This window comes from Anomaloglossus baeobatrachus, chromosome 4 (assembly GCF_048569485.1).
Source record: "Anomaloglossus baeobatrachus isolate aAnoBae1 chromosome 4, aAnoBae1.hap1, whole genome shotgun sequence".
Taxonomy (NCBI): Eukaryota; Metazoa; Chordata; class Amphibia; order Anura; family Aromobatidae; genus Anomaloglossus; species Anomaloglossus baeobatrachus.
In genome coordinates, this window is record NC_134356.1 from 520356791 (window position 1) to 520929726 (window position 572936).

At 47.4% G+C, this 572936-nt stretch overlaps 3 protein-coding genes across 3 annotated transcripts; 2 read left to right on the forward strand and 1 right to left on the reverse strand.

Annotated features, from left to right (window-relative positions):
- Positions 1-66599: 66599 nt before the first annotated feature.
- PDIA3 (protein disulfide isomerase family A member 3) lies at positions 66600-107095 on the forward strand. Its single transcript, XM_075345884.1, has 13 exons — positions 66600-66870; positions 68263-68341; positions 81632-81749; positions 82248-82355; positions 82447-82576; positions 82670-82789; positions 94010-94135; positions 94281-94463; positions 94835-94943; positions 95911-96039; positions 97558-97637; positions 99088-99145; positions 106648-107095. The coding sequence occupies exons 1-13, from the start codon at positions 66731-66733 to the stop codon at positions 106756-106758; spliced, it is 1491 nt and encodes a 496-aa protein (XP_075201999.1). The 5' UTR covers positions 66600-66730; the 3' UTR covers positions 106759-107095.
- A 19399-nt stretch (positions 107096-126494) lies between these two features.
- ELL3 (elongation factor for RNA polymerase II 3) lies at positions 126495-355223 on the reverse strand. Its single transcript, XM_075345885.1, has 12 exons — positions 355053-355223; positions 305854-305907; positions 231382-231509; positions 227920-228083; positions 205850-206109; positions 200884-201008; positions 197296-197410; positions 175752-176208; positions 160314-160365; positions 143627-143798; positions 140121-140165; positions 126495-129757 (listed from the first exon to the last, which is right to left on the reverse strand). The coding sequence occupies exons 1-12, from the start codon at positions 355188-355190 to the stop codon at positions 129650-129652; spliced, it is 1818 nt and encodes a 605-aa protein (XP_075202000.1). The 5' UTR covers positions 355191-355223; the 3' UTR covers positions 126495-129649.
- A 112545-nt stretch (positions 355224-467768) lies between these two features.
- Positions 467769-552906, forward strand: LOC142301770 (peptidyl-prolyl cis-trans isomerase FKBP8-like). The gene is made up of 8 exons (XM_075342790.1): positions 467769-468120; positions 504591-504760; positions 507276-507364; positions 514828-515045; positions 517763-517935; positions 521831-521908; positions 542870-543016; positions 551736-552906. The coding sequence occupies exons 1-8, from the start codon at positions 467769-467771 to the stop codon at positions 551820-551822; spliced, it is 1314 nt and encodes a 437-aa protein (XP_075198905.1). The 3' UTR covers positions 551823-552906.
- Positions 552907-572936: the final 20030 nt, after the last annotated feature.

The window sequence follows — 572936 nt, forward strand, 5'->3', positions numbered from 1 at the left end:
GCAAAAGGGGCTCCTTCAGCATCCATCCAAGCTGGGGAGCGGGTTACTGGTGGGAAGCCATTGGAACAGTAAACACAACACAGGTGCAGGGAAAGGCAGTCACCATCAACCTACCGGGAGGAGAACAACCGCAGCCGCCTGTGGGACCCGTCCATCCAGCCGTTTGTTTGACCAGAGACTCTGAGTGAATTACTGGCTGAGTGAGTAGCACCGTGCCGTGCGGCACAGCGCTGCCCCCGCACCTCACCAGGTCCCGTAACCCGCCTGTCATCCCTAACCCCTCACCGGGCCCCGGGACAACCAACCCCCTACTCACGGAGGGGAGAAACAACATCCAAGCTACTCACTGTCATCGCTCCCGGGATCCCCGTCCAGAGCAGCGGTGGTGTCACAACTTCACCACAACCGTGGGTGGCGTCACGGACAATATTTCCCCAAACCAAACACCAACCCCCCCTTTCACTCACGGGCGAGGAACGCCGCTCGAGTCCCCGGGATCCGGCCCACCGCTCGAGCCACCACCGAGCAGCAGCAGCAGCCGGACCCGAGCAGTGGGTGAGCGCAGCGTCCCCTCCTCCGCCCGCGACAACTTGGCATCACGAACAGGATCTTACCGCTATGCCGTCTGGAAGAGGTGCGCCTTGTGACCACCGGAGGTGTCCGGCTGGAAATTTTGAGAAGCTGCCATTTTGGGCGTGAAAAGTCCCCGCTCGAGCGTCTTCCCGAGTAGTGGAGGCGCGAAAGTCGAAACCCCGCCCCTGTAGAGGAGGAGCCGTAAAAACACTAAGGGGGATGGAAACAAGATGTCTGCGCCCGACTGAGCCGCTGGAGGAGCGGCGGTCGCAGCCGCAGTGGCACCTGCGGATGGGAATGGGCCCGCCCAGGTCCCGGCCGCACTGGCGGGTGGTGCCGTGGCCCCAGCTCTCACTCAGGTGATGCCATTCTCCTTGCCCTATGTGCCCGGAGCTACCTGGCTGCCGCAGTACGATGGGAAACCTGATGCGTTGCAGGTCTTCCGGAAGAAGCTTAGCCCGCTACTGAAATTGTACCCCCTAACTGATAAGCAACGTGCAGCGGTAGTGCTGGGGCAGCTAACCGGAGCGGCTGAGCAGGAGGCGGAGACCTGGGCCGAGGGGGACCGGTCCTCTGTAGCCACCATCTTTGAGAAGCTACAGACTGCCTTTGAGACCCGTACCGAAGTCGAGCTGCGGATGCAGTTTTACCAATGCCGGCAACGGCCCGCGGATAGCATTCGGGACTACGCCTTGCGTCTGCAAACCGCCCTCCGCACACTGAAGCGGGTAGACATCATCAACGATGCGGACAGCAGCAAAATGCTAGTGGAGCAGTTTGTACAGGGTGGAGGGAGTTTTGGAAGAGAGGGTAAGTGACCCACGCCCCTGTAACCCTAGTGGGTCGGTCATCGCGGCCGAGGGGCCCGGTCTACACCCGCTCGCCCTGCTACCTCCCCCGCTACCCGTGTTGGCTGCTGCTGCCCCGCCACTAGGCCCGCTACCACCATCACCGGTAGTGGTACCCCGCCCATCCGCCCAGGTGGACCGACCTGCAGCCGGGGCCCGTGACCGCTTGGAGCCGCTCCCGTGGAAAGTGCCGACGTCTGAACCGGAGGCACCTGTGGAGTCTCCCCCCGAACCGGTGCCGACAGACCGCTCCGTGCAGGAGGTCCAGCGGGAGACAACCCCTGTGCCCATCCCCCACGCCTCGGCTGAGGCTGCGCCGGGTTGTCGCAGCAGGGCAGCACCCCAGGCCATGACACCGCGGGACCTTCCCCCCAGAATGCCAGTCCTGGGCAGCGTGAAGGAGGTCTTGCGGGGCCCGACCCGTGCGCCGGGGCCCGCAGTAGCCCCTTACTGGGACAGAGGACAGACCCCGCTGGGCCAGGAAATTGCAGAGAGGCAGCGAAGGAAGGCGGAGCTGGTGGCCCGCACGATACGAGAGAAGGAAAGCCTCCGCCGAGCCACCTTCCGTGTCTGGGGCCTGCTCTATGAAGGGCAGGTGAGGAGGTTTGACGTCCGTCGGGGCTATGGTTTTATATATGAGCCGGGCGTGGAGGCCGAAGTCTTTGTGGCCCGACGGGACGTCAATGCCCATCTGCTGGAAGACCACCCGGGCCGCAACCTGATGCCGGGAGATTTGGTGCAGTACACCAGGCACTGCGGGGAGAGGGGTTGGTTCGCGCTGGATGCGAAGTTGAGGGGCAGTCAAGAGGCCCGAGTATCTGCCCAGCCCCCTCCCCTGGCCGACACCGTGGATCCGGAGTAAGTCAGCGGTCCACCATTGTTAGAAGTTGTCCCCGTTGGGACCACCAGTACAGTTTGAAAGTTTTTGAATGATAAGTGAATCACCTGAAGAAGTTTACCTGATTGCACCGTGATTGAACCGGCCGTTGCCGGCAACTGTTGTCCCCGTAGGGACTGTCTACAAACCTTGCGTAAGGAACTACTTACGGACAAGCCCGAGAACTTGCAGGGAAACCACAAACTCAGTGGAATGTAAATAAAAATGTTTGTTGGCTTGACACCGTTACCGCCTCCGGAGAGGCTGATTTGGGAGGATGGGCCAGGGGGAAAGGGATGGCCCAGGCCCGCCACTACCGTAACCGGTGGCTATCCTCCGGGGGTTCAGGGGTCCCCCATGGACGTGGGTCCCCTGAAGGAGACAGAACCCGCTCGGGCAGCTTGGTTCTGGACTGGGGTCAAGGGGTTCTGCCCACTTCTTAGGGGCAGCATCAGGGCCAGTTTGTTTGGGTGGGAGAAGAGCGGAAGCCGTACTGTTGAAATTGTTTATGATGTTTTTACATGTTTTACCGTTTTTTACTCTTTTGCAGTTAAAATAAAACCGGTGATGGACGGGCAGCCCGCGGACGGTCTGCATTTTACTAAGGGGGAATGTGGCGCCCTGGACAAGCCAGGTCGTCACAGAACTACACCAACACACCCTGGCTAGGTACACCGAAGTCAAACACAAATCCTTGTTGCCTTCCTCCAGGGGCTGATGTCCACACCAGGGGGTGGGCCAGGCGGTTGGTCCCGCCCACCGAGGAGTTCACGGTCCTGGAGGCGGGAAAAGGAAGTCAGATCAGATCAGTTTTGGAGTTAGAGAAGTGAAGTGGTAGAGGAGCAGCCTGACTGTGTCCGGGTGTCTGGCCCGGGCACTCAGCAAGGTTGGCAGACGGTGGTGACCGTCTGCAGGAGAGGCTAATTGGAGTGAACCGTAAGGACCGGGGACAGGCGGTGGCCCGCCGGTACTGGATCAGGGAGTGAAGAGAAGCCAGCACCATCCGGCAGGGCCTACGGACCCCGAACAGGCTAGGAGTCGCCGTAAAACCGGTCAAATCCGTTAGCAAAGGGAACCTCCGGGGTTTCCCAGCAGTCAAGACCCGATTGAAGGCAACAGCTCACACCGTAGAGGGAAACAGTCACCGCCAAGGCTACAGTTCCCAGGGCCAGAGCCTGCAGGCAAAAGGGGCTCCTTCAGCATCCATCCAAGCTGGGGAGCGGGTTACCGGTGGGAAGCCATTGGAACAGTAAACACAACACAGGTGCAGGGAAAGGCAGTCACCATCAACCTACCGGGAGGAGAACAACCGCAGCCGCCTGTGGGACCCGTCCATCCAGCCGTTTGTTTGACCAGAGACTCTGAGTGAATTACTGGCTGAGTGAGTACCACCGTGCCGTGCGGCACAGCGCTGCCCCCGCACCTCACCAGGCCCCGTAACCCTTTTAATAACTAATCTACTAATAATCTACTAATAAACTTTAATAATATCTTTAATAACTATCTGGAAATTAAACACAATGATAATCTGGATATGAGGAGTAAAAATTACTAATCTGGATGGATGTGATGATATCACTGTGGATTTTGTAAGGCCCTCAATTAGACCAGCAGCACCTATATATATCAGTATAGAGTCATAAGGGCCAGTCTTCGTTGAGCGGGGGCGCCATTTAGTTACCTATAGGGTGCCAACCTCCGCGGTCAGGAAGGGTGAGACTAGGGAATTTGGCCCGGGGCCCCGTCTCCTGCAGTGTATGCTATGAATAACCTGGTTTTACTTGTACCTTTTTTGAAATTTGTGTTTATAATAAAGTTTGATATTTTATGGGGGTTTTTTTCTTCTTGGTTTCTGGTGTAAATACCCCTTGATGTATCTATGCGAGGTTTACCCTGTGACAACCTGATAGGCCAGTGCGTCACACTAAAGGGGGCTTTACACGTTACAATATCGTTAATGTTTTATCGTCGGGGTCAAGTCGTTAGTTACGCACATCCGGCGTCATTAATGGTATCGCAGCGTGTAACGCTTACCAGCGACCTTTAACGTCCTTTAAAGTGGTGAAAATCGTTCACCATGGAGAGGTCGTCCTAAAACCAAAAATTGTCAATGGTTGTTTAAAGATGTTGTTCCTCGTTCCTGCGGCAGCAGACATCGCTGCGTGTGACACCGCAGGAGCGATGAACCTCACCTTACCTGCGTCTCACCCTCAATGAGGAAGGAAGCAGATGGGCGGCATGTTCGTCCCACTCATCTCCGCCCCTCCGCTTTGATTGGCCGGCCGCTTAGTGACGTCGCCGTGACGTCGCCGTGATGCCGAACGCACCTCCCCCTTGAGGGAGGGATTGTTCGGCAGTCACAGCGACGACGCCGACCAGGTAAGTGCGTGTGACGCTGCCGTAGCGATAATGTTCGCTGCGGTAGCGATCACACGATATCGCACGTACGATGGGGTGGGTGCTTTTGCGCACGATATCACTAGCAATTGCTAGAAATATCGTAGCGTGTAAAGCCCGCTTAACATGCCAGGAACCTTGTTTCTCAGGCACCTCCCTAATGAGAAGGATGCTTTAAGCACCTAGTGCCTCTCAGCCAAGGACGGACATATCACTGGTGCAACCTGTGCAGCCGCACAGGGGCCCGAGAGGTAAGAGGTCCATTTCTACCTCCAAAGCTGGTGGAATTGTGCATTTTGATAACGTATGAAACTGAAAAAGGACCATATTCTGTTCTTGCACAGGAGCCCTTTTTTGTCTGTATCCGCCAGTGCTCTCAGCTATAGGTTGGATGCTCTTCAAGATTAAGTCTGCTGCCCCTTTAACAGGTGGGGCGCATGCACGCCCTCAGCATGTTCCCAGGAAATCTGCACAATAAGCGCAGGACCTGAGAGCCAGAAGCCACGGCGGAGGACACTGGTGAGGGCCACGCTGAACAGAGGTAAGTGTGTCGTCGTCCCTGCTGGGTGGAGGAAGGACAGCACAAGGATGCGTTACAATAGTTAAGGACAGTCAGGGTCAGCTGATGTTGAATGGGGGTGCCATTGCATAATCTTAGGGTGCCAAGTTCTCTCCTGGTTTGTCCATCCCAGTGTGATTGATAGTGCTCAGTCATAATAATATGTATAATTTAGGAGACATTGGGTCTGGAGTAAATGCATCACATGGGAGACCATGAGTGTCACAAGTGTGTCACCTCCTCATGTTACCTCTGGGGGATCTGGGATCAGGAGGTCTCAATGCTTTATTGATCTCAGGTCCTATGTGGAGTCCACAGAGTATTGGAGTGGATTTACTTTCATTTGATGCTGAAAGAGTTAAGGACCGTTTGCTTTTTGGCTGAGATTACTCATAGTCTTAATCACAGCTGCATCATCTTATCCTCTGTCCGTTCTGCTATATTTACAGACTCCTGGCTTCACTCCATGATGGTAATAGATCTACTATACTAACCACTTTGAAGGAGCCTGTCTCTGGAGAAGCTGAGGTGTTTGTTTCAGTTGCAGCTGTGAAGTTCCCTGATGGAAAAACGTAGGAGTGCTATTTGTTGTGTCTTTCCCCACCCGTTTATCTTCCCTTCCTCTTGATGTTTTATTGCAGTTGCGAGACTAGTGTCTCGCTGCCCTACACACTAGCCATGGTGAGTTCAGCCAGCGAGGGCCTAGGCACGTGATGGTGCACGGGGGGAAGGACCCATCTAGGGACATTGGGGAATGCAGGGATCAGACTCAGGTGAGTGTTAGGAGGTGACCCGCTTCCCTCTACTATTGTCAGGCTCTTCCGTTACATCTTCCCTGGTCTTTCCCTTGTGTTACACTGCTCTCCAGGTGCTCTGATGTACCCGGCGTAACATTATCACCTGCCCAATATTTTTTAGGATTCCACTATGGATCCAGTCGCAGCTCTTGCACAACAGATGCAGAACTTATCTCTGGAAGTAACTGATGTGCGGTCATAGGTACCGTAGTGTTGGAGCTGCAGCAGATTGTGGATCTGTTGGTCTCAACTCACAGCCAGACTCAACCAAAACCCATGGTAGCCCTCCCAGACAGGTGTTCTGGGGGAAGGGATACATTTGTGGTGTTCAGACTTCAGAGAAGCTTGTAAACTTTTTATTTTAAAGATTCGTCCTTGCTCCTCAGGGAGTAAGGAACAGTGGGTGAGGATTGTTGTCTCACTCCTGCAAAGGGATTCCCAGTCTGAGCCTTCTCCCTTTCTGATGGACTCTAAGGGGTACTTTGCACACTACGACATCGCAGCTGCGATGTCAGTGGGGTCAAATCGAAAGTGACGCACATCCGGCATAGTTGTCAACATCGGAGTATGTGAATCGTTTTTACTACGATTAACGAGCGCAAAAGTGTCGAAATTGTATGATCGGTGTAGTGTCGGGCATTTTCATAATGTAGCTGTAGCGATAGGTATGATGTTGTTCCTCGTTCCTGCGGCAGCACACATCGCTGTGTATGAAGCCGCAGGAGCGAGGAACATCTCCTTACCTGCGTCCCGGCTGCAATGAGGAAGGAAGGAGGTGGGCGGGATGTTTATGTCCCACTCATCTTCGCCCCTCCGCTTCTATTGGCCGCCTGCCGTGTGACGTCGCTGTGACGCCGCACGACCCGCCCCCCTTAGGAAGGAGGCGGTTCGCCGGCCAGAGCGACGTCGCAGGGCAGGTAAGTGCATGTGAGGCTGCCGTAGCGATAATGTTCTCTACGGCAGCTATCACAAGATATCGCATGTGCGACGGGGGGACTATCGCGCTCGGCATCGCTACAATCGGCTTGCGATGTCGTAGTGTGCAAAGTACCCCTTAGCCCTTTCGGTAGATGACTTTTTTGTGGTCCTGGGTCTCATTTATGATGACCCGTAACAAGTATCCCTTGCTGAGTCCAAGGTAAATAGGATTAGGCAGGGGAATCAGTTAGAAGAGGTGATTTATTCAGAGTTCCACAGATGGGCCACTGACACCAGATGGAATGACCCCGCTCTTAGAAGCTGTTTTTGTCAGGATCTGTATTAAGGGCTAAAGATGCTCTGACTATGTATGAAGTGTCCGAGTCTTCAAAGGCTGCTATGGCTTTAACCATCTGGCTTGATAAATGACTAAGAAATAGACCTGTGTTAACCCCTTTTTATATAGATCTCCTTGGGGGTAAAAGCTCTCCAGTGGTTCCGGATGAACTCATGCAGTTAGTGGATCAGCTCCTTGACCTGCGTCTCCTGCTGTTCACCGCAAGATTACAGATTGTGTCTTTTGCAATCAAAAAGGTCATTTTGTTGGTGCCTGTCCTTCTGTAGTTAAACAGAAAAATAATCCATCTGAAAAACTTTTGACCCCAGGCTGTATGGAGGATTACAGCCTGGGAGTATATATCTGCTCTACATGTGCATCTCAGCTTGTCCTACCTGCAGAGGTTGTTATTGGTATGAAAACTGAAGTTATTTTTGTTCTTTTGGATAGTGGGGCAGCAACCAATATGGTTGATGCTCAGTTTACCCAAACTTATTGTCTCTTTTGTAGTATTTGGTGAAACCTATCTCCCCCTTTACTATTAACTCTGCACCTCTTGGACACTGGTGTTCGACACGAGTTGTGCATAACTTGAACCTTCGCATAGGGATCCTTAACAATGAACTTAATTTGTGTGATGTCCTTGAAGGTCTTCCTACCCCTATAGTACTGGGCCTCCCTTGACTGGTTAGGCACAATCCAGCAATTGATTGGCAGTCCAGGCAAATCATTAGGTGGAGTGATTTCTGTAAGAATAACTGAATACTCTTCTCTCTACCCTCTCCACCAGAACCCGATGTTTTTTTTCTGTCCGATTTTGAAGATTTATTTGCAGAAAGATCTGCCATCATGCTTATGATTGCTCTATTAACTTGTTCCCTGAAGCATAACTACCCCACACCAGATTATACAGTCTTTCTGGCCCTGAAAGGCAGGCTATGAAAGATTATATCTATGAAGGCCTTGCTAAGTGTAGCACCGGCGTCTCTATATTTATATTTGCCGGCGTTCTAGTGCTCGCCTGCACCAAGGCCCCTGTGTTCACCTCTCCCCTCAACTACCGTAGCAGGGATACTTACGCTGTTACCCCTTCAGCTGCCCGCTTGTCCTTGTGGGCGCGCTCGTACGTCATCATCCCTTGCTCTCCTGCATGGCCATACTCATGCTGTATAGTCCTCAACTCTCCCACATGGCTGCCCGCGGATTGTGAGGTCCTTTGCACTCCTGTATGGCCATACTCATGCTGCATATTCCTCTGCTCTCCTGCATGGCCACCCAGGGGATGCATTGTCCTCTGCTCTCCTGCATGGCCATGCACGTGTGTTCTGGTCTCCTGCATGGCCGCCCACGTGCTGCATGGTCCTCTTTTCTCTGCCGAGGTCTCTAGGCCACAGGGCTTGAGCTTGCTGCTCGGGTTCCCTGGTTACTAGCCTAGGGTGTGCGCACTCCCCATCCTTTTAAGGGGCAGCGTGCGCACTTTGTAAAGGTGTCCCCAGCCTATCTCTGGGAGGCACCAGGTATTTAGGCCTCATCCATTGTTGGGTGGGGCCTAAGCAGCTCATTAGGTTTCTAGCCTAGCCCTGTTCTGTTAGTCCAGCTACTTTCTCCAGCCTGCCTCTGTCCAGCACTAGTCTTGCCTGTAATCAATTCTGTGTTTGATGACTTACTGAACCTGTCCAGCCTGAGTTCCTGTACCATGTTTATGGACCCATCCAGCCTGTGTTCCTGTCCATTTTCCTGAACCTGGCCAGCCTGTTTTCCTGTTCCTGATCTGTTCCATATTCCTGGACCTAACCAGCCTGTGTTGCTGTCGGTGTTCCTGGTACCTGTCCTGCCTGAGTCTCTTGTCCTGCCTTACTCTGGTGTGCCCTGCATGAATCCTGTGTGTCCTGCATTTGGCGTCTCCAGAGATCAGCGTATCTAGAGACCAGCAAATCCAGTATTTGGTGTATCCCAAGTCCAGTGTCTCCTGCGCCTGCCAGTACCATCCTGCCTGCCGATGTACCTGATCCAGTCCTGTCTGGGTACCTTTTCCAGTTTTACCAGTGTAGTTGTTACAGTCCTATGTACCTGTCCCCGTCTTGTCTGAGTTCCTGTGTCAGCCCTGCCTGAGTCCTAGTAAATGCCATGTCTGTTGCTCCATTCCAGTAGTGCTGTCATCCAGCTCTGCTACGCTGCCACAGTCCAGGACATTGGCCTGGGAATGGCATCTGGTGTCTACCAGAAACCAAGCCCAACCTCACCATCAGAGGCCTTGATGAATATCCGGTAGGCACTTAATTAAGCTCCTCCCACGTCAGAGTAAGCCCGGCTCCGCCTGTGGTCCAGTGGGTCCACGGTTACCCACACTCTCACGTATGATAAACCTGGCGCAAAGCGTAACAGTTTGAGTTTGACTCAGCTGAGTGTTAGCAGGTGCCTCCGCTTACCTCTCCCTGTTGTCAGGGTCTTCCATTACATCTTCCCTTTGTGATGCGCCATTTCCCAGTGTGACACTGGGACTGGTTTATAGATATCACATAGGAGAAACTAGGACTGCTGTATAGACATCACAGTAGAGATACTCAGACTGGTGTATACATCACATAGGAGACACCGAGACTGATGCATATACATATAATATAATGAAAGACAGCGTCCCAGGGGGAATCTTCAAAGGAATATTTATTCCATCCAGACAGCAGACAGCAACGTTTCACCCTACAGTAGGACTTTATCAAACAGGTGACGTTAGAGACACTGAGACTAGTGTACATACATTACATAGGAAACACTGGAACTAGTGTATATATCATATAAGAGACACTGGGACTATAGTATATATCACTATATCACATGGGAGTCACTACGACTGGTGTATATACTTCAGATAAGAGACACTGGGACTGATAAAATATACAGCTGCATCTCAATAAATTAGAATATCATCAAAAAGTTAATTTATTTCAGTAATTCAATACAAAAAGGGAAACACATATATACATATTATAACACATATTAGCATGCATATAATATATAGAGTCATTACAAACAGAGAGATCTATTTCAAGTGGTTATTTCTGTTAATGTTGATGATTATGGCTTACAGCCAATGAAAACCCAAAAGTCAGAAAATTAGAATAATTACCACAAAATACCAGCAAAGGCTTCCTAAGTGTTTAAAATGGTCCCTTACTTTGGTTCAGTAGGCTACACAATCATGGAGAAGACTGCTGACTTCACAGATGTCCAGAAGGCAGTCATTGACAAATTCCTCAAGAAGGGTAAGCCACAAAAGGTCATTGCTAAAGAAGCTGGCTGTTCACAGAGTGCAGTATCCAAGCATTTTAATGTAAAGTTGAGTGGAAGGAAAAAGTGTGGTAGAAAATGGTGCACAAGCAACCGGGATAACCGCAGACTTGATAGGATTGTTAAGAAACGGTCATTTAAAAATTTAGGGGAGTTCACAAGGCGTGGATTGCTGCTGGAGTCAGTGCTTGAAGAGCCACCACACACAGACGTATCAGGACATGGGCTACAAGTGTCGCATTCCTTATGTCAAGCCACTAATGACCAATAGACGTCAGAAGCGTCTTACCTGGGCCAAGGAGAAAAAGAACTGCACTGTTGCTCAGTGCTCCAAGGTGTTGATTTCAGATGAAAGAAAATTTTGCATTTCATTTGAAAATCAAGGTCCCAGAGTCTGGAGGAAGAGTGGAGAGGCCACAATCCAAGCTGCTTGAGGTCTAGTGTGAAGTTTCCACAACCAGTGATGGTTTGGGGAGCCATGTCATCGGCTGGTGTAGGTCCACTGTGACCAAAATCAGCGCAGCAATTTTCCCTGGAAATTTTAGAGCACATAATGCTTCCCACTGCTGACAAGCTTTTTGGAGATGGAAATCTCATTTTCCAGCAGGACTTGGCACCTGTCCACACTGCCAAAGTACCACTACCTGGTTTAATAACTACAGTATCACTGTGATTGATTGGCCAGCAAACTCGCCTGACCTAAACCCCATAGAGAAACTATGGGATATTGTCAAGAGGAAGATGAGAGACACCAGATCGAACAATGCAGATGAGCTGAAGGCTGCTATCAAAGTAACCTGGGCTTCCATAACACCTCAGCAGTGCCACAGGCTGATCGCCTCCATGCCACGCCGCATTGATGCAGTAATTCATGCAAAAGGAGCCCCGACCAAGTATTGCGTGCATTTACTGTACAGACTTTTCAGTAGGTGCCAACATTTCTGAGTGTAAAATCATTTTTTCAGTCTTATACAGTGCCTACAAGTAGTATTCAAGCCCCTGCAGATTTAGCAGGTTTACACATTCGGAATTAACTTGGCATTGTGACATTTGGACTGTAGATCAGCCTGGAAGTGTGAAATGCACTGCAGCAAAAAAGAATGTTATTTCTTTTTTTTTTTTTTTAAATTGTGAAAAGTTTATTCAGAGGGTCATTTATTATTCAACCCCTCAAACCACCAGAATTCTGTTTGGTTCCCCTAAAGTATTAAGAAGTATTTCAGGCACAAAGAACAATGAGCTTCACATGTTTGGATTAATTATCTCTTTTTCCAGCCTTTTCTGACTAATTAAGACCCTCCACAAACTTGTGAACAGCACTCATACTTGGTCAACATGGGAAAGACAAAGGAGCATTTCAAGGCCATCAGAGACAAGATCGTGGAGGGTCACAAGGCTGGCAAGGGGTACAAAACCCTTTCCAAGGAGTGGGGCCTACCTGTCTCCACTGTTGGGAGCATCATCCGGAAGTGGAAGGCTTATAGAACTACTGTTAGCCTTCCACGGTCTGGACAGCCTTTGAAAGTTTCCACCCGTGCCGAGGCCAGGCTTGTCCAAAGAGTGAAGGCTAACCCAAGGACCAAGATCGAGATCTTTGGTGCCAACCACACACGTGATGTTTGGAGACTGGATGGCACTACATACGACCCCAAGAATACCATCCCTACAGTCAAGCATGGTGGTGGCAGCATCATGCTGTAGGGCTGTTTCTCAGCCAAGGGGCCTGGCCATCTGGTCCGCATCCATGGGAAGATGGATAGCACGGCCTACCTGGAGATTTTGGCCAAATACCTCCGCTCCTCCATCAAGGATCTTAAGATGGGTCGTCATTTCATCTTCCAACAAGACAACGACCGAAAGCACACAGCCAAGAAAACCAAGGCCTGGTTCAAGAGGAAAAAAATCAAGGTGTTGCAGTGGCCTAGTCAGTCTCCTGACCTTAACCCAATTGAAAACTTGTGGAAGGAGCTCAAGATTAAAGTCCACATGAGACACCCAAAGAACCTAGATAACTTGGAGAAGATCTACATGGAGGAGTGGGCCAAGATAACTCCAGAGACCTGTGCCGGCCTGATTAGGTCTTATAAAAGACGATTATTAGCTGTAATTGCAAACAAGGGTTATTCCACAAAATATTAAACCTAGGGGTTGAATAATAATTGACCCACACTTTTATGTTGAAAATTTATTAAAATTTAACTGAGCAACATAACTTGTTGGTTTGTAAGATTTATGTAAATCCTGCTCTTGTTTGAAGTTTGCAGGCTCTAACTTATTTGCATCTTATCAAACCTGCTAAATCTGCAGGGGGTTGAATACTACTTGTAGGCACTGTATAATATTATAATTTTCTGAGATAATGACTTTTGGTTTTTCATTGGCTGTAAGCCATAATCATCAACATTAACAGAAATAAACACTTGGAAAATACTCAACGTATACTGTATATTAGAAATCAAGTTTCTCATTCACTTTGTTGACATCAGGAAGCCCTTCAGGTTTTGTGAGAAATTTGCACTGAAAAAAATGCATCAAAAAGGCCCGAATTTGCAACGTTTGCACACAGCCTTATTGTAATAGCATATCAAACTATGGATGGTGTGTATGATAGGGTAATAGGGTATTAACCCTTGTTATATGATTTTGCTCAATTTAAATGGTTTTGTCACCGTCATTATGGTGCTCTTATTAGCATCGGAGCAGGACTTTGTGGGTGGGGTCTTTTTCATCTAGTCACCCCCTGGCTGCTTTCCTCCCCTTTATTTAAATTTTGTGGCGTGGCCGCTGCTATCATCCCTATGGCCGCCGCTTGCGCAGTGCTATGTTCACAATGTAATAAAGTAAGCTACTGGTATTGGACCATTATGAGGATAACAAACAAAAACAGCAAAAATTGGTACCAATTTTTGCTTTTTTTGTATGTTCACAAAGTAGTTGAAATCTTCAATAACATGCTGCCAGATTAAACTTGTGAGCATAGCGCCAACTCCTGAGCTATTTTATTGAAGACACTATGTCTGCGAATATCATCTGAAACAAACTGGTGACTGGTGATATTCACAGAGACAGTGTCTTCAATAAAATGGCGCTGGAATTGGCGGTATACACATGCGCTGACTCCGACGCAATTTTATTGAAGATTTCAACTACAACATGAACATAGCACTGTCAACCGTGTCCCTGTCCCACAGTTTGATCCTGGCTTGGGACAGAAGGACACCTTCAGCAGTATATACAGTGCCTACAAGTAGTATTCAATCCCCTGCAGATTTAGCAGGTTTACACATTCGGAATTAACTTGGCATTGTGACATTTGGACTGTAGATCAGCCTGGAAGTGTGAAATGCACTGCAACAAAAAAGAATGTTATTTCTTTTTTTCTTTTTTTTTTTTAATTGTGAAAAGTTTATTCAGAGGGTCATTTTTTATTCAACCCCTCAAACCACAAGAATTCTGTTTGGTTCCCCTAAAGTATTAAGAAGTATTTCAGGCACAAAAAACAATGAGCTTCACATGTTTGGATTAATTATCTCTTTTTCCAGCCTTTTCTGACTAATTAAGACCCTCCACAAACTTGTGAACAGCACTCATACTTGGTCAACATGGGAAAGACAAAGGAGCATTCCAAGGCCATCAGAGACAAGATTGTGGAGGGTCACAAGGCTGGCAAGGGGTACAAAACCCTTTCCAAGGAGTTGGGCCTACCTGTCTCCACTGTTGGGAGCATCATCCGGAAGTGGAAGGCTTATGGAACTACTGTTAGCCTTCCACGGCCTGGACAGCCTTTGAAAGTTTCCACCCGTGCCGAGGCCAGGCTTGTCCAAAGAGTCAAGGCTAACCCAAGGACAACAAGGAAGGAGCTCCGGGAAGATCTCATGGCAGTGGGGACATTGGTTTCAGTCAATACCATAAGTAACGTACTCCACCGCAATGGTCTCCATTCCAGACGAGCCCGTAAGGTACCTTTACTTTCAAAGCGTCATGTCAAGGCTCGTCTACAGTTTGCTCATGATCACTTGGAGGACTCTGAGACAGACTGGTTCAAGGTTCTCTGGTCTGATGAGACCAAGATCGAGATCTTTGGTGCCAACCACACACGTGACGTTTGGAGACTGGATGGCACTGCATATGACCCCAAGAATACCATCCCTACAGTCAAGCATGGTGGTGGCAGCATCATGCTGTGGGGCTGTTTCTCAGCCAAGGGGCCTGGCCATCTGGTCCGCATCCATGGGAAGATGGATAGCACAACCTACCTGGAGATTTTGGCCAAGAACCTCCGCTCCTCCATCAAGGATCTGAAGATGGGTCATCATTTCATCTTCCAACAAGACAACGACCCAAAGCACACACCCAAGAAAACCAAGGCCTGGTTCAAGAGGGAAAAAAATCAAGGTGTTGCAGTGGCCTAGTCAGTCTCCTGACCTTAACCCAATTGAAAACTTGTGGAAGGAGCTCAAGATTAAAGTCCACATGAGACACCCAAAGAACCTAGATAACTTGGAGAAGATCTGCATGGAGGAGTGGGCCAAGATAACTCCAGAGACCTGTGCCGGCCTGATCAGGTCTTATAAAAGACGATTATTAGCTGTAATTGCAAACAAGGGTTATTCCACAAAATATTAAACCTAGGGGTTGAATAATAATTGACCCACACTTTTATGTTTAAAATGTATTAAAATTTAACTGAGCAACATAACTTGTTGGTTTGTAAGATTTATGCATCTGTTAATAAATCCTGCTCTTGTTTGAAGTTTGCAGGCTCTAACTTATTTGCATCTTATCAAACCTGCTAAATCTGCAGGGGGTTGAATACTACTTGTAGGCACTGTAGTTAATATAGTGAATGAATGAATGAATGGAAAAATAAATAAATAAACAAAAAAAATGTGTGTATTGACAGATAACAGAGAGCAACAGTGAGCGGTGGTCGGCACAGGTTACGTCAGTGTGTATGTATTGACAGATAACAGAGAGCAGTAGCATACATCCTTGTGGTTGGCACAGTGACGTCAGTGACCTCGGCCATCCCTGGCAGTGTGTACCTGCTTCAGCAGCTCCTCCACCTCCTGCTGTATGGACGTCCTGCTTTGAGGCACCACTGCCGACCTCTTTAAACACACAGCACCGTGCAGCCTCTACAAAGACCCCACGCTCTCCAGTGCAGAAGCCAAATCCCCTGCATCCAGCCATCTTTAGGTCATGTGATGTCCACACGTTGCTGACCTCCCTCACCATGATGAGTGTGATGTGGATGGGCGGTTCCTCGCCACTCTCTCCTTCCTCACCATGACGCTAGTGGGGGCAGGTGGGGTTGACAGCCGGCGTGTGCGCAGTGCTAAGTTGGCGTCAATATAGTACTGCGCACACGCCACCTCGGCTTTGGGCAGAAGGACGTATATAGTGAATGAATAGACATATAAAGAATAGATCATTGGTTACGCTTGATAAGGGTCTAGTTGTCCATAGCAACCAATCAGTGCTCCGCTTTCACTCTACCTCAGCAGCTTCAATGCTGAAAGCTGCACTCTGGTTGCTCTTGGCAACCAGAACAATCTTACTGGGAACCAATTTTCTGAGTGGATTGTAATATATATGAGTTGTATGCTGCGGGACTGATATACACACGTGGTCAAAATTTTTGGTAACCCTCGTTTAATGAAAGAAAAAGAAAAACCCATAATGGTCACAGAAATAACTTGAATCTGACAAAAGTAATAATAAATAAAAAAAATCTATGAAAATGAACAAATGAAAGTCAGACATTGCTTTACAACCAAAGGGGCTGGTGCCATCTTGCAATCTGAGTGGACATAGCCAGTACTAGTAGAGGGGCAGCACCAACACAGGAATCAGGTGCCATCTTTGAAATCGATGGAAAGCAGTCAGAAGGCACCTAACAACAGGGGTGTCAGCAGCACAGGGAGCAGGCTCCATCTTTGAGCTATTAAAACAGCATGGAGGCAGCCAGCACTTAGCAAAAGCAAAGGGAGAAGGTTCCATTTTTTATTCAAAGCAGATCCAGCCAATACATAGCATGTAGAGCAGTGTATCTTGGACTCTGAGGTCTGGGACAGCGCCTTTAGCCATACAACTTAGGGACAGCGCCTTTATCCCTACAACCAGGGGACATCGCCCTTAGCCATACAACTTAGGGCAGTGCCTTAGCCCTACAACCCGGGGACAGCGCTCTTAGCCCTACAACCCGGGGACAGCACCCTTAGCCCTACAGCCCGGGGACAACACCCTTAGCCCTACAACCCGGGGACAGCGCCTTTAGCCCTACAAACCGGGGACAGCGCCTTTAGCCCTACAAACCGGGGACAGCACCTTTAGCCCTTCAACCCGGGGACAGCGCTCTTAGCCCTACAAACCAGGGACAGGTTTCTTAGCCCTACTACTCAAAGATAGCTCTTTTAAGCCCTAATACCCAATTACAGCTATCCTAGCGCTACTACCTAAGAAAAGTGCTCTCTGCCCTACTACCCAGGGATGGCTCTCTTGTAGCCCTACTATCCACTGACAGTACTCTTACCTACATTGTATAGAACCAAAAATGTTTATATTGATTTAATGTTTTCCACTCATTTTTATGTTCACTATGTATTAAAACTATGTTACGTTAGAAATGCATTCAGACAATTTAACGCTTAAAGAGTTATCCCCAAAATCACAATCTGGTCTAATAATGTGGACAAATATTTGTGTGTGCAAATATAACTAATATTCCCTGCCCATTTTGCAAATATAATAACACCCCAAGGATGCCCCAGCAGATTTTGTTTACCCTCTAATTGCCAATGGAACCGTCTGCTGAACCTCCAGTGCTCCTGGCTTAGCATGTTAGCATGCGGAGTGCAGTCTCACAGCTAGTTTCCTGTCTCCACCCCTTTAGAATACACTCAATGCCACTGTGCCACTGTGCGTTCTCTGCTCCAGTACAGTACCTTGCCTGGCTGACATAATTACAGCTGCCTGTGTTTTTACATAACTGTTAGGTAGTTTCTAGCAGAGCTTATCTTTTCTGCACAATAGAGTATGCAATGCAGAGCTGAGTTTGGTATAAACTGCTGACAGATACAGATCAGTGATGTGAACTGCAAATGCTACTTTGTTTGAAGCCTATGGAAGAAGATAATCATTTGCCATATGCATCAACAGAGTAGCATTTTCAGTTTTACATTCTCAATCTCTGAGCAGTAGGCTGACAAACACAGGTCAGATTGTGCCTCAGCACTGCACTGCCTAGTAATTACAAGCTTATGGAAGAGTGTAGGAGAGTTGATATCTGAGAGAACGCAGCTAATACATTTATAAATCACACAGGCAGCTATAATGTTGTAGATGGCAAAACATAAATTCAGTCATGCAGGGTACTGTACATTAGCATAGAGTGTACAAAAGTATAAGGTGAGTTCTACACTTAGATTAACTATATGATAACTTTGTGAGGTTGGGTTTGTTAGGAGCACACAGGTGAGGGAGGGTCTGCAGCACAGAGGAGAAGCTGCTGCTGTAAAATCTAATTTTAGTAGTGTAAGTTCAGCAATGTATAGATGGATGCACAGAGGGGCAGGTAGAAATGAAATTAAAACAAGTACAAGAAAGAAACATTATATTTTGCTTTGTCTGAATATTAACAATAAGTATGCATTTAATGTGCTTTGTGAAAAACAAAGTGACTGTGGGGCCAACTCTAGTCAGTTACACTTCTTAACTTCCTTGTTGAAGAACCAGACTGCAGTAACAAAGAAAATGAGTGAGAAAGTGATTACTGTGCATGCTTCACTTTCCCTCCATGATTCATTTTTTTCATTTTAGTTTGTCAGTTGAGGATAGCATGGCCTAATTTCTCATCAGAGATCAGAGTGAACAAGACATCTGTCAAGTGCATTATTATTACTACTCTAAAAGGGTCACAAAGGAAGACATATTGCATAAGAATGGTTGAGACAGTATGTATCAGGAGTTAGTAACCAACTATTCCACGGCTGGTTCTATACATAGTATATACAGTTGCAATCAGAAGTTTACATGCACTATCTAAAAGGACACATATGAATGTTTTTCTCACTATCTGACATGATATCAGAACATGCCTTTCCTATTTTAGGTCAGTTAGGATTACCAAAATGATTTATATTTGCCAAATGCCAGAATAATGTGAGAGAATGTTTTAAGGCATTTTATTACTTTCTGCCAAGTCAAACGTTCACATACATTAAGATTACTATGCATTTAAACAATATTGGACAGCCAATATGATGATGTCATGTCTTTGGACACGTCTGATAGGTTTATTGGCAACATCTGTCTTAATTAGACATACCTGTGGATGTATTTTAACGCACACCTCAAACACACTGCTTCTTTGTGAAGCATCATGGGAAAGTCAAAAGAAATCACCCAAGATCTCAGGAAGAGAATTGTTGACTTGCAAAAGTCTGGTTCATCATTGGGTACAATTTCCAGATACCTGAAGGTGCCGCGTTCATCTTTACAATCAATTATATGCAAGTACAAACAAGATGGGAATGTCCAGCCATCATACCACTCAAAATGGAAATGGGTTCTGTGTTACAGCAATGACTGTGCTTTGGTCAAATATGTGCAAATCAACCCAAGAACAAAAGCAAAAGACCTTGTGATGATGCTGGCGAAAGCTGGTATGATTGTGTCATTATCCACCATCAAAAGAGTACTGTATTAACATGGACTAAAAGGCCACTCTGTCAGGAAGAAGATATTATTCCAAAAGAAACATAAAAAAGCTAGATTAATGTTTGCAAATGCACACAGGAACAAAGACCTTAATTTTTCGAGACATGTCATGTGTAGTGATGGGTGGACTTGCAGATAACTGGGACCAGCGAACCTAAGCGGATCTAAAATAAAATCTGGTTCTGGTCCGAAATTGATCCCGATTATCTGGCCGGATGCCCGTCCCCATATAAGTCTATGGGAAACAGAATCTGGCGATTAAAAATGGTGGTAGAAGGGATAGGGGGATATGAGCAAGAGCATCATACTTACTGAGTCTCCAGTGCGGCAGTAACTTCTCCCGCAGGAGCTCGTTCGCTTCTGGGGCTGCTCAGTTACATTCATGCATATGCACTGCTTGCCCCGCCCACCAGCATCTGTGATTGATTGCAGTCAGATGTGCCCCCACCCTGAGTGACCGTGTCAGCTGACTGCTTCCAATCACAGACGCTACATGCATTTATCAAGATATAAAAATAAATGAATAAATTGGTACCAGCACAGATAAAGTATACAGCTACAGGCTGCAGCCCCCAGCTGTGCGCTTATCTTGGCTGTGTATCAAAATAGGATTGACCATATGCGGCTTTTTTAAATTATTAAAATAAATAATTTTAAGAAAATGGCGTGCGATCCCCCCAATTTTGATACCCAACCATGATAAAGCCCAACAGCTGGTGGCTGGTATTCTCAAGCTGGGAAGACCCATGGTTATTTAGCCCCCCCCAGCCTAAAAATAGCAGCCTGATGTCGCCCCAGGATTGTCGCACAGCTGCCACTAAGCCCTAGATTAGTAATGGGAGGCGTCAGAGACCCCCTATTACTAATCTGTAAGCAAAAGTATATAAACACAAAAAAATCCTTTATTTGAAATAATATACAAAAAACACCCTCTTTCACCACTTTATTAAACCCAAAAATACCCCTACAGGCCTGATGTAATCCACACGAGGCCCCACCTCTGCTACATCTGAGTTCACAGCAAGCACCCTAGAACATAACTGCTCGCTGTGAGCTTCAGGCAGAGACTGAGTGATCTGCTCAATTAGCGAGGATGTACAGTTAGGTCCAGAAATATTTGGACAGTGACACAAGTTTTGTTATTTTAGCTGTTTACAAAAACATGTTCAGAAATACAATTATATATATAATATGGGCTGAAAGTGCACACTCCCAGCTGCAATATGAGAGTTTTCACATCCAAATCGGAGAAAGGGTTTAGGAATCATAGCTCTGTAATGCATAGCCTCCTCTTTTTCAAGGGGCCAAAAGCGATTGGACAAGGGACTCTAAGGGCTGCAATTAACTCTGAAGGCGTCTCCCTCGTTAACCTGTAATCAATGAAGTAGTTAAAAGGTCTGGGGTTGATTACAGGTGTGTGGTTTTGCATTTGGAAGCTGTTGCTGTGACCAGACAACATGCGGTCTAAGGAACTCTCAATTGAGGTGAAGCAGAACATCCTGAGGCTGAAAAAAAAAGAAAAAATCCATCAGAGAGATAGCAGACATGCTTGGAGTAGCAAAATCAACAGTCGGGTACATTCTGAGAAAAAAGGAATTGACTGGTGAGCTTGGGAACTCAAAAAGGCCTGGGCGTCCATGGATGACAACAGTGGTGGATGATCGCCGCATACTTTCTTTGGTGAAGAAGAACCCTTTCACAACATCAACTGAAGTCCAGAACACTCTCAGTGAAATAGGTGTATCTGTCTCTAAGTCAACAGTAAAGAGAAGACTCCATGAAAGTAAATACAAAGGGTTCACATCTAGATGTAAACCATTCATCAATTCCAAAAATAGACAGGCCAGAGTTAAATTTGCTGAAAAACACCTCATGAAGCCAGCTCAGTTCTGGAAAAGTATTCTATGGACAGATGAGACAAAGATCAACCTGTACCAGAATGATGGGAAGAAAAAAGTTTGGAGAAGAAAGGGAACGGCACATGATCCAAGGCACACCACATCCTCTGTAAAACATGGTGGAGGTAACGTGATGGCATGGGCATGCATGGCTTTCAATGGCACTGGGTCACTTGTGTTTATTGATGACATAACAGCAGACAAGAGTAGCCGGATGAATTCTGAAGTGTACCGGGATATACTTTCAGCCCAGATTCAGCCAAATGCCGCAAAGTTGATCGGACGGCGCTTCATAGTACAGATGGACAATGACCCCAAGCATACAGCCAAAGCTACCCAGGAGTTCATGAGTGCAAAAAAGTGGAACATTCTGCAATGGCCAAGTCAATCACCAGATCTTAACCCAATTGAGCATGCATTTCACTTGCTCAAATCCAGACTTAAGACGGAAAGACCCACAAACAAGCAAGACCTGAAGGCTGCGGCTGTAAAGGCCTGGCAAAGCATTAAGAAGGAGGAAACCCAGCGTTTGGTGATGTCCATAGGTTCCAGACTTAAGGCAGTGATTGCCTCCAAAGGATTCGCAACAAAATATTGAAAATAAAAATATTTTGTTTGGGTTTGGTTTATTTGTCCAATTACTTTTGACCTCCTAAAATGTGGAGTGTTTGTAAAGAAATGTGTACAATTCCTACAATTTCTATCAGATATTTTTGTTCAAACCTTCAAATTAAATGTTCCAATCTGCACTTGAATTCTGTTGTAGAGATTTCATTTCAAATCCAATGTGGTGGCATGCAGAGCCCAACTCGCGAAAATTGTGTCACTGTCCAAATATTTCTGGACCTAACTGTAACTCAGGTGCACTTCACAAAATAGATGGCATCATGAGGAATGATGATTATGTGGGAAAACTGAAACAACATCTCAAAACATCAGCCAGGAACTTAGAGCTTTGCTGGAAATGGATCTTTCAAATGGTCAATGATCTGAAGTATACTGACAAACTGGTTACAAAATGGCTTAAGTCAAGGTTTTGGAGTGGCCATCACAAAGCTCTGATCTCAATCCTATTGAAAATTTATGGGCAAAGCTGAAAAGGCCGATGCAAGTAAGACGACCTACAAACATGGCTCAGTTACACCAGTTCTATAAGGAGGAATGGGCCCAAATTCCTACCAACTATTGTGAGAAGCTTGTGGAAGGACATCCAAAATGTTTGACCAAAGTCATGCAGTTTAAGGGCAATGGCAGCAAATACTAATGAAATGTATGTAAACTTTTGACTTTGCAGAAAGTAATAAAAATGCCTTAAAACATTCTCTAAATAATTTTGGTTCCTAATTGATCTAAAACAGGAAAGGTTTATTCTGATTTCATTTCAGATAGTGAGAAAAACATGTGTATGTACACTTTTGGTTTCAACTGTAACTGTGTAAATTTGGGCACAATTTGGCAATTTTTCACTTAGGGGTGTACTCATTTTTGTTGTCAGCGGGTTTAGACGTTAGACCTTCCAAGCCATGAAGGAGGAAGATGGGCTCTTGATCTTACAGCCCTCCATAGGAAAAATATCATCTACATAACTAAATAATTACAATTTGATATATGGATATCCACTGAATTGGACAGTGCCTTGAAAAAGTATTCATAGCTCGTGAGCTTTTCCACATTACACCCACAAATTTAATTTTTTTTTTTTTTTATTGGGAGTTCATCTGATATGTTAACACAAAGACACAAAGTATCAAGTATTCGTGAAGTGTAAAGGAAATGATACATGGTTTTCTAACTATTTTAAAATATAAATCTGAAAATTGTGACATGCATGTGTATTCAGCCATCTGATATCCTTAAATAAAATCTTGATTGACCAATTGCCACCAGAAGTCACCTAATTAGCAGCTCTGGGGATGTCAGGTTAGCAGACATGCCCACACAACATGACGTGTGATTGTGTCTGAAGTGCTAGGAAGGCCAGCAGGCACACATGTAAAGTACAGTGCTGGCAGCAGACAGCCTTGTGGCACGAAAATGCCGCTAGGGGGATCGGCCTGAGGGGCATTTCCCCCCTCCCCGGTCCAACCTGCCTCTGAACCCACAGCTATTCATAAAATATAAAATACGTTTATTACCCTTTTTACACAGGCCAATCACACTTCCATAAGCACAGAATGGCTGTTAGTGCAATTGTACTAAGAAAAACAGAGATTGGCAGCACTCTGCGGTGACCAAAAACTTCTTTATTTTCTTATGCTGACAAAAGAGACGGACATGAGGGAGTGGAGGGAGCGGAGCACGTCCTATGACGCACATGTACGTCATGGATCGTGAAGGGGTTAAAGAGAATGTGTAGTCAAAAAAAATTTTTTTCAATAACTCAAAATATAAAGTATTAATGTTTTAATGTTATGTTTACATAATATTTGTTTTTAATTCAGAAAAATTAAAAAAAAATTAAAAGTTTGATATTTTCCACTCTTAAACACTAGGAGGAGCAGCTGCTGAAATCTGAATGTAAAAGTACTGTAGAAACAGCTCACATTACAGCTGCAGTAAAAGTGGGCAGAATCTGCCCTCCTGTGTGTGATGTCATCTCCCCCTCCCAATCTGGGGGTTTCCAAAAGGCAGCACAGCGACTGAGGTCCGATCATGCGATGCACTGAGGAGGGGTGGGCCAGCGCTGCGGAGGGGAGGGAGGGATTTATCTCCCTCTCTCCTCCGTTGCCGGCTATTGCCATTCTCGCCCTGTACTTGCAGCACACCGGAGTACTGCGAGTGCAGTGCAATTTTTCTCTCGCCCCATAGACTTGAATGGGTGCGAGAGAAAAAGACTCGCATTGCACCCGCAGCATGCTGCGACTATTTTCTCGGTCCGATTAGCGTTGAGAAAATAATCGCTCATGGGTGCTGGCACATTGGTTAATATTGGTCCGAGTGGAATGGGATGTTTTATCGCATTCCACTCTTGACCTGAGGAAGGCATCCCACCGAAACGCGTTGTGATATACATCTGCCATTCATCAGTGTGAACAAGCCGGTGTCTTTACTTGAAAAATGGATATATATTTTTAATCGAGTTGATACAAATAAAAGGAGCATTTTTTATTTATCCCTTTGGAGTCCAGCTGGATCCTTTCCATTGCTCTGCTCTATTACCTTCTCAGCTTGCTGCCGTAATCCGTGCCGGACCATGGGAGATTAACAGGAGGATATATTCAGGCTTGTCTCTGCAGTGGTGAGCGGTTTTGTTCTTTTTTTCTATAATAGACTTGAATGGGTGCGAGAGAGAGTCTCGCATTACAATCACTGCATGCTGTGACTGTTTTCTCGGTCCGATTAGGGCTGAGAGAATAATCGCTCATGGGTGCTGGCACATAGGTTAATATTAGTCTGGGTGGACTGTGATGTTTTATCACATTCCACTCGCTCCTATTTTCATTCCGTGTGTCTTAGGCCTTAGGGACAAAGTGCGGAGCCATTTTGTTGTTGGCCGCAAAGTGATTATAATATGTCTAAAGTGTCACCGAGGACAGCTGCATAGTGCTCCACTGTCTCCCTATGCCCCGCTGCTGGCTGTCTCCCTATGCCCCGCTGCTGGCTGTCTCCCTATGCCCCGCTGCTGGCTGTCTCACTATGCCCTGCTGCGGGCTGTCTCCCTCCCTATGCCTCGCTGCTGGCTGTCTCCATTCCTATGCCCCGCTGCTGGCTGTCTCCATTCCTATGCCCCGCTGCTGGCTGTCTCCCTCCCTATGCCTCGCTGCTGGCTGTCTCCATTCCTATTCCCCGCTGCTGGCTGTCTCCCTCCCTATGCCCCGCTGCTGGCTGTCTTCCTATGCCCCGCTACTGGCTGTCTTCCTATGCCTCACTGTATCCCGCTCCCCCATATACTGTGCTGCCAGCCAGGATCGAAGGTCCGAGGTGACATGCGGTGAGGAGGGGTGATCCGTAGTGCAGTGCCGCTCAGGCTGCAGATCACCGCTTCCAGCCGCATGCACTCACCCCATACCTGCGCCCCCGGCAGAATGTCCTGTCAGCGAGCACAATACCAGCAGCAGACGGAGGCCCCAGGTGAGCACACGCGGAGAAGGGGATGAGCGGCGGTGGTGTAAGTGGCAGAGTAGGATGGAGCTGACCAGCAGAGAGGGACGGGGGGGCTAAAAGGCAGAGTGGGACGGGGGCTAAACGGCAGAGTGTGGGGGGTGTGGCAGAGTGGGGAGCAGCACGCCAGGATCAGTTACGGTGCAATCACCGTTGCCCGGCACGGGTACTCACCCCATCCATCCTGGCGGGTGACAGGGGGAAATTGCAGCACACAGCATACGCTGTGTTCTCCACAAAGATGACGCTCATCTCCTCCCTCTGCTGTGATCTGGACAGCCCAGGGGGCGCATCCATTTCACAGGACACTAAATGTTACTAAATGGGGTCAGAATCCGACCACTGTCCTCTATACCCAGGGGGCTGCCATAAAGGAGATGAGTAACTGTCGTTACAAACACTAAATCCAAAATGGCAGCCCCCAGTGCTTCAGTAAAACTAGAATTAAATAAAAACTAAATAAACATTGATTTTAATTAAATATTAAAAATACTTGATTTCATAATCACTATTATTAATACAAAAATAGAAAAACGCGACACCGTTCCTTTAAAGGGAGTCTGTTAGCAGGTTTTTACGACATAATCTGACAGCAGCATGAGGTAGGGACAGAGACACTGATTCTAGTGATGTATCACGTAGTTTGCTGGGTGCAGCAGTTAGGACAGTCAGAGTTTCATCTGTTGCAGTTCTAGCAAAGTTCAGTTGTTGATCGGTGTATAATCCCGCCCACATTACTGATTGACAGCTTTTTGTGCTCATTAAATAGTGATAAAAAAACCTGCTAATCAGTGCAAAGGGCATGATTTTAAGTAGGAGGCAATAGGCCTGTTGTCCTGTAGTGATAATCTGTTGCCGATAAAACAGTGATTTTATTGAAACAGCAAAACATATTCTAGTAAGTGATTCATGGGGCAGGAATCAGGATCATCGTGGTGCTCACAGATTTCATGTCAAAAACTTTCTGACAGATTCCCTTTAAATAAGTCAAATACATAAGGATGTTTTGAAGAAATTCATGGATTATAGTACCATCATAGGGTATGAGATTTTTTCCAAATCTTATCCATTCACTGTGGATTTGAAAACCACAAATATTTAACATGTGAATTCACCCCAAGCCAGCTTCCAGCGAACCCCATTGTATGTCAAATGCTTCCATCCTGCTACGGATTCAGCAATCATGGCTCCTGTTATATAGGAGAACTACAACAAATGTATAAGCAGAGCCCCAGATTTCTATATACAGTAATTACAGTAAGTGATGTAGCTTTAAACATGCCCTGCCAAGCATTAATTATTGTATTTATGGAGAGAGAGGAATATGTGGCTGCTGTACACATCTGGTATTGACATCCTTTGGGAACAAACGATTTGTTTTTGTTTCCACTGTGTATAAGTAAATGTCCTAATTGTTAGATCAGTGGTCACCAACCTTTCTTACCATGAAACACAATCATCTCTGAAGAAATGATTGCAAGCCACATTCAGCACCCTCTCCCCCCACAGTACTGACACCCAGTATCTGGTGTAAACACAGTCAAACCTTCCCCATATTAAGCTGGGTTCACACATAGCAACAGCGACAACGACGTCACTATTACGTCACCATTTTATGTGACGCAACAGCGACCTTGTATGTCGCTGTTATGATCGCTGCTTAGCTGTCAAACACAGCAGACGCAGCAGCGATCATAACAACACGCGTCGCTGTGCTACAGAGAGCAGGGAGCCGCGCACACTGCTTAGCGCTGGCTCCCTGCACTCCTAGCTACAGTACACATCGGGTTAATTACCCGATGTATACTGCAGCTACATGTGCAGAGAGCAGGCAGCTGGCACTGGCAGCTAGAGCGGCGGATGCTGGTAACGAAGGTAAATATCGGGTAACCAGGGAAAGGTCTTCCCTTGGTTACCCGATGTTTACCCTGGTTACAGCTTACCGCAGCTGCCAGACGCCGGCTCCTGCTCCCTGCTCGCTTCATTTCGTTGCTCTCTCGCTGTCATACACAGCGATGTGTGCGTCACAGCGGGAGAGCAACAAGCAAAAAATGAAGCTGGACATTCAGCAACGAGCGGCGACCTCACAGCAGGGGCCAGGTCGTTGCTGGATGTCACACACAGTGACAGCGACGGGACGTCGCTGCAACGTCACAGAAAATGGTGACGTAGCAGCGACGTCGATGTGTGACACCACCCTAAGGCATATTGTGACCTTGTGCCCCTCACCTTATAGGCAGGATACTTACATCCAACACTGCCCAATTTCCGCCTATTCAGTATCTTACATCAAACACATTCATCACACTATTGCACCCAGCTTCAAGCAACCTCTAACTGGTAGTATCATTCTTTCTCCAGCTTACTATACTTATACACCTGCCACCCCCACCCAGTGTATGAGTGTCGCGGGCACGGGTGACTGACCACGTCAGGGAAGGCTACCCGAGGCGCTCGGATCCGGGCTCGTGGCTGAGGCTCGAGTGGTAGCTGGATCCGGGGCTCGTGCAGCGGCCTGTCGCCCACAACAACAAAAAAAGGGGATATTTACAGGGGAAGTGTTTGTGAGTGACGCCACCCATGGGTTGCAGTGATGGTTGGTGACACCGCCGCTGCCTTGGTATGGGATGCCCGGGGCTGATGGACCGAGATATTTCACAAAAAAAGTCACTTTCTAAAATATCAATTCTTTATTATACAGGAAAAAATATTTAAAATTAACATACAAATCCTTAAGGATATACATAGAAAAGAAACACACAAACAGCTAATAATATAGCAGAGAGACCAGTGATATACCCCAGAAAAGGGGGTCAGTATATCACTGTGCCAATCAACCTATTGATATATGTGATTGGAAAATTTTTCCTAGGCGTATCAATACCCTGAGGCTCCCAAAAGTCCAAGATAAGAGAATTGGGAGTGCTCAGAATATTTTTGCCCAGACAAAAACTGTCCTTGAAGTCATAAAGTGTTTACATGACCAAATCTTGGAATGAAATATATTGTCTATAAGTTAATTGATGTGGAATTTGCACCCTGACTGGGCCCCCCTCTAGATATCAGTAGAAAACCTTTAATAAAAACTGAAGAAAAATTTGGATTAGTATCTAGAGAACGGCTGACATAAAATCTTCCGTGATAAGGTTTCTATGTAATGATATCTATGTATGCCTCTCCTCACTCTTCTGCTTGTTTCTATAAATCAAATGTGTTATGACATATTACATACACCCCTGATGAACCTCCGGTGAAGGAGGAGAAACGCGTCGGGTGAAAAAAATATTTATTGTAATATAATCAGGAGTTTGCAAATAATGTCATGTAAACACTTTATGACTTCAAGGACAGTTTTTGTCTGGGCAAAAATATTCTGAGCACTCCCAATTCTCTTATCTTGGACTTTTGGGAGCCTCAGGGTATTGATACGCCTAGGAAAAATTTTCCAATCACATATATCAATAAGGTGATTGGCACAGTGATATACTGACCCCCTTTTCTGGGGTATATCACTGGTCTCTCTGCTATATTATTATCTGTTTGTGTGTTTCTTGTCTATGTATATCCTTAAGGATTTGTATGTTAATTTTAAATATTTTTTCCTGTATAATAAAGAATTGATATTTTAGAAAGTGACTTTTTCTGTGAAATATTGGTTAGTTAGTTCACTTGGAACCACTTTTTTTCTGTGAATACTATGGCTGATGGACCGGGGCAGCAAGGTGGAATCCCCTCCACGGGTAGGGGAGGTGTAGTTCTGGGGCCCCGGAGGATGGTGCGGGGTTACAGGGAGCAGTATTTAAGAATGGACCGGATGGTACCGGTGTGCTCACTGTGGTAATAAATCACACAAAGTCCGTGTGGTAAACCAAGGCCGGATGCCGGGAGCCTCTGGAGGGGTGTGCTTGGTCCCGCACACGGGCTGATAGGGCAGGGGCCTTTCCTCCTGCACTTGTAGTTTCTTGTGTGTTGACTTATCCTGCATAAAACGGGAGAAGTCCACTCCCCAGTGTTTTGTGTACTGTGGGAGCCGTTGCCCGCAAAATGTCACCCGTGAGATCTCTGTGGGTTCTGGTGGACACCCTATCCACCTCGTTGGGGTTCTGTTTCGCTCTCTGGGCTACTCGTGGGACAAAATCTGGAACCTTGTCCCCTACTGGCTAATCGGTAAGGTGCTTGAAGCGGTCCTTGCCCTGGGGTCCAGGTACTCTGACTGTGCACGGCCTCCGGACCGGATTCCCGCTGTTGGCACCGGCGGGCTACAACCCTGCCCTGGTCCACTTAAGGTCTCCCGCAACCGGATCTCCGTCGCCTGTGGCCTTGCTCTGCCGTCTACCACCTAGTCAGCGCAGGTAGTCCGGTAGTCCAGGGGCTCCAACCCCCGACTACCACTCCACTCCTCTCGCTTCCTCTCTCCAGACTCAACTCTCCTCCACCACTCTACTAATTTGTTCCCTCCCCTGACACCTCAGGACCCCTAGGTGGGCGTTTCCCATCTGCCTGGTCCCGCCCACTGGTGTGTCCCTATTGTCCTGGGGTGTGACTAGGCTTTTGTGGCTGGTGATACCTGTGTGTGGTGTTGTGTTGGTAGGCCAAGGAGGATGGACCAGAAGGATTTATGCAGTCTCTGTGACAACCTGGTTTTGCCAGGGAGTCACATGAGCACCGAGATCCTCTCTTCTGTGTGGGTCCACTCACAAAAATCAATATCTGGAGACCTGCCTCTTTCTAGCTGTTTGCTGTACCTGGTGCTAATGCATCAAGCTGGCAGACAGACTCTAGCAACACACAATGGGACCGCAAGTCACAGGTTTGGGAGCCCTGCATTCGATTATTGGCTAATCCCTCTAAAATATAAGATTTTCATTTGTGTATGGCCAGATTTATAGTGGCCATGCAGATCAGAAAGCTGTCGGCCGATCGATCGCCATACACATGCGCGCTCGTCTTGGCAATGAGGACAGTAGAGTAAGGCCCTGTGCGCACTGGAAAACTGAATTTTCTTAAGAAAATTCCGCAGGGTCTGAAAGATTACCGCACCCGCGGTAAAAAAACGCAGCAAACCGCACCCGAAAACCGCATACGGTTTGCTGCGGTATTTTTCTCTCGGTTTTGCCGCGGGTTGGTACATGTGTTTTAATGCATTCAATGCAATAAAGCACATTAAAGAAGAAAAAAAAAAGTAATTTCCTTCTGAGATAGATAGTAGATAGATAAATAGACAGATAGAAGAATAGATAGATAGATAGATAAATCAACAATCGACACGCTGCATTTCTCCCAGCGGTAGTGTGTACACATTACTGGCCGTGGGAAATGCCCTGTGGTTACCTCTGCAGGCTCGTTGCGAGGCTGCATTCAGTACAGTGTCAGTTGCGGCTGGATGCATGCGACGCGGGACCTCGGTGGATTATGCCAGAGCTGGGTGTTTGGGAGGGGTTAATAAAGGGGTGACAGAGGAGGCTTTTTTGTGTTTTATTCAAAATAAAGGATTTTTCGGTGTGTGTTTATTCACTTTACTTACAGGTTAATCATGAAAGCTGTCTCATAGACGCTGCCATGATTAAAGTCTGGACTTAGTGGCGGCGATGCGCTGCCATTAACTCATTATTACCCTGATTGCCACCGCATCACGGTGAAGTGATGAGCCAGGGTAGCCTCTGGCTGTGTAGTCGTGGCAGCAGTGAATTCTAGGCACACCCCTGGCTCTATCACTCCTTCAATGTTGGGGACTAGCTTGGTAGGGCAGAGTGTGGTCGTGTTGTCGTCGATAGCGGCACAAATAGTCTTCAGGCCAGATGTGATGCAAATAAAAGACATATTTATTAACACTCTTGACACACGCAGTTCCGGCTGTTGCAAACAAGCAAAACTTCCTGGGCTGGGGGGACAACCTGCCCTGACAAATCCTCCTGTGGGGCTGTGCCCTGATTACTCCGCTTCACCGGGCTCCCACTGTCGGTTACACACACCCCGGACCCACACCGGTTGCTTCACTCACGAGGATCCGTCACCTCCTTTCTCTCCGGCGTCCCCTCTTCATTCAGCCCCCACACTCTGCCCCTAGATCTTCACCCTCTCGCGTCCCGGATCCAACAACCCCTCTCCCACACATACACACTCTCTTCCCCCTGGTTTCTGCCGGCTCCTCCTCTCCCTGTGGTGACAGCCGTCCCACCCGGCCACTAGGGGGTGCCCTATCACACTACAATATTATACAATACACTTTTATTAAAACAACTTTAACATTTCCGGATGATGTTTCTTTTGTAGGAGTTATGAGCACCCACTACAACGGCAACAAGAAGAGCCAGGAAACTCCGGGACTGCCGCATAATGGATGCGACAGTCCAGGGGCAGCTGCGGGCTGATATTCTCGGCTGCGGGAGGGGGGGGGGCATTAACCCTGGCCCTCGCCCTCCCCAGCCTGAGAATACCAGGCCGCCGCTGTGTGTTTACCTCTGCTGGACGGTAAAAATACGGCGGAGCCCATGCTTTTTTATTTTTATATGTCCGTTTGATTTCTATGTGTATTCTATATGTCTGTGTGTGTGTGTGTGTGTGAGTGCAATATGTATATGTTCTATGTCTGTGTGATCTGTTTGTTTACTCTCTGCTCCGCTTCCTCTTCCTGTCATAATGACATCACTTCCCTGCAAACCGCAGGCAGTGATGAACATTATGTCCCGAAACCGCGAAATACCGCAGGGAATAACGCAGGAAAACGCAATGAACCGCACAGAATTTGCTGCCTGCGTTATTCCCTGCGGGATTTCATGATTACATTGCAGTCAATGGAGTGAAATGCCGCAGCGACGTGCGAAAAAGAAGTGACATGCAATTGTTTTCGCTGCGGGAATCCCGCAGCAAATCATGCAGCTGTCAAAATCCGCATAGTGCGCACAGCATTTTTTTCCCATAGATTTTGCTGGTGAATCACTGCAGAGATGTTATGAACATTTTCTGCAGCGAAACATGCAGCAAATCCGCAGGAAATCCGCGGCAAAAAACGGTAAGTGCGCACAGGGCCTAAGACAGAGAGACGGTGAACAATAGTATCGGGCATTTACTCATCAAATCCTCTACAAATTAGATAAGAACACCTACTTTAGGACAGAGTTTATGAAATAACATTTTGTCAGGATTGTTTCTGAAAATTTAGGACAGTCCCAGGAAAATCTATGCAGAAGGACAACCGGCCCAGCCAAAATCTGGGTTCGACTGACATTATTCTACTAGGTATAATATTAGTCTGAACTTATTAAGGCTAAGTTCACACATCCTGTGTTTTCAATCCGTCAGGTCCGTCAGCAACGGATCAGTCATTTTCAAGATGTCAACTGATGCAACTGATGTGTTTTTCACAGGATTCCTTTCACAGGAATCCTGTGAAAAAACGGATCAGTTGCGTCCGTTACATCCGCTGTGCGTCCGTTTTTTGACGGATCAGTCATGATCCGTCTGTGTTTGGGACAGCCCAGTGGGCGTGCCAAGCATGCTGGGCATGCTCAGTAGAGCATGACGGAATCCTGCGCTGGATTCCGTTGTAAGACGGATTACGACGGAATCCAGCACCATAGACATGCATTACAAGCTTGACGGATGGCGACGGATTCCTGCGCGGCGCGTTAATTTTGACGGCCTGAAAAACGTTACATTCTGCGTTGCTACCCGCTCGGCGGTCAGTCAAAAACGACGGACCGCGACGCAGCGGATGCAACGCAGGGTCATCAGTCGCAATCCGTCGCTAATAGAAGTCTATGGGGAAATACAGGATTCCTGCAAAATATTTTGCAGGTTACCGTAATTCCCAAAGGCGACGGATTGTGACTGATGCAAAACACAGGATGTGTGAACTTAGCCTAAGGTGAAGAGACATTTGTAGATACAATTTATGGTCACCAGAAGCATCACTTTTCACTTTATCTAATGTTACCATCTGACAGTGTGCTGTCTCATATTACTTCTCTTATTATCTTACATATTTATATCTTTTCTAAGTTGCTGCCAGAGATATAACTTGAAGTTTCTAAAGTCCCGATGCAATATCTCTACAAGATAACAGAGCCTCCCTCTTGACATAGAATCAGATGGAAAAAAAACACACAATTTTTTATTGCGTTTGCACGTTTTTTCACTTCTGTTTTTCCCTGCATCTTTTTGTGCATTTTTTAGTCATGGCGACCGTGGGTTTCAGGCACTATACTCCCACAATCGCTGCTGGGTCTCCAGCTGATGTTACAGCTGGGACTCGGCTCTCACTGCCCAGAGCGGTGCCCACACCGCTCCTGGCAGTTTAACCCCCTAAATGCTGCAATCAGTGTGATCATGTCGCGGGCGGAGGAGGGGACGCCGCGCTCTCCCTACTGCTCGGGTCCGGCTGCCGCGGCTGCTGCGGCCTGCTGCTGCTCGGTGGCTCGAGCGAAGGGCCGGATCCCGGGGACTCTAGCGGCGCTCCTCGCCCGTGAGTGAAAGGGGATTGGGTTTTGGGATATAGTTTATTGTCCGTGACGCCACCCACGGTTGTGGTGATTTGTTGGCACCACCGCTGCTCTGTATGAGGATCCCGGGAATGATGGTATGGAGCAGCTAGTTGTTGTGTTGCCCCTCCGTGGGTAGGGGTTGGTGATCCCGGGGCCCAGTGATGAGGTGGGAGATGCAGGGCTTGGTGGGCGCAGGGACGCGGGGGCAGCGCTGTGCCTTGCGGCACTGTGGTACTCACTCAGCCTGAGACGATGACACAGTTCTCGGTAAAACACACGGCTGGAAAGACGGTTCCCACGGACGGCTGCACTTGCTTTCCCCAGTAGGTGACGGTGACGGTCCCTCTGTCCTGCACCTAAGTTGGTAATGGTTGCGATGGGTTCCCACCGGTAACGCGCTCCCCGGCTTGGATATGGGCCGGAGGAGCCCTACTTTGCCCGCAGGCGCTGGCCCTGAGAAACTGGTGCCCTGGCAGTGGCGGTGTCTCTCCGTAACGGTCGGACTGTTGCCTTCAATCAGGACTTGGTTGTTGGGAGACAGTCGTCCCCCTCACTGACGGATTTGGCAAATTATGGCGACTCCTAGCCTTGCCGGGATCCGAAAGGCCCCTGCCCTGGTGCTGACTGTTCTTCGTATACTGCTCCAGACCGCCGGGCCATTACCCGTCCGCGGTCCTTCCAGCAACCTCCGAGCAGTCACCCCTGTGGACAATCACCGCCGTCTGCTGACCTTGCTGTCTCTCAGCCCGGGGCACACACCCGGACTAACTTCAGGCTTTACAAACTGTTTCTTTTCACTTTACTTCAGCTTCTCTCCTAAGCTCCTCTACCACTTCACTTCCTTCTACTTTCACTGTTTACTCCTCACTCTAGCTCTTCCCTGAGCTGACTGCCTGGTTTTCCCGCCTCCAGGGCTGTGAACTCCTCGGTGGGCGGAGCCAACCGCCTGGCCCACCCCCTGGTGTGGACACCAGCTCCTGGAGGAAGGCAACAAGGATTTCTGGGTTAGCTTTGGTGTTCCTAACTGGGGTGTAGGGTGTGGTGGTGTGATGACCTGTGACCCCTGGCTTGCCCAGGGCGTCACAATCACAGCATTCAGGAGTCAGGGAGAAGGATTGCTTACCTCTCCCTGGCAATCGGGTCCCTGTAATGCGATCATAGGGAGCCAATCGCTGCCATAGTAACCCTGGGTCATCACCATGACTACTCCAGGTTACGGAGAGCCTCACACACCATGCTTTATGCACAGTGTGTGAGGCAAAGTTCTGCGCTATAATCCCCTGTAGTGATAAAGCATTGCAAGGGATTATAAAAACATAAGAAATAAATGCAAAAACAATTGACATGCTGCTTCTTTTTTAGCAACAAAATGTGCAAGGAAAAAAGAAACAGCGTGTGCACAGCAAGTCACGACTCTCATAGACTTTGCTGCAATGGGTTTTCCTTGCTTTTTTTTTTATTAAAAAAGCAAGGAAAAATACATAAAAAATGCAAAAAAAACCCACCATGTGGGCACATAGCCTAAATGCAGTTACTGTGGTGTCATGTGACCCTGCCTGTTATAGTCTATGGAGAGGAGGGAGGAGCAGGGAGAGTAAACAGGCAGAGGGAGATTCAGGACCATTGGGACGAGGTCCAAATTTTGAGTCTGGGCCCATCAAACTCTAGTTACGCCACTGATAGTCTCATCTATGCTGGTGACGCTTCTCTGTGTATGCTACAAACTGACGAAGGGCATGAGTTCCTCTCTCTGTGCTCTTTATGGCAAAGATCACTGCATCTAGTTTTTCCCTGACACCCCCACACACACACACACACACACACACACACACTCTCTAGATTGCAGTGGATTGCAAATTAGAGATAAAGCTGAGGGACAGACTGGTGAAAGTGCACGATACAATTAATATAATGGCCAGGAATACTGTCACGCCTCAAGTACACACACACACACACACACACACACACACACACACACACACACTCACATACACACACACTCACATACACACACACACACACACTCACACACACACTCACACACACACACACACACACACACTCACACACACACACACACACAGTACAGCTTATTTTGAATAGTTACTTGAAAGTAAAGTTTCCCTTTAAGTAGACAGGGATGAAGCAGGAAACACAGTGATGTCACAGTCCAGTGATAGTAAATGCTGTGAGGTCATAGGAAATGATTACCGTATACAGCGATACCACAGTAAGGGAATTACAGTGGTGTTACAGAACAGGAATAATGACAGGGCTCAGGGATAATGGAATTAATAACCTTCTATGGAGTCACCATGCTCCAGGAAACACAAACAATGATCTGCAGCTTTGCTAATTGTAGTAGAAATCTTATACTTTATTCAGAATCCATTTAGAAAAGCACAGATGTTGGTCAATGAATTCCAGACAATAGAATTCCAGACAATGGCATAAAACAAACATACACTGACCTAATATTCTCTCTCAGAGTATATGTCAGGATGGAAAACAACATTTTTAGAATTGTTTCTTAAAAATCTCTGTCTTGCCTTAAGTCACCTACATTCTGGTCAATATTAAAATATTGTTCCTAACATCCTATAACTTAAAAAATATCCTTATAAACGAATAAAATATATAGAAATTAGTAGCATGCTCTTTTCTGGACCTAGATGTTTCAGACGACAGACAGAGCTACCATACATGAAAACTAAATTGGTTGACGATGAATGCTATGAGGGTGAGACCATGCCTTGCTTCTGACCCCTCATGGCGTAAAGTCTGCCCATCGTATAACTATTGGCCAGTGTGGGTGGGGGTGGGGGGGTATTCAACCATTGCATTGGGTCATCTCACCCTAAAGACTCATACAGGAGAGATATTTTTCATGTAAGCCTATGCTTTCTATGTTTTTCAGGGACAGAACACCTATCCTTTATAGTTTATGAGCCAGTTCACATGTCTATGCTTTTTTGGAAGCCAGCAGTTTGCAAAAAAAAATAAAATAGTCAGAAATCAAGCTCACCCATTCAAATCAATGGGTATGTGAGAAAAAGGGTCAGCACATGGATGCCATTGGTATGTCATATGAGTTCTGTCCATTTTTTTGCAGTTTTAGGCCAAGCTCAGACTGCCGTAATTTTGGTCAGATAACTGGTGTGCCTGGCGCGTCAGCGATTTTTCCCACTGACCATTGCAACATGCACTAATGCATTTTAGGGACCAAAATATTGCGTAAATGTGGACAGCTGCTGCATCCGTCCGCTGTGTGAGTCATGTCTGCAATTTGGGCTTGAGTTTTAGTACAGCTAATGTGAACGTGGGCTAATAGGAGAACCTTAGAAAAAAAATTGTGCATACAATAAAAACTGATGATGATCATAGATGCAACAGGACAAAAATAGATGAAAATCAGATTGAGAGCCGCTGTCACCGTGTAGTTATAGTCTAAAGATAGTTTTCTATAGCAGACAGTGAGTGCAACTAGTTACATTTATTTTTGAAAAATAAGCTGAGTAAGAAGCATCAATAATTGTGTGCAATTTTTCAAATTAAGGTGGAGATTTAATGCTATAATGTCTTCCGCTTGCTGCTCTCAACTAATTGCTCAAAACCAAGAAAAATCCCTAGACAATCCCTGTTATTGTGAAGAGAAACACTCAGATTACAATTACCATACTTGTTAGTCTTTCTAACTTCTGGTCTACTGACATGTGGCCAAATTTTGGAAAGAAATCCTCTTTAATGCACTGTCACACATCGACATCCACTTTTTTGGACATAAAGAATGGATCTGTTAAACAAAGATAGCTACCATGTGCCATGCCATAGCCTCATACATTGTATGGCGGGTCTGATGCTCAAAGATGGATCAGAACATGACGCATCTATAAGGGATAAGCAGGTTATCCTGTAAAACACACCCCCCGTACCATATCTACCTAAATGAAGACGAGAACCACGACTTATTGCAGGAATGGCCACAGTTTTATTTTTACCGTATATATGTATACCAAACTTGTGGCCCAACATGCCACTCAATTGTTAAACTTAACCTTATACATATATACCCGTATAACCAGAAACACCGATAGATCCGTCCGAGAGGCAAACCATCATTCCTAACCCCCCGGCCGTAACCTCCAAACCGGCCCAGAGGACCACCTCGGCCGTGACCACCCGGCCCGAGGTGAGGGGTAACAACGTTCCATCGTTAATTACCCCTACCCAGAACCTGCGGGACCTCCGCCCACAAGTTCCCATCCACTCCGAAGCCACTCCCCTTGAGCGACTTCGTACCAACAAGCCGACTGTCGGTACTCCCAACCTCTCAGACGGACCTATCACCCCGCTGTGACAACAATAAATTAGCAACTCAACCTTGTATTCTCCTTTATTCCTCTTTTTTTTTTTTTTTTTTAAGTTCTTTTTTTTTTTTTTTTTGAAAACCATCACCTTTTCACCTTTTTATTTTTTTATTTTTTTTTTTTTTAACTTTTTTTTTTTTTTTTTGAACATATACATATAATTATATATCAGGGCGGGCGGGTGGGACACAAAGATCAATCGACGAAAGGGGAGGTAAACAGCACACCCCCCTCTCTTATACCTCTCCCAACACCCCACCCCTTCCTTGCTCCCCCCAATCCCCTTACAGCTCCCTACTACCAATCCTGTACTCCCACACATCCCCCATCCCATGCAAACCTATTAACCCTTTCCTAACCTTGCACCCTCCCGATCGTCATGGGGTCCATTCACCCCTATGGGGCTCACTGCCCTTCTTGACGCATCTATAAGGGATAAGCAGGTTATCCTGTAAAACACACCCCCCGTACCATATCTACCTAAATGAAGACGAGAACCACGACTTTATTGCAGGAATGGCCACAGTTTTATTTTTACCGTATATATGTATACCAAACTTGTGGCCCAACATGCCACTCAATTGTTAAACTTAACCTTATACATATATACCCGTATAACCAGAAACACCGATAGATCCGTCCGAGAGGCAAACCATCATTCCTAACCCCCCCGGCCGTAACCTCCAAACCGGCCCAGAGGACCACCTCGGCCGTGACCACCCGGCCCGAGGTGAGGGGTAACAACGTTCCATCGTTAATTACCCCTACCCAGAACCTGCGGGACCTCCGCCCACAAGTTCCCATCCACTCCGAAGCCACTCCCCTTGAGCGACTTCGTACCAACAAGCCGACTGTCGGTACTCCCAAACTCTCAGACGGACCTATCACCCCGCCACAGGCCGGCCAAGTGACACCCTTACTTGGCCCGGGCCCCCCACACCCCCAGTGCTTGCTCTAGGCCATCCCTCAAACCCAACATCCATAAATCCAGACCCACATCAGTCAGGTGAACCCCATCTCTCCTTAGATACTGCTCCGTGGACTCCTCCAATTCTCTATGCCGCACCACCAACCCACCATTTCTCGCCACAAACCTGCCAATAGCCCGGTTCAGCTTGCTCCGAGCCCTATTAATACGGTCCACCGACCTCCCAAAACGCCACTGCGTCCGAGCTATAATGTCCGACCAAACGATAACTATGCCTGGGAACGCCCTCCACAAATGTAACAGGTCCAGCTTTATATCCCTTTTCAATTCCCTCGCCGACCTTACTCCCAAATCGTTCCCTCCCACATGCAAAATTAACACATCAGGGACACGATCCATACGGCTATAATAAGCCACCTCAGGGCGCACCCTACCCCAGGTCATGCCCCGAATTCCGAGCCACTTTACTCGAGCTTCCGACACCGACACTCCGAGCTGCCGACCGTCACGCCGCACATCCGCCCGTAACGCTCCCCAATACACATAGGAGTGCCCGAGGATCCACACAAGGCATGGACCTATAAAATACAAAGACCACGAATAAAAACAGCAACAGCACAAGAAATTGCCCACAAACCGGCATCTAACACCAACCTTGAATCCCCCACCCCCGACCATCACCTCACCAAGTGAGGCCTAATGTACAAACGGAACCTGGAAGACTCCCACCTCCCAATCCGCCGGATACAATCCTCACTCAAACCCCACCTGGCGGCCTCCGTTGCCGCCCCAATCCGGAAGGAGTGAGACCCGTACTCACGTGGCTCCTCCCCCACCCTTGCTAGAGCCATCTTCAGCACCGCATTGAATTGATACCGCGACAAAGCCAATCCGTCCGTATGTCTAAGAAAAACACCAGGGTAACCGCCGCGCACCTTTAAAAACTCTGACACATGTAACACTGGGCACAACTGGTGCCCCGGTAAAGCGTACAACACTACTAAGCGCCCCCGGCCCCTCTGATCCGTCTTAGAAAAACGAAGCCGACATTCCACTCTATCCTCCCCCAGCATCACATCACCCAACAGCAAACCACCCATCGCTTGCTTAGTCGGGCTGACCAATTCGCCAATATGAAAGGCCCCAAAAAACGCCAGTACAAAAGCTACCGAGAACAACACCCGCTCATAAGGAGACGAACAAAACTCCCCTAAACACCCCACCAAACGCACCAACAATGGCAATGACACCGGCCGCCTACAGTCACGCGACTGAGCCCCTTTTCGAAAACCCTTCATCGCCTGTCGCACCAGAAAATCCTTAGTCGCGTCCCGAACCCCTTGCATCTGGAACAAAAAGGCCAACGCCGCCAACTTGCAACCAATCACCGAAACAGACCTGCCTTCCGAAAAATCCCCACTTATTAACATCAGTACCCCCAACACTCGACCCTGGTAACCCGACTCCATGAACTCCCTACTTTCCAACTCTGCCCATTCCTGCCACACCGCCTGATATCGGCACCAAGTAGCCTCAGACACCGATCTCCGAATTCCCTCAAAAGCTACACCGATGCCAGGTCCCACAGCCAGTTCGGGCAAGGTTCCCCTTCCGTGTCCGCTTCCGGCACCAGCTTCCTGAACCTGCAAAACTGAAACCGTGATAGCGCATCAGCCACCTCGTTGCGAATCCCAGGCACATGCCGAGCCACCACGCAAATGTTTAACTCAAAACAACGCAACACTAGATGCCTTAAATACCCCACAACCGGCGGGGATTTTGCCGACAGTGCGTTGATGGAATGCACCACCGCCATGTTGTCACAATGCATGCAAACCCTTCTTCCAGCAAAAACAGGGCCCCACAACTCCACCGCCACAATAATGGGAAACAATTCCAACAGCGCCAAATTCCTCACCAAACCTGCTTCCACCCACCGCCGCGGCCACTTTCCCACACACCAGCGCGTTTGAAAAATTGCTCCAAAACCTGTCGCCCCAGCCGCATCCGTGTACAATTCCAGCTGGCTATTGGACACCGCCTCGCTCATCCAAAGGGTCCGACCGTTGTACCGGTCCAAGAACTCCTCCCACACCAACAAATCCCCTTTCATCATTTTTGTCACTCTGACAAAGTGATTTGGAGCTTTTACCCCTGCGGTTGCGCTCGCCAGTCTCCTATTAAATATCCGCCCCATCGGCATAATGCGACAAGCGAAATTCAATTTTCCGAGCACTGACTGCAACTCGCGCAACCGCACCTTCTTGGCCTGAGACAAAAACCGCACCGACGCCTTCAAATCCAACAGCTTTCCCTCCGGCAACCGGCATTCCATTGCCAGTATATCAATTTCGATACCTAAGAAACATAATACCGTCACCGGCCCTTCTGTTTTGTCTTTTGCCAACGGAATACCCAGGCTCCGCGCGATCCGCTCTAACGTAAACAACAACAAGGAGCAAACCGAAGAGCCCGCCGGACCCACGCAAAAGAAGTCATCCAGATAGTGAATCACCGAATGGACTCCTGCCACCTCCTTGACTACCCATTCCACAAAAGTACTGAATGCCTCAAAATAAGCACACGAAATGGAACAGCCCATCGGCAGGCAGCGATCCACATAGTATTCACCATCCCACATACACCCTAAGAGATGAAAGCTCTCTGGATGCACCGGGAGTAAACGAAAAGCTGCTTCCACATCCGCCTTTGCCATCAGGGCCCCCCGCCCCGCTATCCTTACCAGCTCCAAGGCCCTATCGAACGATACATAACATACCGCCGACAATTCCGGTGATATCCCATCATTCACCGACAATCCCGCCGGATAAGATAAATGATGAATGAGCCGAAATTTGTTCGGCTCCTTCTTAGGTACCACCCCAAGGGGGGAAATCCGTAAATTAGAGAATGGCGGGTCCTGGAATGGGCCCGCCATCCTCCCCAACTCCACCTCCTTCTGCAGCTTTTCCTTCACCACCGCCGGATGTTCTTTTGCGGACCGCAAGTTTCCCGGGCGAAACACCGGCGCCTCAGATTCAAACGGAATCCGAAAGCCCTCTGTAAAACCACGTTCCAACAACTCCGCCGCCCGCACATCCGGGTATCTACTTAAATAGGGAAGCATCGCCTCTACCCTCACTGGTGTCCTCCCTTTTTCCAGACCCCTCCCCCGCCTTTCCTTTGCCTTTCTTGAAGCACCTGGCCAGAGGGTGGGACCCTCCACATCCGGAACACTCGTGTCTGAACCGACAAGAGGCCCCGAACTTACACTGTCCCTCGTTATACTGCCAACAAGCTCCCTTTTTCTGTCCAGCCGAGGACCCGCCACTCGCACCCGGGCTCCCGGCACCCCCTCGAAAGGGCTGAGCCGGCGCCGTCATTAACCGCATCCACAAAGAAATATCCTTGTGGCCCCACTGGACTCCCGTCCGCAGAGCCTTCCGCTGCCGGAACTGCTCATCATATCTCAACCACCCCAAACCGCCGTATACTCTATACGCTTCCCCTATCGCGTCCATATATCCAAATAGGGCGGAACAATGCTCCGGCTCCTTTTCCCCGATCACACTGGCTAAGATAGCAAAGGCCTGCAACCAATTGGTAAACGTCCTCGGGATCAACCTATACCGCCGTTTTTCCTCATCCTCCTTCTCCTTTTTTGTATCACTAGGTTTCACCTTATCCAAATTAAACTTTTCCAAGGGAAGCAGGGAAAAAATTTCCACATACTCCCCCTTCCAAATCTTTTCCCTCACCTCCTTTTTTAAATGAACCCCTAACTGCCCTTCAAAGCACACATAAATTTCACTCCGTGCCCTATCATCCAAACGCATTACCTCATCCTCCTTTTCTTTTTCCTTTTCCGCCTCCTTACTCGCACCCACGGAAGCCGCCCCACCAGCCTCCTGTCCCGTACCTGCCGCTGAGGTCGTGTCCCCCGCCGCAACATCGCGCACCGGCGCTTCTGTCCGCACCACCTCCGTGGGGCCCACCCACGCCCCCACCGGAGCCCCAGGCCCAGTCCGACTACCCCGTTCCGCAGACAACCCCTGCAACACCCCCAAAAGCTGCCCCCAAAACTCTGGACCCGGTAAACCAGACTGCCCGACCGCACTCGCCCCCAGCGCAACGCGTCCCGCGACGGAACCCCCGCCCTCGCCCGCGCTACCCACAGCATGTAACATTTCTGTTGTCTGCTCACCAGGCTGCCGTTGAGTCGACGCCGGAACAGCCGTGCCACGATCTTCCAGCTGCCGCTCCGTCCGACCTGCCGCTGCTCCTTCTTCCTCGCTGGAGTCTGATGCGCTGCTGAAATCCTCAGGGGGGACCAGCGAGGGGACAGCCCGCACCTGGCGGCCGTCGACCCCCACGGTCACCGCACCCCGCTCGTCCGGGCGACTCCTGCTTGACCTCTTCGTTTTCTCCCGCTGTGGCGCCCTGCCGCCGTCTCTTCCCGCTGTAATCGTGATATCCTGCTGCGCCGCCCCTTCTCCTGTCGTCCTCAGTGGGCTCCCTCCCTGCCGACTGCCGGAAGGCCGTGCCGAGCTTGCTCCTCGCCGGGACCCACCCCCAGCACGCTCCTCGCCGGGGGGGACCGTGACTACCGATCTCCTCTGTGCCTGCGGGCCACCGTACCCCTCCTCCGATCTCCTGACCTCGCCGCTCACATCCGCTCCCGTCCCCCGTCCTGTTGCTCTCCCCTGCGGCCTGCAGGGAGTCTCCTCCGGCAATCCGGCACGCCGAGCGCCACCCCCAGCCGGCACATCACTGGGGGCTGCCGTCATCCATGCTCCGGTCTGGTGCTGCGCAGGCCGCGGACCGGAAGTGGGCCTCGCAAAGGCTCCGCCCACCCCCGACCCACGGGATCTCCGTCGCGGATTCCTCCCGGTGGCCGGCTGCTCCCCTAGGTTAGTTGGAGGGCTCCGCCGCTGCTCCGGAGGGTCCCCGCAGGGGCTCCTTGATCTGATTCTCCCCCTCCAGCTGGGGGAGTAGCGCTCCGGCGGTCGCGCCCGCCGAGCACGTAGCCACGGCCCGGGCGCTGGAACAGCAGGCGGCGCCGCTCCAGCCCCACAGACCGCTGCCAGCTGCTGCCTCAGGGCATCTACTCCCACGACCTCGGATGCCCCCCGCACCATCTCCAGGAGTTCAGCAAGGGCAGCCATGGCAGGAAGCAGCAGCAGCACTACGTCCTGGGACACAAAGATCAATCGACGAAAGGGGAGGTAAACAGCACACCCCCCTCTCTTATACCTCTCCCAACACCCCACCCCTTCCTTGCTCCCCCCCAATCCCCTTACAGCTCCCTACTACCAATCCTGTACTCCCACACATCCCCCATCCCATGCAAACCTATTAACCCTTTCCTAACCTTGCACCCTCCCGATCGTCATGGGGTCCATTCACCCCTATGGGGCTCACTGCCCTTCTGGACATGTTCTGAGTCTAACAGAATAGATATACAAGTGTATCTCAATAAATTAGATAAATATAGAGAAAAGAACAAAAACCGCTCACCACTGCAGAGACAAGCCTGAATATATCCTCCTGTTAATGTCCTTTAGTCCGGCACGGATTACAGCAGCAAGCTGAGAAGGTAATGGAACAGAACAATGGAAAAGATCCAGCTGGAATGCCTTCCTCAGGACCTGAGGAAGGCGTTCCGCCGAAACGTGTTGTGGTATACATCTGCCATTCATCAGTGTGCACAAGCCGGTGTTTTCATTTGCAATATGGATATTTATTTTTAACCAAGTTACAAATAAGCATTTTTATTCATCTCCTTGGAGTCCAGCTGGATCTTTTCCATTGTTCTGTTCAATAAATTAGAATATCTTCAAAAAGTTGATTTATTTCAGTAATTCAATACAAAAAGGGAAACACATATATTATATAGAGTCATTACACACAGAGTGATCTATTCCAAGTGCTTGAATGAAAATGAAAAAAGTCATTGACACACTCCACAAGGAGGGTAAGCCACAAAAGGTCATTACTAAAGAAGCTGGCTGTTCACAGAGTGCTGTATCCAAGCATATTAATGGAAAGTTGAGTGGAAGGAAAAAGTGTGGTAGAAAAAGGTGAACAAGCAACCGGGAGAACCGAAGGTTGATAGGATTGTTAAGAAAAGACCATTCAAAATTTGGGGGAGATTCACAAAGAGTGGACTGCTGCTGGAGTCAGTGCTTCAAGAGCCACCACATACAGACGTATCCAAGACTTGGGGTACAAGTGTCGCATTCCTTGTGTCAAGCCAATCATGACCAAAAGACAACATCAGAAGCATCTTACCTGGGCCAAGGAGAAAAAGAACTGGACTGTTGCTCAGTGGTCCAAGGTGTAGTTTTCAGATGAAAGTAAATTTTGCATTTCATTTACAAATTGCGGTCCCAGAGTCTGGAGGAAGAGTGGAGAGGCCACAATCCAAGCTGCTTGAGGTCTAGTGTGAATCTTCCACAATCAGTGATGGTTTGGGGAGCCATTTCATCTGCTGGTGTAGGTCCACTGTGTTTTCGGCCCCCCCGAAGAAGAAAAGGCGAAACATATGTTGGGGTGACGGGACGTGGAGTGAGTCATTTTATGTAAGTATTGTGCAGGCTTCTATGTTCTTTATGTTTCCTATATTTATATGGTGATTACGGCTGGGTCCGTCACCTTAAACATGGAGCAACATATACTGTGCACACCTTACAAACTTAGGAATTGGTTTATAACTATCAGTGATCCAGGCACAGCACTAGGCACTTTCCGGCAGTATACAAGATAGCGGTATTAGGATGAATTAGCATGGTTGTTATATTTTAAAGTGCTCTTAATAATATAGATTATTCCCTATTATATATGTTTTACAATATTGGTGAATATATTTAAATAGCACGGAGCACTTTATACATAACCATGGTTATTTGTACTTATATTTTTATACTTACATATTTATCGAACTATTCCATGTATTTATTGAGAATTTAGCCCTTAGTTATATATCTGTTACAGCGCCAGTAACAATAGGTCACTGTTGTACATATAAAAATTATATATATTTTTTATTTTTTTTTCTATCAAATATATTTTTCTATCTAATATATATATTTTTTTACCTGATGTTGACTCACATCTGTGTCCCTGGTTGTATTATTGTGGAATTATAGTGGACATTTTATATTTATACGATTTTTTAATAATATTTGAAATAAAAAATAATAATTTTTAATATTGAATTGATTTCTATAGCTTCATTTGGTTTGAAAAATGTAATCAGACCACGGTGTATAAGACTTAGCACCTGTCCACACTGCCAAAAGTACCAATACCTGGTTTAATAACCACAGTATCACTGTGCTTGATTGGCCAGCAAACTCACCTGACCTAAACCCCATAGAGAATCTATGGGATATTGTCAAGAGGAAGATGAGAGACGCCAGACCCAACAATGCAGAAGACGAAGCGTGAGAGTAGAAAGAGACCGCACTCAATCCGCTGTGAAGGATTTCTTTATTCAAACACGTGCAGAGTGGAGGGCTGGAGACACACTGTGAGCTGGCTCCTCAAGAATGGACGACAGCTGTTTCGCCCAAATTGGGCTTCCACAGGTGGACCTGTGGAAGCCCAATTTGGGCGAAACAGCTGTCGTCCATTCTTGAGGAGCCAGCTCACAGTGTGTCTCCAGCCCTCCACTCTGCACGTGTTTGAATAAAGAAATCCTTCACAGCGGATTGAGTGCGGTCTCTTTCTACTCTCACGCTTCATCAATGGACTTTGCCTTATGACCAGCACTCCGCTCTTGGATTGTCGGACCCTCCAGGCTCTCCACCCGAGCACAGGCACAGGCGGTACCGCAAGCGATATTGCAGGTAATCTGCGGTGGTGCAGGACTTTGCTTCTCTCCTGCTTTATCCAACAATGCAGAAGAGCTGCAGGCTGCTATCAAAGCAACCTGGGCTTCCATAACCCCTCAGCAGTGCCACAGGCTGATCGCCTCCATGCCACGCCGTATTGATGCAGTAATTCATGCAAAAGGATCCCCGACCAAGTATTGAGACATTTACTGTACAGATTTCTCAGTAGGCTCCAACATTTCTGAGTTTAAAATCATTTTTTCAGTTGGTCTTATGTGACGCCCTGGCCTATCAGGTCGTCACAGGGTATTGTGCAATCTGGCCTTCTGTGCAATATCCACCTCCTCCTTGGTTATGGGTCCCTAACAATTCGTGTTGCCAAAACCAGCTAATCAAAATCCTAGGAACACTCTGCACCACACCCACCAGACACACCAGTGGACGGCCTGAGTGGAATAGGGTCGCCCACTTGGGGGGGTTGGTTAAGGGAAGGTCAGGAATGTCAGGAGTAGGCCAGTGTAGTGTTGGAAGTGAAAGTGAGAGGTCAGGAGCTGGGCTCCTTGGAACTACTATGTAGTAGACATTGGTCTGGGCCTGGTAGGAGATGGATCCCCGGTCGCAGGGGATCGTGACAAGGGGCACGGAATTTTTGTGGAGGACAGCCGGCGGCCTTATACCATCACCGGGCTCGGGACCAGGGCACGACGGGGAATGTGGACCCTAGGTCAAGGAGTAGCTTCAGGCAACCTGACAATTCGCCTGACAAGAACTGAGCCTTCAAGATCCGCTCTCCACCCGCTCCAAAATCGGGATACTAGCATAACGAGAGGGATAGGACTTTCCACAAATATGGCCCAAGAAATCCCAAGCGTGAACCCTGAGAGCAAGCTCCTTCAGTTAGCCATACTGGGGAGCGGGACCCGACTAGTTTCAAGCTACAGGGACCAACTAGAAAGTAACAAGGTGCCAAGGGAAAGATCACAGATTAACAGGCAACACCAACAGAAACAGGACCCAAACGTGCTCCCCCTCAGCGGCAGCGGTGTCCACAACTTTGGTTTACTGAAGTTGTCGGTGTCAGCGTTATTGGACTGAGTACGCAAGTGACTTTTACCTCCCCAACGGCACGTCCCTGTTACCATCATCGAGTCCCGGAGCATCCCCCCTACCTGTGGAGGGGTTAAACACCTGGTTGCCCATTCCATCGCCCCCGGGTACTCCCAGCCGCAGCGGTGGTACTCCATCTTACCACACAACACGGGTGTCATCACGAACTCTCAATATACCATACCCCCTGTAAATACTCCCCTTCATTCGAGTGGCCGCGAGACTCCCGGGTGCCGGACGCCCCTCGAGCCACCGCGGATCCGGATCCAAGCAGCTCGGCTGCTGACATGGGGGAGGTACACTTATATAATACTCTAATTTTCTGAGATAATGACTTTTAGGTTTTCATTGGCTGTAAGCCATAATCATCAACATTAACAGAAATAAACACTTGGAATAGATCACTCTGTGTAATGACTCTATATAATATATGCGTTTCCCTTTTTGTATTGAATTACTGACATAAATTCACTTTTTGAAGATATTCTAATTTATTGAGATGCACTTGTATGTTCTGATAAATGCAGAGCACTATGTGAGCTTTTTATAAGGCTGGACATATATGTGTCACGGTCCAAATACAGACCGTGACTCATGGACCAGCCGCAGCTCTCCTGACCCAAATTTGACAGCTTCTTAGGCATTTATAAGGCTATCATGTTCGAGTCAGGAGCCCCACGACCTGTGCATTAGTCACGGGTCTGTACTTAGACCATGGCACAGATTTGTGTTTACAGCTGTAGGCCCCATTCAGACATCAGTGTTACACATACGTGTTGTATCTGTTTTCTTCACGAATAAGTGTACCCATTATAACTATGATAAGGGCTAATACAAGTCTATGGGTCCATGAAAAACACGATCAGCACACGAGTGGCATCAGTGTACCATCAGTGAGGTATTGAAAAGTATATAAGCTTTGGAATGTATTTAGTTAATAATCCATCCATGAAAAACACTAATGACCCACTGATGACACTGATCCAAAACACGGATTGACACTAGTACCATTTTTTCACGAGTGTGAATGAGCACTTAAATGCAGATTTTCCTTAGGCCTAAGCCATACTGCATGAAAATCGGAGCGAGTGGAATGCGATAAAACATCGCATTCCACTCAGACCAATATTAGCCTATGTGCCAGCACCCATGAGCGATTATTTTCTCAGCCCTAATCAGACCGAGAAAACAGTGGCAGCATGCTGCGGGTACAATGCGATCCTTGTTTCTCTCACACCCATTCAAGTCTATGGGGCGAGAGGAAAATCGCACTGCACTCGCGTTACACCGGTGTTCTGCGAGTGCAGTGCGAGAATGGCAATAGCCGGCAACGGAGGAGAGAGGGAGATAAATCCCTCCCTCTCCTACTCAGCGTTGGCCTGCCCCTCCTCAGCACCGGCCGCCCCCCGCAGCTGTGGTCCAATAGCATGATCGAACCTCAGTCGCAATGACACTCGCATGAGACTCGACTCCTGCTGTGCTGCCGGTGTGAGCTGAGTATCATGCGAGGATCGCAGTAGTCCCTGTGTGGCCCCAGCCTTAGTTTTTTGGGTCAGATTTTCATCATTTTTGACCAGAGATTTCCCATCTCAGTTTCATCATTGATTTTGATGCATGAATAAATACATTGCAAGCTTCTCCTATACTTTGCAATGCTAACAACAGGCAGCACATGGACTGCACAAGGATAAGTTTCCTGTCTGAATTATTCATCATGGCCCCTTAGCCTTGTCTGAATGGGGTCTTAGCCTGGAGTTACACACAGAATTTTTTTGTTGCAAAAATATTTAGTTACAGTTCCTTCCAAAAATAGCAAATTGTGGCAGATTTTCAGAAGGAGTCTAATATTTACACAGTATGTAATCTTATACCATGCTGTCAAAGGTTTGTTCAAATGTGGCTTTTTTGCAACGTTTTTTTTCTGCAACCAAAACATTCACTTTAGGCCCCTTTCACACGTCAGTGATTCTGGGACGTTTGTGCTTTTTTTTAAACGTACCAGAATCACTGACATACGCAGACCCATTATAATGAATGGGTCTGCTCACACGTCAGTGATTTTTCACTGCACATGTCTCCGTGCGGCGTACCCGCATGTGCGTGTTTGCCGCACGGAGACAAGTCCATTTTTTTCTGGCATCACTGATGTCCCACGGACCACGCAGTGGTGTGGTCCGTGAAACACGTGCCAGAAAAAAACGTGCTTTTAAAATAAAAAACATTTTAACTCACCCGGCTCCAGCGATGTCCTCTGCAGCCCGTTCTCCCTGCTCCTTCTGTGCCGGCTGATTACTGTCGCGCATATTCATTATGCGCGACACAGCCGACCCGGAAGCAGCTGCTGCGGGGGTCAGCGCCGGCCGGATGCTGCACCGCGGGAGGATTCAGCACCATGGACAGCGGGAGCGGGCACAGGTGAGTTGATTTCTAAGTGCAATCACGGGCCACGGAGAACGGAGCCCGGATTGCACTTAGACAACCCACATGTGCCGAGATTCACGGCACACGCAGGGACATGTGTGTGTTTCACACGCCAGTGAAAAACGTCTGTGTTATTCACTGACGTGTGAAACGGGCCTTAGGTAGTAAAAGTGCTGCATATGAAACGCAGCTTTTTACTGCATTTTTTTGTGTGCCTTTTCCAGGTGAATTACATGTTAGTTTTATTCATAAAAAATGCTGCAAAAAGTAGCACAAATGTTATGCTGCGTTTTTCTCCAGTGTCTTTGTAACTTCTCATCAGTTTCAATGGGTAAAAATAGTTGGAAATCAAGGAAGGAATTGGCACGATGCAGATTTACCAACACTGCAGTTCTTAAATTCAGAGAGAAAACAAAAGCTGTGTGTGCATGAGATTTCTGAAATCTTGTTGCTTCTGTTGATATTGTGAAACTCAACTTCTTTTCTGTCTGGACAAAGCACCAAAAAAAAGGATGCAGGCCAAGGTAGCATGTATAACCCCATGCAGCCTGCTCATAGTAGCAGAAGGAACATGCGGCCTGGCATGGTCATGTTGACAAAGGGCTCCTGGGACACTTTAGAGAAATTACTGTTCCACGACTAAGTCAACGTAACACCAGACTGTTAGGCCCCCCCCCCCCCCCCCGTCACATTTAGCGACTTACCAGCGATCCCAAAAACGATGCGACCTGATAAGAATCGCTGGGAGGTCGCAGGTGAGATGTCACACAGTCAGACCTTACCAACGACTCAGTAATGATACAGGTCGCAGTAGCAACCTGTATAACGATCTCTGCTGTCATTGGGACCCTGTCACACAGTGTCAAACATAGCTATGCGTCCTGCCCAGCAGGATATCGCCTTTGAAGAAAATAAACCAGAACAGTGTGTAACGATCAGCGATTTCACAGCAGGGGCCAGGTCGCTGCTTAGTGTCACACATAACGAGATCACTGGTGAGACCCCTATTACGTCACAAAACCTGTGACTCATCAGCGATCTCGTTATGTGAGAAGTACCCCTGACTGTGTGACATCTCACCAGCGACCTCCCAGCGACTTACCAGCGATACCTATCAGGTCGCATCTTTTTCAGGATCGCTGGTAAGTCGTTGTGTGTGACTGGGCCTTGTTAGTGTACCTGTTTGAAGGCTAGAGATGAGCTACCGTGCGATCCTTTATACTATGATACCCCACACCAATACCCTAAGAACTGGACAGGTGAGACACTCTCTCGTGAAGACCTCTTCATGGTGTTGTCCATGTGGTCTCCACACTGATCTCCAGTTATCATTGCATCAAAGTGAAAAGCGAGACTCATCACTTAAGAGGATAGACTCCATTCCCGTCTTGCTCTGCACCATTGTGTCATGAGGTCAATAAAACACTTGTAGCTAGACGTCTTGCTCGTAGCCCAGACTTGTGCAAACGTCCTCTGATGCTTTGTGTAGAAACTGATGCCTTAAGGCTTGGTACGTAATGTTCAGTTTCATTTGCAGTGCAGAATGGATCAAGACATGCCATTCTTCTAATTTAACGATCTGTCCATGCAGAGGTTTGCCTATATGCACCTCTTCCTGTAATGTCAGTTCATTGTTCTCGAAAACACTGGGGCATGCAACATGGAACAGAGCTGACACTTCGGCCTATGTGCTATACAATCTGCAGGTGTGATAAACCTAGGTCTCTCAGTTCAAGGATTCTGTCCCTCTCAGTCTGTGGAGACTGGCGATAAATGGGGTGTCGACAATCAGGATCAATCGTACAATCATCTCCTACGATTTGATCCAATTTTTGTGGTTTAATTTGGCTAAAAAATATTTTCCAATGTGGCTTTTACGTCCTTCTCAGGCTCCCTCATACCACATATTGGGGTTAGGTGCTTGAGAATTTGATCATCTGCAGATCATGTACTCCTTTCACGGTCATCTCCCTAGTCTTAGAGACTTTTGACAGGTTTTTGACTAGAGACTCTCTTAACCATCTAGACTCATTTAAACGTAGTTTCCTTACTGTTGGTGCTTAATGAGTTAATGTCAGTTTGGTTGCCAGCAGCTCATAGCAGTGCAGGTCAGCTGTAGCTGCTTTGAGCCCACGCCCCTTTAGGTTTAAATAGTGGGGTTTTCACAGCACTCCTTGCTGTTGATAGAATTCATTCTACTCTGGCCATCCTGGTGGAAGAGCTGCTAATGAATTGTCCTGTGCCTATCCAGCTTCTACTTTAGAGTCTGTCTGCTGCCGTGGATTTTGGTGTATGTATCCTTCTGTTTAGTCTCCCCCGTCTGTCCTTCGTTTCCCTCCGTGATTATTAGTGTAGCGGTGGGACTAGAGTCTCCCACCATCATCTCACTAGCTAGGGGTGTTTGCAGGACTAGTGAGAGATTAGATATCCGGCTCGGTAATGGGTTGAAACATCCTGTATAGGGATGCTATGGAGCTCGGTAATAGCTTGAGGTGAGTTCTGGAGGTGTCCCCTCACCCCTTTATCTAGCCGTCAGGCCAAACATTGTTAAAGTGTCCCTAGTGTCCCCCCTTTGTGGTGTTTTTTGTAGTGCGTCACACGCCCATCGGTCTGAACGTGTGTGTCACGCGGTGCATACAGACTTCACCATGTCCGAGCATGACAACTCCTTACTGGAATTACATAACCTTACAGCTTGTCCTTCTTGGTGTTGCACTTTCAATGTTGAAAAATGTATTGCACCAATTTCAGATGGCTTTCTTTGTGCCCAAAACTTCGAGCCAAAATATTGGCTCTATATACAGTGGGTGAAATAACTATTGAACACGTCACCAATTTTCTAAGTAAATATATTTCTTAAGGTGCTATTGACATGAATTTCTCACTAGAGGTCGGTAACAACTCATCCAATCCACACAGGCAAAGAAAGCAAACCACAGATGTACATAAATTTAGTGATGTGTAATAATGAGACATGACACAGGGAAAAAGTATTGAACATGCTTACTGACAAATATTAAATACTTCATACAAAAACATTTGTTGGTAATGACAGCTTCAAGATGCTTCTTGTATGGAGAATCTAGTTGCATGCATTGTTCAGTTGTGATTTTGGCCCATTCTTCTACACACTCATCTCTTCAAATTCTGAAGGGTCCGTGGGCTGCTTCTATGGTTTGATTTCTTTGCCTGTAAGGATTGGATGGGTTGTTAACGACTTCTGGTGAATAATGCATGTCAATAGCACATTATATTTACTTAGAAAATTGGTGACGTGTTCAATACTTATTTCACCTGCTATATCTATTATAAAAAAAATGTTGTTTTTTACTCCCATTATGGCTGGTCCCAATGGCAGAAGAGCAAGAGAAGAAAAGGTTGCCACTTTCACCAGGAGTCGCTACTTAGACTTGCAAACCCAAATTGTCTTTTTTTTAATGAGGTCAATATCAATGCACATTGTACAATATTATTACTTTATCTGACATGAGGAGATAAAGTTGCTCTTATATTTTTTTGTTCTAATGTGTAAAAATACTCTATATATAATTGTTTGAAGGAGAACATTAGAGCAAATTAAATGATCATAACACTGTGTCTGAACTCTAACAGCAATAGCTGAATAACTAGTTAGACAACTTGTGTCTGAAATGTGTTTAATGGCTTTATGGCATTAGTGCTACCCTGCCAATGGCATATATCGAAACGTAAAAAATAAAGTAGTCACGCTGAGGTGATGACACGGGGCTAGTGTATTTTACAATTTACTAGTTCCAATGAGATGTATGTTACACCGTTGGCACTCGCAACCCAGGTGTGCCAATGCGCCTCCCGGCTCACCTCTATCCCCACTGCCTTCGTTGGGCCCAGCGGCCCCTGCTGTATGCCTTTTTGCGCCCCCACTCCCTGTTAGCCAGGTGCGCTGATATTTCCCTGCTGTCCCTGCCTACTGCACTCTTTCTGGTTCAGTTCCTGAGGTCCGCTCATGCATAGAAGGGCTCTCAGGAGCACTCTTAGGATGCGGCTGTGCTGCTTTCCCTTTTCTGAAAGGGCCAGCGTGACCTAACCCGGAAGTGCCTCCTGATCCCCGTTCTCATGTACTTTGTATACAAGGTATCCTCCCCCATTGGGAGGTGCCTGTTCAATTTGTCCCCGTAGCTAGTCTGCGTGTGCTAGTTGTCAGGTCCCCGTACTTATACCCGCTCTCTTAATAATAATAGTAATAATAATTTTTATTTCTATAGCGCCAACATATTCGGCAGCGCTTTACAATTCACAGGGGACATGTACAGATAATATGAGACAATACAAAATTAAGATACCAAGAGGAGTGAGGCTCGTAAGCTTACAGTCTATTAGGAAATAGGGGAGGCACAAAAGGTGAATAGAGGCTTGTCATATATGGTCCAGCCATCCATTTAATAGGGGATTCAAAACCAGCTGCGTGGACCGGTTGCCAGCCAGAACTTATACAGGTACAGCGTGTAAAAAAGTACATGAAGATGAAGGAACCAGAAGATACAGGAGACAAGAATTGGAAGTAAATTTTATGAAGAGCAGAAATGGACTAGATTAGATCAGGGCAGTGAGGTGATAGGCTAGTCTAAAGAAATGCGTATTTAGGACCCGCTTAAAGGTGTGGATGTTGGGAATTAATCGGATTGTTCTTGGTAGTGTGTTCCAGAGCAGAGCAGTTCCAGACCTTGTCTTAGTTGCTGCCTAGTATTGTCAGTATACCCGCCTGTGTCCTCCAGACCCTGCCTGCACCTTCCATACTCCAGTGGCTTCTGTTACTGGCCTGCACCAGCTTCTGCCTTGTCTACTCCAGCTCCTGGTCTGCGTCCTGTGGCACCAACTGCTGTGGTATCAGGATCCCCCGGGGCTACTTCCTGGCGGACTACCTATCAGCGATCTGTCTGCTTCCACCTCCTGTGGTTGTGGTGAAGTCTTGGTGGCCCCTCAAGTCCGCTTCTCTGGGTCAGTGAACGGTATCGTGGATCAGTGTACCCACTTCCTCCTTGTGTGGTTACCCAAGTGTGACAGTGTATATCCTTTATGGGGTCTTATGTTACATTACAGCTATATGGACCACTCTCAACACTAAGAATACCTATGACACTATTGAGCTGATTGAGATTACATCAAAAATGTAAAACTCATTCAACTTTACTAATCCATTGCTATAAGAAAATATAATGTATTCCTAGGAGAAGTATACTGTATAACATTCTACAATAATGAAGTACCATATATTACCATACCTCATGTTACTCTACAAAACATTTTTTACACCATTTTGAAAATGATTAGGGTTCCTAAGGCCTCTTTCGCACGTTTTTCACGGACATGTCAGAGGTGCCTTTTGTCCTCTGTGAGCCGTGTTTATGGGCTACGTGTGTTCTCCGTGTGTTATCCGTGATAACACACGGAGAACGGTAACTTTCTACTCACCTGTCCCTGGCGTCGCTGTCCGTGGTGCTGATCTTTGGTCTCCGGTCCTTCCGACTCCCCGCTGCTGCCGCTTCCGGCCGCAGTGAAGTGAATATTCAATGAGCGGCGGTCGGCAGCAAGTGACAGCAGCGGCAGAGACTGCAGGGCTTGAGAAGGTGAGTAAAGTTTTGGGTTTTTTTTCACAGACAAGTCTTTTCTCCGGTGCGTGTCACACGGAACACATCCGTGTGGTCCGTTTGCATTACGTGTGACATGTTTGCGTTCCGAGTGACACCCGTGATGCCGGAGAGAAAACAGACATGTTGCCGTGAGAAACACATGGACACACATAAGTATGGAACGGACACACGTTCCGTGCGAAAATACTTACGTGTGTCCAAAACCATAGGAATACATAGGTCTACGTGTGTACGTGTCTCCGGTACGTGAGAAAACTGCCAAACACGTACCGGAGGCACATACGTGTGAAAGAGGCCTAAGGCGGTGCACTCTTATGATTTTTACTGAATACATGGATTTATACATGGTGGATTTTTTAGTCAGTCTATATAACTGGACAAAGAAATCATTTTATTAATATCTGTAGAGCCTAGGACAGATGGCATATGGTGTTCTCTAGTTATTAGGACAGAGCAAGAAAATCTCTCTGGCAAATGGACAAAATAATTACAGTTTGTGCCACAATAAATATTGAGTTCCTGATTGAGATTATAATATAGTGGTGGAACACATCCAAGACGTTGGAAAGAAGGCAAATTCACCGAGGGATCCTGAACAAGGCTGTTTACTCTTCGTATAGGCTACCGGTCAGGATTCAGCACCGTGCCAGGGCTCCCTGAGGCTGGGTGACATCTGTTTAGTGATGATCCTCCTGTAGATGCCAGCCACTAGTCATAGGAAACTCACACACAGGCTGAGAGGGCCAGGATGGAAAGTAGTGGGGCAGGAACCTTGTAATGCTCGGACTTTACTAGTGCCCATGACGTGCAAGAACACTATAGGTGGGAATCAGTTTGTGAGAAATACCGTACATTTCCTGCATAAAAAAGGCCCACGCTTATAAGATGCCATGGGAGCCATCAGTAATAGACTGCCGGACTATTTAACCCCTTAGATTCCATGGCATCCAAATGGTTGACAAGTGAAGAAGGCCTACTCTGTACCCCACTGCTTACCAATGGACTCCCATAATATGCCATACATGGAAGCCCATTAAGGCACCACTCCAGCAGGTGGGGAGGGGGATAACTTCAGGTCTGGAGCGGTGCTTTAAATTTAAGTCCCCTGCCCCCTGACTTATGCTCACCTGCTGCCATCTTCATCTTTTTCCAGTGGCGCTCCTGTTGGTCTCCGGTGATTTGTGACCTTCTGACAGCTCCAGTGTTTTTCATGGAGTGCATCAGAGATCCCAAATCAATGCTAGTCTATGAGAGCCTCATTCTTGCTCTCATAGACCTACATTGAGAGCTTGTGACATATCTTCTAGCCGGTCAGAAAAATCAGAGCAGAACGAAAAAATAATGAAGAAGACGGCAGGTGAATATAATACTGGGGCAAGAGACTTTGATTTAAAATGCCACTCTGACGCTGAAAAAAAAACCCTGACAAAAGTAATCTGGTCTCTGGCTACGGTCTACAGACAGTTAACTACCATATTTTTCAGATTATAAGACCCACTTTTCCACCTAAACATTTGAGAGGAAAATGAGGGATTCATCCTATAATCTAAATGTAGCTTACCGCGAGGTGGTGGGGAGGGGTTCGCAGGAGGTATGGGCAATGCTGCAGGCCACTGTGCTGGTGCTTGCTGCGAGCGGTGAGGCAATCCTGAATATCTTGGCAATGTGGGATTTAAATAATGGCGCCCAGAATTGGCGAATGCGCAGATGGAGCTCTCTGCTTAATATCTCATCTGTGCATGCGCCGCCTCAAGCCCATTGATCTCCCAGCAGTGGACTTCATTAAAATGGCGCCCGGAAGTTGCGTGTGCCGAGCTGAGATCTTGGCTTGTCTTTAAGCGGATAGCTCAATCTGTGCACACGCCAACTCCAGGCGCCAATCTTTGAAGCCCGCACAGCCAACATTTTCTGGATGTTGCCTGCTTCACAAGTGCACGCAGCGAGCATCTGGGACACCGGCTGCATTGCCTGCAGCATTGCCCTACTCCACCACTGCCCCTGCCTCCTGTGACCACCGCTCCACCACGGCTGCCGCCCCCCACCGGTAAGACACTATTGAATTATAAAACGGACCCCAGTTTCTTTTTACCTTCTTTACCCTCTAAATTTGGGGTGCGTCTTAAACGAAAAATACGGTATTTTGTCTGAAGCGCTGATGTGATCCAGAGTAAAACATACCGGGCTGCGTCACACATGCTGGCTGCAAATCATTCGGGTCACATGAACTACATGACAGGTCCCCTATCCCAAGCTTTGTTGTTGGAAACAAGTCTTTTTATAATAATTGAACTCTGAAAGCTTTTAATAATGTTTACCAATGTATAACTATTCATCAAGCATCATGAGTGTATGGGCGGCACGGTGGCTCAGTGGTTAGCACTTTCCTCCCACACTGCAAAGGCATACTGATAGGGACCTTAGATTGTGAGCCCCAATGGGGACAGCATTGCCTATGTATGTAAAGCGCTGTGGCACTAACAGCGCTATATAAATGAATAAATATTATATTATTATCACACTGAACAAGAGATGGGAGGTCTGACTACAAAGCCGAGCACTGACATTACTGGGCAGGAGGCGGGTGATGGTCCTCTATAAGGCTGGTTTCACACTACGTCTTTTTAACATCCGTCCTTAACGTTATTTTAGCGGACAAGCGGATCCAGTGCAAATGCGTTTTCATTTCAATGCATTTGCAATGGACTTGCGTTAACATCCGTTCACCTGCGTTTGCCTGCGTTATAGTGAGGATCCAGTGACTTGCAGTTTTTTAACATGTTTCAAAAACGCTACTTGTAGCGTTTTTGAGCTCCGTCCAAATACTGCAAATTGCTGGATCCTGACTATAACGCACGCAAACGCAGGTGAACGCTGGCGTGCTGATAGACAGGATCCTGCTTTTGTACTGAGCATGCCCAGAACCAGTCTCGCATGATCTGTCTATCTCTCTACTCCCTCCCTCACCCTCTCTCTCCCACCTGAGAGCTGCGGACACTCGTAACCAAGGTAAATATCGCGTAACCACTTCTCTTAGTTACCCGATGTTTACGTTGGTTACGTGTGCAGACAGCCCTGCTCCTAGCAGCTGCAGACACTCGTAATCAAGATAAATATCGGGTATCCAAGGCCGATGTTTACCTTGGTTACCAGCGTCTGCAGCTGTCAGAAGCCTCCTCCCAGTCTAGTCCCCTCACTCCCGATCACATGACTCCAATGCCCGCCCCTAAACATCCAGTGCAGGATCCTGCAAAATAACATATGCGTTTGCATACGTTATTTGCTGTAAAAGCAGGATCCGTACTTCCGCTAAAAAAACGTTTTCAGCGGATGTTAAAAAGACGTAGTGTGAAACTAGCCTTAGCTCTACCTCATCTCAAATATCCTCACGTCTGATCAACTCTTGAATAAGCTCCAGGTTTGTCTTCCCAATGTCTCCATACCCAATCTGGCAATTTACGTGTTTGCTAAAGGGGCAGACAAGAGTGCAGGGGCGGACATAACATTGGTGCGTCCATACAAGGGCCCATGAGGTGAGGGGCCACTACCATCCCCAGAGCAGGTGGCACTGTGCATTATGTGAGCTCTTGGGCTGTAAAGGACCCATATAATGTTCCTGCACTGAGGCCTCTTCGGTCTGTCTACCCCTGGGTTCTTACCAATCCATAAGATAGGAGATAATGTACTGATCACTGGGAGGGGGGGGGCTGTCTGGGGCTCAGCATGATGCTGAGATCTGGCTTTGGCACCCAGATACTGATTCCTGCAGAGCCCCATCTTGAATGGAGCAACGGTCTGCATCCTCCACTCCATTCTTTCTCCATGGCACTGTGGGGATAGGTAAGCACTGTCTGTGATCTTCAGCAGTCCCATGGGCAATGACTAGAGCAGAGGTGAACACTCGGCCACAGATCCAGTCCCACAATAAAACACTACAATGAGGCAGACTAAGGCTATGTGTCCACGGTAGAATGTACCTGCGGACTTTTCTGCCTGAAAATCCGCGACTTTCGCGGCAAATCCGCGCCCGCGGATTTGCCGTGGATTTTGATGCGGATTTTTTTTTTTTTCCCCATTCTATACCCAAATCCGCACCAAAATCCGCAACAAACAATTGACATGCTGCAGATTTTTCCGGATCAAAATCCGCGGCAAATCCGCAGCGGAAAAATCCGCAGCATGGACACAGCATTTCCAAAATGCCATTGAAATGGCTTGGAATTGCCGCTGCTGCAGATTTTCGGCAAATCCGCGGTAAATCCGCGGCAAAATCCGCGGTAAATCCGCAGCGTGGGCACATAGCCTTAGGCTGATTTCACACCTCCGGTTTCTGCAATGCAGCACACTCCGGCACTTTGCAGGAAAATCGCAACCGGTTTTTTTTGCTGCCGGTTGCGATTTTCCTGCATAGACTTTAATTAGTGCCGCATTGTGCCGCATGGCCTTGCGTTCCGTCCGGTTTTTGCCGCATGCGGCAGATTTAGCCGATGCGGCGGCCGGATGGAACGTTGCCTGGCACGTTTTTTCGTGCGGCAAAAAAACCCGCATCGCGCCGCATTCGGCCGATGCGGCGCATTTTTCAATGCATGCCTATGGCGGCCGGATGCGGCAATAACCGCATCCGGCTTTTGCCACTGCGCATGCTCCGTAGCATGCCGCAAGCGGCAAAAACCGGACTGGCCGCAAAGGAAAAACTTATGCAAAGGATGCGGTGTGTTCACCGCATCCGTTGCATAGCTTGCACAGCCGGATTGAGCCGCAGAGCTCAAGCCGGATGTGTGAAAGCAGCCTTACCACAGCTGCCTAACAACCAATCGCATCTCAGCTTTCATTTTTTCAGAGCACAGTAAAAAATTAAATCTGCACTGTAATTGACTGGTATGGGATATATTTTTTGCTGTTAGCCAGGGTTATAAATCTCCAATACTGCTGAAGACTGTTTGCAGAAGCCGGATTGTCTGCCTGGCCGGACCCATGATCTTAAGAATAAGGCTACTTTCACACATCCGGTTTGAGCAGTGCGGCTCAATCCGGCTGTGAAACCTATGCAACGGATGTGGCGAAAACACAAACGTCCGTTTTTTTTTCCGGTTGCTGCATGCTACTGAACATGCGCAGTGGAAGAAACCGCATGCGGCGGCTGGATGCGTTTTTTCCCGCATCCGGCGTCCACAGGCATGCATTGAAAAATGCGCCGCAGCGGCCGGATGCGGTTTTTTTACCGGAGCAAAAAACGTGCCAGGGAACATTCCATCCAGCCGCGGCATCGGCTAAATCTGCCGCATGTGGCAAAAACCAGACCGAACGCAAGCCAGCACTAATGTAAGTCTATGCAAAAAAACCCGCAACCGGAGGCAAAAAAAAACGGTTGCGGTTTTTCTGCAGAGCGCCGTATTGTGCCGTAGAGCAAAAACCGGATGGGTGAAAGTAGCCTAAGGCTGCTTTCACACATCAGTTTTTTTGCATCAGGCACAATCCGGCTCAAAAACCTATGCAACGGATGCGGAGAGAAAAACGGATCTGTTGCATAAGTTTTTCCATGCTGCCCGTCCGTTTTTTGACAGATGCGGCTTGATACTGAGCATGCGCAGTTCAAAAAAACCGCATCCGGATGTGTTTTTTGCCGCAGGACGCCGCATCCGGCATCCATAGGCTTGCATTGTAAATCGCGCTGCATGCCAGGCAACGTTCCATCCAGCCGCCGCATGGGCTAAATATGCCGCATCCGGGGAAAAAAAAACGGACGCAACGCAAGGCCATTCGGCACAATACAGCTCTAATGCAAGTCTATGCGGAAAAAACGCAACCGGCAGTTGCGTTTTTTCTGAAAAGTGCCGTATTGTACCGCTCAGCAAAAACTGGATGTGTGAAAGCAGCCTAAGGCCTTGGTTCCACTTTCTTTTTGCAGACAAGTGCAATCCGCTAACATCGGCTTGCTCTCACTCTAGTGCAATGCTATGGGGCAGTGTCCATCTGCGATTGATTTCTCCTGCCTTATCAGCATATGGCATGAATCGCAGCATGCTGAGTTTGGCAGAGATTCTCGGCTCACTGCACTCGCATGTCATCCTACCGTAGTGCGATGTATGCAGAGACAGGCTGGGGAGGAGATGGGGAGAAAGTGTTCCCTCTTCACGGCACCTGTGATCCAATCACAATATTGGATCAGTCGCATGACCCTGGCTCACACTCGCAGCAGAGGGTTGTAAGGGGTGGGCAGACCCCTTACAATGAGATACAGTTTCCCCCGGAATGTTGATGTTATTTAATAAAAATGTTTTATTGTTTTATACACTGTTTTAGTGGGATCCCCTGGTGGCCGGGTGGGACAGCTGTCTCCACAGAAACAGGGCAGAGGAAAGGAGGAGCCGGCAGCAGAAAGGGGAGGAGAGTTGTTAAGAAAAAAACTAGAACCAGTAGTCAGTTGAGTCCGGGACGGGAGAGAAGAAGCAGAGAAGGGGCAGAGTGTGGGAGCTGGGTGAATAGGAAAGCCGGAGAGAAGAGGAGAAGGCGTAACCTCAAGTGTGAAGCAGTACTGGTGTGGGTCCGGTCTGTGATAGCCGTAGTGGGAGCCAGGTGAAGTGGATTAGCCGGGCACATCCCCACTGGAGGAGACGTCAGGAACAGGTTTTTCCCCTCAGCAAAAAGTGTGAAGTCACCTGAAGTGTTGTGCCTCTGTGAAGAAGTGTTTAATAAAATGCCTGCTGGTTCAATTGATCCATGTCTGCAGAGTCTCTGTACAACTGACGACAGCGTCTGCAGAGTCTCTGTACAACTGACGACGGCGTCTGCACCACCACACTCTGCCCCACCAAGTCATCTCCTGTCCCCAAAGTGACGGCGGCACCAGGGGTAAGCCTAGCAGAAGGAGCCACGACTACAAGCCCCGAGGCGCCCCTGGCACCCCGTTACATGTGGCGTAGTCGGCAGGATCCGGATTATATGCAAGGGGTCCCGACTCAAGAAGATGGAGACCAAGTGGTGCCTAGGGCACAGGATCCGGATTATATGCAAAGGGTCCCGATCCCATGGTGGGAAGAAGAAGTGGTGCCTAAGGCGTTGGACCGGGCACAAGATGGCGGCAAGATGGCAGTCGTCTTTATAGACACAGTGAGAGCGCGAAGATTTGGCGCCAAAAGAAGAGCCTGGGGCTGGCCGGTGAAGAAAAAAGTGCGGAGTGCGTCGCTCAAAGAGGGGAGGTGCTGGCCCCAGGATGCTGAAGAAGACATCTGAAGTGGCCGGTGTTCCAGAAAAAAAGAAGAACCGCCGCGGAGGGGTCGATCTGATGTGTGAGACTGGGGGTGGAGTATACCCAAGAGCGGGAAAAGTAGGCCCGCCTCCACTTCCTCCAGCATCTCCACTGACCCTGACGCCCTTACCAGAAACACTGACTGCAAGCAAGATGGAGAACTCCGAAAGACAGCAAGCTGCGATGGCTGCGTTGGTCGCGACTGGCCTGGGCAGAGGACACCCGAAGCCGACTGCGGAAGGACTCACCCCTAACTTACCGGCTGTGCCCGGAGTATCGGAGCGGCCCACGAAGGTTACCACCTGGGACGCCGCGACCGGAGAGACCACGACCGAGGTCCGAGCTACTTACACGGCACAGCTGCCGTCAGGAAACAGACTTCTGGGAACTCCCTATCGGTGCCCGGAGGTACCCCCGCCAGTCGCGGTGGGATCTTCAACCCACGCAACAGTTCCGGCCCCGGAAGAATCACACGCCCGGGAGCTAGAAAAGGACGAGTGGGGTTTCTTCTGGAATCCAGTGCAGCCGCCGTCCCAGACTCGGCGGAAGTCCCCATCACCAGAACCCGACCCGGTACAGGAGAGTCTACTGGCCGAGACCGTAGCCCGTGAAATGATGGCCGGTCCCCGGAGTGAAGAATTCGAACGACAGTGTACCGTCGGAACTATGGTAAAGTTCAACCAGAAAGAGAGCTATGGTTTCATCGAGGATGAAGAGACCGGTGATCATTACTTTTACAACCGGGTGAACCTGAACACTGAGGGCCTACCACAACGCCTTCATACTTTATACCCGGGAGAGAAGGTGCGGTTCATGAGAGAGGTGGGATGCCGGGGCCTATTTGCGGTAGGAGTGACCCGGATGCCCACTACACAAGAGGCTGCTCAATGGCAGCAAGAAATCGAGTGGAAGGAATGCCAATACCGGCGGCGTGCACAGCAAAGACCGGTACTAGCTGAGATTTCCCACCCGAAAAGCACACTGGCAGTGGCACCTGAAGTCATGACCGGACCGAGCGCTGACCCAGAGAAGGGGACCCCGGCCGTGCTGGCTATACAACAGAGCCTGGTTACTCACCCGGTAATCGTCATGGGCAGCCCCCAGCCGTCCCGTGCAGCGACCCCATCACCCCCGTCGGGGGTTGAGGAGACAAGACCGGAGATTGAGACACCGGAGCCTACCGTCAACTATGAACCCTTCCGGAGCCTGCGCCGGTTGCCTGGTCAGTCCTTGTCTGACTACGTGAAGGCTCAACGGGCTGAATGGCAACGGGCTTATCACCCTGAGTGAACTACCATACCGGGACCTAATGGACCTGTTTGTTTGGAGACCGGCGTTGTTCAAGAGCCGGAAAAGTTTTGCTGTTTGTAATTTGTTCAAGCTACTGAGCCCGGAGGGAGCCTGACGCTGGACTGAGCCAGGGGCTCCATCCGTGTGGTTAAAGGAAACTTTGCTATTTTGTGTTCCTGCCGTCTAAGACCGGGAGTGCTGCAAAAGCCTCCGGGCGGAAGACCTGCAAAGACCGGGAGTGCTTACTGAAGGCCTCCGGGCACGCTTTCTCCTAAGACCGGGAGCTCCCAGGAGGGACTCCGGGCGCCGGACTGGTGCGCCCCTTGCGTGTGCCCTAAGGTGGACATGTTTATAGTTTTATTACAATGACTTTATTACATGAATGTGTTATTAGGTGTGTGCTTGCCGGGTGGCTTAGGCTTAAAGAGGGGAGGTATGTAAGGGGTGGGCAGACCCCTTACAATGAGGTACAGTTTCCCCCGGAATGTTATTTAATAAAAATGTTTTATTGTTTTATACACTGTTTTAGTGGGATCCCCTGGTGGCCGGGTGGGACGGCTGTCTCCACAGAAACAGGGCAGAGGAAAGGAGGAGCCGGCAGCAGAAAGGGGAGGAGAGTTGTTAAGAAAAAAACTAGAACCAGTAGTCAGTTGAGTCCGGGACGGGAGAGAAGAAGCAGAGAAGGGGCAGAGTGTGGGAGCTGGGTGAATAGGAAAGCCGGAGAGAAGAGGAGAAGGCGGAACCTCAAGTGTGAAGCAGTACTGGTGTGGGTCCAGTCTGTGATAGCCGTAGTGGGAGCCAGGTGAAGTGGATTAGCCGGGCACATCCCCACTGGAGGAGACGTCAGGATCAGGCTTTTCCCCTCAGCAAAAAGTGTGAAGTTATCTGAAGTGTTGTGCCTCTGTGAAGAAGTGTTTAATAAAATGCCTGCTGGTTCAATTGATCCATGTCTGCAGAGTCTCTGTACAACTGACGACGGCGTCTGCACCACCACACTCTGCCCCACCAAGTCATCTCCTGTCCCCAAAGTGACGGCGGCACCAGGGGTAAGCCTAGCAGAAGGGGCCACGACTACAATCCCCGAGGCACCCCTGGCACCCCGTTACAGGGTCATTAGCACATCGCTCCATGCGCACATGGACCCATACCTTAAGGCTGGAGTCATACTTGCGCGAGGATCACATCACCTGCCCTACCGCCGGCTCGCCGGACAGGAGCATACAAGAAATACATATAGCTGACCCGCTTCTGTCAGGAGAGCCGGCGGCCGGTCTGGGCGATGTGCGGGTCACGGGCATGTATGACACCAGCCTGTATATTGGACTGTACTCATGATATCAGAGCACAGGCCGGTATCTCACACACTCCCATAGACTTCTATGGGTGCTCGTGACCCGAGAATCCCAGCACGCTGCTATTTTCCCTCAGTCCGGCTATGGCTGAGGACAGCACAGATCCGCGCTGCAGCATGTACTAACACTGGGCTGAGGGCAATGAGATTTTCGCACATTGCACTCGCCCTATTCACAGGCTCGTGATTGGTCCGCTCGGCTGCCCCGGTGCACTGACGAGTCGTGGTCACTGCAGACCCATCACTGCTGCGGTCCTCGGTACAGCGGCTGCGGTGACGGCCACAGTCCTATGTGCAGACGTATCTGTACGGGGCCGGAGGTCTGACGCCCAGGCGTCACCAATGTGCCCGCGTTCAGACATCAGTGCTAGCTCCCGCCTGCTCAGTGCTCTGCCCTCCACGTCCGCATCATCTCTCGGAGCTCTTGCTTCCAGTTCCAGACCCGCCCTCTTATCAACCTCTATCACGTGATTGTTTTGATTTTTCACCCTATTGGCTGATACAGTTTCCCGCCCCTGCATGACCACGCCTTCTAGTCAGTTAGCCTTCACTGGTCACGCCCAGTAGCGTTCGGAGGCCAGGTCCACGCCTCTGTAAGGTGACGTCATTACCCGGCAGCCAATGAGCACTTGCCACACTCCGGCTGTAGGTCCAGCGGCGGCTACTTCCGGCAGGTTTTCTCCCCGTCTCCCCGGCTTCCCCTGTAGTCCCGGTCCGGCAGTGCTGCTGAGAGCTCCGCACCGCACTCTGACACCGACATGACGCGCAGCCTCCTCCTCAGCGCCCTGCTCCTGGCCGCCAGCACCGCCTGGGCCTCGGATGTCCTGGAGCTCACGGATGACGACTTTGACACCATCTCCCAATATCAGATCATCCTGGTGGAGTTCTTTGCTCCCTGGTGAGTGGTGTCCTGGGCGCGGTGCCAGGGGCTCTGCATCTGCCGCAAGTATGGGCGGCTCCGCGCGGACTGCAGCCTCAGTGCGGGCACGATCGGCGCTGTACCGGGGGTGGGGGTGTCACCCGTGGGTGTATCTGCTGTACAGCATGGACGATCGCCTCCGGAGGATCATCCCTGCGGTGCACGGTCAGGCGGGTGCATCGTCACTGCAGTACAGACCCCTCATAATGAATGTATGGAGGCCCCCGGGGACGGTATTCTGTGGGCTTCATGCAGAAGTGGCTGATAACAGAGGATAATAGCCTAAATGGTAAAACTGCATCTATCATCCCCCTTCATAGTGTGAGAGCAGCATGTGCAGCAGTGTCAGGGGAGCGGCTCCGGGGTGGATGTAATCTCTAGATCTCCCGATCAGTGGTATCTTGCTTCTGTGGCTGGTGACCAGTATTGCTCCCCTCCCCCTTCTTCTGTTGGGCCCCTACTTGCAGGAGAGATCTTTTTATGGCTTCTATTAACCCTTTATGTGCTGTATATTCAGCCTCTGCTGTGGATCCTAGGAGCAGGGTAGAAATCCCTTTTTTAATGTATAAAGATGGAGCCGAGGATTGAGGATTTGTGACAACTTTCTGTTTGGGGTTTGTTTCACTTTTAGTCCCTCGGTGCTTTGTCAGTAGTTTGCTGCAGGGACTTGTAGTTCTCTCCCCTTCTGCTCTCCTTCCCGTGTATCAGTGCTGAACTACAGTTCCCATCGTCCCTTGCTCTGCGGCTGGAGATGGGCGTGTTCTTGCTGTGGTGGCTGCTTGTGATTGGATCGGTGTGTGATGCCTTCAAGGATTTCCTGCTTGTCATGCTGCCTGGTGGAGGCAGTGAGTGTCCTGCAGGATCGGTGTGCTGTGCGGACACAAGCGCTGCCCCTGTGCAGTCACCTAGTCACCCCTCCACTGTATCATGCTTTCTGCAGGTGGTGAAGATATTAAGGTCACATTTATTTCTTCTACCACATCTGTCAATAATAAACTAAAATTGTGTTCATTATGACATTAAAAAGTGCTTCATCACATGGAAGACACCGTGTTACTGCCGCAATCTGATATTTCCACATAATATAAGGATAATGGCTCCTCGCTCCATCCTAAATCATAGGAATATTGGCCATTATTACAGTTCTGACTATATGGTGTATTCTGCCCACTGCTGACTCATTAGAAAGACCCCGATCGTCTTCAGAAAGAAGTTCTGCAGCATCTTGGGTGTCTATTATTTTCTATGCTATAGAAGGTGAAACATAGCCTGCGAGTAGAGGCGTGTGTGTGTGTGTGTGTCTGTGTCTACACTTGTGAACGCTGTGGCCTGTGCGGTGCCATATTGGTTCTCATACTTGTTTCTCCCCAGGTGCGGACACTGTAAGAAGCTTGCCCCAGAATATGAGGAAGCTGCCACAAAGCTGAAGGGCTCAGTCGCTCTGGCTAAGGTACGATATCCTCTTCTTTCCTACTTGATGGATTTTGAGGTCCGTTGTAGTTTTCTTGCTATTAATTCCAAATTGCTCCCACTCTATTATCCCGGTAAAAGAACCACTAAGGCCACGCGCTCATGAGTAGGATCATTGCGTCAGAAATATTGGGCTATATGTACATGTGTAGGATTTGAAGCAGAAATTTCTGCATCTCTTGGCAGCAAAAAGGCCCCAAAAAACGCACCTTTTTTGGTGCAGATTTTTCACATTCATTAGAATGGGTGAAATCTCCAGCATAAAATGCTAAAAGAATTGACATTGTGCAGATTTATTTCTGCTCCAAATCTGTAAAAATAAAATGCACAGTGTACATGAGACATCACAATTCTCATTGGCTTTGCCGGCTTCAGGTTTTGTGACAAATCTGCGCTGAAATGCATAAAAAACCCCCTGCAACCTGTGCACACAGCCTTAGGCCTGGCACACATGGCGAGTAAAATCGGACGAGTGGAATATGATTTAAAAAAAAATTGCATTCTACTCGGACCAATGTTACTCTATGGGGCCGTTGCCATCTACAGTTTTTATTTATTTTTTTTCTCAGCCCTAATCGGACCGAGAATATAATCGCAGCATCCATACAAGGAGTGCGAGTGACACATCGGATTGCACACAGATGACATCAGAATGCAGTGCGATATACACACAGGCTGACGGTGGAGGAGATGGAGAGAATACGCATTACTCCACAGCTGTGATATGGTCAATCAAATGACACTCGGATCACACTCACAACAGAGCGGGAGCCGAGGGTCATTAGCATATCGCATCGGATGCTATACGCTTGTGAGGCCCCAGCCTTACAGTTCCAGCACAGTTGCCGGGCATTGGACATCTCATGCCCACTGTGTGTTTTTTTTTTTTTTTTTTTTTTTTTAATATATCATATCTTTCGGATTATAAGACACACCCCAAATTCAAAGGAAAAAAAAAAGTGGTCCATCTTATAATCCGGAGGTGTTTTACCGGATTCGGCAGCAGCGGTGGTGGAGTGGATTCACAGGAGGCAAAGGTGATGGGTGTCCCAGAAACTGTAGGCTGTGCTGGGGCTGCCACAGAGGCTGGGGCTTAGGCTGCGGCCGGTAGTGAGGGCTTTAAAGAAATAGCGCCCTGAGTCAGCGCAGATTGAGCTCTGCTCAATGACAAGCTGAGATCTCATCTGTGCAAGCGCCACCTCCGTGCGCCATTTTCCTTAAGTCTGCTGCTGGGAGATCAATGAGGCGCGAGCTCGACCTGTGCATGCGCCAACTCCGAGCTGCATTATTTGAAGTCGTCACCGCCCGCGCCGCAGCGTCAATCCATCCGCCACAGACCCCCGCACAGCCGTCGTAGCATTCCCTTGGCCTCTTGCGACACCTCCCTCCACCTCCCGGTAAGGTACATTTAGATAAGATTCGCCCCTCGCTTTCCTCTCAAATTTTTGGGAGGAAAAGTGTCTTATAATCCGAAAAATAAGGTACATGTTTTTGATCCACAACATGTCCATTTCTCTTGTGGGTACAATAAGATCTATGTACAGATTTTCCGCGGACTTGCATTAGATGCAGAAAGAACACGGCTAATAAAAAAAAGAAAATAGTTTTGGCAAAGGCAAAATACGAAGAAGGATCAGAAACAAAGCAGCAGAAAATCCGCAACATCTAAAGCTCATTGTGGGGAAATAGCCTAAGGCCATGTTCACACGATTAGTATTATTTATTTTTTTACCTTTTTGTATTTATAAGCCAAAACCAGGAGTGGGTATAAAATGCAGAAGTGGTGACGTGTTTCTTTAGGGACCCGTGCCCATGATCAGTGTCATCAGCGTTTTGGATGCAGAATGTTTTTGCTGCATTGTACAGTACAAGCACAGTGGCTGGATTTACAGAAATCCTCCTGTGCTTCTTTTCTATGCAGTGTAAAGTGACCTGGGGGCGGCTTCCCGAGCTGCAGGATGTCAATTTATGCTGTGGAGACATTTAGTGTTCTTAGCAGGGAGAATAGAGCTAAAGTCCACATCGCCCCAAACCCCGATTTTTAGGTAGTTTCATAGTTTTTAAGGTTGAAGGGAGACTCTAAGTCCATCTAGTTCAACCCGTAGCCTAACATGTTGATCCAGAGGAAGGCAAAAAAACCCCAATGTGTCAAATAAGCTCCAATGGGGAAAAAAATTCCTTCCTGACTCCACATACGGCAATCAGACTAGTTCCCTGGATCAACACCCTGTCATAAAATCCAATATACATAACTGGTAATATTATATTTTTCAATTAATGCGATCAGGCTCTGCTTAAATTTTACTTGTGAATCCCTCAATACAACATCATACGGCAGAGAGCTCCATAGTCTCACTGCTCGTACAGTAAAGAATCCTCGTCTGTGATTATGATTAAACATTCTTTCCTCAAGACGTAGCGGATGCCCCCGTGTTCCAGTCGCAGGCCTAGGTGTAAAGAGATCTTTGGAAAGGTCTCTGTACTGTCCCCTCATATATTTATACATTGTGATTAGATCCCCCTAAGCCTTTGTTTTTCCTAACTAACTAACCCCAAGTTTAATAACCTGTCTTGGTATTGCAGCCCACCCATTCCTCTAATAATCTTGGTCGCTCTTCTATCTACCTGTAAGATTATGCTATTTATAACCTTCTATACTTTTGCTAACAAGAAATGCATCCATTCCTCTCTTAAATTCATTCAGTGAGTTGGCCATCACCACTTCCTCAGGAAGAGAGTTCCAGAGCCTCACTGCTCTTACCGTGAAGAACCCTCTTCTATGCTGATGTAGGAATTTTCTTTCCTCCAATCGAAAAGAATGCCCCCTTGCTCTTGTCATAGTCCTTGGTACAAACAGATCATGGGAGAGATCTCTATATGGCCCTCTGGTATATTTGTACATATTTATTAGGTCTCCCCTAAGTCTTCTCTTTTCTAGAGTAAATAGACCTAATTTTGATAACCTTTCCGTGTATTGTAATGCACCCATTCCATTTATTATTTTAGTAGCCCGCCTCTGAACCCTTTCAAGTTCAGTAATGTCTTTCTTCAGCACCGGCGCCCAAAATTGCACACAATACTCCAAGTGTGGTCTGACTAGTGATTTGTACAGAGGGAGAATGATGTTTTCATCTCGTGCCCCCAGACCTCTTCTAATGCATCCCATCACCCTATTTGCTTTGGTGGCTGCTGCCTGACACTGGGCACTCCAATTTAGATTCTTATTCACTAAGATGCCTAAGTCTTTTCTTTTTCGCTCTATTGGTAGACCCAGACAATTGGGTGTATAGGCTATGCCTCCGGAGGCCGCACAAAGTACTACACTTAAAAGTGTTAGGCCCCTCCCCTTCTGCCTATACACCCCCCCGTGCTCCCACGGGCTCCTCAGTTTTTTGCTTTGTGCGAAGGAAACTGCGGCTCGGCTGGGACTTGTAGTTCGCCCGGGACTTTCACGCCGGCCGCGCTTTTACAGCGGCCGCGTTTATTACTAGAGTCCCCGGCTTCATTGCGGCCTAGCTTACTTTTCTCCCGCCCTCAGCCCTGACAGGCAGGGGGAAGGGCGGGACGCTGCACAGAGCGAGCAGCTCTGAGGGCTGGAGTATGATTTACATACTCCACCCCCCTCACTGTGCACGGTGTGAGCACCAGTTCGCGCTCTTTCTCGGCCACGCCCACAGCTCCCTCATCTCGTCGGGACGCCGCAGACATTCCTGTCAGCTCCACCGACGCTGCAGAAGAGGGACAAGTCCTGGGAGACCCAGACACGGTCTCTGGTGGCCTCACAACCGCTTTAGGCGGCTGGTAAGCAGCACCTGTTGGTGCTAGCCCCATGGTGTGGTAGTGTATTGGTACATTATTTGTGTATCATATATACTTTACACTGTATGAGCACAGTGCATTCTGGCTATATACCCTTTTGTGTAACTCAAGGAAAACTATAGCATGGCGCCCACAAAAGGCAGGGGTGCCAAAACACAGGCTTATTATGCTGCCTGCGCCGCTTGTAAGACCCCACTACCGGCAGGTTCCACTGACCCTCATTGTGTGCAGTGTTCGACCCCTGTGCCACTTCTTCAGCCGGAGCCTATGCTAAGAGGGGCCCAGGGGGAGCCACCTGTTGACACTGTCCAGGTGACGGGGACTGAGTTTGCTAAACTCTCTGAGACTATGGCTAAGATACTAGAAGCCTTGCAGTCCAGGCCGGTATCTCAGCAACGGGACCCTGTTGAATCGTTGTTCCCGGGCCCCCCTCAGTTGGACCAACAATGTCCTCCCGGGGTATCTCCTACATCCCAGTCTGAGGGTTCTGACTTAGACCCCAGCCCCAGATTGACTAAGCGGGCTCGCTTAGAATTTCCCTCGACATCATATTGTTTAGGGTCTCAGCGGGGGGAATCTCTGGTTGATGATGCGGAGACAGCTGATCAGGATTCTGATCCTGAGAGCGCTTTCAATCTTAATACTCCAGACGGGGACGCCATAGTAAACGATCTTATTGCGTCCATCCATCAGTTGCTGGATATTTCTCCCTCAGCCCCTCCGGCGGAGGAGTCAGCTTCTCAGCAGGAGAAATTTCGTTTCAGGTTTCCCAAGCGGACACAGAGTATGTTTCTAGACCACTCTGATTTCAGAGAGGCAATCCAGAATCACCATGCTTGTCCAGATAAGCGTTTTTCTAAGCGCCTTAAGGATACACGTTATCCTTTCCCCCCGGACGTGGTTAAAGGTTGGACTCAATGTCCCAAAGTGGATCCTCCAATCTCCAGACTGGCGGCTAGATCCATACTTGCAGTGGAAGATGGGGCCTCGCTCAAAGATGCCACTGACAGGCAGATGGAGCTCTGGTTGAAATCCATCTATGAAGCTATCGGAGCTTCTTTTGCCCCAGCATTCGCAGCCGTATGGGCGCTGCAAGCTATCTCAGCAGGTCAAGCGCAAATTGAAGCAGCCACTTGCACGGCCGCGCCACAAGTGGCATCCATTACCACCCAAACCTCGGCAATTGCGTCTTACGCTATTAATGCTGTCCTGGACTCTGTGAGCCGTACGGCGGTGGCGACCGCCAATTCGGTAGTACTCCGCAGGGCCTTGTGGCTACGGGAATGGAAGGCAGATTCTGCTTCCAAAAAGCGCTTAACCAGTTTGCCAATTTCTGGCGACAGGCTGTTTGGCGAGCGTCTGGATGAAATCATCAAACAATCCAAGGGAAAGGATACATCCTTACCCCAGCCCAAACAGAACATTCCCCAACAGAGGAGAGGGCAGTCGAGGTTTCGGTCCTTTCGGGGCGCGGGCAGGTCCCAATTCTCCTCGTCCAAAAGGTCTCAGAAAGAACAAAGGAACTCTGATGCATGGCGGTCTAAGTCACGTCCTAAAAAGAACATTGGAGGCACCGCTAACAAGGCGGCTTCCTCATGACTTTCGACCTCATCTAGTAGCATCCTCGGTCGGTGGCAGGCTCTCCCGCTTTTGCGACGCCTGGCTGCCACAAATAAAAGACCGCTGGGTGAGAGACATTCTGTCTCACGGTTACAAGATAGAGTTCATCTCTCGTCCCCCCGACTCGATTCTTCAGGTCTTCTCCGCCTCCCGAGAGAGCCGAGGCTCTTCTGCAGGCGCTGGGCACTCTGAAGGCAGAAGGAGTGGTGGTCCCTGTTCCTCTTCATCAACAGGGCCACGGTTTTTACTCCAACTTGTTTGTGGTCCCAAAGAAGGACGGGTCTTTCCGTCCTGTCCTAGACCTGAAACTTCTCAACAAACACGTAAAGACCAGGCGGTTCCGGATGGAATCCCTTCGCTCCGTCATCGCCTCAATGTCCCAAGGAGATTTCCTTGCATCGATCGATATCAAAGATGCTTATCTCCATGTTCCGATTGCCCCAGAGCACCAGCGCTTCTTGCGCTTCGCCATAGGAAACGAACACCTGCAGTTCGTGGCACTGCCATTTGGCCTAGCAACAGCCCCACGGGTTTTCACCAAGGTTATGGCTACTGTAGTAGCGGTCCTCCATTCTCAGGGTCACTCGGTGATCCCGTACTTGGACGATCTGTTGATCAAGGCACCCTCTCAAGAGGCATGCCAACACAGCCTCGACGCTACCCTGGAGACTCTCCAGAGTTTCGGGTGGATCATCAATTTTCCAAAGTCAAATCTGACACCGGCCCAATCGCTCACATACCTTGGCATGGAGTTTCATACCCTCTCAGCGATAGTGAAGCTTCCGCTGATCAAGCAGCGGTCACTACAGACAGGGGTACAATCTCTCCTTCAAGGTCGGTCACACACCTTGAGGCGCCTCATGCACTTCCTGGGGAAGATGGTGGCAGCAATGGAAGCAGTCCCTTTCGCGCAGTTTCACCTGCGTCTTCTTCAATGGGACATCCTACGCAAATGGGACAGGAAGCCGACGTCCCTCGACAGGACCGTCTCCCTCTCTCAGGCGACCAAAGCTTCCCTTCGGTGGTGGCTTCTTCCCACTTCATTATCGAAGGGGAAATCCTTCCTACCCCCATCCTGGGAAGTAGTCACGACGGACGCAAGTCTGTCAGGGTGGGGAGCGGTTTTTCTCCACCACAGGACTCAGGGTACGTGGACCCGGCAAGAGTCCTCGCTTCAGATCAATGTTCTGGAAATTCGGGCAGTGTATCTTGCCCTGAAAGCGTTCCAGCAGTGGCTGGAAGGCAAGCAGATCCGAATTCAGTCGGACAATTCCACAGCGGTGGCATACATCAACCACCAAGGCGGCACACGCAGTCGACAAGCCTTCCAGGAAGTCCGGCGGATTTTGATGTGGGTGGAAGCCACGGCCTCCACCATATCCGCAGTTCACATCCCAGGCGTGGAAAACTGGGAAGCAGATTATCTGTCGCCAGGGCATGGACGCAGGGGAATGGTCCCTTCACCCGGACGTGTTTCAGGAGATCTGTTGCCGCTGGGGGGTGCCGGACGTCGACCTCATGGCGTCCCGGCACAACAACAAGGTACCAACGTTCATGGCACGGTCTCAAGATCCCAGAGCTCTGGCGGCAGACGCCTTAGTTCAGGATTGGTCGCAGTTTCAGCTCCCTTATGTGTTTCCTCCGCTGGCACTGTTGCCCAGAGTGTTACGCAAGATCAGGGCCGACTGCCGCCGCGCCATCCTCGTCGCTCCAGACTGGCCGAGGAGGTCGTGGTACCCGGATCTGTGGCATCTCACGGTCGGCCAACCGTGGGCACTACCAGACCGACCAGACTTGCTGTCTCAAGGGCCGTTTTTCCATCTGAATTCTGCGGCCCTCAACCTGACGGTGTGGCCATTGAGTCCTGGATCCTAGCGTCTTCAGGGTTATCTCAAGAAGTCATTGCCACTATGAGACAGGCTAGGAAACCAACGTCCGCCAAGATTTATCACAGGACGTGGAAAATTTTCCTGTCGTGGTGCTCTGCTCAGGGTTTTTCTCCCTGGCCATTTGCATTACCTACTTTTCTGTCCTTCCTTCAATCTGGACTGGAAAAGGGTTTGTCGCTCGGTTCCCTTAAGGGACAAGTTTCAGCGCTCTCTGTGTTTTTCCAGAAGCGCCTAGCTAGACTTCCACAGGTACGCACGTTCCTGCAGGGAGTTTGTCACATCGTTCCACCTTACAAGCGGCCGTTAGAACCCTGGGATCTAAACAGGGTGCTGATGGTTCTTCAGAAACCACCATTCGAGCCAATGAGAGATATCTCCCTCTCACGACTTTCGCAGAAAGTGGTTTTTCTAGTAGCAGTCACTTCTCTTCGGAGAGTGTCTGAGCTAGCGGCGTTGTCGTGCAAAGCCCCTTTTCTGGTTTTTCACCAGGACAAGGTGGTTCTACGTCCGGTTCCGGAATTTCTCCCTAAGGTGGTATCCCCCTTTCATCTCAATCAGGATATTTCCTTACCCTCTTTTTATCCTCATCCAGTTCACCAATGTGAAAAGGATTTGCACTTGTTAGATCTGGTGAGAGCACTCAGACTCTACATTTCTCGTACGGCGCCCCTGCGCCGCTCGGATGCACTCTTTGTCCTTGTCGCTGGCCAGCGTAAAGGGTCACAGGCTTCCAAATCAACCCTGGCTCGGTGGATCAAGGAGCCAATTATCGAAGCTTACCGTTCGGCTGGGCTTCCGGTTCCATCAGGGCTGAAGGCCCATTCTACCAGAGCCGTGGGAGCGTCCTGGGCTTTGAGGCACCAGGCTACGGCTCATCAGGTGTGTCAGGCGGCTACCTGGTCGAGCCTGCACACTTTCACGAAGCTCTATCAGGTGCATACCTATGCTGCGGCGGATGCCAGCCTAGGTAGACGAGTCCTTCAGGCGGCGGTTGCCCACCTGTAGGAAAGGGCCGTTTTACGGCTCTCTTACGAGGTATTATTTTACCCACCCAGGGACTGCTTTTGGACGTCCCAATTGTCTGGGTCTCCCAATAGAGCGAAAAAGAAGGGAATTTTGTTTACTTACCGTAAATTCCTTTTCTTCTAGCTCTAATTGGGAGACCCAGCGCCCGCCCCTGTTTTTTTGTGTACACATGTTGTTCATGTTGAATGGTTTCAGTTCTCCGAGTTTCCTTCGGATTGAAGTTACTTTAAACCAGTTTATAATTATTTTTCCTCCTTCTTGCTTTTGCACCAAAACTGAGGAGCCCGTGGGAGCACGGGGGGTGTATAGGCAGAAGGGGAGGGGCCTAACACTTTTAAGTGTAGTACTTTGTGCGGCCTCCGGAGGCATAGCCTATACACCCAATTGTCTGGGTCTCCCAATTAGAGCTAGAAGAAAAGGAATTTACGGTAAGTAAACAAAATTCCCTTCTTTCCATGTCTGATTTCCCCAGCAGTTTCCCATTTAGTAAGTAATCGTAGCATCTGTTTCTCCTTCCCATGTGCATAACCTTACACTTATCTGTGTTAACCCTCATTTGCCATTTTTCAGCCCAATTCTCCAATTTACTCAAGTCCATCTGTAGTTGCAAACTGTCCTCCTTTGTGTTAACTACCTTACATAGTTTTGTATCATCTGCAAATACTGATATTTTACTCTGTAAACCATCCACCAGATCATTAATAAATATATTAAATAGTAGGGGGCCCAATACAGACCCCTGTGGCACCCCACTAGTAACCCTGGCCCAATCTGAGTATGCACCATTAATAACCACTCTTTGTTTTCTACCACTAAGCCAGCTACAGGTGCTTTGTTCTCCCACACAGGACACTGGCATCCTGCAGGAAGGATGACTCTACATCTAGAATGTAGTGTCTCCAGATCGTGTGCATATACCCGTATACCTTTCCTCTGTTTGATCCTTTCCTGGTTTGGCTTCCAAATACCGAGGCCACATACTTCACTTGTCACCGAGTGGTGCAGGACATCTGATCACTATAGTATTAGCACAGAAAACCAATCTACAGTCAGAACCAGCGATTCTTCCTTTTAATGGCAGCCTGTCCACTACCCTTGCCTGTTAAATGTCCACCATATTTCTTCTTCACCCTATTTTTGCATCCTAACAAGCTCCTTCTTGTACTTTAGCAATCGCTCTTGTAAAATGTTTTATTCCGCGCTCGCTCCTTGTTCGGCGTGGCATGATGCCCCTGGATTATTCCTCTCTTGCATCTTATAAGCCTGTCCTCTGGTGGCGTGATTAACCTGATTTGCAAGAATGTTCCCATCGGCTCCTGTGAAATGCTTCTGCTTATGCCCATATAATTGCAGCCCCAGGGAGCAGATCTCTGTGCTCATGCGTGACATATATAAACTCTGTGACCTCATTATTGTAACTTGTGTCAGTGACTCCACGATAGAACAATTGCTAGTGTATAAAAGGAGATTGGTACAATGTGGAGACATGGTGATGGATTAGTAGGGGGGATAGGGGAGCTGACATATTCTGTTTAAAAACAGATTTCCCTGTAAAACATTCTAAGGCTAAGTTCACACTTGCGTCGTTTTCCATCCATCACAATCAGTTGTGTGACAGATGCAACAGATGCGTTGCAGATAGTGGCACAACTGATGTGACTGATGCTGCAAAAAAAAATACTGCTTTACCGGAGGCCGGCTTTTGTGAACGATTATCGTTCACAAAAGCCGGGTGATCAGCTGATCGTTCCGGCTGCTGGAGCTGGAACGGAATTTACAGTCGATCATGGTTTTTACTGTGCGCATGCTCACAATAAAAAAACTGATCCGCCCACAAAAAAAGTTACATACAGCGTTGCTCCCGCCTGACAGTCAGTCGGTAAACAACTGATCCGTCACGCGGCAGATGCAATGCAGGGCCATCAGTCACAATCCGTCACTAATAGAAGTCTATGGGGAAAAAACAGATTCCTCAAGGCTACGGATTGTGACTGATGCAAAACAACGGAAGTGTGAACTTAGCCTAACTTCATGAGAGCTGCGGCTTTTGTTGCCTCTCATCTTGCGGCCAGAGATCATTCTGCTAATGCTAAATTACACGTGAAAACGATAGAGGGCACCACCAGATTACTAGGGATCAGCCCAAGGCATACCGAACCACATGGCTATAAAGTAGAGAAAACAAGCAAACTAAGGATAATCTCGAAATATTACTATTTTATTACTTAATTACAAAATAAAGACTACATTCAAATAAAACAGCCAAAAGGCCACAGCGTGCTCATAATAGAGCTAATGTCTAACCTCTAATGCCTGTTGGATAATATTGCACTTAGAGGTTGTTTGCTACTTTTACATTGATGATCCTAAAGGGTACTTTACACGCTGCGATATCTTTACCGATATCGCTAGCAAGCGTACCCTCCCCCGTCAGTTGTGCGTCACGGGCAAATCACTGCCCATGGCGCACATCGCTAACACCCTTCACACGGACTTACCTTCCCTGCAACGTTGCTCTGGCAGCGATCCGCCACCTTTCTAAGGGGGCGATTCATGTGGCGTCACAGCAACGTCACACGGCAGCCGTACAATAGCAGGGGAGGGGCGGAGATGAGTGGCCGGAACATGGCACCCACCTCCTTCCTTCCTCATTGCCGGTGGAGGCAGGTAAGGAGATGTTCGTCGTTCCTGTGGTGTCACACATAGCGATGTGTGCTGCCGCAGGAACGACGAACAACATTGCTACTTACCAGACAATTTTTGGTAAATTAACGACCTCTCCTATACCAATGATTTTTGTCTTTTTGCGATCGTTTAAGGTTCCTCCAGCCTGTCACACGCTGCGCTGTCGCTAACCACGCCGGAGGTTTGTCACAAACACCGTGACCCCGACGATATATAGTTAGCGATGTCGCAGTGTGTAAATGGCCTTTAAGGATAGGTCATCAATGTCTGATCAGGGGTCCCGCTTTTTTTCGGTGGCAGCTGGAAATGTTCAGTTCTTGATCTGCCCCGTCTTCTGATAGCGGTGGGTACTGCACATCCACCTCCCATTCAAATCAGTTGGCGGCGGATGTGCAGTACCCGGCCACTGTCAGAAGACGGGGCAGCTCTGCAACTGAGAATTTCCTGCTACCATCAGCACTGAAAACAGCTCATCGAGAGTGCAGGGAGTTGGACCCCGGCTGATCAGACATTGATGACCTCTCCTAAGGAAAGCGCATCAATGTAAATGTTATTGAAAACCTCGTTTAAGTGCTAAAAGGACTAGTTAGCAGGTAATACAAAAGTATTATGGCATTAACTTGATAATGGAGGGATAATGAAATAAATATACAATTGCTATGCCAGTCTAAATGTGCAACATGTCAGTAAGGTCTATACCAAACATAAATTACTAACTAAGAGATCTAGTGAAGTTAATAAAGCTGACATAAATTAAGTACACTGTCCCCTAATGCTCATAAGATAATATATTTTGTATATAGAACTACCACAAAGGCCTTTCCGGTACGTGTGAGCTCCGTTTTCACACTTACCGGAGACACACACACCTAGACCAATTACATTCTATGAATTTGCGCACACTCCCGTGTTTTCACAAGAACAGGGTGTCCATGAGAAGCCCACGCGTGTCTGTGCTCCACACGGCGACATTTCTGTTATCTCTGGCAGCACAGATGTCACTCGGACCGCACAATGATGTGATCCGTGTCACATGTACCCGAGAAAACACGTGTCATGTTAAAATTAAACAAATTATACTTATTTGTTTGTGGCATTTCTGTCACTTCCGGTCCCACTCATTATGCTCCTTGCATAGTCTCTGCACTCACCGCAGACCTGGAAGTAACAGCAGTGCCGGCGACAGGTAAGTATATCAGCTCATGCTGTCCGCATCACTGTAGAGATAAAAATATAGCGCATGAGAAGCACCCGTGGAGTGATTTCTGTATATTTATATTATAGAATTGCTCACCTGGTTAAGTTGTGCGCCCTCGCACAACCCCGGTGTTAGATGTATAATTCCTCTGGGAGATGAGGGACTGTCTCAGCTGGCGTTATCCGTTGTTCTGCTGGGTGGATCCAGGTTTGTTGCCGCTGCTGGCTTCAGATTCACCGACTTCTTGAATCCTGGAGCTCTGTGCGGACCTGCGTCCTCCCGCTGTTAGTTCAAATGATCTGTTGGATTCTCTTACTCACAGCAGCTCTACCCGGATTCCCTTATGGGAGTAGACATAGAAAAAAAGATTCCGGTCTTTCTGAGCGCTAGTAATAAATCTTTGGTCTTTGATCTTTTAAGAAATTTGGCTTTATTATTAATAACATAAAGCTCTTGTATTAACACAACGCGTTTCAGCAAGATACACTTGCCATCCTCAGGTGTTACACCTGAGGATGGCAAGTGTATCTTGCTGAAACGTGTTTGGATGGAGGATGCTGAGCCTTGTAGTTCGACAGCTGCTGTCTGCTCTCCTGCATGCACTATTGGATGGAGGATGCTGAGCCTTGTAGTTCTGCTCCCCCTGACTCTCGCTCCAGCATACAGTCCTGGATGGAGTATGCTGAGCCTTATAGTTCTGCAGCTGCGGTCTGCTCTCCTGCATACACTATTGGATGGAGTATGCTGAGCCTTGTAGTTCTGCTCCCCCTGCCTCTCCCTCCAGCATACAGTCCTGGATGAAGGATGCTGAGCCTTGTAGTTCTGCAGCTGTCTGCTCTCCTGCATACACTAGTGGAGAATGAAGAACATATTGAAGAAGGAAATTACATCAGACCTTTTTTTTTGTTCACTGATAAAAAAACGCATAAAGACGCAGTGAGCAAAAACGCAGCAAAAAACGCACCAAATTTCCATGTGACTTGCAAGTCCCGGTCTAGCACCAGCTTTACATTAATAAAAATGTTTTCATCAGGTTGACTGTACTGCGAACTCCAACACCTGCAACAAATATGGAGTCAGTGGCTACCCTACTCTGAAAATCTTCAGGAACGGTGAAGAGTCTGGCGCTTATGATGGTCCTAGGTCTGCTGGTAAGCAACTTATGCATAGGGAAAGATAGGATTGTATACAAGTGTGGGGTTTCTGCCCAGCACAGCACTAGTGGAACGCTTTAATTTGGCGCTTCACATTTAATACTAATCAACATAAACCAGGCTGTTCCTGCAGATTACTTCAGGGGGTCGTAAGCAATAGCCTATTTTCTTTACTTTTTAATATTGGTCAGTCTTTGTAATCTACTCCATTAGCTTATATTGCTTCCTTTTATGTCCTCATCATTAGTGAGTAGATAACATTGCCCACTTCCTTCCCCATCAAAGAGACTAATTTTCATAATATTGCTGCACAAGGCCCATAGGAAGTAATGAAATAGAATCATTCGTGTATAGGGACTTGTGGACAATTCCCCTTATATCTGTGCAGGGCCATTGTGGAGCGATTGCTATGATGTTTTGCCTGTCTAGTATGACAGAAAATAAGGAGATCTGCGTGATTCTTAAGATGAGGTAAAAATGTAACTTTTGTTTCAGATGGAATTGTCAGCACAATGAAGAAGCAGTCCGGCCCGGCGTCTGTGGATCTGCCGTCTGTTGAAGCATTTAAGAAGTTCATCAGTGACAATGATGCATCTGTAGTGGGTGAGGATCAAGAAGCTACTTCACCAGGATCTGTCACATTTTTGCTTTCGGTGGAGTTGGGCAATTAACTCTTTTCTTACCCTCCTCGTAGGCTTCTTCCGAGATCTGTATGGCACAGCCCATTCTGAATTTCTGAAAGTTGCCAACACCTTAAGGGAGAAATACCGATTTGCACACACAGATGAAGATGAGCTGGTGGATAAATATGACTCAAATGGAGAGTAAGTCCATATAGTCCTGTAGGTGTGACCTTTGGTGGGGGCTGTACATGGTCAAGAGACTCATCTGGGAATTCGTGTCCTTTTTTCTTCAAGGGGTATCGTCTTATTCCGTCCATCTCATCTTGCAAACAAGTTTGAAGACATCTCTGTCACGTTCCCTGCCGATGAGAAGATCACCACCCACAAAATAAAGAAGTTTATCCAGGATCACATGTAAGTAGATCTCTGAAGCCAGTGTGACTAATTGTTGGCTGTGAATCGCACTGAACAGGGTCTGCTGCTGAACTCATTGCAGGTGGGTGCTGCGTGCCCCCCACTGCACATGAATATGGGGGAGATCCATAGATTTTAATGCAAAGGAATGATAATGACACCCAGTCAGGTCTCTGGGGCTGATGTGCACATTAGAAACAGATCGTGCCCTAATCACTCCCAATGTTTGTCTGGCTTTGAGACCAGTTATACACATTGGACTTGACCATCTATTATGTAGTCAACCAAAAGGACCAAGCCTAAAGCCTGGAACAATTCCCCATGTATGTCAAATAGGACAAATACAAACTATTTACTTTTGGATAAAAAAATCAATTTATTTAATCAATCAAAGTAAAATATATCTTTCTTTATCGTTCCTTATGGGAGATCCAAACCATGGGTGTATAGCTTCTGCCTCCGGAGGACACAGAAAGAACTACACTCAAACGTGTAGCTCCTCCCTCCCAGCATATACACCCCCTGGTAGCCAGTCCTAGCCAGTTTTTGCTTTGTGTCAGGAGGATCACACACACACATGCATCCTCTTTTGATTTTTCATTTTTTCTAAAGATTTGGAAGAAAAGCGGGTCCACTGGACTCCCGGCATGTCCCTTCTCACCCCCCTGGCGGCGGTGCTGTTAAGGTTGACTTCAGGGCAGGAGCCCTTCATGCCGCGCTCCTTCACCATCCCTTAGGGGCTCTGGCTTGAAGTTAGAGCCAACACGGTTCTCACTGCCTTGCAGGAGACCGGCTTCCATCCGCAGCCCTTGTGCAGGACCCTGCTGGAAGGAGCACTGAACCCCCACCCCACCAGGGACTGGGCCCTGCGTCTCAAAGCTAAGTATAGAGACGTTATTCAGAGGGTCCTTCTGCAATGTGGGGCACTTTTATTGGGGGGGACAGTGATTTACTTTGATAATGCTGCTTTTTACTGTGTTTCCGGCCGGTTCCACGGTTTTTACTGAGAACCGCGCCGATGATGCCTGATTGTCGGCCGCATGCATAACTCTAGGCCCCGGCTTCAGCCGCGGCCTAGTTTCGTTTCGTTCCCCTGCATGTCAGTCATGCAGGGGGACACTGCAGCGCCGCCCGCCGGCCGCTCTGCACAGGGGAGGACACTCCTATCTGAGGAGATGATTTCCTCCCCTGTACATCTCCTTAGCCCTCCGATTCCCGCTCCTGGGTTTACCCCCGCCCCCCTCCCTCACTCTGGCGCCATTTTCTCAGCGTTCTTAATACACTGGTCGGCGCTGGCTGCTCTGCAGTGCAGAGGGAGTGAATATTTGGCTGGGGGTCCAGGCTTGGAATCCGGAGGGCGCACATAATAGCGGCCTGATAAGTCACAACCTTTGGTTGTGCACTTTTATGCACTCTCAGGGCATTCTGAAGGAGTTAATTCTTTATTATAGAACCCCCTCCTCAGCAGCATGGCTCACACTAGGAGCAAGGCTCCAAGGCTGTACACTACATGCTCTGCATGTAAGGTCATATTGCCTGAACCGGCACAGACCACACACTGTAATGGTCTCATGTGGTGGTGCCTCAGCCTGGAGTCTCCCCAGGCTGAACCCCTGTCTTGGGTAGCATCTTTTTCCAATGCTATTTCCCAGTCCTTTGCAGACTCCATTGGACAGTTGTCTCGGACGCTGCTAAGCATGCATCAGCCCCCTTCTCAGGGTGCCTCTGATGCTCCAGCTCGCTCTGCAGAGCTCACAGAGTCTGTTTCATCTAATCCCAGACCCCGTCCTCCTAAACGGAGACGCAGGGACTCCTCTCCTTCCTCGCCCCACGGCTCTGCCTCACGGGCCGAGTCACATGGCGAGGAAGATACCCTTACTGTGGGCTCAGACGCTTCGTCTCTGTACCCCATTGATTCCGATGGTGTTGCAGATGTTAGCGATTTGATAGCGTCCATTAACTCCGTTCTGGACCTTAACCCTCCAGTGTCAGAGTAGGAAAACATCAGTTTATCTCACCACGCCCTTCTAGTCAGGGCTTCATCCAGTGCAGACTGTCAGCGGAGTGTCTCGCTCACTCTCGCTACGCTTGCAAGTCCACTCTGACCCCGACCCAGGAACTTACGTACCTAGGGATGCAATTCGAGACTCTGCTGGCGCTTGTGAAGCTGCCCTTAGTCATACAGCAGTCTCTTCATCTGGCGGTTCGCTCTCTGATGAGGCTCCGCCGTCATTCCATCAGGCACCTCATGCAGGTGCTGGGTCAGATGATGGCGTCAATAGAAGCGGTTCCCCTTGCCAGTTCCATCTGCGTCCCCTGCAGCTGGACATTTTCCGCTGTTGGGGCAAGGGATTTCTTCCTTGCACAGACTGGTGGCTCTGTCGCCACAGACCAGGAGCTCTCCTTAAGTGGTGGCTTCGGCCCCTCTCTCTGTACCAGGGACGCTCCTTTCTGGCCCCGTCCTGGGTGATTCTGACCACGGGCCAGTCTATCCGGCTGGGGAGCAGTTTCTCCACCACCGAGCATAGGGCACTTGGACACCGTCCGAATCAGCCCTTTCGATCAATGTGCTAGAAATCAGGGCTGTAGTCCTTGGACTCGCAGCCGCCTAACAATGTTGGAAGTTCAACATATCCTTCAGTGGACGGAGGACTCAGAGTCCACCATATCCGCAGTCCACATCCCAGGCGCAGAAAACTGGGAGGCAGATTATCCCAGCCGTCTAACCGTGGGCAGCGGCGGGTGAGCCCTGCATCCGGCAGTGTTCCGGTCAATTTAGCAGGCGGGGCACTCCGGAAGTGGATCTATGGCATCCCGGCACAACAACAAGGTCCCGGTTTACGTGGCTCGCTCCCACGATCCTCATCCGTCTGGCCTACGTGTTTCCCCCTCTAGCTCTCTTGCCCAGAGTCCTGCGCAAGATCAAAATGGAGGGCCGTCGGGTCGTACTTATCGCCCCAGGCCCAGGCGAGCTTGGTTTCCAGACCTGCTCCGTCTGTTCGTAGAGGTGCTGTAGCATCTCCCGGACCGGCCAGACGTTCTCTCAGAGGGTCCGTTTTCCACAACAATTCTGCGGCTCTCAGATTGACGGCGTGGCTCTTGAGCCCTGAATCCTTACGGCTTCAGGCATTCCTTCCGAGGTCATCTTCACTATGACTCAGGCTCGGAAGTCTTCCTCGGCCAGGATTTACCTCAGGACTTGGAGAATTTTCCTGTCCTGGTGTCGTTCTTCCGGCCATGCTCCTTGGCCGTTTTTTTCCTTGCCGACCATCCTGTCCTTTCTACAGTCCGGCCTGCAGCTAGGTCTGTCCCTCATTCCCTCAAGGGACAGGTCTCTGCTCTGTCAGCATTGTTCCAGCGGCATATCGCCCGACTGGCCCAGGTGCGCTCCTTCATGCAGGGCGCATCTTACATCATTCCGCCTTACCGGCGGTCTCTGGATCCCTGAGACCTTACTCGGGTCCTCAAGGCCTTACAGAAACCCCCCTTTGAGCCTCTTAGGGAGGTTTCGTTGTTTAGTCCTTCACAGAAAGTGGTCTTTCTGGTGGCCATAATTTATCTCAAGAGAGTCTTTTATTTGACTGTGCTCTCTTCGGAGTCACCCTTTTTGGGTTTTTTTTCGCCAAGACAAGGTGGTTCTCCGTCCAACTCCGGGCCTTCTCCCTAAGGTGGTGTCCCCTTTCCACCTTAACCAGGACATTTCTTTGTCTTCCTTTTGTTTGGCCCCCGTGCATCGCTTTGAGAAAGCGTTGCATGCTTTAGATTTGGTGCGGACGCTCCGGATCTATGTGTCACGCACCGCTGTTTCTTAGGCGGTGCACCTCTCTTGTGTGCTGACCATACGTCAGCGCAAGGGTCTCTCGGCTTCTCAACCGACCCTAGCTCATTGAATAGGTCGGCCATATCCGAGGCCTACCAATGTTCTCAGATGCCTCCCCCGCTGGGGATTAAGGCGCACTCGACCAGAGCCGTCGGTGCCTCTTGGGCTACGGCTCAGCAGGTCTGTCAGGCTGCCACGTGGTCTAGTCTGCACTTTTTTTCGAAGCACTACCAAGTGCATGCTCATGCTTCGGCAGATGCGAGCTTGGGCGGACGCATCCTTCGGACGGCTGTCGCCCATCTGTGAAGTTAGGTTTCGCCTACTTCTCAGTGTCTGTTTATTTCCCACCCATGGACTGCTTTGAGACGTCCCATGGTTTTGGTCTCCCATAAGGAACGATAAAGAAAAAGAGAATTTTGTTTACTTACCGTAAATTCTTTTTCTTATAGTTCCGACATGGGAGACCCAGCACCCTCCCTGTTGCCTGTTGGCAGTTTTCTTGTTCCGTGTGTTTTCACCGGCTGTTGTAGACAGAGGTTCCGGTTGTTCCGGGTTTTGCTCTATCTCTACTTGTTGGTGGATGTCCTCCTTCAGCTTTTGCACTAAACTGGCTAGGACTGGCTACCAGGGGGTGTATATGCTGGGAGGGAGGAGCTACACGTTTGAGTGTAGTTCTTTGTGTGTCCTCCGGAGGCAGAAGCTATACACCCATGGTTTGGGTCTCCCATGTCTGAACTATAAGAAAAAGAATTTACGGTAAGTAAACAAAATTCTCTTTTTGTACCGTGTTAGCCAGTAGAGATAGTAAAATATATCTTTTCAGTTAGCCATTAAAAGGTATCAACCACTGAGGACTCTTAGTTCTTTTAAACAATTTTTTTTAATCAATCACAAATTCCTAATACAGAACAGCATCATGTAACACATGGAGAAAAATATTTTTGGCCCTTACATTATTATTATAGCATATGATGGATGCTAAAATGACAATTTCAACAAACGTAGAGTATTATTAAGTACATTATATTACACCACCTATATTTATAGTTCAAAATGAGTATCCAAAATGGAAGCAAATGCTCATCACATGCAAAATTTAAATGGTCTGTTGCAAAAAAATGAAGGCTCTGTAACAAAGCAGCAAACTGTGCCTATGTGCAAACCGGGATGTTTAAATTGATGCCAGGTAGCTACACACAAATGTATATGTCCCATCACACAGCGGGAGGGCACTCGAGCAAATAGTGTACACAAACCATTGCTGCAAAGTCACATGAATTTAAATCCATACGGAATAATTCCCAATTACATTACCAGTAGTTTGTATTTACCAAGTGATAATGGGGCCCCCTGACGTGTAACTGGTGTTGTATATGTCAGCCCCATTGCAGGGGGATGTTGGGAGTAAGAGGCACACACCACTTAATGAATCTAGCGCATCTTACAAGTGGCTTACACCTTGTAAGTAATCTAACTCCAGTCAGGGCCAGGAGTAAGATGCCACGTCTGGTCATAAATCATTGCCACACTCCAGCTGCGCCTACCTTGGTGGAGATGACCGGCACTAGACATATCTTAAGTGTTTTGTTTTTTCGGCACAACTCCAAGTTGGACAAACCTTTTGGGAATTTGAAAGTGTTTTACGCTAGTTTTCTTTGTCGCTCCATTGGGAGACCCAGACAATTGGGTGTATAGCTTCTGCCTCCGGAGGCCACACAAAGTATTACACTTTAAAAGTGTAACCCCTCCCCTCTGCCTATACACCCTCCCGTGCATCACGGGCTCCTCAGTTTTATGCTTTGTGTGGAAGGAGGCACACATCCACTCATGCATTCTCAGATTAGTTATATCGGTTGGAAGAAAAGAGGACCCCCACGGGGTCCCCGGCATGTTCCCTTCTCACCCCACTAAAGTCGGCGGTGCTGTTAAGGTTGAGGTACCCATTGCGGGTACAAAGGCCGGAGCCTCATGCCGTTTTTCCTTCACCATCCCTTAGTGGCTCTGGGAGAAGTGGGATCCTGACCGGTCATCCATTCACTGGGACCGGGCTCCCTCCGCAGCCCCTGTGGGAATCTGCTGGACAGGAGTCTATTCTTCCTCAGGGATCGGGCCCTGCATCTATAAGGTACTCTGTGTCCCCATGGGGACTGTGCATGGAGCGCCTTATTCCCGGACGCTGCAGCAGCTGCTGATTTCTGAAGACCAGCGGACTTCCGCGCCGACCGAGCCTGCTTGTCGGCCGCGGTCTTAAATTTAGTCCCCGGCTTCATCGCGGCCTAGTAGCAAAAATCCCGCCCCCGGGCCTGCCTGTCAGGGGTAAGGGCGGGACGGCCAGCCTGACGTCGGCTGTGAGGGCCGGAGCATCCTGTATGTTTCCTCCCCCCTCACTGATCACTGTGGGGACCCCAGATTCCCGCACTTTTCTAGCACCGCCCACGGCTCCACTCCTCCCCTGAGAGCTCCGGCAGCCATGTTTTTGGCATTCTGCCGGTGGAGAATTATCAGAGAAGAGCTCTGCAGCTCTGGGAGACCTAAGGCAGGGAATCTGGAGGACACACACTCGCTTTTTAGCGGTCGGTAAGCCACACCGGTCACCCGGTGCTGGTCCCCCCCCCAGGGTGCCGGAATAGATACGTATTTATATACATATTTCTGTTCGGTCGGGCTGTATACCCCTTCCCATATACCCTCAGTGATCACTCTCCTAGGAGACAACAGCATGTCGTCCACAAGGAGCAAAGGTGCTAAGGCACAGGGTTTTTTTGCGACCTGTACCTCTTGTGCGGCTATGTTACCTGCGGGTTCCACCTACCCTCACTGTGAGCAATGTTCAACCCCTGTTTCGCTTGCTCAGCCGGAGCCTCGGTCACTAGTGGGCCCCTCGGCTCATGTAGACCCCCCTGCTCCCCCTGTCCAGGCGGCAGGGACAGAGTTTGCTGCGTTTGCTGAGAAACTGAGTCACTTTCGCAATCCATGGCTCAGTCTATGGACAAATGGTCTGCCAAGCTGCTAGAAGCTTTGCAGTCCAGACCGGTCCTTACACAGGCCCCGGTCCCCGTTAGATCGTCGCCTCCAGGCCCCTCTCGGTCCGCGCCGAAGCGCGCTCCCAGGTTGGGCCCTAGGTCCCACGCGGAGGACTCCTGCCCGGATCTCAGTCCCAGACTGACTAAGCGGGCTCGCTGGGAATCTTCCCCGACTTCTTCACGCTGTTCGGGTTCCCAGCCCGAGGACTCTCTGGAGGACGAGGCGGACGTCGCAGCTCAGGGCTCTGAACCTGACGTTGCTCTCAATCTTGATACACCTGAAGGGGACGCCTTAGTTAATGATCTTATCTCGTCCATTAACCAGGTGTTATATCTGTCTCCCCCCGCCTCCACCTGTAGAGGAGTCGGCTTCTCAGCAGGAGAAACACCAGTTTCGGTTCCCCAAACGTACACGGACTGCGTTTTTCGATCACTCTAACTTCAGAGATGCTGTCCAGAAGCCCAGAGCGGTTCCGGATAAGCGCTTTACTAAGCGCCTTACTGACACACGTTACCCCTTCCCCTCTGACGTAGTTAAGGGTTGGGCTCAGTGCCCCAAGGTGGATCCTCCAGTCTCTAGATTGGCGGCTAGATCTGTAGTATCGGTGGCAGATGGCTCATCGCTGAAGGATGCCACTGACAGGCAGAGCTCCTGGTGAAATCCATTTTTGAAGCCACGGGCGCGTCCTTTGCCCCGGCCTTTGCAGCCGTGTGGGCACTACAAGCTATCTCAGCTTGTCTGGCTGAGATTAATGCAGTCACACGTAATTCTGCTCCACAGGTTGCGTCTGACTTCTCAAGCGACAGCTTTTTCTTCCTACGCCATGAACGCAGTCCTAGACTCTGCTAGCCGTACAGCGGTGGCATCCGCTAATTCTGTGGCAGTCCGCAGGGCCATGTGGCTGCGCGAATGGAAGGCAGACTCGGCCTCCAAGAGGTTCTTAACCGGTTTGCCGTTTTCTGGCGACCGATTGTTTGGCGAACGATTGGATGAGATTATTAAGGAATCCAAGGGAAAGGACTCCTCCTTACCCCAGTCCAAACCTAAGAGACCTCAGCAACGGAAAATTCAATCGAGGTTTCGGTCCTTTCGTCCCTCCGCCAAGCCCCAGTCCTCTTCGTCCAACAGGCCGGAGAAAGGCCAGAGGAACTCCTATACGTGGCGGTCTAAGTCACGCCCCCAAAAGGCCGCCGGAGGCACTGCCTCCAAGGCGGCCTCCTCATGACTCTCGGCATCCCCGAACCGCATCCTCGGTCGGTGGCAGGCTCTCCCGCTTTTGCGACGCCTGGTGGCCACATGTTAAAGACCGATGGGTGAGAGACATTCTGTCTCACGGTTACAGGATAGAGTTCAGCTCTCGTCCTCAGACTCGTTTCTTCAGAACCTCTCCGCCCCCCGCTCGGGCCGACGCACTTTTTCAGGCAGTGGCCACTCTGAAAACAGAGGGAGTTGTGATCCGGTTCCCCCTCAGGAACATGGTCGCGGCTTTTACTCCAACTTGTTCGTGGTGCCAAAGAAGGACGGATCATTCCGCCCCGTTCTGGACCTCAAATTGCTCAACAGACATGTGAGCACCAGACGGTTTCGGATGGAATCTCTCCGCTCGGTCATCGCCTCGATGTCACAAGGAGACTTCCTAGCATCGATCGACATCAAGGATGCTTATCTCCATGTTCCGATCGCACCCGAACATCAACGCTTCTTGCGTTTCACCATCGGGAACGAGCACCTTCAGTTCGTGGCATTGCCTTTCGGCCTGGCGACAGCCCCATGGGTGTTCACCAAGGTCATGGCATCCGTAGTGGCGGTCCTACACTCTCAGGGCCACTCGGTGATTCCCTACTTAGACGATCTCCTAGTCAGGGCACCTTCTCGGGCGGCGTGTCAACACAGCCTTACAGTCGCTCTGGCGACTCCAGCAGTTCGGGTGGATAATCAACTTCCCAAAATCCCAGTTGACACCGACCCAATCACTGACTTACCTCGGGATGGAGTTTCATACACAGTCAGCGGTAGTCAAGCTACCGCTGGACAAACAGCTGTCCCTGCAGGCAGGGATACAATCTCTTCTTCGGGGTCAGTCATACCCCTTGAGGCGCCTCATGCACTTCCTGGGGAAGATGGTGGCAGCGATGGAGGCAGTGCCGTTCGCGCAATTCCATCTGCGGCCACTCCAATGGGACATTCTCCGCAAATGGGACAGGAGGTCGACTTCCCTCGACAGGAACGTCTGTCCCTTGCAACCAAGACGTTTCTTCAGTGGTGGCTCTGTCCCAATTCTTTATCGCAAGGAAGATCCTTCCTACCCCCAACCTGGGCTGTGGTCACCACGGACACGAGCCTGTCAGGGTGGGGAGCGGTTTTCCGCCACCACAGGGCTCAGGGAACCTGGACTCCGGTAGAGTCCTCCCTTCAGATCAATGTTCTGGAGATAAGGGCAGTGTATCTAGCCTTATTGGCCTTCCATCGGTGGCTGGAGGGCAGACAGATCCGTATACAGTCGGACAACGCCACGGCCGTCGCATACATCAACCATCAGGGAGGCACGCGCAGTCGTCAAGCCTTCCAGGAAGTCAGGCGGATTCTGCAGTGGGTGGAAGCCACAGCCTCCACGATCTCCGCCGTGTACATCCAGGGCGTAGAAAACTGGGAAGCAGATTTTCTCAGTCGTCTTCAGGATTATCTCAGGATGTCATTGCCACTATGAGACAGGCCAGGAAACCAACGTCCGCCAAGATCTATTACAGATCTTGGCGGATCTTCTTATCCTGGTGCTCTGATAATGGTTTTTCTCCCTGGCCGTTTGCCTTACCCACTTTTCTTTCATTCCTTCAATCCGGAATGGACAAGGGTTTGTCACTCGGCTCTCTCAAGGGACAAGTATCTGCGCTCTCCGTATTTTTTCAAAAGCGCCTGGCCAGGCTTCCGCAGGTCCGCACGTTCCTGCAGGGAGTTTGCCACATAGTCCCACCATACAAGCGTCCGCTGGAACCCTGGGACCTTAACAGGGTGCTAACGGCTCTTCAGAAACCACCTTTCGAGCCGCTGCGGGATGTTTCTTTATCACGTCTTTCGCAGAAGGTGGCATTTCTAGTGGCAGTTACATCACTCCGAAGAGTGTCGGAGCTTGCAGCGCTGTCATGCAAAGCCCCCTTCCTGGTTTTTCACCAGGATAAGGTGGTTCTGCGTCCTGTCCCGGAATTTCTCCCTAAGGTGGTATCCCCTTTTCATCTCAATCAGGATATCTCCTTACCTTCATTTTGCCCTAATCCAATTCACAAATGTGAAAAGGATTTGCACTCATTAGATCTAGTGAGGGCACTCCGGTTCTACGTGTCTCGCACGGCACCCCTGCGCCGTTCAGATGCGCTCTTTGTCCTTGTCGCTGGCCAGCGTAAGGGTTCGCAGGCTTCCAAGTCAACCTTGGCTCGGTGGATCAAGGAACCGATTCTTGAAGCCTGCCGTTCTTCTGGGCTTCCGATTCCTTCAGGGCTGAAAGCCCATTCTACCAGAGCCGTGGGTGCGTCCTGGGCATTGCGACACCAGGCTACGGCTCAGCAGGTGTGTCAGGCAGCTACCTGGTCTAGTCTGCACACTTTCACGAAACACTATCAGGTGCATACCTATGCTTCGGCAGACGCCAGTCTAGGTAGGCGAGTCCTTCAGGCGGCGGTTGCCCACCTGTAAGAGGGGGGCCGTTTTCGGCTCTTTTTATCGAGGTATTCTTTTACCCACCCAGGGACTGCTTTTGGACGTCCCAATTGTCTGGGTCTCCAATGGAGCGACAAAGAAGGGAATTTTGTTTACTTACCGTAAATTCCTTTTCTTCTAGCTCCTATTGGGAGACCCAGCACCCGCCCCTGTTCCCTTCGGGCTGGTTGTTCTTTTGTGTACACATGTTGTTCATGTTGAATTGTTCTTTTGGTTCATGGTTTTCAGTTCTCCGAACATCCTTCGGATTGAATTTACCTTAGACCAATTTATAAGTTTCCTCCTTCCTGCTTTTGCACCAAAACTGAGGAGCCCGTGATGCACGGGAGGGTGTATAGGCAGAGGGGAGGGGTTACACTTTTAAAGTGTAATACTTTGTGTGGCCTCCGGAGGCAGAAGCTATACACCCAATTGTCTGGGTCTCCCAATAGGAGATAGAAGAAAAGGAATTTACGGTAAGTAAACAAAATTCCCTTCTTCTGGTATAAATGCTTTTGAGTGTGAGCCATGAAATTAAACCCAATCTGCTTGCTTTGTTATATATCTAATATTCTTATAGGATCTAACCGGCACCTAGATATTGTAAAGTGCATTATATTTCAGGGCGGTGGCTTGCATAGAATGGAGATGGAAAAGGTCTCTAACTGCTTATTTGATTGATATAGATTTGGTATCTGCCCCCACATGAATGAAGACAACAGGGAATTAATCCAAGGAAAGGATCTGCTTGTGGCCTATTATGATGTGGACTATGAGAAGAATCCCAAAGGCTCCAACTACTGGAGAAACAGGTGACTGCGTTTTCATTAGTTTTGTAGGTTTTCATCCTGACTCTGCAACTTGCAATCTTGCGATGAAATCCGTACTGTTATTTATGACACTGACATAGTAATGTTTATAGGCAACCAAGCTTATCACATTGTATATTAATTCTAGAGTAATGATGGTGGCAAAGAAGTTCCTGGATGCTGGACACCAACTCAGTTTTGCCGTTGCTAACCGCAAAGGCTTTGCCCATGAAGTGACTGAATTTGGTTTGGATGCCAGCGCCGGAGATGTTCCTGTTGTTGGAATTAAAAACGCCAAAGGAGATAAATACGCCATGCAGGAGGAGTTCACGTAAGTATACAGTCTACTATACAATAGTGTACCGCCTGGTCAAGCCAAGAAGTCCCCTTCCTGGCATCATATTGTCTGGACAGGCTATAAATTTATTAAATCTGTGCTTCCAACCCCCCCCCCCCCCTCTTCCTCATTACACCCACTCCATAAGGAAATCTTCATTTTGAGTAAAGGCCCTGTCACACACAGAGATAAATCTTTGGCAGATCTGTGGTTGCAGTGAAATCATGGACATATTGTTCCATTTGTACACAGCCACAAACCTGGCACTGATTGTCCACAATTTCACTGCAACCACAGATCTGCCGCAGATTTATCTCTGTGTGTGACAGGGCCTTAAGTATTGTCTTTTGATTCCTCTCTACTAGTCGTGATGGAAAGGCACTGGAGCGATTCCTGCAAAACTACTTTGATGGTCAGCTGAAGAAATACATGAAGTCTGAGCCTGTTCCTCAAAGCAATGATGGCCCAGTCAAGGTAAGAGCGGCAAGAACAACCTGAATGAGTCTTGGGCATGCATCAGTTTGGAAAGTGCCGAAGTCTAAAGTAAGATTGGGTGAAGGAATGGTTATTGGGCCGACTTCATCAAGCAGTGAATGACTGTTTTCTGGAGTAAAACTACTTTATATAGTGGAGAATTTGTGCACAAATCATGTTTTCAGTCTAACCTGGACTTTTTAGTCATTATAATTTACTGCGCTGGCAGTCAGTCTAGCAAGCAAGGAGACCTAGCCCAGGCAGTAATTATCACCTTGTGATAAAACCTTCATTATATGTAAACAGCACCCAGTCTAAAGGCCCAGTCACACACAACGACTTACCAGCGATCCAGAAAACGATGCGACCTGATAGGGATCGCAGGTAAGTCGCTGGGAGGTCGCAGGTGAGATGTCACAGTCAGATCTTACCAGCGATGCAGAACAATACAGATCGCAGTAGCGACCTGTATAACGATCTCAGCAGTCACTGTAACCCTGTCACACAGTGTCAAACACAGCGATGCGTGCTGCCCAGCAGGACATCGCCTTTGAAGAAAATGGCCTGGACCATTCTGCAACGACTAGAGATCTCACAGCAGGGGCCTGATCGCTGGTAGGTGTCACACATAACAAGATCGCTAACGGGATCGCTACTGCGTCACCAAACGGTGACTCATCTGCGATCTCGCTAGCGATCTCGTTATGTGTGACGGTACCTTAAAAAGTGACACTTTGCTGAATTCAGTGTTCTAACATCTACATCAGCTGTTCTCAGATTACATAGCAAAAACCTGATGGACAGATTTGCTTTTAATACAATGATATCTACTGGACACTGCCATCTCTCTTAACACTCCATTTCTGTCATTCAAGGTTGGAAAAACTGCCCTCATAATTCAATTGTTCTACTAAAGGATCATGCTGAAACTTCTAATTTTTTTTTTTTTCCCGTTTGACTTTCTTAGGTGGTTGTAGCTGAAAACTTTGATGAAATAGTAAATGATGAGCGCAAGGATGTTCTAATTGAGTTCTATGCTCCATGGTGTGGACACTGCAAAAACCTGGAACCCAAATACAAGGAGCTGGGAGAGAAGGTATGCCTGAGTGCTCACTTCTAAAGCTAGGTTCACATTTCCGTTGTTTATGATCAGTCACATGTGTTGCTTGACGCTTGTGACTGATGATGCGTTGTACAACAGGTGACAAGAATTGGAATTCATTGTCATGAGAAACTGGATTCCGTTGTAAAACGAGTGATTGTTCACAATAGCCGGCGGCTGGTTTCCGTGAGCGATCAGCTGATCTCCCGACTGGTGGCTTTTGAGAGTGACTGATCGCTCTCAAAAGCCGGCGGCCGGGAGATCTGGCTTCTGTGAGCGGTCAGCTGGTGATCAGCTGATCGCTCACAGAAGCCGGCCGCCGGGTGATCAGCTAATTGTTCGGCCGCCGAGAGAGCATGCACAGCGAAATCAAAAGGATTCCGCTGCTCAAAAAAGTTACATGCTGCGTTCCTGCCGCCCGACAGTCTGGAACAACTGATCAGTTGGGCGGAGGATGCAATGCAGCGTCATCAGTCACAATCCGCCGCTCATATAAGTCTATGGGAAACAACGAAATCTGCCAAACGGATTGCATTGTTTATCAGAGTGGGGGATTGTGACTGATCATAAACAACGGAAATGTGAACCTAGCCTAAGACAAAAGGATTTTGACAATTAAGGCTAATTCTAAACTTATTAAAGTATATCTAGACAGCTAAAACATTATTCCAATGTATGTGATCATTTATCTAAACTGGTTGAAGGGGCAGGCCAGGTGCTGCACATGCACTACTGTTTTTTTTTGTTTTTTTTTTTTTGGGGTTTTGTTTTTTTTTCTTTCCTGTCTTAAATGGATCAGAGAAAAACAAAACCTATTGTGTCACCTTTCTTAAACCTCACCACTTTTGATCTTTCTGTATGTCCTTGGTGACTGCTAAGGCCCCTTTCACACATTAGTTGTTTCCCTTCAGTCACAATTTGTTTTCTCAACGGATCAGTCGCAGATTGTGGCTAAACTGATGCGACGGATCATTTTTTCGATGGATCCATCTAGTTGGGGGCGGGATTCCGTCATTTGACGGATGATACAGGATCCTGCGCCCATAGGCTTCCATTCTACCAAATGACAGACGGTGACGGATCCGTCTTTTTTTTTTTTTTTTTTTTTTGTTTCCTGCGTGCACAAAAAATGTTACTTTGGCCGTTGTCTCCGTCTGACGGACAGACATTTTTCGGCGGATCAAACACGAGACCATCTGCTGCTAATACAAGTCGATGAGAAAAATACGGATCCAGCGGCAACAATCGCCAGATCCGTTGTTTTCAAAATTTGACAGATTGTGACTGATGGCAAAAAAAAAAACCTGTGTGGACGAGTTATCTTCTGCATTCTACTGGTATCAGCAGAAACTTTGCAGAAGGGTACCATTTGGATATATTGGTGCCTTAATGGGAATTTGCACCAAGTGTAAAACTTGCACCACCATTTGCAAAGAAATAAACTCCCAAAGAAGGGTTTCTTTCCTGACTAATGTCTTTACAATAGCTATATTCTTTTTGTTTGTTCCATAGCTGGGCGATGATCCAAACATTGTTATTGCCAAGATGGATGCCACTGCTAACGATGTGCCTTCTTACTATGAAGTCAGAGGGTAAGTAATGTTTGTCTGAAACCACCAGAGCTTAATGGATTTTTTTTTTTTGTTTTTGTCTTTGTTACGATACTAAAGCTATCCACATAAAATAAAAGAAATGGTGGGCTGCCACCACCGTGCTCTCACCAATCCTTAGGGCGGCTTTGCACGTTGCAACATCACACGTGCGATGTCGGTGGGGTCAAATCGAAAGTGACGCACATCCGGCGTCACTTTCGACATCGTTGTAAATTCTAGATGATACGATCGAGCGCAAAAGCGTCGTTATCGTATCATCGTTGCAAGCTCCGACTTTTCCATAATTTTACTGCAGCGATGGTACGATGCTGTTCCTCGTTCCTGCGGCAGCGCACATCGCTGTGTGTTACGCCGCAGGAGCGAGGAACTTCACCTTACCTGCCGCCGGCGGCTATACGGAAGGAAGGAGGTGGGCGGGATGTTTACATCCTGCTCATCTCCGCCGCTATTGGCCGCCTGCCGTGTGACGTCGCTATGACGCTGCACGACCCGCCCCCTTAGGAAGGAGGCGGGTCGCCGGCCAAAGCGACGGTCGCAGGACAGGTGAGTGCATGTGAAGCTGGCGTAGCGATAATTTTCGCTACGCCAGCTATCACAAGATATCGTACCTGCGACGGGGGCGGGGACATCGCGTGCGACATCGCAGCATCGGCTTGCGATGTCGCAACGTGCAAAGCCTGCCTTAGGCAAATATATTGGTGATAATAAAAGTTTAAGTACAATTGACCCCCTTTATAAAGAAGTATTTTTAAAGCCCCTTCAGTGATAGTAATATTCTAGTTACCATATATACTCGAGTATAAACCGAGGCCCCTAATTTTACCAGAAAAACCTGGGAAAACGTATTGACTATAGTATAAGCCTAGGGTGGGAAATGCAGCAGCTACTGATAAAATATATACCAATAAAATGTAATGTGCCCTTCCTTGTCCCCTGTAGTAGTGTCCTCATTTCTGTCCCCTTCTTGTCCCCTATTATGCCATTGTTCACATACACAAAAAAAAATATATTCTCACCTGTCCTCCATTCCTACGGTCCCCTCTTACCAGCTTCTTGCAGATCGCTGGCACACGTACTCCTCGATGATTGCAGCCGGTGCACGTCACCACTGCTGCTGTAGGCGCCACAAAGCATTCAACTATAATAAAGTGAGGACTGCAGTGGCTGTCCTGTGCAGTGTACAGGCTGCGATCACCGAGGGGGTCTGTGCCTGCTGTCATCAAAAAGCGGGTAAGAGGGCACCGGAGGAACGGAGGAGACAGGTGAGAAGATTTTATGTATTTTGTGGGACTCTCACTTGTATAAGCGGAGGGGGTGTGTTTTCAGTATAAAAAAAAAAAATGGGCTGAAAAACTCTGCATATACTAAAGTGTATAATAGCGTATGTTGTGTTTGTGGGTTTTTGTTTAAGAGCTTTGTATTTTTTCAGGTTCCCCACGATTTTCTTTGCACCAGCTGGAAGTAAGCAAAGTCCAAAGAGATATGAGGTGAGTTCACAAACTGAAATTACATAACCACGAAGTTGGACAGCTTCTCATTTTGGTTTCAGGCAGTGGCCAACAAGTCATGTGAGGGTGCGATCAGAGCTAAAGAGCAATGCAGGCCAGAAAACGCACTCCGCAGTTTGGAGGGGGCGCGGCTGTGCTGTGCAGTCTTTTTCTTCAGCGCTCTATTGGGAGACCCAGACGATTGGGGTATAGCTACTGCCCTCTGGAGGCCACACAAAGCACTACATTAAAAGTGCAAGGCCCCTCCCCCTCTGGCTATACCCCCCCCGTGGTATCACGGGTTCTCCAGTTTTAGCTTTGTGTGCGAAGGAGGTCAGACATTCCATGCATAGCTCCACAGATTTTAGTCAGCAGTAGCTGCTGACTATTTCGGATGGAAGAAAAGAGGACACATATAGTGTCCCCAGCATGCTCCCTTCTCACCCCTGGATGGTGTTGTAAGGTTGAGGTACCTATTGCTGGTACAGGGCTGGAGCCTGACATGCTGTTTTCCTTCCACATCCCCTGGTAGGGCTCTGTGGAAGTGGGATCCTGCCGGCCTCTCAGCTCTGACGCCGGGCTCCATCCACAGACCCATTAGAACCTGATGGATTCGGAGCAGGAGTACGATCAGGGACAGGCCCTGCATCATACAGGTACTCTGTGTCCCCGGCAGGCACAGACACACTCCGGGCTGGCTGGGTGTTGTAGTGCGCCGGGGACCGCAACGTGGAGTTGGTGTCCCTACAGATTACTGGGGGACTTTTTTTGTGTATGGGAACGCAGCGCCGACCCCCTCTGGACCGGGCGGCGCTGCTGTGACTTGTGGTGCGCCGGGGATCCGCCGTCCGCGCTTTTACGGCGGCGGCGGTTATAAATTTAGTCCCCGGCTTTTTGGGCCTAGGACGCCGGCAACTCCGATTCGTTCCCGCCCCCACCCTGTCAATCAGGGTAGGGGAGAGACGCTGTTCGCTAGCAGCGACGAGGGCTGGAGCCTGATTTACATGCTCCAGCCCTCTCACTTGGCACAGAGGGAAGCAGGCTTCCCGCTCTTGGCCAGGAACGCCCAGGGCCCGCCCCCCTTCCTCTCTCGAGACGCCGGCAGCCATTACATGCATGCCTGGCTGGAGGAAGGACGCAAGGCTCTGGGAGACCTGGACTAGGGGCTATCTGGCGACCACACACCCGCTTTTTAAGCGGGCGGTAAGCGATTTTTCTGTGCTGGTCCCTCTAGTGCCTCACTGTGTATCAGTGTACTGTGTACAGATATATAGATATTGTATTTCTTGCACTGTGAGGTGCGCTTCTGGCTGCATATCCCAGATCGCTCTGTGGAAGCAGCAACATGTCATCCTCAAAACGCAAGGCGGCCAAGGCAAAAAGGGCTGTGTATACTGCGTGTGCTGCATGTGGGGCTAATCTACCAGCAGGCTCCGATGACCCCCATTGTGTGCAATGCTCCGACCCGGTGCTGCTTCGCCAGCCGGAGTCAGGAGAGGTAGCGACCCAGGCTGAGACGCTTGTAGGTTCTGCCCCGGTGACAGGGACAGACTTTGCAGTTTTTGCAGATAATATGTCTGTGTCTATGGCAAAAATCCTTGAAACCTTGCAATCTATGCATGGGGCTCAGTCTCTGGGCACGGCGAGGCCTCTGTCCTCAGGTCCCCCTTTCTTGGAATGTATCCAGCCCACAGGGGGGTCCCCGGCTTCACAGGCCGAGGATTATGACTCAGATGATGGCCCCAGCCACCCTAAGCGAGCTCGCTGGGAAAGACCCTCGACGTCTTCACACTGCTCAGGGTCTCAGCGCAATCAGTCTCCCTGTGATGTGTCTGATGAGAGTGATCAGGAATCCACTCCTGGAACCCCTCTCAACCTGGATACCCCGGATGGGGATGCCATGGTAAACGACCTTATCTCAGCCATCAATAGGCTGTTGGATATTTCTCCCCCAGCCCCTTCAGCAGAAGAGGCGGCTGCGGAGCAGGAGAAGTTTCGTTTCCTTTATCCCAAGCGTAAATTGAGTGCTTTGTTAGATCACTCTGACTTCAGAGAATCAATCCAGAAGCACGACGCTCACCCAGAAAGGCGTTTCTCTAAACGATCTAAAGATACGCGTTTCCCTTTCCCCCCTGAGGTGGTCAAGCGCTGGACACAGTGTCCAAAGGTAGACCCCCCGATTTCCAAACTTGCAGCTAGATCCATAGTTGCAGTGGAGGATGGCGCTTCACTTAAAGATGCCAATGACAGACAGATGGACCTTTGGTTAAAATCTGTCTATGAAGCTATCGGCGCGTCGTTTGCTCCGGCATTCGCAGCCGTATGGGCACTCCAGGCTATTTCAGCCGGCTTAGCAAAAGTGGATGCTATCATGCATCCAGCAGTGCCGCAAGTGGCGCACCTTACCACGCAGATGTCGGCGTTTGCGTCTTACGCTATCAATGCGGTCCTAGAATCTACCAGTCGCACCTCAATGGCGTCCGCCAATTCGGTAGTTTTGCGCAGAGCCTTGTGGTTAAAGGACTGGAAAGCAGATGCTGGTTCCAAAAAATGTTTAACCAGTTTGCCTTTGTCTAGAGATAGACTGTTTGGCGAGCCATTGGCTGACATCATTAAGCAGTCCAAGGGTAAAGACTCCTCTTTACCACAACCCAGAACATCCAAACCTCAGCAGAAAAAGTGGCAGCAGAGGTTTCAGTCCTTTCGAGGTTCGGGCAAGACTCCATTTACCTCGTCCAAAGGGACTCAGAGGACGCAAAGAAACTCAGATTCGTGGCGGACTCACACACGCCCCAAGAAAGCAAATGGAGGTACCGCTTCCAAAGCGGCTACCTCATGACTTCCAGCCCCCCCCCTCCGCATCGCCGGTCGGGGGCAGGCTCTCCCGCTTTTCCGGCATTTGGATGTCACAGGTCAAAGACCGGTGGGTGACGGACATTTTGTCTCGCGGGTACAGAATCGAGTTCAATTCTCGTCCTCCAGCTCGGTTCTTCAGAACCTCCCCACATCCAGACCGAGCAGATGCTCTGTTGCAAGCGGTGGATTCCCTAAAAGCGGAAGGAGTGGTGATCCCAGTCCCTCCTCAGGAACAAGGGCAAGGGTTTTACTCCAATCTCTTTGTGGTTCCAAAAAAGGACGGCTCGTTCCGTCCTGTTCTGGACCTAAAACGGCTCAACAAACATGTGCACGCCAGGAGGTTCCGGATGGAAACCCTCCGCTCTGTCATTGCCTCAATGTCCAGAGGAGACTTCCTTGCCTCAATAGACATCAAAGATGCTTATCTCCACGTGCCAATTGCTACAGAACATCAACGTTTTCTACGTTTTGTGATAGGAGACGACCATTTTCAGTTCGTACCTCTTCCATTTGGTCTGGCGACAGCCCCACGGGTCTTCACCAAGGTCATGGCGGCGGTGGTAGCAGTCTTGCACTCTCAGGGACACTCGGTGATCCCTTACCTAGACGACTTATTGGTCAAAGCTCCCTCTCAGGAGGCATGTCAGCACAGCCTGAATGCTACGCTGGAGACTCTACAGTCTTTCGGATGGATCATCAACTTTCCAAAGTCGATCCTATCACCGACTCAGTCACTAACGTATCTTGGCATGGAGTTTCATACTCTAGCAGCGATAGTGAAGCTGCCGCTGAACAAGCAGCGGTCATTACAGACAGGGGTGCAATCTCTCCTGCAGGGCCAGTTGCATCCCTTGCGGCGCCTCATGCATTTCCTAGGGAAGATGGTGGCAGCCATGGAAGCAGTTCCCTTTGCGCAGTTTCATCTGCGCCCACTTCAATGGGACATTCTCCGCCAATGGGACGGGAAGTCAACGTCCCTGGACAGGAAAGTCTCGCTTTCCCAGACGGCCAAGGACTCTCTACAATGGTGGCTCCTTCCCACCTCATTATCTCAGGGAAGATCCTTCCTGCCCCCATCCTGGGCAGTAGTTACGACAGATGCGAGTCTGTCGGGGTGGGGAGCAGTGTTTCTCCACCACAGGGCTCAGGGGACGTGGACTCCGCAGGAGTCCACCCTTCAGATCAATGTTCTGGAAATCAGAGCAGTGTATCTTGCCCTACTAGCCTTCCAGCAGTGGCTGGAAGGAAAGCAGATCCGAATCCAATCGGACAACTCCACAGCGGTGGCATACATCAACCACCAAGGAGGGACGCGCAGTCGGCAAGCCTTCCAAGAAGTCCGGCGCATTCTAATGTGGGTGGAGGACAGAGCATCCACCATATCCGCGGTTCACATCCCAGGCGTAGAAAACTGGGAAGCAGACTTCCTCAGTCGCCAGGGCATGGACGCAGGGGAATGGTCCCTTCACCCGGACGTGTTTCAGGAAATCTGTCGCCGCTGGGGAGTGCCGGACGTCGACCTAATGGCATCCCGGCACAACAACAAGGTCCCGGCATTCATGGCGAGGTCGCGCGATCAAAGAGCTCTGGCGGCAGACGCCTTGGTTCAAGATTGGTCGCAGTTTCAGCTCCCTTACGTGTTTCCGCCTCTGGCGCTCTTGCCCAGAGTGCTACGCAAGATCAGATCCGAGTGCAGCCGCATCATACTCGTCGCTCCAAACTGGCCGAGGAGGTCGTGGTATCCGGATCTGTGGCATCTCACGATCGGTCGACCGTGGTCACTGCCAGACCGACCAGACTTACTGTCCCAAGGGCCGTTTTTCCATCAGAATTCTGCGGCCCTGAACCTGACTGTGTGGCCATTGAGTCCTGGATCCTAGCATCTGCAGGATTATCTCAAGGAGTGGTTGCCACAATGAGACAAGCTAGAAAGTCGAATTCTGCTAAGATCTACCACAGAACGTGGAAGATTTTCTTATCCTGGTGCTCGGCTCAGGGAGTGTCTCCCTGGCCATTTGCATTACCCAAGTTTCTTTCCTTCCTGCAATCGGGGTTAGAAAAGGGCTTGTCGCTCAGCTCCCTTAAAGGGCAAGTTTCGGCACTATCCGTGTTTTTTCAGAAGCGTCTAGCACGTCTGTCTAAGGTGCGCACGTTCCTGCAGGGGGTCTGTCATATTGTGCCCCCGTACAAGCGACCGTTAGATCCATGGGATCTGAACAGGGTACTAGTTGCTCTCCAGAAGCCGCCCTTCGAGCCTCTGAAGGAAGTTTCCTTTTCTCGGCTGTCGCAGAAAGTGGCGTTTCTTGTTGCGATCACATCGCTTCGGCGAGTGTCTGAGCTGGCAGCTCTGTCATCCAAGGCTCCCTTCCTGGTGTTCCACCAGGACAAGGTTGTGCTGCGCCCCATTCCGGAGTTTCTTCCTAAGGTCGTATCCTCTTTTCATCTTAATCAGGATATTTCCTTGCCTTCTTTTTGCCCTCATCCGGTTCACCGGTATGAAAAGGACTTACGTTTGCTAGATCTGGTGAGAGCACTCAGAATCTACATTTCCCGCACGGCGCCCATACGCCGTGCCGATGCACTTTTTGTCCTTGTCGCTGGTCCGCGCAAGGGGTTGCAGGCTTCTAAAGCCACCCTGGCTCGATGGATCAAAGAACCAATTCTAGAGGCCTACCGTTCTGCGGGGCTTCCGGTTCCTTCAGGGCTAAAAGCCCACTCAACCAGAGCCGTGGGTGCGTCCTGGGCATTACGTCACCAGGCTTCGGCTCAACAGGTGTGCCAGGCAGCTACCTGGTCCAGTCTGCACACTTTCACCAAGCATTATCAGGTGCATACCTATGCTTCGGCGGATGCCAGCTTAGGTAGAAGAGTCCTGCAGGCGGCAGTGACACCCCCGTAGGGGAGGGCTGTTTTGCAGCTCTAACATGAGGTATTTATTTACCCACCCAGGGACAGCTTTTGGACGTCCCAATCGTCTGGGTCTCCCAATAGAGCGCTGAAGAAGAAGGGAATTTTGTTACTTACCGTAAATTCCTTTTCTTCTAGCTCTTATTGGGAGACCCAGCACCCGCCCTGTTGTCCTTCGGGATGTTTTTTTGTTGTTTGCGGGTACACATGTTGTTCATGTTGAACGGTTTTTCAGTTCTCCAATGTTATTCGGAGTTAATTTGTTTAAACCAGTTATTGGCTTCCTCCTTCTTGCTTTGGCACTAAAACTGGAGAACCCGTGATACCACGGGGGGGGTATAGCCAGAGGGGGAGGGGCCTTGCACTTTTAATGTAGTGCTTTGTGTGGCCTCCAGAGGGCAGTAGCTATACCCCAATCGTCTGGGTCTCCCAATAAGAGCTAGAAGAAAAGGAATTTACGGTAAGTAACAAAATTCCCTTCTTTAATTGTCAAGTGTGGAGTGGATACCATAAGGATTTTGCCTCGGACATGTTGTCACGTCCTTGTTGTTAAATAATTTATTATTCTAAAAGTGTGTGTGTGTGTGTGTGTGTGTGTGTGTGTGTGTGTGTGTGTGTGTTTTGTTATTAGTATGCGTATTCATGCTGTATTTGATGTGTCTCTTGAAATGAATCTTCTATAGAACCTATTCATCACAAAATACTGTGTCAACGTAACCTAAACCTGCCCATACACATCAAACTGACTGCAAACATAACAGCCTTCCTTCACTACTTAAGGGGAACCTGTCAGGTCCCATATGCGTTCTGATCTACAAGCAGGGTGATGTGTGGCCTAGCAACCCCTTCCTACCCATCCCTGTGTTGTAATATTGTGTAATGTGAATGTATATTGTATATTATATGTATATTTTATATATAATAGATCTCTTACGTGCTCCCTATGTAAATGATCAGAGGCTGTAGCTCCATGGGCGTCACATCGCCCCATGGGTGTTTGCATGCTTTCCGTGATATCACGCCCCTGTGGGCGTGATACCATGGATTTACATGAGTGACGTCACCGGCCGCTCCTTGAGATCCCGGGCTTGACATTCCCATAGCCTTGTTTATCTGGGTGCTTGCTTGTCGGCTTCTGACGCGCACTGTGCATGGTCGGAACCACAGGAATCTTCTGATCACGCACAGTGCGCGTCTGAAGCCAACAAGCAAGCACCCGGATAAAAAAGGCTGCGGGAATGAGAAGTGCGCATGCGTGGGATCTCAAGGAGCTGATGGTGACGTTGCTCATATTAATCCATGGTATCACACCTACAGGGGCTTGATACTGCAGAAAGCATACAAAGGCCCACTGGGCGATGTTGACGCTGTTGTTACATAGGAAACATGTAAGGAATAAAACATTTTATTACTTTCATATTACATAATATTACAACACAGGGATGGGCAGGAAGGGGTTACTAGGCCACACATCACCCTGCTTGTAGGTCAGAAAGCATAAGGGACATGACAAGTTTCCGTTTAATCATTGAAGACCACATTACTTAGACTGCCTGGACATTTTAGTAGTGAAATCTGGATAGCCGGACACTAGTTACCTGCTAAGGAATCATTCAGGCTCATAATATATATTTCCCCAATGAGATGTTGGGTCAGTTCGGGATGTGCCCGGATTTCTTTCTTGTCCTGTCTGATAACATTGATTACTAATTCACTAATGTGTGCCTTTCTGGTTGTAGGGTGGCAGAGAGGTTAGTGACTTCCTCAGCTACTTGAAGAAGGAGGCTACAAACCCTCCAATAGTGAAAGATGATGAAAAGCCCAAAAAGAAGAAGAAAGAAGAACTATAAATATTGTGTCAAAGCAGCCTTTATGCAGTTTGGGGTTGTCATTCTGACATTACTGGGAATTAATGGGAACACAACATTGTGGACACTGAAGCAACACTTTCCTGAAGGGAATCTGTCGGTTGAAATTAAACATTTCTTAGATGCACTGCTGGAAAGATCCAAGGACCTATGAATCTGTGGCTTGTCAAGAGGGGGCACCACTTTTCCATCTAGGTTGGGAGGGATGGGGTAGGGTGGGGGCTCTGAAATTCGGAATTTTGTTTTGTTACCCTTTTTTCTTTTTTATTTCTTTTGTACATTTGAAACTGATTCGACAATAAACACCCCCCCACCTTAATTATTGTTTGACTAATTTTTCCTGCTGTTTGAGGGCTCATTGTCTGATGGTCTGACATGGAAATCTCCTCCATTGCTAAATAATGGCACTTGACCCATAACATGTCTGTCTTTAACCCCTTAACGACCCATGACGTACTGACTTTCGGTGGTTGCCATGGTAGCACAGGGTCATGTGATGACGCCTGTAGCTAACATGAGTCACTTCCTCTCAATGCCGGAATACAGCCGGCATTGAAAGTAAAGCACCAAATCTGCAGTTCTCGACTCTGTAGCTGAGATCAGCAGATGGGGAGAGCGATCAGATTGCTGATCGCTATAGCCCACTAGGGGGACTAGTAAAATAAAAAAGTTTTAAAAAATTAAAAAAAATAAAAAACCCTAAGTTTTTAAATCACTCCCCTTTCACCCCATTGAAAATTAAAGGGTTAAAAAAAAATAAAAAATATACACATTTGGTATCGCCGCGTTCAGAAATGCCCGATCTATCAAAATATAAAATCAATTAGTCTGATCAGTAAACGGCAAAAAAATTCCAAAAGCCAAAATTACGTTTTTTTTGTCGCTGCAAATTTTGCGCAAAATGCAATAACAGGCGATCAAAACGTAGGATCTGCGCAAAAATGGTACCGTTAAAAACGTCAGCTCGAGACGCAAAAAATAAGCCGTCGCCAAGCCTCAGATCCCAAAAAATGAGACCACTATGGGTTTTATAAAATGGAGCAAAAAGTGCGCCACTTTTTTTGGACAAGCTGGTAAATTTGTTTTTTTTTAACCCCATAAATGCAAGAAAAACCTATTCATGTTTGGTGTCTACAAACTCTCACTGACCTCAGGCATCACATAGATAAATCAGTTTTACCATTTGGTAAACACTGAATAAAATATCCCAAAAACTATTGTACGATCACACTTTTTTTTTGCAATTTTTCCGCACCTGGAATTTTTTTGCTGTTTTCCAGTATACTATATGGTAAAACTTATGGTTTCATTTAAAAGTACAACTCGTCCCGCAAAAAACAAGCCCTCATATGGCAAGATTAACAGAAAAATAAAGTTACGGCTCTCGGAAGAAAGAGAGGAAAAAAAACAAAACTGAAAAACACACAATGCCTGGGGGCTGAAAGGTTAAAGGGAATCACAGCAGGTTTTTGGTATCTCAACTGAGAGCAGTATGATATAGGCAAAGAGACCCTGAATCCAACGTTGTATCACTTAATATACTAGGTGTAGCAGTTGTGACACAGTTTTTAGATTTAACAATGGAGCAGAGCTCAAACTTAACCCACCTACACCAGGCACTCTATGTACAAAGTCTAGATTTAGAGAAATGCTAATCGGAGGGGGTGCTGTCAAACTAGTGTAGTCCAAGCACTGATTATCCCAGGGGATAAAACTTTCACTGGCGATAAACTGCACAGCAGGGTAATAAATTAGACATCATTGCAGTGTGTGTCACCCTCTATCTCCTGATTTCATAGCACAAACCTGCTGACAGATTCTGTTTATTCACATTTCATTCTAGCATACCATGGAAGAAAGAGACAACTCTAGGTACAATGTACTGAACTAGCAACATTGTATGAATATATGATGCTGTAACTTCAGATCATTTGACCTGTGGACAGATATTATCCATGCTCTGCTGCAAAGTCTCTGCCTCTTCCTCAGCTATTTATGTGCAATAATTGTTTTTTACTTGGATTTTCTAACACAAACACAATTGATGTAGCTGTACATCATAATGGGGAAGGTGTTCCTGAAAAATAAGGTAGAACCTGTGTATCATGCACATTGCAGAGCATTTGCCAAGTGATCAGACTGAGTGTTCAGGCCCCATAAGAAAATTAAAAAAAAAAAGTTGGAGGGGGGGGGGATATGGAGGAGAATAGTTTCTTCATTAAACACTGTTTTATGTAAAACCAGATTCGCATATTTTATATATATATATATATATATATATATATATATATATATATATATATATATATATATATATATATATATATATATATATATTTTATTTTTTTAAATCCAGTTCTGGGCCAGACGCCAGTCCCCATTTATGTATATGCAAACCAGAATCCGGCCATTTAAAAATGGTGGTAGAAGGGATAGGGGGATGGGAGCGAGTGTGTTGTACTTATCGAGGCGCCAGCGCAGCTGTACACTACTCGTACAGCCATCCATTCACTTCCAGGGCTGCAAATTAAGCTCATGCATATGCATGGCTTTCCCTGCCCAGCAGTGTCTGTGATTGGTTGTCAGACACGCCCCCACCCTGAGTGACAACATGCTTTCAGTCACAGGTGCTATATGCGCCTATTGTGGTATAAACATAAATGGGAAAAAATTGTCGCAGGATCCCCCTATATTATGATACCCAGCACAGATAAAGCATACGGCTACAGGCTGCAGCCCCCAGCCATATGCTTATCTTGGCTGTGTATCAAAATAGGAAGAACCACATGCGACTTATTTTCTCTAGTCACCATCCATGACAGCGCAACAGGAGTTAAAACCACACCCTAATTAGGACCAGAAACCGAGGTTAAATAACTCCCTCCCCTTCCTCCCATCTCCAGTGTTTCCTGTCCTTGGCTCGTGACTGGAGTACTACAGGGGAAATAAAGACTATCCATCCGTACTACCGGACAGCTGAGGTCGTAGCTTGCCACTTTCCCTCCTTAGTCGCTACTCCCGTCACATCTGGATTTGGGACCTGCCTGCTCTCCCTGCACCTCACATGAGGTAAAGCGGAGCAGGGCCGACTTGCTGGGGGCCTCCTTGAGCTCCCCGGCTCCTCATCGCTAGCATGCAGTGGTGATGGTGCACGCCGCGCTGATGTACTTTCTGGACTGTGTTCCACCCTGGAACGCACGCACTGTTTCAGGCTCACTGCAGCACCAATTGGTTTTGCTGTCACATCAGTAGACCTACCCAAACCATATGAGGGGGAGCAGTCGCCCACATGGGATTATGGCACTGGGACCTCGCACTCATGTATAAGTGCCTGACCTGAAGACATCCAAAGGTAGGACTGCATAATGGAGAGTGATCTTCCCCACTCTGTATCTGTAGAGCCCAGCGCTAACTCCCGGTCCAGTGAGTATACTGTAATGGGGGGGCGGTTGGGACGTACACATAAAAGCTGCATGTGTCTCCTTTTTCCTTTCGTCACGACAGCACCCACGAGAGAGGGATCCGCCCCCTTCAGGAAAGGAAACCTACAGATAAAAAGGGGCGGTCCCCCTCCCTCATCAGTTGGTTTCCTGTCCTGCTGGGATCGGAACCTGCAGTACCTGGGTCCTGTTGAGTCCGTGCGGTTTTCATGGGGACGGCGGAGCTCTGGATCCGGAAGCACGGTCGGTGGAGCTCCCCTCGTGGACTCCGTCCTCCGGTGCGCCTCGTCCTCTTCTCCTGGTCCGGCTTTGCCTCCAGGGAATGACGCCTGCAGCAGGGTGTACCTTTCCTGGATCGTGTGCGCGGCGGGGGGGGGGGGGGGGCCTGCCGCGTCGAAGGTGCGTGCTTCCCTGCTGCAGTGTCCCGGAAGTCTGCAGGAGCACTTCCGGGGGAGCGGCCGGGAAGGTTCCTTGTGAAACCCGTGACCCCTCCATCCTGGCTGGACGCTGCGGTACTGGTGAGTCTCTGGCGGTGGGGCCGGAGCCTCTACCTGACGTTCCTGCCTCTTCACCACTGCACGGCGTGTGCACGTGGGAAGGGGTGTCCTGGGCCTGCCGCGTCCGAGGCTGTCTCCATGTCACCGACGGCTGTGCTCCTGCTTCTGCGGTTCGAGGGGGGGGCTCGGCTGTGGCTCTCTGCCGGCCTTTCCTGCTTGGTCTGTGATATGTCCGGGGTTGCACCCCTTCTAGGTCGGCGGCCTCCCTCCTGCTGTGCCGGCGTCCGGATGGTGTCTGCCCTGGGGTGTGTGGCGGGGTGCCCTCTTGGTCTGTGCTCGGTGGCCTCTGTGCCTCCTGCCTCTGAGCTCCGGGGCGTCTGTGGCGTCCTGGCCCCTGTGGCCTCCTGGCATCGGTGGGGCCTGACCCCTGTGGACTCCTGGCCCCTGTGGACTCCTGGCCCCCGTGGCCCTTGTGGACTCCTGGCCCCCGTGGCCCTTGTGGACTCCTGGCCCCCGTGGCCCTTGTGGACTCCTGGCCCCCGTGGCCCTTGTGGACTCCTGGCCCCCGTGGCCTCTGTGGACTCCTGGCCCCCGTGGCCTCTGTGGACTCCTGGCCCCCGTGGCCTCTGTGGACTCCTGGCCTCCGTGGCCTCTGTGGACTCCTGGCTCCCTGTGGGCTCCTGGCCCCTGTGGCCTCTGTGGGTTCCTGGCCCCTGTGGCCTCCGGGCCCCTGTGCCTTCGGTATGTACTGGCCCATGTGGCCTGTGTGTTTTTTCTGGCCCCTGTGGCCTGTGTGTGGCCTCCTGACCTCTGTGGCCTCTGAGCCTCCTGGCCTCAGGGCCACCTAGCATCCTGGTCTATGTGGCCTCTGTGACCTCTGGTCCTTCCGGCCTCTGAGCCTCCTGGCCTTCGCACCTCCTGAGGTTGGGTCTCGGTGCCTCCTGGTCTCTGTTCCTCCTGGCCCCCGGACCTCCTGGCCTCGGGCCTCTGTGTCTCTTAGTCCGGGCCTCGTGCTTCCTGGCTTGTGCCTCTGTTCCTCTGTGCGGCCTGCCCTTGGTCCTCTGTGCCTCGTGTCCTTGGTCCTCTGTGCTGCCTGCCTTTGGCCGCTGTGCCTCCTGGCCTTTGGCCGCTGTGCCTCCTGGCTTCGGTTCTCTGTGGCTTCTGGCCTCGGGTCTTTGTACCTTCTGGCCTCGGTGCCTCCTGCCTTCGGGCCTCTGTGTGTACTGTCTCTGTGCTTTGGGCTTCCTGGCCACACGCCTCGGTTGCCTCTGACCTCTGGGCTTCCTGGTCGCTGTGGCTTCCTGGCCTCTGTGTGTGGCTCCCGGGCCCCTGTGTGGCTCCCGGGCCCCTGTGTGGCTCCCGGGCCCCTGTGTGGCTCCCGGGCCCCTGTGTGGCTCCCGGGCCCCTGTGTGGCTCCCGGGCCCCTGTGTGGCTCCCGGGCCCCTGTGTGGCTCCCGGGCCTCCGTGTGGCTTCCTGGCCTCCGTGTGGCTTCCTGGCCTCCGTGTGGCTTCCTGGCCTCCGTGTGGCTTCCTGGCCTCCGTGTGGCTTCCTGGCCTCCGTGTGGCTTCTTGGCCTCCGTGTGGCTTCTTGGCCTCCGTGTGGCTTCTTGGCCGCTGTGTGGCTTCCGGGCCGCTGTGTGGCTTCGGGCCTCTGGGCCTCCTGACCCCGTGCCTCTGTGCCTTCTGGCTCGGGCCTCTGTGTCTCTTGGCTTCTGTGTCTCCGTGCCTCTTGGCTCCGGCCTCTGTGCCTCTTGGCTTCTTGGTCTCTGTGCCGTCTTGGCCTCTGTGCCTTCTTGGCCTCTGGGCCTCCTGGCCTCATGCCTCGGTGGCTCCTGGCTCTGACCTCTGTGCCTCTTGGCCTCTGTACCTCTTGGCTCCGGCTTTTGTGCCTCTGTGCCTCTTGGCCTTTGTGCCTCTTGGCTTCTGGGTTTCTGTGCCTCTTGGCCTTTGTGCATCTTGGCCTTTGTGCTTCTTGGCCTCTGTGCCTCTTGGACTGTGGGCCTCTTGCCTCTGTGTCTTCCTGGCCTCTGTCTTCCTGGCCTCTGTGTCTTCCTGGCCTCTGTGTCTTCCTGGCCTCTGTGTCTTCCTGGCCTCTGTGTCTTCCTGGCCTCTGTGTCTTCCTGGCCTCTGGGCCTTCCTGGCCTCTGGGCCTCCTGGCCTCTGGGCCTCCCGACCCTGTACCTCCTGGCTCCGGCCTCTATGCCTCTGTGCCTCTTGGCCTCTGTACCTCTTGGCACTTGTCGTCTGGGCTCTTGTGCCTCTGTGCCTCTTGGCCTCTGTGCCTCTTGGCCTCTGTCGTCTTGGCCCTTGTCCCTCTGTGCCTCTTGGACTCTGTGCCTCTTGGACTCTGTGCCTCTTGGCCTCGGTGCCTCTTGGCCTCTGGGCCTCTGGGCCTCTGTGCATCTTGGCCCTTGTGCCGCGATGCCTCTTACCTCTTGACCTCCGTGCCTCTGTGCTTCTTGTCCTCTGTGCCTCTTGGCCTCTATGCCTCTTGGCCTCTGGGCCTCTTGGACTCTGGGCCTCTTGGACTCTGTGCCTCTTGGACTCTGTGCCTCTTGGACTCTGTGCCTCTTGGACTCTGTGCCTCTTGGACTCTGTGCCTCTTGATCTCTGTGCCTCTGTGCCTCTTGGGCTCGGGGCCTCTTGGGGTCTGGGCCTCGGGGCCTCTTGGCCTCTGTGCCTCTTGGCCTCTGTGTCCTTTTGGCCTCTGTGCCTATGTGTCCTTTTGGCCTCTTGGCATCTGTGCCTCTTGGCATCTGTGCCTCTGTGCCTCTTGGCATCTGTGCCTTTGTGCCTCTTGGCATCTGTGCCTTTGTGCCTCTTGGCGTCTGTGCCTTTGTGCCTCTTGGCGTCTGTGCCTTTGTGCCTCTTGGCGTCTGTGCCTTTGTGCCTCTTGGCGTCTGTGCCTTTGTGCCTCTTGGCGTCTGTGCCTCTGTGCCTCTTGGCGTCTGTGCCTCGAGGCCTCCTGGTCGTGTGGGCCTGTGCTCTCGTCCTGCGTCTCTGGGCCTTGCGTTGTGCTTGCTTCTTGCGGCGTTCCTGCCTTGCGCCTCTGCCGCCTTCCGCCTCCCTGGCCTTCTGCCTGGACTGGCGCCTTGGGCTTCCTGCTTCGCATCGGCGTCTCTTCTCCTCCTCGTCCGTTCCGGTGTGTCTCTGTTCCTCTGTCTCTTGGTCGCCCTTGCTTCTGCAAGGCGTGTTCGCGCCTGTCCGGCCCTGTCTGTTGGTCCTTCCTTCCTTGGGGGGTTCCGGTTCAGGTTGTTCTTCTGCCGCGCTGGGTGTCTTCGGCGTTTTTCTTCCCGCGCGGAGTGCTTTCTCCATTCCTTCATTCGCTGCCTGTCGTGGGGGAGGCTCTGTCCTCGACTGTGTCGCTAGGTCGGCCCCTTGGCGGCGGGGTTGGTCTTTGTTTTTTGTTCTTTGTCTTTCAGGATTCCGGCTGTGGTCCTCGCGTGGCGTCCCTTGTCCCGCTGGCTGTGGATGCTGTTCCCCTGTCGTCTGTGGGAAGCGAGTTCCTCTGGTCTTCTCGGTGTCGGATCCTTCTCCGGGGCGGTTGCCTCCTCCTTGGGCGGATGTGGCCTGTGTCTCCTTCGCTGGTATTGTACGGCTGGGTCCTGGTCCTCTCCGTCCGCCCTTCCGGGCTCTGCCGGCTGGCCTTTGTTCTTCCACTGTCTTCCGTTGGTGGCTTGGCCCTTCGCGCGGTTTTTTTTCCCACCCTCTGAGTGTAATCTCTCTAAGTCTCTCGTGGGTGCTGTCGTGACGAAAGGAAAAGACTATATTACTTACGGTAATGGGATTTTCCAGAGTCCACGACAGCACCCTTTACACCCCTACCCTTTGTTTTTTCTTTTACCCTTTGGGTTTGGTTGTTCTGTTCTTTTTTCTATGCTGGTTACTAATTTGTGGCGGTTCCTCTCCATTTCTCTGAAACCAACTGATGAGGGAGGGGGACCGCCCCTTTTTATCTGTAGGTTTCCTGTCCTGAAGGGGGCGGATCCCTCTCTCGTGGGTGCTGTCGTGGACTCTGGAAAATCCCATTACCGTAAGTAATATAGTCTTTTAATAGGTTCTCCTTTTCCTTGGGGCAGTGCCTTTATGGACTCTTCTCACCCCTTTTTTTTTTTTTTTTTTTTTTTTTTTCGGGGAGACATGGATCCTGCCCCTAAAAAGCTTCCAACTGCAAGTTTTTCTCCTATCATGTGCGCCAAGAAGCTTCCATCTTCATGGCAAGATGGAGTCAATCAGGTCTCTAATTCCTATTATCGGACTGGGATTCGTAATGGCAATAGTCGACCTAAGGGATGCATGTTACCACATCCCAATACACCAATCCTACAGGAAGTTATTACGGTTTGCGGTATCCCACGAACATCACAAACTGCATTACCAGTACAATGCACTTCTGTTCGGCATATCTTCAGTGCCTCAAGCATTTACCAAGCTGATGGCAGAAGGGGGTAGCGTTCCTCAAATAGAATGTTTGCATAGTTCCCTTGATGACTTTTTGATTGCTCCCTCAGCCCGACGCTCAAGCAACATGTACAAATGACCCTCGAGGTCCTGGAGAAATTGGGATGGATGCTAAAGCAACAAAAATCTGATCTCCGAGCATCAACAAGGAAGCTCTTCCTTGGCATCTTTCTGGATTCAAACAGACAAACGTCATTTCTACCCCAGAACAGACAGATCAGCCATGTCGGTCCTATTATCCGCGACATCCTGCATTCAAGCGTCAGCTTGGGCCCAGTTCCATACAAGGACCCTTTAAGCAGCCATCCTTGCAGCTTGGGACGGATCACCCAGATCTCTAAATAGGAAGATCCTCCTATCTGGATGAGTAAGATCATCTCTACCATAGTGGATGTCTCTAAAAAAAAAACCAAAACACCAAAGAGGGGTCTGTTGGAATCAGAACCCTCTGGTAACAATGATAATGGATGCTAAACAACGGGGATTGGAGGGGGACCATGGCCGCTCAGATGTCCTTCCTCTGGGGACTCTGGACGCAGGAGATCAGTCTCAGGACCTCAAACTTCATATTGACCCTGGAGCAATCTACACTGCTCCAGGTTCAACATGTAAAAATATATTCGGATAGCATGACAACGGTGGCCCAGCTTCGTCACCAAGGAAGCACTTGTCATCCAAGCCTAAAAGTGGTGTCCACAAAAATACCGAGTTGGGCAGAGAAGCACCTTCTATCTCTCTCCGCATTCCATCTGAAGGGCTCCACGAACATCCAAGTGGACTTCCTCAGTTGGAGAGATCTTCACCGAGGCGAATGGGTACTAAATTCAGAAGCGTTTCAGAGCCTAGTGGAGCCATGGGGCAGTCCAGAAGTAGACCTTCACAAGCCAGCAGAACGCAAAAACAAACCGCTTCTCTCTAAACCCAAAAGATCGGTGCCATGGGGGTGGATGCCCTCGCCATGGGAATTCAAAGCCTATGCTTTCCAACCAATTCCAATGTTGGCAAAGACACTGCAAAAAATTTGGATGTACGGGGTCACCACAATCCTGGTGGCCCCATTGTGGCCGAGAAGGAGCTGGTTTGGGCTTCACAAGCTTAATCTAGCAGCCTGGCTTCTGAAACCAAAATCCTGAGAGCCAAAGGTCTGTCTGATACGGTGATCAAGACTCTACAGGAAAGCCGGAAACTGGTGACTAATGCTATATATGGGGAAATCTGGAAGACCTTCTCCTCCTGCTGTGGACCTGAACTACCAGATCCATTCCATCCTATTGTGACACAGATGCTTGACTTTCTTCAAAATGGGCTAGACAAAGGCCTAAAACCTGGAACCCTCAAGGTCCAGATCTCGGTTCTAAGCTCATACTTTGCTCAAGATCTAGCAAGACATCAGCGGGGAGGTTGCGACCCAGACAAATTAATCTGGTCCCTCCTTGGGACGTGAATATAGTCCTCAATGGCCTAACATGACCACCCTTGGAACCTATCACCTCAACAGATCTGAAAACTCTATATTGGAAAACTGCATTCCTGGTAGCAATTACATTAGCCAGACAAGTATTTGAATTACACGCCCTATCTACTAGAGAGCCATAAGAATCCTGGATAGCCGAATTATCTTCCGTCAAGACCAGTAATTTCTTCCAAAAGTATCCAAATTCCATAGATCCCAAGACATCATACTACCATCCTGCTGTCAAAATCCATCCAACGATAAAGAAGGGGAATTTCATTCCTTGGATGTATGCAGAGTGGTTGTAAACTACCTCCAGAGAACCGAACATGTAAGAAAGGACCATAATCTTTTTGTCCAGATCATGGGGTGAAATAAAGGCAAAAAGGCTGCCAAAAACACAACTGCCAGCTGGATTAAAAGAGCAATCAGCAAAGCTTGCAAAAACCAAGGTCTACTTCCTCCGGAAGACTTCACGGCTCATTCCATCAGATCCATGTCCATCTCTTGGGCCGAGAAGGCTGACATTTCCAGCGAGTAGATATGCAGAGCCGCCACCTGGTCATCAATCCATACCTTCAGCAAAAAACTATAGACTGAATTTACTGTCCAATAAGGACCTAGCCTTCAGCCAGAAAGTCCTTCAGACTGTTCCCCCCCCCCCCCCAACATATGTCCGTTAGTACTTCTCCTGTTGTGCTGTCATGGAGTGTGTTTTATGTTACGATATATCAATTTTTTGCTCCGAACAATACTTGGAAGGTGTGCATTGTGTTTCATATGCTGTTTTTCACTATAATAAAAAGAATATTGAAAAGTAAAAGAAATAATTAAAAAAACCCACGATGTGCAGTCCCCCCCCCCAATTTTGATACACAGCCATGATAAAGCATGACGCCTGTGGGCTGGTAGTCTCAGGCTGGGGAGACCCATGCTTGTTGGGCCACACCCCAGCCTAAAAATAGCAGCCAGCAGACGCCCAGAATTTTTGCATCCATTAGATGCAACAATCCCTGCACTTTACCCGGCTCTTCCAGATTGCCCTGGTGTGTGGCAATCGGGGTAATAAGGGGTTAATAACAACCCAAATCTGCCACTAAGCCCCAGATTAGTAATGGGGAGGGTCTGAGATCTGCTGATTGGCAGGAGGAATGCCGTTCCCCCTGCTAACGCATGATAAATACCACTGTCAGAGATTGACAGTGAGATTTAACTGGTTAGCAGCTTTGGGCGGATCTTTGATCTACTGGTGTCTGTTTTACAGGTATTTGTTGGATGATTAAATGAGCCATCATGTGTGGGTAAAGATGCGGGCTCAGTGTGTGAGCACACATCAAAGGCAGGGACACGACTTTTGATATACATGTACGTGTTGGAGTTAAATAGAATCTGACAGCAAGTTTTTGCTACATAATCTGCGGACCACATAATGTAGGTGTTAAAACGCTGAATTCAGCATTGTGTCACTTATTTAGTTGTGTGCTGTTGTTTACTTACAATGAAGGTTTTATCACCAGGAGATAACCACTGCTCAGACTAGGTCTTGCATGCCTGCTAGAGTAACCACACACCCTTCTCTGATATGCAGCTCACTGTCAATAGATGATATACAGAGAGCTGTGGTATGGGCAGGGTTAGCTCTCTGAGCTCTGCTACTGAGAACTCTGATTGTTTCACAGCAGCATCAAGACATTTGTTGTTTGAAATACACGTCGCTTGTGGTGAACTGCAACTCTGAAAATGTGACATGATGTCTCAAGTCAATTCTATCCAACTTTAAAGACTTAAGCGGGCTTTACACGCTACAACATATCTAACGATCTGTCGGTGGGGTCACGTCGTAAGTGACGCACATCCGGCATCGTTAGTGGTGTTGTAGCGTGTGACAGCTACGTGCGATTGCGATTGAACATAAAACCGTTCATCGCATACACGTCATTCATTTGCTAAAAATTGCACATTGGGTTGTTCAATGTTCCCGAGGCAGCACACATCGCAGTGTGTGACACCCCGGGAACGATGAACAGATCTTACCTGCGTCCCGCGGCTCCCGCCGGCAATGCAGAATGAAGGAGGTGGGCGGGATGTTTACGTCCCGCTCATCTTCGCACTTCCGCTTCTATTTGCCGGCTGCCTCGTGACGCCGAACGTCCCTCCCACTGCAGGAAGTGGTTGTTCGCCGCCCACATCCAGGTCGTATGGAAGAGTAAGTACGTGTGACGGCAATTAATCGTTTGTGCGACACGGGCAACAAATTGAACGTGTCGCACATACGATGAGGGCGTGTCACATCCCATACGATATCGTATGCTTAATTGTAAGGAGTAAGGCTATGTGTGCACGTGTGCGTAATTCATGCAGTTACGCTGTGCTTTGTAGCGCAGCGTAACTGCATGCGTCCTGCGTCCCCTGCACAATCTATGGAGATTGTGGAGGGGCCGTGCGCACGTGGCATATTAGAACGCAGCGCTTCGGCTGCTGCCCGAATCGCTGCGTTCTAAGAAGTGACATGTCACTTCTTCCGTGCGCTTTGCCAGCAGCCCCTGCTCTGTCTATGGCAGGAGCTGCAGGCAGAGCGCACGTTCTCGCCGGCACCATGCGCTTCAGAACGCAGCTTTTCAGCTGCGCTCTGAAGTGCACCTTTTCGGTGCGGTGCAGAGCGCACACGTGCGCACATAGCCTAAAGCAGGCTTTATAGTGCAGCTTCACTTGTGCTGCATGCCCAAGCAGTAATATCTGACCGTATATAGGCTATTGCCGTGTTGGGAAGAAATTGCATAAGAAATTGTGTAGTCCATTTTCTCCTATTACCCCTTGCAAAAATATAAAAAACAAACATAATTTTTCAAAACTCAAAACACATTAGTGTGTCACAGCCTGTTGTGATCTCGGGGGAACTGGGATCAGAAGTCACAGCACATTGTTGATCTCAGATCTGTGTTAGTGCTCACTCATTGTTTGCCCTGAGTTGAAGCATATTTAATTCCATCTGGGTTCATTTCTATCCTGCAGTGATCTAACAGGTAGTCATAACCTGCAGCCACTCCCTTCTGCTATAAATATCCACTCATCACTCCCTATGCTGGCTAGAACTCATACCTATACTGCTCATGGTGAAGGAACTTGTCTCTGCATAGCTGTGGTGTTGTTTCTGTTGCAGCTGCGGTTTCCTGCTGAAGAAACTAAGGAGTGCTTTTTGTAGTGTCTTACCCCACCCATTTGTGTTACCTTCCTTATGTTGTCTTATTACAGTGGTGAGACTAGAATCTCGTGGGCCTTCACTAGTCAGGGTGAGTTCAGGGGCAGCGAGGGCCTAGGCATCCAGGGACATTGGTTAGTGCAGGGATCAGCCTCAGCCTCAGGTCAGTGTTAGGCTTCGACCCTGCTTTTCTCTCCCTTATGCCGGGGCTTTCAGTTATATTGCTGCCCTGGTGTTCTCTCTGTGTTGTGCTGCTCGCCAAGAGTTCTTAAAACTGGCATGAGACCTGAAGGCACATTGTGATACTCTTTCGCTCAAAGTGAATGTCAGCAGGTTTTTGTTATGTAATCGGAAAACAGCATGCTGTAAGCATTAACACAAAGAATTCAGTGGTGTCTCTTATCACAAATTGTGTTGTTTACCTGCATTGTTGGTTTTAGTACCAGTAGCTTATCATTGCTGAGACTAGCTGGCTTGTGTTGACATGTCCATCATGCCCCTACTGTGATTAACAGTTTCTCACTGTCTATAGACTTTGTAGACAAAACCTGATGTGGGTGGAGGTCTGCTGTATTACTAAATCTAAAAACTTTGGTCTGAATCACTTCACCCAGTAAACTGAGTGATACATTGTTAGATTTAGGGTACCTTCACACTTAGCGATGCAGCAGCGATCTGACCTGGTCAGGATCGCTGCTGCATCGCTACATGGTCGCTGGTGAGCTGTCAAACAGGCAGATCTCACCAGCGACCAGTGAACAGCCTCCAGCCAGCAGCGACGTGCAAGCGACGCTGCGCTTGCACGGAGCCGCCGTCTGGAAGCTGCGGAGACTGGTAACTACTAAGGTAAACATCGGGTATGGTTACCCGATGTTTACATTAGTTACCAGCGCACACCGCTTAGCTGTGTGTGCAGGGAGCAGGAGCCGCGCACACTGAGCGCTGGCTCCTTGCTCTCCTAGCTGCTGTACACTTCGGGTTAATTAACCCGATGTGTACAGCAGCTACATGTGCAGAGAGCCGGAGCCGGCAGCACAGGCAGCGTGAGAGCTGCAGAGGCTGGTAACTAAGGTAAATATCGGGTAACCACCTTGGTTACCCGATGTTTATCTTGGTTACAAGCTTACCTCAGCTGTCAGACGCCGGCTCCTGCTCCCTGCTCGCTTCATTTGTCGCTCTCTCGCTGTCACACACAGCGATCTGTGTGTCACAGTGGGAGAGCGCCTTTGAAGAAAACGAACCAGGGCTGTGTGTAACGAGCAGCGATCTCGCAGCAGGGGCCAGATCGCTGCTCAGTGTCACACACAGCGAGATCGCTAATGAGGTCACTGCTGCGTCACAAAAAGCGTGACTCAGCAGCGATCTCGGCAGCGAGCTCGCTGTGTGTGAAGCACCCCTTAGGATCTCTTTGTCTGCATCATGCTGCTCTCAGATAAAATATCAAAAGCCTGCTGACAGATTCCCTTTAATGACTCAGAGGTACCTGAGTGCAGTTTTGAATTTTTTTTTACATGTTTCGTTTTAAAATGGTATCTTGATTAGAGTTCTATGCCTTTCCAAAAGCAATTGAAAACTGAAGAGGTCGATTAAAAAAAAAAAAGGGTTAAAGTTTTTAGAATTCTGCATGAATTTGAACTAAAACTATATTAGATATTCAGTCACATCAAGAGGAGGAGGGGAGGAGAGAAGAACCAGGACCGACTTAATAAAAAAATTCTTTATTCAAAATTCATAAAAAAAGGTTATTCCAACCAAGTGCAAAATATATTTACGCTTGACGCGTTTCGGAGAAAGTAGACTCCTTATTCATAAGCTTATGACTAAGGAGTCTACTTTCTCCGAAACGTGTCAAGCGTAAATATATTTTGCACTTGGTTGGAATAACCTTTTTTTATGAATTTTGAATAAAGAATATTTTTATTACGTCGGTGCTGGATCTTCTCTCCTCCACCTCTTGATGTGACATTATTCAGCTGTGGAAGCCAAACCACTTGTTCCGTGCACCGGAACAGAAGTTGGAGAGACCTGCTTTGGAGTGGTGAGCTGAAGTAAATTCCTTATTTGTATATTAGATATTCACAAAGTTCTTAAAAGTAGATAGAACCAATTTAAGCAAATGAGTAAAAAAAAAAAATGTTTTTATTGAAGAAAATTATTCATGTCTGTGAATGGAAAAAGTATGTGAACCTTTACCTTCAGTATTTGGTATGACCCTCTTGTAAATCTGCTTAGAAGAGTTTTAGCCCATCGTCCGTACAAAACAGCTTCAAATTTGTTATGTTGGTCGGTATTCTCCCATGAACTGCTCAATTAGGTGCTTCAACCTTTCAGTAGGTCTCAATGATCCACAATATATTTTTCCAATAGCCTTCTGGCTCATCCAGGAGATCTTCATGAAACTACAGATGGGCAGCAATGTTCTGTATGATTCAAGTATGCGACCATTTAAATCAGACAAGTGCTATACATGGTTTTCAAGGATAGAACTCGTGCCAATGTTATTCTATAGCAGGGGTGGGGAACCTTTTTGCTGCCGGGGGCCATTTGGAAATTTCTGCCAACCTTCGGGGGCCGCACAAAATTATCAATGTGAAAATGAACCAACTATATTTGGTCAAACAGTTAATTAACTCACCCCTATTGTGGTGGCCGGAGCGGCTTCTCTTTGGTGCGGCTGTGATGTTCGGTGATACTTATGTTGCTTCTATCTTTTCCAGGTTTGTCTCGGTCTGGAGCGCAGGCAACTCTTTGTGATAATAAGATTGGTAGACTATATACATCACACAACAGACACAGGGACTGGAGTATATAAATCACAGGACACATACATCACTGAAGGGGCTGTTGGCATATACATCACATAGGAGACGCAGGGACTGCTGTATATACATCACATAGGAGACGCTGGGTCTGCGGTATATACATCACATAGGAGACGCTGGGACTGCTGTATATACATCACAAGAGACAACTACATCACAGAAGACACTGGGGGCACATACATCACACAAGGGGCTGGGGACATGTATATGCTCCCTCCTGTGATGTATATGCTTTCAGCCCCTCCTGAGAGGTATATGCCCCCAGCCCCTCCTGTGAGGTATATGCCCCCAGCCCCTCCTGTGATATGTACAGCCCCAGCATCTCCAATGTGATGTATATACCCCAGTGTGTGATGTATATATCACAGGAGGGGTTGGGGCATACACATCACAGGAGACACTGAGGCATATCCATGACAGGAGGGGCTGGGAGCATATACATAACAGGAGATGCTGGGGAACACACATTACTAGGTCACAGGGAGGCATAAGCATTGCTGTGGGGCACACACATCACTAGGGCGGCACAGAGAGCACTAGGGGGGGCACGGACATCACTAGGTGGGCACAGGCATCACTAAGGGGGGGGCACACAGATATCACTAAGGGGGGCACAGAGACATCACTAAGGGGGGGGCACACAGACATTACTAAGAGGGGGGGCACACAGACATCACTAAGGAGGGGGGCACACAGACATCACTAAGGAGGGGGGCACACAGACATCACTAAGGAGGGGGGCACACAGACATCACTAAGGAGGGGGGCACACAGACATCACTAAGGAGGGGGGCACACAGACATCACTAAGGAAGGGGGCACACAGACATCACTAAGGAGGGGGGCACACAGACATCACTAAGGAGGGGGGCACACAGACATCACTAAGGGGGGGAAGGGGCACACAGACATCACTAGGAGGAGACTGGGAGGCACAGACAGAACTTGCAGAGCACAGACTTCACTAGGGGGTACACTGCACTTGGGGTGGTAAGGAGCACTGGAGAGAACTCAACAGTGGGGGTGATCCACATCGCTGGGGAGTCTGCACACAGCACTGCAGGGGGCACGCTGCACCGGACAAGGGGCAGAGAGCGGGCAGCACACAGCACGTGGAGCTGCACGCTGCACCGGAGAAGAGGCAGAAAGCGGGTGGCACACAGCGCCAGGGAGCGGCAGCACACAGGACGTGGAGCTGCACGCTGCACTGGAGAAGGGGCAGAAAGCGGGCGGCACACAGCGCCGGGGAGCGGCAGCACACAGGACGTGGAGCTGCACGCTGCACCGGAGAAGGGGCAGAGAGCGGGCAGCACACAGCACGTGGAGCTGCACCGGAGAAGGGGCAGGGAGCGACAGCACTGATTGAGGCATGCTGCACGGGAGAAGGGGTGTAGAGCGGGCAGCACAATGCAGGAAACGATGAAGCTGCTGTGGGACTAAACCCGCCCACAAAGTCTGTGCTGAGCATGCTGGCACCTGCCAGGGAAAGAGCTCATTGGTGCGCGCTAGCAGTGCCTGTGAAGCCTTAAAGGGCCGGCGCCCGATAAGATCACAGCAGTGGCCAGACCACTGCCGCCCCCGGGAATCTGCCCGGGGGCCGCATAAAAGGTCTTGGCGGGCCGCATGCAGCCCGCGGGCCGGAGGTTCCCCACCCCTGTTCTATAGGGTTGTGCACACGTCTCATTTGCACACGTCTTATTTTTTTTTACTGTGGACTAAGTGGTCCAAGAAAAAAAATTGCAGCATGTCCAATTTTGATCAGCGAATTTGCCAGCACTTCCTCCTTCAAGTCTTTAGGTCCGTGAAAAAAATTGGACCACGCTCAGATGACATCCATGTGCAGTCCGATTTTCACAGACTGACATAATAGAGAAGGTGCAGAAGCATTTTATTCTCTCCACCAGTGAGACAAAATGATCCCACTCTGATTAGAGTTTGATTAGCAAAATAGGAAAGTTTTTCTCGGATGGAGAGAAAACGGTTGTGTGCACCTACCCTATATAGAGCAATGGCTTTCTCCTTGCAATCCTGCCATGCACACCCTTATTGTTCTCTATCCTTCTGATAGCGGACTCTTGATGTGAGCGAGGACTTTAGTAGCTTAGCGGATACCTTGGGTTCCTTTGTGACCTCATGGAATCTAATATGTCTGCTCTTGGAATGGTCCTTTGTAAACAATATGACTGTGGATTGGTGAGGTTCGAGATGGTTTTTTAACCTTTTCCAGCCTGATGAGCATCAGCAACTCTTCTCAGGACCTCAGAGATCTACTTTGTTTGTGCCATGATACACTTCCACAAACATGTTATAAAGATCAGACATTAAAGAACAATCACATAAAATACCAACTCACACATAATTGCCATCCCTTGGAAAACACATGACTCTAATTTCAGTTTTCAATCTGCTAATCCTAAGGCTATGTGTGCACTTTGCGTTTTTACCTGCGTTTCCGAAGCGTTTTGAACTGTAGCGTTTTAATGCCAAAATGCCTGCATTTTGATTTTCAAGCAAAGTCTATGAGATATAGGGCTTTGCTGTTAAAAACGCAGCGTTTTAGATGCAGAAAATTTGGCAAAAACTCAGCATTTAAAGAAGCAGCATGTCAATTGTTTTTGCCATTTTGGCAGTGTTTTGCCAACATTGAAGTCAATGAGAAGTTGCAAAACGCAATCTACTTAAAAAAATCTAGCAGTTTACATGCGTTTTTGACAAAATATTAATGGCATGATATGTCCCTTTACACACACACATAGTCCAACAAATACATTTATGAAAATCAATAAATAAATGTAATTTTATGCATAAATATTAGCACACAGTTATCATTTTAATAAAATAAGCCATTTTATGTATGATTTTAATCATGATATTTGTTATAATTTTTTTCCCTTTTTTATAGTGTTTGTATGTTTAAACTTTATTTAGCATTGTATTTATAGTCAAAACACATCTGATTTTAAGCAGTGAAAAAGCATGTAAAACGCAGTAAAACGTGGTTAAAACGCATGCATATTTATAGCGTTTTTGTGGTCAAAACAAAATTTGACAAAGACAATTTCTGCCAGGGGATGCAGTAAGAACTGCAACTATCTCAACGCAAAGTGCGGACATAGCCTAAAGGTTCACATACTTTTCCATTCACAGACGTGATATTGGATCATTTTTTGCTATAAAAATGACAAACTAATGTTTTTGACTTGCTTGTTTGTTTTGATTCTCTTTATCTACTTTCAGAACTTGTGTAAAAATCTGATGCAATTTTAAGTTACATTTTTGCAGAAATATGGATAATTCTGAAGGGTTCACAAACTTTCAGTCGCCATTGTAGGCTTTGAAAATTATACAAAGACTTTAAAGGGAATTTGTCCCCAGTGAATTTGATACCACATCTGAGAACTGTATGATATAGGCTAAGATCCTGATTCCAACATTGAGTCACTTACTGATCTGCCTGCTGCAGTTTTGATAAAATCACTGTTTTCTCTGCAGCAAATCTACCAGTCCTCTGGATGCTGAGCTCTGTATAACCCCGCCCATGACATTGATTGGCAGAGTTTTGTGCATAGGGTAGGGAGAAAACCTATTGTGGCAGAGTTATACAGGGCTCATGAATATGGAAGACTACTTGGCAGCAGGTTTACTAGTTGTCTAGTGATAATCTTCTACTGATAAAACATTGATTTTATAAAAACTACAGTAAGCAGCCCAATAAGTGACATATCGCTGAAATCAGGGTCTCTGTCTCTATATTATGCTACTCTCAGACTAAGTGGCAAAAACCCAGATTCCTTCTATTGTAACATGTCAAGAATGTAACAAAGTGAACACAAACTATATGATCAAGAAAGACTTTAATTGTAGACCCCAGGTCAGTATAAAGAACAATGATTTCACAAAACATACTAGTTCATAATGCAATTATGGTACTACATAAAGGCCTATTCTGGGAGTCCAAGGCTACTGGGCAGGGGTGTGTGGTTTGGCAGATAACGCTTGTCTTGTTACTGGGTCAGAGAGGTCAGAAAATGTCGCCTTCTATGAATGATGCTAAAGATGCCATTATTTTTTCTTGAACAGCTAAATTCTTAGGCCAGAGTCACACTTGTGAGAGACTCGTGCAAGTCTTGCATCACATCACCCGACATGGCCTGCAGCTCTCCGGACAGGAGCATCTCAGCTGCAAAGAAATACATGCAGCCGACCCGCTACAGTCAGGAGAGTGTGTGGCCACGCCGGGAGATGCGATGGGAGACTCGCGGGAGTTTCTCGCAAGTGTGACTCCAGCCTTAGCAGAATGAACTGAGACGATTGAACCTGTGTTTTCAATTGTTTACTGATAAACTGTATTTGTCAATTATAGGTTGGAGTAGAAGGTGACATGTCACTCGGCCAAAGATCTCTGTGCCGCAGTTAATAATAATTTGTATTTATATTTCGCCAACATATTCCGCAGCGCTTTATAATTCAGAGGGGACATGTACAGACAATATGAGACAATACAAATAACAAAATTCAGATACCAAGAGGAGGGCCCTGCTCATAAGCTTACAGTCTATGAGGAAATAGGGGAGACACAAAAGGTGAATGGGGGGGAGAAATGCTTGTCATATATGGTCCAGCCACCGATTTAATAGGGAGTTCAAAACCAGCTGCATGGACCAGTTGTCAGCCAGAATTTATACAGGTACACAGTGTAAAAAGTACATGAAGATGAAGGAACCAGAAGATACAGGAGACAAGAACTGGAAGTAAATTTTATGAAGGGCATAAAGGGACTAGATTAGGTCAGGGTGGTGAAGTGATAGGCTAGTCTAAAGAAATGCGTTTTTAGGGCCCACTTAAAGGTGTGGATATGGGAATTAATCGGATTATTCTTGATAGTGTGTCCCAGAGAATTGGCGCAGCTCGTGAGAAATCTTGAAGACTGGAGTGGGAGGTTCGAATTATTGAGGATGTCAGTCTTAGGTCATTTGCAGAACGGAGGGCACAGGTAGGGTGATAGACAGATATGAGGGAGGTAATGTAGGGTGGTGCGAAACTGTGGAGAGCTTTGTGAGTGAGTGATAAATTTATATTGAATTCACTAACGGATAAGCAACCAGTGTAATGACTGGCACAGAGCAGAGGCATCAGTGAAGCGGTTGGAGAGGAAAATGATCCTGGCTGCGGCATTCAGAATGGATTGGAGAGGGGAGAGTTTAGTAACAGGAAGACCAATTAGTAAAGAATTACAATAATCCAGGCGAGAATGAATGAGAGCGACAGTAAGGGGTACTTTACACGCTGCGACATCGCTACCCATATATCGTCGGGGTCACGTCGTTAGTGACGCACATCTGGCGCCGGTAGCGACATCGCAGCGTGTGACAGAAATGAGCAACGATCAACGAGCGCATAAACTTGTAAAATCGTTGCTCGTTGACACGTCGTTCATTTCCTTAATATCGTTGCTGCTGCAGGTACGATGTTGTTCGTCGTTCATGCGGCAGCACACATCGCTATGTGTGACGCCGCAGGAACGACAAACATCTCCTTACCTGCATCCACCGGCAATGCGGAAGGAAGGAGGTGGGCGGGATGTTATGTCCTGCTCATCTCCGCCCCTCCGCTTCTATTGGCCGGCCCCTTAGTGACGTCGCGGTGACATCGAGGTGACGCCGAACGCTCCTCCCCCTTGAGGGAGGGATTGTTCGACAGTCACAGCGACGTCGCTGAAGAGGTATGTGCGTGTGAAGCTGCCGTAGCGATAATGTTCGCTACGGCAGCGATCACCACATATCGTTACAACGACGGGGGCGGGTGCTATCGTACGCGACATCGCTAGCAATTACTAGCGATGTCGCAGTGTGTAAAGTACCCCTAAGAGTTTTTGCAGAGTCAACGGTAAGAAAAGGACAAATTCTAGAGATGTTTTGAGGTGGAGGTGACATGAGCGAGTGAGTGAACATCATGGCATGATATAGAAACACCATGTCTGCAAACTGGGGTTCTGACCTGGCATAAATCCTAAGTTATATGAAAAGGCTTGTTAAAAAGCCAATTTTGACTTTTAGGATTGCTACTTTCAATAGGTGGCGCTAGAGTTTGTCTCCTTCCTCCCTGGAGAGATAATTTGAATATTTCCCAGAGGGGCACTGCAGCTATAAGTCCCCTTACTGACAGCCAGACTGGTTTATCAGGTCTCCGCAAGGAGAATAGTCTTCCCCGTGGTCCCCACTATAGCTTGTCATAGGCCAGATGAAATACCCATACTTTGAACTGATGAGGGGCAATCAACCCGAAACACCATATCTGCAAATTGGGGTTCTGATCTGGCATAAATCCTTAGTCATATGAAAAGGCGTGTTAAAGGGCCACTTTTGACTTTTAGGATTGCTACTTCCAATAGGTGGCGCTAGAGTTTGTCTCCTTCCTCTCTGGAGAAACAATTTAAATAGACAAATGTGGGCACATTTCATCCTTCAATGAACCGTGACAAGCAAATCAGAAAAAAACAAGCAGTTCTATGGCCCCTGAAGTGTTAATTGTTACATGGACCGGCTGAGCCCACTTTAGGAGTGTCCATATAGGCGATGACTTATGCCATATGCTATAGGAACAGGCATTTTCCACACGGCTCAGTCCTCCCCAGTAGATCATTACACCGCACAGCAGTACATGATTTCTACATTTTTACAGATCTCACATTGTTGATTTTTTGCCTTTCACTTATTTACGCTTTATCATTACAGGACAAAAGTCACCAAAAAAAGTAAAAGCTAAAACCTGTCAATTGTACATTACATAACCCTGTCCTCCCTAAGGCAGTCGCTGATTCACTGGTGATGCGGCAAAGTATACACCATACAGTAGTGTGATGGCACTTTTTCTTTTTTTCCATAAGTCGCTTGGTTTGCTGAGAAGTCACTTTCCATGAAGTCTCTTGGTCAGAACCTCTGGTCTGATAGACGGCCCGCAGTCTTGTGGCATGGAGAAATGTCTCTTAGAGTCATGACTGCCTAAGTTGGCGTATTCTTCTCATATTCCAGAATCTGATGCTTAATGTGCGAGAGTTTGTGGTGCAAGTATTCACAGCGGGTCTTCTCTTCCCTGTATCCAGGATATGTCTAGAAGAAGCGAGACATATACAGTTAGGTCCAGAAATATTTGGACAGTGACACAAGTTTTTTATTTTAGCTGTTTACAAAAACATGTTCAGAAATACAATTATATATATATAATATGGGCTGAAAGTGCACACTCCCAGCTGCAATATGAGAGTTTTCACATCCAAATCGGAGAAAGGGTTTAGAAATCATAGCTCTGTAATGCATAGCCTCCTCTTTTTCAAGGGACCAAAAGTAATTGGACAAGGGATTCTAAGGGCTGCAATTAACTCTGAAGGCGTCTCCCTCGTTAACCTGTAATCAATGAAGTAGTTAAAAGGTCTGGGGTTGATTACAGGTGTGTGGTTTTGCATTTGGAAGCTGTTGCTGTGACCAGACAACATGCGGTCTAAGGAACTCTCAATTGAGGTGAAGCAGAACATCCTGAGGCTGAAAAAAAAGAAAAAATCCATCAGAGAGATAGCAGACATGCTTGGAGTAGCAAAATCAACAGTCGGGTACATTCTGAGAAAAAAGGAATTGACTGGTGAGCTTGGGAACTCAAAAAGGCCTGGGCGTCCACGGATGACAACAGTGGTGGATGATCGCCGCATACTTTCTTGGGTGAAGAAGAACCCGTTCACAACATCAACTGAAGTCCAGAACACTCTCAGTGAAGTAGGTGTATCTGTCTCTAAGTCAACAGTAAAGAGAAGACTCCATGAAAGTAAATACAAAGGGTTCACATCTAGATGCAAACCATTCATCAATTCCAAAAATAGACAGGCCAGAGTTAAATTTGCTGAAAAACACCTCATGAAGCCAGCTCAGTTCTGGAAAAGTATTCTATGGACAGATGAGACAAAGATCAACCTGTACCAGAATGATGGGAAGAAAAAAGTTTGGAGAAGAAAGGGAACGGCACATGATCCAAGGCACACCACATCCTCTGTAAAACATGGTGGAGGCAACGTGATGGCATGGGCATGCATGGCTTTCAATGACACTGGGTCACTTGTGTTTATTGATGACATAACAGCAGACAAGAGTAGCCGGATGAATTCTGAAGTGTACCGGGATATACTTTCAGCCCAGATTCAGCCAAATGCCGCAAAGTTGATCGGACGGCGCTTCATAGTACAGATGGACAATGACCCCAAGCATACAGCCAAAGCTACCCAGGAGTTCATGAGTGCAAAAAAGTGGAACATTCTGCAATGGCCAAGTCAATCACCAGATCTTAACCCAATTGAGCATGCATTTCACTTGCTCAAATCCAGACTTAAGACGGAAAGACCCACAAACAAGCAAGACCTGAAGGCTGCGGCTGTAAAGGCCTGGCAAAGCATTAAGAAAGAGGAAACCCAGCGTTTGGTGATGTCCATGGGTTCCAGACTTAAGGCAGTGATTGCCTCCAAAGGATTCGCAACAAAATATTGAAAATAAAAATATTTTGTTTGGGTTTGGTTTATTTGTCCAATTACTTTTGACCTCCTAAAATGTGGAGTGTTTGTAAAGAAATGTGTACAATTCCTACAATTTCTATCAGATATTTTTGTTCAAACCTTCAAATTAAACGTTACAATCTGCACTTGAATTCTGTTGTAGAGGTTTCATTTCAAATCCAATGTGGTGGCATGCAGAGCCCAACTCGCGAAAATTGTGTCACTGTCCAAATATTTCTGGACCTAACTGTAACAGCCTTATAATTAGACGTACAGCACAGCTATACAGACGGACCGGCATTATATGTGGTATTTAGTTTTCGTATCTACTCACAAATTAGTAAATGTACCTTGTTTTTCCAAAAATAAGACCTCCGTCAAAAATAAGCCGTAGTAGCAGAAGTTTTCAGGATTTTCAGCGTAAGGCCTAAATATAAGACATCCCCCAAAAATAAGCCCTAGTCGCAGTTAAATAATGAAGTGTCCATGCAGATAAAAAAGTTAAAGATACTGCAGAACACTTCATTACAGAAAGCAAATACCCCCAGAAGAGAGAAGACAGAAAATCCCGCGATCATACTCACCAGATGCCAAACGGGAGGACATGCAGTGGAACGCACACCCACACACATCAGATCGCACACCCACACACATCAGATCGCACACCCACACACATCAGATCGCACACCCACACACATCAGAACGCACACCCACACACATCAGATCGCACACCCACACACATCAGAACGCACACACGTCAGATCGCACACCCACACCCATCAGATAGCATACCCACATCAGATCACACACCCACACACATCAGATCGCACACCCATCAGTTTGCACACCCATCAGATTGCACACCCACACACATCAGATTGCACACCCATCAGATTGCACACCCACACACATCAGACTGCACACCTATCAGATTACACACCCATCAGATTGCACACCCACACACATCAGATTGCACACACATACACATCAGATTGCACACCCATCAATTTGCACATCCACGCACACCAGATCGTGCGCACACAATCAGATCATGCACCCAATCAGATCGCACACCCACACACATCAGATCACGCACATACACACACACAAACATCAGATGGCGCATACACAATCACTCATCAGATCACACACCCACATCAGATCGTGCACACAATCAGATCACACCCCCACCCACCCACCCACCCACATCAGATCGCGCACATACACACACAATCACACATTTAATTGCACGTTTTTTTTTGGGAGAAAAAAGTATAAAACAGTGTCTTATTTTTGTAAAAACACGGTATCTGCGAAGCTTTGTTAGTCTTCTCAATACTGAGCTCTGTCTAATCCGCCATCATCATTGATTGACAGCTTTTTATCTACATTGTGCATCAGTGGTGAGAGTCCCATCCCCACCAAGACCCCATCCTGCCCCAGGTCCACCCATTTGTCAGAGCTAGGAGAAACTGGTGGAAAACGCCAAAAGTCGCAAAATTTAGATGCAAATCAGAGTTGTGCCTAAACTTGCAAAGCTTTTACAACAAAATTCTGGCGTGAAAGCATTACTGAATCGGGATCAATGTCTTTAAGATGCTTTTATAATCATATAAAGTAATAAAAAGTCTTACTTAATCTTACTTACAGACCGCTTCTTCAGCTCTGACCCTGCTGCAATTGTGATGTCATGTAACGGCTGCAGCTAATCACAGTAGTCTTGTGCCATCTACATCGGCATGACTGCTGTGCTCACAGCTGGCGTAGAACATCAGAGCTACAGCAGCAGCAACCAAGTAAAGCTGGTTTTCTTATTTTTAGACAATGCATTAAAAAATAAATATGGAAAATTCCTTTAACATTACACTACCTATACATTTGTTTTGTATGGTACAACCCTAATCTCCATCCTTTACTAATCCAAAATTGTAAGAGGTGGCATTGTCATGATAGAAATACAAGTGCATCTCAATAAATTAGAATATCATCAAAAAGTTAATTTATTTCAGTAATTCAATACAAAAAGGGAAACACATATTATATAGAGTCATTACACAGAGCGTGATCTATTACAAGAGTTTATTTCTGTTAATGTTGATGATTATGGCTTACAGCCAATGAAAACCCAAAAGTCATTATCTCAGAAAAACAATATTATATAAGACCAACTGAAAAAATTATTTTACACTCAGAAATGTTGGCGCCTACTGAAAAGTATGTACAGTAAATGCCTCAATACTTGGTCGGGGTTCCTTTTGCATGAATTACTGCATCAATGCAGCGTGTTATGGAGGTGAGCAGCCTGTGGCACTGCTGAGGTGTTATGGAAGACCAGGTTGCTTTGATAGGTTCTTGAATCACTGACTCCAGCAGCAGTCCACTCCTTGTGAATCTCCCCCAAATTTTTGAATGACTTTCTCTTAACAATCCTATCAAGGCTGCGGTTATCCCGGTTGCTTGTGCACCTTTATTTTACTACACTTTTTCCTTCCACTAAACTTTCCATTAATATGCTTGGATACAGCACTCTGTGAACAGCCAGCTTCATTAACAATGACCTTTTGTGGCTTACCGTCCTTGTGGCGTGTGTCAATGACTGTCTTCTGGACATCTGTAAAGTCAGCAGTGTTATCCATGATTGTGTAACCTACACAACCATTTTAAATACTTAGGAAGCCTTTGCAGATGTTTTGTGGTAAGTATTCTAAATTTCTGAGAAAATTAGTTGGGGTTTTCATTGGTTGTAAATCATAATCATCAACATTAACAGAAATAAACACTTGAAAATAAATAGATCACTCTGTTTGTAATGACTCTATATAATATTTGCACTTCCCTTTTTGTATTGAATTACTGAAATAAATCAACTTTTTCATGATATTCTAAGTTATTGAGATGCAGCTCTATATGAAAAAGAATGAGAAAACTATATTATATAAATATATAATACAGGCTCTCACCAATTTTTATCCACAGGAAGTCCCACCATTGCAGATCACATCTACTGAATAGATCATATAATATGAACAATATTTGCCAAAAAATCCACTTAAGTGATACAAACTCTTCTTACATAGTATATCGCCACCTGGTGGGCAGTGTGTCATGTGCAGACTCTCCCCACAGTCAGGACTCATTATTCACTGCAGAACAGTCAATAGAAAGATTTTGTCTTCTCTGCTGTGAAGAGTAGAGATGAGCGATGTTCGAGGTTCGCCAATTTCATGTTCAAGTGATTTGGGGGGTGTTCGAGTCGTTCGCCGAACTCGAACGATTTGCTAAAAGTTCGGCAGTTTGAGTTACGTTCGAGAACGGTTAGATCACCAAAAGCGTGGCTTTTCACAGTAAGTATGTGCGCACGTTGCGTATCTGCATGCGTCCTGCGTCCCCAGCACAATCCCTCTCTCTTTCCTACTTACCGATCACGGGCGTCTCGCTGCACGGCTGTAACAAATCTCCAGCGGCATTTCCTCTTTTGAAAATGGCTGCCGCTTTATTATTCAATTAGTTATTCCATGCTTTCCCCGCCCACCAGCGCCCATGGTTGGTTGCAGTCAGACACACCCCCACGATGAGTGACAGCTGTCTCACTGCAACCAATCACAGCCGCCGGCGGGCGGTCTATAAAAAAAAAAATGCGGTTCCCCCCATATTTGATACCAGCCAGGATAAAGCCACACAGCTAGAGGCTGGTATTGTCAGGATGGGGAGCGCCATATTATGGGGAGCCCACCACCCTAACAATATCACCCAGCAGCCGCCCAGAATAGCCGCATCCATTAGATGCGACAGTCCCGGGACTCCACCCAGCTCATCCCGAATTGCCCTTGTGCGGCAATCGGGGTAATAAGGAGTTAATCATGGCAGGCGTCTCCCCGAGATACCTTCCATGATTAAACTGTAAGTGAAAGTAAAGAAACACACACAGCGAAAAATCCTTTATTTGGAAATAAAGACAAAAAAATAACCTCATTTACCTCTTTATTAATCCCAAAACAACAATCCAGGTCCGAAGTAATCCACATGACACTGTCAGCTCTGCTACATGAAGCTGACAGTGAGCGCTCTGTGTCCTCTTCACGTAGCACTTGAAGTGAGCCGCGCTGTCACCAGACTTCACTCTGCAATGCAGAGGTCAAGATAACCAAATCTGCCTATGTTTCTCATTAGAGACAGTGGCTCAATAGATAGAGCTCTCGCCTAAGAAGCATTAGTTCACGAGTTCAAGTCCCGGCTGTCCTGGTAAAAAATTTAATTTATGTTTAATTTTAAATTATAATTATTATTTATTTATAATTATAATTTAATTTAATTATGCACTGAGGGGAGGAGCCGGACATCAGCTGTGAGCCACGGGACACACCTCTAAAATCGGAGCAGTTCACGGAATGAGGCTGCATTGCTCTCTCCTCTCTCTCTTTCTCTCTCTATTCTCTCTCCCTCTCTCTCTTTTTCTCTCTCTCCCTCTCTTTTTCTCTCTCTCTCTCCCTCTCTCTCTCCCTCTCTCTCTTTTCCTCAGTCTCTCTTTTTCTCTCTCTCTTCTCTCTCCCTCTCTCTCTTTCTCTCTCTCTCTCTTCTCTCTCCCTCTCTCTCTTTCTCTCTCTCTCTTTCTCTCAGTCTCTTTTTCCCTCTCTCTCTCTCTCTCTTCTCTTTCTCTCTTTTCTCGCTCTCTTTTCTCTATCTTCCCTCTCTATCTTCTTTCTCTCGCTCTCTCAGACCTGGCGATGATCAGCTGATGCGGTCACCTGACGGAATCAGCTGACACTATAAGTCGAGCGGTGAGGCCGGCTTTTTACCGCCCGGCTGGCTAAACTATCTAAACTGTTGGACAGGAGTCTGCACAGAAGTGTGTAGTTTTTGTTTTGCTTTTTTTTTGCACTGATGCATCAGCTGATTGTATAAAAGCTGTTTATACAATGAGCTGCTGTGTCATGTGATTCAGGCCCTTGAACCTGACACATCATCTGATCGATTTGCCTTCCAGCAAACCGATCACATGATATTGGATCCGGATTGGACGGCGCGGGACCCTTGACCCAGGATTACTGCGGAGGGGGGTTCTTTATTTCAATAAAGATGGAGTCACTAATTGTGTTGTGTTTTATTTTTAATAAAAATATTTTTCTGTGTTGTGTTTTTTTTTTTTATCTGTACTAGAAATTCATGGTGGCCATGTCTAATATTGGCGTGACACCATGAATTTCGGGCTTGGAGCCAGTTGAGAATATACAGCTAGCCCTAACCCCATTATTACCCAGCGAGCCACCCGTCACCAGGGCAGCTGAAAGAGTTGGATACAGTGCCAGAAGATGGCGCTTCTATGAAAGTGCCATTTTCTGGGGCAGCTGCGGACTGCAATTTGCAGCAGGGGTGCCCAGAAAGCTTGGGCACCCTGAGCTGAAGATGCCAATCCCCAGCTGCCTAGTTTTACCTGGCTGGACACAAAAATTGGGCGAAGGCCACGTCTTTTTTTTTTTTTTTAAATTATTTAATGAAATTCATGAAATAATTAAAAAAAAAGGGCTTCCCTATATTTCTGGTTCCCAGCCAGGTACAAATAGGCAGCTGGGGGTTGGGGGCAGCCCGTAGCTGCCTGCTGTACCTGGCTAGCATACAAATACATGGCGAAGCCCACATAATTTTTTTGGGGAGCAAAAAACTCCTGCAAACAGTAGTGGATGGAGTATGCTGAGCCTCGTAGTTCTGCAGCTGCTGTCTGCTGTCTGTCTGTATGGAGGAGAGCAGATAGCAGCTGCAGAACTACAAGGCTCAGCATGCTCCATTCACTAGTGTATGCAGGAGAGCAGACAGCAGCTGCAGAACTGCAAGGCTCAGCATACTCCATCCAGGACTGTATGCAGGAGTTTTTTGCCCCCCCAAAAAATGACGTGGGCTTTGCCATATTTTTGTATGCTAGCCAGGTACAGCAGGCAGGTACGGCTGCCCCCAACCCCCAGTTACCTATTTGCACCCGGCTGGGAACTAAAAAAATAGGGAAGCCCTGAAATAATTAAAAAAAAAAAATCGACATAGGCTTCGCCCCATTTTTGTGTCTAGCCAGGTACAACTAGGCAGCTGGGGATTGGAATCCGCAGCACAGGTTGGCCCGAGCTTTCTGGGCCCCTCTGCTGTGAATTGCAGTCTGCAGCCACCCCAGAAAATGGCGCTTTCATAGAAGCGCCATCATCTGGCGCTGTATCCAACTCTTCCAGCAGCCCTGAAGCCGGGTGGCTTGCTGGGTAATAATGGGTTAATACTAGCTTTGTTTTATTAGCTAGTATTAAGCCAGAGATTCTTAATGTCAGGCAAGTTTGACCCGGCCATTAATAATCTCCAATAAAGGGTTAAAAAAAGACACCACACAGAGAAAAAATACTTTTAATAGAAATAAATACACAGACACACTTAGAGACTCCATATTTATTACTCCCTGTCAGCCCTACACGATCCTGGTTTTCTGTCTTCTTTCTCCTTCAACCCATGCAGCTCTGCTACATCAGACAGCACTGCATGGGAGGAAGAACGCTGCTGCTCCCCGTGCAGTCTAATCACTCAGTGAGTGAGCAGAGGCTGCGGGCTGTAAGCGGTGACATCACCGTTGCCACCGTTACTATAGCAACGGCAATCTCCGATCACGTGATTCCCAGTGCCGCTATTTACTGGCTGTAACAGCCAGTCCCTGCATGTGGGCTGACTCTGTAAAGAGCGCCCACATGCAGGAACGGGGAAGCCGACCATGTGCCAGAGCATTTCGCCGGTACATGGAGATGCTGGAATGATCACCGCGTACCGGAGAGATGCACTGGCAGGACCTAGCATGACGTCTAGCCATGTGACCAGTCTGCAGCCAATGAGATAATAGACACGTGACTGGTCACATGCTTTTTTTGACGTCACGGAAGGTCCTATCATCAGTGCTGGTTACCGGGAGGAAGCAGCGATTATTGGAAGGAAAAGCGGCGGTAGACAGCATGCAGGGCGCATCGTGGGGACCTGTAAGTGTTATGGCAATGTTTATTAACTGTATGTGTACATGTATAATGTGTTTTTATGTGTTTCTGTTTGCCTCCCATTGTTTTCAATGGGGTTTGAATGGTTCGTCGAACGGTTCTCGAACGTTCGTCGAACGGAGCCTCCGTTCAACGAACCGAACCGAACTCGAACGCTAGGGGAGTGGCTCATCTCTAGTGAAGAGAGCAGCCCTCAGCAGTGTGGATAGATCTGCACATTGGCAACGCAATTTGTGACCACCAAGTGGTGCCATACAGGGGTAGAAAATGTCAAATTTGTAAAATTGCAAAAACTTTCAGATCTTATGATCTATACAGTGAATGGTGAGAAAACTCCATTTAAGAAAAGTGATGGTGTTTATTAGGCAGAATGTTTTTTCTGTTTCTCAGAAATGAAACTGCTGTAATACATTAAGGCTGCGTTCACATGTGAAGATTTTTTTTTATTACGTTTTTGAAGCCAAAAGCCAGAAATGGATTCAAGAGAAGGAGACGTCTGAGGCCTCAATACCGTACATCATTGTTACTTTGGAAGTTTTTTGGAGTCATTTGCTCTTGTTTAGTTTTTAGTATTTGTGCCTTATTCTCTTTATGATTTGGCCATTTTTCAAGTTTTCTTTAACTTTTTTTTTTCCTGGATAGCTTTGCTTATCCAGATATTTTAAACATATTAATTAAATGCGACTTTTACACAAAATATTGCATTTTCAGTTCATCTCACTTCAGTTCTGGCCTGGAGTAAGGCTTCTGGTGGATTTATTTAACGGTCTTTTACATGAACCTGTGACTTTTTAAAGGTTTTGCAACCTTTTTGGCTAAAAAGTTGCAAGAAACCTCCTTGAGGCTATGTGTGCACTAGAAAGTGACTTTTTCGTAAGAAAAAAACGGACCCTCTGAAAGAATCCCGTACCCGCAGTAAAAAAAAAACGCGGTAAAACCACACCCGCGTTTTTGCCTCGATTTGCTACGGAATTACCGTGGATTTTCCGCAAGTTGGTCCTCGCGGATTTTTACCATTATCTATGGCAAAAACCGCAGGTACCTGCGGAAAAGAAGTGACATGCACATTAAATCCGCAGCGGAAAATCCGCAGGTATAAAAAAACGCTGTGTGCGCATATTTTTTAAAACCTATAGATTTTGCTGGGGAATGACTGCAGCAATGTTAGACACACTTTCTGCAGCAAATCCGCGGCAAAATCCGCGGTAAATCCGCAGCGTGCGCACAGGGCCTTAAAAATGACAGGAGTAAGGATCCTTTTTTATTTTGCGTTGTGTGCACCATTTTGAAGAATTTGGTGCAAAAAATACAAAAAGAGAAAAAAAGAAAAGTGACTCCAATAAAATCCAATGAATCCAAACTCAGGCTTTTCTTTACAGGAGTCTACCATTTATGATCTGTTTCTGGTTTTGACAAGAAAAACTGCATAAAAAACCTGACCATGTAAACCCAGCCTAATGCACTGGACAGTAAAACCACTGACTTGAAAAGCTGAGATCACATATCCAGTAATCGCCTGTTAGAACAGATCCTGCAGAGATCCGTTGGGAAACTTTTTTGCAAAAACAACTTTTTTCGTCTGTTGTTAAATAACTCAGTTTTTTTTTTAACACTGGAGAACGGATCCGTTAACGGATTGCTAATTAGTCATCCATTTTTCTTTCATTTGTAAAGGATCCGTTTTTTTCTTACAGGATCCGTTTCAAATATAAGATAAATAGTAACCCGTTAACAGATCCTCCATAGACTCCAATGTTAAAAAAAAGGATCCAGCAAAAATCATTTTACCACAGGATCTCTGCAGAATCCATTCTAACGGATGATTATAGGACATGTACTGGGGCAATGTCCTAGTTTTCTATGAATTTTTTTTTTTTTATTATTTTTTTAATGAGGCAGATTGCAAAGTGAATGTGTAAGTATACGTACCTTCTTGAACTTCTTATATTCTGACAGAATCTTATTTTCAACCACCTAAAATAGGAAAATAATAACATTTTTACAAAGGTTTTCAATGAACAGATTCTCACAAAGACAAAGAAAACAAATATGTAACAATATATCTGTTGTATAGATCTAACCAATGTAAAACAGTATGCAGACATTTCAATGAAGTGCAAGTACAAAATAGTCAGTCCCTTTCATCAAGTAATATATGGGACCTTTGTATTTCTTACATAAACTGCTTTAAGAATCCGATCTAATGGATAACACTTCTCCTTTTGGAGAGTGACATGCCACTGTAAGGAGACTTATAGGCCATGCAATGCTCCTCTGGGAAATTAAATATGCAAATTGCCTCTTCAAAGAGGAATAGGACCTGAACTGTAGTGCCATCCATTGAACGTAGCAATCCTAAAAGTGAATATTGACCCTTTAACAAACAAATTGAGATGCTGGTTTGGCTTATATCCTAAAGGCTACTTTACACGCTGCGATATCGGTCCCGATATCGCTAGCGTGGGTACCCGCCCTCATCTGTTGTGCGACACGGGCAAATCGCTGCCCGTGCCGCACAACATCGCGCAGACCCGTCACACATACTTACCTACCCGGCGACGTCGCTGTGACCGGCGAACCGCCTCCTTTCTAAGGGGGCGGTCCGTGTGACGTCACAGCGACGTCACTGAGCGGCCGCCCAATAGAAGCGGAGGGGCGGAAATGAGTGGCCGGAACATCCCGCCCACCTCCTTCCTTCCGCATAGTGGCCGGGAGGCAGGTAAGGAGAGGTTCCTCGTTTCTGCGGCGTCACACATAGCGATGTGTGCTGCCGCAGGAGCGACGAACTACATCGGTACTGCTGCAGTAACGATAATCGAGAATGGACAAAGATGTCATGCCATGCCATGTCACCGATGAGCGATTTTGCACGTTTTTGCAACGATGCAAAATCGCTCATCGGTGTCACACGCAGCAACATCGCTAATGCGGCCGGATGTGCGTCACAAATTCCGTGACCCCAACGACTCCGCATTAGCGATGTCACAGCGTGTAAAGCCCCCTTTAGTCGTTGACTGTTAAGATTACAACTTCCAATAGATGACGCTAGAGTTCAGGTCCTCATCCTCTCCAAAGGGGCAATTTGCATATTTATGAATCTGGTAATGCTGACGCAGACCCAAAAGGGCCCAGTACACATTAGAGAAAAGATGGGCAAACCCACTGAGTTTGGTTGGGCTAACCAACTATCTAATGTACGTGGGAGTGCCCTATTCTCCTCTGACAGATGATGTCTGAAAATCAAGCTTCCCAGCTTCCTGCTTACCGTGGGTGGGACGCACCTGAAGATTGACAGTTTAGGCCGGTGGCATAGTTGGGCGGTTGGTCCAAACTACACATTCTCAAATACTACAAGCAGAGGCTACTTTGCCTCTGCAGCACTGGCGGAGCACAGTAGGACTGAAGATGGCCAGATTTAGTGAGCTTCAGACCTGCACTTGCAAATTTGATTGCAAAGAGCTTGCAAACGTGTCTTTTGCCTAGGAAACCGGCCACCTCTGATACACTGCAGCAATGACCGGTAACTTGAACGGATTTATGACAAGCACTTTGAAATTTCACCCATTTATGATTATGAGATTTTTAATAATTTTGTTCTTAGGGTAGACATGACGCCATCATTGGTATCTGGCAGCAGATTACTCCCATCCCCCAATATAGAAAACTTGCATACTCTGCTGTATTGGGAGAGATAGTGGTCAGTTTGGTTGACAGCCATCTGACGTGTATGGTCACTGTTACTTCCTACAAACTAATAACTATGCCTTCCAGGGGATTAGATTATTATACACTGCATGCGGTATTGCCTACATATCCGAAATCCAAATGTCCAAACTTTCTTCTCACAAGGACTGAAGAAGTTACTGAGAGATTTCAAGCATTTAGCGTCAGTGTGTATAGCCCTCGCTTCTCATACATGTTGATTTTAGGATTACTAATAGATTGGGAAATCATTGTTTATATGGGTGTGTTCTCATGCAAAGGGTGTTACCAGAAGATGCCATAGGAGCGCATCGAGGAAGATCATTAAAACTGTTGTAATTCGTGGTAAAAGAGTGCCAAACTTCAGGTGCATTAAAGTAATGTGGAGTTTGTTGTATATACTTCTCCTTCCTTTACAACCCTCTTTTCTGTTTTAAATAACTGCATCAACAGCATACTATACCAAGGGGTTATACTGTGAGGAACTTAGGGGTTAACTGCGCAATGGGACCTCCACTAATTATGAAAATGGGGCACTGAGTCTTAGGCCCCCTTCACACGCACGTGAAAAAAACGAACCGTTTTTTCACGTACGTATTAAAGGGGTGGTTTGCTCCCTGTGTGCCGTGTTTGTGGCACATGCGTGTTCTCCGTATGTTATACGTAATAAAACACAGAGAACGGATAGTCCCACCTTACCTGATTCTTCCGGAGCTGTCTGTGGTGCTGAATGACAGCTCCGGCACAGGCCACGCCCCGCTGACGCTGGTTTTGGCCCCCAGTGAAGAAGATGCGTTGTTCAAATTCATTGGGGGACGGATGCAGGTGACAGCCGCGGCAGAGACTGCAGGGCTGGTGGAGGTGATTATGTGTTTGTTTTAATTTTAAAATGACACGTGTGTTTCTCCGGCGCGTGTCACGTGGGATCGCATCCACACTACATCTGTGTGGTAGGGGTGCGGTCCGTGTGACACCCGTGAAAAACGGACATGCCTCCGTATGGAGCACACGGGCTCACGTCTGCTCCATATGGATTCACGGGCCAATGTCTGACACATGCGTGCACATATACCAATTGATTTTAATGGGTATACGTGTGCCCGTGTCCCCGGTACATGCAGGCACGGACCTAGCACGTACCGGAGACACGTGCGTGTGAAGGGGGCTTTAAAGGGTAACCGTTATTTAACTTTTATTTCATAAATCAATAGTAACATGAAAATAAGCAGCTTTGTAATATTTCTTATCAGACAAATTTGCTTCTTTCTCTGCCAGAATTGATCAGCCATTATCAAAATTCACAATTCTGAGGTAAAATCTGTATTCAGTGAAGACTTTCCCATTACTGAGATAGGAGATGGCGGCTGTTACTGATGAGATGCTATGAAGATAGAAAATGAAGGAGGGGAGGAGCGCTACCTCTACGAGGGGCTGCTGATAAGTCTTTGGCTTTACCCAGAAAGAAATGAGATAGGTTGGTGAAACTTTACATTTATTCCACATACTCTCCACTGCTGTCAGCACACTTCTTACATCGGTATTCCAAGTTCTGTAAGCCTAGCAAAAAGAAGAATTTCGGTTGTGCCCCAAACCAGGCATCTGTGTGAAATTTGGTACCCTTGAGATGTTTCTTTAATAACGCCATCATATAGGGTGATACTGATGGTATCCATGAACAATAAATCCTTATGGCACGAATCTGACCACACACATGGGCTGTAGTATGGTCGTACCTTGTGCTCTACTGTTCCCTGCTGATACTTCTTCATTTTAGAGCCAAGCCGCATAAACCTTTCCAGCACTTTACCAATCTTGGCATGCAGCTCTAAATATTCTGCATAATCAGAGGAAAAGTCGTCTTCATACAATTTCCGCTGATCTTCAGATGTTATCGAGGTGTATTTACTGAATGGTACAAAAGAGAAGAAAGTTAGCCTATTGAGTGTAGTTACTAATTAATTTAATATAAAGATTTTGTTCTTACATTTTATGAACAATTTCTCATGATAATATATATATATATATATATTGTGAGACTGTGACCGGGGTTATCTATGACGGCCGGTATGTCTCGCTACGGTTGTGCTCACTCCATGATAGAAAGTAAATCCACTCTAGGGTTAATGCTGTTTCCCTACAGGCTGAAGGAAGGGTTAAATGGAATCAGGAACAAGGGCAGGTGTGCCGGGTGTGAGGGAGTGAACAGAACTCCCTGAGTTCTCTGCTGGAGAGACACATGTATATTGCTGTGGACTTTTGTTTGGACATTAAACCGTGTGCTGTGAACCTTAATGCCTGGATCCCGTGTCTTCTGCTGCGCAGCCGACCGTGCTACCTCACATATGGTGGAGAATCGGCGGGCATGACAGCCGGTGAGGTGAAGCATCCATCCCTGGTGACCCAGTAGCACATGTCCTGGATTCGAGCGGCTATACTACAGCCCAAACCCGGCGACGCCATGGAGGACATACTAAAGCAGCAGAAACAGACTAATGCACAGCTACAAGAGGCTAATGCACAGCAGCAACAGACCAATGCACACCTGCTCCGGGCGTTGGAACGTCAGCAGCAATCCTTGCAAATGCAGGACAAAAGGCACCAAGAACAGCTGGTTCAGGCCAATACACGTCAGAAGCAAGCCTTGCAATTGCAGGAACAAAGACATCAAGAACAGATGATTCTCCTGGCCAAGTCGATCCGTGCCGGACCGGCAGCAACAACCCCGGGACCGGGTGACGACTGCAGCGTCCGGAAAGCGGTGAGACAAGCGTTGCAAAAGATGACCCCGGGGGATGATGTGGAAGCGTTCCTGGCGGTGTTTGAGCGGGTGGCCGAGCGGGAAAAGCTGCCGACCCCCCAGTGGGCTGAGGTATTGTCGCCCTATCTGACGGGGGAACCCCAAAAAGCGTACCTGGACCTCTGTACCGAGGACGCCATTGACTATGTGACCCTGAAAGCCGAAATACTGGCTCGGTTGGGGTTGAATACCTATGTACGGGCTCAGCGGGTAAATCAGTGGTTCTATGAGGAAGCCAAACCCGTACGCTCCCAGGCCTATGACTTGTTGCATCTTGTAAAAAAGTGGTTGCAGCCTGACACTCTGAGCCCGGCGCAAATGGTGGAAAGGGTAGTAGTGGATCGTTTTGTGCGCACTTTACCCGTCACCGTTCAACGGTGGGTAGGACAGGGTGACCCGAGTACCCTGGACCAATTAGTGTCCCTGGTAGAGCGGCATGTGGCTACGCAGGACTTGATACGGGACACTGAGACTTTACGTACCGCCCGTCGGTCCGGCCCCTCCAAGCCTAGGGCCAAGGACCCACCGCTGACAACGGTGCAGGAGTCCCCTACCGTCCCGTCTGAGGCCGCGGCCGCCATTCCTGAGGTCCGGAAGGTTCTGTACCCTAAACGACAACCCGTCAAGGGGGTTTCCGTCCCCATTAGATGTTGGCGGTGCCAGCGGGTGGGACATATGGAAGCCCAGTGTCCACTGACCATGGAGCCCATGGATTGTGGGGTTACCCGGCGGGGTTCAATGTATGCTCAGGTGGTGTGTACCGCTGACCTGATCTCCCCAGAGACGGAGCCCCACTTGTGCCAAATACAGGTGAATGGATGTCCGGTTACAGGATTGTTGGATTCCGGAAGCTTAGTGACCCTTGTGCGATCCACCTTGAGGGCTCAAGTAAAGGCCACAGGACGTACCGTGGGGGTGGTTTGCATACATGGGGACCGCCGAGACTATCCCACGGGGATTGTCACCATCACAGCACCTTGCGGTCAGGTGCAACATGAGGTGGGACTTCTTAACACTCTTCCTTATGACGTGATCCTAGGAAGGGATCTGCCCTATTTTTGGACTTTATGGAGGGGACCCCCTAAGTCCCCTCAGATATTGGTCAGTCCGGGACCTGAGCCCTACAATCCTGAATCCGGGACGCCTGCCGTAGGGGTCCCCATGATAGGGACAGAGTGTGAACCCGATAGGTCACCCCTAGAGGTATTGGCAGGAGAGGCTGAGATGGTCGAGCCCATCCCGGAGTTGGAGGCGTCCCCGGATACGTTTGGGACAGCCCAACTCCAGGACCCTACGTTAATACATGCCCGGAGTCGGGTGACAGTAGTTGACGGGGTGGCACAGCTGCCCGGTGCCCAGGTAAGGTACCCCCATTTCGCTCTTAAGCAAGATTTACTCTACCGGGTAGATGAAATACGGGGCGTGGGGGTAGAACAGTTGGTGGTGCCCCAGCCGTATCGCCGGCGGGTACTCGACTTGGCTCATAAACACCTGATGAGTGGCCACCTAGGGGTCAAGAAAACGCAGGAGCGAATATTGCAAAGGTTCTATTGGCCCGGGGTCTTTGGGGAGGTAAAACGGTTCTGCGAAACCTGCCCGGAGTGTCAGCTTACCGCACCCCTGACCCACTTTCGCAGTCCGTTGGTACCGTTACCCATTATAGAAGTCCCTTTTGAACGGATAGGGATGGATCTGGTGGGGCCCCTCGTAAAGTCCGCTCGAGGGCACCAACACATCCTAGTGATCGTTGACTATGCCACCCGGTATCCCGAGGCGATACCTCTCAGACATACTGCAGCAAAGCTTATAGCTCAGGAGTTGTTTGCTGTGTTCTGCCGGGTGGGGTTGCCCAAGGAGATCCTTACGGATCAGGGGACCCCATTCATGTCTAAAGTGACCAAAGAGCTATGCCGGCTACTCCAGATCAAGCAGTTGCGTATGTCTGTGTATCATCCTCAAACGGACGGGTTAGTCGAGCGTTTCAATAAAACCCTGAAAACCATGCTCAAAAGGGTGATTTCAAAAGATGGGAAAGACTGGGATATGATGCTTCCCTATTTGATGTTTGCCATACGAGAGGTGCCACAGGCATCCACGGGGTTTTCGCCTTTTGAATTGTTATACGGGCGACATCCCCGGGGATTGTTGGACCTGGCAAAGGAAACATGGGAGCAAGAGCCCACCCCCCATAAAAGTGTGATTGAACACATTTTGGGTATGCAGAACCGCATAAGCGCGGTCATGCCAATTGTGAAGGAGCATTTACAGGAGGCTCAGGCCGCGCAAAGCGGCCGCTACAATAGACAAGCCACCGTGCGGACCTTTAAACCCGGGGATCGGGTGTTGGTATTAATCCCCACGGCGGAGAGTAAATTCCTGGCTCAGTGGCAAGGCCCCTACGAGATAAAGGAAAGAGTAGGGGTGGTTAACTATAAAGTATTGCAGCCCGGTAGGCGGAAACCTGAACAAATATACCATGTCAACCTATTAAAACCTTGGCAGGAACGGGAAAGCCTGATGGCTGTTTTTTCCCCACCTCCCTCCTCTTCGGGTCGTTCACATCCGGCTCCAGCGACCTCCGGAGAGGACGAACCGGAAGTAAGGATTGGAGAAGCCCTCACCAAGACTCAGAGGCGAGAGGCCAGACGGTTGGTTCAGCAGAACCCCGATGTCTTCTCCGAGCTGCCCGGTAGGACCAGTCTGATACGACATGATATTGTCACCGAGCCCCACCTGAAGGTACGCCTGAAGTCATACCGGGTACCGGAGGCTCGACGACAAGCCATATCGGAGGAAGTAAAGACAATGTTACGCCTGGGGGTCATCGAAAAATCCCGGAGTGAATGGGCTAGTCCGATTGTCCTAATACCAAAACCCGATGGCTCCTTAAGGTTCTGCAATGACTTTAGGAGATTGAATGAAATATCCAAGTTCGATCTCTACCCCATGCCCCGGGTGGATGAGCTGATTGATAGGCTGGGACAGGTGCGATATTTTACCACGCTCGACCTGACCAAGGGGTACTGGCAGGTGCCACTGACGGAGTCCGCCAAGGAGAAAACCGCTTTTGTTACGCCGGAGGGTCTCTTCCACTATGTTGTCTTGCCTTTTGGGTTACATGGCGCTCCGGCCACGTTCCAGAGGTTGATGGACTTAGTGCTGGAACCCCACCAGGCGTATGCATCAGCGTACCTGGATGACATCATTAATTACAGCTCCGATTGGCAGACCCACTTGGAACAGGTACAAGCGGTGGTGGACGCGCTTCGAACAGCCGGATTGACAGCCAATCCCAAGAAATGTGCATTGGGACTCACGGAAGCCCGCTACTTGGGCTACGTGATAGGCCAAGGAGTGATTAAGCCCCAAATTAACAAGGTTGAGGCGATCCAGAAGTGGCCTAGACCCCTGACCACGAAGCAGGTTAGGGCCTTCCTGGGTATCGTGGGGTACTACAGGAGGTTTGTAAAGGATTTTGCGGGACTATCAGCCCCCTTGACGGACCTTCTCAAAGGCAAGAAGTCCGTCATGGTGCGCTGGACTCCGCAGGCCGAGGACTCCTTCCGGGCCCTGAAGGAGGTCCTGTGCGGACAGCCCGTTCTTGTACACCCTGATTTCCGGAAGGAGTTCATAGTACAGACTGACGCCTCTGAGGTCGGCCTGGGGGCAGTGCTGTCTCAGGTGGTTCAGGGGGAGGAACACCCCGTCACCTTCTTGAGTAGGAAGCTCACCCCTCCCGAGCGGAATTATAGCGTAGTGGAGAAGGAGTGCCTGGCGATCAAGTGGGCCTTGGAGTCCCTACGCTATTACCTGCTGGGACGGCAGTTTCGCTTGGTGACGGATCACTCTCCACTGGTCTGGATGAGGTCCGCCAAGGAACGGAATGCCCGGGTTACCCGGTGGTTCCTTTCTCTGCAGCACTTCCGGTTTACGGTTGAACATAGGGCCGGTGGGTTGCAGGGCAACGCCAATGCCTTGTCCCGCGGCCCGTGTTTGATGGCGGGAGTTCAACCCCGCACGCTTGAACTGAGGGGGGGGTATGTGAGACTGTGACCGGGGTTATCTATGACGGCCGGTATGTCTCGCCCCGGTTGTGCTCACTCCATGATAGAAAGTAAATCCACTCTAGGGTTAATGCTGTTTCCCTACAGGCTGAAGGAAGGGTTAAATGGAATCAGGAACAAGGGCAGGTGTGCCGGGTGTGAGGGAGTGAACAGAACTCCCTGAGTTCTCTGCTGGAGAGGCACATGTATATTGCTGTGGACTTTTGTTTGGACATTAAACCGTGTGCTGTGAACCTTAATGCCTGGATCCCGTGTCTTCTGCTGCGCAGCCGACCGTGCTACCTCACAATATATATATATATATATATATATATATATATATATATATATATATATATATATATATATAAAATGTATATATACATACACAGTATACTGTATATATCCACAACCTGTCTCCTCCTTACATCTGTGACCTAGTCTCCCGGTACCTACCTGCATGCAACCTCAGATCCTCACAAGATCTCCTTCTCTACTCCTCTCTTATCTCCTCTTCCCACAATCGCGTACAAGACTTCTCCCGTACCTCCCCCATACTCTGGAACGCTCTACCTCAGCATATCAGACTCTCCCCTACCGTGGAAAGCTTCAAGAGGAACCTCAAGATCCACCTCTTCCACCAAGCCTACAACCTACAATAGCCCTCAGTCCAGTAGACCACTGCGCAACCAGCTCTGTCCTCACCTATTGTACCATCACCCATTCCCTGTAGACTGTGAGCCCTCGCGGGCAGGGTCCTCTCTCCTCCTATACCAGTCTGTTTTGTACTGTTAATGATTGTTGTATGTATACCCTCTTTCACTATAAAGCGCCATGGAATAAATGGTGCTATAATAATAAATAATAATAAATAATAATAATAATACTGTATATACCAGATGAAAGGAAATTCTAGTATGCGTTACCCTACTTGTCCACTAGGTGGCATCAGTGTCCTGAAATTCCCAATCTCCACGCTGCTGTATACACTGGGGAGGTCTTGTCAATCAGCGCTTTGGTGGAGGGTAGGAAGCAATATCCAATTATATGGTATTACACATATTCTGAAATATGAATTTCTGAAACTCTAAGCCTGCAGCTGTATTTGTTTTATTAACTGAGCCGATTTGGCACATAACATAGAAACAGGCTGGCTGAGCATACTCCGAAATGAAACTAACACATGTCAAGACTAATAAAAGAATGTAAAAATACACATTTAGGGGTAGAATACAAATATTCAGAGCACAAATGTTTATTGTTGAAATTATGCACACACTGCCTGAATTCATACAAGTTTGGACAATGCTATTTCATTCTATGTAGACTGCTGGTAGAAATGTGTGTTATTTATGGCTGAAAACCTTTTGCTTAATATACAGTGTTGTCAAATGTTTTAGGCAGATATGCAAAAAATGCTGCAAAGTTAGAGTGATGTCAAAAATAGAAGTTTTAACAGTTTCTTTTTATCAATCAATCTTTCAAGAGTTTTTTGCTACCTCGTCTGAGAAAAGCATGATGTAGGGGCAGAGACTCTGATTCCGGCCATGTATCACTTACTGGTGTGCTTGTTTCAATTTTCATAAAATTGCTGTTTTTTTCTGCTGCAGATCTATCAGAACATTGAATGTAGAGCTTTGTGTCACCCCGCCCACACCACTGATTGGTAGCTTTGTGCCAATGGCAAAAAGATGCCAATCAATGGTGGTGGTGAGCCTACATAATGCAGAGGGACTATATGGCATGAAACAACTAGTCCACTAGTGATAATCTCCTGCTGATAATTGTAGCAGTCTAGTAAGCAACACATCACTGGAATAAAGGTCTTTGGCCCTATATCATGCTTCTCTCAGATTACATAGCAAAAAGCTACTGACAGATTCCTTTCAACAAAAAAAAAAGCAAAATAATAAGAGAAAAATCTAAAGCAAATCAATATTTCGTGTGACTTGCCATTGTCTTCAAAACAGCATCTAGGTACAGTTGCAAGGAGGTTGTTCCAAATATCTCGGAAGAACTAACCACAGATCTGTGAATGTAGACTTGCAAAAATCTTTCTGTCTGCTCATGTAATCCCCACAGACTCGATGATGTTGAGAACAAAAAGGAAAAATGTTTTCAAATATAGAAGTGTTAATGGATTGCAACTTGTTAATTCATAAAAATGAATAATAGAAAAATCTAAACCACGTCAACATTTCCTGAGACCAAACTTTGCCTTCAAAACAGCATTAATTCTTCTAGATACACTTGCACTTAATTTATGAAGGAACTGGGCAAGGAGGTTGTTCCAAAAATCTTAGGCCGGCTTTGCACATTACGACATCGGATGCCGATGCTGCGATGTCAAGTGCGATAGTCCCCGCCCCCATCGTACGTGCGATATCTTGTGATAGCTGCCCTAGCGAACATTATCGCTACGGCAGCTTCACATGCACTCACCTGTCCTGCGACGTCGCTCTGGCCGGCGACCCGCCTCCTTCCTAAGGGGGCGGGTCGTGCGGCGTCACAGCGACGTCACACGGCAGGCGGCCAATAGCAACGGAGGGGCGGAGATGAGCAGGATGTAAACATCCCGCCCACCTCCTTCCTTCTTATAGCAGCCGGGACGCAGGTAAGGTGATGTTCCTCGCTCCTGCGGCTTTACACACAGCGATGTGTGCTGCCGCAGGAACGAGGAACAACATCGTACCTGTCGCTCCATCGGCATTATGGAAATGTCGGACCCTACACCAATGATACGATAACGACGCTTTTGCGCTCGTTCATCGTATCAAAAAGGTTTTACACACTATGACATCGCAAGTGACGCCGGATGTGCGTCACTTTCGATTTGACTCCACCGACATCGCACCTGCGATGTCGTAGTGTGCAAAGCCCGCCTTAGAGAACTAAGCACAGATCTGTGAATGTAGACGTGCAAAAATCTTTCTGTCTGTTCATGTGCCGTAATCCCACACAGACTCATTGCTCCTTACACTACAAATAGTTCTTAAAGGGTCAGTCCAAAACGAACTTTGATTTTGAGCCTAAATGACTATGTATTTAATGTAATAATCTAATAGCTTTTCTAATATGTTTTAATTACGGTATAAATTCACGATCATTCCCTCTTTAATCTGTTTTACTTAGTTATTCTTTACCTATTTCTGTTTTGATAACGTTCCATTTGAGAATTGCCTTTGCATATTGGGGTACTCATACAGGACATCATCAAGGGGCAGAGGCTACGGTCACTGCCTCAGTCTTTGTCCCCATTCTGAAACAAAGTGTCATCATTTACATCCATTTCACGGCTGAGATAGTCCCTGCTATACTGAGCATGTGTCATATTGTTAGTTCAGATGTATACTCAGTAGAAGCTCCCTTTTTACTATGCATTATTCTTATCAATGCACAGTGACAGTGCACTCCCTCATCGGCTCTGACTAGAAGTGTCAAGGCGGCAACAGAGCGAACTGTCAGCGCACATATATGGAGAGAAGGTGGCAAGCAGGCATCAGTCCTGCCCCAAAAGTGATGCCTGTTCCAGGGGAGGAGATGGTGCCTGCTCTCCCTGCTTGCCTTGTTCTCTGTCACTGTGCACAGAGACGAACATTGCACAGTAAAGCGGGCTTTACACACTGCGATATCGCCCGAATTTTGTCGTTGGGGTCACGGTTTTGGTGACGCACTTCCGCAATCGTTAGCGATATAGCTTTGTGTAACAGCGTTCAGCGATGTAAAATCGTCGCAAAAGCGTGATTTATCGCTAATCGGCTACACGGGTCCTAATTCCCAAAAATCGTTACTTCAGCAGTAACGAGGTTGTTCCTCGTTCCTGCGGCATCACACATCGCTGCGTGTGACGCCGCAGGAGCGAGGAACGTCTCCCTACCTGCCTCCCGGCCGCTATGCGGAAGGAAGGAGGTGGGCGGGATGTTACGTCCCGCTCATCTCCGCCCCTGCGCTGCGATTGGGCGGCGGTTCAGTGACGTCGCTGTGACGCCGCACGGACCGCCCCCTTAGAAAGGAGGCGGTTCGCCGGTCACAGCGACGTCGCCGGACAGGTAAGTATGTGTGACGGCTCTGGGCGATGTTGTGCGGCACGGGCAGCGATATGCCCATGTCGCGCAACAGATGGGGGCGGGTACGCACACTAGCGATATCGGGACCGATATCGCAGTGTGTAAAGTAGCCTTAAGAAAGGGGCTTCTACTGGGAATATGTCAGAATTGACAACCGATGCATGTTCAGTAGAGCGGGGGACTACCTGGGCACCGAAAGCGGACATCCCTGTAGATGGAACAGACAGAGAGTCAAAGAGTCAAGACACTTGAACAGGCCACCATGGGAGGTAGTGAGCTCTCCATCAATGGAAATCTTCAAGTGGAAGCTACATAAACATATAGCGAGGTGATTTAGGAAAACCTGCACTCGCAGGGGTTTGGACCCGATGGCCCTTGAGGTTCCTTCCAACTCTACCACAGGCTGTGCCAGTGATAAAGCAGTTAGATTAGAGAGGGAATGATTGGGGATTTTTAATTAAAACATCTGTTACAGCTAAATATTTCACATTTTGACTCATCAGTCCACAGCACCTGCCGCCATTGTTCTGCAACCAATTTCCTATGTTTTCATGCATAGTGGAGTCACTTGTTTCCATGTCGAGTGCAATTTTTCCATGAAGACCAGTTCTGGATAGATTTCTCTGAACAGTAATTGAGTATTGCTGAATCTTACTTGCTGCAGCCAGTTTTGGACTGATGGCAGTGCTGCTATATTCTAAGGGAATTAAGCATGATGCGTCTTTCATCTGCTGCGCTGTTTGCTTGGCGGACTATGGCGTCTGTGGTCCTCAATGTTGCCCATTTCTTGGTGTCCTCAATGCTGATAAATACAAGCTGATAATTTTCCATTCTGCAGTATCATCAAGGAGCATCACATTGATTCCAAATATATTCTGCATCAGGACAACAACCCCAAACATAAAGCTAATGTCATTTGGAACTATTAGCAGAGAACCAGGAGTCAGAACAAGAACAAGATGCAATAACCATCAGGGAAGCACTTGTTTGGCTGCAAAATGTTTCTGCTGTAGGAAAATGACCTGTATGCAAATCACATAGGCACAATGTCATGTTATGACTGATATAACGGACAAAGAGCTGAATCCTATCAGTGTGTATAGTACACACTGCTAGGATTCAGCACAATATACTGCCTGAAGATTAGTCCTGGCCTAGAAAACCTCTTTAATGATTTATGAAATGACACATTGGAGACAGCTGTGCAGTGTAGCTCCAGAAATGTTCACCTCCAGCCGCTGCCAGACGCTAAGGGTGCGACCGCACTTTGCGTTCACCTATTTGCAGTTCAAAACGCACCTTTTGGGCTTAATTGAGTTGACCAAAGTTGCCTCTTTCTGAACTTTAGCGCTAAAAACGCATCTGTATTTACCGCATTTTTGATGCGTTTTCAGCGCTTTTTACATGCGTTTTCACCTGCGTTTTGACAGATGCGTTTTGCACATCAAGACACTGCCTAATAAAGTTTAAACAGTCAAAAAGAATGAAAAAAGAGAAAAAAAAGGAAAAAATGTATATTAATGGGAAAAATAATGAAAATAGATATAAATCCTAAAATTATAGCGGTAATATACATTTTATTGGAAATATAGCAATAAATGCATATTTTTCTAAAATTAAATTGTCGGATTATGTGTGTGTGTAAAGGGACATATCAAATCATTATTTTGATGTCCAAAAAGCATGCGTTTTGGTAGTCTAAAACACATGTTTTCTGCACTGAAAAAGCAGGTAAAACGCAGGAATTTGAAGGAATCTTGGTTTTTGCCATTTCTCATTGACTTCAATGTTAGCAAAACGCACCCAAAATGGCAAAAACAATTGACATGCTGCTTCTTTGAACGCATGGTTTTTGCCACAAAATATGCAAATTAAACGCAGCGTTTAGAAACGCAAAGTGCGGTCTGAAAATCACCATTTTCCATTGACTTAGCTGGAAAATCAAAACGCATGCCTTTTGGCATGAAAAAGGTGCTTCTCAAAACGGACATAAAACGAATAAAAATAAATACAGCTGATCCGCAGGAGTGATGGGTGTTGGGTTTCACCTACTACCATAACACTTTATTGGCTACCTTTCAGTAAGATGTCCGCCAAAATGAACCCCACATACATGATGATATCCCCACAGTGAATTCCCTCACACAAGCACCGTATGAGGACCCCATAGGAACCCCAGCAAAGTTTGATGCTCCAACAACACAGAATGATTAAAATGATCCCAGTAGCCATACATTAGCAGAACAACAAATTGATGTATACTGAATTTGCTCCACATGAAGCCATAGTGAGTGTCAGCTCAAGGGAAGAGACAGCAGGTGGCGGATTTCAGTTGGCTACTGGATACGATCATAGGCCTAAAACACACTTCCGCAAAAAAAAGTATGTGTCTCACGTTCCGTTTTTCGTGTCCGTGTTCCGTTTTTTAGGGGCGTTTTTCGGGGTACGTATGGCATCCGTGTGATGGCGTATGCAAGCCGTGTGTGCGTGTAGAATGTCCGTATTGACATAAAATACGTACATGTGCTGTCCGTGTGCTGTCTGTGTGCTGTCCGTTTTTAAAGGCCCGCATTCTTACCAAATTAACAATTTTAATCATTCATCATGAGATCCTGGTGTTGTTGTTTGCTTTCAATTGTCCTAATAGATTGGTAACAAGTGTTTCAGATTTTCTGATGAAAAACGGACACGGATGATACGTGCTGAACACGGACATACTCCGTGTGCGGTCCGTGCAGGCAAGGACCCATAGACTTTAGCAGGTCCGTGCCTGCGTGCTGCCGGCCAAAAATGTACATGTCGTCCGTGTAGAAAAGCGCACACACGTACTTACCACACGGACACACGTTCCGTGAGATTTTATGTGTGTGTGCCATCTACCATTGAATAACATGGGTCTCCGTGTCTATGTGTCTCCGGTACGTGCAAATACGTACCGCACATGTACAAAAAAAACGGATGTGTGTTGCGGGTCATAAATGGATATTTGGACTTTCAGCAACCCCCTTCAATGTGCAAGTATCTAATTCATTTATCAACCTATGCAAAATACTAAAAAAAAAATCATAGCCCACCCGTATCTTTTTTCCATTGACCAAAATCTCTTTATAAAATCAATCCCTCTGACTGGATAGATATATCCTTACTATGGAGATTACATCAAGTACTGCCAAACAAAATACAGGCAGTGGTAATGGATTGGAACTGAATTCATTCACACAGGGATCTGCATTACATACATCAAAAAAAAAAATAGTTTTTAGAAACCTGGCCTGGAAGTAGGTGTCTGTCACATTAACATAGGGCTATATCCAGTGTCAGTCTGGGGTGCAAAGGGCCCACCAGTGACACGGATTATGGGAGCCCACTGACCAGCACCGTGCAATATTACCTCACCCGCCTTCATAATTGTGCTTATGCTTCTATATCATCATAAACTTGTTAATGATGAGATGCTGCCCTTGTCTGTAAATGTTGCATTAATGTACTGTGCCAAACACTGCAGATGTTGTGGGTGGACGGGGCCCACACATGCACAGGGGCCTACCGGGGAATTCACCGGTTACCCTTTGGGTCGGTCTAGTTACATCTATGACACCAGCAAAAAGGTTCTTCGTTCTTTTCTCTCTAAGGTGTCCCTGGCAATCAATATTAAAATAGATTAGCACATGACATATTGATTCCTCTAAAAAAATAAATAAAAAAAAAGGTTGTAAATAATCAGATTGTAGCTTTATAGTTGCCTATTACGTATTAATGCTGAATTATGGCTGTTGTTCAAGGGAACCTGTCACCAGATTTTTGCCACCTAATCTGAGAGCAGCATAATGGTCAGACAGAGACCCTGATTCCAGCAGTGTGTCACTTACTGGGCTGCTTAGTGTAATTTTAATAAAATCACTGTTTAATCAGCAGTAGATTATCATTACAGAACTACTTGGTGTGCTGCAGGTAGTCAGTATATTCATGAGCTCTGTATAACTTCTAGATCTGCAGCAGAAAAAACATTGATTTTATCAAAATGTCAGCAAACAGCTAAGCCCAAACCTATGGATGTGGTATTACTGGCGCCTATAGATCTTTATATGTTAGTGTCCCATCTGTACAACTACTCAGCATGGAAGGAGTTAAACTCTTGTTTCTGTATCCTGCGCCAAGAGACTTATCTCCTTATACATACTGTACTTAACCTTGAAAATGACTTCTGTCACCAGCCAAGGGGGTCTCTTAGCAGGGTTAATGAGCGCAATCGGCAAGGGACATCATGCACACAGTAAGTATGGAGTTCTTTACCACCTCACAATCCTACCTGAATATTTTGTTTTTCTGGATCCAGTATATGAAATTGGAAATTAGTTATATACTAGAATATTGCATATTTGTATGGATTATAAGATTATACAGATGTTTGGATATATGCCCTGCACAATAACATTTTACTACAAGTGTCCATTTATCTTTATTACATTTTTTACGGTAAAAATATAACAAACCTGGCTAAAAGAAAAACTTAGCAACCAATCACAGAACAGTTTTCATGTCACCTGAGCTGCTTTGAAAATGAAAACTGAGTTCTGATTGGTTGTTACGGGCTACAAACTTTCTTTTAGACAACCTTGATAAATTAGTCCTAAATTATGCGCCAATATTTGGCATGGGCTCTGTTCATCTACTGTGTGGATACAGTATTGTAAATCTGACATGTATTATATTTATCAGGTGAGAAGAGCACATACATTATACTTCGGAAATAAATGAACATTCATTTTAATTGCTGCTGTGGACATAACTATCTAGTGTATGTTTCCAGTAACATTGAGATCCAAGTGATCTGTTCAACAACGGGGATGTAGTGTCTAAATAAATTTAAAATACTCCAAATTCAATGATTTAAAGAGGTGCTTCATCCCTTCTCATTACTGGCCACACCGATATGTTGAAAAACAAGGTTTCTCTCAAATACCTTGTGTTGCTAATAATGCCTGTGAGCGGTGCTTTTGCGATCCGCTCATCCCCTTCTCGTGACCCCCCTGGGATCCGTGACCTCTGATATCTGGTGATGTCACGTCAACTGAGGCGGGCCTTCCTGAGTGACTGGGCTGTGGGGGCATTTCACCACTCATCACAGCCCATCATCGCTCCTGCTTGCGGCGCTCTGCAGTGGAGGGAGCAGAGAGAAGCTGGGCTGTGACAGTAGTCTGTGACAAGCGGTGAAACGCCACTCACAGCCCAATCACTCAGGAAGACCGCGGCCTGCCTCAGGTGAAAGGTCACAGAGCCCAGGGGTCACGCAAATGGGGTGAGCAGACCGCAATAGCGCCGCTCACAGGCTCTATTGGCAACACAGGGTATTTGAGAGAAACATTGTTTCTCAACACAATATCGATGTGGTCAGTAATGAAAAGGGATTAACCACCTCTTTAACATTTGCCACAGGTTGTTCACTATTGCAAAACTCAATACAGCAATAAAATACATATATTATATATAATATAAAATACAGGTATGTGTGGCGCCCTGGACAAGCCAGGGGCCACAGAGAACAGCACAACACACCCCACACTCCTGGTCAGGCACACCGAAGTCAGACTAAAACCCTTGCTGCCTTCCTCCAGGGGCTGATGTTCACACCAGGGGGTGGGCCAGGCGGTTGGTCCCGCCCACCGAGGAGTACACAGTCCTGGAGGCGGGAAAAGAGTTCAGTTCAGTTTGGGAGTTCAGTTTGGGAGTTCAGTGAGGAAAGTGGTAGCAGAGGAGACTGAAGTTGGTCCAGGTGTGTGGCCCGGACGGATCAGCAAGGTTGGCAGACGGTGGTGACCGTCTGCAGGAGTGGCCTATCGGAGTTTACCGTAAGGACCGTGGACGGGCGGTGGCCCAGCGGTACCGGACCGGTACGCAAAGAGAAGCCAGCACCATCCGGCAGGGGCTTACGGACCCCGGCAAGGCTAGGAGTCGCCGTGAATTTGCCAAATCCGTTAGCGAAGGGAACCTCCTGGGTTTCCCAGCGGCCAAGTCCCGAAAGAAGGCAACCGTCCAACCGAGAGAGGGAAACACAGTCACCGCCAAGGCTAAAGTTCCCAGGGCCAGAGACTGCGGGCAAAAGGGGCTCCTCCAGCCCATATCTAAGTGGGAAGCGGGTTATGGGTGGGAACACATTGGAACCGTTTACAGTACATAGGTGCAGGGAAAGGCAGTCACCATCAACCTGCCGGGAGAAACAACACCGCAGCCGTCTGTGGGACCCGTCCATCCAGCCGTGTATTTTACCGAGAACTGTGTCCTCATCATTGGCTGAGTGAGTACCACCGTGCCGTGCGGCACAGCGCTGCCCCCGCGACCCTGCACCTCACCAGGCCCTGTAACCCGCCTGCCAACCATCCCTACTCCATCCTCAACCCCTGGGACAACCAACCCCCTACCCACGGAGGGGAGAACTAACAACAAAGCTGCTCCCTGTCACCGCTCCCGGGATCCCCGTCTAGAGCAGCGGTGGTGTCACCAATATCACCATGACCGTGGGTGGCGTCTCGGACAATAACCAAAATCCCAACAATCAATCCCCATCCCTTTTCACTCACGGGCGAGGAACGCCGCTCGAGTCCCCGGGATCCGGCCCACCGCTCGATCCACCACCGAGCCGCAGCAGCGGCCGGACCCGAGCAGTGGGAGAGCGCAGCGTCCCCTTCTCCGCCCGCGACATATGTATATTATATGTACTACATCATCAAGGTTTCTCCCAGGCAAAGTTTTCATAGCAGACTTGGAGTCTACAGACAACAGTGAAGCACGAAGAAGGTTCCTTGTAAGTTTGGGATTGCACTTCAGCAAATGGAGTTGTAGATTTGGTCATGATAAATAGTGTCCTCAAGACTGAGAAATATAGGCAGGTACTTATCCATCATGCAATACCATCAGGGATTCTCTGATTGGTCCAAATCTATCCTACAGCAGGACAATTACCTAAAATATCCAGTCAATGTGGTTAAGAAGTATCTATAGCGTAAAGAGGAACAAGTTATCCTGAAAGTCATGATGTGGCCCCAACAAGGCCCTGCTCTCAACATCATCCAGTCTGTGTAAGATTACATGAAGAGACAGAAGGATTTGCACAAGTCTATCTCCACAGTAGATCTGTGGTTAGTTCTCAAAGATGTTTGGAACAACCTCCCTGCCCAGTTCCTTCAAAAATGATGTACAAGTGAATCTAGAGGAATTGATGCGGTTTTAAGTGCAAATGTTGATGTGATTTAAATTTTTCTACTGTTCATCGCTTTATTTTTATAAATTAATAAATGCAAACTAATAACACTTCAGAAATCTCAGACTTTGCTGGGAGAAGGAAATGCATGCATGTTGGTGCATCTTTGTGACCTCAAAAACGCACCAAAAACGCAGCAAAAAATGCCCTGTGTGAACTTAGCCTTATAATTGCCTGTACTATCGATATATGTTAAGTTTCTTGAAACAATAGTGGCCATTTAAGCTAAAAAACATTATTACATGAATAACCTACCTGAAATAATCAGGGACTTCTTCAGAGGATGACACGGAAAACTCTTCTTTTTCTAGAAGTAAAAAGCAAAGTATTTGCAATATTCAGAATTCAATAATGCACTGTATATAATACATTATATTGATATTGATATATATTGCACCCCTTGACACGTCATTACCAGTAATCTGTAAAAGTTCAGGTATGACTGCGGTTGTATCTCTATGTCACCAATGTCTCTTAAAGGTCTAGCAAGCTGGGATAAGCAGTGTCGGTGGGGCCTATTTATGGTAGAGCTGCTTGTCTATACATGTCCAGACTGTGATATGGAGATAACACTGTGGCCACCGGTGATTGTCTTTATATTACCTGAAGGCCAATTTACACAAGTTGATGTTCGGGATTCTCTGCCAGTGTAAATATGCCGGCAATCGCCCAACAGAAAAGCAAAACACTCACTCGTCAGATGATTGGATCATTCATGCCGGCATTACAATCATGTTTACCAGCAGCACATCATCATGTAGAAGCAATCTGTGCATGTGGAAGTCTGATCGGGGTGCCTGACCGACCACCGATTGGCTTCTATACAACCGATCTATTGTCATCTAAGCACCAAGATCCCCACCAATCGGCAGCACTTCTATAACAAATAAAACTTTTTTTCTCCAAATGATAGATATACTAAGTTGAGATAATGATGATGAGAAGAGTCATGAGATCGCAGCATAAGGCCCCCTTCACATGTCCGTATAAAAACCTGTACGAGAGGCACTGTCCGCTTTTGCCATCCGTGTTTATAATTAATCACCCATCCGTGTGTACATTTTTAGCAATGTGTGTCAAGACAGCCATGGATCCCCCCTTGGGGAGGAGGGGCGACATGACCAAGGGGGAGTTAGGGAGTGATGGGGTTAATAGGGACAGTTTGCTTGGCAGGCCTAATATGGCATTAAGGGGTGGTTTTAGCTTGGGAGGAAGAGGAGGAGTAGGGAAAGGGTTAGTCTGGGAGAGGAGGGGGTTACCTCCTCTTCTTCTTCCGGACGCCAAGAGATCAGCAGCACGAGTCACCATGGCTGATCTCCAGGAACTTCAGCGCCTGATTGCAGCAGCCATTGCAGCGCACAGGCCCCTGGCAGTGCAGACCCACATCAGGGCTGCCGGGGTTAACCCGTCGGCGCTTGCCCCTCGCTCCCCCAGCCGTGGTGTGCGCCAGTCGCGGCCCCCCCGCAGGTATTCCCCGGGTGCGGGGGGGGCGAGGAGGAGATGCCAGAGCCCCTCCAGGGACCCTCCGCAGCGGGCCGAGCAGCAGCGCAGTCCGGCTGCTGCTCCCAGCAGCAGCGGGAGGAATCTGCGTTCCAGACGCGGTGGTCGGGAGGTGGGAGTGGCCAGCGTGGGGCCTACTTCCGGTCCCGGCCTCCGGGCTGGATTTCCAGTGACAGCAGCGGCTCCAGGTCGGCAGCGCGCTCGGCGAGGGATGGAGGCCAGCAGTTCCCCCTGCAGTCGGCGGGGGGACCGAGGGGCTGCAGGCGGCGGTAGGTCCAGCGCCAGGGGGAGGTCTGTGGTGCCTGACCCTGGCGCGGCAGTGAGCAGGGGTGACGGCGTGAGCCATGCGGCGACCGCCCGGTCACTCAGGACCGCTGTGCAGCCCCCGGATGTGGCGGTGTCCCGTGGGAGCGGGAGGACCCAGCGGCAGGAGGCCTGCGGCGGCCCAGGAGGGCCAGAGGCGGCGACGGCTGGGATCCAGAGCCGGGCGTCCATCAGTCCACGTCCAGAGTCCCCTGGCAGTCGGCGAGGGGGTGGGCGCGGGCGCAAGAGGTCGAGGCCTGGGGTGCCGGCGCGGGGGACAGGACGGTCTCCTGGGCTGTCGCCCCAGGGCAAGAGACGGAGCGGGGACAGCACTGCCCACGCGGCGGCCCGGTTTGGCGGCCGTGGTGGGGGGGGTGCCGCGGCGGCGCCCCCCGGATGTCGGATGGAAGAAGATGTCAGCGGCGAGGATGAGGAGGTCGTGCTGTCGGAAGAGTCGGATGGTCGGCAGACGGAGGACAGCGAGGCTGCGGTATCGGGGGACGCTGAGCCGCGGTTGGGTGAGACGGCAGCGGGGGCGGCAGGGGCTGCGCTGGCGGGGAGTGTCGGGGGCGGGAGGGCGGCTGTGGACACGGCAGCGCCTGGCGGAGTAGCAGTGTGGAGCCAGTTGTTGGGGCTGTTGCAGGGGTTGGCGGCGGTAGCCGGGGCTGGGGGGGGGGGGCGGCGCAGGCGCCGGCGTGGGTGGGGACGACAGGTCGGGGGGCGGCGGCGGTGGGAGGGGGGGACGGATCGGGCGCGGCGGAAGGGGGGGGCGCAGGGGGGAGTGCGGCGGAGGGGGCAAAGGAAAAAGAAAAGGAGAAGGAGGATGAGGTGGTGCGCCTAGATGATAGGGCTAAAAGCGAAGTTTATGTTTGTTTTGAGGGCCCGCTGGGGGCTCATTTAAAGAAGGAGGTGCGGGAAAAAATTTGGAAAGGGGAATATGTGGAGATTTTTTCTCTGCTTCCCCTGGAGAAATTTAATTTGGATAGGGTTAAGCCGAGCGACTCCAAAAAGGAGAAGGACGAGGAGGAAAAGCGCCGTTATAGGCTTATTCCTCGGACTTTTGCAAACTGGTTGCAAGCGTTTGCGATTTTGGCGAGCGTGGTCGGGGAAAAGGAGTCGGAGCATTGTTCGGCCTTGTTTGGTTACATGGATGCGATAGGGGAGGCTTATCTGGTTTATGGCGGGCTGGCGTGGCTGCGTTACGACGAGCAATTCCGGCAGCGGAAGGCGTTGCGGCCGGATATGCGATGGGACCATAAGGATATTTCCTTATGGATGCGACTGATGTCGGCACCGACTCAGCCCTTTCGGGGGGGTGCCGGGGGACCGGGGGCCGGGTCCCCGGTAAGTCAGAAAAAAGGTTTCTGTTGGCAATATAATGAGGGGCAGTGCAGGTTTGGAGCAGCATGCCGGTTTAAGCATGAATGCTCAGGTTGTGGGGGAGGACATAGCCTGTCCAAGTGCTTTAAAAAGGGGAAAGGAAAAGCGGGTGACGGGGTTGGAAAAAGGGATGACGCCGGTGAAGGTAGAAGCGATGGCCCCCTTTTTAAATAGGTATCCGGACGGCGAGGCAGCGGCGTTGTTATGGTTTGGTTTTTCTGACGGTTTCCGTATCCCGTCGGCTGTTAGTCCATCGCCCCCGCCGTACCGTAATTTACGTTCTGCTCGGGATCATGCGGATGTGGTGGATGAGAAGCTGAGAAAGGAGGTGGTTTTGGGCAGAATGGGCGGTCCTTATGACGCCCCGCCGTGTTCGAAGTTGGTGGTTTCGCCGTTGGGGGTTGTGCCGAAGAAAGAGCTGAACAAATTTCGGCTTATCCATCATTTGTCTTACCCAGAGGGGTTATCGGTGAATGATGGCATTGCACCGGAGTTAGCGGCGGTATATTATGTGTCGTTCGACAAGGCGTTGGACCTGGTCAGGGCTGTGGGTCGGGGTGCGTTGATGGCAAAGGCTGATGTGGAAGCGGCGTTTCGGTTGTTACCGGTTCATCCAGATAGTCAGCATTTGTTAGGTTGCTGGTGGGATGGCAGTTATTATGTTGATCGCTGTTTGCCAATGGGTTGTTCAATTTCGTGTTCGTATTTTGAGGCGTTTAGTTCGTTTGTAGAGTGGGTGGTTCGGGATGTGTCTGGGCTTATGTCCATTATTCACTATTTGGACGATTTTCTTTGTGTTGGGCCGGCGGGTTCAATGGTTTGTGCGGGGTTGTTATTTGCGTTGCAGAAAGTCGCAGACAGCTTCGGAATTCCCTTGGCCCCCGATAAGACGGAAGGCCCGGCGCCTGTGATGCGTTTTTTGGGGATTGAGATTGATTCTATTGCCATGGAATGTAGGTTGCCGGAGGAGAAGGTTCGTGATTTGAGGGCCGCGGTGGCAGGGGTGAAGGCGGCAAAGAAGGTGCGGCTTAAGGTGGTGCAGTCCTTGCTTGGGAAATTGAATTTCGCTTGCAGGATTATGCCGATGGGGAGAGTTTTTGCGAGACGTTTGGCAACGGCGACGGCAGGTGTGCGGTCGCCGACACATTTCGTGCGAATCACGAAGGCGATCAAGGACGATCTTTTGGTATGGGATCAATTTTTGCAGTGTTTCAATGGCCGGGCCCTGGTGATGGAGAAGGTGGCGTCTAACAGGGCGTTACAGCTGTTCACCGATGCGGCTGGGTCGGCAGGGTTTGGGGCCGTGTTTCGAGGTCACTGGTGTGTGGGTCGGTGGCCACAGGCGTGGCGGGAGAGCGGTTTGGTCAGGAATTTGGCTCTGTTGGAGCTATTTCCTATCGTGGTAGCAGTGGAGCTGTGGGGGTCGCGTTTTGCCGGGAGGAAGGTTTGCTTCCATTGTGATAACCAGGCGGTGGTGTTTGCTATTAACAACTTGTCGGCTAAGTCGGAGCCAGTGGTGGTGTTTTTGCGGCATTTAGTGTTGAGATGTCTGCAGCTGAATGTACAGGTGGTGGTAAAGCACGTTCCGGGAGTTGACAATGGGGTGGCTGATGCTTTGTCTCGTTTTCAGTTCAGCAGGTTTCGGGCGCTACTGCCTTGGGCGGACGAAGTCGGAGTGGAGTGTCCCGTGGATTTATGGAATCTGGTGAGGCGGTGATCTCAGAATTGATTCGGAATTCGGTGACTGAGGTGACTTGGTGCCGATATGCTAAGGTGTGGGCTGAATGGGAGGAGTTGCTGGGTCGGATGCTTGATGGGGTAAGCGTGGATTACTTGGTGGCATTACTGGCGTTGGTGAGTGTGGATTTCTCGGCCGGGCGATCGGCGTCGGCCGTGGCGCATCGGGTGGCGGCGGTGGCGTTTTGGTTAAAAATGAGAGGGGAACAAGATGTTTCGCAGGATTTTCGGGTTCGACGGGCCTTGCGGGGGTTCCGCCGCGGTGTGCGGGAGAGGGACAAGAGGCGTCCCGTATCGTTTGGTTTGTTGAGGCGGTTGGTGGGGGGCCTGAGCGGCATTTGTGAGTCGGTTTACGAGACTGTTTTGTTTACAACAGCTTTCGGTCTTGCTTTTTATGGGGCTTTCCGGATCGGTGAGTTGGTAAGCCCGTCCAGGGTGACAGGCGGCGGGTTGCTGCTTGAGGATGTGCGAGTGGGCGGTGATCAGGTGGAGTGCCGGATTAGTCGGTCGAAAACGGATCAGCTGGGTCAGGGTAGGTTGGTGGTGTTATACGCGGTCCCGGGGGAGGAGTTGTGCCCAGTACGTTTGGTGGAGCAATTCATGGCCGTGAGGGGGGGTTTACCGGGCCCATTTTTGCGTGGATGGGTCCTTTTTATCAAGGTTCCAGTTTGTAGCGGTTCTGCGGCGAAGTTTGCAGAATGTGGGGGAGCGCCCGGAGGATTTTGGGTCGCATTCCTTTCGGATAGGGGCAGCTACGGAGGCCGCTCGTTGGGGGCTTGGAGATGAGGTGGTAAAGCGTATTGGTAGATGGGAATCTTCTTGTTTTCGGCGGTACGTGAGGCCGCAGCTGTTGTAGCATTATGGTAACTTTGGTCTAGGTACAGGTGGTTTGGCGGTTTGGAAGTGGTTTATATATGTAAAAAAAAAAAAAGAGGGGGTAATGTACAAGTGTTAGAGGACGGAGGTAGAATGGGTTTTTTCTGAGAGGCGTTGATGGTGGTGATGTTATTGGTTTTTAATTTCTGTTTTCGTTGTCTTTCTTTGTTGTAGGGATGTGCCTAATCTGGATTCTGGGGCATTCCTTCGTGTTCTGGGGTGCTCGGCGGGCGGCGGTTCGCCCGAATGGTCGGCAGCTAGGGCTGGATCGTGGGCAGGCGACTGTTCGGTGGATCGGTGTTCGGGGCATGGAGTGGGGCAGGGTGGTCCCAGAATTTGGTCGTTATTGTAAGGTTGACCGGCCTCCGGATGTGCTGGTATTACACGTGGGAGGTAATGATCTGGGAGTCCGGGCGTCACGGGATCTGATCCGGGATATAAAGATTGACTTACTGCGGTTGTGGAAGCAGTACCCGGGTTTGATTGTCGTGTGGTCAGACATAGTGACCAGGTTGTCATGGAGGGGGGCTCGGTCGGTGGAAAAGGTCAATAAGGCCAGGGCCCAGGTGAATCGGGTGGTTGCCAGGTTTGTGATCAGGAACGGTGGGATTGTGGTGAGGCACAGGGAGTTGGAGCCGGCAGATTGGCGGTTTCGGAGGGGTGACGGAGTGCACCTCAACGACATTGGAGTGGATTTATGGGCATTGGGCCTGCAGGATGGTGTTGAGCGAGCTTTTGGTGTGTGGCGGGTCCAGGCCACGTAAGGTGTCACGTGGTCTATCCTGTGGCGGGGGGGTAGGTCTGGTCCAGAGGTTGGAAGTGACTGGTAACTGGACCGGGAGTCATTGTCTCGGTATGGTGGCTCTCGGTTCCGGGATGTGGCAGGCACGGGGTTCTGCCAAAGTGTGGGGGTGTCAATCCGTGGGTGATTGGCACCTCGTCTCTGGGTCGGTGTGTTGCGGCCAGGGGCAAGGGGAGTAGTAGTTATGGACTGGGCCTGCCCCCGGGAGGGTCATGTAATTGGCATTGTCTATTGTTATCTGTGTGTTGTTTTGGGTCGCCCGTTGGACGGCGTCCCTAAGGTGCTTAGTTTGTGAACAATAGGCAATAAAAGGCTGCTGTGGCCATTTTGAACCAAGTCGCATGCAGTCCGTGTGTTTATTTATAGTATAAGGGGTTTGGTAACACAGACATCACGACCGGAGAATACTCCCTCAGCTGGTCAAGACAGCCATGGATCCCCCCTTGGGGAGGAGGGGCGACATGACCAAGGGGAAGTTAGGGAGTGATGGGGTTAATAGGGACAGTTTGCTTGGCAGGCCTAATATGGCATTAAGGGGTGGTTTTAGCTTGGGAGGAAGAGGAGGAGTAGGGAAAGGATTAGTCTGGGAGAGGAGGGGGTTACCTCCTCTTCTTCTTCCGGACGCCAAGAGATCCCCGCCCACCCTCCCTTTTTGTGTTGTCATCTGGGGGACGTGGTTTGGGATGTTGGGATGCTATTTGTCACAGCGGCGGGGGGGGTAGGTCTGGTCCAGAGGTTGGAAGTGACTGGTAACTGGACCGGGAGTCATTGTCTCGGTATGGTGGCTCTCGGTTCCGGGATGTGGCAGGCACGGGGTTCTGCCAAAGTGTGGGGGTGTCAATCCGTGGGTGATTGGCACCTCGTCTCTGGGTCGGTGTGTTGCGGCCAGGGGCAAGGGGAGTAGTAGTTATGGACTGGGCCTGCCCCCGGGAGGGTCATGTAATTGGCATTGTCTATTGTTATCTGTGTGTTGTTTTGGGTCGCCCGTTGGACGGCGTCCCTAAGGTGCTTAGTTTGTGAACAATAGGCAATAAAAGGCTGCTGTGGCCATTTTGAACCAAGTCGCATGCAGTCCGTGTGTTTATTTATAGTATAAGGGGTTTGGTAACACAGACATCACGACCGGAGAATACTCCCTCAGCTGGTCATGTGTTTTTCCACCATGGATATAGAAAATTAAATTAAAAAAATTCTCCTATACTTTCAATGTTAAACACGTACAGCACACATGCGGCACACAGATTGTACACTGATGTCATCCATTCATGGACCCATAGACTTGTATTGGCTCTTGTCATCCGTGCTGCCGGAAAAAACGGACATATCTCCGTGTGGTTCACAAGGACATACGTGTGTTCACACGGTCCATGACAACACAGACATGTGATGAGCGCCATAGGCTATAATGGTTACTTGTGGCATCTGTGAAAAAAATGCCACACATATGGATGCTACATGTACCGGAAAAACGGAGGTGTGAAGGGGCCTAACAGCAACATCACCAGGGCTGAGTTTTTAGCGCTTACATCTCAGCATAGAACATTTTCCATTTTTATATAAACTGTGTGGCATTTAAACCTATCAATCAATTTATCTTTCAGTAATCATTCTGTGATTGCCTCAGATGCTTCACTAAAGAGTTAATTCCTTCATCCTTCATGTCTGATTGCTCTTGGATTACGGTGAAGCCACATGGACATTTTCAGCTCATATTTGCTCTGAGACAATGCGCAGTACAGGTGTACAGCCCTGGACCAGGACTTTACACAGTCACAATAGCAGCGCTCACCACAAGATACAATAGCTGACTGAAATAGGCGCCTCTCAGGAATCAGCACAGGCTCCATCTCAAAATGTCACCACACAGGCTGAACTGGATGCAGGTAACGCTGCTGTGTATTTGCCTAAGGCAAGCGTGGTGGATGAATAGTTTTATATATCCTTTTATTACTCTTACATTTTCTTCTTTATACATTGTTTATTAATTGTGACTGTGAGGATGTGGGTCTATCTCTATGTACATAAGCGGAGAATACAGGAGGCAGATGTCTAAGAGCAATGTAACCCTCCATGTTTTTATGTATACATGCGCTTGATTTTAACTACAGACATATTATTCTGCTTTCACATATACCACTGACCTATTCCACAGCACTGTACAGAATTTCACCCCAATTCATCAAAGTTGTTTACAACAGAAAACGGAAGTAAAAAGCTTTGAAATTTGCTAAATTTTACACGGCTGCACAGAAATTGTCCTCTTTTTTGAATTCTCACAACATTTGTGCACAGCTCTGACAAAGTGGGCAAAGCGACCGGGTCTCGTGAAACTCATGACAATCAGGGGCATACAATATGCCACACATCAGTGGTGAGGTACACAGCCACTTCATGTGTGACGCCCTGACAAAATCAGGGTGTCACAGATGACTGCACCCCTCTTCCAGGTGCAGGATTCCCTTCTCCTTGGCCCTCCATCACAACCCCACACAGGTACATACACCAGTCACAATAGCCTAGTCACCCCCCCAGGACAATAGGGACACACCAGTGGGCGGGGCCAGGCAGATGGTGACGCTCACATAGGGGTTCTGAGGTGTCAAGGGGAGGGAACAACAATTGAGCGGAGGAGTTGAGAGGAGACAGTGGAAGTGAGATGAGGAAAGTGGTAGTCAGGGGTTGTAGATCCTGGACTACTGGACTACTTGAGCTGACTAGGTGGCAGACGGCAGAGCAGGGCCATAGGCGACGTAGATCCGGTCGCGGGAGACCTTAAGTGAACCGGGGTAGGGTTGTAGCCCGCCGGTGCCGACAGCAGATATCCGGTCCAAAGGCCGTACACAGTCGGGGTACCTGGACCCTAGGGCGAGGACAGCTGCAAGCACCTTCCCATTTAACCAGCAGGGGACAAGATTCCAAGTCTTTTCCCACTAACAGCCCAGATAGAACGAGACGGAAGCCCAACGAGGGAGATAGGGCGTTTGCAAGTGCCTGCTAAAATCCCAAGGGTCAGTTCTCGCAGGGCACAGCTTCCACGGAAAAGTCACCGGGAGTAGACTTCCCCGTTTCATGCGGACTAGTCAACACACAAGACACCAACCTAAAGTGCAGGAGGAAGGGCCCCTGTTCTGTCCACCGGTGTGCGGGACCCGAGCACACCCCTCCGGAGGCTACCGGTTACCGGCAGTTGGTTTTCTATCTGGACTCTGTGTGATTTTATTCAAAACAGTGAGTACATCGGTATCATCCCGTGCATCCCCGTAGACTGTGCCCGATCACTTTATCTCACCGACACCTGGGCCACGGGACAACACCTCCCCTAGCCGTGGAGGGGATACCATCCTGCTGCCCCACTCCATCTGTCGCGGGCGGAGAAGGGGACGCCGCGCTCTCCCGCTGCTCGGGTCCAGCTGCCGCTGCTGCCGCGGCCGCTGCTGCTCGGTGGCTCGATCGATGGGCCGGATCCCGGGGACTCGAGCGGCGCTCCTTGCCCGTGAGTGAAAAGGGGGTTTGGTGTTGGGGATTTATTGTCCGTGACGCCACCCATGGTTGTGGTGATTGTGTGGACACCACCGCTGCTCTGTATGGGAATCCCGGGAGTGGTGGTATGGAGCAGCTAGATGTTGGCCCTCCCCTCCGTGGGTAGGGGGTTGGTGGTCCCGGGGCCCGATGATGGGGAGTTAGGATGGTGGACAGGCGGGCTATGGGGCCTGTTGAGGTGCAGGGACGCAGGGGCAGCGCTGTGCCGCACGGCACGGAGGTACTCACTCAGCCCAAGGATGATGACACAGTTCACGGTAAACAAGCGGCTGGTTGGACGGGTCCCTCGGACGGCTGCGGTGTTGATGTTCCCTGCAAGTTAGCGGTGACTGTCTCTTCCCTGCACCTAAATACGGTTGTTGGTAGCGATGGATTCCCACCGGTAACCCGCTCCCTGACTTGGATATGAGCCGGAGGAGCTCCTCTTTTGCCCGCAGGCGCTGGCCCTGAGAAACTGGTGCCTTGGCGGTGGCGGTGTCTCTCCAATATGGTTGGATGGTTGCCTTCAATCGGGACTTTGCTGTTGGGAGACCCAGAGGTCCCCTTCACTGACGGATTTGGCAAATTGTACGGCGACTCCAAGCCTTGCCAGGATCCGAAAGGCCCCTGCCAATGGCGCTGGCTTCTCTTTGTGTACCGGTCTGGTACCGCCGGGCCACCACCCGTCCACGGTCCTTACGGTAGACTCCAATAGGCCGCTCCTGCAGACGGTCACCGCCGTCTGCCAACCTTGCTGTCTCGCCCGGGGCACACACCCGGACGCTCTCAATCAGTTTTGTTTGCTCTCCTACCACTTCACTCCTCACCCTTTCACCTCTCAAACTAATCTGCTTGGTTTTCCCGCCTCCAGGACTGTGAACTCCTCGGTGGGTGGAGCCAACCGCCTGGCCCACCCCCTGGTGTGGACATCAGCCCCTGGAGGAGGGCAACAAGGGTTTTGTGTTCTGACCTTGGTGTGCCTGCAGGGAATGTGGGGTGTGTGGTGGTGTCATGACCTGTGACCCCTGGCTTGCCCAGGGCGTCACACATCAGCCCCGGGCACCCCATACCAAGGCAGCGGCGGTGTCACCAACAATCACCGCCACCCACGGGTGGCGTCACTGACAAAACCTCCCCTTTATAGCAAAATCCCTTTTTTCACTTGCGGGTGATGGACGGGGGCTCAGGCCCGGGCCCGGCTTCCCCTCGAGCCACTGCCACGACCCCGAATCTGAGCGTCTCGAGCAGCCCCCCTGCCATGGTCTGTCCCCTGCCCGCAACATATGCCTCGCCCGATTCATAAAGAGGCGTATGCATGCCACCTCCTCGTCAAGACCAACATGAAAGCTGCCGTTCTTGATGAATAAGGGCCTTTGTCATTACTCTCACTATTAGGGCGCACAATTTAAATGTCCTTGTATTGTGTCAGGTAACTGAAGTACATGATGGAAACCTTCACACATAAGGGGAGAAAAATTTGTCCTTGGTGAGATATGATCCCAGGACCCCAATGTTGTAAAACAACACTACTGATAACAGGGCCACCATATTCACTGGAAGACAAAGACAAAAAAGGGCCCCTGTACAACAACCGTATATCGGCCCTTTTCAGTCCAAAACTCATCAAATTGCACATTCCCACCTGCTTTGGAGGTGGTCATGGGCGCACTTGCCTCTCGGGCCTGTGTGGCTGAACAAGTTGCACTAATGATATGTCCGCCCCTATCTATAAGGCTGGAAACACATCTATGCGAGTAAAATCGGTCCGACTGGGCTGAAAAAAACTCGGCTGATTTTAGTTCCCGTTAGATCCGAGTGCAACGCAACTGCGATCCTTTGTTTGAATAAATTAATGATTTTGCTCGCGTGTGTGTCGCGTGTGTGTCGCGATTGCGATGCTAGTTTCCTGCAACATCTTAACTACATTAAATTGATTACACATGTGTCATTTATTTTACCTTTGGGAATGTGATGTCACATTCATCTGTTGAATATTTAATGAGCGTAGTTCCTGCCACACTCCTAAATGTGAACGCTGGTGCGCGTGTGTGATCCTACTTTTAATCCCCTTCCATAGGAAATCATTGGGACAAATTGTGCGAGAAACTCGCAAAAAAGCAGCATGCTGCGATTTTTTTCTCGGTCCGATTTGGACTGAGAAAAAAATCGCAAATGCGAGCTGAATCATTGAATAACATGTGTCCGATTTCAATGCGAGTTTTTCTCGCATTGCTCTACTGCGAGAAACTCGCAAGTGAGAAGCAGCCCTAATAGTGAAGGGCTTACGTAGTGATTCCAATCCACAACACATGATATCACTGAACATGCCCCTTTTCAGAAATGGAGCCATATGACATTTATCTATACCATGTTTCCCAAAAAATAAACAAGGTCTTACATTACGTTTGGCTCCAAAAGAGAGCTTATTTTCAGGGGATGTATTATATTTTGTATTGGCATTAGTGATTGGGTCACCTGTTAATGGAAAATAAATATAAACTGCCCACCCCTCTGCGGCGGCATCACTGTTTGGAATGTGTGTTAATTGCAAATGCATATTCACACTTTTTCCCTGCAATTTTTCCCGCTGACCCCTATGTGGCGGCTTCAGTGATTAGAACAATTTCATTTCATTGAATACCAGCCCACCCCACTTTGGCGGCTTCTGTGATTCAGTCACACTGCTGTCTTATTGCTCAAGGATCACAGCACAATGTTCGGACTGGCCAGCAGCTCTGCTGACCTGAGCGTGTCAGTGTGTATTTCTATGCAGCGTTCACGCTCAGATGGAGAGCCGCTGTATATGGGGTGAATATTCATTTGCAATTAACACACGCAAAAAATGTATACCTTGGAGGTGTATGGAGGATGGATCCATCCTCACTTTGGCCACAGACAGGCAAATACTTGAGTGTACAACAGTGGCTACAAACGCAATATGTAACAAGCCTTAGGCCTTGTTCACACACTGCGTTTTTACCTGCGTTTTTTTGTGTTTTTGCTGCAGAAATTTCTTGAGAAAATGGCTGTAACCTTTCTGCAGACATTCCCCAGCAAAACCTATGGAAAAAAAATTAGCTGTGCGCACACTGCGTTTTTTTCTCAAGAACATTCTTTCTGCAGAATTTCTTGAGAAAAAGAATGTTCATATCACTTCTTTTCTGCAGTTACATGGGTTTTTTGCCATAGATAATGGTAAAAAACCGCAGGGACCAACCTGCGGAAAAAATGCATCAAAAACACATCAAAAACGCTGTAAAAACGCATGCGTTTTTCGGTGCTCTATTGGTGCGTTTTTTGAACGCAAGTGCGCTAATCTTTCAGACTCTCAAGAAATTTCTTGAGGAAAAATCCTTTTTCTAGTGCTTACAGGGCCTTACACTGCTAAAACGTTGCCTAAGTAACTCCGGAATCAGATTTGCAAATTTCAGGTGCCCAGACCACCAAAAACAATGGTGCCCCCTTTCACACACTGCTAACGTTTGCCTTGTCTATAATACGATTTCATGTGGACATTTTTCCCTCCTGAGTATAATTTATTTTGCTCATACACGGCACTTATAGTATAATCTCTATATTCATGTGAATTCTAAAAAAGCATAATCCAGTTTTTTTATACAAGGGATACTATGGCCATGATCTTGGGATTTTTGCACTCAATCAGCAATGTATGGCAAATGAAATGATTTGTCTAATATTTTGTTTTCTTAAGAACTTATTATGAGAAAATGATTAAAAAAAAAAATAAAAAATAAAAATAAAAAAAAATATATATATATATATATATAAAAATATAAAAATATATATGCAGTATAGTGTATGTATATATATATATATAATAATATATACAGTATATATATATTTATATATATATATACAGTATAAAGTAATAAAGTAGATAGAAACAATAATCCACTGAAATGTGCAATTTAGCCACGAGACTTTGCAGTAAGGCTCCTTCCATTGTCCTCGTGTTTGATATTCATGGCTAACCAGAGATGAGTCACAGGTTTCTCAATCAATCCGGATGACTCACCTGTGAGCAGACGCAGATTAGCCAAACAGTATCATACAGGAAAAATCCAATGTTTGCTAACTTTCCCATTCATTAATAACAGTAGATTGTGCGTGGCACAGAAATAGATAATGTAATACTTAGGGTACCTTCACACTTTAGCGATGCAGCAGCGATCCGACCAGCGATCTGACCTGGTCAGGATCGCTGCTGCATCGCTACATGGTCACTGGTGAGCTGTCAAACAGGCAGATCTCACCAGCGACCAGTGACCAGCCCCCAGCCAGCAGCGACGTGCAAGCGACGCTGCACTTGCACGGAGCCGGCGTCTGGAAGCTGCGGACACTGGTAACTAAGGTAAACATCGGGTATGGTTACCCGATGTTTACATTAGTTACCAGCGCACACCGCTTAGCTGTGTGTGCAGGGAGCAGGGAGCCGCGCACACTGAGCGCTGGCTCCTTGCTCTCCTAGCTACAGTACACATCGGGTTAATTAACCCGATGTGTAATGCAGCTACATGTGCAGAGAGCAGGGAGCCGCGCACACTGCTTAGCGCTGGCTCCTTGCTCTCCTAGCTACAGTACACTTCGGGTTAATTAACCCGATGTGTACAGCAGCTACATGTGCAGAGAGCCGGAGCCGGCAGCACAGGCAGCGTGAGAGCTGCGGAGGCTGGTAACTAAGGTAAATATCGGGTAACCACCTTGGTTACCCGATGTTTATCTTAGTTACCAGCCTCCGCAGCTGCCAGACGCCGGCTCCTGCTCCCTGCTCGCTTCATTTGTCGCTCTCTCGCTGTCACACACAGCGATCTGTGTGTCACAGCGTGAGAGCGCCTTTGAAGAAAACGAACCAGGGCTGTGTGTAACGAGCAGCGATCTCGCAGCAGGGGCCAGATCGCTGCTCAGTGTCACACACAGCGAGATCGCTAATGAGGTCACTGCTGCGTCACAAAAAGCGTGACTCAGCAGCGATCTCGGCAGCGAGCTCGCTGTGTGTGAAGCACCCCTTAGGTGTTTAATATCAATGGCACATTGTCATTTGGGCTATCAGAAAATGGTAAGTTTGCATTCTTGCTCTCAAAATAAGGGCAAACATTGACACTGGGGTTGTACTAATGGCATGCTATATTCGGTGAGTCCGCATAATGTCACGCAAACATTTGATTGTTCAGAATAATGGAACACTGCCACAACACCATTTTGGCATTCAAAATAATGGCACCCTGGAATTTGGGTATTCTGAATTATGGCAAGCTTTCGGTTTTCCACACTGATATCACACACTGACATTTAGGATTTAAGAGTAATGCTTTTCAGTCATTTTAGGGTCTACGATTAATGGCATGCTGTCATTTAAGGTCTGTAAATAATTGCACACTGCAACTCGTTCTGTATAATACAGACAGGACTTTGAGAATAATGCTACACGACATTTGGAATTGCACAGTAATGGCATCTCGATATTCAAAGTCTCATAATATGATCATGACATTTGGGGCCACAAGCCACAGTGACATTTTTGGTTGAAGCCTGAGGAAATTCATGGCCACGCTTACCTTCAGGAGATGTCAGACATCTTTCCAACATGAGAGCTTCTTCTTCCCAGTCATCTTCCTCCTCTTCTTCTTCACTGGATTCATGATCTCTCTTCTCACTTTTGTGCCAGTCAGACCTATTTCCATGGAGAGATATGGGACTTGTCTCCTGTCCAACTTTTTCCCTTTGTGATTCATCACAAAGCTTTGTCCTTTTGTGTGTTTCTCTGTGACGGCTTTTGTGCAACGTTTGATGTGCTTTCTGCTTTTTGTGACATTGTTCTGACACAACATTGTGGTTTTCAGGGATTGATCCTAAGCTATTGGCAGTTTCAGAACATGGAAGATGTCTGCATTTTGATGAGTCTGAAGTGGAGAGAGAAGTAGTATGTCGTCTGTGTAAATGACTGTCCAGTTGTGAAGCTTTTACTCTTTTATAATTCTTGTTTTGAGTAATATCTCCTTCTGCCTGACGTTTCTGAAAGTCAACACATAAAGCAACACGTGAAACATACAGAACAATGAATATCAGGCAACTTCTTATAGCCTTAAAGGGATAATCTGGGACTTTCTTACTTTTTTACGATTGGGCTAAGAACTTACCGGCAGCTAGTTGCTAACTGCCTACCTGTTCTGCCATAGAAAATCTCACCCAACTCAGGCGGTGACTCTCCTGCTTTATTTGACTTCACTTCACAGTTTTCCAGTCTGCTTTGTCGTCAGGTCATTACTGATGACATCATGCTGATTGACAGCTGACTCCCAGCAGTTAGGCAGCGGGGAGCCGGCTTTCAGTCAGCATGATGTTGGCATTGACGCCCCATTCACAAAGCAGAGCAGAAGAGAAGGAACTGCTCTGTTGACGTGATGTCTCCAGAAACAAAATAATCCATGACCACTCTGAACCAGAATAGATCATTACAAGGCAAAACAGTCAGTTAACAACTACCTTCCAGTAAGTTCTTAGCACCATCACAAAAAAAAACATTCAAAGTCACAGATAATTCCTTGAAATGTTTAACTTTGAGATCTGTCTCATACTAAACATTTATAGCGTATCTATTAAACAGTAACATTTGTCTGTTCAGCGAGAGTTCAACTCTTGTACTTCTACTCGTGCCAAAAATAAAAACCTATATTGGGTGATTGTGTAAACACCCGGTTCCACTCATATCAATATATATTACAGATAAAGCAGGCCAAATCAATTTTCAGATGTATAAATTCACATCTTTATTCATATATTACAAACAGCTAAAATAATTTAAAGAAAATCTGTCACCAAGTAAAAAATAACCAGATTTTTGCACTTAATTTATTCCTGCGGATCCCCTTATGATTCCATTGTTTTTCTTTTTTCAATTTCCCTTCCAGTCCCAAAGATATGGGCCTTTTTATTTAATGCTAATTTTTATGGTTTTTCCCAAGGGGTAGTGGCTCACAAGACTCTCCTTGAGCGTGGCTATAACCTGCTCTTCAGTACTATGGGAAGCAGTGGGAATAAGTTAAGAGCAAAAATTTTTGACCTGATGACAGGTCCTCTTTAACCCTAGAACGCATACCTGGGGCCTCGCAGGCCTGCTAGGTTACTTGTTTTCTAAGGTAGTGTAACACCCTGGCCTATCAGGTCGTCACAGGGTATTGTGCAATCTGCCCTTCTGCACGGTATCCACCCTCCTTGGTTACGGATCCTGGTCCTTTGGTGTTGCTAACAGCTTAGCCAATCAAAACTCTAGGAACACTTCCCACTTTTACCTACCAGACACACCATTGGGGGGCCTGAAGGGAATAGGGCCGCCCATATGGGGGGTTGGTGAGGAGAAAGTGAGGACAGTGACAGTTGAGAGTTGAGTTGAGCAGTGGAGAGAGGAGGTGAGGTGGCTCTCGTGAGGAGAGGCCACGGAGAAGAGCTCCTGCATACTAGGTGGCAGGCGTTGGTCTGGGCCAGGTAGGAGCTGGAACACGGTCGCAGGGGACAGTGTCAAGGGGCATGGACTGCCGAGGAGGGCAGCCGGCGGCCTTGAGCTATCACCGGGCAGGGGCCAGGGCACGACAGGGTACGTGGACCCCAGGCCGGAAAGTAGCTTCACGCGTTCCGGTAATTTATCCGACGGGGGTGAAGACTTCAAGTGTCATCCCCAACCCGCTCCAAAACCGGAGAACTAGCGCACCGATGGGATATGACTTTCCCACTACAGTCCAAAGAAATCCTACGCGTGAACCCTGAGAGCAAGCTCACTCCGTTAGCCATACGGGTGAGCCGGACTCAGAGAGTTTCATACCAACGGGTCCAACAGAGAAAAAGGTGCCAAGGACAGGGCCACAGGCTAACAGCAACACCAAGGGCACGGATCCAGGCGTGCTCCCCTCAGGCGATAGTGGTGCTCAGAATTCTGGTTTACAAGCTGTCGGTGTAATTATTCTGGGACTGAGTGAGTACATTGGAAGATCCCTGTTCCTATTCCCCATGGCACCCAACTACCATCCCAACCATCAACTCACCCCCGGGACACAAACCCCCTACCCACGGAGGGGTTAAACATCAGGCTGCCACACCATCGTCACCGGGCTCCTTAACAGCAGCGGTGGTCCCTCACATTACCACGCACCGTGGGGTGGCATCACGAACTTTCCAAAAACCCCTGTACATATATTCCCCCCTTCTTTTAATTGAGTGGCCGCGCAACCCCCGGGTCTGGAGACCCCTCAAGCCACGGCGGATCCGGATCCGAGCGGCAGCAGCCCGGCTGTTCGCACGGGGGCGGTAGAGTAGATTTCTATGGTTGTGCGTTCTAGGGTTAATATTAAAATAGTGCAGTCTGCCATGCAAAAATGGAGAATATACTGGCCATAACCTATTTAGGGCAGTTTATGCATTTAGAGCTAATTATGGGCTGTATCTCTTGTACCATTTATGATACTCCTCTGTATCATTATTAAGTTCTGTGTTTAACCCCTTTAGAATCCTAGCAATTATTAATTTTTGCGCTTTCGTTTTCCCCTTTTCTTGTTCCAAGGCCATTGATTCCATGGTGCTGTACATGAGAAGGGGTTACATACAAAATACAAATTACAATAAGCTAACTAACATTGACAGACTGGTACAGAGGGAAGGGGACCCTGCCCTTACATGCTTATAGTCTGCAGGATAATGGGGAAAGAGACAGTAGGTTGGGGGGGAGGGGGTTGGCAGCTCCGGTAGTGGTGATTGCAGGGTCATTGCAGGCTATAAGCTTTCTTGAAGAGATGGGTTTTCAAGTTCTGCCTGAAAGTTCTGAATGTGGTGGATAATCGAACATGTTGGGGCACAGAATTCCAGAGGCTGGAGATACTCAAGAAAAGTCTTAGAAGCGATTGTGTGAAGAACGTACCAGTAGAAGAGAGAAGAAGGTCTTGGGAGATTGTGTGTGGGAAGATATTGGTTGATTAGTTTGGAAATATATGGAGGAGACTATGGAAGAGATTATGGATGGCTTTGTAGGTTGTTAGTAGTTTGAACTGGATACGTTGGGAGATTGGGAAACAATGAAGGGATTTATAGAGGGGGGAAGAGGAGGAGTAGCGAGGAGAGAGGTGGATTAGTCGGGCAGCGGAGTTAAAGACGGACTGGAGAGACGCAAGAGTGTTAGCAGGGAGGTCACAGAGGAGGATATTAGAGCTGTCGAGGCGGAAGATTATGAGGGCATGGTGAAGGTTGTATTATAATAATAAAACAGATACCTCTGCTGTTTTCTTATTCTAAGACCATGTTCACACGACTGAGTTTTATCTACAAAAACACTCAAATTATTATTTTTTTTCTCACTTGTCATCCATGTGCAATTCTGATTTACACAAAAAACTATTGCATGCTGTGATTACTATCACAAGCAGATACAGTCTATAAACAATTGAATAACAATGAACGGAGTGAGGTCCATTTTTTTTTACATGAGATTGAGCCTTAAAGGGAACCTGTCAACAGAAATTTAGCTTGAAACCTAAAAGTGTCCCCCTCTGCAGCTCCTGGGCTGCATTCTAGCAATGTTCCTGTTGTTTATGTGCCCCCTTTCTGACCAAAATAAAGACTTTGTAAAGGGGTACCTTTTTGTATTCAGATCTTGATAATGGTACACGGGAGCGGGCTCTCTTGTGGCCGTTAGTCTGCCTCCTGTCACTTTAGGCCGTCCCCCATCGCTCCATTCCATACTTCAGGACACCGCCCACTGCGCCCGAGGTCCCGTGCACGCGAGGACTGCTGGTCACGTGTGCGCAGGCACGAGGTTATGGGCGGTGCTGTGATTGCATCGCAAGTGCCCGCCCATCATCTCATGGCCACGCTCTCCCCTCTGCCTTCAGCGTTCTGCGCAAGCGCTGGCCAGATGACCCAACGTTGGAACGTTCTGCGCAGAACGCTGGAGGCAGAGGGGAAAGGGCGGGCACGAGATGATGGGCGGGCACTTGCGATGCAATCACATAGTCATCATAGTCTCGTGCCTGCGACACACGTGACCAGCAGTCCTCGCGTGCACGGGACCTCGGGCGCAGTGGATGGCGTCCTGAAGTATGGAATGGAGCGATGGGGGATGGCCTAAAGCGACAGGAGGCAGACTAACGGCCACAAGAGAGCCCGCCCCTGTGTACCATTATCAAGATCTGAATACAAAAAGGTACCACTTTACAAAGTCTTTATTTTGGTCAGAAAGGGGACACAAGAACAACAGGAACCTTGCTAGAATGCAGCCCAGGAGCTGCAGAGGGGGAATCTTTTAGGTTTCAAGCTAAATTTCTGATGACAGGTTCCTTTTAACAGAATGATGCAAATGCACAGTACTTCTATTTTAAAGGGAATGTCTCATCAGTAAATGACCTATTGTTTATATCAGGTTTTTATGTTACATTTAAGTAAAATTGAAAGAGTATGTAAAAGAAGTATCAACTGGGTATGCTGTAATCTGGGAAAGGGTCATCGTGAAGGAAGCATTAGAAGCTGTAAAATCACTCATAAGGAATGGAGGATCCTGTGCCATCTACTGTAGGGAGAAGTGTTATTTTTCATTCTAATCTGCATACGATGATAATGAAACTGTTGAAAATAAATTTGTACAGAAGAGGAAGTGTGAGCGTAGTATTAGACTTAGTGGCCCAAGATTCCTAAATTTTTGTATGCATAGTGATAAGGAAAATTAAAAAAAAATTGTTATAAAAACATTTAACATAAAAGCCTGATTTAAACAATAGGTCATTTTCTGACTATACATTCTCTTTAAAGAGGACCTGTTATAAGGTCAATGCTAGCCATTTTTTTTGTTAATTTTTTAAATCCACTATATTGTTTCAGAGATATGGGTCTTTTTATCTACTGCAATTTATTTTGGTCATTACAAGAGGATGTTTCTTACAGGGTAAGGGCTCGTGCGCATGTTGCGTAATTGCATGCATTTACGCTGTCTATTGCACGAATGCATGCGTCCTGCGTTCCCTGCACAATCTATGAGGATTGTGCATGTTGTTTTTATGAAAGCAGCGATTTGGATGCTGAAATTTTGACCCAAATCCGTGCGTTCAGAAAATGAGCATGTCAATTATTCCGTGCGCTATTGATGCAGCTCCCACTCTGTCTATAGCGGGGGCAGCAGCCATAGCGCATGAAATCGGCTTTTTTTTGTACAAAAAAACTGCATCCATTATGCAGTCTTTCTGCCGCGATTTGATTCGCAAATGTGCTGTCAAATCGCTGCAGAATATTCAGCATCTACGTGCGCATGAGCCCTAATAGTGCTAAACAACCTAAAGATATGCCCCTAGAGAATCCCGCGAGCGCTGCCCTCCATTGGTATAGACTATAAAAATTAGCTGCAAACAAAAGGACCATTTCGCTTTATAAACCATATGGTAAATTAAAAAAAAAAAGAAAAAAATAAATAGACAGAAGGCACCATTGTTTTAGCAAAAATATGCAGCCTATTATGTATGTGCAATGTACATCAATGGACTAAAAATATTAAGATATATATATATATATATATATATATATATGTGTGTATATATATATATATATATATATATATATATATATAAACAGCTATCTGTAAATATGATTCATTTGGAATACAGCAGGTCAAATACAGTGAGGTCCAGAAATATTTGGACAGTGACACAAGTTTTGTTATTTTAGCTGTTTACAAAAACATGTTCAGAAATACAATTATATAAATACTATGGGCTGAAAGTGCACACTCCCAGCTGCAATATGAGAGTTTTCACATCCAAATCGGAGAAAGGGTTTAGGAATCATAGCTCTGTAATGCATAGCCTCCTCTTTTTCAAGGGACCAAAAGTAATTGGACAAGGGACTCTAAGGGCTGCAATTAACTCTGAAGGCGTCTCCCTCGTTAACCTGTAATCAATGAAGTAGTTAAAAGGTCTGGGGTTGATTACAGGTGTGTGGTTTTGCATTTGGAAGCTGTTGCTGTGACCAGACAACATGCGGTCTAAGGAACTCTCAATTGAGGTGAAGCAGAACATCCTGAGGCTGAAAAAAAAGAAAAAATCCATCAGAGAGATAGCAGACATGCTTGGAGTAGCAAAATCAACAGTCGGGTACATTCTGAGAAAAAAGGAATTGACTGGTGAGCTTGGGAACTCAAAAAGGCCTGGGCGTCCACAGATGACAACAGTGGTGGATGATCGCCGCATACTTTCTTTGGTGAAGAAGAACCCGTTCACAACATCAACTGAAGTCCAGAACACTCTCAGTGAAGTAGGTGTATCTGTCTCTAAGTCAACAGTAAAGAGAAGACTCCATGAAAGTAAATACAAAGGGTTCACATCTAGATGCAAACCATTCATCAATTCCAAAAATAGACAGGCCAGAGTTAAATTTGCTGAAAAACACCTCATGAAGCCAGCTCAGTTCTGGAAAAGTATTCTATGGACAGATGAGACAAAGATCAACCTGTACCAGAATGATGGGAAGAAAAAAGTTTGGAGAAGAAAGGGAACGGCACATGATCCAAGGCACACCACATCCTCTGTAAAACATGGTGGAGGCAACGTGATGGCATGGGCATGCATGGCTTTCAATGGCACTGGGTCACTTGTGTTTATTGATGACATAACAGCAGACAAGAGTAGCCGGATGAATTCTGAAGTGTACCGGGATATACTTTCAGCCCAGATTCAGCCAAATGCCGCAAAGTTGATCGGACGGCGCTTCATAGTACAGATGGACAATGACCCCAAGCATACAGCCAAAGCTACCCAGGAGTTCATGAGTGCAAAAAAGTGGAACATTCTGCAATGGCCAAGTCAATCACCAGATCTTAACCCAATTGAGCATGCATTTCACTTGCTCAAATCCAGACTTAAGACGGAAAGACCCACAAACAAGCAAGACCTGAAGGCTGCGGCTGAAAAAGCCCTGGCAAAGCATTAAGAAGGAGGAAACCCAGCGTTTGGTGATGTCCATGGGTTCCAGACTTAAGGCAGTGATTGCCTCCAAAGGATTTGCAACAAAATATTGAAAATAAAAATATTTTGTTTGGGTTTGGTTTATTTGTCCAATTACTTTTGACCTCCTAAAATGTGGAGTGTTTGTAAAGAAATGTGTACAATTCCTACAATTTCTATCAGATATTTTTGTTCAAACCTTCAAATTAAACGTTACAATCTGCACTTGAATTCTGTTGTAGAGATTTCATTTCAAATCCAATGTGGTGGAATGCAGAGCCCAACTCGCGAAAATTGTGTCACTGTCCAAATATTTCTGGACCTAACTGTAAGGGGTACTTTGCACACAGAGATAAATCTGCGGCAGATCTGTGGTTGCAGTGAAATTGTGGACAATCAGTGCCAGGTTTGTGGCTGTGTACAAATGGAATAATATGTCCACAATTTCACTGCAACCACAGATCTGCCAAAGATTTATCTGTGTGTGCAAAGTAGCCCTAAGTATTGAAAACATCACAGTTTTTCTAAAAAAAATATATACAGTAAATCTAAAGGTGCTATTGATATTAATTTCTGACCAGATGTCGGTAACAACTCATCCAATCCACACAGGCAAAGAAATCACACCATAGATGTCCATAAATTTAGTGATGTATAATAATGAGAAGTGACACAGGGAACCCAAGAAGAAAGAGTGGTGCAAAAAACAATGGAAAGTCATGATGTAGCACCCCACGGGACTTGCAGGGCTTACTAGTCACCGGGCCAATGGTTTTGTGGGATTGCTGTGAATGGCCTGACCCGGCTCCGTGGCCCCGTCGGCTACAGGCAAAGAGAGAGTCAAGCGGAGGGGAATGGGGGTTTGCTTTGCAGCGCCACCCAAGGTGCGCGGCCAGGCATTAGCCACCGCTGTAAGATGTCGCTCTCCTCCAGGGCTGATGTTACCGCAGCTCAGATAGTCCAGCTCCCCACAGGTGGAGCGAGCCCCGGGGAGGACGGTCATGACGGGGGAAGGGCCGTTGGCGCCGAAGCACGGGGCAGCGGTGCCAGCAAATCAGAGTCTCACACAGACGCTGCGGTTCCAGGTGTTTTACTCACAGTTAGTGTGCTGCGCCCGCAGAGTACCGGTCATTGCCGTGATGGGCCCCAGCCGATCCCGGATGAATCAGAGGTCACCACTGGTGTTGTGAAGCATGTGAGACCTTCCTCCTTGCGCCTTGTAGTGTGGATCCCCATGGCGTGAAGCTACTTGGGGACCCAGTGTCCTTGGCTTTAGTTGCCATCCCGTATGCAGGCAGCGCAAAACTTGTTATGGACCCATGGTGCCCCGGAACGTTTGGTGGTGGGCAATGGGACGTGAAATCCCCTTTCCCTGTAGGTTCGTTAGAGTCCATGAAAGTTCCCCTAACGGAGGGCTCTGCACCCTGACTGGCGCTGGTCCCGAAGGGGCTGTGGGGGCTCACCCTCCAGCTACTATATGAACTCCTCTGTCTCACAGCTCCACTTGGTCGTCTTCTGCTACTCCCAGTCCGTCCTGTGCAAACTCAGTGCGGTGTCATGGCCCCTGGTCCTGGGACTAATTCTTCCAGCCTCCCGTCTCCAGGACCAGTCTGCTAAACACTGCTCTCCTAAAACTGTCTGCTCTCTTCTCCATCAAAACTGTTCTGAGGTAAAAACCCTTCTAAAATGAAACTAAGTGTGTTCGCTCACTTCCAAGGCAGCCCCCATCTTTTTGATGACTCATCCTGCCTGGGAATTTCGAAGTCTGGCTTCCTGAGTAATGTAAGTGCTGGCTCACTAACTGCGTGTTTGTGTATGTGTATTGTGTAAGCTCCAAGCACCAGCGGTTAACCTCCTCTTACCCGAGATAAACATTACACTTTAAGACAGATGCAATACTCTGTGGCGACTGATGCCTCAGGGGCGCCACAATAACACCAACTGAAATCTATCAGTAGTTAGCAAGCAATTCTGCCACTTAAATAAAAATAATATTAGCTGGTTTAACTGATGGCCTATAAAAAGGTTTCTCATTACCAAAGTGGCACACAAGGAACATCTCATGATGGGTAAAACTAGTGAGCTGGCTCAGGACCTTCACAACCTTATTGTTACAAAACATACTGATGGAATTGTTTACAGAGGAATTTCTAAACTACTGAAGGGTACAGTGAGCACTGTTGGGGCATAACCCGGATGTGGAAAGAATACCATTTCACCATAAACCAACCATGACCAGTTGTTCTCTGCAAGATTTCAGACAGATTTCAGAAAATAATTATCAGAAGAATTGTCCAAGAACTAAGGACCTCCGGTGGAGAGTTACAGAAAGACCTGGAATCAGCGGTTAACAATTGTTTCAAAGAAAGCTAACTAATGCAGTCAACCTCCATGGCCTCTCTGTATGCTCACCACGCTCACGACACAAGACTCCATTGGTGAACAAAAACCACGTTCAAGCTTATCACCCCAAAAGCGCCATACTACCAGGGAAGTGTGGAGATGGGAAAACCATGATGTGGGGCTGTTTTTCAGCATATGGCACTGGCAAAGTTCATTTGATTGATTGAAGCAAGGATGAATGGACAAATGTACCTTGACATTCTTGATAAAAATCTGCTGTCATTTACCAGGATAATGAAAATGGAACAAGTGTGGATATCTCTGTAAGACAATGATCCCAAACACACAAATAAAGAAAGCCATGGAACCCATAGGGTGGAGGGGCGACATGACTAGAGGGAAGGGAAGGAGTGATGGGGTTAATGGAAACAGGAATGGTTTGTTTATAAGGCAGAGTAAAGGGATTGGTGGGTAGGAGGAGTTCCCTGGAGGAAGAGGTGGGACAGTTGAGGGGTGTAAGTAAAGGACTTTGACTTACCCCCTCTCTCTTGACTTCCGGATATGGAACGATCTGACTGGAGAGGTTCCTATAAGGTGTCAGGACGTCACCTTCTATTTCTCCATGGAGGAGTGGGAGTATTTAGAAGGACACAAAGATCTGTACAAGGACGTCATGATGGAGGTTCCCCAGCCCCTCACATCACCAGACTTCCAGATATGGAACGATCCGGACGTGCGACAGGATGGCTGCTACCCGGGAGCAGCGGATTCATCATGGCAGTGCACGGGCCCCTGGCAGCGCGGTCCCACGTCTTGGCTGCTGGGGGTTAACCCGTTGGCACTTTCCCCTCGCTCCCCTGTCAGCTGCGGGCGGCGTCCCCCCTCCCTCATATCTCAGGTACTTGCTGTGTGTGGGGGGAGCGAGGAGGAGATGCGAGAGCCCCTTCGGGGACCCTCCGCGGTAGGACGTGGGCAGGGCAGTACTCAGCTGCTGCTCCGGCCGCGGGAGGAATCTCCGTCCGGGCCGCAGCAGCCGGGAGGGGGGCGTGGCTTGGCTGCGGCCTACTTCCGGTCCGAGCCGCGGCCTGGATTGCTGGATGCGGCGGTTCCCGGACGGGGAGAGCGCCCGGCGGTGACAGAGGCCAGCTTTACCCCTCGCGGAAGGCGGGGGGGGCCGCGGAGCTGCAGCCAGTGGTGGGTCCGGCACCAGGGCAGGCGGGCCTGGGGCGACGGGTGCCCAGGAAGCGTCGGTGAGTGGGGGTGACGGCAGGGGCCCTGCAGTTCCTGCTTGGTCACCCAGATCAGGTTGCAGCTCCCGGCCGCGGCGGTCTCCCCCAGGAGGGGGAGGGCCCAGCGGACAGAGGCTTTCATGGGGCCCAGGAGGGCTGGATGCGGCGGCTCCTGGCCAGGAGAGCGCCCGGCGAGGACGGAGGCCAGCGTTACCCCCCTTCCCCCCCGCGGGTGGAGGGGGGGGGGGCCGGGGGGCTGCAGCCAGCAAGGGGTCCGGCACCAGGGCAGGCGAGCATGGTGCGACGGATGCCCGGGAGGCGTCGGTACGTGGGGGTGACGGCGGGGGCCCTGCGGTCCCCGCCTGGTCACCCAGAGCAGGCGTGCAGCTCCCGGCAGCGGCGGTCTCCCCCAAGGGGGGGAGGGCCCGGCGGACGGATGCCTTCTGGGCCCAGGAGGGCAGGAGGCTGGCGGCTCTGGATGGGAGTCTGCTGGCAGCGGGTCGGGCCACAGGTACCCCCTGTCCTTGCAGGTAGCAAGGGGGGGTCAGGCCAGAAGATAAGGCCCGCGGTGGCAGCCCGTAGGACGGGACGGTTTCCGGGGTTGTCGCCGCGGGACAGAAGATGGAGCTTGGAGGATGGTGCCCACGCGGCGTACCAGGAGGACGGCCGTGGTGGTGGCAGCGCTTCGGCGGCGTCTGCATTACATGAGCCAGAGGCGGTCGGCTCCAGCGAGGAGGAGGAGGAAGCAGCGACGGATGAATCAGACGTCCGGATGGCGTGATTTTTATTCCAGGATATGCCGGGTCGCGGTCGGGTGAGACGGCCGTGGATTTGGCAGGGCTGGGGGGGGGCGGCTGCGGACACGGCAGCGCCGAGTGGGTTGGTGTTTTGACCAGGTATGGGGTTTACTGAAGTGGTGTATACGGTTGTGGAGAGTGCGCATGCACCGCCGGCGGCATGGACGGGATCGGTGGTTAGTAGGCGCAGGTGCGGCAGGCAGAGTGAGGGCGCATGAGGCGGCAGGGGAGCATTTTCGGGCAGAGGCGGCAAGGGCTGTGACAGAGTGAGTGGTGAGGAACGAAGAGGGGGATGAGGTGGTGCGTCTGGCTGACAGTGGCCAAGTGTGAGAGGTATGGGTGCTTCAAAGGCCCGCTGGGGGGGCTCACTTGCTGGAGGATGTGAGGGATAAGATTTGAATGGGGAACGTGTAGCAATAGTTTCGCTGCTCCCCCGGGAACAGTTTCACCTGGATTAGGTTAAGCCAAGTGATTCCAGGAAGGATAAGTAGAGGGAGGGGAGCGCCGGTGGAGGCTCACCCTCGTACATTTGCAACGTGGCTGCGGGCATTTGCGTTTTTTGGCAAGGGTATCGGGGGAAGGAATTGGGTAATTGGTTCGGCATGGTTCGGTTATATGGATCTGTCGCGGGCGGGGAGGAGGGTGTCGGCACACCGCGCTCACCCCTTCTGCTCGGGTCCGGCAGTTGCTCCTGGTGGCTCGAGCTGCGGGCCGGATCCCGGGGTGTCTCGAGCGACACTCCTCGCCCGTGAGTGAAAAGGGGGTGTTTGTTGGGATTATAGTTCGTGACGCCACCCACGGTTGTGGTGATGGCACCACCGCTGCTCAGTGTGGGGGTCCCGGGGATGGTGATGGGAGCAGCCAGGTGTTGTGTTGCCCCTCCGTGGGTAGGGGTTGGTGTTCCCGGGGCCCGGTGAAGAGATGTGAAGGGTAGGGCCTGGAGGGCGCAGGGACGCGGGGGCAGCGCTATGCCTTGCGGCACTGTGGTACTCACTCAGCCTGAGACACGGACACAGTTTGTACGGTAAACCAACGGCTGGTAGGACGGTCCCACAGACGGTTGCACCTGTACTCCCGGTAGGTGACGGTGACGTCTCTCTTCCTTGCACCTGTTTGACTGATGGTAGCGGTGGATTCCCTCCGGTTACCCGCTCCCCGACTGCAATCTGGGCCGGAGGAGCTCTACACTTTGCCCGCAGGCGCTGGCCCTGGGGAAACTGGTGCCGTGGCGGTGTCTCCCCGTTAATGGTCGGGCTGTTGCCGTCAATCGGGACTTTGGTGCTGGGGGATCTGCGTCCCCTTCACTGACGAATTCGGCAAATTGGGCGACTCCTAGCCTTGCCGGGGTCCGAGAGGCCCCTGCCCTGGTGCTGACTGTCCTTCGGAACACTGCTCCAGACCACCGGGCACACAGCCAACGGGGTCCTTCCAGGAACTTCCGAACTGTCCCACTCCGGACAGTCACCGCCGTCGCTGACCTTGCTGTTCTAGCCCTACACACAGCTGGGCTCTCAGGCTTCTCCTTCTCTCTGCTCTGTCACCACTTCTTGCTTTCCTCCTTTTCCACTTTCCTTTCCTTACTTTCACTTCTGGTTGTTTACTCTAGCCCCTGCCTGGGCTACTCTGCTCTTCACTCAAGCTCCTCCTGAGCTAATCTGCTCTCTTGCCCTCCCCGGGCTAAACTGCCTGGTAACTTCCTGCCTCCAGAGTTGTGAGCTCCTTGGTGGGCGGAGCCAACCGCCTGGCCCACCCCCTGGTGTGCATCACAGACTCCTGGAGGGAGGCAACAAGGATTTCTGGTTAGCAGATGTGCCTACCTGGAGTGTGGGGTGTAGTGGTGTTGTTATCTGTGTCCCCTGGCTTGCCCAGGGCGACACATTCCCCCTTAGCAAAATGCAGACCGTCCGCGGGCTGCCGTCCTACACCGGTTTTATTTTTCTGTAAAAAGGGGATAACAGGGTTAAACATAACATAAGCATTTTCAATCAACTCTTCCCAAGACGGGAGGCACATTTTACTTTTAACGTTTCAACGGTGTACGGTCACGGTTTCCGCTCTCTCCCACCCAAGCAACCTGGCCCTGATGCTGCCCCTAAAACCCAGGCAGCACCCCTTGACCCAAAGTCCAGCACAAGTCACCCGAGCGGGATCTGTCCTTCCCTCCAGAGGGTAGCCACCGGTCCCTTTGGTGGCTGGGCCCTGGCCTGCTCTGCTCAGGGCCCTCCCTCCAACCTGCCTCTCCGGAGGCGGCATTGCGGAAACGGTAACGGTACCCAACATATTTACAAGCCACTAACGTTTGTGGTTGCCCTGCAGAGTTCACGGGCTTGTCCATGGCTAGTTCCCATGCAATTTTAAACTTTTAACGGTCCCCACGGGGACAACGGTGCCGGCTCCAGCCGGTTGCTAATCACAGCTGACAATCAGGTGAAAACTCGGTTCAATCAGTGTTTTTCATTTTTCAAAACTTTCAACAAACTTTCAAACAATGGTGGTCCCAACGGGGACTGCTGCAGCGGGCATCCGCTGTCTTTTGCGGCTCAACAGTCCATTCTCACTCGTGGGGCTCTAGTGCCACCTTCACATGGTGCACCGCTCTGGACCCCAATGGTAGCTCGCTGCAGGCGATCTTCTTCCATATACATGCGGGCATGCACATCCGCTCTACACCCCTCTCGGGCATCGATCTTCCTGCGCAGCTGCTGTTGCCGCCGCTCCCAGCCGGGAGCACTTTCTGTTTGCTCCGGTTCAGCGTGTGCGGGGGACGGACCCAGCCAGAGTCCCTCCGTGTCGGCTACGACCGGCACCTTCAGTAACGAGGGACCCCGCTGTGACATGGCCTCCTCTGCCTCCTGGCAGCTGCATCCCCGCCGTGCCTCCGGTGCATCTTTGCTGACGGCCTCAGCCTTCGGCTTCTCCCAGGGGAGTGTATCAGAATGGTCACGAGCTTCTGCTGCAGGTCGGTCCACCGGGGCGGATTGGCAGGGTACCGCTACCGGTGGTGGTGGTAGCGGGCCTAGTGGCGGGGCAGCAGCAGCAAACACGGGTGGCGGGGGAGGTAGCAGGGCGAGCGGGTATGGACCGGGTCCCTCAGCCGCGATGACCGACCCACTAGGGGCACAGGGGCGTGGGTCACTTACCCTCCCTTCCAAGACTCCCTCCACCTCGCGTCTCCGTATGGCCGCCACCACTTCCACCATGTCGGCCTCCCACTCCTCCAGGAGGAGCTGCATGCGGACCTGCAGTCGGCTGCTTAGCTGGACGGTCCGGACTTCCACCCGCGCCGCGATGCAAGGCGCGGGGACCACGGTGTTGTTGGTCGGACTCAGCATCCTTAGCAGCGGCTTCTTCCAGGAACCAGTAAATGGCCGCAGAGTCCTGGCGTCCCTGCTTCTGTAGCCGCGGCTACATGCGGCCGGCCGCCATCGCGTCCCCCTTAGCTCTTTCCGGCCCCTCCTCTCTCGGGGCGGGGTTTTGGCCTTCGCGCTTCTACTGCTCGAGAAGACGCTCGAGCGGGAACTTTTCGCGCCAAAGATGGCGGCTTCTGAAATTTTTCTGCCGGATATCTCCGGCGGTCACAAGGCGCACCTCTACCTGACGGCAGAGCGGTAAGATCCTGTTCGTGACGCCAAGTTGTCGCGGGCGGGGAGGAGGGTGTCGGCACACCGCGCTCACCCCTTCTGCTCGGGTCCGGCAGTTGCTCCTGGTGGCTCGAGCTGCGGGCCGGATCCCGGGGTGTCTCGAGCGACACTCCTCGCCCGTGAGTGAAAAGGGGGTGTTTGTTGGGATTATAGTTCGTGACGCCACCCACGGTTGTGGTGATGGCACCACCGCTGCTCAGTGTGGGGGTCCCGGGGATGGTGATGGGAGCAGCCAGGTGTTGTGTTGCCCCTCCGTGGGTAGGGGTTGGTGTTCCCGGGGCCCGGTGAAGAGATGTGAAGGGTAGGGCCTGGAGGGCGCAGGGACGCGGGGGCAGCGCTATGCCTTGCGGTACTCACTCAGCCTGAGACACGGACACAGTTTGTACGGTAAACCAACGGCTGGTAGGACGGTCCCACAGACGGTTGCACCTGCACTCCCGGTAGGTGACGGTGACGTCTCTCTTCCTTGCACCTGTTTGACTGATGGTAGCGGTGGATTCCCTCCGGTTACCCGCTCCCCGACTGCAATCTGGGCCGGAGGAGCTCTACACTTTGCCTGCAGGCGCTGGCCCTGGGGAAACTGGTGCCTTGGCGGTGGCGGTGTCTCCCCGTTAATGGTCGGGCTGTTGCCGTCAATCGGGACTTTGGTGCTGGGGGATCTGCGTCCCCTTCACTGACGGATTCGGCAAATTGGGCGACTCCTAGCCTTGCCGGGGTCCGAGAGGCCCCTGCCCTGGTGCTGACTGTCCTTCGGAACACTGCTCCAGACCACCGGGCACACAGCCAACGGGGTCCTTCCAGGAACTTCCGAACTGTCCCACTCCGGACAGTCACCGCCGTCGCTGACCTTGCTGTTCTAGCCCTACACACAGCTGGGCTCTCAGGCTTCTCCTTCTCTCTGCTCTGTCACCACTTCTTGCTTTCCTCCTTTTCCACTTTCCTTTCCTTACTTTCACTTCTGGTTGTTTACTCTAGCCCCTGCCTGGGCTACTCTGCTCTTCACTCAAGCTCCTCCTGAGCTAATCTGCTCTCTTGCCCTCCCCGGGCTAAACTGCCTGGTAACTTCCTGCCTCCAGAGTTGTGAGCTCCTTGGTGGGCGGAGCCAACCGCCTGGCCCACCCCCTGGTGTGCATCACAGACTCCTGGATGGAGGCAACAAGGATTTCTGGTTAGCAGATGTGCCTACCTGGAGTGTGGGGTGTAGTGGTGTTGTTATCTGTGTCCCCTGGCTTGCCCAGGGCGACACAGATCCATTTGGGGTGGCTTGTTAGGTCATATGGCGGTTTAGTCTGGCTTCACTACGCCGAGTAATTTCAGCAAGGGAAGGTGTTGCGTGCCAGTATGCGGTAGGATCATACGGGCACATCCTTATGGCTGCAGTGGATGGCGGCTCCTAGTCAGCCCCCCCCCCCTTTTTGGGGGGTAGTTGGCTGTTCAGGGCTTGGAACCCCGGCGACACGGACGATGAGGGTTTTTTGGGGGGAATAGAAGGATGGGTGGTGCAGATTTGGCGCGGACAGTTGTCTTAAGCATAAGTGTTGGGTTGTGGTAAGGAACATAGTAATTCTGCGTCATTCTATTTATATTGGTGGATCTTTGCCTCCTTATTGGAAGTTTGCGCTGGGCTAGGGGACACCTGGTGGTTGTCAGTGGAAAGAGGGGTCAGGAAGTGGTGTTGGGCAGGATGGGTGGGCCATTCGGGGCCCTCCTTGTCACGATTGGGTTTCTCTGTTGGGGGGTAGTGCCGGAAATGAGCCGTATATAGATGTATATATTTCGGCTTGTTCAAAACGTATCTTATCTGGAGGAGTCATCGGTGTATGCCTGCTTGGCTCCAGAATTGTCGGCGGTTTATTATGTGTCGTTTGACAGAGGGTGGGATTTGGTAAAGGCGGTGAGCCGGGTAGCATTGATGGCAAAGGCGAATTTGGAGGCGGCATTTAGGTTGTTACTGGTCCACCCTGCTAGCTAGCAGTTCTGGTGCTGCGGTGGGGAGGGGAGTTATTATTATGTTGATCGGTGGGTGCTAATGGGTTGTTGTCCCATTTTATGTTCCTTTGGAGGCGGTTATTTCTTGGTGGAGTGGTTTGTGCGTGGTGTGTCCCAGCTTACACCTCTTATTCATTATAGGTTGATTCTCTTTACATCGGGTTGGCGGGTTGATGATTCGTTGAGGTTGATTGTTTTATTACAGATGGTGGTGGATACTCTTTTGGGCCTGTTGGCGCAGGCGAAGACTGAGGGTCCAACGCCAGTGATACGGTTTGTGGGGATAAAGTTTGATGTTATGGTCAGAGGGGTAGGATTCGTGGGTAATGGTGTGGTCCTATGGGCTGCGATAGAGGCAGTTAGGTCAGCTAAGACGGTGCGGTTTCAGGCGGTGCAGTCTTTGCAGGGGCGGTCGAACCACGGGTGCAGAGTTACGCCGCTGGGGTGCGTGCTGCTGGACGGCTGGCGATGGCTGCGCCAAGGGTGCAGCCATCGGATCCTTTGTGTGTGGTCACGAGGGAGATCAATGATGATCTGATGGTGTAGGAGGTTTTTTCTTACGGCGATTTAGTGGCCGCGGATTGTGGCTGGGTAAGGTGCTACCTGATGGAACGTAGCTGCGGTACGCGGAGGCAGCGGGTCCAGTTGTTTTCTGGTTGGGCATTGTGGGGTAGCGCTTCCAATCGGTGGTAGTGGTCGGGTGGTGGAGGTTGGCAGTTTTTTCCAAGAGGAAGGTGTGCTGTCATTCTGGCTATCAGTTGGTGGAGAATTCGATTAATAGTTGGTTTGCTAATCCTGGGGCCAAGGGTGGCGTACTTGCGACAGTTGGTTTCTCAATTGGATGTGTTTTAAAAAAAAAAAAAAAAAAAATGTTATGCGTGGCGCAACCAGTACTGGGGTTCGCCAAGGGAATAGCAGCTGCTGTGTTTCCTTCCAGTTCTGCAGGTCTCGGGAGTTGAGGCCGGGTAGCAGACGAGGTGGGCACGGTGTGTCCGGAGGGCTTGTGGAGTCTGGTGTGGCTGTGTTGGGGAGCGGCTCGGTGCCCAGTGACTGAGGTTATTTGGGGCTGATATTCAGAAGTATGGGTGGCGCGGATAACGTTTGGGACAATGTGTGAGGAAGGCCCAGTGGAGTATTTGATGGTGGCGTTGGCAGTGGTGAGTAACGGTTTTCAGGCTGCTAGGCCGGCGTCCGCAGTGGAGCAGAGGGTGGCGGCTGTGGCTGTCTTGTTAAGGATTAGATGTGGAGAGATGTTTTCGCAGGATCTTAGGGCGCGGCAGGCCTTGAAGGGTTTGGTCGTAAGGGTGTGAGGGAGCGGGATACAAGGGTCCGTCTCCGTTGTTTTGTGGCAGCGTTTGGTGAGTGGTTTGTGGCGGCTATGTTCATCTGAGCACGAGCGGGTTTTTGTTTCCCTTGTCCAAAACGGTTTGTGTTAGCCTTTTGGGGGGCTTTGAGATTGTGGGGTTGGTCAGCCCATCTACGGTCAAGAGCGGAGGTTGGATGTTGGAGGATGTGTCCGAGGTGGTGCAGTGGGTTGAGCGCCGGCTTTGTCGCTCACCGAATTAGATTAGGCGGGTGGTGAAGGTTGGTGTTGTTATACGCGGTCCCGGGTGTGGAATTATGTTGTGAGGGCGCCCAGGCTCATTATTGTGTCGCGTTTGTTAAGGTACCATTTTGTGGCAGTGCTGCAGACTTGATTGCAGGTGGCGGGGGTGGGCGCCCGGAATACTATGGGTCGTATTCCTTCTGGATTGGGCTGCCACGGAGGCCCCTCGGTGGGCTCAGAAAAGGGGTTGTGAGAAGTATTGGGAGGTGGGAGTCCTCTTGTTTCGGTGTTACGTTTGGCCTCAGTTGTTATCGGGTTAAGGCAATGGGGGCATTTGAGTCTTTTGGGAGTGGAATGGGTTGGCGTAACAGGTTGGTGTTATCTGTGGGTTTATAACCCCTGGGTTTTTGTGGTGAGGGTGTGCCTCATTTGGATATTTGGGCATTCGTTGGTTCTCGGGGCCTCGACGGTCTGAGGCTCGCCTGAATGTTGCCAGTTGGGTCTGGACGGGTCGATGGTACTGGTCCAGTAAATTGGAGGCAGCGATTTGGTATCTCGAGAAGTTATTTATGAATGTTTTAAAAAAAAAAAAAAATTGTTGGTTGTTGCATTGTGTAAGACATACCTGAGCTTAATCGTGGGGTAGTTTTGATAGTGTGACCAGGTTGGAATGGCGTGTGGCTCGTGCGATAGGCAGTATCAATTGAGCCTTATTGGGGGGGCGGCGCCAAAAGTTGGTGGCGCTGAACGGGTGGTTTTGGGGATGCGATGGGGGTGCATCTTCACGTGCTTGGTGCTGTTTTGTGGACGCTGGGATTGCGTGGAGGTGTGGTACAAGCTTTTGGTGTGTGGCGGGTCCAGGCCACGTAAGGAGTCACGTGCCCTGTCCTGTGGCGGGGGGTAGGTCTGGTCCAGAGGCGGTTGAAGGCAATGGTAACTGGACAGAGAGACACCATCTTGGTATGGTGGCTCCAGGTTCCGGGATGTTGCAGGCACGGGGTTCTGCAAAGTTGGGGGGTTAATCCGTAGGTGATTAATACCTCATCTCTGGGTCGGTGTGTTGCGGCCAGGGATACTGGGGTGAGAAGTGGTTCCTGGACTGGGCCTACTCAGGGTTGTATATTTACTGTATTGGTTACTGTGTTACCTATTGTTATTTGTTGGGGTCGCCCGTTGGACGGCGCCCCCTTGTGTTAGTATGTAAATAATAGGTAATAAAGGCTGCTGTGGCCAATTTTAAACCAAGTCACATGCAGTTCGTGTATTATTTACAGATGGTATTGGTGGGTAACACACATACAGCACGACTGGAGAATCCTTCCTCAATGGTCAAGAAAGCCATGGAACCCATAGGGTGGAGGGGCGACATGACTAGAGGGAAGGGAAGGAGTGATGGGGTTAATGGAAACAGGAATGGTTTGTTTATAAGGCAGAGTAAAGGGATTGGTGGGTAGGAGGAGTTCCCTGGAGGAAGAGGTGGGACAGTTGAGGGGTGTAAGTAAAGGACTTTGACTTACCCCCTCTCTCTTGACTTCCGGATATGGAACGATCCCCGCCCACCCTCCCTTGTGTATAATGCCGAGGGGAATTTTGTCTGGGTTGTTTCTTTGTCACAGCAGCGGGGGGTAGGTCTGGTCCAGAGGCGGTTGAAGGCAATGGTAACTGGACAGAGAGACACCATCTTGGTATGGTGGCTCCAGGTTCCGGGATGTTGCAGGCACGGGGTTCTGCAAAGTTGGGGGGTTAATCCGTAGGTGATTAATACCTCATCTCTGGGTCGGTGTGTTGCGGCCAGGGATACTGGGGTGAGAAGTGGTTCCTGGACTGGGCCTACTCAGGGTTGTATATTTACTGTATTGGTTACTGTGTTACCTATTGTTATTTGTTGGGGTCGCCCGTTGGACGGCGCCCCCTTGTGTTAGTATGTAAATAATAGGTAATAAAGGCTGCTGTGGCCAATTTTAAACCAAGTCACATGCAGTTCGTGTATTATTTACAGATGGTATTGGTGGGTAACACACATACAGCACGACTGGAGAATCCTTCCTCAATGGTCAAGACTCTCTCATTTTGTTTCAAAGAAAGAAAATAAAGCTGCTAGAATGGCCCGACTTATCCAATGACCAGAATCCTATTGAAAATTTCTGGAAGGAACTGAAGTTCATAGAAGGGGCTCCCAGAAACTTCAGGATTTGAAGAGTGTTTGTGTGGAAGAATATGGACATATTCACACCTGAGCAATGCATGTGACTAGTTTCTCCATACAGGAGGTGTCTTGAAGCTGTCATTACCAACAAAGGCTTTTGTACGAAGTATTATATATGTTTCAGGAAGCATTTTCAATACTTTTTCCCTGTTTCATTTCTAATTATTACACATCGCTAAGTTGATGGACATCTATGGTTTGATTTCTTTGCCTGTGTAGATTGAATAGATTATTGCCAAAACCTGGTGAGAAGTTCATCTTAATAGCACCTTTAGAAACATATTTACTTAGAAAATTGGTGACGTGTTCAATACATATTTCACTCACTGTATATGAAGCTATAGTCTTTAGGGTTCAGCGCCTCATATGGAACCATAACTTACAGCGTCAGGAGGCCTATGCCGGGCAGAGGGATGGGTAGATGACAGGCCGTGGTGTGTCCTCTCTCTCTCAGCAGTAGTCTGATAATTCTGTGATGAAGGAATGCTTGCATGTTTCCTAAAACATTATGAAATGAGAAAACAAAAAAAAAACAATCGTAAAGCTATGAGAAAAAAGCCCATAAGACTTGGGTGTGATTAAATAATTGCAGTAAAGATAAATGCATTCTAGGCATATGCGTGCCACATAATAAACAGGAGAAAGGGTTGAGCAACATTTTGCTTTCTCCCCAACCTTCCTGTGATTGATGGAGCTTCATGACAAACGCAAGGCTACAAATTGCAATCCTCAGACATAATTCCAGATTAAAACTTCAATTAGTCAAGTGTGCAAAACCTCTCTGTGACGGCTATACCCTCCTAAGCCTACAGACGGCAAGGAAACCACACCTATAGATCAGTCTCGGATATAGTCAGACATAAAGAAGGTTGACCATGGCTTACTGGGAAGGAGAGGTTCTCAGAGTATCAGCGAGCTATATATGTCTTGTACTTAAAGGGAATCTACCGACAGTTTTTGCTACCTAATCTAAGGGCAGCATAATATAGTACAATAGCAGGTTCTGCCAAGCAGAAAATGTAGCCCAATAGTCCAATATAACAGTGGATAATAGCAGGGACTAAAACATAGCTTTTAATAAATACATTAAGAAGTACCAAAGTGTTTGTGCATAAATTGTGCAAATAACAAAATAAATAGTGATGCCGAATGGCAATGTATCAGACAAATCTCACCCAGATCTTCTCCATGGGCAAGATTAAACACCGGTCCAGGATTGGTCACAGGCTAGAAGAAGCAGGGCAAGGCGTCGGGTAATGGATTAATAAACCCTGTCGTGCCCCGTGAATGGACTTCCGCCCTGACAAGGGCAGCTCCAAATGAGTTGTCACAACCACAAAAAATAGATGTCCTCCTGACGCGTTTCCCTCTTAATAACAAGAGTTCCTCAGGGGAGACAGAGAGAGGGGAGATCAGCCTGCAATGGCAGGAGAGAAAGGAGATCAACCTGCAGTGGCAGGGATCAACAACTGAATGTGCAGGCAGCAGGAGCCGGCTTCTGCGGACGCTGGTAACCACGGTAAACATCGGGTAACCAAGAAGCCCTTCCCTTGGTTACCCGATATTTACCTTCGTTACCGGCGTCCGCCGCTCTCACACTGCCAGTGCCGGCTCCCTGTTCCCTGCACTCCTCGCCACAGTACACATCGGGTTAATTACCCGATGTGTACTGTGGCTACGTGTGCAGAGAGCAGGAAGCCGGCACTGGCAGTGTGAGACCGGCGGACACTGGTAACGAAGGTAAATATCGGGTAATCAAGGTAAGGGCTTCTTGGTTACCCGATGTTTACCGTGGTTACCAGCGTCCACAGAAGCCGGCTCCTGCTGCCTGCACACGTAGCAGAGTACACATCGGGTAATTAACCCGATGTGTACTGTGGCTAGGTGTGCAGGGAGCCAGCGCTAAGCGGTGTGCGCTGGTAGCCAAGGTAAATATCGGGTTGGTTACCCAATATTTACCTTAGTTACCAAGCGCAGCATCGCTTCCACGCAGCGCTGCTGGCTGGGGGCTGGTCACTGGTTGCTGGTGAGATCTGCCTGTGTGACAGCTCACCAGCAACCCGTGTAGCGACGCTCCAGCGATCCCTGCCAAGTCAGGTTGCTGGTGGGATCGCTGGAGCGTCGCTTAGTGTGACATCTCACCAGCGACCTCCTAGCAACTTACCAGCGATCCCTATCAGGTTGTATCGTTGTTGGGATCGCTGGTAAGTTGTTTAGTGTGACTGGGCCTTTATTCCTCCTGATATCTCCATAGGCATTCACCTCTGGCCATGGCTTATCGTCCCCGAGAACAAAAGGATTGAAATTCAACCCCCCCTTAAGCTTTTTTTTTCTCTCTATTGGAGAGAATTGGGAGACCCTTATACACATAAGATAATTGGCACATCCCACTGAAATGGGCTCTGATAAAAAATTATAAAGTAAACAACCAGATTCCACATGCCTGCAATCTTATTGGTTGATATAGGTAACATTTTCCAACACTGTGTTTAAAAAACCCCCCACTAGTCACAATAGCTGAACATGGAGTAAATGTGTTAAAAAGAACCACGATTTTGTAATGTAAGTAAAGACAGGGCTGTAATCCTGATTAAATTGATACCTTAAAGGCCCCGTCACACTAAGCAACATCGCTAGCAACATCGCTGCTAACGAACAACTTTTGTGACGTTGCTAGCGATGTTGCTGTGTGTGACATCCAGCAACAACCTGGCCCCTGCTGTGAGGTCGTTGGTTGTTGCTGAATGTCCTGGGCCATTTTTTAGTTGTTGCTGTCCTGCTGTGAAGCACAGATCGCTGTGTGTGACAGCAAGATAGCAACAACTAAATGTGCAGGCAGCAGGAGCCGGCTTCTGCGGAGGCTGGGAACCATGGTAAACATCAGGTAACCAAGAAGCCCTGTCCTTGGTTACCCGATATTTACCTTCGTTACCAGCCTCTGCCACTCTCACTGTCAGTGCCGGCTCCTGCTCTGTGCACATTTAGCTGCAGGACACATCGGGTTAATTAACCCGATGTGTGCTGTAGCTAGGAGAGCAGGGAGCCAGTGCTAAGCATTGTGCGCTGCTCCCTGCTCTGTGCACATTTAGCTGCAGCACACATCGGGTAATTAACCCGATGTGTACTGTAACTAGGAGAGCAGGGAGCCAGCGCTAAGCGGTGTGCGCTGCTCCCTGCTCTCTGCACGTGTAGCTCCATGCGCTGGTAACCAAGGTAAATATCGGTTTGGTTACCCGATATTTACCTTAGTTACCAAGCGCAGCATCTTCCACGCGGCGCTGGGGGCTGGTCACTGGTTGCTGGTGAGCTCACCAGCAACTCGTGTAGCCACGCTCCAGCGATCCCTGCCAGGTCAGGTTGCTGGTGGGATCGCTGCAGCGTCGCAGTGTGACATCTCACCAGCAACCTCCTAGCAACTTACCAGCGATCCCTATCGTTGTTGGGATCGCTGGTAAGTTGCTTAGTGTGACTGGACCTTTAGTGAGGGAATACGCTTTGTTATCCTTCTTCAATCAGCATTTGAAGTGTTCTTCTAATTAGATTTTGGTGCACAGTGGCCAGATTGTACATTGGGCCTTTTCCTCCCTTTCTGTGATTCCTTGCCCCTGTATCTGTCTCCAGTTTTTGACTGACAGGTCACTGCTGAGATTTCAAACAGCAGAGGCAGGTTATTCACAGACCAGAAGCAAGCAGACGGGCCGGGGAATCACAGACGGGGAGGAGGAGACTCAGGGTACAGTCCAGGGGAATCACAAACAGGGAGAAGACCCAGGGTACAGTCCGTTTTCTGTGCACCGAAATCTAATTAGCAGAAAACTTCAAATGCTGATTAAAGAAGGACAGCAAAGCGGATGTATTCACTAAAGGCATCAATTAATCAGTATTGCATCACCATTACAGACATGTCTTTACTTTACACTACAAAATCATGCTGACAGATTCTCTTTAAATAATAAGCCAGCTTCTCATACCTCCCTAGGCTACTTGTCATGTGCTGCCTTTCTTCTGGGGTGTATCCCATCCAGTCCTTCTGCACCTGGCTGTAGAGCTCCTCTCTCAGACAGTACTTGCCATCCTTTGGACTTAAGCATCCTACCTAGGATTTACAAAAGAAATGCACGGATATTAAATTTAAACCAAGAACCTCTCACATTACCGATATGTAAGGAAGGCAAGTCTTCTCTAGGTGGATATGTTAAACAATAGGGTTTAAATAAATGACTCTGATAAAACAGATCAGAATACATCCAACCTTGTTATTTAGATATCAGGTCATAAAAGTCTGAAATTTTATACCTCGTCCTCATTCAACTGTTCTCATTGGGGCTTTGGATGAATAGAAGGTCACTGAGCTTAGATGAAACCGCTCAAGGTTCATTTTTCCATAAAATAAAGTGATTTCAGCAGCTATCGCCTCATAATTCAAATTAGGAGACAAAAACAAGTTAATCCTTTAATTGGGTGTACCGGGTGTATCTGTCCAATATAAGATTTGCATATTGGCAAGATCTCTGAAGCTCATAACTGGCATTTCCCCAGTAAAATACATTCCCATATAAGTTACATGTTCACATTAATGCCATCATTTAGAGAAGTTAATTGGCCTATAAATATAAAGCCACATAGAACCTGCTGTTTTGTAACTCTCCGATCCTTACATTAGCTATAGAGTATGATGAACCCTCATGAAAAGGGACATTTTAGACTTCTAAATTATGTGAAATATGGAAAATATATAATATTAAATATACAAAGTTAATTAATTAATTAGATAATTGACATCACTGCTCAGCATGGCATGTATGAAATGATAGATAGTGTGGGCATTCACACTGCTTGAAGTATGGCCATAGTGAAGAAGAACCGGGAATCGGAACATCTGTTTTAGTGATCCTAGGGGAAACCTATCCACCATCTATTTGGTCATGTCAATGATACATTATTTTTGTATTTTAATTTTATAATACTGATTCTCAGTTTTAACCCTTTCCCACTGTAGCCAATTTTAGTTTTGGAGCTTTGTTTTTCCCACCACTTCTTCCAAGAGTAGACAGACCTTTTTGATGACATAACCATATGAGGGGCTTGTTTTTATGCAGGAAGAGTTGTAGTTTTGAATGTTACCATTCATTTTACCATTTACCGTATTTTTTGGACTATAAGACGCACCCTGGTTTTAGAGGAGGAAAATAGGAAATAACATTTTAAGCAAACCCCCAACGTGCACTTCGGTACCAGCCCTCATAAGGGTGTGATGGAGGCTGGTGCTGAAACGTAAGTGGCGGTGGACACCATCCAGGAGTGGGAGCCTCTATCACTTCTTTATGGGGAGATAAGGTATGCACACCAGTGACTATGTAAGGGGAATACATGAAATAGCAGAAACTGCTGTGTGAATACTGACTTGAAAAATCCAATAGCTATATGCAAGAGTGAAAATGTGAAAATGGAATCTGCATTACTGCCATGAACATATGAATCAAGAGAAATTTAGCTACTGAATTGATCAATGCAACAGAGCCCCAAAACTACGCCAAAGTATTTCTCTACGTTGGGGTCCCTAGCTTGTGTGTGTCCTCTCATGCAGTTAAAAAACGTACCGCGTATGGGAAGCTGAGACCCAGGTTATTTATGCGTATGATATGGATTGGCAATAGGTGTGGTTGGGGAGGGTTCACAAACGAAAAAATACTAACAAATAGGAATAACGTTTGGAACACCATTCTAAGTCCGAACTGGGTGCAAAAACCTAAAAAAAATCACTATGGGGAGATAAGGTATGCACACCAGTGACTATGTAAGGGGAATACATGAAATAGCAGAAACTGCTGTGTGAATACTGACTTGAAAAATCCAATAGCTATATGCAAGAGTGAAAATGTGAAAATGGAATCTGCATTACTAAAATGGTGTTCCAAACGTTATTCCTATTTGTTAGTATTTTTTCGTTTGTGAACCCTCCCGAACCACACATATTGCCAATCCATATCATACGCATAAATAGCCTGGGTCTCAGCTTCCCATACACGGTAAGTTTTTTAACTGCATGAGAGGACACACACAAGCTAGGGACCCCAACGTAGAGAAATACTTTGGCGTAGTGTTGGGGCTCTATTGCATTGATCAATTCAGTAGCTAAATTTCTCTTGATTCATATGTTCATGGCAGTAATGCAGATTCCATTTTCACATTTTCACTCTTGCATATAGCTATTGGATTTTTCAAGTCAGTATTCACACAGCAGTTTCTGCTATTCCATGTATTCCCCTTACATAGTCACTGGTGTGCATACCTTATCTCCCCATAGTGATGTTTTTTTAGGTTTTTGCACCCAGTTCGGACTTAGAATGGTGTTCCAAACGTTATTCCTATCTATCACTTCTTTAGTCTGCAGTAAGGGTAAGTTCACACAGTGCCTTTTTCGCTGCATTTTTGCACGTTTTTCGGGTACGTTTTTGGCCTCAAAACTGCATGACTTTGCTTCCCCAGCAAAGTCTATGAGTTTTCATTTTTGCTGTCCGCACACAACTTTTTTTTTTAAACTGCGTTTTTGAGCTTAAAAAACAAAAATGGACATGTCAATTCTTTCCTGCGTTTTTCTGCGTTTTCCCCCATGCAATGCATTGGAAAAACGCAGAAAAACGCAGAGATGAAAAACGCAGCAAAACGCAGCCAAAAACGCACCAAATCGCGGCAAAAACGCGTGCGTTTTTTGCCATGTTCTTTTGCCGCAGGTGCGTTTTTGTGCGTTTTTAGCGGCCAAAAACGTACAAAAACGCAGCATCAAAAAAACGCAGTGTGTGCACATAGCCTAAGTAAAGCATTTCCCTTTTTATATCAGCCCTAATCACCTTATTGATATAGGAAGTTTAACTTCTGATGTGATTTTACTATGAAACATTCTATGTAATACCACAAATGTGCTTTTGACACATTATCACTGGTTCAATTATATGCTATATGATGCATCTACAGTTGAAACCAGAAGTTTACATACACTATCTATAAAGACACATCTGCATGTTTTTCTCACTATCTGACATGGAATCAGAATAAACCATTCCCATTTTAGGTTAATTAGGATTATTATTTTATTACCTTCTGCAAAGTCAAAAGTTTGCATAAATTTTATTATTATTTGGTACCATTGCCCTTAAGCTGTATGACTTGGGTCAAACGTTTTGGGTAGCTTTCCACAAGCTTCTCACAATAGTTGGTAGGAATTTGGGCCCGTTCCTGCTGACAGAACTGGTGTAACTGAGCCATGTTTGTAGGTCGCCTTGCTCACACGAATAGAGATCAGGGCTTTGTGATGGCCACTCCAAAACATTGACTGCTATCCTTAGGCCACTATGTAACGAGTTTGGCAGTATACTTCATGTCATTGTCCATTTGGAAGACTCATTTCCACCCAAGCTTTAAGTTCCAGGCTAACATCTTAAGATGTTGCTTCAGTATTGCCACAATCTTCTTTCCTCATGATGCCATCTATTTTGTGAAGTGCACCAGTCCCTCCTGCAGCAAAACAACCCAACATTATTATGCTGCCACCACTGTGTTTCACAATTTGCTGGTGCTCTTAGGCTTCAAAGTTTTTTCCTTTTTCCTCCAAATGTAATGATGGTCAGTTCAATTTTAGCTTCATCACACCACAGGGCATGTCTCCAAAAATTAAGGTCTTTGTTCCTGTGTGCATTTTCAAACATTAATCTGGCTTTTTTATGTTTCTTGTGGAGTAATGGTTTCTTCCTGGCAGAGTGGCCTTTCAGCCCATGTTGATACAGTACTCGTTTCACTGTGGATAATGACACAATCTTACCAGCTTCCGCCAGCATCTTCACAAGGTCTTTTGCTTTTGTTCTTGGGTTGCTATACACATGTCTGACCAAAGCACGTTCACTTTCTGGTATACAGAATCCATCTCCTTCCTGAGTGGTATGATGGCTGTACATTCCAATCTTGTTTGTACTGCAAATAATTGTTTGTACAGATGAAGGAGGCACTTTCAGGTATCTGCAAATTGCACCCAAGGATAAACCAGACTTTTGCAACTTCCCAATTATCTTCCTGAGATCGTCTGATTTCTTTTGACTTTCCCATGATGCTTTACAAAGAAGCAGTGTATTTCAGGTGTAATTAAAATACATCCACAGGTGTGTCTCTAATTAACTCAGATATTACCAATAAACCTATCAGAAGCTTCCAAAGACATGGCATCTTCATATTATTTAAAGGCATAGTACTTTAAAGGGTGCTTTACATGCTGCGACATCGCTAGCGATCTCGTTAGTGATGTGACACGCCAGATAAGATTTGCCGAGATCGCACATAGGTCATTTTTATAGCGCCGGTCACATGTGTGATCTGGCGTGTTACATCGCTAACGAGATCGCTAGCGATGTCGCAGCGTGTAAAGCACCCTTAAGTGTTTGTAAACATTTGACTTTGCAGAAAGTAATAAAAAATGTCTTAAAACATTCTCACTCATTATTCTGGCATTTAGTAACTATAAATAATTTTGGTAATCCTAACTGACCTAAAGCGAGAAAGGTTTATTCTGATTTCATGTCGGATAAAGAGAAAAGCATGCAGATGTGTCTTTTTAGATAGTGTATGTAAACTTCTGGTTTCAACTGTATGTACTTTTCATTGGTTAGTTTGCTCATTTCGGTACATATTATGACTCCCAAACCATTATGGCTTTTATAATCATCATAGATACTGTCCTCTGTTTTTTTTCTTATGGATAGACATATCTCATGTTACCATCTGATCCTTTATAAAGAATTCCAATTTTATTTCCAACTTGTTGCATGGGTATAATGGTCGTTTTTTCATTTTTAGCAGATAATTTTCAACGTAAGTTTCCAGAAAAGATACATGATCAGTGGATTTTAGTTCATAATCCTCAGTAACTGAATCATAATAAATTCATACCTCATCCAGTGCAGACAGTAGCTCTGTGTGATCTCTGGGAAACATGTTGGATTTCTCTAAGCGCTGTATGAGGTCATGTTTCCGACACGGCTTTAAGGCTAGAAGATGAATAAGCCACTCTTGAAGCGGTCTTCGCTCTCCATTTACTCGGTTGCATTTCTTGGCTGCTGGTGTTAAGAACACTGGAGGACGATGACTGGGTGAGCAGCTCTGCGTTCCAGAATCCGTATTGTTCTTACTGGACAGCTTGACACATTTGCCTAGGAAAAAATGCAAATGCTTAGTAATATGCCATATATGAACCTGTCATTTTACAATATCCCTCTGAATATTACATATATGTAGAACCCAGGGATATGGGGTACTCTGTTCCGGGCAGTGTACATCTTGGGAATGTCACGATGGTGGCTGTTACCCGGTTCCGTGCCTTGGGCCCCTTTTGTAATGGGGATATTTACAGGGGATTGGTGAATAAAGATTATTCGTGACGCCACTTGCGGTGTTGCGGCTATATGAAGGGAGCCGCCACTGAAAAATGTCTCTACTGGGGCTGATGGCATTAGCAGCTGGTATGGTAGTCCCTCCGCAAGTAGGGTATTGCCCCAGCGGATGTATGGTATGGTGGGCGTCGGAAGAAGGAGTCCAGACAGGTATTCAGTGCAACTGGTTTACTCACTTTAGATGTTAACTGGTTGCCCGAGGCCAGCTGGTTTCGACCCAAGGTCCCCGTTGTCCTAGTGCCAGTCTGGTTCTCTGGTACCTTCTTCCCCTGCACCTGTCTCTGTTAAGTGGGTCCCCGTGGAACACTGGGGGTCCCTGGTCTGTGGTTTGTCCACTTCTGTCCTCGTGACGGTAGCGTGAACCCTGTGGGGTTGGAGTCTCTGGTCCTGTCCCTTCGAATCTTTGGATTCTTTAGGGTCAGCAAGGTCCTTGATGGTCCCCTTTGCTGTGCAGGTGTTAACAGATCGTCTTGAAGCTCTTTCCTGTCCTAGGGTCCTGTATCCAGTCGGTGCGTAGTTCCAGGAGTACCCCACCGTACTCCACCGGCAACCACCTGACCTGGGTACTATTTCACCATTAACCCGAGTCAGGGAGTCACTTCACTTCCACCTTTTCACAGTCTGCCCCTCCCACTTGGTCAACTAGTGGACTGGAGTGTCTCCACCTCTAGGCAGCCATCCATTGGTCCCACCCTAGCTGGGTACCATTGTATGGGGGATTTGTTTGGGAAAACTGGGATTACTTGGGTTTTTGGTGTTACCAGCACTGGGGTTCTGATCCCTAAGGGGGTAGGCCCTGTATCCTGGTGGGGATGCAGAAGCTTGTAGCACCCTGAGGGCTTCAGGGGTGCTACATATACATCAATATACTTAATTCTTGTTTTTTAGGATACAGGGTGTTGTCACCTTATCAAAGACTATCACTACTACTGTCACTTAAAGGGAAACTGTCAGGTGCAATATGCACCCAGTACCATGAGCAGTTCTGGATGCATATTGCTAATCCCTGCCTAATTGTCCCTGTATATGTGTTGCCCCAGGGATGCTGATCCTCTTCAGGGACACCACAGGGCTTCTTCAGTATGGCAACAGGTACTGTTAGTTTTGTATACGTCATGACGCCACTCACGGCTTGCGGTCAAAGATGTGGATGACCGTCAATGCAGATTTTACGAGCGTCTGGGGCCGATGGGGTCTGCAGTCAGATGATGTAGCCTCCCGTGAGCGAGGCAGGCCCCAGGCGCTCGGGTGAGCAGAGTAGCGGGTCCGGAATAACACAGGCTGAGTCCAAAAGTCTTTTTAACTGGTTTTTACTCACTTTGATGTTGCTGTGAGCTGACCCGGGCGTTGCTGTGATAAACCAGGTAGGACCAGGTAGGACCAGGGGCTCCTTCGGGCAAGTCTGAGGGTAACCGGTTAGCTCGCCTTCCTAGCACTTCTGTGTTCGGATAACCCCCTGACCTGGAGTACCATGGGGGTCTATCCAGGGAGTCGCTACTGCCTTTTGTCCCCTGTGTTTTGCCCATTTGCCGGCAGCATGGACCAGTTGAGATGGCTTCAAGCTCTGTCTCCTTATGGGTCCCTGCGTTGCTGCTGAGGCTCGGACTCTGTGAGGTTGGTGAGGTACCTGTAATACCTCTCACCGGCAGGTTTAGCAGGTCGTTAAACTGGAGTCTGCTCTAGGGACCTGTACCCCATATGTGCCTAGTCACCAGGAGTACCTCTTTACTCTCACCACCAGGTGACCGTTCTCCCCCGCTAACTGTCACTACACCACGCAGGGTCTGACTAGTGTGAGCGCGCGTATCTGCCTCGCGACCGCCGCAATCCACCACCAGACTGGCTCTCCTCTCTTCCTGACAACCTCTGCACTTTAGCTCTCAGCCTCTCCGCTCTACCTCTTGATGAGATTTGAAAGCTTGCCCCCTCTGGAGACTACCCAAGGGTCCCATCTACTGGTGTGGGAGACCTGGTTGCTATGTGTCTGTGCGTACACACCTATTTCTGGCCCTTAGGATTACCTGGAAGTAGTGTGCCAGCATGGGTGCAGTACTCAGTGGTGCCTGACCGGATCAGGGGTCCCACATATACACTAGCATAGATAAAGAGATCTTCTCTTTATAGGAAACCTATCCGCCGCCATTGCGTCCTATGGGGGATTTCGGCTTAGTGCGCATGACCCCGGAGTTTGGGTCATGTGCACTAATGAAGCCGGGTGTACACGTCCTGGCTTCAAACTGAAGTAGTGCGCATGACCCAAACTCCGGGGTCATGCGCATTGAGCCAAAATCACCTGTTGGGTGGCAATGGCGGTGGAGAGGTGAGTGAGATTATCCTGTAACGCTGCTGTGTCGCCCGTGGATAAGGGGTACTCAGATCCGGGCCACGAGGTCACTTCTGTGGGTATCACGGTGGCGTGACCCGGTCTGTGATCTCAGGCTCCACAGTAAAAAGGGGATTAGGTAAGGGAGATTGTCCATGACGCTACCCACGGTTGTGGTGAGGTTGTGACACCACCGCTGCTCTGGACGGGGATCCCGGGAGCGATGACAGGGAGCAGCGTAGTTGTTATGTCCCCTCCGTGGGAAGGGGGTTGGTTGTCCCGGGGTCCGGTGATGGGGTAGGGATGGATGGCAGGCAGGCTACAGGGCCTGGTGAGGTGCAGGGTCGCAGGGGCGGCGCTGTGCCGCACGGCACGGTGGTACTCACTCAGCCCAATGATGCACACAGAGTCTCTGCTGAAACAAACGGCTGGATGGACGGGTCCCACAGGCGGCTGCAGTGTTTTTCCCCTGACCCCAGGTTGGTAATGTAAGTCCTTTCTTGTACCCTCTGTACGCTCCTCCTGCGCTCCGGTTTCCAGCTGGCTCCCCGATTCAGTACCGGTGGGCCACCGCCCAGCCCCGGCTACCTGCGGTTCCACCAACTGTCTGCCCGGCTCCCTGCAGATGGCCACTACCGTCTGCCTGACTTTCTGTACTAGGGCCCTAGGCTCCAACCTAGGCCCCTGTCTGCGTCTGCCTCACTGCAGACCTCCTCTCTCTTCCTCTCCTAGGACTTGACTGGACTTGTTTCCTGCCTCAGGCCAGCTAAACTCCTGGGTGGGCGTCTCCATCTCCTGACTCCGCCCACCTGGTGTGTCTGTCTGAGCCCGAGGAAAGGAATCAAGTTTCACTGGGGATGTCTGCTGTGAACTGCTGGGGGTGGGGGTGTGTGTGTGTTGTTACCTGTGGCCCCTGGCTTGTCCAGGGCGCCACACTGCGTATTCATTAGCATGTTCGCATACCCACAGGGGCGTACTAACATGCTAATGGGGGCGACTAGCCGGGGAACTAACGCCCAGGGGGCTAGTCCCCTCGCTCATTAGCATACAGCAAAAGATCTTTAGAAATACTTTTTCTAAAGATCTCTTTTATCTATGCTAGTGTATACAGGGACAGTTAGGCAGGGATTAGCAATATGCACCTAGAACTGCTCGTGGTTCTGGGTGCATACTGCACCTGACAGGTTCCCTTTAAAATAATAATTTCCTATAAAAATATATATCTTTATCTTTAATATATATCTTTTCATCCTCTGAGAATATGTTAAAAATTATAATTTTATATATTTTTTTATTTTAAGGAAGTTAATTGGTAGCACTAGTCTTGTTTTGTACTCCACCTATGTATGAAAGGGTGGGCTACCTGTTTCATTTCATATGTTGCTCTAACCCTCAGTAAACTCTCACTTTCCTACTTTTACTGGCTTGTGCATGTTCCAACTCCACTAAGCATTTGCTTTCTCTGATCCATTTCAAGTCTGATCTGTTTTGTCTTCATGAGCACTATCCAGACCAGACAAACTTGTTCCTCCTAATCAGGTTCCTTACTTCTATGGCTATTGTGAGTTCAAACACATGTCAGCTACAGATGTATTCTGAACTTATTGAAGGATGAAGTGTAAAGAAAAACAATCATGTTGTATCTATCTATCTGTACTGCCCCGTGCTCGGCAGCCGAGCCGCTCGGATCCAAACCTTCAGTGGGTGTCTCGAGGGTCTCCGGACCCGGGGGTCCTGCGGTCACGTCAATCAAAAAGGGGTTTGCGGTTTGGGGACGTAGGTGTACGGCCGGAGCCGTCTTAAGTTCGTGATGGCACCCACGGGATGTGGTGAAGGTGGACACCACCACTGCAGTTACGGGGCACCTGTTGGAGATGTTGCGCAGCAAGTTTTTAACCCCTCCGTGGGAAGGGATGGTGGCCCCAGGCCCCTTTGGGGGTGTTTTGCGGTGCTGGGAGATGGGCGGCTGGAGGGCACTGATGTACTCACTATTAGTAAACACACGAGTCTCTAGTAAACCAAGGTGATGGTGGTCGGTGCCCACAGCCGGCTGCAGTCTGGTCCCCCACCCGGTGGGTGGTCTCTGTCTTTCTCCTACACCTGTTTGTGATGGTGGACTACCTGCGCTTGCAACTTCAGGAGTCCGCTCCCGGCTTGCGGTTGCCTGAGGAGCCCTTTTGCCCACAGATGCTGGCCAGTGGGATCTCTGTGCCATGGCGGTAGCTTTCTATCCCCCTCGTTGGGCTGTTGCCTTCAGTCGGGACCTTGGGTGGGACAGAACCTCTAGTCATGGCCACAATCAGTTAATTAGCTAGCCCCCAGTAGCTTCTGGACCTAGCTTTAGGGTCTGAGTACCCCCGTTTGTGCTCCGGTTTCCGAGTCGGTTCCCCGGGTCGGTACCAGCAGGCCACTACCCTGTCCCGGTCCACCTCTGTTCCACCGAGCCGTCTTCCTGGCTCCTGCAGATGGAGACCGCCGTCTGCCTCCTAGCCAGCAGTACCAGGGCTCCTACCCTGGCACCGGTTCAGTTTTGGGTCCTTCCTCTGCTGGAGCTGCACACAGCTCCAGCTCACACACCTCTCCACTTGACCTCTAGACTTGAACTCCAGAACAGAACTAAACTTTCCCGCCTCAGGCTGTCTGAGACTCCTTGGTGGGCGTCTTCCAACCGCCTGGTTTCGCCCCCTTGGTGTGTCCATCAAGCACTGAGGGAGGTGACTAGGGTTTTATGTATTTGGCTGCTGTCACCTGTTAGGGAGCGGTGTAGTGCGGGGCCCTATCTGCGACTACCTGGCCCAGCCAGGGCGTCACATATCTAGCTATGTATATATCTATCTATCTATCTATCTATCTATCTATATGTTGCCAAATTTATCAAGAAGAGTACTTGTGATGTCAGACACTGATGTTGGATGAGAGGGTCAAGCTCATAATTTAGTTCATCTTAGAGGTGTTGGATGAGGTTAAAGTCATGCGTTTATGGACCTTGCTTTGTGCATTGGGGCACAGTAATACTGGTACAGAAAGGTGTCTTGCCTAAACTGTTCTAATAAAGGTGTAAGTTTACAGCTGTCCAAAATATCTTGGAATAAAATTTCTCTTCACAGGAATGAATAGGTCTAGGACAACCCCCAAAAAACCCTGAAGAACTTTATAGTTGGCCCAAATCTATCAGGCAGGTCACGTTCTCCAGGTACATACCAAACCCAGACTTGTCCATTAAATTGCCAGATAAGCATGATTTGTCACTTGAAAAAGCCCATTTACACTTCTCTAGAGTCTCCACTGGTGGTGTGTTTTACACCGTTCAATCCAATGCTTGACATTTTGTTGGGTGATGTAAGGCTTGGATTCGGCTGCTCAGCCATGAACACCTATGGCATGAAGTTCCCAGTGCACATTTTTGCTGTTAATAGCAGATGGAGTATGGAGCTCTGCATGTATTAAGTCAGTAGAGCATTGGTGACATATGCACTCTACGCCTCATCACCCACCGAACCTGCTCTAACATTATGAGGTCTACATTTGGAGGCTGGATTTCTGTGGTCCCAAAGAGCTTCCACTTTTTAATAATACCAATCACAGTTACTTATTATGGAAAATTTAGAAGGAAAAAAGTTCATGATCAGACTTGTTACAATGATGGCGTCTTATTACAGAATCATGCTCAAATTTAGGGAGCTTTTTACAACAACCCATTCTTTCGTAGATGTTTGGAATAGCAGGCTGCGTGATCTGGAGTCAGATTTTATACACCTGTGGCAGTGGGGCTGAATTAAATGAGTAAAAGGTATTTACAATACATTTGTTCATGTAAAGTATAAACCCCACATCAAATAAGTTTTCTTGGGGGTAATTTTATATCTATCTATTCATCAATCTCAGGGCTCGCTCACATGAGCGTATAAATCGGACGAGTGCAATCCAATAAAAAAAGGGATCAATGAGGATAAGCAGATTTTTTTCTCAACTGTATTTGGCATAAGAAAAAAACTCATAGCATGTGGCTATTTGACTCCGAAATTGGTACAACGTGAAAAAAAAGAATCGGATGTCATATGGACCATCAGTACTGCATCCGATTTTTATGGTTACATTACAGTTCTGGAAGATGAGAAACTGATAATGGTCCTGTAAAAGATTAAAAGCTAGTGATGGGTAAAAAGTAACTATTCGTGTTCGGATTATTTGCAACGAGTCCCAAAGTACTATTCGGTATTCGTTACAAATAAGGAACCTGGTGCAAGTCAATGGGGAACCAGAGCATTTTTCTTTGAAATCTTCATAAAAAATGCTGTTTCCCTATTGACTTGCATTAAGTTCGTTATTCATGAAGAATACTGGAATACTACGTTAGGATTTGTTACAAATAATTCGAACACAAATAGCTACTATTCACTCATCACTATTAATATTTGCTGAGTAAAAAAATGGATTGCATACAGACATCACATGGATGACAAGTGAGAAAAAAATCAATTTGTGAAGGAACCGTGGCTCTTCAACTACCTGATGATGCACAAGTCGGAGCCAAACCCGTAATGTGAAGACAGATAATTGGCACTCCAATATTTTAACCCTTTAGTGACGGAGCTAATTTTCACCTTAATGACCAGACCAAATTTTGCAATTCTGACCAGTGTCACTTCATGAGGTTATAACTCTGGAACGCTTCAACGGATCCCGGTGATTCTGAGATTGTTTTTTCGTCACATATTGGACTTCATGTTAGTACCAAATTTAGGACAATATTTTTTTGCGTTTATTTATGAAAAAAATTGAATTTTGGCAAAAATTTTGAAAATTTAGCAATTTTCAACTTTTGAATTTTTATACCGTTAAACCAGAGATTTCTGTGACACAAAATAGTTAATAAATAACATTTCCCACTTGTCTACTTTACATCAGCACAATTTTGGAAACAAAATTTTTTTTGTTAGGAAGTTAGAAGAGTTCAAAGTTCATCAGCGATTTCTCATTTTTACATCAAAATTTACAAAACCATTTTTTTAGGGACCACATCACATTTGAATTGACTTTGAGGGGCCTAGGTGACAGAAATTACCCAAAAGTGACACAATTCTAAAAACTGCACCCCCAAAGTACTCAAAACCACATTCAAGAAGTTTATTAACCCTTCAGGTGCTTCACATGAACAAAAGCAATGTGGAATGAAAAAAAGCAAAAATTAAATTTTACCTAAAAATGTTGCTCTAACCCAAATTTATTCATTTTTAGAAGAAATAACACAACAAAATGGACCCCAAAACTTGTTACCCACTTTCTTATGAACGTGCCAATACCCCACATGTGGTCAGAAACCTCTGTTTGGACAAATGGGAGGGCTCGGAACAGAAGGAGCAATATTTGAATTTTGGAAAGCAAATTTGGCTGAAATAGATTGCGGGCACCATGTTGCATTTACAGGTCCGCTAAGGTACCTAAACAGAAGAAACCCCTCACAAGTGATGCCATTTTGGAAACTAGACCCCTCAAGGCTTCTATCTAGGGGTATAGTGAGCATTTTGGATCCACAGGTACTTCACAGATTTTGTTATCGTTACGTTGTCATATTGAAAATTTTAATAATTTTCTCAAAAATGTTGCTTTAGCATTAATTTTTTCACTTTTTTAAGAGGTAATACCAAAAATTTGACCTCAAGGTTTGTTACCCACTTTTTTATGAGCGCGGTGATACCTCACATGTGGTCTGAAACCTTTGTTTGGACAAATGGGAGGGCTTGGAACGGAAGGAACAATATTTGAATTTTGGAAAGGAAATTTGGCTGAAAAAGATTGCGGGCACCATGTCGCATTTGGAGGTCCCCTAAGGTACCTAAACAGCAGTGACAGCAAGTGACCCCATTTTGGAAACTAGGCCCCTCAAGGAATTTATCTAGAACTTTGGTGAGTACCCTGAACCCCCAGGTACTTCACAGAATTTTATAACGTTGAGCCATGAAAAAAAAAAAAAAAATTTTACCACAAAATTGTTATTTCAACCAGGTAGCTTTTTTTTTTACAAGAGTAAAAGGAAAAAATTCAGCATAACATTTATTATGCAATTTCTCCTGAGTTTGGCGATACCTTATATGTGGTGGAAATCAATTGTTTGGGCGCATGGCAGGGCTCGGAAGGGAAGGAGTGCCATTTGACTGCAAAATTGGCTGGAATCAATAGCGGACGCCATGTTGCATTTGGAGAGCCCCTGAGGTGTCTATACAGTGAAGCTCCCCAACATGTGGCCCCATTTTGAAAAATAGACCCCAGAAGGAATTTATCTAGATGTATGGTGAGTACCCTGAACCCTCAGGTGCTTCACAGAAGTTTAGAATGTTGAGCTGTGAAAATAAAAAAATACATTTTTACCACAAAATTGTTATTTCAACCAGGTAGCTTTTTTTTTTTACAAGTGTAAAAGGAAAAAATTCAGCATAAAATTTATTGTGCAATTTCTCCTGAGTTTGGCGATACCTTATATGTGGTGGAAATCAACTGTTTGGGTGCATGGCAGGGCTCGGAAGGGAAGGAGTGCCATTTGACTGCAAAATTGGCTGGAATCAATAGCGGACGCCATGTTGCATTTGGAGAGCCCTTGAGGTGCCTAAACAGTGGAGGTCCCCCACAAATGACCCCATTCTGGAAACAAGACACCTCAAGGCTTTTATCTAGATGTATATTGAGCAGTTTGAATCCAAGAGTACTTCACAGAATTTGCTAAGCTTAGGTTGCCATATTGAAAATTTTCATTTTTTTCACAAAAATGTTGCTTCAGCATCAAATTTCTTACTTTTTCAAGAGACAACAACAAACCGTGGACCCCACAGGTTGTTATCCAATGTCTTATGAGCACAGGGATACCCCACATGTGGCCAAAAACCTCTGTTTGGATAAATGGGAGGGCTTGGAATGGAAGGAGCACCATTTGAATTCTGGAAAAGTTGAAATAAATTGCGGGCACCATGTCACATTTGCAGGGCCCCTTGGGTCCCTATACAGCAGAAACACCCCACAAGTGACCCCATTTTGGAAACTGGATTTTATTCAGGAGTATAGTAAGCATTTTGAATCCACAGGTACTTCACAAAAATGTTGCTGTAGCAACAAATGTCTCACTTTTAGGCTATGTGGCCATGATCCAGCGACACGGCGTCTAGTACACAGTGTCAGCCTTCCTGCAGAGATGTGAGTGTTGTCCACGGGAGAACGCAGCTGCCCATGCCCAGTATTTGGGTTCAGGCCGCTGTGGAGCTCTATGCTACCTGCAGAGAACACTCATCTCTGCAGCATAAATTGACATGCTGAGGCTCGTGAAGCTGCGCCACACGTCAGTGTATGCTGCGGAGAAAAGAAGCACAGTGGGCACGGGATTTCTAAAAATCCTTCCACTGTGCTTCTACTGCACAACGCAGCGCTATGGACGCAGGAAAAACACTCTGCACCCAAAACGCAGCAAACCCCGATTGTGGGCACACAGCCTAAAATGCTACAATGGATGAATGGATAGATGTCAAACAAATATAACGTCCCATTCCCCTGCATATTCTAAGCTGGCACCCTTTAGTGCCTTTCATGTGGCACTAAAGGGTGCCTAGCCTTGTATTTAGCCCCCCAAAAAATTAATTAAAATAAACGACGTGGGGTCCCCCCTATTTTTGATAGCCAGCTAGGGTAACACAGACAGCTGTAGCCTGCAAACCACAGCTGACAGCTTCACCTTGGCTGGTGATCAATTTGGAGGGCTCCCCAGGCGTAAAAAAAAAAACAAAAACGTGGGGTCCCCCCCAAATTAGATCACTAGCCAAGGTGAAGCGGACAGCTGGGGTCTGGTATTCTCAGGGTGGGAAGAGCCATGGTTATTGGACTCTTCCCAGCCTAAAAATAGCAGGCCGCAGCCGCCCCAGAAGTGGCGCAGCCATTAGATGCGCCAATCCTGGCGCTTCGCTCCAGCTCATCCCGCGCCCTGGTGCGGTGGCAAACGGGGTGATATACGGGGTTGATACCAGCTGTAATGTCACCTGGCATCAAGCCCTGGGGTTAGTGATGTCACGGCATCTAAACAGATACCCGACATCACTAACCCAGTCAGTAATAGAAAAAAATAAAGGCAAAAAAAAAATTTATTTGAAAAAAAACCTCCCCGAAACATTCCTCTTTTAACAATTTATTAAAAATAAATACATTTCGGTCGCTGTAATCCATTTTGGAGGTCCCTCGGCGACTCTGGACCTTCTAGAATATGGGGGGCACGTTCAGGGAACGTATCCCCCATTTTCTGGAAGAGCAAGCTCTCCATGAGCAGTGTGGGTGCAGTAATCTGAGAATACTGCACTCACACTGCCCCGGTCCAACCTAGGGCAGAGTGACCTGCAGTAACCTCATTCTAGAATATGAGGGGCACGCTCACAGAACGTACCCCCCATTTTCTAGAACAGCAGTCTCTCCATGTGAGGAGTGTGGCTGCAGATTACCGCACTCACCCTCCCCCGGTCCACAGTGCAGCAGCCTGTGCAGCAGCAACGTCAGCGTCCCTGCTTGCAGGGATCCAGCTGACAGCCGCTGTCTGCGCATGCGCCGCCAGCTTTCAAGAAGGAGGCGGCGTGATCGCGGGGACAGAGCACCAGCATCCAGGTAACGTAAAACCGGGGGCTGGGGGGGTGACGGTGGGACCTGGGGACAACTTTCTGCCGCATGTGACACGTCACATGCGGCAGAAAGAGCAGGATGAATGCGGCCGCGCGCTACTGTGCGCTGCGCGCCGCCATCTTCCACGCGCCGGAGGGGGGAGGGGGGCGGCTCTGGAGAACCGGAGGGGGCTCCGGGGACCAGAGATCTCTGTTGTACCGGAGGAGGGGTCAGGGGGAGGACATTTCCCTCCGATCTGAAATGTTTGATCATTTCAGATCGGAGGGAAATGAATGCAGAGCCGGCGGCGGCGGGAGTTTTCAGCGCGCGTCGGCGCCATCTTGGATTTTCTGGAGGGGGGGGTGTTGGATAGATTTCTCCGGTACCGGGGGCTTTGGGGGCACTAAGGGCTCATATTTATTTCTCATCTGACATGTTTGATCACGTCAGATGAGAAATAAATCAGTTTTACCGGCCATTTATTTTTTTTTAATGTTGTCGCTGGTATACGGTGTATACCGGCGATCGCATTAACGGGGTCCAGAAAAAACACCCCGATTCATAATCTGGGGGGTCTCAGCTACCCCCGGTAGCTGAAACCCCTGAGATTTTTGGTCGCTGGGGGGCGCTACAGGGTTTTTTCGGGCCGCCGCTTTAAAGCGGCGGAACAGAATAAGTACCCTGTTTTGCCGCCGCTTTAAGTCGTACGGCCGTCGTTATGAGGTTAAAAAAACAATTGTTTCAATATTTATTACAAAGCTATTTGCAATCCAAACAAATGTTTAACGTTTCGGTCACTGTAGGGCCTTCATCGGTACGGATTGTCAGGAGACATCTGTGTGCATCAGCACGATCGAGGGACATCTACCATGTACTACAAGGCATGCACATATAGTGAATAAATGATTTCTAATTAACTTGCTGAGCAAACATCTATTTTACCATTTAATTAAAGGCAATAACACTGACCATCCTTCAGTAAAATATTTTCCACATGTACTTTAATTTCAAATGCAGAAAAGGCTTCTTTCATAGATATTCGATTCTTACATATCAGGTTGCTAGGCTATTCATGAAGGAAAAGAATATCGATAAAGACAAACACACTAATTGGGCCCTGAAAAGTGTAATTAGTGAGCAAGTGGAGGTGGGAGTAGACTGAGCTAGCTAGAGGCTTGTTAGCTAATTCTCAGAAAGCAGGTGCTCCCGGCTAAACCCCCAATGTCGCTCAGGTGAAACGCCCCTCTGAGAATGGCAGAAACAGAGACTCTTAACTCTAACGTATACTGAGCGCTATGTGAAGAACAGCAATGCTGCCTGCCGATGAAACGGTATCATATAAATGAGATTTATCCGTATTCAAACAGAAAGCTAAAACAAAAAGTGCAAAATAAAGACAAAACATTCTCTCTCATTTGGCTGTTGTATATAATATACAAGTGCATCTCAATAAATTAGAATATCATCAAAAAGTTAATTTATTTCAGTAATTCAATACAAAAAAGGAAACACGTGTAATATATACAGTCCTTACACACAGAGTGATCTATTTCATGTGTTTATTTCTGTTAATGTTGATGATTATGGCTTACAGCCAATGAAAACCCAAAAGTCATTATCTCAGAAAATTAGAACATAATATAAGACAAACTGAAAAAATGATTTTAAACTCAGAAATGTTGGCGCCTACAGAGAAGTCTGTACAGTAAATGCACTCAATACTTGGTCGGGGCTCCTTCTGCATGAATTACTGCATCAATGCGGCGTGGCATGGAGGCGATCAGCCTGTGGCACTGAGGTGTTATGGAAGCCCAGGTTGCTTTGATAGCAGCCTTCTGCTCGTCTGCATTGTTGGGTCTGCTGTCTCTCATCTTCCTCTTGACAATACCACACAGATTCTGTGTGGGGTTTAGGTCAGGCGAGTTTGCTGGCCAATCTAGCACAGTGATACAGTGGCTATTGAACCAGGTATTGATACTTTTGGCAGTGTGGACAGGTGCCAAGTCCTACTGGAAAATTAAATTTTCATCTCTACAAAGCTTGTCGGCAGAGGGAAGCATGAAGTGCTCTAAAAGTTCCTGGTAGACGGCTGCGCTGACTTTGGTCTTGATAAAACACAGTGGAGTTACACCAGCAGATGACATGGCTCCCCATACCATCACTGATTGTGGACACTTCACACTAGACCTCAAGCAGCTTGGATTGTGGCCTCTCCACTCTTCCTCCAGACTCTGAGACCTTCATTTCCAAATGAAATGCAAAATTTACTTTCATCTGAAAACAACATCTTGGACCACTGAACAACAGTCCAGTTCTTTTTCTCCTTTATATTCTAATTTACTGAGATGCACTTGTAGCTATGTATTTTTTATACAGTGTGTCCACCCATATCCTGTCCACCGCCATTAACTTGAGAACGGCAGCAGCCATAGGCATAGAAGTGGTGTATAGTAAAGTAGTCATGCGCTACGCATTGAAACCACCTATAGTGCCACCTGGTGGAAGACAACGGAGTTAGCATTTTTATCTCGAAAACGGAACGAGCTAAGAAAAAAAGTGAATTACAAAGTTGTAGGGCATCATCGATTCAATACGAATCGACACTTTGCATACAGAAATGCTATGATTAGAACGTGTAAAACTCTCAAGGCTGCGGACGTGAAGCGATACCTCATGGAGACCTTCCTACAAGTCATTGGGTATGATGTCTGCGTGGAGTGGTCTCCAAGCTCACTTGACCTGACCCCATTGGACTTCTTTCTGTGAGGTCACATCAAACAGCAGGTGTATGTGACCCCTCCACTAACATTGCAGGACCTACGACGACGTATTACAGATGCTTGCGCAAACGTGTCACCTACCATATTGCACAACATGCAGCAAGATACAGTATGCTGTCCAGATGAGCATTGCACCTGACGGTGGCCACTTTGAGCATCAAAGTTAAATGAGCGCTATACGCATGACCAGCATTCAATGTTTTGGGGGGTTCATGGGTTTCATATCATAGCATTTCTGTATGCAAGGTATCGATTTGTATCAAATTGATGATGCCCTACAATTTTTTAATTCACTTTTTTTCTCTATCTTGTTCCAATTTCGAGATAAAAATGCTAACTCCGTTGTTTTCCACCAGGTGGCGCTATGGGTGGTTTCATTGTGAAAAACCAGAGAAATGGGGGTCCACTAGTGAGGCCACAGAATGGCCAAAATATCACAAAATAGATCAACCTCTTTAAATATCCAAAAAAGTTTTTATTAGCAAAAATTTTTTTACAGCCATAAGAGGAAATAGATTAAATTTTAAAGTACAAACAACGTATTTAGACAAACAGGTAAAAAATACATTGTACTTTAAAACTTAATCTATTTCCTCTTATGGCTGTTAAAAATGTTTTGCTAATAAAAACTTTTTGGGATATTTAAAGAGGTTGATCTATTTTGTGATATTTTGGCCATTCTGTGACCTCAATAGTGGACCCCATTTTTCTGGTTTTTCATATTGTACATTATGGGGTTTAGTGATATTGGATAAATTGATGATGACAGGCCCTAGGGTCCCAATCTTTGTTACATAGGTGGTTTCATTGTGTAGTGCATGGATACTTTACTATACCTAGACACCACTTCTATGCCTATAGCTGCTGTCGTTCTCAAGTTAATGGTGGTGGACAGGATATGGGTGGACACACTGTATATGAAATGGGTAGTGCAAAACTAAAATTAAATGACAGTATTCATTTTTCATGACGCTTTCCTCTCCAGAATACTGCTTGGTGTCTCCCACCCATTGCTGCACCACATACATTTCTGCAAGGTTCCCAGTTTATATTTTTCACATCCCCAGTGTTGTAGTTCAGTGCTGGTGATCTGCACTATAAATCCCAGTTTGCACTGGATTACACGATTTTCTAGACAACTATGGAGCATTGAAAATATTGTGACTTCCTGCAGAAAATGATAATTTTTCAGCTGTTTTCAGTTGTTAGACTCCACTATAAAAGGTTCAAACAGTAAGAAGATATGTATAAAGGAACATAATAACGTGCTGAATTTGTTGCTACAGTTAAAGATATTTTTTCAAGATTTAAAAGGGAAATGTACTATCAACAAATTTTATCTAAATCTATAGTAGGCTTTGCAATATATCTTATCAGAGAAATCTACTTCCTACCCCACTTATCGCCCACTTCTTCCTCTCCCCCTGCCTACTAAACTAACCAAAGATTGTTAGTAAAATAGATCAACTTCATCTTGCTCACACAAGACGAACTGCCAGCTTACTATGGACTTATGCTTTTATATTCTTTGGAGTGGGGAGAGGGGGAACAGTGGGGAAAACAGGCAAAAGGAGACACAGAAGTCACTGAGCTGGATTCACATTTACACTACTTAGTACTGCTGTATAATTCCCTCCAAGATGCTACTTTCTTTTCTTTTTTTTAACGGCCTTCCGCTCAATCTCGAGCCATGGCGACTTGATGGATGAACGCTCTGTAGCAAGATCAATCTTGTGCAAGCCTTGACAGGTCCACCAGGGTCTTCTCCACCATTTTCTTAATAATATCAAGCCATCAGACTGCTGGTTTTCCTCTTCACCTTGTTCCTTCTGTTTTTCCAACCATGATGTCCTTTTCCAGTGATTGCTCTCTTAGTATGATGTGTCAAAAGAAGTCGTAGCTTGGTGAGCTTTGCTTCGAGTGACTTGTAGGACTTGATTTGTTCCAAAATTGATTTGTTTGTTCTACTTGCCATCCATGGTATTGATCACATCCTTCTCCAGCATCACATTTTGAAAGCATTGATTATTCTCATAATGCTTCTACTTCTCTCCATAAAAAGAATGAAGAGCAGGAATCCATTCCTGTGTGAGTTGATGTGTATGAGGGCGATCACAGCAGCTAGTCTCTTCACACCAGCTCAGAGTCAATTACATATCAAAAGAAAGGGACTGGAAAGATTAAACTGGTGAAACTGCAGGATAGAGGTCTTAGGGTCCCGTTACACGTAGCGATGCACCAGCGACCCGACCTGACAGGGATCACTGAACGTCGCTACATGGTCACTGGTGAGCTGTCAGTCAGGTAGATCTCCACAGCGATCAGATATCAGCCACCAGCCACCAGCGACCTATGTAACGACGGATCCCTGCTGGCTACTGGAGGAATGCCAGGCCTGGATTCAGTTACCTGCATTGCACTTCGGAGCTCTCAGCTGCAGCCTGGTCAGATCTCAGAGTTTGCAGGACTGCACCGGGAGCGCCGAGTGATTGATTCCCTGGCGATTGTGGTTCAGTTCATAACAGCTGCGGACAGGCCGGGCTGCAATTCGGAGTTCAGGTGAGAACACCGGAGATCAGCCCGGCATGTCTTCATCTGTCATGAACTGAACCGCAATCGCCGGGGAATCAATCACTCAGCGCTCGCTCGCGGTGCAGTCTAGGCTGCACTCTGGGGCTCAGGTGAGGGCTCCGGAGTGCAATGTAGGTAACTAAATCCAGGCCTGGCCTTACTGGAGATTCCACCAGTAGCCAGTCTGACGCTGGGCGCTCGTGCTGCACAGCGGGAGACCAACGAGCAAAAAATGGTCCTGATCGTTATGTCACGATCAGCGACCTCGCAGCAGGGGCCCGCTCGCTGCTGCTTTTCACACACAGCGATATCGCTAGCGAGGTCGCTGATATGTCACAAAATCTTTGACGTTTCAGCGATCTAGCGATCTCGCTGTGTGTGACGGGGGCTTTACAATACCTAGAAATAGTGTTGTTTCTCATGTTCACACACACAAAAGTTTATTTTGAAAAGATACTTGACAGTACAGTTGCTCTTTAAGGAACGTTTGCCTTCTATTAGGGCGCCAACACCGGCCTGGGAGGTAAATATGCTTGTCGTTAACTTTTTCTTGGCACATTAGGGATTTTGTAAAAGGGATGGCTAGTAGTAGACAATCGCTTTAGTTTAGAAATGAAAGCTGAGACTTACAATTCACAGGGCTCCTCCAGTGTTGCAAGATGCATGGTAAGATTATCCTGCACCGCGGATATAGGTCGCCTATACTTAGCTACCTCTTGTTTATCTTTTAAGTGTAGTATTATAACTACACAGACAATCCCACAGGTAGGACATTTTCTTCTGACCAACAGTTCCACTCATCCTTGAAAGCCATTAATTCAAATAAAATAATGGTGTCTGTGTTTGGTTTTCACAGTCCAGCAGGTCCTCTATATATGAGAGAGGCTAGATAAATGGGTTTTTAATAAGATGAAATGTGGAAGGCATGCGTCACTCAGCCTTCATTACATGCATCCATCACTTGCTAAAAAGCCTCTATCTAAGCTCCTAGAACAAGGTTCTAGGAAATCCTTCATATCAGCAGTTAAATCCTACGTGTGTCTATATTCATCACAGCTTGTACTTAATCCACTGAAGCTAACTGTATGAATTTTTAGCTTAACTGAATGACAGTAAATCCTTCATTGAAGGTGAAGGCTGAGCTAATATTGGCACCCAAACTGTACGGAAAACATATGTCTTGATTTACCACTCATAAATGAATCATCAGTTGAACGAATGAATTCACAGATCAGTAAACAGCCATATACCATATGGAATACAATCTCCCTGCCCCATAGCAAACATGGCTTTATCACAACACAACTGTCCTGTAATACTGACACCGCCTCTATTATAACCGTACAATGCACACGTATTCAGAGTTGGAAGATAGGGTTTTCATGTTCTTTCATGTGAACTCATTTGCCTTTTGAAAGAAAATCTGTTATGTAAAACTATGTTATTAACCTGCAGCTATAAGGTTAATCAGTAGGTTAACAGTGTTTTGACGCTGTACGGCGGCCACACTGAGATCCTCGCTGCTGGGAGGAAATTAACTTTATTCCTCCCAGAAGCCCTTGGCTTTCAGTCACAGGAGCATGGCAGGGACAGTTTCAATCCCCATGCTGTGCATAGTGTTTGGTGGCTGTGACCAAACACCTCCACTGACTGACAGACGGATCTGTACTAATGCAGCTGGACTCTCAGTGTGGCAGCTGCATAGCATCAGCATCAGATGTGGGGTTAATCTGCAGGGTAATAGCATTCTGAAACATAATTTAATTTATGGACATCTATGGCTTGATTTCATAGAATCATAGTATGGTAGTGTTAGAAGGGACCTCCTGGGTCATCTGGTCCAACCCATTTGATTTCTTTGCCTATGTGGATTTGATGGGTTATTACCAACATCTGGTGTGTAATTGATGTTAACAGCACCTTTAGAAAATATACTTTGAAAATAGTGACGTGTCCAATGCTTATTTCACCCGCTGTATGTATATGTATGTATGTACTGTATGTACACACACACACACACACACACACACACACACACACACACATACACACACACACACACACACACACACAGAAAAAATAATTGTTGCTCTACATAAACATGGCCTAGGCTTTAGTAAAAAAAGACCGCCAACACCCTGAAACTGAGCTGCAGCACCGTGGCCAAGACCATGCAGTGGTTTAACAAGACAGACTCCCCTCAGGACAGGTCTTGCCATGATCGACCAAAGAAGCTGCGTGCATATGTTCAGCTTCATATCTACCGGTTGTCTTTTCAAAATAGATGTATGAGTGCTGTCAACATTGCTGCAGAGGTTACAGGGGTGGGGGTGTCAGCCTGTCAGTGCTCAAATCATATGCCGCAAACTGAATCAAATTGGTCTGCATGGCTGTTGTCCAGGAACCAAGCCTATTCTAAAGATGAAAGCCCGTAAACAGTTAGCTGAAGACAAGCAAACTAAGGACATTGATTACTGGAACCATATCCTGTGGTCTGATGAGAAAAGATTAATTTATTTGATTCAGATGGTGTCAAGTGTGTGTGCTAGCAACCAGGTGAGGAGTACAAAGACAAGTGTGTCTTGCCTACAGTCAAGAATGCTGGTGGAAGTGTCATGGTTTAGGGCTGCATGAGAGCTATCGGCTGTGGGGAGCTACAGTTCATTGAGGGAACCATGAAAGCAAATATGTACTGTGACATACTGAAGCAGAGCAAGATCCCCCTCCTTTCAAAATCTGGGCTGTATTCCAGCATGATAACAACTCCAAACACACCTCTAAGATGGCCACTGCTTTGGTAAAGGAACTGAAGACAAAGGTGCTAGACTGGCCAAACATGTCTCCAGACCTAAACTCTATTGAGCATCTGTGGGGCATCCTCAAAAAAAAGGTGTAGGAGCGCAAGGTCTCTAAAGGCCCCGTCACACGCAGCGATATCGCTAGCGATATCACTAGCAAGGGTACCCGCCCCCATCGTTTGTGCGTCTATCTCTCTGGTTGTCTCCTCCTTCCCTGTCTGCCTGTCTCTGTCCCTGTCTGCATGTCTGTTTGTCTCTTTCCCCATCTGTCTCTTTGCCCATCTGTCTCTTTGCCCATCTGTCTCTTTCCCCATCTGTCTCTTTCCAGGTCTGTCTCTTTCCAGGTCTGTTTCTTTCCAGTTTTGTCTCTGTCTGTCTCTTTCACCGTCTGTCTCTATCACCGTCTGTCTCTGTCTGTCTCTATCACCGTTTGTCTCTGTCTGTCTCTTTTCCTGTCTGTCTCTATCTCTCTGTCTCTCTTTCTGTCTCTGTCTCTCTGTCTGTCTATGTCTGTCTTTCTATATCCGTCTCCCCACCGACATCTTATTACCTCACATATAAGCTTCTTATACTATGAATGTCTTTTGTTCCTATAGCAACCAATCACAGCTCCTACAAATAACCTGTAGTTCCAGGCTCCATTTACTTTAATGGAGCCATGTTTTTTGGAGAGTAACTGTAAAGCGCGGGGTTACATTTTGTGATTGTAAATACGACGGTGCGGATACACTTTTCGTTTCACTTTTTCCCCATTATGTAGATAGGGGCAAAATTGATTGGTAAATTACAATGCGTGGGGTTAAAAGTTCGCCTCACAACATAGCCTATGACGCTCTCGGGGTCCAGACTTGTGAGTGTGCAAAATTTTGTGGCTGTAGCCGTGACGGTGCAGATGCCAATCCAGACATACATACATACATACATACACATATTCAGCTTTATATATATATATATATATATATAATTTGTTTTACACAAGTTTTTATTGGATTGCTGACACATGCTTCTGGTGCCAACCACCAACAATCTGTCACCCATAGACGCCCATTGTACATGAATGTGTACAATAATGTTTTTTTGGTGTGAGATAGTGTGAAACTGGTATCATGGCAAAATGTATAACTTGAACACATGTATACTTGTTCTTTTCTTTAGCTGTAGAAAGTATATAGCAACTTCTGTGTTTGTAAAATATATAAATGAGTTTCCTATATTAGCCTAGAGGTATAGTATGAAGGGAATGATATTCACTAGGGATAGATATATGGCCTGCAGTGGAAGTCTCCATATTATAAAATACAGAAAAACTAATTTGTGAGAACCTGCATTGTTCTAAAATTAAAAGGATTAGAAATGATCAACAAAATGAAAGATTACACACCACGTCGCCCTCCATCCCCACCCTCCATCCCAACTCCATTTGCCATCTATACATCCAGGATAACCATGTTGCTACTAAGAAGAAGTGTGTTTATTGCATCAACTTAATTGGTGCAAAAAATAGGCCCTTATACACATTTGTTCCATCCCACAGGTTTTGCTGACATTCATCTAATGCGTGTTTTGACCTTTACTACTATGTTTCTTTACAGATGAATGATAGGAGACGTTTTGTGATCAGCTAATTGTCAGGGAACCATTTTAAAAAACTGGAATAGTCCAAAGATTCGTAACCCTTTAAGGCACAAAAAGCAAATCAAGCTCGGAATCAGATCCAAGTAGGTCATATATAGAGGTGAGTTGACCCGTGGATGTTTGGGTTCACCGGGTTTGGCTGGACTTTAGTTAAAAGTTAGTTTTAGGACCAGACTTGACCTGAACTTGTTCCCGAACCCCATATAAGTCAATGGGAACCCAAACATACGGCCTCGACTTGAGTAACGAGGTAACGAGTATAATGGAAGTCAATGATTGGGCAACTTGGCTCTCTGCCCATATACAGCAAGCCATAAACAGAGCATTTCCAGGGGAGGGAGGGCGAGGTTGTTTTTTTTTTACACACTGCATCTGAAAATGTTGTTTTTACCCCAGTGAGAGCCATTCAGAGACAGCACGTGACTCTCACTGAGCCGAGCACCGAGAGTACCCAAGTACCCCGATGCTCAATTTAGTGGTTACCATATGAACAGTGTATCAACTCAGAAACAGACTTTTTTTTAAAAAAAATACTGTGTTCAGGTTTGAGCACCAGACACCCAGTGTTCGGTACGATCCCCGAACTTTACAGGTTGGGATCACTCATCTCTTGTCATATACAATATTAGACAGGCACTGAAATAAGACATGAACGGCCCTTGGCTGACAGCTTTAGTACTATGTAACATCAGTGATGTCCCATAAAATTAGAGGTTATGGGAAATCTACTGCACACAATCTTCTACTTTTATAATCTTTACTATTATAGAATACCATACTACTGGGTGAGAGTTCAAATGTTCTCAGCTCCAATAAACTGATTACCATCCATACATACTTCGATGAGACGCTCCGGGCTTGATCTCAATGGCCGTCCTACTCCACGTTTCCTTCTCTACCTGAGACATGCGGTCACGTGTTAACTGGTAGGATTCATCAGTAGCACATACGGTGATCTTATCCTGTATGGTGCCAATGCAGCTCAACTGCTTCTCTCCATTCCTACAACAAACATTGAAGAACTGTTAAGCACCCAAAGAATATACATCTTATTAAAAACAGTAAACTGAACAGTCTGAAAACAAAAGAAAAATTAACATGAACATTATAGATTAATTTAAAATAAACAATGCAAAGTGCTCTCCGGTGTTAAAATACAATCATGAATAGGACCAGCAGAAGGAAGCAACTGTTTTTCCAGGATGACCTTGTATGCGGCTTGATTCATACGTCCTTCGCAAAGATTAACCTGCCAATTCCAACCTTGCTGAAGCATCCCCAGATCATCACCGATCCTCCACCAAATTTAACAGTGGGTGCAAAACACTGTGGCTTGTATGTCTCTCTAGGTCTCCGTCTAACCATTAGGTGTTGGGCAAAGCAGAAAATTAGGTAAAGAAAATTCAACAAACATATTTGCGAAGAATGTATGAATCAAGTCGCATACAAGGCCATCCTGGAAAATCAGTTGCTTCCCTCTACTCAGGCAATGTTCCCCAACTCCAGCAGAACAATGCGCCATTCCACACAGCTAGGTCAATCAATTTATGGAGAAGGACCACTACATCAAAACTCTGTCATGATCAGCCCAATATCCAGACCTGAACCCCATTGAAAACCTCTGGCATGTAATCAAGAGGAAGATGGATAGTCACAAGCCATCAAACAAAGAAGTACTGCTTACATTTTTGCACCAGGAGTGGCATAAGGTCACCCAAAGCAATGTGAAAGACTGGTGGAAAGCATGCCAAGATGCATGAAAGCTGTGATTAAAAATCATAATTATTCCACAAAATATTGATTTCTGAACTCTTCCTGACTTAAAACATTAGTATTGTTGTTTTTAATTTATTATAAACTTGTTTTCTTTGCATTATTTGAGGTCTGAAACAAATGTATTTTTTTTTGTTATTTTGACCATTTCTCATTTTCAGAAAATAAATACAAAATGTTTTGCTTGGAAATTTGGAGACATGTTGTCAGTAGTTTATAGAATAAAATAATTAACATTTTATTAAAAAATATACCTATAAAGAGAAAAAACAGAAAAACTGAAAATTTGGAAGTGGTCTCTTAATTTTTGCCAGAGCTGTAGTTCTAACTAAACAGAAAAAAACTAAAAATATAGTGGGTGAGCACACACAGGAATATCAGAAGAATTAAGGTGCATATATCATATATATACATTTTTTTAAATGAATATATTTCATTTAAAAATAGTAAAACATGGACACAATACTATTCTCTGTATAGCCCATGTGTTAATGAAATTGGCATCAACAGCAGACAAAATAGTCCTAAGCTCACCCATCAGTGTTTTCGTAGTTTTCAATATTGGCACTAGTTAAATGGTTAAAGTTTCATAGCTGCAATGCTACTGAGGATATATATTGTATCTTTATCAAATCCAGGACAACCCAAAACAATATGGATCGTCCCATTGCTCAAGAATATTACTGGTCACTAATGTCCCCAGGATGACAGTGCAGAGGTGTAAATTGGAGCCCCAGTGCAGAATCTATAACAGGTCCACATCTGCCAGGTGACAGTATATTGCTATCTTTGAATATCACACAGGGACCTTTGGTACCAGTTCTGTCTCTGCAGCCCCTATAGATATAGGGCCATGTGCAGAATTGGCTTATACAAAGTTCCTGTAAAAATACCACAAATACAGAGTAACTAAGGCTCACGGTACTGCTGTCTCAGCAATGTACTGCAGTGATAAACTGCAAAACTGGAATAAAGGGCTGAGCTGTTATTACACATACGGCTGTTTGTGAATGTTTTTGATAAGACTGAGCATATATTACCATAGCATATATTACAGCCAATGCACTGACAATGGCAATATTATTTCAAATAACTCTTCTACTCATTACCTTGATATTAATCATAGGCAATGCCCTGATACTGCCTCTATTTAAAAATTAACAGTTTATTGGTCTCACTACAACCCTTGTTCAAATGAAGCTGGACCGATGCTCATCTACCAATGACTTAAAGGGGTATTCTCCTCTCCAAGATCCTATCCCAATATGTAGGATGCATAGTTATAACAATATTAGCAAATACATTTAATTAGAAATATAGTATAGTTCTGATATAACCAATGCAGGGCATTGTAGCTTAGGTATTCATGGTTATGTCCACTCGTATAGTGACAGTTAGGCCGGCGTCACACTTGCGATTGACTCGCACGAGTGCAATGTGAGAAAATCTCGCATTGCACTTGGAACCATGTTTATCAATGAGGCAGCTCACATCTGCTATTTTTTCTTCAGCTCAAATCGGATGGAGGAAAAAAAATCGCAGTATGCTGCGATTTGTAGAGTTTCTCGTGCGAGTCTCTGCAATGCAAGTCTATGGGTGCAAGAAAACGGATGTCACACGGAGGGCACACACACCATCCTAGTGACATCCGATTTTCTAAATACAATTCTATCATGTAGCAGAGAACACTGTAAATGCTCCTGTACATGATTGTAATGACTAATAGCTGCTGGGAATAAAACGGATCACATATGGATTGAATACGGATTGCTCACGGACTACTATCATGAGAAAAATCACAGACTTGCATTGCAATTGCATTGCACACGGATCAACACTCGGACAGAGCTCGTCCTACTCTCAGGCATGAGAATCGGACCGATTTTTCAATCGCAAGTGTGACGCCGGCCTTAGTTAGTTGCTTGTGGTTGTAACCATAGATACCTAAGCTACTGCAATGCCCTGCGCATAAGGTAAGAGACATGGCTATATCAGGAGAAGTATACTACATTTCTAATTGGAGCTATTTGCTAATATTGTTATAATTACGCCTACTACATATGGGGTAGGATCTTGGACATGGTAATAACCTGTTAATGTTCCACAGACTCTAGTGATCCCGAGTTTCAAGTTTAGGATTGAGAATGGAGTGGAAGTGCGCATGCTCGAGCTCTGCTCCCTTCATTATTTATGGGATTGTCAGAAATAGCTGAGCGCTTCATTCTACGGACAGACAACTTTCAATTCTGGGTAGACCCATTTCAAAATAAGTTCAAAATGAAGAAGACTGTTATTAGCAGGAGAGAACTATATGGAGACAGTCGTGTTGATCAGCGAGTCAGACCTCATTTATCTAATCCTCCCGATATATGACATTTATCGGGTATAGTAGCATAATGATGCAGCATATGGACAGCTTTTCCTATTAACCAAGGCCTGACATGTGGCAGCTTTTGTTCTGTTCAATGTCTCCTACAAATATATCAAACATTCTTACGGAGTAAAAAGTGAAGAAAAAGTATCTCACCATGAGGTGCCCTGTCTAATGCACTCGAAACTTGACTGAGGCTTATCCTTAATCTCTCTAGAGAGGTAGAAGGCAAAGACCCGAACTCTGTCATCTGAACCAGAGATGGGAGAAGGAATCTTGATGTACTGTTGATTAGAAAAAGAAATGTGTTAAATTGCAGAAGATTTAAAACAACTGATATTTCTTCCAGCTATAACGGCGCTCAATTCATTCAGTATTGTGGTTGTTTTGCTCCAATAAGGCTGCTTTCACACTACGTTTTTTTAACATGAGTCATGAACATTTTTTTGCTGTAAAAGCGGATCTTGCTTTTACAGCAAGAAAACGCATGCAAACGCATGTGTTCTTTTGCAGGATCCTGTCACTTTAAGTTTATGGGCGGGCATTGGAGTCATGTGATCGGGAGTCAGTGGAACTGAACGTGATGGACTGGGAGCCGGCTTCTGACAGCTGCGGAGGCTCGTAACCAAGGTAAACATCGGGTAACTTGCTTGGATACCCGATATTTACCTTGGTTACGAACATCCGCAGCTGCTAGGAGCCAGGCTGCCTGCTCCCTGCACACGTAACCAACGTAAACATCGGGTAACTAAGAGAAGCACTTTGCTTGGTTACCCGATATTTATCTTGGTTACGAGTGTCCGCAGCTCTCAGGCGGAGGAGAGAGAGAGGAGAGGGAGGGTGGAGAGTGGGAGGGGGAGAGAGACAGAGAGGGAGGGGGAGAAAGGGAGGGTGGAGAGAGGGAGGGGGAGAGAGACTGATCACCCGAGGCTGGTTTCTGTGCATGCTCAGTAGAGCAAGCAGGATCCTGTCTATCAGTATCAGTATTTGGACACAGCTCAAAAACGCTACAAGTAGCGTTTTTGAAAAATGTTAAAAAACTGCAAGCCGCTGGATCCTCACTATAACGCACGCAAACGCATGTGAACGCATGTTGATGCTAGTCCATTGCAAATGCATTGAAATGAAAACGCATTTGCACTGGATCCGTTTTTGCGTTAAAAAAATGTTCAGGAAGCATGTTAAAAAAACGTAGTGTGAAAGCAGCCTAAGCAGAAAACATCCAAAACATCTAAACACATCACTACTGGTGAGGTTAGAAAAACAGCAATCTGCACGTTTTCCAAAAACAGCACCATCCTCATCCAACGGCTGAGTCAGGTATTGCACATCACTTTATTTCACAGCTCAGGTCCATTCAGTGCTGAAATACCAAAAGGGGCCCCTGCATAAGAGTGGCGCAATTTCTGGAAAATTAAAGTAGACAGTGGCATGATTTTTCTATCTTCTCATTCTGTTTTTGTTGGTGGACTTTTCAATATTTTGCACCTTTTTGAGTGAAATGCTGCAAGATCCTTTCAATAAGGGTGCGCTCACATGAGCCATATGAGTTGCACGAGTCTCGCATCGCATCACCCTACACGGCCGCATACTCTCCTGACAGGAGCGTGTCAAGCAGCATAAAAATACATACAGCCGACCCGCTCCTGTCAGGAGAGTGTGCGGCCGTGTCGGGTGATGTGATGCGAGACTCGTGCGACTCATACGGCTGGTGTGAGTGCACCCTAAGCTTTATGTTGTCACATATTAGTCTTCAATTGAACAAAAATGACAAAAATAAAAATAGATAGTACTTGTAATTGTACTCCATCGGGGTGCTCTAAAATGTTTTCAACATTTCTAAAAGTCGCAAATCATGAACTAGCCGAGAAACATCTGGATAATGAAAACTAAGTTGATATTACCATGCAAACCGAAAAAAAGGCCAAGAATGAAAAAAAGTAGAGTAAAAATATCACAAAAGCTGCAATAAAACTGGCACAAAAGCTGTAAAAAAATTTGGCGCAAAAAAACCCCCCTCCATCAAAATCGAAAATGGTATGCAATATAAAGAGCAAAAAGAATGATGAATCTGGCCTAATGTTTTAGAATTTCACACCACCCTTTAATACTAGATAATGATAATTCATAGAAGACTAAATATAATGTTGGTCTTGGAGGTTTTGTAATAGGTCAATGATGAACTATGAAACCTATAAATCAGTTATAGGAGCACAGGGCGGGAAAAATTAACATGTGCAGACCATTCTATAGAACTAGGAAACATAAATTAGTGTGGTAAAACTTCATTTTTGGGTTCTATATATAATACTGTTAGAAAATCCATAACAGTCATCATCAATATGGTCTAGTTCAGTGTACTGCATGTATTTAAAGTTTTATTTCAGGTATTATTGAAGAGTGTTGGTTCAGGTACAAAGCTAGGCTTACATCCACTCATTGCAAAGGTCCAATTTCTAAAATCATGGTTCTTTGTATCCCAATGTGAGTACCTGGAACTGGACCAAGCATCATCAAGCAGATTCTGCTGCTGGTGACAGAATTCCTTTGGCGTACCTTGTACACAATCTACTGCCAAAATAATAGGTTCCTCTTTTGTTGCTCACATCAGCGGTATTTTGCCGGAAATCCGGATCTGGCACAAATACGTTTCAGTTCCATTCATTTACAATGGAAGCGTGGCAACATGCGGTCACATGCAGTTGTGTATGACGCACGCAACTGCATGTGACCACATGTTGCCGTGTTTCCATTGTAAATTAATGGAACTGAAACGTATTTGTGCCGGATCTGGCTTTCCGGCAAAATACCACTGATGTGAGCCGCGCTTAAAATGAACATTTTCTGGAAGTTCCATGGTCAGTACCATATAGGAGGCGCATATCCCAACACTAAATATTAGGAAGACTCCAATTTGTAAGACCCTGCTACCATCTGATGTTTGGTTAAAACTCCCCTGATAAATTCTTGGAAAGAAGAAACGCGTCGGGAGGGACATGAGGAAAATATAGGTTTGTTTAGGCAGGGATAGCTGTATAATGCCCTTCTTAGGGCGGGGGTCTTGGGGGAAGTAGGGCATTAACAGTTCAATATGGTGAAAAGCAGGCTATGAGGCTGTTTTATGGCAACTCCTGTGATGGGAAACATGAAGGATTGGTAGCCTTTGACCATATTGGACTGCAGCCATAGGTGAGATTGTTCCATTATCTACCTTTCATGTCAGATTATATTCACACAGATAGGTTTTCTCCTTGTATGCTGTCTTTATTGTTTGATGTTGTTTGATGACAATATTCTGAACCATAATACATAATAGAGAGATTATGTTACATGTATGTATATATATATATATATATATATATATATATATATATATATATATATATATTGGAGTACCTGCTAATTATTATAGTGGTATCTCTGGTGAGGCACTTTCTTGCCCTGTCCAGAAAAAAAATCTGTGATTTTTTTTGAAGATTAATAAATTTATACAGGTTACTCTGACTTTAATTTTCATAATTTTACAGTATACAGTGAATGCAGCTGATGTCTTCACATCAAAACTATGAGCTGTGAACATATATCACTTATAATCGTAATGATTTATTATGGTTTTACAATGTGTCCATAAAATATATTGTCTGTGATTTTTTGATAAGATGTCGAGAAAAAAATAAAAAGTCCAGTTGGCACCCCTGATCTCTATGCAGACAAGAACCGGTATTTTCTTTCCGAACTCATTCGCATTTATTTAACATATCAAGTTTTTCTAAGTTGTAATTCATTTTATCTGTATAATATCAAATGTTCTATTTTAATCATCACACATTTGCTGCATATGAAAGTCCAAGAGCACCCTAGGAAGATGACTGACCACCATCTTCACTGGCTATGTTGTCAATGGGTGATATATAGTTAGCTATGGTGGCTTTGTAATATACCTCCTCTTTTGCAAAGTTCAGTTACAGTTTAGGAAAAATCTGTGAGGACCTGGAAACTAATACATCATCAAAACTCCTGAACACCTTCTCCTCTGACAACTCACTGGCAATCTACAATTTCTATTGAGAGCCTTGCGTGGGCGGGACAGCTCTCTCAGCTCTGCTACATGGCTAAGCCTAAAAATTATGATTGTTTCACCCATTAATCTAAGTGATACATCATTGGATTCAGAATATCTTTGCCTTCAACATGCTGCTCTAAGATGAGGTACCAAAAACCTGCTGACAGATTCCCTGTAAAGGGTTCTTCTCAACTCTATAGATGTCTGTTCGTGCTTTTAAAAACAATTTTCTGCTTATCAAAATTTGCAGACGTTCTTAGGATATTAATACATTTGTAAAACAAATCTTGCTGCCTTAGGCCTGAAATACACATCAGTGAAAAACCACGCACGTGTGTTACGTCCGTTTTTCGGGTCCATGTCCTGTTTTTGTGTCCGTTTTTATGGTCCGTGTGGCATCTGTGTGAACTGCGTATGCTAGCCGTGTGTGTGTGTGGAATGTCCGTGTGTGCGTGTGAAACTTAACTGACGTGTGTGTGTTGTCCGTGTGTGATGTAAAATGTAGTTGCTACATGTCGGCTGACAGCAGACAGCGACGCGCGCTGAGAATGAACTCGGGTGAACTTCATCCGACTTCATTGTCATACCGCAGCTCTGTCTAGGTGTCGCGTCCTGATTAGCGGTCACCCGTGAAGGACTCACCGGTGACCGCTAATCCCCTGAGTGACTGAAGTGAGCAGCGCGATTAGCGCTGCCGTCACTCAGGTTACCCGCGGCCATCTGGATCCTTCCCCCGTGACCTCAACTCACCTGTGATTTCATCGCTGTCACTCGGGCGACTTGCTGTCACAGTTGGAGTATCCAGCGGTGGCTGCGAGTAACCTCAGTGACAGCTCAGCTGATCGCACGGCTCACCTCAGTTGCTGTGTGGAGCTGACAGGAGCGGCGGTATTCTTCTGCAGCTCCTGTCACCTTCATGTAGCAGAGCTGGAAGAGACGCTGGACCTCCGTGGATTACGCCGGACATGGATGGGTATTTGGGGCATAATAAATTGGTGAATGCGGGTTTTTTGTAGTGTTTATTATTTCAAATAAAGGATTTTTTCACTGTGTGTGTTTATTTACTGTAACTTACAGATTAATCATTGGGGGTGTCTCATAGATGCCTGCAATGATTAATCTAGGACTTATTGGCAGCTATGAGCTGTCAATAACTCCTTATTACCCCGATTGCCACCACACCAGGGCAAATCGGGAAGAGCCGAGTAGAGTCCCAGAACTGTCGCATTTTTTGTATGCGGCAATTCCGGGCGGCTGCTGGCTGATATTGTTAGGCTGGGGGGCTCCCCATAACGTGGAGCTCCCCATCCTGAGAATACCAGCCTTCAGCCGTGTCACTTTACCCTGGCTGGTGTCAAAATGGGGGGGCCGCACGTCGTTTGTTTTTAATTATTTATTTTTTTTATTGTACAGTATAGACACGCCCACCGGCTGTGATTGGTTGCAGTGAGACAGCTGTCACTCAGAATGGGGGCGTGTCTCACTGCAACCAATCATAGGCGCCGGTGGGCGGGGAAAGCAGGGAATACGAGATTGAATAATGAGCGGCCGGCTTTTTCAAAATAGTAAAAGCCGCCGGAGTTTATTGAACAGCTGTGCAGCGCCGCACTGGTGATCGGGGAACGGTGAGTATGAGAGAGGGGGGACACTGACCGACATGGACAGAGAGAGAGAGGGACAGACAAGACAGAGAGACCGACCGACAGACTGAGTGAGGGAGATTGACCGACATACACAGAAAAAGAAAGAATGACCGACATCGCTAGAAAAAAGCACAAAATGTACACGGAGCATACAGAGATGCATCCGTGTCACGTTATTGTGCGCACATACCCATTGACTTTCATGGGGTCCGTGTGTGCGTGTTCCGTGCTGAAAACGGACATGCTTCCGTGCAAAACGGAAACACATACGGATCACGGACACGGACACACGGACCTTATGGAATCATGCACGTGTGACCTCAATGATAGATTAACATTGGTGCATGTTTGTTCGTGTCTCCGGTACATACGGAAATGGGACAAACACGCACGTGTTTAACGGATGTGTGTTTCAGGCCTCAGAGACCGACCACTGCAGCTATCTAGCTTGTTTGCAGTATGTTTAATCTGGCCAAGATTAATAGATATCAGCACTATCCAAAGATCCTTGCCAGCTTTCAAACAGTGATTACAAGCTTAATAGAAAAGAGTTTATAAGTAGGGATGATCGAATACTTCAAATATTTGTCTTCGCGAATATTTGCCGAATCCGTCGCTGCTATTCGACTATTCGTGAATATTCGATGCGCAATGTAAGCCTATGGGAAACCCGAATAACAACTATTTGGGCTTCCCATAGACTTAGGCGGGCTTTGCACACTACGACATCGCAGGCCGATGCTGCGATGCCGAGTGCGATAGTGCCCGCCCCCGTCGCAGCAGCGATATGTGGTGATAGCTGGCGTAGCGAAAGTTATCGCTACGCCAGCTTCACACACACACTCACCTGCCGTGCGACGTCCCTGTGGCCGGCGACCCGCCTCCTTGTTAAGGGGGCGGGTCGTGCGGCGTCACTGCTACGTCACACGGCAGGCGGCCAATCAGAGCGGAGGGGCGGAGATGAGCAGGATGTAAACATCCTGCCCACCTCCTTCCTTCCGCATATCCTACGGAAGCCGCAGTGAGGCCGGTAGGAGACGTTCCTCGCTCCTGCGACTTCACACACAGCGATGTGTGCTGCCGCAGGAGCGAGGAACAACATCGGACCATTGCGTCAGCGTAATTATGGATTACGCCGACGCTGTACCGATGATACGATTACGACGCTTTTGCGCTCGTTAATCGTATCATCCAGCCTTTACACACTGCGATGTCGCATGCGATGCCGGAAGTGCGTCATTTTCAATTTGACCCCACCGACATCGCACCTGCGATGTCGCAGTGTGCAAAGTGCCCCTTACATTGCGCATCAAATATTAGCATAGCGGCGACCTATTCGTCGGATATCCGCGAAGCCGAATATTTGAGGTATTCGATCATCCCTATTTATAAGCCCTGCACATGTTGTGCTGTATAGCAGTGGTGGTCGGTCACCAAGGAAATAAACTGTAAAGAAAAGTGTTTATATCCCAAGAAAAACTGAAAATATTAATAGACAGTAAATTGTACAATTACTTGTATTTACAAACACTGTCCAACAATACTCATTTATGAAGATGGTAATATAAGGTAATATAAGATCTTATATATGGTAATATAAGATTACAGTCCAACTTATAGATGTTTTTCAATCTTGCAAGCATCTTTCAGTACATAGAATGCCACAACAATGTGAATGAGAAGCAATGCTTTGCTAGACCGCATTATATGTACAATCCTTTGACATCAGCTATGTACATTTTGTACATTTTATATCATCATCTAAAGACATCTGAATAAACAGTTGCCTTAAAGGTGTGATAAACATGGCTGCTTCTTTCAGAAGGAGCTTATTTCTTATCTTGGAATTGGTGTTGTGTCTCAGCCTCATTCAATTGAATATGTTTAAGATGTAATACTAGTGGAATTAGCAAGGTGGCGGTCAGATAGGTGCACTAGGAAGCAGAAGGACTAGGAAGCTAGTCCTCCTGCTTCCTAGCGCTCCTATCTGACTGCCACCTTGCTAATTCCATTTGTATTATCCCATTGAGGGATCATCGGCAGGAGCAGCTCTGGTAGCGGAGAGCCACTTATTACTCACCAGGACCTACGGTTGCTGGGTTACTGGGCCTGTTCTGGCTGGCTTAGGACCTGTGGTGACGTACTTCCGGTCTCTCGCGATCATGTGACCTATCCGGAAGATTTCGTTCCACGCTGTTCCCCAGGATCTTCAGATAGCTCCAGTCTCCAGCGGGTTCCCGTGGATCCTTCACCGCATCAACCGGGGTTGTGCACGGGTGCACAACCTCTTGAGGTGAGCAGCCTCCGGGCTTTATCTAACTCCACCCTCACCACCGGGTGCTACACAGCACATCTCTTTTTCTCCTTCTGTCATTTAAGATGTAATACTAGATAGAACCTAAAAAGCAAGGATAGCACGATTTCTAAACATAAGCATTTGAGTACTACCATGCTTGGGTGCTCAGTACTTGTAAAGAGTAGTCGGATGCTCGGACGGGCTTGATTCATATACCGAGTATAATGGAAATCAATGGGAAACTCGGGCATTCTTCTCAAAGATCTTTTTGAAAAAGGTCAAGTTTCCCATTGACTTCCATTACAATCACCATTTGAGTGGAGCCCAACCAAGCATACGACCTACTCATTTCGAGTACCGAGCACCCGAGCATTGTAGTACTCACTCATCACTAATCCTTACTTTTTAAGTCTCAGGCTATGTTCACACAGGGCTTTTTTGGATGAGTGTTTGCTGCGTTTTTAGCTGCAGATTTGCCTTGGTTTTATGCAAATCCATGCTAATAAAAAGCTGATTTTTACAGTTCCAGCAAAGTCTATGAGATTTCTGAAATCTCATGCACACACACAAACCCATCAGGTTTTATCAAATACCTGCGTTTTTGGTCAGGTTTTTAAAGAATGAGCATGTCAATTCTTTGTTACAGATTTGCTGCGTTTTTTTCATTGATACAACCCATTTTGTAGAAAAAAGCAGCAAAGCCGCACCAAATCTGCCGCAAAAACGCCACTAAAAAACGCATGAAAAACGGACCAAAAACACACCAAAAACGCAGATGACTCAAAGGAGATTTCCTGCCACAAGATCAGGTTTTGGTCATGAAAATCGGAGCGTGTGGAATGCGATAAAACATCGCATTCCACTCGGACCAATACTACTCTATGGGGCAGCACCCATGAGCGATTATTTTCTCAGCCCTAATCAGACCGAGAAAACAATCGCAGCATGCTGCGACTGTAATGCGATCCTAGTTTCTCTCGCACCCATTCAAGTCTATGGGGCGAGAAAAAAATCGCACTGCACTTGTGGTACAACGGTGTAACGTGAGTGCAGTGCGAGAATGGAAATAGCCGGCTACGGAGGAGAGAGGGAGATAAATCCCTCCCTCTCCTCCTCCGTACTGGGCCGTCCCTCTGCAGCGCCGGCCCAGCCCTCCTCAGAGCTGGCCCGCCCCCTGCAGCTGAGGTCCAGTCGCACGATTGGACCTCAGTCGCAAGGACACTCGCATGACACTCGGCTCTGCTGTGCTGCCAGCGTGAGCCAAGTGTCATGCGAGGGGATCACAGTAATCCCCGTGTGGCCCCAGCTTAGTATACGTATATAAAGTTTGTTTCCTTTATGGTGTGTAATTTCTTATTAAGAGTAAATTATTCATACATTTAATTTAAAAGAAAAAAATAAATAAAACATTCAATTTTAGAAACAAAAAACTAGATTTATTTATTAGAAAATTGCCTTAATCATGATAGGAAGAAACAGTTGTGAAGCACGGATATCATTGCTCTTTGGTGGGAAGTCTGGGTTGGATTGGAAAGAGTCTTTTCTCAAATGAACCTACTGTGCAAGTGTTGAAAACGTCTATGATTCTCCTTTGGGGGCTTATCCAGATGCTGCCCTGGATAACCCAACAATTAGGCAAGAAAATCACTGGGGCCCTCAATCTGTAAACAGATGGGCGCAAGGGAGATCACAATTAGAATAGTAGGAGCCTTGGGAGGGACTGACATGGATGAGAAAATCATGGGCTGCAGAGTCTTGTATTTGTCATTATGTTGATGGAAAGGTAATATAAAATCATGAATAGGAGCCATTTAAAAACAAAATGGCCATACGGAAATATGGAAATTACTTTATTCTGTCACCCAGAAATCTTCTTTAATTCTTCTCTGGTTTTAAATTATGTTATAAAATTAACTTTTCCTATATTATATAGACCACAGCTGTTCACAATTAGAAGACATATGATATATGCAGGAAACCTTTTAATTTCCCTATTGCCACAAAATCCTTGTACACATTGTAACTGATCGTGTAACGACAGCAAATAGAAACTCCAGAGGAGAAAGAAACATCAAATATCACATAGTGTTTGCGGGTTTCCTTTGTCTTTATATATATATATAGGAGCTGTACTACCCGGGTTAATAACTGCTAATAGAATGTATTAACAAAAATGTATTCTGCACACAAAAAACACAATACAAATAGATATAAATGTAATTATAATGTCTGTCTCCCCCTCTGTATATCTCTCTCTGTCTCTCTCTCTTTGTCTGTCTGTCTCCCTGTCTGTCTCTGACTGTCTCTGTCTCTTTCTCCGTTTGTCTCAATATCTTTCCCTGTCTGTCTCTTTCCCTGTCAGTCTGTCTGTTTGTCTGTGTCTGTCTCTTTATGTCTGTCTCTTACCCTGTCTATGTCTGTTTCTTACCCTGTCTGTGTCAGCCTCTTTCCCTGTCTATGTCTGTCTCTTTCCCTGGCTGCATTGTGACACGCCAACATTCCATTTAAGGGCGTGGCTGCGCATTCTTCTAAAGTTCTGGCTGCACTGTGGCTCCCAGCTCCATTCGCTTTAATGGAGGCAGGTTTTTTGGTGAATAACTGTAAAGCATGGGGTTAAAATTTCCCCTCAAAACATGGCCTATGACGCTCTCGGGGTCCAGAAGTATGAGTGTGCAAACTTTTGTGGCTGTAGCTGCGACGGTGCAGATGCCAATCCCGGACACACACACACACACACACACACATATTCAGCTTTACATATTAGATTGGCATTGAGCTGTCTGAATATGGTTTCTACAGTGAGCAGCCTGTGACAACCATGGTTTCGCAGAGCCGTTAGGCAGGCCATCATTTTGCTTGGTTACACTGTTTTACAGCCAAATTGGTTCAGAGACGAAAACAGTTGAACCAAACTAACCTTGTGACGTTGAAAAAGAATGATCCTTAAATTTGCTGATTGGCTCTAATTGTCAAGCTCTAGAAGAGGTTGTATTTACTTATAACACCTTTCATGCTGCCTTATAGAAAAATTGTGTGTTTATTATTTCAGTATCATTATTGCAATGTTAGTAGCTAGTCTACTACATCATCTATTTAGTCTATTGCGCCTTCAGTATTCTATCAACTAAGGGAGACCAATCAAAAATCACCAACTCAGCTACAATGATGTAATCCTAATTACAATTGTATCACCTGCTTTTATAAACGCTCTCCGTGTAAGGTATACAAGTTTAGGATTTCTTAGCTTGGTTTTGCAGCATATTGACATGTGTTTATGTTTTTTTTCAGACATGCCTCATTCTTTCATTAACAAAGCAGATAGTTTTTCTACATATGATGAGAAGTCACTTTTGCGTCACACACGTAAACCTGACTACCATGATAAGGAAAGCCTAAAACCTGTATTTTGGCTGCAGAATAGTAAGTCAGTACAAGAGTTGGGCTCCACACATATGCTGCAATAGAAGTGCACACATCTTACCCAGTGGTTGAATGGGAAGAGGCAATCTATGCCCTTTGCAGTCCCAACAATCTGGAGAGAGCCAACCAATCACACAACCAATTGCTATTTCTGCATGTTGCCCCCCATTAGCAAAGGAGTTTCAAGGAAGAAGTGGACTTTGCAGTATCCCAACATTCCATTTGCAATATGCCCAGTACTCCAACAGAAGAACTGCTGGTTCTAAAAGCAGAAGAAACATTTTCAGTTGTGTCAAGTGATGAAGGAGAGGGCGTTTAGTGTCATTAAGCATCTTCCTCTCACCACCCAGTCTTTGTCAGGAACCTCAACTCAACCCAACATTATAACACAAAGAGAACCGAACAATTTTGTTAGAGATCTGGATCTGCCCAAGAGTAATGCCAGCGTCACACGGTATGATATATCGGGCAATATGTCGGCGGGGTCACGTCATAAGTGACGCACATCCGGCATCGTTTGATATATCGTAGCGTGTGACAGCTACGAGCGACGGTGAACGAGCAAAAATACTCACCTTATTGTTGCTCGTTAACACGTCGCTCATTTTCAAAAAGTCGTTTCTTCTTCTCTGCGCCGGTTGTTCATCGTTCCCGAGGCAGCACACATTCAGGAAGAGGATGTTCGCCGCCCACAGCGAGGTCGTCCGGGAGGTAAGTCCATGTGACAGGGGGGTAACGACTTTGTGCGCCACGGGCAACTAATTGCCCATGACGCACAAACGACGGGGTGGGTACGATCGCTGGTGCGATCGAACGATAGATCGTCCCATGTGACGCCGGCATAAGGATGAGCTCTTAGGTTTCAGCAGTGGATTCTCCTAGTGGGCAATATTCAGATTTCTTTCTTCCGCAACCATGATAAAGATCAAGATGCAAGCAAAAAAGAGATGTCACTGAAGGAGACGAAATTCTGTAGTGCAATTTCTTTAACTGTTTACAATCCACGATAGTGTTCAGACATGTTTCAGTTATTTAAATAGTTGTTATTTCCTCTAAATGAAAATTGGTATAACAAAATATTCTGCATCTTTATATTTACAAAAATAATAATGTTTTAAAGTACTGAAACTTTTATGAACTAATTATATGTCACAATAAAAGGAAAACTCTGATAAAGAAAAAAGAGACAAGTAAAAAGTTTAATTGTAAGATTTGAATTCTGGAAGTGAAAATCATTAAGAAATGGCTCTTTTCATAACTGAACCCGACAACTTTTGAAAATATGCAGAGCAGTGTTATTTACAAATAGTTTATAAAATGATGATATAAGCTGAATATTTTACATGGTCGATGTAGTAAATCAATAATGATGTGCCATTTCACTGTTTCCAGTTATGTACATTGCGAGTGTGCTCAGATTATTGATTTCTGTTTACATAACTAAAGGTGCATTCAGTGTGAACACAGACAAATTAATTCTGTGGTTTGGTGCGTGATGGTAAAAATATGAGCGTATGTGTTATGTGGACTCAGCGGAAGATAAATTTGCAAATGCTTCACTGGTCATTTGTGATAAAAGCTAATGTGATCTGAGCCTCTATTCTTTACCCTCTTATGAACTATCAAAGACTAAAATGTTTAGGACTCTTCATCACTGCTATTATAGACGGCAATATTGGTGGTAGAAAAATATAGATTTAGAAGTGTTGCGTAAGATTAGAAAAAAAGACATTATTTTTCATAAACAGCGCCACTAGTTTTCATTCAAATCAATAGGAGGTGGCCGCTATCAGAAGATGGGGCAGCCCCGGAATGGAGTGTTTCTGGCCACAGCCGGCACCTGGAGAAGCTGATCAGCAGGGGTGCAAAGGGTGTCGGACCCCAACCAATCATACATTAATGACATCCTAAGGATAGGTCATCAATGTTAAAGTAGTGGACAACCTCTAAGTTTTTGGTGAAGAAATTTCTACACCACTTCTGCATCTCTTGGCAGGAAAAACACAGGATAAAATACGCACATATGTGCCGCATGTTTGATGCGTTTTGATATGCGTTTTTTTCCATTCATTAATATGGGTGAAATCAGCAGGAAGAACGATGAAAGAATTATCAAAGGGAAGAATTAAATCTGCACCAAATCTGCAAGGAAAAAATACTCAATGTCTACATGAGACTTCAAGATTCTTAAGCGGGCTTTACACGCAACGACATCGCTAACGAGATGTCGTTGGGGTCACGGAATTCGTGACGCACAACCGGCGACGTCGTTGCGTGGGCAATGCAGGAACGACCATTGACGATCAAAATTACTCACCAGATCGTTGATCGTTGACCGGTCATTCCTATCCCAATTATCGTTGCTGTTGCAGGACGCAGGTTGTTCGTCGTTCCTTTGGCAGCACACATCGCTATGATTGACACCGTAGGAAGGAGGAACAACACCGTACCTGTGGCCGCCCGCAATGAGGACGGAAGGAGGTGGGCGGGATGTTCGGCCCGCTCATCTCCGCCCCTCCGCTTCTATTGGGCGGCCGCTTAGTGACGCCGCTGTGACGCCAAACGAACCGCCCCCTTAGAAAGGAGGCGATTCGCCGGCCACAGCAACGTTGCTAGGCAGGTAAGTATGTGTGACGGGTGTAAGTGATGTTGTGTGCCACGGGTAGCGATTTGCCCATGACGCACAACCTACTGGGGCGGGTGCTTTCACCAGCGACATCGCTAGTGATGTCGCTGTGTGTAAAGCCCGCTTTATTCTCTTTACAGGAAACCCTTCAGGATTTGTGACAAATCTGCCGGACAAAAGCATTAAAGCGCAACGTGTGCACACAGCTTAATGGTTTATTTTTATTAATTAACAAAAAACAAAGAGAATGAACAAAGAAGAAATCTAGATCAAATCAACATTTAGGCTATGTGCCAACGGTGAGTTTTTTCATGCTTTTGCAGCGTTTTCAATTGCACCTTTTTAGTGCCCAAAATGGCTGCGTTATGATTTCCCAGCAAAGTCTATGGGAAATAGGGTTTTCCTGTGTCCACCATGCAGTTCAAAATGCTGCGTTTAATTTGCATATTTTGTGGCAAAAAGCATGCATTTAAAAAAGCAGCATGTCAATTGTTTTTGCCATTTGAGGTGCGTTTAGATAACATAGAAGTCAATGAGAAACAGGGAGTAACCAAGAAACATCAAAATTCCAGCGTTTTACCTGCTTTTTAGGTGCAGAAAACATGCGTTTTGGACTACTAAAACGCATGCTTTGTGCACATCAAAATAATGATTTCATATGTCCCTTTACACACACACACATAATCCGACAATTTATTTAAAGAAAATTATCATTTTATTGCTATATTTCCGTTTTTTATTAAATAACCGCTATAATTCTATTAAATCTTGCTATTTTCTTTTTTTTCATACAAATATTTATGTGCCCATTTTTTTCTCTTTTTTCATTTGGTTTGACTGTTGTAACTTTATTTATCAGTGTCTTGATGTTCAAAATGCATGTGTCAAAAAGCATTTGAAAAAGCATTCAAAAAGCGCTAAAAACGCATCAAATACGCGGCAAATACGCATGCGGTTTCAGCGCTAAATTTCAGCAAAAGGCAACTTTGGCTAATTCAATTAAGGACAAAACATGCATTTAGAACTGCAAGTAGGGAAAAGCAACGTGGACACATAGCCTGAGCGTTAACACCCTTTCCCTTCAAAAGATGATGATGATACGGCTGTCACAGACCCCCCGATCTTAAAATCATCGAGTTCATCAGGGATTACATGAAGAGACAGAAGGATTTACACGAGTGTACATAAAGACAAGATCTGAAGTTAGTTCTCCAAGATGTTTAGAACAACATCTTTCAAAAACTATGTGCAAGTGTTGATGATTGAACAATTGATGCTTTAATGCTATTTATAAGTCAAATTATGATCACACCAAATATTGATTTACATTTCTCCTTTGTTCATTCACTTTTTGCATTTTGTTAATTGATAAATATAAACTATTAACAATTCTATTTTTAATAGCATAATTACTTTATAGCCGTTTTTCTACCCGTGCCTGAAAGCTTTGCACACTACTGTAATAATATACACTTATTTGAACTATATGTCTTTATTTGTTCCTACAATATATGTCAATAGATAATTCTAATTAAAAACAAGTTTGTAAATTCTACATGTATAAACATCACATTAAGTGCCTGACAATTATTCAGACGTAAGTGGCAACATACGCTCAGTCTATCTCTGCCCAGTCTTTTTTTAAGGGGTTTTCCACTACTTTGACATTGATGGCCTATCCTTAGGATGTACGGCACCCCGCACCTCCGCCGATCAGCTATTCTCGGTCCCAGTGGCAACAGCAGATGGACAGAAATGCTCAGTTCTGGTGCTGCTCCGTCTTCTGATAGCGTCCGGGTACTGCATATCCACCGCCTATTGATTAGAATAGGAGGCGGATGTGCAGTACCCAACCGTGGCCACTATGAGAAAATGGAGCAGAGCCGACACTGAGCATTTCCGGCCACCTGCTGCTGTAATGCCCTGGACCCCAGGGGTCACAGAATAACACCACATACACACACCCCCCTTCCCTGGTCAGGAACACCAGTCAAACAAAACCCTTGTTGCCTCCCTCCAGGGTCTGATGTCCACACCAGGTGGGGCGGAGCCAGGCGTTTGGCCCCACCCACCGAGTTCACAGGCCTGGAGGCGGGAAAAGACAGTAGTTAGATTGTGGTAGACAGTGGAAGTGAGAGGAGTAAAACTGTGTGTGTGTGTGTGTGTCTGGGTCGGAGCCCAGGCACAATCAGCAAGGTCGGCAGATGGTGGTGGCCGTCTGCAGGAGTTGGTGGAAGTCAGCGGAACCGTAGGACCGGGATCGGGCGGTGGCCCGCCGGTAACGAACCGGGGAGCAGATTGAAACCAAGCACCAAGGCAGGGTACTCAGACCCTGACTAGGCTCAGAAGCCGCCGTAAAGGTCAAATTCTCTGATTGCGGTCTGGACCTCAGGGGTTCATTCCCAACCAAGTTCCGTCAGAAGGCAACAGCCCAACCCGTCCGGATAAGAGCCACCGCCAAGGGCCAGAGATCCAAGGGCCAGCGTCTGCGGGCAAAACGGGCTCTCCCGACACGTACAAGCCAGGGAGCGGACTACCCGTGGGAAGCCATAGGAGTCAAACACTTACACATAGGTGCAGGGAACGACAGCCACCATCAACCCGTCCGGGGAGAGTAAAGACATCGCAGCCGACTGCGGGCCCCGTCCATCCGGCCGTTTGGTTTACCAGAGACTCTGTTCTTGTCTACCTGAGTGAGTACACCAGTGCCATCCGGCACCGTGCTGCACCGCAACGTCGCACCCGCGTCCACGCTGCCTCCCCGCATCGGCACCTGCACTTATCCCTCCTCCCTACTCCACAACAGGGGCCCCGGGACCAACAGTCCCTACCCACTGAGGGGTCAACACCTTACCTGCTCTCCGCCATCGCTCCTGGGATCCCCCGTCACCAGCAGCGGTGGCGCCCACCATCACCACAACCCGTGGGTGGCGTCACAACCGACATCCAACCACCAACCTCCCCCCCTTTTTCACTCGGGGGCGAGGAGGCGCTGCTCGAGCCCCCGGGTCCGGCCCCGTGCTCGAGCCACCGAGGAGCAGAAGCACCGGACCCGAGCGCCAGCAAACCCCCAGGCGAGCGGCGTTCCCAACCCCTTCCGCCCGCGACAACTTGGCGTCATGAATAGGATCCTACCCATCTACTTACTAGTAGAAGCGCGCCTTGCAGTCCCCGCCGGCGGTGTCCGGCCGAAAAATTTGAAATTCCGCCATCTTGGGCGCGAAAACTTCCCTCTCGAGTCGTCTTCCCCGAGCAGGGAAGGCGCGAAAGTGAAGCCCCGCCCCCAGGAGGAGGTGCCGGAGAGAACCAAGGGGGGGCGGGTGAAGGCCTGCCAGATGTAACCGAGGGGATAAAAGGGCAGGGACGCCAGGACTCTGCCATTCATCCGGTTCCTGGAAGTATCCGCGCAAGATGTCCGTCCCGTCCGGCAATACTGAGATCCCGGAGCCCGCGCCAGGAACAGCGGCGTGGATGGAGGCCCGGACAGCGCAGATGTGTTGCCACCTGCAGGCTCAAGTCTGGTTCCTAATGGAGCGATGGGCAGCCGAAATGGAGGAGGTAGCGGCGGCTGTGCGGAAACGCGAGGCGGAGGCAGTGCTGGAGGAGCGGGTAAGCAACCCACGTCCCTGTGTCCCGGAGGGACCGATCACGGCAGCCCGGTCTGTGCCCGTTCACCCTGCTGCCTCTCCAGCCACCTGAACCGGTTGTCGCTGCCCCGCCAATTGGTCCGCTGCCCCCGGTACCGGCAGTGGAGTCCGGCTCGCCCGACCCAGAGGAAAAGCCTGTAAGCGCAGCCCGCGGACAACCATACGAGCAACCCGCACCGATCCCGCTACCGTGGAGGGTCCCTCGGGAGGTGTCCGTCCATGAAGTGACTGCGCCCAAGAGAGTCCTGGCTCCGGCAGTCCGCCCAGCCATGGAAGTAGTGGAGGCCGCCAGCAGGAAGGCCCAGCAGGTGAGGCCTGCCATCCCTGAAACCCACGCCTCGGCTGAGGCAGCGCCGGGTCGCCGCTGTAAGGCAGCATCCCAGGCCGCGTCACAGTGGGACTTCCCAGCAGTGGTACCGGTCGTAGCTGGTGCGGGGGAGATCCAGCGGGGCCCGACCCGCGCGCAGCAGGAGTATGCAGGTGCTCCATTTTGGGATAGGCAGCCGAGCCAGCTGGGCCGCGAGATTGCCGCCAGGGGGCAGCAGAGATCCGAAGTGCTGGCCCACACAATCCGAGAGAAGGATAACCTCCGGAATGCCACCTACCAGGTGCGGGGCCCAATCTACGAGGGCCAGGTCAGGCGATTCGATCCCCAACGTGGGTATGGATTCATCTATGAGCCGGGCCTGGAGGCCAAAATCTTTGTAGCTCGCAGATATGTAAATTCTCACCTCCCAGCGGGCCACCCAGGCCGTGGCCTGCAGCCGGGTGACCTGGTGACGTGCACCCGACACTGCGGGGAGAGGGGCTGGTTCGCCCTTGATGTGAAGGAAAGAGAAAGCCGCGGTGTCCCGAGGCGGCCCAAGTCCCCTCCCCCACCATGCCGTCCGGATGTGGAGCTGGAGGCGTATGAGGAGGGCGACCTCAAGTGATTGGCAGCGGACTTCCGTTGCAGAAGAACCGTTATCCCCGTTGGGACCCTCAGTATGTTGTCCCCCTTTTTGCCACGTTATCTCCCTAAAGCAGCCCACATGAGAAACTGCTCATGAACACGGCCGAGAACTAGCAGGCCACCCACGAACTTGTGGGCTTGTAAATAATTCCGGGCTGGAGTCCCGTTAACTGCCTCCGGAGAGGCAGGTTGGAGGAGGGACCCGCAGCAGAGCAGGCTGGGGTCCGATCACCACCAGGACCGGTGACCATCCTCTGGGGTCAGGGGTCCCCCTGGACGTGGGGCCCCCTGAATGACAGTCGGGTGCGAGATACCGTACCCGTTCCAGCTTGGGCAACCTGAACCAGGTTCTGTTTTCCGGACTGAGGAAAAGGGGTGCTGTCCGCTTCTTAGGGGCAGCATCAAGGTTTAGGTTGTTTGGGTGGGGAAGCGGAAGAACTGGGACCCGTCCGTTGTTATTAAAAATGTTTATTACTGTTAGTAACGTTAAAGTGCCATGCCTCCAGTAAGGGAAGATTTGAAAATGCATACAGTTGTTTGTTTTATATCTTTTCAGAAAAAAAATAAAACCGGTGATGGACGGGCAGCCCGCGGACGGTTTGCGTTTTACCAAGGGGGAGTGTGACGCCCTGGACCCCAGGTATCACAGAATAACACCACATACACTCACCCCCCTCCCCTGGTCAGGAACACCAGTCAAACAAAACCCTTGTTGCCTCCCTCCAGGGTCTGATGTCCACACCAGGTGGGGCCGAGCCAGGCGGTTGGCCCCACCCACCGAGGAGTTCACAGGCCTGGAGGTGGGAAAAGACAGTAGTTAGATTATGGTAGACAGTGGAAGTGAGAGGAGTAAAACTGTGTGTGTGTGTCTGGGTCGGAGCCCAGGCACAATCAGCAAGGTCGGCAGACGGTGGTGGCCGTCTGCAGGAGTTGGTGGAAGTCAGTGGAACCGTAGGACCAGGGTCGGGCGGTGGCCCACCGGTACCGAACCGGGGAGCAGATTGAAACCAAGCACCAAGGCAGGGAACTCAGACCCCGACTAGGCTCGGAAGCCGCCGTAAAGGTCAAAGTCTCTGATTGCGGTCTGGACCTCAGGGGTTCATTCCCAACCAAGTCCCATCAGAAGGCAACAGCCCAACCCGTCCGGATAAGATCCACCGCCAAGGGCCAGAGATCCAAAGGCCAGCGCCTGCGGGCAAAATGGACTCTTCCGACACGTACAAGCCGGGGAGCGGACTACCCGTGGGAAGCCATAGGAGTCAAACACTTACACATAGGTGCAGGGAACGACAGCCATCATCAACCCATCCGGGGAGAGTAAAGACATCGCAACCGACTGCGGGCCCCGTCCATCCGGCCGTTTGGTTTACCACAGACTCTGTTCTTGTCTACCTGAGTGAGTACACCAGTGCCATCCGGCACCGCGCTGCACCGCAACGTCGCACCCACGTCCACGCTGCCTCCCCGCATCGGCACCTGCACCTATCCCTCCTCCCTACTCCCCAACCAGGGCCCCGGGACCAACAGCCCCTACCCATGGAGGGGTCAACACCTTAGCTGCTCTCCGCCATCGCTCCCGGGATCCCCCGTCACCAGCAGCGGTGGTGCCCACCATAACCACAACCCGTGGGTGGCGTCACAACCGACATCCAACCACCAACCTCCCCCCCTTTTTCAGTCGTGGGCAAGGAGGCGCTGCTCGAGCCCCCGGGTCCGGCCCCGTGCTCGAGCCACCGAGGAGCAGAAGCATCGGACCCAAGCGCCAGCGAACCCCCAGGCGAGCGGCGTTCCCAACCCCTTCCGCCCGCGACAACACCACAGCCAGAACTAGAAACAGCTGATCGGCGGGGGTGCAGGGTGTCGGACCCCGGCCAATCAGACATTGATGGCCTATCGTAAGGATAGGCTATCATTGTAAAAGTAGTGGACAACCCTTTTAAGGAGTTTTTTTCTCTCTTGTCAACCATTGGCTGACATGTACTCCCATTCTCATAAAGAAAAAAGGTTTTTCAGCAACTGCTGTATGCAAAACATCATAATATACAACTCAAATGCTGTAGAATTTTTTTTATTACAATAAGATGGAGAAGTTTTAAATTAATCAAGGGTGGATAGGATGCTACCACAGCATTAAAAAAGAGGTTCTCCAGGAGCTAAGGTGTATTTCGAGTTATAATGTAGACACTACTTCAAATTATAAAGAATAGTAGTCATGTCAGTGTTATAGCCTATATTGATAATCTTGACTTGGTCATGGAAGTTGTCGATGACTTGTAATGTTCTTATACAGTAGTGGACCCCAAGTTTTCTGACTTTGAAAGCCACATTCAGCTCCGAGAGGGCTGTGAGCCACATCCAGCTGCAGCCACCCTCACAATAGTGATAGCCAGAGCTCCATTACCAGTATTACAGTCAAAGCTTTTCCATAGAAATAACACTGAGGTAGTATACAAAGATCCAGGGGTTCCCACAATACCCCCATTCAGTATTACTCCCACATCAATTAAACGCTGTCACATCCACCTTCACGCACCTCCTCTGACAGGTACTACCATTCTGCCTCCAGCTTACCATACTTAAATTATCTCTAAACCCCCAAGGCCAGCATGGGGGCTTCCAGATTTGCGATTTCTGGGGTGCTACACACACAATTCAATATCTGGAGACCTGCTCTTCATAGCTATTTGCTAAACCAGGTGCTAACGCACCAAGCTAACAGGTAGCCATGAGGCAAACAACATGCGCCGCAAGTCACAGGTTGGCAACCTCGTTATACAAATATCATTGATAGTAACTGCTCTACTATATCTATATTTGTATATCTATCAATATATATAGTAATATATTAATATATTAATTTTTACATAAATCTACAATTAAAAATATAATCTATGGCCCACATGTGTAGCTTTGCTACCACAGATACAGAATGTGGCTTTGTGGCATTTTTCAGCTAGCGGGCTCCAGGCACAGTCTACCCTCATGATATTAATCATGGGCAGAGAACTGTCAGCCTGGAGGAGCAAAATTCATTTTCAGGAAGACCTCAGAGCTCATGAAGGTCTCAATCACTTCTAGATAATATAGAATAATTTAAAGAAGTTGGCCACTACTTTTTAACTGAAGGGCTATCCTTTTGATAGGCCATCAATATATGATTGGTTACGATGCGTTGAGTTATCAATGCCAGCTGGAAGTTGTGAGATGCTGCCAGAACATATAATCTCCATTATTAATCTATAGTGGTTGCAAACGGGTACTGCAGATCCACCACCAAATGAATAATGAATGGATATGCAGTACTCAGCCACAGGCTACTATAGTTTAATGGAGATGCTGTGTTCTGGCAGCATCCAAGACCTTCCGGCGTCAGTAACAGCTGATCAATAAAAAAAACAGTGACCAACCCCTTTAAGAGACTGCTTAGTTTCTAGCTAATTTCAGTCCTTTCATTACTCTAAATGTTTCATTATAAAAAAATGATCTATACATTATTTACAGAGAAGATCTTCTCCTCCTCTGACTTCTACAATATATTTTTATTTTATCAGGATAACCTGATTTACCAAAACTGTAAACCATACAAGGAAGCAATAGATAGATGGAAAGCACTCTATAAGCAATGATATATACAAGTTATATATGGATGAAATCATTTTTATACAACCTTATAATTACATTTTTAGAGAATTTTTTTTGTCTGTACTTATTATTATAAACTACTGCTTGGAGACAGCAGCTTTATTGAGGTTACTTCACCAAAAGGTAAAAGATAAAATATAAGCGACATAGATCAACATTTATGACCTAGTTTTATAGTAAACTACATAAAAGTTAAAAGTCATAGCACATGCTACTTATGAGCAACAATTTGCTAATTTTCTTGACAATCAAAAGATTTTTAAAAAGCAGAGAAAATGGGTGTGGTTTGTATTAAAGGGACTCTGTCAGCAGATTTCTGCAATGTAACCTGAAGACAGCATGCTGCAAGTGTTAAAACAGAGACTTCAGCCCTGCATCTGTTATCTCACAGTCTTTTTTTATTTACCTGCAATGTCAGCTTAAGCTTGTTATCTTTATCATTAGTGGATCTCAGCAGCTTCTGAGATCTAGTCCAACTATGGGGTGCTTCACACACAGCGAGATCCCTACTGAGATCGCTGCTGAGTTACGGTTTTTGTGACCTCATTAGCGATCTCGCTGTGTGTGACACTGAGCAGCGATCTGGCCCCTGCTGTGAGATCGCTGCTCGTTACACACAGCCCTGGTTCGTTTTTTTATTGTTGCTCTCCCGCTGATAAGCACACATCGCTGTGTGTGACAGCGAGAGAGCAACAATCCTGAATGTGCAGGGAGCAGGAGCCGGCGTCTGACAGCCTGCGGTAAGCTGTAACCAAGGTAAACATCGGGTAACCAAGGTGGTTACCCGATATTTACCTTCATTACCAGCCTCCGCAGCTCTCACGCTGCCAGTGCCTGCTCCCTGCACACACAGCTAAGTGGTGTGCGCTGGTAACTAATGTAAACATCGGGTAACCATACCCGATGTTTACCTTAGTTACCAGTGTCCGCAGCTTCCAGACACCGGCTCCGTGCAAGCGCAGCGTCGCTTGCATGTCGCTGCTGGCTGGGGGCTGGTCACTGGTCGCTGGTGAGATCTGCCTGTTTGACAGCTCACCAGCGACCATGTAGCGATGCAGCAGCAATCCTGACCAGGTCAGATCGCTGGTCGGATCGCTGCTGCATCGCTAAAGTGTGAAGGCACCCTATGTCCCCTCTGTGATTATCAACTTCTGTTTATGGAAATTTACACTGAAAGCCTGGTGTTGGCGAGGGCAGCTCTCAGAGCTCATGCTACATTCAAAGTCTCAAATCTTTCACTGTGTCAGAACTGCTGCAGCCACTAATCTAAGTGATACAGCATTGAACTCAGGGCATCTTTGCTGCTCGCAGATGAGGTAGCAAAAACCTGCTCACGGATTCCCTTTAAGTATGCCTGGTTTTCAAGTTTTAAGCCCCCTTCACGTTTGCGTAGAAAACACGTATGTGAAAAAACGGTGCCTGTGCCAACATCGTACCATCAATGAGTCATCCGTGTTTGTCCGGTACGGCTAAAGAAAGGTGTTACATAGTATTTCCTATACTTTCAATGTTAAACACAACACATAGACAGCAAACACATAACAGAAGAATGGCATTCGTGTGCTGTACGTGTTTTTCATGGACCCATAGACTTGTATTGTCCCTTGTCATCCATGTTACTGATAAAAAAACAGACATGTGAAAATCACCATAGGTTATAATGAGTATGTGTGGTATCCGTGAAAAAAAAATGGATGCCACTGTTACCGGAAACACAGATATTTAAAGGGTCTTTAACATATACATACTCATCTGTCAAGATCTCCCCTGCCACTGGCTATCCTGAATAGATCATTGACGCATTTATCCATGGATCTCATTACAGATACAGTTGAAACCAGAAGTGTATGTGCTGAACTGTAACAAGGCCATATTTACAAGTGGCCGCTGGCACGCTTTGCATTTTTTGCATTATTTTCACATACAGTATCTATTTTTACACATATTTATTAACTGTTTGATACTTACATATTTATGATCTATAGGCATATTTATTACTTTTTGCATAACTTAAACATATAATATACATTTTTGAACATATCTATTGACTTTTTGACTATGATCTATGGGCATATTTATTTTGTTTCCTGAATTTTAATGTATATTGTGGGACGCCCCCTGATGAAGGCTTTATGCTGAAACACGTGTAGGGACGGACGCCAGCACCAGCAGGAGGAGATGCCATTAGGTAATTGCTATGGATCATTTTGAAGATATCACTCTGATCACTGTGGATTTAATGTGATGGTATATTTCTGACTGTCACTTGTACCTTCTATTATTTATGACCCTGCCTGCTTATGCATACAATTGTCTCACCTTTCTGACAGTATAAGCAGTGCTGTGTATGCATAGCTTTGTACCGGCACATTTATTTTACTCATCTCTCCCCTGCTGTTTATGTTGGTGTTTCTTTCAATCACTCTTGTCTATACCTTGTTTTTATTCTTAAACTAATAAAAATTATATTTTATGGCTCTCTGTATGGTTTCCTTTTGGTAATTTTAGCTGAGTATATTCCCTGTTTTTATATGTAATTATTTTTTCTTTTAAAAAAGGGATCTTTTCCTTATCATTAATACAAATTCAAATGTTTTATTCTGTTAGTCTCATTTCTGGGGTCCTGAAATACGGACCACAGTTGGTGCTTCCTCATCCACTATATACTGGGACATGATTGTTATAAGCAACTATTGTGAGAAGCTTGTGGAAGGATATCCAAAATGTAGAAAGTAATAAAAATGCCTTAAAATATTCTCTCTCATTATTCTGGCATTTTGCACAGGTAAATAATTTTGGTTCCTATTTGACCTAAAACGGGAAAGGTTTATTTTTATTTCATGCCAGATAGTGAGAAAAACATGCAGATGTGTCTTTTTAGATAGTTGATGTAAACTTTTGGTTTCAACTGTAAATATGGATTGAAGGTGAGATGACATGGCCGTAGTGTGGCTGCTGGCTGAATAAATAAAATACATTATTAAGTATTTGAAATGGATTTTGAAGTGATTCCTCTTCAAAATCCACATTAAAAAATTGAGTAAGAGCATAGCCTCGGGGTATGTGCACACATTTTCTTCAGGCGGATTTTGTCTTGAAGAAGCACTGCAAAGTCGCTGCAAAAAATGAACATAATGGACAGAAAAATAAAAATGACATTGCTGTGCACATGTTCAGTCTTTTGTTACCTTTTCAAAGGCCACAATCCGACTGGATGGTCGCATCCTCGCTCAATACTCAATACACTGCTTTACACTGGCGAATCCTTACAGTGCACAGTGCGCACGATGTGAGGATTCACAAGTCTGCAGTCATATAGAGTGACACAGAGTGACACAGAATGGCTGCAGACCGGTGGATTTAAATCGGACAACCCCCTCATTCAAGGTTCGAAAACCATGAATGAATTAAAACAAGTGGCATAGTCATTCTCTGAGCGGCTGCCAACAGGAAACCGCTCCCTAGTAACAATCTAAACTTTAGAAAAGAGAGATTGGTGATGGAGTTGCAGCAAACGCGATGGCAATACCGCCAACAAAGCCGCTTGAGGAAAAGCTTTTGCCTGAGGCAGCTCCACCTAAGAAAAGTTTGGTGTCTTAAATGATTTCACAAAAATAGAATTGATTCATTCTCTTTAATTTTCTGTAAAACCTTTGTCTTTACGGTATGTTCACATTTAGCCTTATTCCTGTGGTCCAAAATGTCCATTTTTCAAGCAGAAGATGCTTCAGGAATTGCTCCCTTTCTTTGGATTTTTATACACCTGAAGCATCTTATTTTAGTATTTTTGATCATTTCCTGAGCACTTTTTAAATGTTTTTAGCCTTGCCAATTGACTTCTAATGTGAAATATTAAGCGTATTCCTTGTAGAAAATGCCAGAAGAATGTAAATATCACTTCTTTTAAATGCTTGGCGTCTTTGAAAGCCTGAAGCGTTTAAAAGATGTTCAAAAGCCTGAATAAATGAATATCAAGTCGTGTTCACATACTAATTATTAGGACCATCCTGATGATCATTTTTTTGTCACTTTTTCAGCCATTTTTTTGAGTGGACCCGCTGTAAAGTAACAAAGGCGCAATGTGAATATCCTCATAGAGCATCTGTACACCTCTGTGGGCCCCCTCTATACCTCTGTATATCCTACAGCTTCTGCCCATGGCACGAATCACCTTGAGGACCTATAGTTAGCAATGTTCCTATCCAGCGCTGGAGACGAGTTCAAATCCGACCAAGGAGAACATCTGCTTGAAGTTTGTATATTTACCCTGTGTTTGCCTGGGTCGGTTTCCTCCCACACCCAAGACATACTGATAGGGAATGTAGATTGTGAGTACTATTTGGGAGTGATGACAATGTGTGTAAGGCGCTATGGAATTTGTCAGCGTTATATAAGCAATCATTCTAATAATAATCTTTATGAATGTCTCTTGATAAAAATGTTTTTACACTACTCTATGGATATATATATATATATATATATATATATATATATATATATATATACAGTTAGGTCCAGAAATGTTTGGACAGTGACACAATTTTCGCGAGTTGGGCTCTGCATGCCACCACATTGGATTTGAAATGAAACCTCTACAACAGAATTCAAGTGCAGATTGTAACGTTTAATTTGAAGGTTTGAACAAAAATATCTGATAGAAATTGTAGGAATTGTACACATTTCTTTACAAACACTCCACATTTTAGGAGGTCAAAAGTAATTGGACAAATAAACCAAACCCAAACAAAATATTTTTATTTTCAAAATTTTGTTGCGAATCCTTTGGAGGCAATCACTGCCTTAAGTCTGGAACCCATGGACATCACCAAACGCTGGGTTTCCTCCTTCTTAATGCTTTGCCAGGCCTTTACAGCCGCAGCCTTCAGGTCTTGCTTGTTTGTGGGTCTTTCCGTCTTAAGTCTGGATTTGAGCAAGTGAAATGCATGCTCAATTGGGTTAAGATCTGGTGATTGACTTGGCCATTGCAGAAGGTTCCACTTTTTTGCACTCATGAACTCCTGGGTAGCTTTGGCTGTATGCTTGGGGTCATTGTCCATCTGTACTATGAAGCGCCGTCCGATCAACTTTGCGGCATTTGGCTGAATCTGGGCTGAAAGTATATCCTGGTACACTTCAGAATTCATCCGGCTACTCTTGTCTGCTGTTATGTCATCAATAAACACAAGTGACCCAGTGCCATTGAAAGCCATGCATGCCCATGCCTCCACCATGTGTTACAGAGGATGTGGTGTGCCTTGGATCTTGTGCCGTTCCCTTTCTTCTCCAAACTTTTTTCTTCCCATCATTCTGGTACAGGTTGATCTTGGTCTCATCTGTCCATATAATACTTTTCCAGAACTGAGCTGGCTTCATGAGGTGTTTTTAAGCAAATTTAACTCTGGCCTGTCTATTTTTGGAATTGATGAATGGTTTGCATCTAGATGTGAACCCTTTGTATTTACTTTCATGGAGTCTTCTCTTTACTGTTGACTTAGAGACAGATACACCTACTTCACTGAGAGTGTTCTGGACTTCAGTTGATGTTGTGAACGGGTTATTCTTCACCAAAGAAAGTATGCGGCGATCATCCACCACTGTTGTCATCCGTGGACGCCCAGGCCTTTTTGAGTTCCCAAGCTCACCAGTCAATTCCTTTTTCCTCAGAATGTACCCGACTGTTGATTTTGCTACTCCAAGCATGTCTGCTATCTCTCTGATGGATTTTTTCTTTTTTTTCAGCCTCAGGATGTTCTGCTTCACCTCAATTGAGAGTTCCTTAGACCGCATGTTGTTTGGTCACAGCAACAGCTTCCAAATGCAAAACCACACACCTGTAATCAATCCCAGACCTTTTAACTACTTCATTGATTACAGGTTAACGAGGGAGACGCCTTCAGAGTTAATTGCAGCCCTTAGAGTCCCTTGTCCAATTACTTTTGGTCCCTTGAAAAAGAGGAGGCTATGCATTACAGAGCTATGATTCCTAAACCCTTTCTCCGATTTGGATGTGAAAACTCTCATATTGCAGCTGGGAGTGTGCACTTTCAGCCCATATTATATATATAATTGTATTTCTGAACATGTTTTTGTAAACAGCTAAAATAACAAAACTTGTGTCACTGTCCAAATATTTCTGGACCTAACTGTATATTATATACACAGTACACACCAAAAGTTTGGACACACCTTCTCATTCAAAGAGTTTTCTTTATTTTGAGGACTCTGAAAATGGTAGATTCGCATTGAAGGCATCAAAACTATGAATTAAAACATGTGGAAAGAAATACTTAAAAGAAGTGTGAAACAACTGAAAATTTGTCTTATATTCTAGGTTTTTCAAAGTAGCCACCTTTTGCTTTGATTACTGCTTTGCACACTCTTGGCATTCTCTTGATGAGCTTCAAGAGGTAGTCACCGGAAATGGTTTTCCAACAGTCTTGAAGGAGTTCCCAGAGATGCTTAGCACTTGCTGACCCTTTTGCCTTCACTCTGCGGTCCAGCTCACCCCAAACCATCTTGATTGGGTTCCGGTCTGATGACTGTGGAGACCAGATCATCGGGCGTAGCACCCCATCACTCTCCTTCTTAGTCAAATAACCCTTACACAGCCTGGAGGTGTGTTAGGGGTCATTGTCCTGTTGAAAAATAAATGATGGTCCAACTAAACGCAAACCGGATGGAATAGCACACCGCTGCAAGATACTGTGGTAGCCATGCTGGTTCAGTATGCCTTCAATTTTGAATAAATACCCAACAGTGTCACCAGCAAAGCACCCCCACACCATCACACCTCCTCCTCCATTCTTCACGTTGGGAACCAGCCATGCAGAGTCCATCCGTTCACCTTTTCTACAAATACACGGTGGTTGGATGCAAAGATCTCAAATTTGGACTCATCAGACCATTCCTTGTGTTCTTTAGCCCAAACAAGTCTCTTCTGCTTGTTGCCTGTCCTCAGCAGTGATTTCCTAGCAGCTATTTTACCATGAAGGCCTGCTGCACAAAGTCTCCTCTTAACAATTGTTCTAGAGATCAGAAGATGTGTCCAAACTTTTGGTCTGTACTGTATATATATATATATATATATATATATATATATAAATAAAGTTTTTAACCTTAAATGCACAAAAGGTCAAGAAAAACAAAACCAAAAGACAGCAACCTCTACCAAACACCATGGGTTCGAATTCATTTCCATATACGTTGCTCAGGCTATTTTACATGGATGTACATTCTGCACTAAAGGGATTGAATCCCATTTGCCTTAAAAACATTATTTCCACATGCAAAACAAATAAGTATTGATGCTCACAGACAGGAGATGGTTAATCCCCAAGCCTGAGCATACAACATGTTAGAGCGGCCATGTATCCCAACATCCCTGTACTCAGGCCTCTACAAGTCTTCTGCTTGGGGCTCTCACACTTTTCTAAGCTTTATCACAAGCACTCAAGCGCCAACTCGCACTCTTAGAGACAGAAGTAGATGGTGAGTCCTGAAATTCAGGTCTTCGTATAGGTATTTGAGTAATTATCTATCTCCATCAGACTTGCGCTTGACACAAAACACACTCCTCTTCATAAGTGGCTTTTCTTCTAAGTGGCTGACTGCTCGTCTTATCTGACGGAACCCACTGCCGTGTTACCCACCACCTGCATGCCCTATAGAGACCTTTACCCACCACTTTCCAAAGATGTCTACTCTCCTTACTAATCAACCTTGATATTATGAACAACTAATCTTGCTTATCTCTCCCAGTCATCTGCCATCTACTTAACGTATTGTTAAACTTTCGGTATACAGTGTTACTTGAGCACCAAACCTTGCCTTAGTAGTCCTTACTTAAACCCTGCTAATCAGGTTGAGATGCCATCTCTACATTATCTCCCAATAACCAGAGTTGCACGTTCTTTCTTGCCCAAGTAAAGTACCCTTTAATGTGCAAAAGCTGATGAGGTATGCAAAACAGCATAATTTCCAGATTCTGTATCCAACAGGTCAGGAGCTCAGACGATGGGTTTCAATGTCCCACAACATTAGATAATAGATATAATTGGACTCATTCTTCTGCAGCAGTGAATAGAAAGATGGGAATATAAATGAGATGATTATAGGAACAAGAACAATTCAGTAAAACAATTTCATTCAAGAGGATTGTTCATTAAAACTAAACTGTGAATGCATTAAGCATCCTATTATGTATCCTACTGACAGCTGATGTAATGTGTTTTTATAACTTTTATCAGACGGCCATATTTTTGGCCAGTGTGCGATCTGTGTGCTCAACAGACATGACACTGATCGGATAATAACCATTGTGTAAGTGCACACCAACCACACTGTTCTACATATTTTCAAAAGTGGTCAGGATCAGTTATAAAATGAGACATTTTCTTAATGATTTTGACCTTCAGAATTCAAATCTGACAGTGAAGATTTTTAATTGGCTCTTGTTTCTATAATATCAAAGAGTTTTCCTTTTACTGCTACATATAATTAATTCATAAAAGTTTTAGTATTGTGAAACACTATTTTTGCAAATATAAAAATGCAGAATATTTTGTTATGCCAATTTTCTGATATTTTGGAGAAAACTTAGCAACAATTCAAAAACCTAAAACAAGTCTAAACAGTATTTATTGCACTACAACATTTGCTTCTCATTCAATGCTAATTCTTTTTTGCTTCTCTTGTACTCCTGCATTGGATCATCTCTTATAATTGTCCAACAGTAATATGCAAGCATTGATGGATTCAATTATCCTAGATATCTTTTCTCCATAGCTGCAATATCTTGGTGAAATATCTCACCGTGCTCATAGCTCACTGCTCCGCAGTTTGGTGGAACTAAAGACCGCTTTACACGCAACGACATCGCTAACGAGATGTCGTTGGGTGTCACGGAATTCGTGACGCACATCCGGCCTCGTTAGCGACGTCGTTGCATGTGACACATACGAACGACCGCTAACGATCAAAATTACTCACCTAATCGTTGATCGTTGACACATCGTTCTAATCCCAAATATCGTTTCTGTTGCAGAACGCAGGTTGTTGGTCGTTCCTGAGGCAGCACACATCGCTACGTGTGACACCTCAGGAACACGGAACAACACCTTACCTGCGTCCTCCGGCAACGAGGTGGGCGTCACTTTCTTTCGGCTGCTCTCCGCCTCTTAGCTTCTATTGGACGGCTGCCGTGCAACGTCGCTGTGATGCCGCACGAATGCCCTCATAGAAAGGAGGTGGTTCTCCGGCCACAGCGACGTCGATAGGTAGGTAAGTATAGTGTGACGGGTCCTAGCGATGTTGTGCGCCACGGGCAGCGATTTGCCCGTGACACACAGCCGACAGGGGCGGGTGCTTTCACCAGTGACATCGCTAGTGATGTTGCTGTGTGTAAAGCAGCCTTAAGTCTGAATGGGAATGTAAGAAATAAATGTTTAAAGACATGTTAACAGCCAAGATCCTTATATGTTTTGAGATGAATTTCCACCAACTCTTCATAATGTTCTGCTCTTGAGTTTCCCAAAAGTTAGTTACCACTATTACAAATGGTACCTATACAATCTTATACTTGATATAGTCTTTTCTTGATGAGAAACGCCTCATATTGAAGATGCTTATGAATCTGAGACTCCTTCCTTTATCTTTGCTTCAGTCAACCTTGGAAATGTATCAATGAGACACTTGAATGCTTTTGCATTTCTATCCATTGCCTTTACAAAGTTATTCCTTAGGCCCAAATTGATATGCAATGGTGGTAACAAAATCTTATGTGGATGAACAAGTGCTGGAAGCAGGACATTTTTACTCAATGGCTGAAGGGAATGTCGATGATGCCAATTTTCCATATTGCAGTGATAATCGCTTGTGCGACTATCCCACTCACACAGAAAGCAGCAGTACTTTGTGTATCCACCCTGGAGACCAAATAAGAGAGCAACCACTTTAATGTCATGACAGAGGGGCCACAAATGTTGGTCATAGTTCAGGCGTTTCAACAGCTGTTTCATGTTCTCATAAGTTTATTTCATGTGAACTAAATAACTAACTGGAGTTAAAGGTAGCGCACTGCGATTATGCAGCAAGACGGCTTTTAGGCTTGGTTTGGGTGAATGAATGAAGAGCCTCCATTCCTCTGGATTATGACTTATCTTTAGAACATCCATTAAACTATTGATGTTGTTACATGCCATAAGATCGTCCTCCATGAAGAAGTATTGGATGATATCTTTATCGTGGTTGCAGAGCAAAGAAATCCGAACATCGCCCGCTAGGAGATTCCACTGCTGTAGACTGAAACCTAAGAGCTCAGCCTTACTATTGGTCAGATCCAAATCTCTAATGAGACTATTCAGTTCACTTTGTGTTCACTTTGTGTGGTTCAGTTGAAGTTGTGGACATGAAATCTGGGTCGTGGACGAAGATGCTTTATGATGCTTTTACCAAGCACGCTCTTCTTCCTCACTTGACTCGAATGAAAATGTTACTGATGCTTTTGGAATCGGCAGTTCTTCTGTAGGTGGTACTGGTCGTATTACAGATGGAATGTTTGGATACTGTAAGGTCCACTTCTTCCTTGAAAACACCTTTTCTAACAGGGGCACCATGCAGAACAAGCAAGTGTTAGTGTGATTGTTTGACTGTCCCAAAACCAAAGATCATTTGTACAGCAAAAGGCACATATTGCCTTTTCCTATGCACCTATGCAACCACTGGGTAAGATGAGAGCTATCTATTGCAGCCTTTGTGTGAAGCCCAACTCTTTTCTTGATCTCCTATTCTGCAGCCAAAATACAGATGATAGGCTTTCCTTATCATAGTATGAATATGGTATGATCCCCCACATAGTCTCCTAAATACAGCACGAGCCCTTACATAGCTTCCTAAATACATTATAAGCCCTCACATAGCCTCCTATATATATTTTCAACCCCATATTGTTACGGGGTCTGTCTGATTACAAAAACCAAAGAGATATCAGACAGTCAGGGTCCACCGTGCAAAGTCTCTGCTGCAGACTATGGCAGAGGATAAGGGGTATCTTGTACCACGGAAGCAGTACTGACACTGATACGTCTCAGTGACACTAGAGCCAATCACGGCGTGTACTGTTAAAGTCACAGCGACTACCGTATTTAGCATTAACGTAAAAGGGATATGCTAATCAGTGAGGAAGAGTATATAAGTGTGCCGCTGTAAATAGTAGTAGCACAAGTGCAGAGTGCAATACCTCTGTTAAACTCACAGAGGAATATAGTTAGGAAATAAAGCAATTCCTCCCTTACTCAGAGGGTGTGTGGTATGGTCTCTGTTAATGGTCACAGAGACAAAAGCAGTGAGTGTGAAATGGCACCTACCTAGGTCCGTTCCTCTAGCGGTGCCAGGAGACGGGCAGCAGCATAAGCTGCACAAAGCTCCTTCCTGCGTTCGCTCCACTAGTGTGCGAGGACACGAACCACAAGATATGGCACCTGCCTAGGTCCGCTCCACTAGTGGTGCAAAAGAGACGGACAGCAGCACAAGCCGCACAAAGCTCCTACCTATGTTCGCTCCCCTAGTGTGCGAGTATACGAACAACTGCCAGACGCAGTATAAGGAACGTTACCCTAGCGGCAACGTCCACCTACGAGTAGAATCACAAGGCCCAGCCTGACCATGTGCCTCAGGCACCTGCCTATGTCCACTCCAATGAGATGCAAGGATACGGACCGCAGCCGAAGCTGTAAGGTACAAGAACGCTACCCTGCCGGTAGCGCTCACCTAGCATAGACAGAGAGATGCCTAGAGGGACATGCACAGAGCGTCTACTCTCATGCATGAACCAAGAGGACTGAGCGTGTGTCAGGGTCTTATATAGACTCTGTGCCTCATCCAAGATGGAGGACACCAGAGCCAATCCGCTGCCAGAACGACAGCAATGACGTTACGCTGGCCTATCACCGAGCAAGGCATCACAAGCACATGACCAGCGACCAATCGGCTTAGAAGGTGTCAAAGACATGTGACCTCGTGTCACAAGCACATGACCAGCGGCCAATCAGCTTAGAAGGTGTCAGAGACATGTGACCTCGTGTCAGTGATGATGTCACTCGCACATGTGCAATGGCTCCAAGATAGGACTTAGTCTTCAGCGCTCGCACATGTGCAGTAGCAAGAAATCCGAACGAAAGGAGACACGCAGATACCCAGAAACGGGAACCGTAACACACATAGCCATAGCCTTTTATATACATTATGAACCCCCATAACCTCATATTTATAGTATGAGCCCCCACACAGCCTCCTATATACAGTATAAGCCCTCACATAGCCTTTTTATATACATTATGAACCCCACATAACCTTCCATATACATTATGAGCCACACAGCCCCTTATATATGGTATGATCCCCACATAGCCTCCTAAATATATCATTAGCCCTATATAGTTTAATAAATACATTTTGAGCCTCATTGTCACATCTCCACCAGAGTCCATGGCTGTGATTTCCGCTCCAGTCACCAGGCACCACCTTGTTCCTACGGTGGGCAGTGCTGGTGGTAGGGAAGGAGCCAGTACTCCACCAAAAAATGCTCCTGTGACTTCTGCTCTGGCCACCAGGCACCGCCGCATTCCCACTGTTGGCGGTGATAGAGGGGGAGTCAGTACCAGTCGCTCCGACCATCAACCAAGGTTGGTAGTCCTGAGACTTGCAGTACCACTGTACTGTGGTGGTGTGTGCCTTCCAGGTGAAGTCTTTAGCTTCCAGCTCCAGCCTATGGGAAGGCACCACACCCTTCTTATACTTTCAGTTGTCTTCTGCTCCCTGCCAGATATAGCCTTGAGTACTTGTAGTACTGCCCCTCTGGTTTCCTCTCTGCTTGTTTTGTGCCATAATTTCCTGTGTTTTTGACCTCTACCTATTTACTGACATTTCACCTGCCTGCTGATTTTGTACCTTGCCTGACATCTCAGTTTTGAATTCCGCCTGTTTTCCTGTTGATTCTTCTGCCTGCTTATTTGGTACTTTGCGAACGTCTTGGTTTTGACCCTGCCTGGCGACTATCCCCCTCCTTAGACTGTAGCCTTTCCATAGGCAGCGATCTCCTGGACCTTGCATTAAATTCAGACCCCTGTATTGTGGTTACAATGTCTCAGGGTACCTCGGTATCCTGCTTTCTGGGTGGCTTGCGCCCAGTCTGTGCTTGACAGTCCCCCTGTGTCTGTGGTTCCAGACAGCCATCACAACTCTGGCACCATGGACAAGCCAGGGGCCACAGAGAACAACACCAACACACCCCACACTCCCAGCAGGCACACCGAAGTCAGACGCAAAACCCTTGTTGCCTTCCTCCGGGTCTGGTGTTCACACCAGGGGGGTGGGCCAGGCGGTTGCTCCCGCCCACCGAGGAGTTCACAGTCCTGGAGGCGGGAAAAGTAAACAGTTTAGTGTTGGAGGTGAAAGTGAGAGGAAGGAAAGTGGTAGTGGAGCAACTAACTGACAGCGTCCGGGTGTGTGGCCTGGGCGGTACAGCAAGGTTGGCAGACGGTGGTGACCGTCTGCAGGAGTGGCCTATCTGAGTCTACCGTAAGGACCGTGGACGGGCGGTGGCCCGGCGGTACCGGACCGGTACGCGAAGAGAAGTCAGCACCATCTGGCAGGGGCTTACGGACCCCGGCAAGGCTAGGAGTCGCCGTGAATTTGCCGAATTCGTTAGTGAAGGGAACCTCCTGGGTTTCCCAACAGCCAAGTCCAGACAGAAGGCAACAGTCCAACCAAGAGAGGGAGACACCGCCACCGCCAAGGCAACCGTTTCCCCAGGGCCAGAGCCTGCGGGCAAAAGGGGCTCCTCCAGCCCATATCCAAGCTGGGGAGCGGGTTACCGGTGGGAACCCATTGGAACCATCTACCGTACATAGGTGGAGGGAAAGGCAGTCACCATCAACCTGCCGGGAGAAACAACACCGCAGCCATCTGTGGGACCAGTCCATCCAGCCGTGTGTTTTACCGAGAACTGTGTCCTCATCATTGGCTGAGTGAGTACCACCGTGCCGTGCGGCACAGCGCTGCCCCCGCGAACCTGCACCTCACCAGGCCCCGTAACCTGCCTGCCACCCATCCCTACCCCATCACCGGGCCCCAAGACAATCCACCCCCTACCCACGGAGGGGAGAAATAACAACTAAGCTGCTCCCTGTCATCGCTCCCGGGATCCCCATCCAGAGCAGCGGTGGTGTCACCAATATCACCACAACCGTGGGTGGCGTCACGGACAATATCAAATCCCCCACAATCAAAATCCCTTTTCACTCACGGGCGAGGAACGCCGCTCGAGTCCCCGGGATCCGGCCCACCGCTCGTGCCACCACCGAGCAGCAGCACCAGCAGCAGCCGGACCCGAGCAGTAGGAGAGCGCAGCGTCCCCTCCTCCGCCCGCGACACAACCACACAGCATGATCCCCACATAACCTCCTATATACATTTCTGAGCCCCACATAGCCTCCTACACACATATTGAGCCCCATATAGCCTCCTATATACAGTATGAGCTCCCACATAGCCTCCTACACACATACCAAACACATAAAAAAAAACAACACTTACCGTACTCACTTAGCTCCCATTCCCCCGGCGCTCCATTCCAGCCTCCATTGCATTGACGTGCCACACAGTACACATTATGTGATCGCGTCTGCTGTGCCTCACACTGATTGGTGGAAGACGCAGCCAACGACCCTTCCTCCACCAAAGTGTTCGCTGCTATCTGCATCCTGAGGATGATATCAGGTGGCGGTTAGCAGCGGGAGAGGGCATGGTGCAGCCGTAGATCCACTGTTTTCAGACCTCCAGCTTTCTATATCCACGGGCCAGACTGGAACAACAAGAGGGCCTGATGTGGGCCGCAGGCTGCACCTTGACGAGCCCTGCCCTAATCTGGTCTTATTGACAGACCAGACTAGTGCATGTAAATAACAAGCAGCAGTGCACTCATCTATGGATGAGCACACGGAGCCAATCCTGTCTTGAAATTCCGGATATGACTTGAGTTTTTACCATAGCCATCTAAACCTGGTCTAAAAAAAATAATCGAACTAAACCTTTTTGGAATGGTTTGAAACCATAAGGTTGTACTGAGCAGTCTAAGGCTAAGACCGCACTTTGCGTTTTTACCTGCGTTTCTGCAGCGTTTTGAGCTGCAGCGCTTTCATGACAAAAGGCATGCGTTTTGCTTTTCATAATAGTTTATGGAAAAGGTTGATTTCTAGACCGCACTTTGTGTTTTAAAACGCTGCGTTTAATTTGCATATTTTGTGGCAAAAACCATGCGTTCAAAGAAGCAGCATGTCAATTGTTTTTGCTATTTTGGGTGCGTTTTGCTAACATTGAAGTCAATGAGAAATGGCAAAAACCAAGAAACTTCAAAGTTCCTGCGTTTTACCTGCTTTTTAGGTGCAGAAAACATGCGTTTTGAACTTCAAAAACGCATGCTTTTCTGACATTAAAATAATGGAATAATATGTCCCTTTACACACACTCATAGGCCGACAATTAAATTAAAGAAAATTATGATTTTATTGCTATTTTAGCATTAAATATTATAAAACCGCTATAATTTCATGAAATATAACTATTTTCTTTATTAATTCCAAAATTATATATATTTTCCTTTATTTTCTCTTTTTTCATTTTTTTTGACAATTTAATCTTTATTTAGCAGTGTCTTGATGTTCAAAACGCATGTGACAAAACATAGATGAAAAAGCATGTAAAAAAAACCTAAAAACGCATCTAAAATGCGGTAAATACGCATGCGTTTTTAGTGCTAAATTTCTGGAAAAGGCAACTTTGGCTAAATCAATTAAGGGAAAAACGTGCGTTCTAAACTGCAAGTAGGTGAACGCAAAGTGCGGTCATAGCCTAACGCTTGTTCAAATGTAAACTGCTGCTTACAGACATCCTGGTGGGATGGAGCTAGTGATGTTTCACGTAAACAAATGATTGGTCCCAGGAGTCAGACTTCAAATGATGTAAAATGTATCATCTCTTATGGGAATAGGTGATATGTAGTATGAAGTGTTCTTTATTCATACAGAGGGACCCTTTAAGCCTCAGTAAGAATGCATCATTTCACCTGAGGCTGTGTATTTGTGTATTTCCTTACATCCCTCTCCCTATTTGCTAAACATGCACGCTTACCTGAGTGTCTTGCCTAAGGGTATCACGGGGTATGTTCATACTGAGTTTGGTGTGTATGTTTTGTGTATGCCCAAGGAAATGCCAACAGCTCAAAAGCTGAATGGGTCCTCAGACTGCACAAGTGTAGCTTGCTGCAACTTCATATACAGCTGGTCATTGCAAAAAAAAAATGCATATTGAGCAGTAATTTATGGAACTGTATAGTATACAAAGGCAGAATGGGGGATTAAAGTTTAACCAATATGTTATGAGCTCCATGCAATGTGTTTCGCAAGTTTTACACCCCTTAAAGGGGTTGTCTACTACTTTGACATTGATGGCCTATCCTTAAGGCAGCTTCACACGCAACGACATCGCTAACGAGATGTCGTTGGGATCACGGAATTCGTGACGCACATCCGGTCTCGTTAGTGACGTCTTTGCGTGTGACACGTACGAGCGACCGCTAACGATGCAAAATACTCACCAAATCGTTGATTGTTGACACGTCGTCCATTTCCCAAATATCGTTGCTGATTTTGGATGCAGGTTGTTCGTCGTTCCTGAGGCAGCACACATCGCTACGTGTGACACCCCAGGAACGACGAACAACACCGTACCTGCGTCCTCCGGCAACAAGGAGGGCGTGACTTTCATACGGCTACTCTCCGCCCCTCCGCTTCAATTGGACGCCTGCCATGTGATGTCGCTGTGACAACGCATGAAGTGCCCCCTTAGAAAAGAGGCTGTCAGCCGCCCACAGCGACGTCGCTAGGAAGGTAAGTATGTGTGACGGGTACTAGCGATTTTGTCCGCCACGGGCAGCGATTTGCCTGTGACGCACAAATGACGGGGGCGGGTGCGAACGCTAGCGACATTGCTAGTGATATCGCAGCGTGTAAAGCCCCCGTTAGGATGCTGAATGGGTGCTATACTGGGATATATGGTTTCTGTAGTACTGGGTGTAGGGGTAGGAATGGTGGGTCCTTGGCATCTTATGTATTTTCAGAGACCACGTTACATTACATGGTGCAAAGTTGGAGAATAGGACTGGTCAAGTTGGGTTAAAGAAACCCGCAGGTGACGTCACGAACTCTCCTTGTAAATATCCCACCAGAAATTGAGGTGTGCCGCCCCTGCAGCAGTCGTACTGCTCGAATCCGGGGGTTTTGCTGTGGCTCGAGGGTCCCGGACCCGGGGCTCAGCGGCCACTTCAATGTAAAAGGGGGATATTTACAAGGAGAGTTTGTGACGCCACCTACGGGTTGCGGTAAAGGGGAGTACCGCCGCTGCTGGATGGAGGACCAGGGCAGATGGTGTGGAGCAGCTGGATGGCAGGTCCCTCCGCAGGTAGGGAGGCCTCGATGCTCGGTTGGAGTGGATGGGATGGCAGGCTGGGTACAGGGGAAGGGTTTTACTCACTGTTGGATCCACAGTACCGCAGAATAATAGAGGCACACAAGCTGCTGAACTAAGTCTCTGTGAGTCACTGCAGCTCTTAGGAAACACATCCAGGTCCTGTGCCTCAGGTGTCATTAGTGATCCAGTGCCTGCCTCCGTGCACAGTGTTTCTGTCTGGAGTCCCTATAGTCTGGAACTATCAGGAACGGGTCTTCTGTTTTTAGGCGAAGTCCTTGCCCTTGGGAGCTGGCACGCAGGACCTTAGCGGGCTGTCTGTATGGGAGACCCCGTCCCTCTCAGTGTGCTGTCGCCCCCAACCTCAGGGCTCATGGGGAAGGTCCGTGAAGGCCCCCTTCCACCGCAGGTCAATTATTGGGTCACATAGAGCTTCTCCCCAATCTAGGGTCCTGGCACCCTGTTGTGCTCAGCACCAGTCAGTCGTTGACGCTAGCTGAGGCTGGCTACCGTCTCCTCTGGCCCTAGGTCACTGCTTGTGACCCAACACAAGTCACTTCATGGAGCTCCAACTCCCTCTAGCTCCTCCACTTCGGGAGCTCTCTCTACACTCTCTGCTGACTTGGTTCCTCCCACTAGTCTGCCTGACTGTCATGGTGTGAGGTGCATGTTGGTAATTGTAGTGCAGATAGTATGACACCTGTATCTTGGTTCCTGGAACCACGGGGGGTGGGCCCTGCACCATGAAAGAAGAAGAAACAGTTCCCTTTGACACCCTCATATAGTCAGGGGCGTCACACATGGGTGATCAGGGAAATCTCTTGTGGATGCACGGGTCCTGGATGTATGTTGTTCAGGTCATGTGACCCTTCTATGCCTGGATCCCGTGTAACTATATGGGTGACGGCGGATGGAGCGCGCATGCGCACACTGAGGAAATCCTGGGGTACTTTTATCACATGGAACCTTTGTGCATTGGTGATTTGGGAGATCTTTTGTGGATGCACGCGTCCCGGATGTGTATTGTTCGGGTCATGTATCCTGTGTAACTATATGGGTGGCGGAGGATGGAGCACGCATGCGCACATTGAGATAATCTTGCTAGACGGAACCAATTGATAGGGGCTGAGTCGGGTGTATCTGGTGGTTGCACCTTGGAACCGGGGATCCGTTTTCACCGGAAGTATTGGCATTTTGGCGCCAAACAGAGGTGTATTTAAAGGAAGGAGGTATGGTGATAGTTGTGAACGGCGCAACACTGAAGACACGCCCCCTCCACTCATATACAAGGTCCATTATAGGTAAGGGTACTGACAACTTTGGATTGGTGTTATGACATAATAGCCTAGAGAAACTGAACATTGATTGTTTTATTGACAGACCTGTGAGAAATATTATAAACACTGTGTGGATCCCTGTGGTGTGCCCCAACCATGTGGCTGTGGCCAGCTTATATGGCATGCTACATTGCATTGACTACTTGAAAGGTACGCACTATACATGAGGAAAGGATAACCTATGTTTTGTTATCAGAGTATTGATGGTGGCTATTTTATGTATTGTGGGACAGATTTAATCCCCTGAGGAATAGGAAGTGAATGGGATGACGATACAGGAAATTATTGTCATTTAAACTAAGGTAAGTTTTTCTATGAAATATATATGAGCTTCAGGGTATGAAGGAATAATACACGGATACAGATTATATATATATTAGCAAAACCAAGTGATATATTTGAAAACCTGGATTGGCTGAAGTGTGGAATCCCCAGTGTTTGGAGATCAGAGGAGGATATTATTCTTAGTGACGTATACCTAGGTATCAAGTACAGTCACTGTTTGACAAGGTATTCTCTCTATCAGTTTTGTGATCTGTGTGTATCTAATTATTTATATGGCACTAATGGGATCATGTATGTTTAATATAACAGATAGGTACAGAACAATTCTCCAGGTTGATTTAAAATCGCAAGGCCATCAGCATTTGGTTGCTGTGGAATGGATTCTGCCCCTTCTGGCATTTAATATTGGTTTGTATACCTACATATCCTTATATTGTGTAAAATGTGTTCTTTTGAATTCACCAAACACGTATTTATAGATAATAACAATGGTACCCTTTCTTCTTCATAGACTGTGATCCATAAAAAATATTTACAAGTAAAGTTCAAAAATCTGGTTGAGATGCCCCTGATGAGCCATTACATTATATTGGAAGAGAGAAGGGTGAAACGCGTAGGGAGATTCTTGAAACAAATTGTGGATTTTTTCTTGATTAATTCTTAATTATCTTACACAGAGATATGGACTGATTTATGATATATTTGACGTAAAAAGTAGGCCCCTATCCCTCAGAAAATATGAGACGGTTGTAATATATACTTACCTTCTCTAGACTGTGCACTAACTATCTTCGGGCCCTGCTGGTGAGACACAAACCTTCTAACTATTGTAAAGGAGCACTGGTGTCTAGAATAAGGGAAGGAACCACTAGAGAATAGTCGTCGTTTAACGGGGGCGTCATTATCTGTGGGACACTGACCTTCATATGTTAGGGAGGGAAAGGATAGGGATAGCATCTATTGCGTTCCCTCTCCTTTTCCTTTTTCTTCCTAAAATACTGTGATTTTATTATGTGGTGTATGTACTTTATGTTGTGGCATATATGTTTAATAAAATGTATAATTTTAATAAGGTAGTCTATAGATTGGTTCTGGCATTATTATCTACCTATGGTATTGAATCAGTATATAATTTCTGAACATTTTCCATATCAACCAAAAAGTCTAATTTCAGCAAAACAATAATCATAAACCTATAAGGTTTCAGGCTGGAATAAAACTAGTTGACTGCTCGCTAATGAAAGCCTACCACAAATTTTCTCACGCAATGCAATAAAGAAGAAAGGTCGTCAATAATGGTCCGCAGTACCGCTCAACAGATGCCACATCTTAATATCTTTCACTTTACTGCTGATTTTTAAGTTTTGTGAAATGTTCTTAGAATATCATCAATGCGAAACTGTAGTTTTACATAGCTTGTCTGAAATCATTACTCTCTCATGCGTCTATATAAAAACAAAATAAAGTAGGTTACTGAGTGTAAGACAGCATCAATTTTTAAATAAAGTGATTTTTTAACAACCGTATTTCCTTTTATCATATTATCAAATGATACTAAGTTGTTTAAGCCTATGTGTGCACATTGCAGATTTGGTACAGAAATTTTCTGCATCTCCTGGCAGAAAAATGCACCAAAACACGCTTGTGCTTTTGGTGCGTTTTTGTGCCATGCGTTTTTCTTAATGAAGTCAATGGGTGTAAGGATTAAAAAAAAGCAGGGAAAAAAAGCACCAACAGTTGACACGCTGCAGATTATTTTCTGCACCAAATCTGCAAAGAAAAAAATCAGCAACATATGCACAGCACTTCAGAATTCTAATTGACTTTGCTGGCATAAAGATAGACATGCCAATTTGGGCCTCAATCTGCACCACATCTGCAAAAAAAATGGGTTTAGCACTACTCTACTTCCCCTTCTTAATAGCTAAAGATGGCCATGATAAAATAAACCATATACTTACATTCCATACCATCGCTATTCCTCCATTGTCTGCATACTGCTTTCTCACATGACTACTGCAGCCAGTCAGTGGCCGCTGTTCGGTTGCAGTATTCACTATTCTCTTAAAGTGTATGTCTGCTATTATGAAATTTTGACTAACACAACACCAACGTTGGAGGGGCAATGCTGGTCCGGGAGGTAAGTATATGATTTTTCTTTTTTACATTATATTGATCATATTAGCTGTTTAAAAAATGGGGTGTCCAGTAGTGGACAACCTCTTTAAAGGAACTCTGTCAGCAGATTTCTGCAATATAACCTGAAGACAGCATGCTGCAAGTGTTAAAACAGAGACTTCAGCCCTGCATCTGTTATCTCACAGTCTTTTTTTGTTTACCTGCAATGTTAGCTTAAGCCTGTTATCTTTATCATTAGTGGATCTCAGCAGCTTTGTGAGCTGTAATCTGACTCTGCCCCCCTCTATGATTAGCAGTTCTGTTTATGTCTCTGTACATTGAAAATCTTTCACTGTGTGAGAACGGCCACTAATTTAAGTGATACATTGTTAGATTTAAGGCCCAGTCACACACAACGACTTACCAGCGATCCCGAAAACTATGTGACCTGATAAGGATCGCTGGTAAGTCGCTGGGAGGTCGCAGGTGAGATGTCACACAGTCAGATCTTACCAGCGATGCAGGAACAATACAGGTCGCAGTAGCGACCTGTATAACGATCTCAGCAGTCACTGGGACTCTATCACACAGTGTCAAACACAGCGATGTGTCCTGCCCAGCAGGACATCATCGCCTTTGAAGAAAATGGTCTGGACCATTCTGCAAAGACCGGCGACCTCACAGCAGGGGCCTGATCGCTGGTAGGTGTCACACACACAACAAGATCATCAACGGGATCGCTACTGCGTCACAGAAACCGTGACTCAGCTGCGATCTCGCTAGCGATCTCGTTATGTGTGACAGTACCTTTAGTCTCTTTGCCAACAACATGTTGTTCTCAGATGAGGTAGCAACAACCTGTTGATATATTCTATTTAAGACTACTTGATATCATTTGATACATAATGTGATATAGGGAAATCTACAAATCACTGTGTTTAAACATTTATGGCAAACAAATCACTCCAAAGTGTGGGCCAGTAGGTGTCTTCTTTTTGTCACTGCCTGTTGTAAAGTGTAATCCATCTTCAGCAGCAGAGACACCGAGACGGATTTCAGCAAGTGGGGGTGGGTCACTGTGACTCATGTTCCCCTGATTGTCTAACATACAGAGAGGCTGGCTTTCAATTCAGGACAGGGAAGTTATTGGACAAATCCATTGTAGAAGTGCGGGAAAGGAAGATGAGAAAGAGGAAACGCTCACTCAAATCCAGTGGATGGCGAGCTATCGGGCACAAGAATCAGGACAGTCCCCGCACATATTAGACTCAAATGTGCACCAAAAGCAGCTTTACCTTGTGGGGAATGAAAGTAGCACGGCCGTGATTTTCTACAGGTTTTGTGTGAAAGGACATGAAAGCTTTAAACAAGCTGTAGCAATGCATAGGCGTCTTAAATAATTCCCCCGGGCTTGGAAATCATGCCAACAAGTATTAGACGTGTTTTACAGAATCCAAGACTGACACAGTTGTACAATTCTGCATCACTTCTACATCCGTGAAGCAGACCTCATATAGTCACGTATGAGGATAAGCAATGTCTATATCTCGCGGTCACGTGCTCGCCGTGTGCTTTAGATGAACCTGTGTTATAATCTCTCCAAAATTACACTTCTCAAATTGCAAGCGGACGTACACATGCTGTCAATAATGTGTAAAATACCTAGATAGAGCGATAACACGTACATGGGAGGAAATACAGTTTATAGCAATAATAAATCAATGGCTTCATACAGAGAAAACATAGATCACACTCACTAACAAGAGAGCTAATTATTATTTAAAAAGTAAGTTTTCAGTTCTGCCTAACATACAGCACACACTCATTTTTTAGGAACCATTTGCGTTTATTTGCATTTATTTTAGGCATCTTCTTTATAGCTGTGCTCCAGCTTATAGCGACATAGACAACCGTCAAAATACACTGATTCATGGTCACACAGACCTATGGGTCCACATAGAAAAACGTATATCAGAGTTGCCTATGTCATATGATAAAGTGTGCAACTGCACATAAAGGGTCGATTAAAGGGAACCTGTCACCAGATTTGGTGATTATAAACTGCAGCCACCAACAGTGGGCTCTTATATACAACATTCTAACATGCTGTATATAAGAGCCCAGACCGCTGCGTAGAAGGTAAAAATCAGTTTATAACGCTTACCTAAATGGACACTGCGGTGGAGTTGGGTCATATGGGCGTCTCCGTTCTCCAGTGCCTCCTCTTTTGGCTATTTTTTGTCGTGCTTCTTCTGAAGCTGGGGTGCAAAGTAACAGGCGTTTCCTCCTGTACATGTCACACTGACGTCACACGGATGATATCAGGGTGTGGTCCGTGTGACATCTGTGTTGCTGGCAGAAAATAGACATGTCCCCGTGTAGAGCAAACACGGATGTGTGCACAAACCCATTGATATTAATGGGTCTACGTGTGTCCGTGTCTCCGATATGTGTTAAAACGGATGTCACAAGTACTGGAGACGCAGATATGTAAAGGGGGCCTTAAGATTAGTACACATGCCACACAGCATTTTGGATGCATAGTGTTTACGCTGCGACCAAACCGTTGCGTTGTACAGTACAAGCACAGTGGATAGGATTTATAGAAATCACATGGCCACTGTGCTTCTTTTCTCTGCAGCGTAAACTGTCATGTGGCTCCGATTCTCGAATCGCAGCATGTGTTCTGGAGAGTGTTCTGCGGAGCGCCCTGAACCCTGCTCATGGTCTCAGACCCGTTCCGGTGTCCTACAGAAAACACTCGCGGCCACGCAGGAGAGGACATGTTGAGTCCAGGGTGCAGTATGTCTGGATTGTGGGCACATACCCCCTAAGGTTAGGGTCTCAAAAGTGCAGCACAGAACACTCAATCTAAGGGCCCCTTTCAGACGTCCATGTTTCATATATGTGTGACATCTGTTTTTAACACAGATGCCACATGTACCCATGTTATTCTATTGTGTTACTCACACGTCCATGTTTTTACATGGACTGTGTGGTCCCGCACGTACACACGGAGACAAGTCCGTTTTTCTTGTTTAATAAATTTGCAAAAATTCTTACATTTCTGTTTTTTTCTGTCAAAATGAGGTGCAGGGCGTACATTAATGAGAAAAAAAATGCACTTTTTTGAATTTACTAAATGGCTGCAATGAAATAAAGAGTGAAAAATATAATGGGGTCTGGATACTTTCCTTACCCACTGTATTTCAAAGATTTGTCAATACTCAATTTAAAGAATTGCAACATCTATATTTCCCCAGTAAAAACACATTAAAGTGCCATGAGTGGCAGGGAATACGTCACTCCTAGGTACACACTATAAGTGTTGAAATGGTTTTCCTCTTGTACTTGTGTAAATACATTAAAAACGCCAAGATGAGCGGCTGCCAAAGTAACACAATGACTGATACATTCAGGATCCATTCTCCGCTGCAGTGCATAGGACACAGGTGAAGGGCAGCAGAAATAAGCAGAAAAGCTAAGGGTCCCCACAGCGGACACATGGTTCTGACATCCGAGTCAGTTTGGACTGTACTCAGCCGAGATGGGCATTGACACAGAACAGGTAACAGCTGAAGCAGCAATAAATCTTATCCAAGCATATCTGCCTGTGTTGACATTTGGAAAGTCAAAGATTTTAAAAGATGTCCTTTAAATTTAACTTTTCACTAAGGAGCAGGTAATGGACTCGATGAATAGTCTATTGTATGCCAAACTTAACTTGGGAGAGTTGTTTGGTCAAAAAAACAGCAACGATAACAAGAATTTTATTTATATAGTGCCAACATATGCCGCAGCAATTTACAATTAAGCATGTACAGTGTTAGGCTACATTCACACTTGCGTTGCGCTCCATCCGTCACAATGCATTGTGTGACGCATGTGACTGATGCATTGTAAATAGTGTAATAATAAAGGCAACGGATTCCTGTGAAAGAATGTGTTGCGTTCTTTTAGTTTTAGGCTACGTTCACACTTGCATTGTGCGGTATCTGTTGCAATCCGCCACCTCGAGGAATTACAGTAACCGTTGCAGGAATCCGTTTACTCCTCATAGGCTTCTATTAAGGGCGGATTGCAACGGATGGTCTTGCGTTGCATCCGCCCCGCGGCATATCAGTTGTTTTGTCGGTCACCGTCAGTGATCGTCGGGCGGAAGGAACGCATCATGTAACGTTTTTTGTTGCTGTAAAAAAAACGCACTCCGCAGGATTCCATTGGTATCCGTTAAGAGGCATAATGAATGTCTATGGTGCTGGATTCCATCGCCATGCGTTTGGCGATGGATTCCAGTGCAGGATTCCGTCACGTTCTACTGAGCATGCTCAGCATGTCCAGCAGAACGTTTTTTAAAAGCACTCCTGGTCTCTCTCTCTCTCGGTCTCTATCTCTCTCTCTCGGTCTGTCTCTCCCTCTCACCCCCTCTCTGATACTCACCGATCACCGGCGCGGCACTGCACAGCAGTCACACTGCTCTGGCGGCTTCTCTTGTTTTGAAAATGCCGGCCGCTCATTATTCCATCTCGTATTCACTGCTTCCGCCGCTCACCAGCGCCAATGATTTGTTGCAGTCAGACGCGCCCCCACGCTGAGTGACAGCTGTCTCACTGCAACCAATCACAGCCACCAGTGGGCGGGTCTATATCGTACAGTACAATAAATAATTGTGCAGTTCCCCCCAATTTTGATACCAGCCAAGATAAAGCCACACGGCTGAAGGCTGATATTCTCAGGTTGGGGAGCCCCACGTTATGGGGAGCCCCCCACCCTAAAAATATCAGCCAGCAGCCGCCTGGAATTGCCACATCCATTAGAATTGCCACATCCACGCAACAACTGAAGTGAATCGCGCTGTCAGCGGTGACGTCACTCAGGTAGTGCCGGTGTGTGCGCGGTGATGGGTGCGGTAGTGCCGGTGCATGCGGTGATGATGGGGGCTCTCTCTCTTTCTCTCTCTCGGCTTAGACGTTACAAAGTAGTATATTTCAACAGTTACTGGAGGAGTGAGGGCCCTGCGCACAGGCTTACAATCTATAAGAAATAGGTAACAAGTGCTGTCATGTAAGGTCCCATCATCATTATAATACATAGGGGTTGATATGACAAAGTGTTGCTAGGTTCTAGAATAAAACTATATAAAGTAAAAAAATCTGGCAATAAAAGGAATGCCTGGAGCACTGGTGCTTAGATGATAAGTGGAACTGATTTGGCTCTCAAGTATCTTTTATGTAAACCCTTTATGCAGAATACATGTTCAAAGAGAAAATATATTTGTTAGAATTTATAAACACCCTTAAAACCACCCAAAGTAAAGGGAACCTGTCAAATAAAAAAAAATGCCATTAACCTGCAGATATGGGGTGAATTTGCAGGTTAATAGCATTTGGCACCTGCCCAGCCTCTGTACCTCACACCCTACTGCCGGGAGGAAATTAACCTTAATCTTCTTGGCAGCGCTCGGGTTTCAGTCACGGTGGCGATACCAGTGAGGGTTAATCACCACAGTTTGTATCGAGATTGGCAGCTTTAACTGCCCCCCCTCACTGACTGACATCTCGCTCAGCATTAGAGCTGGCTGTCAGTCAGTGCGGAGGCTGTGGTTACATAGAGTGGTGACAGAACCTGTGTCGGTGCCTCTCCAGGACTGAAACCCAAACACTGCCAGGAGGATTAAAGTTAATTTCCTCCCTGCAGCGGTGTTCAATGTGCGGGTAAAAGGCAGATTTTAAACGCAAATTAACCGGCAGATTAACCCCATAGCTGCAGATTAATAGCATTTTTCACTTGACAAGTTCTCTTTAACCTGCAGGTTAATAGCGTTCTGAAGTATCCCAGCGCCTGCACTCAGCGCTTCTGCCAGGAGGAAATTAACTTAAATCCTGGCAGCCTCGGTCTTTCAGTCATAGGGGTGGAGCCGGCAGCCTAAGTCACCGCACAGTGCATAGTGAGAGGGGGAAGTAACAGCGCATTGGCACTGACTGCCCGGCAGCTCTAATGCTGAGTTGCCTGTCAGTCAGTGCGAGGGTGTGACTACAATTTTACGGCTTTATAAGACGCATACACAAAACAAATAGAAAATGTGCCTTGTCAGGGACTGGAGTAAATGGCCTGGTTTTCAGCTGGTTAAAGTGTAAATGATTGGACTTAAAAAATTATTCCAGACACAACGAATACACTGTAGTGCAGGGCTGTATAGGGCGATGCATTGTCTCCATGGTGCTCCTTGCAACCCTAAATCACGCAGCGCCTCCTCACATCCACAGCGTCTGTTCTTTGACTCTAGCTTTGTATCGATCAGCAAGAGACGGAATATTCGATCGCTATGTCCTTTCTTACTCCAAATGTAAAACCCCCTTTACCTGCAGATTAATTCTGCCTTTAGACATTGATTAATATGTTGTACACCTAAAACGAAAAATTCCCACCCACTCACAAGTGTCTCAGCAGTATGATAAACATGGAGTCTCCTGAGACAGTTTCTCAAACACTTTTACTCTGGCTTTTACAGCAGTGACACACACATAAATCTGCCCCAATGTCTCTACGACAAGACTGAACAAGGCCAGAGAACAGGGAGGAAGTGTTACCAGGATGATGTAGTGGTTCAACAAGTGACAGCCGGTATATTCAAGCAGTAATACATGCTTTTTCTCCCAGCCTCATATGTAACACTTCTTCAGTGGTGTAAATAGAGTTCCAGTGCTAAGTTTGTGCCTGCCCCCCCCGGCCCCCCATCCCCCGCCATATTGGTCAGATATATGGGCACTTGTTGCACTGTAAATCCTGCCCCCCACCTACCCCTTCATTATGTAGTAATGTCTCCCATCCTGAACCACTTCCTGGTAAATATGACCCCTGTCCTGGTGTATATGTCCCTCATCCTGATATATATGCTCCCCCTCCTGGTATATATACTCTGCATATTGGAATATATGTTCCCATCCTGGTATATATTTTCTTATTCTGGGCGCATCTTGGTTTATATCTCCTCATCTTGGGCCCATCCTGCATTTATCCTGGCATATATGTCCCCCATCCTGGTATAGTTGTCCTCATGCTGCGTCTTCCTATTAATGAACTCTGTATAATCCCACTCCCACCACTGATTGGCAGCTTCCTTACTATACATAGTGTACAGAGAAAGCTGCCAGTCACTGGTGTGAGAGGAGTTATATACACTTAAACTTCCAAAGAACTGGTAGGTCTGAAGGAGATAAAACAGGGATTTTATAAAGAAAATATAACACACACACACAGCCTAGTAATTGATACATCCTTGCAATCAGGGTCTCTGCCCCACATAATCTTGCTCTTAGATAGCGTAACAAAAACCTGGTAAACCTTTAAACCCTACACTGGGTTTAAACTTGCGGTACATATAAATAGTTACATACGGTAGGTCGAAAAAAAACCCCAAAGTTCGGTCCATCTGTACCGCCTCCGCGTCAGCAGCCGGGCTGCTCGGATCCAGATCCGCGGTGGCTCGAGGGGCGTCCGGACCCGGGGGTCATGCGGCCACTCAAATGAAGGGTGTATTTACAGGGGATTGTATATTTAAAGTTCGTGACGCCACCCGTGGTGCGTGGTAAGATGGAGTACCACCGCTGCAGCTGGGAGTACCCAGGAGCGATGGAGTGGGAAGCTAGGTGTTTAACCCCTCCACAAGTAGGGGGGGATGCCCCGGGACTCGGTGATGGTGTTGGGGAGTGCCGTTGGGGTTGGGGGTGAAAGGGTCACTTGCGTACTCACTTAGTCCATAAAACTGACACCGACAACTGGATAAACCAAAGTTCTGGATACCGCTGCTGCTCAGGGGAGCTAGTTTGGGTCCCGTCCCTGATGGTGTTGCCTGATGATCTGTGACCTTTTCCTGGCACTTAGTTCACTTCTTGGTTGGCCCCGGTAGCATGAAACTAGTCGGGTCCCACTCCCCAGTATGGCTAACTGGGGAGTGGGACCCGACTAGTCCCCATGGCGGGTGGAGAGTGGATCTTGAAGGCTCCGACCTCGTCGGGTAAATTGTCAGGTTGTCTGAAGCTACTCCCTGACCTTTGGTCCCCCGTCCTCTCGTACCCCGTCGTGCCCTGGTCCCACAAGGCCACCGGCTGTTCTCCTTGACACTTCCGTGCCCCTTGTCACGATCCCCTGGGCCGGGAGTCTAGCTCCTACTAGGCCCAGACCACCATCTGTCACCTAGTTACTTCCAAGGAGCCCGGCTCCTGACCTCCTCTCTCCTTCACTTCCTCTACTTCACTGACCTACTCCTGAAACTCCTGACTTCCCCTTAACCAACCCCCCAAGTGGGAGACCCTATTCCACTCAGGCCGTCAACTGGTGTGTCTGGTGCAGAGTGTTTCTAGGATTTTGATTGACTGCTGTTTGCAACACCATAGTTGGGGACCCGTAACCAAGGAGGAGGTGGATATTGCACAGAAGGGCATATTGCACAATACCCTGTGACGACCTGATAGGCCAGGGCGTCAAACATCAAGTTCAACCTTTCTCCACCAATAATATATTCTTTGTCACTAATATACCACAGGAGATACATGCCTTATGTTTAACTTCTTCACACAATGGCCATTTTCCATTTTTATGCTTTATTTTTTCCAAGAGCCATAACTTTTTTATTTTTCTGTCAATGTAGACCTATGAGGGCTTGGTTTTCTGTGGGACAAGTTGTACTTTTGAATGACACCATTCATTTTTCCATATAGTGCACGGAAAAACGGGAAAAAATTCCAAGTGCAGTGAAATTGCAATAAAAGTGCAATTCCACAATTGTTTTTATGTTTATTTACCATGTTCACTATATGACAGTATGATTCCCCAGATCAGTACAAGTACGCTATATGCCAAACATGTACAGTATATTTTTTTTAAGTACCGAAAACATTTTGGAAATTTTGTCGCCATTTTCTGAGACCCGTAATATTTTCATCTTTTGTGATCTGGGGCTCAGTGAGGGCTTATTTTTTGCGTCCGGAGCTGACATTTTTAATTATATCATTTTTTGGTAGATATAATCTTTTGATCGCCTCTTATTGCAATGTTGTGGCAACCCAGAAAAAAAGTAATTCTGGAGTTTGGATTTTTTTTTTCATTGAACTGTTTACCAATCAGATTATGTTATACTTTGATGGATCGGACATTTCTGACTACAGTGATACCAAATATGTGTATGTTTTAGATTTTTTTTAATTTATTTTTTTAAATGTTTTATTTTTAATGAGGCAAAAAAGAACTTTTGTGTTTTTTATTTATTAATTTATTTATTTATTTTTTTATCCTATGTAGTGGAAAACCTATTGAAGAAATACCAGCACTGTGGTCACACTGTGATTTTAATAGGCAACAGAGTATATAATATTGGAGATAATTTGCAATACATTGTTGGAAACATTGATCTAAATTGAATTGGGTTTTTTCCATGGGGGACGAAGGCCACTTTTTCTCTCTGACAGATGTATAAATGATGCCAATGTCTACGGGAAAGTAGAAAACGCAGTGCATGCGTCACAGGATGTAAGTTAGATAGAAGACAATATCTGTCCATCAGTGAAATGAATATTTGTGGTCAGTAAATAAAGATTCTAGGTAACTGAGTCATTCAAATAGATTTGAGGATGGTATTTCTCAAGTTCTAAAAGGCTAAAACACATTGTAAATACCACCACCCCAACACAGAAATATATACTTGTGGTTTTATCAGATTCTACTGTATACCAAGGAACACGGAGAGTGCATTGATTGGTCATGATAAATTACTTTAAAGCATTATCACTGGGTGTCCCAATATCTATGAAGATTTGTCATGCAATGTTCGGCTCTGCACACACCCGCTGGCACTGTGTTGTCAGACTCTGTTCACACTACTGAGCCTGAGAAGCAACCTGAGGCTAGGGACCCACTTTGCGTTTCTAAACGCTGCTTTTAATTTGCATATTTTTGTGGCAAAAACCATGCGTTCAAAGAAGCAGCATGTTAGTTGTTTTTGCCATTTTGGGTACGTTTTGCTAACATTGGAGTCAATGAGAAACGGCAAAAATCAAGATTCCTATAAATTCCTGCATTTTACCTGCTTTTTCTGTGCAGAAAACATGCGTTTTGACCTGACAAAACGCATGCTTTTTGCACATTAATTTAATGATTTCATATGTCCCTTTTCTCACACACATAATCCGACAATTAAATTAAAGAAAATTTATAATTTATTGCTATTTTTCTAATAAATACTATATTACCGCTATAATTTCATTATATATTTCTATTTTCTTTATAATTTCTGAAATTAGGTATTTAATTCTTTTTTTTCTCTTTTTTCCTTATTTTTGACTGATTAAACTTTATTTAGCAGTATCAAGATTTACAAAACGCATCTGGCAAAAAGCAGGTGGAAACGCATGTAAAAAGCGCTGAAAACGCATCAAAACGTGGCAAATACGCATGCGTTTTTAGTGCTAAAATTCTGGAAAAGGCAATTTTGGTCAAATCAATTAAATCAAAAACGTGCATTTAGAACTGCAAGTAGGTGAACGCAAATTGGGTCCCTAGCCTGAGGCTTCTGGATAGTTCAGCCATAGCCGGGCGTCGGCTGGTTCAGATTCACTGCTCTTTCGCTCTGCAGGAAATAATTCCTGCAGACTGCTGAGAAGGACCTAAGTGCTCAGGTTGCTGATTGCCAAGTGCAGCTGTCGCTTCCCTATTTAAGGCACTGCCTCCTTCCAGTAGGTGCTGATGATAGCTTCAGTTGTCACTCCAGCGATCCTGGTCTAGGTGGTTTTCCTGTATATGGTGATTCATGCTGCACATTTGAGTGGTGTGAGCATTCCCCTGTTGTGCGTCACTTCCTCCCGTTTTGCGTTGCCCCACAGTACACATATCGTCTCTCCTGTGTGTTTTGAGTGCTGTGTGTACGAGTTTCCGTTCTCTCTTGTCTGTGTCATTTTGTGGGGTTTTGTCTGTGTTTTCCAGCCCATCCCGAGAGTGTGGGAGAGGGGAAGTAAAATCAGGGTCCGGACAGAAGTTAGGGTCATGCTGGGGGCTTGGCCCTGGTTAATATCAAACCTGCCTTCAAGATAAGGGACAGTGCAGGGTCTCAAGTCTTAGGACTCGTGTACCACCTGCGCTTACTTGCTACTTAGATCGTGCTGTGAAAATGTGACAGCGTGATTTAAATGGCTGTAGTGGGTATTGCACCGTTCCCCGCCGTCATCGATCATGGTTGCCATGGTAGTGATGGGTTATGTGATGACCCCTGTCACTATCATTACGTATTTCCTGTTGAGCCAAGAGAGTGCCGTCTCTCACAGGAACGCTGCATTTCTACTGATCAGAGCTGTGCAGCTATGATCAACAGAAATGACCAAGCAATCAGACTGCTGAGCCATAAAGTCCCCTAGGGAAACTAGCAAAATAAATAAAAAATGTAAAAAAAAAAGTTTTTAAAAAATATCAAAAAATAAAAAAAATCTGATTGGTACACGGCATGGCGAGAAAAAAATTCCAAACGCCAAAATTGCATTTTTTGGTTGCTGCAAAACTTTTAAAAATGCAATAACAGATGATCAAAGTGTAGTATCTGCACAAAAATGGTATAATTAAAATGTCAGCTCAAGACACAAAAAATAAGCCGTCACTGAGCCCCATATCCCGAAAAGTGAGAACGCTACGAGCCTCAGATAATGGCGCCAAAAGGGTAAATTTTTTTTGGACAAACTTCTGATGTTTTTAAACCCCTTAGATAAAAGTAAAAGTATACATGTTTGGTATCTACTAACTTGTACTACCCTGAGACATCATACAGACATGTTAAATTTACCATAAAGAGAACACGGTGAGTAAAAGACCCCAAAACAATAATGCACTCGCACTTTTTTTTGCAATTTAACCTCACTTGGAATTTTTTTCCCGTTTTTTCCATTACACTATATGGTAAAACTAATGGTTTCATTTAAAAGTACAACAACTGGTCCAGCCAAAAATGAGCCCTTATATGGCAAAATTGACAGAAAAATAAAGTTATGGCTCTTGGAAGAAGGGGAGGAAAAAACGAAAAGGAAAAACAGAAAATTGCCGGGGGTTGAAGGGGGTAAGTGAAGAGCGGCAAGAAGAAAGCCATTTTTGAAAGCAAGGCATTAGAAGTATAGTTTGCAGTTTCCAAAAAGTCAAGTAAGGCTATGTGTGCACTAGAAAGTGCCATTTTCTTAAGAAAAAACGGACCCTCTGAAAGAATCCCGCACCAGCGGTAAAAACCGCTGTACAACCGCACCCGCGTTTTTGCCGTGGGTTGCCGCGGATTTTCCACAAGTTGGTCCCCGCAGTTTTTACCATTATCTATGGCAAAAACCGCAGGTACCTGCGGAAAAGAAGTGACATGCTCATTATTTCCGCAGCGGAAAATCCGCGGTCAATCCGCGGCTATAAAAAAAACGCAGTGTGCGCACAGCATTTTTTAAAACCTATAGGATTTGCGGGGGAATGACTGCAGCAATGTTAGACACATTTTCTGCAACAATTCCGCGGCAAATCCGCGGCAAAAATCCACGGTAAATCCACAGCGTGCGCACAGGGCCTTAGGGACACATTTAGCATGTGGAAGAAGGTGCTCTGGTCAGATTAGATCAATGTTGAACTTTTTGAGCTAAACACAAAACTCCAAGTATGGCAGTAAACTAATACTACACATCATCCTGAAAACACCATCTCCACTATCAAACATGGTGGTGGTAGAATCATGCTGTGGGGATGGTTTCCTTCAGTAGGGACAGGGAAGCTGGTCAGAATTGATGGGAAGATGGATAAAATCTAAATTTAGGGCAATCCTGTAGGAAAACGTGTTAAGACTGCAGCGAAGGCTCAGCTTCCAGCAGGACACAATCCTAAATATACTGCCAGAGCTACAATGGAATGATTTAGATCAAAGCATATTCATGTGTGTGAATGGCCCAGTCACAGTCCAAACCTCAATCCTATTGAGAATCTGTTGCAAGACTTGAAAATTGCTATTCACAAGCACACTTGGCAAAGCTGATTGTGCATGTGTTGTCAAAGGAGAGAGTGTAGTAAGCCACTGACAAGACACTTGTGGCAGCAGCTTATCTTTGAGCAGTGACTGTAACCGTGCTGGCCATGCTTCTATGACTGAAAGCCCGAGGCTACCTGGAGGAATAAACTCCATTTCCTTCCGGTAGCGGAGTATTCAGTGCGAAAGCTGGATGTTGTCAATACTATTAACCTGCAGAATAACCCTATAGCTGCAAGTTAATAGTGTTATTTTACATGACAGGTTCCCTTTAAAAGGGAATCTGTCAGTAGGATCAACCCTCCTAATGTGGCGTCCCTGTGGCTTCAGGCGCCACAGGGTACTGCCCCTCCCCCGGGGTGCAGTATTCATCTCGGGTACGGATGAGGTCATCACCGGTAAACCACCATAACACATTCAACACACAACTCGGGAGCTCTTTCACTGGGACTGGGCCAGAGTAGGCGCCGGGGGTGGACAACATGAGGTATGGGACCTCTGGCCGACTAGTTCAGCAACTCGGTAGGCAGGGCACCTGGAGGGGAAGTGAGGCGCCACCTCACCCACCATTCAGTTAGCTTCAGGCGCAGCAAGAGCCAGGTTAGACTCAGGAAGAGCTGTCGGAAGACACTACACAGAAAGGGGCCTGTGGTCAGGAGCTGGAGGCTCGACCTGGGTTCTTAGGAAGAAGGGAGATCCCAGGGTTACCAGGGCATGCAGCAGGCACCCATGACCCGTTACATGGCCCAGGAGCTGAGGTGGAGGGAAGGACACACAGAAGGAAACACCACCGTTGACCTCTGAACTAGCCGAGATCGGCTGGAGCCCATCACAGCGGAACACGGCACTCCAAATACGGTGTGACTTCAGTAAGTAAAGAACTTGAACTGCACCCTCTGTGTTGTCCCATAATTGTCAGCGCTCCCATCATCGCGCCCCCTGCTCCATAGGTGACTACCATTCTCCCTGGAGCCTAGCTCTACCTGTGAAGAGCTGTAACAACCAAGCTGCATCACCATCCGCCCCAGAAGACTTATTTCCCGCAGCGGCAGCTAATAATTGGCCACACACCAGAGGTGGTGTCACGAATAACTACTTCCATCATCCCCATCCCCATTTTTATTGATACCGCCGGGATCATGGAACTAGGCCTGGCGGCGAGTAACATCCCAAACCCTCACCGGCCCGGTGGCGAGTAACCCTTGGGACCCCGTGGGCGCGTCACTTAGCCATCTATATGGGCATGTAGGTCATAGGAAACTGAATAAAATGATACCTTAATAATTGTGATTTGTCCCCAAGAAAGTCATGTTTTTTTAATATACAATTGAACTCTTAAGATCTATGGGTTGAACATAGATCTCCCTGAGACTCTGACTCCAGAGGTTATTTTAAGGGTGCGCTCATACGAACGTGTGGCTCGCACGATTATAGGATCGCATCACCCGGTGCGGCTGGCTTCTCTCCTGACAGGAGCGGGTTTGCTGCATGTATTTCTATGCAGCTATAACGCTTCTGTCCAAAGAGTGTGCGGCCATACCACGTGATGCCGATGCAAGACTCTCCGAGTCACTCGCAAGTGTGACTCCGGCCTAAATGAAAGTGTGAGACATGTAATGACTGACAGTCTGCTCTCCTGATCTACATGTTTCACACAAGTAACACCCATTTTCATTGAAAACAAGCTCTGGAGGCAGAGTCTCAGAGAGATCTATATCCGGCCCATAGATCATAAAAAGTCATTTACATATTGAGAAAACCGTGGATTCAGTGTAATGAGACATTAGATCGCAGATATCAAGGTATCGTTACTGAGCTTTCTATGATAGACATGTCCATATGGACGGCTTAGCGGGTAGAGCCTACTAACAGATTCCCATTAAATCCTGTTCGAAAGGACAAGGACTGTGGTGTTGAGTTTATATTGCTGTGTTGTATATTTAGCTTTTTATGTTCCAAATTGACAGCAATGTGCAAGCAACGAAGAGAAAACTACCTTTGGAAGCCTACTATGGAAGACATTATTGAAGCCAACATTAGCCAACATTAAAATAATTTGGTTTGACAGGGGACAAAAAAACCCACTTCTCCTTTGCTGCTTCATTCCTAAAATTAATTGTAGGGACAGTATGAGCCTCTACGGTAGCAGTACACCCTACATGGTTCTGCTGAACTGCTCCTTGGATCACCATCGGGTGGGTTCTCTGGTGCGCCAAGTGCGATTCAGGAGAACATCAGGATGTACAGCTATTGCGCCATAATGTGGCAGCCGTGCGCTGGCCTTCATCCTAGGATTCAGGCCATTATGAAGGTTAGACAGTGCTTTCTACGGGATAGAGTTCTGAGAAATTGAGAGTTGGTTGAGTTTGCTACATATTAACTGAATTCACACTGCTCACACAACCAAATCACCATGATGATAGCAGATGGAGGCAACGATCCGTGTAATGTCTTCATTCTACACTTCCTTTTCTTGTTTGCTGCATACACTAAAGCATTTTTTAAATGGTACAAGTTGTGCATTTTACCAATATTAACGCACATATTGTACATTTATGAATTCAGCTTTCTCTTGAGACAGTCAGCATACATATGGAAATCAAAGTATTAAAATAAAATGCAATACAGTCCCATCTCACTCTAATCAAGCCAACACAGTCCAGCAGGCCTGACACAAGAGAGAATATAATAGTAAGGCTATGTGCGCACAGTGCGTTTTTCACAGCGTTTTTGCACGTTTTTCGGGTGCGTTTTTGGCCTCAAAACTGCATGACTTTGCTTCCCCAGCAAAGTCTGAGTTTTCATTTTTGCTGTCCGCACACAACTGTTTTTTTAAGCTGCGTTTTTGAGCTTGGAAAAAAAAAATGGTCATGTCAATTCTTTCCTGCGTTTTTCTGCGTTTTCCACCCATGCAATGCATTGGAAAAACGCAGCAAAATGCAGAGATCAAAAACGCACCAAATCGCGGTTAAAACGCATGCGTTTTTTACACGTTTTTTCAACGCGGGTGCGTTTTTGTGCGTTTTTAGCGGCCAAAAACGCACAAAAACGCAACATCCAAAAAACGCAGCGTGCGCACATAGCCTTACAGATATACGAAGAAGGTTCTCTTGATTACGACATAATGTAGAGAAACCATTAAGGGCCTGTGCAGACGGTGCATTTTTTGAGAAATCTGCATGCTTGTCTTGAAGCCAGCAAAGTCTATGAGATTTCTGAAGTGTTGTGCGAACATTGCTTTTTTTTTTTCCTTGCAAACTTGGTGCAGAAAAAATCTGCAGCATGTCAATTGTTGGGGCATTTTTCCCTGCGTTTTTTAGCCCCTACATTAATGCATTACATCCTTTGGTCTGGGCAGGTTAAAGCTGCTGCCCTCTTGTTGCTGTGAGTAAAAGTTTTTTAGCCCTTCCAGCCATTGACTTTACTAAAATAAGCATGGAAAAAAACCGCATGTGTTTTTTGGTGTGTTTTTCTGCCAGAAGGTGCAGTTTTGATGCAGAAAATTTGTATACCAAATCTGCAGCATGTGCACATACCCTGACTTTTTTCCAAGTGGAAACTGATGTGGGAACTTATCCTGTAGTTTTCAAGGGGATCGATCCCTTTATCTGGCGCATCAGTTATTCCACCAGGCCATTCAAGGAACAAGATAAGGAAATGCTACTTGTTGCATTTTTCAATTCGGTTTCAAAGTTTTGCAGTACAAACAATCAAAAAAGTTGGATGACAGCTGTTGGCATTGTGATGTCAGTGATGATCAATTTATAAGTAAAGTACAAGTAAACTGTTCCCAAGGGTACGGTTCAATTTGCATAAAACATCGGATTGCTCTCACTCTAGTGCAAAACTATGCGACAGTGTCCATCTGCGATTGAGATCTCATGCCATATCGGCATGAATAATGAATCGCAGCATGCTGCGTTTGGCAGTGAGTCTTGGCTCATGCACCCCTATACACGTCTATGGGAGCGTGTAAAACATCGCACTGTACTCGCATGTAATCCTACTGCAGTGCAATATACACAGAGACAGGCCGGGAAGGAGATGGGGAGAAAGTGCTCCCTCCCTCTTCTCCGCAGCTGTGACCCAATCGCAAGATCGCATCACAGTCGCATGACCTTTGGCTGACACCCGCAGCAGAGGGTCATTAAGCATATCGCTCTCGCATCAGAAGCTATGCGCAAGTGGAACCGTACCCTTAGATGGAAACCCAGCCTAATACCTCATTCACATGTCCACGTTTAAAAACAAACATGGAAAAAAAAGTATCATCAGTGTTTTGGATTAGTGTGTCGACAGTGTACGGTCCATGTGTCCGTTTTTATTATCAGTGTGTCATCAGTGTACGGTCCATGTGTCCGTTTTTATTATCAGTGTGTCATCAGTGTACGGTCCATGTGTCCGTTTTTATTATCAATGTGTCGACAGTGTATGGTCCGTGTGTCAGTTTTTATTATCAGTGTGTCATCAGTGTATGGTCCATGTGTCCGTTTTTACTATCAGTGTGTCATCAGTGTACGGTCCATGTGTCCGTTTTTATTATCAGTGTGTCAACAGTGTATGGTCCATGTGTCCGTTTTTATTATCAGTGTGTCATCAGTGTATGGTCCGTGTGTCAGTTTTTATTAACAGTGTCATCAGTGTATGGTCCATTACCGTCCTCCTTCCTGCTTCATGCGGACGAAGCGTCCTACGTCATCTACACAGAGGCCTACATCACACTCCTGTGCACGTGCACTACTCTCTGCCGTGCACATGCACTACTCTCTGCCATGCACATGCACTACTCTCTGCCATGCACGTGCACTACTCTCTGCCATGCACATGCACTTCTCTCTGCCATGCACAGTGTGAACGTTTTATATAGTCTGCACCTGATTAATATTTTGCTTCTTTTGTATGACTGGGTTTTCTTGGTTGCTCTTTTGTACTTCAGAATGAGATAGCACTGACTTATTTATGTTTAAGGGCTTGTGTGTGTGAAGCCCCTCCAGTGTTGTGTCGGTGCATTACCTTCAGGGACTCCACGTGGATGGAACAGTCTGGTCACAGGTAGGAAACCTTCTTTTAGGATTGTCGTGACGCCACTCTCAGAATTGCGGTCAGTGGAGACCGCCACTGCAGATTAAGGGAGGCCTGGGGCTGATGGTGGGTGCAGTCAGTTGTAATAGCCTCCTGAGAGTGAGGCAAGCCCCAGGGCCCTGTGTAGGTGTGTGGAACCACAAGGCGCAGAATAACTCAACACAAGCAGAATGTCTTTTCAGGGGTTTTACTCACTGTTGATGGCAGGGTGAGTAACCCGGGCGTAGCTGGGATGAACCAGGCTGGAACCAGGCGTCCTTCAGGCTGACTTGTGAGAGTGGCTACTGACTCGCCTTCCTTAGCCCTCTGTTGTTTGTGGTAACCCCGACTTGCAGTCCCTATGGGGGTCACCCAGGGAAGTTGCTGCTCCCCTCGTTTCGGCCCGTTTGCTTGTAGCCTGGACCAGGTCACTCCGGCTGCTTGCCTCCTGTGAACTATGGGCCCTCACTTTGCTACGTGGCTGCGGACTCTGTGGTGTTGTCTTGGGGGTGTAAAGTGCCCCCTCAAGCAGGTTTGGCAAGGGAAAGGTGAATCTATCCCTGCACTGGGACCTGTTACCCCTGCGGGCCTGGTACCACCCTGACAGTCTCCTTACTTTCCACTCCGTTGCTCTCTCTTTAGCTGTGTGTGGATTTCGGGCAGCAATGCCAGGTGACCGTTCTCCCCCGTCAGTAGTCACTGCACGTACGTTGTCAGAATCGTGTGGAGCTACAGGGTCTGCTTCTGCTCTCCCTGAACTTCACCACTCAACTGCCTGGCTCACTCTTCCCTCCTCTCCTGTTCTTGCCTTTTGTGCCTGCCTACGCCACCTAGCAACCAGGCTCTCTACCACACCCCTTGAGTGGAGATGGAGGCTTCGCCCCCTCCTGGGATCCCCAGGGGTCCTCCCAAAGGTACATGTGTGAGACCTGATCACTATGCGCCTGTGTAGTCACACCTCAGTCAGCCTTCTGGATTACCTGTTTTGTACTGTCCCCAGCATGGGTGCAGTACTCAGTGGTGCCTGACCAGGTCAGGGGCGCCACATTCCCCCTTAGTTATCACCAGCACGTCCTCGGGCTGCAAGACAACATTTTAAAATGCGTAAAACATGGTAAAACATTTTAAAACCACCAGGTACCATACATCACCACCCTCCACCCACAAGTCCGTTAACCCACCCTAAACCCTCTCACGTTGGCCGCGCCTTCAGCCACTTCTGGCAGGATGTAGAGGCGGCTTTCATGGGCTGGTGGTTTCAGGGTATACCTGGCCTGGTGGAGCCGCGCCTTCAGCCTCTTCTGGCAGGATGCAGAGGCGGCCTCCACAGTTGGTGCTGACCAGGTACCCTCTTTGTGGTGGAGAGCCAGGCCCCATAAACAGGCGTGCTCCCTGGTTGCAGGTGAGCCAGGCCCCATAAACAGGCGTGCTCCCTGGTTGCAGGCGAGCCAGGCCCCTAAACAGGCTGGCTCTGGTGGTGGTACCTCTGGGGTAACTATTTACACTGCGAGAGTTTGTGGCTATAGCCAGTTCATAGCCTTAAGGTTCATGGGTTTCTCACACTAGTTCATGTGGGCACATTTCTTAAACTTGTAAACGTTGCAAAACTTCAAACTTTAACTTCTGTACTTTACTTTACTTTACACAGATTCCTCCTCACCAGGGCTTGGGCCTGTAGGGCTGCGGCACCTGTTGCTTTCTCCATCTCTGTCATCATCTGTAGTGGTCTCATCAATGGGTTCTTTATCTTTTCTTTCCTCTTCTTCTTTGTTTCTGTAGGGATTTCTGGGACATGGTGTAACATCTAGGGCATACCATCCTCTTTCTCCTTGGTGCTTGGTAAACTCCACTGAATCTCCCATCTGCAAGTTTCTTCCTGGATGTCCTCTAGGCAAATGGGCTCTAACATCCCTTCTGTTCACAAAGATGCCTTCTTTCATGCCAGGTGCAACTATGAAACCGTATCCAGATTTTAAACTAAATTCCTCTACAATTCCACGACAAAGTGGGCCTCTGACCTGGGATTTAGCTCTCCTTAAAGACCGTTTCTCTTCCAAGTCTCTGGCTGTTACTTCATCCTTCTTCTCTGGAGATTGCTGTGCAGGTGGATCCCTTGTCCTGCTGCGGCGCCGTGTCCTGCGGGCTGGGTCCTGCCTGGCTGCTATCTCACCGCTTGCAGGCTCCCAGGTGATGTATCTGGACAGATCTTCCTCAGCGGAGGGTGTCGGGCTCTCTTCATCCCAGCGGGAATATGGCAACATCTCTGGCTCTGGGCATGGATCCACTGCTGATGGCTCCGGGGTCAGCTCCTCAGCCTTCTGTCCTCCTCTCCCCCTTAGTTCTTCTGAGCACTCCTGTGGTGGCAGCGCTGGGGATGGGTATTCATCAGCTGGCCAGGGCGGTGGACTTTTTGGCGTGGATGTTGCAGGAGTCTTCCTGTGGGTGTGCGGAGGGAGCAGATACCGGTCCACCATCTCTTGTGGGAACTGGGCCTCTAGATCAGCCTTCAGCTTCCAGTATTCGGGGTCCTCTCCCAGCAGGGACTTCCTAGCAGGGACTTCCTTGGACTGGGGAGCGGTGTCTGCTCTGGCCTTGCAGGCCGGGGTAAATGATTGTACAGTCTTGTCTTTGTGGGCCGTGCCCTGCATGGCGGCGGCCTGGTCTTGGCGGGCCGCGCCTGGCATGGCGGCGGCCTGGATCAGCGTCGCTGTTGCAGTCTCAATCAGGGTCGCAGCTGGAGTCTTAGCGGGCATCGCTACTGTGGCCGGTTCTTGGCGAGCTGAGCTGGGCGTCGCCGCAGCGACCTGAGTCAGCGTCGCTGTTGCGGCCGGTTCTTGGCGGGCCGAGCTGGGCGTCGCTGCAGCGATCTGGGCTTGGCGGGCCGCACCTGGCGTGGCTGCGGCCTGGTTCAGCACCTCACTTGCGGCGCGGACGAGCGTCGCTGCTGCGGTGGGGTCTTGGCGGGCCGGGCCTAGCATGGCGGCGGCCTGGGTCAGCGTCACACCTGCGGCGTGGAGGAGGGTCGCGGCTGCGGAGGGATCTTGGCGGGCCGGGCTGGGCGCTTCTGCGGCCTGGACTTGGCGGGCCGCGCCGGGCGCTTCTGCGGCCTGGTTCAGCGTTGCCGCGCCGGGCATCTCTCCTGGGACCGCGGGCATGGCAGCAGGGGTCGGGGCACTCGCGCTGGCAGGGGCAACACCGGACTCACCCATCAGTAGCATCATCGGGGTCGGAGTCGTCGCCGCTCGGTCTGGCGCTCGTCGCGTGGCTCTCCTCTCGTAGGCCTGAACCGCCGCAGCGATTTCCTGCAGCTCCGCACGTCCCTCTCTGATCTGTTGCACGATTCTCGCCTCCAGCCGGTTGCTGAACTGGGCAAGCTCCCGGGCCCACCAGGCTGCGGAACCTGGCTCCGAGTTTCTGTCTTCAGACGCCATCTTCACCGCGTCGTCGCTGCTCTCCAGGTCTTCTCTCAGCAGCAGACTTCTGACTTCTTCTTGCAGCCGAAGTGCCAATTCCTTCACTTCCTGCAACTCCTCTCCCAACAGCAGGCTTATGGCTCCCTTTCTGTCCCGACGTCTCTGAACGCCTCCGCTCTCATCACTTGCGAGGTCAGGACTCTGCAGGGGATCTCTGGGTAGCCACACCTCTTCGTGGGCGGTAACTTCTCCCAGCGCGGGCTGCTGTTGTTTTTCAGCGCGCTTTTCATGGTGGCAATATGGCGGCGCTTCCAATTTTCCAAGCGGACCGCCCAGGCACATGGTCACCTGTCTGAACAGGTCTAGTCCTTATCCTGTTCGTGACGCCAGATGTGAAGCCCCTCCAGTGTTGTGTCGGTGCATTACCTTCAGGGACTCCACGTGGATGGAACAGTCTGGTCACAGGTAGGAAACCTTCTTTTAGGATTGTCGTGACGCCACTCTCAGAATTGCGGTCAGTGGAGACCGCCACTGCAGATTAAGGGAGGCCTGGGGCTGATGGTGGGTGCAGTCAGTTGTAATAGCCTCCTGAGAGTGAGGCAAGCCCCAGGGCCCTGTGTAGGTGTGTGGAACCACAAGGCGCAGAATAACTCAACACAAGCAGAATGTCTTTTCAGGGGTTTTACTCACTGTTGATGGCAGGGTGAGTAACCTGGGCGTAGCTGGGATGAACCAGGCTGGAACCAGGCGTCCTTCAGGCTGACTTGTGAGGGTGGCTACTGACTCGCCTTCCTTAGCCCTCTGTTGTTTGTGGTAACCCCGACTTGCAGTCCCTATGGGGGTCACCCAGGGAAGTTGCTGCTCCCCTCGTTTCGGCCCGTTTGCTTGTAGCCTGGACCAGGTCACTCCGGCTGCTTGCCTCCTGTGAACTATGGGCCCTCACTTTGCTACGTGGCTGCGGACTCTGTGGTGTTGTCTTGGGGGTGTAAAGTGCCCCCTCAAGCAGGTTTGGCAAGGGAAAGGTGAATCTATCCCTGCACTGGGACCTGTTACCCCTGCGGGCCTGGTACCACCCTGACAGTCTCCTTACTTTCCACTCCGTTGCTCTCTCTTTAGCTGTGTGTGGATTTCGGGCAGCAATGCCAGGTGACCGTTCTCCCCCGTCAGTAGTCACTGCGCGTACGTTGTCAGAATCGTGTGGAGCTACAGGGTCTGCTTCTGCTCTCCCTGAACTTCACCACTCAACTGCCTGGCTCACTCTTCCCTCCTCTCCTGTTCTTGCCTTTTGTGCCTGCCTACGCCACCTAGCAACCAGGCTCTCTACCACACCCCTTGAGTGGAGATGGAGGCTTCGCCCCCTCCTGGGATCCCCAGGGGTCCTCCCAAAGGTACATGTGTGAGACCTGATCACTATGCGCCTGTGTAGTCACACCTCAGTCAGCCTTCTGGATTACCTGTTTTGTACTGTCCCCAGCATGGGTGCAGTACTCAGTGGTGCCTGACCAGGTCAGGGGCGCCACATGTGCACGTTGCGTTTTTTCTAGCGTTTCTGCAGCGTTTCAAGCTGCAGCGTCTCATTGTCAGAATGCATGAGTTTCGCTTTCCAAGCAAAGTCTATGTGAATTATGCAAAATCCGTGTGCACGATGCTTTTTTAAACGCAGCGTTTTGAGTGTCAAAAATTTGACAAAATATCTGCGTTTAAAAAGCATGTCACTTCTTCAGTGCGTTTTGGCAGCGTTTATCAACCATTGAAATCAATGAGATGTTTGAAAACGCAGCTAAAATCCTAAGCATTGCGTTTTCCCTGCATTTATGTTGCAATCCGCATGCTTTTTTTACATCAGCATAGAAGAGGGTTCTTCACGGTAAGAGCAGTGAGGCTCTGGAACTCTCTTCCTGAGGAAGTGGTGATGGCCAACTCGCTGAATGAATTTAAGAGAGGAATGGATGCTTTTCTTGATAGCAAAAGTATAGAAGGTTATAAATAGCATAATCTTACAGAAGAGCGACCAAGATTATTAGAGGAATGGGTGGGCTGCAATACCAAGACAGGTTATTAAACTTGGGGGTTATTTGGTTTGGAAAAACAAAGGCTAAAGGTGGTGTCACACACAGCGACGACGACAACGACGTCGCTGCTACGTCACCATTTTCTGTGACGTTGCAGCGATGTCGCTGTGTGTGACATCCAGCAACGATCTGGCCCCTGCTGTGAGGTCGTTGCTCGTTGCTGAATGTCCTGTTTCATTTTTTTCGTCGTCGCTCTCCCGCTGTGAAGCACACATCACTGTGTGTGACAGCGAGAAAGCGACGAAATGAAGCGAGCAGGAGCCGGCGTCTGGCAGCTGCGGAAAGCTGTAACCACTGTAAACATCGGGTAACCAAGGGAAGACCTTTCCCTGGTTACCCGATATTTACCTTCGTTACCAGCCTCCGCCGCGCTTGCTGCTAGTGCCGGCTCCTGCTCTGTGCACATGTAGCTGCAGTACGCATCGGGTAATTAACCCTATGTGTACTGTAGCTAGGAGAGCAAAGAGTCAGCGCTAAGTAGTGTGCGCGGCTCCCTGCTCTCTGCACTGTGACATGTAGCTGCAGTACACATCGGGTTAATTAACCCGATGTGTACTGTAGCTAGGAAAGCAAGGAGCCAGCGCTAAGCAGTGTGCGCGGCTCCCTGCTCTCTGCACATGTAGCGACGTTATGATCGCTGCTGCGTCGCTGTGTTTGACAGCTAAGCAGCGATCATAACAGCGACTTACAAGGTCGCTGTTACGTCACAGAAAATGGTGACGTAACAGCGATGTCGTTGTCGCTATGTGTGAACCCAGCTTTAGGGGGGATCTAATCACAATGAATAAACATATGACGGGACAGTACAGAGACCTTTCCAAAGATCTTTTTACACCTAGGCCTGCGACTGGAACACGGGGGCATCCGCTACGTCTTGAGGAAAGAAGGTTTAATCATAATCACAGACGAGGATTCTTTACTGTACGAGCAGTGAGACTATGGAACTCTCTGCCGCATGATGTTGTAATGAGTGATTCACTACTAACATTTAAGCAGAGCCTGGACGCCTTTCTTGAAAAATATAATATTACCAGTTATGTATATTAGATTTTATGACAGGGTGTTGCTCCAGGGAACTAGTCTGATTGCCGTATGTGGAGTCAGGAAGGAATTTTTTTCCCCATTGGAGCTTATTTGACACTTTGGGGTTTTTTGCCTTCCTCTGGATCAACATGTTAGGCTACGGGTTGAACTAGATGGACTTAGGCGGGCTTTGCACGTTGCGACATCGCAAGCCGATGCTGCGATGTCGCACGCGATAGTCCCCGCCCCCGTCGCAGGTACGATATCTTGTGATAGCTGGCGTAGCGAAAATTATCGCTACGTCAGCTTCACATGCACTCACCTGCCCTGCGACCATCGCTCTGGCCGGCGTCCCGCCTCCTTCCTAAGGGGGCGGGTCGTGCGGCGTCATAGCGACGTCACACGGCAGGCGGCCAATAGCGGTGGAGGGGCGGAGATGAGCAGGATGTAAACATCCCACCCACCTCCTTCCTTCCATAGCCGCCGGCGGCAGGTAAGGTGATTTTCCTCGCTCCTGCGGCTTCTCACACAGCGATGTGCGCTGCCGCAGGAACGAGGAACAACATCGTACCTGTCGCAGCACCAGCATTATGGAAATGTCGGAGAATACACCGATGATACGATAACGATGCTTTTGCGCTCGTTCATCGTATCATCTAGGATTTACACACTACGATGTCGCAAGTGACGCCGGATGTGCGTCACTTTCGATTTGACCCCACCGACATCGCACCCGTGATGTCGTAGTGTGCAAAGCCGCCCTTAGAGTCTCCCTTCAACCTTAAAAACTATGAAAACTATGCGTTTTGGCCTGGAAGTGAGGTCAAGAGGTTTACTGTTGACCTCACATCCAGCCCTAAATAAAATGAGAGTTGTACTATATTTAATATTAATTTTAATTAATAAATATTATTATTTAATATACTTTTTCCGAATATTCACATTATAGTAGAATCAGGAAATGTCATCAGTAGGTTTTTTTTTGTTTTTTTCTTCTCATGGTGTTTGATTGAAGAAACTTTATTTTGCATTGACAAAGTTTTGTAAACGCATCAAAATTTAAGCATTGAAAACGCGCAGAAGACGCATGCGTATTTCTGCGGGTTTTTTTGACAAAAGCAAAAATGTCAAAATCATAAACTGCCAGAGGATGCATTTATTTCTGCAATGGACAGGACGCAACGTGCGCACAAGCCCTTAGATGTTGTTTGTTTGTTTTTCATTCCAAGTGTATATGCTTTTAAGGCTATGTGTTTCTGGGTAATGGCACATAGTGTACTGTAGCACGTTGCGTCATCACTAGCATCGGCTAGCGATGTTGAGCGCGATAGCACCCGCCCCAGTCGCACATGCGATATCTTGTGATAGCTGCCGTAGCGAACATTATCGCTATGGCAGCTTCACACGCACGTACCTGCCCTGCGACGTCACTCTGACTGGCGACCCGCCTCCTTCCTAAGGGGGCGGGTCGTGCGGCGTCAGACGGCAGGCGGCCAATAGAAGCGGAGGGACAGAGATGAGCGGGACGTAAACATCCCGCCCACCTCCTTCCTTCCGCATTGCAGCTGGGACGCAGGTAAGGTGATGTTCCTCGCTCCTGTGGCTTCTCGCACAGCGATGTGTGCTGCCGCAGGAACGAGGAACAACATCGTATCTCCTATTGGTGCGACATTATGAAAATGAACGACGCTACACAGATCACCGATTTTCGACGCTTTTACGATCGTTTATCGGCGCATCTAGGCTCTAGGCTTTACACATTACGACGTCGTTACTGGCGCCGGATGTGCGTCACTTTCGATTTGACCCCGACGATATCGCAGTAGCGATGTCGCAGCGTGCAAAGTACCCCTATGGGCATGTGCGAGAAGATGTGTGGTTCTTTTTCAGTGTGTGAGCTGAATACTGGGGAGCTGCTTTAGTCCAAAGTAGCTGCAACTTAACCACAAATGTGAAGAATTTTTGTTTTGTATTTTGTTTTTGCTCAAAATAGATAAGTTTTGATTGAAACTGCCTGATTGACGACATTCTATGATGGCAAGAGGGCCCACACCCCAACAAAGAGACATTTGGGCTGCGACTGCAGACACTAAATTGCTAGTGGGACAGGCTGACTTCAGCCTATATGTAGACCGTTGTGGCTGTATGGCATCTCCTACGGCTGTGTACTTCACATGATATTTTGTGGTGTCTCATGTGCATTGCTTCTCTGTAAGGGTATGTGCGCACGTTGCTTTTTACCTGCTTTTTACCTGCTTTTTTGCTGCTTTTTCTTCTGCGCTGTTTAATGCCAAAATGGATGTGTTCTTCTATTCAAGCAAAGTCTATGGGAATTTGGGTTTGTTGTTCACACTATGTTGTTCAAAATGCTGCCTTTTTGTGGCAGAACTTTGGTCAAAAACTCAGCTTTTCAAAGAAGCAACATGTCAATTGTTTTTGCCATTTGGGTTTTGCACTGCAAAGCTGAGTTTTTGGCCAAAGTTCTGCCACAAAAAGGCAGCATTTTGAACAACATAGTGTGAACAAGAAACCCAAATTCCCATAGACTTTGCTTGAATAGAAGAACACATCCATTTTGGCATAAAACAGCGCAGAAGAAAAAGCAGCAAAAAAGCAGGTAAAAAGCAGGTAAAAAGCAACGTGCGCACATACCCTAAGGCTTCTTACGTGAGTACAATAAATGCACGTCTGGCCTTTTCCATTTTGTCCATACCTGTGTATGTGTGTGACAGGTACCAGAAAAAACATACCCTAATATATAGAAAGAGTCCAGCTTACGCTCAAAAGGATCTCCCACACTACGGCGCAAGAAAATGTGCTATTCAGATGTAGTAGATGTAGCAAAAATTCCAGCTCTACGATGTGCAGAAAAAAATATTTTACAAAAAATCCAAAGGTTAAAATTCAGACATCAAATGTTATATACAAAATCCATAAACAATGAGGATCTACGCATTTCATATGAAAACCATTCTTAGTCATGAACTAAGAATGGTTCTCATCTGAAACACATAGATATACATTGTTTTTTATGGATTTTGTAAATGACATTTGATGTCTGAGTTTTAACCTTTGGATTTTCTATGAAATACATTTTTCTGCACACCGTAGAGCTGGAATGTATGCTTTGTTTACCATAAAAAATAATTGCATGACACTGATCTTAATGGTTTGGATGTGTAAAGGTTGTACAAAAATATAGATGATGGATAGCTAAATAAATGAAAAAAAATACAAGGGTCTCCCCTATTTTTGTTAACCAACCAAGATAAAGCAGACAGCTGGAGGCTGATATTATCAGTCTGGGAAGGTCCATGGTTATTGGGTTCTTTCCAGCCAAACAATACCAGCGTTTGCCTCAGCTCTTCCTTATTGCCCTGGTGCTGTGGCAATCAGAGGAGTACTTCCACCCAGCCTAGCATTACAGTACTGTCTGTGAAAGTCACTATAACCCCCATTGGCTCCTCATCCTCCCACCCATAGAGTCACCATATGCGAAGTGACAACACTACTGGACAGGACTACCTTCCTCATTACATGTCTGTTTCCGTATTGGCCTATTCGTCCAAGCTAATGCTAAGCATTCTCCTCTGACCCTTCTCTGCCGGGATGATAACCATGTAGACCAATGTGATGAAGGTGCAGTGTAAGGTCTGAGCACTGACACTGACCCCCACCTCCTTTAACCTCTCCAGTAATACTGGCAGCACTCTTACATCTTTTCTGAAAAGACAAGCTCTGGATATGACGCCAAGCACATGCACTCAACTTCTTTGGTTGACCATGGCGAGGCTTGTTCTGAGTGGAAGCTGTTTTGTTAAATTGTTGTATGGTCTTGGCCACCATGCTGCAGCTCAGTATCTAGGTGTTGGCAATCTTTTTATAGCTAGGCTATTTTTTTCAGATCCTCAGAGAATTCTTTGGCATGAGGTGTCATGTAGAACTTCCATTGGCCAGTATGAGAGAGTGTGTGAGAGAATGCCACATGCCTGCTCCCCATTCACACCTGAGACGTTGCAACACTAAAGAGTCACATGACATGGGGGAGGGAAAATGGCTAATTGGGTAGACTTGAGTGTACTCCCTTTTGCTACCAGCGGTTTAGATATTAATAGCTGTGTGTTTGAATTATTTAGATGGCACCAAATTTACACTGTTATACAAGCTGTCAACGGAACCAGGGATTCCCAGCCAGTTTCCCATGCTGGTACTTGCCAGGCTTCAAACTAAGTAACGTCTGCAATCCAACGAGGGCAGGCACAATGAGTTCAGCATCGCCGTCGACGGCCATGCTGAACTCATTGTGCCTGCCCTCGTTGGATTGCAGACGTTACTTAGTTTGAAGCATGAGAAACTGGCTGGAAATCCCCGGTTCCATTGACACTATTATACAAGCTGTACACTGACTACTTAATATATTATCTTCAGTGTTGTTCCATGAAAAGATATAATAAAATATTTAGAAAAAAGTGGGGAGTGTGCTCACTTTTGTGATGTTATATTATATTATATTATATCTGCTCCTTCTTTGATAGCAGGAGGCACACAGTATCCATGTGCACAATATGGAGTGATGATGGCGCGACCATACCAGCACTATCTCATTGCACAACTGCTAGAATATTAGTAGATACCTACTGTGCATGTGGGACCAGTCATTAAAGAACAGATCATATCCAGGTGCAACCAGAACAAAAGCCTGAGATTAAATCCTGCTTTACACGTTGCAATTTCGCATGCAATATCGTATGCGATTTGCAACGCCCCATCGTATGTGCGGCACGTTCAATTTGTTGAACGTGCCGCACAGACGATTCACCCCCGTCACACGTGCTTACCTACCATACGACCTCGATGTGGGCGGCGAACGTCCACTTCCTGGAGTGGGAGGGACGTTCGGCGTCACATCGAGGTCACGCGGCAGCCAGCTAATAGAAGCGGAGATGAGCGGGACGTAAACATCCCGCCCACCTCCTTCCTTCCGCATTGTCGACGGGAGCCGCGGACGGAGGTAAGCTGTCGTTCAATGTTCCCCGGGGTGTCACACACTGCGATGTGTGCTGCCTCGGGAACATTGCACAACCTCACGTTCATTTTTTGAGGAATGAACGACGTGTATGCAATGAACGGATTTTCGTTCAATCGCAATTGCACGGAGGTTTTACACGCTACAATCATACTTACGATGCCGGATGTGCGTCACTTACGACGTGACCCCGCCGACACATCGTAAGATTTATTGTAGCGTGTAAAGCGGGCTTAGGGCTGGAAACACACCTATGCGTGTAAAATCGGTCCGACTAGGCTGGAAAAAACTCGGCTGATTTTAGTTTACGTTAGGTCAGAGTGCAACGCAAGTGCGATGCTTGTTTTGAATAATTTAATGATTTGACTCGTGTGTGTGTGTGTGATGCGATTGAGATGCATGTTTCCAGCAACATCTTAACAAAATTAATTCGATTACACATGTCAGATAATTAACCTTTGGAAATGTGATGTCACATTCATCTGTTGAATAATAAATGAGCAAAGTTACTGCCACACTTGCATATTGGAACGCTGGTGCGCGTGTGTGATCCTTCTTTAAACACGCTTCCATAGGAAATAATTGAGACAAATGGTATGAGAAACTCGCAAAAAAGCAGCATGGTGTGATTTTTTTTTTTTTATTTATTTATTTTTATCAATCCGATTTGGACTGAGAAAAAAAATCGCTAATGCGAGCTGAATCATTCACTAACATGTGTCCGATTCCAATGCGAGATTTTCTCGCATTGCACTACTGCGAGAAACTCGCAAGTGAGAAGCCGGCCTAAGGCTGTGTCCGCACTTTGCTTTTTACCTGCTTTTTCACTGCTTTTTCAACTGCAGCGTTTTAATGCTAAAATGCATGCGTTCTGCTTTTCAAGCATAGTCTATGGGAATTTGGGATTTCTTGTGCGCACTATGCTGTTCAAAACGCTGCGTTTTTGTTGCATGAATTTGGGCAAAACTCTGATTTTTTTTTTTAAAGAAGCAACATGTCAATTGTTTTTGCCATTTGCGTTTTGAACTGCAAGTACCTCGACGCAAAGTGCGCACATAGCCTAAAAGCAGAGTTTTTGCCCAAATTTCTGCCACAAAAACGCAGCGTTTTGAACAGCATAGTGCGCACAAGAAATCCCAAATTCCCATAGACTTTGCTTGAAAAGCAGAACACATGCATTTTGGCATTAAAACGCTGCAGTTGAAAAAGCAGCGAATAAGCAGGTAAAAAAGCAAAGTGCGGACACAGCCATACAGATCTTCAGGGGGACATATCTGGAGCAGTAAGCTCTCTTTTGGAAATTGATTGCACTTGACAAGATTATTATTCATTGTTGGATTTTAAGGCAATGAGCTATGATTGATATTGTGGGCTTAACCCTTTAAGGAATCTGCATGGATAAATCTGATCATTAGCATGTCCATGTTAATCATTGTATTGTGAGAAAGGTTACTCACCCCCTGGTTTTCCTGGAATGTGATCACAGGCTGTGGCAATGAGGCTCCTGAACCCTTCATAAAAGAGAAGACATAAGTCAGTCTAAAGAGCTGTCAACATGATGGTAATAAAAGACAGAGTCAAGTTGATCTTGTCCTTAATGACAGTGGCAAAGCAGCATTGTTTAGAAATAAGACAATATCAACTCTATTTGTGTCAGTAACGTAAGTCTCCAAATTTTGAATGATTGACAGCTTTGACAACATTTTATAAATCCAATGCAGTGAGAAATATTCAACATGGTAGTTGTGTACATAGCACCTACACAGACCGGGGCTAGAATAAGGGCTTGCTTACACGGCCGTAGAGTCTCTAATGCGGGCGTCACACGGGACGATAAATCGTGCGATCGCATAAGCAATCGTACCCGCCCCCGTCGTTTGTGCGTCACAGGCAATTACGGTAGTTGCCCGTGGCGCACAAAAACATTAACCCCCTGTCACACGTACTTACCTGCTGGATGACGTCGCTGTGGACGGCGAACATCCACTTCCTGAAGGGGGAGGGACGTTCAGCATCACAGCGACATCACACGGCAGCCGGCCAATAGAAGCAGAGGGGCGGAGATGAGCAGGACGTAAACATTCCGCCCACCTCCTTCCTTCCGCATTGCCGGCGGGATGCAGGTAAGCTGTGTTCGTCGTTCCTAGGGTGTCACACGGAGCGATGTGTGCTGCCTCGGGAATGACGAACAACCGGCGCGCAGAAGGACGAACGAGATTATGAAAATGAACGACGTGTCAACGAGCAACGATAAGGTGAGTATTTTTGCTCGTTCAGTCGTTTGGAGGTGTCACACGGTACGATATCTCTGATGATGCCGGATGTGCGTTACTAACGACGTGACCCCGACAACCTATCACCAGATATATCGTACCATGTGACACCCGCATTAGTCCAGAGTAACACTTGCGAGTGACTCATCTGTAATACGAGTTTCGCATCGCATCACATCACCTGGTGCGGACTGCTGCTCTCGGAACAGGAGCGTCTCAGTTGGATAGAAATACATGAAGCTGACCCGCTGCTGTCAGGAGAGTGTGCGCCCGTGCCGGGCGGTGAGATGTGAGACTCGCATGTATTACACATGAGTCACTCGCAAGTGTTACCCCGAGAAAATTTGATGGATTATGGTAACGACACTCGGCTCAAACTCTGAATCAAGTATGAGCTGAGTATCATTTAATATGATCCAATTCTCTTGTATAAAATAATCGAATCACATTGTATTGCAATGTGATCGTCATCCGTGTCATATCCCGTCTGACTGTGCCCTTTAAAAGATGCACGACCGCTGTGCTGAAAGCACAGCTCAAGGTAAAGAAAGAACTTTATTCCTCCCGGCAACTGCCAGCTTTCAGTCATACAAGTGTGTACAGTCGCCCCTTAAAGCACTGAGTAGTGGCTGTAAGAACGTCTCAGTACTTTGATTGACAGCTCGCTCTGCACTGCACTGCACCAAGAGCTGCGGGATGCTACATTGCTACTATGACAGCCGGGGATCAGGTGAAGACCCCTGTGCCTGTCATTATGACACTCCCTTGAAACCCTGCCTGTGGCCGGACTTCAAAGGAAACAGTGATTTTTACTATATACAACAATACTGTGGCACTGCTATATATAGCACAAGCAATCAGAGGATTGCAGGTTTAAGTCCCCTGCGGGTGACTAAAAAGTACAATGAGAAGTAAAAAAAAAAAGTATTGTAAAGTATGAAAAAATTAAAATGAAAGTTGAAATCTCCCAGCTTTTCACTCATTAAAAATAAAGATAATGAAACAAACAAAATATACACATGTATCTCCACGTTCAGAAAAGTCCGGTCATTTAAGATATAAAAATAACTAACCCAATTGGTAAATGTAAGTCTATGTTCACATATTGCATTTTTGCGGCAGCTAAAATTGCTCTCTTAGCAGTAAAAAAAAAGATGCTCCCAAAAGGCAGGTTTTGCTGTATTTTTGCTTCAGTTTTTGTTGCATTTTTTAGCGGTGTTTTTGTTGTGTCATTTGTCTACAGTACATGTTTAGGTAAAGTTGGTTTCATTCATGACACAAGAAGCAGCAAAAAGACAACAAAAAGCATCACTGACATGTCACTTCTTTCAAAAACGCAGAAGTTTTCCATTTCAGTCAGGATATAAAAAGCAATAGTCTACATGAGATGTCTGGTAACTCATAAGTTTTGCTGGTAATGCAAAAATAAGCATTTAATTTGCATAAAACTCCTGAAAAAATGCTGCAGAAAACCACGGCAAAAACACAATGTGCGAACATGACCTAAACCGAATATAACATTATGGTTTTGTTTGTTCCTAAAATGCCATAAAAATGATGTAACAATCAATCAACAGTTCATATCTATCCCAAAATCATATCAATAAAAACAAATGTCTAAACCAGGGGTCTCAAACACGTGGCCCCTCAGGGTAGTTCGTGCGGCCCCCAGGCCCGTGCCCCTGTTCACTATCGCGGTAGGTGCAGGGGCCGCAGCGGCTGTCTGCACCTTATGTCAGATGAATGTGTTGTCGGTGCTGCGCTCTCGCGCCGGCAATACAATCATCTGACATAAATCACTGACAGTGACACTGCACCTGCCGCGATAGTGAACAGCCCATGCCCCACGAAGCAGAGATGAGGCAGCAGGGGGAGCGTGGGACAGGTGAGAAGAATGGTGTGTGTGTGTGTGTTGGTGTGTGTGTGTGTGTTGGACGTTAACCCCTTAGCGACCTATGACGTACTGGGTACGTTATGGCCCCCTGGTACTTAAGGACCCATGACGTACCCAGTACGTCATGGCGAAATCGCAGCCCCGGTGGCTGCGATCTCTGCAAATACCTTAGATTCGGGGAGGAGGGGACCTCAGGAGGGGTGCTTTCTCCTCCCTGAACCTACAGAGGCTGTGATTGGCTGAGCGGCGTTCGTCAGCCAATCACAGCCACTAATGTTTCAACCATTGAAAATCGCTGAAACATTGAAATCCAGCCAAGATCAGTACAGCTGTAGCCCTGATCATTGGCTGGAGCTGGATGACCTGTGTTTCACCCGCCCCCAGCTCTGATTGGAGAGACCGGCCTTGTCTCCGATCTCTCCAATCACTGTGGATCTGGGGCCGCAGACCACTCCCCTCAGCTGCACTCCGGCGTCTGTGGAAGGTGAGGGGAGCTGCTGACCCATTACTACAGGATGGGGACAAAGTGCGCACATTACTATGAGATGGGGATAAGGCTGGGGACATTACTATAGGATTGGGACATTATTACTATAGTATGGGGACATTACTATAGGATAGGGACTAGGATTGGCACATTACTATAGGATGGGGACATTACTACAGGATGGGGACAAGGTGGGCACAGTACTATAGGATGGGGACTAGGATGGGCACAGTACTATAGGATGGGGGCATTACTACAGGATGGGGACAAGGTGGGCACATTACTGTAGGATAGGGACATTACTATAGGATAGGGACTAGGATGGGCACAGTACTATAGGATGGGGACATTACTACAGGATGGGGACAAGGTGGGCACAGTACTGTAGGATAGGGACATTACTACAAGGGGACAAGGATGGGAAACATTACTATAGAATAGGAATAATGCTGGGGACATTACTATAGGGTGGGGACAAGGTTGGCACATTACTAAAGGATGGGCTCATTACTATAGAATGGGGACAGTACTATAGGATGGGGACATTGCTACAAGGGGACAAGGATGGGGAACATTACTATAAGATGGGGGACAAGGATGAGCACATTACTGTGGGATGGGGACTAGGATGGGGTACAATACTACAAGGGGACAAGGATGGGCACATTACTGTGGGATGGGGCACAATACTACAAGGGGACAAGGATGAGCACATTACTGTGGGATGGGGACTAGGATGGGGCACAATACTACAAGGGGACAAGGATGGGCACGCTACAACAATATGGGGAACATTACTAAAAGATGTTGGTCAAAATTTCTATATAGTGCTAATTGTAAGACTATTAGTTACAAGAAAGGAATAAAATGTGGAAAAAAAAAAAAGGTTTATATTGGGAGGTGGAGGCGTGCCACCTCACACAGGAGAGCAGACTCCGCCCACTTTACTGCAAGCTGTAACGTGAGCTTTTTCCTACAGTGGGATTTCTGTAGGATTTCAGAAGCTGCTACCCCTAGTGTTTAACAGTGGAAACAGTGGAAAATATTAAACTTTTTAATTTTTTTTTTTACATTTTGCTCAATTAAAAAAAGAAAATAATATTTAAACAAAATATTAAAATAAAATTACTTTACATTTTTTCAGGTATTTAATTTTTTTTTTTTTTCTGACGATACAGTCCCTTTAAACAAAGAATGTGCACGTTTGCTATAATGAACAAGTGAAAATGTTCAAAATCAGTGATACAAAGGTGTGTAAAAAAATAAATTATTATATATGGTACCAATAAAAATAGAGATTTGGGGATAATGAAAAAACCACGGTGTTGGCTGCGCTGCTATGAAGGTTCATGGAGATGATAGTATTGTTCCAAAAAAAATTTTTATTGCAAGATTATAAACCAGAGTGGCTTATAATCTTGCAATAAAAAATTTTTTTGGAACAATACTATCATCTCCATGAACCTTCATAGCAGCGCAGCCAACACCGTGGTTTTTTCATTATCCCCAAATCTCTATCTCTATCTCCTCCTCGGAGTGCACGGGGCTGCTGCAGCTGATCTAAGAATCTGCCTGAATCCCTCCACGCATCTGAAGGGCCGGTGAGTCACCGGCATCGTTTCCAGGGGTCCGTCCATCACAGAGGAGGAGCTGCAGCTTAGCGCTGGTTTGGCGGCTGTGCTCTCCACGTGGGATATCGATCGCGTGAGCGGCGGCCTGAGCTGGAAACCCTGCGGGCTGGAAAGAACGGGATCCCCGCTGATGCCATAGCGGTACACCTTGGATCTCCCTTCGGCTGGTTCCCCAGTGTTGTACCTGATGTACAACAGGATCAGGTGAGTGTGACCATCACACTGCACACGCAACAAGTTTATCATTTGATTTTACACAGGAGCGCACCCCCTTTTTCTTTTATCGTACCAATAAAAATGTCACTTTGTCCTGCAAAGAATGCGGCCCCCCAAATTATTTTTTTTCCTCTGTGCGGCCCCATACACTCAGCCGAGTTTGAGACCCCTGGTCTAAACCTTCAAAAATAAGCCATCACATCGCTCCGACTGACAAATGAAAACGTTACAGGTCTGGGAAAATGGTGACACAACCCTAACAAAAGGAATTTTTCCAAACTTCTGATTTTTTTGTTCACCACTAAAATAATAAAAAAAACTGGACATGTTTTGTATCATAATCATACTAATGTGGAGAATCCCACTGCGAGGTCATTTTTACAACATAATGTACGCTGTTAAAACAATTCCCCCAAAAACAATGTCAGAATTAATGGGGAATTTTCTGCACTTGGATTTTTTTCCAGCCCGCTATGTGGTAAAATGAATAGTGCCAATCTAAAGTACAACTCGTCCTGCAAAAAACAAGCCCTCATATTTCTATGCAGACAAAAAAAATTATGGATCTGGAAAGAAGGGGAGGCAAAAACAGAAATTAGCCTTGTCATGAAGGGGTTAAACAATCACGGTCACTGTCACTGTTCAAGTCACACTGACTGGAGGGGGGGGGCTGTTGTTCAACATGCCTATCACTCTTTCCTATGACCTATGACCTGATCATGGGATGCACAAATAGGCGGATTATAATGAGCGCAATCTGGGCTTCTGGTCGAGGCTCCCAGTGGACCCATGGCCAAATTACCCTTATTAGAATGTGTTGTGCACCGCCATCAGCACAGCAGATCTTCAGCCAGGTAGCAATGCAAAATGGCAGCACAGCTTCAGGAGAGCTCCCGTCGTGGATCATATTGTATATAGGGAGCTATTTGAGGGCTTCTACTATATATAGGAGACTATATGGGTGCTCATAATGTATATGGGGGCAATGTGGGGTCTTATCTTGTATATAGGGAGCTATGTGGGGGATCATACTGTATATAGGGGGCTATGTGAGAGCTCATTCTGTATATAGAGGCTATGTGGGGCTCATATAGTATATAGGGGTCAGCAGACTTAATTCTGCTCAATATTAAGTGATACAATTATGAAATAATTATAATTAATATGTTAATATTAATATTGAGCAGAATTAATTTCATCCTTTTCTGTTAATAATACATTTGTTTTATATAGAGCCAACATATTCCACAGCACATTACAATTAGGTGGGGACATGTACAAACAATAAGGTTAGTTCAGCCTCCACAACAGTCAAGGTCTCTCATGTAGCCCCTTGGAAAAATGAATGAGTTGCCCAACCCTGCTCTATTATATATAGCGCTATGTTATGTATAATGCTGTACACAAGGGAAAAAAAATCTCTCTAGTTTTGCATCTGCAGATGTGCACCAGAGCAAGTGTGTGTTAATCACGTGACCAATCACATGATCTATCAAAGGAGATCATGTGCCATGTTGAAAAAAAGGAAAAGCCCAGCACCAAAATTTTACATAAAAAAATTCTGTCTTCTTTATTGAGAAATCACATACATGATAAAATCAAATATGTCCCATGATGTGGACCTAATAATGTCCGGAAGGCAGTCATTGACACACTCCACAAGGAGAGTAAGCCACAAAAGGCCACTGCTATAGAAGCTGGCTGTTCACAGAGTGTTGTATTCAAGCATATTAATGGAAAGTTGAGTGGAAGGAAAAAGTGTGGCAGAAAAAGGTGCACAAGTAACTGGGATAACCGCAGGCTTAATAGGATTGTAAAGAATAGGCCATTAAAAAATTTGGGGGAGATTCACATGAGTGGACTGCTGCTGGAGTCAGTGCTTCAAGAGCCACCATACACAGACATATCCAGGACATGGGCTACAACTGTCGCATTCCTTGTGTCAAGCCACTCATGACCAATAGACAACACCAGAAGCGTCGTATCTGGGCCAAGGAGAAAAAGAACTGGATTGTTGCTCAGTGGTCCAAGGTGATATTTTCAGGTGAAAGTAAATTTTGCATTTTATTTTGAAATCAAGGTCCTAGAGTCTGGAGGAAGAGTGGAGAGGCCACAATCCAAGCTGCTTGAGGTCCAATGTGAAGTTGCCACAATCAGTGATGGTTTGGGGAGCCATGTCATCTGCTGGTGAAGGGCCACTGTGTTTTATCAAGACCAAAGTCAGCGCAGCCATCTACCAGGAACTTTTAGAGCACTTCATGCTTCCCACCTCAGCAGTGCCACAGGCTAATCCCCTCAATGCCACGCCGCTTAAATGCAATAATTCCTCCCAAAGGAGAACCGACCAAGTATTGAGGCATTTACTGTACAGACTTTTCAGTAGGCGCCAACATTTCTGTTTAAAATCATTTCAGTCTGTCTTATATAATATTCTAATTTTCTGAGATAATGACTGTTGGGTTTTCATTGGCTGAAAGCCATAATCATGAACATTAACAGAAATAAACACTTGGAATAGATCACTCTGTGTGTAATGACTCTATATAATATATGCGTTTCCCTTTTTGTATTGAATTACTGAAATAAATTAACTTTTTGATGATATTCTAATTTATTGAGAAGCACTTGTAGATTAACACATGGTTAAAAGATATGTTAAAAACAGAAGTTTACCGTATTTGTAGTTACAGTATATTAACTTAGGCTATGTGCCCACGGGGACAGTGTCCTGCGGATATATCCGCAGGACATTCCGCAGGTGCTCCCAGAAATCCGCAGCAGAACTTTCTCTGTTTCAATGCTGCGGATATACAGCGGAATGTCCTGCGGATATGGTGCGGACATTCTGCATTGAGGATACAGTACCATGGCTTCGGCACTGCATCCTCAATGCAGAACAAGTGCTGCAGTGATCGGGTGCTCATACTTACCTCCATCATGCAGCACCTTGCTTTCCGGTGGCCGGGTCACTGTCAGCGTCTGGTGCACTGTGCTGGAGGTGGGCGGGCCTGAACTAGCTCCGGCTGTCACATGACCGGAGCTCGTGCAGGCCCCGCCCACCTTCCTTCCTGTACCTGGCTGGATCCACCGCGCTGCTGTACACCGGACGGAGAAAGTGACATCGCTGTATTCTATCAAGGCAGGTAAGTATATGGGACCCTGCGGAGAAATCCGCAACAATAACTGATATGCTGCAGATTTTTCCGCACGAAAATCCGCACGATTTCCGCTGCGGAAACATCTGCAGCGTGGGCACAGCATTTCCCAAATGCCATAGAAATGGCTGGGGAGTAGCTGTGCTGCAGATTTTTGGAAAATCCGCGGCTTTTCCGCGAGAAATCCGTGGCAAAATCCACGCATTTTCCGAAGCGTGGGCACATAGCCTAAGGAGACACATATCTGTGATACCAATGTGATATGACTGAAGATTGTGTGATTAGATAGGGATCATAATCATAAGATAGGAGTGATCCCAGATATTATTTGATCCATCAATAATTCAGTATCAAAGAAGATGTCCTTTGGAGGGCCAAAATGATGACCAAGGAATACATGTCTTGAAGCAGTTGAAGAATGAGGAAGTCACATTTACAGTTCCACTTACAGGAAACTTGTGGTTAGCGTAAAGACAGGTTGAAGGAAGCTTGCATATGAAATTTACGGCTCATTGCAATATTTCACTAACACTATGGTTAAACTGTGGTCGGACAGTTGACCACTGGCAGGATGTGCAGGAAATGTGCAGGAAGCAAACGGTGCCCCCAGCAGTTTGTGGTTAAGTTACATGAACATGACTCAGCTATCACATGCTGGTGACCATTTTAAACACAACCTACAATGTTTTCCTATAAAAATACACCAGACTCGCTTAAAGGTGGGGAAATACCTTCCAGGACATTGAAGTGTACGTACGCACTGTTCCTGTGATGCCATGCCAAGATGCCATGTTGATTCCTTATCATTAACTCGAGTTCCCTCCGATGTGAAAGGATTGCTACAACATAACGGTAATGTTGATGCATATTTCTGTTATTGTATAAGTTTCTATGACTATAGTTCTTATGCCTATGTACCATTGACTATATATATTCATGTGCTATTAAAATAAATAGTATCTTGCTATAAAGAATATTAGTATTCGTGCCTGATTAGGATATCAGTGAGCGCTTCATAAGTACGGGATTTCAGCCCCCTTTTTAGTAGAATTTAGCAAGACATAAATTGGCGTAGTCGGCAGGATTACTTCTATAAGAAGTAATTAACGAATTTTTGTAATTTAGAAGTTAAAAACATATATTTGGCAAATTTCCAGATATATTTTTTCAATCTTTTTGCATAGTGTCAAAATGTTCAGAAAACGTAAGGATAATGTTAAGGAGGTTGTTGTGGAGATCCCCACCTGGACTGAGGCTCCCTACAATCTTATAGCACATGAATTGGTCAATTGTGGATTGGCAGAACAATGGCAGAATAAGCTCAAGGGTTGTGAAGCTACTGATGTTGGTAATGTACTCAGTGGTGCCCCTGTGAAAACAGGTGATGTAGTGTCTTGTGGATTGGCAGAACAATGGCAGGACAAGCTTAAGGGTTGTGAAGCTACTGATGTTGTGAATGTACTCAGTGGTGTCCCTGTGAAAACAGGTGATGTAGTGTCTTGTGGATTGGTAGAACAATGGCAGGACAAGCTTAAGGGTAGTGAAGCTACTGATGTTGTGAATGTACTCAGTGGTGCCCCTGTGAAAGCAGGTGATATAGTGTCTTTAGCACGGCACAAACAATGGCAGGATAAGCTTAAGGGTAGTGAAGCTACTGATGTTGTGAATGTATTCGGTAGTGTCCCTGTGAAAGCAGGTGATGTAGTGTCTTTAGGACGGCGCATCTGGATTTTGGCAAGTGCATATAGTGTAATGCATGAGCGTAATCTAAAGATGCAGAAGAAAAGTTCCCAGATGGAACAAAAGATGATAGAATTAGGTGGCCTGAAAACAGTTATGGAATGTAATACCAGACTGTTGAAGGATAAATTGGAACATTATCAGAATGTGGCACAAAAAGCTGCCATAAAAATTGCTCAAAATAAGTACAAGAAAAGAAGAGGAAAAGTAAATAAAACCAAAGTACATAAAAGTATCGTCTCAGCTTCTATAAACTGGGATCCCGATACTTGGGGTGGGGATGTGTGGGATTCATCTTCATCATCTGATGAGGAGGATTACCATAAAGGGAAGATTCAGGCTAACCCAGTAAGGAGGCGCCTAGAGAGGACAGAGAATGAGATCATCCGGGAACATGTCCGGGATGGTCAGGGGAATCTGCAATATGACGAAGATGGTAATGCCATCATAAATGAGAGAACGATTCCTCATGTAAAAAATCGAGTAACTATTGAAGATTACTCTCATGGAGAAGTTGATAGCATTTTAACACAGTTTAGACAAAAACCAGGAGAAGGAGAAATTCCCTGGTTGGTCAGGGTGCACGATCTCGGAGGAGGTGCAGTGCACTTTGACGCCGGAGACGTGGCAAAATTTGTCACCATGTCTCGTGACCCAGTAATTCAGAGATCAATAAAAAATTATTTTGTTGATCATAATGAGCATGGTACTCAAAACTTAATCATGATCTTAGCCCATGCTTTTCTGGACAAATATCCATCAGAAGCAGACTTTCCTATCAATGATAAACCTTGGTATACCTTAAAAGCTGGTATGGAAAGGCTGAAGGAAGAAGCAATGAGGAATGCTCTTCCTCTTTTGGGAATGGATGATGATTATCTCCAGTACCCATTAACAGCCAGCATAAGAAATAGGCTGGTTAAACATGCTCCTCCAGCATACAAAACAGTTATTTTAACCTTAACTGTAGCGCTGACTGGAGAATCAATCGGTGTAGTTCTGGGGAGGATGAGGGAGTTACAGGATATGGGACAGTGGGATAAACCATCCCCTGGAGGCCATGTTGGTAACAGTAAGCCAAACAATCCTGATTGGAAAGAGAAATCAGTAGGGGAGGCCCCATGGGTGCCTCGAAAAGACATGTTCCAGGCTTTGCTTAAAGCCGGGATCAATAAGGAAAGGATTGATGGAAAGGAGACAGGAGAATTATGGAAGTTGTACAAACAGAAAGTTCTATCTGCAAAGAAAGTGACCACTACAAATGTGGAAGGGGGTTCAAAAACCCCCAAGGTAAAGAAATCAGAGGGAAAAGGGGAAAAAACCCCAAAGAAAGTGTCTTGGGAAGATTTTCAGTCAGTTTATCCATGGGAAGAACTGGCTGCAGCCGTGGCCACAAAGGTCACGGAAGGAAGGGCTAATGCACAGACTGAAGTCTGTGTAAATGAAAGTTCAGAAGGAAGTGATTTACCATAGGTAGCCAGCCAAGCCCCCCTATTGATAAAAAGGGACGAACGTCCCTACGTCAATCTTAGCATACATGTTCAAAGAGTCCCAGCTTTGATTGACACGGGGGCGGAGGCTACTTTAATTCATGGAAACCCAGAAACAATAAAAGGACCTCGAGTAAAAATTGCTGGACTAGGTGCTCAAGTGATCACCGGGGTTCAGACACAGGTAGCTTTGAAGATAGGTAATTTACCTATCAAGAAGTATACTGTACTGGTAGTACCTATACCAGAATATATTTTGGGAATTGATATCCTAAAAGGGATGACTCTTAATCTAACCGAAGGAAAATTCTCCTTTGGGGTTATGTCTTGTCATAAGGAAATGCAGATCTCACATTATATCAATGATATAATGATACAAGGACAAGATGAGCAAAGTGTGAAAGATCAATTGACAAAACTGGTTGCTCATATGAGGAGTAAAGGATGGGAAATCAATGATGCCAAGGTTCAAGGACCGTCTCAGGTGGTAAAATTTCTAGGGATTCAGTGGAACAAGGGGCACAGAGAGATCTTGCCCAATGCCAGACAGAAAATTATTAATTTTCCGGTCCCTAAATCCAAACAGGAGACTCAGTCTTATATTGGATTGTTTGATTTTTGGAGACAACATATCCCTCATTTGGGACAAATGTTGGCTCATTTGTACAAAGTAACGAGGAAAAAATATGAGTTCCACTGGGGAGAGGAACAGCAAAATGTGTTTGAGATGGTCAGGGAAGTGTGGCAAGACATTGAAGGGATTATTCAATCTACCAAGACCACTGTATTTCATGTCGATGCTCATGTCCCTACTAACTCACTTGAACGTTTGTTTAATTCAGAAGCAGATAAAGCAGCAGCCATCAGACAAGTCAGTCCAACAGTTGACAAGGCAAGGTACAGCTGTTTGGGCACACCAGAAAGAGCGACACCTTATTCAGCAGGTTTAGACCTCAGTACATTGGAAACTGTCGTGGTACCCCCAGGTAAGGTAAAACCAATTTCAACAGGATTGGGTTGCCAGATACCAAAGGATCATTATGGTCAAATAGCCACTCGTTCTAGCTTAGTGTTAAAAGGAGCCATAGTGGTGGGAGGGGTAATAGAGGCAGATTATCAGGGAGAAATCAAGGTACTGATGCTAAATTTGGGAAATGAACCTTTGATATTGATGAAACACCAGAAGGTGGCTCAGATGTTAATAATTCCAATAAACTTGTCTGAAATAAGAGAAGGAACTGCCCCAGCAGAATTAACAATACGGGGTACTAAAGGTTTTGGATCCTCTAATATTAAAAATGTAGGAGCAAAAATATGGATTCAAAACCTCCAAGGACCGCCCTCAGAGACAGCGGTAATAGCGGTCGGAAAAGATCGTACTTTCCTGATGAGACCAGGAGTGGGGAAGTGGGAATATGTCCCACAAGAAAAATGTTATTTACGAGAATAATAGTGTATCTTTATTTGCAGAAGGTGTTGTAAATAAGCGGAATCCATGGTATCGGTTACTGGGAAGAGCTCGATAGTGAGGAGATGGAGAAATTCCTGTGTTCGATGTTTGCCTCTTTGGTCGTTGGATGGACAAGTCTACATCAGGAGGAACCTGTGGTGAATGAATTTCTGATGCACCATCACATTTTCAACACACAGATTGCTGGATCTGTACACATTCTTCGCTTACAGCCACCAGTATCCCTTATCTGGATGTCCCGGTATCGATGGAGGAAATCTTAAAGTAGAAAAGTTGTTCTGATCATCTTGCTGATAAAGACACTCGAAGTGTTCGTCTATAGAATACTACAGTACCCATTTCCATAGTGGGATGGATCAATCTTCCATGGTGGCAAGGCAATTTGAATGCAACAGTCACCAATTTGCAATATCTGGCTTTTAAGGGAGGAATTTGGGTACTAAGATATAAGACTGGACTGACTAACCTGGGATTCATCTCTATGGACTGTAGATGCTTTTAAACCCAGCTTAGTGGAAAGGACAATTCATGATATGTTATGGCCTTATGCCAATATGTTCATAAATGGGACTAGTGAAACTTGTAGTAACATATCGGGAAATGTAATGTGTAATGATTCCTTTGAATATCGAGCAAATGCCAAAACACATGATATTCAAGGGAGCTTTTCAGATAATATTACTTTTAGTTTTAATATACTATACATAGTAGTGAAACTGATTATATTTGTGATTCAACGTTTATCTAAACAAAACAAAATTTGTGGCAAACAATATTTCTTGGTCATGGTATGGTATATTCCGAGTGATCTTCTTCTAGTGGAATACTGATGATGGAAAATAATCCCTGGGATCAAGGACCGATTGTGATACCAATGTGATATGACTGAACTTTGAATGTAATTAGATGGGAATCATAATCAAAAGATAGGAGTGATCCCAGATATTATTTGACCTATCAATAATTCAGTATCAAAGAAGATGTCCTTTGGATAATATTTCACTAATACCAAGGAATACATGTCACACAGGTTTCTGAAGCAGTTTTGAAGATAAAGGAAGTAACATTTACAGTTCCACTTGCCGGAAACGTGTGGTTAGCTTAAAGACAGGTTTAAGGAAGCTTGCATATGAAATTTACGGCTCATTGCAATATTTCACTAACACTGGTCAAACTGTGGTCGGTCAGTTGACCACTGGCTAAATGTGCAGGAAATGTGCAGGAAGCTACTGGTGCCCACAGCAGCTTGTGGTCAAGTTACATGAACATGACTCAGCTGTCACATGCTGGTGACCATGTAAACCCAACCTACAATATTTTCCTATAAAAAATACACCGAACTCGCTTAATGTTAAGGGGAAATACCTTCCAGGACATTGAAGTGTACGTACGCACTGTTCCTGTGATGCCATGCCAAGATGCCATGTTGATTCCTTATCATTAACTCGAGTTCCCTCCGATGTGAAAGGATTGCTACAACATAACGGTAATGTTGATGCATATTTCTGTTATTGTATAAGTTTCTATGACTATAGTTCTTATGCCTATGTACCATTGACTATATATATTCATGTGCTATTAAAATAAATAGTATCTTGCTATAAAGAATATTAGTATTCGTGCCTGATTAGGATATCAGTGAGCGCTTCGTAAGTACGGGCTTTCAGCCCCCTTTTTAGTAGAATTTAGCCAGACACTACGCCAATTTATGTCTTGCTAAATTCTACTAAAAAGGGGGCTGAAAGCCCGTACTTACGAAGCGCTCACTGATATCCTAATCAGGCACGAATACTAATATTCTTTATAGCAAGATACTATTTATTTTAATAGCACATGAATATATATAGTCAATGGTACATAGGCATAAGAACTATAGTCATAGAAACTTATACAATAACAGAAATATGCATCAACATTACCGTTATGTTGTAGCAATCCTTTCACATCGGAGGGAACTCGAGTTAATGATAAGGAATCAACATGGCATCTTGGCATGGCATCACAGGAACAGTGCGTACGTACACTTCAATGTCCTGGAAGGTATTTCCCCTTAACATTAAGCGAGTTCGGTGTATTTTTTATAGGAAAATATTGTAGGTTGGGTTTACATGGTCACCAGCATGTGACAGCTGAGTCATGTTCATGTAACTTGACCACAAGCTGCTGTGGGCACCAGTAGCTTCCTGCACATTTCCTGCACATTTAGCCAGTGGTCAACTGACCGACCACAGTTTGACCAGTGTTAGTGAAATATTGCAATGAGCTGTAAATTTCATATGCAAGCTTCCTTAAACCTGTCTTTAAGCTAACCACACGTTTCCGGCAAGTGGAACTGTAAATGTTACTTCCTTTATCTTCAAAACTGCTTCAGAAACCTGTGTGACATGTATTCCTTGGTATTAGTGAAATATTATCCAAAGGACATCTTCTTTGATACTGAATTATTGATAGGTCAAATAATATCTGGGATCACTCCTATCTTTTGATTATGATTCCTATCTAATTACATTCAAACTTCAGTCATATCACATTGGTATCACAATATCTACATGTATACACAGAGCAGTGTTGTATTACACACACTGGATCATTAAACATGGTTATAAAATTGTAGCTGTAGAGGAGATAGACGCCGTAATCCATGATCACAATAAGCTATAGTTAGTGTATCTTAAAGAAGATATATTTACTTCTCCTAAAGGCAAATAAAACTGCACAAAAATAAGTGTAATAGATCCTTTATGGTATGGCGGCAACAGCTACTGAAACTTGGGGGTACTTTGCACGCTGTGACATTGCTAGCTGATGCTGCGATGCTGAACGCAATAGTACCCGCCCCCGTCGCACATGCGATATCTTGTGATTGCTGCCGTAGCGAACATTATCGCTACGGCAGCTTCACACGCACTTACCTGCCCTGTGACGTCGCTCTGGCCGGCGACCCGCCTCCTTCCTAAGGGGGCGGGTTGTGTGGCGTCACAGCAACGTCACACGGCAGGCGGCCAATAGAAGCGGAGGGGCGGAGATGAGCGGGACGTAAACATCCCGCCCACTTTCTCCCTTCCGCATTGCCGGTGGACGGAGGACACAGGTAAGGAGATGTTTGTCGGTCCTGCGGCTTCACACACATCGATGTGTGGAGCTGCAGGAACGACAAACAACATCGTACCTGCGGACGCACCGACATTATGAAAATGAACGACGTGACACAGATCAGCAATTTTTGACTGTTTCACGCTCGTTCATCTTCTCTCCTAGGCTTTACACGTTACGACGTCGTTACCGGCGCCGGATGTGCGTCACTTTCGATTTTGACCCCGACGATATCGCAGTAGCGATGTCGCAACGTGCAAAGTACTTGTTAACAATTTACTTTTCCAAGTAAAAAAACCACATCAAACAGCTTCAAGCTGCAGACAATATACCGGGTCGAAAAGGTCATTTTTCCTTATAACCGTCCTAGACATACATACATACATATATCAACAGACCACAAGACAGACCCATATTCCAAAAGGTAAGAACAGCTTCCATCAGACATTTGTGAGATGTAATGTGGATATGCCATAAATGTCTTCAATGAAAATATCTCTTTAATTCAAAAATCAGAATTGTTCTAGGTGTCCAACACCATAAGTTGAAGGGAATGTGTCTTCAGGATTTCACCCCAAAAACGATTTATATGTACACGTAGCCTTTTCACAAACAAGTTTAGCAATACATAGCCAATCCATTATTCCATTATTATTATTATTTATTATTATTTATTATTATAGCGCCATTTATTCCATGGCGCTTTACAAGTGAAAGAGGGTATACGTACAACAATCATTAACAGTACAAGACAGACTGGTATAGGAGGAGAGAGGACCCTGCCCGCGAGGGCTCACAGTCTACAGGGAATGGGTGATGGTACAATAGGTGAGGACAGAGCTGGTTGTGCAGTGGTCTACTGGACTGAGGGCTATTGTAGGTTGTAGGCTTGTTGGAAGAGGTGGGTCTTGAGGTTCCTCTTGAAGCTTTCCATGGTAGTGGAGAGTCTGATGTGCTGAGGTAGAGCATTCCAGAGTATGGGGGATGCGCGGGAGAAATCTTGTACACGATTGTGGGAAGAGGAGATAAGAGAGGAGCAGAGAAGGAGATCTTGTGAGGATCTAAGGTTGCGTGCAGGTAGGTACCGGGAGACTAGGTCACAGATGTAGGGAGGAGACAAGTTGTGCATGGCTTTGTATGTCATGGTTAATGTTTTGAATTGGAGTCGTTGGGCGATGGGAAGCCAGTGAAGGGATTGGCAGAGTGGCAAGGCTGGGGAGTAGCGAGGGGAGAGGTGGATTAAGCGGGCTGCAGAGTTTAGGATAGATTGGAGGGGTGCAAGAGTGTTGGAAGGTAGGCCAGAGAGCAGGAGGTTGCAGTAGTCGAGGCGGGAGATGATGAGGGCATGCACTAATGTTTTTGCAGATTCTTGGTGAGAAGTCAACTTTTGAAATGATATGCTGAAGAACTATTTGAAGAACTGAAGCATCTGTCACTCCAGCTCTATTCCCCGCCTCCTCCTGTTTGATTGTCAGTCTCTATGCTGAGTGACTGCAGGCAAAGAAGCCATCAGTCAAGAATAAAGAAGCTGCGCTGGGCAGGAAATAGAGCTGGAGTGATTGAGGCTTTAAATTTACAACCTCCTTTGCATATCTATTCAAACCCTGATTTCTCAATAATGGAGGAACAAACTAACCATGTAAACATGTAAATGTATTTGCTGAACTTGTTTCTGAAAGAGCTACATCCAGTGAGGAAAATAAGTATTTGATACACTGACGATTTTGCAAGTTTTCCCACCTACAAAGAATGGAGAGGTCTGTAATTTTTATCGTAGGTAACTTCAGCTGTGACAGACAGAATAAAAAAAATCCAGAAAATCACATTGTATGAAATAATATTTAATACAATAAAAAACAGAACTTAAAATTTGCAATTACAGAGGTCAGACATTTGCTGTAGTTCATGACCAGGTTTGCACACACTGCAGCAGCATACCTCCCAACCGTCCCGGATACAGCGGGACAGTCCCTCTTCTGAGCCTTTGATCCCGGCTCCCGCCCGTGAGGCTGTTTATCCCGGGCTCCACCCACCCACTGTAGCCCCGCCTCGCTGTTTCTCCCTTCTACTATTCATTACAGAGCCGAGCGCGCACCTACTCCTGTGACTGCTGCTGAGGTATGAATCACCCCCTGCAGCAGAGCGACCCCCCCCTGCAGCAGAGCCCCCCCCCCTGCACCAGAGCCGACCCCCCCAGTCCCGGAGCCTGCGTTTGTCCGCAGCTGTTCTCTGATTCCCCGTGTGTGGCTTCTCACTGCTGCAGACACGCGGGGAGTCAGGAAGCTGAGGAGACCGTGCAATCAGCACTTCTCTCTCCTGCAGATAGCAGTGACAATAACCTATGCAGAGTGACATCTGCAGGCTTCTATTACCGATCAGTGGTCTCCTGCCTGTGGAGCAGAGCTGCTGGGTCCTAGCTTCCCAACAGCTTCAGCTCTGCTTTATCCTGGCTCCTCTACCAGTTAAAGGGAACATGTCAGCAGAAATTTCACAATAAAAATAAAAGATTCCCCTCTGCAGCTCCTGGGCTGCTTCTAGAAAGGTTCCTGTTGTTATTGTGCCCCCTTTGAGACCTACAAAAATACTTTATGAAGTCTTACCTTTTTGTATGCAAATGTGTTTTTATGGTCACGGGGGCGGGCTGTCTGGCATCCGTTATTCCCCCTCCTGCCGCTTTACGCAGTCCCCCATTGCTCATTTACATACACAAGGACGCCTTCCTCATGTAACTGTCCTCCCGAAGTTTTGCGCATGTGAACGCTTTTTCAGGTGATTGCGCAGGCACGAGATTATGGGCGGCGCTGTGATTGTCATCAGCAGCGTTAACCAAGTACCCGCCCATAATCTCGTGCCCACACTTTTCCCTCTGACTCCACCGTTATGCGCAAGTGCTGGCCATATGAACCATGTTACCTATTACCGCTTGCACGAGATTATGGGCAGGTACTTGGATGACTTTGCTGATGACAATCACAGCGCCGCCCATAATCTCGCGCCCATGGTAATAGGTAACGTGGTTCATATGGCCAGTGCTTGCGCATAACGGTGGAGGCAGAGTGAGAAGCGCGGGCACGAGATTATGGGCGGGTACTTGGATGACGCTGCTGATGACAATCACAGCGCCGCCCATAATCTCGCGCCTGCGCAATCACCTCAAAAGCGTTCACACTTTGCACAGTGCTTACTCCCGCGAGAGTGGCACTGGGCATGCACAAAACTTCAGGAGGACAGTTACATGAGGAAGGCGTCCTCATGTATGGAAATGAGCAATGGGGGACGGCGTACAACGGCAGGAGGGGGAATAACGGACGCCAGGCAGCCCGCCCCCGTGACCATAAAAACAGATTTGCATACAAAAAGGTAAGACTTCATAAAGTATTATTTTAGGTCTCAAAGGGGGCACAATAGCAACAGGAACCTTTCCAGAATTCATCCCAGGAGCTGCAGAGGGGAATCTTTTATTTTTTTTGCTAAATTTCTGGTGACAGTTTCCCTTTAAAGGGAACCTATCAGGTGCAATCTGCACTCAGAGCCAGGAGCAGTTCTGGGTGTATATTGCTAATCCCTCCCTAACTGTCCCTGTATACACCAGCATAGATAAAGGCATCTATAGAAAAAGTATTTTTAAAGAGCTTATATCTTATGCTAATTAGCGCGGGGACTAGTCCCAATGGCGTTACTTCACTTGGCTAGTCGGCTCATATAGCGTGTTAGTACTCACACAGGGGCGTAATAACATGCTAACATGCTATGCGAGCCGACTAGCCAAGTGAAGTAACGCCCTTGTGACTAGTCCCCGCGCTCATTAGCATAAGATATAAGATCTTTAAAAATATTTGTTCTTGATCTCTTTATCTATGCTAGTGTATACAGGGACGGTTAGGCAGGGATTAGCAATATACACCCAGAACTGCTCCTGGCTCTGAGTGCATATTGCACCTGACAGGTTCACTTTAAAGGGAACCTGTCACCAGATTTGGGGCCTATAAGCTGCGGCCACCACCAGCGGGATCTTATGTACACATTCTAACATGCTGCATACCTCCCAACCGTCCCGGATACAGCGGGACTTTCACGCTTTACGTTGTTTGTCCCGTTGCCACGGGCGGGACGGCCGGCTCCCGGGCTCCGCCCACCCACTCTCTTTCCGCCTCCCTGCTTTTCCCTCCTACCATCCTAGTAGACGTGGCATAGAGAGGAGCGCTGCCTGTGCTGCTGCTGGTACAGTAAACTAATCTCCCCAGCGCTGATTTCCCTCCCTCCCCCCTCACCCCCGGCCGGAGCCTGTCTGTGCGGTCGGCCGGCCGCCTGTCTGTGCGGTCGGCCCGCCACCTGTCTGTGCGGGCGCCCCCCGCCGCCTGTCTGTGCGGGCGCCCCCCGCCGCCTGTCTGTGCGGGCGCCCCCCTGCCGCCTGTCTGTGCGGTCGGCCCGCCACCTGTCTGTGCGGGCGCCCCCCGCCGCCTGTCTGTGCGGGCGCCCCCCGCCGCCTGTCTGTGCGGGCGCCCCCCTGCCGCCTGTCTGTGCGTGCGCCCCTCTGCCGCCTGTCTGTGCGGGCGCCCCCCTGCCGCCTGTCTGTGCGGGCGCCCCCCTGCCGCCTGTCTGTGCGGGCGCCCCCCTGCCGCCTGTCTGTGCGGGCGGCCCGCCGCCTCATTGTGCGGGCGGCCGGCCGCCTCTCTCTGCGGGCGGCTGGCCGCCTCTCTGTGCGGGCGGCCCGCCGCCTGTCTGTGAAGGCGGCCGGCCGCCTGTCTGTGAAGGCGACCGGCCGCCTCACTGTGGCTGCCTGCGTGTCCGTGCTGGAGGCCCGCCGGCTGCCTGCGTGTCCGTGCTGGAGGCCCGCCGGCTGCCTGCGTGTCCGTGCTGGAGGCCCGCCGGCTGCCTGCGTGTCCGTGCTGGAGGCCCGCCGGCTGCCTGCGTGTCCGTGCTGGAGGCCCGCCGGCTGCCTGCGTGTTTGTGCTGAATGGGTGTGGATGGGGAGTGGATATGGGCGTGACTGTGAAATGGGTGTGGTTAGGGGGCGTGGCCTAAAAATTTGCCGCGGCGCGCGTAGCGCGCCGCAAACTTTGTCCCTCTTTTCCTTCTTTAAAAGTTGGGAGGTATGCAGCAGTGATTTTGGCGACTCCTCCATACAGATCTACTCCAGATCTTTCAGGTTCCGGGGCTGTCACTGGGCAACATTGAGTTTCAGCTCCCTCCAAAGATTTTCTATTGGGTTCATGTTTGGAAACTGGCTAGGCCACTCCAGGACCTTGAAATGCTTCTTATGGAGCCACTTCTTAGTTGCCTGGCTTTGTGTTTTAGATCATTGTCATGCTGGAAGACTGAGCCACGACCCATCTTCAATGCTTTTACTGAAAGAAGGATGTTGTTGGCCAAAATCTCGCGATACATGACCCCATCTATCCTCCCTTCAATATGGTGCACTCATCCTGTCCCCTTTGCAGAAAAACACCCCCACAGTATGATGTTTCCACCCCCATGTTTCACGGTTGGGAAGGTGTTCTTGGGGTTGTACTCATCCTTCTTCTTCTTCCTCCAAACACTGCGAGTTTAGCTGGTACCAAAAAGTTCTATTTTGGTCTCATCTGACCACATGACCTTCTCCTACGCCTCCTCTGGATCATCCAGATGGTCATTTGCAAACTGCAAACTGCAAACAGGCCTGGACATGTGCTGGCGTGATCAGGGGGACCTTGCGTACCCTGCAGGATATTAATGCAAGATGGCGTAGTGTGTTACTAAGGCCTAAGACACACGGCGTGAAAATCGGAGCGAGTGGGATGCTATAAAACATTGCATTCTACTTGGACCAATATTAACCTATGTATCAGCACCAATGAGCGATTATTTTATCAGCCCTAATCGGACCGAGAAAATAATCACAGCATGCTGCGATTGTAATGCGATCCAGGTTTCTCTCGCACCCATTCAAGTCTATGGGGTGAGAGAAAAATTGCACTGCACTTGCAGTACACCGGTGTACCGCGAGTGCAGGGCGAGAATAGCAATAGCCGGCTGTGGAGGAGAGAGGGAGATAAATCCCTCCCTCCCATCCACAGCACTGGCCCTCCCCTCCTCAGAGTCATCCCGCCCCCCCGCAGCTGAGGTCTGATCGTATGCTGCCAGCGTGAGACGAGAGTCGTGGCCATGGTGGAGAGATTGGAGAGTGATTGAGTGTGTGGACAGGTGTCTTTTTATACAGGTAACGGGTTCAAACAGGTGAAATTAATACAGGTAATAAGTGCAGAGTACAAGGGCTTCTTAAAGAAAAAAAATAACGGGTGTGAGCGCCACAATTCTTGCTTGTTGGTCGGTGATAAAATACTTATTTCATGCAATAAAATGCAAATTATTTAAAAATTACACAATGTGATTTTCTGGATTTTTTGGGGATTCTGTCTGTCACAGTTGAAGTGTACCTATGATAAAAATGACAGTCCCCTCCATTTTTTGTAGGTGGGAACACTTCCAAAATCAGTAGTGTGTCAAAAACTTATTTTCCCCACTATAAGTAGTTTGGGGATTGAATTCTTGCAGTCAGATTCCCTTTAATGATAACATTTGCTCAGGCTATTTATAGGGTTCTTGGATTGGTCCAGACTTTAATAATAAGATATAGCAATGTTTATGTGTCTCTTACAATACAACGCCACTAAATGTTATGCTTATGCTTTGGCAATATGTTGGGGGAACTCTGTAGCCACTACAGTGTGTGGGTTCTTCTGTGGTTACTTCATACTTTGTGTGGACAACTGTGGGGCTATCATACATGTGTGATGACTACTGTGGTGTTATCATACTGTGAGGGACTATTGATCAGCTAACATACTGTAGGGGCTATTATACTGTGTGTGGAACTGCTGAAAGGCCATCACACTATGTGGGGACTACTGTACAACCTAATGAGAGGGCCATAATACTGTGTGAGGACTACTGAGGGGGGCCATAACACAGCGTGTAGACTATTGTTGGGGTGTCATGTTGTGTATGGACTAATGAGGAACCATAATACTGTAAGAGGACTACTAAGGGGAACATCATAGTGAATGAGGACTACTGTAGGTCTATCGTACTGTGTGGGGACTACTTAAGGGATGAATGTAAGAGGCACTACACTGTGGTGGGGGAACCATGTACCCATCACAGTGTGTGTGTGTGTGTGTGTGTGTGTGTGTGTGTGTGTGTATACTACTGTGCGGTCATCATACTGTGTGAGGGAATCTGTGGGTCTATCTTACTGTTGGGGGAAAGTGTGGGTCTATCATACTGAGGGTGGAATAGTGTGGGTCCATCATACTGTGTGGGGACTACTTAAGGGATTACTGTGGGGGCATCATACTGTGGTGGGGGAACTATGTACCCACAATACTGCGTGTATACTACTGTGGGACCATCATACTGTGTGGGGAAAACTGTGGATCTATTATACTGTGTGGGGACTACTGTGGCAGCCATCATATTGTGTGGGGCTATCATACAGTGTGGATACTACTGTGGGGCTATCATACTTGTTTGGGGACTTCTGTTGAGTTATCATACTGTGTGGAGACTACAGTGAGGTTATCAAACTATGGGGGCTATTATACTTTGTGTGGACTGCTGAGAGATCATTGTACTGTGTGAGGACTACTGTAGGGCCTACTGAGGGGGCCATAATACTGTGAAAAAACTACTGAGGGGAGCCATAATACTGTGTGTAGACTACTGTTGGGGGCCATCATACTGTGTAAGAACAACTGAGGAGCAATAATACTGTTAGGGGACTACTAAGGGCAACATCATAGTGAATGGGGACTATTGAGGAGACTACTGTGAGTCCATCATACTGTGAGGTGACTACTTAAGGGACTGCTGTGGGGGTATCATACTGTGGTGGGGGAACTGTGTACTCATCATACTGTGTGTGTACTACTGTGGGGCCATTATACTGAGTGAGAGAAACTGTGGGTCTATCATACTATTTGGGGGAAACTGTGGGTCTATCAGACTCTGTGGGGACTACTGTTGGGGCAATAATACTGTGTGTGGACTACTGAGGCAGCTATCATATTGTGTGGGGCTATCATACAGTTTGGAGACTACTGTTGGGATATCATACAGTGTGAAGACTACTGTGGGGTCATCATACTGTGTGAAGATTACTGAAAGTCCATCATGCCGACTAGAGACTACTGAAGGAGACTACTTTGGGGTCCATCACACTGTGTTGTGGGAGTGGTGTAGCCATTATAGTGTGCGGGTTCTACTGTTATTGCATCATACTGTGTGGGGATGGGGATATCATACTTGTGTGGAGACTACTGTGGGGATATCATATTGTTTGGTGACTACTGAGAGGCTATCATATTTTTGGGGCTATCATTCTATGAGGGGACTGCTGAGAGGCCATTATACTATGTGGGGACTACTGTAGGGACTACTGAGGGACTATAATACTGTGTGAGGACTACTGTGGGGGAACCATAATACTGTGTGTAGACTACTGCTGGGGGAAATCATATTGCGTAAGGACTAGTGAGGAATAGTGATGAGAGAGTGTGCTTTTCAGTGGTCATTGCTCGATGGTGCATCGTGGTGCTCAGCCGAGCATTGAGGGCGCTTGACACCACAGGGAGAACCATTCTCAGTCTATGAATGGCTCTCCTGGGGAATAAAACAACGTTCTCAGACGTAGTGTGACCCACCCTCAAAAACACCCTCCATCCCACCGTCATTACTCTGCTTATGGCTGGCTGTATGTGGTCGGAGAGCCGAACAGGAAAACCCTTGACTTTCCATAATGCTTGTTACTCAGCTCGAGCAAATTTTGTCTTTTTTGTAAACTATATCTGCAGATAAGTCGTGGCTGGAAGATATGACAGTCTAGATGAAAAAGATAGAAAAAGTGAACAACTCCCAACAGAAAGAACATCACCTGTAAGTCATTATCTATATCTGTACTGTAATTTCTTACTATGTTTGCAGGACCGGTATCTACCACTATCTGGTCACCATATGGAGGTAATAGTCTTATTGTAGTTTTTTGTTGTTTTTTTTTTTTGCAATAACAGCATAGTCATCTACAGAGGTTCCCACTAAACTCGCTTTAATTAGGGTATGCCACTGTAGCTATGAACATGGTTACCTGGTTAGGAGCCCACTCAGATGTATTTCACCACCCAACACCCTAGACCTAAAGCCTTAGCTGGGTCTCTGCTTATAGGATCTGTCCACCACTAATACACTACAACAAAATATTAAGGATATTTGTTTTTCAGGTGAAATTTCAGAATGGTCCTAAAATGCTCTTTTATCTTTTCAGGGGAACAAAAAGGGACCTGCTCTAAACTTTTGAATGCACATGTCCAACTGTTCAATGTTTCAGTTCTTTTCACGCAACTTTTTGTTCTCCAACAAGGAGCTTAATGGCAAAATTCACAACAGGTGTTTGATCCATTAATCGCCCAATACATTTCGGGGTTCAATTAGAACTGGAATTTAAACAGTTCTCCTCATCATGCTATTCACATCTTGACTTCATGTGACCAAGACAACACCTAACAATCAACAGTACCTCGCCATTACGATATCCTTTGGCCACATCCCACACTGATGACTGCTTCATTGTGAACAATGCCCTTCAGAATTGGCTGAAGGATGCCCCTCAGGGCACATTTAAAGGAGGTGAGAGGCATTTCAAATCATTTATATCAGCGTAGTCTGTGTGCTAGACGACCTCTAAGGGTACCACGCAACCAGACACAGGCGTCATTGTCTTGCTGGATGAGGGACCAGTGGGCCGCAGTGCTGTTCACTGATGAAAGTTGATTCAAGGTGAGCAGAAATGATCCTGGAGACCTCAAGAAGAGCGCCATCCATCAGCCACTGTTGTCACCAGACGAGCCTGTGATGGTGGTGGTGTTACAGTGTGGGCAGGTGTATCTAGTCAATACAGAACTGCCCTGCACTTTGTGAATGGTACAGTGACAAGGCAATACAACTTGAATAACATCATTGATCCAGTCATTGTGACTCTGCATGAACAACACAGGCCTAATTTCATATTCTTGGATGACAATGCTCCAGCTAATAGAGCTCATCATTAGGGAACGGCTGTTGGAGACTGGAGTACCTCATATGAAGCGACCTGTACTTTCTCCAGACCTGAATCCCATTGAAAATCTATGGGATCGGCTAAGTCGCTCTGTATATTCCCGTAACTCTGTATCACGGAACCTCAATAACTTCAGGGCCGCCCTTCAAGAAGAGTGGGATGCAGACAATAACTCCACTTGGGCACAGCAAGAGACGCCATTGTAATTGATGCTCAAGGCCACATGACAAGTTATTGAGACATCGACATTTTTGGGAGGATATACCCACCTCTGTTCTTGGCTTTTGTTTCAATAAATTGTTTGAGATGAAGAAATCACCATTGCTGCTTCTACTAGAATGCCTTACTTTCATGATAAAATATCAAAATATCACTGTAGAGTGAATTTTTGTATTTTACATAAATTTGCCCCAAAAGCCAAATATCCTTAACTTTACAGTATTGTGAGTAGTGTACCTGATATATATATATATATATATATATATATATATATATATATATATAAGTTTGGACACACCTTCTCATCTCTAGAACAACTGTTAAGAGGAGACTTTGTGCAGCAGGTCTTCATGGTAAAATAGAAAAAGCTGCTAGGAAAACACTGCTAAGGACAGGCAACAAGCAGAAGAGACTTGTTTGAGCTAAAGAACACAAGGAATGGACATTAGACCACTGGAAATCTGTGCTTTGGTCTGATGAGTCCAAATTTGAGATCTTTGGATCCAACCACCGTGTCTTTGTAGAAAAGGTGAACGGATGGACTCTACATGCCTAGTTCCCACCGTGAAGCATGGGGGAGGTGTGATGGTGTGGGGGTGCTCTGCTGGTAACACTGTTGGGGATTTATTCAAAATTGAAGGCATACAAAACCAGCATGGCTACCACAACATCTTGCAGCGGCATGCTATTCCATCCGGTTTGCGTTTAGTTGGACCATCATTTATTTTTCAATAGGACAATGACTCCAAACACACCTCCAGGCTGTGTAAGGGCTATTTGACTAAGAAGGAGAGTGATGGGGTGCTACGCCAGATGACCTGGTCTCCACAGTCACCAGACCTGAAACCAATCGAGATGGTTTGGGGTGAGCTGGACCGCAGAGTGAAGGCAAAAGGGCCAACAAGTGCTAAGCATCTCTGGGAACTCCTTCAAGACTGTTGGAAAACCATTTCCAGTGACTACCTCTTAAAGCTCATCAATAGAATGCCAAGAGTGTGCAAAGCAGTAATCAAAGCAAAAGATGGCTACTTTGAAGAACCTAGAATATAAGACCTATTTTCAGTTGTTTCACACTTTAAGTATTTCATTCCACATGTTTTAATTCATAGTTTTGATGCCTTCAATATGAATATACAATTTCCAGAGTCCTGAAAATAAAGAAAACTCTTTGAATGAGAAGGTGTGTCCAAACGTTTGGTCTGTACTGTATATATGTATGTACATATATATATATATATATATATATATATATATATATATATACCGTATTTTTCGCTTTATAAGACGCACTTTTCCTCCCCAAATTTTGGGAGGAAAATGGGGGGTGCGTCTTATAAAGCGGTAGCGGGGGGGGGGGGGGTCCTGTCTGAGGCGATCGGGCGGGTGCCTGTGGCTGCATGCAAGCGCCCGGGTACCTGTACTTGCATGCAGCGGCAGCCGGGTACCCGTGGCTGTGTACGGGCGGCAGCGGGTGCTGTGTGGGGTCGGCAGCCAGGTACCTGTGCTTGCATGCGGTGGCAGACGGGTACCCATGGCTGTGTGCGGGCGGCAGCCGGGTGCTGTGTGCGAGCGGCAGTCGGGTGCCCGTGCAGGTACTCGGCTGCCGCCCTCACACAGTCACCCATCTGCCGCCCGCACACAGCCATGGGTACCCGGCTGCCACCGCACGCAAGCACAGGTACCCGGCGGCTTGTACGCGGGGTGGGCGGGCAGCCTGCTGGCTGCCACTCTGTGCATGCGGGGCGGGCGGCTGTGCAGCTTACCAGTTGTCCGCGGTCCCACTTTCAAATGATGGCGCCGGTGGAGCTCTTGGATGAGAGCTCCATCTGCGCACGCGCTGCTCCGGGAGTCAGCGCGTGCGCAGATGGAGCCCTTGGATGAGAGCTCCATCTGCGCATGCGTCGCTCCGGGCGCCATTACTTGAATCGGGACCGCGGACACACTCCACCACTGAGCCGTCGCCGCCGCTCCCACTACTGAGCCGCCGCTGCCACCACTGAACCGGGACCGCGGACACACGCCACCACTGAGCAGTCCCTGCCGCTGCCACCACTGAGCAGTTGCCGCCGCTCCCACCACTGAGCCGCCGCCGCCGCTGCCACCACTGAACCGGGACCGCGGACACACGCCACCACTGAGCAGTCCCTGCCGCTGCCACCACTGAGCAGTCCCTGCCGCTGCCACCACTGAGCAGTTGCCGCCGCCGCTGCCACCACTGAACCGGGACCGCGGACACTCACTGCACCGGCCTGCTGCACGGCTCACACGCCACGGCTGCTGCCGCCACCACGGACCCCACGGATCCTGCCACCGCGGACGCCACCGCGCCTGCAACCACGGCACCTGCAACCACGGACCCCGCTGCCACTGACCTGCCGCGCCTGCCAGCACAACCTGTGCCTCCTGTGACCCCGCTTCACCACCACTGCTGCCCCCCTCCGGTAAGAGAACACCGGAGTATAAGACGGACCCCATTTTTCTTTTTTTTACCTTTTTTATGTCTAAGTTTGGGGTGCGTCTTATATTCCGGTGCGTCTTATAAAGCGAAAAATACGGTATATATATATTTGTGGTTGATATACTGAATTGCTGTTATATCACAGGTTGTAAAGTGGGATCGGTAAATGATAAATAGCAGTCAGCTGTATATGACTATGAATTCAATGTGTAAACTGTAATAATGATTTTCAAAGGTCAACAAATATATCAATTTCCCATTATGTGTTATACATTTTATGTCAGCCCAAACTGGGATTCATTCCAACAGGAGGAGCCTGGATTTTGACAATAGACTACAAAAACCCAAGCCCTATCTTATATAACTGCATTATGATATCCTAACCCTTTCTGTTCCTACCTTTATAAGTTTCCCAGCTAATTTTAATGCAATGATGATGGAACCCTCGTGCTACTTGCCTTTCTGTATCATAAATTGTCTTATTTGCTACTTAGAATTACTAATGTTTTCATTATTACAGAGGTTAACGAATTCCGGTAATTCAGGAGCCAGATATACTAAACCAGTTGCCACTATAATGTGCTTTTTTTTATTGATATTTTTTTTTTTTTTTTTTTAAACAGAACCTCGACAAAATGAACCAAACTAAGAACCCAGATATCTAATATGAATATTGGCTAATTGGTTACTGGATTTTGTTTTGTTCTCGTCAAATACATATACCAGTATGGTAACAAAACGTCAGGTAAGAAGAAAGCCAAAAGAAAACAAAGGGAGGAGTGTGTTCTAATTTATCTACATAGTAATTAGATTCCAGAAAAGTGTTTCGGGCCACGTCTGCCCATCCCAATATATTGCAAAATCCTGGCCTTTACTGTGGGGCGAGAAGCTGAAATATGACTTGGTCCCTTATTGAAATTATTGTGTAATGTTCTCTCTTGAATACCTATAAAAATCTAAAGCTCCTCCGCTCAACACCACCAAGTACTCCTTAAAGAGGACCTTGTCAAAAGTGCCCAGTGTTTGCCTTTTTTGCTCTTATTTTATTCCTGCTGCTCCCCTGAGTATTTTTTTTTTTAAGCTCACCATACATACGGTTGCAGAGATATGGTCCTTTTTGCTTCCTGATAATTTTTATGGTCACAGGAGCAGGATTCCCTTTGGGGCATGTCCTTAAACTGCTCTTCATAATTACCTTGAGATCAACGCCCCTTTAGTAAAAAAACATTCAAATTAGCACTAAATAGAAAGGCCCATATATCTGGAAACATATAGCATATTAAATAAAGAAAAAACAAAAAAGACAATAACCACAGGAGAAACTGGCTATTTTTGACCTGGTGACAGATCATCTTTAAACATTGACCACCATTTGTGATACTCAAGAGTATAGGTTTCTAGATTTACAAAGTAGCAGTACTTTGTGACTACGGAGGAGGTACAGAATAATTGAATGAGGCTTTTATAATTAGCAAGACATCCTCGTAATACTTTAGATTGCTACCCAATCAGAAGTCAAGTAGAAGTGTAATGTAAAGCTCTTGTGCAATCCTATTCTCAGTCTTCGGGTTTGATTGGCAGGTAGAAAGATACAGTTGCACACAAAGGTGATTCAGCCAGTCAGCCCTGCAAGCGGCCTACTGTAATTATTATCAGTTCTTTCTTTACATGATTTTTAATTATCACAGATTTCATGTTTTATTGCATCTAAATATAAATATGTCTCACAGATCATATCCAACCTCACAACCGGTGAATCACACAGTGAGATAGCTTCTTGTCTATGAATCGTTAAATACATGAGCATTCCTACTACAGAGGATATGGTTATTTCACTGCTGTGGAGTCTGTGAAGTAGGGGAGAGGGTACTATTAAATGTAAGCTGATACCAGATTCAATGAAGGGAGGAAGAGGGCAGGGAAAAATGGAATCCAGCACCAAAAACTGTTTTATATAAAAAAATCAAAAATTTATTGAGGCATATAAGTTAAAAATATGAAATCCGTAAAGGGGGGAAAGGGGTGTTAATAAGGACATGTTTTTAACCTGTCTGAAACGCGTAAGGATACCATGACATCCCTTTCCCTCCCTTTGCAGTTTTCATATTTTTAACTTATATGTCTCAATAAATTTTCGATTTTTATATATATATATATAAAATAGTTTTTGGTGCTGGATTCCATTTTCCCCTGCCCCCTTCTTCCCTTCATTGACTTACTGTTGGATCCAGACTGGGCTATGCTGGAGGATCCGTGCACCGCAAATTTTTCTGGGGACCATACATCCTGGTAAGCGAAGAATACTTTTTTCTGTGATACCAGATTAATTTTGTGATCCAGAATCAGACACTAGCTGCAACATTGCAACTACGTAAGTCGGTTTGACACTGACACACTCTAGCCTACCCCAGTTAGTTGACTGATAGGTCTCTTCTATTGATGAGCGAGCACTACCATGCTCGGGTGCTCGGTACTTGCAACCAGCAGTTTGGTACTCGGACAGGTCATGAACATGACTAAGACCTAGCTTCGAAACACGTAGTTCTCACTGACTTCTATACCATGAGCTGTATATGCTGGATTTTAAGAATATCTAAGTAAAGTGGAGTTTTTTATTCATTGGACCGCGCTGGACCTCTTTTTCTCTAGAAATGTACAGTGGGTACGGAAAGGGGTCTGAATACTTTCCATACCCACTGTAAAACAAACCTTGCCAGATCTGGAAAATTGTAAAAAAAATATCCACATGGATTACTGATGTGGAGTTTTCTTCAAAATAAAGGATTTGCCAGGCTACCAAAAAGCAAACAAACGCCTGTGTGAACAAACCCTGATACTGAGCGGGAAGCCTTTACTTCTCTCACCAACATGTGATTGAAGAAAGCATAAATGAAATGTTAGTCAGCCATGCTCCCTGCCGCTTCTTAATAATATGCGAGGCCTGTAGTTAAACCAAAAACAGAAATACGGAAAAACATGGGCCATTGTTCTTCAGTATTTTTCATCCGCGTTTCATTAGCGTGTTGTCAGGGAGTCAGTTTTTTTGATTGGCGTCTCATTGATTTTCAAGTATGGAAAAATGAATACATTGCAAATTTTCTCCTATCCTTTGCAATGTTAATCACAGACAGCCTATGGACATAGATACATAGATACCATCCATGTGCTGTCTGTGATTTTTTTACAGACCCATTGACTTCTACAGTTATTTTGATCCATAAAATAGAATAATAACAAACATGTCCCCGTGACTTTTTGCAAAGTAAACGAATATTAGAATCACACCGTAGCCTTAAATGAGTACACGTTCTATCTGTGAAAAACATATAAAACATGTACATGAGTAATGGACAACTAAATGAGGCCTTAAAGGGGTGTTGCTAACTTTTAAATGTATTCCCTATCCATGGGATTGGGGATATTTTATTGAAAAATGGGGGTCCAAACACTGTGGCCAATAGTGATCCTGAGAATTAGGGCTCTGAAGAGACCCACCCGAATGGAGCAGAGGTCAATCAGGTGCACTGCCGCTCCATTCATTCTAATAGGTGTGCCTAAGATCAGCTGAGCACTCCTATTATTGAATGAAGTGGTAGTGCTCACGATCCACCACCGCTCCATTCAACCACGGTTCACAGGATTGCTGGGGAACATTGGAATTCCCCCCGCAATCGGAAAGTTATCCTCTATCCTTTCAAACTTGAGAATACTTCTTTAATGAAAAGGGATCTAAAGTACCCCTACTCAGTGGAAGTATTAATGTTCTATATAAAAATATATATGTAGATGTGACATATGTAAATAAGCAATACGTAAAGCTAAAAAAAAACAAAATCATATTAACCTATTAATAAAAAATGATTGCCCAGTGTTCACTTCAGGAGGTAAATCAATTAACTGTACAACAGTATCACAAATAGCCTTTCCTGACATGTCAAAATAAGAACTGCACAAGCAATTTTATTATCTCAGCCGGTTGCACTGTGGTTTCTATTATCAAGTAACTTCGTCATAAGGATGATTCATACAAACAGCTGCTGGGAACATGTTAGATTACAATAAGGGGAGATAGATGTAGCAGGCCCTCTAATGCGATCTATGACCATATATACCTATAGGGTACGGGACCAGCAGCACGCTCATCTGTTCTGCAGAATGTCAGCGCATATGGAAAAAGAAATACGGGAGTGATTCCATAAAAACAGAAGCATTTCGCAGTTATTGCTAGATATGCCATAGTAATAATAGTTATTTGACTCAAATATATATCTATATTTAGGAAATACAGTGATACAAAGAATTAGACCGTTATTGGGACATTGTAACCACAGATTTGCATGTGTGTCACCTACTGCCTCGTAAACACCAATGTTTGGCAGAGGATAACCGTTTTAGTTGGGTTAAATACCTGATTTTTTTTCAATCCCACGCTTAAATACTACATCTAATATGTTATGATGTTATATATATATATATTCACATACACACATGTATACATATATATCACTTTTATGCGTCTACCTTACTATTCCACTTCAAGGGAACCTGTCACCACTTTGATCTTTTTATACTGTTACTATGGGCATACAGGTTATAGGCTGCTAAAAAAGCCATACCTTTAGGTCTCATATCATATGCCTTGTTGTTGACATATTATCTTTTATCACTTTATGTAAATGAGCTCTCCCGGTCTATGGGGCGGATGCTGCCTGGAAGATAACTCCGCCTCCAGACATATTTTAAATAAAAGGGGCGTTACCAGTGTGATGTGTGATGGTCGCTCTCTATTTATACTGCAGAGCTATATGTGATTATGAGGCTGGATTCACACCATCATATGGCATCCAATGCAAGAGCATTGGGTGCGATATGCTAATGACTCTCGACTCCCGCTCTGCTGCCAGCATGAGCCGAGTGTCGTGCAACTGTGATCCAATCCTATGATGGGATCACAGCTGCAAAGGAGAGGGCAGGTGCTGCGGAGGAGAAAGAGGGATTAATCTCCCCATCTCCTCCATTGTCAGCTGATGCAATTATCGCACTGCACTCGGATGTCATCCGTGTGCAGTCCGATGTTTCACCAGCACCCATGACTTGTATGGGTGCAAGTGACACCTCTCTCGCTGATAATCACAGCATGCTGCAATTTTTTTTCTCTCATCCAGAATCTAGATGAGAAAAAAGCTGACTATCTGCTCTCCCTCATTGAATAACATTGATGCAAATGCAAAGCGAGATTTTGGTCCAAAACATACGTATTTGAAGGGAACTTGTCATGTTGATCAGGAAATAACAGTTTTCAGCATGATGAGCTGAAAAGATTGAGATATGGTTTTGTAAGAAAATATTTAGTATAATTTGTGATTTTGTTTCCTTAAATTCTTGCTTTCTCTAGCCTCAGGAGTCCAGTGGGTGGTCCCAATCAGTGAATGACAGCCTTCCATCTATTACATAGCTGCTAGTAAGTAGCCTAGCCCACTGGACTCCTAAGCCCAAAATAACTGGGAAATCAAATGAATGAATAAGGCTGTGTTCACGTGTCCTGTAATCATCCGTTATCACAGATCCGTTAGAGATCCATTTGCAAAAATGTTATGCAAACACAACTTTTTTGTCTATTGTTAAATAATGGATGTCGGCCGGATCCGTTTTTAACATGGAGTCTATGGACAACAGATTTGTTAACGGATTGCTATTTATCGCCCATTTGTAATGGATCCATTAAGAAAACAATAGATCTGTTACAAATGCAAGTACAATGGATGGCTACATAGCAGTCCATTAATTGATCCGTTGTCCATAGACTCTGATGTTAAAAAAACGGATCCCGCAGAAATCAGTGTCCCAACGGATCCTTTCCAACAGATGACTGCAGGACACGTGAACGTAGCCTAACATGTTATTCCGAATCTTTTCCCACAAAACTGTGCATCCTCCTGGCCTATAACAGGCTGTAAGCATATTAGACACTAGGTTCAATTTCATAGGTTACCTTCAAGTAGATATCAATCCCATATTTTGAGCAGAAAGTGGTTAAGAAGTTGGCATAAAACAAATATGGCATCTGAATTGCATTGCTGTATTGATGCCATCGGCTTTTCGCCAGTGGCCACAAACATTATGGGAACACTTTGCATTGTAATTCAATCTCATTTTAACACCCATTCATCACAATGTTGAGCTTCGTACATTTCACAAAAGAAAAAAACAAAACGCGAGCTGCCGGCTGTCATGTAGTAACACAACCGATAATATCATGATAAATATGAGAAATGTTCTTTATGAGCCAGACTCTCCACAGGGGTAAATAACCTTCACAATCTCTTATCAGATCTCTCGGAGGCTATGTGTCTGCTTGCTTTTATAGTGTTCACAAGTGAAGCTGTTTTAAAAGACATAAGTAAGAACAAATGTACATTTCGTAATCTGAATATATGCTTTGAAACTTCTAGTTTTACCGGTTTCCTCATTGACTGCTCTACTCTTAATGACTTATCACGAAACATATAAGGACCTAAGAAAGCACTTTACCCTGTAAATACTGAATTACTCATAAGTTTACAAAACACACTGTAAAGTTAGAAAGTGGTTAGTCTGGGCCAGAAAACGAGCACGACTTAGGCAGCAATTACTTACTATAATATACAACTTGGTGAACAAAAGGCGATCTATGTTTGGAACTCTTGCTGCTCTGTTGAAGGTTGTGGTATGGTCTCCACCATTGGTTTCTTGGCGTTTCTGACTTGTTACCCACTTTTAATCCCATCATAGGTAGTGATGAGCAAGCCCTACCATACTCGGGTGCTGGTAACGAGCAGTTGGACGCGCTTGATTAGTGTACCGGAAGAGAATGGGGAACGTGAACATTTTTCCGGAAGATCTTCTGTAAAAATGCTAGAGTTCACCATTGACTTCTGTTATTCTCGGTACATGGGTTGAGCCTGTCCGAGCGTCCAACTGCTCAGTACGAGTACTGAGCACCCGAGCATGGTAGTGTTTACTCATTACTAATCATAAGGTCTACACACCAGTTACTCTGTTGTCTGTCTAATTCGATGAACTGTCCCACACTTTGTTATCCTCCATGTCAATTCTATTACTTTTCCAATTTTAAGCGTCCATTTATGTGGCACTAAATGGCTGCCGATCGGTAAACATTTAGCGATCGTTAAGTGGCCTGTTTACCTTGGCATGCCAAGGTAAACGATCTGTAACAAAATAAAGAAAAACGATCCAGATGATCCAATTCAACACCGAAAATTATGATCTTTTGCGCTGAACTCAAGATCATTTCACTCGATGAATGAGCCAAATGCTGATTGACAGACTGTATTAAGAATGCCTGGTCATAAAATTCTTTCAGTGTAACTACAGTTTAAGCCTAGTTCCAAGTTGAATAATGTGGCTTCTGATGAACTGCCGTTGTTTCCTAGGTCAATCACCTGGAACCATTCCCTGCCATTGTGTTTTGGTTTTTAGGATTTACTCTACTAATAATATCTAACAGAAAAAGAAAAGGGGTCCGGCATTCAGCTTACCATTGCACTGTCACCAATATCACCATGAGGTCACTGCACGGAGTTGTACCGTAAAAATATGGTAGAATAAAAAACAAATTTATTGAAACAACTCCATTAAAAAAGTATAGAAAGAGCCATTAAAAACAAGAATTCATGTAATTAACGCGTTTCGGACCAGTACTAGTCCTGATTGCTAATATCTTGTTTTGCCTTCACTATTGAAGTTTCTGTATTATCTTGGTCACTTATATAGCCATCCTGGTTAATCAGTTATCATTTTCTTGACCTATAGCTGAAACAGATGCAATCTACATGAAAATATCAAATCAAGGTTAAAGTGTTATATCCAATTTACCAAGTTACCACCTCTTCACAAGGTATCTGACCACAAATACAGTACCTCGACCAGTGCCAAGAACAAATCTCTGAAATGTCCGATTAGAATGGAGCAGTGTTTGGGCGCAGAAGCTGAGGATAGCGCTCAGCCTTCTCCAGCAACACTGCAGACAATTACTTAGTTTTTTCTAATCTAAGCCCCATTACCAGTAGGGGTCCCATTGTGTGGATCTCCAACGATCACTTTCTCTTTCATATTTGCTCTTGTCAGTGCTGCTGTCTGTCTAGGCCACCTTTACATGGGCCTACCAAGAGAGCAGCATAGTTGTCTGTCATTCCAGGCTTCACCTACTATTATAAGGGGCTTACCATGCTATTCACTGCATTACTTTGCTATACATTCTTGAATTTTAAGGCAGATATAAGATTAATGTCAGCCAAACCCACGGTTATTGTTGGGTTTCGCCGATATTCTAATGTGTATGGGGGCGCCAGCCAACTGACTGTTGGGGGAGATGACGATTGGACATGTCCAATTTTGGATTGCTGATTGAATTGTTTTCCCAGTGATAAGGTGCAGGCAGAAATGCCTGTCGGTGGCTTTCTCATGGAGGACACAGGAGCACTCGGCTGAGTATTTATGTACATTGGAGAGATGGATGATATAGCTGGTGACTAAATGTTTGTTCGGTTTACAGCCATCTAATGATTATGGACGGCTTAAACGGTATAGCCAGGACTTAAAAAAAAAAGTTGCTAAGCATTAACAGTCGGGTAATGGCTACTAACCTGCCTGTGGTGCCTGGCATCGTTCTTCGCCGTCACAGACTACTCCTGCTGGTGATAGAGTGCTTTTGCTACTGCCGAATATACAGTGGCTTTGTTAACAGAGCGGAGGCTTCTTTTTCGCTTTGCTCTGTAGACGAGGTGCTACAGCCAACATCATGCTGATTACAGCCAGCTCTTTGCTGCCTAACTGGGGGAGACGGCTAGCACTCAGTGTGACGACAGCTGTCCTGCCATGTCTACAGGCCAAAGCGCCAAAGAAGCCTCTCTGTAGTCGTAACATCAGCGGAAACCGAGGTCTGTGACCGGTCTGTACCAGCGAAGAACGGCACCGGGCACAACAGGCAGGTAGCAACTAAATACCTATTACTGCTTAGGCACTTTTTTTTTCTGCTATCCTGGATATACCCTTTAAGGATTTTATACTGATTACTAGAGAACAATAATAATGTGAATGTAATATTTAATTCAATTATACTGACAAAATGTTTAAAAAATAATAAAAAAATCTTTAATAAATAATGGCTTCTGACAGAAGTGTCCCTTGAAACACAAAAATATAATTATTCAAATAATATTTGCTACATTATCAGTGTAAACATTTAAATATAACATTTAAGGCCCAGTCACACACAACGACTTACCAGCGATCCCGAAAACGATGCGACCTGATAGGGATCGCAGGTAAGTCGCTGGGAGGTCGCAGGTGAGATGTCACACAGTCAGATCTTACCAGCGATGCAGGAACATTACAGGTGGCAGTAGCGACCTGTATAACGATCTCAGCAGTCACTGTGACCCTGTCACACAGTGTCAAACACAGCGATGCGTCCTGCCCAGCAGAACATCGCCTTTGAAGAAAATGGCCTGGACCATTCTGCAACGACTAGCGATCTCACAGCAGGGGCCTGATCGCTGGTAGGTGTCACACATAACGAGATCGCTAACGGGATCGCTGTTGCGTCACCAAAACTGTGCCTCAGCAGCGATCTCGCTAGCGATCTTGTTATGTGTGACAGTACCTTAACAACGGCTCCACTACTCTTATCTGTTCCTTATCATTGTACTTTCCTCTAATGGTAGTCAAGCAGAAACAAGATATTGGGGTGGAAGACAAGCAGGGCTGTAGGCGACAGCAGATAGAAAATAAACCAGCCAACTGAAATGTTTTCTTTGCTAGTATACAACAATGTTCATAAAAATGAAGTCTCTTCTAATAGCTTTTGTATCGCACCATTGGGACATGATGTAAAAGAAATCTATGAAATGAGGGCCTAAAATACATAACAAAGGAACAAACACTAAAAACAAAGAAATACAATAAAGACGGGCTTACTGAGCAGCCGCCTGGCACAGGAGAGGGACGTTTGTAATGTATAATATCATTGGATATATACAATATTTAATCCTGATTGTTTATATTGGAATCTTTAGATACATAGGTATTAGAAATAGTGAGCAAGAAAAATTAATTACATTGATTGATTGGCAAATCTCCAGTCAAAGGTGACGCCCAGCTTATAGATTAAAGGAATACTAAGATCAGATCTTTAGCCAAAACCATATTTCAGTCTTTGGGTGGAGACTGAATAGAAGAGCTCCAAAGCTTCACACCGTTCAGTAACTACAAGATATATATGTGTATCAGTATCATGATAATGTTGGATATTCCATTACTAAGGAAATCAATTTTGAATTTTTATTTAAATGAGGCTCCAAGTGCAGTAATGGGAGGGGGAGGGGATGATTCCCGGCTAGTGCACAACCCTCCATATCATTCAGCAGTTTGTGCCACCCCGTGTGCCTGAGAAGACATAATGGTACAGAAAGATGGCAATGAAGCATCAGAGGGAGGGAGGGAGGGATCTGCAGTTATTAAAGGGAACCTGTCACCAGTTTTTTCGCCTATAAGCTGCGGCCACCACCACTGGGCTCTTATATACAGCATTCTAACATGCTGTATATAAGAGCCCAGGCCACTGGGTATAACATAAAAAACACTTTAGAATACTCACCTAGAAGGTCGCTTCGGTGCACACCGGTCGGATGGGTGGCGCCATTCTCCGGGACCGGCGCCTCCCCTTTCGGCCATCTTGCTCTTCCTTATTCTGAAGCTGCAGTGCATGACGCGTCTACATCATGCACACAGGCCAGCATTAAGGTCCTGCAAAGGTACAGTACAATACTTTGATCTGTTCGGCTCAGGGCAGATCAAAGTGCGCCTGCGCAGGACCTCAATATCGGCACGTGTGTATAACATAGACGCGCCATGCACCGCAGCTTCAGAATAAGGAAGAGCAAGATAGCCGAAAGGGGAGGCGCCGGTCCCGGAGAATGGCGCCACCCATCCGACCGGTGTGCATCGGAGCGAACTTCTAGGTGAGTTTTCTAAAGTGTTTTTTATGTTATACCCAGCGGCCTGGGCTCTTATATACAGCATTCTAACATGCTGTATATAAGAGCCCCGTGGTGGTGGTCGCAGCTTATAGGGCAAAAAACTGGTGACAGGTTCCCTTTAATACAGAGAATCAGTGCACTAATCAGGAATCGGCCTGCTGTTTTTGCACTTGCAGCCTTTTTTTTTTTTACATACAAAAATTATTTTCACAGTGATGAAAAGTTCATTTGCAGCTGGAAAGATATTTTTGAAGTTGACTTTTACAACCCTATATAGCAATGTAATTAATTTGTTTAATTCCTAAACCTCCTGATCGATTCCCTTTAAACAAACTCTGAGCAAGATCAACCATCGTACGCCATTGATATGGGCCTGTAGGTCAGTGATAGATTGGCATTGGTATCATTACATCTGTTGCCTGAGTCCAGGAAAATCTACTAAGTTTTGTGACACACAAATGAAGCATTAAGTGATTTGTCCCACTCAGACAACTTGATGAAGATTTTACTTATTTGTATAGTGCCATTCATTTCCACAGCACTCTACAGACATCATCATCATCATCATCGTTCCCATTGGAGCTCACAATCTAAATTCCCTATCAGTATAACTTTGAAGTGTGAGAGGAAACTGGAGAACTTAGAAGAAACCTACACTAAATGCAGGGAGAACGTAAAAACTCCTTGCAGATTTTGTCCTTGATGGGATTCGAACCCAGGACCCCAGTGCTAACCACTGAGCCACCATTCTGCATTCTCAGTGCCCTAAGGCTCCCTGCCATAGGCATCTGCTTCAGGATTCGACTCCGCATACCCTGCCTAGACACACTGTACAGCTGGACACTCCAAGCGCCCTCCGTGCTCCACTTCCGGGTGCGCAGTATGGCTTGGCAAGAGAAGCACAGTAAAAATTAAAGTGTGTGTCCTTAGCGGGAGAGTGGTGACTGACATAGGCACTACATTTCCAGTCCAGCACCTTGCAGTCCTTGCAGATTGTGTCATTGGTGGGATTTGTACCCAGGACCCAAGTGCTAACCATTGAGCCACCATTCTGCATACTCAGTGCCTTCCTTCTATGCACTAAGGCTCCCTGCTATAGGCACCTGCTTCAGAATTCGACTCCGCATACCCTGCCCCAGCACACACTGTACAGCTGGACACTCCAAGTGCCCTCCTTGCTCTTCTTCTGGGTGCACAGTATGGCTGGACTCGATGAGCAATTACTCAACAGAGGCAGGCACTAAGGGGTGGAAATGTGTGAAATAACTTCAGGGGGCAGAGTTTCGTTAAGTGCTCAGGGCGGGACAAATAACAATGCCTCATTTGCATGTTGCAAAAGCCATGGATTTCTCTGGATTCAGAGAAAGAATGGTGAATATAAAGGTACCAATGCCTTTTTTTCACTGACATACAGTACTTGCTCATATAAAGGGTTAAGGAGGGTTAATCTTCCTTTTCTTCTAATCATCATATGGAAAAAAAATTGTTCCAGTTTTATTTTTATCAATAGCTGCAGATATTTTGCAGTATATGTCATTTTAAAAACTAGAATTCTAATATGAGAAAAATATTGACCATTGCTGGAATTAATGTGTGTAAGGCCGACATTCACCCCATGCAGTCAAGTTAAGGTGGCTTTACACGCTACGAGTTTGCTACAGCGATCTTGTTGGGGTCACGGATTTTGTGACGCACATCCGGCCACTGTGGCGATCTCGTTGTGTGTGACTCCTAGGAGCGATTTTGGATCGTTGCAAAAACGTCCAAAATCGCTCCTCGTTGACATGGGGGTCCTCTCCCAATTATCGCTGCTGTCGCTTGGGAGAAGTTGATCCTCGTCCCTGCGGCAGCACACATCACTACGTGTGACGCCGCAGGAACGAGGAACCTCTCCTTACCTGCCACACGCCAGCAATGAGGAAGGAAGGAGGTGGGCGGGATGTTCGTTCCGCTCATCTCCGCCCCTCCGCTTTGATTGGGCGGCCGCTTAGTGACGTCGCTGTGACGCCGAGCGAACCGCCCCCTTAGAAAGGAGGCGGTTCGCCGGTCACAGCGACGTTGCCGAGCAGGTAAGTACGTGTGACGCTGCTGTAGCGATAATGTTCGCTACGGCAGCGATCTTCACATATCGGCATAACGATCGGGGCGGGTGCTATCACACTCACCATCGCTAGCATCGGCTAGCGATCTCGTAGCGTGTAAAGACATCCTTACTTAGAGCTTGTTGGAATTAATGTGTGTAAAGGGTGCTTTACACGCTGCGACATTGCTAGCGATAGCTAGCGATGTCGTGCGCAATAGCACCCGCCCCTGTCATTCGTGCGACATTTAGTGATCGCTGCCGTACCGAACATTATCGCTACGGCAGCGTCACACGCACATACCTTGTCGCTGTGACCGCCGAACAATCCCTCCTTCAAGGGGGAGGTGCGTTCGGCATCATAGCAACATCACTGCGGCGCCACTAATCGGCCGCCCAATCGCAGAGGAGGGGCAGAAATGAGGGGCCGGAACATGTTGCCCACCTTCTTCCTTCCTCATTGCCGGTGGACGCAGGTAAGAAGATGTTTGTCGTTCCTGCGACGGCACACATAGCGATGTGTGATGCTGCAGGAGCGACGAACAACCAGCGGCATGCACCACCAACGATATTTGGAAAAGGAGCGACGTGTCAACGATCAACGATTTTAGACGTTTTTGCGATCGTTGCTCGTCGCTCCTTGGTGTTACATGCTGCGATGTCGCTAACAGCGCCGGATGCGCGTCACTAACGACGTGACCCCGACGATATATCGCTAGCGATGTCGCAGCGTGTAAAGCACCCTTTAGGCTGGCATTCACCCCATGCAGTCGAGTTACTTAGAACCTATGTAGTTGTGAAGTTTTATACTTGGAACTGGATATGTCTGTGTGTTGTGTCGTGGGGACACTAGTTGGTGTTTCATGTCTCTCTGACAAATATTTTAAATGTCTGTAATACTTCAGACTGCAACTTTTTTTTTCTAGGCTATTTACCTATTTTTTTCAACAGCTACATATAAGAAAATCTTCATAAAGTCTCTACACATAATTGGAATCTAATTCCCATCAATCCCAGTAACACCATTTACACACAGAGTCGTTAGCAAACTATGAAGAACTTCGCAAATCTCACTTAGAAAATGCAGAAGTCCAAAACTACAACTGATCCGTCAGTGATGATGCCATATCCTCCGAATACGATGCAAGCTATGCTGTCTACAGACAGCCGTTTAGCTGAATTTAGTGCTAATGTGTAAATGTTATAATATTGAAAAATATGAAAGGAAAATAGATTATTTCTGCATTATAGACCGCAGTAAAGTACATGGAAGAGAATAATCACGTGCAGAATTAAGGACATGCAGCTACTTTCCAAATCACATGCATGTAATTATAACTAACCATTGTCACCGTCAATTAGATAGAAAATTGGTTTAAATTTGGATCTGATGGCCGGTGATGCCTATTTGCTGTCTGTATACTTACTCTAAAGGGGGCTTTACACGCTACGACATCGCTAATGCGAAGTCGTTGGGGTCACGGAATTGGTGACGCACATCCGGCCGCATTAGCGATGCCGTTGCGTGTGCACCTATGAGCGATTTTGCATCGTCGCAAAAACGTGCAAAGTCGCTCATCGGTGACATGGGGGTCCATTCTCAAATATCGTTACTGCAGCAGTAACGAGGTTGTTCCTTGTTCCTGCGGCAGCACACATCACTCCGTGTGACACCGCAGGAACGGGGAACCTCTCCTTACCTGCCTCCCAGCCGCAATGCGAAGGAAGGAGGTGGGCGGGATGTTCCGTCCCGCTCATCTCCGCCCCTCCGCTTCTATTGGGCGGCGGTTCTGTCGCGGGCGGAGGAGGGGACGCCGCGCTCTCCCTACTGCTCGGGTCCGGCTGCCGCGGCTGCTGCTGCTCAGTGGCTCGAGCGATGGGCCGGATCCCGTGGACTCTGGCGGCGTTCCTCGCCCGTGAGTGAAAGGGGATTGGGTGTTGGGATATAGTTTATTGTCCGTGACGCCACCCACGGTTGTGGTGATTTGTTGACACCACCGCTGCTCTGTATGGGGATCCCGGGAGGCATGGTATGGAGCAGCCAGTTGTTGTGTTGCCCCTCCGTGGGTAGGGGTTGGTGATCCCGGGGCCCAGTGATGAGGTGGGAGATGCAGGGCTTGGTGGGCGCAGGGATGCGGGGGCAGCGCTGTGCCTTGCGGCACTGTGGTACTCACTCAGCCTGAGACGATGACACAGTTCTCGGTAAAACACACGGCTGGAAAGACGGTTCCCACGGACGGCTGCACTTGCTTTCCCCAGTAGGTGACGGTGACGGTCACTCTTCCTGCACCTAATGTTTCTGTGTTGGTAGCGATGGGTTCCCACCGGTTACCCGCTCCTCGGCTTCAATCTGGGCCGAAGGAGCCCTACTTTGCCCGCAGGCGCTGGCCCTGAGAAACTGGTGCCCTGGCGGTGGCGGTGTCTCTCCGTTACGGTTGGACTGTTGCCTTCAAATCGGGACTTGGTTGTTGGGAGACAGTCGTCCCCTTCACTGACTGATTTGGCAAATTATGGCGACTCCTAGCCTTGCCGGGATCCGAAAGGCCCCTGCCCTGGTGCTGACTGTTCCTCTTATACTGCTCCAAACCGCCGTGTCACCACCCGTCCGCGGTCCTTCCAGCAACCTCCGAGCAGTCACCGCCGTCTGCTGACCTTGCTGTCTCTCAGTCCGGGGCACACACCCGGACCAGCTTCAGGCTTCACAAACTGTTACTTCAGCTTTTCTCCTTAGCTCCACTACTACTTCACTGTCTACTCCTTTCCGTCCCTAGCTGGACTGCCTGGTTTTCCCGCCTCCAGGGCTGTGAACTCCTCGGTGGGCGGAGCCAACCGCCTGACCCACCCCCTGGTGTGGACACCAGCTCCGGGAGGAAGGCAACAAGGATTTCTGGTTAGCTTTGGTGTTCCTAACTGGGGTGTAGGGTGTGGTGGTGTGACGCCCTGGGCAAGCCAGGGGTCACAGGTCATCGCACCACCACACCCTACACCCCAGCTGGGCACACCAAAGCTACCAAAATCCTTGTTGCCTTCCTCCAGGGGCTGATGTTCACACCAGGGGGTGGGCCAGGCGGTTGGCTCCGCCCACCGAGGAGTTCACAGCCCTGGAGGCAGGAAGTACCAGGCAGTTTAGCCCAGGCAGGGCTTGAGTAAACAGTGAAGTGAAAGAACAGTTAAGGAAGTGGAAGGAAGTAGTAGTGGAGCTAACGAGAAAAGCTAAAGTGACAGCAGTAAAGCCTGAAATGAGTCCGGCTGTGTGCCTGGATGGAGACAGCAAGGTCAGCAGACGGCGGTGACTGTCTGGAGGGGGACTGCTCGGAGGTTCCTGGAAGGACCGCGGACGGGTGGTGACCCGGCGGTCTGGAGCAGTGGACAAAGAACAGTTAGCACCAGGGCAGGGGCCTCTCGGACCCCGGCAAGGCTAGGAGTCGCCATAATTTGTCAAATCCGTCAGTGAAGGGGACGTCTGTCTCCAAACAACCAAGTCCCAATTGAAGGCAACAGTCCAACCATTAAGGAGGAACACCGCCACCGCCAGGGCACCAGTTCCTCAGGGCCAGCGTCTGCGGGCAAAGTAGGGCTCCTCTGGCCCAGATTGAAGTCAGGGAGCGGGTTACCGGTGGGAACCCATCGCAACCATCATCAACATAGGTGCAGGACAGAGGGACCGTCACCGTCACCTACTGGGGAAAGCAAGTGCAGCCGTCCGTGGGAACCGTCTTTCCAGCCGTGTGTTTTACCAAGAACTGTGTCATCGTCTCAGGCTGAGTGAGTACCACAGTGCCGCAAGGGACAGCGCTGCCCCCCCGCGTCCCTGCGCCCACCAGGCCCTGCATCTCCCACCTCATCACTGGGCCCCGGGATCACCAACCCCTACCCACGGAGGGGCAACACAACAACTAGCTGCTCCATATCATCATTCCCGGGATCCTCATACAGAGCAGCGGTGGTGCCAACCAATCACCACAACCGTGGGTGGCGTCACGGAGCAAAAAACCATGGCCCTTCCCACCCTGATAATACCAAACCCCACCTGTCAGCTTTACCTTGGCTGGATATAAAAAAATCGAAGGGGGACCCTAAGTAATTTTTTAAATTCTTTATTTAAATAATTAAAAAAAAAAACAACAACAAAAAATGGAATAGGGTCACCTCTAGCTAAGGTAAAGCAGACTGCTGGAGGTTGCAGCCTGTTTTACCAGCACTGGTTATTAAAAATAGGGTGGGAGCCAAGAACATTTTTTTATTATTGTTTATTGTTTATTTATTTTTACACTACCATACAGCAACCAATCACAGATGCTGGCACAGAGAGTGGGCAGAGGGGGAAGCAGTGAATATTCATGAATCTTAATGAGCAAGCCCAGAAAAGAGTTTGAGTGCAGGGTTATCTTCTGGGAAACACGGTATGTATAACTGTCCTACCTTACCCACATTCAGCTTCCTTTTGTAGCCCAATAGCCTTTACTATGACTATTTTACAGCTCAGAACTTCTCATCCAGATTAACTTGTATGGGGTTCATTGTTTGGAGTCAAGTTCAGTTCCCGAACCAAACTTTTTTTTTTTTAGTCTGTGTGGATTCGGGGAATCCAAATATCCACGGGGCTGCTCATCTCTAGTTAGGGATGTACTCACTTTTGTTGCTAGCAGTTTAGACATTAATGGCCATGTGCGGAGTTATTTAGAGAGCACCAAATTTACACTGAAAGGCCGGGGCCACACGGGGATTAATGCGATCCTCACATGACACTCGGCTCATGCTGGCAGCACAGCAGGAGCCGATTGTCATGTGAATGTCACTGCGACTGAGGCCCGATCATGATGTCGGACCTCAGCTGTGGGTGGTGGGCCGGCTCTGAGGAGGGGCGGGCCAGTACTGAGGAGGGGCGGGTCGGTGCTGTGGAGGGGCATGCTGGCACGGAGGAGGAGAGGGAGGGATTTAGCTCCCTCTCTCCTCCATTGCCGGCTATTGCCTTTCTCGCTCTGCACTCGCGATACACCGGTGTACTGCGAGTTCAGTGCAATCTTACTCTCGCCCCATAGACTTGAATTGGTGCAAGAGAAAGAGTCTCACATTACAATTGCAGCATGCTGTGATTGTTTTCTCTGTCCGATTAGGGCTGAGAAAATAATCGCTCATGGGTGCTGGGACATAGGCTAATATTGGTCCGAGTGGAATGCGATGTTTTATCGCATTCCACTCGATCCGATTTTCATGCCGTGTGTCTTAGGCCTTATACAAGCTGTACACTGACTACTCTACATTGTATCAAAGTGTCATATCTTCAGTGTTGTCCAATGAAAATATATAATTAAATATTTACAAAAATGTGAGGGATGTACTCAGTTTTGTGATATACTGTACATCTATTACATAAAATTTGTATTACTCTTTTAACGAAACAGTTAAATGGTTAAGAGGTTACAATCATTCCATGCTACGAGACTGAAAGTTGTCATTGTAATTTTATTTCAGAAACTGAGACCCGCTAGTACCAAACATCTGCGGCTCGGGCACAGGTGCACAGATCAGGCTCAGGACTAGTCATAGGATCCAATAGCACTGTGATTCCCAGCTACCTATAGACTGAGCACATATAGGAGCTCTTGTATCATTACCATATGACATATATGGGGCATCTGCAGGCTGCGACAGTCATTCATCCACCTCTACACACTGGACATGCAACATCCGTAAAGTTGGCGAGGGAACCATATTGTATATATAGTCTGTAGTTTTATGGCAGGTTTTGCAGCCTAATAACCACACTCGCTTAATGAAATGACATTGTTGAAATATTTTTAAATGCTTTGAAAACTTCCATAAATGACTGTCTGCTGGGAAAACAATGGACACCTCAACGGAACCTAAAGGACAACATTATAAGTCAGTGGGGTCCGTCAGGTGCCGTTGATGTGCGTAGTGTGACGGATCCGGCACCAAGTTATTAACTAAAATAACTAAAAAGACAATGTCAGTGTGAATAGAGTCCAAGAAATACGCAATGTTATACTGGAATATTATACTGGTCATGCAGGTGTGAACAGAATCCAAGAAATCCTCAATGTTATACCGGTAAGCTGCAGTATTCAGCTGGCTGGAGGCATAGTGGACAAGTAATCGAATTAGCAGTGTCAGGTAAGGCGGTGCTCAGAAGAACCATATCTCATCTATAATTGCCCAATTACATGCCAGGAGCCTCTATGGATGAAAGCAGAATTTCTAAGCACAAAAAAAGATCATAACGTATAATGGAGCAGATGTTTTATGTCAGCGAGACGCAGGTGGACAGGATAGTGCCGGTAGGATATATTTACACGCGTTGTTTTGTGATCCCACAATCAAAGCCACATAAAAAACCTAACATTAACTGTTTAAAACCCGTCTGTATAACATAATATGAGCCATGTGACAATATGGACTGAAGCTGTCACAATATCATCACACTGACCATAACGGGCATTACAGGGGTCAGATATCCATCACATATCATGATGGTATTTCTATTATAATCTCCGATTCGTCACAATCGGACCATAGATCGGTGCATAAGAAACCAGCGTAATAACCCAGGACAAACACAAAGTGGACTGGGCAAAACACAATGCCATCACCCGTAGGACTAAAATCCTAAAGGGCACGTGCCACAGTGCGGTTGGCGACCCTACAATGGAGGGGTATTATTGAGAAGGGCAGCGGAGAGCTGGAAGGCACACCTCCATGTAGAGGACACAGCATATGCCAACAGGTGGCAGAGTGTAAATATCAAAGATAACATATCAAGGGCATAAGAGCCCGCACTAGGGCAGAGCAGATGGCATGGGGTTCTCCCATATGTCAGAGGTAGGGTACACAGGGCACGAAATGGAAATACATAAAGCAGATGCCATAAAGAAACATTCAGACCACAAAATACGTACAAAGGAGACTGGAAGGTAAAGAGTGGTGAAGGCTAAAGCCCCATTACAGGATGGATCAGTCACCAGAGGGGGATCTAATGTTCACCAGAGTCCAGAAATATAATAACCAGGTGCTGGAAAGCAAATCTAGATAAGGAAGAAAGCCCAACCAGCAGAGGTTGGTCCTCATATACTGTATGTGGCACAGTAGTGCACTAATGCCATATAACAGAAGGGGTAATGATCTGCAACCTGCGGCTCTGTAGATGTTGTGGAACTAGTACTCCCAGCACTGCCTGACTCATCCTCATGATGCGGGGGGTTGTGGTTGTACAACAGCTGGGAAACTTCAGATGGCACACCGCTGTACTATAGTTTCCATTCAGAAGTGGCACTGTGCATGGGCGCTGCTGCTGCTCACCTGTCCCTTCTGGAAGTCGCGCAGGCAGCGCAGGGCAGAGTCCGTCAGCTTCAGGTGGAAGAGGCTGAGCCGGGGGCTTCTCCTGGCCTCCGTCCGGTAAGACAGGGTCCCGCTCAGCTCTTCCCCGGGACGAGCCATGGCGAGTGACAGCCAGCTGCTGAGGGCAGTGGAGCCAGCAGCCGGGGGAGGCGGAGGAGGCGTGGAGCAAGGAGGGCAGAGAAGAGGAGGGACCACAACTGAGACCAGCAGAAGAGGGAACTGCAGCCATACCAAGGACGACAGGCACGGCTAGGACGATAGGCACGACTGACACATGCACGGCTAGGACGATAGGCACGACTGACACATGCACGGCTAGGACGATAGGCACGACTGACACATGCACGGCTAGGACGATAGGCACGACTGACACATGCACGGCTAGGACGATAGGCACGACTGACACATGCACGGCTAGGACGATAGGCACGACTGACACATGCACGGCGAGGACGATAGGCACGACTGACACATGCACGGCTAGGACGATAGGCACGACTGACACATGCACGGCTAGGACGATAGGCACGACTGACACATGCACGACTAGGACGATAGGCACGACTGACACATGCACGACTAGGACGATAGGCACGACTGACACATGCACGGCTAGGACGATAGGCACGACTGACACATGCACGGCTAGGACGATAGGCACGACTGACACATGCACGGCTAGGACGATAGGCACGACTGACACATGCACGGCTAGGACGATAGGCACGACTGACACATGCACGGCTAGGACGATAGGCACGACTGACACATGCACGGCTAGGACGATAGGCACGACTGACACATGCACAGCTAGGACGATAGGCACGACTGACACATGCACGACTAGGACGATAGGCACGACTGACACATGCACGACTAGGACGATAGGCACGACTGACACATGCACGGCTAGGACGATAGACACGACTGACACATGCACGGCTAGGACGATAGGCACGACTGACACATGCACGGCTAGGACGATAGGCACGACTGACACATGCACGGCTAGGACGATAGGCACGACTGACACATGCACGGCTAGGACGATAGGCACGACTGACACATGCACGGCTAGGACGATAGGCACGACTGACACATGCACGGCTAGGACGATAGGCACGACTGACACATGCACGGCGAGGACGATAGGCACGACTGACACATGCACGGCTAGGACGATAGGCACGACTGACACATGCACGGCTAGGACGATAGGCACGACTGACACATGCACGACTAGGACGATAGGCACGACTGACACATGCACGACTAGGACGATAGGCACGACTGACACATGCACGGCTAGGACGATAGGCACGACTGACACATGCACGGCTAGGACGATAGGCACGACTGACACATGCACGGCTAGGACGATAGGCACGACTGACACATGCACGGCTAGGACGATAGGCACGACTGACACATGCACGGCTAGGACGATAGGCACGACTGACACATGCACGGCTAGGACGATAGGCACGACTGACACATGCACAGCTAGGACGATAGGCACGACTGACACATGCACGACTAGGACGATAGGCACGACTGACACATGCACGACTAGGACGATAGGCACGACTGACACATGCACGGCTAGGACGATAGGCACGACTGACACATGCACGGCTAGGACGATAGGCACGACTGACACATGCACGGCTAGGACGATAGGCACGACTGACACATGCACGGCTAGGACGATAGGCACGACTGACACATGCACGGCTAGGACGATAGGCACGACTGACACATGCACGGCTAGGACGATAGGCACGACTGACACATGCACGGCTAGGACGATAGGCACGACTGACACATGCACGGCTAGGACGATAGGCACGACTGACACATGCACGGCTAGGACGATAGGCACGACTGACACATGCACGGCGAGGACGATAGGCACGACTGACACATGCACGGCTAGGACGATAGGCACGACTGACACATGCACGGCTAGGACGATAGGCACGACTGACACATGCACGACTAGGACGATAGGCACGACTGACACATGCACGACTAGGACGATAGGCACGACTGACACATGCACGGCTAGGACGATAGGCACGACTGACACATGCACGGCTAGGACGATAGGCACGACTGACACATGCACGGCTAGGACGATAGGCACGACTGACACATGCACGGCTAGGACGATAGGCACGACTGACACATGCACGGCTAGGACGATAGGCACGACTGACACATGCACGGCTAGGACGATAGGCACGACTGACACATGCACGGCTAGGACGATAGGCACGACTGACACATGCACGACTAGGACGATAGGCACGACTGACACATGCACGACTAGGACGATAGGCACGACTGACACATGCACGGCTAGGACGATAGGCACGACTGACACATGCACGGCTAGGACGATAGGCACGACTGACACATGCACGGCTAGGACGATAGGCACGACTGACACATGCACGGCTAGGACGATAGGCACGACTGACACATGCACGGCTAGGACGATAGGCACGACTGACACATGCACGGCTAGGACGATAGGCACGACTGACACATGCACGGCTAGGACGATAGGCACGACTGACACAGGCACGGCTAGGACGACAGGCACGGCTAGGACGACAGACACGGCTAGGACGATAGGCACGACTGACACAGGCACGGCTAGGAGGATAGGCACGACTGACACGTGCACGTCTAGGACGATAGGCACGACTGACACATGCACGGCTAGGACGATAGGCACGACTGACACATGCACGGCTAGGACGATAGGCACGACTGACACATGCACGGCTAGGACGATAGGCACGACTGACACATGCACGGCTAGGACGATAGGCACGACTGACACATGCACGGCTAGGACGATAGGCACGACTGACACATGCACGGCTAGGACGATAGGCACGACTGACACATGCACGGCTAGGACGATAGGCACGACTGACACATGCACGGCTAGGACGATAGGCACGACTGACACATGCACGGCTAGGACGATAGGCACGACTGACACATGCACGGCTAGGACGATAGGCACGACTGACACATGCACGGCTAGGACGATAGGCACGACTGACACAGGCACGGCTAGGACGACAGGCACGGCTAGGACGACAGGCACGGCTAGGACGACAGACACGGCTAGGACGACAGACACGGCTAGGACGATAGGCACGACTGACACAGGCACGGCTAGGAGGATAGGCACGACTGACACGTGCACGTCTAGGACGATAGGCACGACTGACACATGCACGGCTAGGACGATAGGCACGACTGACACATGCACGGCTAGGACGATAGGCACGACTGACACATGCACGGCTAGGACGATAGGCACGACTGACACATGCACGGCTAGGACGATAGGCACGACTGACACATGCACGGCTAGGACGATAGGCACGACTGACACATGCACGACTAGGACGATAGGCACTACTGACACATGCACGGCTAGGACAATAGGCACGACTGACACATGCACGGCTAGGACGATAGGCACGACTGACACATGCACGGCTAGGACGATAGGCACGACTGACACATGCACGGCTAGGACGATAGGCACGACTGACACATGCACGGCTAGGACGATAGGCACGACTGACACATGCACGGCTAGGACGATAGGCACGACTGACACAGGCACGGCTAGGACGACAGGCACGGCTAAGACGACAGACACGGCTAGGACGATAGGCACGACTGACACAGGCACGGCTAGGACGATAGGCACCACTGACACATGCATGGCTAGGACGATAGGCACAACTGACACATGCACGGCTAGGGCGACAGGCACGGCTAGGACGAAAAGGCACGACTGACACAGGCACGGCTAGGATGACAGGCACGGCTAGGACGATAGGCATGACTGACACATGCACGGCTAGGACGATAGGCACGACTGACACATGTGTCGCGGGCAGAGGAGGGGACGCCACGCTCTCCCACTGCTCGGGTCCGGCTGCCGCGGCTGCTGCGGCCTGCTGCTGCTCGGTGGCTCGAGCGATGGGCCGGATCCCGGGGCCTCGAGCGGCGTTCCTCGCCCGTGAGTGAAAGGGGATTGGTTTTTGGGATAGTTTATTGTCCGTGACGCCACCCACTTGTACGGCTAGGACGATAGGCACGACTGACACATGCACGGCTAGGACGATAGGCACAACTGACACATGCAGGGCTAGGACGACAGGCACGGCTAGGACGAAAGGCACGACTGACACAGGCACGGCTAGGATGACAGGCACGGCTAGGACGACAGGCACGACTCACACAGGCACGGCTAGGACGACAGGCACGGCTAGGACGATAGGCATGGCTGACACATGCACGGCTAGGACGACAGGCACGGCTAGGACGAAAGGCACGACTGACACAGGCACGGCTAGGATGACAGGCACGGCTAGGACGACAGGCACGGCTAGGATGATAGGCACGACTGACACATGCACGGCTAGGATGACAGGCACATCTAGGACGACAGGCACGGCTAGGACGATAGGCATGACTGACACATGCACAGCTAGGACGACAGGCACGGCTAGGACGAAAGGCACGACTGACACATGCACGGCTAGGACGACAGGCACGGCTAGGACAAAAGGCACGACTGACACCTGCACAGCTAGGACGATAGGCACGACTAAAACGACTGAGACACATACACGACTAGACACATGCATGACTAAAGGCCGCTTTACACGCTGCGACATCACTAGCGATCGCACCCGCCCCCGTCGTGCGTGCGTCACGGGCAAAACGCTGCCCGTGGTGCACAATATCGCTAGTACGCGTTACACGCACATACCTTCCTAATGACGTCACTGTGGCCGGCGAACAAACTCTTTTTTAAGGGGGCGGTTCCTGCGGCGACACAGCGACGTCACACTGTGGCCCACCAATAGAAGCGGAGGGGCGGAGAGCAGCCACATAAAAGACACTCCCACCTCATTGCCGGAGGACGCAGGTACGGTGTTGTTCGTCGTTCCCGGGGTGTCACACGTAGCGATGTGTGCTGCCTCAGGAACGACAAACAACCTGCGTCCTAAAAGAGCAATGATATTTGGGAAATGGACGACGTGTCAATAATCAACGATTTTTCCCTTATTTTGCATCGTTAGCAGTCACTCGTAGGTGTCACACGCAACAACGTCGCTAGCGAGGCTGGATGTGCGTCACGAATTCCATGACCCCAGCGATATCTCGTTAGCGATGTCGTTGCGTGTAACGGGGCCTTAAGGCGAGAGGAACAATAAAGACGACAGGCATGGATAAGACTACAGGCATGTCTCAGATGATAGTGACTCGCCCACCCCAGGGCTATGGGACACCCGGTGCCGAGCCGGACTAGTCCGGGGGTCGTCAGTGGTGGCGGGGCCCGGCTCCGTGGCCCTGGTGGGTGTCAGTTAAATATGGCTGGTGAATAAAGTTTATGGTTGTCGTGACGCCACCTGTGGTTTGCGGCTATTAAGCCGCCGCTGCTGTGTGAGGCCTCCGGGGTGATGATATGGCAGCAATGGTGGTACTGCTCCCCACAGGTGGAGCGGTGCCCCGGGGACACTGTTGGTGCTCGTGAGAGTCTATGGTGTTGTGTGGAAAACACGGTGCAGGGCCGACAGGCAATGAAAGAAACAGGCACAAACAACAGTCTCTTTACCTTCTCCTCTTTTACTTCACAAACGGTTAGTCCTGGGAGACCGTTACAGGTGGTTGAGGGCTCCGGCCGGCCTGGAAGTAACTGAGATGTCGTTTTGGCCAGATGAGTATGAGGCCTACTCCTGTTCTTTTCCTTACTGTGATAGGACCCTGCTCTCTGAATTTAGCAATGGCCCTCTTGCTGCTGGGACCGGTGGTACGTCCCTTTCCCTCTGTGGTAGGCTGCGCAGGCCCTCTCTGATGCTTCTCTGCTGGAGTCCACACCGGGCCCTGATGATGCAGCTGTACCTTCGGGCTGTTTATGGGCTAGGTGCTTGCAGCTCTCCTGCCCTTCAGATTCGGCTACCAGGGAGTATTTTAGGCCCTGGTGACCACAGACTCCGATGTCCGAGTCTCTTCTGCGCCTCTCTGCTCCCCCTGCTTCACTGGGCCAAGCTGCTCCAGCTCTAGGCCCCAGATCCACAGGACAGCACACTCTGCGTCTGCACTCTCTGCTTTCTACTACAGACTGAACACTAACTCCTCCCTCAGGCCAGACTTAAGGAATGCTCCCTGGAACTCCAGGTTCAGAGCTCCCCCTGCTGGCCTGAGGGAGAACTGCGTTGGATGTTAAACTTACTGGCCAATAGACCTCCCAATTACCTCCAGGCTCAGCATTAACCCTTTGGAGGGGCAATGCTGTTGTGGCGACCAGGTCCTGGGGCGCCACAATAGTCACAGACAATAGGCACAGCCAGGGACAGGGCACTCTCTCTGTGATAACTGCATTAGCTGTGCCAATCATATTCCCGCAATTCTTCCCCAGACTTCTCTTAACCCCTTATCAATCACAGTGTTCTGATTCTCGGGCACCTTGTCTTGATTTTACCCTCCCTCTTCTATCAAAACTTTATCTTGACACATAGGGCCATTATTTTCATGTCATTTCACTATTTATTTTCTAAGGGTTTTTTTGCAATTTGATTTAGCAAATTCCTACTAAAATAAAGTATTAAATGGAAACCTGCTGAGTTTTTGAGAGAAGCCTCGTGTCAGTTCTTTCTGTATTTTTACTGCTCTTTCCACCATTGAAAGCTACCTGCATTTTTGCTACATTTTTTTTTTGCTGGGTTCTTGCTGTTTTTGGGGTAACTTAAGGCCGCTTTACACGCAGCACATCGCTAAAGCGAAGTCGTTGGGGTCACAGAATTCATGACGCACATCTGGCCTCGTTAGCGATGTTGTTGCGTGTGACACCTACGAGCGATCGAAACAGGTCGCAAAATCGTGCAAAATCGTTAATCGTTGACACGCTCCTCCATTCCCAATTATCGTTGCTGTTGCAGGATGCAGGTTGTTCGTCGTTCCCGAGGCAGCACACATCGCTACGTGTGACACCGCAGGAATGAGGATCCTCATCTTACCTGCGGCCGCCGGCAATGAGGAAGGAAGGAGGTGGGCGGGATGTTCGTCCTGCTCATCTCCGCCCCTCCGCTTCAATTGGGCACCCACTTAGTGACATCGCTGTGACACAGAACGAACCGCCCCCATAGCAAGGAGGCGGTTCGCCGGTCACAGCGATGTCGCTAGGCAGGTATGTAGTGTGACGGATTCGAGCGATGTTGTGCGCTACGGGCAGCGATTTGCCCGTGACGCACAATCGACCGGGGCGGGTACGCACGCTAGCGATCTCGCTAGTGAGATCGCAGCGTGTAAAGCGGCCTTTTAACTAACTTTATTTAAACATGTACTGTAGACAAATGACACAATAAAAACGCAGCTAAAAATGCAACAAAAAAGCAACAAAACCTGCACTTTGGAAGCAGCGTTTTACTGCCAAGAGAGCAGATTTTGGTGCAGAACAAACCAGCAAAAACGCAACTTGTGCACGTAGCCTTACAGTGAGAGCCCACTTTTGTTTCTGTCACTTTTCTATATACTATATGTCATTTTGAGCAATCATGGCAGGTTATGGGCACAGTCACCAAGTCCACTATCCCACAGCGTGCATTTAATGTGTGCTGTATTCAGGAAAACTGCAGACTATTATTTTTATTTCAAATGATAAACATTCCAATATTTCTCAATCAGCAGATGCATTGTTCTAGATTAACCATACATGAAAAGGTTTATTGTAACCATGGAAACAGCTATACAATAAGCCATGATTACTACAATATATAACAATCTAAAAAACGTAAGATGAAAAAAATACATTTCTCTACCAAATTAAAGAGTTGTATTAATCATAACAGATCATGTTAGTCCAAGTACAGATATCAAAACACATATACGTGAATCCGGCTTACCATGTGCTAATCATTATGGGAGGGATGAGAGTGCTGGGCGGAAGGAACGCAGCATGTAACGTTTTTTGAGCGGCGGAATCCTCTATTTTTCACTGCGCATGCTCATCTTTTTTTTTTTTTTTTTAATCACAGAAACTTTAATGTGTCTCTCGGTGGCCGAACGTTCAGCTGAGCGCCCGGCCGCCAGCATGTGAGAGCTCTCAGATGAGCGCCCGGCCGCCGACATGTGAGAGCGTTCAGCTGAGCGCCCGGCCGCCGGCATGTGAGAGCTCTCAGATGAGCGCCCGGCCGCCGGCTATTGAGAGTGCTCAGCTGAGCGCCCGGCCGCCGGCATGTGAGAGCTCTCAGATGAGCGCCCGGCCGCCGGCTATTGAGAGTGCTCAGCTGAGCGCCCGGCCGCCGGCATGTGAGAGCTCTCAGATGAGCGCCCGGCCGCCGGCTATTGAGAGCGCTCAGCTGAGCGCCCGGCCGCCGGGTGATCAGCTGATCATTCACAATAGTCTGCTGCCAGTAAAACTGTAAAGAAGAAAAAAAAAGAAAAAAAAAAGAAAAAAGCTTTCCATTGTTTTGTACGATCCTTTGCATCCGTTGTGCCATTATATGCAACGCATCCATTGCATCCGTCACACAACGCAATGCAACGGATGCCGTTCAACGCAAGTGTAAAACTAGCCTTACACAAAATTTGCCATCAAAGTGCCCTTTAACACGTACAGTATGATGCCTCACAGTGCTCCACATACAAACAGTATGATGGCTTACAGTGAATTTCTCATTATGGTGTGATGCCCCTACAGGGCTCCAAAACACAAATAGTATGATGCCCCCATAGTGCATTCCACCACATCGTATGATGCCCCTCAAAAACATTCCCCACATAGTATGATGCTCCCACAGTGCATTCTTACACACTATTTTCCTTAAAGGGAACCAATCATCAGGATTTTCGTGTATAAGCTGCAGCCAGTGCAGTACTGGCACTATCATGCACAGTGTGTACATACCATCAGGGGGCAGCTCGGGTGTTTAGGCAGTGAAATTCATCTTTATAAAGTTTGAAATTTCGTGCACTTTTTGATTGACGTGTGCACCTCTCTGTTAATGTCCGGGCGGGTTATGCACGTGTTCCCCGCCCCCCCGCGCCGCCTGTTCCTCCCTCCCTCCCTCTGGCTGTATGTAAATATCTAATCTTCAGAAACATGGCGCCGGAGTGGGCCTCTGCGCATAGCGCTTATCTCCGGCGCCATGTTTCTGAAGCCCGCATTACAGCTTGGTGTCTGCTGACTGCAGAACAGCTGATCGGAGGACGCGATATCACTACCGTGACCGGGTCTCGCAGCACTGCCGTCACGGGGTCATGTGAGTCCATTGTGAACTTACCTCACCTGACCCCCGATGTCGCTGGCAAGCTCCTGTCCTGGCCCGGTGTCCTGAGGCGGCACGTCATCATAGCTACAGCTGATCGCGTCCTCCGATCAGCTGTTCTGCAGTCTGCAGACACCAAGCTGTAATGCGGGCTTCAGAAACATGGCGCCGGAGATAAGCGCTATGCGCAGAGGCCCACTCCGGCGCCATGTTTCTGAAGATTAGATATTTACATACAGCCAGAGGGAGGGAGGGAGGAACAGGCAGCGCGGGGGGGCGGGGAACACGTGCATAACCCGCCCGGACATCAGGAGAGAGGGAGGAACAGGCTGGTGGGGGGGCGGGGAACTCCTGCATAACACGCCCGGACATTAACAGAGAGGTGCACACGTCAATCAAAAAGTGCACGAAATTTCAAACTTTATAAAGTTGTATTTCACTGCCTAAACACCCGAGCTGCCCCCTGATGGTATGTACACACTGTGCATGATAGTGCCAGTACTGCACTGGCTGCAGCTTATACACGAAAATCCTGATGATTGGTTCCCTTTAACAGTGCACCCTGACACATATAGTTTGATACTCTACAGTGTAGTTCCTGACACATAATATGATGCCCTACAGTGCGCCACATCCAAATAGTATAATGCTTTACACCGCTTTTCTCCTGTTACGGTATGATGCCTCCAAAATACAGTGGGTACGGAAAGTATTTAGACCCCTTTAAATTTTTCACTCTCTTTCATTGCAGCCATTTCGTAAATTCAAAAAAGTTCATTTTTTTCTCATTAATGTACACTCTGCACCCCATCTTGTCAGAAAAAAACAGAAATGTAGAAAGTTTTGCAAATGTATTAAACAAGAAAAACTGAAATATCACATGATCATAAGTGTTCAGACCCTTTACTCATTATTGAGTAGAAGCACACTTTTGCTCTAGTACAGCCATGAGTCTTCTTGGGAATGATGCAACAAGTTTTTCACACCTGGATTTGGGGATCCTCCGCCATTCCTTGCAGATCCTCTCCAATTCCGTCAGGTTGGATGGTGAACGTTGGTAAACAGCCATTTTCAGGTCTCTCCAGAGATGCTCAATTGGGTTTAGGTCAGGGCTCTGGCTGGGCCAGTCAAGAATGGTCAGAGAGTTGTTCTGAAGCCACTCCTTTGTTATTTTAGCTGCGTCCTTAGGGTCATTGTCTTGTTGGAAGGTGAACCTTCAGCCAAGTCTGAGGTCCAGAGCACTCTGGAAAAGGTTTTCTTCCAGTATATCTCTGTTCTTGGCCACATTCATCTTTACTTCAATTGCAACCAGTCGTCCTGTTCCTGCAGCTGAAAAACACCCCCATAGCTTGATGCTGCCACCACCATGTTTCACTGATGGGATTGTATTGGGCAGGTGATGAGCAGTGCCTGGTTTTCTCCACACATAGTGTGACGCCCTGGACCCCAGGGGTCACAGGTAATAACATCTACCACATACACACACACCCCCATCCCCTGTGAGGTCACCCGAAAGGGAGACCTAATGCCTCCCTCAGGGCGAGTAGAGCACACCAGGTGGGCGGAGTCAGGTGGAAAGACACGCCCACCGAGGAGACTACTGTCCTGGGGCAGGAAGTTCAAACAGAACAGTTTTGGAGTTGACAGTGAGTGGTAGAGGAGCAGCTGTCAGGGACCTGGGTAGGAGCCTGGGCCCCTTAGAGAACGTCACGCAGGCAAACGGTGGTGGCTGTCTGCAGGAGTACCGGTACAGCAACCGGCGGAACCGTACGGACCGGACCTGGGTTGGAGCCCGCCGGTCCCGAACCGGGGAGTCAACCGTGTACCGGAGCACCAACAGGAGGGTACTCAGACCCTGTCCTAGCTTAGAAGCCACTGAGTATAGGCAAATTGACTGATTGCTAGCCGGACCTCACGGGTTCATCCACACCCAAAGTCCCGAAAGAAGGCAATAGCCCACCGAGACCGGGTGAGCACCACCGCCAAGGGCCAAACACCCGACGGGCCAGCACTTGCGGGCAACCGAGGGCTCCTCTGGCAGCTCAAGGCAGGGGGGCCGAGACACAAACATCCAGAGGTGCACGGGAAAAGGGGCCACCATCAACCCCACAGGGGACATCAGCAGCCAGCCGCGGGGACCGATCACTTCCGAACTTTGTTTTACCAGTGACTCTGAGTGTGAATCAATCATGAGTACACCAGTGCCATCCGGGCACCACGCTACACCGCGGCACGGTGCCCTGCACCCCGACGACAACATCATCCCTTGCAGTCCCCCACCGGGGCCCCGGGACACACCGGCCCTACCCACGGAGGGGCTAACATCTCAGCTGCGGCCGCAACACCAATCCCGGACGAGCCCGCCATCATTTCAGCCGCAGCGGTGGTGCATCCCCCGTCACCACGACCCGTAGGTGTCGTGACGACCCGTTACACAACCACCACCCCCCACCGCCTTCTCTTAACAAGAGCGACGTGGCCCCCGGTCCGGAGGCGCTCGTGCCACCGAGAACCCGAGCCCGGACCTCGAGCGGCTCGGCCAGAGCAAGCAGAGGAAGCGGCCGGGCCCCTCTCAGGGCGGTACAATAGCGCTTAGAATTATCACCAAAAAGTTCTATCTTCGTCTCATCAGACCAGAGAATCTTATTTCTCATAGTCTGGGAGACCTTCATGTGTTTTTTTGCAAACTCTATGCAGGCTTTCATATGTCTTGCCATGAGGAGAGTCTTCCATTGGGCCACTCTGTCATATAGGCCCGACTGGTGGAGGGCTGCAGTGATAGATGACTTTGTGGAACTTACTCCCATCTCTCTACTGCATCTCTGGAGCTCAGCCACAATGATCTTGGGGTTTTTCTTTACCTCTCTCACCAAGGCTCTTCTCCCACGATTGCTCTGTTTGTTTGGATGTCCAGGTCTGGGAAGAGTTCTTGTGGTCCCAAACTTCTTTCATTTAAGGATTATGGAGGCTACTGTGCTCTTAGGAACCTTAAGTACTGCAGAAATTCTTTTGTAACCTTGGCCAGATCTGTGCCTTGCCACAATTGTGTCTGAGCTCCTTGGGCAGTTTCTTTGACCTCATGATTCTCATTTGGTCTGACATGCACTGTGAGTTGTGAGGTCTTATATAGACAGGTGTGTGCCTTTCCAAATCAAGACCTATCAGTTTAATTAAACACAGCTGGACTCCAATAAAGGAGTAAAACCATCTCAAGGAGGATCACAAGGAAATGGACAGCATGTGACTTAAATATGAGTGTCTGAGAAAAGGGTCTGAATACTTATGACCATGTGATATTTCAGTTTTTCTTGTTTAATAAATTTGCAAAAATTTCAACAATTCTGAGGGGTTTTCTGCCAAGATGGGGTGCAGAGTGTACATTAATGAGAAAAAAATGAACTTTTTTAAATTTACCAAATGGCTGCAATAAAACAAAGAGAGACTTTTTCCCCCCACACCCTCTTTACCCTACTTTCTTCACTCTATTTGATTCCTTCTTTTCTAAGCTTATATCTGTTCTTTTTTTTTCTAGTTTTCTACTTTTTCTTAAATGTTTATTCAATAACTTAAAAGGGGATTGTTTTATGCTGAGAGTGGTCTTGTCAATTATCAGGAAGACATGTTTAGCTGCAACTCTGATTTCAAGTGTATGGATTGTCATGGAGTGTTAGCATAAGGATAGCTTATAGAGTTCCAATGAAATCTACAATGTGATGTTATTTTTGTCATTCTGAAACTGAGAGATCACTGTTTATGTTTTATAATCTTTATAAATGTTCAAGATGTATGCTTGATTTATAAACTTGATAATAATAATAATAATAATAAAAAAAAACAGATTTGAAATAAAACAAAGAGAGAAAAATTTAAAGGGGTCTGAATACTTCCCGTACCCACTGTATATTCCCCACATAGTATGTTGCCCCTACAGTGCATTCATTCGCACACAACATGATCCCCACATTGCCTCCACACAGTAAAAGCCCCCTACAGAGCCACCCCCAAATTGCTATGTCCACACGGTGCCCATCCTACCAACTAAGAATAGTGAAGAAAAAACAAAAAGCCAGCACCAAATGTGCACTTCAGCACTAAAACATTCCAAACTGTACTTATTATAAACATTTTGAGATTTTTGGCAAAAAATTGCAATTTCTTGAGCTGCTTCGCCACGTCACGGCAAATCTCATTTGAGGCAGTCCTACACTAAAATATTTTTATAAAATGTGCCATACGGCCTCACATATGAATAGTAGAACTGCTCTTAGCAGCACTCACCTGGTCTATTTCAATCCCGTATCCATGACTGAGTCATGACTGTGGGCGGGACAGGTCCAAGCAAATGCTGCATGAAGTAAATAGCCTGTGGACAAGGCCTGATGACTTAATGTGAACAGTCACCAACCGCCAAAATCTAGACAGATGGAATACATCCCAAATTGGGGTGCATAGCAAGGTGGAGGTCAACCACCGACCAATTCAATGAAGAAAAAACAAAAAGCCAGCACCAAATGTGCACTTCAGCACTAAACATTCCAAACTGTACTTATTATAAAAATTTTGAGATTTTTGGCAAAAAATTGCAATTTCTTGAGCTGCAATCCCAATTTGGGATGTATTCCATCTGTCTAGATTTTGGCGGTTGGTGACTGTTCACATTAAGTCATCAGGCCTTGTCCACAGGCTATTTACTTCATGCAGCATTTGCTTGGACCTGTCCCGCCCACAGCCATGACTCAGTCATGGGTACGGGATTGAAATAGACCAGGTGAGTGCTGCTAGGAGCAGTTCTACTATTCATATGTGAGGCCGTATGGCACATTTTATAAAAATATTTTAGTGTAGGACTGCCTCAAATGAGATTTGCCGTGACGTGGCGAAGCAGCTCAAGAAATTGCAATTTTTTGCCAAAAATCTCAAAATGTTTATAATAAGTACAGTTTGGAATGTTTAGTGCTGAAGTGCACATTTGGTGCTGGCTTTTTGTTTTTTCTTCAACTAAGAATAGTGCAGTGGCTAAATTAAAGAAGCAGCTACTCAGCTCCTGTCCTTGATGGCCATGCTGCCTCTGTGTTGTGTGTGGCTCCGCACAGCAGGCAGTGACATTACCGGCTCAAACTTCGGGTATAGCTTTCCAAATCCGGGAATGTCCTATTAGATCCAAGTAGTTTGGCGTTATGTGTATATGTTATATCAAACAAACATACTTACATTGATTATACACATGCTGTAAGTATATACATTACAAATTATTATTTACACACTAAATAAACACCTATATATGATAAATGTATATATACAGAACACACGGAAAGCATTATGTATATGCATACACACACATAACACACATATATACACTCTTTCTATGAGTTGATTACTGTATTTTGTCAATAGTGGAAAAGCGGTAATAACAAACTAATAATATCTAGGATTTTTCTATACCTGGAAGGTGTAACTATTGTAGGGGATGGGGATATGAAATCTAATGTATTCACACTGCTACTTCTCTCATTCAAGGTGTTTCCTTTTTTGTACCCAATCTAGAATCTTGAAATGACTGTCTTCATCTCAGGGGAGCGATGAACTCTCCACTTGTGTGATTGATTATGGTAGTGAGAACTGGGCTGTTTCTGGTGGGGCAATCCATCTTGCTTTACAGGTGCATATGAAGACCCCTGTACTTAATGACCTTATTTACAGTCAGGCATAATTTTGTATTTCAGGTAATTCCACCTTTTCAAAATGGCCTGAAGGATAAGGGCAGTATTCATTTTCTGTACACAATACCTGGGCATGTGTGATCCTTGTATAAGTAGGTCATATTTCATAACAATGTATAGGGGTTATGCAACATATGTGCACCTTTCACATGTTTATTATTTTAGCCTTCATTGTTTATTTGTATCTGGTGTCTAGTCTTTAGCATTATTTCTTTAGAATGATTTTATTCCCACTGAGCAGAATCTAAATGTGACTATTCGATCCCCAGCAAGGCAAAGCTCATTTCAGCCCTGTAAAGTAGAAAAAGATAGTAAAGGTTATTATTCTGTTGGTTTGGTTTATTTATTGTCATCATTATTTTTGTAGTAAAATATTGTTTGGGAATGTTCTACTGAAAAGCTTTAGTTTAGGGATGTCAAACTGAAATACACAGATAGATAAAGTTAAAAACTTAGACAAAGTCATGGGCAAATCAAGTCGTAGGCCCTATATAATCCTCCATACAGAATAATTGGCCCCACATAGTCCTCCATACAGTGTAATGGCCCCAAATAGTCCTCCATACGGAATAATGGGCCCCACATAGTCCTCCATACAGAATAATGGGCCCCATGTAGTCCTCCATACAGAATAATGGGCTCCATATTGTCCTCCATACAGAATAATGGGCCCCACATAGTCCTCCATACAAAATAATGGGCCTCATATAGTCTTCTATACAGAATAATGCACCCCACATGGCCCTCCATACAGAATAATGCACCCCACATAGTCCTCCATACAGAATAATGGGCCTCATATAGTCTTCTATACAGAATAATGCACCCCACATGGCCCTCCATACAGAATAATGGACCACACATGGCCCTCTATACAGAATAATGTGCCCCACATGACCCTTCATACAGAATAATGTGCCACACATGGCCCTTCATAGAGAATAATTGGCCCCACATAGCCCTCCATACAGAATAATGGGCCCCACATAGCCCTCCATACAGAATAATGGGCCCCACATAGTGCTCCATACAGAATAATGTGCGCGGTTCAGTCACCTCTCTGCTCATCATTAGAACCCGCTGTCAGTCAGTGCAGGGGGTGGTTACAGCCGCCGCTCTCTACACACCGAGAGGTGATTCAACTTGCGCTGGCACCGCCTCCATGACTGAAACTGGAACACTCCCGGGAATACATGAACTTTATTAACGTGCAGGAGCCGGGCCGGTTTCAAGTGATATTAACCTGCAGATTAACCCCATATTTGCAGGTTCATAGCATTTTTGCATGTGACAGGTTCCTTTTAAACTCGTTCACAAATTCAACTATGCTTTTATATAATAATCTGGGTATTTTGTTACATGGATGATGAAATGCTGCCTCTGTCTGTAATTACTACATAGGGTGTACTGTGTCAGGCACTGCCCATGTCGGGCAGCCACCCTTGCACAGGAGCCCACTGGGTGATTCTCCTTTTCTCCTATGGGCCAGTCCGAGCCTGAGTATAACTACATGATACAAGTGCATCTCAATAAATTAGAATATCCTCAAAAAGTTAATTTATTTCAGTAATTCAATACAAAAAGTGAAACACATATATTATATAGAGTCAGTACACACAGAGGGATCTATTTCAAGTGTTTATTTCTGTTTATGTTGATGATTATGGCTGACAGCCAATGGAAACCCAAAATTCATTATCTCAGAAAATTAGAATATTATATAAGACCTACTGAAAAAAAGATTTTAAACTCAGAAATCTTGGCGCCTACTGAAAAGTCTGTACAATAAATGCACTCAATACTTGTTCGGGGCTCTTTATGCATGAATTACTGCATCAATGCGGCGTGGCATAGAGTCGATCCGCCTGTGGCACTGCTGAGGTGTTATGGAAGCCCAGGTTGCTTTGATAGCAGCATTCAGCTCGTCTGCATTGTTGAGTCTGGTGTCTCTCATCTTCCTCTTGACAATACCCCATAGATTCTCTATGGGGTTTAGGTCAGGAGAGTTTGCTGGCCAATCAAACACAGTGATTCTGTGGTTATTAAACCAGGTATTGGTACTTTTGGCAGTGTGGACAGGTGCCAAGTCCTACTGGAAAATGAAATTTAAAAAAATGAAATGCAAAAATTTACTTTCATCTGAAAACAACACCTTGGACCACTGAGCATCAGTCCAGTTCATTTTCTCCTTGGCCCTGGTAAGACGCTTCTGGTGTTGTCTATTGGTCATGACTGGCTTGATACAAGGAATGCGACAGTTGTAGCCCATGTCCTGGATATGTCTGTGTGTGGTGGCTCTTGAAGCACTGACTCCAGCAGCAGTCCAATCCTTGTGAATATAATGTCGTGGGTGGAGGGGCCGCGCTCGCTACGCTCGGGTCCAGGGACTTCTGCTGCTGCTGCTCAGTGGCTCGAGCGGTGGGCCGGACCCAGGGACTAGAGCAGCGCTCCTCGCCCGTGAGTGAAAAGGGGGGTGGTTTGTTTGTTAGGGGATAGTTCGTGACGCCACCCAGGGGTCGTGGTGATGATGGACACCACCGCTGCTAGTGACGGGGATCCCGGGAGCGATGGCGGGGAGCAGCTAGGATGTCGATTCCCCCTCCGTGGGTAGGGGTTGGTGATCCCGGGGCCCTGTTATCATACGGGGAGGCTGGATGGCCGGGGGTGCAGGGTTGCAGGGGCAGCACGGCACGGTGCCGGATGGCACCGTTGTACTCACTCAGATACAAATGCACAAAGTCCTTGGTAAACCAAACGGCTGGATGGACGGGTCCCACAGCCGGCTGCTGCATCTGTGCTCTCCCCGGACAGGTGGTGGCGGCTGTCTTTCCCTGCACCCTGAAACTGGCTTGACTATGATGGTTTCCCAACGGTAGTCCACTCCCTGGTGTATATGCCCTAAGGAGCTCTCGTTGCCCGCAAGCGCTGGCCCTTTGGATCTCTAGCCCTTGGCGGTGGCTCTCTATCCGGACGGGTTGGGCGGTTGCCTTCTGATGGGACTTGGTAGTTAGGGAACCTCGGGGGTTCTGGTCACACTCGGATTTGACCTTTGCCGGCGGCTTCTAGCCTGGTCGGGGTCCGATGGCCCTGCCCTTTCGTGCACAATAACCCCAAATATTTGAATGGCCTTTTCTTCTCAATCCTATCAAGGCTGCGGTTATCCCAGTTGCTTGTGCACCCTTTTCTATAACACTTTTTCCTTCCCCTCAACTCTCCATTAATTTGCTTGGATACAGCACTTTGTGAACAGCCAGCTTCATTAACAATGACCTTTTATGCCTTACCCTCCTTGTGGAGTTTGTCAATGACTGCCTTCTGGACATCTGCAAGTCAGCAGTTTTCCCCATGATTGTGTAGCCTGCGGAACCAGACTAAGGGACCTTTTTAAACACTTAAGCCGGCGTCACACGGTACGATCTATCATGCGATCGAATGAGCGATCGCACCCTCCCCCGTCGTTTGTGCGTCACGGGCAATTAGTTGTCCGTGGCGCACAAAGTCGTTAACCCCTGTCACACGCACTTACCTCCCGGACGACGTCGCTTTGGGCGGCGAACATCCTCTTCCTGAAGGCAGAGGGATGCTCGCCGTCACAGCGACGTCACACAGCGGCCACCCAATAGAAGCGGAGGGGTGGAGATGAGCGGGACGTAACATCCCGTCCACCTCCTTCCTTCCGCATTGCCGGCGGGACGCAGGTAAACTGTGTTCGTCGTTCCCGGGGTGTCACACGTAGAGATGTGTGCTGCCTCGGGAACGATGAACAACCAGCGCGCAGAAGGAGGAACGATTTTATGAAAATGAGCGACGTGTTAACAAGCAACAATAAGGTGAGTATTTTTGCTCGTTCACAGTCGCTCGTAGCTGTCACACGCTACGATATGTCAAACGATGCCGGATGTGCGTCACGGAATTCGTGACCCCGACGACATATCGCCCGATGTATCGTAGCATGTGACGCCGCCCTAAGGAAGCCTTTGCAGGTGTTTTGTAGTAATTATTCTAATTTTCTGAGGTAATGACTTTTGGGTTTTCATTGGCTGTAAGCCATAATCATCAACATTAACAGAAATAAACACTTGAAATAGATCCCTCTGTGTGTAATGAATCTATAATATGTGTTTCACTTTTTGTAATGAATTAATGAAAACAATTAACTTTTTAAGTATATTCTAATTTGTTGAGATGCACTTGTATATGATAGACAACATATACGATGGGCTGCTGATAAGTATTTGGCTTTACTCAGAGAGAAACGAGATAGGCTGATGAAACGTTCCATTTATTCCACATACTCTCCACTGATGTCAACACATTTCTTACATCGGTATTACAAGTTCTGTAAGCCTAGCAAAAAGAAGGATTTCGGTTGTGTCTCAAACCAGGCATCTGTGCTGCCCCGGCGCAGACTGTGGTGCTTGGATCCGGGGTGGTCGTGGCTCAAGGGGTCCAGACCCAGGCTCAGCACTCGCTCTGATCCTTGAAAGGGGGATTATTTACACGGGAGAAGTTTGTGACGCCACCTGCGTACAAAGTATGGTGTGGAGCAGCAAGGTGTCAGTCCCTCCGCAGGTAGGGAAGGCCCCGGGCTCTGGAGTTTTGGTGGGATATTTGGGAGCGCAGGGTGCAGGGGACCAGCGTACTCACTGTGGGTAAACATGGTGCTGGATGAGGATTATAAAGTATACACTCACACTGAGGATAAACCAAAGACTCTGTGCATCACAGTCACTACAGGGGAGCCCGTCCAGGTGTCCGCTTCCACCGGTGTCACTGGGTAATCCGGAGCTGCTTCCATGCACAAGTTAGTTCTCAGTTTTGGCCCCTCGGCTTGAAGCTGTTGGGGCCCAACTCACTATATTTTTAGTGTAGCTGTGCTCTTAATGGCTGGAACTTGGGATTTTAGTGGGCCGTGTTACTGGAAAGCCCTATCCCCCGCGGTCTGCTGTCGCCTTCAATCTCTGAGCTCCTAGGGAGGTTCATAAAGAGACTCTCCCTCCCAGGTTAATTATTAGGACGTTGAACTGGCTCCTGACCGAGGGTCCTGTACCCCGTCGTGCTCGATATCGGTCAGTTCTTTTGGGTTTCTGATGCCGACAGTCCTCGTAGACTATGTGCATAGCACCCTTTCCAATGTCTCTGCCACAGGTCCCCGACTCCTCTGGTGCAGGACCACCGTCTGCGACCCAACCTCGGTCTAGCTCCCCGGGAGCTACTACTCCAGCTCCTCACTCTTTGAGCGCTCTCACTCAACTCCTCACTTCCTCCCTCCCACCAGTTTGCCTGACCCCTAGGTGGGTGGCCTTATCCGTTTAACCAACCGACTGATGTGTCTGGCAGGTCATGATGTGAGGTGTGTTTGGGATTTGTAATGATAGTAGTGACACCAGTTTCTTAGGAACCTGGAACCATGGGGGGTAGGCCCTGCACGCTGGGTAAGGATTGCAGTACCTTGTGGCACCCTGATATATTCAGGGGCGCCACACATCCGTAGCAACCATGGCATCAGAAATGGTGTGAAATTTGGTACCCTTGAGGTGTTTCTTCAGGTTTTGAAACTGATGATAGTCTGGTGGAGCTAGATCTGGTGAATAAGGTGGGCGGTCAACCAGCTGGAAGCCCAGCTCTGCCGGTTTTGTCGTGGTCGCTTGTGCTGTGTGAGTGGAGGCGTTGTCTTACAGGACCATGATTCCTTTGGACAGCTTGCCGCACCTTTTGGCCTTCAGAGCTGCCTTTAATTGGTCCAAAAGTTCAATGTAATACCTTGCATTGATGGTGGAACCCTTTTGCAGGTAGTCCACTAACAGCACACCTCCTTATCCCAGAACACAAACGCCATCACTTTAGTGGCTGATTTTTCCACCCTGAACTTCTTTGGACGAGGTGAGCCACTGTGCCTCCACTCTTTTGACTGCTTCTTGTTTTCAAAGTCATACAAATAAATCCAGGTGTCATCCATAGTGACCAGTTGATCCATGAAGTTCTGATCAGTCCGGAAACGCTGAGAAATAGACCGGGAAGTTTTCACTTGCATACTTCTCTGCACTGTTGTCAAACATTTGAGGACCCACGTTGCAGATAGCTTCCTCATGTTGAAATGTTCATGGGTAATGACACAAACACGTTTACAAAAAATCTCCATGGTGTCTGCTATTGCTTTAGCTGAAATTCGTCGATTCTCCACTATGAGGTTGTGCACAGCATCGACGATCTCTGGAACAACAACCACTCTCGGTCGTCCAGGACGTTCCTCATCATTGGTACTGAAGTGGCCCGTTTTAAATTTGGCAACCCAGTTCTTAACTGTGGAATATGAAGGTCATTGATGCCCCAATGTCTGTGACATATCACCATGAATATCCTTCGCGGTCTTTCCTTGCAGAAACAAGAATTTTATCACTCCTCTGCTCTCAGTTGTTCTGAATATCGCATTAGACGCTGCCAGAACACTGTTGCCATAAGCAACAAACACAAAATTTTCTAAATATATATTAGACACAAAAGGCTTTCTTGTGAAGTAACATTCGTTACCATAAAAACAAAGAAAGATCACAAAGCCAAAGACTTATCAGCAGTCCCTTGTACAACAGCTAACAAGATGGAATTCTGCTTTCCTAATAGAGATTTACACACATAGTCATCTTATGACCCTAAAACGGGCTTTACACGCTGCGACATCGCTAGCCGATGCTAGCGATGGCGAGCCTGATAGCACCCGCCCCTATCGTTATGCCGATATGTGAAGATCGCTGCCGTAGCGAACATTATCGCTATGGCAGCGTCTCACGTACTTACCTGCTCGGTGACGTCGCTGTGACCAGCGAACCGCCTCCTTTCTAAGGGGGCGGTTCGCTCGGCGTCACAGCGACGTCACTAAGCGGCCGCCCAAACAAAGCGGAGGGGTGGAGATGAGCGGGATGAAGATCCCGCCCACCTTCTTCCTTCCTCATTGCTGGCGTGTGGCAGGTAAGGAGAGGTTCCTCGTTCCTGCGGCGTAGACGTAGCGATGTGTGCTGCCGCAGGGACGAAGATCAACTTCGCCCAAGCGACAGCAGCGATAATTGGGAGAGGACCCCCATGTCAACGAGGAGCGATTTTGGACGTTTTTGCAACGATCCAAAATTGCTCCTAGGAGTCACACACTACGAGATTGCTACAGCGGCCGGATGTGCATCACAAAATCCGTGACCCCAACGAGATCACTGTAGCGATCTCGTAGCGTGTAAAGCGGCCTTAGGATCTTATCTACCAAAAATGCAATGTCTTATGGTTAAAATAGAGAGGGATAAGTTATGCTCAGCTGCTATAGTCCTGGTGCTCGGGAGAAAAAATGTAGTCAATCGAAAAGGTAGTCCCGGCACACAGTGCAAGAAAAAATTAGGACAAGTCGAGGTATGGTATGCTTGAACAAGGTTTTTTTATTTTTCACCAAAAAACGGTACTGCCCGCCCAACGTTTCGGCTCATACAGGAGCCTTCACCAGGGGCCAAGAGTACTAAGACAAACATGGTATGAGAAAGAAAACAAACAGAAAGATTTTTACAATTTGCATCATGACATTGCATCAGGGGAAAACATGAAAATAATAACCTATTTGGGAATAAGAAGATAAAGGGAGACAATTGTCGTAGTGTGGAGTGTGGAACAAAAGGATATAACCGCTAGGGATAAAAGTGGAAGATCTAAATATATAAAAGGAAAACAAGGACAAGAAGGGAACTAAGGAAGAGAAAGGAAGGGGGGGAAAGACAAGAAGAGAGGAGAGGGAAGCATAGGAAAACGAGAAAGGTACGAAGTAGTCAAAAAAGGCAAAAGCTCATAGGGGACATACCCGAGGTAAATGGTTGTAATAAGAGATCTTATAGGTGCATCAGGGCCTGAAAACAGGAGGGAAAATCTGGGAGGAAGAAGGGAAGAAAAGGAGATACACTAAATGTAACAAAGTTTTCACTTTGTTACATTTAGTGTATCTCCTTTTCTTCCCTTTTGTTTAGTGTGAAACAGAGACCCCTGCTGGTGAAATAGGAAACATACGCTTGTCATATTTAGATATATTGAGTTCTGAGAGTGATAAAGTGTAACTGTATAATAAATTATTGCTCATTTCCTCATTTTATGAACATATACGGTAGGTGTGGTATCAGGAGCTGGTACATCGCTGCCTCAGAAGTGGTGGGTCCCTGCAGGACAGAATTCATTGTACAGTATACTATACAGTACTATACAGAGCATATTATAGTATCAGATGGCTGACTGGACCATTTCAAAAATATATGTTTTCCCATTGCAGTAGTGTGAGAATTTTCAGGAATAGAAGAATTTTTATCTTAGTAATTACAGATTCTCTCATCTTTGGCCATCACAGACTTGTCCCTATCTTGGATCTCTTCATACCTAACCAACCGAACTTTCAGCGTCTCCCATTCTCACACCACCTCCTCATCCCACCCTCTATCCGTTGGTGTCCCCCAAGTTTCAGTTCTTGGACTCCTGCTGTTCTCCATCTATACCTTCGGCCTGGGACAGCTCATAGAGTTCCACGGCTTTCAGTATCATCTCTATGCCGATGACACACAGATCTACCTCTCTAGACCTGACATTACCTCCTTACTAAACAAAATTCCACAATGTCTGTCCGCTATTTCATCCTTCTTTTCTGCGCTATTCCTAAAGCTTAACATGGACAAAACAGAATTCATTGTCTTTCCTCCTCCTCATCCAACTCCTCCACCAAGCCTATCCATCAAAGTTGATGGTTGCTCACTCTCCCCAGTCTCACAAGCTCATTGCCTTGGAGTAACCCTCGACTCTGCTCTATCCTTCAAACCGCACATCCAAGCCCTCTTCACCTCATGCCGACTACAAATCAAAAATATCTCCCGGATCCGTGCCTTCCTTAACCAAGAATCAGCAAAAACATTAGTGCATGCCCTCATCATCTTCCGCCTCGACTACTGCAACCTCCTGCTCTCTGGCCTCCTTTCCAACACTCTTGCACCCCTCCAATCTATCCTAAACTCTGCAGCCCACTTAATCCACCTCTCCCCTCGCTATTCCCCAGCCTCACCACTCTGCCAATCCCTTCACTGGCTTCCCATTGCCCAAAGACTCCAGTTCAAAAGACTACCCATGACCTACAAAGTCATCCACAACCTGTCTCGTCCTTACATCTGTGACCTAGTCTCCCGGTATCTACCTGCACACAACCTCAGATTCTCACAAGATCTCCTTCTCTACTCCTCTCTTATCTCCTTTTCCCACAATCGCATACAAGATTTCTCCCGTGCCTGCCCCATACTCTGCAACGCTCTACCCCAGCATATCAGACTCTCTCCTACCGTGAAAAGCTTCAAGAGAAACCTGAAGACCCACCTCTTCTGACAAGCCTACAACCTACAATAACCCTCAGTCCAGTACACCACTGCGCAACCAGCTCTTACCTCACCTATTGTACTATTGTACCCTCACCCATTCCCTGTAGACTGTGAGCCTCGCGGGCAGGGTCCTCTCTCCTCCTATACCAGTCTGTTTTGTACTGTTAATGATTGTTGTACTAGTTTTTATGTATTCCCTTTTTCACTTGTAAAGGCCCATGGAATAAATGGCGCTATAATAATAAATAATAATAATAATAATACAGTATATCATGGCTTGACTGGGAAAAACAGCAGCCCTGGCACAGAACCCCCACCAGCCTACATTCTAAAACACCCTCCCGCGACTGAGGTGCAATATAAAGTTCAGTGAATTTAGCTTTACTTGGTTATGCCCCTCAACCCTCACTTAAAGGGGTTGTTTGAAACGCCATGTGTGAATGGATCTGTAGAACGCAAAATTGACCACTGATCCCTTCACAAGAGATTCTTCAAAGACCTGGTTCCCAGCTATGGTGGGGGTCCCAGCTGTCAGACCTGCAGTAATCAAAAAAACTATCCGTTATTCCAATAATAGGGGATAACGTCCAATCTTTGAACCCCTTTAAGCAGGCTGCTCCAGATTAATTTTAATTTGACAACAGGATTGCAGATATAGAAAATAATCAATCCACCAATATTGATCCTTTCCAGGTCCAGGACCACCTCTACTTCAACTTCAACAGGACAAGAAAAGTGATACTGTGCAGTGCGTGTGTATACAGTATATAACAAAAGTGAGTACACCCCCTAACATTTTTGTACATATTTTGTTATATCTTTTCATGAGAAAACACTAAAGATATGACACTTTGATACAATGTAAAGTAGTCAGTGTACAGCTTGTATAACAGTGTAAGTTTGGTGTGCGCTCTAAATAACTCAGCACACAGCCATTAATGTCTAAACTGCTGGCAACAAAAGTGAGTACACACTAAATGAAACTGGCCAAAGTGTGCCCAATTAGCCATTTTCCCTCCCTGGTGTCATGTGACTCATTAGTGTTATATGGTCTCAGGTGTAAATGTGGAGCAGGTGTGTTAAATTTGGTGTTATTACTCACACACTGTGGGTTTTGTTAAACCGCTGTATGGTCTTGGCCACCATGCTGCAACTCAGTTCCTGGTTGTTGGCAATCTTCTAATATAAAAGGCCATCTTTATGTAGAGAGAAATAATTCATTTTTTAGAATTCTTTGCCATGAGGAGCCATGTTGAACTTCCAGTTACCATTATGAGCGTGTGTGAGCGATAACACCAAATATAACACACCTGAGACCTTGTAACACTAATGAGTCACATGACACCAGGAAGGGAAAATGGCTAATTGGGCAATGTTTGGCCATTTTCACTTAGGGATGTACTCACTTTTGTTGCCAGCAGTTTAGATATTAATGGCTGAGTGCTGAGTTATTTAGAGGGCACCAAATTTACACTGTTATACAAGCTGTACACTGACTACTGTCCATTGTATCAAAGTGTCATATCTTCAGTGTTGTCCTATGAAAATATATATTATATTTACTAAAATGTGAAGGGTGTATTTTTGTGATATACTGTATATACAAATACCTGTTTATCTCTGTGATAGTGGAGCATTGACTATAAAATGCAGGTGTCTCATGTATATCTTCTGTGCGCACACCATAACTGGGATGTACAATTGTGCCGCCCCCACACCAATAGCAGCCGGGCTGCTCAGATCCGGACCCGCAGTATGGCTCAAGGGATTCTCTGGAGCCGGGGGTTACGCGGACAGTCCAAATAAAAGGGGACATATTTGTACGGGATTTGCCGTAATCAGTCTGTGACGCCACCCACGGTGTATGGTGAAGTGTGGCACCACAGCTGCTGCTGTGGGGAACTGGGGGCGATGGGATGGCATCTGGTTGTTAACCCCTCCATGGGTAAGGATGGTTGCCCCGGGACACGGTGACTCGGTGCAGGGGACGGTGATGGAAGGGGCCGGCATGCCTGGTCAGACCAGGGAGTCTCAGCTTACTCACGGTTAAATAAATCAGACAAGTCCAATGGTTAATGAAGGTGCTGGTGGCTGGCCGCCGCAGCCGGGTGTACTCTGGTCCCCCACCCGGGCTGGTGGTATGTGTCACTTTCCTCTGCACTGTGTTGTGATGTGGTGGACTTCCCGGTGTGTCTGTTGGGAGCCGTACCCGCTGACGCTGACCCATGGGATCTACTTTTCCCTGGTGGATGCCCTATCCCTCTCTGTGGGTGGTTGTCTGCTTTTGGGACTTTGGTTGGGACAGGACCTATAATCCTGCCCTCAATTGGTTAATTAGCTAGGCCGTTGGGTCTGGTCCTGGCTTCAGGGTCCAAGTACCCCCTCTGTGCATGGTTTCCGGGTCGGTTCTCCGGTGTCGGTACCGGTGGGCTCCAACCCTGCCCCGGTCCACCTCGGATCTCCGGCTGCCGTCTTCCCGTCTCCTGTCAGACACGGACCACCGTCTGCCACTTAGCCAATGCACTGTAGCTCCAACCCTGGCACCTCTGCACTCAGTCCTTGAGCTTCACCTTCTCACTCCTCCTCCACTTCTACTCCACTTGAACTCCCAAACTAGAGTGGTGCTTTTCCCGCCCCGGGTTCTCCAGACCATCGTGTGCCTGTCCTACCCTGAGGGGGTTGACTAGGGTTTCAGGTGGGCTGTATGTAACCCTGTGAGGAAAGGTGTTGTGCGGGGCTTCTACTGTGTGACCACCTGGTGGCGCCACTGCGTCACACAATTACAGTAGTTAGGTTTAAAGGGAACCTGTCAGGTGCAATATGCACCCAGAGCCAGGAGCAGTTCTAGGTGCATATTGCTAATCCCTGCCTAACCGTCCATGTATCTAGCAATATACACAAAGAGATCTTTAGAAAAAGTATTTCTGAAGATGTTTTATTATTATATGTTAATGACTAGTCTTAAGTCTTAAGGTCGTTACTTACCCCTACTAGTCCGCCCTCTTAGCATGGTAGCACACCCACAGGGGCATGCTAATATGCTACTCAATGCAGCATCACTAGAGGTGACGTGTGTACCTGAGTCCGCTGTCTCTGCTGTTCAGAAGTCACCTGCACTTCCGGTCGTGCACAGTATGAAGCTGGGTGTACGCATCCCAGCTTCAGTGGGGTCTAGTTCGCATGACCGGAAATGTCGGGGACTTCTCAACAGCGGAGAGCGTGCACACAGGTACAAACGTCACCGCTGGTGATGCTGCATTAAGTAGCATGTTAGCACGCTCCCGTGGGCATGCTAACATGCTAAGAGGGCAAACTAGTAGAGGGAAATAACGTCCTTACAACTAGTCCCTGCGCACATTAGCATTTCATAAAGGATCTTTGAAATATTTTTTCTAAAGATCTCTTTATCTATGCTAGTGTATACAAAGACGGTTAGGCAGGGATTAGCAACATGCAACCAAAATGTTTGTGGTTCTGGGTGCATATTTCACCTGACAGGTTCACTTTAAAGGGGTTCTTTGGTGATAGCAATTCATCACCTAAGCAAAGGATAGCTGACAACTTATTGGTCGGTGTTGTTTGACCATTGGAAAGCACATCAATCAGATGAATGAGGAACTTTTATCCCAGACAGGGCACTTTCATCCCCATTTTCAAATGTAGTGGCAGGTTAGATGTCTGACTGCAGCTCTATTCATCCATTTTGAGGCTGCCAGAAAAATCCAAACGCAGTGCTCAGCAGCCACTTAGAGAATGAATAGATTAGTGGTCGAGTCAAAAACGCCACTCCAGTGTAATGGGGATAAAACTTCCACATTCTGCTGATTTGTGGGGTTACAGCATTTGAACCCTCATCAATCAATAAGTTGTCACTATTCCTGTGGAAAGGTGATTACATATTGTCACTGGAGAACCCCTGTGGGTGCTTCTCTGCCACTGTGTAAAATTTTATTTTGTTACAGGACAGGGGATGGTTAAACGTCCAAGTATTTAATCTCTAATAAAAGAATCTTCTTATTTATATCAGAGAGAACACGTTATTACCATATAAAGTACAATCCACTAAATCAATAATACCCCATACAAGGGACAAATACAGCCAGACAATAACCAGACCACATATTACAACCACATGGTGACTGAATAATAACACATGTAAGTGATAAACACCACAACATCTTGACCAGACCACATATTACCACCACAAAGTGATCATAATACCACATACAAGGGAAAAATACTGTCACACCATGACCAGATCACATATTTCCTCTACACGGTGACTGAATGATAGTACAATACTGATCATGAAAAAAAAAACCACAATACTATTATAACTATTACCACTTTTGACATTATATACAGGAGCTCTGTGAATAGTGTATAGTGTAAGTGTACAGGTAATACAGTGATCACTTGTAACATTATACACAGGCGTGCTGTATATATTATATAGTGTAAGTATACAGGTAATACAGTGACTTACCAGTAATGTCTGTAGTTGAAGTCATTCATCTGCGTTTTGTTTTGTTTGTTCATCCTGCGCAGACCGCTATGACATCTTCCAGCTAGAATTTGTCTCCGCAGAAATTATCACACAGAGATCATTTCTAGAACACATTCCTCACTTTTATCCCAACATCTAAAATGCACCAGATGAAGAAAAAAAGCAGTAGAGTTCCGGCCTTCATAGTAACAGGACATCCCTTTTCTTCCTCCCATGAAAAACAGGATCCTCAAAAGTAAAATATATTACAGCGTTAATAATGATAGGTAAATAGTAACGATTTGTGTTCAGATTATTCGTAACCAATCCCAAAGTACTATTCCGGTATTTGTCATGAATAACAAACGTAATGCAAGTAAATAGTGAACCTGAGCATTTTTCTTGTTATGACGAATACTGGAATAGTACTCGGTATTTGGTTAGCATTATCTGAACACAGTTACAATTTGCCCATCACTAGTAATAATATGCCCTAATTGGCCCCTACAGTAATTATGTCCCTATTTGCCACCATAATCTAATAATGTATTTTTCTCATTCTGGTCCCCATACAGTAATTATGTCACCTATCCTGTCCTTTTCCTATAATAATGTCCCCATCCTGGACTCATCCTTTTATAATGTCCCCCATCCAAGGTCCATTTATTTAATAATGTCCCCATCCTGTAATAATGTCCTCAGTCTTGGTCTCTTTTCTGTGATAATGTTCTCCATCCAGGACCCCTTCATTTCATAATGTTCTCCATCCTTGCCTCTTCCTATAATAACGTCCCTCATCCTGGCTCCTTCCTATAATAATGTCCTCCATCCTGATCCTTTTAATTAATAATGTCTCCCCAGCCTGGGCTCCTTAGTTTAATAATGTCCTCTGTCTTGGCCCTTTATTTAATACCCCCCAATCCTGGATCCCTTTATATAATAATGTCCTCCATCCTGGGCCCCTTTACTTAATAATGCCCCTCATTCTGGGCCTCTGTATATAATATTATTGTCAATCTTGGGCCCCTTTATTTAATAATGTCCCCCCCTCCTGGGCCTTTATGGCCCCCATTGTAGGTTCCTATTTCCCTCATCCTGGGTCCCTATGTTCCCCCATCCTAGGCCCCTTTGTCCCCTATCCTTGGGCCCTATGTCCTCCATCCTGCCGCTCTACAATAAAACATAAAAAAAGGAACTTCTTACCTGCTTGCGTTCTCATGGTCAGTGGCATTATCTTGCTGCTCTATATCCAGTGCAGTCGTGATGGGCCTGCAGTGTATACACTCTTAAGTTACTAAATAGAGAAATCAGACTAGCAGTAAATATGTTTGTTCTATTAATGCAATAAGTAAAATATATATTGTAAAACTGACTGGATATACTTGTCTAGAGAACACAAAATTAATACTGAAAAACTTAAATTCCATTAGCAAATGAAAAATAAACCAAAGTGGGAGGAGTCCACAATTGGTCAACAGCAGCTCATATTAAACATATGCATCAAAAAGGAGACCATGAGCAAAAAATGTTTATTTTTTTAAATATTTCAAAGTGCAAAGTGCAGAAGGTAGACATTAAATTATACAAATTACACAAGACATCATAAAAAGATGAGAAAAGGGGATGATAAAATGATTTCAGCAGTAATGAGAACTATAAGTATAGTGCTAATCAACCACAATAATATATCAATACATTTGAATGGTTCGTGGTCCCAAAAATTGTATACCAAGTGGTAACAAAGAGTGTTCCTTAACAAAGATGTAAGATTGAGAGGGACCGGAGGCATATCCAAAAAGGTGTAAGAAGTAGGCAAGATTTGAGAAGTGAAGGTACAAGCTATACACTTATAATATTTAGAGCAACATTACTGTAATCAAGGGGTGGAAAAAAATGCCCGACGTACGTTTCGCGGCCTTTGGCGTGGAGCCAGCCGCTTCATCAGAGGGGAATACTGTAAAAGGTTCTTACGAGCAGTGTATAATATGAGGATGAAAATAACTAGTTATACATTATATTAACAATCAAAGGTTTTTCCCATCTAATACAGTAATGTCATTCCACCCCAAAGATCAAGAAAATGATGGGACAAGGGTTGGGAGACAACTCTTTGACAAATGCTGACTTAAAGGTAACCTGTCAATCGGATCCTGCTCCCCAAAGCATGGGCTGCTTGAATCATGGCCAGGCAGCACAATGGCAGCCAAGTATGTTTCACTCTAAAACACAGCGGCGTTTCAGAAAAAAAAAATAGTTTGTAGAACCGGCCAGGGTATGTAGAGATCTGAGTAGTTTGGTTCAACTTGTGGCCAGGTTCTCCCTGCTCACTACAGGTGATTTACAGATGTCTCCTATGTGTATACCTAGAAAGTGATCTGTCAATCACCTAGAGTAATGTGGGGAGAAGCTATCCAGGGGCGGCGGCGGCGGCATCACAATAGTCAGCTCTATTAAAAGCTGCCAGATGGCTCTTCAAACTATGTTTCTCTGAAACATCTAAAACATACCTGGGTACAATTGTGGTTTGGGCAGCATGCATCAAATGACAGGTTTCCTTTAGAGCTAAGATATTTCATTGTGACAAAATAGATGCATCCTCAGTTTGGTCTATAGGTGACAAAGAACTAGAATGGATGTCAGACGTACCATGGATAACAGATGAAGACACGGAGGTTGAGTATAAAGGGTGCTTTACACGTTACGACATCGCTAGCGATAGCTAGCGATGTCGTGCTCGATAAAACCCACCTCCGTCGTTCGTGCGACATTTGGTGATCGCTGCCGTAGCGAACATTATCGCTACGGCAGCGTCACACGCACATACTTTATCAGCGATGTCGCTGTGACCGCCGAACAATACCTCCTTCAAGGGGGAGGTGCGTTCGGCGTCATAGCGACATCACTGTGGCGTCACTAAGCGGCCGCCCAATAGCAGAGGAGGGGCGGAGATGAGCGGCCGGAACATGCCGCCCACCTACTTGCTTCCTCATTGCCGATGGCCGCAGGTAAGGAGATGTTCGTCGTTCCTGCGATGTCACACATACCGATGTGTGACGCTGCAGGAGCGACGAATAACCAGCGACATGCACCACCAACGATATTATGAAAAGGAGCGACGAGTCAACGATCAACGATTTTTGACGTTTTTGCGATCATTGATCGTCGCTCCTTGGTGTCACAAGCTGCGATGTCGCTAACGGCGCCGGATGTGCGTCACTAACGACGTGACCCCGACGATATATCGTTAGCGATGTCACAGCGTGTAAAGCACACTTAAGAGTAGGATCAGGGGACTTAAGGGTACTATACACGCTGCAATATCGATACCGATATCGCTAGCGAGCATACCCGCCCCCGTCGGTTGTGCATCATGGGCAAATTGCTGCCCATGGCGCACAACATCGCTAACACCCGTCACACGGACTTACCTTCCCTGCGACGTCGCTCTGGCCGGCGAACCGCCTTCTTTCTAAGGGGGCGGTTCGTGCGACGTTACAGCGACGTCACACGGCAGCCGTCCAATAGCAGAAGAGGGGCGGAGATCAGCGGCCGGAACATGCCGCCCAACTTCTTCCTTCCTCATTGCCAGTGCACGGAGGTAAGGAGATGTTCGTCGCTCCTGCGGTGTCACACAAAGCGATGTGTGATGCCGCAGGAATGAGGAACAACATCGCTTCTGACCAGACGATTTTTCATAAATAACCTCTCTCAGACAAACGATTTTTGCGTCTTTTGCGATCGTTTAAGGTCGCTCCAGCCTGTCACATGCTGCGATGTCGCTAACAACGCCGGATGTGCGTCACAAACACCGTGACCCCGACGATATATTGTTAGCGATGTCGCAGCGTGTAAATGGCCCTTTAGATTTAAACCACCACTCCAGCGGTGAAATAAAAAAACTTTGTAGTGGTGCTTTATTTTTCCAACTGCAAGGTCACTATACGTGCATCCAGCTTTCCAGATTTACTCTTTTTTGTGGGGCTACACAAAAAAGTCACCATCTGAAGACCTGCTCAAGCTATTTGCTAGACCTGGTGCTAATGAACAATGTTGGCAAACAGCCACAAGCCACACATCTGGTCTGGGAAGCCACGTTTTGGGGATCCCTGTTCTAAGTTTTGTATCTAGTCGGAGGTACCAATGTGCCGCCCCCACGTCAGTAGCAGCCGGGCTGCTCGGATCCAGATCCGCAGTGGCTCGAGGGGTTTCCAGACCTGGGGGTCGCGCGAACACTCAAATAAAAGGGGACATCTATGTACGAGGATTGCTGTAGATACTTCGTGACGCCACCCACGGTGTGTGGCAAGATATGCTACCACCACCGCTGCTGTTAGGGAGCACCCGGGGGAAGATGGGATAGCAACTGGATGTTAACCCCTCCGTGGGTAGGGATGGATGCCCCGGGCTCAGTGTCCAGAACACAGGGAGTGATATAGGCCGAGGTGCCATGCCGGGACGGATCGGGGAATGTTGGCGTACTCACTGTAGAAGAATTACACACAAGTCCGTTGGTAAATCAAGGTGTCAGTGGCCGGCTGCCGTGTCCGGGTGTACTCGGGTCCCACACACCGGCTGGTGTACCGATGTCCCTTCTGTGATGCCCTGGACTAGTCACGTCGTCCCAGGTAGTCACCAACACACGCCCCTCCCCGAGTAGGTGACAGCAACCAACCAAGAAACCCTTGTCACCACCCTCCAGGTTTGATGTCCAAACCAGGGGGCGGAGCTAGGCGGTTGGCTCCACCCACCGAGGAGTTCACAGGCCTGGAGGCGGGAAAAAGACACAAGTTCTAGAGCAGTGTAAAGAGTAGCCTTGACAGTGAAGGAGGAAGGACGAGTTCAAGGGCAGACCTGTGACCAGGCCTGCCAACAGTCTACTCAGGTGGCTGGGTCGGAGCCCAGTCACCTTTGGCAAGGAGGCAGACGGTGGTGGCTGAGTGCAGGAGCTGGGATTACAGCCGGTGGAACCGTAGTGACCGGGGTCGGGCGGTGGCCTGCCGGTACCGAACCGGTGAACCAATTGGAAACCGGAGCACCAGGAAGGGTACTCAGACCCAGTACAAAGCCCCGAACTGACAGGGCTGAGTCAAATCAACTGATTGAGGACTGGACTTAAGGACCTATCCCACACAAGACCCGTTAGAAGACAACAGCCCAACCATACAGGGTAAAGCCACCGCCAAGGCATAGAGACCCAAAGGGCCAGCGTCGCGACGCAGCGGGGTTCCCCCCAGAGGGTGACGGTCATGGCCGGCACCGGGGAACTCCAGCTGGGCCAGATCCCCACCCGTAGAGACCCCGGGCATGCAGATGCCCCGTATTGTGAGCGGCGGCCAAACCAACTGGGCCGGGAGATCAGGCCTGTGAGAGGAGGAAAGCAGAGATCCTTGCCCACACAATCCGGGAGAAGGACAACCTGCGGAGTGCTACCTACCGGGTGCGGGGCCCGACCTTCGAAGGCCAAGTCCACTGGTTTGACCTCCAGCGTGGATGGGGGTTCATCTTCGAACCGGGCGTGGAGGCCAAAGTGTTTGCTTCCCGACGGGACGTTAACGCCCACCTCTCGTTGGGTCATCCGGATCGGATCGGCAGTGGCCCGCCGGTACCGAACTGGGGAACCGATTGGAAACCGGAGCACCAGGAAGGCTACTCAGACCCAGTACAAAGCCCCGAACCGACAGGGCCGAGTCAAATCAACTGATTGAGGACTGGACTTAAGGACTTATCCCACACAAGACCCGTTAGAAGACAACAGCCCAACCATACAGGGTAAAGCCACCGCAAGGCATAGAGACCCAAAGGGCCAGCGTTTGCAGGCAAACAGGGCTGTTCCGACAATCAGCAAGCTGGGGAGCGGACTACCCTTGCTTAGGCATAGGAGTCAAACAAACATATAACAAGGTGCAGGAGAAAGGCGGAAACCACCAACCCGTTCAGGGAGAAGCTGCAGCCGGCTGCTGGCCCCGTTCATCATCCCGTCTGGTTTACTCCTGTGTATTGTGTCATAGTGAGTACACCAGTGCCTTCGGACCGCGCCGCACCGCACCAGCATACGCCCACACCCGCTCCCATGCCTCCGAACCTCCCCGGGCCCCCGGGACCATCACTCCCCTACACACGGAGGGGTCTACACCAAGCTACGCAAGACCGTCCCCGGGAGGCCTAGTTAACGGCAGCGGTGGTGTCCATCTATTCACCACAACCCGTAGGTGGCGTCACGAACTTACATCCCAAACCAAACCACTGCGGCCCCGGCCGTGGAACTCCCCGTCAAGTCCCTGCGTGTAGCGCCAACCCCCTTGCAGAGCGACGTGAGGAGCTCGAGCCACCACACACTGTATGAGCACGGATCCGAGCGGCTCAGCGGTCGCAGCCGAGCCCGCGGGGCGGTACACTTCCTCCGGCACTCTGTAGCTTTTCTCACTGTTGGATGACTCCGTCTGGAACGGGGAAGTCCACTCCCGGTGTATTTTGGTTGGGAGATGTGCCCGCGAAAACTGACCCATGGGATTTTAGTGGGTGTATGCGGATACCCTATCCCCCGCGGTGGGCTGCCGTTTCGCTCAATATGGGCTAAACTTCTGGAGCTAGCCCTCAAACCTGCTCCTGGCCTGGTGAATTAGAGAAGGGGCTTGCAACCGTCTTCTAACTAGGGCCCAGGTACCCCGCCTGTGCACGGTTTCCAGACCGGATCTCCGCGGTCGGTACCGGCGGGCTCCAACCCTGTCCCGGTCCATTCTGGATCTCCCACGACTCTCACTAGGCTCAGCTTCACTTTCTGACAGTCTGTCACTGTCACTCCTCTCTACTCGACCTCCATCTTCAAACTCTAAAACTGATCTGACTTGTTCCCGTGCCCCGATCCTCAAGACCCCTAGGTGGGCGCTCCCAATCCGCCTGGTCCTGCCCCCTGGTGTGTCCTTTCTACCCTGAGGGGGGGGGGTTGCTAGGATTTTGTGGCTGATTGAACCTTGTGTGGGATAGTGTTATGTAGGGTGTAATGTACCTCTGTGACCACCTGGCAGTGCCAGGGCGTCACATTAACTGTAATGGCAGATAGGATGATCTTGGCCTTTAAAGAGCGTGGATTGACTATACAGTGTGTCCACCCATATCCTGTCCACCGCCATTAACTTGAGAACGGCGGCAGCTATAGGAATAGAAGTGGTGTCTAGGTATAGTAAAGTAGCTATGCGCTACGCAATGAAACTAACTATAGCGCCACCTGGTGGAAAACAACAGGGTTAGCATTTTTATCTCGAAAGCGAAACGAGATGGAGAAAAAAAGTGAATTAAAGAATTGTAGGGCATCATCAATTCAATATGAATTGACACCTTGCATACAGAAATGCTATGATTAGAACGTGTAAAACTCACAAGGCTGCGGACGTGAAGCGATACCTTATGGAGACCTTACTACAAGTCATTGGGTACGGTGGCTGCATGGAGTGGCCTCCACGCTCACCAGACCTGACCCCATTGGACTGCCGCATAGACAGTGGTTGGGCATTAATAAAGGAAGTCTATGTAAGAAAGAAGCATTTGGTGAGATTTTCTCTGTTAAGTAAGGACACTATCCAGTCCATTTTGAAGAGGTAGGCCACCTTCGTACTAATCAGACTAAGAGTAGGGACTGCGTCCTGCGCCCCATTTTTTCAGTGTGTAACGTCCCTGCTCCCAAACCATGCTGTGTGATGTGTAAGACTTGCTTCATCTTAATTAACTTTAAGCACAGCCCTAGTTGCTAGTACATTCAATTTAGCATTCCAACTAAATGTCTTGAAGGCTTTCTCCACCCAATGGTAACAATTTAGGTGGATAATTAATTGCAGTTGACAAAATAAAAAAAAAAGTACTAAATCTAACCTTAAAGTGAATCTGTCAGGTGCAATATGCACACAGAACCACGAGCAGTCCTGGCTGCATATTGCTAATCCTTGCCTACAATGAATTGGAAAAACGCAAAAAAACGCAGTGATCCAAAACGCAGCAAAACGCAGCCAAAAACGCACCAAAACGCGGTAAAAATGCATGCATTTTTACCGGTGCGTTTTTTTTACGCGTTTTTGATGCGGGTGCGTTTTTGTGCGGTTTTAGCGACCAAAAACGCACAAAAACACAGCATCAAAAAAACGCTCGGTGCGCACATAGCCTAACTGTCCCTGTATCTAGTAGCATAGATAAAAAGATCTTTAGAAAAAGTATTTTTAAAGCTCTTTGATCATATGCTAATAAGGCTAGCGACTAGTCGTAAGGGTGTTACTTCCCCCGACTAGTCCGCCCTCTTATCATGTTAGTTCGCCCATAGGGGCGTGCTAACATGCTATTCAATGCAGCGTCTCCAGGGGTGATGCGCGTACCTGTCTCCATGGTGAACGCTGAAGCTGAATGCCTGGCACTACTTCTGGTCATGAGCAGTATGAAGCCGGGTGTATGCGTCCCAGCTTCAGACAGGTCTAGTGCGCATGACCGGAAGTGCGGGGCATTCAGCTTCAGCGATCAACACAGACACAGGTACGCGCATCACCCCTGGAGACACTGCATTGAATAGCATTTTAGCATGCCCCCGTGGGCGTACTAAATGCTAATAAGGCGGACTAGTCGGGGGAAGAAACGCCCTTACGACTAGTCCCTACGCTCATTAGCATATTATAAAGACTGTTTAGACATACTTTTTCTGAAGATCCCTTTATGTATGCTACTAGATACAGAGACAGTTAGACAGGGATTTGCAATATGTACCCAGAACTGCTCTTGGTTCTGGGTGCATATTGCACCTGACAACTTCCCTTTAAAAAATACCCTCACCCTTCCACAGCAGCATGTGCATTTGCACGCTTTCAGGTTGAGTTCCACTGACTCCTGATCACATGACTCCAATGCCCGCCCATAAACTGCACGTAAAAGGATCCTGTAAAATAACACTTGCGTTTGCATGTGTTCAAAGGATCCAGTCATATGCGGTTTGCGTTTTTTTGACGTACGTCAAAAAAACGCTGATGTAATAGCAGCCTTACCTGCAGAATAAATCTATATTTGTAGGTAAATAGTGTTTTCCGAGGTGACCGGTTCCTTTAATGTTTCTGTAGTATTGGTATGGCTGCTTTGTTTTCCTGCATTATAAACTGGAAAATATTGATACTATTCTATATCCTGACATTTTTCTAATTAATATTTATTAAATGTATTTAGAAAGATAATAATAATAACTAATAATTATAAAATTCTAAGGTTTGTAAAACCAAAAGAAGGTTTGCAGAACTTGTAATGAAACAGTTAAATCAAACATAATCTATAGAGACCCAAGGATTACACTACAGCATTGCTGCATACACAGACGTCGGGATTTCCTGGTGTTTTCTACCACAGGTGTCACTTTGAATATGAGTGACTGAGTAGACAAAGATGAGAAAAGACTGGGAGCAAGCTAGCAGTCAGGGCTTGTTTGAAGGGTGGGATGTTGAATATTATCATCTAGCTGTTGAAGGCCTGCATTTTCCTGAATAACTCCCATTTTTTGTAGTTTTATTAACCCATATTTCTCCAAATAAACAGATATTTAATGATAAACGATCAGAGGAAAATGTTTCAGGACCTAGGTGCAAACATCAGGGGAGGGTGCTGTTGGGACGCCGGATGTGACTATCCAAGGTGTCTCCCTGGTGGCTGCTTCCCCCTCATCCCCAGAGTGGGATTCAGCAGTAGAATTGAGCGCGGTTCTAGGTTCGAGGTTCTCCAGTTCTAGGCTCGAGTGATTTTGGGGCCTGTTCTAGATCGAACTAGAACTCGAGCTTTTTGCAAAAGCTCGATAGTTCTAGAAACGTTCGATAATGGTTCTAGCAGCAAAAAAACAGCTAATTCCTAGCTGGCTTTCCGCTGTAATAGTGTAAGTCACTCTGTGACTCACACTATTATGAAATTTCAGTGTATAGTGTGCGTGAACAGCGCCTTCAGATCACTGCTGTTTGTATAATGGCGATCGCCATTTTTTTTTTTTTTCCTTGTCTTCCTTCCCTAAGCGCGCGCGTCTTGTGGGGCGAGCCAGCATGTCAGCCAATCCCAGACACACACACAGCTAATTGGACTTTTAGCCAGAGAAGCAACGGCATGTGTGATAGGATGTCCATGTCACATGTCCCTGCATTATAAAAACGGACATTTTCCTCCAGCACGCCATTATCTGCCTTCTGCGTCCTTGGTGTCAGACATCACTGGCGCAGCTCCGTCCTTTGTCCTATCGCCGATACTGCTGTATGCGCTCCATACACAGCGCTGGACAGCTTAGGGATAGCACTTTCTATAAGTCCTTTTAAGGGCTCGTACCGGCAGGGTCAGAGCCATAGGTGACAGGTCCTGAAAACAGCGTGTAATACTATTGTATGTTTTGAGGATTTCGATAGCGTTAGGGCAATGACAGCCAGAGACGAGTTTGTGGTACAAGATGTTTATGATATGTAACCACGGTAGATACACAACGGAAATACACAGTATAACAAACACATGAAAATACCTTTCCGAAACGGAGCGAAGGGGATTCCCGGGGCCACGCACCGGACTCCCCCAGGGAGACCACCAGAGCGAACCCCTATACAGGGACTGTCCGGCAATCAACCCCGGAAGGCCTAAATGCGCCGCAGCCGGGACACAAGGGGCAAGCGGTAAAGTCCAGAAGTGTCCGTACGGGATGAAAGTCCAGAATGGTTATGAACCGGAAGAAACCGGGCAGACGTGCTGACCAACGACGGCAGACGGAGTCCGGGCACAGTTTGAAGAAACCGGGTGTGGTCCAGAGTCGGTCGGTAGATTTTCAGGAGGATCCAAAGGTAATCAAGTAGCAGCAGCAGTAAAGCAGGAGCACACAGCAAGCAGTATACTCAGGCACTGGACTAGGCTTAGAGGCGGCCTTTTAAGCAGCTGGACAGGAAGTAGGGCAACAGAACATAAAACTCCATGTTAACCGAGGGCAAGCTCTTTCAAAAGAGGACTGGAAAACCCGGAAACCTGACATTACTCCCCCCCCCAGAAACGGCCTCAGGATGGGTCAGGGCCCGGCTTGTCCGGGTACCGTCGATGAAACTGAGCGATCTTCCGGGGTGCTCGAATGTTACCCACCGGTTCCCAGGAATCGTCCTCGGGGGCGTACCCCTGCCAATGTACCAGATACTGAAGCCGACGACGATGGAGCCGGGAGTCAATAATGTCCTCAACCACGAACTGCTCCTCGCCGTCGACCATCACAGGCGGAGGAGGAGGCACGACACGACCATGAAACGTATTGGGAGAGACGGATTTGAGGAGAGAAACATGAAAGACCGGGTGTACCTTTAGATGGTGCGGTAACCGCAGCCGACAGGCCACAGGGCTCACGATCCCGGTGATCTTGAACGGACCGATGAATTTTTGTCCCAGCTTCTGCGAAGGGACACCCAATCTCAGGTTCTTGGTGGATAACCATACAGAGTCCCCTACCTTATACATGGGTGCCGGTTTCCGGTGAGCGTCTGCCGACCTCTTGTAACGCTCCTGAGCTGTAGCCACAGTGTCCTTCAGAACCTCCAGATTTTGTCGTAGCTCTGTTAATCTGTCCTCCACCGCAGGCACTGAGACCGCAACCGGTGACCTAGGCAAAATAGTCGGATGGTAACCCAAGTTAGCAAAGAAGGGCGTTACCTTAGTGGAGCTGCTCTGAGTGTTGTTATACGAGAACTCCGCCAACGGAAGCATCTTCAACCAATCGTCCTGCAGATGGCTGACATAACAGCGAAGGTATTGTTCCAGGGTTTGATTGGTCCGTTCGGTCTGCCCATTTGTCTGAGGATGGTATGCAGAAGACAAACAGACATCAATCTGGAGTGCCGTACAAAACCCCTTCCAGAACCTAGACGTGAACTGCACGCCCCGGTCAGAGATGATCTCGTCTGGTACCCCATGCAATCGGAATACGTTCTGGATAACCAGATCCACTGTCTCTGAGGCTGAGGGAAGACCGGCACACGGAATAAAGTGAGCAGCTTTAGTCAACCGATCCACCACCACTAAAATGGTATTGTGACCGTCTGAGACGGGCAACTCCACAATAAAATCCATTGAGATAGACCCCCAAGGGCGAGATGGCACGGGTAACGGTTGGAGGAGTCCTGTAGGAGCCACACGAGGGACCTTGCACCGGGCACAAACCACACATGAGTGGACATAGTCCTTTACGTCCTTTAAACAGGTAGGCCACCAGAAAAAACGGTTCAGAAATTCCTGCGTCTTCTGTACCCCCCTATGACCAGCCAACACGGAGTCATGGACCAACTTGAGAACCCGAAGTCTTACGGCCTCCGGGACATAAATGCGTCGCTCTCTCAACCACACACCATTCCGAAGAACAAGAGTTACATCATTCGGGGGGGCAGCAAGAAATACGTCACCATCATAGGCCAGCTTGATGTCCTTCCACAAGTCCTGGTCCTGGATTACTCCAACGAAATTGGCATCCGATAACACGGTCTGAGACGGGGTTCCAGGCACGGAGTCCACGGCGTGGATTCGGGACAAGGCATCGGCTTTCCCATTACGTGAACCTGGACGGTATGTAACGACAAAATTGAACTGGTTAAGGAATAGGCTCCAACGGGCTTGCCGTGGAGACAGGCACCTGGCAGACTTAAGAAATTCCAGATTACGATGATCTGTGAGTACTATCACTTGCTGCGCGGCTCCCTGTAAGTGGTGTCTCCATTCCTTGAAAGCGGAAATAATCGCTAACAATTCTTTGTCCGCAATGTCATAGTTCCTTTCTGCAGGGGACAACCGGCGGGAAAAGAAAGCACACGGATGTAAGAGACTCTTGTCCCCAGTCCTTTGAGAAAGGATGGCCCCTAATGCGTAGTCGGAAGCGTCGACTTTCACGATAAAGGGAAGTGTGGGATTCGGATGTACCAATATAGGCGCTGAGGTAAAACAGACCTTGAGACGATGGAAGGCTTCCTGGGCCTGGGCGGACCACACAAACTTCTGTCCTTTCTTGGTTAACAGAGTGATGGGACGAACGATCTCTGAAAAATTACGGATAAAACGTCGGTAAAAGTTGGCAAAACCGACAAAGCGTTGTACCTCTTTGATGTTTCCCGGTTCCGGCCAGTCTAGAATTGCTTGTATTTTGCCAGACTCCATGTTCAGTCCCTGAGGAGAGATGACATAACCTAAGAATTGTATCTGTGAGCAATGGAATTCGCATTTCTCCAGTTTGATGTACAGGTGGTTTTCCCTCAGCCGGGTAAGTACGGTCTTGACGTGCTCCTGGTGTTCCTGTAGGGAATCAGAAAAGATTAGGATATCGTCCAGATAAATCACCATGAATTGGTCCATGATATCCCTAAAAATATTGTTAACTAGATGTTGGAAAGCCGCGGGAGCGTTACAAAGTCCAAAAGGCATCACTAGGTACTCAAAATGTCCATACCGACATCGGAACGCGGTCTTCCACTCTAACTTGCAAGTTCTGTATAGCCGGACCCAGTACCTGGTGATCATGGCCCAGCTGTGCCTCCATATCTCTAAGTTTAGTCTGCACCACCTCCATCTCCTGCTGCAAGGAGTTAATCATAGAAAAGAGCTGATCTACTCCTCGTGTCTCAGTCATTGCCCCAGCGAAATCCTCTTGTGGCCTGAGTATAATGTAATACTATTGTATGTTTTGAGGATTTCGATAGCGTTAGGGCAATGACAGCCAGAGACGAGTTTGTGGTACAAGATGTTTATGATATGTAACCACGGTAGATACACAACGGAAATACACAGTATAACAAACACATGAAAATACCTTTCCGAAACGGAGCGAAGGGGATTCCCGGGGCCACGCACCGGACTCCCCCAGGGAGACCACCAGAGCGAACCCCTATACAGGGACTGTCCGGCAATCAACCCCGGAAGGCCTAAATGCGCCGCAGCCGGGACACAAGGGGCAAGCGGTAAAGTCCAGAAGTGTCCGTACGGGATGAAAGTCCAGAATGGTTATGAACCGGAAGAAACCGGGCAGACGTGCTGACCAACGACGGCAGACGGAGTCCGGGCACAGTTTGAAGAAACCGGGTGTGGTCCAGAGTCGGTCGGTAGATTTTCAGGAGGATCCAAAGGTAATCAAGTAGCAGCAGCAGTAAAGCAGGAGCACACAGCAAGCAGTATACTCAGGCACTGGACTAGGCTTAGAGGCGGCCTTTTAAGCAGCTGGACAGGAAGTAGGGCAACAGAACATAAAACTCCATGTTAACCGAGGGCAAGCTCTTTCAAAAGAGGACTGGAAAACCCGGAAACCTGACACAGCGACAGCGTCTGTGTAGCTAAGGTCAGGGATTTCCTCGCTGCATTTCCCCATTAGGAGGGAATAGAAAGGCAGGCTTCTTTTCCTCTACCCAGAGCCCCACAACCCTGGCACTGTACCCTCCTGTCCTCTGCACACTCCAACTCATTATAACTAAGCCATTATACTAGCAAACACTCAGTGTACCTAGTGGCATCCTAAACGTGGCTATTGGACTTTTGTCTAGTCCCACTAGTGCAAAGACATTTGCAGCACGTCTGCCTGCATTGCACACTCCAACTCATTATAACTAAGCCATTATACTAGCAAACACTCAGTGTACCTAGTGGCATCCTAAACGTGGCTATTGGACTTTTGTCTAGTCACACTAGTGCAAAGACATTTGCAGCACGTCTGCCTGCATTGCACACTCCAACTCATAACTAAGCCATTATACTAGCAAACACTCAGTGTACCTAGTGGCATCCTAAACGTGGCTATTGGACTTTTGTCTAGTCCCACTAGTGCAAAGATATTTGCAGCACGTCTGCCTGCATTGCACACTCCAACTCATTATAACTAAGCCATTATACTAGCAAACACTCAGTGTACCTAGTGGCATCCTAAATGTGGCTATTGGACTTTTGTCTAGTCCCACTAGTGCAAAGATATTTGCAGCACGTCTGCCTGCATTGCACACTCCAAATCATAACTAAGCCATTATACTAGCAAACACTCAGTGTACCTAGTGGCATCCTAAACGTGGCTATTGGACTTTTGTCTAGTCACACTAGTGCAAAGACATTTGCAGCACGTCTGTCTGCATTGCACACTCCAACTCATTATAACTAAGCCATTATACTAGCAAACACTCAGTGTACCTAGTGGCATCCTAAACGTGGCTATTGGACTTTTGTCTAGTCCCACTAGTGCAAAGATATTTGCAGCACGTCTGCCTGCATTGCACACTCCAACTCATAACTAAGCCATTATACTAGCAAACACTCAGTGTACCTAGTGGCATCCTAAACGTGGCTATTGGACTTTTGTCTAGTCCCACTAGTGCAAAGACATTTGCAGCACGTCTGCCTGCATTGCACACTCCAACTCATTATAACTAAGCCATTATACTAGCAAACACTCAGTGTACCTAGTGGCATCCTAAACGTGGCTATTGGACTTTTGTCTAGTCCCACTAGTGCAAAGATATTTGCAGCACGTCTGCCTGCATTGCACACTCCAACTCATTATAACTAAGCCATTATACTAGCAAACACTCAGTGTACCTAGTGGCATCCTAAACGTAGCTATTGGACATTTGTCTAGTCACACTAGTGCAAAGATATTTGCAGCACGTCTGCCTGCATTGCACACTCCAACTCATAACTAAGCCATTATACTAGCAAACACTCAGTGTACCTAGTGGCATCCTAAACGTGGCTATTGGACTTTTGTCTAGTCCCACTAGTGCAAAGACATTTGCAGCACGTCTGCCTGCATTGCACACTCCAACTCATTATAACTAAGCCATTATACTAGCAAACACTCAGTGTACCTAGTGGCATCCTAAACGTGGCTATTGGACTTTTGTCTAGTCCCACTAGTGCAAAGATATTTGCAGCACGTCTGCCTGCATTGCACACTCCAACTCATTATAACTAAGCCATTATACTAGCAAACACTCAGTGTACCTAGTGGCATCCTAAACGTAGCTATTGGACATTTGTCTAGTCACACTAGTGCAAAGACATTTGCAGCACGTCTGTCTGCATTGCACACTCCAACTCATTATAACTAAGCCATTATACTAGCAAACACTCAGTGTACCTAGTGGCATCCTAAACGTGGCTATTGGACTTTTGTCTAGTCCCACTAGTGCAAAGACATTTGCAGCACGTCTGCCTGCATTGCACACTCCAACTCATTATAACTAAGCCATTATACTAGCAAACACTCAGTGTACCTAGTGGCATCCTAAACGTGGCTATTGGACTTTTGTCTAGTCACACTAGTGCAAAGACATTTGCAGCACGTCTGTCTGCATTGCACACTCCAACTCATTATAACTAAGCCATTATACTAGCAAACACTCAGTGTACCTAGTGGCATCCTAAACGTGGCTATTGGACTTTTGTCTAGTCCCACTAGTGCAAAGACATTTGCAGCACGTCTGCCTGCATTGCACACTCCAACTCATTATAACTAAGCCATTATACTAGCAAACACTCAGTGTACCTAGTGGCATCCTAAACGTGGCTATTGGACTTTTGTCTAGTCACACTAGTGCAAAGACATTTGCAGCACGTCTGCCTGCATTGCACACTCCAACTCATTATAACTAAGCCATTATACTAGCAAACACTCAGTGTACCTAGTGGCATCCTAAACATGGCTATTGGACTTTTGTCTAGTCACACTAGTGCAAAGACATTTGCAGCACGTCTGTCTGCATTGCACACTCCAACTCATTATAACTAAGCCATTATACTAGCAAACACTCAGTGTACCTAGTGGCATCCTAAACGTGGCTATTGGACTTTTGTCTAGTCCCACTAGTGCAAAGATATTTGCAGCACGTCTGCCTGCATTGCACACTCCAACTCATAACTAAGCCATTATACTAGCAAACACTCAGTGTACCTAGTGGCATCCTAAACGTGGCTATTGGACTTTTGTCTAGTCCCACTAGTGCAAAGACATTTGCAGCACGTCTGCCTGCATTGCACACTCCAACTCATTATAACTAAGCCATTATACTAGCAAACACTCAGTGTACCTAGTGGCATCCTAAACGTGGCTATTGGACTTTTGTCTAGTCCCACTAGTGCAAAGATATTTGCAGCACGTCTGCCTGCATTGCACACTCCAACTCATTATAACTAAGCCATTATACTAGCAAACACTCAGTGTACCTAGTGGCATCCTAAACGTGGCTATTGGACTTTTGTCTAGTCCCACTGGTGCAAAGACATTTGCAGCACGTCTGCCTGCATTGCACACTCCAACTCATAGTTACTAATCCATTATTCTAGTAATTTGTGCTGCCAGTTTAAGGGCCGTAGTTGCATTGTCAGGGATATTTATTTTTTATTATTCTGCTGTTAATAAAGCTAGACCACCGCTGCAATCTACACCACCTCTCAATTTTTACTACCACATTTTCAGTGCACAATCTTGTCGCAATCAACATGAGTGGCAAAATGACAGATGCTGGTGGAAAGGGGAAGAGGCGTGGTGGAAAAGGAAAAAAAGGTTTTGTCTGTGGGGAAGGTGGCAAAGCTCCATTATCATCTGCTGAAGATAGACCATCTACCAGCAAAAGTAAGATGTCTACTACTTACCGTGGACAATCCGATGTGCTCCCTTTTTTACGGACACGAACAACAGGAACAAAGGTAGATGATGGCCAAAAAAGGAAAATGCTTGAATGGATCTCAAGTGGTCCAACAAGTGCCCTCTCAGCCACTTCAAGTACCGCATCCAAAAAACAGCAGTCCTCTGAGTTATCATCCCAATCAAACTTCCTTTCTCCCAGCTCTGAAGTCTCCATCAGCCCTGCACAGTATGGTGGAACTGAGATGGCTGAGTCTGCAGAGCTGTTCAGTCACACTATAGCCTGGGAATCAGAGGTCTGCTCCCAAGCTACAGTGAGTACAGAACATGAAATGGTCTGCAGTGATGCCCAGAACCTTTGTGACTCTGATTCAGGCCTTGAGGACCAAGTTTCTGAGCATAATGTTGACCCTTTGTCACAAACTGTAACACCTGTGGTTATAGACAATGAGGAACATACTGATGAAGATGAGACGCAGATACCCGATTGGGATGACAACTTAAATATTCGGTCAGGGCAAGAAGAGGCTCGGTCTGAGGGGGAGGGGAGTGCAAACACAACAATTGATGATGAAGTTCTAGATCCCACCTACTGTCAACCCACAGTCAGGCACTCGAGGAGGTCAACAGAGGTGGTGGAGGAGGATGCAACTGATGACGAAGTTACCTTGCGCCTTCCTGGACAGAGTCGGAGTACTGGTAGCACGTCTACAACTGCATCCTCAGCCACCACTCTGCCTCTGAGCACTAGTCGGGGTGGATCAACAGGTCGCATGCCCTCTAAGCCTTGCCTAGCCTGGTCCTTTTTTGACATAGCAAAAGATCGCCCAAATTATGTGATCTGTAAAATTTGTCATGGTTCTATTAGTAGAGGTCAAAACCTCAGCAGTTTGACAACTTCTTCCATGAATCGTCACATGAATAAATATCATATGTCCCGGTGGGAAGCTCACCTTGCTGCAATGCGGCCTAGCGGAGCGAACCAACCACCGCCTGCCCCTTCCAGTGCATCCGCGCGCTCTTCATCTTCTAGGACTGTGGGGACAGCTGTCACACCTGTTTTTCCACGCACAACTTCCACCACTGTAACCGCAACAGGCACTTTGCTTGGTAGGTCGTCAGTTGGTTTGGAAGGGGAAACAAGTGAGTGTGTACAGCTCTCTCAGACATCGATAGCACCAACGTTGGATGAAGGCAACATCATGTCTCCGCCTGCACTTTCCTCACAAACCTGCATTTTTCCAGGGACACCCTACTCAACACCGTCTACACACAGCAGCCAGATCTCTGTCCCTCAGATGTCAAATAAAAGGCCACTTCCTGCGACCCATGACAAAGCTAAGAGGTTGACTCTATCCCTCTGTAAGCTCTTGGCTACCGAAATGCTGCCTTTCCGCCTGGTGGACACACAGGATTTTAGAGACCTTATGTCTGTCGCTGTGCCCCAGTACCAGATGCCTAGTCGCCACTACTTCTCTAAGAAAGGTGTGCCCGCGCTACACCAGCATGTCGCACACAACATCACCGCTTCCTTGAGAAACTCTGTGTGTGAACGGGTGCATTTCACCACCGATACTTGGACCAGTAAGCATGGACAGGGACGTTACATGTCGCTGACTGGGCACTGGGTAACTATGGTGATAGATGTTGAAGGGTCTGCTGCACAAGACTTGCCGTCCCCATGACTTGTGTGTCAATCCTCTGTCTGTCCAAGTTCCGCCACTGCTTCTGCCTCCTCCACCTCATCTGGGTCCTCCACCTCCACCCCAAGCCTGCCTGGTCAGGCCACCAGCGTTCTCACTGCGCAGAAGGAATCACGCACGCCTCATTACTATGCTGGCAGCAGAGCGCAAGGGCATCAGGCGGTCTTTAGCTTGACATGTCTTGGGAATAAGAGTCACACAGCTGAGGAGTTGTGGTCAGCTCTGCGCTCCGAGTTTAATAAATGGTTGTCTCCGCTCAACCTGCAGCCTGGTAAGGCCGTGTGCGACAATGCTGCAAACCTGGGTGCGGCCCTTCGCCTGGGCAAGGTGACACACGTGCCTTGTATGGCTCACGTGTTGAACCTTGTTGTCCAGCAATTTTTAACACACTATCCCGGCCTAGATGGCCTTCTGAACAGGGCACGAAAACTGTCTGCTCACTTCCGCCGTTCAAGCGCCGCAGCTGAGCGACTTGCATCGCTCCAGAAGTCTTTCGGCCTGCCGGTTCATCTGAAATGCGATGTGGCGACACGCTGGAATTCAACTCTCCACATGTTACAGCGACTGTGGCAGCACCGCCGAGCCCTGGTGCAATACGTCATGACGTATAGCCTGGGCCAACGAGATGCAGAGGTGGAGCAGATCACCCTGATGGAGTGGTCTCAGATCAAGGACCTATGCACCCTTCTGCACAGTTTCGACATGGCGACAAATATGTTTAGCGCTGACAATGCCATTATCAGCATGACAATTCCAGTCATTTACATGCTGGAGCACACGCTAAACACTATTCGGAGTCAGGGGGTGGGACAACAGGAAGGGGAGGAACTACAGGAGGATTCATATGCGCAAGGGACAACAACATTACCAAGGTCCAGACGTTCATCATCACCAACGCGGCAGGCATGGGACCATGGGGGACAGGGATCAACAAGGGCACATGGTAGCAGGCTAAATGTTGAGGAAGGTGCAGGACAACATGAAGAAATGGAGGACGAGCTGTCCATGGACATGGAAGACTCAGCGGATGAGGGAGACCTTGGTCAAATTTCTGTTGAAAGAGGTTGGGGGGAGATGTCAGAGGAAGAAAGAACGGTTAGCACCTCTATGCCACAAACACAGCGTGGACTTGGTCCGCATGGCTGTGCAAGACACATGAGTGCCTTCTTGTTGCACTACCTCCAACATGACCCTCGTATTGTCAAAATTAGAAGTGATGATGACTACTGGATTGCCACACTATTAGATCCCCGGTACAAGTCCAAATTTTGTGACATAATTCCAGCCATAGAAAGGGACGCACGTATGCAGGAGTATCAGCAGAAGCTGTTACTCGATCTTAGCTCGGCTTTTCCACCAAACAACCATGCAGGTGCAGGGAGTGATTCTCCCAGTTGTAACTTGCCAAACATGGGACGGTCTCGTCATCTTCAACAGTCTACTCGTACCAGTAGGACCGTATCTGGTGCTGGTAACAGCAATTTTATGGAATCTTTTCATAATTTTTTTAGACCCTCCTTTGCAAGGCCACCAGAGACAACAAGTCTGACACATAGTCAACGGCTGGAGAGGATGATACAGGAGTATCTCCAAATGAACATCGATGCCATGACTTTGCAAATGGAGCCTTGCTCATTTTGGGCTTCAAATCTAGAAAAATGGCCAGAGCTCTCCACTTACGCCTTGGAGATTTTGTCGTGTCCAGCTGCCAGCGTTGTCTCTGAACGTGTCTTCAGTGCTGCTGGGTGTGTGCTGACAGATAAGCGCACGCGTCTGTCCAGTGACAATGTGGACAGACTGACGTTCATCAAAATGAACAAGTCATGGATCCAGAAGGAATTTACTACCCCTGTGTCATCCTGGGGAGAGTAAATGCTTGTGGATTTGGAATGTGCTTGATGCAAATCAAAACATCCTGTTTGCAACTAGGGCACAAGTGCTGCCACTGAAAGGGGTGGGTGTGTGTGGGGCCCAATTTTTGGAAAAAAGGGAGACTCCGCTTGGAGTAACCCTTGCTTGCTGTGTTTTTTAAAAGGAGCCAAGATGAACAAGTCATGGTTCAGCAAAGACTTTTACCTACCCCGGTGTCATCCTGGGGACGGTTAAGAATGGCGTATTTTTGAATGTGCTCGATGCAAATCTAGCTGTGAAGTGTACAACTGGGGCACAACTGCTGCCACTGAAGGGGTGGGTGTGTGTGGGGCCCAATTTTTGGAAAAAAGGGAGACTCCGCTTGGAGTAACCCTTGCTTGATGTGTTTTTTAGAAGGAGCCAAGATGAACAGAGCTGGGATCAGGAAAGACTTTGCTACCTACCCCGGTGTCATCCTGGGGATGGTTAATTATGGCGTATTTTTGAATGTGCTTGATGCAAATCTAGCTGTGAAGTGTACAACTGGGGCACAACTGCTGCCACTGAAGGGGTGGGTGTGTGTGGGGCCCAATTTTTGGAAAAAAGGGAGACTCCGCTTGGAGTAACCCTTGCTTGCTGTGTTTTTTAAAAGGAGCCAAGATGAACAAGTCATGGTTCAGCAAAGACTTTTACCTACCCCGGTGTCATCCTGGGGACGGTTAATTATGGCGTATTTTTGAATGTGCTTGATGCAAATCTAGCTGTGAAGTGTACAACTGGGGCACAACTGCTGCCACTGAAGGGGTGGGTGTGTGTGGGGCCCAATTTTTGGAAAAAAGGGAGACTCCGCTTGGAGTAACCCTTGCTTGATGTGTTTTTTAAAAGGAGCCAAGATGAACAGAGCTGGGATCAGGAAAGACTTTGCTACCTACCCCGGTGTCATCCTGGGGACGGTTAATTATGGCGTATTTTTGAATGTGCTCGATGCAAATCTAGCTGTGAAGTGTACAACTAGGGCACAACTGCTGCCACTGAAGGGGTGGGTGTGTGTGGGGCCCAATTTTTGGAAAAAAGGGAGACTCCGCTTGGAGTAACCCTTGCTTGCTGTGTTTTTTAAAAGGAGCCAAGATGAACAAGTCATGGTTCAGCAAAGACTTTTACCTACCCCGGTGTCATCCTGGGGACGGTTAATTATGGCGTATTTTTGAATGTGCTCGATGCAAATCTAGCTGTGAAGTGTACAACTGGGGCACAACTGCTGCCACTGAAGGGGTGGGTGTGTGTGGGGCCCAATTTTTGGAAAAAAGGGAGACTCCGCTTGGAGTAACCCTTGCTTGCTGTGTTTTTTAAAAGGAGCCAAGATGAACAAGTCATGGTTCAGCAAAGACTTTTACCTATTCCGGTGTCATCCTGGGGACGGTTAAGAATGGCGTATTTTTGAATGTGCTCGATGCAAATCTAGCTGTGAAGTGTACAACTGGGGCACAACTGCTGCCACTGAAGGGGTGGGTGTGTGTGGGGCTCAATTTTTGGAAAAAAGGGAGACTCCGCTTGGAGTAACCCTTGCTTGATGTGTTTTTTAAAAGGAGCCAAGATGAACAGAGCTGGGATCAGGAAAGACTTTGCTAACTACCCCGGTGTCATCCTGGGGACGGTTAATTATGGCGTATTTTTGAATGTGCTTGATGCAAATCTAGCTGTGAAGTGTACAACTGGGGCACAAGTGCTGCCACTGAAGGGGTGAGTGTCTGTGTGGCCCAATTTTTGGAAAAAAGGGAGACTCCGCTTGGAGTCACCTTGCGGTGTTTTACATGATTTTAGAAGGGCGTGCCATGCCTATATCTGTGTCTTCTCTTTTTCCCTGTCCTGCTCTTTTGTTTTCGCATGAGTATATGTCCTTGTCACTTTCCCATGTGTTTGTGTTGTGTTGTGAGTTGTTTGTCACCTTTTGGACACCTTTGAGGGTGTTTTCTAGGTGTTTTTTATGTGTTTGTGAATGCCTGCCATTGTTTCCTATGCGGTTCGAGTTCGGTTCGTCGAACGTTCGACGAACCGAACTCGAACGGGGCCTCCGTTCGGCGAACCGACCTCGAGCCGAACCGGGACCGGTTCACTCATCTCTATTCAGCAGTTCTCTGAGCTGGCTGTCAAGCTGATTGTTGGTTCAAAGAAGATGTAGTTCACTAGTTCACAGCAAGCAATTGTATTTGTGTGGGATGGGTGCAAACACAGAATGGAGAGCAAGGGGGGAGGATTTGAGGACATAGTATGGGGAGCAAGGAGGGCTGATGTGTGCAGACACAGTATGGGGAGCGAGGGAGGGGAGAAATGTAAGGACACAGTATGGGGAGCAAGTGAGGAGAGAAGTTTAAGGACACAGTATCCAAGGGGATAGGATGGGTGCGGACATGGTATAGGGAGCGAGGGGAGATTTGAAGACACAGTATGGGGAGAGAAAGGAGGATGAGAGAAAGGAGGAGACAGTATAGTGACCATTGGTATAAATATATGAGGAGATATTATGGTTAGCAGGGGGGATGTGTGAGAAGACTGCTTGAAGGAGGGGGGAAATTATGTGAAGAGACTATTGATGGGAATAGTGTGAAGAGAGAGTATAAGGGGACAAAAGTATAAAGGGGACAGTGTGAGGACACAGCAAGGATGAGACAGTATGTTGAGGAGGAGGAGTGTCAATGAGGGGGCACAGTATAGAGACTCTGCAGCATCGGGGGACACAGTGTGAGAGGGCTGGTGAAGAGGAGGCACAGTATGGAGAGGGCAGTGTGGAGGGCATAAACCATAAGAGAAATAGTGTGTGGGTCATATTTTGTGCAGAGAGCACAGAGAGGGGCAATGATATATTTATTCAAGAGAATTACAGTGACACTGTTGTTTTTAAGGGCATCATGTTGGGGTGTGCTGGAGAAGACCAGAGAACATGGAAATCTGTAGTGATGAGCTGTGGATGTCAAAAGGCATCATGGTATCTGGACAAGATGAAGAAAAGAAAGAGAATGACTCAGATCAGAGAAGATCTAATCTATTAGGTACCTGGATATAAATGTTTATTTGTGATACTGACTAATTCTCATCAATACTGTGGTTCCTGTATGGTCTGCAATCTAATGATTGATAGTAACTGCCGATATCTCTTTACCAGTGTTAAGGACATACTGAAAGTTGTAGGTTCATGTGATACAAATGTATATGGAGCTGACCTGACATTACAATTGATGTACCATGTACTAATGGTGGTTCTATTGTTCAATTCATGTACTGAAGAGGGTTCTGGAAATGTATTCATGTACTAAAGGTGGTTCTTGTGATATATTTTTTGTACTTATGGTGGTCCCAGTGATATATTCATGTACTGATGGTGATTATTGCGATGTATTTCTTTGTTGATGATGGTTGTGATCTTGTGTTTCTGTACTGATAGTGGGTACTGGTGATGCATTTCTGTACTGGTGGTGGTTCTCTTGATGTAGTTTTGTACTGCTGGTGGTTCTGGTGATATATTTCTGTACGGCTGGTGGTTCTGGTGATGAATTTCTTTACTACTGGTGGTTCTGGTGATGTATTCTTGTGCTGTAATTGGTTCTGATTCTGTACACAGGTAACAATCTATAACTTTTAAGATTATGTAATACATGGTTATGCTAATAAAGGGTTGTTCTGGCTGACAAGTTAAGGGTTACTATGTTTTTGTTTATTTATGTTTGGAGCATAAAAGAGGTTATCTAAGTATATGATGAAATCTTGAAGTTACTCTATGTGACTGCAGACCTCTGAATTCTCCCAGCATGCTGTAAAGATTCTCTGGCACCTGCAGTGAGAGTGAAAGGTCACAAACCAATTTGCATACATGCCGACTAGACATGCGTGGCCTCACTCAATACAAGTTGAATGAGGCTAGACAAAATATGGCCGAAAGTATGTAAATCACGTACTTGTCCTCACATGACTGTCCACTCTTGCCACCGACATGGGGGAGCCCAAAAAGTATGACCTCTGGGTCACCTGACTATGGGAAGCCTCAGTGATCATGACTGCAGCATGATCACTGAAACTTCTGACAGTGCAGCTCTGACAGTTGCACTGTACTGCAATGATCGATCATTGCAGTTCAGTGCAGCTGGGATAAGATCAGTTGAAAGTTAGTGTCCCATATAGGGACTAAGTAAAAACGATTTTAAAAAAATGTAAAAGTATAAAAAAAATCAGAACATAAAGACCAAAAAAAATTCCAATAAATAGTTATATTTGTGTAAAAAAAAAATAAACCAAAAAAGTGCACGTTTAGTATCGCCACATCCATCACAACAATTCCTGAATTGCTATTTTTTTCTTGATTCTGTTGCACAAAAAGTGGAAGAGAAAGTGATCAAAAATATTGCGTGGCCCAAAATGGCATTAATAAAAACTCAAACTCATCCTGTAAAAACAAGCCCTCACATTACTCTGTTGGCAGAAAAATAAAAAACTAAAGCCTTCAAAATTCAGTAATGCAAAAAACCTTTTTTTTGTATAAAAAACGTTTTTATTATGTTAGTTGCAAAACCTGAAAAAACTATATAAATTTTGTATCGCTGTAATCATACTGACCAGAGGAATGAAGCCACCTAATCACTTATACTGGTGTATGGTGTAAAAAAAATAATAAAATAAAACCAATTCTTCAACTTGATTTGTTCATTCTCCCATCCAAAGATCGCAGTATGGTGCGGCTGATATTTATCCTGCGCTCTATACTAAGCACTTACACTGGGGATTACGTGTAAGGCTGCGTGCCCGTGATCAGGAATAGCAGTGTTTAGAACACAGTGTTTTTTTGCTGCATCCAAAATGCTGTGGTGTGCAGTACAAGCACAGTGGATGGGATTTATAGAAATCTCATGCCCACTGTGCTTCTTTTCTCTGCAGTGTAAACTGAAATGTGAGGTGGCTTTCTGAGCTGCAGCATTTCAATTTATGCTTGCAGAGATGTGAATGTTCTCCCTGGGGAGAACAGAGCAAAAGTCTGCAGTGCCCTGAACCCTGATCGTGGGCACAGACATTGCGTTCTCCTGAGGAGAACACTTGCGTCTTCGCAGAAGAAGACACGTTGCGTCCTGGATGCAGCATGTGCAGATTGTGGGTACATACCATAATCTCTAAAAAACGTCATTCAGACAAAATTCCCAAAGGAAAATTCCCGGTAATGAGGCAGAGGGAGTTACTTTGAACTCCCGCCTGGCCTGTGGTGCAGCTGTGTCTGTCTTTCTTTGCGCCTTTTTTGATGTGCACAAAACTGTGGTCATTCAACATCCTTTGAAAAGATGGACACCACTGAATAGAGGTCAAACAGAGTCTGAAGTAACTCTGCTGCCTCATTAGGGAATGGATCCCTTGCAGGTTTCACCTGAATCATATATTTCGGAGATGTAGATGGAAACCCCAAAGTTATTGTCTACTCCAGATTCTCTCATCTCTGGGTATCACAGAATTGGCTCTATCTTGGATCTCTTCATACCTAACAGACCGGACATTCAGCGTCTCCCACTCTCACTCCACTTTCTCATCTAGCCCCCTATCTGTTGGTGTTCCCCAAGGTTCTGTTCTTGGACCCCTCCTCTTTTCCATCTACACCTTCGGACTGGGACATAGAGTCCCATGACTTTCAGTATAACCTCTATGCTGATGATATGCAGATCTACCTCTCTGGACCTGACATCTCCTCCCTACTAACCAAAATCCCACAATTTCTCTCTACTATTTCATCCTTTTTCTCTGCGCGATTTCTAAAGCTTAACATGGACAAAACTGAATTCATTATCTTTCCTCCTCCTCACTCAACCCCTCCTTGAAGCTTATCCATCAAATTTGATGGCTGCTCACTCTCCTCAGTCTTGCAAGCTCATTGCCTCGGAGTAACCCTCGACTCTGCTCTAGCCTTCAAGCCACACATCCAAACCCTCTTCACTTCCTGACAACTACAAAACAAAAATATCTCCCGGATTCATGCATTCATTAACCAGGAATCAGCAAAAACACTAATGCATGTCCTCATTATCTCCTGTCTCGACTACTGGAACCTCCTGCTCTCTGGCCTCCCTTCTAACACTCTTTCACCCCTCCAATCTATCCTAAACTCTGTGGCCTGACTAATCCACCTCTCCCCCTGCTATTACCCGGCTCGCTACTCTGTCAATCCCTTCACTGGCTTCCCATTGCCCAAAGACTCCAGTTCAAAACATTAACCATGACATACAAAGCCATCTGCAACCTGTCTACTTCATACATCTGTGACCTAGTCTCTCGGTATCTACACGCATGAACCTCATATCTTCACAAGATCTCCTTCTCCACTCCTCTGTTGTCTCCCACAATCGCATACAAGATTTCTCCTGTGCCTCCCCCATACTCTGGAACACTCTACCCCAGCATATCAGACTCTCAGCTACCATGAAAAGCTTCAAAAGGAATCTGAAGACCCACTTCTTCCGAAAAGCCTACACCTTACAATAACCCTCTGACTAGCACACCACTGCAAAACCAGCTCTATCCTCACCTACTGTATTCTCACCCATCCCCTGTAGACTGTGAGCCCTCACGGACAGGGTCCTCTCTCCTCCTATAGCAGTCTATGCCTTGTATTGTTCATGATTATTGTACTTGATTTTATGTATACCCTTTTCACTTGTAAAGAGTCATGGAATAAATGGCGCTATAATAATAAATAATAAGAATAATAGCTCAACATAAAGCACAGGATAAATGTGAACTGATCCAAACTGTTCTGTACCAAAATCAGCACCAAATATCATTCAACTCAACCCACAAAAACACAAGTCCCGGTCTATCATCGGTTAGTGGAAATATAGGGGGCTTCCACACTACTTCCACACTACACAAAAACTCTGGAAAAACGCTATGGCTCCCCTTCTCAAAAAAAGAAATCAAACAAAATCTGCGCTCCCATATCCAAATGCTCCCTTCTCTTCTGAGCCCCACAATGTGCCTACTGCCTAAACCAAGTTAGAGTCCACATGTCTGGCAATGTTGCAGTGAGGTTAGTCCGCTTAAGCTGCGGGGTGTAGATTTCCAGACGCACGATCTGGGCACAATGTACAGGCTCTACAAAGTACTGGGCACGACATGGACTTATTTGCAATTTTCAATTCTGCAACATTCACTGCGTTTGACACCATTGGTGTTTTCCAGAGCCTACGTCATCACTACACGTGTAGATGAATTCCCAGAGGGGTGTATTTAGAAAATGTGGTCACTTGAGGGAATTTCTTCTGTTTTGGCACTTAGGGGCTCTCCAAATGGTGTCTGCAAACTATTCTTAGAAAATCTGTGCTCCAAAAATCAAATGGCGCTCCTTCCCTCCCGAGTCCCGAGGTGCGGCCAAACAGTACTTTACAGTCACATGTGGGGTATTCGACACTGAGGAGAAATTGTGTAACACATTATAAGGCCTTTCTTACCTTTTCCCCTTGAGAAAATTGAATATCTGGGGTTAAACAACATTTTAGTGGTGAAATTTAATTATTATTTTTTCACCACACAATAGTATAACATTTTGTGTCACACCTGTAGTGTCAATATGCTCATTGCACTTTTGAATGAATCTATTAAGTACAGTTTGTAAAATGGGATCACTTGTGAAGGGTTTCTGCTGTTCTGGCACCTCAAAGATTTAGATAAATTCCTTGAGAGGTTTAGTTTCCAAAATGGGGTCACTTGTGGTGGAGCTCCACTATTTAGGTACATCAGGGGCTCTCCAAATGCAATATGGCATCTGCTAATGATTCCAGTCAATTTTGCGTTCAAAAAGTCAAATGGCACTCATTTCCTTTCAAGCCCTGCCGTGCGCCCAAACAATTGATTTCCACCACATTTGAGGTATCAGTGTACTCAGGGGAAATTGCACAACAAATTGTATTGTGCATTTCCTCATGTTACCCTAAAATAAAAGATTTGGGGTTAAAGCAACAATTTTGTGGTAAAAATGTATTTTTTATTTTCAAGGCTCAATGTCATAAAATTCTGTGAAGCACCTGGGGATTCAAGGGGCTCACTCAACATATAGATAAATTCCTTGAGAGGTCTAGTTTTAGAAAATACGGCCACTTGTGGAGGAGCTCCACTATTTGGTGCTCCTTCTCTTCCGAGTAGAGATGAGCGAACCGGCCGTGGTTCGGCTCGAGTTCGGTTCGTCGAACGGAGGTCCCGTTCGAGTTCGGTTCGGCGAACGTTCGACGAACCACTCGAACCGCATAGGAAACAATGGCAGGCAATCACAAACACATAAAAACACCTAGAAAACACCCTCAAAGGTGCTCAAAAGGTGACAAACAACTCACAACACAACACAAACACATGGGAAAGTGACAAGGACATATACTCATGCGAAAACAAAGGAGCTGGACAAGGAAAAAGAGGAGGAGACACAGATATGAGTATATGCAAGGGAACGTCGATGCCATTACTGTGCAACTTGAGCCCTGCTCATTTTAGGCTTCCAATCTGGATAATGTCACGCTCCCCGGCTCCCCTGCTAGGCTCCCGGGCTCCCCTGCCATGCTCCCCGGCTCCCCTGCCTTGCTTACCGGCTCCCCTGCCACGCTTCCCCGCTCTCAGGTAGCGCTCCGCCGCTCCCGTGCCAGGCTTCCCGGTCCCCCGCTCCACAGCCTTCCTGCTCCATCGCCTGCGGTCCCCAGGCAGCCCGGTCCCCGCTCCCGGCGCCCGTCGGCAACTCGGCCCCAGCCCGGCTCTCCTGCCTCCTGTTCACCGCTCCCTGCTCTGGCTTCTGGCACCCGGGCCTCGCGCATGCGCATTAGGATGCGCGCACGGTCATTGACCCTCTCTTAAAGGGCCAGTGTCCTCCAACAGGATATTGAAGAATCGGGTACAGGGTATATAGGGGAATCCTTTCCAAGTGGGCGGGGCCTGTTCTTCGTGTTTTGCTAAGCTAGGAGTCAGGTCTCCTTGTGTCTTGCGGTATACTTACCTATCTCTCTCCTAGAGCCGCTCCTGCCTCGCCATCCGGTCCTGACGATTCCCGAACCCCGAACGGTGACTGTCCGCCATCCCGTCAGTCCATACCATCTCTGATCCCTGTGGTGACCCGTCTTCTCGCTCCGTCGGTTCCGGACTCTGCCTGACAACATCTCGGCCTCCGAACCTGAGCTCCGTAATCCGGACTACCTTCGGTGACTCCGTGGTCCCAGGGACTTCTACACTCCACTCCTTTGAATGGACTGTCCTGCTACCTGTAGTGCTCCGGCTACCGGACCCCTTGCCTTCAGTGAGGTGTTCGGCCCAGTGGATCCACCTCCTGGGTCTGCCCGTCCACCTGGCCCTAACAGTAAGAACAGGCCATGGATCCCGCCGAAGCACTAGCGGCCCAGCTGGGCAACTTGCAGCAGGAACTCGGACGTCAGCGCGAGACTCAGTCCCGCATGCTGGCCTTCATGACCTCAGTGGATACTCGCCTGCACACGCTGCAAGCATCTGCCACGTCCCTGGCATCTCAGGTTACCACTGCACAGTCCACGGTCACGGTTCCCGTGGCGGCTCCCTCGGAAGCATCTAAACTTTGCTTGGCCTCTCCACCCCGATATGCCGGAGATCCCAAGACCTGCAGAGGATTCTTAAACCAGTGCTCCCTCCATTTCAAGCTGCTTCCGCACCTGTTTGCCTCCGACCAAGCCAAGGTGGCGTTTGTGATGTCCCATCTAGAGGGTGAGGCACTGGCCTGGATGAACCCCTTGTGGGAAAAGGAGGACCCTGTAACCACTAACATCCAGGACTTCCTGCAGGCGTTTAGAACCACCTTCGACGAACCCGGCCGTGCCGCCACATCCGCCTCATCACTCCTCAGGCTACGTCAGGGGACCATGACGGTGGGGCAGTATGACATCCGCTTCCGCACTTTGGCCTCAGAATTGGGCTGGAACAATGAAGCCCTCACCGCCGCCTTCTGGGAAGGACTCTCCAGTCGTATTAAGGACGAGCTGGCAGGCCGCGATGTTCCTTCTACTCTGGATGCCCTGATCGCACTAGCCACCCGCGTGGACCTCAGATTCCAGGAACGATCCAAAGAGGTGTCCCGTGAGAGACGTCCGATACGGCATTCCTCTCCTCCGCAGAAGCCCGCTGTACTTCAGTCAACGTCGTCTGGTGTCTCTGTCCACGAGCCCATGCAGATTGACCGTTTGCGGCAGTCCGAACAACGCCGAGCATAACGGCTCGCCAAGGGCCTCTGCTTCTACTGCGGAGAGGGCACACACCTTCTACGCTCCTGTCCAGAGAGGCCGGGAAACTCCAAAGCCTAGGGTTGGTAGGAGAGGCCACCCTAGGTGCTGGGACTCTCTCAGACCCGGTTACGTGGACTGTTCAAGTGAAAACGGGAGAGACGCGGTTCACGGCCGAGGCGTACCTCGATTCCGGGGCAGCAGGCAATTTCATCCAGCAGGCCACGGTGGACAAGTACCAGGTGCCTGTTACTCCACTCGACAAACCCCTTGTGATTGCCTCTGTAGATGGGAGACCCATCTCTGACACCATCTCGTGGATCACCAAGCCGGTGGAACTACATATCGGTGCCGTGCACACCGAGAACATCGCTCTCTACATCCTCCCACACATGTCTCATCAAATCCTGCTGGGACTCCCCTGGTTACGGACACACGAACCGTCAGTCAGCTGGGGTACTGGTGAAATCACCCGATGGGGCTCTTCTTGCCACGAGAACTGTCTGAAGACTATACAGCCCATCCGACGACCTCCGGTTCCGGAGTCCCTACCGGGACTGCCCTCGGCCTATTGGTCCTTCGCGAACGTCTTTGATAAAAAGGAGTCAGAGGTACTGCCGCCACATCGTCCTTACGACTGTGCCATCGACCTACTCCCGGGAACTACACCACCTCGAGGACGGATATATCCGCTGTCTCCTGCCGAAACAAGGGCCATGTCTACCTACATCACAGAGAACCTGGCAAGGGGATTCATTCGGAGATCCTCCTCTCCTGCTGGAGCAGGCTTCTTCTTCGTTAAGAAGAAAGAGGGCGACCTATGCCCATGCATTGACTACCGGGGATTGAACCAAATCACCGTGAAAAATAAATACCCCCTGCTGCTCATCCCCGAATTGTTTGATCGGCTTAGAGGAGCTCATGTGTTTACCAAGTTGGATCTTCGGGGTGCCTACAACCTGGTCCGCATCCGCTCTGGGGACGAATGGAAGACCGCATTCAATACTCGCGATGGGCACTATGAATACTGTGTGATGCCCTTCGGCCTGTGTAACGCACCAGCAGTCTTTCAGGAATTGGTGAACGACGTGTTCCGGGACCTTCTCTATGTCTGTGTGGTGGTATATCTCGATGATATCCTGGTCTTTTCTCCGGACCTCCAGACCCACAGAGAGAAGGTGCAGCTGGTACTACAAAGACTGAGGGAGAATCGTCTGTACGCCAAGAACGAGAAGTGTGTCTTCGAGCAGTCTTCTCTTCCATTCCTGGGTTACGTAATCTCCGATACCGGTCTGCAGATGGACCCGGAGAAGGTCTCTTCCATTCTCAACTGGCCCCCTCCTTCCGGACTGAAGGCAATCCAACGCTTTCTGGGATTCGCAAACTATTACCGTCAGTTCATCCCTCACTTCTCTGCTCTGACTGCACCTCTCTCCGCCTTGACCAAGAAGGGGGCTAATCCAAAGGACTGGTCACCTGCGGCCGACGCCGCGTTTGGCTCCCTGAAACAGGCATTTGCTTCCTCCCCTGTGCTCCACCGTCCTGAGTTAAACCGACAGTTCACCTTGGAGGTGGATGCCTCCTCCTCGGGAGCCGGAGCAGTGCTCATGCAGAAGTCCTCCTCCGGGAAGATGGTTACTTGCGGTTTCTACTCCAAGAGCTTCTCAGCGCCTGAACGCAACTACACCAGCGGTGACCGAGAGCTATTAGCAGTCAAACTGACTCTGGAGGAATGGCGCTACCTTCTGGAGGGAGCAGTGTACCCCGTGATCATTTACACGGACCACAAGAACCTGGAATACATGCGGTCCGCTCAGCGACTGAACCCACGGCAAGCCAGGTGGTCTTTGTTCTTTGCCAGGTTCGAGTTTCAGTTCCATTTTCGACCCGCGGACAAGAATGTACGAGCAGATGCCTTGTCCAGGTCGTTCATGCCCATGGAGCAGGAGGAGGAGACATCCCAGCCCATCATCTGCCCGAGTAAAATCATTCCGGTGGCTCCTGTCACTCTGGCCCAGATACCGCCCGGGAAGACCTATGTCTCTGAGACTGACAGGCAAAAAGTGTTGCACTGGGGCCATGCCTCGAAAATAGCCGGCCATGCTGGTCAGAAGAAAACATGGAGTACAATTGTACGTCACTACTGGTGGCCATCCCTTCGCACGGACGTCGCTTCTTTTGTCTCAGCCTGCTCCTCTTGTGCCAGGAACAAGACGCCCAAACACCTGCCATATGGCCGTCTTCTGCCTCTGCCTATACCCTCTGTTCCGTGGCAACACATTGCAATGGACTTTATTACGGACTTGCCCCTGTCCTCCGGACACACAGTCATATGGGTCGTGGTGGATCGGTTCTCCAAAATGGCTAATTTCGTCCCTATGGCTGGACTGCCCTCTGCCCAGGAACTCGCTGACGCCTATGTACAACACATCTTCCGGTTGCATGGCTTTCCATCACACATTGTGTCTGACAGAGGCACTCAGTTTACCTCCCGCTTCTGGAGGGCTCTCTGCAAACATCTGGGAGTGACTCTGGACTTTTCTTCAGCCTACCATCCTCAGTCGAATGGCCAAGTGGAACGAGTCAATCAGATCTTGACCTCCTTCTTACGTCACTACGTCAACGCCCATCACGACGACTGGTCCACGCTTCTTCCTTGGGCTGAATTCTCCCATAACCACCACGTCAGTGAGTCCTCCTCCAGCTCTCCCTTCCATGTCGTTTACGGACTTCAGCCTTCCGTCCCATTACCTGTATCCTCTTCCTCGGATGTCCCTGCTGCTGATGCTGTAGTCCGTGACTTTGCAACAATTTGGGACTCTGTCAAGGCGTCCCTTGGACGTGCTTCCCTGCGGATGAAGAGACACGTAGACAAGAGGCGTCTGGATCCTCCGTGTTTCTCTCCAGGAGATCTGGTCTGGCTTGCTTCCAAGTACGTCCGATTGAAGCTACCATCATACAAGCTGGGCCCTCGCTACATCGGGCCGTTTAAAGTCCTCAGCAAAATGAATGAGGTCTTCTACAAGCTGCAGCTCCCGGCCACGATGAGAATACCCAACTCCTTCCACGTCTCCCTGCTCAAGCCGGTTGTCCTTGGTTCCTTCTCCGCTGCTGCCAGTTCTGCTCCTCCTCCTATTGCTGATGATGACATCTATGCAGTAAGGGATATCGTGGCCATGAAAACCGTACGGGGCCGACAGTTCTTCCTGGTGGACTGGGCAGGGTATGGTCCTGAAGATAGGTCCTGGGAACCCCGGGAGAATGTGGGTACTCCTCTGATACGTGCCTTCCTGTCCCGGTTGCGAGGAGGGGGGCGTGGGGGAGGGGGTTCTGTCACGCTCCCCGGCTCCCCTGCTAGGCTCCCCGGCTCCCCTGCCTTGCTTACCGGCTCCCCTGCCACGCTTCCCCGCTCTCAGGTCGCGCTCCGCCGCTCCCGTGCCAGGCTTCCCGGTCCCCCGCTCCACAGCCTTCCTGCTCCATCGCCTGCGGTCCCCAGGCAGCCCGGTCCCCGCTCCTGGCGCCCGTCGGCAACTCGGCCCCAGCCCGGCTCTCCTGCCTCCTGTTCACCGCTCCCTGCTCTGGCTTCTGGCACCCGGGCCTCGCACATGCGCATTAGGGTGCGCGCGCGGTCATTGACCCTCTCTTAAAGGGCCAGTGTCCTCCAACAGGATATTGAAGAATCAGGTACAGGGTATATAGGGGAATCCTTTCCAAGTGGGCGGGGCCTGTTCTTCGTGTTTTGCTAAGCTAGGAGTCAGGTCTCCTTGTGTCTTGCGGTATACTTACCTATCTCTCTCCTAGAGCCGCTCCTGCCTCGCCATCCGGTCCTGACGATTCCCGAACCCCGAACGGTGACTGTCCGCCATCCCGTCAGTCCATACCATCTCTGATCCCTGTGGTGACCCGTCTTCTCGCTCCGTTGGTTCCGGACTCTGCCTGACAACATCTCGGCCTCCGAACCTGAGCTCCGTCATTCGGACTACCTTCGGTGACTCCGTGGTCCCAGCGACTTCTACACTCCACTCCTTTGAACGGACTGTCCTGCTACCTGTAGTGCTCCGGCTACCGGACCCCTTGCCTTCAGTGAGGTGTTCGGGCCAGTGGATCCACCTCCTGGGTCTGCCCGTCCACCTGGCCCTAACAGATAAATTGCCTGAGCTCACCACGTACGCCTTGGGGATCTTGTTGTGTCCCGCAGCCAGCGTTTTCTCGGAACGTGTCCTCAGTGCTGCTGGGGGTGTGCTGACAGCTAAGCACACACATCTGTCCACTGACAATGTGGACAGACTAACGTTCACCAAGATGAACAAGTCATGGCTCTCAGAGGACTTTTCTTCCCCTGGCTCAGCCAGGGGAGGCGAAAGGCACGTGTATTTTTGAGTGCTTCATGCAAAGGATCTTTTTCATCTTGAAAATGGGGTCAACTGATGCCAGTCAAGTGGGGTGTGTGTGGCCCAATTAGTGGAAATGAGGGAGACTGTGGTTGGAGTCCCCTCGCTTTTGAAAAAAGAACCAAGATGAACAAGTCATGGCTCTCAGAGGACTTTTCTTCCCCTGGGTCATCCAGGGGAGGTGAAAGGCACGCGTATTTTTGAGAGTGCTTCATGCAAAGCATCTTTTTCATCTTGAAAATGGGGGTCAACTGATGCCAGTGAAGTGGGGTGTGTGTGGCCCAATTAGTGGAAACGAGGGAGACTGTGGTTGGAGTCCCCTCGCTTTTGAAAAAAGAACCAAGATGAACAAGTCATGGCTCTCAGAGGACTTTTCTTCCCCATGGTCATCCAGGGGAGGTGAAAGGCACGCGTATTTTTGAGAGTGCTTCATGCAAAGCATCTTTTTCATCTTGAAAATGGGGGTCAACTGATGCCAGTCAAGTGGGGTGTGTGTGGCCCAATTAGTGGAAACGAGGGAGACTGTGGTTGGAGTCCCCTCGCTTTTGAAAAAAGAACCAAGATGAACAAGTCATGGCTCTCAGAGGACTTTTCTTCCCCTGGGTCATCCAGGGGAGGTGAAAGGCACGCGTATTTTTGAGAGTGCTTCATGCAAAGCATCTTTTTCATCTTGAAAATGGGGGTCAACTGATGCCAGTCAAGTGGGGTGTGTGTGGCCCAATTAGTGGAAACGAGGGAGACTGTGGTTGGAGTCCCCTCGCTTTTGAAAAAAGAACCAAGATGAACAAGTCATGGCTCTCAGAGGACTTTTTTTCCCCTGGGTCATCCAGGGGAGGTGAAAGGCACGCGTATTTTTGAGAGTGCTTCATGCAAAGCATCTTTTTCATCTTGAAAATGGGGGTCAACTGATGCCAGTCAAGTGGGGTGTGTGTGGCCCAATTAGTGGAAACGAGGGAGACTGTGGTTGGAGTCCCCTCGCTTTTGAAAAAAGAACCAAGATGAACAAGTCATGGCTCTCAGAGGTCTTTTCTTCCCCTGGCTCATCCAGGGGAGGTGAAAGGCACGCGTATTTTTGAGAGTGCTTCATGCAAAGGATCTTTTTCATCTTGAAAATGGGGTCAACTGATGCCAGTCAAGTGGGGTGTGTGTGGCCCAATTAGTGGAAACGAGGGAGACTGTGGTTAGAGTCCCCTTGCTGTGTTTTACATGCTTTTAGAAGGGCATGACATGGCTTAGAACTGCATGAGAGGACACACACAAGCTAGGGACCCCAACGTAGAGAAATACTTTGGCGTAGTGTTGGGGCTCTATTGCATTGATCAATTCAGTAGCTAAATTTCTCTTTATTCATATATTCATGGCAGTAATGCAGGTTACATTTTTCACATTTCATTCTTACATATAGCTATTGAATTTTTCATGTCAGTGTTAAAAAACCGGTTTGAAGTGACAAATGCAAAGCCAGTATATAAATGATTGGAGCGAAATAGGTCCAAAAACATATTATGGATTTATTCAGATAAAAATTGAAGTTACAGTCATTAGAGAAAAGTTACTGTCTTGGCTTGAGTTAATAGATGGATAGACAGATAAGTAGAGAGAAAAATAACAGTTCATTTGTCTTACATAGCTGTGATGTAGTAAGCCGTCTCTCTCTGTGGATCGTCTGGTCGAGTTTGGTGAGTCCGTCTTTCTCCTCCCTCCTTCTTCTCACCCTTTGAAGTGTGGTCTGCTTTTATAATCCAAACCCCACCTCCTGATTGTCCTTATCTCTTTACATGGTATTACAAGAAGTAACTATCCTTATTTTAGTCCAGCATTATGTCATGTCACGTGGTTCGTTTTCCCCGCGAAATAAATGACTTGCGCAGTAGAGACTTGTAACTAAACCTACTTCAACATATATATAACTCCTTTGAAGCTCGCTGAACTCTGACCTTAGTGTAACAGAAAGAACATTCTCAAAGCTAATTTCAGTTCTAACCCAAATTCCAAACAGAATATAGCACTTCGTTGACAACTTTGATGAACAATAGCAGATGGCTTTGGTTCTACCTTGTCAAACCCTTGGTTAGCATTTTCCAACATTCAGACATCCTTAAAGGCGATGGGGCAAAATATACATACATTATATGAATGCATGTAATCAAGTTTATGAATCAAATCTCCATAAACTCACTATTTTACAGTCCCCCTTTTATGAAGTTTGATGAACCCCGGGAAACCCTAACTCAATCGTGTCATCATTCGTATCACATACATTCTTGTTGAAAATTCTAGACCAATATTTGACTTGATAAACCAATCTGCAACTTTCTGTCAGAATGTCATCTTGCGATTTAACATTCCTCTAAGAATGTTATCTTCCTTTTTCATTTCTATTTTTATATTCTTATATATCTTCTGAATTCTACACATCACAAAAACTTGATATATAATACACATCAAAACTAATAAAAATATGATTATGATGGTATTAAATAAATCATTTCCAACCGCTGACTGAAAAGATGACTGAGACCAGGAATGTACCGATTTGCCAAAACTTCTCCACCAAGTTCTACCTGACATTCCATTCCATTCGTGTTCAATATCACTTAATTCACCTTGTTCATGCCTGAATATAATTTCTGCTTCCTCTAACTGTTTCGTTAATAAATCTAACAAACCCTTATCTTTCTTTATTTCACTTGTCCACATATCCCAAGGAAAATCATTTATCTGTGATAAATTGAATTGTATGGGAAATGCCGTTAAGTTTCTCTTTCCTATGGAAGTGATATTAAAACTTCCTTCCTTCTTTGAAAGAGATCTCACATTTCCTTCTATACAATACAAACCCATAGGTAGGTTTTCCTTATGTACACAAGTAGAATAGAAAACAGAAACCATCTCTGTCTCAGACATGACCTGGAAACAAATCTTATTTGGATTTACTGGAGTCACCAGATCATGTAGTGTCTGTACAGTCTCTATTCTCGCATGACAAGAAGAATGATTATGAAAACATGAATGATAAATCACCTTATCCTGTCCAGGTAAACACATCACCTTAGAAACAAAATGCAAACATGAAGAAATGTCTACTTGTTCAGTGTTCACTCCATCAAATGCAAAATCTGTGTACTGCAGTTGATAGAACACTTGTTGTGTGTTACTCACAGGTATACCCAAAACTGTAACAGGAACTATAGTTCCCTCTCTTCCGATCACTGGGATTAGCGATGTGCCAACACAAATGTTTCGTTCACATCCTAACCACTTATTTACCCACAAATCCGTATGATTCAATGCAAAATCATACTCTACAGGTAAATTTCGCAGTATTCCCAATGGAGTAATTCGACTCTGTAAAGCTTGTGCAATCAGCTTCAAATTAGAAGAGTACTCTACCTGTATCTCCAGGCACGCTTTAGCTACTTGTGTTTCGTGTGTGCTTTCCACGAGAGCTAATGTAGCATCCTGTAGATGTGACACGGAAGAGCCTAGTACAGCAGCTGTATTCATTACCATCTTTTCAAGAAGTTGATTTAAACTCTTCTGAACCTTTACACCTTTTCCTCCAATAAAACCAATATTATCCAAATCTGACTTAAGCGTCTGTATATTCATGGCATTAGTCAGACTTCCCACTGTCCCAATTCCTCCCAGAATTCCTTCTAACACTCCTCTCTTACTCCTAGTCTGAGTTGTTCTTCTCCCAAACCATTGTTCTATCCCCATCTCCATGTTTATGAGATGTGATTGACACTGAGGAAACCTGGTAGAGATCTTCCAATGAGACATATTGAAAGTCCACACCATTGTCATAAATTCTCCATCCCTTAATAAGGACTTGGACTGAAATTGATTAATTTGGAAAGGAGTAGACGGCATGAATCTCGTGTCTGTGCATGCACTATCTGCTGCTGACCAAATATTCACACTAACGTCTTTACAATGTCTGTAATGTGTCTTTGTTTCAACGCAACACTGGTAGATTCCAGAGTCCCTGGAAGATGGATTCTCTATGGAAAAAATGAAATTATCATCCATCCATCTGATATTACCAATCTGACCTCTGTGAATGACATTAGTTGGACTGTTTAAAAAACTTCCCAAAAATGATGAATTCTTGGTCCATGTCATCAGAGACTCAGAAGGCAATTTCAACCTTGTGTTACATTTTAACATTATGGGTAATGTATTTACTTTATTATGTACTGTCTGTGGTGAAACCCTTATTTCCGGAACTATAGTGTTAGTAACAGTAAACACTACAGATACCTGAACTTGCACAGGTTCCCGTGTTATCTGGAAATTCCATGTTTTGACCCAATCTTTATCTCCTTCTGTAATGGAGAGTAAAGAAGGATCCAGAATTTTCCCAAAAACCTGAGTTTTTAACAAAATTTCTGTTTTGGATCTTCCAAACTTTCCCCTAGCAATCATGTCATTTGTAATATCACCGGACCATACAGCAGGTTCATCACCTCTGATCTCTATGTTCCAGTATAGTACATCTGTAGGAGAACATTCCCATGTACCCGTTTTATTATTGTGTACATATTCTCCTTGTAATTGTGTGAATCTAGTTTTAGGTCCTGCAATCGCATGTAATATTATGTCTGTGTCGTGTACGAAATGTAATTCAATGCAACATTTTGTTCCATATCCCATGCAGATATTTCCTGTTATCTCCACAGAATCATCCGTGATGTTCTCTATCAGTAAGTTCCGTGTCTGTGATCCTCTCGGTCTTCGAGAATGTTGAATCTCTCTAGTCCGCTCATTCACATCATTGGCGATTGTTCCTTGATGTAACATGTAAACAATGACGGAAATAAAGCAAAGCAGCAGGAAAGTAGTTCCCATCACGTAGAAGCTTGTCTTGAGCTTGGGAAGATGTTCTTTCTCCAGAAGGCTTGATGTCATCTTTCCTTCACAGTCTTTAGGTTCTTTATTCCAGTTCGTATAGGAATCCATTTCTTCCTGGAAAGAAATGCAGTATCATTATTTTGTCACAAATATTTTGCACTGGTCAACGTGAACCCACACTTTTTGTGTTTTCCGGGTCTTTTTTACCACATTTGACACTCGTTGCACAAGAATCATGACTTGTCCCATAGTCTCAAGGACTTCAAAAGGACCTTCCCAATTACACTCCCATGGACCACTCTTGCGAAAGGTTTTGATCATGACTAGAGCACCTTTCTTGAATTTGGACTCATAAGGTGGCTCCATTTTCTGCATTCTCGATGCCGCATATGGCAGAATCGCTTTCAGGTTTTCCTGTAGCGATCTCAACCATTGGGACCTTGAGATAGCATCTTTTTGTGGAGTGCATAAAAATGGCTCATGTGGAAACCACAATGGCATTTTTCTTCCCGTCATCAACTCAAACGGAGTGAATTGAGTTGTAGAAGAGATTGAACCTCTTATACTCATCAGTATGAAAGGTACCTTGTCAACCCAAGTGTTACCTTTGTCCAAAAGCATCTTTGCAATTCTGGACTTGATTGTTCTATTCATTCTTTCCACAATTCCCGCAGATTGTGGATGATAGGGGACATGAAATTGCTGTCGTGCCCCTAGAATAGCACAAGCAGTTTGCATGATTTTACCTGTGAAGTGGCTACCTCGATCGGAGGTAATCATCCTTGGGATCCCCCAAGTACAAAAGACATGTTGTACCAATTCCCTTGCTGTGGACAAAGCATCATCTTTCCTAACAGGTAATATTTCTACCCATTTTGAGAACACATCTACCACAATCAATGCATACCTGAGACCATGTTTACCTGAGGGTAAAGGACCAATATAGTCTATCTGCAGTGTAGACCATGGACCATCTCCAGGTGCGATTCGTAGAAGTGGTGGCTTCTGTCCTTTAGGTCTTGGATTTATTTGGGCACAAATGAGACATGATAGTACAACACTTTGAACTGTTTCGTCCATTTTTTCCCAATAAAATTTCTCCTTGAGAATGACTAACAATTTCTGTTGTCCCAAGTGACCTAAACTCTCATGGTTGTATCGAGTGAATTCTACCTGTAGATGTTTTGGTACAACTGGACGCAATTCTCCATTTGAATTGTGACACAAAACCCCATTTTCACAGATAAAAGGAGGTTTTGGATCATCCAGAGAAGTAACAAGAGAAGGATCTTTTCTCTGTTCTTCTGCAAATGAAGGTATGTACGTGTCTGCTCTCTGAACCGCTGACATCTCAGAAGGTTCAGAGTCAAACACTTCCTCTCCTGTCAGGGCAGCTTCTTTGGCTAGAGCATCTGCGGTTGCATTTCCTACAGATAACTCATCATCAGATCTTTGATGTGCAGCGACTTTCACTATAACAAACCTATTTGGGGCCCTAGATGCCATCTCAAAAATTGATTCTAGAGTATCGCGATGCACCAAGGCTTTGTTGGACGAGTCCACGTAGCCTCTCCTTTCCCAAACAGGCAGGTAATCGGTTAGGGATCTGACAACATAGGAGCTATCACTGTAGATTACCATTGGAGTTTGATCATCAGCTTCATTCAGCTGTAGGACCATTCTTACCGCTTCTATCTCTGCCCTTTGAGCTGAGAAATGACTCGGTAACTTGTGTTTTACCACTTGTCCTCGCTTGGAATAGAAAATTCCATATCCTGTGTGATAGTGTCCTTCCAGAAAAAATCTTGAACCGTCTACAAACACAGGTTCATCTGCGTCTTCCGACTGTCGTCTGAAGAGAGATGGACTTGGTTCATGGAACGTTTCTATGCAATCATGGGTTTGTCCTCCATACTGCATCAATTGAGGAAGAACATATTTGGCCTTATAATCTACCTCAATTTGATTTGGAGACAATGAGAGCAACCAATGGGCAAATCTCTGATGTGACACACCTGGGATATTTTTCTCAAAGAGAAGTTTCAGTGTGGAATGTGGCGTTTGGAGAATAACCTTTTGGAACCCGATGATGTGTTGAGTGATTTTTATCGCAAAATACACTCCCACCAGGTGTCTTGCGCACACCTCAAACCCCCTCTCAACAGGTGAGAGAAGCTTAGAGAAGTACCCCAAGATTCTCCATTCCCCCCCTTGCAGCTGCAGCAAAACCACAGAGATGCTTGTCTCTGAAGTGTGTGCTTGAAGCGCAAAAGGTGCGTTCTTTTCCACCATACTTAACGCAGGTGCGTGTTGTAGATCATGTTTCAATTGTGTGAAGGCTTTTTCCTGTTCGACACTCCAGGGACCAAAATAATCATCATTGTCACCTTTTAAAAGATCATACAAAGGTCTGGCTTTGTCAGCAAAATTTTCAATGAAATCCCTTGAGTAATTTACAAGTCCTAAAAAATGTCTTAGTGCCTTGTGTGATGTTGGAATTGGAAGAGATGCAATTGCCTCTATTCTGTCCTGTAGGGGTCGCCGTGTACCTGGACTTAGCAGAACTCCTAAAAACCTGACCTCAGTCTGCATCAGCTTGACCTTTTTGGTATTCAGTTTTAAACCTGCATCATGCAGCAGCTCAAACAATTCTGCAAGCAAAATCACGTGCAACTCCTCATTCTCCGTACTCAACAAGATATCGTCCACATATTGCAATAAACATTCCGGACGAGAAAATTTCGACAAAACGTTCGCTAGCGCCTGATGAAAAATGCTTGGCGACATACTAGCGCCCTGAGGAAGCCTACAGCATACGTATTGTTGATCCAGGTGGTGGTTGAATGCAAATCTATATTGGCAACTTTGCTCAATCGGTATACTGAAAAAACCATTACTGATATCCAATACTGAGAAATACCTTGTCTTAGCATCCAATCTCGACATCATGTCATGTGTATCAGCTACAATCGGTGCAACATTGGGAGTATACTTATTGAACATCCTCAAGTCCAACAACATCCGATAGCTACCATCGCTTTTCAGAACACACCACAATGGATTGTTACAGACAGAATTTGCCTTACGTATCACACCTTGAGCCAACAATTCCTGTATAATCTTAGACATCGGAGCAACTGACTCCGGAGGCAACTTATACTGACGCTGTGGAGTTGGATCTCGGCCTTCAATTTTGACAACAACATCTTTCATCGTTCCAACCTCATTCCTGTACTGAGCCCATAAAGAAGGAAACCGCTGTACTAACTCAGTCAATACTTCATCACCACCAGTGTCAGGCCACAAATGATCTGCTGACACTACATCGGTCAAACAAATGGTCCCGACATGACTATATTCATTTGGATCAATAACTACCGCCTTACAACCGTTAGAGTCTTTCCAAACTGTTTTGTTACCCAAATCAATAATCCAGCCATGCTTTTCCATAAAATCAGTGCCAATTATATTCTCAGTATCCTGACAACACCAAATATCCATTTTTGTTTTCAAAAAACCAGGTATTTCCAAAGAGACATCCTGCGCTAAAGTCACCTTTGTTCCATTTTTACCACTGAAACCAACAATTGTACATACAGGGGAATCTGGCTTTAAATGTAAATCAACATTTGTGACGCTCAATTGCGCACCTGTATCAAGGAGAAATGTTACTTCCTGACCTTCAAGATTTACCTTTAAAAATGGTCGACCACAACTATCCATTGAAACTCGAGTGACAAATTCCAGTGGATGCAACCTGGGGACCGGCTTTGCTAGTCAGGAGGATGGAGAAGGGAGAAGAGCAGCAGGTGTCTTGCTCCTTCCATCCAATCCCTGTATGGTCATTTCCCTTATTTGTCTGGTCAGAGGTGCATATGGTGATTGGTTATTTCTGTTGTCAATATGAGTGGGCGTATATGGTGATTGGTTATTTCTGTTGTCAGTATGAGTGGGTGCATATGAAGGTGGAGGTGCTGAAGATGAGGGAGGTGCACTGGATGTGTTTGGCATCAGTCCATTTTCCTTACCCAGCCTTTCCTCAGCTCCCGCCCTCAGGAATTTCTTGCATTCCCACTTCAGATGTCCGGGTTGGCCACAGAAAAAGCAGTGGATATTGCTCTTTCTGTTACCCCCCCCTGAATTCTTGTTTTTAGAATTCAACACCGGTCTTTTGTTTTTGATCTGTTTTTCCTGGGATACTAATGTGTCAGTGGTCCCTTCTATCATGGCTATTTTTGATTTTACCTGATTTTGCTTCATTCGTCTACGTATTCTATCAATAAATGACGTGGCCTCTTGTAGACTTTCCATCCTAGAAGCAATTTCGAATGAAGCAGGGTCCAAATATTTAAACTTTTTAACAAAGGCCTTGACCATGGAAGGCGGTTCTTGATCAGATCCGATTTCCAGTACCATTCTATAGGCCTGTTCGAATTTGACTAAGAAGACAAATGGATCCTCCTGTATGTGTGTCTTAAGGTTTTCTAACAATTCGACTGTTGGGGTAGACTCTCCTGTGGTAAAGAGAATTAACTGTCTCAGCCTATCTTCCTTTGTGTCATAGATCAGGTCATTGTGTTCGTCTGTCCTAGGTGTTGCTTGTAACCTTTTTGCCATGTGGGAGGGAAGCCATACCCTAAAAATCTTGTTTCTCTGTTCATTCGTTAGATTATATTTATCGGAATGTGACTCAAAAATGTCCGCATTATGGAAGGCGTCCATTTTATCATCATATTTGGGTATGTCTTTAATGATTTTCATTAATTGGTCATGGATTTTAATGTTAAGACGGGCGGCCTTATCATGTAACTTCTTTTTCCGAAGTTCCTCCTCATTCAGAGTCTCGTCCTCAGCCGTATTCAGCCCGTCCGGTACGTCTGAACCTGAAGCATGTGACGGGGAAGCATCTGTCTTGTTCTGTCTCGTAATAACAGATACATATTTAATATCTTTCCGTAGTTTTGATATTAAATCTGCTCTTGTTTCCAACTGATCCTCCAGATGTTCGATATGTTCTGCTAATATCGAACAATTTGGACAATCTGTTGTTTCTGCATCTGTGACGTGTGTGTCTGTTGTATTGGGTGTGTCTGTTGTTATGGGTGTATCAGTCACCATGCAGATAGTGTGTGCATATGGCTGAGCCCCACCCACCATGGAGTAAGTGTATACCATACCCAATACATTCTGTATCTTTTTCTGTAACCGTTTCACAGTAAAAAACTTCTTATCTAACTTAGTATTCTCAAGTTCACATTGCCGGTACAGATTTGACCATAACTGTGCGTCACTATGTGTATGGTCAAATGTATACTCTACATGACAGTTACTAGAATAATCATGAATAAAATCCATTTCTCACCAATATGTGATGCTTTGTCCTGGAATGGCTCCAACCGTCTATGGATGGATGATCCTAGAATGGAAGTCCTCAGATGTCCGTCAAGGCTTTGACACATACGACCTCCGTGCAGCTTGTCACGTTAAACCTCTCTTAGGTTCGTGATATGGACACAGTGTATCGTCTTTGCCTGCAGCACTTGGACAGAGATTACTCACAGAACTCACAGACCCCCCTTCTCGGACAAAGGGCAGGGAATGACGTGAGAAAAAAAGAGTCCCACTGCAAGAATAGGCAGTGTGAAAAAATCACCTCGCACAGAAAACAGCTGTGCCTCTCAATCATTCAGGCTGATGCTCGCCAAATATGTTAAAAAACCGGTTTGAAGTGACAAATGCAAAGCCAGTATATAAATGATTGGAGCGAAATAGGTCCAAAAACATATTATGGATTTATTCAGATAAAAATTGAAGTTACAGTCATTAGAGAAAAGTTACTGTCTTGGCTTGAGTTAATAGATGGATAGACAGATAAGTAGAGAGAAAAATAACAGTTCATTTGTCTTACATAGCTGTGATGTAGTAAGCCGTCTCTCTCTGTGGATCGTCGAGTTTGGTGAGTCCGTCTTTCTCCTCCCTCCTTCTTCTCACCCTTTGAAGTGTGGTCTGCTTTTATAATCCAAACCCCACCTCCTGATTGTCCTTATCTCTTTACATGGTATTACAAGAAGTAACTATCCTTATTTTAGTCCAGCATTATGTCATGTCACGTGGTTCGTTTTCCCCGCGAAATAAATGACTTGCGCAGTAGAGACTTGTAACTAAACCTACTTCAACATATATATAACTCCTTTGAAGCTCGCTGAACTCTGACCTTAGTGTAACAGAAAGAACATTCTCAAAGCTAATTTCAGTTCTAACCCAAATTCCAAACAGAATATAGCACTTCGTTGACAACTTTGATGAACAATAGCAGATGGCTTTGGTTCTACCTTGTCAAACCCTTGGTTAGCATTTTCCAACATTCAGACATCCTTAAAGGCGATGGGGCAAAATATACATACATTATATGAATGCATGTAATCAAGTTTATGAATCAAATCTCCATAAACTCACTATTTTACAGTCAGTATTCACACAGCAGTTTCTGCTATTACATGTATTCCCCTTGCATAGTCACTGGTGTGCATACCTTATCTCCATATAGTGATTTTTTTTAGGTTTTTGCACCCAGTTCAGACATAGAATGGAGTCCCAAACGTTATTCCTTATTTGTTAGTAGTTTTTCGTTTGAGAACCCTCCCCAACCACACCTATTGCCAATCCACATGATACGTATATATAGCCTGGGTCTCAGCTTCCCATACACGGTAAGTTTTTTAACTGCATGAGAGGACACACACAAGCTAGGGACCCCAACGTAGAGAAATACTTTGGCGTAGTGTTGGGGCTCTATTGCATTGATCAATTCAGTAGCTAAATTTCTCTTTATTCATATATTCATGGCAGTAATGCGGGTTCCATTTCTTCGGCGCTCCATTGGGAGACCCAGACGATTGGGTGTATAGCACTGCCTCCGGAGGCCACACAAAGCATTACACTAAAAAGTGTAAGGCCCCTCCCCTTCTGGCTATACACCCCCAGTGGGATCACTGGCTCACCAGTTTTCTGCTTTGTGCGAAGGAGGTCAGACATCCACGCATAGCTCCACTGTTTAGTCAGCAGTAGCTGCTGACTCTATCGGATGGAAGAAAAGAGGGCCCAGATAGGGCCCCCAGCATGCTCCCTTCTCACCCCACTTGCGGTTTGTAAGGTTGAGGTACCCATTGCGGGTACGGAGGCTGGAGCCCACATGCTGCTTTCCTTCCCCATCCCCCTGAGGGGCTCTGTGGAAGTGGGATCTTACCGGCCCCCAAACCCTGAGGCCGAGCTCCATCCACAGACCCAGAGACCCTGCTGGAGGAGCTGAGTACAGTCAGGGACAAGGCCCTGCAACGTTCAGGTACTCTGTGTCCCCGCACAGACAGGCCACGCACACTCCAGGCTTGCTGGGTGTGCTAGTGCGCCGGGGGCACTAGCGCTGCGCGCTCAGGTTAGAGTCACTGCAGCTTAGCTGAGTGATTTTATGTCTTGGGAACTACCGCGCCGGCCGCTCTGGGAGCGGCGGCGCCGCTGGGACTTGTAGTGCGCCGGGGACTCGCGCTGCCCGCGCTTTTACGGCGGCAGCGCTCATAAATCTAGTCCCCGGCTTTTGCGGCCTAGCTCTGCTTCGTTCCCGCCCCCACCCTGTCAATCAGGGAAAGGGAGACACGCTGTTCTATAGCCAGCGCCGAGGGCTGGAGCCTTATTTACATGCTCCAGCCCTCTCACTGGGCACAGTGGGGACGCAAGTTTCCCGCTCTTGGTCTCAACACGCCCAGGGCCCGCCCCTCTCCACAGGACGCCGGCAGCCATTCCTGCATGCAGTCTGGCTGGAGAACGGACACAGGCTCTGGGGGACTCAGACAAGGGACTCTGGCGACCACACACCCGCGTTTATGCGGGCGGTAAGCTGCACATAAGTGCTGGCCCCACTAGTGCCACAGTGTTATTTGGTGCATTTTTTCCCTGTACCATATATATTTATATTGCACTGTACAGTCGCTTCTTGGCTTATACCCTACATTGCTCTGAGGAGACAACAACATGTCATCCGCAAAACGCAAGGGTGCCAAGGCACAGGCGGTATGCACTGCTTGTGCCGCATGTGGGGCTAATCTACCGGCAGGTTCCAATGACCCCCATTGTGTGCAATGTTCAATCCCTGTGCCACTTCGGCAGCCAGAGTCTATGGTAGTAGTGGCCCAGGCAGAGACGCCTGTGAACCCTGCCCCGGTGACGGGGACAGAATTTGCAGTTTTTGCTGATAAGATGTCTGTGACTATGACAAAAATCCTGGAAACCTTGCAGTCCAGGCCAGTTTCTCAGACCATGGACACTGCTGTGTCTATGCTCCCCGGTCCCCCTCAGTTGGAACTAATCCGTACTTCAAGGGGGTCCCAGGCATCACAGGCTGAAGACTCTGACTCGGATGACAGTCCCAGGCAGCCTAAGCGGGCTCGCTGGGAAAGACCCTCGCCGTCATCACACTGGTCAGGGTCTCAGCGAGACGAGGCTCTGTATGAGGAGAGAGAGGTGGGTGATCAGGAATCGAATCCTGACACCGCTCTCAATCTAGATACTCCTGATGGTGACGCTATGGTAAATGACCTTATAGCGGCCATCAATAGACTGTTGGATATTTCTCCCCCAGCCCCTTCAGCAGAGGAGGCAGCTGCACAGCAGGAGAAGTTCCATTTCCGGTATCCTAAGCGTAAATTGAGTACTTTCCTGGACCACTCTGACTTCAGAGAATCAGTCCAGAAACATCATGCTTATCCAGATAAGCGTTTCTCCAAACGTCTTAAGGATACACGTTATCCCTTTCCCCCTGACGTGGTCAAACGCTGGACCCAGTGTCCAAAGGTGGACCCCCCAATCTCCAGGCTTGCGGCTAGATCCATAGTTGCAGTGGAAGATGGGGCTTCACTTAAAGATGCCAATGACAGACAGATGGACCTTTGGTTAAAGTCTGTCTATGAAGCTATCGGCGCGTCGTTTGCTCCAGCATTCGCGGCCGTGTGGGCACTCCAAGCTATTTCAGCTGGCCTGGCACAGGTGGACTCTATCATACGTCCAGCAGTGCCGCGAGTAGCGTCCCTAACCTCGCAAATGTCTGCGTTTGCGACTTACGCTATCAACGCTGTCCTAGACTCTACGAGCCGTACCTCAATGGCGTCTGCCAACTCTGTCGTTTTGCGCAGAGCCTTGTGGTTAAAGGAATGGAAAGCAGATTCTGCTTCCAAGAAATGTTTAACCAGCTTGCCACTATCTGGAGACAGACTGTTTGGTGAGCAATTGGCTGAGATCATTAAACAGTCCAAGGGTAAGGACTCCTCCTTACCCCAGCCCAGATCGAGCAAACCTCAACAGAGGAAGTGGCAGTCGAGGTTTCGGTCCTTTCGAGGCTCCAGCAAGACCCAATTCTCCTCGTCCAAAGGGGCTCAGAAGGAGCAAAGGAGCTCAGATTCCTGGCGGGCTCATTCACGCCCCAAGAAAGCAACCGGAGGAACCGCTTCCAAGGCGGCTGCCTCATGACTTTCGGCCTCATCCCTCCGCATCCTCGGTCGGTGGCAGGCTCTCCCGCTTTTGCGACATTTGGATGCCACAGGTCAAAGACCGGTGGGTAGCAGACATTTTGTCTCACGGGTACAGGATAGAATTCAGTTCTCATCCTCCGCCCCGGTTCTTCAGAACCTCCCCATATCCCGACCGAGCAAATGCCCTTCTGCAGGCGGTGTGCTCACTAAGAGCAGAAGGAGTGGTGATCCCTGTTCCTCTGCAGGAACAAGGACAAGGTTTTTACTCCAATCTCTTCGTGGTTCCAAAAAAGGACGGCTCGTTCCGTCCTGTTCTGGACCTAAAGCTGCTCAACAAGCATGTGAACGCCAGGCGGTTCCGGATGGAATCCCTCCGCTCCGTCATTGCCTCAATGTCTCAAGGAGATTTCCTTGCATCAATAGACATCAAAGATGCTTATCTCCACGTGCCGATTGCTACAGAGCACCAACGTTTTTTACGTTTCGTGATAGGAGACGACCATCTCCAGTTCGTAGCTCTGCCATTTGGTCTGGCGACAGCCCCACGGGTTTTCACCAAGGTCATGGCGGCAGTGGTAGCAGTCTTGCATTCTCAGGGACATTCGGTGATTCCTTACTTAGACGATCTACTTGTCAAAGCACCCTCTCAAGAGGCATGCCAACACAGCCTGAATGTTGCGCTGGAGACTCTCCAGACTTTCGGGTGGATCATCAACTTTTCAAAGTCAAACCTGGCACCGACTCAATCACTAACGTATCTTGGCATGGAGTTTCATACTCTCTCAGCGATAGTGAAGCTTCCGCTGGACAAGCAGCGGTCACTACAGACAGGGGTGCAGTCTCTCCTTCAGGGTCAGTCGCACCCCTTAAGGCGCCTCATGCACTTCCTAGGGAAGATGGTGGCAGCAATGGAGGCAGTCCCGTTCGCGCAGTTTCATCTGCGTCCACTTCAATGGGACATTCTCCGCCAGTGGGACGGGAAGACAACTTCCCTAGACAGGACAGTCTCCCTTTCTCAGATGACCAAGGACTCTCTGCAATGGTGGCTTCTTCCCACCTCATTATCACAGGGAAGATCATTCCTGCCCCCATCCTGGGCAGTGGTCACGACAGACGCGAGTCTGTCAGGGTGGCGAGCAGTTTTTCTCCACCACAGGGCTCAAGGGACGTGGACTCAGCAGGAGTCCACCCTTCAGATCAATGTTCTGGAAATCAGGGCAGTGTATCTTGCCCTATTAGCCTTCCAGCAGTGGCTGGAAGGAAAGCAGATCCGAATTCAGTCGGACAACTCCACAGCGGTGGCATACATCAACCACCAAGGAGGGACACGCAGTCGGCAAGCCTTCCAGGAAGTCAGGCGGATTCTGATGTGGGTGGAGGAAAGAGCATCCACCATATCCGCAGTTCACATCCCGGGCGTAGAAAACTGGGAAGCAGACTTCCTCAGTCGCCAGGGCATGGACGCAGGGGAATGGTCCCTTCACCCGGACGTGTTTCAGGAAATCTGCCGCCGCTGGGGGGTGCCGGACGTCGACCTAATGGCGTCTCGGCACAACAACAAGGTCCCGACCTTCATAGCGCGGTCTCGCGATCAAAGAGCTCTAGCGGCAGACGCCTTAGTGCAAGATTGGTCGCAGTTCCGGCTCCCTTATGTGTTTCCACCTCTGGCACTCTTGCCCAGAGTGTTACGCAAGATCAGATCCGATTGCGGCCGCGTCATACTCGTCGCCCCAGACTGGCCGAGGAGGTCGTGGTACCCGGATCTGTGGCATCTCACGGTCGGCCATCCGTGGGCACTACCAGACCGACCAGACTTACTGTCCCAAGGGCCATTTTTCCATCGGAATTCTGCGGCCCTGAACCTGACTGTGTGGCCATTGAGTCCTGGATCCTAGCGTCTTCAGGATTATCCCAAGGGGTCGTTGCCACCATGAGACAGGCTAGGAAGCCCACGTCTGCTAAGATCTACCACAGAACGTGGAAGATATTCTTATCCTGGTGCTCTGCACAAGGAGTATCCCCCTGGCCATTCACGTTACCTGTCTTTCTTTCCTTCCTGCAATCTGGGTTGGAAAAGGGCTTGTCGCTCGGCTCCCTTAAAGGGCAAGTCTCGGCACTATCCGTGTTTTTTCAGAAGCGTCTAGTGCGACTGTCTAAGGTGCGCACGTTCCTGCAGGGGGTGTGTCATATCGTACCTCCGTACAGGAGGCCGTTAGATCCGTGGGATCTAAACAAGGTCCTTGTTGCTCTCCAGAAGCCGCCTTTCGAGCCCCTGAGGGATGTGTCACTTTCTCGACTCTCACAGAAAGTGGCATTTCTGGTAGCGGTCACGTCTCTTCGGAGAGTGTCTGAACTAGCAGCGCTGTCATCCAAAGCTCCCTTCCTGGTGTTCCACCAGGACAAGGTAGTGCTGCGCCCCATTCAGGAGTTTCTCCCTAAGGTGGTATCCTCTTTTCACCTTAATCAGGATATCTCCTTGCCTTCCTTTTATCCGCATGCAGTTCATCGGTATGAAAAGGATCTACATTTGTTGGATCTGGTGAGAGCACTCAGAATCTACATTTCCCGCACGGCGCCCCTGCGCCGCTCGGATGCACTCTTTGTCCTTGTCGCTGGTAAGCGCAAAGGGTCGCAGGCTTCAAAAGCCACCCTGGCTCGATGGATCAAAGAACCAATTCTTGAAGCCTACCGTTCTGCTGGGCTTCCGGTTCCATCAGGGCTGAAGGCCCATTCTGCCAGAGCCGTGGGTGCGTCCTGGGCATTACGACACCAGGCTACGGCTCAACAGGTGTGCCAGGCAGCTACCTGGTCGAGTCTGCACACTTTCACCAAACATTATCAGGTGCATACCTATGCTTCGGCGGACGCCAGCCTAGGTAGAAGAGTCCTGCAGGCGGCAGTTGCCTCCCCGTAGGGGAGGGCTGTCTTTGCAGCTCTAACATGAGGTATTTCTTTACCCACCCAGGGACAGCTTTTGGACGTCCCAATCGTCTGGGTCTCCCAATGGAGCGCCGAAGAAGAAGGGAATTTTGTTACTTACCGTAAATTCCTTTTCTTCTAGCTCCTATTGGGAGACCCAGCACCCGCCCTGTTGTCCTTCGGGATTTTTGGTTGTTTTTCGGGTACACATGTTGTTCATGTTAAATGGTTTTCAGTTCTCCGACGTTACTTCGGAGTGAATTTGTTTAAACCAGTTATTGGCTTTCCTCCTTCTTGCTTTTGCACTAAAACTGGTGAGCCAGTGATCCCACTGGGGGTGTATAGCCAGAAGGGGAGGGGCCTTACACTTTTTAGTGTAATGCTTTGTGTGGCCTCCGGAGGCAGTGCTATACACCCAATCGTCTGGGTCTCCCAATAGGAGCTAGAAGAAAAGGAATTTACGGTAAGTAACAAAATTCCCTTCTTTTCACATTTCATTCTTACATATAGCTATTGAATTTTTCATGTCAGTATTCACACAGCAGTTTCTGCTATTACATGTATTCCCCTTGCATAGTCACTGGTGTGCATACCTTATCTCCATATAATGGCTTACAGCTTGACTTTCAAACTGTTGGCTACCAAAATGCTTCTTTTCCAACCTTTTTAACCGAGGATTTTCGAGACCTTATGCCCATCGCAGTGCCCCAAGAGCCGATGCCCAGGCGCCACTCCTTCTCCAACAAAGGCGTGCACGCGCTACACCAGCATGTCGCACCAAACATCACCGCTTCTTTGAGAAACTGTGTGACAGGGTGAATTTCACCACAGATACTTGGCCCAGTAAGCATGGACAGAGGCGTTACATGTCGCTGACTGGGCAATGGGTTACTATGGGGAGAGATGGAGAAGGGTCTGCTGTACAAGTCTTGCTGTCCCCACGAGTTGTATCAATCCTTCCTTTGTATGTAGAAGTTAATACACTGCTTCTGCCTCCTCAACCTCGTGTGGGTCCTTCACCTCGGCCCAAACCCTGTGTGGTCAGGGCACCCTTCCTTGTAACTGCTCAATGCCATCATGCGGTCAAATGTTTATTTTGAAATGTATGGGAAATGTGAGTCACACCGCTGAGAAGTTGTGGACAGTTAGCTCTGGAGACCAAGTTTCATCAATGGTTGTCTCCACTCAACCAGCAGCCAGGGAAGGCCGGGTGTGACAATGCAATACGTTTTGACATATAGCCTGGCCTAACTTGATCCAAAGGTGGTGCAGATCACGCTGCTGGAGTGGTGTCAGATCAAGGACCTATGCACCCTTCTACACAGTTTACAAATGTCGACGAAGATGTTTAGCACTGGCAATGCCATTCTCAGCGTGACAATTCTGGTCATCTACATGATGGAGCACACTGTAAGCATTATTCGGAGTCAGGTGTTGGGACAAGAGGAAGGGGAGGAAGTACAGGAGTCATATGCGGAAGGGATAACAAGATCTACGAGGTCCAGATGGTCAGCGGCACCTAGGCGGCAGTCATGGTGGGGGAGAGGGATTAACAAGGGCGCATAGTATCAGCAAAAAGTGTTGAGGAAGGTGCAGGAGCCCATGAAGAAATGGAGGACGAACTGGCGATGGGCATGGAAGACTCAGCAGATGAGTGAGAGCTTGCTCACATTTCGGTTGTGCGAGGTTGGGGGGAGAGGGCAGAGGAAGGAGGCACGATTCTCACCTCTCTGCCACCAACACACCAAGGACTTGGTCCTCCTGGATGCACAAGACACATGAGCGCCTTCTTGCTGCACTACCTACAACATGACCCTCGGATTGTACAAATTCGAAGTAATGCTAACTACTGGGTTGCCACACTGTTAGATCCCCGGTACAAGACAAAATTTGGCGAAATAATTCCTGCCATAGAAAGGGACGCACGTATACAGGAGTATCTGCAGAAGGTGGTACGCAATCTTAGATCTGCTTTTCCACTAAACACCAGTGCTGCACAGAGTGAATCTCAACGCTTTGTAATGGATAGGAGGAAATGGTCTTTTAAGCCAGCTTTACACCTTACAATTAGGTATGCGATCTCGTATGCGATGTGACACGCCCAGGTCGCATATGCGATTGAATGAGATTGCACGTAGGTCGTTCATTTGCTGTCACACGTGCGTTAGTAGTCTATGTTAAATTGATCAATTTTGTGTGCGATCCTTTAGATCATGTGTTCTGTGACGTATGCATTGGGCACCTTTTTTTTTTTTTTTTTATTTATTGACTTGCCAAGCGTGTGTAATGTGTAGGGATGCGTTTTTACTATGTCATCTGCCATTCAGCTCTGCTACATGGTGTTAGGGCCAGGTGGATGGGCAGACCCAGAAGGTGGATCCACTGGGCCGAACTCCCCGATGAGGGAAAGGAGTCCGGTAGCCGGAGCACTATAGGTAGCAGAACAGTCCGCGCACAAGAGCACAATGGAGAAGTCCCTGGAACCACGGGGTCACTGATGGTGGTCCGGGTGACGGAGCTCAGGTTCGGAAGCCGGGATGATGTCAGGCGGGGTCCGGAACCGTTGGAGCGAGATGACGGGTCACCGCAGGGAACAGAGAAGGTGCGGACTGTCAGGATGGCAGATAGGCAGCGTTCGGGGTTCGGGATACGGCAGGACCGGATGGCAATGCAGGATCGGCTCTAGAAGAGAGAGAGGTAAGTATCTCACAGGAACACAAGGAGACCTGACTCCTAGCTTGGGAAACACGAAGATCAGGCCCCGCCCCCTTGGACATTGCACCCCTTTATACCCCGTACCTGTGTGCTTCATTTCCTGTCAGTGGACACTGGCCCTTTAAGAAAGGGTCAGTGACCGCGCGCGCGCCCTAATGCGCATGCGCGCGGCCCGGGTGCCAGAAGCCAGGGCAGGAAGCTGAGAGGAGGACGCAGCAGAGCCGGGCTGGGGCTGGGAAGCCGACGGGCGCCGGGAGCGGGGACCAGGAGGCCTGGGAAGCGCGGGCGATGGAGGCTGGAGAGCGGAGAGCGTGGCAGGTGAGCCGGGAAGCGGAGCAGAGGACCCGGGGAGCGTGACAGTACCCCCCCACGCCCCCCTCCCCGCAACCGGGACAGGAAGGCACGGATCAGAGGAGTACCCACATTCTCTCTGGGCTCCCAGGACCTATCCTCAGGACCATACCCTGCCCAGTCCACCAGAAAGAACTGTCGACCCCGTACGGTCTTCATGGCCACGATATCCCTTACCGCATAGATGTCGTCATCAGCAATAGGAGGAGGAGCCGGACTGGCAGCAGCGGAGAAGGGACCAAGGACAACCGGCTTCAGCAGAGAGACGTGGAAGGAGTTGGGTATCCTCATCGTGGCCGGGAGCTGCAGTTTGTAGGAGACCTCATTGATCTTGCCAAGGACTTTAAACGGTCCGATGTAGCGAGGACCCAGCTTGTAAGATGGTAACTTCAGTCGGACGTACTTGGAAGCAAGCCAGACGAGATCTCCGGGGGAGAAACACGGAGGATCCAGACGTCTCTTGTCTGCGTGTCTCTTCATCCGCAGGGATGCACGTGCAAGGGATGCCTTAACTGAGTCCCAAATGGTTATAAAGTCACGGACTACCGCATCAGCAGCAGGGACATCCGAGGAAGAGGATACAGGCAATGGGACCGAAGGCTGAAGTCCGTAGACGACATGGAAGGGAGAACTGGAGGAGGACTCACTGACGTGGTGATTATGGGAGAATTCAGCCCAAGGAAGAAGCGTGGACCAATCGTCATGATGGGCGTTGACGTAGTGACGTAAGAAAGAGGTCAAAATCTGATTGACCTGTTCCACTTGGCCGTTCAACTGAGGATGGTAGGCTGAAGAAAAGTCCAGGGTTACTCCCAGATGCTTGCAGAGAGCCCTCCAGAAGCGGGAGGTAAACTGAGTTCCTCTGTCGGACACAATGTGTGATGGAAAGCCATGCAAGCGGAAGATGTGATGTATATAGGCGTCCGCGAGTTCCTGGGCAGAGGGCAGTCCAGCGATAGGGACGAAATGAGCCATTTTAGAGAACCGATCCACCACGACCCATATGACTGTGTGTCCGGAGGACAATGGCAAGTCCGTAATAAAGTCCATCGCAATGTGTTGCCAGGGAACTGAGGGTATAGGCAGAGGCAGAAGACGGCCATATGGCAGGTGTTTGGGCGTCTTGTTCCTGGCACAAGAGGAGCAGGCAGAGACAAAAGAGGCGACGTCCGTGCGAAGGGATGGCCACCAATAATGACGTACAATCGCACTACATGTTCTTTTCTGGCCAGCATGACCGGCTGTTTTCGAGGCATGGCCCCAGTGTAACACTTTTTGCCTGTCAGTCTCAGAGACATAGGTCTTCCCGGGCGGTATCTGGGCCAGGGTGACAGGAGCCACCGGAATAATCTTACTTGGACAGATGATGGGTTGGGATGTCTCCTCTTCCTGCTCCATGGGCATGAAAGACCTAGACAAGGCATCAGCGCGTACGTTCTTGTTTGCGGATCGGAAATGGAGCTGGAAATCGAACCGGGCAAAGAATAAGGACCACCTGGCTTGCCGTGGGTTCAGTCGCTGAGCAGACCGCAGGTATTCCAGGTTCTTGTGGTCCGTGTAAATTATAACGGGGTACACTGCTCCTTCCAGAAGATAACGCCATTCCTCCAGAGCCAGTTTGACTGCCAATAGTTCTCGGTCACCGATGGTGTAATTGCGTTCAGGCGCTGAGAAGCTCTTGGAGAAGAAACCGCAAGTCACCATCTTCCCGGAGGAGAACTTCTGCATGAGCACTGCTCCGGCTCCCGAGGAGGAGGCATCCACCTCCAAGGTGAACTGGCGGTTTAAATCCGGACGGTGGCGTACAGGAGAGGAGGCAAAGGCCCGCTTTAGGGAGCCAAACGCGGCGTCGGCCGCAGGTGACCAGTCTTTTGGATTAGCCCCCTTCTTGCTCAAGGCGGAGAGAGGAGCAGTCAGAGCAGAGAAATGAGGGATGAACTGGTGGTAATAGTTGGCGAATCCCAGAAAGCGTTGGATTGCCTTCAGTCCAGAAGGAGGAGGCCAGTTGAGAATGGAAGAGACCTTCTTTGGATCCATCTGCAGTCCGGTATCGGTGATGAGGTAACCCAGGAAGGGGAGAGAAGACTGTTCGAAGACACACTTCTCGTACTTGGCGTACAGACGATTCTCTCTCAGTCTTTGTAGAACCAGTTGCACGTTCTCTCGGTGGGTCTGAAGGTCCGGAGAGAAGACAAGGATGTCATCCACATATACCACCACACAGACGTAGAGAAGGTCCCGGAACACGTCGTTCACTAATTCTTGGAAGACTGCTGGTGCGTTACACAGGCCGAAGGGCATCACGCAGTATTCATAGTGCCCATCGCGAGTGTTAAACGCGGTCTTCCATTCGTCCCCCGAGCGGATACGGACCAGGTTGTAGGCACCCCGAAGATCCAACTTGGTGAACACGCGAGCTCCTCTGAGCCGATCAAACAATTCGGGGATGAGCGGCAGGGGATACTTGTTTTTTACGGTGATTTGATTCAATCCCCGGTAGTCTATGCATGGGCGTAAGTCGCCCTCTTTCTTCTTTACGAAGAAGAAGCCTGCTCCAGCAGGAGAGGAGGATCTCCGAATGAATCCCCTTGCCAGGCTCTCTGTGATGTAAGAAGACATGGCCCTTGTTTCGGCTGGAGACAGTGGATATATCCGTCCTCGAGGTGGTGTAGTTCCCGGGAGCAGGTCAATGGCACAATCGTAAGGACGATGTGGCGGAAGTACCTCTGACTCCTTCTTATCAAAGACGTCCGCGAAGGACCAATAGGCTGAGGGTAGTCCCGGTAGGGACTCTGGAACCGGAGGTCGCCGGATGGGTTGTATGGTCTTCAGACAGTTCTCATGGCAAGAAGAGCCCCATCGAGTGATTTTACCAGGGCCCCAGCTGACTGAAGGTTCGTGTGTCCGTAACCAAGGAAGGCCCAGCAGGATTTGATGTGACATGTGTGGGAGGACGTAGAGAGCGATGTTCTCGGTGTGCAGAGCACCGATACGCAATTCAACCGGCCTGGTGATCCAGGAGATGGTGTCAGAGAGGGGTCTCCCATCCACAGAGGCAATCACGAGGGGTTTGTCGAGCGGAGTAACAGGCACCTGGTACTTGTCCACCGTGGCCTGCTGGATGAAATTGCCTGCTGCCCCAGAATCGAGGTACGCCTCAGCCGTGAACCGCGTCTCTCCCGTTGTCACTTGCACAGTCCATGTAACCGGGTCTGAGAGAGTCCCAGCACCTAGGGTGGCCTCTCCTACCGACCCTAGGCTTTGGAGTTTCCCGGCCTGTCTGGACAGGAGCGTAGCAGGTGTGTGCCCTCTCCGCAGTAGAAGCAGAGACCCTTGGCGAGCCGCTCTGCTCGACGTTGTTCAGACTGTCGCACACGGTCGAACTGCATGGGCTCATGGACGGAGACACCAGATGCCGTTGACTGGAGTACGGCGGACTTCTGCGGAGGAGAGGAATGCCGTACCGGGCGTCTCTCACGGGACACCTCTTTGGACCGCTCCTGAAAGCGAATGTCCACTCGAGTCGCTAGGGTAATCAGGGCGTCCAGGGTGGACGGTACGTCACGACCAGCCAGCTCATCTTTGATTTGACCCGAGAGTCCTTCCCAGAAGGCGGCGGTTAGGGCCTCGTTATTCCACCCGAGTTCCGAAGCCAAGGTGCGGAAACGGATGGCGTATTGACCCACCGTCAGAGTTCCCTGACGTAACCGGAGAAGAGATGAAGCAGACGCGGAGGCGCGTCCGGGCTCGTCAAAGGTGCCGCGAAAAGCCTGCAGGAAATCCTGGAGGTTCTTGGTCATAGGGTCCTCCTTCTCCCACAAGGGGTTCATCCACGCCAGTGCCTCGCCCTCTAGGTGAGACATTATGAAGGCGACCTTGGCTTGGTTGGAGGCAAACAAATGCGGCAGCTGCGTGAAATGGAGGGAGCATTGGTTTATAAACCCCCTGCAGGTCTTGGGATCTCCGGCGTACCAGGGTGGTGAGGCCAAATGAAGTCTGAAAGCATCCGAGGAGGCTGCCACGGGCGCGGGAGCCGTGGATTGACTAGTGGAGGCTGGAGGTGCTGAAGATGTGACCGATGCTTGTAGCGTGTTCAAGCGGGCGTCCACGGAAGTCATAAAGTTCAGCATGCGGGTCTGGACTTCACGCTGGCGTTGGAGTTCCTCATGCAAGGCCGCTAGTGCTTCGGCGGGATCCATGGCCTGATCTTACTGTTAGGGCCAGGTGGATGGGCAGACCCAGAAGGTGGATCCACTGGGCCGAACTCCCCGATGAGGGAAAGGAGTCCGGTAGCCGGAGCACTATAGGTAGCAGAACAGTCCGCGCACAAGAGCACAATGGAGAAGTCCCTGGAACCACAGGGTCACTGATGGTGGTCCGGGTGACGGAGCTCCGGTTCGGAAGCCGGGATGATGTCAGGCGGGGTCCGGAACTGTTGGAGCGAGATGACGGGTCACCGCAGGGAACAGAGAAGGTGCGGACTGTCAGGATGGCAGATAGGCAGCGTTCGGGGTTCGGGATACGGCAGGACCGGATGGCAATGCAGGATCGGCTCTAGAAGAGAGAGAGGTAAGTATCTCACAGGAACACAAGGAGACCTGACTCCTAGCTTGGGAAACACGAAGATCAGGCCCCGCCCCCTTGGACATTGCACCCCTTTATACCCCGTACCTGTGTGCTTCATTTCCTGTCAGTGGACACTGGCCCTTTAAGAAAGGGTCAGTGACCGCGCGCGCGCCCTAATGCGCATGCGCGCGGCCCGGGTGCCAGAAGCCAGGGCAGGAAGCTGAGAGGAGGACGCAGCAGAGCCGGGCTGGGGCTGGGAAGCCGACGGGCGCCGGGAGCGGGGACCAGGAGGCCTGGGAAGCGCGGGCGATGGAGGCTGGAGAGCGGGGAGCGTGGCAGGTGAGCCGGGAAGCGGAGCAGAGGACCCGGGGAGCGTGACACATGGCCGCTAACAGCAGACACAGACAGCCATGTAGCAGAGCTGAATGGCAGATGACAGCAGACACAGACAGAGCCGCACTGTCAGAATGAACTCGGGTGATGCAGCGGTGGCCGCGGGTAACCTCAGTGACAGCTCAGCTGATCGCGCTACTCACCTCAGTTGCTGCGTGGAGGTGAGAGGAGCAGCGGTGAGTAACGCGACCAGCTGAGCTGTCACTGAGGTTACCCGCGGCCACCGCTGCATCCACCGCTGGATCCAGTGACAGCGGGTAACCTCAGTGACAGCTCAGCTGATCGCCGGCTGTCTTCATTTGCTGTGTGGAGGTGACCGGAGCGGCGGTGTATTCTGCAGCTCCGGTCACCTCCACGCAGCAGCGCTGGAAGCGACGCTGGACCATCCTGGATTACGCCGGACATGGAGGGCTTTTTTGGGCTTATTAAAGTGGTTAACCAGGGTATATGTTTGTGTTTTTTATTTCTAATAAAGGATTTTTCGGGTGTGTGTGTTTATTTACTGTAATTTACAGATTAATCATGGAGGGTGTCTCATAGACGCCTGACATGATTAATCTAGGACTTATTGGCAGCTATGGGCTGCCAATAACTCCTTATTACCCCGATTTGCCAACGCACCGGGCAAATCGGGAAGAGCCGGGTACAGTCCCAGAACTGTCGCATCTAATGTATGCGGCAATTCTGGGCGGCTGTTGGCTGATATTGTTAGGCTGGGGGGCTCCCCATAACGTGGAGCTCCCCATCCTGAGAATACCAGCCTTCAGCCGTATGGCTTTATCTGGCTGGTTTTAAAATTGGGGGGGACCGCACGCCGTTTTTTTTTAATTATTTAATTATTTATTTCACTGCACAGTATAGACACGCCCACCGGCTGCTGTGATTGGGTGCAGTGTGACACCTGTCACTCAGCGTGGGGGCGTGTCTCACTGTAACCAATCATAGGCGCCGGTGGGCGGGGATAGCAGGGAATACGAGATTGTTTAATGGGCGGCCGGCTTTTTCAAAACAGTAAAAGCCGCCGGAGCAGTGTGAACGCCATGCAGCGCCGGGGATCGGGGATCGGTGAGTATATGAGAGAGGGGGATAGACTGACATGGACAGAGAGTGAGGGACAGAGATAGTGACCGACTGACAGAGATTAGTGAATGAAAGACATTGTGAGGCGCTTCTGAACGCAGCTTTTCAGCTGCGCTCTGAAGCAGACCTTTTTTAAGCTGCGGTGCAGAGCGCACACCTGCGCACATAGCATCAGACATCAAAATCGTATGAGGGATGTCACACGTTACAATTGACTAGGTTCATACAACAAAACGTCCAATGTATGAGGAATAAACGACATATATGCGATCACCGTATTTTCGTTCAATCTTGATTGCACGTAGGTGTCACACGCAAATACGTCACGAACGATGCAGGATGTGCGTCACTTACAACTTGACCCCGACGACGAATTGAAAGATTTATTGAAGTGTGTAAAGCAGGCATTACTTGTCCACATCTGAGGGACCGAGGGCTGGCTGCTGTGCTGAGATGGCATTGAGTACGGTGTCCCTGCAGAGTTGCACTTTTGGTCATATACAAAATGAGTCGAAAAAGGACAGATGCTGGTGGAAAGGGGAACAGGTGTGTTGGAAAGGGGAAAAATGTTTTTGTCCGTGGGTTTGGTGGTTAAGCAAAAGTAACATTTGCTGAAGAAACACCATCTGTTACGGTGGGACTGGCAGATTTGGATAAGGTGGTATTGTCGCGGGCGGAGGAGAGGACGCCGCGCCCTCCCTACTGCTGCTCGGGTCCGGCTGCCGTGGCTGCTGCGGCCTGCCGCTGCTCGGTGGCTCGAGCGATGGGCCGGATCCCGGGGACTCGAGCGGCGCTCCTCGCCCATGAGTGAAAGGGGGTTTTTGGGTGTGGGGATTGTTTATTGTCCGTGACGCCACCCACGGTTGTGGTGATTTGTTGACACCACCGCTGCTCTGTATGGGGATCCCGGGAGGGATGGTATGGAGCAGCCAGTTGTTATGTTGCCCCTCCGTGGGTAGGGGTTGGTGATCCCGGGGCCCAGTGATGGAGTGGGAGATGCAGGGCTTGGTGGGCGCAGGGACGCGGGGGCAGCGCTGTGCCTTGCGGCACTGTGGTACTCACTCAGCCTGAGATGATGACACAGTCCTCGGTAAAACACACGGCTGGAAAGACGGTTCCCACGGACGGCTGCACTTGCTTTCCCCAGTAGGTGACGGTGACGGTCCCTCTGTCCTGCACCTATGTTGATAATGGTTGCGATGGGTTCCCACCAGTAACCCGCTCCCCAGCTTGGATATGGGCGGAGGAGCCCTACTTTGCCCGCAGGCGCTGGCCCTGAGAAACTGGTGCCCTGGCGGTGGCGGTGTCTCTCCGTTACGGTTGGACTGTTGCCTTCAATCGGGACTTGGTTGTTGGGAGACAGACGTCCCCTTCACTGACGGATTTGGCAAATTATGGCGACTCCTAGCCTTGCCGGGATCCGAAAGGCCCCTGCCCTGGTGCTGACTGTTCTTCGTATACTGCTCCAGACCGCCGGGTCACTACCCGTCCGCGGTCCTTCCAGCAACCTCCGAGCAGTCCCCCTGCAGACTATCACCGCCGTCTGCTGACCTTGCTGTCACTGTCCGGGGCACACAGCCGGACCAACTTCAGGCTTTACTACTCTCACTTTTTCTGTCACTTCAGCTTTTCTCTTTAGCTCCACTACTACTTCCTCTCACTTTCACTTCCAAACACTAACTGCCTGGTTCTCCCGCCTCCAGGGCTGTGAACTCCTTGGTAGGCGGAGCCAACCGCCTAGCCCACCCCCTGGTGTGAACATCAGCCCCTGGAGGAAGGCAACAAGGATTTTGGTAGCCTTGATGTTCCTAACTGGGGTGTAGGGTGTGGTGGTGTGATGATCTGTGACCCCTGGCTTGCCCAGGGCGTCACAGTATAAACTATGTTACCGCTATATAACGAAAATTATTAAGAAAAGAAAGAGAAAGGTATATATCCCCATCAGCAGTCAGTGTCCACCGTGCTCCCAAATGGAAAAGGAGAGGTTGGCAACTGGAAGGTTAGGTGGAGGATACAGAGCTGTGTGGCTATGAAACTAATAGTAGCCTGAACCGAGTTAGACGCCACTCGGATCTGGAGACTGGGAGCCCTGTTAGCGTCACAGGGTCCACACGCCCACCCAGCTCAGGAACTCCCTGTTAACATCACAGGGGCCATTGAGTATGCTGACCATGTGCATTGGGGCCACACCTGTGGACAGCAGGCGCATCAGCAGCAGCAGGCCTGTTAATGCCACTGGGCTGCACAAGCAGGACTGGTAGGACAGGAGCTGGTCTTAACCGTTCTGCGTTACCAACTGTGGTGGCGGCCTGCATCGACGCCCTATCCCTGCCTTCCTCTGGCCTAAAGCTGCAATGGGTTCAACACATGGAGGTGTGCTCTTTCGGAGCATAATAGAAGACTGCGCACCTCCTTGTTGGCTCCAGCCCACTTTATAACCTGGGTCCGCCCCAAACCAGGGTGGACCACAATGCACCTCCTGGAGACAAAAGCAGAGTGACACGTCATGAGTGGCATAACTAGCGTCCTATTTGGAACCGCAACTTCAATAATGACCTCATGGCTGCCATGACACAAACACCTCACCAGTCATCGTCTGACCATCAATAATGAGGTGACAAGTCATAGGGGCGGGCCTCTGCAAGCCATTTGGGAGTGGCCTGGCCACGTCGTCAGGACACCTGATGCCCTGTGGTCTATATGGGCCCTCCACATCAGGGGCAGGGCCAAAGAGTTCATTACCGGACCTAGTCTCTGATGCAGTAAGTGCCTGAGCATGCTCAGTAGCATGAAATACAGTCTCTGAAAAAAGACTATCAGCTTTAGCATGGTGTCTAGGCACAAAACAGGACTTAGACCCGGCACGGAGTGCAAGTACCTGTGCAAAGAGGCTTGTCGCAAGTGTGGGAGCATGCGCTGTATCCCGAAATGAAGACTTAGCCTCAGGAATGGCACAGTCAGGCTGAGCATACTCACTAGGTGAAACACTGTAGTTAGGCTGCGGCTGGGGTAAATCGGCACACACATGCGCACTAGCTGCCTCTCCACACTTAGACGTGGAGGAGAAATTGCTCTTCGGGTGTGGACTTGGAGATGCTGTCTATGAACAGAAGGAAAAGCTAAAGGTGTGTGTTACAGCAAGGAGCCACCGCGGAAACACTTCGTTCAATTGTGAGGGGAGTCATTTTGGAGTTTGGTGAGGAGTACCGTAACGCAAGTGAGCAGCATCCTGTGCCACAGACCAACATTCTTACGGTGCTGTCTATACTGCTTACCGTGAGAGGAGCGTAAAGTCTGTATTTCTGGCAACTGGACATCACAGTACCCGGGTACGGTAGGCTGTGCCCAGACAATAATGTGGGCACGCAACACTTTGTTTTATTAGCAAAACACATATCTGTTCTGGGTAGGCCGACTATTTATAGACAATAAGACTTGCTGCCTCTGCACTGTCAAATTGTCACGTACAGTTTAAATCATAGACATAGACAGCGACACATGTTTGCATTGACTGTTGATTTTCAAGATTTCCATGACTGTGTTGCAGAGCTGTGTGGTTTGCATTCACACTGTTATCATCTGCCTTATCTCTGAGGCTTCAGCTAACAAGGGTATTCAGGGGGGGTAATGTGTTTTGTCTATGTTTAGGTAGATAGCTGGGAAGCTCTTGTGATGCGCCACTGCTAAGTCGTGTTCAAACACACACACACACGCACAAACACACAATTACTGCTACGCAGAGGGATTAGCAGGTAGTAGGCAACAGAATAGATTGTTCAATTATTTAAATTGTATGCATGGTTCTTATTGTTTGTTTTTGTAAAGTTAAACAATCATTTATCAACCCAACTGCCTAGAGTCCTTTTCCTGTTGCCTGGTTTTGCTGCATACTGGGGAGCCCACCCTGTACACGACTTAAAATGAAGCATAAGTCGCAATGTGAATTTCACTGTGCTACAATGCGGCCTAGTCTGCCTGTGCAACCACCGCCTGCCCCATCAAGTGCATCTGCGTGCTCTTCATCCTCTGTGACTGTGGGGACAGCAGTCTCACATGGTTTTTCACACTGAACTTCCACCCCTTTACACGCAACAGGGAGTGTGATTGGCAGGTCATCACTTGTTTTGGAAGTGGAAACAGATGGTATTGTTGAGCTGTCAGACATCGAGAAAACCAACATTGGATGCAGGCTACATTATATCCACACCTGCACCTTCGTCACAGATTGGCTGGACTACCTGCAGTTAATAATTGCATTCCAGAAATGGAAAGGAGTGTAGAATGCACATGTGTTGTACCTTGCTTGGCAGCAAAGGAACACTAACTTAGTATTACAGAAAATTTTAGGAAGGCAGAAAAAGAGTCAGCTCTTTGGGCAAATTAAATAGAGTGGCAAAAGTGGACAGGTGGGTACAGTGGCCGTGTTCTGTCGGTACCAGGACAGTAAAGGAAGCCTCACTTTCTATCCCTCCGAATGATCAAATGCAGCAAGGAATTCCCTGAGTTTGCTATAAAATTAGCGTAGCAAAATGTGCATGAGGGTGTCATGCAGAGGTGCTGCAAATAGCTTTTCACCAGTGGGACACTAATGGAAGTCCAACAGCCACTTTTAGGATGCCACTAAGTTTACTGAGTGTTTGCTAGTATAATGGCTTAGTAACAATGAGTCTGAGTGTGCAATGCAGAGGTGCTGGAAATAGATTTGCAATAGTGGGACACTAATGGAAGTCCAGCAGCCACTTCTTGTATGCCACTAAATGGCAGCATTTTTTGCTATTATTATAGCGTATTAAAAACAGAGCAAGAGGGTGGAATGCAGAGGTGCTAGAAATAGCTTGGCACCAGTGGGACACTAATGGAGTACAACAGCCACTTCTTGTATGCCACTAAATGGTAGCATTTTTTGCTATTATTATAGCTTATTAAAAACAGAGCAGGAGGGTGTCATGCAGAGGTGCTAGAAATAGCTTGGCACCAGTGGGGCACTAATGGAAGTCCAACAGCCACTTCTTGTATGCCACTAAATGGCAGCATTTTTTGCTATTATTATAGCTTATTAAAAACAGAGCAGGAGGGTGTCATGCAGAGGTGCTAGAAATAGCTTGGCACCAGTGGGACACTAATGGAGTACAACAGCCACTTCTTGTATGCCACTAAATGGCAGCATTTTTTGCTATTATTATAGCTTATTAAAAACAGAGAAGGAGGGTGTCATGCAGAGGTGCTAGAAATAGCTTGGCACCAGTGGGACACTAATGGAGTACAACAGCCACTTCTTGTATGCCACTAAATGGCAGCATTTTTTGCTATTATTGTAGCTTATTAAAAACAGAGCAGGAGGGTGTCATGCAGAGGTGCTAGAAATAGCTTGGCACCAGTGGGGCACTAATGGAGTACAACAGCCACTTCTTGTATGCCACTAAATGGCAGCATTTTTTGCTATTATTATAGCTTATTAAAAACAGAGAAGGAGGGTGTCATGCAGAGGTGCTAGAAATAGCTTGGCACCAGTGGGACACTAATGGAGTACAACAGCCACTTCTTGTATGCCACTAAATGGCAGCATTTTTTGCTATTATTATAGCTTATTAAAAACAGAGCAGGAGGGTGTCATGCAGAGGTGCTAGAAATAGCTTGGCACCAGTGGGGCACTAATGGAAGTCCAACAGCCACTTCTTGTATGTCACTAAATGGCAGCATTTTTTGCTATTATTATAGCTTATTAAAAACAGAGCAGTAGGGTGTCATGCAGAGGTGCTAGAAATAGCTTGGCACCAGTGGGACACTAATGGAGTACAACAGCCACTTCTTGTATGCCACTAAATGGCAGCATTTTTTGCTATTATTATAGCTTATTAAAAACAGAGCAGGAGGGTGTCATGCAGAGGTGCTAGAAATAGCTTGGCACCAGTGGGACAATAATGAAGTCACTTTTAGGATGCTACTAAGTTTCCTCAGTGTTTGCTAGTATAATAGCTTAGTAACAATGAGTTTGAGTGTGCAATGCAGAGGTGCTGCACATAGATTTGCACCAGTGGGACACTAATGGAAGTCCAACAGCCACTTTTAGGATGCCACTAAGTTTCCTCAGTGTTTGCTAGTATAATGGCTTAGTAACAATGAGTTTGAGTGTGCAAAGGGCAGGAGGGTACAGTGGCAGGGTTGTGGGTCTGGGTAGAGGAAAGGAAGCCTCCCTTTCTATCCCTCCTAATGGGGAAATGCAGCGAGGAAATCCCTGACCTTAGCTACACAGACGCTGTCATCTTGTGTAGCTGTTAAAATCTGTTTTCACGGACCTGACTGTCACCTATGGCTCTGACCCTGCCGGTATTAGCCCTTACAAGGGCTGAAAGAAACTTCTATCCCTATTCTGTATAGCGCTGTGTATAGAGCGTACACAGCAGTATCGGAGACAGGAGCTACGCCAGCGGTGACTGACACCAAGACGCAGAAGGCAGATAATGGCGTGCTGGAGGAAAATGTCCGTTTTTATAATGCAGGGACATGTGACATGGACATCCTATCACACATGCCGTTGCTTCTCTGGCTAAAAGTCCACTTAGCTGTGTGTGTGTCTGGGATTGGCTGACATGCTGGCCCGCCCCACTACACGCGTGCGCTTAGGGAAGGAAGACAAGAAAAAAAAAAAATGGCGATCGCCATTATCCAAACAGCAGTGATCTGAATGCGCTGTTCCCGCACACTATACGCTGAAATTTCATAATAGTGTGAGTCACAGAGTGACTTACACTATTACAGCGGAAAGCCAGCTAGTAATTAGCTTGTCTTTTTGCTGCTAGAACCGTTCTCGAACGCATCTAGAACTATCGAGCTTTAGCAAAAAGCTCGAGTTCTAGTTCGATCTAGAACAGCCCCCAAAATCACTCGAGTCGTGAACTGGAGAACCGAGAACCGAGAACCGCGCTCAACTCTACTTCCGAGCCCTGCTGTGAGCTCCAGCAGTTGATTTTCAGCACATAAAATAAAAGATTTGGGGTAAAGCAACAATTTTGTGGTAATTTTTTTTTTATTTTTACGGCTTAATGGTATAAACGTCTGTGAAGCCCCCGGGGGTTCAAGGTGCTGGTCTCGTCTCGTAGCCAAACTGAATAGGAACCCACATAGCCCTCCAGGAAAAACTTTCTCTGGGGAGGGATAAATTTGGGTTTTTTCAGGGAAGTTTGCAAACTGTATTTCAAGCTTCACCCTCGCTCCTCTGGGAATGAGGAACAGTGGGTAGGGATTGTTGTCTCTCTGCTGCAAGGAGATCCCATATCCTGGGCCTTCTTTCTTCTGACTTATTCTCAGTCCTTTTGGTCAGTAGACAAGTTTTTTGGCATCTCTGGGTCTTATTTATGATGACCCAGACCTAGTCTTCCTTGCTGAGTCAAAGCTTCGCCAGGGCCTCAGTCAGCAAAGAAAGTCTGCTCAGAGTTCCACATATGGGCTACTGACATCACATAGAATGACCCTCAGAAGCCATTTTTGTCAGGGCCTGTCTGAAAGGCTTAAGAATGACCTGGCTATGTACAAAGTGCCGAAGTCTTTAGCGTCCACCATGGCTTTAGCCATCCTGACTTATAGACGCCTAAGGGATAGACCTGTGTTGATCCCTTTTTCTATACATCTCCCTGGGAGTGAAAGATCTCCCATGCTCATGGATGAAACCATGCAGTTAAGATGAGTCTCTCCTCAGTCTGGGTCAACTGCAATTCACCGCAAGATAGGGGGTTTATTTCTTTTGCAAATGTGACGGCCTGGCCTATCATGTCGTCACAGGGTATTGTGCAATCTGCCCTTCTTCACAGTATCCGCACCCTCCTTGGTTACGGATCCCTGCCTGTTGGTGTTGCTAAGAGCGAAGCCAGTCAAAATCCTAGGAACATTTTGCACCACACCCACCAGACACGCCATTGGGGGGCCTGAAGGGAATAGGGCCACCCACTTGGGGGGCTGGTAAGGGGAAGTGAGAAGTGTCAAAAGGGGGAGTTTTGAGGTAACTCTTGTGAAGAGAGGTCACAGGTTGGAGCTGGGCTCCTCAGTACTAGGTGGCAGACGGTCTGGGCCTGGTAGGAACTGGAACCCCGGTCGCAGGGGATCGTGTCAAGGGGCACGGATCTGCAAAGGAGGGCAGCGGGCGGCCTTGAGCCATCTCCGGGAAAGTTTGAGTAAATAATTGAAAATGAATGAAGTTACCTGATTAACAACCAGATTCATTTCCAGTGTGTATATCCGGTACATGGACTCCGTTATATTTTATAAGTATATATAAGTAAACATGGACCACGGTCACAAGACTGGCGTGACCAACACAGACTTGTGTATTATAAATAGTTGCACCTCCTGTGCCAACCAGAGTCGTCTAAATCCAACACCCGGGACCTTGACCTGGTCAAGAATCCACCATAGGTTTCTAGGGGGAACAGGTTGTTTGGGTGGCGGGTTACAGGGATCCGGGACAGTGGGACTGGACTGTCGCAGGAAGGGGCTGCAACAGAGTCGGTTGAGTCTCCGCTGCCAGCATAACCAGTGGCGTTCCATGTTTAAAGGATGAAATCTAAAGTTAAAGTAACGTTTAAGAGAAAATGCCTTCCTAATGTGAGATGAACCTGTTAATAAATGTTTACAATTTTTACTTTTCCCCCTTATCTGCAGTTGAAACAAAATAAACCTCTGGTGTCCTGTAGCTCGGGGACGAGCTACGTTTAACCAAGGGGGAATGTGACGCCCTGGCATATCAGGTCGTCACAGGGTATTGTGCAATCTGCCCTTCTGCACAGAATCCGCATCCTCCTTGGTTACGGATCCCTGCCTGTTGGTGTTGCTAAGAGCCAAGCCAGTCAAAATCCTAGGAACACTTTGCACCACACCCACCAGACACGCCATTGGGGGGGCTGAAGGGAATAGGGCCACCCACTTGGGGAGTTGGTAAGGGGAAGTGAGAAGTGTCAAAAGGGGGAGTTTTGAGGTGACTCTTGTGAAGAGAGGTCACAGGTTGGAGCTGGGCTCCTCAGTACTAGGTGGCAGACGGTCTGGGCCTGGTAGGAGCTGGAACCCCGGTCGCAGGGGATCGTGTCAAGGGGCACGGATCTGCAAAGGAGGGCAGCGGGCGGCCTTGAGCCATCTCCGGGAAAGTTTGAGTAAATAATTGAAAATGAATGAAGAAGTTACCTGATTAACAACCAGATTCCTTTCCAGTGTGTATATCCGGTACATGGACTCCGTTATATTTTATAAGTATATATAAGTAAACATGGACCACGGTCACAAGACTGGCATGACCAACACAGACTTGTGTATTATAAATAGTTGCACCTCCTGTGCCAACCAGAGTCGTCTAAATCCAACACCCGGGACCTTGACCTGGTAAAGAATCCACCATAGGTTTCCAGGGGGAACAGGTTGTTTGGGTGGCGGGTTACAGGGATCCGGGACAGTGGGACTGGACTGTCGCAGGAAGGGGCTGCAACAGAGTCGGTTGAGTCTCCGCTGCCAGCATAACCGGTGGCGTTCCATGTTTAAAGGATGAAATCTAAAGTTAAAGTAACATTTAAGAGAAAATGCCTTCCTAATGTGAGATGAACCTGTTAATAAATGTTTACAATTTTTACTTTTTCCCCTTATCTGCAGTTGAAACAAAATAAACCTCTGGTGTCCTGTAGCTCGGGGACGAGCTACGTTTAACCAAGGGGGAATGTGACGCCCTGGCATATCAGGTCGTCACAGGGTATTGTGCAATCTGCCCTTCTGCACAGAATCCGCATCCTCCTTGGTTACGGATCCCTGCCTGTTGGTGTTGCTAAGAGCCAAGCCAGTCAAAATCCTAGGAACACTTTGCACCACACCCACCAGACACGCCATTGGGGGGGCTGAAGGGAATAGGGCCACCCACTTGGGGAGTTGGTAAGGGGAAGCAAGAAGTGTCAAAAGGGGGAGTTGTGAGGTGACTCTTGTGAAGAGAGGTCACAAGTTGGAGCTGAGCTCCTCAGTACTAGGTGGCAGACGTTGGTCTGGGCCTGGTAGGAGCTGGAACCCCGGTCGCAGGGGATCGTGTCAAGGGGCACGGATCTGCAAGAGGGCAGTCGGCGGCCTTGACCCATCTCGGGGCAGGGGCCAGGGCACGACGCGGTACTTGGACCCTAGGCCGGGAAGTAGCTTTACGCAGCCCGGTAATTTACCCGACGGGGGTGAAGTCTTCAGGATTCATCCCTCACCCTCTCCAAAATTGGGGTACTAGCGCACCGATGGGATAGGACTTTCCCAAACACAGTCCAGAAAATCCCGAGACAGCAAGCTCACTCGTTAGCCATATGGGTGAGCGGGACCTGACTAGTTCCACACTACAGGGTCCAAATAGTGAAGAAGGTGCCACGGAAAAGGTCACAGGCTAACAAGCAACACCAAGGGCACGGATCCAAGCGTGCTACCTCCTTATTGCAGCGGTGCTCAGAATTCTGGTTTACAAGCTGTCGGTGTCAGTATTCTTGGACTGAGTGAGTACGCAGAAACCCTTTCCTCCTTTATGGCACCCCTTCACCACCATCACCGGGCTCCCGGGGCAAACACCCCATACCCACGGAGGGGTTAACCATCTTGCTGCCTTGCCACCGGGTGTCCCTAACAGCAGCGGTGGTACCCTATCTTACCACACACCGTGGGCGGCGTCACAAACTTCTAATCCCACTGTACATAATCCCTCTCCCCTTCATCGAGTGGCCATGTGACCCCCCGGGTCCAGAGACCCCTCAAGCCACCGCGTACTGGATCCGAGCAGCGGCCCGGCTGCTGACGTGGGGGCGGCACACAGGCAAAAGGGTAATTTCATTGTTGCCTGTCCTTTAGTACGTAAACTGAAAAATAATTTGTCTGAAAAACTTCCTACCCCATGCTGTATGGAGAATTACAGCCTGGGAGTGTATATCTCCTCCTCATGTGTTTCTCAGTTTTGTCCTAGCTGCAGAGAGTCTTATAGTTATGAAGACTGAGAGTATTTCTGTTCTTTTGGACAGTGGGGTGGGGACCATCATAGTGAATGTGTGGTTCATCCAGACTCATGGTCTCACTTGTAGTGTTGTGGCAAATCCTATTACCATATTTGCTATCAACTCTGCGCCTCTCAGACATGGGAGTTTGACGCAAGTTGTGCATAACTGGAACGTTTGCATAGGGGCCCGTCATAATAAACTTATGTCATGTTGTTGAAGGCCTTCCTGCCTCTATAGTACAGGGCCTCCCCTGGCTGGTTAGGCACAATCCGGTTGTTTATTGGCAGTCCAGAGAGTTTATTGGGTGCACTGATTTCTGAAAGGATAACTGTCTGAACACTCTTCTCTACCGTTTCCACCATGTGCTCTGATGTTGAGGGTGAGTTGTTGAAGGATAAGGGGGACGCCCCTGCTGCTTATCCTTCAGGGAATTTGTTTGTGCCTTTGCACCTCATCATAACTTGGCTCTTGCAGCTCATCCAGGTAGTAAAGCAACGTTTGACCTCCTTTCTTGTCATTTTTGCTGGTCCAGATTGCCTCAGGATGTGGTCGATCTTGTCTCCATCTGCAACTTTGGGTGCGTTCTAAGACCCTCAATACTTGTCCATCTGGGTCTCTCATAACATTGGCTATACCTAACAGACTATGGACACATTTATCCATGGATTTTATTACTGAACTTGCTTCATCCTCTAGAAGACAGTAATTTTAGTAGTGGTGGTTAGGTTTAGTAAAATGGCACACTTCATTGCCTTACCTGCTCTCCGTAACACTAAAACTTTAGCTCAAGTGTTCATCAATGAGATTGTGAAGCTTCAGAGGGTTCCCTCCGATGTGGTGTCAGATCGGGGGACCCAATTTTTTATCTACATTTTGTATTACCGTCTCGCTAGCCCTCACTAGCCAGGGTGAGTTTAGGGTCAGCAAGGGCCTAGGCTCGTGAGCGGTGCATGGGGGAAGGACCTGTCTAAGGACATTAGGGAGTGCAGGGTTCAGCCTCAGGTGTTAGAAGGTGACCCTGCTCCCCTCTCCCTAGCATGAGGACCCACGATTGTGTTGTTTTACTGGTGTACCCTGTGTGTTGTGTCGCTCGATGAGGGTCCTCCACTCCACCAAAATGACGTTTACCTGGTGTTCCAGCTGCGTTGCACCGCTCGACAGGAGTCCTCCCATGACCAGGCAAGAAACCTGCAGTCATATCGTGAAAATACCTGATCAATTCTGGCAGGGAAAGTAGAATTTGTCTAATAGGATATATTACAAAGTTGCTTATTTTTATGTGTACTATTGATTTATGAAATAGAAATTAAAACAACGGTTACACTTTAAAACATTTGCTGTTTCTTTCATAAACCATACACTGCAATAATCAGCAAGTTACATCTTGCTTTGTAAGATTACATGACATGTCTGCCTGTTTCCTTACGCTATGGTTATATTCCTATGGCAGACTTGTCTAGTCCTGACCAATTAGGTTGTTTCCAACCTTCAAGTGCCTAATCCCAAATCCCTGTATTCATTTATAGTAGCAGAGGACAGGTCAGATTAATGCCCCCTCCCCCAACTACATACTGCTCAACAACAAAAAACGACCAATGTAATAATATAACACATATGAACAAAACATCCCTGCTTCTGCAGCCATCAGTTTTGAGAAAAAAGTCAGTTTCTCTATTGTGTAAAGATACCACCATATAATATACTAACAGCATAGCATACATTAGAGCGGTGGAGTATCACAGGTCAGCAATAACAAGTACATATATTATAAGAAGGTGATTATACTCTTTAAGTCATAAAAAGATTATCAGAAAACCTTTCTATATTTATCCTTTGTTTATGAATTTCATCAAACGTAAAAAAAAATTATCACAATTTAATTTTTATTAAAATACTATTAGAAAAGGTTATTTTCTTTATCTTAAAGGGGTGGTTCACTACTCCGCAATAGTGGCCACATCCCTGTAAAACTAATGTACCACCCCGCGCTTGGCTGCTGCCGAGCCGCTCGGATCCGGGCTCGTTGGTGGGTGGCTCGAGCGTCTCCGGACCCGGGGTTACTTAGCTCTGAAAGGGTGCTGGCGCTACTTGGGGGGTGGCATGTAGGTGTACGGCCGGAGCCGTGTTTAAGTTCGTGACGTCACCCACTGGTTGTGGTGAAGGTGGACACCACCGCTGCGGTTACTGGGCATCCGGGGCAGATGGTTATGCAGCAAGATGTTAACCCCTCCGTGGGCAGGGATGATGGCCCCGTTGGGTGTTAGTAGCTGGGCGGTGCAGGGCAGTGCGTGGCCGGATGGCACTGTTGTACTCACTCTTATTGACACACACAACTCTCTGGTAAACAAAGTTGATAGTGGTCGGTGCCCGCAGCTGGCTGCGTCTGGTCCCCCACCCGATTCGGTGGTCTTGGCCTTTCTCCTGCACCGTGTAGTGTATTTGGTCTGCCTGCGCTTCAGCGATGGGAGTCCGCTCCCCGGCTGTATCTATGTCGGGAGAACCCTTTTGCCCACAGACGCTGGCCCGTGGGATCTCTCTGCCTGTGCGGTGGCTTTCTATCCCCCTCGGTGGGCTGTTGTCTTCAGTTGGGACTTGGGTGGGAAAAGACCTATAGTCCAGACTGCAATCAGTCAATTAACTTAATTCAGTGGGTTCTGGACCTCGTTTCAAGGTCTGAGTACCCCTCTGTGTACTCCGGTTTCCGAGTCGGTTCCCCGGGTCGGTACCGGCGGGCCACTACCCTGTTCCGGTCCACCACGGTTCCACTGAGCTGTCTTCCTGGCTCCTGCAGGCTAGGCCACCGTTTGCCTCCTAGCCAAAGGTGCCCGGGCTCCAACCTTGGCACCTGTCAGACTCCTTCACTCCTCACTCCACTCACTCTTGACAGAACTCTCTGGTTTTCCGCCTCAGGACCTCTGGACTCCTCAGTGGGCATGGCCAACCGCCTGGCTCCGCCCTCCTGGACCATCAAGCTCTGAGGGTGGTGAGTGACTAGGGTTTATGGTTTGGCTGGTGTTACCTAGTGAGAGACTGGTGTTGTGCGGGGCGCTATCTGTGACTACCTGGCTAGTGCAGGGCATCACACTAACAAGGAAGGCTTTTTTCCAAATACCTTGTTCAGCTAATTCTGCCTCTGAGCAGCGCTATTGCGGCCTGTTCATCCCCATGAAGGGACCCCCCCCAGGCTCCGTGACCTCTGAGATCCGGTGATGTCAGGTCAACTTCCAGTTTCATCACAGCCCAGCGTCACAGCGCAGCATGGCACGCGCACTCTCCTTCACTGCAGAGCGCCGCAAGCGGGAGCGATGCTTGCTGGGCTGTGACAAGCTGTAAAACCCCGTCAACAGCCCAGTGGAAGTTGACATGACATCACTGGACCTCAGAGGTCATGGACCGGGGGGGGGGTCATTTCATGGGGATGAACGGACCGCAATAGTGCAGCTCAGAAGCAGAAGTGGCTGAAGAAGGTGTTTACAAAAAACCTTTCCTATCAGTTTTACAGACATGTGGCCACTATTGTAGAGTAGTGAACTATCTCCTTAACGTAGGTTCAATGAGAAGAACTGTCCGATTATGCTAATCAGACTCTGATCAGAATGGCATCTGTTGTTCTCAGAGGTGGATGAGAAAATAAAAATAAAATGTTTCTGTATCTCCATTTTGTCAGTCCGTGAAACTGGACTGCACTCGGACCCATAAGCAGTCTTTACACGCTGTGATCTCGCTAGCAAGATCGCAAGCGATCGTACCCGCCCCCGTCGGTTGTGCGACACGGACAAATTGCTGCCCGTCGCGCACAACCTTGCTTACCCCCGTCACACAGACTTACCTGTCCTGCAACGTCGCTATGGCCGTCAATTCGCCTACTTTCTAAGGGGGCGGGTCGTGCGGTGTCACAGTGACGTCACACGGCAGCCGTCCAATAGAAGCGGAGGGGTGGAGATGAGCGGGACGTAACTTCCCGCCCACCTCCTTCCTTCCGCATTGGCGGTGGAAGCAGGTAAGGAGATGTTCCTCGCTCCTGCGGTGTCACACATAGCGATGTGTGCTGCCGCAGGAACGACGAACAACATTGCTAATTAGAAGAGAACGATTTTTTGTTTTAGGACGACCTCTCCGCGGCAAACGATTTTGGCTGCTTTTGCGATCGTTTTAGGTTGCACATAAGTGTCACACACTGCGATATCGTTAATGACGCCGGATGTGCGTCACAAACAACGTGACCCCGACGATAAATCATTAACGATATCGTGTAAAGCCCACTATAGAGTTAGAAACTTGAATAGCAGAGAGCCATCCAACTCTCGGAAGCAAATCATGCATGATGTGCTCGATCCAAGGAAAAAAAACAGACGTGCATAGCCCATTGAGTTACATTGGTCTGAGTGTGATATGATTTTTTGATAGATAACACTCGGACTGAAAATATGGTCTTCTCCTTCTTCTGCAAAAGTCCTTACTGAGAACAATCAATCTTTTTTTCAACTGGCTAACACAGTACCAAAGCCTTTTTTATTTTTTTGCTATTTATTTGTTTAAAGCAGCCATCCATTTCTCAGGGTACTGGGTATTAAATGCCTATTTATTTAAAACCAAAATGTGAATTAAAATGTATCCCTCTTCAGCAAATTAGTAAAACTTAAAGGTAACCTGACAGGTCCTCCATGCCCCCCAAACCACCAGCATTTGTCTATTCTTTAATAAATATCTTGCCTAACAAACCCCTTATAGTGTTTGACATAAGCAGATCTTTTAAAAGAGCATTATTAAATTATTTTTAATATGCTTGTTATTACTTTTTAACTAGTCGATGGGGCACTAGTTTAACTAGTCATCCCACTCAGCATGTTATCATGACCTTGTGGGGTATAACATGATTTGCAAGAGCCAAAGTCATCGCCAGCAACTGGAATCTTACGCATAGGCGCCACTTTCTGTCTCACAGAACCTCTGAAGCTGGGTGTACAGTTACTCGCTTCAGAGGTGTACAGCACATGTCCAGAACAGCAAAAACTTGATCTTTTGGCTCTTCCATTTATATCAGGCTTCTTCTCTGCTTGTACACATGTGTCAGTAAAAGATGAAGACCCCAGAGAGTGAGTATAAGACTAGGGACAGGAACCTTAGATTAAAAGCAACATTCCAGTATAAAAAAAAACTGAAAAGCTTGAGTGTTGCTTTAACTTTGTATTATATCATAGTTTCTGTTAGTGGTAGTTGTGGTAGTTTCCTAGCAGGCAACCTCTCTGTAAATGTTAAGAAACTTCCTCAGTCACTCAGAAAATCAGTCTAGTCTGAAACTATATATTAGAAATAGGGAGGAAAAAAATAGCTTCTGTTCCTTCCACACTTCTGGCTAGTCTTCATTGGATAGACATCTACAGCTGCATTTCTTCTTAAATTCAAATGTATTTGCCTCTCTTGACGCTTTTACACCAAGACTGGGGCAGACATCCAGCAGTGTGATTAGGTCAATATGCTTCAGACTTTATCACGCTGCTGCTGTCACCGGTGTCAAAGAGACAGCAGATATGGTAGATACAGATAAGAGCTCTAAAGGCGCAGTGACACACAACAACTTACCAGCGATCCCAAAAATGATGTGACCTGATAGGGATCGCAGGTAAGGGCGGCGAACATCCTCTTCCTGAAGGGGGAGGGACGTTCGGCGTCACAGCGACGTCACACAGCGGCCGACCAATAGAAGCGGAGAGGCGGAGATGAGCAGGACGTAACATCCCGCCCACCTCCTTATTTCCGCATTGCCGGCGGGACGCAGGTAAGCTGCAGTTCATCGTTCCCGGGTTGTCACACGGAGCGATGTGTGCTGCCTCGGGAACAACGAACAACCGGCGCACAGAAGGACGTTCGATATTTTGAAAATGATCGACGTGTCAACGAGCAACGATAAGGTGAGTATTTTTGCTCGTTCACAGTCGCTCGTAGCTGTCACACGCTACAATATGTCAAAGGATGCCGGATGTGCGTCACTAACGACATGACCCCGACAACATATCGTTTGATATATCGTAGCGTGTAACGGGCCCTTTACTGGGTAAGAAGTGGGAGTCTGACATAGTACTGTCAGAGGGTTCATGATCAGCCGCCGGCCTGAGAGTTCTGATAGAATGGCTTGAGTGCAGATCAGGATTCTCAGCCCCACCTCAGTGGATGTAATATGGAGAGATGAGGCAGAACTGGTCAGTACATAGCAGATGCCTCTCGGACTAGTCCTATTCACAATCATATCATTGAAAATATGAGAATTGCACCCATGTGCCAGCATTCAAGAATGTATGAAATGACCACTAAGACTTTTATCACACTCTTCAGGTTGTTGCACTGACATTTTTGTCACTTGACAATAATAGCTCACTATTCCATACTATTTTTGCTGAAATCGCAAGGTAAAACCTCAATAAAAAAGCCAGATGACACCCATTATTAATAATTTGGATTAGTAGTACATCAAATCTATTATAGCATCATGATGTCTGTTGTAATCTAATACACCTTTGCAAGTATGAAAATAGCCTAAATTACAGTCAATTATAACATTTGCCTAGTCACACAAATCTGGTCCTTGTGGAATATTTATATTTGTGATTTTATTTAGGGTCATGGAGGCAAAGTCTATGTAAAGGGAACCTGTCATATCCAGAAATACAATTTACTTGCAGCTATAGGGTTAACCTACATGCAAATTGTATTAAAATCAGAAAAAAAACAAGGAGAAAAATTGTATAAAAAATACCCTGACTATAAATAAATTAATTGCAAGTGCTTAATAACAGGGTACTTAGTATATACATTTTTGCAAAAAGGTAAGAAGCTGTCTCACCTCGTCACGGTGTACCCATCTGGGACAGTCCCTAACCAACTAAAGTTAAAACCATTATACATACCTGACGTGTCTATCAAAAACTCCAATGTGAATGGTAAGAAGTAGTCAGCTGGGTCCCAGATTAAATACACAGCAAAGTGGGAAGCAGTTAGTTGTTCAGCCTCAGTAAAATGAGGGCTGCGCCCCCAACTGGGACCCAGCTGACCACTTCTTACCATTCACATTGGAGTTTTTGATAGACACAAGTCAGGTATGTATAATGGTTTTAACTTTAGTTGTTTATGGACTGTCCCAGATGGGTACACCGTGATGAGGTGGGACAGCTTCTTACCTTTTTGCAAAAATGTATATACTAAGTACCCTGTTATTAAGCACTTGCAATTTATTTATTTATAGTCAGGGTATTTTTCATACAATTTTTCTCCTTGGTTTTTTTCTAGTCTTGAGGCTGCAATTCACATGCTTGTAATGTTGCATGTTTATTGAACATTTGTTACAGCTCAGTTTTTTGGTGTTTTTTGTATTAAAATCAATGTTACACTGGTTTACTAGAGGAGCGGCTACAGGGTGGAAACATACAGTCAGGGCCAGAAATATTTGGACAGTGACACAAGTTTTGTTATTTTAGCTGTTTACAAAATCATGTTCAGAAATACAATTATATATATAATATGGGCTGAAAGTGCACACTCCCAGCTGCAATATGAGAGTTTTCACATCCAAATCGGAGAAAGGGTTTAGGAATCATAGCTCTGTAATGCATAGCCTCCTCTTTTTCAAGGGACCAAAAGTAATTGGACAAGGGACTCTAAGGGCTGCAATTAACTCTGAAGGCGTCTCCATCGTTAACCTGTAATCAATGAAGTAGTTAAAAGGTCTGGGGTTGATTACAGGTGTGTGGTTTTGCATTTGGAAGCTGTTGCTGTGACCAGACAACATGCGGTCTAAGGAACTCTCAATTGAGGTGAAGCAGAACATCCTGAGGCTGAAAAAAAAGAAAAAATCCATCAGAGAGATAGCAGACATGCTTGGAGTAGTAAAATCAACAGTCGGGTACATTCTGAGAAAAAAGGAATTGACTGGTGAGCTTGGGAACTCAAAAAGGCCTGGGCGTCCACGGATGACAACAGTGGTGGATGATCGCCGCATACTTTCTTTGGTGAAGAAGAACCCGTTCACAACATCAACTGAGGTCCAGAACACTCTCAGTGAAGTAGGTGTATCTGTTTCTAAGTCAACAGTAAAGAGAAGACTCCATGAAAGTAAATACAAAGGGTTCACATCTAGATGCAAACCATTCATCAATTCCAAAAATAGACAGGCCAGAGTTAAATTTGCTGAAAAACACTTCATGAAGCCAGCTCAGTTCTGGAAAAGTATTCTATGGACAGATGAGACAAAGATCAACCTGTACCAGAATGATGGGAAGAAAAAAGTTTGGAGAAGAAAGGGAACGGCACATGATCCAAGGCACACCACATCCTCTGTAAAACATGGTGGAGGCAACGTGATGGCATGGGCATGCATGGCTTTCAATGGCACTGGGTCACTTGTATTTATTGATGACATAACAGCAGACAAGAGTAGCCAGATGAATTCTGAAGTGTACCGGGATATACTTTCAGCCCAGATTCAGCCAAATGCCGCAAAGTTGATCGGACGGCGCTTCATAGTACAGATGGACAATGACCCCAAGCATACAGCCAAAGCTACCCAGGAGTTCATGAGCGCAAAAAAGTGGAACATTCTGCAATGGCCAAGTCAATCACCAGATCTTAACCCAATTGAGCATGCATTTCACTTGCTCAAATCCAGACTTAAGACGGAAAGACCCACAAACAAGCAAGACCTGAAGGCTGCGGCTGTAAAGGCCTGGCAAAGCATTAAGAAGGAGGAAACCCAGCGTTTGGTGATGTCCATGGGTTCCAGACTTAAGGCAGTGATTGCCTCCAAAGGATTCGCAACAAAATATTGAAAATAAAAATATTTTGTTTGGGTTTGGTTTATTTGTCCAATTACTTTTGACCTCCTAAAATGTGGAGTGTTTGTAAAGAAATGTGTACAATTCCTACAATTTCTATCAGATATTTTTGTTCAAACCTTCAAATTAAACGTTACAATCTGCACTTGAATTCTGTTGTAGAGATTTCATTTCAAATCCAATGTGGTGGCATGCAGAGCCCAACTCGCGAAAATTGTGTCACTGTCCAAATATTTCTGGACCTAACTGTATATCCTGTGCTGTAGTGCACATTTGGTGCTGCTTTTTTGTTTTTTCTTCATTGAATTGGTCGGTGGTTGACCTCCACCTTGCTTTGCACCCCAATTTGGGATGTATTCCATCTGTCTAGATTTTGGCGGTTGGTGACTGTTCACATTAAGTCATCAGGCTTTGTCCACAGGCTATTTACTTCATGCAGCATTTGCTTGGACCTGTCCCGCCCACAGCCATGACTCAGTCATGGGTACGGGATTGAAATAGACCAGGTGAGTGCTGCTAAGAGCAGTTCTACTATTCATATGTGAGGCCGTATGGCACATTTTATAAAAATATTTTAGTGTAGGACTGCTTCAAATGAGATTTGCCGTGACGTGGCGAAGCAGCTCAAGAAATTGCAATTTTTTGCCAAAAATCTCAAAATTTTTAAAATAAGTACAGTTTGGAATGTTTAGTGCTGTAGTGCACATTTGGTGCTGCTTTTTTGTTTTTTCTAACTGTATATCCTGCCTGCAGCCACTCGCTTTCAAGCATAGGGAGTGAGCTCGTTATCAGTCCCTGACACTTTGACAGACATCCTGCTTACCAGTGTATGTGTACAGAGCAGACTATTAATCAAAATGTTAGTGAGTAATTACAGCAGAGTCACTTATGTAATGAGCAGTGACTATAACCTCTTCCTACAAATTTATCTTCTCCCTGTACCTGCGGCATGAAGAAAAGCAGCCTAACATGATATTAATACTATTTGCCTGCAGATTAACGCTATATCTGCAGGATCTTTTTAAACTTTTGCCATCATTTAGTATGGATGTATATACTATATGTTTTTGAGCAGAGATAAAATTATTTAATTCCTAGAAAATACTGATATAATCATGAATTACTTTAAGGCTGACTGTTGTATACCCTGAGAGTTTCTAGTTAGCTTTCCTTTCCATATGTATGACATTGATTATAATCAGCTCTTGGTGCCAATTAGCGTCATTTACTATGTATGCTGTAAATTAACTTGTTAAAAACATTGGGAAAAACTTAAGTTAAAAAAGATAAAAAGATTTCCTTATTCTTTCTCAATGTAGTAATAAAATAAATACCATATGTCTGAAAAAATCATCCAATAAAAAATGAATTTGTGAATTTGCTCAATAATCTAGACTCCAGAGAGCAACTATTTCTCTGTACAAATGCCATGAAGACTCATGTGCCCTCAGTCAGCAGACTTAAGATCCTTATACGAATGTAAATAGACAGAATGAGAGGGAAGAGAGGCTTATGTTAATCATTCAGTTAATAGCAGTAATTGAATTACAGACATTTAGACTCAGGGTTCAGGTTGAAGACAACCAGGCTTCCGAGCTTGTGTTTCCTGCTCTTTAAAATATAAATTGAAACATTCATTAGATAGTGAGTCAAGTCAAGACCAAAAGATGATGTGACATCGGGAGGAGTGAGATCTAAAGCATCACATCACCCTTATTTAGATAGCATATAAATCTCTTTAAAAGTGGAGTTACTAGAAGAGGTGATGCCACAAGATATCCTCCAGTCTGGGAAGATCCCAGATCCTACAGAACATGGGACCTTGTGGAATGCATCGCTTGAACTACAGAGCAAAGGAAACCTTGACATGATACCTACTGTAATTGTTCAAGAGACAGAGCCTCAACAAGGTGAATACAAGGGAAATGAAAGGATTCTGAAAAGGACACATAGTTTTGGAAAAACAGTCAAATTTCTTTTGCCCGCCATCACGATAGATGACAACACACCCCAAGAGGAGGAGATGCAGTTCTTTCAAGCAGTGGAAGATGTACTAGGAGGAAGAGGTTACAGCTTCAAATATATATTCTCTGCAGATCAATGGATAGATATTACAGGTACGGTAATAATATATTTCTTGCTTTTACTATATTGGTGATGTATTCAACGTGGTTATAAAGAAAGCCTACACGAGTGATAATAAAAAAAATGAGCAATAATGAAAGACTAATTTATAAGGACAAATAAAAAGTATTTGTGTTATCCTCCTTGTGAACTATTTTCTTATTACTGATCACTTGCCGCCAATTTTTTTCTCCTGGGGGTAAAAACTTGCAGTCGTAACAACAGTCCTTTAGGAAATTGCCATGCAAGAATAGCATAACATTTAACATATACATCATTTACATACAAATATTTTACATCAATAAGTATCCTATCTGGAGCTTGTATAAATGGTTGCTATAATCCATTGAGCACTGCTATTACCCATGCTGATAAATTAAGGATTTATTCATTCCCTGGTGTTTTTTGTTATTGCAAAAGTATTAAAGATAAAAGGTGGAACTATTCTACTGAAGCCATTTTAAGACTATAATAACTCAAATAAAAATATGTCCCCAATTTCAATTTATTGAAATATCTTGTATTCTTAAATGGGAACTGTACTTTTAGCAAACTTTGAATGAATCGATAGTACAAGTATATATACTTTTTTTTTAATATATCTTATTAGTGAAATTTGTTTCTTTCTCCACGTCCAACCGTTGTCTCTTCCTCCCCTCTAAACTTACTCATTGTTAAGAACACCTAAAATCCATCTCATCCAGGGGTGGGCAATTCATTTTCCCATTGGGCCACATGAGAAATTGGGATGGATTTAGAGGGCAGGACTAATATAATTAACTCAGTTCTACCCAATACTGTATATAGTATATATACTATCCCTTCATAAGCAAACAGTAAGTTAAACAATACAAAGACTCAATGAAAATATGGAGGACCTAATAAAATCATTATTTAATGATGAGATGATGAACTTTAATGAACTTGTGATTGTTCACTTTAGAAAATTGTCAACTTTTACAGTGTTTAAAAAACTAACATCACATCTTGACCTAAAATAGCAAGTTTTTCAAAGATCCCGGCATATGATCAGATCTGGGTATGACTTGTATATAATCACCCTGTATCCACACTTACTGGATGTGCTGTACATACTTATGTGCTCATTAAACCACTTCAAAAGGAGCCTTAGGAAAAGACATCTCTGAGGTCACGGTTCCCAGCAGATACTGCTACACGGCAAGTATGTGGGGTCCAGCTGCAGCATCTCCCTTGCGCTGATGGGCGCGTGCTCAGAACCTGTAATGGCGCGTGATCAGTCCCTGTAATGGCGGCGCACTGCTGCAGGGGGCGATGGAGGAAGTGCGTGGTACCCGATGTAACTCCGGTACTACTCGCAGTTATGAACTTTTCTCTGCGCGGACTCTAGGTACCAACCCGCTCTAGTTATGTTTGTTTGAGCTCCGCACGGAGCCAATGCTGGAAGCACAACAATCAAGCGTCTGCTCTCAGCAGCAGGGGCGGATACTGACAGCTTGGGGCCCCTGTGCAAGAAATTGCACCTGGGCCCCCCCCTTCTATGGCCATAAAGCTGCACACATACATATCTATCACTAAATCCCCATATACTACATCACTACATCCCCATATACTACACTTGTAATATACTACATTCCTGCATCCCCATATACTACACCTGTAAAATTAGATCACTACATTTCCATATACTACATCACTACACCCCCAATATTAGTCACGAGTTACCCCCCCATTGTCCCCTCTTCAGGTTATTAGTCACCACGCACCTCTCCCTCCTTATTGTCCCCTCCTTAGGCACCTCCATACGGGCCCCCTGTTGAGCTGCTTCTTCTCTCGTACGGGCCCTCGCTGCGCCGCTGTTCTTTTAGGGGCCCCCGCCGGTGCTTCTCTCCATAGAGGCCCCGGCTGTTGCCGCTTCTTCTCCTGCCATGTGGGAACTTTTCAAATGACACACGCGCACCGTCATGACGTCATCAGGCCGCGCGTGTGTGTCACTGAGAAAGGTGCGGGCAGGGAACAGAGGACAGATTCCTGCATTCCGCTGCCTACACTGTGTGGAGCTTCAGGATCGCTCCCTGCCTGGCACGCAGCGTGTGATGAAGGTGATCTGGCCAGAGCCCCCCAGAGCCTGGAGCTCCGGACAACAGGTCAGATTGCCCTGATTACTGACTGGCGAGCAAGGGCCACCTGAACCTGTGGGCCCCTGTGCGACCGCACTGGCGATATGTCCGCCAGTGCTCAGCAGTGTAGATCCGGCGACGTCTTCAACTCTGAGCTAGACAGGCGGGCCGGTTACAGACAGTCGGCAGGCTGGATGCGGCCCGCGGGCCGCCCCTTGCCAAGGTCTGATGTAGCCCAACAGAAGATGGACAACCAGCACAGTGAGGTTTCAGGTTACACAGCATATTGAAGTGTGTGGGGGAAAGTAGTATAGGAAAAGAGTGAGTGAGAGGCAGAGAAACAGATTGTGCAGATTCCCAGAGCTGGATTCACAGCTGTATTGCTCAGTATTGCAGTATTGTCCTCCATGTCTCTACTGCTCCTGTATGTGTGCTACTGAAGGAAAACAAGAGTTAGAATCCCTCTTTCAATGTATTCAATATAAAGGATACATCTTAGCAGTTAGTTTCCATTCAATCAGATTCAAGTCTATTGTAAATTAAAGATGGAACCTGCGGAAAGGAAAAACTGGGGAAAAATGCAGGATGCACATCATACAATCATAAAAATTTTGTTATTTACCATGATCATGACTGCTTATTCAGAAAAGTTACTTGAAAGTATAATTAGTAACTATTAGTTACCCTTTAAATGTTGCCAATAAAGTGAATTGAATGTTTCGCATTCCTTAAATTTCAATTATAAAAGTTAAAGGAGTATTCCCATCTGCCAGATCTTATCCCTAAATGTAGTGGGTGTAGTAATAATAATAATAATAATAATATTAGCAAATACCTCCAATTAGAAATGTTGTATCCTCCTGATTCGCTATGTCGCTTACCTCATGTGCAGGGCATTGCAGCTTAGGTATCCATGGTTACGACCACCCATATAGTGACCGTTAGTTGCTAGTAGTTGTTACCATGGATACTTGAGCTAAATGCCCTGCTCATGAGGTAAGCAACATAGCAAATTAGGAGAACTATACTACATTTCTAAATGTAGGTATTTGTTCATATTATTATTATTATTATTATAATACCTATAGTGCTTCATATTGGGTTACGTTCTTGATGATGGAAATACCCCTTTAATCTTTGTAACTTTACCTTTACAATACCATCAGGCATTATTATTATGATTAAGGACTCTGTTGTTTTTACCCCCCCAGTCCGAAACGCGTAAAGTTTGCCTATGCGCCCACTGTAAATATGTTCCCTTCTTCGGGTCTCTGATGATCTTTTAAATTTTTGAAATAAAGGATGTTTTTTTACTTTTAACCACGAGGATTTGTGCTGGATCCCTCCTTCCTTCGTTCTATTTTCCCATTATTATCACTTCCAATCAGAATATTCCTAATGTAGTGGATGATTGATATTTGCTGTTCTTTCATGTGTCTCTTGTAGATTTGAGTAAAACAGGAACTTTTTGGAAAGCTAATGTTTTGCATATGGCTACAAGATTATGGCTGTAGTAGGTACTGCCTGGTGGAAAAGGCATACATTCATATATTACGGTATATTATTTTTCATATATTAGTCAATAGTAAAGGATCAGGACTTAGAAGATACTGGTAGAAAAGAGCCCCTCCTCTTGGATTTGTTTGGACATTTTTTGTTTTCAAATTATTTTTGAATGTTGGAAAACATGTCAGTTTTTGGAGTTTAGTATCTAACTTACATAATAAGCATGCACCGGTGATTTTAGAAATTCTGAACATATGAAAATTTCCTTTATTTTACTTTTCTCTAAATGTCACACTTAGGTCTCATGATGATTAGATACTGTAAGTATGGAGGTATTCTTCAACAGAAGTGTCGCGGGCGGAGGAGGGGACGCTGCGCTCTCCCACTGCTCGGGTCCAGACGCTGCTGCTGCGGCTGCTGCTCGGTGGTGGCTCGAGTGATGGGCCGGATCCCGAGGACTAGAGCGGCGTTCCTCGCCCGTGAGTGAAAAGGGTGGGGGATTGATGGTGGGGATTTGATATTGTCCGTGACGCCACCCACGTTTGTGGTGAGATTGGTGACACCACCGCTGCTCTGGACGGGGATCCCGGGAGCGATGACAGGGAGCAGCCTGGATGTTAGTTCTCCCCTCCCTTCGCTAACGGATTTGGCAAATTCACGGCGACTCCTAGCCTTGCCGGGGTCCGTAAGCCCCTGCCGGATGGTGCTGGCTTCTCTTTGCGTACCGGTCCGGTACCGCCGGGCCACCGCCCTTCCACGGTCTTTACGGCTGGCTCCAATAGGCTTCTCTCCTGCAGACGGTCACCACCGTCTGCCAACCTTGCTGTTCCGTCCGGGCCACACACCCGGATCACTTTCTGTCTGCTCGTTTACCACTTTCCTTCCTCTCACTTTCACTTAAAAAATCTATCTCTTACTTTTCCCGCCTCCAGGACTGTGAACTCCTCGGTGGGCGGGACCAACCGCCTGGCCCACCCCCTGGTGTGAACATCAGCCCCTGGAGGGAGGCAACAAAGGTTTTTGTCTGACTTCGGTGTGCCTGACCGGGAGTGTGGGGTGTGTTGGTGTTGTTCTGTGACGACCTGGCTTGTCCAGGGCGCCACAGAAGCAATGCTTCAGAGGGAGAATACCTTCGTACAAATTGTACATCACTGGAGCATATATCAAAAAGTATAACCACTATGTTGTTTTTTTTGTGGGTTTTTCAACAGATTACACCATAGTCATACACAATGTGCAGGTTCCCAAATCTCTATGAAGACTCCTACAAACACTATAAATAATTTGAACAATCGCTGTCATTTTATGTAATCGTGTGCCCTCTCCATTTCCAGGGTCTAGTTTTGTCTTGTACCACCTATAGCTATGCTACTAACAAAAGTTGTCAAGCTGTTGTAAGGATGCCAACAATGTCCACCAAAAAAATTAAAATTTCCCTGCAAGTAACATGCATAAAAGCTACTGTCAACTAGAGGTTTTATACTGCTGAAAGCCTAAAAAATATTAGAATAATTTAGTTTATTAATAAATTGTTTACAGACCCTTAAATTATATTTCCACAATTCTAAATATATTACACACGAATATATCCTATAGATAACTGGAATTTTAATGGCAGAATACCCTTGAGAACATTCTGTAGTGGGATAATGTGCGGTGGTTCTGAAGATTTGGTTCATGTGCTGCACAATCTGCAACATTCCTCAGGTTATAATTTTTCAATGTCCAAATGTCAGAAGCGTAAGGCAATGTGCACATGTTGCATATTTGCAGCAGATTTTCTGCATCAAAAAACAGTGTCTTGGCAGGAAAAACACTGCGTAATGTTACAGGGTAACTCTCGCCAATGAATATATTATTGGGGAGTTAAAATTTTAATGATTAATGTCAGCTTTGATTATTAATAACTATTATCCAATTATATTTAATGATATCTTAATGTTATCCTGTTCATATTGCTATATATATACACCGTATTTTTCGTTTTATAAGTTGCACCGGATTATAAGACACAACCCAAATTTAGTGAAAGAAAAAACATAAAAAAAGGGGGTGAAAATGGGGTCCGTCTTATAATCCGGTTGTATCTTACCAGGGAGAGGAAGGTGGTGGAACGCGGTTACATGAGTCAGGGACTCTGGTGGAGTAGGGCTGTGCTGCAGACGCTGTTCGTCTAAACGTAGCGATGGTCATTATGGCCAAACAGTTCAATTTTAGTTTGGTCAGACCCCAGGACATGTCTCCAAAAATGAAAGTCTTTGTTCCTGTGTGCATTGATAAAAATTAATATGGCTTTTTTAAGTTTCATTTGGAGTAATTGCTTCTTCCTGGCAGAGTGGCCTTTCACCACATGTTGATACAGTACTCGTTGCACTGTGGATAATGACACAATCTTACCAGCTTCCGCCAGTATCTTCACAAGGTCTTTTGCTTTTGTTCTTGGGCTGATATGCAGAGAAGCTTCCAAAGATATGACATCATCATATGTTTCAAGCAGGGCCGGCTCCAGGTTTTTGTGGGCCCCGGGCGGAAGAGTCCCAGTGGGCCCCATCCACACACAGACACCGATACGAACATATACATATTTAAAGACAAACTCACAAAAATACATATAAACAGACAAATATATACAGTCATATACACTTACAGACACACACACACACACAAGTCTGCTGCATACAGACAAACACATACAACTCTGCTACATACAAACACATACAGCTCTGCTACATACAGACAAACGCACACACAAACTCTGCTACATACAGACAAACACATACAACTCTGCTACATACAAACACATACAACTCTGCTACATACAGACAAACACATACAACTCTGCTACATACAGACAAACACATACAACTCTGCTACATACAGACAAACACATACAACTCTGCTACATACAGACAAACACACAACTCTGCTACATGCAGACAAACACATACAACTCTGCTACATACAGACAAACACATACAACTCTGCTACATACAGACAAACACATACAACTCTGCTACATACAAACACATACAACTCTGCTACATACAGACAAACACATACAACTCTGCTACATACAGACAAACACACAACTCTGCTACATACAAACACATACAACTCTGCTACATACAGACAAACACATACAACTCTGCTACATACAAACACATACAACTCTGCTACATACAGACAAACACATACAACTCTGCTACATACAGACAAACACATACAACTCTGCTACATACAGACAAACACATACAACTCTGCTACATTCAGACAAACACATACAACTCTGCTACATACAAACACATACAACTCTGCTACATACAGACAAACACATACAACTCTGCTACATACAGACAAACACATACAACTCTGCTACATACAGACAAACACATACAACTCTGCTACATACAGACAAACACATACAACTCTGCTACATACAGACAAACACACACAACTCTGCTACATACAAACACATACAACTCTGCTACATACAGACAAACACATACAACTCTGCTACATACAGACAAACACATACAACTCTGCTACATACAGACAAACACACAACTCTGCTACATACAAACACATACAACTCTGCTACATACAGACAAACACATACAACTCTGCTACATACAAACACATACAACTCTGCTACATACAGACAAACACACACAACTCTGCTACATACAAACACATACAACTCTGCTACATACAGACAAACACATACAACTCTGCTACATTCAGACAAACACATACAACTCTGCTACATACAAACACATACAACTCTGCTACATACAGACAAACACATACAACTCTGCTACATACAGACAAACACATACAACTCTGCTACATACAGACAAACACATACAACTCTGCTACATACAAACACATACAACTCTGCTACATACAGACAAACACATACAACTCTGCTACATACAGACAAACACACACAACTCTGCTACATACAAACACATACAACTCTGCTACATACAGACAAACACATACAACTCTGCTACATACATACAAACACATACAACTCTGCTACATACAGACAAACACACACAACTCTGCTACATACAAACACATACAACTCTGCTACATACAGACAAACACATACAACTCTGCTACATTCAGACAAACACATACAACTCTGCTACATTCAGACAAACACATACAACTCTGCTACATTCAGACAAACACATACAACTCTGCTACATTCAGACAAACACATACAACTCTGCTACATACAGACAAACACATACAACTCTGCTACATACAGACAAACACATACAACTCTGCTACATACAGACAAACACATACAACTCTGCTACATTCAGACAAACACATACAACTCTGCTACATTCAGACAAACACATACAACTCTGCTACATACAAACACATACAACTCTGCTACATTCAGACAAATGCACACAACTCTGCTGCTCTGTGGGGCCCACACCCGCGGCTTGGCGGGGACAGCACCAGCGGCAGCACCCGCGGCTCGGCAGGGCCCACACCCGCGGCTCGGCGGGTACAGCACCCGCGGCACTGGCAGCACCCGCGGCTCGGCAGGGCCCACACCCGCGGCTCGGCAGGGCCAGCACCCGCGGCACTGGCAGCACCCGCGGCTCGGCAGGGCCCACACCCACGGCTCGGCGGGTACAGCACCAGCGGCACTGGCAGCACCCGCGGCTCGGCAGGGCCCACACCCGCGGCTCGGCAGGGCCAGCACCCGCGGCTCGGCGGGGCCAGCACCCGCGGCTCGGCGGGTACAGCACCAGCGGCAGCACCCGCGGCTCGGCGGGGCCAGCACCCGCAGAACTGGCAGCACCCGCGGCTCGGCAGGGCCCACACCCGCGGCTCGGCGGGTACAGCACCAGCGGCAGCACCCGCGGCTCGGCGGGGCCCACACCCGCGGCTCGGCGGGGCCAGCACCCGCGGCTCGGCGGGGCCCGCACCCGCGGAATCGGCGGGTGGGGGCATTGGCAGGGGCCAGGGCATACATCCAGGGGGTAGAAGCAGCTCACCGGGGCCTATAATGGGGAGGCGGGGAGGGCACTTACCCGATTAGGTCACGGTGGAGAGGGCTCAGAGGGGGCCCACACAGCGCCGGACAGAAGCTCGCCTCCTTCATCTGTAGGACTGAGAAGGCGGTAGCTCCGCCCACAGGTGAAATTCAAACGAGGATGTCTGCGCGCCTTAAAGTGACGGCGCCGCAGATTGCTGCCGAGGACTGCGGTCCCCGGAACTCGGCCGGGGACCGCAGAACTGTAAAGGCGAGTTGGCCCCGGCCAAGGGACAGGAGAACTGACGAGGCCGAGTGGGCCCCCCCGGCTCTCCAGGGCCCCGGCATTTGCCCGGGTTTGCCGGGTGCTGACGCCGGCCCTGGTTTCAAGGCATAGTACTCTCAATGTATGTAAACTTGACTTTGCAGAAAGTAATAAAAAGGCCTTAAAACATTCTATCCTTCATCATTCTGGCATTTAGCAAATATTAATAATTCTGGTAATCCTAAGTGATCTAAAACGGGAAAGGTTTATTCTGATTTTATGTCAGATAGTGAGAAAAACATGCATATGTTTCTTTTTAGATGTATGTAAACTTTTGGTTTCAACTATTATATATATATATATATATATATATATATATATATGAACACTATCCTCTAAGATCCACCTGTTGTCGGGAACGTAAATGAAATTTCAAGTAAGTTTTATGTTGATATATATTTGTCTACCCGTGGCATAACTAGTAAACAGTTCAGGATGGAATAAAGTCTAATACTGCACTTAAGTATCTAGACATCAGTCATTGCAGCCATCACCACTTCCCTGCCGTTCACTGTAGCCCAATGCCTTCATCCACAGAATACACCGTGTTCTATCTGGATATTTCTTGGTTCATGAATGAAGCTCTTTTTTGTGTCAAGCGGGCTTTACACGCTGCGACATCGCTAATGCGGAGTCGTTGGGGTCACGGAATTTGTGACGCACATCCGGCCGCATTAGCGATGCCGTTGCGTGTGACACCGATAAGCGATTTTGCATCGTTGCAAAAACATGCAAAATCGCTAATCGGCGACACGGGGGTCCATTCTCAAAAATCGTTACTGCAGCAGTAACGAAGTTGTTCCTCGTTCCTGCGGCAGCACACATCGCTGCGTGTGACGCCGCAGGAACGAGGAAGCTCCCCTCACCTGCCTCCCGTCCACTATGCGGAAGGAAGGAGGTGGGCGGGATGTTACGTCCCGCTCATCTCCGCCCCTCCACTGCTATTGGGCGGCGGTTCAGTGACGCTTCAGTGACGTTGCTGTGACGCCGCACGGACCGCCCCCTTAGAAAGGAGGCGGTTCGCCCGTCACAGCGACGTCGCCGGGCAGGTAAGTATGTGTGACGGCTGTTGTGCGACACGGGCAGCGATTTGCCCGTGTCGCGCAACAGATGGGGGCGGGTACCCACACTAGCGATATCGGGACCGATATCGCAGTGTGTAAAGTAGCCTTCAGACACTTCTTTAATTTTGTCATGTTGTTGCCAATCTTAAGGTATCTGCCTAGCCAAAGTCGTCTTTTTCCAAATTTGACTGGTCAAACTCTGGAATGGTTTCACTCTCACAGTCCATAGGTCACCCACGTCATTATCCTATGTAAGCCAATTACCCTGCCAGTCTTTCCGTTCCTCTCCCACAGCTTGCTTCTGTAGGGTTTTGTGCATGTCTGGTGTGATGGGACTGCCAGATGTCACAACCTGTAGTTTGGCCTTATCCCGTGGTTTCTTTGAGCACCTCGTTTATTCTTTTTGGAGTACAATCAATCGTGGAATGACATTCTTTCACCAGAGACACAACTTTCATCAGACACTACTCCGGTAATCTTGATTGCAGTATGGATTGTTGATAGGGCCCTTATATGGATAAATATGTAGGTCTTTACTAAGCAGGTCAAAATTTCTTGAATGGGGAGCGATGTCACCATAACTAATTTGGCTGTGGTAAAAAATACTCTCTAAAGTCTGGATCCACGCTGGTTCAAAAGTACCCGAGTGCCAGGTCCAGGCGAGGCGTTCTCAGGGAACTCTGAGTAATGAAAAAAAAAGGAAAAATAAAGAAAAAAAAAGAATAAAGCAAGTGCGCTATACTTACTGAGTTTCCGGCATGGCTGTACACTGCTTCTGGATTGCTCATTCTACTTCCGGAGCTGCTTGTTAACGTTATGCATATGCAATGGTTTCCCCGCCCACCGTCCTGGCGTCTGTGATTGGTTGCAGTCAGACAGCGCCCCCACCTTGAGTGTCAGTGAGTCTGACTGCTTGCAATCACAGACCCTGTCTGCAGGTCACTGTAGATTGGTGTAAAAATAAATAAAAATTGACTTAGGGTTTTTCCCATATTATGATACCCAGCATAGATAAAACATACAGCTGGAGGCTGCAGCCCCCTGCCATGCGCGTTATCTCGGCTGTGTATCAACATAAGAGGAACAGCATGCAGCTTTTTTTGAATTATTTGAATAAATAATTTAAAAAAACAGTATGCAATCCCCCCAATTTTGATACCCAGTTATGATTAAGCCCAATAGCAGTGGTCTGGTGTTCTCAGGCTGGGTATGCCCATGTTTACTGGGCCCCTCAGCCTAAAAACAGCAGCCTGCAGCCAGGAGATGCAGGTCAGTGAATGGAGGTAAGGTCACTTAGTTTAATGAGGTCACTTGTGGTCAGGTTACCTTTGACCACAGGTCGAGAACCATGGGAACTTTCAGGGGTGACTGCAAATAACCTCAGTAATGTCACCGCTCATCGCTCGGCTCAGTCTCTGCCTGAAACTCACAGCGAGCGGTCACATTGTATGCCCGCGGGCTGTATCTTCAGATGTAGCAGAGCTGGAATTGGCGTGGGATCTTGTGTGGATTACATCGGACCTGGGTGTTTTAGGGGTTAATATAGGAGAGAAAGAGGTTGAGTTTTTTTGTATTTTATTTCAAATAAAGGATTTTTTGGTGTTTGTGTTTTTTTTCTTTTCACTTACAGATTAGTAATGTGGGGGGGTCTCGTAGACGCCTCCCAGTACTAATCTAGGGCTTAGTGGCAGCTCTGTGCTGTTATTAACCCCTTAGTACTCCGATTACCACTGCACCAGGGCAATCAGGATAAGCCAGGTAAAGTTCAAGGATTGTAGCATCTAATGGATGCGACAATACTATGTGGCTGCAGGCTGCTATTTTTAGGCTAAGGCTATGTCCGCACGTTGCTTTTTACCTGCTTTTTTGCTGCTTTTTCAACTGCAGCGTTTAATGCCAAAATGGTTGTGTTCAGCTTTTCAAGCAAAGTCTATGGGAATTTGGGATTCTTGTCCGCACTATGCAGTTCAAACTGCAGCCTTTTTGTTGCAGAACTTTGGTCAAAAACTCAGCTTTGCAGTGCAAAACCCAAATGGCAAAAACAATTGACATGTCAATTGTTTTTGCCATTTGGGTTTTGCACTGCAAAGCTGAGTTTTTGACCAAAGTTCTGCAACAAAAAGGCTGCAGTTTGAACTGCATAGTGCGGACAAGAATCCCAAATTCCCATAGACTTTGCTTGAAAAGCTGAACCCAACCATTTTGGCATTAAACGCTGCAGTTTGAAAAGCAGCAAAAAAGCAGGTAAAAAGCAGGTAAAAAGCAACATGCGGACATAGCCTTAGGGCCTTTCCACCCTCTAAACACCGGTAATGTTTCCCTCTTGTGAGAAGTTTTGTCTTTGCATCAATGCAAATATGATTTGTGGGTATTTAATGATTGTCCTTATGGGTTCTTTATATATGCAACTCTGTATGCATTGTGAATTTTTCAATTGATTATTCACCTTATTATTAGCACTGGCTACTTAGAACCTTGGACCACTATCCCACTTTTCCCTTTCATTGACTGGGCCATATTTGTATATTTTCAGAAAAAAGACCGGAGTAATTCCACATATTATGAATAGAAAATATTTTTATTGAAGATTAAATACAAAAAGTGATAAACATACGACATTAATATATATATATATATATATATATATATATATATATATATATATTGTATATTTTACATGTTATCATCTTGCTAACAGTAGTTTGTACCAGATAAACGTTCACCATTCCCAGCCTGCTTTTTGTAATTGTCCCTAATATTTTGTCTTTCATTTTTTCTCTGCACTATGCACTTTAAAAATATTTTTAATAAATTTTGTGCATATCAGTAATTTTGCTCATGTTTCCTCCTTTATAAAAAAAGTTCAAGGATTGTAGCATCTAATGGATAACGGATGCGATAATACTGTGTGGCTGAAGGCTGCTATTTTTAGGCTGGGGGGGCCAATAAACATGGGTTTCCCCAGCCTGAGAATACCAGCTCCCAGCTCTCGGCTTGTTATCAAAATTGGGGGGACTGCACGCCAGTTTTAAAATGATTTATTTGAATACTTTAAAAAAAAAAAAAAAAAAAGCTGCATGTGGTTCCTCTTATTTTGATACACAGCCATGATAAGCACAAAGCTGGGGGCTGCAGCCTGTAGCCATATGCTTTATCTGTGCTAGATATCAATCATAATATGGGGGGATTCTACACCAATTTTATTCATCTATTTTTACACCATTCTAGAGCTGCAGACAGGGTCTATAATTCCAAGCAGTCAGACGCTCTGCCACTCAGGGTGGGGGCTTGTCTGAACTGTTTTGTTTTTTTTTGTTTTTTGTTTTAAAAACCCGGTTAGGCTCGCCGGTCTTGGGTATCTGCCAGTTCGGCTATCACTATTGGTAACTCCTGTAATCTTGGTCTTGTCATGCTCAAGCTGGATAGAGGCTTGATTCTCCTCAGCCTCTTGAAGATTTCTGAGTATCTTCTCTTCTTCACTGAAATCTAACATGAGACCCTTGGGTTTACAACTAAAACCAAGAGGAATCTTCTGTAGTCTCACAGCAGTGTCAGGGCGGATGTCAAATCTCTCGATGTCTAGACCTATGACTAAGAGTGCAATATGTTCCAGGGAAGAGTTTTATTTTTTGGTGCAATTACTTTGTATTTTGTATATGTCATATTTTGCCCTTGGTACCTACACCAATAGGCTTGACCTATGTATTGGGTTAGCCTTCATCTCACTGGACCCCGCGGAGTTCCAACACTGCTGTCTAAGCAGCCGATCTTGATTACCTTGGCAAAGGATGGCATCCTCTCTCCTCCAACATCTCTCTCTATCAAACAGATATGGATGGCTTTCCTTATAGGTTAGGATGTCCAAGGGGAGCTGTGGATGAATTAGCGTCCCGTTACTTAGCACAATTCCCAGAATAAATTAATTAATTAATAAAGGCACTATACCTCTGTCTGAGGTTATCTGATACAGGTGCCAGAGAAGACAAAGTGCAGGTGAAATTCTGGCACCTATGCCACTGAACCATCCACCAATTAGGATGGGAACTTACCCTTTGTTGGAGGTTAAATAGGTTCTATAAAGAAGACACAACATGTTTTAGGATATCTGAGAGTTTACGCTGGACTTGCATATATCTTAGGGCAAACTGAACTCTGTATTGCACTTCCACGAGACCCTCAACTAGCCTTCTAAAATTCTCTTGTATCTAGACATCAGTCATTGCAGCCATCACCACTTCCCTGCCGTTCACTGTAGCCCAATGCCTTCATCCACAGAATACACCGTGTTCTATCTGGATCTTTCTTGGTTCATGAATGAAGCTCTTTTTTGTCTCAGACACTTCTTTAATTTAGTCATGTTGTTGCCAATCTTAAGGTATCTGCCTAGCCAAAGTCGTCTTTTTCCAAATTTGACTGGTCAAACTCTGGAATGGTTTCACTCTCACAGTTCATAGGTCACCCATGTCATTATCCTATGTACGCCGGTTACCCTGCCAGTCTTTCCGTTCCTCTCCCACAGCTTGCTTCTGCAGGGTTTTGCGCATGTCTGGTGTGATGGGACTGCCAGATGTCACAACCTGTAGTTTGGCCTTATCCCGTGGTTTCTTTGAGCACCTCCTTTATTCTTTTTGGAGTACAATCAATCGTGGAATGACATTCTTTCACCAGAGACACAACTTTCATCAGACACTACTCCGGTAATTTTGATTGCAGTATGGATTGTTGATAGGGCCCTTATATGGATAAATATGTAGGTCTTTACTAAGCAGGTCAAAATTTCTTGAATGGGGAGCGATGTCATCATACCTAATTTGGCTGTGGTAAAAAACAAACACTCTCTAAAGTCTGGATCCACGCTGGTTCAAAAGTACCCGAGTGCCAGGTCCGGGCAAGGCATTCTCAGGGAACTCTGAGTAATGAAAAAAAAAAGGAAAAATAAAGAAAAAAAGAATAAAGCAAGTGCGCTATACTTACTGAGTCTCCGGCATGGCTGTACACTGCTTCTGGATTGCTCATTCTACTTCCGGAGCTGCTTGTTAACGTTATGCATATGCAATGGTTTCCCCGCCCACCAGCAGTCTTGGCGTCTGTGATTGGTTGCAATCAGACAGCACCCCCACCTTGAGTGTCAGTGAGTCTGACTGCTTGCAATCACAGACTCTGTCTGCAGGTCATTGTAGATTGGTGTAAAAATAAATAAAAAATTGACTTAGGGTTTTCCCCATATTATGATACCCAGCATAGATAAAACATACGGCTACAGGCTGCAGCCCCCTGCCATGCGCGTTATCTCCGCTGTGTATTAACATAAGAGGAACAGCATGCAGCTTTTTTTTTAATTATTTGAATAAATAATTTAAAAAACCAGTAGACACAACATGTTTTATGATGTCTGAGAGTTTACGCTGGACTTGCATATATCTTAGGGCAAACTGAACTCTGTATTGCACTTCCACGAGACCCTCAACTAGCCTTCTAAAATTCTCTTGTATGGCCAAAGATAGAGAGGAAGTGGCATCAAGGTGTGAATGCTGTAAACCCTCTAATATGTGGTTTACATCAAGCAGTTTTGAATCCTTCTTTAGCATGTTGCGCAATGTCCCCAAATTTACTTCTCAGGACTTCCACATCCATAGTGTTCAGGCACCCACTTCCAACGCACCTCAGCCTAATCCCATGACTATTAAGTCTCTTCTCTCCTTGTATTTCCTGCATAGGGGCTCATCATTTCTAACCTTTTACCCCGACTTTACCTATCCTCTTGTCATGTTCATTTGGTTCCTCACAAACTACTTACATCGGTGGTTTATTCTGAAGTCCTCTATGTAAATTCGCCAGTTGTACAGGACAAATTTTGTTCCCGTGATGATCTTCCATGGGTTGACAGTTGAGGAGTTATGAGATCTGGAATTGATGGGTAGAAACATTGCAATAATTCAGATGTGATTTGACTGGTTGGAGACCTTTGGCTTCATACAGTACTAGAGATGAGCAGACTCGTGGAAGTTCGGTTTGGCAGGTGCAGCCAAAATTTAAATTATGATCGGTTTGAAACACAAACTTGATCTGGACCCCAATTGAAGTCACTAATTGAGCAGTCCGGGTCTCAGCCCACATGCAGCCAGCCATAAACAGATCACTTCTGGGGGCAGGTGGATGGAGTTTTTCAATTTTTTTTAAGATGCACACTACATCTAATCATGCAGTTTTTACCCCCAGTGTGAGCCAATCATACACTGAAAGCAGCTCATACTGGGCTGAACACCGAGCGTACCTGAGCAAAGCAATGCTTGTGCAAGTCGTGTTCATAAATAAAGCACCCAAACTCCGAATCCCTCCGAATCCAAACTGTTTTTTTTTTTACTGTATGTGTTTGGTACATACACCAGACATTTAAGCTCAGGTTCTCTCATCTCTATGAAGGACCCTTACCACTGTCACACATAAATGACCTCTACCCCTTAACTGGTACCACTAATCACTATCTCCAGCCTGTAGCGGTAGGTCTCAGGTTTGTATTTGGACACACTGTGTAAAAGACCAGCACTCTTCCCATCTGAAAAGGCCATTTAAATGGACCATCTACATCAGGGATGAGCAATTAATTTCCCCGAGGGGCCACATTTGAGACCGTGACTGGCGTTGAGGGCCGAACCAATAGGCTGAAATTAATTCTGCTCTATATTAATACTAACATATTAATTTAATTATTATTTTATTTTAATATTAACTGTATCACTTAATATTGAGCAGAATTAAGAACGGTATGCTGACATCCACCTATATACAGTATGAGCACAAATACAACCCTCTACATACAGGATGAGCCTCCACACAGCCCCATACATACATTATGAGCCTCTACATAACCTTCTTTATACAGTATGAGCCCACATGCAGCCCCCTATATACAGCTTGAGCTTCCACATATCTCCCTAAATACATGATGAGACCCAACATAGCCCCCTATATACAATATCAGCACCCACATGATCCCTTATATAAACTATGATCCCTCACATAGCCCCTCTATATACAATGTGAGCCCACACATAGCCCCTCTATATAGAATGTGAACACCCCCCATAGCCCCTTATATACAATGTGAGCCTCCACATAGCTCCTCTATATAGAGAATGAGTGCACATATAGCCTCTCTGTTTACATTTTGAGCTCCCACATAGTATCCTATATACAGAATGAGCCGACACATAACCCCTTTAAAATTAATGTGTGCCCCCACACAACCCCTTTATATTCACTGTGAGCCCCCACATAGCTCTTCTATAGACAGTGTGATTCCCCACATACTCCTTATTTATGCCACATTATGCCATTTTCCCATACACACACAAAAAAAACATTATTCTCACCTATCTTCCATTTCCTCGGTGTCCTCCTTTCTGCTTCTTGCAGCCCGCAGGGCCCATGATGATCGCAGCCCTATGCTTTCATTCAGATTTTTTATTTCCTCCGCCGCACACAGGAACACTGCAGATTGTTACCAATGGCAGCCGCCGACCAATCAGAGGCCAGCAGGTGATGTCATACAATGAAGTTGTAGCACCCACGGGGCAAGGGGTTAATTGTACTCGTCCCCAGGCTTGGTGATGTCGGGTCTGGGGGATGTCAAGGGTGGCCTTTGCCCGGTTTTGTGGCCTCGAGGTGTACAATAAAGAAGGGGGCAGGGTGATGTGGTGGAGGATTTGTCTTGTGCCGCCACCTGCAGTACGCGGCCAGGGATTAGCCGCCGCTGCTGTCGCTGTCCTCCGGAGCAGATGGTTGTAGCAGCAAAGGTGGTTCTGCTCACCATAAGTGGAGCAGGCCCTGGGGAGGATGATAGGGTGATAGTCTATGGTGTTGTACACTGGGGAGCGGGGCTGAGGACGCCGACAGTAACTGGACGACACAGGCTGGTAGTTTCCTTTATCTTTTACTGGTCGGTTGTTATAGTCCCAGGTTACAGTCCAATCCTGTATAAATATGTCCCCTTTTATTCAGAGTGTCCGCGCAACCCCCGGGTCCGGAGAACACCTCGATCCGTACCGTAGATCCGGATCCAAGCAGCACCGGCTGCTGGCACGGGGGCGGCACACCAGCCATAGAGGGTTGGTGCACTACAAATTTCCTTCTATGACCATACTACTTGTCTAAAATTCAATGACTGTGTTGAGTATCAAATGGGTCGCTTCTGGTGGAACGTAGTATTGGTTTTAATGGGGTGGGTATGGCCCTTGTATGTCCACCTGAACACCAATCAATTGGCCACAGTCATTTGCACTGTGGGGCCACAGATCGGAGTGTTTGTAAACAATGGGTGCAAGGTCTATGCTGTGCGAGACCTCTGTCCATTTGTGTTCGAGCACATTTACTGAACTTTGCATGCCAGAAAGGGTGGTCCCAGACACTGGTGCTATATGACCTATACCTTGGATTGTCTGTATCCCATCCAAATAATGCAGTTTGTCAAATCTAAGATCATTCTGTTTTTTGTCATTACATTGGTTCTGATCATGTTGTCAGAACTGGGGTAATACCACATTGGGATTCTGAAGAATATGTACTGTATTTGTCAATCTGGATGAATACTTCACCTCAATTCTGTGGGCTTTCATACCCTCCCTTGTTGGTAATCAAATCTGATCACCACACACTGAGGGCTATTAGAATTTAAATCGTGTTTCATATTGGTAATGGAGATTTCTGCATTAGTATCAAGCATAATTTGCATGTGCTGATCTTTAATTCTGGCTTTTATATGGGGTCTCTCAGATGAATCCAGTATGACATGGCATACTGACACCATATCTTTATGAATCCCTAATTAATGTCAACAAGACTCTCCATGGGTACCTGTAAGGTATATACTGCCACTTGTGGGTTCTCAAAGGTAGGTCTTTTTGTCGAATCTTTAGATTCCACACCCAGTATTCCATGAGCTGGGGCATTTATAGTGGCCATACGTTTTGGTGCCTGCCCTTGTAAATGTCCCTGATTCCTATATGCCTGTTCCCCCTCTGTGCTGGTGTGCCGCCCCTGTGACGCCCTGGGCAAGCCAGGGGTCACAGGTCACAACACCACCACACCCTACACCCCAGTTAGGAACACCAAGGCTAACCCAAAATCCTTGTTGCCTTCCTCCAGGGGCTGATGTTCACACCAGGGGGTGGGCCAGGCGGTTGGCTCTGCCCACCGAGGAGTACACAGCCCTGGAGGCGGGAGAAACCAGGCAGAACAGAGAACAGTCAGTGAAGTGAGAGAAGTGAAAGTAGAAGGAAGTGAAGTGGTAGTGGAGCAAAGGAGAGGAGCTTGTAAGAGGAGTAAAGAAGTAACAAGAAACAGTTAAGCAAGCCTGAAGTGAGTCCGGCTGTGTGCCCGGACAGTGACAGCAAGGTCAGCAGACGGCGGTGATAGTCTGGAGGGGGACTGCTCGGAGGTTGCTGGAAGGACCGCGGATGGGTAGTGGCCCGGCGGTCTGGAGCAGTATACAAAGAACAGTCAGCACCAGGGCAGGGGCCTTTCGGATCCCGGCAAGGCTAGGAGTCGCCATAATTTGCCAAATCCGTCAGTGAAGGGGACGTCTGTCTCCTAACAACCAAGTCCCGATTGAAGGCAACAGTCCAACCATTGAGGACAGACACCGCCACCGCCAGGGCACCAGTTTCTCAGGGCCAGCGCCTGCGGGCAAAGTAGGGCTCCTCCGGCCCATATCCAAGCCGGGGAGCGGGTTACCGGTGGGAACCCATCGCAACCATTGTCAACTTAGGTGCAGGACAGAGGGACCGTCACCTACTGGGGAAAGCAAGTGCAACCGTCCGTGGGAACCGTCTTTCCAGCCGTGTGTTTTACAGAGAACTGTGTCATCGTCTCAGGCTGAGTGAGTACCACAGTGCCGCAAGGCACAGCGCTGCCCCCGCGTCCCTGCGCCCACCAAGCCCTGCATCTCCCAACTCATCACTGGGCCCCGGGATCACCAACCCCTACCCACGGAGGGGCAACACAACAACTGGCTGCTCCATACCATCCTTCCTGGGATCCCCACACAGAGCAGCGGTGGTGTCAACAAATCACCACAACCGTGGGTGGCGTCACAGACAATAAACAATCCCCACACCCAAACAACCCCTTTCACTCACGGGCGAGGAGCGCCGCTCGAGTCCCCGGGATCCGGCCCGTCGCTCGAGCCACCGAGCAGTGGCAGCAGCAGGCCGCAGTACCAGCCGGACCCGAGCAGTAGGGAGAGCGCGGCGTCCCCTCCTCCGCCCGCGACAACTTGGCGTCACGAACAGGATCTTACCGCTCTGCCGTTGGGTAGAGGTGCGCCTTGTGACCGCCGGAAGTATCCAGCTGAAAAATTTCAGAAGTCGGCATCTTTGGCGCGAAAAGTTCCCGCTCGAGCGTCTTCTCGAGTAGCAGAGGCGCGAAGGCCAAAACCCCGCCCCAAGAGAGGAGGGGCCGGAAAGAAGCTAAGGGGGACGCGATGGCGGCTGGCTGCATGTGAGCGCAGCTATAAAAGCAGGGACGCCAGGACTCTGCAGTCACCCTGTTCCTGGAAGGCACGACTGCCGAGATGTCCGCTCCAATCAATAATAGCAAGACCCCCGCGCCCGGCACGGCGACGTGGTTGAGGGACCGGACCGTCCCGCTGAGTAATCGTCTGCAGGCCCATATGCAACTCCTCCTGGAGGAGTGGGAGACCGACATGGCGGACGTGGTGGCTGCTATGTGGAGACGCGAGGTAGAAGAGCATTTGGAGGAGCGGGTAAGCGACCCACGCCCCTGTATTCCTGAGGGATCGGCCATTGGAGCTGAGGGGCCCGGCCGGCTTCCGCTCACCCTGCCTCTCTCCCCGCTACCAGTGATAGCTGCTGCCGCCCCGCCATTAGGCCCGCTACCTGCCCAACCGGTAGCGATACCCTGCCCAGCCGCTCCGGCGGATCAGCCGGCCGCAGACGTCCGGGATGGCCCTAAAGTGCATCAAGGGGAACCGCTAGAACCGCGGCCCCTTAACAGCATGGTGCTAGAAGTCCCGGCAGTGACCGTGCCAGACCCTGAGCCTGGAACCGTGGCCTGGATGAAGGCCTGGGTGATGCAATTCCACCAGCGTCAGCAGGATCAGATCTTCCGGATGATGGAGCAGTGGACCAACGAGGTGGAGGAGCTGATTACAACTGCCCCGATGTACGGAGGGGAAATGGATGTAGCAGAGTCGACTGGTGACCCACGTCCCTATGTCTTACCAGGAACGGCCGCTGCGGCTGAGGGGGCCGGCCTAGTCTCGGCCTATGCATCCCCCTTGCCGTTACTTATGGGGCGCCTCAGTGTAAGCTCGCCTAATATGCTGCTCCGTGCTACAGCAGAAGGGTCTGAAATGCTGGATGCTGGAGGCCAGGAAGCTGCGACAGCTTGCGGCAACCCGCCTGACGCAGGAACAAGAGATGATGACTCCGGCCCCAGCCCCGGGGCCGCTGCTGAGTTTGAAGAGGCAAGTGAGCGTTCCCGCTATGTAGGAGACCCCGTGGTGTTCCATACCCCGCGTACCAGTGGAAATGGGTACCGGGTACCCCTGTCACAGCAGGCATGTCAGTGCATGTTTGATATGCTGGTGGCAGAGGATGGGTCCGCATCAGCAGAAGAATCTGAGTAAGGCAGCGGAGCACCGTTGCACAGTCCCCGTTGGGACCACCACTGAGTTGTTTGTGTTTGAAAGTTTGAAAGTTTAAAAATGAAATGATCACCGAAGTTTCATCAGATTGACTAACCGTGATTTGAAACCGGCCGTAGCCGGCACCGTTGTCCCCGTGGGGACCGTTTAAAAAGTTTTGCATGAGGAACTGCTCATGGACAAGCCCGTGAACTTGCAGGGCAACCACAGACGCTAGTGGCTTGTAAATAAGTTGTTTTACCGTTACAGTTTCCGCAGTTGCCGCCTCCGGAGAGGCAGGTTGGAGGGAGGGCCCTCAGCAGAGCAGGCTGGGGCCCAGCCACCACAGGAACCGGTGGCTACCCTCTGGAGGGGAAGGACAGATCCCGCTCGGGTGACTTGGTGCAGGACTTGGGTCAAGGGGTGCTGCCTGGGTTTTAGGGGCAGCATCAGGGCCAGGTTGCTTGGGTGGGAGAGAGCGGAAACCGTAACCATGAACCGTTAGCAACGTTTAAGCACTGAACCTCCCGATGTGGGATGATGTTATGATTTGTAAATATGTTACTGTTTACCTTTTACATATTTTTCAGAAAATAAAACCGGTGTTGGACGGGCAGCCCGCGGACGGTCTGCATTTTGCTAAGGGGGAATGTGACGCCCTGGGCAAGCCAGGGGTCACAGGTCACAACACCACCACACCCTACACCCCAGTTAGGAACACCAAGGCTAACCCAAAATCCTTGTTGCCTTCCTCCAGGGGCTGATGTTCACACCAGGGGGTGGGCCAGGCGGTTGGCTCCGCCCACCAAGGAGTACACAGCCCTGGAGGCGGGAGAAACCAGGCAGAACAGAGAACAGTCAGTGAAGTGAGGGAAGTGAAAGTAGAAGGAAGTGAAGTGGTAGTGGAGCAAAGGAGAGGAGCTTGTAAGAGGAGTAAAGAAGTAACAAGAAACAGTTAAGCAACCCTGAAGTGAGTCCGGCTGTGTGCCCGGACAGTGACAGCAAGGTCAGCAGACGGCGGTGATAGTCTGGAGGGGGACTGCTCGGAGGTTGCTGGAAGGACCGCGGACGGGTAGTGGCCCGGCGGTCTGGAGCAGTATACAAAGAACAGTCAGCACCAGGGCAGGGGCCTTTCGGATCCCGGCAAGGCTAGGAGTCGCCATAATTTGTCAAATCTGTCAGTGAAGGGGACGTCTGTCTCCTAACAACCAAGTCCCAATTGAAGGCAACAGTCCAACCATTGAGGAGAGACACCGCCACCGCCAGGGCACCAGTTTCTCAGGGCCAGCGCCTGCGGGCAAAGTAGGGCTCCTCCACCCCATATCCAAGCCGGGGAGCGGGTCACCGGTGGGAACCCATCGCAACCATTGTCAACTTAGGTGCAGGACAGAGGGACCGTCACCGTCACCTACTGGGGAAAGCAAGTGCAGCCGTCCGTGGGAACCGTCTTTCCAGCCGTGTGTTTTACCGAGAACTGTGTCATCGTCTCAGGCTGAGTGAGTACCACAGTGCCGCAAGGCACAGCGCTGCCCCCGCGTCCCTGCGCCCACCAAGCCCTGCATCTCCCAACTCATCACTGGGCCCCGGGATCACCAACCCCTACCCACGGAGGGGCAACACAACAACTGGCTGGTCCATACCATCCTTCCCGGGATCCCCACACAGAGCAGCGGTGGTGTCAACAAATCACCACAACCGTGGGTGGCGTCACGGACAATAAGCAATCCCCACACCCAAACAACCCCTTTCACTCACGGGCGAGGAGCGCCGCTTGAGTCCCCGGGATCCGGCCCATCGCTCGAGCCACCGAGCAGCGGCAGCAGCAGGCCGCAGTGCCAGCCGGACCCGAGCAGTAGGGAGAGTGCGGCGTCCCCTCCTTCGCCCGCGACAGCCCCCATGTCAGCAGCCGGACTGCTCGGATCCAGATCTGCGGTGGCTCGAGGGGTGTCTGGACCCGGGGGTCGTGCAGCCACTCAAATGAAAGGGGTATTTACAGGGAATTGTGCTTAGAGTGCGTGATGCCACCCGTGGTGTGTGGTAATGTGGAGCACCACCGCTGCAGTTGGGAGTATCCGGAGGCGATGGAGCAGGGCAGCTGGATCTTAGAACCCTCCACGGGTAGGGGGAATGCCCCGGGACTCGGCGATGGTGTTTGGGGAGTGCCGTGGGGAGTGAAGAGGGTCACTTGCGTACTCACTCAGTCCATAAAGCTGACACCGACAACTGGATAAACCAAAGTTCTGGACACCGCTGCCGCTGAGGGGAGCTAGGTCGGGTCCCGTCCCCAATGGTGCTGCCTGGTGATCTGTTACCTTCCTCCTGGCACTAAGTTCACTTCTTTGTTGGTCCCAGTAGTATGGAACTAGTCGGGTCCTGCTCCCCAATATGGCTAACTGTGGGAGCTTGCTCTCAGGGTTCACGCTTGGAATTTTCTGGACCGTTTTAGTGGAAAGTCCTATCCCCCTCTTTGCACTAGTACCCCAATTTTGGAGTGGGTGGAGAGCGGATCTTGAAGGCTCCGTTCTCGTTGGGTAAATTGTCAGATTGCCTGAAGCTTCTCCCTGACCTAGGGTCCACGTACCCCGTCGTGTCCTGGTCCCAGCCCGCTGATGGTGCAAACCCGCCGGCTGTCCTCCTCGACAGTTCCGTGCCCTTTGCCACGATCCCCTGCAAACGGGGGTCTAGCTCCTACTAGGCCCAGACCACCGTCTGCTACCTAGATGCTTCCAAGGATCCCGGCTCCTGACCTCCTCTCTCCTTCGCTTCCAACACTTCACTCTTACTCCTGACACTCCTGACCTCCCCTTAACCAACCCCCCAAGTGGCCGACCCTAATCCACTCAGGCCGTCCACTGGTGTGTCTGGTGGGTGTGGTGCAGAATGATCTTTTAAAAACAGTCACAAACAATCCCACACCGTGAACACATAACCCGATAGTACCAGGACCACAAAGAGCGTTAGTCAAATATAGATACTTGAATAAAGATATTTCATTGGGATAATAAACCAATATTCATTAATAATAGATTCTAGGAGGACCCTCGCTAGTTCTCTCCGCTACCTAGCAATGGAGATATAACTGATGTTACACGCACCCTAAATGTAAATTAGTGCCCCCATTCCTCGGCGGCTGTCCCTCGGTATCTATCCCTATATCTCCCTTCTTATTGATCAGGATACATAGGATGATAAATATGATACCAGAAAAAAATAGTACTTATCTCAGACGTTTTCAAGAGAACACCTCCATTCTACTTATTCTCTCCAATATTCAAAAATTCCTACGCTCTCCATAGTCCTTATTCAAATCAGTAATACATATCAAAGTCTCAGGCTCAACGCATTTCTCCCTACTTATATATAGGGTTCATCAGGAGACAGTTACGGCTCAATCGCCACAACAAAATTTCAGCTGCACATGTAGCAGCACATGCCTCTCTGGGACGATGCCTATGACTGTTTATCATAGGCATCGTCCCAGAGAGGCATGTGCTGCTACATGTGCAGTTGAAATTTTGTTGTGGCGATTGAGCCGTAACTGTCTCCTGATGAACCCTATATATAAGTAGGGAGAAATGCGTTGAGCCTGAGACTTTGATATGTATTACTGATTTGGATAAGGACTATGGAGAGCGTGGGAATTTTTGAATATTGGAGAGAATAAGTAGAATGGAGGTGTTCTCTTGAAAACGTCTGAGATAAGTACTATTTTTTTCTGGTATCATATTTATCATCCTATGTATCCTGATCAATAAGGAGGGAGATATAGGGATAGATACCGAGGAACAGCCGCCGAGGAATGGGGGCACTAATTTACATTTAGGGTGCGTGTAACATCAGTTATATCTCCATTGCTAGGTAGCGGAGAGAACTAGCGAGGGTCCTCCTAGAATCTATTATTAATGAATATTGGTTTATTATCCCAATGAAATATCTTTATTCAAGTATCTATATTTGACTAACGCTCTTTGTGGTCCTGGTCCTATCGGGTTATGTGTTCACAGTGTGGGATTGTTTGTGACTTTGTTTTTAAAAGAATCTGAAATAAAGGTGTGCTTTTATATATAGGAATTTAGGTAGTCCCTGGATAAAAATTGATTTAACTACCTATGAATACCTATATGATTTTCTTTTTCTGGTTGTTATACTGTGGTGCAGAGTGTACCTAGGACTTTATTAGCTGTTGTAGGCAACACCATGTAGTTAGGGACCCTAAACTAAGGAGGAGGTGGATATTGCACAGAAGAGCAAATTGTACAATACCCTGTGATGACCTGATAGTCCAGGGGCGTCACACTGCCATAATTAGGTTTCCTCTTGAAGGCATTATTATTTCCATTGTTCGGGTTTTGTACCCATTGAGGACAATTTCTATTCATGTGTCCGTTTTGCAAACACAGAAAACAGTGAATGCTCCCTGTCTTTTCCAGTGGTGGAGCTGTAGGTGTACACGTTCATCTTGCGATTTAACATGTATAGACACATTCTCCCATTCCTACTTTAACATGCTTTTTAATGTGCAGTAAATCTTTTCTATACTGCTCAATAATTATGGCTGCGTCAATGAAATATGGCTCCCTCGCTGCACTTAACCTGATTGTAGTGTCAAGGTATGGGAATTTTTCTACAAACATGCGAATCATGTTTTGTGGAATACCGATACATTGATCCTTTGTGACCTTTCTGTAGGCCTCTGAAACACGTACGTGAAAATCACGCACGTGCCGCGAGACACGTATTTTCCCTGCGTGTTGCGTTTCGTAAGTACGTGTCTCCGGTACGTGCGGGCCACATGTGTTCTACATGTGCTATCCGTGATAACACACGGAGAACCGGTAATTTGCTTACTCACGTGGTCCATGCTGCTGTCCAGGGTGCTGATCTTCGGTCTCCAGCCCTGCCGACTCCCCACTACTGCTGCTTCCGGCCGCAGTGAAGTGAATATTAAAGGAGCACATTGAGCGGCGGTCGGCAGCAAGTGACAGCAGTGGCAGAGACAGGAGGGCTGGAAAAGGTGAGTAAAGATTTGTTATTTTTTCTCTGACATGTGAGTTTTCTCCGGCGCGTGTCACACGGGACCGCATCCACACTACATCCGTGTGGTACGGGTGCGGGCCGTGTGACACCCGTGATGCCGGAGAAAAACTGACATGTCAGCGTGAGAAACACACGGACACACATAAGTACGGAACAGACACACGCTCCGTTACAAAATACTTACGTGTGTCCATACCATTAGGAATACATAGGTCCACGTGTGTACGTGTCTCCGGTACGTTAGAAAATTGTCAAACACGTACTGGAGACACGAACATGTGACAGAGGCCGTAGATAGCTTCAAACTGACTACACAGAGACAAAGTCTCATTGCCTATAATTGGCTTGAACTTTGTCAAGATTTCTGGAGTAACATCCCAGTGGCCCGTTGCCAGTCTGATGAGTAAGGAAAGGGGTTCTTCCTTATCATGAAACTTCCAAGTCCTGGGTTCTGTTCTCCCATTGCCTCATACCTTTGATTCAAAGTGCAGAAGTGCCAAAGTGTAAACTAATTATTCTCAGATCTATCTAACACACAGCAAAAATAAAGATGCTCACCCATAACAGATCAATGTCCAATAGCATAGGCCGGTGGTGAAATGAAATCCCAACTCCTGGACTCTCGTTTCATGTAAGCTTCCTCAGCGGGTGGGGGAGCAGTGAATTTTTCCATAAACATGCAAATCATGCTTTATGGAATACCGATACGTTGATCAATTGTGACCTTATTGTACATAGATACAAACCGACTACACAGAGACAAAGACTCATTGTGTATAGTTGTCTTTAACGTTGTCAGGATTTCTGGAGTAATGTCCCAGTGGCCCATTGCCAGTCTTATAAATAAGGAAAGGCGTTCTTCCTCATCATGAAACTTCTCATTCCTGGGTTCCTTTATCCCTGTGGCCTCATACCTTTGATTAGGATATGTAGACAACCACAATTTGAATAACTCCAATCAATATTTAAGCACCACAGAATTTTTATTGTAATGATCCTCAAAGATATGACATGAAGTAAACAGATCTACATCATAATCATATTTCCGTTCTCCTAGTAGATCCATAACAGGAAATTTCTCCTTTCCATACTGTTACCGGTATGGTTAAGATAAAATTACTTTGGCCTTTCTGGAGAATTTGGCAAATTGGAAGTGATGTGGTACGTTTCCCACCTACTTCCTTATCCCCAATTCTTTTCCTAATCCTAGAAGCTGCTACATCTGTACTCCTTCAGTGTTGGAGTGAACTGTAGTGACCGTTCCACTTGATGTCTGTAGCTTCGGATCTCTGATCCTTTAAAGACGCAGACACAGTTGCTGCTGTCTCCTCCTGTCCTTCTCCCGAAGCACAAACCTGTTTCATGGGCAAGGGCAACATGCTATTCGGACGAGGTCATGACTGATTAGAGATGAGCTGTTGAAAATCCGCAATGGTTGGCGTCTTTGCAACCAGATATTCTCCAAGTGTAGTAACCACCATATCCGTTGATATGCTCTGTCCTTAAACGGACTGATCTCAGTGACAGTCGAAGGAGCCCTCTGTCCATGTCAGAATAATAACTCTCTTTTTCCGAGAGTCTAGATTCCAACACATAGATTTCCCTGCCCATCTTGGCTGTACACTAGGCTCTTTCTTGCAGCTGTGTTTCCAGTGTGTGTATTTGTTTGATGTTCTCCACACTACAATGTCAGTGGAAGCTATCCAGCATGGAAACTTCTATGTCTTTCTTGTGTTAGCCAGTATTTCCATGTGTTCTGGCCTGTAAATGCTGTCCTCAAAGGTATTTGCCCAGCATTTGGAATCATTTGTATGTTTTATGTAAAATGCTTCTATTGATGCATAATTTGTCATGTGCATATGCCTAGTCCAGCAAAGCAGTCTAGAGCACCTGTATGTGGTGCAAAGTATGGGGTTAAATGCGCTATTTTTTCACAGTTATTTCAGTGTATAAAAGTTTATACTCACTCATTTGGTTGTAAGGAGGTGGTCCGCTGGCATGTTCAGCCTGAAGACTTTGATTCAATTATTGTATTGTAGCATTGTTATGTACCTGCTATGTGGCCTGTAGTGTTAATTGCCATTGTGGCGCCCTGGACAAGCCAGGTCGTCACAGAACTACACCAACACACCCCACACCCCAGCTAGGCACACCGAAGTCAAACACAAAATCCTTGTTGCCTTCCTCCAGGGGCTGATGTCCACACCAGGGGGTGGGCCAGGCGGTTTGCCCCGCCCACCGAGGAGTTCACAGTCCTGGAGGCGGGAAAAGGAGTAAGTTTTAGTTTTAGTTTAGTTTGGAGAGGAGTTGGAGTGAGGAAGTGGTAGTAGAGGAGACTGACCGTGTCCGGGTGTGTGGCTCGGGCACTCAGCAAGGTTGGCAGACGGTGGTGACCGTCTGCAGGAGAGACTAATTGGAGCGAACCGTAAGGACCGTGGACGGACGGTGGCCCGGCGGTACCGGATCGGAGAGCAAAGAGAAGCCAGCACCATTCGGCAGGGCTTACGGACCCCGACCAGGCTAGGAGTCGCCGTAAAACTGGTCAAATCCGTTAGCGAAGGGAACCTCCGGGGTTTCCCAGCAGTCAAGACCCGATTGAAGGCAACAGCTCACACCGTAGAGGGAAACACAGTCACCGCCAAGGCTACAGTTCCCAGGGCCAGAGCCTGCGGGCAGAAGGGGCTCCTTCAGCACCCATCCAAGCTGGGGAGTGGGTTACCGGTGGGAAGCCATTGGAACCGTAACACAACACAGGTGAAGGGAAAGGCAGTCACCATCAACCTGCCAGGAGGAGAAACACCGCAGCCGTCTGTGGGACCCGTCCATCCAGCCGTTTGTTTTACCGGAGACTTTGCATTCGTCATTGGCTGAGTAAGTACCACCGTGCCGTGCGGCACAGCGCTGCTCCCGCGACCCTGCATCTCACCAGGCCCCATAACCCGCCTGCCATACATCCCTACCTCCCTCACCGGGCCCCGGGACAACCAACCCCCCTACCCACGGAGGGAAGAACCAACATCCAAGCTGCTCCCTGTCATCGCTCCCGGGATCCCCGTCCAGAGCAGCGGTGGTGTCACCAATCTCACCACAAACCGTGGGTGGCGTCACGGACAATATCCCTAAACCCAAACCACCCCCTTTCACTCACGGGCGAGGAACGCCGCTCGAGTCACCGGGATCCGGCCCACCACTCGAGCCACCACCGAGCAGCAGCAGCGGCCGGACCCGAGCAGTGGGTGAGCGCAGCGTCCCCTCCTCCGCCCGCGACAACTTGGCGTCACGAACAGGATCTTACCGCTCTGCCGTCTGGTAGAGGTGCGTCTTGTGACCGCCGGAGGTGTCCGGCCGAAAATTTTGAGAAGCCGCCATTTTGGGCGCGAAAAGTCCCCGCTCGAGCGTCTCCTCGAGAAGTGGAGGCGCGAAAATCAAAACCCCGCCCCTGTAGAGGAGGAGCCGGAAAAAAGACTAAGGGGGACGGATGGCGTCTGGCCGCATGTAGTCCGCGGCTATAGAAGTAGGGACGCCAGGACTCTGCAGCGATACTGGGTTCCTGGAAAACCTCATTGCCGAGATGCACAGTCCAACTACCAACAGTGAAGCCCCCGCACCCGGCACAGCGGCGTGGGTGAGGGACCGGACCGCCCCGCTGAGTGACCGTCTGCAGGCCCACATGCAGCTCCTCTTGGAGGAGTGGGAGACCGACATGGTGGACGTGGTGGCTGCTATGCGGAGACGCGAGGTAGAGGAGGATTTGAAGGAGCGGGTAAGAGACCCAATCCCTTGTATTCCTGAGGGATCGGCCACTGCGGCTGGGGGCCCGGCCTGCACCCGCTCACTCTGCCTCCTCTCCCGCTACCCGTGTTAGCTGCTGCCGCCCCGCCACTAGGCCCGCTACCCGTCCAACCGGTAGCGATACCCTGCCAATCCGCCCCGGCGGACCGACCGGCTGCAGACGCTCAGGGCCGCCCTGAACCACTCCTGTGGGAGCCGACGAGACTGCGGCCCCTTATCGAAGATGTATCAGAGGCCCCGGCCAGGATGGCACCAGGCGCTGTGCCCGAGCCCAGGACCGTGATGTGGATGAAGGCCAGAGTAATTGAGTTCAACCAACGCCAGCAGAATCAGATATACCTCATGATGGAGCAGTGACCAATGAGGTGGAAATGCTGGTTGCGACTGACCCAATGTATGGGATGGGAGCAGATGTAACGGAGCCGATGGGTGACCCACGTCCCCATGTCCTACCAGGACCGGCCACTGCGGCTGGGGGGCCTGGCCCAGTCTCGGCCCGCGCATCGTCCCTGCCATTACTTATGGGACACCTCAGTGTTGGCCAACCTGACCTGCTACCCCGTGTTACCACAGTAGAATCTGACGTCCTGGATGTCGGAGGCCTGGAGGCTGCGGCAGCTGGCGGCAACCCGCCTGGCGCAGAGACAAGTGATAGTGACTCCGGCTCCGAGGCCACCTCTGAATTCGAGAAGGCAAGTGAGCGTCTCTGCTATGAGGGAGAGCCAGTGGTCTATTACACACCGCGCACCGGTGGGAACGGATACCGGGCACCCCTCTCCCAGCAGGCCTGTCACTGCATGTTCGATATGTTGGTGGCAGAGGATGAGGCCACCTCAGCAGAAGGTGAGCAGTGAGGGCAGCGGAGCTCCGCTGCAAGTTGTCCCCATTGGGACCATCAGTGTTAAAAAGCTTTTGAATGATAAGTGAAAATAATCAACCGAAGAAGTTCATCTGATTTACAATCGTGATTAAACCGGCCGTTGCCGGCAACTGTTGTCCCCGTGAGGACTGTCTGTAATCCTTGTGTAAGGAACTGCTTACGGACAAGCCCGAGAACTTGCAAGGCAACCACGAACTTGTGGTATGTAAATAAAAATGTTGGGCTTGAAACCGTGACCGCCTCCGGAGAGGCTGATTTGGAGGATGGGCCTGGAGGAAAGGGATGGCCCAGGCCCGCCACTACCGTAACCGGTGGCGATCCTCCGGGGGTTCAGGGGTCCCCATGGACGCGGGTCCCCTGAAAGAGACAGAACCCACTCAGGCAACTTGGTGCTGGACTGGGTTCAAGGGGCGCTACCCATTTGCTTAGGGGCAGCATCAGGGACAGGTTGCTTGGGTGGGAGAAGAGCGGAAGCCGTAACCGTTATTTATTAAAAATGTTGGTAACGTTTAAGAAATATTCCTCCCGATGTGGGAAGATTGAAAAATGCTTGTTTTACATGTTTTACTGTTTTTTACTCTTTTGCAGTTAAACAAAAATAAAACCGGTGATGGACGGGCAGCCCGCGGACGGTCTGCGGACAAGCCAGGTCGCCACAGAACTACACCAACACACCCCACACCCCGGCTAGGCACACCGAAGTCAAACACAAAATCCTTGTTGCCTTCCTCCAGGGGCTGATGTCCACACCAGGGGGTGGGCCAGGCGGTTGGCCCCACCCACCGAGGAGTTCACAGTCCTGGAGGCGGGAAAAGGAGTCAGTTTTAGTTTTAGTTTAGTTTGGAGAGGAGTTGGAGTGAGGAAGTGGTAGTAGAGGAGACTGACCGTGTCCGGGTGTGTGGCCCGGGCACTCAGCAAGGTTGGCAGACAGTGGTGACCGTCTGCAGGAGAGGCTAATTGGAGCGAACCGTAAGGACCGTGGACGGGCGGTGGCCCGGCGGTACCGGATCGGAGAGCAAAGAGAAGCCAGCACCATTCGGCAGGGCTTACGGACCCCGACCAGGCTAGGAGTCGCCGTTAAACTGGTCAAATCCGTTAGCGAAGGGAACCTCCGGGGTTTCCCAGCAGTCAAGACCCGATTGAAGGCAACAGCTCACACCGTAGAGGGAAACACAGTCACCGCCAAGGCTACAGTTCCCAGGGCCAGAGTCTGCGGGCAGAAGGGGCTCCTTCAGCACCCATCCAAGCTGGGGAGTGGGTTACCGGTGGGAAGCCATTGGAACCGTAACACAACACAGGTGCAGGGAAAGGCAGTCACCATCAACCTGCCGGGAGGAGAAACACTGCAGCCGTCTGTGGGACCCGTCCATCCAGCCGTTTGTTTTACCGGAGACTTTGCATTCGTCATTGGCTGAGTGAGTACCACCGTGCCGTGCGGCACAGCGCTGCCCCCGCGACCCTGCATCTCACCAGGCCCCGTAACCCGCCTGCCATACATCCCTACCTCCCTCACCGGGCCCCGGGACAACCAACCCACCTACCCACGGAGGGAAGAACCAACATCCAAGCTGCTCCCTGTCATCGCTCCCGGGATCCCCGTCCAGAGCAGCGGTGGTGTCACCAATCTCACCACAAACCGTGGGTGGCGTCACGGACAATATCCCTAAACCCAAACCACCCCCTTTCACTCACGGGCGAGGAACGCCGCTCGAGTCCCCGGGATTCGGCCCACCGCTCGAGCCACCACAGAGCAGCAGCAGCAGCAGCGGCCGGACCCGAGCAGTGGGTGAGCGCAGTGTCCCCTCCTCCGCCCGCGACACCAGCTACAAGAGGTCACTGTTTTCCTTTTCATATGTTGCAATTCCTTTGTGGGTTGTAGGACCCTGTATTCAGGGGCAGGGCTGGCTCCAGGTTTTTGTAGGCCCTGGGCGAAAGAATCTCAGTGGGCCACATGCACACGCAGACACACACATACACAGATACGTATATATACAGATACATGTACAGATATATGTTTGTACATATTTAAAGAAAAATAAAGAAAAACATATATAAACAAACATAAATCTATACAATTCTGTTGCTGGGTACATCTGGACTCCTGCAGTCAGCGGCTGCTGCTAGAGCAAAGTATCTCTTTGTCTTTTGTTCTGGCAACCTGTAGTCATCACCTGACATGGTAATTAACCATGACAGCAAATGGGCTTTTATCAGCAGATAGACATTGTCCATCTGCTTTGATATGCCGAGACTAAACTTCTTGGTTCCAAGCATATCTCATCAGTGGGGCCTATATGGGGGAGGAGGAATATCAGAGGGAACATTTTTATACACATATTTACTTTCCTCTACATGTAAAATATGTGCATTTTGCCATTATTTGCTTTTTTTACTTGCGTTTTTTTTTTTATGGGTATTTACTTGGGTTCTTTCCTCCATTCATTTGAATGTTTGAAAAATGTTGCAAAAATGCTGCCAGAATTGACATACTGCAGGTTTCAAAAATCGCTTTTATGATATGTGCCACACGTTCAGTGTGTGCAGCAGAAAAATCTTTTGCAAATATATCAGTGTTGGCAGGAAAAATACTTCATAAAAAAACGCATGTTTTTGCCGTGTTTCTAATGGTTTTTTTTCTTCTATTGATTTGAATGGGTGAAAAACACTGCAAAAAGGTGAAAGAATTGACATTCTGATTGGAAACTGCTTCAAATCTACAAGTTAAAAATAAGCAGAGTACACATGAAATTTCAGAAGTTCAATTAACTTTTCTGGTAATGTAAAATGCGGTTTACTTTTCTGGTAATGTAAAATGGAGCTTGTTGGTTACACTACTTATCCTGCAGACAGTAGCATGGAACTTGTTGGTTACACTACTTATCCTGCAGACAGTAGCATGGAACTTGGTGGTTACACTACTTATCCTGCAGACAGTAGCATGGAACTTGGTGGTTACACTACTTATCCTGCAGACAGTAGCATGGAACTTGGTGGTTACACTACTTATCCTGCAGACAGTAGCATGGAACTTGGTGGTTACACTACTTATCCTGCAGACAGTAGCATGGAGCTTAGTGATTACACTACGAATCCTGCAAACAGTACCATGGAGCTTGGTGGTTATGAGTCGCCCCAGCCACGGCGGTCGCCTCAAAGACACTGCTCCACCTCCAGGGACGCCGCAGGGACTTCTATTAGGGATCTTCTCTGGCAACAGGTATGTCAGGTTATTTGCTTCTGAGTCGTGACGCCACTCTTGGTTTGCGGTCAGGTTATGGGTGACCGCCACTGCAGTTTAACGAGTGTCTGGAGCTGATGGTGTCTGCAGTCAGTTGGTGTGGCCTCCCGAGAGTGAGGCTGGCTCCAGGGGCTCGGGTGTATGTGCATAGAACTACAGGTCGCAGAATAACTCAGTCTCGGTCCCGAAGTGTCTTGCAACTGGTTTTTACTCATTTTCAAGTGATTCAAGTGGTACCCAGGCGATGCTGAGATACACCAACAGAGAACCAGGTATCCTTCAGGCTGGTATAAGGGTAACTGCTGACTCGCCTTCCTAGCACTTCTTGTTTCGGACAATTCCTGTCTTAAAGTATCGTGGGATTCATCCAGGGAAGTTGCAACTGCCTTTTCTCCCCTCTCTGGCCCGTTTTCTGGCAGCATGGACCAAGGTGGATAGCTCAGGCTCCATCCTCCTTATGGGCCCCTTCGTTGCTGCTGATGCTCGGACTCTGTGTTGGTTGGTGTGGGACTTGTTGTGCACCCCACCGGCAGGTTTAGCAGACCACTTAATGGATGTCTGGCTCTAGGGACCTGTTCCCCGTGCGTGCCTAGCCCTCCAGAAGTCTCCGTACATGACTAGCTGACTTCCTCAGCGTCTTTCTGTCCAACTTCTGGTGATTGTTCTCCCTCGCCAACAGCCACTACACATGCAGGGTCTGACTAGCGTGTCCGCTCTCCTGCGTCTCCACTTCAGACTCAGCTTGCTTCTCTCCTACTCCTTTTCTGACTGCCACTGCAACTTAGTTCCCAGCCTCCCTACCGTACCACTAGCTGAGATGTGGAGGCCATGCCTCCTCCTGGATCTGCCCAGGGGTCCCCTTTAAGGTGTGTGTGAGACCTGGTTACTATGTGTCTGTGCGTACACACCCTATTCAGCCTTTGGGATTACCTGTTTGCACTCACCCAGCATGGGTGCAGTACTCAGTGGTGCCTGACCAGGTTATGGGCGCCACATTTACACTACTCTTGCAAACAGTAGCATGGAGCTTGGTGGTTACACTACTCCTGCAGACAGTAGCAGGGTAGTCCATAATTCCTCTCGCAGAAAGTTTGTAAAGTATCTATGCAGGGGAGAACAGTATTTGGAAACACACACCAGGAATGGCATAACTTGAAGCTCATAGGCCGAAATGTAAAAGCTCCAAAGTAGCAACCAATTATTGCAAGGCTTTAATACAATTAGTCTTTTCATATAGGCCAAGGGAACATTTTGGGCCCCCTTGGCTCCAGGTCCCGGGTGCAATTGTAACCCCTTCACCTATTGTAGTTACACCTCTTTACACCACTGGGTCTCCCAGTACAGGCCATTCCTCATCCGTCTTCTGCCATAGTTACCTCACTATCTCAGGAAATATAACCACTTTGCATACAAGCCACAGTCTATCACAGGTCATGCTATGTCGCCACAGGTTTTTTGGGGGTAAACAATCTGTCACTGTCAGTAGCTGCAGGTCACTGTAGGGAGCCACGCACAGTTCATGGATAGGGTCAGGTACTGTGTTTCTCAACTCAATAATTTCAGTAACCATTCCATTCTCTGACTCTCCCTTGTAGCTGAGCTCCATCGCACGCTAATCTATATGGATGACTGCTCAGGCTTAATATAACCAGGAGAAATAAAGTGTCACTTAAGCCAGCCTAGATCTGATTCCAGCTTCAGAATTCAGTGTTCTGGGCCACCATATAAAATGTCTTATATCCCCACTTCCTCCATTACTTTTAGGATTAAAAAAGTCCCAAAAGCTTATTAAACACTGCCATGGTTACAGACAAAACACAAAAGTATAAACTGTAAAATATATAAAATATTCTACTGCTTTTTTTCTGTCTTTCAGATGACAAACTGTTGAGAAAGAAAATTCTGAGGCCAGGTCGTGGTGAAGACTCGGTACCACTCCCTGGGCAACAAGTGACTGTCTACCTTATGGGAATTTTGGAAGATGGAAGTCTGGTGGAAAAAGATCCCAAACTGTCCTTTGTTCTGGATGAAGGTGATGTTATACAGGTGAAGACATTTTAAATTAAAAAACGTCTGTTTAGAACCAAGCTATGACTAGATCTGTATACGCACAGGGAATGAAATCCAGACACACCCAATTTATCGATAATATGGTACAGGGGTTGTACTGATAAGAGGTTGCCCACTACTCAATGCTATTTTCCCCCCTGTAAAGTAAAAAAATAAATAAAAAAATGCACCACTGCTGTTTCTGTGATGTCGGCGCAGGTCTCTCAGCATTCGCCTGACATTATTATACTACGTGAGTGCTGCAGCTATCAGCAGCTGCACTTCCCGGACCCTCGGACAAAACTCAAATGTCCAATGTAAGTGTGGGCTGCTGATTGGCTGCAGTGGTCACATGGCAGAAACATATCACACAAACTTAGGGCACCATCATTGCTGGTACAGGAGATGAGTATAAGGGTTTTTTTTATTTTACATGGGCTATTACATCATTTAAGAACGACTTGTCCAAAAAAGTATCCTGTATTTTTTATGTCAAAAATATATTTCTTCAATATGATTTTATTACTATTAGACATATGAAACGCTGATAAACAGGTCAATGTGAACTGAGCTTAAGTGAGCTTAATTTAGAGACTTTGATTATTGGATTATATAGTTTTGGTCACTCATCCCCAAAATTACCTGGTGTCTGCATTTCCTGGTATACATGGTTTGTCTCAAAAGGATGTCTTCTCAGGTGGGGGACAGTGGTTATCATTAGCAGCTGGAGAACCTCTAAGACCACTTGCACATATTCAGTATTTGGTCATTATATAAGGCCTCCTTCACACGTCAGTGATTCTGGTACGTATGTTGCAGTTTTTATATGTACCAGAATCGCGGACATACGCAGACCCATTAAAAATTAAAGGGTCTGCGAACACATCAGTGATTTCTTACTGACGTGTTTCCATGCGGTGTACATGCGTGTCCATGAGCTCCGCACGGAGACAAGTCTGTTTTTTTCTGGAATCAGTGATATCCCACCGACAACACTATAGTGTGATCTGTTAAACACGTACAAGAAAAATCACGTACATTTAAAATAAAAAGCTTTTTAAACTCACCTGTCTCCAGCGATGCGGTCTTCAGCCTCTGCTGCCTCCTCCTTCCAGGCCAGCTATTTATGCTCATGGATATGCACTGCACAGTCGACCCGGAAGTAGCTGCAGCGGTCACACAGCGGCGACCGGACACAGCATCGCGGGAGACTTCAGCACTACGGAGAACAGGAGCGGGGACAGGTGAGTATAAGTGCCTGATCTCTGTGTATTATCACAGATAGCACACAGAGATCACACGTGTGCCCAAATCATAGCACATGGAGGAACATACGTACCTTTAACACGTCAGTGAAAAACGTCTGTGTTTTTCACTGACGTGTGAAAGAGGCCTAACTCAGTATTTATAAGCCAAAACCAGGAGTGAAATAATAAGCGGAAAAGTATAATAGAAACACGTCACTACTTATGTATTTTTTACCCACTCCTGTTTTTGGCTTAGAAATACTGAGGTAAAAGAAACTCACCAAATACTCAACGTGTGCATGTCGCCTAAAATTTCTAATCTCTAAATAACTTCTTTTTCTCAATACCTGTACCTGTCACCTACTTTTCATTAGCACACTGTGCTTATACATTGTGTACTTTCTCCATGCAGTTTAGCCTATTTCTCTTCATCCTCCATCTTGGATCCCATTGTTCTTACTTCAATACTCTGCCATCAGTGCCATGTCACACCAGCATAGCATGTGCAGATAAAGCCAGTCCCCTCTTTGTCTGCTGGGAATATATTGTGATTATCCTTTCTGCAATATTCATCTATATAAGCTAATATTTTTTTAAGTATACAAGGGAGGCTGTACTGTAATCTACATTAAAATTGTGTGACAGGAGCTGTGCATTCATCATCATTATCTGTGATAGGAGGTTCTGACTTCTAACTTCAGTGGCACAGTCCACGCAAGATCATAAAAGAGGCAGTTCATGTGACTGACATGGTGAACCCATAAAGCTAAGCAATTCGCAGGAGGACACAATTACATCAAACCTAGCTGAGGAGAATTATATAGTGACTTTTCAGTTGGAAATAGACAACTAAATAAGGTAATACTGGATTCTATGTATTGTAGGATTAGTTAAGGATGATTTAAAAATAAAATAAATGGAATGCTACTTTATACACTCAGACATTTACAGCCACATATAGTTATGAGAGGTCAGGAAACCAATTCTGTGCTTTGTTTGATCTCTCTTTTCTGTGCAATGTTCATCAAGGGCACTGCACCATCAGTGAGGCGTTATCTGGAGAGGCAAATTAAACACATTAATGGAGTGTAGTATTATATTATTTCTGCACATAACTGGAGACTTTGAAAAATTCAAAATAAATAGGTGACAATACCGAATGAGACATCTGGATAATTCCTAATAGTTCACTACTTTCACATTGTTTTAACTGTTAAATACTTATATCCTGCATGTCTAACCAAGGTCATGTTTTGTTCACACAGGCTTTAGAGTTGGGCGTTCGATCAATGCAGCTGGGAGAAGTGGCATTTCTATTGACAAATGGCCTTTATGCCTTTGGCCTTCTAGGAAGGTATTTATTTTAAGGCACATCATGAATACTCATAATAAGGACTTCCGTGCAACATTTATTTTGGGCACTAACAAATAACCAGAGCAAAGCAGTAAGGCTATGTCCGCACGTTGCTTTTTACCTGCTTTTTACCTGCTTTTTTGCTGCTTTTTCAACTGCAGCGTTTAATGCCAAAATGGTTGTGTTCTGCTTTTCAAGCAAAGTCTATGGGAATTTGGGTTTCTTGTCCGCACTATGCTGTTCAAACTGCAGCCTTTTTGTTGCAGAACTTTGGTCAAAAACTCAGCTTTGCAGTGCAAAACCCAAATGGCAAAAACAATTCACATGTCAATTGTTTTTGCCATTTGGGTTTTGCACTGCAAAGCTGAGTTTTTGACCAAAGTTCTGCAACAAAAAGGCTGCAGTTTGAACTGCATAGTGCGGACAAGAAACCCAAATTCCCATAGACTTTGCTTGAAAAGCAGAACACAACCATTTTGGCATTAAACGCTGCAGTTGAAAAAGCAGCAAAAAAGCAGGTAAAAAGCAGGTAAAAAGCAACGTGCGGACATAGCCTAACACAGTTCTAGTTAAAGGAGGTATGATGGCATGTTTAAATGAGGAGGGAAAGACAATAAGACAGAGAGAGGTTAAATATTCTAGTAAGGTGGGCAGTGTCAGCCGAGGAAAAGGACTGAAGGAGATGTGAGGAAATAGAGTCATTGGTGCAGGTTGTGGCGTGAGAAGAAGCAGGGAGCCAGGTGACTTATTCTGTAAAAGGCTCAAAGGTGGAGGGAGGGAGGTCCAAGCTCTGAGGAAATCGAATGAAAATGTCCTGACGGGTATGGTTTCTTTTTTCGTGGAATAAGTGGCCATGTCGTTAGTGCTAAGGTTGGTGACTGAGGTCTGAACTTTAGGGATTAGGAGGGAGTGGAAGGTTACAGAGTCATTTTTGATTGCTGTATAGTAATGTGATGAGGGTGATGAAGTAGGCTTGTTTTGCCAAATGGAGAGCAGAGTTATAATTTTTGAGCATAAACCTAAAGGGTATGAAGTGTTCTTCGAAAATTTATTTTCTCCACTGACGCTCTATGCATCTGTAGCATTCAAAGTGAGGATGCAGTCCTCCACTTAGGCTAAGTTCACACTTCCATTGTTTTGCATCAGTCACAATCCGTCGCCTAGAGGAATTACGGTATCTTGCAAAATATTTTGCAGGAATCCTGTTTTTCCCCATAGACTTCTATTAGTGACGGATTGCGACTGATGATGCTGTGTTGCATCCGCTGCATCGCGGTCAGTCGTTTTTTAACTGACCGCCGGGTGGGAGCAACGCAGCCTGTAACGTTTTTTGAGCAGCGCGATCCATAGGATTTTGCTGCGCATGCGCTCTCTGGCTCCCTGCCCCCGTAACCAGGATAAACATCGGGTAACCAAGCAATACGCTTTGGTTAGTTACCCGATATTTACAGTGGTTACGGGTGCACGGAGCCCGCGCTAAGCGGTGTACGCTGGTATGCAAGATAAATATCGGGTAACCAAGCAAAAAGTGCTTTGCTTTTAGTTACCCGATATTTACCCTGGATACAGTGTGCAAGGAGGCCGACACTTCCCCACTTGGCTCCGCCCCCTCCCGCACTCCGCATGTATACACACACACACACACTCACACACACTCTCACACACACACACACACTCACTTGTCCCCAGCCCTGCAGTCCCCGCGGCACTGACGTCCTCAGCTCCACGGCCCCGCTCGGCTCCGCCTCCTCATGCTCCGCCCCCTCCCGCACTCCGTATGTACACACACATGTGTAGACACACACACACTCACTCACCTGTCCCCAGCCATACAGACCGCGGCACTGACATCCTCAGCTCCGCCCCCCGAACTCCGCCCCCTCGCGCTCCGTCCCCCCGCACACAACGAAGTCCGACAATGAAATTCTTTTCTTTGTCATCTGTTTCCATCCGTTGTACAACGCATCAGTCACATGCGTCAAGCAACGCATGTGACTGATGCAAAACAACGGAAATGTGAACTTAGCCTTAGTCACATCTATGGAGTACGTGTTACCCTTTATCTTTTAGAGCATACTTATTGACTTCTGTTGGATCTGCTGAGGTTAGAAGAGCCCACTGAGCATTCAATGTTTGTGAGACCCATAGAAATTTGCTGTTCATGCAGGAAGATGTGAACGTATACTGCACAAATTTGACTGGGGGCAGGATGGTATACTGCATGTTAGACCACTTGCTGAATTTTACCCAAGGGATCAATATATATCTTTATTTCACAGGTGACATAATATTTTTAAAAGTAATTACAAGGTAATTTTATTTTAAAAGTGGGGGGTACATTAAGGCAATGTTATTTTAGGTAACAGAAAAACCCTTTAAATATAGAGCTGATTACTAGATTATTGAACCTATGGCCCATATATTGGCCCAATTTCATCAAGAATGGTGATTTTCAAGTCGGTCTTCATGAGAAGGCGTGCTGGAGTCAGGTGCTCCTCATTCATTAAGAGGTGCACACCTCAATAAATTAGGAGCATCTGACAAGTGGCGTGTGCTGCACCACCAATCTTACTCAAGTCAGTGACTGGAGTAGGTTTTCTGGTATAACGAATGCGACAACTCCTCATGAATTAGACGAGTTTTGGCGTCATGCCCCTATCGCACCTTATCTCTAGTCATTTTGACAGAGTTGGGTGAAACTGGTGTGAAAATGATAAAAGTCACAAAATTTTTGGCCATTTTGTGAATTTTCAGAACTTTTACTCCAGTTTTCTGTGTTGACAAAATTTTTATGGACTGAATATTTTATTTATTATTAAAGAAGAATGTTGAAAAACCATTTTAAAATTATAGTGAAACTGTCACGTCAGTTACTACTATCTGCAGGTTAATAACGTTAGGTACCCAGCCACCATACTGAAAGTATGGCTCCCAGGAGAAAATTAACTTTATTCCTCCAGGGAGCAACCGGCTTTCAGTCATACAGATGTGAAGGTTGGTGCAACTACTGTCACTGCTCACAGCATTGTGATCAGAGGCTACAAGCACGCACCGGCACTTTACTGACAGTTGACTGATGCACCGTACTGCCAGCTGTCAATCAAAGTGCTGGAACGGGCTTATAGTCACTGCGCTCAATGCTGTGAGCAAATAATGTTGCCATGCTGACACACCTATAAGACTGAAAGCCAGCTGCTCTCAGGAAGAATAAAGATAATTTTCTCCCAGGTGCCACACTTTCAGTACTGCTTCCAGACACCTTCATAACACTATTAGCCTAACGCAATAAATCCAATATCTGCAGGTTGAGTTATCTGCTGTGACAGGCTCCCTTTTAGAGGATCAATATTATTTGATTATTTTCTCCATTTATCATTCGTCTATGTTGAAGCTTGCAAGAAGAAACTTAAAAGATGTTCTTGATCTAAATGTATTTTTAGAAGTATCTTGTACAAACATATGATTCATCTGGTGGTTTAAGAAGCGATACTGTTCCCTCTTTATACCAGTCTGGTTGCAGTCATGCCTCCATGGAATCTCATGATGATGTAGTATTAGGTCACCTTCATGAAGCACAGTTTGATTTGTGTTTTTTTCGAAAGCTAGTGAAAACCCTGGCTTTGTTTTTTCTTGCCAAAAAAGTGAGTGAATACAAAAGAAAACAGAATTAGTACTGTATCTTTTCCTTTTAAATTTTCCTTTATTTTAGGCCTCATTCAGAAATGTGATTTTCTCTTAGGAAAAAATTGGCACAAGTTCATAAGTGATTTGGTCACAGTTTCATCAATTTTTGTCACTGATGAGAAAAAAAATTCTTTCATTGTAAATATGAGCCGACTATCCATACCGGACATGTGTCCGTGATTGTCCACATAGAATCATGGGTACAAAAAACACAGATAGTGCTGGCATCTGTAAAAATGACATGTGAATGAGCCCTTGGGTTAACGCCTAATTTATACCCAGCATTTAGGGCACCTGATTGTTTTACACCATTGAAAAAAAAATAAAATGAAAAACAATTCATGAAACGTGCGTGAGAGAAGTTCTAGATCACATAAATAATTCCTTGTTACCAACTTATTCTATGATTGAGATGTCTTTTGTTGCATTCTTTCAAACATTACATAAACTAGAAAAGGTAATGCTAAGTATTAGCATATATGTGTGTAATGATATTAGTACTTTTCTTATTTTATGTAATATTTGAAAATGTACAACTAAATCATAGTATTATCTAGTATTAAAGTGAACCTGTCACATGTAAAAATGCTATTAACCTGTAGATATGGGGTTCATCTATGGGTTAATAGCGTTTGGAACCTGCCGTGCGCCTGCACATTAACGTGAACTTTTCACCAGGATTTTCCCTTATAAGCTGTGGCCACCACCTGTGAGCTCTTATATACAGCATTCTAGAATACAGTATATAAGAGCACAGTCCGTATAATGTAAAAAAAAAAACCTTTATTAGGCTATGTGCGCACTAGAAAAGTGATTTTTCTCAAGAAAATTTCTTGAGAAACTTCTAGGAGTTGAAGATTACCGCACCTGCGTTAAAAAAACGCACCAAATCCGCGGGAAAAACGGGTGCGTTTTTGCCGCGGTTTTTCCGCAGGTTGGTCCCTGCGTTTTTTTATGCTGTAACTACTGCAATAAATAATATAGATAATAGATAGATAATCAATAGACAGATAATGGATAGAGGGAAAGATGGATAGATGAATAGATAGATAGATAGATAGATGAGAAAGACCTATATAATGTCCCACCCCCCTGCATATACTAACCTGGCACCCTTTAGTGACTTTCATTTGGCACTAAAGGGTGCCTAGCCTTGTATTTAGCCATAAAATAAATAAATAATTAAAAAAAAAAACACGTGAGGTCCCCCCATCTTTTGTAGAAGCTAGGGTAAAGCAGACGGCTACAGCCTGCAGACCACAGCTGGCAGCTTCACCTTGGCTGGTAATTCAAAACAGAGGGCACCCCACGCTGTTATTTTACATTAAATAAATAATTTAAAACAAAAAACATGGGGTCCCCCCCAAATCGGATCACCAGCCAAGGTAAAGCGGACAGCTGTGGTCTGATATTCTCAGACTAGGGAGGTCCACTGTTATTGGACACTTCCCAGTCTAAAAATAGCAGGCTGCAGCCGCCCCAGAAGTGGCGCATCCATTAGATGTGCCAATCCTGGCACTTCGCCCCAACTCATCCCGTTGCCCTGGTGCGTTGGCAAACGAGGTAATATATGGGGTTGATGCCAGATGTGTAATGTCACCTGGCATCAAGCCCTGGGGTTCATGATGTCACGCGTCTATCAGATACCCGACATCACCAACCCAGTCAGTAAGAAATAAAAAATAGACAACAAAAAAAAAGTTTTATTTGAAAAAACACTCCCCACATAGCCTCTTTCACCAATTTATTGAAAAGAACAATCAATTCCATGTCCGGCGTAATCCAATAAGGGGGGGTCCCACGGCGATCCATACCATAGTCACTGTCCCATTCAATGAAGAACAGAATGTTCCCCATTGGCTGGGAGAGCAATGCAGTGACCTGAGCTAACATCAATAGCCCAGGTCACTGCAGGGGATACCGAGCGCTGCTGTCAGGAGGATAGATGAGATCATTACCTGCTGTGATGATCTCTTGCAGTCCTGTCATCAGCGCTGTCACTGCCTTCTATGCCCGCTGTGTTGTCAGCAGTATCGCGAGAGCCCGTGACGTCACTGCTAGTGACAGTCTCGGGCCGCTCGTGAGACGGGCATAGACAGCAGTGACCGCGGTGACGTCAGGAGGCAGGAGATCGTCACAGTAGGTAATGATCTCATCTCACCTCCTGACAGCAGCGCTCGGCATCCCCGCGGCTGCACACACTGCTGAGTGTCAGTGTCTGCCTGCGCTGCAGGGTGACAAGCTGCTGACACTGCGGGCAGACACTGACACTGCTGTGCGTGCAGCGGCCGGGCTGCAGCGGGACACAGACTGCACGGGCACCCGCCGGACGTCACACGGAAGCGCTTCTATTTGGCGTCCAGGGAGTGTGACGTGTGTGTTTACTCTGCTCCACCTCCTCTTCCTGGCATAATGACATCCCTCCCTGCAAAACCGCAGGGAGCAATGAGCATTACCGCAGGTAAATCGCTGCTATACCGGGGGTATACCGCACATCATTTGCTACCTGCAGTATACCCCCGGAATTTTGCGATTACATTACAGTGAATGGAGTGAAATTCCGGGGGTATTCCGCAGTTCCTGCGGAAAATAATGGACATGCTCATTTTCTCAAGAAAGTTTCTTGAGAAAAATCCACAGCGTGCGCACAGCTATTTTTTATTCCCATAGGTTTTGCTGGGAAATGTCTGCAGAAAGATTTCAAACCTTTCTCAAGAAATTTCCGCAGCAAATCCGCGGGTAAATCCGCGGGTAAAACGGCCTAGTGCGCACATAGCCTTATACTCACCTGGAGGGCGATCTGGTCCAATGGGCATTGATGCTCTCTGGTCCGGCATCTCCTCTATCCTATGTGGTCACCGTCCTCCTTATCAACTTCATGTGGATGACGTGTCCTACGTCATCCACACAGAGGCCTTCATTGCGCTCCTGTGCAAGCGCATTTTGATTTGCCATGCTGAGGGCAGATCAAAGTATTATAGTGTGCATGAGCGGGTGGTCTTTGAGCTTTCTCTGCCCTACATATTAAAGTACTTTGCTCTGAGCTCAGCAGGGCAGATCAAAGTGCGCATGCGTAAAAGTGCAATGGAGGCCTCTGTGAGGATGACATAGGACGCGTCATCCACATGGTGCTATGAAACAGTATGACGATGGAAGGAAGAGAGGAGGTGCTGGACCAACGACCAGCGGTGCCAATAGGGTCCAGCCACCCTCCAGGTGATTATAATAAAAGCTCTTTTTTACATTATACAGAGCGGCATGGACACATATACAGTATTCTAGAATGCTGTATGTAACAGCTTATTGGTGATGGGTGCAAGTTCTAATGGAAAATCTTGGCGACAGGTTCCTTTAAACCCCACTGCAGGGAGGAAATAAACTTTCATCACTCTAGCAGCATTTGGGTTTCAGTTAAAGGGGCAGTGCCGGTGCGGGATCAGTCACCGCTCTGTGTATCTAGAGTGATAGTTGTAACCGTGCCCTGACACTGACTGACAGCTGCTTATCATTAGAACCAGCTGTCAGTCAGTGTGGGCGACGTGGCTACACATGCTGCTCTAGATATACAGAATGGTGACTGAACCGCCCCAAATGTTGTCAGGAGGATTAAAGTTAATTTCCTTCTAGCAGCTCGGTTTACAGTGCAGGCGCCGGGCAGGTTCAAAACGCTATTAACCTGAAACTTCACCCTATATTTGCAGGTTAATAGTGTTTTTACACATGACAGATTCCCTTTAATGTAGTAGATTTAACTTTTACTGCTCCACTCCTTTTTGCAGGGACCCAGATATTTCATCGGATGCCTCTCTACTCTATAAAGTGACTTTACTTGAAGTTAGAGACAAGCCCAGCCTGACTGCTCTCACCACTGCCGACCGCATTACTCTTGGCAACCAGAAACGGGAATGTGGAAATTTCCATTTTGAGCGTGAAGAATATCGAAGTGCCATGCACTCTTATAGCCAAGCTTTAACTATCCTCACACCAACCACTGCAGGTAACTAAAAACTGAGGTTAAATTCCACAATAAGTTTTTGTTGAGTTTTTGAAGTACAGTGGAACCTTGGTTTATGAGTAACCTGATTTGCGAGCATTTCGCTATACGAGCAAAGTTTGCTGTAAATTTGTAACAAGCAAGCTTTGATGTACTTGCAAATACTCACCGCACACACTTCCAATTCTGTACTTTAACTGCGCTCTGACCCGCTCTTGCAATCCACAGAAACACGCACAAACACACACAAGCACACACATACACATATTATGCTCACTTTACCTTCCGTTCCATCGCCGGCCTCATAGTTCTTGTAGTTCGCCAGTACAGGATGTGTATCAGGTAACCATCGCGACGATGGAGGAATTTCCGCTGTCAGGCGCTACTCAAAGGCAGCGCGCTGGCCAATCAGAGGCAAGCGGCTCCTGCCTTTGACGTCAGCGCTCTGGCAGCGGAAGCTCCAGCATCGGTCGCGATGGTTACCCGATACACATCCTGCACTGGCGAACTACAAGAACCATGAGGCCGGCGATGGAACGGAAGGTATGGTGAGCATAATATGTGTGTGTGTGTGTGTGGAATGGCACAATAGGGGACCTGGATGGGACATTGAACAAGTTGTGGAACGAATTGTCTGGGCTTCCATTATTTCTTATGGGAAATCTTGCTTTGCTAGACGAGTAACTTGGTTTACAAACACACTCCCAGAACGGATTGTTCTCGTAAACCAGGGTTCCACTGTATTTTCATCAAATACAATCTCAGCAAGGTGGATGGTATTTATAGAAATCTCATATCCAATGAATCATGATAGCCACACCACTTTCATAAAGAACATAAGAACTAGTGCTAAATAATATCTGGAAAGGTATGGCAGATTTTAAAAATAAATGACTAGAATGCTCAGGGGAACCAAATTAAGAGCAAAATCTGGATACTTTTGATGAGGCGACAGGTAGGTAAAGTAGGGAGTGGATTATCCCATTGACAATATGTATGATGGTACTGTCGCGGGCGGGGAGGAGGCCGGCGCCGCTGCGCTCTCGCTAACGCTCGGGTCTGGCGCTGCTGCTGCTGCTCGGTGGCTCAAGCGGTGGGCCAGATCCGGGGAGTCGAGCGGCGCTCCTCGCCCGTGAGTGAAAAGGGGATAGTTTTTGGGGTTTGGGAAGTTGGTCCGTGACGCCACCCACGGTTTGTGGTGAGGTTGGGACACCACCGCTGCTCTGGACGGGGATCCCGGGAGCGATGACAGGGAGCAGCCGAGATGTTTCTCTCCCCTCCGTGGGTAGAGGGGTTTTGGTTGTCCCGGGGCCCTGTGAGGGTAACTGGAGAGTGGATGGCAGGGTTTGGTGAGGTGCAGGGTCACGGGGGCAGCGCGGTGCCAGGCGGCACGGTGGTACTCACTCAGCCAATAATGTATACGGAGTCTCTGGTAAAACAAACGGCTGGATGGACGGGTCCCGCAGCCGGCTGCGGTGGTCACTCCCGGTAGGTTGGCAGTGACTGCCTTTCCCTGCACCTGTAGTGTGTTTTCGGCCCCGATGGCTTCCCACCGGTAACCCGCTCCCCAGCGTGGATAGATGCCGAGGGAGCCCCTTTTGCCCGCAGGCTCTGGCCCTGGGAATTGTAGCCTTGGCGGTGACTGTATTTCCCTTCACGGTTGAGCAGTTGCCTTCAATCGGGTCTTTGCTGCTGGGAAACCCCGGAGGTTCCCGTCGCTAACGGATTTGACCAGTTTTACGGCAACTCCAAGCCTGGTCGGGGTCCGTAGGCCCTGCCGGATGGTGCTCTCTTCGCTCCCCGGTTCGGTACCGGCGGGCCACCGCCGTCCCCGGTCCTACGGTTCCGCGTCGATCGGCCCTTCCTGCAGACGGTCACCACCGTCTGCCAACTTTGCTCTTAGGTGCCCGGGCCACGTACCCGGACACGGTCAGTCTGCTCTTTCTCCTCAACTACCACTTCTTGCTCCTTCACTTTCACTCTCCTAAACTACACTGACTTCCTTTCCCGCCTCCAGGACTGTGAACTCCTCAGTGGGTGGGGCCAACCGCCTGGCTCCACCCCACCTGGTGTGGACATCAGCCCCTGGAGGGAGGCAACAAGAATTTGTGTGTGACTGATGTGCCTAACCGGGGTGTGGAGTGTGTTGTTGCAGTACCTGTGACGTCCTGGCTTGTCCAGGGCGCCACAGTATTATGGATCAGGTATTTCTTTCAGCGTACTATCAATAAATTGCAGCTTTAGTTTCTTCTAATGATGACTACTTTCATGTTCTATTTCATGCTAAAGTATTTATATAGAGACAATACTGATATTGTATTTTACGAGATGGCAAAATGAGTAGCGCATACCTTCAGAAAGGTGAATAAAAGCAAAACTTGCTAATATTTCAGGGAAATGCATTTAGTAAAAATTAGATCATTTATGTCCATTTTGAAACATCTTGCTTCATAAAATGAAATGAACATGTGATATGTATCAGTACACATCCGATCAACTATTCTGTCCACATCATCTGATTCAAAATACATGAAAAATGTAGTTTATAGGAATTTCTCATCTAATCATGACATTATCAATACTAAGTACCCAGAGGTCTGTGTCCCCCTATAGGCACCACAGCTATTTTTTGCATGCTAGTAAATAGTCACGAAGCCAGCAGAGGGATGTTCATACACTTTTCTCCAGGATAATGACTCACCATTATATGTATTACTCAGACCCACTGAGCTCAGAGGAAGAAGAGGAGATTCGTGAGCATCGAATCAAATGTCTTAATAACCTGGCAGCCACCCAGCTGAAGCTTCATCACTACGATGACGTCCTCAATTCCTGCAATGCGGTCCTAGAGATGGATATAGACAATGCGAAGGCACTTTATAGGAAAGGCAAGGTAATGTCATCTTAACCTTTTCCACATGACTAAGAGAACCCATACACAGTCATGTTTTCTTTCTCCATAATTAATATTAATTCTGTATGAGCTTCAGGAAAGTACATTTCAGCCTGTTCTCTGGAGTCTTAATTACAATTGTGTATGTTTATAATGATATACTGTTACTAATGACTGTTATATGACGCGCCTGGACTACTCAGGTCGTCACAGGGTGCTGCACGTTCTTTATCTCCCAGTGCAGCACTCAACCCCCCACAGTTCTGGGTTCCCAACTTGCAGCACTGCCTCCATTAGCATCTAAAAACCCTAATCACACCTCGCACCACACCCTGTCAGGCACACCAGTGGGCTGCTAAGCTGGAATAGGGCTGCCTACCTAGGGGTCAGGCAGGGAGGTGGGAGGTGACAAGTCTGTTGACTGGTAGCCCTCCAGCAGTGAGGAGCTAGAAGGAAGCTGGGAGTTGGAGCTCCCAGGGGAGAAGTAGATTGGGTTGCAGACCGTGGTCTGGACCCGGAGGAGTCAGAGACCCGGTCGTGGGAGATTGAAACTAGGTGCCTGGCTTAGCCTAGGAGGACGGGTGGCTGCTGCAGTCAAATAGCCAGTCTGGGGCTGAAAGCACGTCGGGTTACTGGACCCTAGGTTGGGGAGAGGCTTCAAGCAACCCGGCAATTAACCTGCGGAGGATAGGACCTTTTATAGACTGTCCCCACGAAGCTCAGAGATCGGGGGCACTAGCGCAACGAGGGGGATAGGGCTTTCCAAAGAAAGCAGCCTACTGAAATCCCAAGCGTAAGCTCCTGAGAGCAAGCTCCTCTACTACCCATAGTAGGGAGCGGGGTCTGGACAGCTTCAAGCTTATGGGCCACTTGGACACTTCTAAAATTCTGTGTTCGGAGGCAGGCTCCAGACTATCAGGCAGTACTGCAGGGGACGGAACCCGGACGAGCTCCCCCAAGAGGGCAGCGGCACCCAGAGACTTGGTTTACCTTGTTATCAGCGTCTGCTTTCCTTCTGAGTGAGTACCTGATCAGCCCCTGCTACCAACGAGCCTGCGCTCCCCCTGCAATCCATTCCACCATCCAGAGTCCCAGGGCCTTCCCCTACCCGTGGAGGGTAATGTCATCTAGCTGCCCCACTCAATCACCCCGGGTACTCCCAACGGCAGCTGCGGTACTCCCTATTACCGCACACCTTGGGTGACGTCACAAACTATCTAATTCCCCTGTAAATAACCCCCCATGATGTTTTAGAGTGACCCTAAGTCCCCTGGTCCGGAGACCCTCGAGCCATGAGTAGCGACACCCGGATCCGAGCGGTTCGACCGCTGCTGGGGCGGTACAGTTACATTTCAGGCCTCATGTACCATGCTATGCTGCTGTTGCGGGCGGGGGCCGCTGCCGCTTCTCTCGGGGGCCTGCTCGGATCCGGGTTCGTTGCTGCAGCTCGAGTGGTGACTGGACCCGGGCTCGCACAGCCGCCCGTCCTCACAACCGTCGGAAAGGGGATATTTACAAGGGAGGTGTTGTGTCTGTGACGCCACCCGTGGGTTGCGGTGAGGGATGGTGGCACTGCCGCTGCCTGGTGATGGGTCACCCGGGGCTGATGGAGTGGGGCAGCAAGATGGGATCCCCTCCACGGGGTGGGGGAGGTGTAGTCTCGGGGCCCGAGGATAGAACACGGGAGTGATGGCTGCAGGAGGTGGCGTGCCAGGCTGGACCGGTGGGCAATGGTGTACTCCCAGTTCAGTAATTTCACACAAGTCCAGTAGTAAACCAAGTTGACAGTGGCCGGCTGCCTTAGGAGGGTTCCCGCACCCAGGTTAATGAACGGGTATCCCTTCCTCCTGCACTTTGTGTTTGTCTTTCCTTCTGGATAACTTCGCATGGAACGGAGAAGTTCACTCCTGGTTTTGTATATATGGGAGCTGTGGCCCGTGAAAGCTGACCCTTGGGATTTCAGTGGGTTCCAACAGACACCCTATCCCCCGCATTGGGCTTCCGTTTCACTCTATCTGGGCAGTCAATGGGACAAAGTCTAGAACCTTGTCCCCGGCTGGTTAATTGGAGATAGGCTTGCAACCTTCCTCGCCCTAGAGTCCAGGCACCCCGACTGCGCATGGCCTCTGGACCGGATTCCCGCTGTTGGCACCGGCGGGCTACAACCCTGCCCCGGTCCACTTTAGATCTACCAAGACCGGATCTCCGTCGCCTGTGGCCCTGTTCACTGTCTGCCACCTAGCCGGGTAGTCCAAGGGCTACTATCCCGGACTACACTACTGTCAGATCTCCACACTTCAACTTGAACTTCACTTCTCTCTGACTCAGACTGTTCTGTTGTGTTCCCGCCTTTGACACCTCAGGACCCTTAGGTGGGCGTTCTCATCCGCCTGATCCCGCCCACTGGTGTGCTCTTATTATCATGAGGGGGTGGCTAGAGTTTAATGGCTGTGTGTTATGCCTAAGTGTGGGTTTCTGGTGGTAGCAAGGAGGATGTACAACTTTTGTGACTACCTGGTTTTGCCAGGGCATCACACTGCAGCTCTGAAATGTGGTGGGACAGTCTAAAAGTTAAAGTGAATATGTCAGCAGGTTTTTGCTATATAATCTGAGAGCAGTATAATACAGGTCAAGAAAGCCTGATTCCAGGGATGTATCACTTAGGTCCCTTTCACGCTGTGTTCTGACCTACGTTCAGTGATCCCATCGGGGCTTCCATCTGAACCCGCTACAAAACGGGTTTTGGACACATGTACCAATGGGGCCATTGACTATATTGGTGCAGACAGAGTTACCGTGTGCTTGGTCTTGCACCAGTTTAGGGCGTATCCGCTTTCTAGAGGTGGACACCCAGACGCATGTCTACTATGTTTGGGTGTTCGCCTACAGAAAGCGTATATGCCAAAAATGGTGCAAGAACAGGCACACGATGACTCCGTCTGCAACATTATAGTCAATGGCCCCATCGGTGCATGCATCCGAAACCCGTGTTGCGGGGGGTTTGGACGGAAGCCCCAATGGCATCACTGAACAAAGGTTACAACGCAGTGTGAAAGCGGCCTTACTGGACTGCTTTGTGCAGTTTTTATATAATCCTGGTTTATCTAATGTAGATGTAGCAGAGCTAAGACTGTTGTGCTGTGTATAATCCCACCCACACCTCTGACCATCAGCTTCCTGTGTACACTGTGAATTGTCAGTGGTGGGGGCGGGGTTACACAAGTTAGCCTGACTGCTGAGCTTGCCAAATGTAGTCAGCCAGTGATAATCTTCTGCAGACAAAACACTGATTGTATTGAAACTACAACACACTACCTATTAAGTGACACATCCCTATAATCAGGCTCTTTTGCCCTATATTACACTGCTCTCATATTAAATAGCAAAAACCCGCTGACTGATTCCTTCTAAGTAATGCAAAATAAGATAAAATATGCTAAGTATTCATAAATAGCAGTAAAGAATGGTTCGCCTTTGTAACAGATTATAATATATTCACTGAACTATCTAAGCAGCATCCAAATACTCCATGGGCTGGTGCAAGTACTTGGGTCCCAAGGGATCATCCACTACTCCACAGAAGAGTTGATGACATTTTATTACAACTAGAAACAAATCTTTAAATCCACCTCATTGGGGAAGATAACTGACAGTTTCCATTGCTAAACAGAAGAAAATTAGGTAAATAATAATTAGCTACCTAATAAAATAATTGAGACACAGAAACGCCAACAATAAGACCCACCCCACTGTTGCCTTATCACTGACATGCCAGGATTTTTATTTGTGTGGCATTACAGATTACCGTAATGTTGTCATTGGACATGAAGTTGTATAGTATGGACACATTTCACAATATCAGTATTAATTGCCACTTATTATTTGTTCTCTTAAGGTCTTATCAGAAAGAGGTGACTTTGAAGAAGCCATGTCTGTTCTCAAACAGGCACTTAATTTGGAACCTACAACAAAGGTAAGGACATGAAATCTCATTTGTATGTATCAATACATGTGTGGTCAATATAAAGGACTGGCACATGACTTATTTCTTCCAAAAACAATACTAAGGACCAGGGGGCACTCACTGCGAGTGGAAGAAAAGAGATTCCGACAGCTAAATAGGAAAGGGTTCTTTACAGTTAGAGCAGTCAGACTGTGGAATGCCCTACCACAAGAGGTAGTAATGGCAGATACTATAACAGCTTTTAAAAAAGGGCTGGATGATTTCCTCAGTACACACAACATTGTTGGTTATAAATGACTTAGTGACTAAATGTAGAACTGGTGGAGGAAGGTTGAACTAGATGGACCTAGGTCTTTTTTCAACCTAAGTAACTATGTAAAAAAATAAAGAGCTACAAAAGAAGATGAAAAAGGGAAAAAATTACAGCACACCATCTAAAAATAACTCATATACTGTCAATTATAAAGACTAGCACCTAGACTAAAAAACTATATTTGCTGCTGGTGATCCTATATGAGTCTTGTGTGTTGTCTCGATGCAGAAGATAGAACTAATTATAATAAATAGTTTGCACCTTGGGCTAAATCGGAATAAGAATAGTCTCACCTAATATGGCAGTCACTGCTCCTCCTTTGGTATCAAGAGAGAAAAGTCTTGTAGGATTGTGGTAAAGTCCACTGGTCGTAGTATAGGAGTATGCATAGCAAATGTGCAGAGTTCTGTGGGCAATCTGTGCACAATCCTGGAGTTTCTTCAGTTATTCCGGGTTGCTTTCAAGGACCTCCGGCCTGTAGCATCCCTGTTAATCACGTGTGCAAGTTTCTCGAGTTAGTGTATCACTTCACTTACCATGAATATGGTGACCTGAGCAAAAAAAAAAAAATACCAACGCATTTCGAAGAATGTTGTCAGGGTATCCGGTGACTGTTCAAACCAAGCATAAGTGCACACTTGGCATGGGGAAGCTGTTCCGTGTACCTCCCCATTGACTTGTTTATATCCATCACTGGCCTCTTCATCCTAAATTGACAGAAGATGGAAATAATAATAAAAAAACATGTAGGTGAGAAGGTGCATCCAAGTGTTTAACCATGCCAAAGATGCTTGGTTTGAACAGTCATTTTGTGCTTACAGACTCCCTTTAAATATTCACCTAGATTATGTAAAAAAAAAGTAAGGTGTAGTCTACCTGTAGGCAGGGCTGCTACTAGGAATCTCAGGATCCCATACTGGCCAAATTTTTCACTCTCTTATTTTCTTTATTTTTCCTTTTTTTTAATTTCTCAAGTGCCGGATCCAGATCAAACACCCGGAATCCCGGGCAACTTTAAAACCGCGTGGATCCAGACTTTTACAGTCTGGCTCCGCTAATTACTTGTCACCAAGTTTTTTAGCTATAAGCTGCAGCGATCGAAGGAAGAGAAGAGGTGTCGGACCGAGACCAGTGACACCCATTGTACCTGACCACAATGCAGGTGAGTATAATTAAAGCTGGTTTCTACGTTACACAGCGCGGCCTGGGCACCTATATACAGTCTACTAGAATGCTGTATATGAGGGCTAACTTGTGCTGGCCGCAGCTTATAGGGGAAAATCCTAGCAACAGTTTCCCTCTAAGGCTTCTCACTTGAGATTTTCTCGCAGTAGTGCAATGCGAGAAATTCTCGCTTTGCACTCGGACACATGTTATTCAATGAATCAGCTCTCATCTGCGATTTTTTTCTCAGTCCAAATCGGCTGCTATTTGTAGAGTTTCTCGCGCGAGTCTCTCCAATGCAACTCTATGGGAGCGTGAAAAAAAAGCATGTCACACGGACCGGCACTCACACTATCCTAGTGACATTCGTTTTTCTAAATACATTAATCGCATGTTTCTCAAAACACTGGAAATGAGTGAGGTCTCACAATGTCGGTCAATCATAGAGATTGACCGACATTGTGAGACCTCACTCATTTCCAGTGTTTTGAGAAACATGCGATTATTGTCAGTTGGTCTCTCCCTCTCGGTCTCTATTCTTTCTCTGTCGGTCTGTCTCTCTCTCTGTCGGTCTCTCTCTGTCCATGTCGGTCTATCTCTCCCCCCCCTCTCTCATACTCACCGATCACCGGCACGGCGCTGCACGGCGTTCATACTGCTCCGGCGGCTTCTCCTCTTTTGAAAAAGCCGGCCGCTCATTATTCAATCTCGTATTCCCTGCTTTCCCCGCCCACCGGCGCCTATGATTGGTTGCAGTCAGACACGCCCCCACAATGAGTGACAGCTGTCTTACTGCAACCAATCACAGCTGCCAATGGGCGGGTCTATATAATGCAGTAAAAAAAAAATAATAAAAAAAAAAACGGCGTGCGTTTCCCCCCAATTTTGATACCAGCCTGGGTAAAGCCACATGGCTGCAGGCTGGTATTCTCAGGATGGGGAGCCCCACGTGATGGGGAGCCCCCCACCCTAACAATATCAGCCAGCAGCCGCCCGGAATAGCCACATCTATTAGATGCGACTGTCCCGGGACTGTACCCGGCCATCCCGAATTGCCCTGGTGCAGTGGCAATCGAGGTAATAAGGAGTTAACGGCAGCATCCCATAGCTGCCACTAAGTCCTAGATTAATCATGGCAGGCGTCTCCCCGAGATACCTTCCATGATTAACCTGTAAGATTAAGAAAATGAAGACATATACCCAAAAATCCTTTATTTGAAGTAAATAACAAAAAACCCCAACCTCTTTCACCACTTTATTCAAGACCCCAAATACCCTTCCATGCCGACGTAATCCACAGAGGTACCTCGACGCTGTCAGCTCTGCTACATCGGAAGCTGACAGAGAGCGGCACAGACCACAACCTCTCTCTGTGAGCTTCCCGCAGCGACTGAAGTGAGTCGCACTATCAGTGATGACGTCACTCACGTTACCCACGGCCACAGATCTCAGCGGGAGGACTTCTGCTGTGGCCGCAGGTAACCTGAGTGACGGCACCGCTGATAGCTCGGCTCACTGCGGTCACTCAGGGGATTTGCGGTCACCGGTGATATCTTCACCGGTGACCGAAAATCAGGCCATGCCACACAGACAGAGCCGCGGGATGACAATGAAGTCGGGTGACGTTCATCCGACTTCATTCTGATCGTGCGGCTCTGTCTGTGTCTGCTGTCAGTGGCTATTCAGCTCTTCTACATGGCTCTGTCTGTGTCTACTGTCAGCGGCCATGTAGCAGAGCTGAATGGCAGATGACAGCTGCTGAGAAAAAAAAGGATCACACACGGATCACACACGCATCACACACGCATTACACACGCTCTGCTAGTCATTAAATAATTAAAAAAAAGCATTGCACTTGCATTGCACACTGACCTAACGTGAACTAAAATTGGCTAAAATTGGAGTTTTTTTCAGGCAAGTTGGACCGATTTTGCACGCATAAATGTGTTTCCAGCCTAACCCTTTCAGCATCGAACCAAGGAGAATCTGCCCAGCTAACTGAAAAGCAAAGCAGATTCAACCCGTGCAAGTGTGCATGTAGCCTTGTGCTGCAAATTGTTGATACCTGAAATAGAGGAGACCACTCTCACCTATTATACTCCCGTGAAAATATGTCCCCGTTCTGGTATATATGTCTCCCATTCTGGTATATACAGTATGTACTCATTCTGGTTTCAACCTGGTATGTACACTACAGTTCAAAAGTTTGGGGTCACCCAGACAATTTTGTCTTTTCCATGAAAAATCATACTTTTATTTATCAAATGAGTTGCATAATGAATAGAAAATATAGTCCAGACATTGACTAGATTAGAAATAATGATTTTTAATTGAAATAAAAATGTTCTCCTCCTTCAAACTTTGCTTTCGTCACAGAATGCTCCTTTGCAGCAATTACAACTTTGCAGACCTTGGGCATTCTAGTTGTTAATTTGCTGAGGCAATCTGGAGATATTTCACCCCATGCTTCCCCCCTCCCACAAGTTGGATTGGCTTGATGGGCACTTTTTGCGTATGATACGGTCAAGCTGCTCCCACAACAGCTCAATAGGGTTGAGATCTGGTGACTGGGCTGGCCACTCCATTACAGATAGAATACCAGCTGCCTGCTTCTTCCCTAAATAGTTTGTGGATTTGGATAATTTTGAGGTGTGCTTTGGGTCATTGTCATGTTGTAGGATGAAATTGGCTCCAATCAAGCGCTGTCCACAGGGTATGGCATGGCGTTGCAAAATGGAGTGATAGCCTTCCTTATTCAAAATCCCTTTACAAATTTCCCACTCTACCAGCACCAGAGCAACCTCAGACCATTACATTACGTTCTTCTGGGTGACCCAAACACTTCAAACTTATTTTTTTAGGCATCTATCTTTTTGGGTTAAAGTTCTTCACATCTACAATAACAAGATATGCTGTTCTGACATCTGATGTCCCCAGGAGTGCAATAATCCCTAACCTGGCTTCATAATTCTCTGAAATTTATGACATCAGTGATTTGCATAGAAAGATAGTAAATCAATGAAATAGTTAAAATGGCAACAGATGTTCTCTCACTCTCAGACGTTAGTTTTCCATTTCATTTGTGAAACCAGAGATCATTGCAATCTGACATTACAATGTAATTCTGATGTGGATGTTAAGCTTGTTCAGGCATAAATTATCATGGGATTATCAATTTACACTTGATGGAAAATAATACAATACGATTTCACTGAGAATTTCCACTGTATTTGCTAAAAATAACAAAGTTATGCAGTGAGGTAACATAAGTAAAGGTATAATTTACGTCATCATTCTCTGGAGGATTAATGCTCTTAAGTAGAGATGGGCGAATCTGCAGATGTTCGTGTCCGGCTTGACTTAAAAAAATGTCAAATTCGGGACCGGACTTGACCCCGGACACCAAACCCCGTATAAGTCTAAAGGACCCATATTTAAGTGTTATAAATTGGTATTTGTAAAGGCTAAGGGGCTGCAAAAGGAAGCAAAATGGGTATTAACGAGTTTTCCCACAGCTGTCACACTGCTTCAGGGTCGCTCATTAAATCTCATGAATATTCACCGCTTTCCCTGCCCACTCTCTGTGGCAGCATCTGTGATTGGTTGATAAAGCAGACAGCTGAAGGCTGCAGCCCCCAGCTGTGTGTGTTATTTTGGCTGTGTATCAAAATATGAGGGAACCCATGCAGCTTTTTTTTTTAATTATTTAAAAAAATAAATAAATATAAAACGGCTTGTGGTCCCCTAATTTTGATACTCAGGTAAGATAAAGCAAACAGGTGGGTGCTAGTATTTTCAGTTTAGGGAGGTCCATGGTTATTGAGCACTCCCCAGCCGAAAAATAGCAGTCTGCAGCTTCCCAAGAATTTGCGCATCCGGAAGAAGCGTAACAGCCACATGAAAACACAGTAAGTATAATTGTCCTGTTTTAATCCCTACTTTGTTTCCTTTTTTTATCCAGATGGCTGAACCCAAACAGTAACACGGACTTTACTGAGAAGTCCGTGTGCGGGGGTCTGTGCAAAGACACTAGGTGTCGGTGCGTACCCTGAATTTTACAGTTCTGGTTCACCCATCACTACTCTTAAGTAGGGATGTGTGTACCTGTGAATGTTCAGGTTTGCCATGTTTAGTGAACCTTTAGTTAAATATTTGGTTCAGTACCTGGAGTTGACTCTGGACCCTGAACCCCATATAAGTCAATGGTTACCTGAACTTCTGTGCTATAAAATGGCTGTAAACTGGGGTAGTAAGGGTTAGGGGGTTGCAGAAGAAAATAAAATGGGGGCAATTGTCCTGCAAAAATAAAAATAAGATGGGGGTCTTGTCTATTTTTGATAACAAGCGCAGGTAAAGTAGACAATTGCAGGCTGCAACCCTCAGCTTTACCTTGACTGGTTATCAATAATAAAGGGCCATTTACACGCTGCGACATCGCTAACGATATATCATCGGGGTCACGGTGTTTGTGACGCACATCCGGCGCCGTTAGCGACATCACAGTGTGTGAGAGGCAGGATCGACCTTAAACGATCGCAAAAGAGACAAAAATCTTTGGTATATGAGGGGTCGTTCATTTACCAAAAATCGTTGTCTGGTAAGTAGCGATGTTGTTCCTCGTTCCTGAGGCATCACACATCGCTATGTGTGACACCGCAGGAACGACGAACATCTCCTTACCTCCGTCCACCGGCAATGACGAAGGAAAGAGGTGGGCGGCATGTTCCGACCGCTCATCTCCGTCCCTCCTCTGCTATTGGACGGCTGCCGTGTGACGTCGCTGTGACGCCGCACGAACCGCCCCCTTAGAAAGGAGGCGGATTGCCGGCCAGAGCATCGTCGCAAGGAAGGTAAATACGTGTGATGGGTTTTAGCGATGTTGTGCACCACGGGCAGCGATTTTCCCATGATGCACAACCGACGGGGGCGCGTATGCTCGCTAGCGATATCGGTACCGATATCGCAGCGTGTAAAGTACCCTTTAAGGGGATCCAAAGCTGTTTTTAAAAATGATTTAAATAAATAATTTTAAAAATGGCACAGGCTCCTCCCCATTTTTGTTTACCAGCCAAGATAGAGCAAACAGATGGGTCTGGTATTATCAGGCTGGGGATTACTATCTCAACCTAAAATTAGCAGCCCGCAGTTGCCCCAGAGGTGGTGAATCCATTAAATGCACCAATTCTGGCGCTTTTCCAAGCTCTACCTGCATACCATGGTGTGGTGGCAATCGGGTAATACTTTTTTGGTTGATGTTAGCTATGACTTGACAGCTGACATCAAGCTCAGGGGCTAGTAATGGCTAGACGTCTATCACACACCCCCATTACTAACCCGGTACGTTTAGAATTAAAAACACACACGGGGGAAAAAAAGTGTATTTGAATATACATTCCCCCACACACCCTCATTCATCAATTTTATTGAATAAAAAAAAAAATCCTTGATGTTCCAACATAATTCAATTGGGGAATAAACAATTCCCCACACCCCCTTAGTCACCAATTAAATTACCGTAATTAAAAAGAAATCCTGGAAGTTCTGATATAATCTACTGAAGTAGTGTCCGCCCATGTCCATTGATACCTATGGAGCTGCATTCTGAGAACATCCTCACAACAAGGTTCCATAAGCTACTGTTAGTCAGCAGCAGTGAATTTTTCACAAGCGGTGACATCACTGAGTTACTGATGTAAGCACTCGTGAGAAATTCTATTCCTGCCTCTAACCAGCATTGACTTACGGAGCCTCATTCTGAGCAAGTTCGATTGGAATCGATTGGTGTCATGGTACATTTATCTTTGGATTATATCAGAACTTCCAGGATTTATTTGAAGTAATAAATTAGTGAAAGAGGAAGTGTGGGAGGAGTGTTTATTCAAATAAACTTTTTTTCCCCTGTGTCTATTTTTTTAATTCTGTACTTGCAGGGTTATTAATTGGGGTGTCTGATAGACGCCTCCCCATTATTAACAGCTGGGCTTGATGTTAGCTGTCAATTCATAGCTGACATCAACCTCAAAAGCATTATGCCAATTACCACCACTCCAGGAAAATTGGGAAGAGCCAGGTGAAGCGCCAGAATTGGTGCATCTAATGAATGTGCCACTTCTGAGGTGGCTGTGGTCTGCTATTTTTAGGCTGAGAAGGGCCCAATAACGGTCCTTCCCACCATGATAATACCAGTCCCCAGCTGTTTGTGTTACCTTGGCTGGTTATCAAAACAAGGAGGGACCCCAATCCGTTTTTTTAAAAATTATTTAAATAATTTAAAAAAAAATGGCATGTGATACCCTCTATTTCTGATAACCAGCCAAGTTGAAGCAGACAGCTAGAGGTTGCAGCTCGTAGCTGTCTGTTTTACTTGTGCTGGTTATCATAAATAGGCTGGAGCTCGCGTTTTTTTTTTTTTTATTGTTCACAGCAGCATGCAGGCAACGTCCGCATGCAATAAAGCTTGTTGATTGGCTGTGCTGCAGCCTTTCAACAAACTTTATTAGCATACAAACAGTACACAAACTCTGAACGCGGACACAGGGATTTTTTTTAAGTCCATTTTTGAGTCCAAGACCCGGACACCCGCTTTTCGGTATAAACCCTGAACTTTAGAGTTTGGGTTTACTCATCTCAAATATTAAGATTAGAGATGAGTGAACATGTGGAAGCTCATTTATCAAGGCAGTAATGCAAAAGTTTGCAAAGTTGCATCTGAACAAACTACAAGACTTTTTGAACAATTTGGAGAGACGGGTGAAGAAGTTTGGTCATCACCTCAGTGGTAAAGGGGTGATGATTTTGGCTTGTTTCTGCAGCCACAGGAGCTGGGCACCTTGCAGTCATTGAGTCAACCATGAAATGCTCTGTATATTGAAATATTTAAGTATTCTAGAGTTAAATGTGAGGCCATATATTCAACTGCTAAAGCTTGGTCAAAACAATATCATGCAAAGGGAAAATGATCCAGAGTAGACCAGGAAATCTACATCAGAATGACTGGAAACAAAGAATGAAGGTGTTGCAATGACCCATTCAAAGTAAATATATAGCAAAATTGAAATACTGTGGAGGGGCCATAAAGTGGTATTATAGCACTTTAGTTTGGCAGCATGAAAATATGCATGTTTTTTAATTGACTCGTTTTTTTTCTATCTGCTTTCATTCTCTTAGTGTGAGAGTTTTTATCTTACATAGTGCACAGCTGGTTTTGGTGGAGCTTGACCACCAGAACTTGGCCAAGTATGTGCAGTAGATATATTCAAAGATCAAACCCTTGCGTCAGGATCTGTGGAAACTACAGATTCGGGCACTCTGCCTGCTAGCTTCTCTGATGTCTGTGATCAGCGCTGGGTAATGGAAGAGTCTACCCACAGACTTAGGAAGGCTAACAAAAATTAATCTCTGCTGAGCTGCTTGTTAGTCTCTTTAATCATATGCTGTGGGAGAACGAGTCACACTTGCTCCCCTCCTAGATGTGCTGGCTGGAATATTCCATTAATACCAGCTATAGCTTACCTATACTGGTTTGGTGAGGTGTTGTGATCCAGACTTAAGGGGGCATTACACGCAGTGATATCGCTTGCGATATCGCTGGTGAAAGCACCCGCCTCCATCGTTTGTGCGTCACGGGCAAATCGCTGCCCGTGGTGCACAAAATCGTTAGGAGCTGTCACACGGACTTACCTGCCTAGCGACATCGCTGTTGCCGGCAAACCGCCTCCTTTCCAAGGGGGCTGTTCGTGCAGCGTCACAGCGGCGTCACTAAGCGGCCGCCCAATAGAAGCGGAGGAGCGGAGATGAGCGGCCATAACATCTCGCCCACCTCCTTCCTTCCGCATTGCCAGCGGCTGTAGGTAAGCTGTAGTTCGTCGTTCTCAAGGTGTTACATGTAGCGATGTGTGCTGCCTCGGGAACGACGAACAACCTCCGTCCTGCAACAATCAACGATTTTTAGAAAATGAACGACGTGTCAACGATCAACGATAAGGTGAGTATTTTTGATCGTTAACGGCCGTTCGTTGGTGTCACACGCAACGACGTCGCTAACGATGCCGGATGTGCGTCACGGAACCCTTGACCCCGGCGATATATTGTTAGATACGTCGTTGCGTGTAACGGGGCCTTTAGGCTATGTGTGCACGTTGCGTACTGCTGTGACAAATATTCTGCAGTGATTTGGCAGCGCATGTGCGCTTCAAATCGCTGCAGAAAAACTAGTAATGGATGCAGTGTGTCTGCAGAATAGATGCCGATTTCATGTGCTCTGGATGCTGCCTCTCCCATAGACAGAGTGGGAGCAGCATCCAAAGCGCACAAAATAAGTGACATGTTGCTTTTTTGAGGGCAGCGATTTGGATCAAAATTTCAGCATGCAAATCTCTGTGCTCTCAAACAGAACATGCGGATAGATTATGCAGAATTTTCATAGCTTGTGCTGGGGATGCAGTACACATGCATTTACGCTGCTGTGCAATACGCAACGTAAACGCATGAAATTACGCAACATGCGCACATAGCCTTACTACTGGTTGTTGTGCATTATTGCTTGTAAGCAGTTGTGGTGTTAACCCTTGTGGTCTTTTGTTGCTGCCTTCCTGCTCTTGCAAGTCTCCTTAGTCTCTTACGGTTCATTTCTGTGAGTTTGCAATGTGTCTGAGTTTTGTTTTTTCCCTGTATGTCTTAATCTGTGTTTCCATGAAACTCCTATACCTTTCTTCCCTGGTGGGGGGGATAACAGATTAGATCTGGTCAGGTGAATAATAAGGCACAGGACTCCGGCGTCTCACCTTCAGAGTCAATCCAGAGGTCAAAGATAGCCTAGAGTCCCCTAGAGTGAGGGACAGTATCGGAGCCCCCTGTATCACTCTATTCTGCAGTCACATTGTGGCGTTGAGCCACAGCAGATACCCCTTTTCTCTGGTTGTTTATTAGTGGTTATCCTTGCTTTGGTCTTTTAGGTTAACAGGTATTTTGATTTGGTTATTTGTTGGTCCAGTCACCTTTTAGGAGTAGCTATAAATACCACCACCCTGCTGGTATTTCCTGCTGGTGATATTCTTATGGACGTCCAGCCATACTACGGTTTGTTAATGCCAGTCAGTGAGAGAGAGAGAGAGCTCTTCACCCTGCACCTATATTTTGTTTGTTGTTAGGAAGTAGGTGGCATATTCTCTTAGCAGTGAGTTCTTTATTTTTCCATTTCGTATTTTGTGGGGGGTTAACTTCCTTTGGGATCTTTTTCTATTTTAGCACTACTTCCCTATTTTTTGGTATATAGCTCTCTGCTGTGTCCCCCATTCCTTTACGAGGTATGAGAAGCTCTCGATGGCCTGTTAGGCTGTCTAGATCACAGCAGCCACGCCCAGTCTGTGGTTAGGGTTATTCCAGCTCATGCAGGAACCACTAGAGGCTGCGAGGTCAGGAACCTGTCTGTACAGGAACCGGCTGGGTCAGCTGCAGTTTTTATTGTGTTTCCTATTTTCTTGTGTAAATTGCTACACAATTATAACAGAGAGGAGTTGACTCCTAACATCCCAAACAGCCCTTGCCAGCCCACTAACTTCTACACAGTAATTAACTGCTCACCTGTCTCAACTTCTGACAGTCCTGCATAATAACAATCCATGGGCACCTAGCATGGGCAGATTCCAGAGCAGTTATCATAATCACAGATCTCACTTTCCTGAGCTGTGTGCTTGTTCAAAGGCACTGTTTTCTATGTAAACAAATATAGTGATAAAAGTATAGACTCAACACAAACAGTGACAACTTCTTGTAGCAGGACAATGCTCTTAACCAAAACTGCCCCTCAAGAACAGTGCCGACTTCACAAGCAATTGGGAAGTAAGAAGACTACAGAGGTTGGCTTGTGAGCTGTTTATGAGACAACTTGAGAGAATACATCTTTAAAGGGAACCTGTCACCACTTTTTTGCCCTATAAGCTGCGGCCACCACCACCGGGCTCTTATATACATCATTCTAACATGCTGTATATAAGAGCCCAGGCCGGGGGTATAATATAAATAACACTTTATAATACTTACCTAACGGTTACGCGGTGGGTCTAATAGGCGTGTCCGTTGTCCGGTGCCGGTGCATCCTCTTTCGGCCATCTTCGTCCTCTTTCTGAAGCATGGGTGCATGACGTGCCTACGTCATACACACTCGCTGGTCCTGCGCAGGCGCACTACAATACTTGGATCTGCCCTGCTCAGGGCAGGTCAAAGTGCGCCTGCTCAGGACATGAATGTCGGCGAGTGTGTATGACGTTGGACCCGTCATGCACCACGTCTAGAGAAGAAGGAGAACAAAGATGGCCAAAAGAGGCGGCACCGGACAACGGAGAACCACCTTAGGCCCACCGCGCGACCATTATTCTATAAACTACTGACAACATGACTCCAAATTTGCAAACAATAAATTTTGTATTTATTTTCTGAAAAAGAGAAATGGTCAAAATAACAAAAAAATGCATTACTCTAAGACCTCAAATAATGCAAAGAAAACAAGTTCATAATCATTTAGAAACAACAATACTAATGTTTTAACTCAGGAAGAGTTCAGAAGTCAATATTTTGTGGAATAACCATGATTTTTAATCACAGCTTTAATACGTCTTGGCATGCTTTCCACCAGTCTTTCACACTGCTTTTGGGTGAACTTATGCCACTCCTGGTGCAAAAATGTAAGCAGTTCTTCTTTGTTTGATGGCTTGTGACCAATCCATCTTCCTCTTTATTACATTCCAGAGGTTTTAAATGGGGTTCAGGTCTGAAGATTGGGATGGCCATAACAGGGTTTTGATGTGGTGGTCCTTCATCCACACATTGATGGACCTAACTGTGTGGCATGCCCCATTGTCCTGCTGAAAAACCAGTCCTCAGAGTTGGGGAACATTTCCTGAGCAGAGAGAAGCAACTGTTTTTCCAGGATAACCTTGTTTGCGGCATGATTCATAAGTCTTTCACAAAGTTTAATCTGCCGAATTCCAGCCTTGCCGAAGCATCCGCAGATCATCACCAATCCGCCACCAAATTTCACAGTGGATGCAAGACACTGTGGCTTGTAAGGCTCTCCAGGTCTCCATCTAACCATTAGGCAACCAAGTGTTGAGCAAAAGCTGAAAATTAGACTCATCAGAGAAGATTACCTTACGCCAGTCCTCTATGGTCCAATTGGGCAGATTAAACTTTTCATACTCCTAGTCCTCAAGTGTATAAAATAACTCATCTTTTAGGATACTCACATAAAGCTCAGCAATGAGACCTCCATCTATACTCTTAAAGTATCGAACGCCTTTGGCTGTAGAACAACCCCATATCATTAGGCTTCCTCCACCGAACTTAACAGTTCCTTCAATTTCTTGATCCATTAGCCCCCTTTTCCCTTGTTTCTTCCAGACCCATTAGCCCCCATCAGAGCCTAGTCTATTGACTTTTGTCTCATCACTCGAAATCACTTGTGTCCAATCTTCTACTGTCTACTTTTCTTACTTCTTTGTAAACTTGAGCCATTGCTTCTTAAGATGATATTGAAGTCGAGGCGTCTTCACGTTTTTCATACCACCATTCCAGATCTGTGTAATGTGCATTGTACAATCCTTGCATGGACATCTGCTATCTCACTATTGCAAAGCATACAAGCCACCTTCAGTGCCGTATTTGTCGCTCCAGAACTGATAGACTTTATGAGCCGACTTGTTGACTCTGTTATTTTGTGTGGACGTCCACCTTTTGACTTTTGAATGGATGGGTGGACTGCATTTCATATTCTTCCAACTGTCATGGCACTCACAAGTTGCAATTTGGTAATTTTCTTGGCCGAGAGGCCGCTATCAATGAGCTGGATGATGAGTTTTCTCTTTTTTTTGGGGGGAAATATTTCTAAAGGCTGCTCCTCATTCAAACCAGTGACCTTTTGCTTGGGAATCAACCTCATAAAATATTGAGCTATTAGGGAATGTGAGAACAGGTTGTAATATGTAGTATACAAGAAGAAAAACATTTTTCCACCACCAGGAGCCAAACATGAACAATGGAGTAACATGACAAGAATCTGCATAACTAACCATATGTGAAGTAGTTGTAATTCAAATTTGTGTGAGATAACCAAGATGATCTATAAAATGAAGAACTGAAATGAAACTAAACTAAATGACTTATGGCAGCTATAGTTTATGTTAGTAGGTCTGGTGAGGTGTTGTGATTCAGACTATCAGGTGGTTGTTATACTTATTGCTGAGTGTGGTTGTGGAGTTAACCCTTATTGCCTTTTTGCTGTTACCTTCCTGCTCTTGCTCTCTCATTGCCTATTCCTGTTGGTGTGCAGTGTGTTAGAGTTTGGATTCCCTTGTCTGTCTTTATCTGTTTTTCCTCTTACTCCAGCCCCCTCCTTTCATGGTAGAAGGGGGGTATCAGAGTAGTCCTGGTCAGGAGTATACCCAAGAACAGGACTCAGCATATCCACCATCAGGAGTAATGCTGAGGTTAGGGATAGCCTAGGGTCCCCTTGTGTGAGGGACTGAATAGAAGCCCCTGTCACCCGCTATCCTAACAGGAAGATAGGAAAAACCATCCACACATATAGTACAATCACACACAGGAACCTTGGCATTCCTTGGTATTGCTGCCCATGTATTCACTAGTCTATCTAGTTCTCTCTTTCAGTGGGAGACATCATGTGACTACTGAAGTGAATCAACAGCCACCGATTTGTTGCAGCAGTGACAGTGTATTCAAGTCAGAAGAGACAGCCTCCTAGCTGTCTCCTCCGGCTCACATGGCCCAGACAGGACTGCTACAGTTGTCATGTGATGTTCCCTGACAGAAAGGGAAGTAAGAAGACCGGTAGGGGACGTGGGCAGCAGTAACGAGAAATGGCAAAGTCCAGAAGGTGAACATATATTTTTTCCTATTTTAAGGCAACCATAGACCCATTTCTTTTTTTTAAACATCTTTTCATTAATTGTCAAAGATTGATCTTACAGCCTTCTCATATACGAAGAACATTCCATACATTACAACATAATCAAAACAGTCCCAACCCTCCCACCTCCTCCCACCATAGACCCGGTTCTAAAATAAAAAGGATGAGGACAACCCATTTAAAGAAAACCATTGCAGATATGGCATAATGTAGTTTTAACGAGATAGAACAATCTCTAAAAATACATGTTTTTTAACTCAAAAAAGTAAATGTTATTTTGCATCTGTTTTTTTTTATTTTCACAATTTTTAAAGTTACATTTTTGTAATCTGTAAACCACAGATTTTAGGGTGCAAAAAAATGGAGCTTGAAAACCTTAACCCCTTCAGCCCCGGGGCAGTTTCCGTTTTTGCGTTTTTGTTTTTTGCTCCCCTTCTTCCGAGAGCCGTAACTTTTTTATTTTTCCGTCAATCTTGCCATATGAGGGCTTGTTTTTTGCGGGACAAGTTGTACTTTTAAATGAAACCATAAGTTTTACCATATGGTGTACTGGAAAGCAGCAAAAAAATTCCAAGTGTGGAAAAATTGCAAAAAAAGTGTGATGGCACAATAGTTTTTGGGATCTTTTATTCACGGTGTTCACTATATGGTAAAACTGATGTGTGGGTATGATGCCTGAGGTCAGTGCGAGTTTGTAGACACCAAACATGTATAGGTTTACTTGTATCTAAGGGGTTAAAAAAAATTCACAAGCTTGTCCAATAAAAGTGGCGTACATTTTGCGCCATTTTCCGAAACCCGTAGAGTTCTCATTTTTTGGGATCTATGGCTCAGTGATGGCTTATTTTTTGCGTCTCGAGCTGATGTTTCTAATGGTAGCATTTTTGCGCAGATGCTATGTTTTGATCACCTGTTATTGCATTTTGCGTAAAACTTGCGGCGACCAAAAAACGTAATTTTGGCGTTTGGAATTTTTTTTGCTACTACGCCGTTTACCAATCAGATTAATTGATTTTATATTTTGATAGATCGGGCATTTCTGAACGCGGCGATACCAAATATGTGTATATTTATTTTTTTTAACCCTTTAATTTTCAATGGGGGGAAAGGGGGGTGATTTGAACTTTTAGGTTTTTTTTTTGTTTTTTTTAATTTTTTTAAACTTTTTTTTACTTTTTTTATTTTATTTTACTAGTCCCCCTAGGGGGCTATAGCGATCAGCAATCCGATCGCTGATCGCTATCTGCTGATCACAGCTATACCGCTGTAAACAGCAGAAATAGTCACTTTCTTTTTTCCTCTACTCCGTGCCGAGTAAAAAGGAAAGTGAAACTTCGTAGCAGCAGGCGTCATCACATGACCCTGTGCTACGATGGCAACCACCGAACATCACGTGATCACTCACGTGACTTCCGATGGGGGCGGCGGTAAGTAGCAAACATGGCCGCGCGCATATAGATCTCGCTGCCAGACTTTGGCAGCGAGATCTAAGGGGTTAATGTTCCGGGTGGAATGCGATTCCACTCGGAACATGTAGGCACACATGTCAGCTGTTGAAAACAGCTGATATGTGTGCCGATCCACGCCACCTGCCCGCGGCAGGGGGCGGGGCTTACCGGGACACGATCCATGACGGAAAGATCCGTCCATGGTCGTGAAGGGGTTAACAAAAAGTACAGAAGTAATTGTAGCAATAGTACAACTTTCCAAATCTTAGTGGATACATGTGTTCTGATTTGGTTAACTAATACCATAGTATGTAGGTAATATTGATTCAGTGTGTGGTGGTAATATTTGGTCCTGGTATAGATATATTTCTTTGTGCGGTTTATGCCGTGGGTGGTGTGCACCTAAGTTTTTAAGAACAGAGCAATGCCCATGGAATAAGAGCACTGTAACGTAACATTATTCATAGGTTTTCTGCAGGATGAAAGAACTATGTCCTTCACTCATCATTTGCATTTTTTCAAATTCATTTTTTTATCTTGTTATATTTGCTGACGTTTATTGTACCAAATTCATCATTATAGCGCATCTGGTTCATAAATTTTGTACTAAGTAAAAAAATGTCACAAAAATTGTGGACTTCCAGAAAATCATTCTAAGTCACCATTGGAAAACATTTGTGACAAATTTTGCAGTTTTCTTGTAAAAATTGCAAATGATGAATCAGGTGAAAACATCTGAAAACCGTAAGTCCAACCACCGTGGCAAAAAAACCTAAAACAAAGCAGACACACACATATAAAACAGACTTCAAAAAGATGCACAAATGTAAAGATGAATTTGGTGTAAACTAAAAAAAAGGTGCAAAACACTAAAACCTCAACAAAATATTGGAGTAAATCCAATAATGAATCAGGCTCTTAGTGTAAATTTTTTTGTATTTTGTGCTTTCTTCACTTTGAAGCCATCCCACGATCTACAACAAAGGCATTTAGCCTGTCAGCCAATAAAAGAAAGGCATTTAGGCCCTGATTAATCATTTGCAGCTTTTAAGTCACTCTCCTTTTTTATCTTAGGCCCCTTTCACACATCAGTTGTTTGCCGTCAGTCACAATCTGTTGGCCCGACTGATCGACGGATCCATCGCAAATTGTGGAAAAACTGATGCGACAGATCCGTTTTTTGATGGATGCGACTAGTGGATGTGGCGAAAAGATGGGTCCGTCGCATAATTTTTTTCATCCGTTTTTTCTGTTTTTCGACAGATCCATTTTTTCAAAACGCCCAATGGGAGGCTCCCAAATGTTATTAGCTACTGAAAACCTAAATATACAGTGTTTTTACACCTCATCTTTGACAGGTTGTAGAGCAAGTGGCAAAAATGGAAGGTGTGATTGCGAACATTGTGAAGATCTATGTGGATTTTACTTTTGAGGAGAATCGTTTGGAAGAAATCGTTCTTGAAAAGGAGCGAGAAAGACAGCGTATCATGCGTCTGCGCCGGTGTCGTCTTTTGATCCACCCAATCACAGCACTGAGAATGACATGTGGGGTGTATTCTACATTATATATGGAGTTGAGAGGAAACCCCGAGAAGTTTTTTAACTATGCTCGGATGAAAGCAGAAAACTGTGATATTTTGATTTGCTGGGGACATTGATGAGTGAAGCCCTGCCTGGCAGGTTTATATATCTTTCCTAATTGGGGGTTGGCTAATTTGATACTAAATAATAAATTGGAGCATGCTCAGTTAAAAAAAAAACGACATCAGTCGCCGGATTCTGACATTGGACGGATTACGATGGATCAAGCACCCATAGGCTTCTATTCCAACAAACGATGGACGGCGACGGATCCATCACTGTCTGATTTTTCAACATGGCCAAAAAATTTTACTTTGTCCGTTATCTCCGGCCAACGGACAAACAATTTTCAACGGATAAAATGTGAGGCCATCTGTTGCAATCCGTCGCTAATACAAGTTGATGAGAAAAAAACGGATCCAGCGTCATCAGTTGCCGGATGTTTTTTTTTGCAAAATTCGATGGATTGTAACCGACGGCAAAAAACTAATGTGTGAAAGGGGCCCAAGTTGCTGTTTTTGTACCAAACCTATCAATTTTATGACACAACTGGTTTATGAACTTGGTGCAAAGTAAAAAAAAAAAAAAGCAATCGGCTTTTTATTTGTCTTGAACTGTTTTTTTTTCAACTTTTGGCACCAAAAAATTATGCCCAAATGCTGGTATATTCAAAAATACACCAGGGTGAAACTGGAGTGAAGGACAAATTCTGCGACTTTTTAAAATGTCACAATTGATGAATCAGGCAAAAACATCTGGAATTGCTAGAAATCACCCAGCTTAAAAAAAAAACAAAAAAAACAACAAAAAGAACAGGTGGAACACATACAAAATAGACTTCAAACAAGGCACAAATAGAATCATGAATTAAGTGCAAACCAGCAAAGGCTCAAAACACACAAAACTAGACAAAAACAAGTGTAAAGGCAATTAGGTTATCAACCAATAAAACCCAATTTATCCTAAAATAATTGTAAATAGCAGAAACAGGGCAAAGTTAGAATTTATTTAAGGGACTGTTGCAAATTACGATAATCACACAAATGATTGCTCAGATTTTGGAATATAATTTCCCACTGTAAATGATAGTTTGCTCAGTTATTGTTATACAATTTCAAATAATGTTAAATCACAGTGCACTGAATTCAGGGGCATTGCCATGGTCTTAAAAAATAAATGGTCTTAAAAAATAAATATTCTTTTATGCAGAAACTAAACTCGGTCGTCAACATCACAGCCCCTCATGCAATCAGACAATAATGTAAACTGTATGAAGGGGGGAAATGAATGATTGGAAGAATGATTTTTGTACAAAACCATTACAGTAATTGCAACTGGTAAGGGTAGTAAACAAGCACTAATTAGCAATATCATTGATTGACACTTGCTGGGAGCTATTTATCTGTCAGTGTTAAAGGAGTGCTTGAGACATGGAAATTAGATTGTGAGTTCCTCGTAAGCTCATTTTCTTAACACTAATGGTATGCATCAGTAGTATATACAAACAGTATACAAATATATGCTGTGACATACTCAAAGCTTCCAGTGGCTACAGTTATCATCAGATGAGCGTCCTTCAGCTTTGGTTTGACATGTGAATATCTTCATAGAAAATTGGACAAATTCCATCATGCATTCCAGTGCATCTTTTAAAATGGTAACCTCTTTATTTGATAATGATAAATCTCCACACAGACAAATAAGAACCAAAGCTGTAAAACCTACACGTTTCTAAACTTAAGAATTCTTACTCATGCTATACTATAAATAAAAATATGTGGATCAAAAAGCAAAATTCCAGATCCTTCTTAAAATGAAAATTCTTTATTATTCCATATTAAAATCCATGTTGGACAGGATAAAGTTAAGAAGACGCGTTTCAGGCAAACACCATTGTTCACTGACGCTCAGTGAACAATGGCGTTTGCCTGAAACGCATCTGAGTAACTTTATCCTGTCCAACATGCATTTTAATATGGAATAATAAAGAATTCTCATTTTATGGAGGATCCGGAATTTTCCATTTTGATGTTGCTTCACGATGGGCCACGGTTTGTACCAAACTCCTACTTAAACAGTACCTCAGGTGAAACAATTAGAACCTTACTGGTGAGCATAAAACGTTTTTTATACATATATAAATATGTGGAAATCTATCATTATGAAATGAAGAGGTCACCATTGTCAAGAAGCGCTGGAATGCGTGATGGAATTCATCCAATTTGCTTGATGTCCTGCCGGCCTGCAGGTTCCTTGTGCTCTGTTTGAGGAGAATGAACGGCTGAACTGAAAACTTGAAATCATTGCTGGGTAAACACATTTCTCACCTTTGTTGTAATTTGAACATCATGATAGTATTTTTGACAGGAGTCAAAAGCTTCATTTGTCATTCTTTGGATTCTATCAAAAAGACAGTAACCTGATTAAGTATTATGTTGACTTAAAGGGAACCTGTCACCAGATTTGGTGACTACAAGCTGCGGCCACCACCAGTGAGCTCTTAAGAGTCAAGGCCAAGCTGTATAATGTAAGAAACACTTTTAGAATACTCACCTAGGGGGCCATTCAGTTCAATGGGTGACACTGCTCTCTGGTCCGGCGCCTCCTCTCTGCTGCAGTCTGTGTGTGCCTTCTTTCCAGCCCAGTGTGGATGACACATCTACGTCATCCACACAAGCCGACATCGTGGTTCCTGTGCAGCTGCACTTTGATCTGCTCTGCGCTGAGGGCAGATAAAAGTACTGTAATGCGCAGGTGTGAGGAAAGGTTAAAGACCACCTGTGCATGAGCAATACAATACTTTGATTTGCCATGAGCAGGGCACATCAAAGTGCACCTCTGCAGAAGCTAGTGTGCATGACGTTGAACACGACATGCACACAGGCCTCAGAAGACGAAGGATGGAAATTGCCACAGAGAGGAGGCACCGGACCTGAGAGAGGATGCGCTATCACGGAGAGCAGTGACACCCTTCGGACCAGACTGCCTCCTAGGTGAGTATTATAAAAGTAATTTTTACAATCTAAAGAGCGGCCTGGGCTCTTTATATAGAGTATTGTGAAATGCTGTATATAAGAGCTCCGTGGTGGTGGCCGCAGCTTATAGACGACAAATCTGGTGACAGGTTCCCTTTAATGGCACAAATCAAATATATGGAGGGTATGTTTAGAGTTTTAGCATTGTATATATACGACAGATACAGTTTATCATTGTGCGTGTGTAGGTATGAGCATGGGATATGATGGTATTTAGTCCATATAAACATTTAAAATAGTCTACAATTGAATGCCAGAGCATAAAAAAATGTTCATAACTAATTCATATATTGGCTCAGCATTTTCTTGCCAGCAAGCAGAAGCACGACAATATATCTAGCAATGTTTCCATGCTCATCTGAATGATGCTTCTAATGATAAATGGGTAATATTTTCAAGATCTCTTAAGCAATTGGATAGATCACTCAATGAACAAGCAATAGTCTCTGAACAGTATGATTTGTGTGCTGAAGAATAGAACTATTACTAATGAATGTTTCCTTTAAGGCAATCCATGCAGAGCTTTCCAGGCTGGTAAGAAGACAAAAAGGACAGCCTGAAGTCACCAAATCCTCGGTGAGAACTAAACCCAGAGCTCATCTTAAGCTTAGAGATGATTTAAATCCGCTTATTCGTCACAGCGCAAAACAGAGGGTGAGTTCTATCTCCGATGTAATACATGACCTGCCACTTAATGTTATTTGTATTTAACAATGACCAAAGGTATGGATGTCACTAAAAATACTATGCAGATGAAATGTACCATTGTGGTGAGGTACACCCTTCCATCCAAAGAGTTCCAAAACTTAGAATTAACACAAAAAAGAATTAACACTAAATAATTATCGGCACGTGTTGCCAGGGATGTTAACAAGCCACTTTGCTTTGGCCATGATGCCTAGATACAGGGTACAGAAAACTGAGCCTGTGTGGTAGGGTAAAGAATAGCTCTATTACTTACAGTGCCTTGAAAACGTATTCATACAATGTGAAATTTAAAAAAAAAAAATGACTTTACACCACAAACTTTAATGTATTTATTGGGATTGTATGTCATATACCAGCACAAAGTAGTAAGTATTTGAGAAATCTAAAGGACTTGGTTTTCTAAATATTTAAATAATATAAATCTTGAAATTGTGACCTGCATTTGTATTCAGCCCCTTATAGTCTGATAGCCCTAAATAAAATCCTGAGCAACCAATCGCCTCCAGAATCACCTAATTAGTAAGATGAGTCCACCTGTGTATAATTTTTTCTTAGTATAACTTCAGCTGTTTTGTGAAGTCCTCAGAGGTTTATTTTTAGAACATTAGGGATCAAACAGTATCATGAAAACCAAGGAACACACCAGACAGGTCAGGGACAAAGTTGTGGCGAAGATAAAAGCAGGGTTAAGTTATAAAATGTAGTCCAAGCTCTGAACATCTCACAGAGCACTGTTCAATCCATCATCCAAAACTGGGAGTATGGCACAACTGCAAACCTATGAAAACATGGCCGACCACCTAAACTGACATCCCAAGCAAGTAGAGCACTAATTAGAGAAGCAGCAAAAGGCCCATGATCACACTGGAGCAGGAACAGAGATCAACAGCTCAAGTGCATGAATCTGTCTGTTGCATGTGTCAGAGACCACAGGCTCAAACAGACTACTTTGGACAGACTTGGCACAAACCACTTCATCTGGCAGATTCCACAGGAACCCTGACCTTCACCCTTTAACTACTGTACAAGGATCTGGTCTTAGCACAGGGGCATTGGATTGCTATCATGGAAGGGATGCCAGCAGGAGGAGCAAAGCAGAGGTAAAAGAGGTCGTCATGTGGGGTCAATATTGAGAAGTCACGTCAAGGACAAAATAAGGAGACAAGCGGTGGACAAAATTCAAGCCGAAAACAGAACATGGGAAATACAAAAAATAGTACACAGGAGTCAAGTAAGGGGTACTTTACACCCTGCGACATCGCTAGCATTTGCTAGCGATGTCGAGCGCGATTGCACCCGCCCCCGTCGCACGACCGATATGTGGTGATCGCTGCATTATCGCTACGGCAGCGTCACATGCACATACCTGCTCTGCGACGTCGCTGTAACCGGCGAACCGCCTCCTTTCTAAGGGGGTGGTTCGTTCAGCGTCACAGCGACGTCACAGCAGCGTCACTGAACCGCCGCCCAATAGAAAAGGAGGGGAGGAGATGAGCGGCCGGAACATGCCGCCCACCTCCTTCCTTCCTCCTTTTCCGGTGGATGCAGTAAGGAGATGTTCGTCGTTCCTGCGGCTTCACACATAGCGATGTGTGGTGCCGCAGGAACGACAAACAATATCATACCTGCAGCAGCACCGATATTATGGAAATGAACGACGTGTCAACGAGCAACGATTTTGCACATTTTTGCGCTCGTTGAGTGTCGCTCATAGGTTTTACACGCTGCGATGTTGCTACCGGCGCCGGATGTACGTCACTAACAACGTGACCCCGACGATATATTGGCAGCGATGTCGCAGCGTGTAAAGTACCCCTAACAGTGAGCCCAGGGCTAGCGAAAAGAACTAATAACTGGCAACAAGACACTGTCTGCTGGGGTTTATATGGAAGGGAGCCTAACCCATGACTTCCGACAGAGAGCTATTTATTACCTACCAGGTTATGGCAGGAAAACACAAGTGTATAGCAAAAGAGGGAACTAGCATCAGGAATCTAAAAGCTAAAACACTGATACACTGCCGGCATCCAGCATTATCCATAGTGTTAGCGACCAGGGCAGGGAATGCCGCAGTATGTTCAGACACTGATGTGGCACTGTGTAGAGAATAACTATTAGTTGTATACTCCACAAATCTGGCCTTTAATCCCTGAAGGACCATGGGATTTTTCACTTTTGCGCTTTCATTTTTTCATCCCCTTATTCCAAGAGTCATAACTTTATCATATGATAAAATAGTAAGTGGGAAAAAACTGTGGCAAAATAGAACAAAAATGAAATTCTGCCATTTTTTTTATTTTCAGCATTCATTTCACAATAATAATGATCTGACACTATTATCCTCCAGGTAGGTATGATTACGTAGATACCAAACATGTATAGTTTTGTATCATTTAAGAGGTGAAAAAATTTGAAATTTTGAAAAAAAAACCCCATCTACTTGTATCACAACTTTTGAGAGCTTTTAGGTTTTCAATTTTTGGGACCTGGGGCTGTATGAAGGATTATTTTTTGCGACCCAAGCTGTTGTCTTTATTGATATTATTTTGGAGTATACACAATGTTTTGATTGCTTAGTATTACATTTTTTTTATTTTGTTGTGGTGACTGAAAACTGCAATTCTGGTGTTTTGATTTTTTTTCTCATTACAAATTGCTGATCGGATTAATCTATTTTGACTGGTTTGATAGATCGGACATTTCGTAATGCAGTGATAGCAAAGATGTGCATTTTTTATATTGTTTTGTGCAAAAGGGGGTTGATTTGAAATTTTATATATTTTTTTAAAACTTATTATTAAATGTTTTTACGAGTCCCTTTAAAGGACTTGAAGCTGCGCTATATAAAACAGGGCATCAGCACTGCTATGTACAGTAGAAATCACGATTTCCTATGAATGCCGGCTTGCAGCTGGCATTCACAGGAGAATCAACATGACAGAAACAGGGGTCATTAGCTGATCCCCGGCTGAAATGACAATCCATCGGCACCCCACGATCATGTCACGGGGGCGCAGATGGAAGCGACGAATGATGCGCCCCGCTGTCGGTGAGTGTTAAATCTCGCTGCCAAAAATTGACTGTGGTATAGAACTGGTTAACAACTGCCAGCAGATCTCCAATCCACCCACAGCTGTTTCAGGCACACGTCAGTTGATTAAATCAGACATGTCCAGGGAAAGAAGTGAGCTCAGCATGCAAGCCCGTATCAACGTCAGGGAGATGACCCTTGATGTACATAGCAAGTGATGGGTCATTAAGAGGTTAAGAAAGAGTGGCAAGAAAAAGACGTTGTTGAAACCAAGCCATAAGAAATCCCATTTGCAGTTTGCAAAAGCCATGAAACTAAAGTAGACCTTTTTGGGCTAAATGCAAAATGCTATTTGTGGCGAAAAATTAAAACTACACATCGTCATGAAAACACCTTTCCCAACATGGTGGTGGCAGCATCATACTGTGGGAATGCTTTTCTTCAGCAGGGTCAGGGAAGCTGGTCAGAGTTGATGAAAATATAGAGCTTAATACGGGGAAATCCTGGAAGAAAACCTGTTGGAGGCTGAAAAAGACTTGAGACTGGGGTGTAGGTTCACCTTCCAGCAGGACAACAAACCTAAACATACTGCCAGAGCTACAGTGGAATGGTTTCGCTCAAAGTATATTCATATGTGTGACTGTCCCAGTCAAAAACAAGACCTAAATCCCATTGAGAATCTGTGTTAAGACTTGAAAATTGCTGCTCACAGATGCCTCCATCCAATCACACTGAACTAGAGCTACAAGGGGCTGCTGATAAGTCTTTGGATTTACACAGAAAGAAACGAGATAGGATGAAGAAAATTTACGTTTATTTCACATACTCTCCACTGATGTCAACACACTTTTTACATCTGTATTCCAAGTTCTGTAAGAGGAACAAAAAAGATTTTGGTTGTGCCTCAAACCAGGCATCCGTAGCAGCCATGTCATAAAAAATGGTGTGAAATTTGGTACCCTTGAGGTGTTTCTTCAGGTTTGGAAATAGATGATAGTTGGAGGGAGCTAGATCAGTTGAATAAGGTGGGTGGTCAACCAGCTGGAAGCCCAGCTCTGCTAGCTTTGCTGTGGTCGCTTGTGCAGTGTGAGCGGAGGCGTTGTTTTGCAGGAGCAAGATTCCTTTGGACAGCTTGAAGGTAGTCCACTAGCAGCACACTCTCCTTATCCCAGAACACAGACGTCATCACCTTAGTGGCTGATTTTTGCACCCTGAACTTCTTTGGATGAGGAGAACCACTGTGCATCCGCTCTTTTAACTGCTTCTTGTTTTCAGGGTCATACAGATGAAGCCAGGTCTCATCCATAGTGACCAGTCGATCCAGGAAATTCTTATCAGTCTGGAAACGCTGACAAATGGACCGGGACATTTTCACTCGCATGCTTCTCTGACCTGTTGTCAAACATTTGGGGACCCACTTTGCAGATAGCTTCCCCATGTCCAAATGTTCATGGATAATGACACAAACACATTCACGGGAAATCCCCATGATGTCTGCTGTTGCTTTAGCTGAAATTCGTCGATTCTCCAGTATGAGGTTGTGCACAGCATCGACGATCTCCAGAACAACAACCACTGTCTGTCATCCAAGGACGTTCCTCATCATTAGTGCTGAAGTGGCCCATTTTAAAATTGGCAACCCAGTTCTGAATTGTGGAATATGAAGGGTATTGATCCCCCAATGTCTGAGACATATCACCATGAATGTCTTTTGTGGACTTTCCTTGCAAAAACAAGAATTTTATCACTCCTCTGCTCTCAATTGCTGAGAATATGACATTAGACTCCGCCAGTTTGTTTTCCCGCGTGCGTAGAACACTGTTGCCATAAGCAACAAACACAAAATTTTTAAAACATATATTACATACATAAGGCTTTCATGTGATGTAACATTCATTACCATAGAAACAAAAAAAGATCACAAAGCCAAAAGCTTATCAGCAGCCCCTCATATTTTGCAAAGAAGAATGGGAAAAATGTCAGTCTCTAGATGTGCAAATAAAGTAGAGACATACCCCAAAAGACTTGCAGAAATAATAGCAGCAAAACTATTGATTCAAGGGTGGCTGAATACACGGGCATGTCCCAATTTTCAGATGTATATTTTAAAATACTTAGAAAACCATGTATCATTTCCTTTACTCCTCACAAATACTTAATGTTGGTATATTATATGAAATCCCAATAAAATACATTTTAGTTTGTAGGTGCAATGTGAAAAAATGTGGAAACGTTATTGGGGTATGAATACTTTTTCAAGGAACTGTATTTTGTAATTACATCTGTAATAGTGACTGAATACTTTTTATTTTACAAAATAAGTACACATAAGTTATTGTAATGTGACATGTACACACTTCTCAGCACATGAACTGGGTTAATTTATCTGCTCTCACTCAATCTTGCACTCAATGTCCTTTATAGGCTGCATATGCTGACATACTCCGGAAACACAACACGCTGCCACCAATTATCAAACACACAGGGTGATGAGTCCCTAAAATATATACTACTGTTTGAAAGTCAAAAGGTCACCAGGAATATCAGGGCCCAATACTGGCCAAATTTTCGGGCCATCTTGACATTTCGCCCAGGCCCCATCCCAGCTCTGCTTCCACTTCTCGACCCTTTCACAGCACCAACACCACTCTTAGAAATCTCCACTACTGCACCACTTCGTCACCAATCACATTTTAATAGTTCCCACCAAACACCATATGACATACATAGCCATCAGCTTTTGTTTCGGCCAAAATATTTTTTAATACAAATTTAAAAAGACATCCACTAGGTGTGAACAGGTGCACGCTGAAAGTTCAACAAAGTTACAAAAAATATGCACAGCGGCACTCCGAAAAGCTAAAATATGTAAACAATGAATATAGGAATGTTGGCACTACATTACTCCTACTGAAAAGAATGAGATACTTAGTTTACAAATTGGCCAATTCATGTAAGCCCGACAGCCGATGACAAAGGTACCTAGGCGCACCTATTTTTTAAGCCTGCCACCACAACAAGATAGACTTTTGGCAGGGCTGTATTCTACTCTAGCCTATTATAAATTTCTTAAAATATCCAATACTCTATTTATATTTTTCTTAAGGGAATGTGTCACATACATTTTTTAAACTAATTGAAACCAGATTGTGATAATAATTTTATAATCTGTATTTCTGATTGCAGATTATTGTTTTCTGTACATTTATGTAATTTGCTCTATTGCCTGTTTAGAAATATGAACACTGGAGATATGCATGTATATATTTCAAAAGTCATTCTAAGGGACTCTATTTCCTTGGGAGAGTTTTCTATACATGTTCTCATATTTAATGACATGGAGATGTCATTGTGCAGGAAGGAGAAAGAGGTGAGCGGTGACAGTCCCTGCTGTGCCTGGACTGGCCAGTGGACAGGCGAATGTGTCGGTGCACGCATCTCATCACTTTCGGGCTCTCATCTCTTGCATATAATGTGAAGCAAGGGCCCAGAGCATACCAGCTGCTTAGAAACAAAGGGCGGGCCGGCAGCGTCTGGCGTCGCTGATGTCAGATGCGGACGGCCCCCTCTGCTGCAGCCATACAATGTACGTAGTATGAGCAGGATGGGGACATATATACTAGGAGACAGCCAGGATGAGGATATATATTCCAGGATGGGCCCAGGATGTGACCATATATACCAAGATGGGGATATAATAACCAGGATGGGCCCAGGATAAGGACATATATCCTGAGCCACTTCCTGGTATATATAGTCCTCGTTCTGACTCTAATTTTTAAAAGAAACAACAAAAAACCCCCAAAACATTCTACTCACTTTCTTTCAGCTCCCACATTACGTGGCACCTCCCCTGTAGCCAGCGCGCTGTGGCTGGCAGCTAACAACGGAGTGTGTGCCATGGCGCATGATATCACTGTTATACACACCCTCCAGTCATGGTACATCTGATATCAGCTGCCGGCCACTGTTTGGCTGGCAGTGTGTATTGCAATGCAGGGACCCGATGATTCTCTGTGCTGCAATGCATTTCAAAGTAAGTGAAGTAGGTGTTGGGGTTGGTGGGCCCCCTACACCTCTGGACCCTATACACAAGCAATAGCAGTAATGCCCTGATGGCAGCCCTGCATACAAGGATCAACTTATTAAAATTTTAAGATTATAGAATTACAATTCTAACAAAAAAAGAACAATAAAGCAACACAAAAATAAGCAGTTTGCAAATAAAAATGGAGAAATGACAAATACCTAAACGTTTCAATCTAAAGTTATTCTTCTGTTTCTTTGAGGGTAGGACATGGGTGTTATGGATCACATCCAGCTCACGATGATCCCCACATAACACTATTCCATCAAGTAGTGCATCTTTTGTATGTCTGGTCTTGCGCTCAAGTTTCCAGGACAACATATATTGTATTGTTGAAACTGTAGGTTTGTTACTGGACCATGGACTAATAAAGAGGCGAGCACATGTTTATGAAATATATTGTTTTTCTTCACCCCCTGTAGTAAAGAGATGATGTCCAGCTTGGCCACAAAAAAAATCTGCCCAAGCTTTGATGCTTGGGCTCACCATGCAGGTGTCAGGAATGACACTTTTTGTAATCCAAATGATATCCCACTTGGTTCTGAAATTCTTGTAATCAGAGTACATAGATGTCATGGCCCTTGTGTTGTGCGAATCATGATAATGGCAGACTAAGTGGTACTTTACACGCTGAGACATCGCTGCCGATATATCGTCGGGGTCACGTCGTTAGTGACACACATCCGGCGCCGGTAGCGACATCGCAGCGCGTAAAACCTATGAGCGACGATCAACGAGCGCAAAAACGTTGCTGGTTGACACGTCGTTCATTTCCATAATATCGGTGCTGTTGCAGGTACGATGTTGTTTGTCGTTCCTGCGGCAGCACACATCGCTATGTGTGACACCGCTGGAATGACAAACATCTCCTTACCTGTGTCCACAGGAAAAGGAGGAAGGAAGGAGGTGGGCGGCATGTTCCGGCCACTCATCTCCTCCCCTCCTTTTCTATTGGGCGGCGGTTCGCTGCTGTGACGTCGCTGTGACACTTAGAAAGGAGGCGGTTCGCCGGTCACTTAGAAAGGAGGCGGTTCGCCGGACACTTAGAAAGGAGGCGGTTCGCCGGTCACAGCGACGTCGCAGAGCAGGTATGTGCGTGTGATGCTGCCGTATCGATAATGTTCGCTATGGCAGCGATCTGGTGATATCGACCGTGCGACGGGGGCGGGTGCAATCGCGCTCGACATCGCTGGCAAATGCTAGCGATGTCGCAGCGTGTAAAGTACCCCTTAATCTAATATTATTTTAGTGAGGTTATAATTTCCCTTACATACTGGTCTCTAAGGAACAGCCATATGTGTAACATGAAATCATGGATTCTCATTATCAGTGAGCATGGGCCCTATAGTTGACCTTTTTTTTGCCCGTAGCTAAACATTAAATGTAGTAATTTTCTGTATTGACTGATTTCTTCAGGTTCTACTACCTACTGAGAGTTGTTAGGTGTTGGTAATGAATGCCATTGTATAAACCAACCATTTCAGTCATGTCACATCTTGTTCTCTGTACTATACCGGTACCTAACCTCTGTGTTTTCATGTCCTTAGGTAACCAACAGGACTGTGCTGATTGGAGCCGTGGTTGCAGCACTGCTAGGTTTACTGGCAACGTTCATCCTTGTGCAGGACACCTGAATCTTCATAATCAGGACAATGTTCAGTTGTATTTTATGGTTCCCATTGTCCATACGTTCAGATTATGTATGATAACTCAAGACATAATTTTACATTATTGAAACAGTGTCTAGAGTATTCTCAGTGACCAGCTCTGCCACCACCAATGGAGCCAACAAACAATGCTCTCCATACTCATCAGCAGGCGAAGGACTACGGGGTTGTAATTGAAATTCAGACAAGAAAACAACTTGTTTTTCTTCAATTTAATGAATACTCTGATAGGAAAGGATCGTGTTCTGTTCTCCATATTCCTAGAAGTATAATGTTTTGCAAGAATTTTCCTAATTTAATAAAGTGAATGTCCATTGTTTAACACTAATATTTTTAGCTCATCTAATAAGTCTTTATAGAGGTCAGAGTTCTCCTATTTTGATACAGAGCTTCAAAGCCCCTACATAGACACATAATACATAATGCTCTGTCATATTTGAGCCTACACAACGGGGAGCCTTGTAGCCTACTGAACACAGTTTTATTAAAGGGAACCTGTCATCAGGTTTTTCCCTTAGGAGCTGCAGCCACCAGCAGGGAGCTCAGCTGAGGGCAGATCAAACTACTGTAGTGCGCATGCGCGTGCGGTCATTGATTTTACAGTACTTTGCTCTGCCCGGCTGAGGGCAGATTAAAGTGCGCTTGCGCAGAAGGACAATGGTGGCCTCTGTGTAGATGACGCAGGACGTGTCATGCACATGGGGCTGGGAAGGAGGATGTCGATCGCACAAGATGGAGAAAGCGCCGGATTGAGAGCAACGACACCTATCAGACCTGAGTGCCCCCTCGGTGAGTATAATAAAGGTATTTTTTAACATTAGACAGAGAGGCCTGGACACTTATGTACGGCATTCCAGAATACTGTATATAAGAGCTCACTGGTGGTGGCCGCAGCTCATAAGGAAAAAACCTGGTGGCAGGTTCCCGTTAACCTCTGCAAGTATAGAAAAATACATTGATCTCTTCAGATCTCACAATTAGAGGGGTTATCCAGCTACTAAATATAAAACAAACCTACATGAATGCTGTAAAATGCTAAAATAAATTATATACTTCCATTCTCTTCAGATCTCTTTATTTCCTGTTTGATCTACATAGATTTGTGACTGCTACAGCTATTTACTGACCGATGCAGTGACAGATTAGTCATCACTAGGGCAGTGGTTGGCTACAGTGGTCACATGTACAAGTGCATCTCAATAAATTAGAATATCATCAAAAAGTTAATTTATTTCAGTAATTCAGTAAAAAAAGGAAACATATATTATATAGCGTCATTACACAGAGTGATCTACTTCAAGTATTTATTTCTGTTAAGTTTCATGTGTGACGCCCTGGGCAAGCCAGGGGTCACAGGTCACAACACCACACGCACCCCACATTCCCTGCAGGAACACACTAGGTCAAAACACAAATCCTTGTTGCCTTCCTCCAGGGGCTGGTGTCCACACCAGGGGGTGGGCCAGGCGGTTGGCGCCACCCACCAAGGAGTTCACAGCCCTGGAGGCGGGAGAAACCAGGCAGATAAAGAAAGGAGAAGGAAGTGGAAAGAGTGAAGTTGAAGTCTAGCTGAGGGCTAGAGTAGAGTGAAGCTAGGGAAGTGAAGGAGAAAAGATAGAAGTGGAAGTTCAAAGTGAGGGGAAGTGGTAGAGGAGCTAAAGGAAAAGCAATAGAGAAAGTGACAGAAAGAAGCCTGAAGTTAGTCCAGGTGTGTGCCCCGGACTGAGATAGCAAGGTTGGCAGACGGCGGTGACCGTCTGCAGGCGAGACTGATTGGAGGTTGCCGAAAGGACCGTGGACGAGTGGTGACCCGGCGGTACCGGAGCGGTATACGAAGATTAGTCAGCACCAGGGCAGGGGCCTTTCGGATCCCGGCAAGGCTTGGAGTCGCCAAATTTGCCAAATCCGTCAGTGAAGGGGACGACTGTCTCCCAACAACCAAGTCCCATTTGAAGGCAACAGTCCGACCGTTAAGGGGAGACACCGCCACCGCCAAGGCACCAGTTTCCCAGGGCCACCGCCTGCGGGCAAGAGTGGAGCTCCTCCGGCTCATATCTAAGCTGGGGAGCGGGTTACCAGTGGGAACCCATCGCTACCAAACAACAACACATAGGTGCAGGGAAGAGACCGTCACCGTCAACTGCCGGGGTTATCAGCAGCGCAACCGTCTGAGGGACCCGTCCAACCAGCCGTTTGTTTACCGAGAACTGTGTCGTGTTTACTGGCTGAGTGAGCTGTCCCTGCGCCCCTGCACCTCCACAGGCCCCATACCCGCCTGTCCACCATCCAACCCCATCACTGGGCCCCGGGATCACCAACCCCTACCCACGGAGGGGCAACACAACAACTGGCTGCTCCATACCATCACTCCCGGGATCCCCAGCCAGAGCAGCGGTGGTGTACAAACAATCACCACAACCGTGGGTGGCGTCACGGACAATAAACTATCCCCACACCCAATCCCCCTTTCACTCACGGGCGAGGAGCGCCGCTCGAGTCCCCGGGATCCGGCCCATCGCTCGAGCCACCGAGCAGCGGCAGCAGCAGGCCGCAGCAGCCGCAGCGGCCGCCGGACCCGAGCAGTAGGGAGAGCGCGGCGTCCCCTCCTCCGCCCGCGACACATGCAGCCCAATGGTAAAGAAATTGGGGGAAACATTTGTGAGATAAAAATGATGATTAATTACACAACTAGATTGATTCCTTTAGGTGTGTAGTTTCCAAAATGGGGTCACTTTGGGGGTTTACTTCTATTCCGGCACCTCGGGAGCGCTTCAAATGGTAAGGGAAGTAACAACCTTGCGACTAGTTGCTGGCCTCTTTAGCATATCATAAAGGATATTTAGAAATACTTTTTCTAAAGATCTCGTTATCTATGCTATTGGATACAGGGACTATTAGGGTACTTTTCCCCTTGTATACAGCTTCCGATGCGAGAGCATTGGAAGAGATATGCTAATGACCCTCTGCTGCATGCGTCAGCCGAGGGTCATGCGACTGTGATGCGATCTTGCGATCGGGTCACAGCTGCAGAGAAGAGGAAGGGAGCACTTTCGCCCCATCTTCTCCTCTGTCTGTCTTTGCGTACATCACACTGCATGACATGCGAGTACAGTGCGATGTTTCACATGCTCCCCTAGGCTTGGATGGGGGTGCATGAGCCGAGAATTGCTGCCAAACGCAGCATGCTACTATTCATTCCGCATGCCGCTATGGCATGAGAAATCAATCGCAGATGGACCCTGCCCCATAGTTTTGCACTGGTGCGAGTTCAATCCTATGTTTTACTGGATCGCACTCGCACATGAAAATCGCAAGTGGAACAGTACCCTTAGGTGGGAATTAGAAATATGCACCCAGAACTGCTTGTGGTTCTGGGTGCATATTGCACCTGACCAGTTCCTTTTAAATATGGGGTATGCTTAGGCTGTAGTGCTCAACTGCTACTTTTTCTTTTGACGCTACACATCAAAAAGTATGTGTCACAAAAAAAAAGTTTCAGAATCAATAGGATGTGTAGAAGTATTCCAGAGTTACTACATATAGTGACACATCAGAGTTGAAAAATGGGGCTGTCTGTCAGGAAGGTCAAAACCGTCTTTGGTGTTAAGGGTTAAAAGTAAAAATATTTTGAGAAAAAAGAATGAAATGTCCTTCATTCATTTACTTTGACATTTCATTTTGCATGTCGAGAAACTAAAGAATTGACTTGAGGATCAAAGTAAATTAGTAGTGAAATGAGTAGAGGGTTTTTATGTGTGTGTTAGATGTTAAAAGGATGTTAAAAAGGACATTTCCAAGGACAAAAGTTTCCAGGGAAAATTCTAATAAACTTGCAACTGACCCTGAAGATTAAAAGGACAACTGGCATCTGAGACTTGGTGATGTGAACGTACAGATTTGAAATTTAATAGCATCTACATAAATAAGATTGAAATCTGTAAAGACACGTGAGCGGACAAACAGCTCCATGCTGGTTCTCCTATGGCTACTTTCACACTTGCGTTGAACGGCATCTGTCACAATGCGTTGTGTAACGCATGTGACGGATGCCTTGCAAAAAGTGTGATAATAAAGGCAACGGATTCCAGTGAAATAACGCGTTGCGTTAAGTTTTCTTTAGCCGAGAGAGAGCCCTCATCTTCACCGCACACATCCGGACACTACAGCCCTCATCTTCACCGCACACATCCCGACACTACGGGGTACTTTACACGCTGAGACATCGCTACCAATACATCGTCGGGTCACGTCGTTAGTGACGCACATCCGGAGCTGGTAGCGACATCGCAGCGTGTAACACTAATGAGCGACGATCAACGATCGCAAAATCGTTCCAAAACGGTGATCGTTGACATGCCGCTCATTTCCTTACTATCGCTGCTGCCACCGGTACGATGTTGTTCGTCGTTCCTGCGGCAACACACATCGCTATGTGTGACACCGCGGGAGCGACGAACATCTCCTTACCTGCGTGCATCGGCAATGCGGAAGGAAGAAGGTGGGCGGGATGTTACGTCCCGCTCATCTCCGCCCCTCCGCTTCTATTGGCCGGCCGCGTAGCGACGCCACAGTGACGTCACTATGACGCCGAACGCACCTCCCCCTTGAGGGAGGGATTGTTCGGCGGTTACAGCGACGTCGCTGACCAGGTATGTGCGTGTGACGCTGCCGTAGCGCTAATTTTCGCTACGGCAGCGAGCACCAACTTTTGCACGAGCGACGGGGGCGGGTGCTATCGCGCTCGTGTCGCGGGCGGAGGAGGGGACGCCGCACTCTCCCACTGCTCGGGTCCGGCTGCTGCTGCGGCTGCTGCGGCCTGCTGCTGCCGCTGCTCGGTGGCTCGAGCGATGGGCCGGATCCCGGGGACTCGAGCGGCGCTCCTCGCCCGTGAGTGAAAGGGGATTGGGTTTTGGGATAGTTTATTGTCCGTGACGCCACCCACGGTTGTGGTGATTAAGTGGACACCACCGCTGCTCTGTCTGGGGAGCCCGGGAGTGATAGTGTTGAGCAGCCAGTTGTCGATTTGCCCCTCCGTGGGTAGGGGTCTTGGTGCTCCCGGGGCCCAGTGATGGGGTTGGTATGGTGGACAGGCGGGTATGGGGCCTGTGGGGGTGCAGGGGCGCAGGAGCAGCGCTGTGCCGCACGGCACGGAGGTACTCACTCAGCCAGTAAACACGACACAGTTCTCGGTAAACAAACGGCTGGTTGGACGGGTCCCTCGGACGGTTACGGTGCTGCGGTTCCCTGCAGTTAGCGGTGACGGTCTCTTCCCTGCACCTATGTAAAGTCTCTTGGTAGCGATGGGTCCCCACCGATTACCCACTCCTTGGCTTCAATCTGGGCCGAAGGAGCCCTACTTTGCCCGCAGGCGCTGGCCCTGGGAAACTGGTGCCCTGGCGGTGGCGGTGTCTCCCATTCACGGTCGGGCTGTTGCCTTCAATCGGGACTTGGTTGTTAGGAGACAGAGGTCCCCTTCACTGACGGATTTGGAAAATTATGGCGACTCCTAGCCTTGCCGGGATCCGAAAGGCCCCTGCCCTGGTGCTGACTATTCTTCGTATACTGCTCCAGTACCACCGGGTCACCACCCGTCCGCGGTCCTTCCAGCAACCTCCAAACAGTCCCCCTGCAGACTATCACCGCCGTCTGCTGACCTTGCTGTCTCAGTCCGGGGCACACACCCGGACCAACTTCAGGCTTTCTTAACTGTCACTTTCTGTCGCCACTCTTACTGTCCTCCTTTACCACTTCACTGTTTACTCCTTCACTTCCCTAGCTGTTCTGCCTGGTTTTCCCGCCTCCAGGGCTGTGAACTCCTTGGTGGGCGGAGCCAACCGCCTGGCCCACCCCCTGGTGTGGACATCAGCCCCTGGAGGAAGGCAACAAGGATTTTAGGTTAGCTTAGATGTACCTGCAGGGAATGTGGGGTGCATGTGATGTTGTGACCTGTGACCCCTGGCTTGCCCAGGGCGTCACATTCCCCCTTAGCAAAACGCAGACCGTCCTCGGGCTGCCTGTCCAACACCGGTTTTATTTTCCTTTTGTTTTTCTGAAAAGATAGGGAAAACGGTAACATATATACAATTTATCGCATCATCCCACATCGGGAGGTTCAGTTCTTAAACGTTGCAAACATTAAAACGGTTAACGGTTACGGTCTCCGCTCTCTCCCACCCAAGTAACCTGGCCCTGATGCTGCCCCTAAAGCCCAGGCAGCACCCCTTGACCCCAGTCCAGCACAAGTTACCCGAGCGGGATCTGTCCTTCCCCTCCAGAGAGTAGCCACCGGTTCCTGTGGTGGCTGGGCCCCAGCCTGCTCTGCTGTGGGCCCTCCCTCCAACCTGCCTCTCCGAAGGCGGTAATTGCGGAAACGGTAACGGTAACTCAACTTATTTACAAGCCACTAACGTCTGTGGTTGCCCTGCAAGTTCACGGGCTTGTCCATAGAAAGTTCTCTATGCATATTTTTCAAACGGTCCCCACGGGGACAACGGTGCCGGCAACGGCCGGTTTCCAAATCACTGTTGAATCAGGTGAACTTCGGTAATCATGCATTTTCATCTTTTGCAAAAACTTTTAAACACACTGGTGGTCCCAACGGGGACGGTGCAACGGTGCTCCGCTGCCATTACTCATACTCTTCGGCATCACCTGAGGGAGGGGGCGCGGCGCTCACACGGGACTCCTGGCTGCCCCTTAGCTTAGCGTCCAGCGCGAACCACCCCCTCTCCCCACAGTGCCGGGTGTACTGCACGATGTCGCCCGGCATCAGTTACGACCGGGATGCTCCTCAGGCAGGTGGGCATTCACATCCCGCCGGGCTATAAACACTTCGGCCTCCAGGCCCGGTTCATATATAAACCCATAGCCCCGGCGGACATCAAACCGCCTCACCTGCCCTTCGTACAGCGGCCCCCGGACACGGAACGTTGCCTGACGGAGACTCTCTTTTTCCCGGATTGCACGGGCCACCAGCTCCGCTTTCTTCCTCTCCCTCTCACCGATCTCCGGGCCCAACGGTACCGGCTCCCTGTCCCAGTACGGCGCTGCTGCGAGCTCCGGCGCACGGGTCGGGCCCCGCAAGACCTGTTTGACATTGCCCACTGCTGGTACTCTGGGCGACAGGTCCCGCGGTGACGTGGCCTTAGACGCTGCCTTGCATCGGCAACCCGGCGCAACCTCAGCCGAGGTGTGGGGGATGGGCACAGGGGCTTTCCGCAGTTGGGCCTTCGGCACGGAGCGGGTCATCGGCTCCGGCTCGGGGACTTTTTCGGGAGACGCCTCCGGTTCGGTTTTCGGGGCTTTCCAGGGCAACACCTCCGGTCGACTACGGGCTCCGGCTACAGGTCGGCCCGCCTGGGCGGGCATGCTGGGTATCGCTACCGGTTGCGGTGGTAGCGGGCCTAATGGCGGGGTCACGGCTTCCGAGACGGGTGGCGAGGGAGGCAGCGGGGGGAGAGGGCTTGGACCGGGTCCCGCAGCCGCGATGACCGGCCCTTCGAGGGCATCGGGGCATGGGTCACTCACCCTCCCTTCCTCCGCTTCCTCCTCGCGTCTCCGCACAGTCGCTATGACGTCCGCCATGTCGGTCTCCCACTCCTCCATGAGGAGCTGCATCTTGACCTGCAGCCTCTGGTAGAGCTGCGCGGTCCGGATCTCCACCCACGCCGCGGTTCCAGGCGCGGGGGCTACGGTGTTGCGGGACGGCATCCACATGCTGCTGGCGGCTTCTCCCAGGAACAAGATGTCTGCAGGGTCCTGGCGTCCCTGCTTTTATAGCCGCGGCTACATGCGACCAGTCGCCATTTCGTCCCCTCTAGCCTCTTTCCCGGCCCCTGCTCTATCGGGGCGGGGTTTTGGCCTTCGCGCCTCTGCTACTCGAGAAGATGCTCGAGCGGGAACTTTTCGCGCCAAAGATGGCGACTTCTGAAATTTTCCGGCCGGATACCTCCGGCGGTCACAAGGCGCACCTCTACCCAACGGCAGAGCGGTAAGATCCTGTTCGTGACGCCAAGTTGTCGCGGGCGGAGGAGGGGACGCCGCGCTCTCCCACTGCTCGGGTCCGATTGCCGCTGCCGCTGCTGCGGCCTGCTGCTGCCGCTGCTCGGTGGCTCGAGCGATGGGCCGGATCCCGGGGACTCGAGCGGCGCTCCTCGCCCGTGAGTGAAAGGGGATTGGGTTTTGGGATAGTTTATTGTCCGTGACGCCACCCACGGTTGTGGTGATTAAGTGGACACCACCGCTGCTCTGTCTGGGGAGCCCGGGAGTGATGGTGTTGAGCAGCCAGTTGTCGATTTGCCCCTCCGTGGGTAGGGGTCTTGGTGCTCCCGGGGCCCAGTAATGGGGTTGGTATGGTGGACAGGCGGGTATGGGGCCTGTGGGGGTGCAGGGGCGCAGGGGCAGCGCTGTGCCGCACGGCACGGAGGTACTCACTCAGCCAGTAAACACGACACAGTTCTCGGTAAACAAACGGTTGGTTGGACGGGTCCCTCGGACGGTTACGGTGCTGCGGTTCCCTGCAGTTAGCGGTGACGGTCTCTTCCCTGCACCTATGTAAAGTCTCTTGGTAGCGATGGGTCCCCACCGGTTACCCACTCCTCGGCTTCAATCTGGGCCGAAGGAGCCCTACTTTGCCCGCAGGCGCTGGCCCTGGGAAACTGGTGCCCTGGCAGTGGCGGTGTCTCCCCTTCACAGTCGGGCTGTTGCCTTCAATCGGGACTTGGTTGTTTGGAGACAGAGGTCCCCTTCACTGACGGATTTGGCAAATTATGGCGACTCCTAGCCTTGCCGGGATCCGAAAAGCCCCTGCCCTGGTGCTGACTGTTCTTCGTATACTGCTCCAGTACCGCCGGGTCACCACCCGTCCGCGGCCCTTCCAGCAACCTCCAAACAGTTCCCCTGCAGACTATCACCGCCGTTTGCTGACCTTGCTGTCTCAGTCCGGGGCACACACCCGGGCCAACTTCAGGCTTTCTTAACTGTCACTTTCTGTCGCCACTCTTACTGTCCTCCTTTACCACTTCACTGTTTACTCCTTCACTTCCCTAGCTGTTCTGCCTGGTTTTCCCGCCTCCAGGGCTGTGAACTCCTCGGTGGGCGGAGCCAACCGCCTGGCCCACCCCCTGGTGTGGACATCAGCCCCTGGAGGAAGGCAACAAGGATTTTAGGTTAGCTTAGATGTACCTGCAGGGAATGTGGGGTGCATGTGATGTTGTGACCTGTGACCCCTGGCTTGCCCAGGGCGTCACACTCGACATTGCTAGCAATCGCTAGCGATGTCGCAGCGTGTAAAGTACCTCTACCACCCACATCATCACCGCACACATCCTGACATTACCGCCCACATCATCACTGCACACATCCTGACACTACCACCCACATTATCACCGCACACATCCCAACACTACAGCCCTCATCTTCACCGCACACATCCGGACACTACAGCCCTCATCTTCACCGCACACACACCGACACTACAGCCCTCATCACCGCACACGCTGACACTACAGCCCTCATCATCACCGCACACATCCCGACACTACCACCCACATCATCACCGCCCACATCCCGACACTACAGCCCTCATCATCACCGCACACATCCCGACACTACCGCCCACATCCAGACAGTACCGCCCACATCATCACCGCACACATCCCGACACTACCGCCCACATCATCACCGCACACATCCCAACACTACCGCCCACATCATAACCGCACACATCCCGACACTACAGCTCTCATCTTCACCGCACACATGCCGACACTACAGACCTCATCATCACCGCACACATCCCGACACTACAGCCCTCATCTTCACCGCACACATCCCGTCACTACCGCCCACATCATCACCGCACACATCTCAACACTACAGCCCTCATCATCACCACCCACATCCCGACACTACAGCCCTCATCTTCACCGCACACATCCCGACACTACCACCCACATCATCACCGCGCACATCCCGACACTACAGCCCTTATCTTCACCGCACACATCCCGACACTACCGCCCACATCATCACCGCACACATCCCGACACTATCGCCCACATCATCACCGCACACATCCCGACACTACCACCCACATCATCACCGCACACACCCCGACATACCACCCACATCATCACTGCACACATCTTGACTTTACCGCCCACATCATCACCGCACACATCCCGACACTACAGCCCACATCTTCACCGCACACATCCTGACACTACAGCCCTCATCTTCACAGCACACACCCCAACACTACCGCCCTCATCTTCACCGCACACACCCCGACACTACCGCCCACATCATCAACGCACACATCCCGACACTAATGCCCTCATCATCACCGCACACGCAGGAACTACCGCACCCTTCATCACCGCACACACAGGCATTACCTCAGTGACGTTCGCGATTCACTTCAGTTGCTGCGTGGAGCTCACAGGAGCGGCGGTATTCTACTGCCGCTCCTGTCAGCGTCATGTAGCAAAGCTGGATGCATCGCGGGACCTCGTGTGGATTACGCCGGACCTGGAGGGGTATTTGGGGATTTTAATAAAGTGGTGAAAGAGGGTGTTTTTTTGTCTTTTATTCCCAATAAAGGATTTTTTCGGGTGTATGTGTTTATTTACTTTCACTTACAGGTTAATCATGGAATGTGTCTCATAGACGCCTGCCATGATTAATCTAGGACTGAGTGGCAGATATGGGCTGCTGCCATTAACTCCTTATTACCTCGATTGCCACCATACCAGGGCAATTCGGGATGAGCCGGGTAGAGTCCCGGGACTGTCGCATCTAATGGATGCGGCAATTCCGGGCGGCTGCTGGCTGATATTTTTAGGCTGGGGGGCTCCCCATAACGTGGGTCTCCCCATCCTGAGAATACCAGCCTTCAGCCGCGTGGCTTTACCTTGGCTGGTATCAAAATTGGGGGGACTGCACGCCGTTTTTTTAAATTATTTATTTATTTATTGTACTGCACGATATAGACCCGCCCACCGGCGGCTGTGATTGGTTGCAGTGAGACAGCTGTCACTCAGCATGGGGGCGGGTCTGACTGCAACCAATCATAGGCGCCGGAGGGCAGGGGAAGCAGTGAATACTAGATGGAATAATGAGCGGCTGGCTTTTGCAAAAGAGGAAAAGCCGCCGGAGCATTGTGACAATTGTGCAGCTTTGCTACAGTGATCGGTGAGTATGAGAGAGGGGGGGGGAGAGGGGGGAGAGAGACCAGGAGTGATTTTAAACTATTTCGATCATTTTGTTGGACATGCTGAGCATGCGCAGTAGAACGTGACGAAATCCATCAGCGGATTCCGCCGCTTAGCGTATAGCGGCGGAATCTGCCACCATAGACAATCATTGGACACCGTGGCGGATTCCAACGGAATCCATCAAGGTGCGCTATTTTAACGATACAAAAAACGCTACATGCAGCGTTCCTTCCGTGGATGCAACGCAAGACCATCTGTTGCTATCCCCTAGCTAATAGAAGTCTATGAGGAATATAACGGTTTCCTGCAACGGTTACCGTAATTCCTCAAGGCTGCGGATAGCAACGGAAGCCGTCCAACGCAAGTGTGAAAGTAGCCTATCTATGCAGAGTATAAAACATAAAATCAACAATTCTAAGAAGATTATCCTAGAAAAAGGCTCAAAAGGATAAAATGCATACATTTTATTAAAATAAAATCAATGGGTTATAGGTAAAACAGCAAAGGTAACTACAGAAAGAGACAAAGCCCATGCGTCTCCATAAATCCAATAAGCATCAAAGTATGGTAGTATATTGTCATACAATTATAGTTATCAAGATACTAAAGATTAGTCATCATGAGCGAATATATTTGGCACTATTCAATACTCGCACGAATACTAAGATATTCAAAATAATCGTTACTCATTGAGTATTTTGGTATTCCACTCATGAGTTTCGAGTTCCCATATGCTTGGCACCTGCTTTTCAGCCACTAAACATGCGTGGATTACCTGCCAATCACAGTAATGCTTTAACTATCTTTGCTATTGGTACTACTATGATTTGCAGGCGCAGTGAAGAAAAAAAAAATGACTTCCGGTCCCCCGCCTATTTGTGATAACCAGCGCAGGTAAAGGAGACAGCTGGAAACTGGTATTCTTAAGCTGGGTCCATGGTTATTGGGCCCTCCCCAGCTTAAAAATAGCAGCTCACAGCCATCTCACAATTGGCACATCCATCAGATGCCTCAATTTTGGTGCTTTACCCGGCTCATCCCGATTGCCCTGGTGCAGTGGCAATCAGGGTAATATATGGGGTTGATGTCAGCCGTGATGTGTCAAAAATAACAGCTGGCATCAAGTCCTGGGTTGGTAATGTAGAGTTGTCTATGAGACCCCCCCCATTACCAAACCTATAAGTAAAAAGAAAAATAACAAACACAAAAATCCTTTATTTTAAATAATAAAAACCCACACCCAGTTTCACTTAACCCCCAAACACCCCCACAGGTCCAACGTAATCCACACGATGTCCCATGAAATTCTCGACTGTCCTACATCCGGAGGCAAGGTAAGCAGTGACATCAGCCTCCATCACACACTGAGAGCAGCGTGGGATCAGGCAGAAGTGACCTCAGGTGAACTCAATGTCAGGCTGTCTGACTGCATATCACGGTAGCAGCACCGTCCGACAGTCTGGCACTGAGTTCACCTGAGGTCACTTATGGTGGTTCTCATGGTATGATCTGTGTAAGCCACCAGCTGTGACTTTAGATGAACTCAGTACTGGACTGTTGTGAAATCAAAAAGTTTGTAAACTCCTGTGACACCTGACCACAGATGGGAGGACCCCTGCACAGAGCTCCTTTACAACCCATGCCTTTAATAACTGAACCTTTTCAATGAGTGGGGGTAGATTTGATAGACCCCCTGCCCTGACCCAGTCACTCAGGGAAGAGAAACATACTAACAGTTTTGGATTTTGCCACTAGATACGTCAATGCGGTAGCTCTACGAGGAATAGATGCTAAAAGGGTGACCCACGCATTGGTGGAGATATTTAGTAGGGTGAGCTTCCCCCAGGAATGTTGTGTCGGTTTAGGGAACGCAATTCGCTTGGGAAGTATTGCGTGCTCTGTGCAGCTAGTCCAGCATTCGACCAGGAGTCACCTCAACATTTCAGCAGATCAATGGGACCCTGAAATGGTTGATCTGTGCCTACTTAGAGGCGAAGGGGAGGGACTAGGAAGAAGCTCTGCTAAAGCTACTGTTTGCCTACGAGAGGTGCCGCAGGAAGGTACAAGGGCAACAGAAAACCTATGAAAGGGGCACCCAGCCCCAAGAATTCAATATGGGGTGCCCAGGAGCATTCAGCCTTTTTCAGCCACTTTCGTCTGTTCCAATTTACAGTCATGACATTCAGGATGAAGAATGCACCAGCTACCTTTCTGGGAATGGTGCTTCCAGGCTGTCAGGAGTTCACCCAGGCATATCTGGATGATATTGCCATATTTAGTAAGATCTGGGAGGAACACCAGCAGCATGTAGGGGAGATACTGCAGCGCATTCAGCAGGTTGGGTTAGCCATTTGGGCATACAAGTGGGAAATGGAGATGTCTGAGATCCAGTAACTAGGACACTGAGTAGGAGGTGGTAGGATAATGCCTGACTGGGCGAAAGTGGAAGCAATAACTCAATGACCCCGGCCTCACAACCAAAAGCAAGTGCAAGCATTCTTGGGCACCACAGGGTACTACCAAAAATTAATTCCAGGGTACAGTACCATAGCCAAGTAAATGACTGACCTGATGACAAATAAACTCCGAAGGCACATAGAAAGTGCCCGGCTGGAACCTCCACCCCCTCCCCAGGGGGTAGGTGGAGGCCGGCATGACGTGGCTAGGGGGGATAGGGTGAAGAGGGAGAGGGGTGGGGGTTTAGGGAACGTTAGGCTAGGAGCGGGAAAAGGAGGCATTGCTGCGGCTGCAGCTGAAGTGGTTGTACCTGCTCCACAAACGGACACTGCTGAATAAAAAATCCCTGTCCCACCTACTATGGACGGTCTCTTGGAGGAGCTGCGGGGGGCGGCCCGGCGCCATCCCTCCGGCTGGTTGGAGGAGCAGCTGCGGGCGGTGCTGGTCGGTGGCGTGGTGTCGGGTGCGTCTGCCCCGGCTAGGCCGCAGGCGCGGCCCGCTCGTTGCGGTCGGCGGTCGGGGGGGGCTCCGGGGATGGCCGCGGAGGTCTCTCCTGTAACTAGGGGGCGGCCATGCCGCAGGTCCAGGCCTCCGGAGCGTCTCTCTCCCGGCGGTTCCGGGCGGGCCACGGGGCAGGTGCGTCCTGCTCGCAGGCCGCGGTTAGAGCCGGGGCGGTCCGGTGCAGTGCCTGCGGGGCCTCAGCGGCAGCGGGGAAGCCCCATTAGGGACCCTCCGGCGGTGGGGGAGGTGTCCAGCCTTGGGAGCCCCCTCCGCGCTGGGAGGAATTGACGTCCGCGGCTGAGGTCAGCGGTGGTTAGTAGGCCTCGGCCCGATAGGGGGGAGGGGCCTGCTGCTACCTGGCATCAGGAGGACCTGGAGGATGCGTCGGGCCACACTGGCGATGTTCCTGTCGGGCGGCCTGGCTGGACGGCACGGGAAGCACAGGACGGACGGCGGGATCCCTGGCAGGAGGTCGGCAGGCCATGGCAGGACTGCTCTGGGTCTCAGCAGCAGCCTGGTGGTCGGGATCCAGGAGTGGCGGTGCGTGGACCACCTGGATTGGGCTCGGGACCGACCGATCCGAGGTTACCTTCGCCGATCGGACCAGTGGAGGACTTCAGACAGGAGAGGGACGCGGCGCCAGTGACGGCTGGACGGCAGGATTCTGGATTGACGGCTGGCGGGATCACAGCTCCTGCGCAGCTTGGTGAGTACAGCTCTGTGTCTTGTTTGTCTCCTTTGGCTAATGATGTGTCAAGTAGCTCAGTGGGTCCGGCTGGGGCTGGGATGGCTCAGGGGCAGGCGGCTCCGCCGGGGTCACTAGGGGTTGGGGAGGTTTTGTCGGAAGTCAGGCAGTTGTTGGCGTGGCTGGAGGGGAGCGGGAGTGTTGGAAGTTGTGCTTCGGCGTGGGTGGGATCGGGGGTCCCGAGTGTGGGGGTGGCGGCGGCGAGTGCGGCGGAGGTACGGCGGGGTCCTAGCCAGTGTCGGTTTCTGTGCAGACGGAAAAAGACAAGGATCGGATTCATTTGGATGATAAGGCGAGGGGGGAGGTTTACGTGTGTTTTGAGGGGCCGCTGGGCTCACATTTAAAGAAGGAAGTTAGGGAAAAAATTTGGAGGGATGATTATGTTGAAATCTTTTCTTTGTTGCCGTTAGAGAAATTTAATTTGGACAAGCCCAAGAAAGATGACAACAAAAAAGAGGATGATGAGAAGCGGCGGTGGCGGTTGATCCCTCAGACGTTTACAAACTGGCTGCAAGCGTTTGCAATTTTAGCCAGTGTAATAGGGGAAAAGGCGCCGGACAACGGTTCGCACCTTTTCTGCTATTTGGATTCTATAGGGGAAGCTTATAGGGTGTATGGGGGGCAGGCCTGGTTGCGGTACGACGAACAGTTTCGTCAGCGGAAAGTCATTCGGCCATCCATAAGATGGGACCAGAAGGATATTGGGCTCTGGTTGCGGGTCATGGCACCGACTCGGTATGGGCAATCCTTTCCAGGGGCGGCCGGGGCTTCCGGCCAGGCTGGGGGGCGGTACGGCCAGCAGGCCGGCGGGGGAGCCGGAGGTCAGCCGGGATCGCAGAAATCAGGGCTTTGCTGGCTCTTCAATGAGGGCCAGTGCAAGTTTGGGGAGCAGTGTAAGTTTAAACACCACTGCTCACACTGTAGCGGCACCAATCACGGGGCGTCGAAGTGTTTCCGACGTAGCAGGGTCAGAGGGGGGCCTGGTAATTCAAAAGGGGGAGACTCCAGTGAAGCTTCGAGATATGCTCCCTTACCTAAATAGGTTTCCTAGGAGGGAGGAGGCAGAGTTGCTAGCGAGGGGTTTTCAATTCGGTTTTTGCATTCCTTCGGGAGCAGGTCCGGGGCAGGGGCATTTTAAGAATTTACAGTCGGCAAGCCAGCATCCGGAGGTGGTACGGGAGAAGTTGTAAAAGGAGGTGTCTTTGTGGCGTATGGCGGGGCCGTTTCGGTTCCCGCCTTTTCCGGATCTGGTGGTTTCACCTTGGGGGTGGTGCCGAAGAAGGAGGCGAATAAGTTTCGGCTGATTCACCACTTATCTTACCCGCGGGGGGGGGGGGAATCGGTGAATGATGGTATAGATCCTGAGCTATGCTCGGTGGTGTATACGTCGTTTGACGAAGCGGCGGCCTGGGTGCGGCGGTGTGGGCGGGGGGCTCTGATGGCTAAGACGGATATTGAATCCGCATTTCGGTTGTTGCCGGTTCATCCGGACAGTGTACGCTTGCTCGGCTGTTTTTGGGAAGGGAATTATTTTGTTGACAGATGCCTGCCCATGGGATGCTCGTTGCCCTGTTCATTGTTTGAGGCATTTAGTTCCTTTTTGGAGTGGGTGGTTAGGGATGTTTCGGGTTTGCAGTCTGTTATTCACTATTTAGACGATTTTTTCTGTGTTGGCCCAGGGAATGCGGGGGTTTGCCAGAGTTTGCTTGCAACGATCGAGTGGGTAGCTCAGCGTTTTGGAGGCCCGTTGGCGCCGGGGAAGACAGAGGGTCCGGGGACATGTATTTCTTTTCTTGGGATTGTTATTGACTCGGACGAGTGGGAGTTTCGGTTACCGGCGGATAAGGTGGTCGCTCTCAGGGAGCAGGTAGCGAGGGCGCTGAGGGTCAAAAAGCTTTTCCTGAGGGAGGTGCAATCGTTGCTGGGCAGACTCAATTTTGCGTGTCGGGTGATGCCGATGGGGCGGATTTTTTCACGGCGGCTTGCGATGGCCACTGCGGGGGTGCTAGCGCCTCACCATTTTGTGCGTCTGTCAGCCGACGTCAAGGCGGATTTGGAGGTGTGGGGACGATTTTTGGCGGACTATAACGGGCGGTCCCTCTTTATGGAGCCTCTAGTGGATAATTCGGAGTTGGACTTATTTACCGATGCATCTGGGGGTCAGGGTTTTGGGGCTTATTTTGGAGGAGAGTGGTGTGCGGAGCGATGGCCGGAGGTTTGGCGGTCGGCGAGGCTGGTGAAGAATTTGGTGCTGTTGGAAATTTTTCCGATTTTGGTGGCAGTGACTCTGTGGCAGGAGCATTTTCGGAACAGGCGGGTGCGGTTTTACTGTGATAACATGGGGGTCGTGTTAGCGATTAACAATATCTTGGCCAATTCCCCTCCGGTGATTAAAGTTTTGCGGAGATTAGTGCTGGCCTGTTTGTCCATCAATGCTTGTGTGTCTGCGTCGCATGTGCCGGGGGTGTTGAATTCTATTGCTGATGCTCTCTCTCGTTTCCAGTGGGATCGCTTCAGGGAATTGGCGCCGGGGGCGATGGCCGTGGGATTGCAGTGCCCTCCCGAACTATGGAGTGTGGTATGAGGGCAGTTGGACATTTGATCAAAGGATCGTTGGCAGAGGCGACTTGGACGGCTTATCAGCAGGCGTGGCATCAATGGGAGGCTTGGGTGCAGTCTTTTGGTTTGATTCGGTCGGTGGAGGATCAGGTAGGCGTGTTACTCTTGTGGATCGGGCGGTGGTCGGCATGGCGAAGGTGGGTCGGGTGGTGGCGGGCCTGGCCTTTGGGTTTAAGTTGCGGAATAGGCCGGATTTGACGAAAAACTTTTTGGTGCGGCAGGCGTTGAGGGGGTTTCGCCGGGGGCAGAGTTGTATGGATAGAAGGAGGCCAGTGTCTTTTGCTCTCTTGGAGCGAATGGGGGCCCACCTGAGTGCGGTGTGTTTGTCTGTTTTTGAGGTTATTTTGTTTCGTCTGGCGTTTTCGTTTGCGTTTTTCGGAGCGCTCCGGATTGGGGAACTGGTGGCAGTTAGTCGGCAAGGTTCCGGGGGGATTCAGGCGCGAGATGTTCTTTCATTTGACACCAGCGTGGAATTTTGGCTCTGGAGGTCCAAGACGGATCAATCCGGCAGAGGACGGCGTGTGGTACTGGGGATGGTGGCAGAATTGGTAATGTGTCCGGTGCGGTGTTTGCGGGAGTTTAGGGGGTTGGGACCGCGGGTAGATGGGCCGTTGCTTTGTCATGAGGATGGTTCGTTCTTGTCGAATTATCAGTTTCGGGCAATTTTCCGGAGGTGTGTGGAAGGTCTTGGCCTGGATCCTGGTTGTTATGCGCCTCATTCTTTTAGGATTGGAGCGGCGACTGAGGCGGCTGTGTGCGGGTTGAGTCCGGAGGTAGTACGGAGGATAGGTCGGTGGGAATCCAGGAGATATTTGAGTTATGTGCGCCCTTAGCATGGCTTATGAGGTGGGGAGTTTTGGATTTGTTGGGTTATGGTATGGTACTGTAATGTTTTTGTTGTTTTTCTTTGCAGGGGACTTTTCCCGTTTGGTCTGGATATTGGGCCACTCCTTTGTGCACTCGGCAGCGATCCGGGCAGACATTCGATCGGAGGGTCGTCAGCTGGGCTTTGCACGAAGTGTGGCGGTAATCCGGTGGTTGGGTATCCGGGGCATGCGGTGGATGCGGGTGTTGCCCGAGGTGCACAGGGCAATGCGATTGGACCGGGCGCCGGATATTCTGGTCTTGCACGTTGGGGGGAATGATGTGGGAATGGTGGCGGGCCGGGAGTTGATCAGAGATATAAAACATGATTTACTTCGGCTGTGGGTGGCTGTACCAGGACTTCGGATGGTCTGGTCAGCGATTGTCCCGAGACAGACATGGTGTAGGGCTCGGTCAGTTGAAAGGCTGAATAAGACCCGTATAAAAATCAATCGGGCCATTTCGGGTTTTGTAGTGAGGAATGGGGGGGTGGCGGTCCGTCATTTTGATTTGGAGGTGGTGGATCAGGATTACTGGTTGGCAGATGGGGTTCACCTGAATGCAGTGGGAACAGATTTGTGGTCTTTGGGGATTCAGGAGGGTATTGAGCGGGCCATGGCATTGTCCGGTAGAGGGGGGGTCTCGAGCGTTTGAGGGGGTCAAAGCGCTCTCGTTATGGTGGTGGGGGTGGGGTCCTCGAAGTTGGTGAAAATTGAATTGGGGGGTCCCAATGGAGGTGGAATCCCCCCCGTTAATTACTGGTTTGGGGAGTGGTCTGGTGATCATGGGGGAACATCGGCTTGGTGGGGTCGGTTCCCGTGCTTGGTGGTTTAACCCTTCCCCCTCATATTTGTTTGGTGCTCTCGAGTTTGTGGTTGCGGCTGGGAGTAATGGGGTTGAGGGGGAAGGTAGGATCGGAGTATTGGGTGATCACCAGATTGTTTGAGCTTCGAGGACCACAACCCCCTGTTTTAGAAATGTTATTATAAGTTATGTTTAAATAAAAGGCTGCTGTGGCCATTTCATTCCAACTATGTGTCTGTGGTCATTTCAATAAGAGGTTAAGCTATTGGGGGTGGGGGTATGGTAGCAGTATAAGGGGTCACCAGGACTCCACTATGCCAACGTCATGGACCTACCTATGTGAATAGGCTTTTGTGCAGTTCAAACAAGCTCTGGCGGGGGGCCCCTGTGCTGGCTGTGGCCGACCATACCAAGAGATGGATGTATCAGACAGTGGGTTGGGTGCTGTCCTTAGGTGGATGGCACAGGGCAGGAACTCTCAGTGGTTACCTTAAAGGAAACTGGTGGACAGAGATAAAGAGGGAAAGCCAGCACTGCTTGAGAATGGCATGCAACAAATAAAAAGTGTAAATTCACAAATTATTCCAACTTAATTTTGGTGGCTGTTCACACTCAGCCACCTTCACCTTTTCCACAGGCTTTGTTAATTAAACACCATTTACTTGGGCCTGCTCTGCCTTCATTCTTGGCTGCTGGTTAGGCACTGTGAGGGCCAGTTTTGCCATTGACCTGGTGTGTGTGGCGTCTGTTGCACATGCTGGGACCTGGGCTTCCTTTATTCGCAGCTGCCTCTCTTTGCAGCATGGAAGCGGTTCTAAAATGTCACAGCTACATGTGTTGCTTCAATATGTTTCTGCTTTTAATGTAATTAGGAGGCCGCATGGCACAATGAAAATATAAAATATAGAGTAGGACCCCCTATTGAGATTTGCCGTAACGTGGCAGGGGTGGCTCAAAAAATTGATCAATTGTTTGATAAAAATTTCATTTTCCATTATAATACAGTTGGAATAATATGTGAATTTACACTTTTTATTTGTTGCATGCCATTCTCAAGCAGTGCTGGCTCCCCTCTCTTTTATTGTTATCCTAAGGACTGTTGATGCTGGCTGGAGCTGGATACATGCCTTATGGTCGTGGTATCCGTCATCTGGAGGAGTATAGGCTGTGACTTCAAACTATACGGGAAGGCTATACAGAAGCTGTGGCTCAATCAAAAGTTGTGAGACAGTGGGCATTGCCCCCTGGTACGGGGGCAGTAGAACTACTGATCACGGTTTGCTATCTTATGGACTGGGGGAATCACACTGTGGCCATCAACCCGAAGTTACTGTAAGATCATGTACCGAAGAAATAAAAACTGTTGCATAGTTAACCTGCCTGGGTAATTACAGTAATATAACCCACAACCTCAGATCTTCAAAGTGCCAATAAAAATACCAGTGTCATTATAAAACTTCCTTTAGAAAAATATCTACCCTGTTGTGCCCTTGATTAAATTGCTCCTCACTGTGCTCCCTGCACAGAGCATATCCCCTACACTGTCAATCTTATGGTATGTTGCCACCATATTTTCCCATAGAGAGCCCGGTGTGGGCATAGGCAGCTTTCTGAACTCTGCCACATTCTACATATAAACACTCTGATTGTGTCAGAACGGCTGCACCCAGTAATCTGAGTCATCGATAGATTTAAGATCTCTTTGCCTACAATATACTGCTCACAGATGAGGTAGCAAAAACATGGTGACAGATTCCCTTTAATAAGAGGTAAATTGCAAAGTCTCTAGTTTTAACATGTACTTTGCAACTGTAACCAGTAATGAACATGGGAAAATCTAAAGCACTGCTTCAGTGGGGAAATAAATTTAAAACC

Bases quoted from the DNA above. Each gene is read 5' to 3' on its own strand.
- PDIA3 (XM_075345884.1), top strand. From the start codon at position 66,731: ATGACGCGCAGCCTCCTCCTCAGCGCCCTGCTCCTGGCCGCCAGCACC. The intron at 68,342-81,631 runs GTACGATATCCT...TGTTTTCATCAG, and splicing joins GCTCAGTCGCTCTGGCTAAG to GTTGACTGTACTGCGAACTC. The intron at 94,136-94,280 runs GTGACTGCGTTT...TATTAATTCTAG, and splicing joins TCCAACTACTGGAGAAACAG to AGTAATGATGGTGGCAAAGA.
- ELL3 (XM_075345885.1), bottom strand. From the start codon at position 355,190: ATGGCTCGTCCCGGGGAAGAGCTGAGCGGGACCCTGTCTTACCGGACG. The intron at 201,009-205,849 runs GTATGAATTTAT...TGTAAATCCTAG, and splicing joins TACTGTCTGCACTGGATGAG to GTAGGATGCTTAAGTCCAAA. The intron at 160,366-175,751 runs GTAAGCGTGGCC...TTTTACTTCTAG, and splicing joins ATGTCTGACATCTCCTGAAG to AAAAAGAAGAGTTTTCCGTG.
- LOC142301770 (XM_075342790.1), top strand. From the start codon at position 467,769: ATGCCACAAGATATCCTCCAGTCTGGGAAGATCCCAGATCCTACAGAA. The intron at 468,121-504,590 runs GTACGGTAATAA...TCTGTCTTTCAG, and splicing joins TCAATGGATAGATATTACAG to ATGACAAACTGTTGAGAAAG. The intron at 543,017-551,735 runs GTGAGTTCTATC...TCATGTCCTTAG, and splicing joins GTCACAGCGCAAAACAGAGG to GTAACCAACAGGACTGTGCT.